Below are 480,437 nucleotides of genomic sequence, written 5' to 3'. Positions count from 1 at the left end.
ATGAAACATCTTTTGAAAGCCAAGGCCAAGGGGAGAAATAGGAAGGTAGCCTTTAGTGACCTGGCCTCCCAGTGGGGCTCTGGTGGGCAGTTCCTTTCTCTGAGGCTGGGCCGGCCTCCCCCTCCCCAGGACTCAGTGTGGCCCTTTGCTCTTGGTCTCCCTGACCAAAGCAGTGTGGCTGGCCATCGACTGGTAGCCTTCAAAAGTCTGATCTGACATCTGGGCAGAGCTGGGGCTGGGGTGAGAGTCTCTGTCAGTCCAGTCTCAGGGAAGTGGTGATGGCAGAGGCAGGCCCATCCTCTACCCTAAAAACACTGCCCTTGGAGGCCCCTGGGAGTGGGGCAGGGTGGGCAGTGGTGGAGCGTGGTTGCTGGCAGAGGCGAGGAGGCACACACCCTGTTGCAAGGCCAGAGCTCAGGGCTCGTGAGAAGCGAGGTGTAGTGTGCTGTTCTTAGAGCCTGTCAGTCCCCACTGCTACCGTGGATGCAACTGGAAAGCAGCGTTCTAGGCCTCCTTCGGGCATGCACTGTGGAAGGCTATTGCCTCCATCCAGGCTTGCTGGAGGAGGCGTGGGGGCTGCAATGGAAGGAGCGACGGCACTGGAGTCGAGCAAAGGTGGCTTTGACTCCTGCCTGGACGCCTCTTAGCTGGGTCACTGGTAAGTTTCACTGCCTCTCTGAGACCCATCCCCCATGACGGCAGTGGGGATTGAGTGAGGGCAAAGAAGGTAGCTAAGTGCTCTGGACCTGTCCTAATGGCAGTGATGCAGCTACACTTAACGGGAGACCAGGAAACGCCTGTTACCTCCATGATCAGACGCAGCATTAGTAGGGCAGTGTTTTGTTCTCAAACTGGGTCTCCTGCCCATTTTTATAAATCCTGCACTTTAATTTACATTACATATTAAAAACGAAGCCGTTTTTATAAGGTGGGATGGTTACCGTATGATCAAACATTCCTAGGCGATCTCAGGGCCTGACTTTCCATTTGTGCTTAAAATGGAATTGACAGCAAGAGAATGTGTGTGTCTTTAATGTTTATGTTGGGGTCTCGTGTACAGGGTCTCTGTGGGAGCCAGAAGCCGTACCATGGCTGCCTCTTGGGCCTTTTCTGGAGCCTCCCAGGGAACTGAGTGGGAACCCTCAGTCCTAGCCAGGAACCTGTCACCATCAGTGAACTGACTGGCTTCTGTGAAGTTAGAGTCCTGTGTAAGGGAAGCCCCCGGAAATCATGGTGGCCACAATGATCCTCTGGAGGCCTCTTATCAATGAGCTGTTGAACCCCAGCGGTCGCAAATTCAGCCAGAACCACACCGTAGGTCACATTATATTAAGAATTCCTAGGGGACTTTTGGCTTGTTTTTAACATAGCAAAGTTTCGTTTTCCTAGTTGTTAGAAGTTATGAACATTGGAAGGATACATATTATTTTATGTACACAAATATTTAATTTGATGATGGAATCAGAGGATTGTTTCCTCCTTCTGAAGAGGACTTCCCATTACTGAATAGAAGAAATGCTAAACTAATTTTGTGTGTATATGTATATATATGTGTGTGTGTGTATGTATATATATATATGTATATATATATATGTGTATATATATATATATATATCTTGACTGTAATTGGAAATTGTGGCCACACGATGGTGCTCTCAGCACACTACTTATGGTGTGTGTGTGTGTGTGTGTGTGTGTGTGTGTACATGCGCTTTCCAGCGGATCACTGCCATTGCTGAGGAAGTCCTTCTGAGGAGGGGCTCTGTAGACCTCAGGGGGCTCAAAGGAATCACTTGTATAGTACCCATGGGAAACACATACTTCTGGGGAATTGGATGCTGGGACAAGGGTGAGGCTAGTGAGGCAGCCAGGGTGCAAATTTGAAGGAGGCAGTGAATGCCTCACTTACTTCCCAATGGTCCAGGACCTGGCCTACTGGGCTGAAATGAATGGTACAGGCCCTTGGGGAATGGCTCCCTAAGGCCTTAGGGGAGAGGAAGATGCTCTGACCATGACCCTGGTCAGGTAGCGCTCACATAGCAGAGGCCTTAAGGCCCCTCATCTCTCCAGAGAATGTGGCCAAGACAGTCAGATATACATTCTCGGAGAGGATGAGAGGAATGGGCAAGGTGCTGCTCCTCCGAAGTCCCGCTCTGAGTCAGAGGCAAGTGTGAGCATGGTGACCAGCCACAGAGAGGCTGGTGGGGTGTGGAAGCCTGCTCGCCTGTCTGCAGCTCGCCGGCCCCCGCCTTCCGCAGCTCCTGCCCCCCGCCACTCCCGCGGGGGTGGAAGAGGCCACAGTGGAGCAGCTGTACTCCAACAGAGGCATGGAGGTCCTTGTACCTGTGGCCGGTGGGGCTCTGCCTGGGCCTGGGTCCTTGCTATCACTAGTGACACTGAGAGAGTCAATGCAGCCTTCAGCATGGCCTCTGGAAGCTGTATAGAAAGCTGAGCTGCAAAGAAGGCCTGAGTGTCAGGTGTATAGGTGGGCGAAGAAATGGGCAGACATTTTGGTAAACCTAAATTATCATCGTATATAAAACAAATGAATTAAGGCAGGGGTGTGAAGAACAAGGTGGAGTGGGTATTGCATATGATGCAATATCTAATACGGAATATAATCACATGGAAGAGAAGAATGGGGGAGAATTAGAAGCTCCAGACTCCTGGGTACCTGGGGCTGTAACTCTAGATGAGCACGTCCCATAGAGGTATCATGCGAGCCACACATGCAGTTAAAATTTTTCTAGTAGTTATGTTAAAAAGGGGGAGAGGAAATAGTTTAATAACATATTTTGTTTAATACAATATAGGCAAAATATTATACATTTGACCCTTGAACAAGTGGGGGGGTTCAGGGTGCTGATGCCTCCCACAGTCAAAAATCTGCTTTCGACTCCTACAAATGTCACTACTAATAGCCTATTGTGGATTGAAAGCCTTACTGTTAACATAAACCGTCGATCAGCACATATTGTGTGTGCTATATATCTTATATACTTTATTCTTACAATAAAGGAAGCTAGAAAAAAGAAAATGTTATTACGAAAATCATAAAGAAGAGAAAATACGTTTACAATACTGTATTGTATTTATCAAGAAACCCGTGTTGTTCAAAGGTCAACTGTCACTTCAACATGAGATCAACATCTTATTTTTGAAAAATTTTATACTCTTTCTGTACAAAGTCTTCCAAATCTGGTGTGTATTTTAACACTTATACTGCATCTCATTTTGGATGCTAAATTTCCATTAAAAAATTTTGATCTATTTAGATTTCACAAAATTTAGAGTTGAAAAAGACAATTTGCCTATCCAAATTGTTCCAAACATAGGAAAAACTTGCCAACAACTGGATTGTGTATCAGTTTTAAAATTAAGATGAACATTCATCAACATGAAAAATTTAATTGTTTATTGATCCCATTTCAAATGTTCAGTAGTCAGAGGTGGCTGGTATCCCTGCTGTAATGAACAGCTCAGCTCTAGACTTTTCAAAGTCAAGTACACATGTTGAAATTTTAATAACAAGAATAGAAATAGAGTGTACAACTTCCAAACCAGTAGAGGGAGATAAAGACCGACAAAACAAAACAAAACAACCCAACAAACTTAAAACGTTCAACAGAAGGAAGAAAGGGAGGAAAAAAACTTAAAAATCATGGTAAACAGACATACAAAAGAAGGTAAAGAGTGGGTATAAACGTATCAGTGACCATAGTAAATATAAACAGCTTATTAAGATTAAGCTCATATATTAAAAAAATAGAGGTACTTAGGTTGGATTACAAAAAAATCAAATTATAGCTGTTTGCCAAGAGACAGACCTAAAATATGAGAACACAGAAATATTGGAAACAGATGAATTGAAAATGATACACCAGCCAAAGAGTAGCTAAAAGAAAACTGCTTTTGTGATATTAGTAAAAGAGAAAATGGACTGAGGAAGAGCCTTCATGAGGATAAAGATTACTGTCAGTATAAGACAATAAAAAAAATAATTCACAGAGATACAAAAGTCTTATACTATAAATACTCAAAAAAGTGTGAAAGGAAGGGAGCGCCTGGGTGGCTCAGTCAGTTAAGCATCTGACTCTTGATTTTGGCTCAGGTCATGATCTCACAGTTCACGGGTTCAAGCCCCGCATCAGGCTCCCTGCTGTCAGATCCTCTGTCCTCCACTCTCTCTGCCCCTTTCCCTCTCATGCTCCCTCTCTCTCTCAAAAATAAATAAACATTAAAAAAATATTAAAAAAAAAAAAGATAGGCCTGAACCTGCAAACCAAACCCATGACATTTGCTTTTTCTTTTGAGGATGTAGGGCAAGAGACGTGGCTTCTGGACAGGGCTAGGCTAGCAAACAAATTCTATTTATTTATTTATTTATTTATTTATTTATTTAGTGTGTGAGAGAGAGAGGGTTCGAGCATGTGCAAGTGGGGAGTGGGGAGAGAGACAGAGAGAGAGAGAGAAAAAGAGAGAGAGAGAGAGAGAGAGAGAGAGAGAGAGAGAGCCCAAGCAGGCTCCCATGCTGTCAGTGAGGAGCCTATCACAGAGCTGACTGCGGGGCTGGGTCTCATGAACCATGAGCTCATAACCTGAGCTGAAACCAAGAGTGGAACTGACTGAGCCACCCAGGTGCCGCTAGCAAACAGATGTTTCAAGTCAAGGCCGTGGGTCCTGCTGGGCCAGCACTTTGTGTAACTCTCGAGGGACAGAGGCACTTGTTCTTTAACAGATTTTTGTTGTGTATGTTTGAGTTATTGTGGGCCCTCCCGAGGCAGGGACCCCACTCCTTCCTGGACTCGTGGCCCTTTCTCTCAGTGCTCATGTAGGCACGTGGGTCCCTGTGTCTCCATGGCAATGAGCTGCCAGGGTCACACCTTCCTGTCCAGCAGAGACTGGCTGGCAGAGCTCGTGGAGGCTGCCCTACTCACCTTGATCTCCCCCGCAGGGCATAGCACCCGGGTGCTGGGACGCAGGGAATCAGGAGCAGCAAGCTGAGCAGGCTTCTCTGAGGGCCCAGAGGGTGCTGAGTGCTGTGGTCACTCCCCACTGAGTAGCGCACAGCCTCCCTGTGGGGACACCCCCGGCTGGCTGCTCCTGGGGAAACAGCTGCAGCTGCACTTCTTCCAGGGCCCAGTGTCACTCTGAACAGAAACAGCAAGACTTCAGCTCACGCTGCTCCAGACCAGCTGAAGGTGGTGTTACTTCCCCCCTACATTTTCCTCTTATTTCTATTCATCAAGTATCAGATGCTCCAAAGATGGCCTTCCAGATACCCCCCGCCTGGTATGCACATCCCTTCTCCCATCAAGAGGTGGACGTGATGCTGTGGCAGATTTGCAAGTAGCCCCTGAGAGGTCTGTCGGCATCACTTTCGCTCTCAGGAAGTCAGCCGCCATGTTGTTCCAGGCTTGTGCCAGCCTCGTGAGTGATGAGAGGCCATGTGGGAAAGAGAAGCCACCAGGACCACCGAGGTATCAGCCGTGTGAGTCGGATCCCTTGCACCTTCCAGCCCCTCCAGACCCCAGGTGGATACAGCTGGCGGCCCCCAGCCCACACTACGAGGCACAAAGAACCATCCAGCTGAGCCCCATCGGCTTCCAGTCCCACAGAATCATGAGAAGCAACAAATAGTTGCTGTTTGAAACCATTCTATTTTGTTATGCAGCAGTAAATCTCTGAAACGCTCTCCAATAAAACTTGGAAAAATCTGATGGTCAAATGCTTGAGCACCTACTATTTGCCAGGTTCTGTGCTTGGGGCTGGGGCCTCAGAAGTGAGCGAGAGACTCCCTGACTCAAGAGCTCACAGATCGGAAAAGCAAGGAGACAGCTATAGCCGAGTGGTGTGCAGAATGGATGAGCAGTAGGGAGAGCGTAGGGAGGAGAGAGAATCCTATAGCAGACGGGCAGGAATGAGGACAAGGCACCTCACCTGGTGGCTCCATCCAGCCATAGCTGCTAGGGGAAGTCGGTGATATTCCCCTCCAGGATTTTAGGTGGATGGATTTTGCCACAGATGTGGTAACAATGCTGGTTGTGGATGATGTCAATGACTCACTGTGCACCAGGTGCCATGGATCCTCTCCTTGTTTTCCTCACAACTGCCCACGAAGAGGGGTATTGCTACGGCCCTATTGTACGGATGAGAAAGCTGAGGCCTCAGGAGGGAAGTGACTTGCCCAGGGTCAGGAAGCTAATGAGAGACAGAAGCAGGACTCCAACTGAGGCTTTTGGATCCAGAGCAGAGGCTCACAGCCGTGATGCTGCTCATTGGCCTTTTAACTTAACATTTTAAATCAAGCACTTCCTCATGGCATTCGAATAACATCTGAAATGACATATTAATGATGGTATATAAAGTTATTTTAAAGGCCCCGCAAGCAGAACCCTTCTGTGTTTGCTTTGCTTCTGCATTTATGTTCCCACATCATTACATTATTTAAAAAAAGGATTTGAGGCAGACCCATATTTTTCTGAATATTGGGTTCTGAATATTGGGTTATTTCCTCAGGATAGATCCACAGAAGGGTACATAAAATACTATAATTTAGGGTCTTCTGCAAGAAATCTCTGGATGGGAAAGACAATCAATCCCCATGAGTGAGAGTCAAATCCACCCTCAGTCAGAGCAATCATTTGCACATTTTGTAGCTCTCCAGAAACACCGAGCGGTACTTCTGCACAGGACCTAGCTATAATCAGCTCTAACGAAATTGCCCGTAAATTTTCCCTTAAAACTTGAAGTGAACCTGTGGCTGAGGTTTGAGAATTCAAATGTGCTCCCTGCGCAGAGACCTCAGTGGGCGTGAGCCAAAAGCAGAAGTGGCCAAGCCTCCCTCTGCTTCTTCCGCTTGCGTCAGAATCAGGCCGGCCCCTGCAACGGCTCCGTGCTGGCAGCTTGCCAGGGGAGGGGGCGGTGTGAGCCACAGTTTCTGCTGGTAATTGGTGGTGGGGATGGTGGCACCTCTCGTAAGGGGCAAAGATTGCCCCTGGGCCGGCACATCGGCACAGCCATGATGTTACGGAATCTCACGACTGCCCCATGAGCCCAGGGAGAGAGATCAGCAGTCCCTTTTTTTTAGAAATGTGGCTGAAGGCACAGAGGAGTGGCCTGCCCTGTCAGCCCTGCTGTTTCTCAGCATTTGCTTCCCCATCTTAGGACAAGTCCCAGTGACCTGTGTGATGAGTTCTGTAGCCCCCAGGGACCATGCTGGTCCTGGAGCGTGGGAGGAGGGGGTCTTTCTTTCCATTTTCTCCTAATCTCTTATGTGATGTGATGGTAAGTTCAGCCAGACTGTGAGACAGCGGTGTTCTGGTAAATGCCTAACAACCAGCTCTCAAAAATGTGTTTGTCCTGTCTTTCTGTCTATCTATCATTTCAGTTTATTACAAATTTTACCAATATAAAGTATGTGTAGCACATGATTTACACATAACTACAGAGCATACGATTCTTGATTACAGAGTCCATTTAGCCAATTAATTCTTATGGGATGCTTTTACTACTTTTTGCTAAACTTTTGAGTCTGTAGCCAAACTAGAGTCTCAACTTCCTTTTAATGTTTTTAAGTTCATTTATTTATTTTGAGAGAAAGACAGAGCAAAGGAGGGGCAGAGAGAGGGGGAGAGAATCCCAAGCAGGCTCTGAGCTGTCAGCACGGAGCCCGACGCCAGGCTCGATCTTATAAACCGCGAGATTGTGATCTGTGCTGAAATCAAGATTCGGACACCTAACTGACTGAGCCACCCAGGCACCCCTAGAGTTTCAAGTTAACCATGATTTGACAAATAGAGTTGCCCTATGAGTCACAGTGCTTTACCCAATAATTTATGGTCATTAAGTCTGATACGTAATTTACTGCTAAACTCTTTCTCAGATTATATTCATTAAGCTGAAACCATTTTCAGCTTCCGTGCTCCCTATGTCAGAACTTTCCTTAGCTGTGTAATGGCTTGAGTGACTATGTTGAATGAGATACTTGTTTGCAAACACCAGAAAAATATTTCTTCAATTTTGTGCTTTTCACAATGTAATGACTATAATGTAATGTAATGTAATGTACATCATAGTGTAATGACCATAGACACAGCCCAATTTAATCTGCATTATTAACAATTTCCCCACCACTTTCCATTAAAAAAATTTTTTTTAATGTTTATTTATTTTTGAGAGAGAGAGAGAGAGATAGAATGAGAGGGCGCACGCACAAGTGGGGGAGGGGCAGACAGAGAGAGAGAGAGAGAGACAGACACAGAATCCAAAGCAGGCTCCAGGCTCTGAGCTGTCAGCACAGAGCCTGATGCAGGGCTTGAACCCACGAACCGTGAGATCATGACCTGAGCTGAAGTCGGACGCTTAATTGACTGAGCCACCTGGATGCTCCCCGCCCCACACAGCTTTCTTAAATTTAATCAGTAAAATAACAAATCAAGTCCCTGTTTGTAGTATTTTTCCAGTTTCCATGGTGTAAATTCTCCCACGGTGGCCAGTTTTAAAATACCAACCACACAGCACATTATTATACAGTGTTTCCACCACACAGATACAATAACCACAGCAGCACAAGAGCAAAGTGTAATGAAATGAGTAGATTTTGAGTATTTATTACCTTTTATTTAATATACTTTACTGAATCATTACTATTTAATGAAAAGTTCTATATAATCTAACTTTAAGGTGTTAATGACTCAGGAGTACTTTTCTACTCTCAGGGTCAATCACGTTTCTTGACTCTACCGTGAAGATTGATAAAACTGTACTATTGTCAATGCTGTTTGTTAGCTTTCGAGTTTTTAGGGCCAACCTAGCGGCAAAGCAAGTCAGAGACTTGTAGTTAGCGAACACAAAGATTTTCAACCACGATGAATAGGAAGACAATTATATAACAAGCATAAATAAGAAGAATGGAGAGGGAGAATAACTGGTCTGTTTCTTTACTTTCCATAGCAGCCAGTACTGTGTTAATTTAGTGCATAGAGGAGTGAACATGCCATGAAACTCATGAAGGCAACTGCTGGAGGGACATATAAAAATATGATGAACAAAGTTGGAAAGGCAGCGGCTAGAAGAAGAAAATAAAAATATAATATGAATCAGGAAGGCGTATGAGAGAGGAAGAAGACAATAGGGGAAGCATGCTAATTATCTTGTTTTTCACTTCTGAATGTCTAAAGGCACTGTCTAAAATTAATCCTGAAATAAAAGTGTGAGCTAAAGTTGTAATGGTATAACCATGAGAAGATCTACAAGAAATCACTCTGAGCGATTATTTGGGCAAAGATGAACTTGATCACAGGCAAAAGAGAAGCCAGCGTTTGGTTCTTAGAAGCTGAATTTGGCTTTCATGTTCAGGTATAATTTTGTAAGTGAAAAAAAAAAAAAAAAACCCACATCGCTATTAAAAAAGTAACTTCTGCTTCCTCAGCCTGGAAGTATATACACTTTGCAGGAATCTTTTTTTACTGTGTATTTTGCTTTCGACCACATATGCAAATACCCTGAAAGGCCCGCACTCACATTTCATCTTGAATTCCACCTCCCTTGGCTCTCCAGCTCCCTGCGGCCAGCCAGGGGAATTCTGGGGTTACACTGGGGACTGGTCACATTTTGTGCTTGTTTGCACCACAGATATTCACAATGTGCTAAACATTGCATTTTTCCAGATGGTACATTCTTTTTTTAAAATGTCTATTTATTTGTTTTGAGAGAGAGAGATCATAGGCACGTGAGCAGTGGAAGGGCAGAGAGAGAGGGAGAGAGAGAGAACGCCCAGCAGGCTCTGTGCTGACAGCACAGAGCCCCGATCCGGAGCTCAATCTTAACGAACCGAACTGTGAGATCGTGACCTGAGCCGAAATCAAGAGTTGGACACTTAACACACTGAGCTCCCACCAGGCACCCCAACATTCTTATTATTTAATCCCTATTACCCTAAATTTATGTATAATGGAGCGGGAGGCCCAGGCAGATTAGACATCTTACTCAGAGTCCTGCAGCTTAGTGGCTTAAGTTGGCGAGTTCCCGTTCTCTGCAGCAAAGGATTGAAATAGTTAAACCAATATTGGCCAGGGCATCAGCCCCTCCTCCTCCCACCAACCTCGCCCAGGAAATGCCCCCAGGCAGAACTCTGTTGACAAGTGTAAGGTGCCCTACCTACACTTTACACACTTATTCTATTTACTTCTCATTAAAACAAAATCTGTATGAAACAGCTGCATTTTCTTCATTTTCAGATGGCGGAACAGTCTCAGTGTAGTTAAATAGTGTGCCTGAGATCACCGTTCCTGCCTGCTCCCTGCCACTCTCCTCCCAGCAGCCTGTGACCAGTCCTTTCCTCTGTCAGGCCTCATGCCTGCTGGGAACGGTGCTCCCGGGAGGGCGGGTGTCACGGCCCCACAGCCTCCTCCCCGAGCACAGAGGCTTTGGGTCTCCGATGGGGTCTGTGGCAAGCCTGCTTCTGTTGATGTTCAAAGCTCACATTGACCTCCTGCTCTGTTTCTGCAGGGCGTGTCCGGGAGCCACGCCTGAGCGGAGGCCCATGGGGGCCACAGGCCAGCTGGCAAAGTGGTTACTGAAGCATGAAGCCGGCACCTGCACTGCCTCTGCTGCTTCCCTGTCCCCAAAGGCCACTGTCCAGAGTGGGTTGTGCAAAGGCACCGAGGCCCCCAGGATGGCTGTGGAGGACCTGGGCTCTACCCTGTGAGAAAGGATGCGGGACCCAAAGAACAGCCTTGGGACACGGAGAAAGGCGCCTCCCTTCCTTCCCATCATCTCGGTGCCTCTTGGCGGGAGTTGGGAGGGAGACTCCTCCACAGAGGCATCTAACCTTGACCAAGCTTCTGAGCTAGGCCACTCTGCTCTTTCGGCTCCACTCTGCCTCTCTGCATAGTGATCCTAACCTCACTTAGCTCTTTCCGGACCCTCCAACCCCAGCCTCCCAGGCCTTTGGCTCCCTCTCCCCTCCTCCAGGGTCAAACATGGCAGCATCTCGTTCAAAGCACCCGCATTCCTTTCTGTCTCTTTTGGTTCCAGGAGAGGATGTACTTAGCTGCCTTGCAGCGATCGCTGTAAGGTGACCTCTTTGGGGCATGAGCATCTGGCTGGGTCTGAGCTGTAAGGACGCAGGATCAGACAGCCTTCCCTGCACCCATCCCACTCCAGCCTTCCATGTGGCTGCAGCCCAGACAGCCAGGTTTGCCCAGGGTGAGCCACCAGTGATAGTTCTGATTGGGGGACTGACCCATAGTGACCCACAGTGACCCAATCACAGTCAATTCTAGATCCCATCCGGGCCACATTTGGTTGGTCCTGGTGTTCACTGATTCAAATGGAGGTGTGAGGGTTCGGGGACATCTGTCTCTGGGAGGCTGACCTCACGTGAGAGATGGTATTCAGGAGCCATGCACGGCTCTGTTCCACCATGGGTGCTGTGGACCAGGGAAGGAGCCGGCGAGAGTCCCGCAGGTGGAATGATACAGACGGCAGGAAGCAGGGACAAGAGGAACGGCACATCCTGCTTGCTCTGGCAAAGCCAGCCACTCACTTTCTGTACTTCCGGCCAAGAGCCTACCCAGTGAGGCATGTGGAGGAAGCGACCAGGCTCCTGCATGGTGGGGCCGAGGATACACCTCCCATCCAGACCTTACTTCACTAAGGACAAGGGAGAAAAGTCTGCCTCCAGAAACCGTGTCTCTGTTCTCTGACCCTGGCCTTCCTCCAAGAGGTCAAAGGCATGGTGGCACCACTGCCAGGGGGTGGCTGTCCTCATTCGGTATTTGCCCAGGGAATCAGTTCTGGTTCACAGCCAGGCCTCGGAGGGTGCGTAGCGAGTCCCTGGGTGCCACTTTCCCTCCCTCACCTTCCTGGTGACGGGCCGGGAGAGCCGCGCGCAGCGCTGTCCAGACCCCCCCCCCCCCCCCCCCCCCGCCCTGCCTGCCCTGGGAACGCGGCCTCACACACATTCCCACCTGACCCCTGGATGTCTCTGCCTTGCTGCCCACTGCTTCCTGGCCTGGGCCTCTCTTAGCCAGCTCCCAGTATGCCCATCCTCTCCGTGGGACAGACTGTCTTCAAGGAGCTTGATGCGCCAAGGTAAATTCTTCTCAGGACCTCCCTGCGGGCAAATTCTCTGTACCCAGTAAGGGTCCCTTGTGGCCCAGGAAAAGCAGCCCTTCCTGGATTAGGTAGAATTTTGGAAGGACCGCCATTTCGACCCTCCTCCCCTGTGGCCCTGCCGCACCATCATTCTGCTGCCAGCCGTGTCCAAGATTCAGTCTGGGCCTGCCGCGGTTGTTCTGGGTGCCACAGCAATACAGTGTGTGCTCCTCTCCTCCTCCGTCCCCTCCCCTTCCTTCCTCCTCACTCTCAGTCCAGAGGCTGCAGCAGTGGTTGACCTAATGTGATGACCGGAGGGCAGTCACTCCTTGCACGATTTGGCCACAGGCACTGGTGAAATGAATGCATGCTTTACTTTTGTTTCTCCTGGTTTCCCCAGCCTGCGGACAGCCTCTGGGACCCCACGCCCCACGGCTCAGCTCTGTCTGCTTTTGGAATCCTAGCTCTTCCCGTCGGCCCCTCCTTGGGCTCTCACTCGAGGTCTGTGTCCCTGCCTCGAGCCTGCCACCTCCTTGGGACAGACCTGTGTTGTGGCCACCTCTCCAGAGCTATGTCCCCATTGGTAGCTGCTAGATGCTCTGTGAACCCTTTTATTTTTTTCTTTAGCATGTGTTTAATTTTTTTTTTTTTGCATGTAAACAATGGATTCATTTGGCTTTTATTTAGTTGTGAGAAATGATCAAATTTTATTTTTTTCTTCTATTTCTATCCACTGCTTCTCGGCTTTTTTGGCTAAGATCGAGTGTAGTATCTGTTCTTATATTTGTATCCAGTTGTCTAACGCACTTACTAGTAGTTCGTCTTTCTCCACTGATGTGAGATGTCACCTTTGAGGACACTAAATTTGCACGTGTAATTGAGGCTTTTCTGGATCTTCTGTTCCACTGTTTTCTCTATTTACCCATAAGAACATTGTTTCCATGATAGAAGATTTAGAGTATATTTTGATTTGTGGCATACATAGCCTTCCCTTCTTCCTTGCTTTCTTTTTCTTCTAAAAAAGTTTTATTATGGAAAATATTTGAATATACACAAATAAAATAATATAATGAACCCATGTACCCGTGGTTCAACGTCAACCTTGATCGACATTTTGCCGTTTTGGTTCATTTATATCTTATTGCTTCTTTAATTATTTTTATAGTTTTTTCATGTAAAATTTTAGGCGTGTATATTTTTATGTATATTTGCAAAATGCTCTACTTTTGTAGCTCAAACCTCTAACAAAACATAAAATATTCCCATCACTTCCAAAAGTTCCTTTGTGCCTCTTTCCAGTCAGTATCTCATTCCCAGAGGCAACCAGTGCTCTGATCTTTTTTTTTTTTAACATAGGCTATTTTTCATATAAATAGGATCACAGAATATATGTACTTTTTGTGTGCCGCTCCATCCAGTCGGTAATGTCTGTGAGATTCATCCGTGTTGACGGGTGTGTCGATAGCAGAACTTTTCATTGTTGAACAGAATTCTATTGTACAAATATACCATGATTTGTTTACTCATTATCCAGTTGGTGGACATTTGGGTTGTTTCTGGGTTTTAGCTATCATACATAAAGCTGTTATGAATATTCATGCATGGTTTTATGTGGACATGTGTTTTTACTTATCTCAGATAAGTAGGTAGGAATGCATTGCTGGGTCACGTAAGTGTATGTTTAACTTTATAAAATACTGTTAAACCGTTTACAAAAGTAGTTGTATTATTGTACATTCCTACCAGCATTCCTGTTCCTCCAAATCTCTCTATCTGGTGTTATTAATCTTTTTTAGCCATTGTAGTGGGTGTGCTGAGGCATCTCAATGTGATTTTAATTTCCACTTACCTGATAAGTAATGATATTGAGCACCTTTTGGCCATTTGTATATATTTGTGTGTGTGTGTGTGTGTGTGTGTGTGTGTGTGTATGTGCATATATATATATATATATATATATTTGGTTGTATAAGTCTTTTTTACATTTTTTTATTGGGTTGTATATTTTTTAATTATTGATTTGTTGGAGTTCTTTATATGTTCAGGATCCTTCCTTGGTCAGATATATGCTTTGTGAATATTTTATCCCAGCCTGTGACTTGCCTTTTCATTTGCTAACAATGCCTTTGGATTGGAAGAAGTTTTTAATTTTGAGCCACCTGGGTGGCTCAGTTAGTTAAGTTTCTGACTCTTGATTTCAGTTCAGGTCATGATCTCATGGTTCATGAGTTTAAGCCTCTCCTCGGGCTCTGCACTGACAGTATGGACCCTGCTTGGGATTCTCTCTCTCCCTCTCTCTCTGTCCCTCCCCTGGTCTTGTTCTCTCTCCCTCTCTCTCTCTTCCCTCTCTCAAAATAAGTAAACTAAAAAAAAAAAAATAGAAAATTTTAATTTTGATGAAGTCTAATTTCTCAATCTTTTATTTTATGGTTACTGTTTTCTGTGACCTGTCCAAGAAACCTTTTCTTACTCCCAGGGCCCATAGATATTTTTTAATGTTTTCTCTAAGGAGCATTATAGCATTAGCCCTTTCAGTCTAAGAAATCTTGTGTTTTGTTTGTTTTTGTTTCTTTTGTTTCTCTTTCTTTCTTTCTTTCTTTCTCTCTCTCTCATTGTGAGGCAGGAGTCAAGAATGATGTATTTTCATCATGGATATCCAGGTTGTTCCAGCACCCCTTCTTGAAAAGGCTCTGTTTCCCATGCATCTTTTTTCAAAACATCCCCTCACCTTCCTTATTGCCAGAAACCGCACTCCATTCCCCTGCTAAGCCTGCTCCTCACTGATATCCTCTCTCTGGTCTCATGAGATCTCCCCCAAAGCCGAGCCTCTTTAGGGAAGACCTAATTTCTGTCAATGCCACATCTGTGGTGGCAGAGCATAAAGGCACTCAGTGTTAAACTGGGCTTTCGGCTGTTTATTCCTACTTCCCTAAAATAAAACCGTTTGGGCATGACAGGTGTGTGGCTGTGCATGGTGTGTGTGATGTCTGTGAATTTCCCAAAGACAGACCGGATCTTATCACCCCCCAGGCATCTTGCACAGTATCAGGCATATGGCCGTGTTGAGGAGACAGCTGTGAGGTAAATGGAAGTGGAGATCGGAAGAGATTTTGACTAGTGCCTTACTGAAGATCACATCCTTAGTGATGCCTATATCTTCTCCTCCACCAACGATATATGAGCTAAACCTAAAGGACTTGTTCTTGGGTTTAAAGCTCCACGAGGAAGACATTCTTATCTATTATTTGTGCCTGCAGAACCCAGCTTAGGACTCGGTCCTGGGAAATCATCATGCTGGTTGAAGTGGGTTGGATGGCCCAAGTTTGACTAAATGATAGTTTCTGGTTCTTTACCTTCTCAGTGGGCTCCTGCTGAGTGTCGTGTCAAAATGCCCACGTGGAGTTGTCAGTTCTACCTTCCAGCTGCGTTTGCAAATTAAAAAATGTATTTGGCCATCTACAGCATTCCGGTGGCCTGTCCCTCTCCACGTCTCCTCCTGTCGCTGACAGCATTCATCATTACTTCTTCAGGCTCCAGGTGTCTGGTGGAGTTATTTCCCAGTTACACCAGAACTCATGTTCTCCACCTCCAAGAAAGTACGGCCTGCTGGTTGCATTCTCTCTCTTTTTCTGGAGTTTATCCTAATCCTCACAGGGAATGTGAAGGTTTCAGGACGTGGCTTTCTCTTTAGGTTTAAAAAAATGTCCCATTGCTGGGGCGCCTGGGTGGCTCAGTCGGTTAAGCGTCCGACTTCAGCTCAGGTCACGATCTTGCAGTCCGCGAGTTCGAGCCCCGTGTGGGGCTGTGGGCTGATGGCTCAGAGCCTGGAGCCTGCTTCCGATTCTGTGTTTCCCTCTCTCTCTGCCCCTCCCCCGTTCATGCTGTGTCTCTCTCTGTTTCAAAAATAAATAAACGTTAAAAAAAAAAAATGTCCCATTGCTGTATAAACAGCCTTCCTTCTTCTTGATTCCAATTTCATGTAAAAAAAATGCATTATAATAACGACATGGGACATTCGTTTATGATGAATTAAGTGAAAAAAAAAATTCCCAACATGTAATGAAGCAGAATTTATGGCATGATTTTAAATTTAAGAAAAAAATTAAGGGGAGCCTGGGTGGCTCAGTCGGTTGAGCGGCCGACTTTGGCTCAAGTCATGATCTCATGGTCCATGAGTTTGAGCCCCGCATCGGGCTCTGTGCTGACAGCTCAGAGCCTGGAGCCTGTTTCAGACTCTGTGTCTCCCTCTCTCTGACCCTCCCCCGTTCATGCTCTGTCTCTCTCTGTCTCAAAAATAAATACACGTTAAAAAAATTAAAAAAAAAAAGAAAAAGGAAAAAATTAAGATGAAAGAAATATATTTTGGTAAACAGGAAAAAATGAAATGTTATTCTCACATGGGTTATTGATTTGCGGGTTATGGTATTTAGGATATTAATGATTTTCATTTTATTCTGTATTCTTTATACTTTTTTTTGCATCGTGTATAAAATTAACATGATTTATTTTAAAAGTCAGGAAAATATTATCAACCTTTTTGTTTATTGTCCTCAGTGTAGATCATAAGCTCTCTGAAGAGAGTATGGTAGAGACTGATAGCCTACCAAAATGTATGCTCTCCTAATAACAGATTAAGGCCGGCACATGGCTGAATTGTACTTCCCAGCCTTCCTCGCCATTGGCTGTGGCCATGAAATTACAATGGAATTCGAGCCCAGGTGGGCATGCCACGTACAGGCTGGGCTTTTGCGAGCGGAGATGTGCTTTATCCATTCGCCCTCCTGTTTTGCTGATTGGGTGCAGATGACAACAAGACTTTAAAGGACCAAGTTCTGGACCATTGTGTTCCAGAACCACAATCTGAAGGAGAACCACCCTCCCACTTGAATAAGTGTTGTAGGAAATAACCTTAACAGAAGCTTCCCTTACTCACCTGTTTCTCCAGAGTCTAACTGGGATCTGGCACAGAATAGATGCTCAGTGTGTTTGCTGATTAGAACTGAGCATTGACTTTCCTGGTATCTTGGTCGCAAAGCTATAAATAAAATATGGATCCTTAACTTGCCACAAGTTTGTTATTACTCAGAGTTAATAAACCACTATGTCACGTAAAATGTGAGAAGCTTGCAACAGTATGTTTCTATTTACTCAGTCATCTTTTGTGGGATTGCTGCCGTATATTTCATGCATGTACGGAATACACTCCGAAGTACAGTGTTAACATTTTTTTGTTGTTATAAACGGTCCTAGTGTTTTAAAGAAATTAAGACAAGAAAAAGTAAATCGTTTGATTATATTTGCCATTACCAGTACTCTTCTTTGCTTTCTGTAGATCCACATTTCCATCTGGTGTCTTTTACCTTAGGCTCCAAAACCTCCTTTAGAATTTCTTGTAGGGGCATCTGGGGGGCTCAGTCAGTTAAGGGTCCAACTTCAGCTCAAGTCATGATCTCACAGTGGGTGAGTTCGAGACCCACACCACACTCTCTGCTGTCAGCACAGAGCCTACTTTGGATCCCCTGTCCCCGTCTTTCTGCCTCTCCCTTGCTCTCTCTCTCTCAAAAATAAAATAACCAGTAAAAAAAAAAAGAAAGAATTTCTTGTAGTACAAGTCTTCTGGAGATGAGTGATTTGAGGTGTCAGTAATCTGAAAATAACTTTATTTTATCCTCATTTTTTCGAGGATGTTATTAACTTGAGTTATGAGTTAATAATTGCTATTCTTTTAACATGCTAGAGATATTTTTCCATTGTCTTATGACTTCCATTTTTTTTCTGACAACACATCTGCCTGAAGTGGTGTTCCCCCATATGGAATACTATTTTTCTCTGTTTTTAAAGATAATCTTTTTTTTTCAGTAGGCTCCGTGCCCAACATGGAGCCCAATGTGGGGCTTGAACTCAAGATCTGGAGATCAAGACCTGAGTGGAGATCAAGAGTTGGATGCTTAACTGACCAAGCCACCCAGGCACCCCAAAATAATTTTTTGTTTTTCATCATTAAAGGTGGTTTTCTTTCCGCTTTGTCATGCTTGGGGTTTACTAAGCCTATTGTACCTGCAATTTGTTACTTTTCAATAAACTTGGGACATTTCAAACATTATTTCTTCACATATTTTTTCTACTCTCTTCTCTCCCTTCTTTCCCTCTGGGATTTCAGTTACACATATATTATACTATTTAGTATTATCCCAAAGGCAACTGAGTGCATTTTTACTTTTCTTCAATCTTTTCTCCTCTCTCTTTCAAATAGAATCATTTCTATAGATTGGTCTTAAATTTCATTAATTTTTTTTGCAACCATTATTCTGCTGTTGGCCCAAATTTTCATTTCAAATATACTTTCTGGTTCTAAAATTTCCTTTTTTTTGTCCTTCTGTTATTTTATTTTATTATTTAACACATACAGTGTTATATTAGTTTCATGTGTACAAGATAGTGATTCAGTTATTCCTTACAATACCCAGTGCTCATCAGGACGAGTGCACTCCTTCATCCTCATCTATTCCTCCCATCCTCTTGCCCACCTCCACGCTGGTAACTAGCAGTTTCTTCTTTATAGTTAAGAGTCTGCTTCTTGGGGGCACCTGGATGGCTCTGTCCATTAAGCTTCCGACTTCGGCTCAGGTCATGATCTGGTTCGTGAGCTCCAGCCCCACGTCAGCCTCTGTGCACACAGCTCAGAGCCTGGAACCTGCTTCAGATTCTGTGTCTCCCTCTCTCTCTGCCCCTCCCCCGCTCATGCTCTCCCTCTCTCAAAAATAAATAAAAACATTTAAAAAGTTTAAAAAATAAGAGTCTGTTTCTTGGCTTGTCTCTCTCTCTCTTTTCTTTTGGTTGTTTGTTTTGTTTCTTAAATTCCATATATGAGTGAAATCATATATTTGTGTTTCTCTGACTAACTTATTTCACTTAGTGTTATACCGTCTAGCTTCATAGACGTCATTGCAAATCGCAAGATTTCATTCATTGCTATGTGTCCTAGACTCTGGGTCCGGAGTTCCCTCTTGTCCAGCAAGAGAGCGGACGCAGGATTAAAATGCGAGAGAGGCTAATGTCTGGGAGGAGACAAGAGCCCTGAGTAAGGGTCCTTGCTCCATTTTTATTAGGATCAAAAGACTTACAAGCATGATGGACGTGCACAAAGAGACAAAGATACCGTGAACATTAATTCACAGGCGTGAGGGAAAAGGGGGTTTTGAAGATATGCAGTGTTAGGGGTTTGGGTCAATACAAAACAAAGTCTTGGTGCCAGGCAGATGTTTGTTTACAGCACACATGAAGCACCAAGTCTGCTTAACTTAGCTAGCTTAGGGGACAAGAGAGACAGAGCAGGCTACCTGGGGGTCAACAAAGCACCTTTCTTTTGCTAATTAGCTCCACTCTGGGCAACTTCACCCTGCTGCAGTCAAAAGCCCTGTTTACTGTTTACTTACCTATTTTGGTCCTTTCTGTGAAAGCAGCTTTCTGCTATTGTACTAAGTTGGGGGGCATTTCCGCCCTGAATACCTAATCTTCTTTACCTCATTTTTGATGTTTTCATCCTGAGGCCTCTCTGTTCGTATATCTTTGTCCTATACTGGGGGCCTTTGCCCTGATTACCTAATCTCGTTTACCTAATCTTGGATGTGTTCATCCTGTGGCTTTCTATTTCTTTATGCCTTGTTAACCCATTGGTGCAACCGCTGGGAATTCCTAGCTATTCCCCACAGTTATGGCTGAATGACGTTTCATTGTATATATATACCACGTCTTCTTTATCTATTCATCTATTGATGAATACTTGGGCTGCTTCCATAATTTGGCTATTGTCAATAATGCTGCTATACATATAGGGGTATATGTATCCCTTTGAATTTTTTTTTTTAACGTTTATTTATTTTTGAGACAGAGAGAGACAGAATGGGGGAGCATGAATGGGGGAGGGACAGAGAGAGAGGGAGACACAGAATCGGAAGCAGGCTCCAGGCTCTGAGCCATCAGCCCAGAGCCCAATGCGGGGCTCAAACTCACGGACCGCGAGATTGTGACCTGAGCTGAAGTCGGACGCTTAACCGACTGAGCCACCCAGGCGCCCCTATAGGTATCCCTTTGAACTAGTGTTTTTGTATTTTTTGGTTAAATACCCAGTAGCGTGATTACTGGATCCAGGCTATTTTTAATGTTTTGAGGAATCTCCATGCTTTTCCACAGTGGCTGTTCCTGTTTGCATTCCCACCAATAGTTCAAGAAAGTTCCTTTTTCTCCACATCCTCGCCAACACTTGCTGTTTATTGTGTTTTTGATTTTAGTTATTCTGATACGCATGGGGTGATAGCTCATTATAGTTTTGATGTGTATTTCCCTGATGATGAGGAATGTTGAGCACCTTTCATGTGTCTGTTGGCCATATGAATGTCTTCTTTGGAGAAATGTCTGTTCATTTTTCTGTCCATTTTTAATTGGATTATTTGTTTTTTGGATCTTGATTTGTATAAGTTCTTTACATATTTTGGATAGTAACATTTTATTGGATATGTCATTTGCAAATATCTCCTTCCATGCAGTAGGTTGCCTTTTAGTTTTGTTGATCGTTTCCTTTGCTGTGTAGAAGCTGCTAACAGCTTATTTTTACTTTTATTTCCCTTGCCTCAGGAGACATACCTAGAAAAATGTTGCTATGGCCAATGTCAGAGACCTTACTGCCTGTGCTCTCTTTAAGGATGTTTTTTAATGTTTATTTATTTATTTTGAGAGTGAGAGGAAGAGCCAGGGAGGGGCAGAGAGAGAGAGAGAGAGAGAGAGAGAAAGAGAATCCAAAGCAGGCTCCATGGTCTCAGTGCAGAGCCTGATGTGGGGCTTGGACTCATGAACCATGAGATCATGACTTGAGGCAAAACCAAGAGGTGGGCGCTTAACCTTCTCTTCAAGGATTTTTATGGTTTCCTGCCACACATTTAGGTCTTTCATCCATTTTGAATTTATTTCTGTGTATAGTGATAGTGGAAGAAAGTGTTCCAGTTTCACTCTTTCGTATGTAGCTGACCAGCGTTCTCAAGGCCATTTGTGGAAGAGACTCTTTTTTTCCACTGGACATTCTTCATTGCAATCTTCTTATATTTTCCATTTATATGCTGAAATGTCCTACCTCGCAATTATTATGACTATCTTTTCCTTTAAGTCCTTGAATATATTTCTAATAGCTGCTTTAAAGTCCTGGGGTGATACTTGCAACATTAGGTTCATCTTGGGGACTGTTTCTATTGATAGTTATTTTTCTCGTTATAGGTCACATTTTTCTGTTTCTCCAGATTTCTACTAATTGTAGTTGTATGCCAGAGAATGCAGATGTTACATTGAAGGGATGCTGCATTATGTTTTCTTCCATCAAAGCATCATGAGTTTTGCTCTGGTTGGCAGTTCATTTACTGGAATCTCTTTCTGGTTCTGCAAGGCTTGCTTTTATTATTTGTTAGGGATTTTCTATTTCTTTCTTTTTCTCTTTCTTTTTTTCTTTTCTTTTTTTTTAGAGAGAGAGAGAGAGAACACAAGCAGGGGAGAGGAGCAGAGGGAGAGAGAGAGAATTTTAGGCAGGCTCCATGCTTAGTGCAGAGCCATATGCAGGGCTCGATCTCACAACTGTGAGATCATGATCTGAGCCGAAATCAAGAGTCAGATGCTGGGGCGCCTGGGTGGCTCAGTCGGTTGAGCGTCCGACTTCGGCTCAGGTCATGATCTCGTGGTCCGTGGGTTCGAGCCCTGCGTTGGGCTCTGTGCTGACAGCTCAGAGCCTGGAGCCTGTTTCAGATTCTGTGTCTCCCTCTTTCTCTGACCCTCCCCTGTTCATGCTCTCTCTCTGCCTCAAAAATAAATAAATGTTAAAGAAAATTAAAAAAAAAAAAGAGTCAGATGCTTAACCGATTGAACCACTCAGAGTCCCCAGGGATTTTCTGTTTCAGTTTTGAGCTCGTTCCTAGTTCATGGCTCCTACTCTTGTGTGCAGTTTTTACTTTTCTGTGTGGCCTTTCTGGAGTATAAGATGAATTCTCAAGATGTGCAGTGAAGTCATTTCAGTCTGGATGGGATGTAACTAACATTCATCGCACTGCCCAGTCTCCGTTATCTCCATTCAGTTCTCAGCGCTGAGGCAGGTGATCTCTGGTAGGTCTTTTGGAGTCTTACCCCACACATGCACGGGCAAGCCTTGGCCAAGGACACACACAATGAGTTCCCACAAAACACATTCTTCTTAGGACTCTGCCCTGAAAATTCTAGTTCCTTTACTCTTACACATTTTCAGTTCAGGGAGATTACTGCCCCTGGGCCTCCACTTTCCTGCACCTTATCAGAAAGTAGCCATAGGAAGAAAGCCAGGACAACTGTGGGGCTCCCCTGGGTTTCTCTCCCTTCAAGGATCATAGTGTTAGTCAGCCTGCTATTCAATACATGAAAACCGTTGTCTTACACATTTAGAGTTACTTTCAATGGGAGGGTATGTTCTGTAACAGTTACGTTGTCATAAATGGCTGCAGAAGTATAATTGCTATTTTTGGACATTTAAAAAAAATCACAGAATCTCACATTTCCCTTCAATGAAAATACACATCTACATGAGCCGTTCATAGCTGCCCTGGCTGGCTCAGTGGCTGAGCACGGACAGGTTTCTCAATAATAACAACTCATTCTTGTGTAGCTCTTTCTAGTGTTTCAAGACCCACTTGCAAATGTTACTTGATTTGTTCCTTAGCACATCACAGTAGCTTCATGCCACAAATAAGAAACGACGTAAAGATATTCATTGTCTTTGTGTACCTGACATTTTCACCTGAGATTTTCAACCCAGGAGCCCAGCCTCTGGCAACCTATCATCTTTAGTCGCCAAAAGCAGGTCTTTCCCTTGGGAAGAGTCTTGTCCCAGCTGCCAAGAAGATGAATGTTTCTTTGCCCATAATGGTGCATACTATATAGCATCACAGATGTTGGAAATAGTAGAATCACTGATTTTAATTTGTCACTTAAAAAAAATTGGAGCCCATTCTGGCCCGACAAGATGACTCTTGTGCTGCTGCACACACTGTTGAGTGTCTCAGGGTGACCCAAGGTGTCCTGCCTGTGGTTCCATGCTTCCAGCTTCCACCGTAGCTTTCTGGGTACCCGTGGATGGGATGAGAAATGAAAGCTCGAGCAAGGATGCTAGGACCTCTCCGTCCTGCTGGGGAAGGGGCCTGGGGTCAGCGGGGTCATGACGCCTGGGTCTGCAGCTGGACACGTCTCCTATTTTGGCTGCTGTCTACTGGCAACTTTTCACTGGCAAGAGTGGAGGCTTCGTTATAACTGTGTTTTCGTTTTTGGACCAATCCCAGCGCTTTTGTGCCTCCCACAGCAAAGGATGTTGCCTCTTGCTCATAGTTACTTATAAACAGTCAGTTGGGTTGTGAACTGGGAACAGGTGACGAGCTAGCTGATGCTACACGGGGGTGTTAGGAAAAGACAATGTGAAATGGCTCAGCCTAATAGACCTACAGGAAAGGGAACTTTTTCTTTTCTTTTTAAAGTTTATTTGTTTATTTTGAGAAAGAGAGAACACGAGCAGAGGAGGGGCAGAAAGAGAAGGAGAGAGAGAGAGCTCCAAGTGGGCACCACGCTGTCAGGGCAGAGCCTGACGTGGGTGGGGGTGGGGGGCTCGAACCCATGAACCGAGAGATCACGGCCTGAGCCAAAATCAAGAGTTGGACCCACGCACCCCAAGGAAAGAGAGTGTTGATGCTGAGTTTCAGAGAACTTCATCCCATTCTTTAAAATTGTATTTCAAAAAAAAAAATAAAACAAAATAAGCTTTTCTTTCATCATCGTTAGTGTCACCCACAGTTGACCATCCGACCTTGGAGGACTCCCTGGATCAGTGGTAAAACTCAGGGCTTAGGATGGGGGAGGAAGAAATCCAAGTGAGGAGCTCTCTCCGGGCCTGACAGAGAGGAGACTGATGAACCCAGGCACTGTCCATGGCTGCACTTTAGACACCTCTGTAACCAAATTCACCTAAACACCATTATTATCTGTATTTTACCAAAGGCTCAGAGAGGATAGGTGGGATCAAGAAACAACGGGAAAGTCCAGCCGAATAACACAAGGCTAAATTCTGTATCCGCTATTCACTAGCTGTTCCTCTTTGTGCTTGGCCGTGGCCAGCACTGCTTGACCTCCGAGCATACTCCCCTAAGGGGCCTTTTTGCAGGGCCCGAGTCACCCACCAGAACCCAGGCAGTTCTGTCGCCGTCTGGGTAATGGGGACAACAGGCATCTGCTGACTCTTCACTTCTGCTTTCTCCAGGAAATGAGCAGAAACGCAGCTTGAGTGATTCATAGTGAAACGCTGTTGGAGACTAACAATGCTGGCCGAGCCCTCTTCCCCCAGGCCTGAGGGGCTGTGGCCCAGTACGGGGGCACCCATGCCACCTGAATTCTGCAGGCCTTGACCGCCACACCTCTGGGTAGGTCACCTTGCTCTCGGCCACACCGGGCCAGGCCGGAGATGGGCATGGAGGTCCTGTCGGTCAGGGTGGGGCTTACTGGCCGCCTGCTGGAAAGCTGAGCATTGGAACACTTGTGACTGCCGGTGCCTGATCTGGGTGTGTGGATGTGGGAGAAGAGGCGAGCTGATAAGCAGGAAGTGTGTGGCGGCGGGGGGCGGGGGAGGGGGGCGCGGTGCAGGGCCATTCTGATGCCGGGGTCTGCCGGGGTGTCTGTGACTGTTGGAGTGTGCTGAGCCAGGCTGGGCTCCAGCTCCATTCCTCATCCTCTGACCGCAGGTCAAGCCCTTTCTCACGGTTCTGCTAAGGAAGGTGACCCGCCACCCCAGGGACAGGCTGGATGTGAGCCTGTCTGTGCTAATTCCCAGGGATGGGGAAGGGCGGCTGACCGTGAGACTCCTCTGCCCGGCCCCCTGCGCAGGCCTCTGAAGGGTGCTGAGAAGTGTGGGCCACTCCAGCCTGGTCACCACGAGAGCTAGCTTTGTCCTGGTCCTGTGGTCACTCCCCGGGGGTCTGGTAAGTAGGTGCCTCTTCCGGCCTCCCTCTCCTCATGTGAATTACCACATGAAACCTTAGAAACAGCAACTGATTAAGCCGGACCACCTGGCTCACAGAGAATTTGCTTTTCTCTCCTCCTGAACTCAGACCTTACAGAACACTGAACCAATCCTTTGTCCCAGCTTCTGGGAAGCCAGGAGGAGCTAATGCAGCAACTAAGGATTTCATGTATTACTCTTTCCAAGGAAGCTTCGATGCTGACATGATTTTCTGCATAATCATCCATTTAATTATTCGAGAGATTTCAAGAAATACTTATGGAGAGCCATTTCCTGCCAGGCACTGTTAAAGGCATCAGGGCCAGTGGACGGGGGCAGTTGTACTTGGTGTGATGGGCTGAAGTGGGATGGAATGCAGAGGCCTGGGAGTAGGGGGTCAGGAGGCCCAGAATGTGCATGCCTTCTGGGTGGAGACCTGAAGGAAGGGAGAGTCTGAGCTCTGTGGTTTTTGAGAAATATTTTTGGCAGGGGAATGGAGAAAGGACGTCAAAGTGCAGTGCAGGGGGCCTGGTGGAGGCCAGTGGGGCAGAGAGCCGTGAGGGGCAGGCCAGGCGACTCAGCCAGAGAGGTAAGGAGGGCCTTCCTGTTCAGTGTGAGGTCCTGGGCTGTACTCCCTTAGACTTAGTGAGTTTCTAAATGTTGAGTTTATAGAAAAGAAAATTTAGAAACAGTGTATAGGGTATGAGAAGTATCACCTACGTGTGTTCTTTAAAGATCATCAGCATCAGGGGCGTCTGGGTGGCTCAGTCGGTTAAGCGTCCGACTCTCGATTTCGGCTCAGGTCATGATCTCATGGTTCTTGGGTTCAGGCCCCATATCAGGCTCTGGGCTGACAGTGTGGACCCTGCTTGGGATTCTCTCTCCTTCTCTCTGCTTTTCTCTGTGCTCTTCTCTCTGTCTCAAAGTAAATAAATACACGTAAAAAAAATTAAAAAAAAAATCATCAGCATCTTTGAGGTCCTTCACAGGCTTATCCTTTCTCTCTTATCAGAGAATGTGGTTTCCCAGATTTCGGGGCTTGTTGTTCCCTTGCTTTTCTCTATCGTTTTAGCTCATATATTTAAATTGCTAAATACGTGTTAGTTTTGCATGTTTTTGAACTTTGCAAATAGGAATTAAATATTTTTTTAAGACTTGCCTCGCTTGCTCCCAATTTTGTTTCTGGAATTCCTTCATATTATTCTGTTCTATATAAATACATCTCAATATACTTCCCCGAGTTAATGCTGATGGGCACTTGGGATTTTTTTTTTTTTTTTTTTTTTAGGTTTTTGGTTTTGTTTTTCTATCACAAGCTGCTAGGCACTCAGGATTTGTGAGTACTGCTAGGGCTCTGCTTGTACGTATATCCCAGAGCATGTGTGCAAGACTTCCTTAAGGTATGTCCCCTCAAAGTAGAATTGGTGAGTCATGGATTTTACATACCTTCACCCTTACTGGATGATACCAAAATGCTTTCTAAACCAATTGCTTCATTTTGCCCACCCATGAGCAATATGTTCAAGTTTCTGTTGTTCCCACATCTTCACCAACATGTGATATGGCTGGAGTTTTAATTTTTGCCAATCTAGTGAAAATGAAAATCGATCTGTGGTTTTTTATTTTATTTTATTTTATTTTTATTTTATTTATTTATTTATTTATTTATTTATTTATTTATTTTTAAATCCATCTGTGTTTTTAATTTGCACTTCCTGAATTACTAAGGTTGGGCATCTCTTTATATGCCTATTGGCCATTCTGGATTCCTTTTCATGTTCAGATCTTTGGCCCACTTCTCTTTGGGGCCATCTGTATTCTACCCTGTTGATTTTCCATAATTTAATACATATCTGGATATTAATCCTTTGTTGTAAATGTATATTGTAAATATTTTTCTATTGCTTGTGCCTTGTCTCCATACATTGTTTGCAATTTCTATTAGTGACCAAATTTCTTAATTTCAAATGAGCTTCATTTATCCATATATTCTTTTATGATATACATGTGTGCTATCTAAGAAATTCGCCTCTGCCATGAAGTCATAAAATTACTCTTACATTATTTTTTTATAATTTTGCCTTTCACATTTAAGTGTTTTGTCCCATCAAAAATGATTTTTTACATTTTGTTTTGTTTTTTTCCCATATGGATAACCAAGAGTCTTAGCTCTATTAATTAAAAGGCCATTCTTTAGTCACTGATCTATACCAGCTTCGTTATAAATCAAATTGTCATGTATATGCAGGTCTGTTTCTGGGCTCTCTGTTCTGTCCATTTGTTGATCCCTTTGCCAATACTATATGATATGATTAACTCTAGGCTTACAATGAATTTTGATATCTGAAAAGAGTCTTGTTATTTTTTTTCTTCTTCTTCCATTCTGTCTTGACATTCTTGGTACATTCTTTCTTCACATGATTTAAAACCAGTTTATCAGATTCAACAAAAAAGCTATGTTCAGGATTGATTGAAAATACCATTCAGAGAGATACAATATCTTTATGAAAATGACGCTTCCAATTCATGAACATGGTTTGTATGCTCATTTGTTTAGATGACAAATATTCTTTAGAATATTTGAATAAAATTTTCTTTAAAATATTTGATAAAATTTTATAACTTTCTTTATAAAATAGTGCATATTTTGTCTAGAATTATTCCTAAGTGGTGTATATATTTTTCTATCATTTTAATGGTCACTAAAAATACATATTTTTGACTCACTGATGTATGCTTGCATTTTAAAGAAGAATCATTTTAGCTGCTTTATGGGCAGCAAAGGAACAAGCAAGACCATCCATTATAAGTCTGTTGTACTAATTCAGGCTCCAGGTATTGGTGGCTCCCCCCAAAGGGATAGTAGAGATAATGAGAGGTGGTCGGAGTGGTGAGTTCTGGATACTTTTGAGTGTGGGATTTGATGATATTTTAAGTGTAGTGTGTGGGATAGAGAAGTTGAAGATGACTCGAGGGCAATAGGGAGAATGGAATTGTCAGATCTTGAGCTAGGTCAGGGGCAGAAGGAACATATTTGCAAGGTGGCGGTTATTCCAGAATATAGGTTTGAACAAATAAAAGTGGAGATGTGTATTAGACGTCAAGTGGAGAAATGAAGTCTTGGCACCCCCTGTCCCCATCTGACCTTCATAGTTGAAAAGCAAGACAGCTTGGTCTTCTCGGGGTTCTAGGGGAGATATCTTGCGCAGGAGGGAAAGAAGGAAGGATGAGCCCCTCAGAGTTCTTGAGTCACACTCTAGAACTTTTTAGAATTTATTTATTTACATTTATTTATTAATTTACAAGTGGGGACTTGCCTTTGTTGTCTCCATTTCTTATGCAAACCATCAAAATGCATGGGCATTTTGCATCCATAATGATGTTTCCAAGGCAAGGCTCCAAAGCCCTTGGCTGATGGCCCCATTTGAAGCATCTGCACACCTGTTAGAAGCTTAAGTCTCTAAGTCTAGATCCCTGCAACCCAATACAGAAGCCTCTAATCATATCTGAGATATGGTCAGTCTAAACTGAAATGGGCTGTAAGTTTAATATGTACATCAGGTATCAAAGATGTTACAAATAACAAAAAGAAATGGGAACTATTTACTTAATACTTAAAAATATTGATTGCATATTGAAATGATAGTATTTTGGATATATTGGATTAAATAAAATATATTTTAAAAGTATATTTGAATAAACGGCTTAATTATGCTCTTTACTTTTACTTTTTAAATGTGGCCACCAAGACTATTTTACATTACACATGTGGCTTGAATATGTGGCTGGCTTTGTATTTCTTCTGGGCAGTGCCCTTCAGAGGTACTTCGTGTTTTACGGCCAGAGGCTTTTGTGGGAAACAGCTCAAGAAGGATGGAAGTTAGAGAAGTGAAAAGCCACTTGGCCCAGATAATTCCAGGGAGAAAGGAAGGATGAAGGGTAAGAAGAATAGATTTCGTACTTACAGTAAACCAGACACTGGGCAGAGCACTGGAATTAGTCCCGTATTTCATCCCCCAAGTGAGATCAGTTTCATTACTCCCATTTTACAGATGGGAAAATGGAAGCTCAGAGGTCCCTCCCTCTCAGACAGTAAGAGACTCAGCTGAGATTTGAATTTAAAGCCCTTGCTCTTTGGGGCACCTGGGTGGCTCAGTCAGTTAAGCGTCTGACTTCAGCTCAGGTCATGATCTCACAGTTCGTGAGTTTGAGCCCCGCATCCGGCTCTGTGCTGACAGCTCAGAGCCCGGAGCCTACTTCAGATTCTGTGTCTCCCTCTCTCTCTCTGCCCCTTCCCTGCTAGTTCTGTCTCTCTCTCTTAAAAAAAAAATAATAAAGATTAAAAAAATTAAAAATAAAATAAAGCCCTTGCACTTTGAATTAGGCACCACCCTCCCTGTGAACTGAGGAAACACTTCTGGTAAGGAATAGTGAACTTTGGGCAGAAGTGTGGAAACTGCTCTTCCCCATTTGCAAATGATTCACAGCAAACAAAAAGATTGCCTGGGAATCCTTTTTATCCCAGCATTGCCTATAACAATGGGCTCAGGGCATTCCATTATTAGGGAATGAGAGAGTCAATTACGGGCAATCCACCGAGAGCAGGATTCTTGGTCATTAAGCGGATAATTTAAGGGTAAAGGCAACACAGACTATGTTTATGATATGATGATGGATAACTGATACAATGAAAATGTCTATACATCAGTTATAAATAAAATATGCTTCCAAGTGAAATATAGTATGCAAAAAAGAGGAAATACTTGTTGAGTTTTGTGTTTTTAACATAAGAAGAAAATTGCCCAAGTAGCACCTGGATAACAGTTTAAAGGATAGGCACAAAATATAAAGAGATAGGCAAAGATGAATAAAAGTATGTACACATGAAGAAACTGTGTTATGAGGTTGGTCAGAGCCTATCAGGACTTAGTGAGGTCCGAGCATGCTACAGTGAGCTCCCACAGGCTTCCTCCTATGACTCTTTTTGGGTGTGGACCAGATCAAGGAGCGAGGGGCCCCAAGTGCAGAAAGCAGCTGGCTGGGACATGCATGTACTAAGGGCAGGGCGCAACCACTCTGCAGCTCTGTTTCTGTGTTTCTGCCCAAATAATGCATTTCTTTTACTGGGGTGGGGCTGGGGGGTTGTCCCGCCTCCTCCACAGGTGCCTGAGGCTCCTATTTTCTGCAATGCATCCAGCGCATGCGCAGCAGCTGCCCTGGTGGGGGTGGGGAAGGACCGCCACCTCTCTGAAGAAGGCGAAGGGTGAGAAGAGAGCCAGGAGATGCGGATGGGCCAAAGTCCTGATATTGAAACGGAAAAAACCAAACAAAGCAGGGGCAGCACTCTGCAATCAGAATACAGAATCTTGTAAGTTTTAGCTTTTCTTTTCACATACCTCCAGGAAACATTTAATTCTGTAAATTAATGGAGGGGGGCGGGCAGGTACCTCTGAGAATGATTCCGCTGCTGCTTGGGGGAAGGGATCTCTCTCAGAATCTCCCATCTAAAATATCACCTTGGTTCCGAGAAATACTTCTTCCCTTGCACAATTTGAAGTGTCTGAATAGTCTCAGTTTTGACCTGCGTATTTAATGTGATGATCCCCTCCCTCTCAAAGTAATTACATAATTACTGGTCCTACCAGCATTTTATAGCTGGTGGAAACTTAGAATTGAAGAAATGCAGGAATGAGAAAGGTAAAGCGTATTCAAGAGTAATGATCTCGCAAGGAAGAAAGTGAGGGGTGCCATGGTTACTACAGGCAGCAGGTAATGATAAATTTGGGAATTCCAAAGTGCTCACTTTTATTCTGCTTGAGTCCACACACTGTGTCTGTGCACTTTCACTCCTGGGCTCCTCCTTCCACCTGCACCTGGAGATGATCATAACCCCGAACACCGGGGTGTAATTACTAAATGAGATCTTGTAGTAGGGATGTAGCATTGATGGATGCAAAGTGTTGTGACTACTTTTTAATCACAGGATGGCTGGGTGGTGGCAGGAGTTTGGAAGTTGGAGAGAAGGGGGTTATTTCTTGGTTGGGGCAAGGAAGAAATGCCTGGCCAAGGAAGCATGGAAGGTGGCAAGATTGGGTTATGTGGAGCTGAGGGAGGGGCATCCCAGGGAGAGACTCCTGAGTAAAGGCAAAGGATCAGATGATGAGTGAACAGTTCATTTGGCCAGACCTCATTGGGAGTGCAGTGGGCAATCAGTCAAGGAAGGATGTTGGGACATATCATTGAGGGCCAAGAGCTTGAGAGTGTTCCTTGAGAAGATGAGGAACCACTGAACACAGTTGAGCAAGGGACTGATGTGATGGGGCTGTGCTCCGCAGTCTGACACTGTGGGGTAAGTGGGAGACATTGGGGAGACCAGAGGCAGAGAGGCCTGCCATGGCAAGGCGGGAAGAGAGACGAAGCAGCAGTGGGCTCACCCTCCCAGCGCCATTTTCCCATTTCCTGTGCATGTAGAAGAATTAGGTCTAGGTAAGAAATTATTCCCTGACACGTCCGGAAATTCACTAGCTTCTAGGAGACTCGTTCTGATTAAACATGTATCCAGGTCTCAAAAGAGAAATGTGAAGGCTCTGAACATGAAGCTAATTTTGAAAAGTAAACCTTCATCGGTGGACAGACCCTTAAGGAGCATTATTCCAGGTGCTTTATGTGACAGGTGGGGAAGTCAGTCACAGAGGGGCCTAACACCCCTGCTTCCTGACTGCCAGTAATGCATTTCCTCTGCATTTTGGTGAAGAAACATCACAGGACAAAGTTGCATCTGAAAATGTCTCTTTTTTGCATGAGCCTAGAAGCAGAGTTTTCTGGATCCAGATCTGCCTAGCACGGTAGAGGACAGGGAGCCCAAGACAACTAGTAAGTTTCTTTACGGGGGATGTGGGCAGTTTGTGCTCTTGCCTTTTTTGTGATTTTTTTTTTGATCTACAAGAATTAAAAATTAATTCTTTAGTATACTAATGAGTTCCGTGAGAATTAGGAGATGCTTAATTCCTCCCAAGTCAGGAATGCACACTTCCATATACGTTTACAAGTTTGAATAGCGATTTTTGTATTTATTTTCTAGCCAAAGTATACTTGAAATTAAAAAAAAAATTTTTTTTAATGTTTATTTATTTTTTGAGAGAGAGAGAGGCAGAGCTTGAGCAAGGGAGGGGCAGAGAAAGAGGGAGACACAGAATCTGAAGCAGGCTCCAGGCTCTGAGCTGTCAGCACAGAGCTGGGCGCGGGCCTCAAATTCACAAACCAGAAGATCATGACCTGAGCTGAAGTCAGACGCTTAACCAAATGAACCACCCAGGGGCCCCCCTTTTTATACTTGAAATTCAATGAGCTAAACAGAAGGGTTGTGTGAGCTAACCATTCCTGGAAAAGTTTTCATCTCTCGAACCTTAACAAGTGGTCTGAGAAGTATAAAGGGTGCTACAAGTCCCTGGCCGTTTCACTCCTCCCAAGAATTTGGACGATGAAGAATGGGATGGGGGCAGCCTAGCATCTGGAGACCTTGACCCAGCCCCTCCCGGAGATGTGATCTCTACCCTATTCCCACCCCCTTCCCCTTGCGGTGGTACAAAACCACTAGCGGTCCAACATCACCTCTCCCATCCCGTTGTGTGTCCTTCCTCAGGGAGCAGTTCTCTCTAACCTGTCCACAGGCTTATTTCTCCTCCACTCAGGCTCCTTCTCCAAAGCCCTGGCTTCTGTGACACCTCTCCTACCACCTGATACCCCCCCCTCCCCCTTCTCACCTCGAATCGCCAGCTCCTTTCCTCTGCCCCCTTCACTCTGGGTTCCTGCTATAAAGGGTGCATTGCAGGCATTGAATTGTGGCATCCCTTTACCTGCCCCCACCCCCTTCCTCAGGCTGTGAGCACCTGGGGGCAGGGACTGAGCCCTCTGGGCAGGCCCAGCATCTAGCAGGGGGTCACATTACAGGGTCCATATCACTCTCTGTTGAGAACCCCAGGGCGACTCCCAGGATAACTGCATGGAACATGACAAGGGCGTTACTGGCATTCCTTTTGCCACACACACCCTTCCCCATCCTTGCTCCCTGTGCTCCAGACTCTTTGAATCTCTACCCTCTTCCCCGAACATGCATGCTGCCCCGGGGTACTTGGCTTCCGGAGCACCAACTCCTCATCTCTCAGTGCCCGTCATGGGGACCATCTTTTCTGAGAAGTCTTCCCAGACCATCACGACCGTCTCCAGACTGGGCCAGGAGCCTCTGCTGTGCCCCACAGCCAGGCACCTCCCTGTCCAGCACCTGCCCCACTCTGTCTGTTTCCTTGCTGTTCTTCTGCACTCCTGAGTGTGAGCTGTCAGGTCTAGGGTGTAGACCAGGGACAGTTCCGCTCCTTGCATGTTTACTAATCAAACGTCCCACCCCACAGAGAAAGCTGTAGAGAGCCACAGTTCTGGTGGCTTAGGCTGGAGGGTGAGTGCTTAATGCTGGGCGTGCTGCTGGTGGCAGCCCAGGAGTGGGTGGCCGGCTGGTGTCCACCTCGTGCCCGGGCTAATCAACCGTTGGCCTTGTGGTTCCCAGAGATCAGCTTTTACCTGGGGGGATGGTGAGACCACCGGGTCCTGTTCTATGAGCTGGGGCCACACGGCAGACCTGGCCCCAGACCTCCTTGGACGAGGGATTAGCAACACCTTTGCAAGTCCAGCCGGGGGACTCCTACTAGAGTTTCCAGCTGGTGCCCAAGGTACCCCCAAGATATATTCTTACCATCGTTGATGATTGTGTCAAGCCAAACTGGATTGGTGGAAGGGGATGAAGAGCTTTGAAGTCGGAAAAGTCTGGGTTTGCCCTTCTGATGCTTATTCTGATTCTGATGCTTGTTAGCAGTAAGCTAGCTATTTTCTCTGAATGTCAATTTCTCTGCATCTTGCTTTCCCCATCTATGTAATGGGAATAATCATACCTACCTTATAAGTTTTCTGAGATTAGAGAGCAGCACTGATAACTGCCAGCAGATGCTCGTTCAGTTATGGTCGTTTGTACTTAAGCAACACTTCCCTATGTTTTAGTGGGCAGCGAGCCACAGATTCGCTCCCACGATGGAGCGGCTCCCGATTATGGGGGCTGGGCTTCTTGTCACCTGTGCTGTCACTGGCCCATGTCTTTGTGCAGACAGTGACAGCTCAGTTACAGCTAAGCTTTGAGGATCTGGCCAGGGGAACTGCTCCCTGGCCATTTTTGGCAATGTGGAAGTCAGTACACATAGTGAGATACAGAACCAGGGACCCTCCTGCAGGACACGGCAGGTTCCTATATTGTGTTGCTGTTGCCAAAACCGCAGAGGTGTGTGCTAGCTAGGAGGGCTTGGACTGGAATCAAAAAAAGGAAGTGTTGAGGGCCGTGGCAGGTGCAACCTGCCCAGTTCCTGTCAATCAGGGTCCCCATCTTAGTCTTCAGGGGGAATTTCTCAACTTCTGGAAATAACCGAGGCATTTGAGGCAGGATGTAGAGCCCTGGGCTCTGCTGTTCTCTGCTTGTGGGCACTCTCAGCCCTTGGCTGATGGAGGAGGTGGGACCCTTGTTAACTGGAGAGGGCTTGGGGCAGCAGGTGGCTGCTGGAAGTGGATGTCAAGGCTCAAGGAACCTCCAACACCACTTGTTTCCGTGCGCCTCCCACCACCCTGCGTCCCCCTCCCCCACATTTCCTCCCCCCCCATCCTGCCATTGCCCACAGGGACGCTCATCACAGGAGGGGTCCCTCTGCACATGCTCTCGTACTTGCCCTGGAGCCGGCTCTTGGGGACAGCGCTCCTGCTTCTGGTCCCCATTCTTTATCTTCAAGATGGCCAGCTCCCCACCTCTGGCCCTGTCTCTGTGCTCTCCAGGATGAACCCCAAGGCCTCGATTTAACTCACTTAGTGTCCTGCTGTCCATTCAAACCAGTGCCTTGTTGTGAGAAAACCTGAGATTGGACACACTCAGCAGACAAGCAAGGAGGAGGGTGGTACAGAAGGGAAACCAGGTCTAGGGTGGGGGCAGCTTGCCCTGGCCACAGGGCTGGACCCTCAGAAGTGACTGAGGTCCCAGAGCACACCCACGGAGGACTATTTGGATGTAGGCTTCTCCAGGAAGTGCAGGCAGATTTTAGGACCCTCAAGGCAGCAACACACAGAATGGGAGTGGGTGCACAGGGCAAGAGGAACAGACACTTTGCACACATCTAGCCTGCGCTGGAGGTGATCTTACGTGTGTTCACTTGCTTAACTCTTTCCACAGCCTTGTTTTATTTTCTTAATTCATTTCTTTCTTTCTTTTTTCTTTTTTAAATAAATGTTCATTCATTTTTGAGAGAGAGAGAAAGAGAAAGAGAATGAGCGTTGAAGGGGCAGAGAGATGGGGACAGAGGATCCGAAGCAGGCTCTGGGCTGACAGCAGTGAGCCTGATGTGGGACTTGAACTCGTGAACTGTGAGATCATGATCTGAGCTGAAGCTGGATGCCCAGTCAACCAAGCCACCCAGGCGTCCCTTCCAACAGCCTTGTAAGAAGATATCGTTCCCGTTGTACAGGTGCAGGCATCGAGGCTCGGTGACTGTAAGTCACTGAGGCCAAAAGTTCGGGAGAGGTAGAGCTAGGATTTGAATCAGATTTGTCCGGTGCTGCTCTGGGTCTGCCCGTGGAGCTGGGTAGGGATGGAGGGAGACAGGTCCAGCCTAGAAGTCTAGGTTCAGGGTGGTGATGTTATCTTACTAGGGAATCAAGGCTGCCTTACAGCCAGACTTAGAGGCCCCATTCCCAGACATCCTGAGCTGGCCTGCTGGGGGCCCTGGAACTCTTGGCACCTGCCCAGCTCATGGTTAGCCCAGGAGCTGCTATCTGGCCTCCACGCACAGCTCTGGGAGGCTTTCACGATGTTCTCCTCCAGTGGCTTGCAACAGCTTCCCAGGCCTGTCACCTCTCCTGGGGATGCGTCGAAATCACCTGAAACCTTATAGAAATCACGCTTGCCTGGGGCCCACCCAGACCAACGAAGTGGCAATCTCCGGGGAGCAAGTCCCCCTAGGTGGTTCTGGTGTGCAGCCTGGGCTGGTGAGGACTGCTCCCTTTCTAAACTCATCGAGCAGTTCTCCATCCCTTCAGATGATCTCAGACGTCCCTTTGCCTCTGTGTTTCCAAAGTGATCCTTCTAACCAGAGTGGTCCTCACCTACACCTGGGGTCTATGTTAGCCTCCTGGCTCTCCCTGCTTCTCGTTTCTCCCTGTTCTGGGCCTGGCTTCACGCCAGGCAGGAATAACATTTCCAAAGTATGTTTACTGTGTTGTTCTCCTCTTCCAAACCTTCAAGATCTGCTCATTATGTAGAACAGTATGTCTGTGCTGGCCCATTCTCCTGGTCCTCATGACTCAGCTACACCATGGTTTCCCGTAATGCCTGCAGTCACGCTTCCCTCCAGAGAGCCTGTCTGCTTGCACTGGTCTTGTTTCCTGCTCAAGATCATGTTCCAGCTCTTTAGCTGGTCTTGGTTTGTGCAGATCAGGTGGGGATGTTAGTGAAGCCCCCTTTGAACAGCAACCTCAGGGGGATCCCCAGTTCCACATGTTACCGACGACCTCTTTCTCCCGGAGGGCCCATGGTTCACGGTTACGTATCTGGTCCTTGTTGAGTTTGTTCTCAGCTGCAGAGACAGGTTGGAGGGGCACATCTTTTACCCATCCCCCCCCCCCCAAATCTGGCTCCTCCTTGCTTCTAAGAAGGTACAGCCCAATGCTGTGCCTGCCCCACAGGACATGCTCAGCAAATCCTGATGAATTCAAGGTATGCAGGAAAGGCTGTCTGGTGGGGGGTTCTGTGGGACTTTATTCAACACTGTCATGCTGCTAAGCTGCCTTATTTTACCCAGAATAATGTCCTCAAGGTGTATTTATGTTGTAGCATGTATCCAAATTTCCCTCCTTTTGGAGGCTGACAAATACTCCATTGTACAGATGGACCACATTTTGCTTATCTGGTCATCTACTAATGGACAGTTGGGTTGTTTCCAGCTTTTTGCTCTTGTGAGTAATCATGTTCTACACGTGGGTATACAAATATCTATTGACGCTCTGCTTTCAATTCTTTTGGGATATATTTTTACTTTTTTTTTTGTAATGTTTATTCATTTTTGAGAGACAGAGAGAGACAGAGCATGAGCGGGGAAGGGGCAGAGAGAGAGGGAGACACAGAATCTGAAGTAGGTTCCAGGCTCTGAGCTGTCAGCACAGAGCCCGATGCGGGGCTCGAACTCAGGAATGGCGAGATCTTTTTGTTTGCTGTGAATCATTTGCAAAGATGAATTCTTAGAAGGATTAACCATTTTCCAAAGGGGAAGAAGAACAGTTTTCACACTTCTGCCCAAAGTTCACTATTCCTTACCAGAAGTGTTTCCTCAGTTCACAGTGCCTAATTCAAAGTGCAAGGGCTTTATTATTTTTTTAATTTTTTTAATCTTTATTTATTTATTTATTTTTATTTTTGAGAGGGAGACAGAGAACTAGCAGGGGAGGGGCAGAGAGAGAGAGGGAGACACAGAATCTGAAGCAGGTTCCAGGCTCTGAGCTGTCAGCACAGAGCCCGACGTGGGGCTTGAACTCAGACTGCGAGATCATGACCTGAGCCGAAGTTGGACGCTCAACCGACTGAACCACCCAGGTGCCCCGATCTTTTTACTTTTTATAGTTGGCCCACCTTGACTATTAGTTCAGCCAAGTTGACAAAATTATCATTAAAAATGTAGTTTTTTTTTTAAAGAGGGACGACTTCATGGCTCAGTTGGTTAAGCGTCTGACTCTTGATTTCAACTCAGGTTGTGATCTCACTGTTTGTGGGATTGAGCCTCATGTTGGGCTCTGCACTGACAGCGTGGAGCCTGCTTGGGATTCTCTCTCTCTCTCTCTCTCTCTCTCTCTCTCTGCCCCTCCCCCACTCGTTCACGTGCATCCGCACCTTCTCTCTCCAAATGAATAAATGCACTTAAAAAAATTTGGTGGGCAAGTGGATGGAAACTTATGGCGTAGTCTCCATACTTGGCCAACATGGGGGCACCCCTGAGTGAGCTCTGTCTGTGTGAGGCTGCTGTTCATGGGAACTTGGATCCTGTCCCCACCTTGTGACATCCCGAGGAAGGAGGTGGTATGGTTAGGGAGGAGGGTGGGGGCTTTGGAGCCAGCCAAACACTTGCAAGGTGGCCACCTGGGGAAGCAACCAAACCTCTCTGCATCTGGCTTTCAGCTGTAAACTACTGCCTTGCTCTTTGCTCCCTCAAGGGCTGTTGTTGTGAAGAGAAGGTGAGGTGATACAGAGATAAAAGGTAGGGCCATGAAGAAGTAGGTGGTCAGAGAGGTGAGGTATTACCGTGATGAAGTGTATAGCTATCTCCCCGTTGCACTGGATATAACCACGGGGGACGGACTGAGACCTCCACCGCCTCTCCTTCTAGATTCTTCTGTGAGTCCTCTTTCCACCTCAGAATGTTTGTATTTTTTGTAAGCCAGGTTTATTGAGGCATAATTTACGTACAAAATGTGTTACCCTCTTAGTGTGGCCTTTCTCATGTGATTGTACGGTGAGAAACGGGGAGACCACCTCTATCTTGAATTTTATCGTAGCCGCTCTTTGTCACCAGGTCTGAGCTGCTCCACAGAAGGCACTGAGTCCCAGGCTTCCCTGTGACCTGCCCGGTTGGAGGGTGGCTCCACATACCTTCCTGCCCCATTTCCCCTGGAATGGCTTCCTGACATCTTAGCTCCAAGGGCTGCTAAATCACAGCTTTATGTCCTGAGCTTTTACCTGTTGGCAAATCACTTCACAGAAGGTCAGGGATGAAACGGTCCACCGAATGTTGGTTTCGCAGCCCCCAGGCCTCACCAACGCGCCTGATTCTCCGGGCTTCAGCACACAGCTGCAGGCCGGAGGCCCTGGGTGCTCTGCTTCTGACACATTACAAAGCAGAGCTCTGACAATGTCATGTTCTGCAGGGTGGGTGGGCTGGGAGCGAGGATGGGCAGCGATACCCATCTGAGGGGGCCCACGTGGCCCACTCTCAGCCCTGGGAATCCCTCCCTCTACTGTCACTGCCGACTAATCGTCTACTCTCCGTGCACGGACAGGGGAATCTCTCCCCCGCACCCCCCACCCGCCACACGCAACCGCAGGCCCTCACCCCACTCAGGTGCCTCTCCAGCCGTTTGGCACTGACTCATTGCCCTACATCTCTTCTGCGGTCAATGCATCGAGGCCAGAGGGTGGAACTGAGATCGCCGGGGCCATTTCAATGAGGAGACACCTAGTTTCAGAGAAGGGAAGTAACTCGGTTAAGGCACCACAGCAGCCCAGCTGCCCTGTGACTCCCATCTCAGCCCTAAGGCTCCCCTTCGGCTTGGGGGCTGTATGAGTGGGCAGGTTCCTGCCCAGTGCCTCTCTCTTGCTGCCTCATACAGGCTGCAGGAAAGCAAGGCCTCTGGTCTGCCTGGTGGGGCAGGGGAAGAAACGTGACTAAACTGTGCTTTGCATTACATGCCGCGAGCCCGACCCAGACGGGGAAACAGCTCACTGGCAGAGAGGGGGCCTTGTTGTTCCTAGAGTCCCCCGAGGCCCCCTCCCCCCACAGCTTCCAGTCCCCTGGTTCTGCCAAAGCTATCTTTCCCTTTACCTCACTCCACCCCCACCCCTGCCCTGCCTGCCCCTGCAAACTCCCACCTCTCCAAGAAATCTTTACAGGGTGGCAAGTCTTCCCTCAGCCTGGGTTACCTGCCAAGCAGTTGTCCAAGCCCTTCTGTCTACCCAGGGCCTCAAACCAGCCCTCGTTTGAGTATCACCTCAGTATCAGTATTGCTGTCTGCAGACCCAGGATGGACTCTGCTTTGGCCGCCCCTGACTGACGACAGGGCCCTGGAGAGGTCACTTCTCTGCTCTGAGCCTTGGTAGCAGCTACAGATGAAGGCTGATAGCTTTGACCTTGCTGGAAAGCAGGAAGATTCCATGAATTGGTGCAGGTAAATGTCTGCACCAAGGAGGCACCAATAAATGCCCATCTACCCTCCACCATCCTAGAGAAGACATGTGCCAACACTGACTTAATCCCGGTACCCCTGGAGGGGTCCTGTTACTGTCCCTTTTTATAAATGAGGACACAGGCACGGATGGGTTTCATCACTAGGTTTAAGCCCGTTGATTCACACTGAAGAGGCCCGGTTCCGGAGTCTGTGCTTGCGGCCACTATGCTGCATGTATGAGAATAGAATCCATGGAAGTTTGAGCCTTGAAGTGGTGTTTGTTTATTTTTTTTGTTGATTTTTGGGAAAAATGCCCCCAGCTCCCATTCCCATAGGGTGAGGCCAGGGAGGTGGGGTCAGACATCTGCTGGGTTGGAACCTATTTCTTTTTGAAATTTTGATATTTGTTCCTCATGGAGTTTTTGACATTAATTTTGACTTTTAAAGATACTTCACTAAAGCGTTATTTTTCGTGGCTGAGATTTTTGACATCCCTTACATCTTGTGACTGAAGTAGGTATCTTACTTGCCTCACTAATCCCAGCCCTCTAGTGCACCTCCCCCCAGCTTAGCCTGTTTTGCCCTGGATAAGAAAGTGTTAGCACCTTCTTACAAGAAGGCACCTTTGATAATGAAGTGGATTAGAATGATTTCTTCTTGCCCATTCTTCACGTAGCCCCGAGAGGTCAGTTACGCCTCGTGATTTTCCTTTTGCAAATAAAACTGAAGTAGGTCTAGGGTGATGAGCAGAACCGAGAGGGGGGATGGCTACAGCTTGACATGTGAGTTAGACAACTTCTCCGTGGGATTTCATGGATCCTCATTTGTCGGAGATTCTTGGTTTTAAAGCTCTCTATTCAGGGAAAAGCGATTCAAGTGTTTCACTTCTGTAAATATGGCTTCTTAATTTCAGAGGAAACCTGAAGGGGTTTCTGATATCTCCCCTGGACATCCAGCTACTTTCCTCAGGGCCACACTTTCACCTTATCTTGTCACCTGCCTGTTCTGAAAATGTGGCGTGGCTGCGAGCCTACCGAGGCGTGTTATTGAATGAATCTATTAGTAGCACCTGCTAGGTGTGACCGCAAAATGTGATGGAGGCAACACTTATCTTGGCTCTATCAGCCATCCCGTGCATTGGGGTGTCTGTGCTGGCTCTGTTGGGGATGGAGAGAGTGGTTTGGACACAGGGACTGTCTGAGTCTGGGGGAAATTCGAGTAGCAATCTTGGAGCGAGGGGGGGAAAACTTGTTTTGAAGAGGAGTCTAAACTACAGACAGAAAGATCCAGGTGCTGTCAGCATATAGGTTCATTCATTCGTTCGTTCATTCGTACAGTAACATTTGATTGAGCGTCTATGCTGTGCCAACCCCCGACATAGGTGCAGTGACTTCCTTCACAGAGCTAGCATGCAGTGCCTATGTGGCTCTCAGGGGAGTAGCTTGAGGGAACTCAAGAAATGAGGACACTTGGCATCTGACTCCAGAAAACCACTGCAGGGGCCCCTGAAGGAGACTGAGCAGCAACCAGACAGAACGAGGACAGCAGAATATGTGGGGGGATGCAACACAGAAGCCATTGTTTTTGTGTGTGTGCACAAGTCAGCACCGTTGCTTTTTAACCTACCAAATGAGCAGGAATTAAAAAGCGGTAAGTGAAGAAGAGTGAACTCCTTTTCGTAATTTTTTTTAATGTTTATTTTTGAGAGAGACAAAGTGTGAGTGGGGAAGGGGCAGAGAGAGATCGGGAGGTACAGAATCTGAAACAGGCTCCAGGCTCAGAGCTGTCAGCACAGAGCCCGATGCGGGGCTCGAACTCGGGAATGGCGAGATCATGACTTAGGCTGAAGTTGGACGCTTAACAGATTGAGCCACCCAGGCACCCCAGGAAGTGTGACCTCTGATACATTCTCGGTCAGAGGACTATATATTGATGCAGTGTTTAAGGAGAAGTGGCTTGGAAATACGTGTCAAGGTACAGCTATTTATATTCTAGGAATTTCAGAATGTATTAAATCTATTATTTGTTCATGGCTATAAGAAAGACTTAGACACAAGGCCTATCATTATGGTGTGTTTATAGTAGCGAATAATTTGAAACTACTTAAACACCTACGTGTAGGGGATTAATTAAATGAACGACCAGCATGACTCTACTGCCACCGTAAGCCGTTCAAAATGAAGATGGGGCCCCTGGGTGGCTCAGTCGGTTAAGCATCCAACTCTTGATTTCGACTCAGGTCACGATCTCACAGTTTCGGGAGTGTGAGCCTCACTTTGGGCTCTGTGCTGATGGTGTGGAGCCTGCTTGAGATTCTCCCTCTCTCTCTGCCCCTCCTCTTCTTGCACCCTCTCTGTCTTTCTCAAAAATAAATAATAAATAAAAACAAAATGAAGATGTGGAGGACCTGCGACAACACGAAGATTCATGGTACGTTTTTGTGACAAACAACATTCTAAACTAATTCATCAGAAAAATGGATTGCAAGGAGTTATTTGTGATTTGTAAAACCAACAAGGGACAAGTTTCTTGACAATACTCCCTCCAAGCAACAAGAAAAAGACAGGCAAGGAAAAATAAGCAAAGGTTATGAATAGTTCACAGAAGAGGAGCTGTGAATAGCTAAGAGGCATCTGAGATGCTCAGACTCCTTAGAGAAATGCAAATTAAAATAACAAAGAGGGATCACTTTACTTCAATCGGATTGGCAAACATTAGAGCACGGGTAATTGGTGAGATGGTAGAGGAGCCTGTGGAGAAAGTGTGGTCTGGTGCCAGCTTTCTGGAAGCATCTTAGTTCATGGCATTTAGTTGAATGAAACAGGTGTGTACCCTTGACTTAGCACTCCTGCCCCCAAGTTCATATGCAGAGCCGGTCACATCCAGCCCCATGAAGGGCCCCTCATGGGCATATCCAGAACAAAATTGAGTGCACTGTAGGAAGTCATGGGCAATCTGGCCATGACTGTGAGCGAAACATCAAAGAGGCATGAGATGCCCACTTTGTAACAGGGGCAGCAGTTAGAAGGAATGCAGCTGACAAACACAGAGACGCATGCTAGGTCTGAAGGGTGCAATGCTGAGTGAAAAAGTGAGCTGCAGAAAAGATGCAGAAAGTCATTCAGGGAACTTGAATTGCCTGTATTCAGAAATTGTATCACCTGTGTCATGTTTTGTTTTGTTTTTAATGTTTATTTTTGAGAGGGACAGAGAGAGACAGAGTGCAAGTTGAGGAGGGGCAGAGAGAGAGGGAGACACAGAATCTGAAGCAGGCTCCAGGCTCCAAGCTGTCAGCACAGAGCCTGACATGGGGCTCAAACCCACAAACTGTGAGATCATGACCTGAGCCGAGGTTGGGCACTTGATAGACTGAGCCACCAGCCCCACCTATGTCATGTTTTATAAAGACCTGTGTTGTTAAGCAGGTGGGGTGGGCGGGATGGGGAAGAAGGGAATGTGAGTGGGGAAAGGAGGGCTAAGGAAGAAGTGAATAAACTGACAAAGCCAGCCAGGAACGTGGTCCAGGTCAGGGAAGACCACCTGCCCCCGAGGGTCAACCCAACAAAGGAAACAAAACTCCTACCAAGCTCCAGCTAACCAACCATCAAAAGCAAAAAGTATAAATAAAAAGTTTGCTTCAACAATATTAGGGAGCATGTTTTTTTTTTAAAGTTTATTTATTTTGAGAGAGTGTATAAGCAGAGAAGGGGAAAAGAGAGAGGGAGGGAGGAAGAGAGAGAGAAAGAGAGAGAGAGTATCCCAAGCAGGCTCCATACTATCAGCGAGGAGCCTGATGTAGGGCTCGAACTCACGGACCATGAGATTATGACCAGAACTGGAATAAAGAGTTGGGTACTTAACTTGACTGAGCCACCCAGGCACCCCTAGGATTATGGTTGCTTTTTTTTTAATCAAACATATTCATAGATAACATGAAATACCAATAATCATTTTTCTGGGTAAGGGCAAGTTAGTGTCACAAGCTCAGAAACAGCCAAAGAAAAACCAATGAATTACTGAAGTAGTAATTAGTGAAAACTGATTGTGCACATACCAAAAAAGACAAGTTTGCCAAGTGGGAACACTTTGCTCAGGGGTCTATTGTTATAAAGCAGCTTATATAGTGAGAAGGCACCGACTATTCTTCACAGTGATTGGTTAAAATATTAGAATTTTCTTAAATGACAGGGAATTGGTCTGTGGTTGCCTCATATCAACCTTGGAAGACAGTTTAAGTTTTGTTTCTGATTGTCAGAGGGTCTAAGCAAGAAATGACTGAGATCAAGTTAGTTTTGCAAAATAAGTGACGTTAAGCTTTGCTTGTAGGACTAAACTGGTATTGTCCGCTCAGAGAATTTTTGAGGCTGGTTTGCTTATTTCAATACTCGGTATGCTTCCTGATACTCTGTTCCTTTCCTACTTTGACACTGAACTTCCATGGTTTTTGTAACAAGAAAATGAAGTTTGAGAGTAGTAAGTACATGTGTTGGAAGAAGCATCAGGGACTCATGGAGTTGTGTACATAAAGGGTGAGAATGATTCAAAGAGGGTTGGTTTATCTGGCCACATAACCCTTAGTTCACCCCCGATCTAGCCTGTGGGGGGGGGGGTGTACTGGGCTAAAAATAAAGCGTGGCATAGCCCCTCAGCTGCTGTAGCCCAGAGAAAAATACTGGCGGGTCCATTTCTTGTGCCCATCTGTCTGGTTGCTGCGCCATGATTGGTGGTTGTTGGTCACTGGACAGACTCCAGGATGGACTCCTACATGGTGACGTCATGGTTAGGGAGGGCTTCTTGCAGGAGAGCTGGACATTCTGGGCTCCACTTGGAGTTTCCCGTACTCCTGACAAACAAACAAGCATTTGTTGTGCTGGGAGTCAGTCATGACTCAACTAAAGACTGGGACAACTGAAAAGTCAAGGACACAAATAAAGGCACCTTCTCAAGGTTACCCATCTGGCAAATCGGTCTTTGGCTACTTTCATTGCATAAATTCTTGTCCTCATGCCTACTGACCCAAGATCTCCAGCTTGCACAAGTCACCCGTGTGTGTGCTAATAAAGGAGGTCTTTTAAGTTAGCATGGGGGTTTAGAGTCCCTTTGAGGACAAAGTTCTCTAAAAATATTGAATGTGAAGCAAATAATGCTGAGAATGAAAAACCTGTAACCTTTTAGACTCATATGGTAGAAGGAAGTTACAACTGAAGTACAGAATTGCATGCTTGTACAAATACTGGTGAGGCATTTGTGCATATCCCTTCTACTTTGCTTTTTAAAAAAGGTGCGGCATCATGTAATAAAAACAAAAAACAAGCTTTGGTGTTAACGGTTTGCCTTTCAACGGGATGTCTACCTGCCCATATGCCTTTGGCCCAGCCAGTTTCCTTCCTTATACAGAGAAAATAAGAATGCCCACCGCTCTCATGAGTCTGTGTAAAGAGCCCAGCAACAGTGCCTGGCACAAGTTAGATTGTCAATATAAGTCACGTCTAAGTCAGAATCTCTTTTTCAAAAAGTCTCCCTATTTTAGTCAGTTTCAGATTCTTAGAGGAACCATCCTCAATAGGAACTGAACTGAATGAGTACAGTACCTTGTCTCCCAATCAGCTTCATCGGGAAGTGCTGTGACAGGACTTTACATTTTTGTTTTTTGTTCTGAATTCAGATCTGCTTTGCTAAGGCATGGAGGCAGAAGATGTTTCAAGGGCTGAAGACAGAGCTGAGTGTCCAGGTTCCAAAAATGAAGGCCAGCCTGATGTTGCTCAGCCTGACTTCCCACATGGAGGCCAGTCTCCTGGTCCCACTGCTCTCTGGGAGATGCTAGAAAGGAAGTTTCTGGAATATCAGAAGTTGGCTCACGGAAGCCCGGCTGAACATCAGCAGAGCCTGTTGAATCTTCTCCCACTGTTCCTAAAGGTCGGTATTCTTGTTTTTGAAACCATAAGATGATACGGTGCTCTGGGGAACACTTCTGGGATGATCGGAAGCTGGAGTTGGTGGTTTTAATATCATCACAAGTGGTCCCTGGTGGGTTGCTTAGAGGGGAGTGTTTTGCTATTTAATAAAAATGGCAAGCAAGGCTCATCTCCAGGATGAGGAAGAGTTGGAAAGGACAGTTGGCTCTTGAGTAATACTGTCTCCTTAGTTAAAAAAATTATATTGTTCAACCACAATCCCAACATAGGAGCCAGAGAAAGACCAGCTCCTCTGGAGCTAGGAAAGGAACGTGTTTCCTGGGGTGCAGAGTTGGTGGGTAACCTCAAACACCAGCATGCCAACGGTGGGGCTTGGGAGAACCTGATCACAGGCCCATGAGGGAAGCCCAGGTTGTCCACTGGGCTACCATTCTGGCCAGTGGCAGCTGGTGACAACTTGGGTGCAAAAGATTCCTTTTTTTGTCTCAGAACAAAGGTGCTGCCTGTGAGGTCTGCTTTATAGTTGCATATGTTGGAGTTTAAGTTGCAGAGTTGGAAACTTTTTAAAAAAAATTTTTTATGTTTATTTATTTTTGAGAGAGAGCGATAGAGTGTGAGCATGGGAAGGGCACAAAGAGAGAAGGATACGCAGATCTGAAAAAGGCTCCAGGCTCTGAGCTCTCAGCACAGAGCCCGACGCGGGAGATCATGAGATCATGACCTGAGCCAAAGTCAGATGCTTAACTGACTGAGCCACCCAGACGCCCCCAGAGTTGGAAACTTTTTATGAGAACTTAGTTTTTGCTTGACTATTGATTTGGGGTTGTTAAAAAGAAAACATATAGCTACATTCAAAGCTACATTCAGAGACTATGGGATCCTTTCACATTTGAAACTAGACTAAGACAGATGGAGACTTTGGCAGGTTTTTATTGGGAAACCCCCTTGTTCATATATCTCATCTAATTTATTAGCCAGAAATAATTGAGAACCTCCAAAGATGGGAATCTTCTTGAGATCATATTTCTAGGATACATTGAACACTTAGGCATGTCTTTCTATAAAAAATTTTGCCAGGTAGCTTACTGTCCATTAACTCATTGTTTTCCTCCATCTTTTGGACTTATTATACCCCATCTATTTCATTTCACAGACTGGATAACTGGAGCATAGGGAATGTATAGGAAAAGAAGAACTAGGTTAGGAGACACAGCTCAGGTTTCTCATTCCTAACCCTCCCTGCCCTGATGACCCTAGCTTCTGGGGGGGTGGGGGTGGTTGAGTCTTCCCCAGTTCTCAGGTCAACTTTGCTTTATGGAGGGAAAAGTGTGAGCCACTTCCTGCCCCCCACCAAAATTTGCTGGGAAGTGAGTGGATTCGGCCATTGCCTTGTCTCTTTCCTACCCATCTGGGCAACCATAGCTCTGGAAAGGACTCTCATTCAAGAGCCAGGGCTTGGTCCTTCTTTACCTCTTTCCAGATTGTTGACTTTAAGTTCATTCATTTGTTATACATATATTCATTAAGCTCTTATACCCTGTGCTGGGGCCTGGGGCCCAGCACTAAGCACTAAGAAGACAGACAGAGGTTTTACTGTCATGGAATATTTAGTCCAGAGTGGAAGATACTAAATAACACCCAGAATGTGTTTTGTCTGGATTCTAGGGGTTAACAATGACTTTGTGGCCCTTTTTTCAAAATGGAAAGTTTTCACATGAAAATAAGATTTCCAGTTTTCTCTTGAAAATTTTGGTAGATGCAATACTGATAATTGGGTGGAGAGGGTTAGGGGCACCCTTTTTAGACAGAAGATGGTCTCTACTTCTCAGTTTTTCTCCAGTTTCCCCATTCCCCAATATCTTTCGCCCAACACACAATACTCATTTATGTTACCTGATCTGTAGGCATTTGAGCTTGTGGCCTCATGCATAACAAGCAGTTCCTATCACTGAACTTTGATATTGGTTCATGCCTCCCAAGCCCTGTTCTTGTAACTAGAGACATAATGGTCCTATTGTTGAACACATGGACTTTGGGGCCAAAGAGGGCAGGTGTCTCAAGTCCTGGCTCCATTGCTAATTAGCTGTGCATCCTTGAACAAATGATTAAATATTGCTGAACCTCAGTTTCTTCATCTGTAAAGTGGAACCAATAGCACTTTGCTGGAAATCTGTGAGGGTAAGATTAAGTGATGATTGTAAAGTTCATAGCACATGGAGAGCACAGTCATTACCTTTCTACTAGCCTCTAGGATACTAACTGTGTGTGTAGTTTGAGATACTATTTCCACCATTCCCCAAACTGCCAACACAATCTGATATGTTTTGAATCCCTGAAGCTCACCTCTGATGAACCCTGCAGAAGCAGAATTATTATCATTTCTTTTTTTTTTTTTTTTTAATTTTTTTTTCAACGTTTATTTATTTTTGGGACAGAGAGAGACAGAGCATGAACGGGGGAGGGGCAGAGAGAGAGGGAGACACAGAATCGGAAACAGGCTCCAGGCTCCGAGCCATCAGCCCAGAGCCCGACGCGGGGCTCGAACTCACGGACCGCGAGATCGTGACCTGGCTGAAGTCGGACGCTTAACCGACTGTGCCACCCAGGCGCCCCTCATTTCTTAAAATCTATATTCTTGTATTAAGCCCCACATGTCTACAAACCTGTTGTTTCTTTTAAGCTCTAACTAATAAAACCCCACCAGAGCCAGAGACCACAGGCTTCTTAATTAAGAGTTGGGGGGGGGGGGCACCCAGGTGGCTCATTCAGTTAAGTGTCCAACTCTTGATGGCCACTCAGGTCGTGATCTCATGGTTGTGAGGTTGAGCTCTGCATTGGCTCCACACAGAGTGCAGAGCCTGCTTGGAATTCTCTCTCTCTCTCTCTCTCTCTCTCTCTCTCTCTCGGAATAAATCAACTTTAAAAAAAAGTTGGTAGTGGAAAGTAACATGGGGAAGATCAGAGGGTTTTTTGCCTTTCTTTCTTTCTTTTCTTCCTTTCTTTCTTTTCTTTTCTTTTTTTAGTATAGTGCAGATAAAATCTGATGACGAAGAACATCCATATGTTCTTATGAACATTCCATATACTAGGAATACGGGTCCTTGTATAAGAAGTCAAGCTTGAAACCACTCTGTTCTGAATTTTATAACCACAAAACAGTGTTCTTCAAGGTTGCCTATAAAGAACTCCCTTGGAGATATGAGAATTTCAAAAGTTATGCTAAAGCCTTAGTTATGCATTGGTTGTCATGGTAACCATGCCCCCATTGGGTTCTGAGACAACTGAGTGTATCTAAAAGAGTCTTGGACTTCTTTGTTGGGTGGAGCTCAACTCTCTATACCTGACTCTTTTCACTTTGGGCCCAAGGAAAACTAAGATTATCTGGAATATTCTTGTTTTTGTTTGTTTCTTTTTGAGAGAGAGAGATAGAGAGAGAGAGCACAGGCGCAAGTGCTGGGGAGGGGGAGAGGTGGGGGAGGGAGAGGGGCTGCATGTGCCTTGACCTGGTGAGTCTTGAGATTTAATAACAGGCATTGTTATCAAATGCCTCTGACCCTCTCAGAGCTGCTTCTTTCACATCTTCTTCCCAAAGAACTTCCCTTTAGCCTCTTTGGCTTTGTCTCACGTTTGATTCCTCTGAGCCTACAGTGGACAACGTTCTCCCTAACTCTGCATTAAGTGCTAGGCAAGTACAAGGATGCACTTGGTTGGCTCTGAAGTACCTCCAAGCCCCATTGCCTCCCAAGTTGAAGAACAACTGTGGGGTTGTTAAAAAGTGAACCCACTCAAAATTTTGGATACACTGTTGGTAATAAGGAAAAGCCTAATGTAATTTCAGGGCATTGGACCCCTGGCAAGGAACGGCTCTGAAAGGATGAGTCAGAAAGGAAGTTCTCATCCAGAACTACAGGCTTTCCTCCCCCACCGGTCTCTCTCAATTCTCTCCGTATGTCAAAGAGAAGTTCTTAGCCAGGGCAGGTGATCAGTTTCACTGATAATCGCTAGTAATATTCACCAAACTCTAACTACCTAAACTAGGCATTTTGTTTAGTGTTTATAAGCCCCCCTAATAACTCCATGAAGAGAGTGCCATTTTTTATCCCAGCCTTGTAAATGAGGAAAGAGAGGTTTAGAGATGTTGCATAACTTGGCCAAAGTCGCTTAGTTGTTAGTAAGGAACAGAACTTAACCTGGACACTCTGGCCAGGCCTGTGTCATTCACCACTGGGGTCCCTCAGGCAGTGCTGGGGTTTTTGTAGAGCAGAACTCATTTGGTTGTTTTCCTGTCTTATGACTCAGTGGACATATGGCTCTGCCTGGCTAGTACCGATATTCCCCTTGGGTACAAAAAGGATGTCATCCCCTATACATGTGATGTCTAGATAGCTCCAGGAGGTTGCAGACAGGGAGGTTTTATTGCATCACACAGGAAGCAGCACAGAGCTAATGACTTCTTAGCGTGCAGAACAGTGTTTTTAGGAAAGATTTTGTTGACTGTTGTTTTCATGCCATGAGCCTTGGGCTTTGGTCTTTCTAGAACCCTTCCTATCATAGGATCTCACACCAAGAGAAGAAGGCATTCGTCTAGCAAGCATGGGTAGGTCCTGCTGGCCTTTAGGTTGAGTTTGCTTTTGGGGAAAATGAACCACTTCAGGTCCTCACACTGCACGGAGATAGTTGGTAATAATAGACATGGGGAAAGCTAGAGCTATAGATGTGGTTGTTGGAGATTGTTCTTAGAATATGTACTTTGAGGGAAAATGGGCAGTGAGATAGGGGAACCCTGGCAGTTAGTGTAAGACTCCTCACTGTCTGGGACAGACAACCTGGGGGTGGGACACATGGGGAAAAAGAGAGAGAGCTGTGGATGTGGTAGGTTACAGATGCTGAGAATGAGTCTATACTGCGCCCTTCAGGGGATGGCATCTATATCTCTTCCCCTGGGATCTGGGTGGATTTGTGATGGCTTAACTAATGGAATAGGGCCAAAGTGATGTGTGCGGGTCCAGGCTTCAAGAGACTTGCAGCTTCTTCTTCCTGTCACTTGTCACTCTTAGAACTCTGCTGCCATGTTGTGAGGAGGTCTAAGCAGCCCTGAGTAAAAGCCTATATGTAAAGGAACCAAAGCCCCTGACCTTGCTGCTGACAGCCAGCACCAACTCGCCAGCCATGTGAATGTGCCATCTTGCAAGTGGATGTCTAGCCCGTTAGCTGCCCCAGCTGCAAATCCATGAAGAAAAGAAGCCACTCAATTTTGGGGTGGTTGTTATAGAGCAGTCTATAGCCAGAACAGTGGGTAACAGTGGAGGGAATCATTCATTTCCTAGTGCGGAGGGATTGGAATTAACATTAAATCAGTTGTACTTGGACATGTGTTTGTACACGTATGTGTATATGCATGTGTGCAGATACACAGGTGTGTACAGGTGCTCTTAGACTAACAGCCGTGCCAGTGGTGTGGAGTTGATGCCATTGAGCGTGGTCAGTCATTCCCACAGAAGCCACACGTGGACCCAACTGAAAATGGAAGATAAAGAAGTAACATTAAACAGAATAATAAGGATGACCAATAATCATTCCCAAGTGTAGTGTCCAGAGGGGGCAGTGAAGGCGTGTACCCTTCCTTATCCATCCCTGACCTACCTGCCCTGAAGTGGGGTCTGCAACATGGTTTATTCCCATCTCAGAGAAAGAACATTCTTGTTGTGTTAGCAAAGTTTTGATACATCATTTTTTAGAAAGGAGAGGGTCAACCTTGTCACACTAGCAGGGGAGATTCACATAAAGTCTCTGACATGTGTTGAACTCACTTAAGGACCAAACCACCAAACTCTGTGGTAATGAGGACATAGTAACCTTGCAGCCATCCTTGAAAACCAGCCGGGTTCTGTCATTCCGAAGCTGGATTTTTCTCCCATCCCCTCAAGAGCTTTTATGATTCCTCATTTTCCTTTGGAGACCACAGCATCATTTTCCTTTCTCTTTCTTCTATGTGAGAGACAGCCACAAGGCATGATGGTGCAGCTTAGATAATGTGAGTAAATAAAAAATTTTAAAAATATTGAGCAATATTCTCTCAGCATGTAAGTCCCAGTTTGGGAAAAAATTAGGTCCTTTTGGAAACTGCCTTAACTCTTTGGGGTCTCCGTGGTACCATTCTGTAAATGATTGCCTCTGTGCATCAAACAGCACCCCAGTGGCCTGAAAGAGTTAACGTGGCCTCCAGAAGTGCCCTTTGTGGTCCCAGGAAGGAGTCTGAGCTTTGGGAGAATCTGGCTGAGCGTACAATTACTGTTCAGCTCACAGTGGCCCAATTTACTTTATTGTGGAGTGCCTGCAGGAATCCCACTGCTTGAGACGATCTAGATGCTTCTGAGTCAACTGCCTGCAAATTGGTCTTTGAGGGGTTTGCCAATGCAGGGAAGGAGGCACAGGAATCTGTTAGTAGACATCATAGCAGAGTTCTCAGTCCTGGGGAGGAAATAATCTTATAAGAAATTCTCAGCCAAAAGGACTGATTCTTTCTTTCCAGGGATTCAAGTTTCCAGGTGATATCTGGTTTCCAGGTGGTAGCCAGAAATTTCTCAGACAGGGACATGCTACTTGCGTGTGCGTGAGATAACTCAACTCTTCACTCTGCTGCTTACCTGATTCTCTGGGCTGACTCTCCTGCCTCAGTCTTAGTTTTTATAAAGCGGGAATAATCATAACAGCACCAATCTCGAAGGGTTGTTGTAAGGATTAATGAAAACAAGGCGAGCTAGGCTCAGCACTTGGCACGAAACCAGCGTGCGATGCATTCACCCATCAATCTGCATATTGTGGATTTGATACTCATGTGCTCACTTATCAAATATTTGCTGCAGGTCTACTGTGTGCAGTAGTGTTTAACATTCACCTAGCATGTTTGTAGTTTTAGCAAAGTTCTGATGGACTTCTCTTTTAATTACGAAGGAAAGGGGCAACTCAGTCCATTTATAGGGCAGAAACAAAAAATTTTCAGGTACAAAAAGTTATCCATATATGGATATTTATATCCACATATAAATATCCATGTACTCATTACCCATAGAAGAGAAATAAAACATTTCAGATAAACTAAAGCCACCTATGCATGCATTCTAGAGCTCATTCCCCTTCTGCCCTTTCCTAGTGGAAACCCACATCCTGCTGAGTTATTCCCTGTGGGGGAATTTATATATATATATATAAAATGTGTGTGTGTGTATATATACATATACACACACCTATATATATTATATATACATATATACATTATATATAATACATATACATACCTATTGAGTATATTATATGGATACGGTACGTGTTACACATATCCAAGTATATATCCAATATATATCCAAATTACACAATGATATGAATACATTTTAATAATCCTAAGTGATATTAGTGTGAAATTTATATGTAGACTCACAGGTTTTTCTAGACTCAGATTGTAATGTACTTTTGCAACTTGCTTTTTCCACTCAACATTGTATTTCTGGATCTATCCATATTGATACATGTAGCTCTGTTTCTTTTTCGGTTCTATGTAATACCTTTACATACATAGGCCACACATTATTCATTCATTGCCCTATTGATGAACATTCATTTTTTCCGGTGTTACACAATCACAAATAAAGTGCATAACATTTTGTGTTCATGTCTTCTTGTACACATGTGCCAACATTTCTATAAGGAATATACTTAGGAAGGAAATGCTGGGTCATAGGATGTGTCCCCCTCTAACTTTATTGGATTGGGTTAAGTACTCTTCAAAGGGACTTTTTGCAAATTGTGCTCCATCAGTAGAGCATGGGGGTTTCCTGGTCACTTAACTTTCCCCACAACTGTCATTGTCAGGCTTTACATTTTCACCAACCTGAAAAGTAGGACTATCTCACTGTAGTTTTAATTTGCATTTTCCTCGTTCTTAGTAATTCACTATTGATTGTATCTTTTATAAGTTCCTTGTTTCATCTGCCTGTTTAACAAATTAGGGTTTTTAAAATTAATTTGTAGGGATACTATTTCTTTGTCAGTTATATGCATTGCAAATATTTTTTCTCAATCTGTGTCTTGCTTCCTTTGTATGTAACATCTTTTAGTATAGAAAAAATTTCTAAAAGGTTTTTACTTTTTGATAAAAATAGAATCTACAGCAAGGAGACACATTTCCTTCTGGGATTTTGATGCTTTCTTCACCTTTTCTAGAAGGAGGGTCTCAGCTGAAAAAAAACTCAGTCACAGCTTTGGGCAGGGATATAATTTAATGTGGCTGGCCAGTGGGGGCAGTGGATGGCAGTCCAGCAAAAGTGTATTTTGTTGAGGCCACTAATTGCCAGGAACGCACCCAGCAGCCTCCCTTCCTGAAAAGGTGGGAAACCGGGAAGGGCGAAGTTGCCAGGAACTCAAGTCCTGTGCCAAGGATAGTCACTCCACTCTGACTGTTGGTCTGGAGAGAGCTCTCCTCATCCTGGGACTGGTAAACTCCGCCTGTGACAACACGATAGAACAAAGGAGAAGATTCTAAGGAAAAGCAGATGGGGAGAGAATTCTGGGCATCCCAGGCGGAATTTTAAAATTAATGACTTCTATTAAATAGTATCCTAACCAATAAAAGAAAAAGTCCAAGGCAAAAGATGACCAGATAGGATGGTGATAGAGAAGGAGCAGAGAAGAAAGAATTGTAAAGAATTAAAAAACAAAAAGAAAAAGATTAAAAATGGCAACAACCAGTTGGACTTGAAAGAATTTCCTAAGCCTGGGACTAAAGCCAGAAAACAAAGCAATAGATTGAGAAATTTCATTTCATGTGAACTTCAACTTTCTGTAGAGCAAAACCAAATAATACCAAATTAAAAGACAAAATCATAAATTTGAAAAACTCATGAGACTATCATGGACCAAGGATTAACATTTTTTATAGTAAAGAGTTGTTTTTTAAATAAATAATTAATAGAATAATAGGCTAAGAGTAAAAGCAGGCAATTCAAGAAGCATTAAAAGTCTTCATTTACTTTAGTAGTCACAGGACTTCCACTGAGATGAGATATTTTTTTCTTCTGTAAATTTTCTCACTTAAAATGAAAAAGTATGACAGTGCCCAACGGGTGAAGAGAAACTAGTCCTCTCCCATGGAGCCTCTGGAGAGGATAATCAGATAAAGTTTTTCTGGGGAATGAGTTGGTAATGTTCACCAAAACACTGAAAAAAAAAATAAATAGAAAGCACACGCTTGCAACTTGTAATCCCACTCTTTAGAATTTGTTAAAGGAAGTAATTGCATGACTAAACCTAAGATATCTACACCAGGTCTGAGAAACATGAAACATGCAAGAGGAGAACCAGTGAGATGTAGCATTTGATGGGCTAAGGCACATGAGGGAGAGGGGGCCCAGGAAATTAACCTTAGAATTTCCCATGAGGGCAACTGGGTGCTTGGTAGAACTATTCACTGAGACAGGATGCAGCGGATTTGGGAGGAAGGCAATGGATTCAATTATGTGTATTTGACATTTCAAGAGCACAAATTCAGGGGCGGACACCCAGGGTCCAGTTGGATATGGGTCTGGAGCTCAATGGAAGTTGAAGAATTCATAGCAACTAGGTAGGGATAGAATGGAAGCTGTTAGGGGAGGTGATTCTGTGACTTTTGGGCTACACCTGGGACAGCGAGTTGACTCATTGGTTTGGGCTGGCAGGGAGAGAGGCAAGGTGATTCTCATGCCTTGCTTTGTAGCTTTGACATCTCTGATGGAATCTTTTTGATTGCACTTCAGGCCTGGGAAAACTCTGTGGGGATCATCTCCTTTCCTAGTCTCCAAAGCCTAGCAGAAGATATTTCTAACCAGCTTGCCCAAGAAATACAGAAGGCACTTGTGGGAAAGCCTGCAGGTAAGAGAACACTTTATGGAGACAAAACACCCCTGCATATTCCTTCCAGGACTTCTGCAAAGCCACTCTCTGCTTTTCTAGTGGAGTAGGAGTGGTGCCTTCCAGAGAACCCCACAGGCTCATTTCTGCCACTGAGGATGTTGGGAATGAAGGGAAAGGCCAGCAGAGAAGGGAAGGGGGACCAGCAGAGCCCTGCTGCTCTTGGAAGGGACACACACACACACACACACACACACACACACACACACACACAGGACCAGGGTCTCTGGGACAGGGTGCTAGCAAAAAGGTGACACCCGAGTGTTCAATGAATAGCTCGATCCAGAAAAGACACAGAAGTCAAAGACAAACATGTTTTCTGTGTTGGGGTCTCCTGACATGCGTGCTTCTGCTCCTAGGGATGGCCCCTGGAGGCTGGGCAGAGTTTCACGGTGACCCCAGGGGCTGAGGGGCAGGGGGAAGTTCTAGGGAGAAGGAGAATCTTGAGCACAGTGTAGAATGCAGGTGTCTCTGCAATGTAAGGGGCTCGAGGACACAGCAAGTGGGGCGAAGATTCTGGATTGTGAGAAGTCCAATAGCTGAGGAGCTTGCAATTATTTGGTAATGGAGAGCCACTGAAGGTTGTTGAACAGGAATAGTGACATGATAAAGACTATCCTCCAGGCAGATTAATCTGGCCGAGTGTGAGCTATCTGGTATAGATGCAGAAGGCACTGTGGAGAGGAAAGGAGACAGAAGTCCCCTAAGGATGCTAAGGCACCTCTCACGGGGAAGGAGGCCAAGTGGAGGGAGAGCTGGGTGGGCAGGTCACCGCACTGCCCGCTGGTGACACGTTCTCCCCTTCATGTGCTGTTTGCCAGAGCAAGCGAGGGAGGCAGCGGGGCAGTTGCTGCGGTGGAAAGGGGACGTGGATCAGGATGGCTACCTGCTCCTGAAGTCGGTGTATGTGCTCACGGGGACAAACTCGGTAAGTTCCAGGTCCCACGGGCCCCAGCTTGGGAGCTCCTCGTCCATGTCCCGCGGAAGTCCCAGCAAAGGGCAGGGACGCATCTCGAGTGTCTTTTCCCCCATGATACTGATTTGTCATTTCTCCTGCCACAATTCCCTTCTTATACAGGACATGGGAACGTTAGCATCTGAAATCCACATTCGAATCCTGTTTTTTCCATTGACGGGCTGTGTGTAACTTTGGGCAAATTGTGTCACCTCTCGTGACTCTGTTGTGTGGCTAATTTTAGGACCGGGGCTAATGCCTTCGTTTTCTGACTTAGGGTCAGGGCAGGGATTAACAATGGCCGATGTGTATGGACCATTTTCCGTGTCGGGGCAAGGCTAGTGTGTCCCATGCAGGTCAATAAATCCTCCCCAAGCCCTCTGAGTCAGATTGCGAAGCCACATTAGTTAGCACCCTCTGTGACTGATGTCTGACTCCAGAGGCCGTGTTCTGAGCCACTGCTCTTTACTGCCCTCTGCTAAGCTCAGACGGAGGGAGTCCACCTTAAGCACCTGTCCCGTGCCTGCCTGGAGATGGTACCCACATGAGGCTGGCTTCTCTTTCTTCCGTTCCCACCAGTGCCCCATCCTGGTTGCGTACGTGTCCTCCACCGTGAAGCTGGGGGCCTGGTGCTTCCCTGCGAGTGGATTGCTGATGGCTGGCGTCCTCTTAGGCAGAAGCAGTCCCCGGCAGCTGTGGCTATCAGCAGAAATGGCCAGAGGTCCCGGGCAGGGCAGACCCAGAGACTCATTTGTCTGGTGAGAGTGCCCACCACGTGCCAGTGCTCAGCATCAGGAACAAGAGGGAGCCACATAGGGGCACGGCCACCCCGAGGCTAACGGTGAACACAGATATCAGCCGGGCATCTGAAACAGTGCACAGAGGTGTGAGAGGAGCTCAGTGTGTAGTTGTTACCTGCAGGGAGGATCATGTGACCTTTCCTCTGCCTGCACTGCCTGGACCTCCATCAGCACGGCAGCCTGAAGCCCAGAGAAGGAGCTTTTCTGCCCTCCGGGGAAGGACTATTTACAGTCCGGTAGTAAAAATTAACCTAAAGGGCTTGTTTTCCACTGTGGGCAGCCGGCCCTAAAAGCAATGAGACAAATAGGCAATTGGCTTTCAGTGGAGCCACCCTGAGCAGGGTCACAGCAGAGCCAGGTATCAATTACAAGGGCCGACGTTACCCTGCACTAGAAGCTTCTAGGGGGAAGGGTAGGACCAACCGCCCGCGTTATATTCCTGGTTCCGGCCCAGACTGTGCATTCTTCCTCTCCCTTTTTCTCAGTTTGCCACCATATCTGTCACATTAGTCACTTGGGCGGGAAATTGGGTGGACAGTATGCTTCAGATTAATGCCGCACCTGCTCCCACGCACACAATTCCATACGTGCGCGGAGGTTGTAGCTAATCCGGAGGCAACTACCCAAATCAGTAGTGTGATCACTTAGGAAAGCCCTTGTTTTCTGCTCTGCACCTGTCCCTCCCTCCTTTCCTCCTCTCCTTCCTTCGTGTTGTTTGTCTTACAAAAGATGCCGTGTTTATCGAGCACCTAGTGTATACTTTGCGGAAAAATAATCTTCACAGCCACTCTGGGTGGGTCCTGTGATTGTCCCCCTTCTTATGTGAGAGTGCATTGCCCACAGAGAGGACATGATTTACCCGTCTTCCTGGCTAAAAGACCGTGCTGCTCTGGGTTGGAAGAGTGCTCCCCTGGGTCTGTGGCCGTGGGTCACGTCTGCTCTTCTCTTGCAGGAGACGCTGGGCAGAGTTGCTGCATCCGGGCTTCCAGCCCTGCTCCTGAAGTGCCTTTACCTCTTCTTTGTCTTTCCTCTGGAAAAGGAGGAGGTTTTAGAGAATGATGTTCAAGTTCAGAGGATGTTTGTGCAGGTGAGTCAGAGGAAGGCTCCACACCCCTGGGCCGAGACCCCGCTCTGCTTCTTGGAGGTGTCTCCGTCCTTCTCGGCCCTAGTCCTGAAGCCGCTCTGTCCTCCTGGAGAGCCAGCTCATCTGTCGACCCCCACGCTCTCTGCAAATGCCAGGATCTTGTGCGTTTGGAAAATGTCTGTTCTCCCCTTTCCATCTCGTTTCGTCCCTGTGTCGCTATTTCTGTCGTTCTCCCCCAGAAGAGTGTGCTGCTCCTCTTCCTCGTCCACTTGGCCCCAGCAGCTTCCTCCAGGCTGTGTTCCTGGGTCCTGCCCGCCCCTCCCCAGCATCTGGAACCTCCTGTCTCTGGCCCCTGCCTCCTCGGAGGGCAAGCACGCCAACCGCACTTGCATAACCGCAGCCAACATTTTCTAAGTCCTTCCCTGTACCCACCTGTGCCATAGCCTCACATCTGTCCCCTCCCTGATCCCTCTCTTCCATCCCAGGATGTGTGTAGTATTACAGTTCTGATTCCATGCAAACTAGCGCCTGGTGAGTAAACATGGCTCTGGGGTCACAGAGGTAGTCGGTGGGTGGGGGGCGGGGCTGGGATTGGGACCCTGGGAATCTGGCTGCCAAGACCATTTTATGAGGCCACCTCCTTCCCCCTCCCAGAAGTGATCTCAGGCCACTAAGCCTCAAATTCAGTTTCCTGGTGTCCTTCCCCATCTTTTCTATCCTCTCTGACTACCAGCAGTAGCTTTTAACATAACTTCTTACTCCTTTCCTGCCCCTTACTGACCAGCTCTGCTTTCTCAGCTCCCAGGATGCTGTATTCTCCAGAAAACTCCTCCTGCCTCTCTGGAGGAAGACACCTTGGGAGGAGGGTAAGGAGGGCCATAAGTCCTACTCATCTTTTTGTGGCCAGTGCCTCAGGCAGTGGCTCACAGAACAGGTGATATTGTGAATTTCCAAATGCATTTGTGCATTGTAAATGTGCGTTCACATGAATATCCATTTTAGACTCATTCTCAAGCGAGAGTCCTCATTACCAGAGGTTATGTCACAAGCTTACTTATGGTGGGTTATCCCTTAAGCTGCTTTTGCTGGAAACTCAGGCATCGTTTATCTGTATATAAACCATATTCTAAGTGGTGGCCAGGTTGTGGTACTGGGCGCTTTGACAAGTCTTTACCACGTGGCTTTTAGTGTCCCGCAGAGAACTGGTGCAGCCCTGCCTTCATGGTTCTGCCCCTGAATGGGTAGAATATGAGCCACGGGGCATGTCTGTATTCCTTAGGGTTTTCCTTATTTCATTCTGCAAAATATATGAGCTCCTCCCACATACTCCTCTGTGCCAGACTGCTGGTTCCAGCAGCAAGCATCGTACCAGAGGTGACAGAAAATTGGGGAAGCCAAACAAGGGAGATAATCACGTAATTAGAGAGCTGTGTCCGTTTTTTTAAGTGCTCTGAAGGCAAAGTGAAAAGTGTGCTGGGAAATGAGGACAAAGGGACCTGATTTATAGGAGAGCATAAGAAGACCGTTCTGAGGAAATGGCATTGAAACAGGAACTGAAAGTTGGAGTGCGATGTGAAGGGGCGAGGGGAGAGGGGATAGGCGCAGAAATGGCCATCCAAGCCAAGGGTCACATGGCCATGGTTACTGTTGGGAAGGTCAGCAGATGGGGTCTGGAGCCTGGCTCTATGACTGTTCAGCTTGGACTCTGTCCCTATGCTTAGAAGGGGCTAATGGATTCAGATGGAAGCAGCTTTCCATATATGTCAAACTTGAAGGAGATCCGGTTAGACCACCAAGAGCCAAAGGGAGGGCTGCACACAATCACGTCAGAGAGGAGGCAGGGCTAGTCTGTGCAGAACTCTGTGAGCCATGATTTACCCTAAGTGGCAGGAAGGTACTGGAAGTCCCTCTGGCAGCCATAGAAAGGCTGGATGGGTGGGGGCACAGGGTCCAGATAGGAAGTTAGAGGATCAGTCTCATAATCTTATGAGAAGTAGAGTTTGCCAACCAGGGATCTGGGAACACATCTCTTTTTTTTTTTTTTTTAATTTTTTTTTTTTTCAACGTTTATTTATTTTTGGGACAGAGAGAGACAGAGCATGAACGGGGGAGGGGCAGAGAGAGAGGGAGACACAGAATCGGAAACAGGCTCCAGGCTCTGAGCCATCAGCCCAGAGCCTGACGCGGGGCTCGAACTCCCGGACCGCGAGATCGTGACCTGGCTGAAGTCGGACGCTTAACCGACTGTGCCACCCAGGAGCCCCTAACACATCTCTTTTTAAATAACACTGGGTTCTGTTAATCCTATCCTTTAACCTTTGATGGCATCTTTTCCCTGCGTGTCTATGTAGAAGGACACCTCTCTAAGTCAAACGCTTCTCTGTTTTTCTGATTACTTGCATAGGATTAGGAGTGCAGACTTTAACTTATGACCTCCCAGACGCTAAGTCGCGCTTGCTGTCTGAACACAGTCCGTCAGGCCCCTCCGCTTTTGCAAGCCGGACTCGGGGGCTCTGCTTGGCCGGCGAGCCGCCCCTCCGCCCCGGCTCCCTCCCGCCAGTCCGTGGAGCGCGCACCGCCTCGCCGCCCTTCCTACCCTCTTCCGTGGGCCTCTCGTCTGCACTTGGGTCCGGTGACTCTGTTCTGCTAATCCTCTGGCGGTTTTCTGGGTTATTTAGGCAGGTGTAGGTGGAATCTAAGTGATCAGCAGGACGCGCGGTGAGCCCAGCGTCCTCCTACGCCGCCATCTTCCCAGAATCTCAGGAGTGCAGACTTTAGCCCAAGCTCTGTCACCCTTTTCTGGGGGCACCACTGACCATGCTGTTCTGGGGCAGAAGGTGACCCATACGACCCATCCTTGGCACTGAGACATACCTTCAGAGCTCTGGAAAACAAGGGAAGAAATCTGTTACTTACAGGAAGGAGGCTTCCTAACTAGGCATCTGTTTTGTTTTTTTTTCTTCCCCAGATGTTGCTGAACATTTGCAGTGAGTCTCAGGGGCTGGAGAGACTTCTGTCAGGAAATGAGCTCCAATCTCTAGTGATTGCCACTACCTGTCTTTGGGAGCACAGCTGCTGCTTTTGGAAGGAGCCCACCTTCTGTGTGCTGAGGGCAATCTCCAAGGCCCAGCACCTTGGCATCATTGAATACCTGCAGGGTATGACCCCAGGAGACCAGGGGTGGGATACGGGCCCACTTTCTACAATGAGACCCTGGAACCAAAAAAGAGATGAACAAACAGGGTCTTCACGGAAGCCCACCTATGCCCAGTAGACGACTCTTTGCTTGGTTTCCTTCGTGAAAGTGCTTTTATTATTTATGTTGGTGCTCCACTGGAGGAGGGAAGGAAAGGGGAACTCATTTACACTCAAACAGACACACAGCAGATAACTTGTATATCATCTCCTCGGTCTCTTTGAGGTGGACATTAATGCCATTTTGATGATGGGGAAAACGGAGACTGAGAGAAGTGCAAGAACTTGCCTAGGTCCCCAGCTCACAAACAGGAGGAGACAAACATCCTAAGCCTGGAGATGCCCGATCTCCTTTTGGCTCTGCTCTGGGCAGCATATGCAGGGGTTAAGGCCATAGATACTGGAGCCAGAAGCTGGGGTGTGGACGCCAGCTCTGTCCACCTGTTCTCATGGTGGAGTGACCTCGGGCACGTATGTGCCTGTGTGCCTCAGTTCTTTTATCTGTAAAATGGGAATAGCAACCCCTTGCCCTGTGATCTGCCTTCTTTCTGGGGTGTCCCATAACAGACGGCATCACCTGGTGACAGCTGAGCAGGTTCAGCAAGCCCACCGCCCTCTTGTAACTGAGCCCAGGACCAAAAGTCAGCCCCAGTTTAGGGATTCAGGGCTCCCAGTGAGGCCAGGGCCCAGTGGCAATGACCCTGAGCTGAGCTGGTCCTAAGAGGCTCAGCAGCCCGGGTACCCCCCATAGGCTTGAGCCAGAGACCCCTGAGGAAAAGCTGTGTGTCTTGATGACAGGGCTCTCTCACTGGGTCATTACTGTTAGCCGTCCAAGACAATAACTAGAAAAGAAAATTCCCACCTCAGTGGGGAGACTGCTGCCTGGAGCACTGCGCCCAGGACCCCCTTAGGGGACTGGGTGGTTTCCATGGGCGTACAGGCTGAGGAGAAGGTCTGGAGTAAGGGCTGGCCTGGCAGTTAGCTGCCTAGCCCATGGCTCTTAGGGCTGCCTTGCCCGGCATGAGGACTCTGGGGCGTGTCTGAAGCCTTGCGGCTGAAGGACAGAGCATGTGCTGTCTCAAGTTCTCATAGACACTTTTCCTGATCCACTGGCATGGCTTTCCTGGTACTCAGAAGAGGCTTCTTCCGGTGAAAGAGTCCTAAAAACAGTGATCCATCAAAATGCAAATCCAATGACATCTCTCTTCCGACTCAGATCTTCCCTTGACTTCTCACAGCTCTGGGAAACCATCAAGTTCCAAGGCCAGGGCCACAAATGAGCTGGCCCTGTCTTCCTCCTCCTCCCCGGTGGCCTGCACTTCTGGGTGCCAACCCCCTGGACATATTAGTAGCTGAAAGCCACTGTCTTTTTGCCCCTCACCTTCTTACATATTCATAGATCCTTCCCTGAACTTTTTTTCAAGCTAATTTCTGCCCGTCTCCAGTGTTGCTTCCTTAAGAAGGTCTTTCTCAACGCCCAGGTATTTCACCTTGTGTCCTATTACCTAATGGACCCAGTCCCTCCTGCATGCTGGGAATTAGGAGCAGAGCTAAGAGGCTTCCTTCCTCTTCCTGTTTTGTCTCCTCTCCATCTGGGTCTGCACAGTGTGGCTCTTAGTGGTGACACTTTCCGCGGGGAAGACTTCTTGATTCAAGACCCAGCAGGAAAGGGCTTTGAATTAATTCTCATTTACATCTTGATATAGATAGTTTAGCGGAGTGTGGGGAGAGAATGACAGTGGCAGAAAAGCTATTGCCTCCAAACTTAACAGGGTTGTTTTCCTCTGGCAGCCATGGATTGCATCAAACTCTCCCTTCAGAATCTCTCCAAGCTTGCAGACACGCTCCCTGCTCCCAAGGTGAGCGAGTCAGTGAGCCTCATCTTGGGCTTTGTGAAGGACTCCTATCCCGTCTCTTCGGCTCTGTTCCTAGAGTTTGAGAATGGGGAGGGCTACCCTCTTCTCCTTAAAGTGCTACTTCGGTAAGTGGTTGTACCTGGTGGGGAAGAAACTGCAAATGTCTAGGTCCTCAGTATCATTTGGGTTGCTTTGGAGGAAGTGATTTTGAAGCTTCGTCTGAAACACAGATTTCCATAGAGCATGGCCAGAGAGACTTTTATTGCAAAAATAATTCAAGGTGCATCAGGATTTGAGAACAGGCCTTTGAGAACTGATGGGGATTGCAATAACAATTTTACCAAATTCATTGGATGGTATTATCACATGCACACCTGCTGGCTTGAACTGCTGAGGAGGCAGCAACCCTCAGAAGCAGCCCTCAACCAAGGACTGGCCGGAGATCATGGATAAATACCCAGTAAAGTTGTTCCTTGGGTGGGATATCTCTACCTTGCCTCCCAGAGCCCCCCAAAGCATTAAACTCCAGTTGTCCAACAAGGTGCTTGCTCTATAATGCTCCTGCACTGGCTTCCTTCCTCTCCCTCTCTCAGGCCCTCTGCCCTGGTAGTATTTTTTGCTTCAATTCCCAAATAAACTACCTTTTCTCTCTCAAATACTTGACCATTGGAAACCCAAATGAAGACACCATTGATCTGGGTCAGGACTAATTTCCTCCGCTCTGCCTTGCCACATTATATTCAGGTTGGGTCCAAGGAGTGGATGAGCCAAGAGATGGAAATCAAAGAAATTCCTTGATTGTTGCAACTTCTTCATTGCTCTTGGGGAAGCTGGTTAAGGGCAGGGCCACATGTATTCCCTTGTGCTTTGCTCTATGAATATGAGAAACCCTTCTCGTGCATGGGATGTGGCTTACCACTGTGTTTCACAGACTTCACTGAAGAGCCAGATTTCTAGTCTAGAGGGGTAATTTGGATGAGAAGACTGAAGCCCCAAAAAGATGTGATTAAATGACAGTACCTTGAAGGCCTTCCTCCAAAGGGACACTAAGAATAAATGTTCCTATGGGGTTGCCACTCTTTACATTAGTCTGGACCATGACCAACTGGCTACTGCTCCCATGGAGGTCCATGTCATAGCAGTTCTTGAACATTTCTTTGGTTAAATGGGTGGTTGGTTTTCTCCAGACTTCTTATAGAAGCCAGGAGGGGGGAAATGAGCCTACTCCAAGGAGTATCAGGAAGGACCCAACTCAGCTTATTGTTTTTTTTTTTTTTTCCTGCCTTACCTGAAATCATACTCCAAGCACGTTTGCTCTTGACATGGCAGAGCTCGAGTAAGACTTGAGAGACAGAGAAACCCTTCTCCACAAGAAGAGAAAGGTGGCTCATCTACACTTAAGTAGCTAAAAATGCAACAATACCTCACCTTGACATAAGCATAAGGAAGTCTAATAAAGTTGGATTACTTCTGAAGACATTTGCTTGCCCACTTGAAATATTAGATCTCCCATTTTGAGGGTGTCCCTGCTCTTCTTGTGCACGTGTCTTTTGGGGGCGGGTTTAGCTCTGCATCCCTGGGAGGAGCACCATGAACAAACATGGCTGCCCTGTCCACAAGGTCCAGGGAGCTGGCCTCGTCTGTCCCTGCAGGTACGATGCACTGGCACCGAGCGAAGTGGATCCCCACCTGGAGGAGCTCCTCGAGCTGCTGGTGTGGCTGACGACCTGCGGGAGGTCAGAGCTGAAGGTGTTTGATAGCATCACCTACCCTCAGCTGGAAGGCTTCAAGTTCCATCACGAGGCTTCTGGTGGGTCATTTTGTGTTTCTGGGGGCCTGGCAGAGGCTGGCACTGTGCCCTGACAAATGCTACCCAGGTCTTTCCCTGACTCTTTGTGAAGAAACCAATACTTGGCACCTGTCACTGCTTCTGTCACTCCTTTGCGGAGATTACCTATGGATTTAAAATCTCTCCTTTGTAGACATTTTTTAGGTATCTTGGTGGGATTTAGAGGAAATTTTTGCTTAACAAAGGCAAAGACCCTCTTGAGTAATGGTGGGAGTAATGGTCTCCACCCCCGCCTCTGCCATGACTTATTCTGCAACATGGGCTTGTATACAAGGGCTGATGGCCCTGAAACAGCCACCCCGGGCTCAGAGTCAGGCTTCCTCAGTTCTTTGAGACTGATTGATTGATTGATGAACTCTGTGCAGCAGCCATTCTGCCCCACGTGAGGCACCCGTGTGACCAGGCAGGTATCTGCTCCCTAAAATTTCTCTGTAGAGACTGTCACACATACACTGAACCAGAATCTCCTCCATAACTGGCTGATCAATGATTTAGGCACAGTGGTGACACCAGGCAGGTGGGTCGGGTCTGTCTGGGTTAGTCAGGAAACCATGCACAGAAGGCCCCATTCAAGGCTAAGAGTGAGTTGCCTAGATAGGAAGGAAGAGGAGAAAGTTTAAAGGCAGAAATTACTGCCTGGGGAGAGAAATGGTGACCACGAACATCTGGGGTCTGGGAAAATGACCGGAGTGTGAAGGCTGCAAGACTGTAGGGCCAGTTCAGGAAGGGCCTCTGGACAGAACTCCAGCAGATACATAGTGAAGTGTCTGGACCGGAGGTGAGTTTCAGAAACATCTCTGGGGGCTGAGGCAGAGAGGGTTGGAGGCAAGGAGTTCTCTGATGGAGTGAAAGGAGGGGATGGCTTCAGGAGATATCTTTATTTAACTATGTGTCTAGAAATGATACTGACTTTGCTTAGTAATTTTTAACATCATTTTATTTATTTATTTATTTATTTATTTATTATTTAAAATTTTTTTTAATATTTATTTATTTTTGAAAGAAAGAGAGACAGAGTGTGAGTGGGGGAGGGGCAGAGAGAGAGGGAGACACAGAATCTGAAACAGGCTCCAGGCTCTGAGCTGTCAGCACAGAGTCCGACGTGGGGCTTGAACCCACGGACCGCGAGATCATGACCTGAGGCGAAGTCAGACGCTTAACCGACCGAGCCACCCAGCCTCCCCTAAAAATTTTTTTTAATATTTATTTATTTTTGAAAGAAAGAGAGACAGAGTGTGAGTGGGGGAGGGGCAGAGAGAGAGGGAGACACAGAATCAGAAGCAGGCTCCAGGCTCTGAGCCGTCGGCACAGAGCCTGACACGGGGCTCGAACTCACGAGTCTTGAGATCACGACCTGTGCCAAAGTCAGATGCTTAACCGACTGAGCCACCCAGGCACCCCAACATCATTTGTTTTTAACTGATTAAAACCAACCCTCCAGCCCACCCCTGCCCAATAACGCTAGACGTATCGCATAATTTTTAATGGTCTAGTAGCCATATTTAAAAAAAAAATGAAGAAATAGTTTCTTTTTCATAATGTAGTTTATTTAACCTAATATACCCAAAATATTGCCATTTCAATATGTGGTCAATATAAATAGGTATTAATGGCATTTATTTTGGCCTTCTTTTCCTTGTGCTGTATCTTGGAAATCCAGTGTGTATTTTTGCATGCATGGACCATCTCAATTGAGTGGGCACATTTCCATTGCTTGGTGAGCCACTGCATCTTGGACATTGCAGTTTCAGCCTTGCTCACACTCTGGGCAGCTGGCTTTCCTGGACTTCTGATAGACATTTACCCACAGGAGATAGAAACTAGAAACCGAATGGTATTTCCCAGTGGTAATGCCACCGCCGTATTTCTAGGCACAGGCAGGAGAAATGACCTGCAGGGTTAACCCTCCTTTCGTTCCCAGGGGTGACCGTTAAGAATCTTCAGGCCTTCCAAGTCCTACAGAATGTTTTCCACAAAGCCAGCAATCCTGTCCTCTGCACCAAGGTCCTGTCAGCCATCAGGACCATGTGGGTCTGGAACGCCCGCAACTTCTTCCTGCTGGAGTGGACCCTGCAGCCCATCTCGCAGTTCGTGGAGATTGTGCCCCTGAAGCCGGCCCCGGTGCAAAAGCAATTCTTCCAGCTGCTGGAGGCCCTGGTGTTCGAGCTGCATTATGTGCCCCATGAAATCCTGCGGAAGGTGCAGTGCTTGATCAAGGAGAGTCCCGAGTCACCCTGCGCCCTCGTGGCCCTGCAGAGTGTCCTCAGGATAGCCGGCAGGGACTTGCTTTTCACCGACATCTTCCGGGACTCGGGTCTCCTGGGTCTGCTGCTGGCCCAGCTGCGGAAGCGGGCCAAGATCCTGAGGAAGTCAGGTGACTCCCAAGAGCGTCGGGAGGGTTGGAGGGAACAGGCTGGGCGGGCGGGTGCCACTCCACCCCCCATCAACATAACAGAAAAAAGTGAGCGTCCCCAGGTCACCCGGCAACATGAGGGTCGGCGAAGGTCCCTTGGGGCATGTGGCTTCGAAGGGCAGGCGGCCTCTCTGTTTGCTATAACTGGACTGATCTTCCCCATGAAGAGGCCAGAGGGATGGGCGGAACTTTAAACAGACTCGTGGGGCTGAGTCAGGTCTGATGAATTCTCAGCTGGCAGAGATAACTCCTGCACCGTCTGCTATGTAGATGTCTGTAGATGGGGAGACACCAGGAAGCCAAGGGAATTCGGGGAGGCCTGGGGCCCCGGCAGGCAGAGGGTGAGGGACCTGTGTACGTGTGGGCTCATCTGGTACACGGCCTCCTTTCAGTGCTGTCAGGCCCCATGGTCTCCTGCTTAGAGCAGTGGACAGTACTGTCCAGCTTCCCTCTCCAAGTCTCGTCCGGCTTTTGCGTGCCCTGCTGGGCTGTGCACCTGTGGCTCTTTGGCAACGTCCCTTCACCCCTACCTTGGGCTCTCAACCTCAGCAGCCTCTGCTACTCCTATGGGTCTTCCGGGTGCCTTCTATCCAGGCGGGAGTGCTGGCCCGGGCTCTCTCACTGCCTAGCCACCCCCCATGCACATGCCCTGCTGGGGCCGGTCTGTGTGGTTTCTCCATAACCCCCACCTCCATCAACCTGCAGATAGAAGCCAGGGCATGAAAACTCCTTTCCCAGTTCTTCCTGGCTTTCCCTCACTCTGTTTGCACCTGCACCTCTGGGATTTCAGTTTGGAGGAGGGATTAGGACACTGAATCCAGCCACTTACTTCTCCCCACCTTATGGCCTTTTCTCCTACTGCACTGGCTGGGAGGGGCTGAGGGCCTTCTAGCCATCGGCTGCTTTTGGAACTGGGCTTCAGACTCAAGCTAAAGTCATCAGTCTGTCTGCTCCCCGGGCCTGTGTGATGGGAAGAAGCTGAGTGAGAGAGTGTGGGCGCTGGAACCAGACAGCCCTGGAGGGGGTGTTACTTGTGAGCTGAGTGATCCTGAACAAGTTACTTCACCTCTCTGAGCTTGTTTCTTCCTCTGTTAAATGGGTGCAAAAATATCTACGTCCTAGGGATCTAGTAAGAATTAAGTGAAGAAATACTGAAAAGGTCTCACTGCTGTGTCTGGAGAAGAAATGCTCAAGTGCTCAAAAATGTTCATTAGTCTTAACCCTGTAGCTTCTGTGTTACTGCATCGAGGACTGAGATGGACAGGCACCTTGGGGAGGCCAGGAAGGACTCACATCTCCCTGGGAGTATTTGCAAATAGGGTCAAGATTGAAGATGAGGAGCTTCTGTCTTTACACATCTGGGCCTCTGGGCCAGGCCTTGGAGGATATCTTGCTATGTGCTTTTTTCCCACTGCCCTTTGCACGGTCTTTTTGTTTAATGTTTTCGTGTTACCTTCCTGTGTATTGCTTCTCAGCTGCCTGATACTGAATTTGCTTTTCAATCCAATCCCCAGACCTATCACAATTCCCAGAGCTTTTTTGTGAGCTGATGTATCTGGTCTTACTTTATGTTTTCTGTTGTTAAATGTTTCTTACTCTTCTTAGATACCTTGCCTCCTGGTTAATAAACTACCTTCATTCATTCATTCATTCATTCATTCATTTCCAAAGATGGATGGAGCTTCCCGCTCGTGTCAGGCACTTTTCTGGCACCGGGGATTCATAAGCGAACACACAGGCCCGATTTGCCATCGTGGGTCTAACGGAAACACTTATCCACTCCAGAATCTCTCAACCATGTCTACCCTCAGGTGTGAGCTGGCAGGTCCTTCCTCCCAGGCATGAATGGCAAAGTATAAAACTGTCCAAAAGAAAGTTAAAGAGGCGGGGCTTCAGACATTATGTAGGGTGGTGGTTCTCAAGGGTGGTCCTCAGAGCAGTTCCATCAGCATCACCTGGGAACTTAAGAAAAATGAAGTTATAGGACCCCACCTAAGACCTCCTATGCTAGAAACTCTAGGGAAGAATTCCAGCTTCTGGATTTCAACAAGCCCTCCAGGGGATTTTTATGTGCTCAAGTTGGAGATCCATGGTATAAGGAAGGGGTTATAGGGTTAGATCTTATGAATCAGGATGCACACTCATTTATAATAGAAGCATTATGTTCTCATTTCCTTACGAGTATGGAAAACTAACGAAACCAGAGATTTGAGATCATACCATGTATACTGAAGATTTTATTTGTTGGTTCTTAAATATGCCAGGAAACAAAGAGTCCACGCTTGGTGTTCAGGATCCAGAGAGAGAACTGACCTGTGTGATGCTGAGAACTGTAGTCACACTTCTGAGAGGCTCAGTTCGGAATGCAGGTAAGGATGGTGCCAACCTTGTCTTGTCACTGCTTGGTAAACATTAGCTCTCTCCAGTGATTTATGTCAGTGCTCAAAGGTTATACCCAAGGAATAACCAGCACTAAGGTTGTGGCTAATGTCCATTTGCTGGTTGATGTCCAGTGATCGTCAGTAAATTTGTAGACATCTTGGTTGACGGCTTTTACTTTTAAGGCTGCTAATTAAGGTTGGGATAGAGATATCCTAAAGAGATAGCCTAAATTTATGAGACCACAGAATGCTCCTCCTCTTTCAAGTAAAACCTATTCCTATCCTGCTGCACCAACTAACGTGCTTTAAAAAAAAAATCCAAATTGTAAAGCTACGAGTAAAGAAAACTAATCATTTTTAAGAGACTTAATTTGATAAGCTTCCAGCCCATGATAGACTCAGTAGCTCCATCCATCTAAAACATTTTTGGCTTCCTAAGATCATGCGGCTTCCAAGTTTTTGTTTTTGTTTTTGTTTTTGTTTTGTTTAGTTTTCAATAGGTGCATTAACTATACACACATAAATATTATGTTATGAAGTAGGTGTATTAACAAAGTGACATCAGTGAGTTTGGTGATTTGGGGTGTCTTTATCTGAGGCCCTTATAGATCAACTGTACCAAATGTGAATGATTAGTTCATATGCAGAGGGTCTTTAATGTTAGACTATAAAAGGTTCCCTGGAGGTGCTGGTTAAAATGCATATTCCTAGGGCTACTTGAATGGCTCAGTCAGTTGAACACGTGACTCTTGATTTCAGCTCAGGTTACGATCCCAAGGTTGTGGGATTGAGCCCTGCATGGGGCTCTGTGCTGAACGTGGAGCCTGCTTAAGATCCTCTCTCTCCCCCTCTTCCCCTGTCTCAAACTTGCATGCTCTCTGTCTCTCTCTTTCTGTCTCTGTCTCTCAAATTAAAAAAAGAAATAACATATTCCTAGGCTGACTCCCAGAGAGTTAAATTAGTAGCTAGTCAAGATAGAGCACAGAAATCTATTTTTAAACAGCCTTCCAAGGTGATTTCCATGTAGGGGTACCTGACCCATACTTGGAGAAATCCTGTCTCACAGAGTTGACCTGCTCAAATCTACATCACGCCACTTGAACGATCCAATTACTTCCTAGTTCTTATTCCACATGTGATTCAGTTATGGTTTGTTTGCAGTAAGAATTCTGGCAGAGAAGAGAGAGAATTGCCATTGGCCCTGGATTTAGGGTATTAAGTGGCAATAACGGACAGAAGTGTTGTCTAGTTAAAGTTTGTAGTAGGTTTTTAAAAAAGACTAGTGCAGTGAAAGTTTTTTTGAAAAAAAAATTTCAAAAACAAAAATTTCATAGAATAAAAAGGCAAGGTTTCTTTTTTTGACTTATCTGTTTAGTTTTTGGTTTTTTTTTTTAATTCTCAGCTCCACTATTTCTCTTTTCTTCTAGTTTTAACAGTGGGTATGGGTTTTGAACAAAAAAAAGAGTTTCTAATGGAACAACGTGGAGACACGTATAAAGGGAGCAGAACAAACTCGGATGTTGCAGGAGAAAGCTTTGCTTGTCATTAAAACTAAGGTGCCGAGGCTCCCTTGCTCTAGCCCCATACTGTCTGTCTGGTCCACAGTTGTCCTGAAAGACCACGGCATGGTGCCCTTCATCAAGATCTTCCTGGACGTTGAGTGGTACCGAGAGGCCTCACTCAGCATCTTGGAGCAGTTCTCCGTCATCAACGCTGAGGAGTACATGAGCATCATTGTGGGCGCTTTGTGCTCATCCACTCAAGGGGAGCTGGAGCTGAAACTGGATCTTCTGCAGGTGATGTCAAGTCTTCCTTTGTGCTGGGCTTTCCCACAGACATGCAGCTGGTGATCGACACGTGCACACGCGTTCACTCATTCAGTCGGTCGCGGTATCGTACGGGTAGGGTAGTACTAGCTGCTATAACAAAGAAATCCCACGTCCTCAGTAGCCTCACACATGGGGAGTTTCTTTCCTATGAATAGTCCAATCTCTGATGGGAAGGGAGAACCATTCAGGGAACCTGGGCATCGAATCCAGCCAGCAGACAAAGAATTGCACAAGTGTTCTGCCGGCCTGGAACCGGCACACGTTAACTTCTGTCCGACTTCCTTTGGGTACAACTCATTTGGATGCAAGGGGTGCCGGGAAATGTGGTCTTCCCAGCAACGCTGTAAACTGTGGAAGTGTAGTCTGAATCAGACTACAGGGGGCAAGCAGCTGCCTTGTTTACTTGACCAGCATTTAGTGTCTACCCTCTACCAACCTGGGACACACAGTTGAATGAGATATAGCCTTTGCCATCTGGGAGCTCATAGACTAGGGCTCATGATGAGTGAGCGGTCATGGCAGTGCAGTGTGGTAATGACCTGCAAAGTACTGAGTGCAGGCTGCCCTGGGGGCAGAGGAGTAGGAGAGCTCAATCCTGCCTTGCATGTTGAGGAAGGCTTGCAGAGGAGGATGTCTGAGCTGGGAAGAGGAAAGAAGAGGCAGGGAGAGGCATGGGCCCAGAGGACACAAAGGGGAGGAGTGAAACTAGGGTGTCACTTGTGGGTAACAAAGATGAGTATAAGTTTTGGTTTTTGTAGTACTGTTAATAATCATCAAATTATCTTAAAACAATTAGAATGATAACGAATGTCATCACCACCAGATGTAAATGCAAATATCCCCCAGGAGGCTGACTTGGGGACCTCTCACGTATGTATGCAACACAACCCCATGCAAAACACATATCTCAGTAACATACATACCTTGATCACTGGTGAATTAAAAAAAAAATATGGAGTTGGTCTGACTTCCAGAATTAAACCGTCAGGCTTGCTCAGCCATGACTCTTTCTGCACAAAACCCTTTTAACACTTAGAGAACAGTGCTCGGTTTCTTTTACCAACTTATCTCTGAAGAGCCAGTCATGTCATGTGACCATCAGACACATGTGTTCCCACCATCAGTCACATGTCCGGAGCCTGCAGGGTTCAGCATGGCCAAAGCATCATGAGAAGCCCATCCAAAAGTGACATTATGACCATAATTATCATGCATTTCACAGATGACAAGAACCAAAACAATGATTTAGTTATAAAGCCAAAGAAATCAGTTTTATATGAAATAAAACCAGGCTTCTATGAAACAAAAAGTTAACTGTGTTTTGAAAGGTCCTAGAGTCTCATGATTATGTGAGGTAAAGGAAGTGAGGGGCACATGTGAAGGAGCTTAAGGGAAAGACATAGCAAGAATTAGTGGCAATTTGCAGCTAGGAAGGACTTTAGCTTCATGCGGTCCAATCTTTTTTTTTTTTTATTTTTTTAATGTTTATTTTTGAGAGAGAGAGAGACAGAATGCAAGTGGGGGAGAGGCAGAGAGAGAGGGAGACACAAAATTCGAAGCAGACTCCAGGCTCTGAGCTGTCAGCACAGAGCCCGACGCCGGGCTCAAACCCACCAACTGCAAGACCATGACCTGAGCTGAAGTTGGATGCTTAACCGACTGAGCCACCCAGGCACCCCCACGTGGTCCAGTCTTAACATTCCGGCAGGAACATGTCCAGGAAGCGTCTAATATAAATTGTGAGTTGAGTTTGAATCTTAGACAAGTGACTTAAAATCTAAGGATCCTTCCTCTTTTCTTTGTGCTGCTTATTACATTTTTTTCCTCACATGTCTGTCTTCGTCCTGATTCACATGAGCCTTATTCTGATAAGCAACACAGAAACCATGACCCCAGTAGTCAGGACTTTGGTTTCCTAGGGGATGAAAATTGGAATCCCCATCTGTTTCTGAGATTTTCACACTGAGAGTCAGACAGACCCACAGAGAAGAAAGTTTTGGATTTACTTTTTTCTTGGAGAGAACAAGGGTTTCTGTGTCCATTATAGAGAAGTGTACTCTGCTTTGCTCGTGGAAAGTTCATCTTATTTACTCTGCAGCCCAGATGCACCTTAGTGGAGTGTCAGCCCTTGGGTAATAGGACTGAATTTCTAGAATTAGCGATGTGAAGCCTTTATGGTGTTTTACAGATTCAATATCACTTCAGAATCACACTATCAAGGGATTAACACTGTATAAGCTTATTTAACAAAGTCATACCCTGTGTTCAATGTGCTGTCTTCTGCCGGGTGCCATGTCACTGCTGGGAAGTTGGGGGGTGATGCGTGGAGCTATTAATGCTCTCACGGGACGTGGGCTATTGACACTTTGTTGCTCCAATGCATAGTGGGGGGACATGGGGTTGTTCCCAACTTGCCCACCACCGAGTTACGTGAGCGACTAGCCAATGTTTGATGTTTTCTGGAGTCTAATCTAGAATCCGCATCTTGGGAATCTGTTGGAACTTTAGAAACAAAGATGTAAAATTAGCTCTTTCTGGCCAGATCTCCCTCTTTCTAAGTTGAGCGTGGACTTTGCCCAAAGCACTGTGCCCGCAAAGCGAGTCAGACATAGGATGAGGGGGAGGTGATGGAGTGAGGTGACCTCAAAGGCAGTACCCTCTGCCCCCACCAAAGCTTTGCCATCTTTGACATGCATTCACATCAACATGTGACCCTCGCTTTCCTTCCCTGAAGGCTGTCAGCCAGCTGCTTTGGAGAAGAAAATTCATCCAGAAACACCCAACTTAGGGCAGTGGTTTCCAAAATCCAGTGGCACTTCCATACCAATACGCAAGCACTTGTGACTTCACCACCTAATTCTGGCAGATGACAATTGAGTTAAAGAATAATGTAGGCAAATGAATTTCCTCTCCACTGCCAGTGGGACCATGATTGGGTTATGCACAAATTCAGATTGATTTGCTAATATACATTTAGCTGTTCAACTCTGTGCTTAATCACATTACCTCACCAGTCTTCCAGCGTGACACATGGAAAATTATGAGGAATAACAAATAATGGAATGTGAAATAAATCCTGTTAGTCCTAACCTAGTTAGCGCTTTGCAGCAGACATCCATTTTATAGATTCAAGCCGGAGGAATACGAACTCAGAGACGATGACATGGTAACTGAGTTAAGGAGGAGAAAATGTGCTTAACGCTGACCTTTCTTGAAATGTGTCAACCCCAGCCTGATTACTTTGACTTCAGCTGATTAAATTTACTCCCTTCCGCAGACTCGCAAGCCTAGGTGATGCATTATCATGCAAAGTTGAATGACAGTAATGGAGACCCTCGTTCTAGGCCCCCAGTTCCTGACAAATCGTTTCCCGAAGTAACGCAGTATTTATTTTCCTTTATGATAGAAATGTTTCTCTTTAGTTGCTATGAAATTAAGCCTTTGTAATTGGATTTTGGACTCTTTACTTTATGACTCTGCAAATATGAAATTAACCCCATCCCAAGAAATAATAGAGCAGTCTAAGTTCTAATGAGATTACCCCCATTTTAGATAATGATTCTGAATTTAATAAATCAAACAAAGCAACAATTAAGGACAGCCATTTCTTTCTCCTCCTCCCTCCCAACAGGAGGAGAAAGGAGCCATGTAGGAATTACAGGGGACAGACCCTCTGAGAGACACAGATCATAAGAAGGACCGTCATTGGGTTGCTCTGTTTTAACGGTATCCGCTCTCGATACTCGGAATGATGGAGTCCTTTTGAGCAATGTCTGTTGTCAAATTGGATGATTGGAACGCAGTTTCTTTAATAAGAGGGGAGTTCAGTGGTCATCCAGTGCTCAGACAATTGCCTGTAATTTGATTCGTTTGTTTTTTGATCATTCTCCATTTTTCATATTTGTTTTGTCATGTGCCCTTGTGATAAACAGCAGAGCTTCATCCAATCCATTTACCTTAAACAACCTCCTGGTGGTTTCAGGAGCCACTGAAAGCACTCACATGAATTTAGATCACTTACCATCCTAGAGCTTAAGATTTCCCACCGTCTTGGTGGTTTATTTATTTTTCACGGCATGAGTCACATGACCAGGCATAAGGTCAGACGCAGACAAAGCAATGCATGCCGTACAAGACCCCAGTGTTCATCCTTTCGTGTGGGTTATCAGTCGGTGGGAAGAGGCTGGTAGCAATACACACACTTCAAGGTTAGAGTATGTTTCCAACTTGGTGGAAGAAATACTATTCTGTTGGGAGTGAGTTGCTTACACAAGGCCGGCACAGATGTAGTAGGTCTATGTGTGGCCTGTTTGGCCTCAGAGTCCAATGGGTGGGCTGTGGGGGCAAGCAGCTGTGCTGATGCTGTCTATACAGAGAAAGGCCTTGCCCTTCTAGAAGTCTTACTGTTGCTACACCATAAGCTTCACACTCACTGAACACCACCCTTCTAGAGAACCTGCTTTAACAGTCTACATGCTTCTTTGAAGGACCTGCCTACAAAGTCAACTTTTCCTGGGGTTTCAGCCAAATTCAGAAGTAGTTTGGCCATATCTTCACCCAAGAGAAGAGAGAAAGCCATCGTCACTGCCTCATCCTTAATATTTCGTTTTAGCCTCCATCTTTCTGGCAGTTTGGAAAGCCTCTTTCCCTGACGTCTCTCCCATGACTCTGATTTGACCCCCTGTTAGTGAGTGGCCCTGGTACTGAATTTCTTTCAAAAAACAAAATGACAATTCAGTTTCCCCATAGTCATTCCCCTGAGCTGTGGTGGGTAATCATTGAGCTAAGCGCTATAAGTTGTGGATTTTCTTTTCCTATAACCAGGAAAAGATCAATTGACCCATATTGGTAAGGATGCATTTTTCTATTTTCTATAATTTTTTGTCCATTTTGAATGTAAGCATGGACTCTGGCCTTTCATGGATTCTCCTACTTACTACAAACTTTATTTTTATTTATATATTTTTTTACTATCTTGAAATATCATAGATGGGACAGTGGAGGACTTTAAGCATCTCCTTTGTCTTCCTCTTTGAAAGAGTCCTTGGCCATGTGCATTCAGGTAGTTCTGGTTCATTTTGTGTTCTCCTGCTCCCAAAATGGGGTTGACTGCCCACTGAGCATCTCAGGCGGCTCTCCATATATATAATATAGTAATATAGTATATAGTAATATAGTATATAGTAATATAGTAATATAGTAATATATACTACATAATATAGTATATATGAAACAATATAACATGTATCTTCTTCAAGAAGAATGGGCTTTTTGAGAAGCTGGCCGAGGACCTCTGTTTGCTGGGATGTTTCGGGGCACAGTATATATAGTATATATAGTAATATATACTATATAATATAGTAATATAGTAATATAGTAATATAGTAATATAATAATATAATAATATTATATTCCTCTCCAGGAGGAGAGGAATATAATATTAGAGAAGAAAATTTGGGTGTTAGGGATACATGTTATATTGTTTCACATCAATGGCGTTGGATTAAGATTACCAGCATTTTAAAGATAGAGCTGGAAAATTAACTTTCTTCCCCCAAAGTGCATGAAATTCATATTTAATGGTTGCTTAAAACTTTACTAAGTTTTTGTTTGACTTTCTCTCCATGAGAGTTTGAAGATTTAGTCCCTTCCCTCCTTTTATTTTCCTGACCTACCAGTTTTCTCTTCGTTCATTAACTTTCGCACATCATGCTCTATATTGTCACCCTAGACCAGGCATTTAAGACACAGAATCAGCCCCCAACACACACACACTAAATTGGGAGTTGCCTTTCACTTTTTTCTTTGAACCTTGTCTCAAGCATCTTGGAATTGGCTTGAAATTGTGCCTGCCCAGAAAATCCCCTTTCTTGTGCCACTAGGGCATTAGAGGATAAAACGATTTATACCTATCTCCAAAATCTGCTGATGAAACCACAAGTATTGGTCATTCTCTTGGAAGCACGTGCAAGATGGTCTCAGATGAAGTCCCAAGCAACTTCTATGAATAATAAATATGAAAACACCAAAAGCTAGAGGCTTTTAATATTTATCTAAAATCATCCATACATTCTTCACTTTCAGGTGTGAAGCTTTAGCACAGAATGAGAATTACTTGAATACAGTCTTTTCTCCCTCCCTCCCTCCATTTCTCCCTTCCTCCCTTCCTTTCATCCTCCTTTCCTTCCTTCCCTTCGAAACATTTGTTAACTACCTAGTGTGCACCACCACTGCACTCAATGAAGGGCACACTGTAAGGGTTCAATAAATGTTTGATGGTAGAAGGAAATAAAAATGTGTCCAGTAAAATCTCAGTGATCTGGAGAAGTTCGATTCTACAATGTATGTTACGCATAGCCTGAACTCCACACATGGTCTATTCTATTTACTATACTTATGTTTCCTTCCATGAAATGCTTCTCTTCTCTACCTTGATTCCTTCATATTTGCACACCAGATTTTAAGTAGACTCATTTTATTCTCTTTCTTCACTTAATAGAGGTACTTACGTTTGCACAGAGAGGGAGATAAATAATAAACTACTTTACAGAGATTGCATTGTGGGTCTCCTTTGCAATATAAGAGATGGTTCGTTCCACTCATTCAGCAAATATTTATTAAGTGTGTGCTACATTCCACAGCAGTGCGTTGCCTGATTTCACGGAGCTTCAATCTAGTGGAGGGCTGAGGCAGTTTTCAAGTCACTTCAGTAAAGTGTGAAGAGAACTGGGTTCAACAAATGAGAGGGGGCTATGTGAGCTCTCGGCCTGGGGTCAGGATAAGGCAGGGGTCAGAGAGAGCTTTCTGGAGGGAGATGCATTGAAGTTAAGATCCAGGACAGTAAACCAACCTTATACATCAGCATAGGCTTTAGCAGCCGCCATTTGAAAGCAGGCACTGAGGGGCAACTAAAATGAGGAGGAACAATATAGACCTCCCCCTGTTTCAGAATCACCCTCAGGTAGCTTGCATTTCCTACCACTTGAACAGGCGAGAGCAGGTGCAGTGCTTTGGCAGGGATGTGTCAGGGCTCTGCGTTAACAGATTTTTCCTGTGCTTTCCTCATTTTTATCCTGTTGGTGTTTCAGTCTCTACTCAGGATCCTGGACACCCCCAAAGGCCGTGCTGCTTTCAGAGTGTCCAGTGGGTTCAATGGACTCCTGTCCCTGCTCTCTGACCTGGAGGGGTCTCTCCAGGAGCCCCCGCTGCAGGCGTGGGGGATGGTGTCCCCCAGCCAGACCCTGGACCTGGTCCTGCACACCCTCTGTGCCTTATCTGCGGCATTGCACCTGGACCCTGTCAACAGTGATTTCTTCAAGAAGAACGGGCTTTTTGAGAAGCTGGCCGAGGACCTCTGTTTGCTGGGATGTTTCGGGGCGCAGGAGGAAGAGGGAGCCCCTCTGCACTCGGAGGCAGACACAAAGGCCAGGCCATTTGCTGACTTCCTGAGTGCGGCCTTTGCCTCTGCCAGCCCATTCCCACCCAAGATACAGAGCTGCCTCCAGATCCTCAGCTTTCTGGACAGCATGGCCGGTGGCACCCTCCACCTGCGCAGAGACCTGAAGGAGCCCCCGAGGGCTGGGCAAGACCCAGCTCCGCATGCCCAGAAGGAAGACGCCGGCAGTGACTCCCAAGGCAACTTCAAGCTGTGGCCAGACCTGGAGGAGAGGTAGAGCTTTGCTGCCAGCTTCCGTAATCCGGTCATCAGCGTATCTGTCTCCCATTTCCCCCCCAAATATCCTGTGCATGGGTGGTGGGTAGGAAGCCTTGACTGCAAACTAGGTGTGCAAAAACATCACGTGACTTTTTTTTTTTTTTTTTTAACTCAAGTTAACTTTGGCTCCAGTCTCCTCTGCCTTTGGGAGCAGGCAGAAAACCAATCTGAGTCAATCAACAGATGGTTGGAGGCTGCTTTTTTTTTTTTTTTTTTTTTTTATTTATTTTTGGGACAGAGAGAGACAGAGCATGAACGGGGGAGGGGCAGAGAGAGGGAGACACAGAATGGGAAACAGGCTCCAGGCTCTGAGCCATCAGCCCAGAGCCCGACGCGGGGCTCGAACTCACGGACCGCGAGATCGTGACCTGGCTGAAGTCAGACGCTTAACTGACTGCGCCACCCAGGCGCCCCTGGAGGCTGCTTTTGAGTTGCACGAGAACCAGGGGGCTTACCAGATCTTGGAAACGGAGGGCAGAACTCTGCTGATAATCTCACTTTCTGCTTCGGCATCCTTGCCGCTGCTCCTGGGAGCCTTGGTGCCTGCCTGGCCTCCATGGTGTGCTGGGCAGCCTTTGGGGGGCCTTATCTTACCCGCTGCCCTCACCCTTGCCCCTGCACTGCCAGGGTGTGGGAGGAGGTCCTTTGACTTACAGGATGACCACAGTGTCCTTCCCCATCCCTGGTTCTTCCTGGTCTTTCACATTGCTTCCACTTCCTGTAACAAAGACGACGATCTCCTCTTACTTCACAGGCCCATCTCCTCCATGACTCCAGACTTTCATTCCTGTAAGACAGACTTCCACTAAAGCAAGGGAGAGCAAAGAACACCCCTCCTTCCTTAGGGGGGGCAGGGAAAACAAATGAAAGAGCACAACAGCAGTAGTTGGTTATCTTTTGGGTTCTCCCCAGGGAGCAAGGACAAAACATAAATTAATATTGCAAGAAACTCTCCTGCCTACCACCTCTCCAAGCCATCTTACATTGACTGCCACGGGACACCCTTCTGAAAGACACTGCACATTTTAATCCAAATATGTTGAATCGGTCAGATTTCAGTGTGGAGGGCTGATGGTGAGGGGGAAGGATGCCAGATCTCTACGGAGATAATCATATGATTGTTCTCGTTTCATCAGCTAACATGCTAAATTAATTGGTTTCCTAATCTTGCATTCATGCAGATACCAACTTGCTCATGATACATTTATTGCTGGCTTCGATTTGCTAATTTTTTATAAGGACTTTTGCTCCTGAAAAAGCTTTTCCTTCCATGCTCTTTTCTTGACTGTTTTTATGATAAAGTTTGAGGTAACCTCATAACGCGAGTTGGTCAGTGTTGACTCTTCTATTCTCTGGAAGTAATAGTAACATAGGTTACGATTTCTATTCCTTAGCTTTGTGATAGAGTCTGCCAGTAAAACCCTCATAAGCCTGATGTTTTCTTGTTAAGATTTATTTTTGTGAGGATAAATTCAGATTTCTTCTTGAATCATTCTTAGCCATTTTTAAAGTTCATTTTTCCATTCCATCTAAGTTTCAATTTACTGACACAGGGCTGTTCCTAATATCCTTTTTTAACTTTTGGTTCCTGACAGGATTGTTTGTGTCTTTTCTTTCCCCTCCACCACCCCCCCAACATTCTTGACAGGGGGTTTATTTATTTGTGTGTCCCATGAAGCAACTTTCAGCTTTTCCTATCTCTCATGTGTAAATTTTCTATTTCTGTCTTCGTTTGTTCATTCTTATTATGTCTTCTTTGCTTTGGTTTATTCTGGTATTCCTCTTAATTTAATTGATTAGGAGACTGATTTTCAGTCTTCTTTTTAAATGCAAAATGCAAATGTCTCTGTCCTTTACTTTAGCTGTAAGGTGCAAGTTTCCTTACGTGGCACTTTCAATGTTATTTAGTCCTAAATGTTTCCATTTCCTTTGTGACTTAGAGTTTCCTTCTTGAATCTTGTTTGACTTGTGGATTTCCAAAGTTACAGAGTGTTTTTGGTCATTTTCTTTCCTTGCTAATTTCTAACTTTATTATCATGAGAGATGGTGGACTGTTTGATGGTAATTCTTTGAAAGTAGTTGAGCTTGACTTTGCGGCCTCCAGTGTGATAAATCTTCCTAACTGTTCCATGTGTGCTTGAAAAGAATGAATATTTTCCAGTTGTTAGAGTCAAGGTTCTATTTATGTCCTTTAGATCAAACTGGTCAAGGGTCTTCTTCAGATTTTCAGATCATTTAATCTGTTTGACAATATCAGTTGCTAAGATATGTGAAATATTTTTCATTATATTCATAGATTTGTTAATTTCTGTTAATTTTTACCTTACATATATCTGAGGCTATTTGAATCTCACATATTTACAATTTTTATATCATCTCGTGGAATCAAAATTTTTTACCTCGTATGGTGGCCTTCTTTATCTCCAATAGTACATTTTGTCATAAGGACAACTTTTTCTAATACTAATAAGGCTATATCAGCTTTCTTTTGGTTAGTGTGTGCCCGGAATTTTCTTTAAAAAAATTCCTTCGTTTTAAGGTTTCTGTGTCCTGATGTTTTAGGTGTGCTTTTTGTAGAGAGCTATTTTTGTTTTTGCTTTATTTTGTCATTTAACCCAGTGTGATACTTTTTGGTTACTGAAGCATGTGCTCTGTTTATATTTTTATAATTATTAACATGTTTGAAATTATTGCTACTTTGTTATTTTGTATTTTCTATTTGTCCCACTTTTTCTTTTGATCTTTTTCTTGTTTTCTTTTGAATTATTAGAATTTTCATTTTTTTATTTAATTTTTTCCATTTACTGATTTGATCTTATACTCTCTATTAGCCTTTTAGTGGTTATCCTAAATAATTTAATAGCATCCTCATAATGTTTAACTATTTAGTGTTTACTATGCTGTTATCTTTATCCTATTTCCAGTAAATATGTGTTACATATGTAATATGTAAACACTTAATATAACTCTTAAATGTGTACTTACATTTCTTATGTATATATTACTGTTGCCCAATATTAATTTTGTGCAGTCCATCAATCTAACATAAATCTAACTTTAGTTAATCCATCAAATAAGGCATTTATTCATGTATTTTTTTTTACTGAGGTATAATTGACTATATGACATTATATTACTTTTAGTATAAAACATAGTGATTCGATACTTGTATATATTGCAAAATGATCACCACATAAGTCTAGTTAATAACACCCATCACCACACTAGTTACAATTTTTTTCTTGTGATAAAAGCTTTTAAGATTTATTCTCTGTGCAATTTTCAAATATGCAATATAATGTTATTAACTATAGTCACCATGCTGTACCTTATATTCCTATGACGTATTTCTTTTAAAACTGTAAATTTGTACCTTTTGACTCCCTTCATTTATTTTGTCCACCCCCGCCCCCTGGTTCTGGCAACCACCAATCTATTCTCTGTATCTATGAGCTCTTTTTTATTTTTTAAATTTTTAATTAATTAATTAATTAATTTTTAATGTTTCTTTATTTTTGAGACAGAGAGAGAGAGAGAGAGAGAGCAGGGGAAGGGCAGAGAGAGAGAAGACACAAAATCCAAAGCAGGCTCCAAGCTCTGAGCCATCAGCAGAGAGCACGATGTGGGGCTCAAACTCATGAGCCGTGAGATCATGACCTGAACCGAAGTCAGACGCTTAACCAACTGAGACACTCAGGACCCCGAGGCCCTTCTCTTCTTGCTTTGTCTTGGGGAGAATTCCCTTTCTGAGGCTCTCTGATCTTCTGGGGGAGGGTGTCCCCAAGGAGGCCTCTACCCTGGCCACCTGGATGGCCTGCAGGTCAACTTGGAATGTCAGTGTCGAACCCTATTCTTCCAGCTCTTAGAGGGCAGGGAAATAGTTGTCGGCACCAGACGTTGGTATTGAGTGATGACAAGTAGTAGTCATTTTTTGATGTCTCTGGGAGCCAAGCACTAAACACTTATTTTCATTTAATTCCCTCTCAGTCCTAGAACTTTACCAATAAAGAAACCAAGGCTAAGAAAGGATACATAACATGGCCAAAGTCACAAATTTAGTAAGGAAATGATAGAGCCAGATTCTGATCCCAGGTCCACTTGCAAGACCTGTGTATGTGTATATGTGTGTGTGCTCTTCCTGCTTCTCCTGGAAACTCCCATTATCATGGTGATGATTTTCCACATGTTCTGACACAATAGCCTACAGTTTAAAGTTTGGTCTCTACCCTATAGACGGCATCGGCCCAAATTCGTTCTAGATAAATCCTTGTGTCAGATGTCATCTTGGGTTCACGATGAGTAATTTTTAAATGTGTAAGAGTCAGACTTCATAAATAGAGCAGTTTTTTCCTCATTAAAAGAAATACATCACCCTTGATATTCCTTGATGGTTTGAGAAGGAGTGACACCCTAGTCTGTCATGAGAGAATCTGTGAGGTGAAGCCAGGTCAGTGGGCTGGGAATGGGGACAGGGTGTTCATCCCAGCTCACCACGGACACTCAGCAGGTGACTTGGCTCAGTCCCGCCTGTGCAACGTGGGCCCTGCTCTCCAGGGAGGAGGGGCAGAGGCTGCAGGCTTTCGACTCAGGCAGAGTTCTCTACGTCTTAGTGGCCATGTTCCTTGGGCCTGTTATTTTATGTCTCTGAGCTTTGATTTCCTGATTTGAAGGCAGGGATAATGAGAGTATCTGCTCCGAGGGCTGTTGTGAGGTGAGGATTGGAGAGGATAGTGATCACAGCTGCTGTTCATTGAGCACTTGTGCACCAGATGCTGTGCCCAGTTCTCCACAAGCATTAGTTGGTTCAATCCATGTAACAACTATGATTTGAGGAATGTTGTTCATAAAACGGAAGTTATGTATTAGGGAATTGCCCAAATACATACGTGATGTCTAAAACATAGAGTGTATAATCTCTAGGAAACATACATCCCCCCCACCCACCACATCACACATATACCACACATCCACACCGCTTACACACGCATTCCACACAGGACACCCACACACCACATCTCTCACACTCATACATACACACAGACACACAGACACACACCCCACAGAGGACACCCACACACTGCATCCCACACCATATGCTGACCTTCTCTGGAATTTACTAGATCCTGTTACCTGAGATGGATGACCTCCTTCTTGGCCAGCTGATCCACAGTGAGGGTCTGGAGATGAAGACGGAGAGAGGAGTGGGTCAGGCCATGGTGGGCCTTGCCTGCTCACCACATTAGGCCATTTTCGTCTTATCTTGCAGGGGTGATGGGAAGCCATGGAAGCCTTTGGGCAGAGCTGTGGAGGGACAGGCTTTGTGGTCTAGAAGGGCCACTCTCTACAACTGGGACCAGAGACGTGCCTCTTCAAAAGCAGGAGCACTTCAAAAGCAGCCAGCTCTGTTGGCTGTCAGAGGGTTTGGTTCCTGCCTTAGCATTTGACCTCTTGTAGCTCCTGCGGGGCCTCACAGGCTGACTTTTGTTCACTATGTCGACAAAAGGAACCATCTCGATGACTTGTAATTTGAACTTAAGTTGTGGCAGGAATGCACGCCGATAAGGGGACGTGTTTCGGTGGGAAAGCAGTGTGCACCAGGCAAAGATAAGGTTGCAGTGGACGTTCCGCAGACCAGAGCCCTCAACAGTCCTTTGTCCTCCTCTGCTGCTGTTCATCTGGGATAGGATCTCATAATTAGCAAATATCGCGAGGTTCAAAACCCAGCAAGATTTTACTTTCTGGATGCATATGTGATAAGCTCAATTCAAAAGACCCAGCGAGGGTGTCTGGCAAACTGTAAAATTAAATTATGTGAATGCTTTGCCTTTTTCACAGTAGCTCAAACACTGCTATATGCCCAAACCTCTAGGGTAGTCTAGGGTTTGCTGGAATCAGAAGTTCTGTAGGCCAGGCTGCATTAAGGCCTGACTTTTTGCGGCTCTCTCTGAGGCTGGAGGCCCTGGGATGGAGGTGTTTTGGAGGGTGTCCCTCTGCTGCCGGTCCCCCCTCAGACCTCCTTGACATCAGCATCCCACCTTCCAAACATCAATGCCTGCGGGCAGTCTTGGATCTGGGTCTTAGGTGGTCACGGAGAGTGGCCTGGCTCTTTCCCTGGTGACTCCCCTGAGCGGTCGCCTCCCAAGGGCCTCTGGCTCTGTTACATCTGCCATTCAGGCTGGGTTTGCTTTTCCATGCTCCTCTGGATGGCCGTGGATTGAGAGTGTATGTGCATGGCGTGTGTGTGTGTGTGTGTGTGCGTGCAGACATGTGTGTTGGTTGTACATCTCAGGTGTGAGAACCCAGCTGGGCAGGAGGCACCCACCCAAAAAAGCTTGACCTTCCTCCTATGGAGCTGTGGCTTCGCAGGGAGCTTTCTCTTAAACGGCGGGGGTCCGCCGCGACCCCTGTCTGAGGTTTCGATTTCCACCGTTTCGTTTCTGGCAGCCAGCCATGGTCTAGAAGCAGGTGACCCTCCTCCTGATCATTCCTCAGAAGGCTGATAGTAGCCTAAGGCAGAGTCACATGCCTGCATCCTTCACATTCCTTCTTCTCACCTCTGGGTATTTTACTGTCTCACGTCCCCACAAGCAGGGGGAGCACTGTACAAGAAGCTATTTTGAGAGAGAGCCCACATTCACATAACTTTCATCATGGCATATTGTTAATAATTTTTCTATTTGCTTTTAGGTGCTATTAACCTCTTGCTGGGCCTAATTTATAAATTAAACATGATCATAAGTCGGTATGCATAGGAAAAAAGCAGCATATTCGGGATTTGGTCCTCTTTGTGGTTTTTGGCCCTCCCCCACCCCCCCAAGGGAGGACTCCTGTTTCTTGTGGTGGCTTTTGGGATTGGGAGGGCTCAGACTGTTAAGGCTGCCATGCAGCCTGGTGCAGAGTCGGTCTTCCCCTGCCACAGGATGGCTGCCCAAGTGTGTCCCTAACACTGTCCCAGGGGCCGGGGTCTTGTGGCTCCTTTGGAAGCCTGCTCCTGTCTACCCCTCTCTGGCTCCCTTCGTGGTAGACCATCTAGTCCAGAGAACTCGAGTCCAGAATTTCAGTAAGCACTCAGGGAGTGCCAGCATGGGGCCAGGCCCTGGTGAAGACTTGGAGGAAGGGGGCAAATGACGCCTGCCCCAGCCCTACAACCGCATGTGGGAGAATCAGAAGTGTGAGGGGATCATTACACCTGTGTGGTCGGTGTTATACAGGGACAGCCCCAGAAATTAAGGGGGAAATGGAGCAGTGCACCTAACACAGTCTGGGAGAGGTGGGCTCCGTGGGGCCTTCCTGGATGAAAGGATCTCTGAGCTAAGCTGTGATGAGAGAGACAGGTGCCTGGACCGGGAGGGGTTGGAGAAGGCATTCCAAGGCCTGACGGAGAGACCCAGAATCAGCCATGCTGAGTGAGGAAAGCTCCAGGCCTTGGCAGGGACCGCAGAGACTCGGAGCCACACACTCGAGTGGAGTCCTGCGACCTTAGCTTGGAAGGGGGTCCGGGCATGACTGGCACAAGGGTGGGCATGAGGGGGTGTTATTCTGTGGGAGCAGGCAGGCATGTTGCAGAGGCTACTCTGGTGTGTGTGTGTGTGTGTGTGTGTGTGTGGTCGGGGGGCGGGGGGCAGAGAGTTGGGTAGAAATGAGAAAGAGGAGGGGCAGGAACACAGGAGATGTGGGTCTCTCCCCTCACGGATGGCGATGGTTGGAGCCCAGACAGCGGGCTGCTGGCAGGAGAACCTTCTGAGACCTCTGTAGGACATAATGTCAAGGCCTTGGTAACCAATCATGAGCGTGCAGGAGGAGGGGCTGGCCCAGGTCCTGACAGGGAAGCCCTGGTGAAGATCTGGTTTGGGAGAGGGTGGTGGCTGTCTGGAGTGGCCTGTGCGGACTGCCACAACGCGATCGTATTACCTTTAATTTTCTAATTAATCGCTCAGGAATCCACCAGCTGTAGTAAGAAGAGACAGAGTATCTTAACCCCGCCCTGAGAATCTGGATATAGTCCAGACGAGGGGTAGTCTGACTTCCACAACTAAGCAGGAAAAATACCCGGATCTGAGCACCATCTCCTGTGGTGTGGGCTGCGGTCTTGGGGTTGGGGGGTGAGGGGGAACGGGGATAGCCAAGCTTGGGCATTGTGTGATGTGGCACGTCCTCACTGGTTCAGATCCCCCCAAAGGCCTCTAGGGTTTTTCAACTGAAATGACATCACTCTTTGTAAAATTTGACCAAACATCCCTCTTTCCCTGTCCTCGCCTCTGGGCTTTGAGAGATACGGATAATCATGTATTCTTGGATTATAACTTTCAGTTACATGCACAGGTCTTTTGTAAGATACAAGCCATCCTGGAACACCACGGGGTACCAGTGTCTGCCCTCCCTGGGATTCAAAACCCCACTTCCCATTCCTGCTCTTGGGATCCATACCTCAGAGCAATGCTTCTCATAGTGTGGCCCCTATAGCCTACCTTCCCTCATCAGAATCAGTTGTGAACATGCTAAGATACAGTCTCATCAACCAGATTTCCTGAATCACAGTCGCTGGGTTGGGAGTGTAGGGATTTTTAAAAAATCTCTTCTTGTTATTTTTAAGCACATTACACTTTGAGAACATCTTCCCCAGGTGCTAGGCATCTTTTCCTTAAAAACATTTGTTAAACATCTAACTTTTTTTATTAAGGTAAATTCACATAACATGAAATTCATAATTGTATTTTATATATTTTTTAAGTTTATTTATTTATTTTGAGAGAGGGAGGGGTAGAGAATGCACAAGCAGGGGAGGCACAGAGAGAAGGAGAGACAGAATCCCAAGCACCACTGCTCGCCATCAGTGTGGAGCCTGATGGGGGTTTTGAACTCATGAACTGTGAGATCATGACCTGAGCCAAGATCGAGAGTCAGATGCTTAACTGACTGAACCACCCAGGTGCCCCAAAACAACAATTTTAAAGCAGACAACTCAGTGGCATTTAGAATCTTCATGATGTGCAAACACTACCTCTATCTAGTTCCAAAATATTTTCATTCCTCTAAAAGGAAAACCCTGTATACGCTCCCATTCCTTCAGCCAACCACTGTGCCACAGCCAGGTTTTCTGTCTCTTTGGATTTACTAATTTGGATATTTCATATAAATAGAATCACACAACTGGTAGCCTTTTCTGTCTGGCTTCCTTCACTTAACATGTTTTCAAGGTTCATCCCCGTTGTAACATATATCTGTACTTTATTACTTTATTATGGGTGAATATCATCCCACTGTATGTATACACCACAATTTGTTTTTCCATTCATCTGCTGATGGACATTTGGCTTGTTTTCACCTTTTAGCTATTATAAATAGTGCTGCTGTGAACATACACAGACATATATTTATTTGAGTCTTTGTAGTTGTTTTGTGTAAATACGTAGGAGTGGAATTGCTGGATCAAAGGATAATTCTAGGATTAATTTTTTGAGGAACCACCAAACACTCTTCCATGGTAGCTGAACAAAATTTATAAATTCTAACCAGAAATCTACGAAGTTTCCCATTTCTCCAGGTGTTTACCGGTACTTATCCTCCATTAAAAAAATTGACAGCCATCCTCGTGAGTGTGGAGTAAGTGGCTCACTGCGGTTTTGATTTGCACTTCTCTGTTGGCTAAATGATGAACATCTTCCTGTGCTTGCTGGCCATTTGTGAATTTTCTTTGGAGAAATATCTGTTCAAGTCCTTTGCTCATTTTGAAATTGGATTGTTTCTCTTTTTGTTGTTTAGTTGTATAAGTTCTTTGTATATTATGGATAATAGACCCTTATCAGTTTTATGATTTGCAAATATTCTCTCCCATTCTGTAGATTGCTCTCTTCATAATGTCCTCTGATGCACAAAAGCTTTTAATTTTGATGACATCTATGTGATCTCTTTTTTCTTTTGTTGCTTATGATTCTGGTGTTACATGTAAGAATCCATTGCCAAAATCAAAGATATGAAGATTTACCTCTGTGTTTTCCCCTAAAAGTTTTATAATTTTGGCTCTTGTGTTTAGGTCATTGATCCATTATATGATGTGAGGCCAGAGTTCATCTTCATTCTTTTGCATGTGGCTATCCGTTTCTCTCAGGACCATGTGTTGAAGATTCTATTCTTTCTCCATTGAATGGTCCTAGCATCCTTGTTGAAGACTCAATCTTATTCCACTGGACTATGTGTCAAGCTTGTACCACACTGTTTTGATTACTGTAGCATTATGGTAAGTTTTGAACTCAGGACATGTGAGCAGTCCAACTTTGTTCTTTTTAAATATCGTTGTGACTATTTAGAGTTCCTTGCAATTCCATATGAATTTGAGGACCAGCTTTTACCACTGAGTATGTTAGCTGCAGGCTTTTCATAAATGCCCTTTATCATGTTGAGGAAGTCTTTATTGATTCTTGGTTTTCTGAGTGTTTTTTATCATGAAAGGGTGTTGGATATTGTCAAATGCTTTTCTACATCAACTGAGGCAATCATTTGTTTTTCTTCCCCTTTGTCTGCTAATGTGGTGCGTTACATTGACTGATTTTCTCATATTGAATCACTCACAGCCTGCATTCCTGGGATAATCTCCACTTGATCATAGTGTACAATCCTTTAAATATGCTGTTGGAGTTGGTTTGCTAGTGTGTTGTTGGCAGTTTTTCCATATATATTCGTTAGGGATCTTGTCTGTAGTTTTTTGTTTGTTTGTTTCTTTGTGTAGCTTTGGTATCAAGGTAATAATATAGGCTTCCTTGCTGTTCCCTGAACATACCGGACATACTCCCAACTTAAGGGTTTTTGCTGGCTGTTCCCTTTGCTTGAAACGCTTTTCCTCAGGATATCTGCATCCCATCTTTCAAGTCTGCCCAGTTGTCACCTTCTCAAGGAGGCCAACTCTGCCACCCAAATTAAAATTGCAAATTGCTTCCTTCCTCCACCCCAGCACTCTTCATGTTTTCTCCCAATGGCACTTATCTTCCTTCATAATGTATAATTTACTTATTCATGCTAATACATTAACATATTATACTCCATTGTAATAATGCAGTATGTATTGTATAATAATAATAACTTTTATTATTTATAATTTACATATTTATTATGTTTATTATCTACACTACTCCCCTCACACCTGGGTGTGGGCTTTAGTTTAGTTTATTTATAGATGTATCCAGAGTGCTTGAATAGCGCCTGGCAAATAGTTAGGTCAATAAATATTTGTTCCATTGAATTGAATAAATTAACACCAAGGCGAGATGTACTCCTGGCAACTTAGCCATTCTTTTTAGGCTGATGGTGCCAAGGACGATGTGGCCACAGGTTATGAGAGTAGCGTTCTGGCCAAAATGTTTGAAAATCAGGTGTTTGTGGGGCGACTGGGTGGCCCAGTCAGTTAAGCATATGACTTCAGCTCAGGTCACGATCTCACAGTTCATGGGTTCAAGCCCCGTGTTGGGCTCTGTGCTAACAGCTCAGAGCCTGGAGCCTGCTTCAGGGTCTGTGTCTCCCTCTCTCTCTGCACCTCCCCCACTCGAGTGCTGTCTGTCTGTCTCTCTCTCTCTCAAAAATAAATAAATATTAAAAAAAATTAAAAAAAAGGAAAATCAGGTGTTTGTAATTTGGGATTAGATTTGTGGGTTTTCGTGCATTTGTTTTTATTTTTCTTATTAAGTTTTGAATTTACATATAGTAAAAGTCCCTTTTTTTCTGTGAACTTCTATGGGTTTTAATTCACTTAATTTAGAGCCATGTGACCACCCCCACAATTGGGATACAGAACAGTCCCATCACCTCAAATAGTTCCTGAATGTTGCTCCTTGATAGTGAACCCCTAACCCCTGGTAACTACTGATGTATCCCTATAGTTTTGTCTTTTTCATTAAACCATATAAATGTGGGTATACAATGTGTACTCTTTGGAGGCTAGTCTTTTGCATTCAGCATAAGGCCTCTGATGTCCATCCAATTTGTTGTGTGAATTGTTCATGCATTTTGATTGCTGAGTAGTACTCCATTGTATGGCTGCAAGGATTTTCTCCCAGTCTGTAGCTTGTCTTTTCATTGTTAAAGTGACTTTTACAGATTGAAAATCTTTTATTTTTATGCAGCACAATTTATTAATGTTTTTATTTTATTGGGATTTTGGTATTGTATCTAAGAAATCTTTGCCAAGCTCAAGGCCACAAAGATTTTCTACTATGTTTTCTTTTAAAAGTTTTATAGGTTTATGATCCATTTTGAGTTTCTTTTACTGCACGGTGTGAAGTTTAATTTGAGATTTACTATTTTTGTTTGCATTTGGATATCTAATTCCTTCTGTGCCATTTGTTGAAAATATTATCCATTTCCATTGAATTATCTTTGTCCCTTTGTGAAAAATCAATTGGCCATATTTATGTAAGTCTTTTTCTGGACTCTCTTCTGTTCCATTGATCTGTGTGTCTAGCCCTTCACTAATACTGTCTTGATCACTGTAGCTGTGTAATAAGTCATAACACCAGCTAATGTGAGTTCTCCAAATGTATTCTTCCTTTTCAAAATTGCTTCAATTATTTTAGTTCCTTTGCTTCTGGCTATCCTAGTATATGTAAATATAATGATCAGCCTGCCTATATCTACAAAACTGTTGGGATCTTCATTGGAATTACATTAAATCTAAGATGAATTTGGAGAGAATTGAGACAAATATATTAGATCTTCCAATCCACAGACATACTATGTTTTTCCTTTTATATAAGTCTACGATTCCTTCCTTCCTTCCTTCCTTCCTTCCTTCCTTCCTTCCTTCCTTCCTTCCTTCCTTCCTTCCTTCCTTCCTTCTTAATAAATTCTATGGTAACTAGCATACAGAACCAGCACACTTTATTATTTTTTATTTTATGAATAGAATTTATTGTCAAATAGGCTTACATACAACACCCAGTGCTCATCCCAACAAGTGCCCTCTTCAATGCCCATCACCTCTTTTCCCCTCTCCCCCCCTCCCCATCCACGCTCAGTATGTTCTCTGTACTTAAGAGTCTCTTGTGGTTTGCCTCCATCCCTCTCTGTTTGTAACTATTTTTTTCCCCGTCTCTTCCACCATGGTCTTCTGTTAAACTTCTCAAGATCCACATATGAGTGAAAACATATGTTATCTGTCTTTCTCTGACTGACTTATTTCACTCAGCATAATACCTTCCAGTTCCATTCATGTTGTGGCAAATGGCATGATTTCATTTTTTCTCATTGCCAAGTAGTATTCCATTGTGTATATAAATCACATCTTCTTTATCCACTCATCAGTTGATGGACATTTAGGCTCTTTGATGACTTGGCTATTGTTAAAAGTGCTGCTATAAACATTGGGGTACACGTGCCCCTATGCATCAGTACTCCTGTATCCCTTGGGTAAATTCCTAGTAATGTTATTGCTGGGTCGTAGGGTAGTTCTATTTTTAACTTTTTGAGGAACCTCCACACTGTTTTCCAGAGTGGCTGCACCAGTTTGCATTCCCACCAACAGTGCTAGAGGGTTCCTGTTTCTCCACATCCTCACTAGCATCTGTAGTTTCCTGATTTGTTCATTTTAGCCACTCTGACCGATGCGAGGTGATATCTCAGTGTGGCTTTGATTTGTATTTCCCTGATGAGGAGTGACCTTGAGCATCTTTTCATGAGCCTGTTGGCCATCTGGATGTCTTCTTTGCAAAAGTGTCTATTTGTGTCTTCTGCCCATTTCTTCACTGGATTATTTGTTTTTCAGGTGTAGAGTGTGGTAAGTTCCTTATAGATTTTGGATACTAGCCCTTTATCCAATATGTCATTTGCAAATATCTTTTCCCAATGTGTCGGTTGCCTTTTAGTTTTGTTGAATGTTTCCTTTGCAGTGCAGGAACTTTTTATCTTGATGAGGTCCCAATAGTTCATTTTTGCTTTTAATTCCCTTGCCTTTGGAGATGTGTCGAGTAAGAAATTGCTGCGGCTGAGGTCAAACAGGTTTTTTCCTGCTTTCTCTTCTAGGGTTTTGGTGGTTTCCTGTCTCGCATTCAGGTCCTTCATCCATTTAGAGTTTATTTTTGTGAATGGTGTAAGTGGTCTAGTTTCATTCTTTTGCATGTTGCTGTCCAGTTCTCCCAGCACCATTTGCTAAAGAGACTGTCTTTTTTACATTGGATACTCTGTCCTGCTTTGTCAAAGATTAGTTGGCCATACATCTGTGGGTCCAATTCTGGATTCTCTATTCTATTTCATGGTCTATGTGTCTGTTTTTGTGCCAATACCATACTGTCTTGATGATAACAGCTTTGTAGTAGAGACTAAAGTCTGGGATTATGATGCCTCCCTCTTTGGTTTTCTTCTTCAATATCACTTTGGCTATTCGGGGTCTTTTGTGGTTCCATACAAATTTTAGGATTGCTTGTTCTAGCTTCAAGAAGAATGCTGGTGCAATTTTGATTGGGATTGCATTGAATGTGTAGATTGCTTTGGGTGGTATTGACATTTTAACAATATTTATTTTTCCAGTCCATGAGCATGCAATGTTTTTCCATTTCTTTGTGTCCTTTTCAATTTCCTTCATAAGCTTTCTATAGTTTTCAGCATATAGGTCTTTAACATCTTTGGTTAGGTTTATTCCTAGGTACTTTATGGTTCTTGGTGCAATTGTAAATGGGATCAATTTCTTTATTCCTCTTTCTGTTACTTCATTATTGGTGTATAAAAATGCAACTGATTTCTGTACATTGATTTTGTACTGTGCGACTTTGCTGAATTCATATATCAGTTCTAGCAGTCTTTCAGTGGAGTCTTTCAGGTTTTCCATGTAGAGTATCATGTCATCTGAGAAAAGTGAAAGTTTGACTTCTTCTTTGCCAGTTTTGATGCCTTGTATTTTATCTTGTTGTCTGATTGCTGATGCTAGGACTTCCAACACTATGTTAAACAACAGCGGTGAGAGTGGACATCCTTGTTGTGTTCCTGAAAGCTGAGAGCTGAGAGCTTTCCCCCCATTGAGGATGATATCAGCTGTGGGCTTTTCATATGTGGCTTTTATGATGTTTAAGTATGTTCCTTCTATTCTGACTTTCTTGAGGGTTTTTATTAAGAAACGATGTTGTATTTTATCAAATGCTCTTTCTGCATCTATTGACAGAATCATATGGTTCTTATCCTTTCTTTTATTAATGTGATATATCACACTGATTGATTTGTGAATATTGAACCAGCTCTGCAGCCCAGGAATGAATCCCACTTGATCCTAGTGAATAATTCTTTTTATATGATGTTGAATTTGATATGCTAGTATCTTGTTGAGAATTTTTGCATCCATGTTCATCATGGATATTGGCCTGTAGTTCTCCTTTTTTGTAGTTCTCTGTCTGGTTTGGGAATCAAGGTAATGTTGGCTTCATAGAATGCGTCTGGAAGTTTTCCTTCAATTTCTATTTTTTGGAACAGCTTGAGAAGGATAATTATTAACTCTGCTGTAAATGTCTGATAGAATTCCCCAGGGAAGCCATCTGGTCCAGGACTCTTATCTGTTGGGAGATTTTTGATAACTGATTCAATTTCTTCACTACTTATGGGTCTGTTCAAATTTTCTATTTCTTCCTGTTAGAGTTTTGGAAGTGTGTGGGTGTCCAGGAATTTGTCCATTTCTTCCAGGTTGTCCTGTTTGTTGGCATAGTTTTTTTATAGTATTCTTTGATAGTTGCTTGAATTTCTGAGGGATTGGTTGTGACAAATCCATTTTCATTCGTGATTATATCTATTTGGGTCCTCTCTCTTTTCTTTTTGAGATGTCTGGCCAGGGTTTATCAATTTTGTTTATTTTTTCAAAAAACCAACTCAATTTCATTGATCTGTTTTACTATTTCTTTTTTTTTTTATTCTGTATTTTTTATTTCTGCTCTGATCTTTATTATTTTTCTTCTTCTGCTGGGTTTGGGGTTTCTTTGTTGTTCTGTTTCTAGTTCCTGTAGAACTTTAGGTGTACTGTTAGATTTTGTATTTGGGATTTTTCTTATTTCTTGAGATAGGCCTGGATTGCGATGTATTTTCCTCTTAGGACTGCCTTTGCTGCATCCCAAAGGGTTTGGATTGTTGTATTTTCATTTTCATTTGTTTCCATATATTTTTAAATTTCTTCTTTAATTGCCTGGTTGACCCATTCTTTCTATAGTAGGATGTTCTTTAACCTGCATGCATTTGGAGGTTTTCCAGACTTTTTCCTGTGATTGATTTCAAGTTTCATAGCATTGTGATCTGAAAGTGTGCATGGTATGATCTCAATTCTTTTATATTTATTGAGGACTGTTTTGTGACCCAGTACGTGACCTATCTTGGAGAATGTCCCATGTGCACTCGAGAAGAATGTGTATTCTGCTGCTTTAGGATGCAAAGTTCTAAATATATCTCTCAAGTCCATCTGGTCCAGTGTATGATTCAAGGCCATTGTTTGTTTATTGATTTTCTGCCTAGATGATCTATCCATTGTTGTAAGTGGAGTATTAAAGTCCCCTGCAATTACCACATTCTTACCAATAAGGTTGCTTATGTTTGTGATTAATTGTTTTATATATTTGGGTGCTCCCATATATAAATGCATAAACATTTATAATTGTTAGCTCTTCCTGACGGATAGACCCCATAATTATTATATAATGTCCTTCTTCATCTCTTGTTACAGTCTTTATAAAATCTAGTTTGTCTGATGTAAGTATGGCTACTCCAGCTTTCTTTTGAATCCCAGTGGCATGATAGCTGGTTCTCCACCCCTCACTTTCAATCTTAAGGCGTCCTCAGGTCTAAAATGGGTCTCTTGTAGACAGAAAATAGATGGGTCTTGTTTGTTTGTTTTTTTATCCATTCTGATACCCTACGTCTTCTGATTGGAGCATTTAGTCCCTTTACATTCAGTGTTATTATTGAAAGATATGGGTTTAGACTCGTTGTGCTATCTGTAGATATTTGCTTCTAGTGATGTCTCTTGCCTTTGTGGTCTTTGCAACACTCACAGAGTTCCCCTTAGGATCTCTTGTAGGACTGGTTTAGCGGTAATGAATTCCTTCAGGTTTTGTTTGTTTGGGAAAACTTTTATCTCTCCTTCTATTCTGAGTGACAGGATTGCTGGATAAAGGGTTCTTGGCTGCATATTTTTCGTATTCATCACATTGAAAATTCCCTGCCACTCCCTTCTGGCCTGCCAAGTTTCAGTATATAGATCTGCTATGACTTTTATGTGTCTACCGTTGTAGGTTAAGGCCTGTTTATCCCTAGCTGCTTTCAGAATTCTCTCTTTATCTTTGTATTTTGCCAGTTTCACTATGATATGTCGGGCAGAAGATTGATTCAAGTTACATCTGAAGGGAGTTCTCTGTGCCTTCTGGATTTCAATGTCTGTTTCCTTCCCCAGATTGGGGAAATTCTCAGCTATGATTTGTTCAAGCACACCTTCAGTCCCTTTTTCTCTCTCTTCTTCTTCTGGAACTCCTATGATACAGATATTGTTTAGTTTCATTGAATCACTTAGTTCTATAATTCTCCCCTCATGATCCAGAATTTTTTTTATCTCTTTTTCTCTGCTTCATATTTTTCCATAATTTTATCTTCTGTTTCACCTATTCTCCCCCACTGCCTCTCAGTTCTCACTGTCACCTCCTCTAGTTTATTTTGCACCTCATTTACAGCATTTTTAAATTAATCATGATTATTTTTTAGTTCCTTGATCTCTGCAGCAATAGATTCTCTATTGTCTTCTACGCTTTTTTTCAAGTCCAGCGATTAATCTTATGACTATTATTCTAAATTCTTGTTCAGTTATATTGTTTGTATCTGTTTTGAGCAATTCTTTAGCTGTCATTTCTTCCTGGAATTCTTTTGAGGAAAATTCTTCCGTTTCATCATTTTGGCTAGCTTTCTGTCCCTTATGTGTTTTAAAAGCTTGTTATGTGCCCTGCACCTGCGAGCACTACTATATTAAAGAGGGGTCATACACGGTCCAGGGCCTGGCCCTTCCGGAAGTATTTTTTGGAGAGTGTTACTTGCTCTCTGTTGTTGTGACATTCGTTACTTTATCTCCCTACTCGTAGTGATGTTTTGAACCCTCCACTAAGTGTGCTTTGATTTGTTTGTTGAAGTAGCCCTGTAAAGGAAAACAAACAAACAGAAAACAAAAACACACAACCCCACAAACAAACAAACCTCAAAAACACAAAACCAGAGACCCCAGCTACAAGTAAACAACAGGGTGGAGGCGATGCTGATGGAAGAGGCCTTATCCCATACAAAGAAAGAAATGACAGGGGTGGGGAAAAAGAAAAAAATGAAACTTGATCAGACAGAGAAACTATACGGCTTAATCCAGAGAGAGAGAAAGGAGAATAAAGAAGGAGGTGTGAAACGTGGATCAAGAGAATGGATTAGATATGTCTGCTTAAACAGACCAAAGACCAGAGTAACGAGACTAGAGGAAGGGAGAGATAAGAAGGAGAAAAGGAAGACTATATCTATATAATAAGAACTGTCCAAGAATTAGACCAGGCAATGCAGCAGCGCTGGTCTGGAGGAGGGGCCTTCCGGTTCCTCAGCACCTATTCCGCTCCAGTAGATACACAGTTCCCAGACGCGGATGGGCGTGGCTTGGCATAGGCGGCCCCGCCTCCACTGTGGGCCCTGCGGTCTGATCCCTGAAGCCCCACCTTGTTGGTGATGGGGAGAAAAATGGCGATACCCCAGTCTCTCTTCCACCGACGGATATCCCAAACCACACTGATCCAGCCGTCCTCACTGTACTGCGGGTGCAAACGAGGTGGTTTGTCTTGCCCACTCCAGTGCCTGGTGCTTGGCTGGGGTTCAAACTCCCTCCTCCGGCAGATACTGGGGAAATGCTGCTCTGCACCGCCTGATATATGGTCCCCTGCTGGCAGGCGCAAGCAGGCTTTGTCCTGTCCCACAGCTCTCCAGGGAGGGGATCGCTTTCTCCTACTGGGGACTGCACCCCTGACCTAGCCACTGAACCCGGGGCTGGCTCCTCTCCTCCCCAGGTGCGCAATCCCAGCAGCCAACTCCAATCCGGAGAAAGCCCCAGGAGTTAGAGATTGGATCTTTCTCCATCCAGGTCCAAGGTTTTTCTCTTGTCCAGATACAGTCCTGTGCTTCCCCATCTGCTCTTTCTCTTTCCTTTCTCTCCGCAGAAAGGGATCCCTCACCTCCGTTCGTTTTCTCTCTCCCAGCTCGCAATCACGCACCTAAGGCCCCTCAGATTGTCCCAGTGGGTCCCTGGAAGCGACTGTCTCTTTGTCTCCTGGAATCTCAGAGTTCAAAGTTCGTTAACTTTAACACTGCTTTGTTTGAGAGAGGAGGGAACTTTGGATCCTCCTACTTCTCCACCATGTTGGCCCCTCCTTTTCCAATACTTCATGTTTTGAATATGACTTTATGGGGCAAATTCAGAAAGTTCATCTAAATTTGGTTATTTGTACTTATAAAATTAGAACCTTCCTGGTGCTTTTTGGCCACTGTGGTCCAAATTTATGAGGTTTTTGGAGTGACAGTGGGATTCATGGGGTCTGGAGCCGATGGCCAAGAAAGAATTCTTGAAGTCGTCTTTGGTGCAAAAAGGTGATTTTATTAAAGCATGGGGACAGGACCTGTGGGCAGAAAGAGCTCCCCAGCACACTTAAAAAAAAAGAGTTATACCTAAGTATTTATTCGTTTTTTGAGCTTTATTTTAAGTGACATTTTTAACGTTTTGTTTTCCAGTTGTTTAATTCTAGTATATAGGAATATGATTAATTTTAACATGTAATTGTGAACCCTGAGACTTTGTTAAATTCACTTATTAGTTCTGAGAGTTTTTTTTTTTTTTTTTAATACATTGCTTAGGATTTTCTGTGTAGACAATCATATTGTCTGGGAATAGTGAGGTTTTATGTCTTCCTTTCCAATCTGTTGTTCCAAACATGGTACTGAATAGGACCAGTGACAGCGGACATCCTTGATTTGTTCTTAGTCTTGGGGAGAAAGTGTTCAGTCAATCTTTTGCCATCAAATATTATATCAGCTCTGGGTTTCTTCTTCCTTTTAGGTGTCCAGTATCAGGTTATGGATACTTCCTTCTATTTCTAGTTTACTGATAACTTTTTTCATGAACAAATGTCAAATTTCTCAAATGCTTTTTTCTGTGTATGATCATGTTATTTTATTTTAAAATTTATTTATTTATTTACTTATTTATTTTCTGAGAGAGTGAGAGAGAGAAAGGGGAGGGGGGATGTGGAGAGAGAATCTTAAGCAGGCTCCACTCCCAGCATGGAGTCTGATGTAGGGCTCTAGCTCATGACCATGAGATCATGACCTGAGCTGAAGTCTGAAGCTTAACCAACTGAGCCACTCAGGCATCTAAGTTCAAAATATTTTAAAACTTTTCTTGAACCTTTGTCTTTAACCCATGAGCTATTTAGAACTATGTTGTTTACAGCATGAATGTGCTGAATACCACTGAACTGGTCACTTGAAAATGGTTAAGATAGTAAGTTTTATGTCATTTGTTTTTTTATCACAACTAATAAGAAATATGTTTAGTTCCCAAGTACATGGAAGATTTTCATTTATCTTTCTATTATTCATTTTTAATTTAATTCTGTCACGATCAGAGAACATACTTTGTATGATTATACTTATTTGATATGGTTTAAGGTTTATTTTATGACCTAGACTATGGTCTCTTTTGACAAAGTTTCCACAGAATGTGAAAAGAGGGTGTATTCTGAAGTTGTTGAGTGGGATGTTCCCTAAGTCAATCACATTGGTTGTTTATAGTGTTGTTCAGTTTTATACTTTTGATTGTTTTCTGTCTACTTTTCCTATCAATTACTGAAAGAAGAGTGTTGAAGTCTCCAGCTATAACTGAATTTGTCTGTTTGTCCTTCTACTTCTACTAGTTTTTCTTTATGAATTTTGATGCTCTGTTGTGAAATGCCTACACATTTTGGGTGCTGTGCTGCCTTTAATGATTGTGCAACATAACCTGTTCATTCCTGGTAATTTTCATTGCTCTGAAGCCTGTTTTTTTCCAGGATTAGTAGAGCCACACCAGCTTTCGTTTGATCAGTGTTAGCATGGTTTAAATTTTTTCTAGCCTTTTTCTTTTAATCTGTCTATATTATTATATTTCAAGTGTGTGGCATATAGTTTGGGTTTTTTTCCCCCATTCTGACAATATGTGTCTATTAATTGGGGTATGTGGACAATTTTTATTTCATGTAATTTTTGATATGGTTGGACTTAGGTCTACCATTTTGTTATTTGTTTTCTCCTTGTTCCCCTTTTTTGTTCCTCTGTTTCTCTTTCCCTAACTTTTTGTGGATTATTTGAATATATTATAGTATTCAGTTTAAATGTATCTGTAGTATTTTTTTACTATCTTTCTTTGTCTTCTTTCTTTAGTGCTTGTCTTAGGGATTACAATGCACAAACTTAACATCCTACTTAGAATTAATATTTTGCTACTTCAAATGGAATACAGAAAGTTTACCTCTATGCAGGTTCCTTTACTCTCTGCTATTTTTGTTGTAATATTCATAGTATTACATCTAGTAATATTTTTCTTTCAACCATCATACATATGTTAAGAACTTCAGAAAAAAATGTAGTCTATTTAAAAAAAATGTTCATTTATTTAGACAGAGAGAAAGAGAGAGAGTGAACACAAGAAGGGGCAGGGGTAGAGGGAGAGGGAAAGAGAATCCCAAGGAGGCACCACACTGTCAGCACAGACCCCAAAGTGGGGCTTGATCCCACAACCCTGGGATTATGGCCTGAGCCAAAATCAAGAGTAGGATGCTTAACTGACTGAGCTACCCAGGCGCCCTGAAAAAACATACCCTATTAAGGTTGTCCAATTATTTACCATTTCTCTTGGTCTTTCTTCATTCCTGAAATAGCATGTTTCTTTCTATTACTATTTCCCTCCCATCTGAAAAACTTCCAGTATTATTTTTTGAGAAAATCTCATGACAAGAAATTCTCTTTGTTTTCCTTCATCTGGGAACATATTTCTTTTGTCTTTATTTCTGAAAGATATTTTCCTGGATATGGAATTATGTGTATTTCTTTTCAACGCTTTACAATTATTGTTCCTTTAGTTTCTGATTTCTCATGAGAAAATCCACAGCCATTCAAATTGTTGTTCCCCTGTATATAGTGTGTTTTTTTTTTTTCCTCTGGCTGCTTTCAAGATTTTTTAAATTGTCTTTAGAGTTTAGTAGATTGACTGTGATGTTCCTGGGCACATATTGCTTTGTTGATTTTGTTAAGCTTCTTAAATCTTTAAGGGTATGTATTTCACCAGATTTAAAGAAACAACAGCTAAAACTTTCCTGAAAAATTTTTTTACACTACACTCGTTCTCCTATTCTTCTGGAACTCCTACCATAGGATGTTAGATCCTTCAGTATTATTACACATGAGTTTGAGGCTTTCTTATGTTGAAAAAAAAAACTTTTCTTTTTTTGTTGTTCACATTGGGCAATTTCTGTTGATCTATCTTTCAATTCATGGGCTCTTATCTGTTTCATCTTATTGTTTTATTGTTCTCATTTAGTGAGATTTTTAAATTCATTATTGTATTTTCAGCTCTTAAGTTTCCATTTGACTCTTTTTTTACTGCTTCAGTTTCTTTACTGAGACTTTCTAGCTTTTCATTCATTTCAATAGTATTCACCCTTATTCCTTACCAGTGTGGTTACTAACAGCTGATTTAAAGTTTTGTCTGATAATTCCAACATCTATGTCATCTCAAGCTTCTCATCATCTATTGATTATCTTTTTCTGTGTGAGATATTGAGATTTCTCTGACTTGTTCTATGCTAAGTAATTTCAGATTGTGTCTGGGACATTTCGAATGTTGTGAACTCTAGCTCCTGTTCATGTCTTCTGGAGAATGTTGATTATTTTGCTTTAGCAGGCAACCAACCAGGTTAGGTTCAGTCTGCAAGTTCTTACCTACCTTCTGTGGACAACGTTTCCAGTATTAGTTTGGTTTCACAGACTTGCCAGTGCGATTTGATCTATTCTCTATTTGCCCATGAAGTTGCCAGTATAGGGTGGTAGTTTCTCCTTGAGTTCAGTTCTCAAAGCCTTTGGAATGTGGTTTAGGGTCAGATCCGCACATGCACAGCTAGGTCAGAGTTGAGCCCAGAGGTTGATACATCATCTGATGTTCTTAAGTCTCCTCCTCGTCATCATCTCCCCAATACTTTATGGCTCTCAGGGGCCCCTTCCTTCTCCTCTGTCTAGGAATGTGAAGCTTTAGTTTCCCTGTCATTTCACATACTTCTCACCACTGCATCTGTTTCTGGGGCCAAGCAGGAAAGGAAAAAGAGAGACAACAGCAGTGGGGATTTGGCCTATATTCTTGGAACCATGGTTATTTTGGTTTGAGAGGATTGTCTTCTCCCAGGATTTCAGGCACCTGCCTGGCCACTGCTACTGCTGTGGGGTTGCCTGGAGGCTGGCTGAGAAAGAATGAAGAAATCTAGCAAAGAAAATCCCAGGGGTTCTCCTCCGTGTTCTATGATTTGCAGTGGCCTCCTTTCCTGCTCCTCAGACCAGAAACAGAGATCTTTTCTTGGTGCTCTGTCCTTGTCTGCACGTGGTGCCCATTTCAGTTTTCAGACTCCCTATGAGCCCATACCAAGGAATGCTGGAGGGAGAAGCCCCAGGAAATAAACTCAATGCCAGTTGCATGGTGCTTTGGGTTTGGTTTCCCTCTCTGCTACCATTTATGTTTCAGAGCCATCAGAGAGCTGCTCGTGTGTCCTATGTGAGTTTTGAGTTGCATTCGGTGGGTAGGACAGAGTAGAGCATGCTTACACCATCTTGAAGGGATCCAGAAGCCCTTGTATGTGTGTGTTCAACATAAAACGAGAGCGGCTCCATCTCCTACAATGCCTGGAAAGAAGGGGAAAGGACAGGCAGCTAACGTGGCGTTGAATATCAACTGTGAACCAGCCACAGCGCCCTGGTGCACAAAAGCATTATTTAACGTCTCTCTGAGGCAAGAGGTCCAGTTTGTGAGCTCCACTGTCTAGTTGGGGAAAATTCAGCTCAGACTAATTATTTCAAAGTCATATAGATAATTAGTGGTAGACTGAGGATGTGTATTATGGCCTGTCTTAGAAAAATTCAGAAAGGTTTGTGAAAAGCAAAAGACACTGGAAAACTCAAAACTGATACCCTGCTCCCCCTTCTCTCTGCAGGATGGATGAAGGGGATGCTGTGATCATACACCCCGGGGTCCTGTGCATCATGGTGAGACTGCTGCCTCGGTTGTACCATGAAGACCACCCCCAGGTACTTGTTGATGAACACACATCTTTGTCTTTTTCACATGACTGATCATTTAAGCTCCTTCCGGCCAGACTGTTTTCTTTTTTGCTTTTGCCCTCAGTGCCCTGCATTAGCAGAGCCACCCTTGCAAAGCACCTTCCGCAGGGGAGATTCAGTATGTCTGCGACCCTTGATTGAGTCCTGCCCCCCCTTCCAAGGCCATTTAAAACAGGTCATTTCTTCTGGCAAAGTGACCTTCTAAAAACAACAGCCAAACAAAAACCAGTTGAAATGATTCAACCTTCATGAGGCAAGCCCTGGATGCTAAGGATGGTGCTGGGCCTTGGGGGGCTCAGCAGTCCTTGCCTCCCATCCATTCATCCATCCTGTGGATATTGGCTGTGATCCTGGCTTGGCGCTCTGTGGAGGACATGCCAGGCCAACAAGATGGAGCCTGTCCGTGGATCCTGCATCCATCATGGGGACCAAGAAGTGGTACCAGTGCAGACAGGCTAAATAAATAAGCTCCCAAATAAATATACAATTACCAATTATGACAAGTGATAATGAGGGGAAAAACAGGATGCTGAGAAAGAATAATGGGAATGGAGATGGGGGAAGGCCTAATTCAATCTAATTTAGAGGAAGGGGTGGAGGTCAGGGAAGCCATCTCCTAGATGGTGACATTCAAGCCGAGCCCTGAAAGCTGAGTAACAATTAACCAGGCAGGAAGGAGTCTGCTGCAGGCGGCTGGAGTGGGAGCAAAGGGGGAGAGTGGGGAACATGCCAGATGTGACAGGCAGAGGAAGACTGGAGCCTTGTTTAAGTATGGAGTTCTGTCTCAAGGGCAGCAAGAAGCATCTCTCAAGTGAGTGGACGATGACTCTACCAGGTTTTTGTATCAGAAATATCTCTTTCGTTGTTGCGTGGGGAAGGGCCTGGGAATGGGGACAGAAGTTAGCGGGCCATGTCTTGCAGTTCCACATTGGCGGTGGCTCAGGTAGGGTGGTGTCTGGGTAAGTGTGAAGAGAGAGGAGACATCGAATCACAGAGCCCCGAGATGAATGGGTCCAGGGAGCGGGAAGAGGAAGTCAGAGGCAACCCTCAAGTTCCCGTCCTGGAAGAACGAAGGGCCCTATTGCAGAGTGAAAGGATGGAGCAATAGAACAAGACAATTCTTGAACATGTTCACTCCATTTGTATGATAAATACTTTAGAAATTCTGAGGAAGAAACTGGAAGGGTTGAGGAAGACCCGGAGGATGCACGCTTTGCTTAGCAGCAGATGGAAGGAAATGAGTGGAACGGAGCAACCAGGCGTGGTGCTGGACCCTTTCACGGCTTATTTGTCCTCACAGCAGTTTCAGCGGGAGTATTATTGTGTTTTAACCAGCAGGGAAACAGAGCCTCAGACAACGTAAAGCGCTTTGAAGGATTCCCCGTTGGTGGACTTGGTATTAAATGTGGTCCTACCTGGCGACAGGTCTCCTGGTCTGTTCCCTGCACAGTGGTGGCTTCCTTGGGAAGAATGAGGGGCGGCGGTTGCAGGCCCAGCTTTTCTTTGTCCAGGACTTAAAAAGGAAATTATATGTTCTAGGAAGAAGTGACAACTAGGGGCGTTATTAATCACAGCCTGAAAATGTCAATGACCTGGTAAAATACTGTAAGTCCTCTGAAGTCAGTGAGAGAAGTAGAGTCAGGAGCAAAAGCCTTGATGTGTAAGAAAGGGAACCGTTTTCACTAAGGCAATTCTGTAGTATTTGATACAGGCTTAAAAAAAAAAGAGTAGGGGGCTGGCCTGTTTCCATGGCTCTAGGTCCCTTTGTAACTGGAATCATTGTTCTCGTTCTTATTCCTTTTCTGGGAAGTGACAATGAAATGATTATCAAACCAATGAACAGAGACACATGTCATAGTGAAATGGAAGGCACTTTATATTTTTCAACACTTATGGAAAAGCAGCAGGCTGGGATAAGATGGGTCTGATTGTTTCTTTAGTTATCTATTGCTGTGTAACAAACTACTGCCAGGTTAACAAACCATGTCATTCCTTCTCATGGTACGTGTGGGGTAGGAATTTAGATGGGCACGGCAGGGACAGCTCCTCTCTGTGCCACATGGTAGTCGGTGGGATGGACCATTTAAGATGTCTTCTTTACTCATGCAACCCGTGCCTCGCAAAGCTGGTTCTGATGGCAGGGGTTTCCCGGGCTGGGTCACATGTCTGGGGCCTTGGTTTGAGCTGCTCATAAGATCCTGGGTTCTCGGGGCGCCTGGGTGGCGCAGTTGGTTAAGCGTCCGACTTCAGCCAGGTCACGATCTCGCGGTCCGTGAGTTCGAGCCCCGCGTCAGGCTCTGGGCTGATGGCTCAGAGCCTGGAGCCTGTTTCTGATTCTGTGTCTCCCTCTCTCTCTGCCCCTCCCCCCGTTCATGCTCTGTCTCTCTCTGTCTCAAAAATGAATAAACGTTAAAAAAAAAAAAATTAAAAAAAAAAAAAAAGATCCTGGGTTCTCCTCCATGGAGCCTTCTCCATCTGGCCTCTACCTGTGTCCTTCCAAGTGGACCCTCCAACCGGCCACATAGTAGCTCAGAGACCCCAAAGGCACAAGAGCAGAAGCTGCCTGCCCTTCCAAAGGCTTAGGCCTTGAACAAGGCAGCCTGGCTTCCACAGCATTGGTCTACTGGTCAAAGTGAGTCATAGGTTCAGCTTAGACTCTGTTGGAAGGGCCATATGCCTCCCTTACTGACGTGAGGGGTTGCATGCATATATATAGGACAGAAGGAATTGTTAGGGGTTATCTTTTAAGACCAGCGCCTTGGGGCGCCTGGGTGGCGCAGTCGGTTAAGCGTCCGACTTCAGCCAGGTCACGATCTCGCGGTCCGTGAGTTCGAGCCCCGCGTCGGGCTCTGGGCTGATGGCTCAGAGCCTGGAGCCTGTTTCCGATTCTGTGTCTCCCTCTCTCTCTGCCCCTCCCCCGTTCATGCTCTGTCTCTCTCTGTCCCAAAAAAAATAAATAAAAACGTTGAAAAAAAAAATTGTTAAGACCAGCGCCTTAAGCATTAACTGGTAGATAAAAATATTCGACCCCTAAATAAAATGTCCTTTAATTCTTTAAGTGTCGTCTAACCATTTAGTTGTCTCAAGTGTGGGACTTTGCTTTCTTTACCTTGGCATTCAAGATTGGCCTGCCTGGAGCATTTTGGAAACTAATAGACACTCAGGGGCTATATCTATGCTAGGCATGTTATTTCATCAATATTCGTAACAGCTCATTCCAGTACTCTAGAATCTCCCCATTTTGCAAGTGCTTGAGACTCAAGAAAGTTCTGTGGTCATGGGGCTGGTGAGGAGAGGTCTGGAGCTCACTCCCAGGCCCCAAGTCAAGAAGTGCTTGATGAATGGGTCTCTCATTCTTTGAAGCTTTGGCAGAATGTAGGATCATGCATTCTTAGCCTCGTACATTTTTCCAGGTGCAATAGCCTCATTGTGAGGATGTCTGGCTTCCTCAGCTATATTTCCAACCATGTAATTTGCTTGCAATGAGAACAACCAAGCCAGTGGTATGAGTGGCCTTAGCAGTCAGGCGGTTGCTGGTGGATGTGTTGTGCGAAACTCCACCACAGTGATGACCCGTGACGTGAGACAGAGCAGAAGGTGGCCTATCTCTCATCTCCTAGGGCATGGAAATTGTATGGATGGACCTGAGTTTCAGATCCACTCTGTGAGTTGTCACATTAGTGCATGGAGTGGGACTCTACTCCTCTGTGATGGCAATCGGACATATTAAGTATGCAAATGAGAACTCCATTTGTTAGGATTCTTTTTCTTCAGTCAAGTCACAATAAGTAATTTAAGGAGAAGTCTAATTCTCCCTCACTGTCTCAAACATGCAAATGAAATGTAGTAGTGCGTTTTCTCAAATATTTGCTGCAGATACCAAATCAGCAGCTATTAAAAGTTGAATAATTACAGTAATTAATTTCTGGAGGGGGGGGGTGGGAAACCTCATAACAATCAATAGAAGAGCAAATCAAATGAGAAACGAGACCACACAGGAAAAAGCCGGAACAGAAAGGGCTGCAGGACTGCACCTTTGGTGCAGGAAAGTGCAGTAGATGGCAGTGTTACTAAGAGGATGGAATGTGAGATCCCCCTCTCCCTTTAGGTGGGCCTGATTGTTCCCAGCATTACATGTGTAGCCACCCTCCTCAGATGATCTTCCTACCTCATGGGTGAGAAACTGATGGCTTTCCAAGGCACAGATGTCATTTCAGGGGTGATAGCTTAAATAACTACACATATGGGGTATCTGATTTCTTTCTTTTTTTTTTTAATTTTTTTTCTTAATGTTTATTTAGTATTGAGAAACAGAGAGAGACAAAGCATGAGCGTGGGAGGGGCAGAGGGAGGAGGAGACAGAGAATCCAAAGCAGGCTCCAGGCTCTGAGCTGTCAGCACAGAGCCCGACGCAGGACTCAAACCCACAAACTGCGAGATCATGACCTGAGCCGAAGTCAGACGCTTAACCAACTGAGCCACCCAGGCGCCCCTGATTTATTTCTAATCATGGCCGTAGGAAAATTGTTTTGCTCACAACCAAGAGGTGTCTTTCCCTCGACCCTCCAAAATGTTAGCACCATGAACTGCTCTTGGAAAGATAATCCAGTTGGGTTTTTTTTTTTTTTTTTGGCCTCCTGTGTCATCACCAGTGTTAAAATTGGACTGGGGGAATTCAGCTGTGACTGTTGCTGTCCTAAGCACAAGGCAGACATGGAGTCCAGCTCAGTTCTCTGGGGGCTGAGTTGGCCTCAGAAAGAAGCAACAAATTGGCAAGACGACGTTTTCCCTTTCTAGATGCTCAGCAGCCTTAAGGGTCTCGTTGTAGGGATGTGGCTGTGGGCCAGAACTCTGACCGGTCCTGCAAGGGCTCTCTGGTCCCCAGCATCACTCTGCTTTCATCAGGACTGCCTTCTTCAGTGACTAGTGGGGGGCATTTGCTTGTGCTCGTAAGTGTAACTCAGAGGGTGGGAAGCCAGATCCAGTTTCACAGAGGTGGAACTCAGATTGTGACGGAGTAGCCAATGGGATGTACGTGCGACTGTGAATAATTACTCACACCTTCTAGATGCTGCTGGGGATTCAGAGATGAATGTCACGGGAGCTCACACTCTGAGTCGAGGGTGGCTAGGAAGAGGAGTGTAGAAGACAGCAAGACCACACTCTCATGACTATAACAAAGGTTTGCCCACCGGGCCTTGGGACGGAGGGGAGGGAAAGCCACAGAGAGCTGGGGATATGGCTGGAATCTGGAGCCAGGCTTTAAAGAAATGGCGCCTGGGTGGCTCAGTTGGTTAAGCAACCCACTTCTGCTCAGGTCATGATCTCACCCTTCATGAGTTCGAGCCCCGTGTCAGAATTGAATTGTATTGGGTTACCATTCATCATCATCATCATCATCATCATCATCACCACCACCATCATCATCACCACCTGCACCACACTCTTTAGTGAACACCTACTGTATGAGAGTAGATTTCAAGCTTTGAAGACAGCAGGGTTTCAGATCTCAGCTCTGCCCCTGAACAGTCACACAGCTGTGGGAAATGACTTAACCTCTGTGACCCTTAACTTTCTTGGCTGTAGCGTGGGGGATAATAATATCTTCCTTGTGGCATTATTGTTGACGATTAAATGACGCAGTGCGTGAGCGCTCAGCACAGTGAGCAGAACATACACCGCAGCATGGGAAGCACTTGCTAAATGGTGAAACTACTGCTTTTAGTGGCCAGAAACTCTACAAGCATTTTATCTTTATAAGACCCCTGCAAGGTGGATATCAATGTTCCCACTTTGCCGATGAGGACTTGAAATTTGTAGAAATTGAGTGACAGATTTAACATGGTTGCTAGGTGGCAGACGTCTGTGATGCCAGGCTCCTGGACCTCCAGCCTCTGTGCTGAGTGGCCTTTCCTGCGTGGACTTGGTAACCACGGGAGGCTATTGGAAAGCAACAACATGATCAGACCTGGGTATTAGGGAGACCGTGGTCTACAGTCAGTCAGTACCGCAAGTCACTGTTGGGTGCGTTCCAGATTCTACCGCCCTGGAAAAGTCCTGGGCAGTCTGATGGGACAGAAAAAAAGATCAGGCTCAGGGCTGCATTTGTCTATCAACTCTTTGTACCTTAATTTGGAAAAGCGTGCCATTTTCTGGAATTAGCCTGCATTTCAAACACATTGAACTAATCATATGGGTTTCAAATAACTAAAATATTGACAGCGTTAGTAGCCCTGGGTAGCGTTGTGTAAGAGCAGGCTATTTTAAAAGAGCCATTTCCTCCAACAAGGAAATGAGTAAAGTAGGACTCTCATTTTGTTAAATTGTGACACATCAGAAATTCCAAATATGTTGAATTTTGGGTAACCTATGCTCTTTCCTACTGGACCCCCAAAGCCCCTGGTTTCTATTGTTTCTAAATGAGAAAAATATCAATCCTGGTCAAAATCCAGTTTTCTTTTTAGGGGAACCTCTTAAATAGAGCAAATAGACACAATCTCACATAATGACAAAGAGGATCAAAAGCAAGACACAAGGAATGTAGAATGATGGAGTAGAAGTTAAAGTTAGATGGCAAGACCTCTGGCCCAATTGTCAGGTAACCTCGCTTCTAGTGCTTTCTACCATCATTAGTTCCACGACTCATGTAGGCTACTTCCTGTCTCCACATCTCAGTTTCAGCTACTCAGATCTGGCCTAGATCACAGGGATTGCAAACTCAATGTCTTGGGACCAGGGAGGTAAAGGAAATGAGTAGGTATACATAATAGGAAGTGTTGAGGCCTGTGGCTCTAGGGAAGGGTTCTTGTCTTGCCTAAAGGCACTTCCACTTAACTAAGGGGCAATAAAACAGGAGGAAAGCCAAACTGTGCCCACCAAATAAAACACTTTTATACACCATCAGTTGAGGACCCTTAAGAGATTTAAATTCCCTTCCTTATGATGAATGCATGACACTGTTAAAATCATAGGCTTTGGAGTAAGACCTGGGTGGAGTGCCAGTTCTGACACTCATTAGCTATGTGACCATAGGAAACTGATGTATCTTCAAGTCTCAGTGTCCCCTTATAATATTTCCCCATTAGGAAAAGTAGTGGAGAGTGTAGTTGTAAAGTACTTAGCATAGTACTTGGCACACAGTATCTGCTCATCAGACACTGGCTCCATTGTACCCCCACACCCTTCCCTTCTAGCTTTGGCAGTCTGTATTCCTAGGACTCTGAGTCATGGCATACAAGAAATTTGGAAAGAATAAATGGGAGATAATGCATTTTAGGTATATTTCCAACTGGCATTTTACTATTGTGAAATTAATAACAGAGAATTGATGTTGAACTACATGTTACAGTCTACTTAGGAATCAAAAGGCTGAGTTCTCTCTTCTGCCTGTTTTGCATTTGGTCTATGACCTGGGTGAAGCTCAAATGGCGGATAGCATAAAACTGGGAGGAGGAGTTACCCACTGGATGACGAAATGGGGCTGTGAAGGTTTCTACCAGCCTGAGTAACGGATCAGAACCCCATTGACTCAAAATTCAGCAGAGATGATCAGGCCTGTGCTCATGTCTGAATGCACATATCCACTGGGTGGGGAAGGAACAGAATACGTGAGAGAGTCCTAGGGGGTTTGGTGCAAGGTCAGTAATTGTCCCAAGTGAGTGAGGATACTGCTATGGTGAGTTCTACTTCTTGCTATATTTATAGAACTATAGTGCCCAATTTGAGGGAGGTGGTAGTCCCATGACCCCTTAACATGCTGCACCTCTGTTTGTCCAGAGGTGAGAAGCCAGGATGGCAAGGGATCCGAAAAACCTCCTTAGTCATGCAAGGAATAGTGAACAGATCTCCGGGTGGGTAGCTGAGAGAGAAAGACATTGGGGAAATGAGAGCTGGGCAGATACTTGTCGGTCAATTGTTGGTAGAACAGTAGAATGCACACACAAAGATCAGTTAGTCAAGCAGCCAATTATTTGTGCTTAATAAAAGGACAAACTTGCCCAGACTGGCTGGGCAGCTGTGGAGGTAATGAGCTAATCTGCCCTGGAGATTCCAAGTGGCTCAGAAATGTGGCTGTTGGTGAGTTACATATATGTGAGACTCCCACCTGGCTTCTCAAGATGGCAGAAATGGTCAAATTACTGTGTACCACTTACTAAATTCAGATGATCCCCGTGTGGGGCAGAGCCATGAGCACTTAGTTTTTCCTGTAAGTTTTGAGAGGTTGGCCTAAGACAGGATGGGATAGGTACCCACTGCCCAACCCATAGAGTCACCAGGGTCAATTGGTTTTGCCTCGAAAACCCAGAGCTAGCCAGTACTCTGCAAGCTTCAATACCTGGGGGCCTGAGAGGCAGCGATTACGGTGATAAAGTGGCCTCTGGAGCTGAACTTCTGGTTTGGATTCCTGTGCCTCCCCCATGTAATCTCAGCAAGCTATAATCTCTCTGGCCTCAGTTCCCTCATCTGTAAGATGGGGTAATAATAGCAACTAGCTCATGGCGTTTGAGAATTAAATGAGCCAGTACATGAAAGCACTTAGAAGGGTGAGCCTTCAAATAGTGAGTGGGCAGTGATGTTAGCTCTCATCACTAGCCACGGAGCCTGCGAACATGGTAGGTGTATACTCTTGCTCTTAGAGTGAGCTGGTACAATTCACGGTGGCCTTGAAAGCCAGACACTTGGTTGGAAGTGTCCTCTACCGCCATTAGAGGAGAAGACCACAACCAAGAAGGGTTAGTGTCCTGAAAACACCTGCGTCCTATAAGAAAAAGCACTTTCACAGAAAGTGTTTCTATTGACTCCCACAACAACATACTAGGGTGGCACATATTTTCATTATTCTCATTTTAAAGCTAAGGAACTGAGGCCTAGGGAAAATAAGGAGCTAGCCCAAGTTCACTCATTAGTCAGTGTCAAATCAGCATGAGAACCTAGCTGTGGGTAGATTTTGTTGCCCTGTGCCTAGAAGGTGATGGAGGCTAATGTCTGTCTGGAAGGTCAGAAACAACACGCCAGGCCTTGCGCCACAGTTTGCTTGTGAATAAATCCCTCATCTCTACAAAAGACTGTGTACTCTACAGCCTTGTTCCGGGAATCTCCTCCAGACGATTGTGGATGGTAATCTGTTAGCAACAACAAAAAATCTGCTTTAACAATATCTCTTAACGAAGTCATGTCAACACTTGACTTTGGCTAAAGCACCAGAGACACTCAGGGTAAGTTTATGCCTCCTCTTCCTGGGGGAAGGAAGCCTGCAGGGAAGGCCTGGCCGTCAGCAGGAAGGGTTCTGGCTGAGGGTGGTGTTGGGCCTCCTGCAGCCCTGCATTGGGCTCCACTGCTCACTTGATCTAGCTCTCATGCAGTGAGGGCATGTGTGTCCAAGGGGATGGCAACTCTCCACGGATGGTTCAGGTTCCAGGCTGTGCAGGCAGCCTCCTGGATGGATGTTTACAGGCTGGTTTCCCTGGCGATGTTCTCACGGCTGACCACAGACTCATCGTGGGGGAGGGCATTGGGTGCTGGGGATGAGTCAGCCCGGCTGACGACTGGCTGTGATTGCCAGCCTTTCCCTGAAAGGCCATGTCCACTTTCACCACTTGATTTTTGCACATGCTGTTGCCTCTCCCAGAAAGACCATTTTCCCTGCTAGCCCGGCTCTGTCTTCATTGTCTTTCAACGCTTAGCTGGCACATCATCTTTTCTGACCACTCTTAGCCCTCTGGGTTAGGTGCACCTCCTGTTTTCTAGAACACCTTGAGCCCTTGTGCTTGCACTAACTGGGAAGCTATTGCAGTTGATGCAGAGACAGGTGCTAGGGCAACAAGGGTGAAGGGTCATTATCTCAGGCAGTGGTTCACAGTGTGGTGGAGACTGGGAGTGGTAGAAAGTGATCTATCTATCATCTGTCTACTGAGAGAGCCATCAGAGCGTAGCATCTGTTTATTTATTATTTATTTATTTAAAAAATTTAAATTTATTTTTGAGAGAGAGAGAGAGAGACAAGAGTGAGTGGGCAAGGGGCAGAGAAAGGGGGGAGACACAGAATCTGAAGCAGGCTCCAGGCTCCGAGCTGCCAGCACAGAGCCCCATGCGGGGACTCGAACCCACAGACTGCGAGATCATGACCTGAGCTGAAGTTGTACACTTAACTGACTGAGGCAGCCAGGCACCCCAGAGTGTAGTAATAGGATTGAGGTATGGACAGTGCTGTTTGGGAAAATCTGAAAAGATTTCTTAGATGTGAGAACGTGTGAATTGTCTCTTGAATGATAACTAGGAACTCGGCGAAGGGATGGGGGTACAAAGGGCATTCCCAGCTTCGGGCGTCAGTCGAAACTGGTGTGCACATTTGGCAAACGGAGAGACTATACTAGGCCTGGAGACGGGGTGTACCAAAGGGGAGGATGCAGTAAAGTTGGAGAGAGACAAATCCCTTATAAATAGAAGATCCTGGGCTTCTGTTACCAGGTGGCATTAGCCATCACATGCATGTAATTTATGGAAGAAGCAGAAGGCTTGGAGCAGGCACCCGTATGCATTTAGGTCTTAGTTGCATATCTGTTCAAGTGGATCAATGAAAGTGCCTTCAGACATGGTTTCTACTGATTTTGGTGCTACTTGGACTTCTTACACATAAGCCAGGACCACAAACTCCCACACTTATAAGGCCATGTGGACACCACAAATGAATCTATCAGGCTGTGGCGAAAGGGAAAGTTTATACCCATATATAGAAAGAACTAATTCTAAGTAAGCAAAGATAACAGCTTGTCAAATGAAACCCATCTGTGGGCCCTACTTACCTGTGATATCTCTGAAGAGCTGAGGTCACTTAAATTAGATCATGTCTTTTCCAAAATCATCAAAGAACATTTCAACCAAATTGGAATAAGCAACCAATCCCAATTTGAGTAGTTCAGTAGAACTCCCTGTTCTTTCAAGTGTCCGGGGGAAGCACGTGTGGTCATCTGATGGCTTTTACATCTACGTCAGGATACACCATGGACTGATGTGCCCAAAGCCTCGGAGGAACCCACCCCACCAGGACCCAGCCCTCCTTGGGCTCTGGGACCTTATTAATCTGGACCAGGAGAGAAAGGGAGAGAGAGATGAAGAAGAGTGAACATCCACAGCTAGACAAGGGTAGACTTGAAGGCTTGACTGTTAAGTGGATAAAGTAAAACACTCCTAAAGGCTGTCCCACAAATTGCTCTGTGATAATTTACCTTGGGGGTCCAGCCTGCCGGCCAGCCTGGTGACCCTGCGCAGCCACCATGGAGTCCTAATTGAACCACCACCCCCTAGCCTCCATTGGAAATAATATGCGTTAGGAAAATCAATCCATTTGGAGGGGGAGAAACCAGACTGGCTTCCTGCTACTGCTCATATTTTCACTAAAACCCCATTTTTACTGGAACCAACACTGAAAAAACCAGCACATTTTATTCAAAACAAGGCAATATTGTTATTGACAGAGCTGCAGTGATAATGAGGACGATCAATTTTCCCTCCTCCATTATGGGGTATTGAGCAATTTTGGAGTAAACTTGTGGCATCATTAGACAAGATCAGCATTTCTCCCTTTCGAAAACTTCCGTGTCTTTCCTCCTTTCCTTCTTTCTTTCTTTCTTTCTTTCTTTCTTTCTTTCTTTCTTTCTTCCTTTCTTCCTTTCTTCCTTTCTTCCTTTCTTCCTTTCTTCCTTTCTTCCTTTCTTCTCTCTCTCTCTTTCTTTCTTTCTGCTTTTCCTTTTTTTGCGTATTTAGATTTTAAGTAGCTTTTCTCTGGTGGATAAAGAAGAAAAAAAGCAGGGGCGCCTGGGTGGCGCAGTCGGTTAAGCGTCCGACTTCAGCCAGGTCACGATCTCGCGGTCCGTGAGTTCGAGCCCCGCGTCGGGCTCTGGGCTGATGGCTCGGAGCCTGGAGCCTGTTTCCGATTCTGTGTCTCCCTCTCTCTCTGCCCCTCCCCTGTTCATGCTCTGTCTCTCTCTGTCCCAAAAATAAATAAACGTTGAAAAAAAAAATTAAAAAAAAAAAAAAAAGAAGAAGAAAAAAAGCAAACAACAACAACAAAAGAAAGCCAAAAGTCCCTGAAGCAATAAGTGAAGTGCTGGTAATAAAACTGGAGATTGTAGACCTTTTTAATTCTTATTAATAAGAATTATTATTAATAATACACTGCGAGGTATTTTTACATCTTGCTTCATACGGACTGTCTCCCCAACTTTCACCCCAAATTAAAAGACTACAGATACCAAATAATCCAGATTCTGGGAGAAGGAAACTTCAAGGCAAGGGGGTGGAGGCTCCCTTTTGGTTCCGAGAGGAACGGAGAAGAGGAAAGGCCGAGGTGCACACCCTGTGGGATGCAGGGAGAGACACTGAAAATTGCAGAGGAAAGGTCTGGGGAAGGGAGTTAAGGAGGTTGGGCAGATTTCCATGAGGAGGAGCTCCTCAAAGTGAAAGTGATGGAGTTATTTAGCGTAAATGAGTTTTGGCATTTCTCCCTTCTGTCTCTGGTCCCTTTTGGGTTACACATTGCCTCTCCCAGTTTACGCCGGCTGTGTTAATACTGCAGTGACAGGGAAGGGGTTGTCTCAGTCCATTCAGGCTGCTATAAGAAAATACCATAGACTGGGTGGCTTATAAACAACAAGAATTTATTTCTCTCATAGTTCTGGAGCCGGAAGTCCAAAAGCACGGCGCTGGCAGATTCAGTGTCTGGTGGGGGCCCACTTCCTCATGGATGGCCCTGTTCTTACTGTGTCCTTATACGGCACAAGGGAAAAGAAGGCTCTCCCGGGTCCCTTTTATAAAAGCATTAATCCCATTCATGAGGGCTCCACCCTCGTGACCTAATCACTTCCCAAAGGCCCCACCTCCAAATACATCACATTGGAAATTAGGGCTCAACATATGGATTCTGGGGACACAGGCATCCAGTCCATTACAGACACCATCTTCCCCCAATGATGAGATCTTCCTTTGGCATCAGTGATGTTGGCAACAGGATGACACTTCATTTCAGAATGACAAAATCTTGCCTGGGAGCAATCCCCCTGAAAAAACATTCTAATGTAGTTTAAATTTTAAACTAAAATGAAAATGGCCTAAAATTTTAAGTTGGAAGTATTACTGAAGATAGGGTAAAGACAGAAATTTCACTAAATGCCATCAGTCTGTGGCAGGAGCTCTAGCGATGTGCTCCTGGAAGGAAGAGAGGAAGGTAGAGGGTGAGCTGTGTGACCCCTTCATTTTTTTTTTAAATCTAAGAACAGTGTAAATATGTGTCCCAAATACAGTTTAATCCTTGAAACATATATGCTACTAAGCGGTGTCCGAAGCCTGTGGAAGAGTGCCATCTTATTAATTTCAGTCCCTTAGTGATACAAACATAGTCTTGATCACTGTGGCCAGGGTGGTCCCAAATCACTGCACACGTGAGGAGGAGATGGGAAGCGAGGTGATCCTGAGCATGGGGTCTGGGATCAAAGCCAGGCCCTGACTTACCATGCGGCCTGGACAATGAACTTCTCTGGGCTCAGTTTCCTCATCTGTAAAATGGGGAGAGTAATAGTACCTCCATCATAGGGTTGTTCACGGGGATTATATAATCTATACATGTCAAAATGCTTAGACTAGAGCCTGGCACATCCTGGACACCCAGGAAATATACTCATCTCAGAGCAAAATGTGGCCCCCACAGTAGATGCCAGGCTCAGATTCCCTTCTAGATCCAAGAGCTCCGCGAAATGCATGAGGGGCTGCAGGGAACCCCTCCCACCCAGCCACTGTAAATCCTCTGCTACAGCTCCTTTTCTTACTGTACTCAGACTGTCCCCCCTCACCCGTCTTGCCTGTAGCCTGTGATTCCCTTGAGAGCGGGGACAGTGTTTTGTTAATCTTGAAATTTAGCCAGAGCCTGACGTTGAAGAAGCCATTAATACTTGTTTGAGTCAGAGGGGGAAGAAGGGCAAGCGGCGAAGGACTCCAAGAAAGCTTTCATGGTTGGGGGAGTGGGTGTACATATCAGATGGTCTGTGACTTGATGGGAGGAGAAGCCAGTCATCGTTAGAAAGAGATTATTCAAATTAGTGCCTTTGTGGTTACTCCTGGCTTTACACTGGTGGACTAACCTAGACATGATCTGTGTTGTCAGAGATCCCCTTTCTTGAGACCAAAAACTCGGCCAAGGGTGTGCAATATATAAAGCATGCTAGGGCCTCAGGTAGGGTTCCTCAGAAGTGGAGCCCAAGGCAGGGGCACAGGTACATCAGATCCTTCAAGGGAGGGATTCAAGGAAAGGGGAGTGAAGGAAGCAGGATGATACAGGGGAAGAAGCTGAGTGAGGATTAGCTGAAGTCCAGCTTCAGCCTGAGCCCACAGGGCGGGGCTTTCAGGCATGAACTGCACCACCGAGGCAGAAGCCATGACCTCACGGCTGTAGTCTGGCGTGTGTGTGTGTGCACGCATGTGCACGTGGTATGTGGATGTGTGTGTGTTTGCATGTGTGCGTGTATGAGCATGTGCACATATGCATGTACACATAAATATGGCTCTGTGGGCATGTATATACATGTGCATGCATGCACACACACACGCATGGATGCTCCTGTGTGTCCACGTGTGCATACGCTTTTGAGTATATATGCATGAGTGAACATATATGGGGGGCACATTGCTCCTGGACAGGGCAGCTCCCAGTTGGGGAAGGGCAGCCCTCTAGAGCAGGCATGGCTATGATGGGTACACTCATCTGGAAAAGGAGGTCTGGGGGAGGCTCCCATAGCATCCACTGCAGGAAAATTCCATTACGTTCTAACTGGTATCCCTCTCACTTCAGACAACATCGTATACAATGGTAAAAGAGACTGTAGGCAGCCCCAAAAGTTTTTGTAGAGGAATTTCTCCCTCTCCACCCCCACCCCAGACTGTCTGCATCACTACAGAGGGCTGGGAATTTCAGGCGTTTATATTTTTACGAAGAAAAGAAAGGAAGATTGCGGAAACCATGTATTTGGCTCAAGTATTCACTGAGCTGACCCTGTGCGCTCTCTTCTGCGGGCCTCAGGGACATAAAGATACTGAAGGGACTGGAAAAGTAGTAAGGGTAAGATAAAAGCACCACTATCGGTGTCTGAGAGGTGGACGAAGGACAGTGGGAAGGCACATGGGGGCGGGGGGTAGTGACAATCAGGGGCTGAGGGCAGGCGTTGGCGAGCAGTTCTCGCAGGAGTGGCGACTTGAGCTGGCGTGGGCGCTGAGCGTGGCCTGGTCCGGCCACAGCCAGTCTGCGTGGGCACTGCCTGTGGGCCTGCCTCCCCGGGGCACTGCACTTTCTGTGCCGGGAGTACGACCTCAAACACAGGGCTGCTTTGTGAGCGAAGGCTGTGGGGGCGTGGGACCCTCCAGAGGCTCAGCCACTGCCCAGGACTGCAAACCTGTCTGACCCCGGTCTTCCTACCTTTCGAAAGGAGCCATGTGTCTGGACTTTTATGTGAAATTTCCAGATGTTTAAATGTTAGCAATTAATTCAGAAACTGCTTAAACATCACGCGGGGCAGACACCGCGTCTCTGGGGCAGATGCGGCCTCTTGCTGGCCGGCTCGCAGTCTCTGTTTTAAGCCTCTATGTGTTTGGCAGCTGACCTCAGTGGCCCCCATCCTCCCACAGACCAGCCTCTGGGGTTCCCATTGCACGAGAAGTGGGCACATCTGAGAACCCCCGATATAGAGTACAGTTAGAACAGGCTGTGTGGGTGCAGGCGTCTGGCCCCACACCAGTTTGGGGCCTGGTTGGGGGCCCATCAAAGTTGCCCACAAAATGTCCTGACCTCCAGGGCTCACTGTTTGCTTTTGCTCTCTTAGCTTTCCCAGGAGATCCAGTGCTCCGTGGCCAGTCATATCCAGTCCCTGGTGAAATCGGAGAAGAACCGGCAGGTCATGTGTGAGGCAGGGATGCTTAGGACCCTCGTGGCCTCCTGCCGCAGGGCCCTGACCACCAGCACCAGCCCCTTGCACTCAGGCCTCATCAGGATTTTTGAAAAACTTGCCTCCCAAGCCATCGAACCAGACGTGTTAAGGTACTGTGTGCCGCTCAGTAAACACTGCTGAGCTGCTGGCAGCTGTACTCAGGCCCAGTGGACAGTAGGAGTACACGACACAGGTGTCCCCATGCCCCCTCCTGCATCCCCTCTGTGCAGGGTGTGGCCCTTCCCAGCATTGGACAGCGCGAGTCCAGGAGGAACCCCGGGTGCATGCGGGCAGTGCGGAGGCCCACAAAGCAGACACAGCCCCTCCCGTGGAGCTGTGGTCTTTGGAGAGAGGGGACCCTTCAGAGGGTCCTGCAGACAACACAGAATCGCATGGTGGGGGATGCTCAGTGGATAATGCCAAAGCTACGGGAACTGAGAGGGGCGGGGGCTGTGAGGGCTTCACTGCTCAAGGGGTGAGGCTGTAGGAGCCAGGCTGGTGTGACGAGCAGTGGCCGAGACTCCCGACAGAGAGAGGGACAGAAGCGGTGCTCCCTTGTATCCTATGGGAGCCTTCCTGCCAGCAGCCCGTCCATGAAGCCACCTGGTGCCTGGAAAGCTGAGCAGGAGGGAGAGGCACAGAGCAGACAAACGGACCAGACACAAAACGGAGTAGGACAAATTCCTTCTTCTCTCTTCCAAATCTGGTTTGAGGCTGCTAGCTGGTCAAAGACACCTAAAGGCACCAGCTCTGTGGTCTGGGTGCCAGGCCAGTCTCCCTCTGTTTCTGCATGGCTTAAGGAAGCGCTTTCCAAACAGAGAGAAGGAAAGTGGAGGAGGGCATCAGGGAGCACTGAGATTTGGGAAAGTGCTCGGATGAAGCTGGAGAACACTTCTGTTCATAAAAGGTCTTCATTTTGTTTCTCTTGCATGTTCTGATGCTTAGACAGTTTCTAGGTCTTGGAGTTCCCCCACCTCCGTCAGCTGCAACGAAAATCCTCCATTCATCTTGTGTCCACGGAGGGGACTCTGGAGGCTCAGGTGAGGACGGAGGAAAGAACAGGAACAGGTTAATGGGAATTAAAAAGAATATGCATTCCTTAGAAGGGAGCCTTCACAACAGGTGGGAAGCAGACAGATTTAAAAAATGGTATTGCCTGCTGCTCAGTGGAGCAAATGAGGAAAAGCAGGATTGGTGGTCCCTGGAGAAAGACCAGATCTGGAAGGAAAAGGATGACCCCCATCCTCATATAAGACAGGTGATGCTGAGCGTGCCCTTGGCCCCTTTGGTCCCAGATCATGGAAAGAGCGATAGGGTTTCCTTCATGATACAGTGCATGCTAGAATACCCAGAGCTGCACCTGGATGGAGGTGCCAGTGATGGTTTTTTGCACAGCTCACAGCTCAGGGGACAGTTGGGCCGTCAAGAGGCCAAAGCATTGGGTGGGTCCCCTAGTATCAGTCCTGGTACCTGGGAGGCTGCTGACTCCGGGGACCGGCTTAAAGAATAGAAAGCTATGGGCAGGTTGAGTGTGGATCACATAATTGAAGAACATGGATGGAGATTCAGCTGGTCCTGGCAATCAGGGGAGGGGAGCAGAGCTTTCAAAGAGACAGGCTGCTGTGAGCGGGAAGTTCAGGGAGCCAGGACAAAGTGTCAGTGAGCGACGGCCAGTGGGGCAAGCCAATGATGGCAACAGAAAATGGTGCGCTGGAAAGCTGGGGGTTTGTGGGGAATGATGGAATTAAGGGAAAAGAAGTTTCGAGGAGGGACGTAGTGTTGCTGCAGTTCAGGGTTACTAAGTCAGTAGAGAGCTGCTTCACGGGGGTCAGGAAGTGCTGTGACACTGTGGAGCCCTCCTTCAGGGCTGTGGCAGAAGCATCGAGGCTGTTATCAGAAGAGCAGATATGCTTGAACAGGGACATGTCTCTTCTCTTGCATGTTGCCTTAGGGTCCCAGGCTGCAGAAGCAGGGACTGCTGAGGGTCCCGTAGGAGCTGCCCCGGGGGCCGACCCTTGCTCAGCAGTCACACAGGCCCTCAGATCCTCGAGGACGTCCCAGGGCTCAACCACTGCCCTTCAGACTTCACTCAGCCTCATCTCCATGACCTCCCCGCGCAATCTGCAGCCTCAGAAGGCGGCTCTGGCTCCATCGTTTGTGGAATTTGACATGTCCGTGGAAGGCTATGGGTACAACACGTTTCCTTATGCTTGGAATGCACTTTATTAATTTCCCAGGGCCCTTGTAACAGCATCAGCTGCTTTCTGTCCTCATGGTGTAAGAGGGAGTGAGGTCCCTGCAGAGGGACAGAGGGGAGATGTCATGGCCAGAAGTTGGTTTGTGGTTCAATGATCTGAGATACTTTTCTGTTTCCAGCTGTTTGTTTATTCCGACTGTGTCTACAGTTATGGGAACCAGCACAGAGTATCTGGTCTCCGGAGGGATTGGGACAGGTAGGTGTTTCTCAGGGGGTTTAGCTTGCTGAGCCGTCCTCACCCTACCCCAGAATAAGTGCTTAGGGAGCCTTGATTTCAGATTCTGCTTGGCATTTCAAGAAAGTGTGAGTCTTTGTTGTTTCTGTATATCTGTAGAGGAGTCATCCTTCCGGTTTGTCATGCCTGTTTTAGGGCAGGAGGATCCTGTTTATTATGTGTCCCAAGGGCCTGTCCCATGCCTCTGCATAGAGTGGGGACTCAGTGAACACTGATGGGCTCATTCGGTGGTTTGATGTCTGAGTCTGCGTTGGATTCATTTTGTCAGTGATTGACAAAAGTTGAAACAAACACCTTACCCCACCTTAGGACTCTTTCTAGAGAAGAATATAAGTTCTATGTGGATGGCCATCTGATCGACCTGGGCCCTAGTAGGCTTTGTGCACTGCTGTGCTCGGCTAAAAACTGCCTGGGAAGGACAGGGCAAGAACCCGGTGCCGCCCGAGCTAAGCACCCTCAGTTAGAAGAACCTGGGTTTCTCTGGAACGGTGGGCTCTGAGGAGCCATTGCATTCACAGCCCAACATGGGGCACCAAGTCTGATTCTGCTTATTCACGGAGGACAGTGGGCCTGCTCTGCACTGTAACCCTGTTACAGGGCAGGAGGGCGTGGGTTTGCCTACAGTGGAGGCTTCCCCATACAAGGTTCAGCTGAGTAAGGCTGGTGTCCCCTGCCTCTCACAGCACACTGCCCAACTTTAGATCAGCTGACCAGTGGGCCAATGATGACCGATCTCAGGGTTATGCACCCCTTCCCTTGGCAAGGTGGCATGGAATAATAGGTGGGACAGAATTGGAGAGAGGCTTTGGGGATCTACACTCAAGTCCTGGTGGGAATATGCGAGTATGAAAAAGAGGACAAGCTTCTGTGGCGTGGGGTCGACATAAAGTGGGCATGAGTCAGGTGAGGCACAGAGCTGGACACAGTAGGGCCACATCTGGGCCGATTCAGAGCCACGGTGAGTCTAGACAAGATTCCAAGGCAGAGAAGTTCTAAGGGCGTGCTTGTTCTGACTCCAGGTGCTGCCAGATCGTTCCCTCCACTTGGTGGCCTGACCTTCTCCTGCTGGTTCCTGATCAGCAGGCACAGCACAGTCACTGAGGGCCACCCTCTGCGCTTCCTAACCTTGGTGCGTCACCTGGCCAGGACTGAGCAACCCTTCATCTGCTTCTCTGTCAGCCTGTGCCCGGACGACCTCTCCTTAGTTGTGTCTACAGAAGAGAAAGAATTTCAGTCCCTGGGTAAGGCGTTGGGAGCTGTTTTCACCTACACTTGGGGAGAATGGGGCTAATTCCGCAGCTTTTGGCACAAGAGCCCAGGAGCCCAACCCTCCTTTGGTGGCTGGTGGCTGGTCCAGGCTCTGCCATTTAGAGCTCAGCCTGGCTGTCTAAGCTCATCCCTCTGTGATGGCCAGAAATGGTCTGTTCTTCTTGTGTTCCCCAAGAGCGTCACTGTTTCATAGGGAGACACCCCAGGGGTGCCTTGGCATCATGGGCACAGAGCACAACTGCTTACTCCTCCCTCCTTCTTAGGAGGGCAAGTGTGCATGGCTACAGAGGCGGTCTAGTGCGGGGTAGACCCCAAAATCTGACTCCTGGACTTGAATACTACTTGCTCCATGACCCTGGGCAACTTACCTAACCCGTCTGTGCCTCAGGCTGGTGAATGAGAGTCGTGATAGCACCTACCTCCAAGGGTTGCTGTGAAAACCGAAACAAAACAATAACCCAAAAAAACCCAAAGTGACGTTTCTAACAGTTCTTAAACCCATGTCTGGCACAAGGCAAGACCTCAAGCAACTGTGGCTGCTGTCGTCATTATTTTATGAGGGGGGTCGAGGCCTCCGCACGAGGCCCTGTTCTCCTGGGTTGCTGCAGCGTGGCGCCACATGCCGGGTGTGGTGTTTGTGGTCTCTTGCAGACATCATGGAACCCGAGGATGATCCTGAGCCTTCTGCTGGACGCCAGCTTCGGGTCAGGTGTGGCCAGCTGCTGGCTTGTGGTCAGTGGCACCACCTGGCTGTGGTTGTCACCAAGGAAATGAAAAGGAATTGTACCGTTTCCACCTATCTGGATGGACAGATTGTTGGCTCAGCCAAGGTGAGCTAGTTGCCCCGAGCTCCACTTGCCCCACAATGCTTTCCTGGCTGCACCACTCTGGAGCGGCCTCAGGTCAGTTTGTCCTTTTCATTTGGCGAGGGGAGGGGACGGGGTCAGTATCTAATGAAACTCACCTTTGGCGTCCAGTACACTTGGCTGAGCTCATGCATAAGAAAAACCCAAAGAAACAATAGAACAAAAATCCTTCAGAAAATGGAATGAAAGCTACACAACCAGATCAGAAGGTGAAACGTGGACATCAGAATAGTCATAAGAGAATATAAATTCCCAGAGTGAATGAGGCTTTTCACAGTTTAAGTTACGGATTCCCTAGGAAAGTCTGTGTGGGGGTCTCAGGTTCTACTTTTCCAAGAAGCTTGGTGGTGAATCTAACACAACTGTCCTTCCACCATACTTGGGAGTCAGGCGCTAGAGCTTGAAAGACACCAATACCTCTTGCCAGATTTACAGCAAGGATGATGAGGAAGAGATGATTCCCTGCACAAAGAAGGCAATGGAATGTGAACACATAGCTGGAGAAAGTATCTCGTCACTGCCATTTAGAGTCACCTGAAGTCCTGAGGCATAAGGCAGAGGAAGCTGGGAGAGGAGGGACATGGCAGGTGTGCTCCAGGACCCACTGTCGGAGATCCCCAAAGAAGTCAGAGAGAGAAGCGCCCAGAAGACAACAAAAGGCAAATGCAGCCAGAGTGGCACCCAGGTTCCAGAGAGAGCATCTCAACCTAGGCTGCATTCTTGAATCACCTGGAAAGTATTTTTAAAGTTCTGTTGTGCAGGTTGCTCCTAAGATGAATCATAACAGAATCTCTGGGTGCGGGGTAATTTGGTGATGTTTTCAGAGCCTCTCAGATGATTCTAACATTTAGCCAGAATGGATGACCTTAGATGAATAGGTTTCTCATTTCGATAGTTTGGCATTTGAGGCTCGATAATTCTTTGTTGTAGGGACCCATTCTATGTATAGTATGATACTTACCAGCATCTGTGGCCTCCCTAGATGCCATCGCATCCCTCTCTCCCCAGTTGTGGCCGCCAAAACTGTCTCCAGACATTTCCAAATGCCCCCAAATCACCCCATGTTGAGAATCATTAAGGTAGAACAACCTAAATTCAATAACAACACCTAAAGATGAATTCGATGCTGTCGTCAGGTACAATTGTCTTATCAAATAAAGGCAGTGGTAACCAGAAGGATTCAGCAGGAACATAACAAAAATAAGTTTTTCTAAACAAGAAGCTAACTCTTTTCTCCAATCATTGACAATACCGGCCTTTCTTTCCTTCCTTCCTTCCTTCCTTCCTTCCTTCCTTCCTTCCTTCCTCCCTTCCTCCCTTCCTCCCTTCCTCCCTTCCTCCCTTCCTCCCCTTCCTTCCTCCCTCACTCCATTCCTCCCTCCCTGCCTCCCTCCCTCCTTCCTTTCCTTCTTTCCTTCATTCTTTCCCTTATTAAATCTTTTTGAGCACGTATTCTATGTTAGGAACTGTTTTAGATGCCAGGAATTGTCCATGACCACCAATCAGTACCTTCGGGAGTGTGCATATAGTACAAAACAGAAGTTAGATTTATTAAGCTTGATGTAGCAAGACACTCTACTCCCTGGGGTAACAGGGACTTGGAAGGAGCATATATGATTTGCGCTTATTTAAGGTGATTTTGGGGAGGGTTCAAAGAAGTGGAGGTTGGTCTGTTCTCAACCGAGTACCGTCAGAAAGAGGGAGTTTGATGTCCGTGCATGTTCAGAACTTGTATCCAGGAAGTAGGAATAATGGAGCAGGTTAGAGTTGTTCTTGGAGAGAAAGCTAACTCATGTTAGCCAGGATGGGAAGGGTGGTTACTTTTGTGGTTGCACAGTGTCTTTGTTATTATCTGTGTAGGCATGATTATAGAGGAGGCTTCCCCCGCCCCAACCTTTTTTTTTTTTTTTTTGCAAAACGTGTTGGTATTCTGCCTTGTTTTACAGAATAGGTTGGTATTCTGTGAAATAGTTCATGTACTTTGAGGCTAAAGGCAAGTCCTATTGGTGTTTGCTCGCACCTAGCACAGGGGCAGGCACCTGGTAAGCCTGCAATAAATACTTGATGAATTGCATTGCATTTAAGGCCACAAGGAGGAACACGGACTGGATTGATAGTGTAGTTGAGTGACCTGGTACATGGATGAACATCTGGCCTCAAGGGACCAGCTAAACCGAAGCCAGTCAGGAGGGAGGTTGGCAGTAGTGTGAGGTCATGGGGATATGCCAAAAATACGTGGAGAATGACCAAGGGTTGAGTCAGACAGAGTTGACTTTCCAAGATGATCTCAACAAGTTGGTTCAGGATCAGCAAATGAAATTTAACTGGGGTACACATGAAGGCCTGTGTTTAGATGCAGACATATGCTGGATAAGAATAAGATGGGAGAGCTTAGTTTGGGGATGACCCAGCTTCAGGATTGTTCTCTAATGTTAGAGATCTTCTATTAATTTCTAAGTTCAGCTAAGTTAAGTTTGGAAATGTGGGGAGTATTTCAATAGCCTGAACGAGCAAAATGGCGTGGGAGCGATTTAAGACATCTTATGTTTATAAATCAATCCGAATGGTGCTGTGAGTAAATGCGCTATGAATTTGGCAAAAATGCAAGCTGGATTGCAGGAGGGGGGCAGAGCTTCAGGTGGGAGAGACAGAAGTTCCTATCTGAAAGGAGGGAAGAGAGGACAGCACAGTGGACTTCACTTTAGGCAAGGCTGGTGGCTGAAAACCTGGTTTGTTTTTGTTTGAAAATCTCATTTAATTGATAGGGAGTAAAAGAATATTTCTGAAATTGTGTGACCTTTCCTTTGAAAAATATGTATTTACATACATATGCATAGATGTGGTGACTTTGTAGTCATTATAAAAAATAATATAAACACATTTTGAAATAACTAAAAAATAGAGCAAAGATGAAATATTGCCTGCATTCCTTCTATCTTACCATAGTTTGTAATTTCTTTCAGTTTTTTCCCTTTAAAAAAGTAGTTGCAACTTTATTGTGTGGAAAATTTTGCATATTACTTAGCTAGTTTTAACTATTAGTTAAGTCTACCAACATAAGCTTTGAAATGACCATTTTAGGAGTTCCTGGGGGCTTGGCCGGTTAAGCAGCTAACTTTGACTCAGGTCATGATCTCACTGTTTGTGTGTTTGAGCCCCGTGTCAGTCGGGCTCTGTGCTGACAGCTCAAAGGCTGGAGGCTGCTTTAGATCTCTGTCTCCCTCTCTCTCTGCCCCTTCGAACTTGCATTCTGTCTCTTTCTCTCTCAAAAATAAATACTAAAAGACGAAAAAAATTAAAAAATGAGAAATTATCATTTTAAAATTTGTGATACTCTGTTAACTATTTTTCTTTTCCTTTATTGAAATTTTTATTGAGATAATTGTAGACTAAAATGTTGTAGTAAGACATAATAGCAAGAAATCCTGTGTACCTTTTACCTAGTTTTCCCCTAATGGTGGCATTTACAAAACTCTAGAACAATTTCATAACCCAATTTTGCTATTGATACAATCTGCTACTTTATTCAAATTTCCCAGTTTTATTTATACTTGTATATATACGTATATGTTCCACACAGTTTTATCACATGTGTAGGTTTTTGCATCCATGACTCGTGCCAAGATTCAGAATGTTTACATCACCACAATGCTCCCTTGTGTTGCCCATTTATAAAAATTATAGCCACTCCCATTCACCCACACCTCTCTCCCCTATCCCTGTCCCTGACCTTGGAAAACAATAATCTAAAATGTTGTCATTTCAAGGATATTATTTTTATGAAACTGTACAGTGTATGATCTTTCAAGGTTGGATTTTTCAATCTACATAATTCTCTGGAAATTCATCCAGATTGTTGCTGTGCACCAATAATTAATTCCTTTTTATTGCTGAGTAGTTTTTCATGACCTAGATATATAACCATTCACTGATTGAAGGACATCTGGGCCATTTCCAGTTTGGGGATATTACAAATAATGATGCTATGAACATTTTTTCCTTTTTTTGTTTTTTATCTTTTTTTGTTTGTTTGTTTGTTTTGCTATGAAGATTTGTATACAGGTTATTGTGTGAACTTAAGTCCATATTTCTCTGGGATAAATGCCTAAGAGTTCAGTTGCTGGGTCATAGGTAATTGTGTGTTTACTTTTTATAAGAAATGGCCAAATGATTTTCCCAGAGTGACTGTACCATTTTACATTTCCCACCAGCAATGGATTAACAATCTGGTTTCTCTGTATTTGCAGTGGTCACTGGTTTTCAGATTAGCCGCTCTGATAGGTGCATAGTGATGTTGTGTTTTTAATTTACACTCCTTTCATGGCTAATGAGATTAAAAATCTTCTCAAGCACTTATTTGCCATTTATGTAACCTCTTAAGTGATGTCTGCCCATGTTCTGTGTCCATTTTCTAACTGGGTTGTTTTTTTTCCTCTGGGGTTTTAGAGGTTTTTGATATATTCTAGATATTAGTCCTTCGATGTATGATTTGCAAAGAATTTCTTCTAGTCTGTAGCTTGTCTTCCATCTTCTTTCCCATAGGAGTTTGCAGAACAAAAGTCTTTATTTTGATGAAAGATTCATCAAATTTTCCTCTTATGACTGCAGAGTTTAGGTTGAAGTTCACTTCTTTGCCGATGGATGCCCAGTTATTCCAGCAACATTGGTTGAAGAGGCTATCCTTCTTCCATTAAATTGCTTTTGAAACTTCGTCAAAAATCAGTTGGGCACATTTGTCTGGGTGTATTTCCAGATTCTATATTCTGTTCTACTGATCTATGTGACTAGAACTCTACCTATACCACACTATCTTAATTATTATAGCTATGTAATAAGCTAGCCTGTGTAATAATATTGGTTAGAGTGGTGTCTCCCACTTAGTTTTTCTCTTTCAAAAAAGATGATCAAAAACATTGTTAATTTTTGAAAAAGAAGAATTAAGCTATTTGTTTAAGCTATTCTAGGGCTTGTGTCTTCAGATACAAATTTTAGAATTAACTTGTCTGTGTCTACAAAAAACCTTCTGACATTTTGATGGGAACTGAATTATATCTATAGATCATTTTGGGGAGAAATGATATCTTCCCTGTGTTGAGTTTTGCTATCCAGAAACATGGTATTACATAGGTCTTCTTTGATTTCTTTCATCATCCTTTTTGAATTTTTAGTATATAGAATCCATACATGTTTTCTTAAATATTTCATTTTCTTTTGCGCAGTTGTAAATGATAGTGTTTTTAATTTTAGTCTCTTCATGTTCATTGTTGGCCTGTAGAATGTGATTGACTTTTGTGTGTTTATCATCTATCCTGTGACCTTGCTGAACTCACTTACTAGTTCTAGGCATTTTTTTTTTTTTTTTTTGTAGATTCTTTGGAATTTTCCACATGGACATGTCATCTGCAAATAGAGATAATTTTATTTCTTCCTTTCCAATTGGATATGTCTATAATTATTTTAGTACATAAAACTTAATGAATGTGCCAATACTGGACATTTGGGTTCTTAGTGGAATGACTGGAACAAAAAAGATAAACATTTTAGTGTCTCTTAATATTCCTTATCAAATTTGTCTCCAAAAGCACAGTGTCAGTTTTTTGCTCCCACCAGCATTTTGTAAGCTGTTTTCCTGCACTGTTTCTCAGCTTTGAGAGTGAGATTTTTAATGCTTGTAGATATAATAAGCTTTTACTTTGAGAGAAGAAGGTATATCATTTTATCTCCATAGGTGTTTATTTGATTAATTCTGAGGTTAAATCCCTCCCTTTCTCCCTTTTAATTTTAACAGATGTTGTACATCCAGGCCTTGCCAGGGCCTTTCCTTTCAATGGATCCATCTTCATTTGTGGATGTTTATGGATATATCTCTACCCCTCGAGTTTGGAAACAAAAGTCATCATTAATATGGCGTCTTGGCCCTACATACCTCTTTGAAGAAGCCATCTCAGTGGATACTCTGGAAGTTATTAACAAACTTGGCCCAAGATACTGTGGTAACTTCCAAGCTGTGCATGCCCAAGGTATGGAGTGTTTTGATTTATAACGATCTTACTGATATTATTTTATTAAATGGACATCCAGTTATTTATAGCATATTTATAAAAAATAAACTCAGTGTAGGTCAGTCATTAGGGAAGACCTCTGTAATTGAATCATTATAAATTTACAACCCAACAGAAAATGTCACAGAAAAGGAAATGACAATATCCTTTGGATTTCAACTCTGAAGCACATAATGGAGGAGAATAGGTAGGCAATACCATCAGCAAAGAAAGAGAGGAGAGAATGAGATAAATAAGTTGCATTCCTTTTAATGAAGAAGCTTTTTAACTAAAGCATACTGTTGTCTTCAATTATTAAACAGGCAGACAAACATATCCACATTTTCATTATTGATTGCTGGCTGTTCAAGCAGGGAGTACTGCTCTCTGTGCTCTGTTAAGTCAAGGGGGTCAGCTCCCATCTGGGAAGAATGATGAATGAATTTATGTACAGAAGCCTTGTGCATTGTGAAGGGCGATTGAACACTGTTGAGCGTTTCTGTCTCCAGGACCCATGTCTTCTTCAAGCTTCCATTTCCTATGGCAAATGGTACTGGCCAGAGCCATGCGATGAGGTCAAGTCTAGAGCCAAAATTTTGCTGACTCGTTATTCAGACCATGCAGCTCTAGGACCATGTGTGGTTCTCCTTGACCCAGGGACCAAGGTGCTCATTCCAAGTGGAATGTTCGCCACGGCATGTAGCTCATCAAAAATTTTAGGGCTTTCAGCCCAGCAGATTTCTTTTTCTTTTCTTTTTAAATATTTATTTATTTATTTTGAGAGAGAGAGAGAGAGAAAGAGAGAGCAAGTGGGGGGAAGGGAAAAGGGAAAGAGAGATTCCCAAGCGGGCTCTGCAGAGCCTGATGCAGGGCTCCATCCCATGAACCGTGAGATCATGACCTGAGCCAAAAACCAAGAGCTGGACACTTAACCGACTGAGCCACCTTGGTGTCCCCATTTTTTTTTTTGTAAGTCAGCTTTCTTATCACTTAGCATTTTGGTTTTGGGGAGTGAGGTTATAGCATACCCTTGGTAGATGTCTCAAGCTCAAGGTGATTTCACACCTTGAATGCCTCTATTTTATAGTAGGGTTAATCTTAAGAGATTTGTCCACAGTTTTCTATAAGTGTCAGAGAAGCACAGGTAGGGACCAACATGTGATATAGACATACAACATGCAAACATACAACGTAACAACATAAAATAGTCCCTCAATGATGACTTCACCATATAGCCGTAGATATTTATTTTCCTGAGGTTGTACTTTCTTTTCCGTAAAGTGAGAGTAGAGATGATCAAAGATGTGTTGCTTTAGGAGAGGACCTTGATACAGAAGCGACGCCCCTGGTTGCAGAGGAAAGGGTTTCCTTTGGCCTTCACATAGCCAGCTCCTCCATCACCAGTGTTACGGACATCAGAAACACTTACAATGAGGTGGACAGCCGCCTGATTGCCAAGGAGGTACGACTTCTGCCTTCACCTGTTGCCCCCTTTTGGAATCCTGACCTCCTGGTTTGCTTTAGTTTTCAGCGCTTAAGTGAACACTGATTCGTGTTGGCGCATGTGTAGACAGATACGCACAGGCACGCTTCCCATTTCGTTTGTTAAAATATCATATGCCTCTCCACCCATTAGCATCCCCTGAGACTAAACCTTTCGTTTATAATTGCTCAGAGAAGAAAGTAGGCAGTCTTTATTCTTCACTGTAGAGCAGGAACAAGTGGAATTTGAAAAACCTTTGTGACACTGAAAACACGATTGAGCTTCCCTTTTCTGGATGCGACTGGCCACGCCCCCCAACCCCCAACACCGCAAAATGTTCTGTGAGTTGCCATGTGTATTTTAAACAGCAAACTTGCAAAACAGCAAGCCGACATGTTTGTAGATGAAGATGCCATTAGATGAACTATTTCCTAATGCCTGCACGGAGCGCTCTTTTGCTTAATGCTGAGAAATTTGAGCTGATTTGTTGACATTCTCTCCACCCTCACAGAAAGAAGGCCATCTCCCTTTACTGAAAGGAGAGATCAGGGATTAGGTCTGTTGAGCACACAGCTGTGCCTTCCCCACACAGTACCCCAGATTCCCATCCGCCTGGCCCTCTGAGACTAGTGAAGCCAGGGCGGGCCGAGACTGGACAATGTGGACTGGGAAGGAGGCAGCCTGGCCTTCGTGGCACTGTTCCACCTCCACATGTCCCTGGGCCCACCTTGCCCTCATGAGCTCTTTACTGTGACATGTGGGACATCGTTGGCACAACAGCATAGCCAAAGCTATTCCCACATGATTAAGGCACAACTGGGAGGCAGGACACGGGAACCTGAAGTTCGGCTTCAGTCTCCCTGACGTTGGTTCATTTATTATTTATTCACCGACCTTCACTTACTGAGTGCCAACTCTGGACCGGGTCTCGGGTACCTCCCCTCCAGGACCTCATGAACAAAACATCTTCCATTTCAGGAAAGTTTCTTGGGACTAATTGTTGCCAATTTCTCTAGATGAACATTTCATCCCGTGACAATGCCATGCCTGTGTTCTTGCTAAGAAATTGTGCTGGGCACCTGTCAGGTTCTCTTCGAACCGTTGGAGCTGTGGCTGTGGGCCAATTAGGTAGGTCAGGCCTTGAGCTTTTACTACTATTTGGGAAGTTGGGTGTGTGGCTGTCATTGCTCGTGCAGCCTAGAAGTCTGAGTGGCCATCCAGGGAGGGTGAGAGTTGGAGAGTCAGCCCTGTCAGAGAGCTGGCCTTCCACATCACATAGAAGCCAGTTCACCTTGCTGTATCTGGCAGGTGTTAATGAACTCAGCTACTAACCAGGCTGACATCTGTGCACAATGGAACCTATCTAGTGGGCACAGTGGGGTCTTTTGACAGAAGTAATGGTTGTGGTTGTTTGGGTAAGAACAACAGTCAGTTACTACTGGTTGCCAAGAGCGAAGCAGGGGGTTAGTGAAGGTCCAATCTCGCAGGATCTAGAGAGCAGACAAAAGCCACAGGTTGTCAGAGCAACCAGTGGATTGAGGCTCAGAGGGCATGTGACTCATCCAGCACGCTGGACTGAGACAGAGGCAGTGATCTGAAATCCCGTGGGCTGTTTCAGCCTTCTGGTGACCCAGGAAGAACTTAGTGCAGGATCTCTCAGTGAGCTAAGACTGACAAACGTCCCATCCTTCCTCCCAGCCTGTCCCGTGTGCATGAGCCCTTCTGCTGTGAAGGGACACTGGCAGCTCTTGCCTTTGCAGGCTTCCAGGGGACTTGCCATAACCCCGAAGCTGCGATCTATTGATGGAATGCCTCTTTGTCCCACACAGGTGTAAGGGTGTTCCACTCCATCCCAGCAGCCAGCAGTCTGGACTTCATTGGTGGGCCCGCCATCCTCCTGGGCCTCATTTCCTTAGCGACGGATGACCACACCATGTATGCGGCCGTGAAAGTCCTGCACTCTGTCCTGACCAGCAATGTCATGTGTGACCGTCTGATGCAGCACATCTCTGGGTACCAGGTAATCCAACCTCCCATGTGGGCTGTCATTCCCAGGGAGCAGGGAAGAGCTTCACTGGCCTTAGTGGACCTTTCCTCCACGGCAACTTCTAGAGAAGGGAAGCCAAGAGGGAAGGGTCTTGAGACTAGTGTCGCCACAGCAGAAGGCCAAACAATGGCCAGGCAGAGAAGGGCTCTGATCAGAATAGGGATGTTCGTCTGTATACCTGTACCTTGCACTGAATTCAAGAATCACTTGTGGTCCACCCACTTTGCACCTAACACAATGGCTAGGAGCCCAGGTGGAGGAACCAGGTGCTGGGTTTGAATCTTACCTCTTACTCAAACTTGCTATTTAACCTTGGATGAGTTACTTACTTACTCTCTCTGCCTCCGTTTCCTTACTTGTATGATATAGACTATCATACCTCCTATATCATGAGATTGTAGTGAAGGACAAGGTGATTTAATTCAAGCAGGCTCCGGACTGACAGCAGCAAGCTCGACGTGGGGCTTGACACACAAACCTTGAGATCACGACCTAAGCTGAAGCTGGACGCTCAACTGACTGAGCCACCCAGATGCCCGGGTCTGCAGTCTCTTCTATAAGGGCACCAGTCCCATTCACAAAGGTTCTATCCTCATGACTAAATCACCTCTCACAGGCTCCACCTCTCCTAATCCATCATATTGGGGATTAGGTTTCAACACATGAAAGTCTTCTTTTTTTTGGGGGGGGGGGAACAAAAACATTCACTCTGTAGCACTGTCTAAGAAGGTGGACAAAAAAAGCATATTATTGTGAGACAAAAAGAACCCACCAGATTCACAGATTTATTGTACCTTTACAAATGAAGACAGAAGAGGGAAATTTAAAACGCTTCTCATGTTTTACAAAAGAAATATTGCAAATATTTATGTCTTCGGGGCATATCAGAAAGAAGGGCTGGACAGTGGTAGGGCAGGTGGGAAATGACAGGTTTGAATAAAGCAACAAGATTACTGTTATTATTATTATTTGCCTTCTCTGACTACTCTTTATAAAGAGAATCTCCCTCCATCCTATCCCATCTCTTTCCAGACACCTTTTCTTGCTTTCTGTTTCTTCATAACCTGCATGGCCAGTTGGTAGGATCTCTATATACTTGTCATGTTTGTGGTCTGTTTTGTCCCCCCAGCCCCCTAGGGAGATGTCCCATGAGAGCAGGACGGGTCTGCTTGTCTACCTTAAGAGCACGTGGTACACAGCAGTTACTCAACAAGGTTTTATGGAATGACTCAGTGAATGCAAGCAAGGGTCTTCAATTAAATGGCCTGCTTAAGAGTAAATTTAATTACTTTTAGACTTTTACTTTATTCATTTGCTGGTTTTCTGATTGGACCTAAGAGCACGAGAGTATGAACCTCTCTATATGTTATTTCTATCCAAACTTGTGTATCATCCTCTTCTCAAATGAGGTGGCATCCAGGCAAGTTTTATAAGATGGATTTTCATAGCATGGTAAAGAAGGACAGTGTTCCAGACCAACATTAAGAATACTTAAGGGATCCTGGGACTCCTGGGTGGCTTAGTCGGTTGAGCGACCGACTTCAGCTCAAGTCATGATCTCACGGTTTGTGGGTTCGAGCCCCACGTTGGGCTCTGTGCTGACAGCTCGGAGCCTGGAGCCTGCTTCGGATTCTGTGTCTCCCTCTCTCTCTGCCCCTCCCCGACTCATGCTCTGTCTCTCTCTGTCTCAGAAATAAATAAACATTAAAAAAAATAAAAAAAGAAACACTTAAGGGATCCTGTTCAGTGTCCTCCATGTGGAGGGGAGGAAGGACAATGATGGGTCTGTGCACCATAACCTGGATGGAGAGACAGACAATGACCAGAACTCTGCTACTCCAAGAGGCGTGGAGTTTATCTTGGAAGGGATGAGCAATCATAAGAAGGCTTGGAACAGGGAAATGGAAGGATTCATGCTTTAGAATGACCTTTGAAACCACAAAGGAAGATGGGCCAGAAGGGTGAGATTTGAACAGGGGACTGAGAGAGAGTCCAGCATGCTATGAGACTACATTTCTGGCCTGGAAAGATTTGGGATCTTTGTGGGAAGGGTGGGCAGATAGCACTGGAAAGCAGCCAGTTCTGTGTGTCCAGAGTGCTGCAGACAGGAAGGAAAGAAGATATTTGGGACATGCTAAATCTGAAATGTCTGTGTGACATCAAAGGTCAAATGTCACGTGGGACAGATAACTCTGGAGCTTAGAGGGGCAAGCTGGGCTGCAGGTATAAATGTGAGAGTCATCAATACCATCATGATGATATTTCAGACAAAGTCATTCAAGAAATGGCCAAAGAGAAGGAGTAGGAAGAGAAGAGAGGAGAGCTGAGGAGGAAGCAATAAGGATCTAGCCACGTACAGGCTGAAAATATGATCAAAACCCAACAAAGGAGATTGAGAAGCAGAGGGGAGAGAAACTGAAGAAAGTTTTGTTGAAGAATCTGAAAGAAGGCAGTATTTCAAGAAGGCAGGTGGGATCAAACAATACTAAATGCTGATAAATAACAAAGCAAATGAGGACAGAGATGTGCCTGTTGGATTTGGCACCTGGAAGTCACTGGTGACCTTTCCAAGACGATTGGATAGGTAGAAGCAGTAGCCATTTGAAGAGGGTTGAAGACAGAGGGTGAAGTGAGGACATGGGGCCAGAATGTGCCTATTAATGTCTTCTGGAAGTTTACCTACAAAGAGGAGTAGAGAAATGGAGTCCAAACTAGAAGGATTAGGAGTCAAGAGAGGGTTCTTTTTAAGATGAGAAATGCTACAGAATTTTTGTCGGTGGGAGGAAGTGACAGAAGAGAAAAGGAAAGAGATGGATGAAGCTAGGAGAGAAGAACTATCCCATGGAGCCATGTTCTTGAGGAGGTGAGGGGTGGGTTCCAGAAGCTCTGCAGATGGAGACCCTGCTTATGACCAGAAAGATGCAACACAGGTCCCTGTAGATCTGGTGTGGGCAGATGAGAGCGTTCATGTCTGATGGGTTCTGTCTTCTCAACAGACAGGGTTGGGGAAAGAGGAGAAGAGTTGAAATTCTCATCTTTGGCACGAAGAACACCAGCTTCCTAGAAAAACAGAATTGACCACCAGGCTAAATGAGGGATACTTTGGCATTTGACACTGTGACTGCAAGCGAAACCAGTCAGCATGCATGTGTGATTTTTCTCAATCTTCAGCCATCCTAATTATGTCTTGGTGGGGGAGTGGGGAGTGGTCAGATTTCAGATATATCCAAGAAGTGGCTGGAGCAATCTGGAAAGATATTGAGTATTCACTGATCACAGCTGCCTTTAGCAGCTGGACTACTATAACAGAATATCACAGACTGGGTGGCTTATAAACAACAAAGTTATTTCTCACAGTTCTGGAGGCTGGGGAAGTCCAAGATCAGGGTTCCAGCATGGTCCGGTTGGGTGAGGGCCCTCCTCTGGATTGCAGATAGCCAACTTCTCATTGATCTTCACATGGGAAAGATCAGAGAGAGGAGGCAAGCTCTCTTGTGACTCTTAGAAGGGCACTAATCCCACCATGAGGCTCCACCTTCATGACCCCCTCTAATCCTAATTACCTCCCGTAGGACCCACCTCCAGATCACATTTCACCGTGGGAAAGTGTTTCAACACATGAATTTGGGGAGGACACAAATGTGCAGTTTAGAACAGCCAGCAAGAGTTCCTTTAGAGACGATGTCTGGCAGGACAGGGCTGGGTGGTGTCAGATCCAGGCTTAGGAACTGAGCTGTGGATGAGAACCCAGATGCCAGGAGATGGCTAGGCAGCCTGACTTTTGTGTGACTGAGGTCAACAGAGACACGAGTCTAGGTAAGATCTATCTCATTAGTCTCTGAGGTGGGTATGGGCCACAGGGACCCCATCACCTCTGTCCTCGTACGGAAGTTGGCATGTGGCTGATTCCCTGGGCCTGGCACAGTAAGTAGAAAGGTCCATCGGGTGGCTGTAGCCTGAAGTGATGGTGCAGCTGAGCTCATGGGGAGGCGTGGCTTCCTGGTGACACACCAACGTTTGTGGGATGGCTATGAATGCACGATCCAGCAAAGGAAAATGAAAAAGAACACTCAGAAATGTAGGAGGAAACCAAGAGAGAGTAGCATTCTGCGAACACGGGAGGAGATTTTCGGGAAGAAGCAGGGGGTCCCTAGTGAAAGGTCAAGTCACACGAGTACAGGAAAGTGGACACCGGTGGGGAAGCCGCCACAAATTTGGTGTGTGTTTTTCTTCTGGGATCGTGGGGACGAGGGAGGTGGCACCAGAGAGCAGAGGGCTTTCGGCCTGGGTTGACCACACGTGCTGGTGGGAATAAGCAGGGATGGAGAAAGAGTTCTAGTGATGCACTCACGAGGAAACCGCTTTGTGTTTTCACTTGTTCAGATAATGGCTTTCCTCCTGAGGAAAAAGACCTCTCTCCTAAACCAGCGAAGTTTTCAGCTCATCCTCTCCATTGCCGGCACTGCAGAACTGGGCTTCGGCTCCTCTCTTGTCACCAATGTTGGTGTCTTTCAACACATCCTCTGCAATTTTGAGGTAAACTGGAGACTGGTCATTAGCCCTGAAGGAGTGGGTGTGTGTGATGGGAAAGAAAGTCTGGTGCTTCCTCTAAACTCAGCAGCTCAGCTTCCTCAATAGTCAGGAGGGTCGTGAGAAGGAAAACCTTAACGGCTTTGGAGCCCAGAGGCCCTTTTTATAATTAAATCCTACCACCCATGGGCTGTGCGGCCTTGGGCAAGTCTCTTGATTTCTCTGAGTTCTAGTCTTCTAGTGTGTGAAATGGAGACCGTCATCTCTCCCTCACAGGCTGGTGCGGGGGTCAAACCAGATAGTATCTGGGTAAGGGCCTTAAAACCGTAGGTTTAAAAAATATATACCCCTACTTCCGTTGAATGGTGCTTTGCTGTTGACAAATGTTCCTTGCAAGGGCTGACTGAGAGACCCTGAGGGTAGGCCTGAGGCTAACAGAGGAGGACTGCACAGAACTTTGGGTGGATTGCTCCATTCACAAGACTATTTACTAAGTGTCCACTGGGGTCAGGCATTAGCCATGTCCTGGAGACGTGGTGATAACCAGGATCCAGCCTCTTGGGCCCAGGACATAACCAAGTTGACACTACGCTGTGCTAGGTGCCACGGAGAGACAGGCACAGGGCATTTGGGGAGTGGGGTGAGAGCACAGCCAATTCAGATTTCCCATTCAGGCACTCTGGGGCTGAGTCTGGCAGAGTGCATTCAGTGGGGAATGTTCCAGGTGGAGTGGGCACTATTTGCACACAGGAGGGATGAGAAACAACCATGGGGATTTGAAAGCTAGTGGCTTGGAGGGTCCCTGGAGGGCTGTTTGTTGCAAGGAGAGGTGAGGCTGGAGGAGGAGACAAGACAGGCTGGAGATGCTAGGCTGTAGGACATGCGCTTTAGCCAATCCGTGCTGGAGTCTGTGGAAGTATTTTAAAAATGGATATTTTTAAGCTAAAAAAATGATATTGTAGAATTGTAGAATACTTAAAATTACAGAGAAGTAGGGCGGGGGAGGAAGCTCCCGTTTCTGAGACCCAGATGGCCTTTGCCAACTTTTAAGGCATTGCTTTTTTGTACTTCCTATGCACAATACACATGTATTTTCATATCATAGTCACGATCATAGTGTAGATATTATTTTAAGTCCCGCCTTTCCTCACATAATATGGACATTAAAAGCATTTATTATGGACTCTCCCCCCCCCCCTTTTTTAGTTTTGGTTAAAACACTTTTAGTGAAAAGGGAAAGACACTGATGTCCCGCGTGTCTGCGGGACATATTTACAATATTTACAATATTAGGACACTCTGGAGCCTACAGCCTTGGAGGAGACACCATCATTCAAGTCTAGCACAGTCCTCACTCTCCTCCTCAGAACTCCTGTTCCAAATGATCCTGTGTTAAGAGTAAATATTACAGCTCATTACAAGACGGAGAGACAGGGACAACACCACCTATAGCTCACCTCCCAAAGTCTGGGACTCTAAGAACCAGACAGTGGCAAAGACATAAGCCCTGGGCCACGGACAGGCAAATGGGGAGGAAATAGGTCTTGAGAAAGGAAGATGAGGAACATACGAGGAGCCAGGGAATAAAATTAGAGGCACCTAGTGCTAGGAAATCCCCTACGACCTGTGCTGCATTGCTGCACACCCAGTCACTGAAAGTCCAAAAGAATATTTGTGAGACCCATCCAGTCAAGAACTCGAGGTCCGCTCCCTCACGTCATGCCCCTTTCGTAGTCTCATAGGCTCCCAGCAAGCCCTATGCTTTAGCAACACTTTTTAACTCTCCATCATTACTCCTTCAATGACCCTCACCAATAATGCTTGTTAAAGATGTGAACTTCACATTTAAAAACATCTATTTTGTACTTTTGCAAGTATTGTTCTGAATCAGAATAGTATCTGTCTTATGGGAAATTCCTGGTTTCTTCACTATCCCCCTATTGTCAAAGTCTTAGATTATTCTGCTATGTTATTCGTATATGAATAAATGTCACTATAGATGGCACTTTTGTGCACACAGTTCCCTTGGTTTAAAAACTATTTCCTTTGAGTAAATGATCAAAGTTGAATTATTAGGCTTTATAAGCAATTTTCAGTCTATTGATATGTTTTGCTAAATTGCTGATATCCAAGGAGGTTAACTAAAATACCACACGACAGAGTTTTATTTTAAGCCTATTACTCTGGTGGCAGGAGTCCCAGGCAGGGAGAGTGGGTCATGAGATTGCTACAGAAATCCAGGTGAAAAATTTTGAAACCTAAATTTTGGCAAAGGCAGTGGGATAAGGAGGAGGATTAATGAGGCTCCTCATTCATATTAGAAGTGGTATAGAGCTGAATGGAAGGAATACTGTGTATAACACAGTATAAAAAAGTACTGTGCATTGTGGGGGGCTGGTGAAAGCTGGATTTGGAGAAAAAATTATAAACGTCAATGTATATATTGGAAAAAAGAACACTTGAAAGTAATGAACAGAACCTTTAGATCAAGAAGATAGGATGACCAAACAAAAAGAAAAACACAAAAACCCTAAACAAAACAAACAAACAAACAAAAACAAAATTCAGAGGAAGAAGGAAGGAAAAAAGAGATGAGAACATTAATTAAGTAGGAAAGAAACAAACATAGAAATGTCAGCAAGGCCAATAACTGGTTCTCATAACACAGACAAACTTGTTGAGATTGGCCAAGGTGGGGGGGGCGGGGAATGAGAGGCACAACGAAGTAATATTAGGAAGGAAAGGAAGAATAACCACGGAGGAATGTGCGATTAGAAAGGTAGCAAAAATAGGATTAGCAACTTTGTGCCAATAAATGTGAACACTTAGCTCATTTGAACAATCTCCAAAGAAAATTTGTTTTCAAAATTCACTCGAAAAGAGGTAAAAACTCAAATGGTCCCATAACCATCAAATAATAGAATCACGTGTTTAAAATCCTACAAGCCAACAACATCCACAAGGCAAGTCCAGACTCAGGGTTTCTATAGGGAAGTTCTACCTGTCAGCAAACAGGCCATTCCAACCTTATAAACTCTTCCAAGAAACTGGAAAGGGAGCACTCCCAGCTTATTTTATGAGCTAATCTTGAATGCAGAATCGAAAAAAGACAGTATGGGAAATGAAAAAGTCCAGGCCAATCTTATTCATAAATATAGCTAAAAAAATCCTAAATAAAATATTAGCTAATTGAATTGGGCCCTGGATCTGCTTCTGAAGATGGATGAAAGGGTTGTACAGGAAGCCAGCCAGACATGGAATATAGGCTCCCTGTGCACAAAAGGAAAGGAGATATGCACAAATGATCTCACTATACTGATAAACAAGACAGTATGCCTTGGCTGCACATCTGTACCTTCTAGAGTGCCGTGGCTGTGCTCTGGCAGCTTGGCTCCAAAGCATCTCAGTCAGCAGCCCCGCCCAGAAATTTCCAATGGAGGAACCCACCAACCCCCACTGTCTGCTCCTGGAATGACCTTGAGGTCCATCCCACCCCTCCCTGAGTAAACTCTTAGATAAGCTGGTGCTTTTAAAGCTGGAGTTAAGAACACAAGCAACCCATAACAACTAGAAGAAGCTAAAAGAAAGAAAGAAAGAAAGAAAGAAAGAAAGAAAGAAAGAAAGAAAGAAAGAAAGAAGAAACGAAGTAACATTTTAAGATTAGGAGGGAATTTCAAAAAGAAGAGGTCTTTTACAAATGTCTGCCTACATCAAGTAAAGTAAGAGTGAGGATGTGTAAGTCGTAGATTTTGTAATTTGTAAGATTGTGTAAAATTTGGAAGTCACTTGGAGGTCACCTGGGGGTCACTGACAGGCCTGGTGAAAGGTAAATTGTAGGGTCAGAAGCGAGGTGGGGAGAGCACCGTAGAAGTCAAGATAGAAGAAAAGGAGAAGAGAGTAGAAGGAAGTTTCAAGACTTAAGGGACTTGAGTGTGGCTGTCGGCTGAGGAGGAGGAAGCAGTGGAAAAGTATGGTTAAAAATACCAGTGAGAGTGTCGCTATTGATGGGACAAGTCCTTAAAGGAGAGGGAAGGTTTAGAGACAAGAGAGTGGGTTACAAGAGAAAGTGTGGGATCCATGCATAATGATTGAGGCAGCTAGTTGAGAGGGAGGAGCGAGACAGGAAGTCGAGAAGCAGTGGAGGGACAGGAGGTTGAGGTTTTGGGTTCCTTGAAAAAGGGACAGGCCAGCTCATTCTGAGAGTGAGATGGTCCCAGGGGTTGGGGAGAGGGCAGAATTTGACATGGTTTCCATCTGATGTTCAAAGAAATCTAATCCAGACATCTCAGTGCTGTCCTTAGTACAGGGGTTATGTGACACAGCATAACAACCAAAAGGTTCAATTATCCATGTTTCCCAAAATTCAGGTAGTTGGTATTATGTAATTTCTAAAGAGCTAGGCAGCCTCCAATGGCAGCTTCTTACTGTCAGTGCTCTGGAACAGAAACAGGGATATGCTTCTGTGGGAAAGGTAAGGGCTCAGGAACACACAAGATTGTTAGGTTCAGTCTTTGACTTTCTCAGTTCTCCCGGCTCCCGGCACTGACGCTGGCATAGCATTTGTTCAGTGACTGCCTTCACGAGTGACTATTCCACGTGTTTAGGCTCTTGGACTCCTCCAGACTTGCACGTTGGGGTGCCATGCCTGCCTACCGCCACCCCTACCGGGGCCACATCAGCCCACACCAGCTCTCCAAAATGGCAGCTGCCCTCCTCTGTGTGTTCCGGGTAGTGACTGTGAAACAGGGGCTGGAAATCTGTTAGTGTTTCTGGCTTAAGAGCAAGCCACTTATTTTACCTTGATTTACTTTGCATTCACTCTTTTAAAAAATTTAATGGGTCCTTATCAAGTGCCCATTATGTGGCATGTGTGGTCCTGGGCCCTGGGGACTGGAGAGGGGTGGTCTCTGCCTCCATGGGCCCCCTCATAAACTTGGGTCCTCTGAGGCTCTTTTGCTTTCACTCTTAAGTAAGAGGATGGAGCCATGGCCACCTGCTTGATTCAAGTGAGGTCGATTATTGACCCTAGGGGTCACTGTCTGCAGGAGATGCCTGGGGGGAGCACAGGGGAGAGACAAGAGAATGGGCTCCATGGTCAGACAGACCAGGCTTTGAAGCCAGCCTCTGCCAATTAGAAACCGTGGGGCGCCAGGCAAGTTACTTAGTCTCTCTGAGTCTTCACTCTTCTTAGCTACTAAATGCAGATAATGATATCGTTTTAGGACTTACAGGGCACTTCTTGCCTCTAGAACATGGCCTCATTTAGAAGCGTGAGCTTTCTTTGCTGCTCTACGATTGCACTCTTGCAATCCCGTGTCGGAACCTTTTTAATTCTGGGCCTTAGGAAATGTCAGTATTTAGAAGTAAGAAATAGTCAAGCTCTCTGAAAGGAAATAGGCATGAGACATGAAGGCGTGCCATCAACTGTGCCCCAGAAGGATGGTTAGCCGCTGTATTTTGTTTACTGTGAATGATAACGACCTGAGTGATAAAGTTCACTCTCAGAATCACAGTGCATCTCCCCTCTGTGCACAGCTCTCAGAGCAGCTGTATAAGGGAAGGTGTGGGCGGTGCTGCAGGATTTATGGAGGAAAGAAGTGAAGAAACTGATGCATGCACAAGTTGGGTGCGTGGTCGCAGGAGCATAAACCCAGACAGCCAAGACTCAGCTTCTAACTCCAGTCCTACCACTTGCCAGTGGTGAGTGGGGCCTGTCACTCAACTGGTCTGTGTCAGCCTCTATTTTCTCATCTCTAACTTGGGAAGACTGGTATTTGCCTTGTAGGCTCCAGCGAGGATGAACTGCGTTTGGGGTACGGCTACACGGGCAGCAGGGCTGAGGGCCAGACAGAGGTGAGGGCGAGTGTCCTTGGTTTAAATCTAGACTCACACGGAAGCACTGGGCAGCAGCAAAGATGGGGAGGAGAGGAATGGCGTCTGAGCTTCCCCCCGGGGCAGGCACCCTCTAAGTTCTAGGTGTCGGGAGAGTGGGTCAGATTCTTGAGCAGCTAAATTGTGTTAGTGAATTTCAAGCCTAAGGAGCTTGCCTAAGCAGCTCTGTACCTGCTTACACTGCCTGGAATCCCTTCTTCACACACGTCTTGTTTTCACTGTGTGTTTGTTGTCCCCAGCTCTGGATGAATTCTGCAGACAACCTGGAGCTCTCCCTCTTTTCCCATTTTGTGGAAATCCTTCGATCACCAAGGTAGGCTGGGCTTTGGCAGTGCGCGGGGCTAGGACTAATGGCTTCATGCCAAGAAGGGGGACTGAGGGGACAGGACAGCCAGTGGCTCAGCAACCACGGCCTTCTCCCATTTCCAGACCACTGGACTCCCAGGTGACAGCATGTCTGTCTGGGTCTGTTTGGGCTGCTGTGACAAAATATGATAGACAGGGTGCTGAATAAACAACAGAAACTTATTTCTCACAGTTCTCGAGGCTGGAAGCCTAACATCTAACATCAAGTCTAACATCAACATCACTGGCAGATTCAGTGTCTGGGGAGGGTCCCCCTTCCTGGTTAACAGCAGTCTCCTTGCTATAGTGTCGCCTGGTGGGAGGGGCGAGGGAGCTCTCTGGCATCTCTTTTATAAAGGTGCTAATCCCATCACTAGGGGATGTGTTTACCTCCAGAGACTGTACCTCCAAATCCTATGGTTAGGTTTTAACACATGAATTTTGGGGGGGGACACGAACATTCAGTCGTAGCAATGCCCTTCCTAGTGGCTCACTTATGTGGGGCAAGTCTATCTCCCTGGTGGATTTGGGCCTCGCACCCTCTCAGGGGCTCAGTATATGTGGCCAGCAAAGGAAAACACTTCTCTGTGTCCTGTTTGCCTCCCAACCCACTCTCCCTCTAAATGACTTCTCCAAGTCACTTTTTAAATCATTCAGGGCTCTTTTGGTTACAAGCAGCAGAAATACAACTCAAACCAACTTAAGGAAGGAAGGGAGGGAGGAGGGAGGGCAAAAGGAAGGTTGAGAAAGGAAGAATTTATTGGCTCATACATTGGAATGGGGCAGATCTTCACATGTGGCCGGGTGGCACTCACACTACTTCATCTGAGACCTGTCACCTGTCTTGTTCATGCTTTCCTCCGTGCTGGCTTCATGTGGGCAGACGGCAAGATGGCTGCTGGGCAGCTCCTCAGGGCTGGAAGTTCAAGAGGAACAAGACAGTCCTGTGGAGAAGGAATACAGAAAAACAGGCTGCTTAGTGCCATGATAAGAAAGAGCACAAAACACAATGAGAGCTGTGAATACAAACCACACACAGAACTGGGCTGGTTCTGCCTCAGTATCAGGGATGTGGAGGTTGGCAGAATTTGTCCTGTTAGTACTGAAAAGACAGTTCAAGAAGGAGCCACCCACCCAGATTCGCCCTCCTTCACCTTTTTTTTTTCTTTCCTTTTCCCACTTTCTTTCTGTACTTGTTGTTTTCTTAAAGATGGACATTTATCCTGGGAGCTGTTTTCTTTGGTTGAGTAGAACTTACGGGAAATTGAATTTGTGATTATCCTAAGAAGGGGGATGCGGATGCTTGAATTCTGTCTTTTTCCCCTTTGACTCCTAGTGGCGTGTTCATCCACTTTGTGGTTTGGGGCGGGCAGGAAGAGCGCACACCCCAGACAGTCTCGCCAAGGGCCCCTCTCTCCTGGCTGTTGGAGAGTGCTCCGCGGTCGCACGCGAGTCTGCTGTCTTTGTTCTGAGTTTTCTGAGACCAGCGTTAGTTTTCCCTGAGGCTTGGAATTTAAAAGTCAATAACTGGGGGTTATCTTTGAAGGCAGTTTCCGGGGGGGTGGAAGGGCATGGGAGGCTCATCCCTGAGCAACTCTTGGCAGACACATATTCAATGGGTGTCTGACAGCATTTTGATGAGTTGCCAAGAGAGCATTGGAGTCAGAGGGCCATGGAGCAAGCCCAGCCTGGGAAACCTTTTTAGCAGAAACACAGCAAATTTGGTTCATTCCAGTAAAAGCTTTTACTGCCTTTCTCCTGGGCTCACCAGGGAAGGACCCCGGAATGCTGAAGTTGCTCACCAGGCACAGCTTATACCCAAGCTCGTCTTCCTCTTCAATGAGCCGGGCCTCACCTTCTCCAAGATCCCCACCATCATTGCCATCCTAGGCTGTCAGCTGAGGGGCCACTTCAGCATCCAGGACTTGCTCAGGTACTGTGCCACGCTTCCCAGGGGGAAGGGCAGAGCCTTGGGACTATTTCACAAGGGTATATAGGCCTCAGTTCTCTCCTGACCACACTTGACCCAGCAACATTACCCTTCAGTGCAGTGGCAGGTTCCATTCCCTTGGAACCTTCCAGAGGTTCTGTTTAGGGCTGAGAGTTGAGAAAAGGGGTGGTTCTGCAAGACTCCCCTCAGGGCTATGTGCTCACAGCTCCCTGGTGCCCAGACGTACTTACTATGCCAAGAATTCAAGTTCCTGTGAGCACAGTCCTCCTCATCAGCCATTGACCCAACATGTCTGCTTTTTGCAGACGTCCCAAAGGACAGTCCCAGTTGACATGGTACGTAGCCTTTTCCATCCTCAGCACTCTCTGTTATGTTTATCTGGCAGAGCCAGAGTTAACTGCTCTGATGATAGATTTTAGAAGTCTCTGGAAACACTGCATTGATCACAGAATAATGTGATCTGTCTCAAACCCTCCCTTGAAGCCGATTTGGGTGGATCTGTGTAGAAAACCTTCATATGTGTTGAGCAAACGTGGGTGGAGCCCACCACTGAACATATCCCTCTCTCTCTGCATTAAGAATTGGGCTGTTTGTTGTCTACACCCTCAAGCCTTCTTCGGTGAATGAGAGGCAGATCTGCGTGGATGGAGGCCTGGACTCCTCAGTGTCTGGTGAGGAGACCTTTCTCAGACACCAGTCTGAAAGTAGCAGGATGGCCCTCAGGGCACCCCTGAGAGCCACCTGTCATGGGCCCATTTTGTAGAGGGAAGGGCTGAGGCAAAGAAAAGGGAAGGTACTCACAACTGAGCAATTGTTCCCAAGTAGTGGCTTGTGAGGTCATAGTGTTATGAGTAGGGTTACAGTCATATCAAATTGTTTATTCTTCCGTCACAACCTGGAATGGCTTCTAAGACCTCCAGGATAAAACTCAGTTCCCTATAGGCCAACAGGTGGGATCCTTCATGACCCAGTTCCTGCTTACCTTCTTGGTTGAGTCCTTCCTACCTCTGCTCCTCTGATGAGCTCCAACTTCAGCACTCTGAGCACCTGCACATCCTAATATGTGATGGTCTGCCCTCCAGCCATGCTTTGTATGTGTTGTTCCCTTGGCAGAAATGCCTCCCCTGTCCCACCCCACCCCCTGCTTTGCCCACTGAGTTAACCATTCCTGGTCATACCAAGCCAGGTTAAGTCACCTCCTCTGGGCTTCTAAAGTCCTTGCGCTTACTCTAATGCACAGGTTAGTGATTTGTTTTTTTGGGTCTCTCTCCTCCCAACCAGGTGCAGAACAGAAGCTATGTCATGTTCCCTCTGCCAGGGCAGGTGTGAAGGGAACTTGGTCCTGGGCCCTACAGATCTGTGCTGTCCAAGATGGGAGCCTCTAGCTACATGTGGCCATTTACATTTAAATTTTAACTGGTAGAAATTAAATGCAATTAAAAATTCAATTCTTCAGTCACATGAGCTCCATTCCAAGTGCTCGATAACCACACGAGCCTAGTGGTTACTGTATTGGACAGGAGAGATAGAAAACATTCTTATCATTGAAAAAGATTCTATTGGACACTCTTACTTAGTCTAGGAAAATGATCTCTTATCTTTAGGTCAAACCTGAAGAGTAGGTATTACTATTCCCATTTTGCAGATGAGGAAACAGAGGCTCAGAGATAGAAGACCTTTGGGGCCAGAATCCAAATAAAGAGAAATCTGATTCCGGTTCTCCAAACTGCCACATCAGTCATATTTCTGCATTCATGTGCCCTGAATTGGTTGTAAAATAAGTGGTTAACCAAGGGAATGAATGAATGGATAATGGGCCAAAAGTAAGCTTATTCAGTCAGCCCTTCTTCTAATATGGACTGCATTCTGAACTCTACAACGCAAGCTCTATTTTTCGTGCAACATTGATATGCTGAAGGTTTAGTCTGGAAACACATTGAGAGCAGGAATTGAGATCGAGTACTAAAATCTTCACCACTCTGCTCCCAATGCCTCCTATAATGCCCAGCATGTAGTAGGTGGTCAAGAAGTGTTGCAGCCTATGATAGTGAAAAAAAATTCTTCTGCTGGAAGATAAACTTGACCTTGTTATTTTTAGGATTTTTGGGGGAAGTGGATAGGAAGCAACAAAATCATCTCCAGTTAAAGAGAACTTTAGGAACATGTCCTGAAATTCTTTTTAAGCATTGCATGGAAGTCTAGAACTGAATGCCAAAATTTTGAGTCCCATCCATGCCCCAATTCCTGGGTGAACGAAACATTTGGTGAATACGATTGCTTACTGCAGCAAATAGTATGTCTCTTTACATCCGTTTTCTCTCAAATCTGAATTTCCTTATTTTGTAGCTGGAAGCCAAACATCTGGAAAGACAATCTGGCTCAGAAACCAGTTGCTGGAGATGCTGTTCAGTGTAATATCTTCTTCCCAACTTCATCTGTCCTCTGAGTAAGTAGTTCCAGGGAGAGCGATTTGGCATGGGGTTGCCTCATACAGGGTGCAGTATTAAAACCTTTTCTTAATGAAAAGTTTAGCATCTCCGAGTCGGTTTTCGGCAATGTGTTTCCTGCACCAGTCAGAAACAAAATTATATTCTCTCCACCCAATAAAGCAGACCTTGCCCTAAGATATTCTGATGCAAATGTGAAATGGGCATGAGTAAGTCAGAACAGATTTGGTATAATTACAATAAGCTCTTTTTGTCACCATAGCTGTAGTGTAATTGTTATTGTTTTGGCGGTTGTGACAATCACTGATTTTGATGTCCTGTACTTGGCAGAAAATAGAACGGAGAAATGGTTAGCCTAAATAACATCTATCAAGGAAAAGGCTCGCCAAATTCTTCTGCTATTTACTGTCAGTTATTTAGTTATTTTTCCAAGTTGGAAAAAGAAGTATCTGCCTTCAATTAACTTTTAAAACAACGTGTAACCATGAAATTCCATTAACTCTCTCCCACTGACTGCCTGCTTTATATCCAACTCCAGAGTCATCCATTCAACCACTATTTGTTGAGCACCTACTGTGTGTCAGACCCTGTTCCTCACTCCCAGACTGCAGTGCTGAGGAAGTCGGTCTAGGTCCTTGCTCTGCTGGGTTGGCATTTTAGTGTGTTCGTGTGTTTGGGGAAGGGAGGAATGCTGTGGGGAGTTATCCCTCAGTAAAATGGCCTTGCAAGTAGTGCTTAAGAAATCTTTGTATTTCTAGAATCAAAACATGGTAGAAATGGAAGATGCCTTGGAGATGAGCTAGTCCAACCCTCTCCTTTTTCATCTTTCTGAATGAGAATATAGGGTAGTGCTTAAGCACCAGGGCTCTGACGTCTAGACCTCCTGGTTCAAATCCCAGCTCTGCTCTCAGAGACTTTGGGGAGGTTATTTAAGTCCTCTATGCCCTCTTCTACTCATCTATATGAGGATAAGAATAGTACCTGCTATGGATGGAAATTAACATGTGACTAGCCCCAAGCATGGTGTCTGGGACACTATAAATACTCCATAAGCTAAGTCTTCTCATCGTCATCATCTCACCATCACTGCCCTCATCACCACCACCACCATCATCATCATCATCATCATCATCATCAAGGAGAATGACCAGAGCTCATCAAAAGCTCTGCCAAAGTCAGCCAGTTAGTAAACAGAGGCAGGGATAAAAGAGAGGGCAGTTTCTTGACTTCTGGTCCAGGGACCACAGCCTTGCTGTCTAGTCTGGCAGTTGGTGTTGAGAACCCTGCCTAGCAAAGATGGGCCCTTCTCTGGTTCCTAGAGGCAGAGTCCTTTGCTGAGCCATTGCCCCTGAGGTTTGGTTGCCACCTCCCTGCCCTCCAGTCCCCTCTAGCAAATCTGTACTCTCCAAACTCATCATTTTAAAATTCATTTTTGAGGGGCGCCTGGGTGGCGCAGTCGGTTAAGCGTCCGACTTCAGCCAGGTCACGATCTCGCGGCCCGTGAGTTCGAGCCCCGCGTCGGGCTCTGGGCTGATGGCTCGGAGCCTGGAGCCTGCTTCCGATTCTGTGTCTCCCTCTCTCTCTGCCCCTCCCCCGGTCATGCTCTGTCTCTCTCTGTCCTAAAAATAAATAAACGTTGAAAAAAAAAAAATTTAAAAAAAAAAAAAATTCATTTTTGAAAGTGACAGTTAAAATGTGGTGGTTTTTTTTTTTTTTTTTTTTTTTTTTTTTGCCTAAATTGATACAGATGCATGAATACTGGACTATTCCATTTAGATTAATTTTGATCAGTATATCTGAAAAGGGAGTGACTTAACCATTACGTGTTTTATGCAACTGTATTGATGTAATTAGATGGGTGGCTGGTCAGCCCCTGCAAGTATGAATACTAGTGGGCTAGGGCTCTCAAGGGGCCTGCGCATTTTTACCTCTGTTGGTACAGTTTCCAATTGCTTTGAAGAGCTTTGGCCAACTTACATTGCAGTGATTCATAAACATGTTCAGCCATTTAACAGCAACTTTGCCAGCATTTTAGTTTACCATTCTTTAAAAATATAACATGTACTTCACTGAGTGATATCCAAATCAACCTTAATTTGCCTCTCCTAGGTGACTAGCGAGGCTGGAAATTATTTGTATTTTCTGGATGTGTTATTTGCTCATGGACTGAGAGATATTTTATTGCATTTTTTGACCCCCCTCCCCCCAGGACAAAGGAAGAGATGTTTTTGAACCTGGGGCCTGACTGGTTCCTGCTCCTTGTACAGGGCCACCTGCATCCAAGCACCACGGTGCTCGGGTTGAAGCTTCTGCTGCACTTTTTGGCAAGCCCCTCCCTCCGCGGGCGATTTAAAGAAGGCCTCTCTGGGGGATCCTGGGTGGAGCGCAGCTTCGAGGGAGTGGACATTGTGATAGGTGAGTGTGCAGCCTTCTCCAGGAGGCAGGACACCTCCTCATCCTGGGCTGCAAGTGAGGACCGGCCAAGCTCCTTCCTCTAGGGGCCTTCATGCTCTCACAGTAGGATCACCTTGACCTCTGATCCCGATCAGTCCCAGTCCCCTCTTACTTCCTTGTCAAGATCCCTTTATGTCCTGACTGCTTTGCAGACACGGGGGGCTTCCTTCCATTCCTCAAGAGCTCCTCAGCTCTTTTCCTCTTCCTGGGATGTTGCCCCCAACCCACAACACCAACATGGCTCTCCTGGATGGTATGGATTCATCCCTCAGGTCTCAGTTCAAATGCCACTTCCTCCAGGAGAAGAGGGTTCCCCTTGAATTAGGGCCCCTCTGTTATACTATCTTTGCCCCATTACTTTTCTTTATGGTGTTTATCACAATTCACAAGCAAATATTTATTGGAGCATTTAATTCCATAATGTCCTTCCCTACAACTACATCATAAGTACTTGGTGAGGGTCTCGGGTTCTGTATATTTTGTTGAAATGCTATGTCCTTATTGCCTAATACAAAGCTAGCCTTTTGCCTCTAAGGTGGTAGGCACTAAGTATCTGTTTCTGAATGAATGAATGAATGAATGAATGAGTGTGTCTGAAATAGGGAAAGGAACTCTTATTGAATACTTTCTTGTGGTCACGTATGTATGACATGTATTTCTATCTGGCATTTCTATGGGATGGGTAGGTGGCAGGGAATCCATTCATGTTCCCAGCCCCCACCTTGACCAGAAGCAACAGCAATTGTTCTCAATTAGATTTTGTGCCCCTTCCACCTGATCAATAGATAACCTGAAGAGCCACCCTGCCATGCCTGACCAGAGCCCCTGCCTGCTTCCTGGGTTCCGCGTCTTGAAAGACTTTCTGGGCCACCATGTGCATATTCCAGAAGTCTATCTCATTGTGTCCACCTTCTTCCTGCAGACGCCACTTACAGAGCTGATGGACGGGCCCAAAGTAGGTTTTTGGGGTACCCCTGGGATAGAGTGACATACCTGGTCTCATTCCGTGTGACTGAGGCAGTTCCTTAAGACTCTCCACCGCTACCTCTATCCACTTCTTCCAACTCATATTGTGTTCTCACCCGCTTCCTTCCCTCACAGAGCCACTCCCTTGTCTAGCTCTTCAGGTACTCTGAGTTCTTGGGCTTCTGCCTCCCATCCTCCCTGCCAGCAGGTCTCTGTTTTTATCCGTCCCACTTTTAAGTCTTTCCCCTTCTGGGCATGGCTAGAGAAGTCACATGATCATGGGCATGGGAAGGGAGGCGGGTTGCTGCCACCACAGAATTAGAACCTCAGTTTATACCTTCTGAAATAGTGTGTCTCTTGACCTTAGCGAAGTGCCTTAATTCCCCTGCATTCTAGAGTAAACCATATATGCTCTTCAGACTTCTGCTCCAAAGCCACCCTTTGCTCCAATGACTTACTTCACAGTGGGAATGGAGGGCCCCAGAGGGAGGTACTGCTTTGGTACCCTGCTCTCCACCACCTGGTCATGCCATACCCCTCTTCGTCACCTTCTCTCTGTTGTCACTGGCAAAGGGTAGTTTTTCCAGGCTGATCTGGATTCCTTCCACTCCTTTCCTGAGTGATCTCACTAGTAGTTGACCCTTCTTTTTCCTGTACTTTCAGCATCTTCTTTTCTATGGACTCTTTCCTCAGAGACCATAAATATGGTGAACTGTGTCCCACCTAAAACCAGAAACTGACCCCTTGATTCATACTCCTGGCCAACTGTTTTCCTATTTGTCATTGTCTTGTCCTTCCTTAGCCACCTCTCTCCTAAGAGGAGCCTACACTCATGACACATAGCTTCTCACCGTTCACACACTCACTCACTCATCCAGGTCTTCATGAGCTCCCATTCCTGTGGGATCCGGTTCAGCATCCACAGCCAGCGCCAAGACCCTTTGCGATGGGGTGTCTGACTTGTCTCTCCACCCAGCTTCCTTGCTTACCTGCCCTTTGTGCCGTGTGAAACCCCCGAGTCACCTCCCCAGTAAGATCAGCTGCTTTGTGCTTGCCTCCCCTGTGCCTTTAATGAGTTCTTACTCCCATGTCACCTGCCTGATGAGGGGTCCTCCTTCAAAACACAGCTCAGATGCCACCTCCTGATTAGATCCCTGGGCACGGGGAACCACTCCCTCCTGTGTGTCTCAGCACACCTTTGCCTTATATGACACTGACACAGTTACGTGATTTCCTCTCTCCTTAGCTACTGAGCACCTCAAGAACAGACTCCACTTCTTACTCACCTTCCTGGGCACCTGACAAACAGCAGATTCAGAAATTGTTTCTTGGTCTCAATTGAGTGGAGTTAAACTGCGCGGAATGGAAATTGGGGGAGGGGCATGGCTCTGCAAATAGAAGGCTAGAAAATCCACCTCCCTTGCATATCCTTATATTTGACCTACCTAAATCTTGATATATGCTAATGGTATTGTAGATCACCCTTCAAAATAAAGTTCTTAATATGCTGTGCTAGGTTCACCGAAACCGTGCATTTCTATTTCTCCAAGAACGTGTTGTAGGAAACAAACATCTGCTGAATGTCAGGACCCATGATAGACGTTTTACAAATTTTATTTCACTTGATATTTATAATGATCCCATGGGGTAGAGAATGCAATTTTCATCTTACAGAGAAGGAAACTGAGTTGCCAAGAGGCTGAATAGCTTGCACAAACCCAGCTTTGCAAGAGGCAAAGTCAGATTGCCCTGCTGGTCAATTCCACGTTCCCTCTGCTACACTCTGCACTGTGCTCAAAGCCTTTGAAGTCCTCCTATGTCCTCTGTAATTGCATTTACAAAAATTCATTAAAGTTGATTGGGACCTCAAACCAAACAAAAGAGCTAAACTTGATGCAGGTTGTGTGGGCCTGCAGCATCTTATAGGAGGTGTGTATTTATTTCCCTCACACGCCACTGAGTGGGCTGAAGTTCTACGTATGGGCCAGCCACCTAGGCTGTTACTATGCCGTTTCATCTTTCCCGCTCGGGCCCCCTGAGATACATGATGCACTGGCTGGAAAGCTGGTCCCACTGGCATGCAGCCATATGTCTCTCTATAGTCCTTGCCCCCTCTTTCAGGACAGCCTGGATGCCATGCTTCAGTGGCTCCTGCAGAAGCACTACAGTGAAGAAGTCCTCCGGGTTGGGCTGTGCACCGAAGGTGTCCTGCTGCTTCTGGAAATGCTGAAAGCCACCATGAGCCAGGTGAGACCCATTCCTTACATCTCACGAGGAGGCTCTGATGGGAAGACAACTTTGGAAGGGTCACCTTGGCTTCTTCCAGCAGCTTCCTGGTAATGCTGATAATTAGCAAGTGTCATTCAGGATGCCTGATAGAAGAGGTGTGGGGGTTCCTAGTGATAATTTAGGTGCTCAGTGAGAAACTCAGCCTACATGTCCCCAGTGGAGTTTGCGTGCTCTAGCTGGAAGACGTCTGTTTTCCATTTGTTTAAATATTTGAATTCCTTCACCGGGAGATTTAATGCTTTCAGTCAAGAGAACATTTCTGAGCAACTGATTTGGGTCAGGAGCTTAAGGGGACTGGTGGGGGTGGAAAGGGACCTGTTCCCTCAAGGAGCTCACCCCACTGGGGCAGGGGGGCCTCAAACATGAGGGAGCTGTGAGGTAGAAACCTGTTAGAGAAGCCAGATGCCCACCAACTACTTACATGACACCGAGCCCCATCTATTCATGCCTTCAAGGTCCATCAGAGGTAGGTGGAGAGGTTATTTTCAACGTGGAGGCAAGTGTGAGGGGGTGAAGGCCATGAGGGCTGTGAATGGGAGTAATTATGAGCCAGATCAACAAGAACTTGCGTGAAAGGCTGAAAACATCTGACTTCATTCCGTAGACACCAAGGGTCTCGGAGGAGGCTTGATTGTGTGTAGGGAAACCTTATTGCTTCTGGGAAGTGATTCATGCTTACATTTACAGTTTCAACAAAAGACAAAGATGGAAAGTAAAAATCACCGTAATCACACCCATCCAGAGATAACCACTGTGAACTTTAGTGGAAGCTTCTCCCACACACCTAAGATTATACCACGTCCTTACAGAGGACTGGGCCACATAAACCCCTCTTGCCTTTGTTTCCCAAACAAAGGGAATTTATGTTCTTTCTCAAAATGTTCTTTGTTGTAAAAAGTCTGTAATGGACTTTCTTGAGCTGATCAGATCCTTTTTCTCTCTAGTTTGATGTTCTCCTTAGCGTGAATTCTGAGATGTGGGATAGTGGGTCGAAGTGTCCTTCCTGTTTCTTTTGGATACACTTCTCAGGAAGGATGCATTAGACATTATACATACACCTCCCTCCATCTACTGTATATCCTGCCATCTTGTATGGGGGTGCCCAGCCCAGTCCTCACAGCCTTAGCAACACCGCCAAACTGGTGATTTCATGCTTGAGTTCTCTTGTGTTCAGTATTAGTGAAATTGCTAGCATTTTTTCATATGCTTATTAACCGTCTCCATTTATTTTTCTGTGAATTGCCTATTTGAATCTCTTGCTAATTTTTCTCTGTGTGTATGTGTGTGTGTAATTATGGTAAGAAAGTACAGATCATGCTTTTTGCTCTTTTTAAAACCAGGAATGTATTTAATTTTCATTGTATACTCTATTAGCATGTAATTAGGTGATCGGCTGCTTTTTTCTTCTAACCACTTACGTACTGTGAATTACATCAACAGATTTTTTTGCATTTTTGCAAAGATTCACTGAGTTCCTCTGTTCTTATTCTTTCAGTATACTTCCTTATTCTGTTTGTAACTATTTTATTTACGACTTTGAGTTCATGTTTATAAATGATAGCAGGCTGCAGTTTTCTTTTGTTGTATGTTTGTCAGGTTTTGATATCAGTATCATGCTAGCTTTATTAAAAAAAACTTGTTCTTTATTTTATTCAAGAAGATGTTAAATCCATAATTCTTATATTATTTAAATTATTTCTATGAAACTTCTTGGGCCTAAGTTTTTTCCATTATTGCTTTGTTTAAGCTCTTAAATGTCTCTTTGACCTTGTTTAGGTAGTAGATATTTTATTCAGCTTGCACAAACGGTCTCTTTTAATTCATTTAATTTCTGTGTTATTATTTCCCCCTTCTTAGTCTGTATTTGTAGGCTCATGCTCTCTTTACCCCACCCCTTCCCATTACCTAAGGATCTGGGGACTTGAGGATTGATTTAAAGAACGAACTTTGGTTCTCCTGATATTTTTCTGTCTAGTTCTACCATTTTGATATTTAGCATCCTCATTTTTTTTTTTGGCAGTTTTCTGGAGTTAATGCGATTGCAGTTTTAAAGACCTCTTGACTCGCATTTCTCTTTCCTTAAAATTTTTTTAAAAATTCAAGTTAGTCAACATGCAGTATAGTATTGGTTTCAGGAGTAGTTTCCCAAGAAGTGCCCTCCTTAATGACCATCACCCATTTAGCCCAGTCCCCCACCCACCTACCCTTCAACGACCCTAAGTTTGTTCTCTGTATTTAAGAGTCTCTTATGGTTTGCCTCCCTCTCTGTTTTTATCTTAGTTTTCCTTGCCTTCCCCTATGTTGATATGTTGTGTTTCTTAAATTCCACAGATGAGTGATGTCATGTGATATTTGTCTTTCTCTTTCTCTGACCGACCTAATTTCACTTAGTATAATACACTCTAGTTCCACCAACATTATTGCAAATGGCAGCATTCTTTTTGATCTTTCATTTTTTTGATTGCCGAGTAATATTCCATCATATATGTGTATATATATATAGTGTGTGTGTGTATATATATATATATATATATATATATATATATCTCACATCTTCTTTTTTTAAAATTTTTTTTTTCAACGTTTTTTTATTTATTTTTGGGACAGAGCGAGACAGAGCATGAACGGGGGAGGGGCAGAGAGAGAGGGAGACACAGAATCGGAAACAGGCTCCAGCCTCTGAGCCATCAGCCCAGAGCCTGACGCGGGGCTCGAACTCCCGGACCGCGAGATCGTGACCTGGCTGAAGTCGGACGCTTAACCGACTGCGCCACCCAGGCGCCCCTCTCACATCTTCTTTATACATTCATCAGTTGATGCATATTTGGGCTCTTTCCATAATGTGGCTATTGTTTATAACACTGCTATCAACATTGGGGCGCACGTGCCCTTTCAAATCATCATCTTTTTATCCTTTGGATAAATACCTAGTAGTGCAATTGCTGAGTCATAGGGTAGTTGTATTTTTAATTTTTTGAGGAACCTCCATACTGTTTTCCAGAGTGGCTGCACCAGTTTGCATTCTCACCAACAGTGTGAAAGGGTTCATCTTTCCACTCATCCTCACCAACGTCTGTTGTTTCCTGAGATGTTAATGTTAGCCATTCTGACAGGTGTGAGGTGGTATCTCATTGTGGTTTTGATTTGTATTTTCTCTGATGATGTGTGATGTTGAGCATCTTTTCATGCATTTGCTATCCATCTGGATGTCCTCTTTAGAAAAGTGTCTATTCGTGTCTTCTGCCCATTGCTTCACTGGATTATTTGTTTTTTGGGTGTTGAGTTTGATAATCTATATCTTTATAGATTTTAGATACTAACCCTTTATCTGATATGTCATTTGCAAATATCTTCTCCCATCCTGTCAGGTGTCTTTTAGTTTTGTTGATTGTTTCCTTCGCTGTGCAGAAGATTTATATCTATTTGCTCCACATCCTGGCCCATGTCTTACGTTGTCAGTCTTTTAGATGTTAGCTACTCTGCTGCGTGCATCTATCCTTTGGAACAGACAGCATTATGTCCACTGTGCAGATATAGAAACCAAAGCTTACAGGGATTAACTCAGGCAGGGTCACAGAGTGAGGGCACAGTGGACGCATGTGGGTCCGGCATCAGCATTACAGTCCAGGTCACTGCCGTGCCTAAGAATCTTCAGGGGTCCCTTCTGCGTAGTGCATCGAATCCACATTCCTCTCCCAAAAATCCAAGCCTTATATGTGACCTTAACTTTCAGCTCCTGTGCTGGTCACTGTGAAAATAAACCTGAAGTGGTAAAATGTTTCCTTCAATCCTCAACAACAACCTTCTGCAATGGGTCATATTGGGATCCTCGTTTCACAGAATGGGGGCTGGAGGGGTTAAGGAACTGGTCCAAAGCTACACTATCAGTAAGTGGCAGAGGCAGCATCCGAACCAGGCACACTAACTCCAGAAAAAGCCCTTGGAACTCTGAGCTCTGGCATCTCCCATAAATCTGACATTGTGCTCTAAGAACCTCCATAATTATTTGCTAGATGCAGGTGACTTCGGAAACAGTGTCTCTGTCTACCTACTTAGCGCAAACCAGACTCTCACCAAAATCCTGTGAAGGGGATTTTAAATTGCTCTCTAATGGTTCCATGCATGCTGCCTTTGTTTCCACAATTAGGTTTGTCAGTTCCAAGTCCTTGGTAGCTACTTGGTAAACATGACATCTTAACTCAGGTACATACATCCAGGACTCGAGGCAAACTGCTGGGAAAATGAGAAGCCCCAGATGGGGGAGGTTAGGGCTGAGGAATCCGACATCCACCTATAACACCTGTAGGAGGAGGCTGAGCCCAATTCAGTCTAGTTGTTGGCGTGGCGCCATTGTTGGGTGACTCTAATATTAAGGTTAGTAAATTTTCAATTTCCAGACTATCCATTCAGGATATAGCAGGACCTCAGGCAGCCACTGGACATATTGTGGCTGGAGTCAGTCTCCAGACAAAGTGACTGGTCATGACTGCTCAAGGGAACTGGCCTTCAGTGTGGCACTCGTGTGCAGCCAAGATGGAGGCTCGGCCATATGGCCAAGGCCAAGTTCTGGTGTGCTGGCAAACAGGTGCCCAGATCCCCTCGGGATACTGGATATCAGTTCAGCGTAACATGATCCATTCCAGACCCCTGGCTGGTGGGGAAGGGGCTCCTCAACACCTGCCAACCTCAGACAAGGTTTGTACCGATATTAGCCATGGTAGGGTCTACAGCTGGAAGTATTAGCACTGGGCTGCGGAAGGCTGGAGTTGACTCTTACTGGCAAGTTCCTTGAACACAGAGGCCGTGTCTAATCACATACAGGTAGTATAAGGAAGGCAGCCAGACTTTGTAGCCAGATTGCCTGGGTTCAATTCCTGGCTCTGTCCCTTACCTGTCGGGTGACCTTTGGCAAGCTACTTAACCGCTCTGTGCCTCTGTCTTCCCATCTGTAAAATAGAAGTAGATGTAGAACTTACTTCAGAGGGTTGCTGTGAGGGGAGAAGAGGAACGTGTGTGAAGCCCTTGGAACAATGTCTACACGTGTTAAACCCTTCCCCAGCTGAAGACCGGTATCCCTCGCTAATCCATTGACTTAGGTGTCTTGCAATTAGGCATCTTGTTGAAAGTCTCAGAAATGCCTAGATTTCAAATCCTCTGGCTCCCCTGCAGCCATAGTCATGCTCCCATGCATCGCCTCTTATGAAGTATGTCTTCAGCCCTCAGCAAGCTCTGGAGATGATGCCTGGGAACAGACCTTCCCTGCCAGCGTGCTGCACTTCCTTGGCCTTGTGCACAGCACCTACCCCCAGGACCCTTCCTGGCGGGCCCCGGAGTTCCTCCAGACGTTGGCTGCTGTCACCTTCCCTCTGGGAACCCACAAGGTAGGACACGCCACTGCCCTGCCCAGTGAGAGCAGGGGTGAGTGCCATCATGCTTCAAGGGCAAAGGGCAAAATTCCTCCCTACCTCCACCCCAAGTTAAAATACATTTTAAGGCCGCTTGCCTGAAACATTAAGTAAACAACTTGGGTAATTTTCCTTTTCTTGGCTGAGATGCAGCTTGAGTTCTGAGTTCTGAGATTCAGTAATTTTTTGAGTTGTCAGGAGTCTCCGTAATGAGAAATTTGAGGTAGACGGAATCCAGTTCTATATGGAATATCCCCACTGCTAAGGTGAAACAACAAGTTACATCCCAGGAGGCCAGTGGCCTATGCACCAGCCAGGGGACGGGGAACAGGAATGTCCCGTCGTCTGGTCTCAGGACCCTCATCCTGTTTGCAGTCCACGACTCAGGACTCCGTGCAGTCAGAGGGTTTGCTGAGGGCTCAGCTTAGAGCCAGACAAGCTGATGTTGGAAGGGCAGAGGGCCGACTGGGTCCTGAGAACATGGTGTGCATGTAGGCCACAGGAAGAGGGGCCCAGCAGGCCAAGGGAGCCCAATGGGCTCGGAGCATCTAGGAGCTGAGAGGAGCAGGTAAGGACAGTGTGAAGGGAAGGCAGGGGCAGGAGAGGAAGGGCAGACAGACCTCCCCTCATTGCCCCTACCACAGTGCAGTAGGAACCTGAGACCGCCCCGCAGGGAGGGTGAACTATGACGCCTGTCTCAGAATCCATAGCCATAGCTAAAGAAACATGTTAGAAAGCATGCCGTGGAAGGTTTAGAAGGTTTAGAAGCATAAGTGGGAGGTTTAGAAGCCATGCCATGTGCCGTGTGGGTGTGTAATATTTGCCCCATAATTATTTGCTCAACAACCAAATGAATGAACGAAAGTGCTCTTTCAGTTAATCTTTTCTAGAAGTGTGTTCATGGTGACAGACAGCATCTACTGAGCACCTGCAGCAGTCCTGAGCCTGGTGCTTGGGTTAACCGTACTAGCACCCTGGGCGGGTGGTGTCTGTAAGAGGAGAGTGAGATCCAGAGAGGCCGAGCGGGACTGGCCAGTTTCTGCTGTGTTTAGTGGGAGCCGTAAGACCCATCTCACAAAACGGTTGAGAGAATGAAACTGGCTATAGTTTACATGATTCACGAGTGACAGAGCCAAGATTGAAACCTCACTCTCTCACCCCAAGGCTCATGTCCTTTGCATCAGTCAGTTTAAAATACAATTCAATGGCCAAATAAAGTTTGAGTAACTAGTTTTAATGAAAAAACTAAATACAAAGATTAGAAGATTTGCAAGAAGTTAAAATGGTTTGGTGGGCTAATACCAACTAAAGGAGCATATGGGGAAAGTAAATGCTAAAAAAAAAGATGCAATAAAGAGCAAAGGAAGTCACTATGGACAGCCCTGGAGAGGTGGTGGATGGGACAGAAGCCAGGTGCCCCCAGGCCAGGCAGGGAGGAAGGACAGTCCTACAGACCACCCCTCCCCAACCCCCAGACTGGGGCCTCTGGAGGTGGCCGGGACCCCGAAGTCCACGGCCTGACATTCTCGGCCCAGGTCCCCACCTCAGCTCCTACACCCACAGGCCAGGCTTGCCATCTGCCTGCTAAGTCAGGGTTCCAGCCGGCTGCCTGCCCGCAGCTCTGGAGCACACTCTGACCCAGGGCTCTTCCTCCTCATACTCAACAGTTCCTGCCTGGGGGCAGGCCTGGCCCAAAGTCACCTCCCCAGTGACTGCCGATGAGCCAGACCCTGTCTTGGGGCTCCTGGCTCCAGTGTCAGAGCACTTATCCCCACACCTCCTAGCCTTGTCCCAGCTCCAAGTCAGCTTCAAGAGGCCTTTGTTGTACAGAAAGTGTGACAAGCCCTCTTCACGCAGAAGGCTGGTGGCCGCAAAGCTTCGATATGCTGTGAATATATATGGCATCTTTCCAGTCAAGGCCGCATGGAGCTAATTAATGCAGTCACCACCTCCCTAGGTGCCATTAAATTCATTTTATGGCTTAATTAAGAATGGCTGTGTTAATTTTGTGAATGAGCAAAGGGAGGTGCTGACAGATGAATGTGCATGAAAAGTTCATGGGCCAGGAGTCAGAAGCCCCCAGCCGTATGTCCTTGGATGTGTCATTTGGCCTCCCAGCGTCCCCATGTCTTCCTGGACGCATCTGAGCCGATGACCCCTGCCTCATTGATCTCCCAATATTTTTATAAACATAAAAATGAGAAAGTGAAGGCCAACGTGCTTCAGGGACTTGGATGCCAGGACTTGAGGAAGTCCTGCTTCTCTCACCTGAGGGTCCTCCTGTCTGTCGACATCAGCCGAGCCTGGCAGGCAGTAAAAGTGAGTGAGGTCTCCACCAGGAGGTGGGAACAGGCTTTCTTGACCATAGTTCATGGGGCCAGGCCTTGTCATATGTGCTGTTCTCTCATTGTATCTTCACATGTCTTTGTGGGTCCTTTTCATCATTGCCACGTGGCTGATGGTGAGCTGTGGCTCTGAGGAGGGGAGTGGCCTGCCCAGGACACACCCTGGGCTTCATTGCTTACCACTGCAGGCCTCTCTTGCTCCATGCTCTGGTTCTTTCCATGGCTCCCACCTATCTCGTGTCCAGACACCATAGCCCGCCACCTTATAAGCAGTGGGACTCTGGAAAAGTCTCTTTCCTCCTCAGAGCCTTGATTTCCTTATGTGTTAATGGGTTTAATAAGAATCCCACCTGTGCACACCTCAGAGGTGAATGTGAAAGCACTTTGAGGCAGGGCGGGCTGCTCATGCTGGGATTCTCTTGTCTTTGAGGAGCCCATGACTCAGCCTGCCCAGAACGCCAGCAACCCCGGGGTTGCGACTGAAGGCAACAGCATTGCAGAGGGCCTACAGGCTCCTGCCAAGTCACATCCCGCCCGGAAGCAGCTGAGGGATTTCACGCAGCTGCTCTTGAGGGAGCTCTTGCTGGTGGCCTCCAATCCCAAGCAGTGGCTGCCATTGGAAGTGCTCCTGGAGGTGAGTTGGAAAGGGTGTTGTTGGGCCACGTGCTGTGGGAACAGGTCTGGGAGGGCGTGGGCACCACAAGGGCAGGGCATGCCCAAGGAGACCTGAGAGCTGATGTCTTTTGAGAGCTCACCTAGGTCTGTCCGTGAGCCTCCTTGGCTGGTGGTTGAGAACATTTCTTGGGACGGCAGTGATATGGTGGGAACCACAGACCCTTTGCACAGCAGGGAACTCACCAAGCAGTATGTGAATAGATGGAAGAGGGCAGATTTTGGCCAGATTCCCAGAAGGAACTTGAAGCAGGGATTTTGTGGAAGTGACTTACCGGGGGCTCTGCTTTCAGGGGAAGCAGGGAAGGAATGCAGAAGGAGATGGGGGAGAAGCTAGCTAAGAAATGGTCTCAGCCACAGCCTGGTCCCACGGGGAACACAGGTGTGCTATGTGTGTCCCAGAGTTGGCCTCACCTTGAGGCATCTGCCTGGTAGTCATTGCCTCTGGGTGTTCCACAACTTGCTTCCTCCATCCAGCAAGGGGGCATCACCTCACCGGTGAGGCAACTTCATCAGCAGAGGGCAGTGCCCTGGAGAAGGATAGTTGTGAGCTCTCTGCAGCCTACACTCCCAGCAGATGTAGTATTAGCGTATGAGCCGGTGAGCACTAAGTGGACATGATGGTCGTGTGGCCACTCTCTCAGTCCCCAGTATGCTTCCAGGCTTCTCCAGACAATGCCACCAACCAACAGAAACGGGATTTCCAATCTGAGGTCCTGCTTTCCACCATGGAAATATTTCACACGATGAGTGGAGGCAACATGCCCATGCTCAGAGGTGAGTGGGGGTGACTTTCTCCTCCTTTATGACACAAAGCTTCTGGAAGCTGAGCAGGAAAGCCAGTGTGCCCACCAGCTACTGACCCAGCCCCCAGGTCACAATGCTGCAGTGTTTCTTAGGAGCCATGGGAAGATGTCCTCCACCTGCACGTCAGCCCCTCCATGACTCTGTGATGAAACCTCCCAAAAGCTGCCTCGAGGCCCCAGGGGAGGCATGCTTTCCACTCTCCGTGACACCCCTGCCATCACTGGGCCACTCAGAGGCAGAAGGCCTCTGAGCTAAAATCAGTTCTCCTCTGGCTTCAGTAGGATTGGCCTCTTCCCATGAGGGAAGTCAAGATGTCGACTGGAATTTAACATTCTTCTGCTCAGCATCTTGCTCTCTGCACCCAAGACTGGGCACAGCAAGTGTTTCTTAAATGGACAAACCTGGATGAAGACACTGCCATTGCCCCTAAGAAGTTCAGACTGAAGCTTCCTTCAGAATACTTAGTTCCAGAGAAGCTGTACCTTCCCAACAAGATTAAACAAAAGTCCTCTCTGTGGTTTCTGAGCCATGGAATCCTTAGTGACATGGCTTACTTATCTTCTGGACTCTTCCTTGCCCCACAACGTGGCAACCCTGACTTTTGGTCATTCTTGGGGAAGGGCAGTAAGGTAGAGCAGTGAAAAGCGTAAGCTTGCTATTCCCACTTCCGCTCTTGGCTCTGTCACTAGATGGCGATGTGACTCAGGGCAGGTGCCTGAAGCTGTGAGTGAGGATGGCAGTTGTGGCTAACTCAGGGGGTCGTTATAAGAATTAGCTGAGACCATCACATCCCCATCTGAGCACAGTGCCTGCCATGATGGTGAGCACAGACAGTTCAACGTGGCAGCTTTATCCTCTGTCCCTTTATCCTCTGCCCCAACAGGGCCTCGGGTCACCATGACAGCCTTCCCATTTACCATATGCCTTAAATGCTCCTCCCCCTCCCCCCAAATGCCTACTGGAAGAAATGCTGCTCCTCGTCTGCCTTCTCCCCACTTGGTTCATATCACTGACTACACTGTTAAAGACCTATTTTCTTTGAGAAAAAAAATGTGTGTACATCGGGCACCTACTGTGTGTAAGACCCCATTTTCCAGCAACAGGGTATACAGAAGGTTACAATGGGGTATACAGAGGTGAGTGAGATGTGGTTGGTTACCGTGAGGGGCTTGAAGACTGTCGTGGAGAGAAGACCATTTGAAGTCTGATGATTTCTCAGACCTGGTCTGTGTCCTCCCACCCCCGCTCCCAGGCAGTAAAGAGCCTCAGCCGAATGCAGAAGCTGCTTTGACTCCTTCACTCGCGAGCATCTCCTACTTCACCCAGAAGCTGGTGGAGAAACTATACAGTGGGATGTTCTCAGCTGACCCCAGACACATTCTTCTCTTCGTCATAGACCACATCATGTTGGTAAGAACCCTGGGCTGGCCATGGTGGGGGAGAAACTCCCACTGACCCACCAAGTGTCCGTGTGACTCACTGTTGGCTGCTATCTGGTCGGTCCAGTTGGACCTGCTGTCCTTCCTGGAAATAGATTCCATGATGGGTGAGAGGAAAGAGGACCTTGATGGCCCAGGTAGCACCGGGTGGATGTCGAGTGTCCTGCAGGGCTCTTACCTCAGGCCACCTGAGATCCATCTCAGTGACTGGGAGCTGCAGCCCCCTGTGCTGGCACCTGAGCAACAAAGGTCCAAAAAGCTCTTTATTTCCAAAAGACTTATTTCATTTCATTCTTAATATACACCTCCATGGGTCACATGTGAGCTTTCCTGAATTGCCACAAGAGTACTTTTTCCTAGCCCTATTATTCCCACTGTGCTCTCCTTCCCTCCCCAGATGGATCTACATACACACCCACACGTGCAAATGGGTGCCTATACATACACCTTTAGACGTAAGCATGTGTGTGTACATGTGCGTGCGTTCTTTATTGTACATGTGTGCACACACACAGAATCATACTCTCAAAATTCTAGAATTAAACCCTTTACTTTGCCCTCACCTCACATTCTGGAAACCTTTCCTGACAAGTGGTCATTCAGTCTTTCTTTGAGCCCTCCCTGTCTGAGGAGCTCATGATGGTGTGAGGCAGTCCCAGCCAGTGGGGCACCAGTGAATGCTGGAAAGCTGAAATCTGCCTCCAGAAACTCCTGCCAGTCATTCTTGGCATGTCCTCTGCAGCAGAACCCAGGGGGATTCATGCTTCGTAGAGAGGGTGACGTCAGTGTCCCCAACACCTCTGTCTCTGCAGTCAGCCCCAGACCCCAGGACTGGGCCTTGGCACATTTCCTAGGGCAATAGTGATTCTGACTGATGCACATTTCTGGGCAAGCCCGAACAGAATGCATTCAGATGCTTTCTCAAGAAAAACCCCAAGATGGGAGAGATATCCCTTGTCGTCTCTGAGGGGATTAGAATCAGATTGTTGGGATGTGGTGTTGAGAAATGAGGGAAGCCACTGAGGTCCTGTCTTACTTGGCTCAGGCCACTTTGACAACATTTTGGGCTGGGCAGCTGAACAAAAGACATCCTTTCTCACAGTTCTAGAGGTTGGGAAGTCCAAGGTCAAGGCACCAGCAGATCTGGTGTCTGGGGAGAGCTCTCTTCCTGGTTTGCAGATGGCCATCTTCTGCCTGTGTCCTCATGGGCTGGAGAAAGAGAGGAAGCAAGCTCTTTCTTGTCTTTTCTTATAAGGGCACTAATCCCACCATGAGGGTTCCACCCTCATGACCTACTTACCTCCCAGAGACCTGACCTGGGGTTTCAATATATGTGTTCTGGGGGGATGCAAACGTCCAATGAATAGCAGCTCCGCAGTGTAAAGGCAGATACTCAGAGTGGGTGCCTACTGGGGCTGATGTGCCTTCAGGGGGTGCCAGGCCAGACTAAGCTCCTCACACATCCGTCATCCTTCTCTCTTGCTCACTGCCTGTGACTCTCACAAACCTCAACCTCAGGTTGACAGATGTGACCCATCTGAGGAGCAGGACAGGATGATGATAAAAACATAAATCCCAAATTCCAGCAGATTTAAATAAAACTTAAATTCACTGGTATAAATTCTTACATTACCGATGTAATTCTAAGAGAGCAATCTATAATTAACGAATGATCTCTCTAGTAGACTGAAACACTTTGCACATAGTTTTTGGCTATGGAGTCTTTTGTTTTTAAAAATTTCTGATTTGTTTCTATTGAGATATAATTACCATATAACAGAATATAAGTTTAATGCTGATTTGATACATTTATATATCGCAATAGGATTACCACCATAGTGTTAGCTAACACCTCTATCAAGTCACGTAATTATCATTTCGTTTTTGTGGTGGGAACAATTAAGATCTGGTCTCTTAGCACCTTTAAAGTTTATAAGACAGTATTATTGTCTATAATCACTATGCTGTGCATTAGATCTCCAGGACTTTTTATTTGTTAGTTACAATGAAGCAAGGAAGCCAAACAGATGGATGGACCAATCAGTGTTAAGGCTACAGATCAGGACCTTCTGCCTTCCCCCTCTAAGTTTCTCATGTACTACAATTTGTTGGACTCCCATCTCTGTTAGATGATACAGTGGTTAAGAGCACGACTCAATGTCTGATGTGGGTTTGACCCTTGCTGACCACTTAAGCTCTCTGACCCTCAGCCTCCTTATCCCTAAAGTAGGATAATCTTAATGCTCACTTCATTTTATTATGATGTTTAAATGAACAGTTCATGTTCATGGATGCAAAAATGCTTAGCATGATACTGGGAATATTGTAAACACTCTCTATATAAATACTATTAATAGTTAATAATATATTTTAAAAATTAGACACTATAAATAGCATGTTCTCATACACTGAATGTCAACCATGTTACCAGTATTTCAGAAATTTCTGGTTCCCATCTATTTTTTATAATATGATGGTGGTAAGCTTTTCATTTCTTTTATTTTTTTTAACTTTTTAATTTTTAATTTTAATTTTTATGTTTTTAAAATTTCTTTTCAGCACAAGTTTTTGATAAATCTATGTTTTTGAATTTACTTTAGTGATCATTCACTTAAATAGAAGCTCAGAGGTAGAGGAAAGTAGCCCTATTTGAATTTCAGATCATGTCAACTCTTTGAAATCCAAAAGAGATTCTAAGATTGTATCATTTTCTCACTTAACTGGGTTAGCATTTAAACTCACAAAGTGTTCACAGGTATGCGTGTGTGTATGTGTATTTATTTTATGACACAGGTCATCGAGAATGCCTCTTCTCCAAGGGATGCTATCATCAGTGCTTTGTACAGCAGTTTAAATAAAGTCATTCTTTACTGCCTGTCCAAGCCCCAGCAATCGCTCTCCGAATGCCTTAGTCTTCTCAGCGTCTTGGGCTTCCTACAGGAACACTGGGACATTATCTTTGCCACCTATAATTCCAACACCAGCTTCCTCCTGTGTCTCATGTATTGTTTTTTGCTGCTCAATGAGAGAAGGTAAGGACTGCTTACTTGTTTCCTGCCTACTGGTGGTCAATGCAGAGAAGAAAGCTTTAGAGGGACACTTGATTGGGGCCAATACAAATGGTATATATATCGGTTATCTGGTTGTCCAAATTATGGGCAGTGTTTGATAATCTGTCCATGTGACTGAGCAGCAAGAATCATCATGGATTAATAATTTACCCCTTTTCCACAATTCTCAGGTTGTAAGATATCTTATTGATTTCATTTTAGGGGCAGAAAGCTTGACATTGAATATACACATTGATTTTATGATGCGGCCAGATTTTAGAAATATTAACATTTGATAAATGCACTCTTAGAATGGAAAAAATATATAATAAATTGTATCATGCAAGGCGGGCATAATTTTCTTGCAGAAAAAATTACACACACACACAATTTGTGATATAAAATGATATCCATAAGCACACTTGTATAGGAAATTCTAATAAAAAGAAATTGAAATAAGTTTAGTTAAATCCTTTTCTTGAAGTCCGAAGTTTGAAATATGTTAGATTTTTCTGTGTATATGCACTTTCTTTTTTTTCATGTGTTAATATTCTGTATCAGCAGTGCCTTGGGATTATATGCTTACAAATGCTATCTCTCTCTTTTTAAAAAATGTTTATTTTGGGGCGCCTGGGTGGCGCAGTCGGTTAAGCGTCCGACTTCAGCCAGGTCACGATCTCGCGGTCCGTGAGTTCGAGCCCCGCGTCAGGCTCTGGGCTGATGGCTCAGAGCCTGGAGCCTGTGTCCGATTCTGTGTCTCCCTCTCTCTCTGCTCCTCCCCCGTTCATGCTCCGTCTCTCTCTGTCCCAAAAATAAATAAACTTTGAAAAAAAAAAATTAAAAAAAAAAAATGTTTATTTACTTTTGAAAAAGAGAATCTCAAGTAGGCTGTCAGCACACAAAGCTCAATGCGGGGCTTGAACCCACAGACCGTGAGATCAAGACCTGAGCCGAAATCTAGCTTAACCGACTGAGCCACCCAGGTGCCCCATAAATGCTATCTGTTACTAATAGAGCCATGCTGAGCGTAGAGGAAAGATGGGCTATGGGATATTACACTTTGCTCTTGTCTTTGTGTTGCTGTTGTTGTTGTTTTTATACCAGTACCTATTATATCTTACTACTTGAAAAAAAATCCAAAAATTCTGTCAAATTGACTATTGGATGTTACAAAACTCTAGACTTGATTTGTCTTAAAACTCCCTGGGAATCACTGCAAAACACTCCTAGCCCAGAGGAGGCATTTGCTATTTTATTTGTGTGAAACAAAAGAACCCATTTTTGGTAGATTAAATTGGGAGGGTCTTCTCTCTTGTTTGTATTTTAAGAATTAAGTCTATCCATATTGGAAGCATAGGTAAGAACGGCAGATGCCACCCTATGTGTATGTTTGGATTTCCACCTTCCTCAGATTCCTCTGGGTAGCTAAATGGCCTTAAAATCTAAAGGGACTTTATCCTAGAAATTTCAAGAATGGATATTCTCATATAATGGTATATTTTCATTTCCTTGTTTGTCGTTTTTGGTTCAATCCACAAACATGTACTGAGTGTCTATTCTGCTTGGTTGATTGAAGGGGCCCAGAGAAGAAGGCATGTGGACATTAACATGATTGAAGGGGCCCCAGAGCAAACGGTTCATGGGAAACCTAATATGTAAACCCCTATGCCTGCACTTAGAACCAGCTACGTGATGTGCAGGATCCTGCAAAAAATGCAGATGTGTTGTTCAAAATTTACTAAGAATTTCAAGACAGGGACAGCAGAGTCCAAGCATGGGGCCTTTCTGAGTGTGGACCCTGTACAACTGCACAGGTCACAGGCCCATGAAGCTTGCCTGGCCCCTTCCAAGTGGATGAGATCAGGGCCAAACAAAGGTAGAGGTCAATACTTTGGGAGTCTACAAAAACAAATGATCAGTCCTGATGATTGGGAAACCAGGAGAGAGTTCAGGAGGCCTGCTGGGAGCCTGGATTAGATTTAATAAAACAAGAATAAAAAAAAGAAGTTTTCCTATTTTCCAGAATGCTGTAATATCTGTCACAGAAATTGCCATGACATATTTGGTTTAACTTGATTAGACAAGTTTTTCCAATTGATATGTATTGAGTTTAGAGGATGATTATTTGTAATAAAGAACAATGGAATGATCTTAAAGAAACTGGAGTTTATAGTGAAAAATCTCTTGTCTCCTAGTTATCCAGAAGGATTTGGACTGGAACCCAAGCCTAGAATGACTCCTTATCATCAAGTCTTTCTTTCTCCAAATGAAGAAGTAAGAGAAAAAGGAGAGGAAGACTTCCCAAGTTTGAATGATGGTACATGTTGTTTGTTGTTTATTTTTGGGAGAGTGGGTGAGTGGTGCTAACTTCTGGATCTCATTCTTCAGCTCTGTGAGACTTGGTCAGACTAAGAACTTGGTGACTTACTAACATTCTAGGGATTTCACCATAAGTTGATTTCACTTCTCAGGTGGTCTCTTGAATTTTCCTTTGGATCGCTAGATATGGGAACTGGAATGTCACCTCCTCTTGTTCAGTCCTTTACCAAGCTCTCTCTCAACTTTCTTCTCTAGAAAATGGAGTCAATAAACTCATTATTTCTATGAGATTTTTTGGCTTGATTGAGTTCATTTTTTAAATTTGCTTACATCAAATCAAGTAAAGGTGGTTGGCAATTTGTAAAAAAAAAAAAAAAAAAAAAAGTAGCAGCCAGATCCATGTGTTTAGAAATTGCTCTTTTTAAATGAAATCTGGCCATTTGTAACAATGTGAATGGAACTGGAGGGTATTATGCTAAGTGAAATAAGTCAGTCAGAGAAAGAAAGATATATGATTTTTACCCATCAAATTCCATATGTGGAATTTGAGAAATTTAACAGGTGACCATAGAGGAAGGAAAGGGAAAATAAGATAAAAGCAGAGAGGGAGGCAAACCATAAGAGACTCTTAAATACAGAGAACAAACTGAGGGTTAGTGGGGGTGGGGAAAGTGGGTGATGGTCATTGAGGAGGGCACTTGTTGGGATAAGGACTTGGTGTTGTATGTAAGCAATGAGTCACAGGAATCTACTCCTGAAGCCAAGACTACATTGTATGTTAGCTAACTTGAAAATAAATTTAAAAAAGCCTCTGACTTCAGCTCAGGTCATGATCTCGCGGTCCGTGAGTTCGAGCCCCGCGTCGGGCTCTGTGCTGACCGCTCAGAGCCTGGAGCCTGTTTCGGATTCTGTGTCTCCCTCTCTCTCTGACCCTCCCCCATTCATGCTCTGTCTCTCTCTGTCTCAAAAATAAATAAACGTTTAAAAAAAATTTTTTTAAAGAAAATAAATTTAAAAAAGAAATTGCTCTTTTAAAAAATGTTTATCTATTTTTTATTTTTTAATTAATTAATTTATATTTTGAGAGACAGAGAGAGTGTGATCAGGGGAGGAGCAGAGAGAGAGGGTGAGAGATAATCCAAAGTAGGCACCACACTGCCAGTGTAGAGCCCAATGGAGGGCTCGAACTCATGAACTGTGAGATCATGACCTGAACTGAAACCGAGAGTCGGATGCTTAACCAACTGAGTCACCCCGGGACCCCAAATGTTTATTTATTTTTGAGAGAGAGTGAGGCAGAGGATCTAAAGCGGTCTCTGTGTGAGAGCCTGATGTGAGGCTGGAACTCATGAACTGTGAGATCATGACCTGAGCTGAAGTCGGACACTTAACCAACGGAGCCACCTAGGCGCCCCTAGCTCTTGCTCTGTTTTGATCTAAGAAGCTTCAGCAGACTTTCTTTCACCATTTTGGTTTGTTGACTGTGCCACTCACATTGTGATACCAGATAGTAGGCACAAGGGCCTCTGTTTTTTGGTCACATAGGTGCCCAAATCCAGTGCTTAAAACTCTCATGAGTTGAAAATATACTCTGGCGCACTGTTAATTACAACATAAATATTTGTATTTTGGTCTAGCTAGAAGAGTGAACTGAGCAATGTCCATCCTTCTAGGGTAGAAAAAATAGACTGTAGGGGCTGGTACTAGAGGAGTGACTCAGTGGTTCAAGATCCAAGGGTGTTTAGGCAATGTTCAGGGTATTATAATTATGGGGCATAGCAGGTAGAACTGGCCTGGTAGATTGGCTCATATCTGGGCAAATCCAGGGCATTGAGATTGGTGGGCAGTGGGAAGCATGATGCAGTGCCAGGAAAGAGGACTGGCTTGGGTCCTAGGTCCCTAGGCATAGTCTTGGGTTTGGTGTCCATTCCTTTGAGGGCTCAACATAGAAGGTACATTGGAAGGAGCTGTTGGGGGTGGTATTTGGTTACCTAGAGCTTACATAAGTATTTTTCCCGTTGGTATTTAATGAAACTTGGGGGTGGGAGAAAGAGATTTCTTGTGCCCATCAATCGTGTCTCCCAGCTCTGAACATACGAGGCAGACAGGACCTGGTGGTGGGCAGTTAGAGGTGGGGGAAAGGCCAGTTCACATGGATGTTGGTAGCATTGTCTACATACTGACTGCTTTCTGGATGGAAGTTGCAAAGCTTGAGTGATATTCAAGAAAGATGCAATAAAAGCAGCCGTGATACATTATCTCCGGCCTTTGCTGGGACAGGCACTGAAGCCATCCTGATTGTGTGATATACTCTCTCTGTTAGTCCAGCACAACATCCAAAAGACAGTGCGGACCCTGTGGCAGCAGCTCGTGGCACAGAGGCGGCAGGAGCTGGAGGACACCTTCAAGATTGATCTCTCTGTGAAACCTGGAGACAGAGAAGTGAAGATTGAAGAGATTACCCCACTCTGGGAGGAGATGATGCTCAAGGCCTGGCAGCATTACTTAGGTCTCTGTCCACTTGGCTCCAGGGAACAGAACTGCTGAGTCTCATAGATGTGGACTTGCCCAAAGTTCCACTCAGGGCCCAGAGCCTTTTCCACCCAGACCTCCTCTCTCATCCCTTTGGTGGGGATTACTGAAACCCCATGCATCTTTGAGTGTGAAGAATGAAAGCTGCTTTGCATCTTGGGTGAAAGGAAGGCCAGAGGTGCAAGCAGATTCTAGTAATCTCTTAGAGAGTGTGCCATGTCAGAGCTAGATCTCTAGCTCTGTCTACCATGTCTAGTCTAGAGCTTAGGATTCTAAGTCCTGTCCTGATATTCACCTACCAGCTTTGAAACCTTGCCACCAAATCACGCAGTGACCTGGATTCCCAGGTTCTTCATGTTTCAAGTGAGAGTTTTCATCCCTAAGATATTAATGACCCTTGCATTCTTTCAGTGATTCAGCATTTCCCCCCTCATATGAGTTATTGCACCTGCAGGAATGATGTTTTAATTTTGTTTTTATTTTTTTAATTGTTTAAAATATTTTATTTTTAAGTAATCTCTATACCCAGTGTGGGGCTTGAGCTCACAACCCCAAGATCAAGAGTCACATGTTCTACCAACTGAGCCAGCCAGGCACCCCTCAATTTTGTTTTTAAAGTGGTCATTGCTCTCGAATTATGGCTCACGTACTTGTTTGAAGTCTTCTAGCATCACAACATTGACAGTGACTCAGGAGTTAGTTACTTCCATGTGTGTCATCCCAGACTGCCCGGCGGTATAGAACTTTTATTTATCGGCTTTCCAAATTAACCCTGGAAAATGCGTATGTATGTACATGCCTATGTATATACATGTGTAGTTTGAGGTCAAAGTGTCAGATTTCATTTCAGGGAAAAGGTTAATAAAATAGGACGTATATCCCCATGCACATGTAGTGAATAAAATGGTGAGATGCACCCCATGCTTACAAATGGCTCTCTTGTTGCCAACAATCATATACAGAAAATTCTCTATGTTTGATGGCCTGTGTTTGAAACACATAATCTTATTTACTCTTCATGACACCAGAATGAGGTTAGATGCTATTATTCCCAGTTTGCAGGATGAGGACACTGAGGCTCAAGGACTTAACTAACTTGTCCAGCATCTCACTTTGAGTCAGTGGAGCTAGGGGTCTAAGCCAGGTCTGGTGACCCTGAAACCCACACTGAATTTCTTAGAAGACGGCAGTGTAAACTTGTAGCCTGGGTTGTTTTCCTTACTGGAGGAGGCGCAAGAGGCTTGTGATCCTGGATGGCCCTTTGAAAGCCAAGCCAGTTGCAAAATAGTGTGTATCCTCCTTTCAACTTCACCTCTGACAGTTTTTGCTTCCCTGTTCCTAGCATCTGAGAAGAAGTCGCTGGCCAGCCGCTCGAATGTGGGACATCCGAGCAAGGTCTCCTCGTGGAGTGGCAGCTTGTCTTCAGCCATGAGGCTGATGCCCGGGAGGCAGGCCAAGGACCCTGAGTGCAAGACAGAGGTGAGCTCAGACCCCTCTTCCCTGGAGAAGCATCAGGCATTTGTTTCAGATCCCGTGAGTCATGTCTTCTCTCTCTGTTGTTCCTAGGTATGACTCAATTCCATGTGCTTCTGAGCATTTAAGGTTATGCATGTGATTTCCCAGTTGCAGCTACATGTAGGGGAACCAGGTCTTAGGCTGGCTTTAACTTGAAGTGACTATGGGCTCCCCTGGAGCTCCAAGAGCAGGGGTTGCTTACGGCATTAAAACCCGAACCAGTGTTACTTGCTATTCTCCTTTTGAGTCAGGTGTGCTCAGAGAGCACTAGCCCACAGTTCAGTAAGAGCTCAGCAAAGGGGTCAAAAACATTGGCACCATTGCCAGGAGATGTAGCGGTGGATCCTCTTGACTATGTGGGGCTGAGTTGTTGGGATTTTTTGAAATTAATTTCTTTAAAGCTCTATAACAAACCATCCTAAAACTCAGTGGCACCAACAATGGGTTTTTGTGATCATGGACACTGTCGTAAGGAATTTGGAGCACGGAAGGGGTGGGGAGGTGCCTCTACTCCATGATGTCTGGGGCCTTGGCTGGGATCCTTGGAAGGCTCATTTACTCATACAGCTGATGGTTGCTGCTGACTTCAGTCTGAGACCTTAGCTGAGACTGCTGTCTGGAATACTTATACCCGGCTTCTCCGTAGGTCCTGGGCTTCCTTACAACCTGGAGGCTGGGTTTCAAGGGCTAATTTCCAAATAAGGGGGAAGGAGATACAGACAGACAGACAGATGGACAGATACAGAGAGATACAGAGAGAGAGTCAGGCGGAATAATCACCTTCCATGATGTAGCTTCACCTCTGTTGCATTCCTTTGGTCAAGACAGGCACACAATTCTGCCTGGGTTCAAGGTGGCGGGGGGCAGGGGGGCAGAAATAGACTCTACCTTCTGGTGGGGGAAGTGGCAAGGTTCTGCAGGAGCATATAGGACTAGAAATATTACTGAGGCTCTTCTTGAGAAGCACAATGTGTCATATACTCTAATGCTGGAGTCACTGACTTATTTTCAGAGGCAGACTGTGGTCATTGAATGGACATGATCTTGGGATCGGGAAACGTTGGGCCATTTACTTAACTTCCCTGAGTCTTTGTCTCCTTGTCTCCACAAGGGGATAGATAACTGTGGGCAACTGTGGGAAGGGGCTCCCCAGGGAGGTGGACTCGATGGTTGATAGACCCATTACACAGCAGGAGCTTTCTGCCCATGTAACTTTGGAAAATGAGGTTGACTCCAAATCCCCCCTGCTCAGAATGTGGGCTCTGCTGTCTCAATGGCTCCGTTGTCCATTGTGGCCAGTGACTGATGGGAGGGTACTGTCATCAGATGCGGCGGAGAAAAGAGGAATGCAGGCTGCCTATAACTGCTCAGGTAGCCCGGGAAGGAGACTTTCTTCTTTCCAAGCTTCAGAAACAAGAGGATTTAGGACATAGGGAGACAGAGCACAAACATAGAAGGGAAAACAAAATGAACTTGACTGGGGTGTCTGGCCACCTCATACTCAGAACTGAGGGTAGGATGCGTCCTTAGCACATTGGCTTGTGGAAGACACTGCTCAGTCAGCTTGTTGATTGGCTGATTGTACAGATGTGTACATTGAATCTTAAAAAAAAACCCAAAAAAACAGTCAAGGGCTTTGCAGCCAGGAAATGGCAGAGTCAAGAAAGGGTCTCCTGTCTCTGTACTACTGAGCTTGACCTTAGGCAATTCTGTGACCTCTCAGAGCCTCAATTCCTGATCTTACAACTGTGCTCTGTCTATACTAGAACATGAGGAAGCACTTGGAAACTGCAAGTGCTTTAGAAATGGAAGACAGTTTCCAAAATTTGATCCCACCTTATTGTTCTCTCCGCCAAAGGGATGACCATCTCACCTGCAGTATAGCTTTTCTGAGCCCCCGAAGCTTGGAGCGTCCCCACTGGCGCCTAAGCACTTGCTCCTGACCAAGGCCATTTGTGACAGGAGGGGTCTAGCCCCTCTTCCCCCCTGGCTTCACCCTGGAACTTCTGTTCTTTGACCAAGTTAGCTTTGTCCCCAGGGGTCAGGTCCGTCTGGCTGTGGAAGCTAGGGAAGGGACAGCTGGGATGCTGGCGTGGATGTGCATTGTATGGGAGCCCTTGCAGACTATTGATGTGCCTCCAGCCACTTCCCCATCCTCTCCTAGGCCACTTGGCTGGGCTAAGTTGCCTCTGAATCCTGGGGAGATCGACTGAGAAATAGCTCACCCAAAGAAGCTTGAATAGATTGCAATACTTGAGGCCATGTAGGTCTAGAAAGGGCTTGTCACCATTTGCTCTGGGCTCACACGGAAGCGAAAATATTTTAAATCAGTTCTGTCTTTGGTGAAGGCAGGCTGCTGAAGATACTGTCTTCTGCATCAATTGAGGTCTCATTCGTTCATTCATTCATTCATTCACTCACTCAACAAAATATTTACCAAGTGCTTACTTTGTACCCTGAAGTAAGCACTGAGGTTACAGAAGAGAGAAAAATCTGACATATTCTCTGCTTTCATGGAGACTGCATTTTAGGGGGCGAAGACAGACAATAAACAAGTAAATTTGTAAATGTGAAGGGTGCTAATTGCAACGAGGAAAAATCGAGCAGGGTAAGTGGGAGAGGGTGGTTGTTTAGATGAAGGTGGTCAGAAGTCCTCTCTGGAAGGGGGGCATAGAAGCAGAGAAATAAGGAAGTGACTTTCTGGAGAAAGAGCAGTCAGGCAGAGAGGACCATCAGGCAAAGGCACTGAGACAGGCATGTGCTGGAATGCTCTGAGGCAGCAAAGACCAGTGTGGCTGGACGAAAGTGGGGAGAGGGCAGCCACAGGGGACGTCTCCCTCAGCTGTCAGCATCAGGAAGAACTGTGACTCCTGTCAGTGGCCTATTTCTGGGCACGGTGATCTGGGCACTCAGAATCTCGGAGAGGTAAACATGACCCAGGCCTTAAAACTGCACACACCTAGTGGCATAAATTTCTGCAAAAAACTTGCACATGCACACATCCCTTTCCCTGCTTCTTCCTTCCTGTTTGAGCCCTGCTTACCTTCAATCTGATTTATTCATCCTTTCTATAGTTTATAGTACCTTGTGGATTTTTTAAGGATGAATTATTTTTGAAACAAAGTGTGCTATGTTTTTTTTAAAATTTTTTTTTTCAACGTTTATTTATTTTTGGGACAGAGAGAGACAGAGCATGAACGGGGGAGGGGCAGAGAGAGAGGGAGACACAGAACCGGAAACAGGCTCCAGGCTCTGAGCCATCAGCCCAGAGCCCAACGCGGGGCTCGAACTCACGGACCGCGAGATCGTGACCTGGCTGAAGTCGGACGCTTAACCGACTGCGCCACCCAGGCGCCCCAAAGTGTGCTATGTTTTAATTTTAAAAATTAACTGCATGTTTGCTTTGGAGCATCTAATATCAGTAACTCGGTCGGGCTGGGCATGGTGCCTGGTACATAGGAGAATGTGCATAGGAGGATGTGCATGGGGCGAGGGAATAAAATGCTTTCTCCCTTTTTGCTGCGATGAAACTCACTAGCCTTCACATCCTGCATCCATCACTCATCCTCGCGAGATGCCTTTGTTGCTAACAGAAGGCACAACTTTTCAGGTACATATGTACGCTGTGATGTCATAGGATGAGAGCATCGACTGTTTGCCCTGGGGTCTGTTTAATTATTTTTAAAAATTAATTTTGATTATTACAGCTGATTACACCTCAGTGAGCAATGTAATTGATATTTTCTAATGTATCCCAAGGAACATTTTGTACAACATGCTTTTTGTTGTTGAAGGTTAAAGACTCCGTTATTGGTTTTTCCCTAAATATGCCCACATCATTAGTCCCTCCAGTGAGAAGGTCGCCATCTGGAAAAAGCAGCATGGAGACATTATTCAGGCACAAGTGCATGAAATTGGTGTTTCTGCATCTTCTGTCTCTCCTCTGGAAAGAAGAGGCTTGTAATTAAAGGAGTTGGTTTTGGAGGAAACATTATTCATTTGGTGTTATTCCTTATCATGTCAGCAGCTGACAGCTCGGTAGCACTGATGAATTGTTCCTTCGAGTGAGACATACGATACGCCATTCCTAACTCTTCTTACCTATCTTCATTTTCAGTATACAATGTTCTCCTCTTGGCAGGTGAGCTGAACTTTGAGGCGAGTCTGATATGATGGATGGCATTTCTTCCTTTTCTTCTCCTGACCCCATCACAGTCCCTTCTGGGATCAGATTGTAAAGTCACGGTCTCTCCTGGGGTGAAGGCTGTGGGTATCAGCCTGTCGGACAGAGGTTGCGACCTTGGGCGCCTTTGAGGCCACCAAAGGCCACCCATGGTGTCCGGGAAGCTGCTTCACGTCCGCCTTCAGCTTAGAGAAACCCAGAGCGTGTGCCCCGGCCCGCCATTCCTCTTCACAGCCTGCGTGCGGCTTGCCGACTCAGTGGTAGGCTTCCTTGTTGAAAAATAAGTTGAAAAAACATCAACTACTAATGTTGGTTTCTTAGCTATGGTAGACACACTGTGGCAGTGTATAATATTAACATTATGAGAAAGCAGGTAAGGGGTTGACGGGACCTCTCTGTACTATATAACTTTTCTGTAAATTCAGAATTATTCCAAAATAGAGAGTATGTAATCTTCCTCCCTCCCTCCCCCTCCTCCTTCCTTCCTTCCTTCCTTCCTTCCTTCCTTCCTTCCTTCCTTCCTTCCTCTCCCTCCCTCTTTCCTGTCTCTCTCCCTGTTTCCTTCCTTCCTTCCTTCTTCCTCTCTCCCTCCCTCTTTACTTCCTTCCCTTCCTTCCTTCCTCTCCCTCCCTGTTTCCTTCCTTCCTTCCTTCTTCCTCTCTCCCTCCCTCTTTACTTCCTTCCCTTCCTTCCTTCCTCTCCCTCCCTCTTTCCTTCCTTCCTTCCTTCTTCCTCTCTCCCTCCCTCTTTACTTCCTTCCCTTCCTTCCTTCCTCTCCCTCCCTCTTTCCTCCCTTCCTTCCTTCCTTCCTTCTTCCTTCCTTCTTCCTTCCTTCCTTCCTTTCTTCCTTCCTATGTTCTTCCTTCCTTCATCCTTCCTTCCTTCTTTCCTTCCTTCCTCTCCCTCCCTCTTTCCTCTCTCCCTCCCTCTTTCCTCTTTCCCTCCCTCTTCCCTTCCTTCCTTCCTTCTTCCTTCCTACCTTCCTCCCTCCCTCCCTCCCTCTTTCTTTCTTTCTTTCTTTCTTTCTTTCTTTCTTTCTTTCTTTTTTCTTCCTTCCTTCTTTTCTTTTCTTTTCTTTTCTTTTCTTTTCTTTTCTTTTCTCTCTAGAAAAAGCATTAGGAGTGCCTGGGTGGCTCAGTTGATTAAGCACCCAACTCTTGATTTCGGCTTAGGTCATGATCTCATGGTTCCTGAGATTAACCCCTCATTGAGCTCTGTGCTGATAGTGCAGAGTCTGCTTGTTATTCTCTCTCTCTCTGCCCCTCCTGTGTATGAGCTCGCTCTCTCTCTCTCTCTCTCTCTCTCTCTCAAAAATAAGTAAAAAACAAAAAAAGAAAAAGAAAAGAAAAAGCATTAGAAAACAGAAAATGGGCACATAGGACATGAGAGCTGGGGTCTGGGTGGGAAGGGGCTGTGAGGATGAGTGGCTGCAAGGCCTGTGAGCAGGGGGGCAGGGGTGATCAAGGTCACTGCAGGAGACAGGGAGGACACCATGGCTCATGCTAGATGTTTCTGAAGTGGGGGGGGGGGCGGGGGTGTTATATAATGGGGGAGAGGTATGTTTCCTTTGTAGGGGTAGGATTGGAGGTTAGAGCCCCCGAGGGAAGGGCCAGACCAGGGCTGTGACATCACTTAGGAGGGAGATAAGGAGGCTTCAGGGGCAGTGGCTGGAGCAGTGGAAGTCAAAGAACACACAAGAGACTTCTGTTTAACCAAGGCTGGGATGAGCAAAAGAAGGGGGCCCTGGCCTCCTCTCAATCAGGCTGTGAAAAGAAAGGCCGCCTGGGTGTGGCAGGTGTGAGAGGTGTGCGATTCTGATGGTTTTATTGGATCTGCAGAGAATGGGGAGGAACAAGCCAGAGGCAGGGTGTCGGAAGCTCAGTTCTAGCGCATAAAAAGGGGGCAGCCCCTCTGGGTGGGTGCAGCTGCCTGACCATGTCTTGTTCAGCAAAGCACGGGCTGGATTTTACCCCCACTTTCCTCCTGGGATCAGTGGTACATGTGTGGACCGCTATTTCATGCAAGAGCCAGGTAGGCCCCACCTGAGGAGGGAGACCCACACTTAGGAGCTTAGGGGCTTATAAATCAGGAAGACCCTCTGGGGCAGGGCCAGGCCCAGTGTCCACATGTCTCCATGGCTTTTGGAGGTAGCTGAGCAGGCTTCCAGTTGCTGTTTTCAGAGTCGAAATGGCTTATGTAGGAAAGCCAGGGCCATATAAGAAGTAAGAGAAGGGTTGAAAAAGCACCACAGCCGGAGGGTGACGGGTGACACAGTGCACTTGCTAAAGTGCCAAAGACAAGCTCTTCATAGGGATTCTGTGCCTGTCCTGGCAAAGGCACAAAAGCACAACACGTTTGCTCCAAAGTCCCTGGTCTCTAATGACTGTCCTGTGGGTGAACGCCCTGCCCACCAGGTGCACTGGGGCCTCCCGTAAGACCGTCAGTGCCCACTCATGGGGACCTGGATCACAGACTAGACACCTGTGTGGGCAGGGAGACTGCAGACCTGCCATTGGCTACCTCCCCGGATGTGTGTGCCCAGGCTCGGCGTCCCACCCCCAGACGCAGAGCAGCCCCGCCCCTGGTGGAGGAAGGGGTGCCGGCCGAGGCCAGCTGTATGAGGGGCTGCCCTGGCTCGGGTCCCCAGCAAAGGAAATGACACTTTTGACCATTCAACTCGGAGCACTTTACCCACTATCTCTTTCAAAAATCGTTGTGGAAAATTTCAAACATATACAGCAGCAGAGAAAATAATAAAATGAATCCCCGTGTATCTATCCATCACTCAGCGTCCACAATTTGCAACTCATGGCCAATCTTGTCTCATCCCTATCACTACCCACTTTCCCCCTCTGCACGGGATAATTCTCAAGCAACATCCCAGACATCATATCATTTCACGCATAAATGTTTCTGTATACTTATTTTCTCTTTAAAGAAATCATGAAACCCAAATAAAAATTGCGGAAAAGGAAGCAAGCGTGCCGAATGGGAAGGCTTTAGCAGGCACCGTGGGAGCCATCCAGCAGTTCTTGGTCTTTCTTTCTGGCAAGTTTGTATTTGTCGCCTGCTGCTTTGTGATTTTGGTCTTGCTGAGGCTGAAGGCACAATGAGCCTCAGAGAACTTCGCGCCCCATTTCAGGAGAGAGGGTGGGGACTGAGGAGGACAGAAGGCTGTTGAGTGGGGCGCTGTGGAGCCTCAGAGTTTGGGGGGGTGAACAGCACTGAAGGCCGAGGCCTCACATGTCACTCACCTGGGAAAAGGCTCATAAGGCAGGAGAGCCGTGGGGCTGAGAAGAGATTTTTGAAAATAGAAAGAAATAAGCTTTGACATGAAGGGGAGTAAGTGCTAGAGTAGCTGGTAGCAGCTGAGAAAGTCAAAATGCAACTGTGAGAACAGAAGTCCGAGTTCCCAGAGTCATTGCACTGTAAGAGTTAAAGTAGAAAAATTTTTAAATCTGAAATTCAGAAGGCTGTCACAAGGACTAGGTTTACCTCAACGTGATGTTTGTGGGCAAGAGAGAAGGGACTTTCCTAGGAGATACATGTGCCTTTAAGAGAGATGTGTGGAAGGGGCACCTGGGTGGCTCAGTTGGTTAAGTGCCCAACTCTTGATTTCAGCTCAGGTCATGATCTCACAGTTCATGAGTTCAAGCCCCACGTGGGGCTCTGCACTGACAGAGTGGAGCCTACTCGGGATTCTCTCTCTCCCTCTCTCTCTGCCCCCCCTCCATACTCTCTTTCCAAATAAACTTTAAAAATTTTTTTTTTCAACGTTTATTTATTTTTGGGACAGAGAGAGACAGAGCATGAACGGGGGAGGGGCAGAGAGAGAGGGAGACACAGAATCGGAAACAGGCTCCAGGCTCTGAGCCATCAGCCCAGAGCCCGACGTGGGGCTCGAACTCACGGACCGCGAGATCGTGACCTGGCTGAAGTCGGACGCCCAACCGACTGCGCCACCCAGGTGCCCCGAAATAAACTTTTAAAAAACTAAAAAAAAAAAAAAAACAAGATGCATGGAAGCAAGTGGCCTGAATTTGTGGGAAAATTAAGACACATGAGGACTTCTGAAATGAAGCCAGAGGCTCTAGAGAGAGAGGTACAATCCTGATAATATGTTCTCGCTGGTGTGGCAGCAGGACAGAGAGACTGTCAAATCAGGAGAAGAGCTGGAGAGACAAAGCCACCGAAAATCATAGGAAAGAGAAAAGTGATTTAAGAAACCTGAAATCAAGCACTTGAGAAATCACAATGCTGTGTTGGCAAATCCTGCTGTGTTCAGTGGTGGAAGAAGTCTTGTGAGCAAGTAATTAAATCGGACTGTGTTAGAAAAATAGAACCACTTAGAAAGAAATGAAAGTATGATTTAAAAAGAGTCTTTGAAAAGGGTAAATCGCTCTATGAATGGGAGCACAGTGACTAAGGTCTTCTGCTAAATGCAATCTTGGTTTTTAAAATTGCCATGGGCAAGGCTGCCAACCACGTACTTTCTCTTGCTGCCTTTCCTGAGATAACTGACCCTAAAAATAGTGTCACTCTCCCCAGCCTGGCCTTAGAGCTCTTCACGGTGTGTCTGGACTAGAATTATTTCCAGAAAGGACGTCCGTTACACTCTGGTTGTGGCGGTTTTAGGGAGCAAGAAAGAGAAAAATGATGAGGTCCGTTATCTTAGTTCTTAAACCCTGAAGTGCCCTTTTTCACTGCAGCTGAAGTTCTGTAGCATGAATCATAGCCCTGGTCTTGCAGGCAGTGGTGTTCCAACACCACACCCGGAACCGATCTTCCCACGGGAGCAAGGCATCCTGGTGATGGAGGTGGAGACACAGCATCGTAGGGTCCCGGGAACGCAGTCAGGCTGGGGCAACACCTGTGCGTGCGGTGTGCGAGTGCATGTGGGTGTGCGTGCGCGTGTGCTTGGGGCGCTTGTGTGAGTTGCCCTTTAGGTTTTCTTCCAGTGGTCTGGGCGCCCAATCAGGGTACTCTCAGTCATTTCCTCTACTCCCTTGACACACACACACACACGCACACACTCACGCGTGCACACACACATACACGCACACCATTCTTCAAACAATTGATGTTAGAACCCACTCATCACATCGTTGAGAGGTGACCAGGGAGGAGTTGGTTCGAACGAGAAACTCCACACCAGAAATGAACATGGGCGACTGGTCCTAACAGCAGAGGGTTTGAAAGAGCTGTAGCATCACTCACACCAGTGTTACTATCCAGATCGCTGGGGAAGAACAGTCACGGGCCGATGGAGATGGTGGCGTTTCTCTTTCCATTTTAAAGAAATCTTAAATGTTACTAGTCTATCAAAAGTCCTTGTTACAGGAGTTTGAAAAATAGAAGTAAATGAACAAAGCAAACACTGATACCTTTAATGATGTTTCTTTACCAAGTGCATCATTTGTGAGACATCCTTATCTTCGTAATAGAAGGATAATTAACATCACTAATTATCTAATTAAGTTCATTAAGCATCCACCAACAGTGCACCGTGAAGTTGACATTATGTTCTACTGTCAACAAATGCTTTTGATTTCTTAGGAAGTAATTAAAATGTAAATTAGCATGCAATTATATGCACAGGGGAAGTTTTGAATTAGATATTCATTTCAAAACTGCTTAGAGCAACATAGTTTTTGTTTTTTTCTTCAATAAAAGCAGACATTTTGCTATTAATGGTATATATTAAAGTTGCCATTCTGTTGTTTAGTGTTTGAATCATTGCCAGGTTATAGCACTGATACGACACAAGGTTTAGTTGATATGTTTGCTACTGTGCTTTGTGTTTTATTTCATATGTTGGTTTGTTTGTGTCTTTTGTGTTTAAAAATACCACAACTGGTTTTTTTTTTTTTTCCGAGAGCTTTCTCTAACTTAAACCTCCAGCTGACTTTGCCCTTTAAAGGCATGTTAGGTCAAATCTTTTAGGTTAGATCCTGTCAGGTTAGATTCAGGAAATGGAATCATTGGCTGGCAGAGAGCCGGTCACGCACATGCCCCTACACACACAGGGAAGAGGGAGGCTGCACAGATCAGACTTGTGGTACGGCCACCTTTGATTCCAAGTTCAAATTTCTCTTCTTTTTAGGGCAGCCCTTTGGTTTCTGATGAAATATCATAACTTGGGGCGCCTGGGTGGCTCCATCGCTTAAGTGTCCGACTCTTGATGTCAGCTCAGGTCATGATCTCATGGTTGTGCACTTGGGTGTGGAGTCTGCTTAAGATTTTCTCTCTCCCTCTGCCCCTCTCCCCTGCTTGCTCTCTCTCTCTCTCTCTCAAAAAAAAAAAAAAAGAAGAAATGTTATAATTTTATTATAGATCGGGACGCTTCCTGAAACATCACAGCATCCCCAGATATTTGCTGGAAGAGAAGGTCCTAAGACAGAAGCCACCATGCCCAAAGTCTCAAAGTTCTCATTTTCTTAAACAATCCCAACTGAATCCTAGAATGCAGGTGTTTTATTAAATCTCACAATCTACTGTCAGAGCCCCGTGGGTGTGATACCCACCTCCACCATCTTCTTGCATGAAGACACGGGGTCATTTGAGCACTGAGCTGATGTCACCTGTTCAGTGAGGAGGAAAAGTCTCTGCTCATGATATTTGAACATCCTCAATCACTTTTTGCATGGTTTTTCCAGGGATGGATTTAGGTGGTGCTGGATCCAGACCCCTCAGTTTTGTGCGAACAAGATTTCAGATAAATGCAGAGAGAATACGGTGGCCTAAGAGAGACTGTCCCTTGTTCTCTTGAAAGGATCGACCTCAGGGTTTGGCCATGAGTAGAGTCTGCTGAATCACCGTCATAACTGTGGATGCAGACATGCCCATAGTCTAAGCAGAGAGAGGCTGGTGTCTTGGGGCAGGTGGGGGGACAGCATCATGGTACAGGGACTGGTGAGGGACATGAGGCCAGCTGGACTGTGACGAGCAGTGGCATCACGCTAGAGGAAACCCACACAGGATCTACATAGAGATAGGCAGTTTGGGGATGGGCCCTGACATCTGTCCCAGCTCTGGTGGCAAGCTGTGTGTTGTGATGTGGTCTGCATTTTTGTTCTCACTTGTCAGTCCGGAGGGGGGCTCCTTTTTCCAATCCATGTAAAGGATAGTGGCTAGGCTGGCAGAGACCTTGGCCCGATCGAGGGATCCCACTACTAAAATCAGATGATGTTGACCTTCTCCTAACAGGCAGCAAGCACCTACCTCAGCAAACAGAATTGTCTCTACCAGAACTTTCCTCTCAACCGTTTTTTCTTAAAACTTATCTTTTAGAAAAAAATTTTAATGTTTCTTTTTGAGAGGGGGGCAGGCAGAGAAAGGGGGAGACACAGAATCCGAAGCAGGCTCCAGGCTGTCAGCACAGAGCCCGATGCAGGGCTCAAATCCATGAATCGTGAGATCATGACCTGAGCTGAAGTCAGATGCTTAACCGACTGAGTCACCCAGGCGCCCCTTAAGTGCGGTCTGCTATATCGTGACTTCCTAAGAATACAAAGTCCATACAATAAATGAATAATCAATACCAACAGCAACTCACTTCATCCCACGGCTGGTTTGTGGCCCTGCCTCCTGCTAATCACACATTTCCTCCTCTGTGACTGGCACGAAGGGATGGCAGTGTCATGATGCCCCACAAATGTGCCATGATGCCAAGGGCTCTCCCACCTGAGAGCAGCCCAAAACCACCTCTGAGCGCTTTTCTGGTCATTCAGCTTCACAGGAAATGGGGCTAAAGTTTCTCTGCTCTTGGCAGCTAGATGATTTAGCTTGAACCCTCTCCAAGAGAGCAGGCACTGAGGTTATGCAAGTTCCACAAATCAATGGAATATTCTCAACATAAGGTCCTGACCACTGCCTGTTGAAAGGCGCATTGAATCTAAATTATGTTTGAAAAGTCTTTAGGGACAAATACTCGGTTCCTTCTCCAGAGACATCTATCCAAACAGAAACATCTAGTCTGAAAAAGTTTACTAGACCTTTCACCTCCTTTTGCTAGTTTTTCTGGTTTTCTTTCTTTCATCTCTGTAGTATTTTTATTACAAAATCAGGCTGTGTTTGTGCACCATATATAGTGGGTGTCGTTGAGGAATGTTTCAAAGTAACTTGAGGCTCAAGTCTGCAGCTCAATCCACGATATTTTAATGTACACAAATACTTCATCCTATGCAATTCAACAGCATAGGAATTTATTGAATAGACAGAGTGTTCCTCTCTAAAAATATGGGGATGAATGGCGCGTGATCTCTATATTTAAAGAATCCTTTTGTCATTTATTGATCTCTCTCCTTAGATGGCATCTAAGAAGAATTACAGTAGATGAGTTTCTGAAAAAAATGTATACAGGTGAAGATTTTATGAATTGAAACAGATTTGAAATCAACTTAGGGACCTGGCAATTTAAAGGAATCCTGGGTTGAATCCTTTTGAAAACTGAATACAGTCCTTTACTTTAAAGGCGAATTATACCCAGGAATTTATTTTGAGGTTCAGATTTTCTAATGTGCGACATACCTGCGTCCCCAAAACCAATGTTGTGGTTGGGGGAAGGTATCATCGTCCTACAAAATGCTTTCAATTTTGAAAAATTATGACATAAGGTTGGGAGAAACACCTTTTTGTTTCCTTGTCCAGATTTGGATTTTTAAAACAAGTATATTCATCAATGTAAGAACGCTTTTGAGTTCCTAAGACAGAAGTGTCCCAAACTATGTAAATGATAAAACGGCAGATGGTGATGGGGTGGAGAGTGAGCGCGGGGCCCTCCCGAGGCGCTGTTGCCATTCACAACCCGCTAGGCCCCACTCCCAGCTCGGCCGCCAGGCGCCTGCCACGTGAGTTACAGCCGCGTTCTCGCCCTGGGACCCATCTATTATGAGAAACCATTTTGGTTAATTAAAAAAGTGTTTCCAAGTCTCAGAACAGGAAGTTGTGAAATTTCCTTCCCTTTGCTGTTGTCGATGGGGGTTGGTGAAGACTCGACTCCGTGGCCTGGAAGAGCGGGGGGAGAGTGGAGACAGCAGAAGGAACCATGGCCGTCCAGTCCTGGTGGCCTGGGAGAAAGGCTCAGGGGTCCTCGGGTGCTGGTGGGTCTACTGGTATAATTAGGGGTGTTGAAGAATTAGCTGAGGTCATTGAGTAAATCAAAAGTGCAGTTGAATGGGTCTGTGTCGCATCGGTTCTTGCAAATGGTCCCTCACCCTCGGACCTCTGTGTCCAAGAGCTGCTGTATGGGCTGGGGCAAGAGATGAGGTGTCCGCTAACAGTTTGGGAAACGGACTGTGAGCAAAAGGGAATAAATGAGAAAATATTCGATAGTGTGACACGATCTGGAGGAAATAGATGGTGTCTTAGAGACTGGCTCGTGATCACTGTGGGTTGGATGTGATAATTCAGTTGAGAGGAAAGAGTAGCCATCCGACACCTGGGGAATGTCGATTCCCGAAATGGGCCCAGCTAGTGGGATGGTGGGAATGAGTTGGTGTATTTGAGAACAGATCCATATAAATGGGGCATGGAGCTCAAACGGGAGAGTGATCCAGGAGGAGGGTGGCAGGAACCAGCTGTCGAGTGCCATACTAGCTTCTCTGGGGGATCAGAAAATATGTCTGCATCCTTGACTATATCTGTATCCATCTCTATTTCTCTCTCTCCCTCTCTCTCTCTCATCTTTAAGCACCCATTTCTTCTGCAGACATTCCCTCCAAAATCCCATGCACATTCATTGATGTCCTATCGTATCCCAGGCCCTTGAGTTAAGGCCAGTACAGACAGGGTCCCTGACCAGGGAGCCCACCTTCTTAGGAGGGTGAAATAATTACAGTGTAACAGGAGGTTAAGGCCCAAGAAGTGCCCAGATGAGACAGGGCCTCACATGAGCTTCTTGGAGGTGTTTGAGCTGAGACTTGGAGGAAGAGGAAGGGGAGGAAGGATGTGAGGGAAGATTGGTAGTGAGGAAGGGGCCCCTTCAGGTGCAGAGGGACAGTTGTGACCATCTATCTGCTTTGTGGGTTAGCTGCTAGTCTGGTATTACTGGAATATCATATCCAGTTTATCTTAACTTAATTTCATGTATTTATTTATATTCTGATTCACTCCCCAGAGGATTTATGTTACCTTCAGATAAGGATGCATATGCTAAAACACAGAAATGAGATCAGAAAAAATAATAATAGAAGAAGAAAGCCAATTCCCGGGGAATTAAGATCATTAACATGCAGTCTGTAAAGAGTAACAGCCAAGCATCTATACTGTGCTCTAGCTTTCTGGCTGCCATTGTGGAACAAGAGACAACATAGTTCATACGTTTATCCCCCACCCATCAATTACACTTTTGCCCGGAGGTGGAAGAGCTTGCGAACAGGGACCTAGGGAGACCAAAGCAGATGGCCCTGCCCAGCATCTCCTTGCCACCCCTACTGGGAATTTTTAAGGATGTGGTCTGACCATGTCACGTCCCTGATCAAAACCCAGCATTTATTGCCGCGCCATCCGGAATAGGACACAGACCCACAATCCCGCGGCGAGAAACCTGACCTCGCTGCTTTTCTAAACCCCTCCCTCGCCCCAGTCCTGTGCAGTCTGCAGGGCAGACCCGTATTTGGTTACAGTGCACCCTGTCTTCTCCCATCTGTACCCTGGGGCAAATGTGGGTCTGTCTGGCCTGAATGAGCCTCCCCCTACCAGAGGACCAACTGCTTCTCCTGGACTTTAAATCCCCCGCCCCTTGTGAAAGCCTGCCACACCCTCTCCCGCCCCTTGTGAAAGCCTGCCACGCCCTCTCCAGCCTGGCCGTGACCCTGCACAGCCACAGCTATCTATTTTTCACTCAACAGTGGCGCATCTGTGAGGGCCCAGCCTAAGGGAGGAGGCAGGTGTGTTGGTGTTGATTGCATTACCTGTGAGCGACAAACAGCCCAACAGTGGGTGCCTACTGGCAAGCCCTGGGGTGACCTCCCAAGAGAGCCGAGGTGAGCAAGTGTGTTCAGCACCAAGGAGGACAGGGATACAGTCAGGGCCACCCTCAGGTAACTCCTCTTGTGGACCCAGATTGCAGTCAGGGCCGTCCTGAGTACGCAGGTCAAGAGTTCTGCTCTGGAGGCAGGCAGTGGCAGGACAGTCCCGGCCAAGGTGGCCTTGTCTCTCTTCTCAAAGCCTAAAGAAGGAATCCTCCCTACAAGCTCCAGTCTCCTTTTGTTTTCCCTCTTTGACATGGCAGTTTCAGCACTGGGCATTATCTGGAGTGAAAACCCTGCCATAACAAAGCATCACAGACTGGCGGCTTCACCAACAGATATCTCTTTTCTCACACTTCCCATCTGTCGGAGCCTCATGGAGGCCCTGACGCCCAAGGAGGAGGCAAAGAGGAGGGAGGGTGGCTTCGTCGAGAAGACTCGTTACCCGCAATCCCAAAGCCTTTGTCCTTTGCTGCACTGGAGTGTTGTTGTTGTTGTTGTTTTGAGTAGTCATTCTCCATGCACTCATGACGATTGAATTTAATAAAAACATCACAGTTCAAAAAAGACAAATTAGAAACCACCGTTCATCTTAGAAATTAATATGTGAGTGAATTTAACAAGAGATGAATTGCGCTGTGGTGATCTGGTCCCTCCTCAGCCACTCTGAGCACCAGTTGTTTGTCATTATTGCTGGAAATATGATTATTACTCTCGTATTGCTTGACATTTATTAAGAATCCAGGGGCTATGTCTCCATAGCAGAGAAAAGTGCAATTATCTGGGCACTTGGAGAAAAGAGCGTTTCCTGGCCCGAGTTGTCCAAATAGATATCCCGCAAAGACCCCTCGACCATGACTGCACCTGGCTCGCTGGGCACACGCCCCTCCTTCACGATGGGCTGCTGACATTTTGTGTGCACATGTATAGATATTATACGTGGCTTATGAATGAACACACAAGGAAAGCATTTAATTGCTTCTGTCACGTAACCCAAACCAGGTCTCCACCAAGGACTTCTATTTAAAGGTAGATGCGTCAGCCTTTTACAGAGAAGGCATAAACAGAAGAACTTTATTGAATGTTTTACAGTCAGGAAAATCCTGATTTTCAGATGGGTTTAAAAAAATTTTTTTTAATGTTCATTTATTTTTGAGACAACGCGAGAGACAGAGTGCAAGCAGCAGAGGGGCAGACAGAGGAAGACACAGAATCTGAAGCAGGCTCCGGGCTGTCAGCCCAGAGCTTGATGTGGGGCTCGAACTCACAAACTGTGAGATTATGACCTGAGCCGAAGTCGAACGCTTAACCGACTGAGCCACTCAGGCGCCCCTCAGATGGGTTTAAAGTGCAGGGGGTATGAAGGCCAGACCTGAAAGTGTTGCCTCTGGCCCTGATGGATCTCCTTAATCCTGACCACATGGAGTGCTTCACTCCACACAGGGAATAAACAGCTGCAGAAAATATGGCCCGGAGGAGTGACAAGGGTCTGTGAGTTTCATGTCAATCTCTCAAACTTTTATTGTTGTCTCTGTTTACCTGGCCCTTGGGGACAGAGATGGGCAGTGTCCCCAAGGAGCTTATTCTAATGGGGGGAGGGTGCTAGTGGGAAACCCAGCCACAATAATTCAGAATACTGCTCTCACAGTTTTCTACTCTATCGTGGGAGTCCTGAGGAGGTTTCCAGGAAAGAGAAGAGTAGTAATGATGGTTTCATGGTACCTACAAAGTGCGTGCACAGAGCATGGTTTCTTCTGTCGCTCATTGACACCCGGTGACATTACACTGTTAATCAAATCTCTCTTCCTCTCAGCCCCCACCAATGGAGAAAAGGTGACCAGTGAGTGACGATGATAGTGACCAATGAGAACGTGAGATCCGTGGTTGGGGGGTGGGGCAGTCTCTTCCACATCTGGTTTCACTCCTGCCTCCATGGATGGGAGCTCACCTGAGTTTGACTTGAACCTGTCTCATTTTTCTTTGGCCAGAGAAACCAGGGGTGAAAGGACTCTAGATCTGACACCCACATCGAACGGTTATTGTTTTTTTTTTATGGAATTATTAGTGAATACTTGTAACCTAAAAGATTTGTAAAGAAGGTTGCCTACAGTGGAGTCATGTTATATAGATTAAGTTTTAAAATATATCCATGAAACGAAAAGCAAGCTGTCAACAGTACTTTCACAGTTCCTTCACATTGTTCATTGAGAACAATACCATTTTGACTCTGTGAATTCGGCACCATACGTCTGCATATCCACCGCGCAGCTTTCCCACCATTTGGGGAATTAATTTCTTTGTTAAGTGTCTGATGAAGTGGTTGGCTCGTGCAATTAGGGGGACCGAGATTTGCCAAAAAACCATTTGTGTTTGAACATGAGAATTACACTCAGCACAATGAATTGTTTATACCCAAGGGCATTGTGGAGCCGTGCCCAGCTGGGAGAGCAGTGACTCTTACCTTCCGTCGCAGTTTCATAATGGGGTTTGGGTGGGAAGCTGTGAGAATTTCAGTGTATTTTCTAATACACTTATGTCTAGGTATACCTTTCATATACTTTCCATCTTCATATTCAATACTGCCATGTGTGCCTCCCCCAGCTTCCCCTGTTGATAACATGTAAGATTGCTGTGGTACATTTGTCACAGCAAAGAAACTGACGTTGGTACATTACAGTAACTAAACTCCAGACCTCATTTTGCTTTCACCAGTTTTCCCACTGATCCGGGATCCAGTGAGGGGCACCGCATCACAGTTAGTTATCGTGTCTCCTTGGGTTCCCCTGATCTGTGACAATTTCTCAGACTTTTCCTTATTTTCCATGACCTTGACAGTTTTGAAGAGTACTGGTCAGATGTTTTGGGGAGTATGCCTCTATTTTGCTTTGTCTAATATTTATCATAACTCGCTTGGGGCTGTGAAGCTTTGGAATGAAGATCACAAAGGAGAATGAGCTTTCACCACATTGCATCAGGTCAGGGGTGTGTGACACCCGTGTAAATCATCACATGGTCCTGGTGCTGTCTCCCAGATTTCTCCACTGCAGACTTCCTCTCATTCCCCTTCCCATACTTGGTTTTTTGGAAGCAAGTCCTTAAGACCAGCCCACCCTTGGGGCGCCTGGGTGGCTCAGTCGGTTAAGCGGCCGACTTCGGCTCAGGTCATGATCTCGCGGTCTGTGAGTTCGAGCCCCGCGTCAGGCTCTGTGCTGACAGCTCAGAGCCTGGAGCCTGCTTCAGATTCTGTGTCTCCCTCTCTCTGACCCTCCCCCGTTTATGCTCTGTCTCTCTCTGTCTCAAAAATAAATAAACGTTAAAAAAAAAATTAAAAAAAAAAAAAGACCAGCCCACCCTTCAGAGTGGGCTCCTGGTGAGGAAATCATCTACATATATTATCTGAAATTCTTCCGTAAGGAAGATTTTTCTCTTCTGCCCCGTTATTTATTTATTCAATCTTTTTTTTTATATCCGTAGGGTCTCATCCATATTTATTTTATAATTTGGGCTATCATCCTCTAAGCCTGTTATTTATCTTGCGTTTGATCGCTCCAGCTCTTTGCTGAGAGTATTTAATTGACCTCACACTTGTTTTCACCGTAGGTCTCTTGATCTCTTGTCCATTGATCACAAACATGAATCCACATGCCTTACATGTATTTTAGTGCATCCTTACTGTAATCATTCTAACATTCTTGGAGTGTGTATTATTCAGGATAAGTTCGGTTATGTTGCGGTAACAAACATCCTCGAACTGAATTGTCCTAAAATAGCGAAGGCTTATTTCTCACTTGTGTTACAAGTGCCTTGTGAGTTGGCCAGGAGTCTACCGTGCCTTGTCCTCCCTCAGAGACATTAGCTCGTGGAGCAGCCATCATCTAGAACATTGAGTGTTACCATGGCAATTAAAAAAGAACTTAGCAAATATCTCATGAGTCTTTTAAGCTTCTGCACACTTCTCCCCAGCCCCACCTAGCTAAAAGGTAGCAGGAAGGGCGATCATGCCACGTCCCTATAGGAGGAGAGAACTGACACTATTTGGCCAACAGCATTATTGGCCACCATACTGTTTTTATCTTCAGGTTTTCTTTTCTATGCAAATCTATACAGATTTAACTCTTATTATTGTTAACATATGGCTGTTCAACCTCCTTTTAAAAATCAATATATCGAAAACCTGGTTCCATACCATTAAATCTTTTTTGCCACCAGGGCTGCAGTGAACAGTTGTATAGGTTGCACGCAAAGGCATCTGGCCAGAGTGGCAACAGGAAGCTGAAATCCAGCCTTTTTTCCATTATTCAAGTCATCCATCCAGGTCCAGGACAGTATCTGCCCAAAAAGGGACACAAAGGTGCTATGTGGGCTAGTGGTGGCCTTTTGGGAGAGCATGATTTGTATGACTGCATAATACTGTCTCGTAAGGAAGAGCCAGCCTCCCATGTGTTGATATTTACGTTGTTTCATTTTGTGCTACTATACCTGGGATGGTGGAAAATGTTGTCAGTGAATGTTTGTGTATATATCTTAGGGTTTCTTTGCAAGAAATTACAAGCAGAGAAAATGGTGAGGATTCAAAAGAGAGGTACAAAGTGTCAGCACACAGTAGGTAACAGTCCAGGTGAAGAGTTTAGTCCTGGACCCAGCACGTGTGGTGCTTGGCTGGAGAGGCCAGGAGCTCTAGCTGTAATCTTGGCCCCAAGTTCCTGAGCAGAGTCTGAGGGGCTGTCTTCAGATGCTGGCCTTCCTTGTGTTTGCAGGGCCACACAGCTGTGATTACAGGGCTAATGATGCTTTAAACAAACAAGTGTAACGACCATCATCAGAGGACAGCAGGCACTTCCTGTGGGGCCGTGTGGGCAAGAGGGTCACCAGCATCTGGCCAGCCCCAGGGGTGCCCTGGCAAAGGTGGGCCCTACCAAGCCGCGGTCAGCTCACTTACAGGTGAGCCCACAGTGGGATATGCCCCATTCCCCAGTCCAAGGGCTGTAGCCAAGCCCTTCCCTAAGGAGGCACTGGGACAGCAGGGCACGGGCTCTAAACCAGATCTGGACCCTCTCAAACCTCCAAACAGCCTTCTGAGGCCCTTTGTTCTACTTCAGAGGTTCTCAAACTCTTTAACACACAGGCAGTTGCTAAGCAAAGGCTATTTAGTTCCAATAAACGATGCAGAGCTCTGCTCTGAATTTGTCCCTGATCCATGTGCCACATTCACTGCTGCCCAGGCAGATGGGCCTCTGCCCTTGAACCGACCCAAATCGCCCACCTCCTGTCTCTACATACCAAGTGTGACAACTTTCTAGAGCATGAAAGTTCTCAAAGCCCAACTGGAGAGGAGTGTTTGCCTAGCACTATGGAGACGCATGGGGTGGAAATGCGCGTGGGGGAGACACACGTGATGGCGGCCTCCAAGAGCTCATCTTCCGGGGCTTCCACTTCCTTGGAGTGTTTTGTTGGAGTCATTCACCCTCGCTTATCCCACTTATCATCATACAGATTTGTCAGGAGACTAAATATTAAATGTGATAATGCACATGGAAACTTCTTTGTCCTCTGTAAAGTGCTAGGTCCTTCCTTTCACCTCCAAGCACGAAGAGCCTCTCCCTCCCCCGGTGCTCAGGTCAACCTCTACTTGGGCTGCCGATCTCATCTTTTCTCGTTTATCTGGCAGAACCTGCACCATCAGGGACCTTTTCCTTTGCTTTTCAACTGTCTCCCATTCACTGCCAAGCTCCCCTCAGCAAGGTAATACACTTGAGTTCTGTTCTTCCTCTTTTATCCTATGACCTTGCTCCCACCTCTTTTTCTCTTCTTCAGAGTCAAGTTTCTTGAATGAGTTGCCTATACTCATGGTCTCCACTTCCTTATCCTATTTCTAGTTGACTTATTGCTATCTAATCATCCCTCTGAAACAACTCTCAGAAGTTGCCAATGACCAGTTCCTGCAGACAAATCCAATGGATGTTTTCAGGCCTCATCTTACAGGACTTCTCTGGTGCATTCACTGTGGTCACATGGCCTTGGCTTCCATGGCCTCTCTTTATGGTTTTCCTTAAACCTCTCTAACCTTTCTCCTGCTGGCCCGAACTTTGCTAGTGTTTTCCAGCTTTTGTACCTTGTCTCCCCAGTCTCCTCTCTGTACCTACTCTCTAGGAGGGATCTTATCATCTCTCAGGGTTTTCCTATCATCTGGTTGGTCATGACTCACAAATTCATCAACCTGGGATGTCTCATCTGAGCTTTATTCTAGGGATGTGCAGCCATACCTCTGACACTTGAATTCAGCGTGTTACACATCACATCATTTAAACTTGCTTTCTCTTGTTCTTGTGATCTCTCTCTCTCTTTTTTAAATGTATATTTATTTTTGAGAGAGAGAGAGAGGCTGAGAGAGAAGGCGACAAAGGATCCAAAGACGGCTCTGCACTGACAGCAGAGAGCCCGATGTGGAGCTCGAACTCACCACAAGATAGTAACCTGACCTGGAATTGGAAGCTTAACTGATTGAGCCTCCCAGGCATCCTCTCTTAATTTCTCTTAGTTTATCTAATTTAATTCACTCAATTAGGCAAACCAGAAATTTTGGAGAAATTCTTACTCTCTCATACAGTGACTGATTCCTACCAATTTTACATTTCTTATAGTTCTTGAATTTGACTTCTCCACTTTACTCATTCCTCCATCTAATGTCTCACTTATACTGTGACAGTAGTGTCCTAAGGGGGCTCCCTACTTCCAGTCTTTCCTTCAAATTGCTGTAAGAGTGAGCAATTAAAATGCTAATGGACCACATCAGACTTCTATTTAAAACCTCTCCTTTAAGATACATACAGCTAAAGCAACATCTCAACCACAGAACCTTCCCTGAACATGATTGGTGATGAGGTCTCCTTTTCTGTGTGTTTACTGGGTTCTGTGTTACCATGTCCTGTGCATAGCTCTGTCTCAACATTGGTCATGGCAGCTCATAACCATCTGTCTCTTCCATCACATTCCACAAAACCAGATATGAGGTTCATCTTTGTACTCCAGCGCCTGGAAAATAGGAGAAGGACAATGAATGTTTTCTGAACTTAACAATAGAGAGTAAATTTGACATTAGAAATGAAGTATCTGAGCAAGGATGCAAACACCCCTGGGCTATAGCTATTGTAGCGAGGCTATTTTTTTGAAGAGTAAAGATGGTTTATAACTTAACTCACACAGAATTTTATCTAATTGTGAAGTTCGAAGAGACCATCTAAATCAACTGTTTTTAACTGATCTTATCTGTGACCTACATACAAATAGTCTCTTTGGGTGACCCTTTTCAGTTTACAAAGTACTTGCATCCTACAGTCTCACCCTATCTTCATAACATCTATTTGGAATAATCAGAAGAGATACTGTTAACCTCATTTTATAGATGGTAAATCAAATCTCAAGACATATCAAGTGGTTTGCCCATGTACTGTAGGTAGTAAGGACCAAGAACCAAGGTCCCTGGACTTCCCTTTCTACCTCCAGACCCTCATTTAGCAACACGGAGCAACATGGAAGTCTGGACATGTTGTCACATGTCTTGCTAGAGTCTGCCTGCCTGAAACTCCCTGCTCTGGTCCCATTTAAGCCCCTGGGGTCACCCACACAAGGCCCATCCATCCCTTTTTGGCAAGATGTGTGGCACATGTGCTACGTGACAGGAGCTGCTTTGTGTCCAAGTGCTCCCCAAGAGCTCTCTTCTGCTGCAAGTCTCCAGAGCACCGTATATGAAAGAGGTCTGGGCTTCTGCCTTAGATGTAAAATTAGTCAAATTTGTCACCATTTTATGTCACTTACAATGCTCATAATGATTGCTTTACTTATAAATGTGTGTAAATATGTGTAAACAGCCATATGAAAGAAAATTCTGCAAAAAAAAAAAAAAGGAAATCAAAGAAAAGAAAGAAATCATTCTATTCCCACTACTTCAAAACTATAAGTGGGGTTTTACAATTATATTGTTTTCATATTTTTGAATCTGTGCTGATAAACACTTTTTTTATTTTATTGAAATGTAACACACATAGAAAAAAGTGTTTAGATCACTTCACATTTAAGAATTTTAACAGAGTGAACATGTGACCAGTACTCAGAGAAGAAAATATAGCATTATATTATATTACCCAGAAGCACTCCCAAACCCCATGTTCTTTCCTGGTCACTAGACCCCTCTTTTCTCCAAGGAACCATTATCCTAGCCTCTAATATCATACATTAGTTTTTCATGCTTTTAATTTTACGTAAATGAAATGACATAGTATATATGCTTTTCTCTGGCTTACTTCCCTCCAGACTATGTGCAATTTATCTATGTCATTGCATGGAGTGGTAATTCATTGATTTTCATAGTGTTAGAACAATAATTCTTAGGACCCATTTACCCTCTTAAAAATGACTGGGGAATCCAAAAAGCTTTGTTTATGTCTATTGTATCTATTGATGTTTACCACATTAGAAATTAAGATAAAATTTAAAAAGTAATGCATTTTATTAATTCATTTAAAAGTAACAGTAATAAATCCATTATATTTAAAAATAAATAGCACTTTTAATGAATATGTTTTTCAAAATAAAAATTATTAAAAGGGGAGTATTGCTTTATATTTTTGCAGGTCTCTTTAATATCTGTCTGGCTTAGTAAGAGGACAGCTGGATTCAATTCCTGTATCTGCTTCTTTACTCAATCAGTTGTACTGTATTTTTTTTTTTTTGGTTGAAATATATGAAGAAAATCTAGCTCCCTGTAGATATGCAGTTTGAATTCAGAAAGGAAATTATAGACGTTCTTTGATACTACACCAAAACTCAACAAGTAATAGCTTCTTAAAGGTTAGTTGAAACCTTTATCAGTGAATTTTTTGTCCATTTAACATATTGATCTATTTTGCACTTTGGATATTTTAACTCATACATGATTTTATAACATGCGTCTAACATGCTTTTGGAATATTGGTTCCTTGAGTTACGTAGATCTCCTTATTGTTGACACATTTCCTTGGACAATATGGAAAAAAACATGTTCATGTCACCACCAATATTAAAAATTTTAGCTACTGTCAAGCTTATAGAGGCAGATACACGTTTTCTAACATTCTAATATTTGAAATTTGAAAGCTTAATTTTATCATTGTCAGAAAATACTGTCAGTTGTTTTATTTGAGAAGACAGTTCTACTTTATTTTATTTTACTTTTTTTGTTGCTATTGTGAGTGGAACTGTTTTCTTAATTTCCTTTTCGGATAGTTTGTTCTTTGTGTATAGAAACATGACTTATTTTTGCATGTTGATTTTGTATCCTACAACGTTACTGAATTCATTTGTTAGTTCTAACAGTTTCCTTTCCTTTCCTTTCCTTTCCTTTCCTTTCCTTTCCTTTCCTTTCCTTTCCTTTCCTTTCCTTTCCTTTCCTTTCCTTCTTTCTTTCTTCTTTGGTTGAGTATGTAGGGTTTTCTACATATATGATTATATCATCTACAAATAGAAATAATTTTACTTCTTCCTTTCTATTTTGGATGTCTTTTATTTATTTTTCTTATTTAATTGCTCTGACTAGGACTCCCAGTGCTATGTTGAATAGAAGTGGTAACAGTGAGCATCCTTGCTTTCTGGTGGATCTTAGAGGGAAAGCTTTTGGTTTCCCCCACTGATTATGATGTTAGCTGTGGGCTTTTCACATATGGCCTTTATTGTGTTTAGGTAAATTCCTTTTATACTTCTTTTTTTGAGAGTTTTATCATAAATAAATGTTCAACTTTGTTAGATGCTTTCCCTGTGTCTTTTGAGGTGCTCATGTTCTTTTGTTCTTTCATTCTGTAAATGTGGTATATGACATTGATTGATTTGCAGATGTTGAATCATCCTTTTATCCTAGGGAAAAATCTTAGTAGGTTGTGGTGTATTATTATTGTCATGTGCTGTTGAATTCTATTTGCTAGTATTTTATTGAGGATTTTTGCATCTCTGTTTACAGGTATATTGGCCTATAGTGTTCCTTTTTGTGACGTCTATCTGGCTTTGGTATCAGGATGATGCTAGCCTCATAAAATGAGTTTAGAAGTGTTCCCTCTTCTTCTGTTTTTTTTTTTTTTGTTTTTGTTTTTGTTTTTTGGAAATTTAAGAAGGATTGGTATTAATTATGTAGTGACACATTATGCTTTATCTATTGCTGATTTCCACTGAATTTTTTCTCAAATTTGGTCTCTCATCCTCTAATTACTGTTTATGCCCAGGCCTGAAATTTTCTTTGTTGGGGGAGTTTTATTTGCAGATTTAGTTTCTGTAATAGACATTGCACAATTTAGATTTTTTTGTTTCCTTTTGTATCAGTTTTGGTAAGTTATGTTTTCTGGGGAATGTGTGTGTTGTTCATCCAAATTTCAAATGTATTAGCATAAAGTTATTCATAATGATTCTTTAAATGTTTGTAGAATCTAGAATGGTATCTCGTTTTCTTTTTCCTGCTCTTGGTAACTTTTGACTGTTTTTTTTTTTTCTTTATCAGAATTTCTGGGGGAGATATTAAATGTATTTCCCTTGGTTTAAATTGTTTTTCAAATTTCTTGATAGATTACATGCTTATTTTTTCTAATAATACTATTGGTATATTACATGTATTCCCACAAAAAAAGTTTTAGTTCTATCATACATGCTTGATTATGTGATATTTTCATTTTCATTTAGGCTAAAATATTTTCTAACTTCCATTTTGATTTCTTCTTTGACCCATGGGCTACTTAAAATAATATTGCTTAATTTTTAAATATATGGGGATTTAAAAAAAATATTTGCTTGTAACTTAATCCCACTATGTTCAAAAAAGTATATTCTGTGTAATTTCAGTCATTTGAAATTATTTTATGTTTGTTCCATGTTCCATCCTGTGGCAGGTTTTAGTAGTAATTCCATTTGAGCGTTCTGTATCATTTATTTTCTGCAATTTTTTAAACAATTCATCAGATGAGGCTTGCCTACTATAGTCTTCAAATATTCTTTATTTCTATTTCTTGTCAGCTTCTTCTGTTAGTTACTGAGAGATAAGTTATCTTCTTCCAGTATGATTGTAGACTTGTTTGCTTCTCCTTTCAATTCTGTTATGTTATATATTATATATTCTGAGGTATATTAATAGATGCCTCACATTTAGAACTTATACTTTCCTAGTGTATTTATCCTTTATCATTATGAAGTACCGTCTTCATTCCTAATAACACTTCTTATTTTAAAGACTACTACTTGTACAGTTTTACCACATTTCTTTTGGTTAGCCTTTGTCTAGTTTATTTATTTTTTTTACCATTATTTTACTTTCAACCTTTTGTGTCCTTATTTCAAGGAGTCTCTCTTTTTAAGTAGCATTTACTTAGGTTTTCCTTTTTGATACAGTTTATCTTTTATTTGGAGCATTTAGTCTATTTACGTTGAATGTAATTAATGACAATTTTAGTTTAAATCCACCTTGTTTAAAATTTTCTGTTTGGGGGCGCCTGGGTGGCTCAGTCGGTTAAGTGGCCGACTTCGGCTCAGGTCATGATCTCATGGTCCGTGGGTTCAAGCCCCGCGTCGGGCTCTGTGCTGAAAGCTCAGAGCCTGGAGCCTGTTTCAGATTCTGTATCTCCCTCTCTCTGACCCTCCCCTGTTCATGCTCTGTCTCTATCTGTCTCAAAAATAAATAAATGGTAAAAAAATTTTTTTTTAATTTTCTGTTTGTAATATCTGTTATTTATTCCTTTTTTCCCTCTTTCAACATATTATCAACTATTTTAAAGTATTGTACTTCCCTTCTATTACCTGGAAGTCACATATTCTTTTATTATGTTTTTAGTGGTTAGCCTAGAAATTACAATGTGCATATTTGCTTTATTAAAGTCTAATGTAAATTAGACCCTTTTTCCAAATTAAAAAAAATTTTTTTAATGTTTATTTATTTTTGAGAGCAAGAGAGAGAGAAGGACACAGAGCATGGTGGGGGGGGGGGGCTGGCAGAGAGAGGGGAGACACAGAATCTGAAGTAGGTTTCAGGTTCCGAGCTGTCAGCACAGAGCCTGACATGGGGCTCAAACCCACCAATCTTGAGATCATGACCTGAGACCAAGTCGGATGCTCAAATGACTGAGCCACCCAGGCGCCCCCCCACCCCCAATTTTTAATTGAAGAAACCTAGGACACTATTTCATTTACCCCATCCATCTTTTGTTATTTTTTCATGTATCTTAATTCTTATTTTTTAAATCCTGTAAGTTTTTATTATTATTGCTATTATTATTTTCCAATAGCCAAAATTCATTTAGATATACTAATATATTTACCATTTCTTTAGTCTTTCATTCATTCCAAAGATATATGTTTCAATATGAAATCATTTTCATTCTACCCCAAAAGCTCCTTCACTTCATGCAGTTCTGCTGGTAATGCATTCTATCAGTATTATTCGCCTGCAAATGTTTTGGTTTGTCTTTATTTTTGAAAGATATTTTCACTGGGTAGAGGCTTTGAGCTTGTCAGTTTTTTTTTTCTTTCATGATTCGAAGATGTTGTTCCATTTTCTTCTGGCCCCTACCATTCTTACTGTCGCCTCTTTAAAGATGATAAGAACTTTTGCTATCTTTTTGAATATTTTTTCTTTTTTTCTTTTTTGCAGTTTAATTGTGATGGGCTTCTGGGTGGTTTTCTAACTGTATTTTTCTTGTTTGAGGTTTACAGAATTTCTCAAATCTGTGGCTCAATGAGTCTTGCATCCGTTTGGGAAGATTCTCATTAGCTTTCCAGATAGTTTCTTTGTCTCCTCCCCTTTGGAGACACCAGTCCACATATGCTAGATGCTTTCTGTATATTACATACGTATCTATCTTTATCTCTTAAGTATTTTCCATACTTATATCTCATCATATTTAGCAAGAATATTTCTTCCATTTTACTCACCCTCCGTTCAGTTGTATCCACTCTGCTGTCAGACTTACCTATGGAGTTTCTAATTTCAATTAATTCATTTCACAGATTTAGAAATTTTATCTGGTTATTTTCCATAGATTCCATATCTCTTGCAAAAGCCTCCATTCTGCATTTTTTGGACTACCTTGCATTATTTTAAGGTCCATGTGTGTTAACTGTAATGTCTGGATATATGTGGGGGTATGCTTTTATTATCTGTTTTTCTGTTCATCCTTTTAACAGGCACATCTAGTAATTTCTGCTTGACTACTGAGCATTTCGTATGAAATTCTCAGTTAGAGGCTTCACATGGTGGGATCCTTCTCCAGAAAGGACTTTCTTTGCCTTCTGGCATGTACTTGGAGTGGGGGCAGATCACTGTAATGTACTCAGAGTTTGAGCCCATTGGAAGTCAGGTTTCAGCTTTGTAAGACCTGGTCTATTTCCAATCCGCCTTTATTTCTACGGCGCAGCCCTTGAGAGATCCCACTTTAAAGCCCAAATCCTGTTGGTTTTTACAAGTTACACTGCTTATAAATCAGAAACTGCTTAAAAGAGAACATCAGTGCAGAAAGCTGGGCTTGCCGCTCTGTACTGTCCTATTTCTGGACTCTTGGTCTCTTATGGCCTAGGTGTCTTGGTGAGCCTGAATTCCTATTTTTGTCTCCTTAGCCACCTGAAAGCATCACGAGTTCCGTTAAGCTTCTCTGCTTCTTACCCACCACTTTCTGTTCAGCTCAACTTCTTGTGTTATTTGCAAACTTGCAAATACCCCAGGGGCAAAAATTCATAGATATCAGGCATTGGGCACATCTCAGTGAGTTTTCTTTATCTCCAAGATCTTGACGTCTTAAGTCTTGGCTCTCTTGGTACTCTCTGCTGCCTTAAAGCAGATTATTCAAATATGGCTTTTCTTTTTATTCTTGGGAGGAAGACTGACCTGTTGTAAGCTAGCTCACGATAGCTGGAAGTGGAAGTAACCCACAGACGTGTATGTGTGTGTGTGTGTGTGTGTGTGAATGTGTGTGTGCACATGTGTGTGCGTGTGTGCATATCTGTGTGTGTGGTGTCAGCGTAAGTGAAGTCTTTATTGATGAGGTTGTGACTGAGTTGACCAACAAAACTTGTAACCGTTATTTCCCCTGATAATTGGTCAGAATGGAGAAGTTTTTATCTGAAATCACAACTGTCATTAAACTGTGGCCTGTTTTCTCTCTTCCAGGATTTCGTGTCGTGTATCGAGAACTACAGAAGGAGAGGACAGGAACTATATGCGTCTTTATACAAAGATCATGTCCAGGTAAGAAGCAGAACAGCTCTTTTCTCTGCACAGAAGCCAGGAATCTACCCTGGACCTGGAACAAAGAATCGGGAAGGCCTTTGGTTTAAGTTCTAGTTGGCTAAGTCAATAATTGGCCAGCAACGATTCAGACCTACTTGTGTAACCTGTGCAGTGAATGTGGACCCACGCTGTCAGCAGTTGAGGAAATAGCATGTTTATCCTCTCATCTACCCATTCATCCACTAGTAAATAGGTGTCAACCCAGAGTGCCTCAGACCCTGAGCTATGAGCTAGGGGTGCAACTGTACAGGCCTCGCTCTCTGGTAACTTCACTCTACTTCTCTGGAGGGATAGATATGAAATAACTACACAAATAAATCGATCATTATTACTCATGTTGAGCAAGAGACATGGAAAATACAGGTACAATGAGAGATTATGATGTGAGGAGACTTTAACTTGGGCCGATCAGATGCCCCCTCCAAGAAAGTGACCATTAAGTTAAGATCTGGAGGAGGAGGATGGACGGAAGTATTCTGAGGATGTGTTTTTGGCTAAGGGAAGGGCATGTGGGAAGTTCCTGATCAGGAAAGAGCTGGATGCCACCAGTTAACTGGAAGAAGAAGCGACTGGGTGACCTGAACCGGAGATGTACAAGGGTGAAGACGAGGCAGGGCCACAACACACAGGGCTTGCTGCCTCCTTAGGGCTTTTGCATTTTACCTTAAGTTCAATGGGTCGCCACCATGAGGGCAGATGTAGATACTTACAACCCCTCTCTAGGTGTGATTTCTGGACAGTCAAGGTAAAGAGCACTGACTGTCATGCCAGTGAGATCTCTAGTTGAGTCTCAGGTCTGCCTCGTCCCAGGCCTGCAGTCTGAGTCTCAGGGTCCCCCTTTCAAAGAAGGGATAATATTTCCTAACTGTAAAAATTAAAGAGAAAGCATAGAGCACCAAGAAGTGGCTGGCAGGGAATACATGTCCGTTGTGCGGTTATGGAATGGCTAAGAGGTTCATCTTTAGTCTGTGTTGTTGTTAACAAACATTTTATTTTTTTATTTTTATTTTTTGTTAACAAACGTTTTAAAAAATTGTTGCTAATAATAGAGCACAACATATATATAGTATTAAAACCCCACTAAAAATATTATTTGCTTTACGATTTCTCTGTTCCAAAATCTATGCTAAGTATAGGAAAGGCAGAGATTATAATGTCACTGCTGTGCCTTGAAGGTTCTTAAAACCCAGTAGAAGGACCAAGAGTAAGGAAATAACCACAAGCAGGGTAATGAGGCCAATTCTAGGATATTCTACTATAAAGAGTAGAGTAATAGGGTGTAAGGAGTCATGAAGCATGGCTGGGATGGGGTGAGGGGCCAAGGAAGGCCTGCCCAAATGTCAGGGGAACAAAATCGGCTCTGATCAACTTCGGCCAAGTAACCTGGTCTAATTCCCTCCAAATAAGCTCACTTGGGAGCCCACACACGCCCCTGGAAATAAGGATTCATGAGCTGTGCAGCCTGCACCCCAGAAACACACAGGTTAGCAACATAGCCTCCCCAGCTATCCTGTGAGTAAGGACAGGGGCAGTTTATCAGACTTGACAGGGGTGAAAGAGGGGTTTGGGGGTCTACAGGACATGCGGCTATCAAAGCTATCAGGAGACATTCCTGTTTCTCTGGTCGCACAAGCTGGTCTGAAGCAGACTCTCAGTGTGGAGAAGAACCTCCTCATGGGCACCTACATTGTTGACTGCACTGCACAGCTGGAGGGGTGCCCTGCTGGCTTAGCCGCATGGTATCTGAGCCCCTCGGACAGGCCCTTGCACATCAATGCCCCACCACTTGTATTCACTGACTTCTTTCAGGATTAGCAATATAGCTAATAAATTCAATTGCTCGTGGGGGGAAATACGATGAATTGTTTAAGATTACATCCTTTGTTTATGGGCATCCTCGCCACACTTGTTTCATTCCAAGATAGAGGGTGTTGTTTGTCTAAACATCCAAATCAGCACCCAGTCGAGAATGTGAGAATCTCTCTTCCTACAGTTGGAAGAGCCTGGGAGATTTGCTGATGACTGGAAGAGATGTGCTGTGTGGTACTTTGTGAGTTTCTGCTGGAATGTGTGAGACTGAAAGTTCGTGGGGGAAGGACAGAACCTCGGCAGAGGCTCCAAGCCCACGAGGAAAGTCCCCAGCCTTCTAGAACATTTGGCCTTGTTCATTTTCAGCAGTGGGCTTCAATGGGGTTCAGAGAATGCTTCAGAGAGTTGTGTAGAGTTTTACTGTTTGAGGTATTTTTGAGAAAATCAGCATTTGAGGCTAATCCATAAGGATACTTTCCAAGTGTTTAAATATTTAAGACAGATTGTTTCAACGTTTAAAGGAATGCAGAGGTAATCACCATCTGCCAGAGATAATGGGGCCTAGAGCATCCACCCTGCTTTTTTAAGGGGCAATACATTTTCCGAGGGCAGCCCCCACTCTACTTCCAGAAAAGCCAAGTCCAAATTCTGTGAAGAGATCAGGCTAGTGAAACCCACCAAGTTCTTCAAGGACAGCATGTGCCGAGTGTACTCAATGAGGCCCTCCCAAGAGGGTGGTCGTAGTGAGATTCAGGGATCCCGGCCCACAGGGCTCTCCGTCATACGTGGTGTAAGACTTCCCTAACTTGGCCTGTTGCCCACAACCGAGAGGTCTCTGCAGATGGCAGGAGCCCGCAACACGACCAGGTAACATTACCCAATGCCCTGGAAGTTCATCCAAGCATCATCACATCCCATCATTATGTTACCAGTAAATCAGGCAATTTGATATATCCAATCTCCCAAATTTCTTGTTGCTCCAGAAGTACTGGCAAAAACAGTTTCCTCGACTCTGGCCCTGCCAGGATTCCCATTTGCCTTTTCCAAATTCTATTCGTTCTCTTTTCTGTGGTCCAGCTGCTCTGGTTCTATGCCCAGACCATCCTGTTCTTATGGCGATTCCTTACCATAATTGACAGAAATGCCTCATTCTGTCTGTGCTGTTTTTAAAACATTCCAGGCTTTACTGGTTAAAGCTATTGCAAGATGCCTGCCATCCTAGAAGTGGCCTTTCTTTTAGTATGTGAGAAGCAGTGTTCTTTCGCACACTTTTGGGTTCTCGAAGGGCCAACAGTTTGTTGCCATTTCTTGCTGAGTTTCTGTATATTAAGTTTTTTGTCACAGCTCGTTCAAATGCAAATATCAGAAGCTCAGCTCAAACTGGCTTAGGCAGCAAATGAAGTTTTGTGGTACTAAAAAATCTGGGAAGCAGGCTTCAAGAAGAGCTGGATCCAGGTGTTTAAGCTCTGTTGTAAGCAACCTGTTTCTTCTCTCTCCCTTTCTCTTCTCTCTCCCTCTCAGGCTGTACATCCTAGAACTAGGCAACATTCATGTAAAGGCTGGGGACCCATTTTCTAGCTTGCACAAAGGCAGTGTCTTCTTGCTGAGCTACATGCCTGTGGACTGTCTCTGCCTCAGGGACACCTCTGATGCACATAAAGGCACCCTGACGTGGGGCAGGTGACCCCAACTGTGTACCCATGCATCTGCCTCTCTGCACTGTCTGCTCCGTATAGGTTCAGAGAGCACCATCTCCAGTCCTGGGGAATGATGTGCACTAGCCCATCCTGTAATCGTCCTCCACCACTTGGATGACATTCGGAACTGAAGCCAGGGCTGGGATCAGCCCCTCCAAAGCATGGGGGACCAAAAGCAGGGAAGGGTTGGTTGCCCAGAGGAAAAGCTCATTAATGCTACTGAAAAGTTTCCATTCAGCCCCAAGTCATAGCTACCTCTAACATACCAGAAATCCTGCCTCTAAGTCTCTAAGCATTTGGCCCAATCGAGCTTGAAGCCGAAAGGGGACCTTACCTTATGCAGAAACGCAGGCATTAGAGAGCACCTTGAAGGTGGCATGCCTGGGTGGCTCAGTCAGTAAAGTGTCCCACGTTGGCTCAAGTCATGATCTCACGGTTCGTGAATTCGAGCCCCTCATCAGGCTCTCTGCTGTCAGTGTGAAGCCTGCTTCCATCCTGTATGCCCCCCTCTCTCTGCCCCCTTCTCAAATAAACATTGAAAAAAAAAGCAGAGCACCTTGCAGGTATGGGAACTCAGGGCTTTTGCCGTTTGATCATCCTGTGTCCTCTCTCCTAGGACCACTTGTGGCTTTCTGTCACGGACTAAACAATCACTCATCTCTGAGGGATCTCACTACTGATACATGCCTGTGTGGCTGCAGGTATTTGAGACAACTTATTTGCTCTGTGATGAAGACACAGGCAGCCATGAACCCCCAGGTTCATAGGTAGATCCTTGGGGTGAAGAAGATACTGTTTAAAGACTAATTTTAAATCCAAGGTGGACAACCCAATAGCTTGGGATTACTCATCCTCTATGAAGCTTAATATGTTATTCGAAACCCAGCGACAATCTCCAGGGAGCTGAAATATTTTCCCTAAACGCGTATTCATTTCATATAACCTCATCCCTGTAAAAGGCTTTGGACAGGACAGACATTATTTTTCTGGAGTTCCTTATTAACCAGTCGGAGTATTATATAAAATGCTGTTTGGGATATAAATGTGAGAACTGTGGAGAAACAAAATAATCTCGCTTTGAAATAGGATTTGCTTTATTCACGATAACAACACTGGTTACGCTGAGAAAGTCACCGCATAAAAACTCTTGAAAATATTGTCTCATTTAATCCTTACACAAACCCATGGCTTTATTATTATTGTAATATTATTAACTGCATTTGATGAAGCCCCTTTCCATGAGACGACTAGAGAATAGCAGAAACATGATGATAACCCTGGTTCGTCTGACCCCAAAGACCATGGAACGAGCGCTGTATTGTCTGTTATATTCAGCTCCATCACCCGGTGGTCCTTGGAGAAACCACGTCTCCTCTCCCAGACTTGATTTCTTTATGAGGATAGTAGAAATTATTTAAAAGTTTCAAGCTTCACGCATGGTGCCGCTGGGTAGAGGAACGGAGATACAGCAGGTGAGGGGCTCGGCCCTGACGCATGATAGTGATTTCTTTTCTCTTGACGTTAAGTTGATGAGATTTGTGCTTCTCAACATTAACACATCTTTCAATTTTCTGAAAACTTAAAATCAAAAGATAGGGCAAATAACCATCAAATATTTGAATAACTGCAAAAGTTCACCCCAAAGACACATAAGATTCCGCTGTCAAAGCTGACAGGTGTCAAGTTTCCTTTGACAGGTGATGCAGACAACTTCAGTGTGGCATACAAAAGCAGTTTGGGGGGGGGGGGGTCAGTCAAGTGCCACATATGCAAACTATAAAGATGTCATCAGTAAGGGATTATTGTCATTAATAGCAAAGGTTTTAGTTTCCACATACATTCTAGAATTCTTCAACATTCTAGACTCCTAGGATATTAGGATTTCAAAGACCCTTAGATGATATCTAGGCCAAAGTTCTCATTTGACAGTTGGAGAATCTGAGGTCCAGAGACAGAGATGACTTTTTCATATCTACCAATTGTTGGCAGGTCTGTGATTCCGCGCCCCCCCCGCCCCCGCCCGCCACACACACACACACATACACACACCTCCAGTCCAGACACTGGAAGGAGTATCTTCAGCATCATTTTTGAAGGGCAGGGGTTGTGGTGAGATTCTGTGTTCCATTTATAAAGTCCATTCTGTCCAACCTGTTCTGATGAATAGTGTCAGGACCTTCAGGTCCTACTGTGCTCTGCACAACACCCAGCAGTCACATGGTTCTGAAGGCCAGCGGGCAGATGGTTTTCTCCTCCCCCAACCTGGATTGAATGGTCTCAGAGCTGAAAAACCGCTATCTTCTCCTGGCCTGCTCCTGGCTCCAGGATGTATACTCCACACCCTGAGGGTGCTCAGGGCTGCCTGTAGGGTTTTATTTTTCTCAACCAATTAAGAGGGCTTGGTCTGTTCATCCCCAGAGGTTCGGGGCCAAGCCCATGAGGAAATGTGTCTAAGGGTGACCCTGTACTTCTGCTTCCCAGAGACGGAGATGTAACAACATCAAGGCGGCCAACGCCTGGGCCAAGATTCAGGAGCAGCTTTTTGGGGAGCTGGGCTTGTGGGGCCAAACGACAGAAGCCACACTTTGCTCCAGGTGGGAACTGGACTGGAGAGAGGGACCAGCTCGCATGAGGAAACGTGTTAAACGCTTGTCTCCGCTGGAAGCCCTGAGTCCAGAAAGGCTCAAGGTAAGAGTTAGATGCAGTGAAACAAGGATGCTTCCAGGCAGGAAATGTGTAGGGAAGTGTCTTCTGAGCTATTCCTTCTCATGCTGTTTTCACCAGGAGTGCTTTGGGAATGCTTTGGCATGGGCAGGTAGGAGAGATCATGTGCAGTTAAGTGTAAGAGTGCTATAATTTATTCTTGATGCCATTTAAAAGAAGAAAAGAATAAACCCTCAGTTTTTTTCTCAGTTTTTAAGAGTATCTTATGCTTTGGTTCATGGGGGGTGGGAGGGAGGGGAGGGTGGGTGATGGGTATTGAGGAGGGCACCTTTTAGAATGAGCACTGGGTGTTGTATGGAAACCAATTTGACAATAAATTTCATATTAAAAAATAATAATAAAATAAAATGAAATAAAATAAAATATTAAAAAAAAAGAAGAAAAGAATCACTAAACCTCCCAGGTATATAGAAAGGCTGCTGTAACTACAGCCTGAATAAATAAGAAAATGAGTGAGTGAATGAATAGCTGAGTGGTTCATATCTACACCACTCACCCAGTATCACGCTGACATCCACAAAAGTCCAGTGGAATAATCTGGGCATCAGTGTTTGGAAGGAGCTAAGTCATGACCGTTGTCTGCATAAGTTATCTGTAATGAAGCAGTCGTAACCAGCCCTGCTATGGCCATTATTGCATAATCGAATCTCATAGCAAGTTTTACAGTGGAAATATCTTGAACTCAGCCATTTCTGCAAGCATGAACCTGTGACCCAGGGAGTCCAAACAACATTGGAGCCATTGGTTTCCCAAGCAACAGGATCTAGGTGGTCCCTGGGAGTTTGCTTTGATGAAGCATGAACTCTGTATCATCAGACTGACAGTTCTGCCTTTTAAAGAACGGGGAACCAGTTGGATTAGGAGTGGATATGGAAAAATCTGTTAATAGTTCTCTCATGTCTTCATTGAAGGATTCCGATTTAAGATATTCTAGGGGCGCCTGGGTGGCGCAGTCGGTTAAGCGTCCGACTTCAGCCAGGTCACGATCTCGCGGTCCGTGAGTTCGAGCCCCGCGTCGGGCTCTGGGCTGATGGCTCAGAGCCTGGAGCCTGTTTCCGATTCTGTGTCTCCCTCTCTCTCTGCCCCTCCCCCGTTCATGCTCTGTCTCTCTCTGTCCCAAAAATAAATAAACATTGAAAAAAAAAAAAAAAAGATATTCTAGAAGGCAGCCTTCCAAACAGTGGAATGCAAGACATTTCCTTCTGCATTCCTCCTGAGATACGATGTCGGGTTTATTCTGTAGTCTGTAACCTCAGGATCTTTTATCCACTTTAAATTCTTCCTAAAACTTAACGAAAAAAAATTATATTTCATTCATTCAGTAGACACTTGAATTTTTTTAAATTTAAATTCATGTTAGTTAATATACAGTGTAGTCTTGGCTTCAGGAGTGGAACCCAGTGATTCCTCTCTTACGTACAGACACTTGAATTTTTAATGTATTATCAATGAACATCTGGTTTTATATAGTATTTTCCCCCCAATACATTTCTTAGGAAGTGGAGGCAGGAAAAATAAGTATCCTGTCCACTGTGCTAGTGACAAAGCCAAAGGCTGGCTGTGAAACCTGGTCTCTGGCCTCTCAGGCTGCCTAGCCCCAGATCCTGTGCCTGGTCACCTCTCCAGGGTGGCCCACATCACAGACATCTGAGATGCTATTTGATCCCATTTGGCATCATCTTTGGTAATTACTGTAAATCCGACTTAATGGAAGATTGTGGGTTTTTTCCCCTTTGACTCAGGAACATTAATACTTACGTTTTATTGTGGTCCTTTAGGATTTAGCATTCCTCCCTTCTTGCATCTAAGACTTGTGACTATATGAATAATTTGAGGGGGTCACATGCAGGTGTGTGTGTGAACCTGTGTAATGGGGTGAGGGGCACCATAGTAGTATTCAGGATTTAATTTCTCAATTCTCTTGTTTTGTTTCAGGAAAATCAAGACAGAAACAGCAACGTGTCTCAAACAAATGTTGAAAGCCAAGGTACTCCATTTATCATTTTACCTGTTTTTCATTAATCATCAAACCAATTCTTAGTTTTATTTAATATGAAATTAATACTTTGGAGGAAGAAAATGCTTATGTCTGAAGTAGGCGATGCTAAGACTCTTGGCATTACTGTGCTCTCCAGGATGAGGAGGAAAGTATTCCAGACCTTGACACTCTGGTAGGGGAAGAATTTTATATTATAGTTATAACAATAAAATTTTTTTCAGGGGAACTATCTTGTCAATTTGCTATGTCAGGGAAACCTCGAAAGCGTCCCTAAATAATACTAATACATGTGCAGTATGTGACCCAAAACACATAGAAGGAAAATAAGAAAATACTTCAAAGTAAAAATGGGTAAAAGAGGTATTTAAAATTTTTTTAAACTGAATCCTCTGATTGTAAAATCAGCTGCAATAGTCACTATTATTTCCCAAGCTAAAAAAAATATATATACTTCGAATCGTTTTTGATGTTTATGCTGACTCTTCAATTGTATAATCCTCATGGAGGGATTTGGCTGAATTGGTTTGCTGAAAATCCAGGGTTTATTTTCAGAGCCCATTTGGCATGAACACACTGAAATGCACACACACGAATACACACGCAGACACACACCGACATACACACTCTATTTCAGATTTTGTGTTTCTACCAGGCCCTGCCTTTTGCTTCAAACACTCCCCATCTGTGAGTTTCATTGTCTCCTCAGCTGCAGCGTGTGTCCTGTCCTTAATTAAATGACAGCTTCCTACCACTAATCAACCTTGTCTCACCCAGTGCCTTAGTGACTGGATTTTGCATTGAGCTTGCTATCTTGCCAGTCTACAATAACAAAGCCTGGAAGTGAAGATGCTGGGCCTTGATCCCAGGTTGATTTGGGGGTCCTACTGTGGCACAGGACTTGGGACAGTCTTGTAATGCCCATTTGCTTCTCTCCTCTTTAACTCGAGCCCCACAGCTCCAGGATCACAATGATAGTCTACCTGTGTTCCCTTTCAGAGGGAGTATCTGCAGAGATTGTGGTGATGGGAAGCATGCGCTGATGTTGACTATGGCCATGGGCTGTGGAGTCCCCTTGTCCTGAAATGCAGATTCTTGCCCCCAGTAGGGGGTTCAGCCAGAGAAGAAGAAGAAAGGGCTTCTGGTTCTCCCCTATGCTTTCCTGGGTGCCTGTATCTATACAGCATTCTCCCTGTTTGGGGAAAAGTCTATGTGGCTATTGTAAGCAGCAGACACTTTCATTCTTCTAGTTGGGAGACTCCCAGGTGCAGAGGAGCTCAAAGAGGTGAGCAGCTTAGCACACACACACAAAAAAATGGCTAGTAGCCCCACAACTTTGCAGTCATGTGCCGTGTGCCTGTTCTAGGCAGGTGGGCATCTAGGACAGGGTGGGGGAATAGGATCCAGAAATTATGTAAGTATGTGCTCAGCTGGCACCCTAATATCTGTGCCCAGCAGTACGTGCTTAGGAAATAAGTCAAGGTGTGCACACACATGATTGCAGCACAGCACATTCACAGCAGAAATAGAAACCAGTCTCCAAAAAACTGGAGATGGACTAGGTGATGATGAAAGAGTCACACAATAGAATATTACACAGCCATTTTAGTTGATTTCAAAGAACTTTCAGTGGAATGAGAAAGTGCTCATGAGATAATCAAGTAAAAATAATATTAGGAAAGAGAATTGTAAATGCAGCGTAATTCCTATCATGTCAAAAAATTATGTGTTTGTGCATATACATATACGTACAGAAAAGGTGTTAGAAGTAAAGAACCGAAATTGTGAACAGTGGGAACAAACGTGGTTCAGATTCTGCCTCTAGTTCTTTGTAGCCATATGACCTTGAGCAAAGTAATCAGCCCCTTTCACTTTCTCCTGATTGTAAAGGGAGAAGGAAATAGAATCCACAACCCGCTTAGAGTAGATGAAAAAACTGTCATCAAAAGCATCCAGCACAGAAGTGCTTACTACATCTGAGCTGTTATTATTAGCACTATTTCTGGGTGCCTGAGTGATACTTGTTTTACTTCTCAAGTTTTTAAAATTTATTCTCACGATATCATGGATTTTCCAAGATCACAGTGCATCCATAATTAGAAAAAAAAAAACTCACTCTTTTCAAAGAGTGAATGAAGTGAAATTCAGAGAAAGCAGATTCTGGATGACCCTCAAGGGAACTGCTCTGCTGATTAATGAGGGTGAATTTTGAAGTGTTGCCCTGTGGTCACTCTGGAGCTACAGAGCAGCCAGCCCTGGGCACACCTTCCAGAGTGAATCAACCTAACGGTGTGTTGACCACACCACAGGGTCAGAGGGGTGGTGTTCACTTTCAGAAACAGTGGGGCACATGCTGAGGTCCCACCACTCACTTGTGCCTTGAAACCTTGCAGTTTCTCTCGGTGACTCAGGCCCAAACTGTGCACCATCCCTCGTGAAGCCAGGTGGCTTGTGTCAAAAAACGTGTGACCTGGGTCACCTGGGTGGCTCAGTCGGTTAAGCGTCTGACTTCGGCTCAGGTCGTGATCTCACGGTTCAAGGGTTCGAGCCCCACATCAGGCTCTGTGCTGATATCCCAGAGCCTGGGGCTTGCTTCGGATTCTGTGTCTCCCTCTGTCTCTGCCCCTTCCCTGCTCACACTCTGTCTCTCTCTGTCTCTCAACAATAAATAAATGTTTAAAAAAAAAAAACACACACATGTGTCCCTTTATGCTGCTGCAGATGAGCTGACATCAGAGGAAGCTGAGATCAAGACAGACGAGGTAGCGGTGGACTGCACTCAGCTTACCTTCTTCCCTGCCTTACATGAAAGTCTGCACTCTGAAGATTTCTTGGAACTGTGCCGGGAAAGACAAGTTATTTTACAAGAGCTTCTCGATCATGAAAAGGTAATATAGCCCATCACAATTATTCTTCCAAGATTATCAAACATGAGAGATCAAGCTTTCTTCATTCACATGGGAGTTGATAGCTCTCTTCACTGTAAAACAAAACAAAGCAAAACAAAACAAAAAAACCCAAAACACAATGAGCAAGAAGACCAGGCACGCTCCTAAATTTGTGGGACCAGAGCAAGGGTACAAATGGAAACTGACACACCTTGCATCAAGAGTTTAAAAGATATAAATTAAGCTAATACACTGTTATGAAATACGCTGTAATAACTTCCAACAATGACCTTTGTAATACCTGGAAGATCAGTTTCAGATTTGGAATTCTCGATCTGGTTGTTCGGCACCTTGGCTCCCTGCCTGCAGTCTGGCCACCTTGAGGGATCCATCCCACATTGAGTGTGGAAGTGTTGCGACACTCAGCCCCTAGGTCCAAGCTGGGTCTAGACTGCTCACCCTGCAGCTACCACTCAGGCTGGGCTACCACTCAGGCCCAGGGATGAGCATAGTTGTATCCCCATCATTCCTTAGCAGGGTGAACATGGAGACGATAAGTACATGGGTCAGGGGCCAGGCTAGACAGTTAGCAGAGGAGTCCACAGTCTGGGATGCCGGGAAAGGGCTTGGGGGACCCATGGCATGGCCCCTTGGTATGACTGGACAAGGACCAGAGGGATCCCTGAAGTATGGACCCAGTGGAGGGCCCTTTTTTTTATTTTTTTAATGTTTATTTATTTTTGAGAGCGAGACAGAGACAGAGACAGAGACAGAGAGACAGAGCACAAGACAGAGACAGAGACAGAGAGACAGAGCACAAGTGGGGGAGGGGCAGAGAGAGAGGGAGACACAGAATCCAAAGCAGGCTCCAGGCTCTGAGCTGTCAGCACAGAGCCTGACATGGGCCTTGAACCCACAGACCATGAGATCATGACCTGAGCCAAAGTTGGACAGTTAACCGACTGGGCCACCCAAGTGCTCCTTGGAGGACCCTTCTTAACCAAGTCTAAGAAAGGTATGGAAAATGAAGCTTATGCCTTAGAGTAAAACAGACCTGAGCTCAAATTCCAACTTGGTAGCATACTAAACTGCATGTTACCTCACCTCTGTGAGCCTCAGTTTTCCTTATCTTTAATATGGAATGTAGAGCAATCATTTCACAAAATCCTTGTAAGGTTTAAATGGGATAATGGAAGCAAAGAGACTAGCTCAGAGCTGGGCACATGTAGGGTGGCCTGTTAGAGACAAACTCTCTTCTGTCTCCAGAGGTTGGGTGGGTCAAGGGTCTCCAAGTCTTACCCATCAACACTTCCATTCAGAATGTAAGTGAAGGAGATGTGCCAACAGAACAGAGGAGCGGTCAGGGTGTGGTCCCGGGTGTAGTTTAACCAACATAGTCGTATAACAACATCATCCTTCTTATACTTGCTTAACCCAAGTCTTCCAGGCGTGGAGCACATTTGCAGTCCTTATCATACCTCTTGCCACCATGACTTTACTCATGCTGGTTCATCCACCTGCAGTGCCCCGCCCACCGGACTCCTGGCTGCTGACTCTCTGAAGTTGATCTTGACCGCTCCCCACTCTGGGACCTGGAGTACTTGCAGTCTCCATTTCCCCCTGCATCACCTCCTACCCTTGCTCCTGGCACACAGACTAACCTTCCCCACCTCACCTATCTGCCTCTCTCACTGCACTGATCCTCTTTAACAGAGGGACTGCTGGGCACCGAACCTCAGGCATACCTGGAGTAGACATTCAGTAAACGCTGATGAATGAAGATTTGTTAAATTCATGTTCATTTTATTTTGACTGTGGAAGTAATGTATGTGTCTACGTCGTGAAATTTTAAAAAGTGGAAATCAAAACATATATACATAACATGTACCTCGACACATACACATTTATATACGTGTGTGTACGTGTTCATAACATCCCAGCTGCTGAGGATAACAGCTGATAACAGTTCGGATGTATCACTATAGTATTGTGTTCATTTGAGAAATGGATATTTGAGAAATGTGCTGTCAGTTGAAAAACAGCTAGGAGATTAATGCTAGGAGATAGAATCAAAACTTTTCTTTGCCTTATGGCCTCAGAAGATTGTATAAAGAGGTGATTCCCAACAGGGGGAAGCTTTACCCCCAGGGGGATATTTACCAATATCTGGAGACATCTTCAGTTTCATGACTTGGTAGGGAAGGAGTGCTATTCGTTTCTGGTAGGCAGAGGCCAAGGTTGTCGCTAACAATCCTACAATTGCTCAGGATAGTCCCACCTTCCACTGGAAAATAATTATTCAGTCCAGAACGTCTATAGTGTCAGAGTGGGAAACCCTGAAGTGAAGGATGTATAGTAAGCAGATGTCGTGTTCCAACCATCCCCTCCTACTTTCTTCCTAGGATAAAGAAAATACTGGATCATATGTCTCCATTTGGTTATTTTCTTTGTTTTGCTAACAACAGATCAACAACAAAGCTTTGCTTTTGCTTGGTACATTGATTTTCTGTTGCCACCATAACAAACTACCACAAACTTAGTGACTTAAAGCAACACATGTTTATTATCTCAAAAGTCCCAGCACAACACGGCTCCAATGGCTCTCTGTTTAGAGTCGCACAGAGCTGAAAGCAAGGTGTTGACCAGGCTGCATTTCTTTTGAGAGGTTCTGGAAATGAATCCATGTTCAAGTTCATCTGGGTGTTGGCAGAACTTGGTCCAATGCTTCTGTAGGACTGAGGTCCCTGTTTCTTTGCTGCCTGGCAGATAGGGGTCATTCTCAGCTTCTAGAGGCCACCCACATCCCTTGCCTTGTGGCCTCCTCCTCCATCCTCAAAACTGGCTACTGCAGGTCCAGTTCTCTCCCTCTTTGGACCTTGCTGGCCCCTTTCTGCCTCATCTATGCCTACCTCCCTCTCCCTTCACATCTCTCCCACTGACCAACTCTTCTGTCGTCCTCTTCTGCCACCAAGGGGAGAACACTGGACCCATCAGATCATCCGGGATAATCTCTGTATTTTAAAGGCTGCTGATTTGTACCTTAATTTCATCTGCAGGTTTTTTTCAAGCAGCACCTAAATTAGCATCTGATGGGAGCATCGGGGACAAGGTTCTTGGGGGACAGCTGTGGAAAACTGCCTGCCAGTTAGTATCACTCAGGGTCCATAGCCTACCTAATCTGTGTCCTCACCTACCAAGGGGAGCCTCTGCATGTGGCCTGGCTCCCATATACCTCCTAAGCCCAACCTGATAGTTCTAGCCCTAACTGGGCTGCACCGAGGGCAAGTTCTGAAGTTTATCATCATAGCCAAGAGCTAGTCTTAGCCTCAGTCTATGCAGCAGGTGGATGACGTTGGTAACTGTTTTGGTCTCTGAGAGTTTTGTTTTTGCAGGTTGTCCTATCCAGTGGCATTTCCCTCAGGGGTCCTGTTGGAGGTGGTGGTGGTGGGAGGGGAAGCCTGAGGCCCACAGGTAATTGACTTTGCTAACTCCTGAGAGGCAAGACAAGACCAGGAAGAGACAGTTCTCCCACCCTCCCCTGTCTTGTACTTAAACTTCAGTCTTTCTTGGTCTCCATGTCACACAGCAGGAAACTGTCAGAAGCGCCACACGTGGCTTGTTGTCGTAGCAGGGATCTCCAGGCTGTGTAGACAGGAGCATGCCGAACTCAGCAGGCGCTGAGACTAGGAGCAGTCCCTTTTCCACTTAGCACTTCGTATCCCCTGGCCTGCCTGGAGGGGACAGCCTGAGGGCGGGGGGCCCAGATGAATGTCAGTTCCCTGGAACCAAAGACTGAGCAGCTGCAGAGTCAAGGTTATTCCTGCCATTATCTGGACATTCGTTCTTTTCTCAAGCTGTTTTGATTCATTTCACTGGGTTATGTTGTTGCCTCTGGCTTCCTGGTAAATTATAGGAGAGGTTATTTTCCGATTCAGCCTGAGTTTCTCCAGGATCACTGGAACCAAACCACTGGACACACTTGCTCCCTGGAGAAGGAGGTGTGGGAGGAGAGCAGCCAGGGCCACGTAGGGTCAGGCTTCCCGAAGGCAGGATAGTGGGGGGCAGAGGCTACAGGCAGACTTCGTACTGACCCCCTTACTAAGCCCCGTCTCCACCACTTACAGGCCTAATGACTTTGAATGAAGTAGTGGAATCACTTCTGACCTCATTTCCTCTATCTTTAAATGGGATTATACTCCTTGACTCACCAGTTTGTATCAAAGATCAAAGGTGTACTGCGTGCCCCTGCCTGAAACTCTGTTTTCCATGCAGAGGGAGCTCTAGGTGGGTTGTATCTGCTATTATCACTGTAGACCATTGCTCCTTTTATAATTAAGAGAGAGAAAGAGAGAGAGAGAGCAAGTCAGGGAGAGAGGCAGAGAGAGAGAGAGAGAGAGAGAATCTGAAGCAGACTCCACACTCAGCATGGAGCCCAACGAAGGTTCAATCCCACAACCCTGGATCATGACCTGAACCGAAATCAGAATCAGATGCTCAACCAACTGAGTCACCCAGGTGCCCCATTCCTCTTCTTTTAATACTACCTCAGGATTTGTTCTCTCAGTCCAAGAAGGAAGGAGGTGTGGGGTGCAAACCCCGGTACTTAAGTCATGACCTTGAGGAAGTGGGAAAGGATATGTCAGTGCCAACAACGAAGCGCTCCTATGAAAACCTGGCCCCAGATGGCCCGACTCCTGGGATGCTCCTGTGAGGCAAGGTGTGAGTGACTGGGCACAATGCGAGACTCAGGGGGTCTGAGTGGCGCTGCTGTCCTGCTGAGATGGTGGAAGATGAGGCAGAGAGTCAGAGGAGAGCCCACGAGAGACCAGGCCTACTGGGATGGGGCTCCCAGAGGACTTCTTGAATCCACCGCAAAATGCAACATTTTGTGAGAAAGAGGGAAGTTGCTGGGTTTGGGGCGTAGATTAGCATGTGGTGAAACAGAGTGAGTCCCTAAATTTTTTATTTATTTATTTTTTCCATTAAAAATTTTTTTTTAATGTTTATTTATTTTTGAGAGAGAGAGACAGAGTGCAAGAGGGGAAGGGGAAGAGAGAAAGAAGGAGACACAGAATCTGAAGCAGGCTCCAGGCTCTGGGCTGACGTGGGGCTTGAACCTATGGACCAGACCGCGAGATCATGACCTGAGCTGAAGTCAGACACTCAACCAACTGAGCCACCAGGGCCCCTTAAAAATTTTTTTTTTAATGTTCATTTATTTTTGAGAGACAGCGAGACAGAGCATAAGCAGGGGAGGGCAGAGAGAGAGGGAGACACAGCATCCGAAGTAGGCTCCAAGCTCTGAGCTATCAGCACAGAGCCCAAAGCGGGGCTTGAAACCATGAACCGTGAGATCACGACCTGAGCCGAAGTCAGACGCTCAACCAACTGAGCCACCCAGGCGCCCCTATTTTAATTTTATTTTTAAATTTTTCTTTAGTGTTTACGTATTTTTGAGAGACAGACCATGAGTGGGGGAGGGGCAGAGAGAGAGGGGAACGAGTCCTTAAATTTAAAGCAAGAGGCAGGAAGGAGCGTGAGGAAGCAGGCTGCAGAAACCCAAGAGCATCCTGGGGCAGAAGAGTGGAGTCAGGTCTACACTAGGAGCTCTCCATGGAGCAGGCCCCGGTGGGCTGTGGGGGCATGCGCCCCCCCCCCCCCGACTTGCCCCCCTCCCCTCCCACACGTCCACCAGCCAGGCCCTCACGGCCCACGCGCACCTGCTCACCACTGCCCCGTAGCCGAGGCCTCCTGGGTGGACCTGTCCTGGTGTCCCGTGTATGCCCACGGCACTCTGCTCACTCTGCTGCCAGAACCCCCTCATCTCAGGGCTCTGACGCTATTTCTGAGTCTTCCTGTGGGTTCTTGACAGGCATGGATGCGTTTGAATTTATCCTTGTCCCTCCCTTTCCTGACATGAAGGATTTGTGTTCTGGAAAGGTCTGCTGAACTGGCGAGTGCAGCTGTGTGAAGAGGCGCCCACAGGGAGCCAGCTGGATGTACATAGCTCTCAGAGCGGGCAGACTGCCTGCAGCCATGACCTGGGTCTTCGCTCGGGTCCCTCAGGGCCTGGCTGGTCGGTGGAGCCTCTCTGGGAGCAGGTGAGACATGGCTGAGCAGGGCCTGGCTTCCACCGCAAATCCACCCCCACCACCGAGGAGGCAGATGCCAACAGTTTGGGCCCAAGAGGGCATCTTGGCACAGGGCAAGTGCTCCGACTGGACTCAGAGCCCCCTCCTGCTCTTTGTTTATTGCTATGGCTGGACGTCTGGAGCCGTTGCTCTGTGTCTTTTACACAGCACCTCATCTCGTCTCACAGGGCCTCTGAGGGTGGCTGCCTCACTTCTCTTTCCCAGGTGGCAAGAGTCGGGCCTCATGTGCCTGCCAGCTGAAATTGCTGGAATTTGATGGCAGATCCGTGTCATTCAAAATTCATGTGGTTTTCCGCTTTCTTCCAGCTCACTGTGTCGAGCAAGTTACCCTAAACTCCCCACTGCCCTCCGCTTCAGCAACCTTCCTGTACTGGGGCTCACGGATGTTGGCTCCAGGCCCTCTTGTGCTTCTTTTGTAAACTTTCTGGTTAACACTGGCCCAGGCGGGCAGGCCTCCAGGTCCCTCACCATACACAGCATCTCCGCACAGGACACAGCAGGCCAAGCACGTGCCATCCTGCCCGCCTGCTCATGCCCTAGCCTTGGGTCCAGTTTACTGCTTGTCAAGAGCGGGAACTGGACCTTGAGGAAGGACGATTTGTGGCACTGACCTTTGACGTGTGAATATGTTCCAGCAAAAATATACAAAGTTTGCCCAGAGCAGGTGCATGTGTATATTTGGAGGGGGAGGGGGCGGTGGTACCCTTAGTATTTCTTCAGGCCGCTACTTTCTGCCTGTATTGAGACATTTTGTAGCAAGAGTTCTCTGTAAACTAGGTATTCCCCTGACTCGGACATCTCTGTTAGACCTTCTGGGCCTGTGTTTTTTCCAAATTTCTAAGAAAGCACACTCAACGGGAGTGTGTGGCCGATGCATCCGTGCTCAGAAAACCTGGAACACTGGCCGTCAACTAGCCATCATGTAAGCCGGACAGGCAGCCCCACGGTGAGTCCCTGCTTCCCCCTGCCCTGCCCCCTCGGAAGTGCTTTGCCAGAACAGTCCAGGAGACTCTCTAGGTTGTGACCTCTTTCCAGGCTTCTGGGTGGCCCACCCCTGCCAGGGGCCTCCAGGGGAAGCAGGCGGGGCTGGGGCTCCGGAGTGGCAGCAGCTTAACTCCTGTCTTTATGCAAACATTGGAGCTCTGACCACTTCCAGCGATACCTGGGACTGTGATTATTCTGTGCTCCCCTTGCGTCATTGATTAATGATTCCCAGAACCACAAACACATTTCTCTGCGACCAGCTCCATGTGACGTGAGAAGCGGTATATGTAATGCATACTAATCATGGGTCCGAGTTAGCCACCGTGCCGTTGGGGACAGTCCTTTGTACCCTGCCACGTAAGCTGCTCTTAGAGGTGAGTCTCCACTTGGCAAAATGGGCTTCCGAGACCCAGACCAGAGTCAGAAGTCAAGTGGGAGTTGTGTTTGCTGTTGCTGTTCGCTTTGATTACGTGGACAACTGAAATTAATTTCAATACAGACTCCATGTGAAATATTAGCTCGGGCTTGCTTGCAAGAAATCAGGTTGAAGGGAGTTATTTTTGGTCTGGACAGCAGAGAGCAGCATCAGGCTCTTCCCAGATGTTTTGAGCGGAGGCCCTTTATGGGAAGCGAAGACGTGTGTTAACCTTCCTGGGTAGTACCTCCCCGTGTAGGTGAACGGCCCCGACTGGCTTTCTAAGATGTAGAGATGCACGGGTCATACCTACTTAACCCCTTCTGCGACTCTGTCCACCATATTTTGTGCTCAAGGCCATTCCCCAGCTGGCCCTGCAGCCTCCCTGGACCTTGTCTCCCTCGCCCTGACATGTATGCGCACACAGAGGACACACACACACACACACACACACACCTGACTTTTTACTCTAATTGCATACAGCTACTTATGATCTCCAAACATGTCCGGCTGCTTCAAGACTGTGCCATGGAATGCTTCTCCCATTTTTACTCTTCTTTATTCCTAACCCCAGCCTTGAGGTCACCTCCTTGGGAACTGTTTCTCTTATGTCAACCCCATCCCCTCTCTCACCCCTGTCTGGGCCAGACAGCTCCCTCTGTGTCCCCAGTGCCTGTATTTCCCCTGTCCGTGCTGTGCCAGGATAGTTGATACTCTTCTCCCTCCTGTTAGACCACGAGCACCATGAAGGTGTGCTTTATCTCCCTTTGTGCCTGACGGGTGTGGGATACACACTGAACATTCAATGCAGGTCTGAGAAATGAATGCATGAACGAACGAACAAATGAATGAGCTATAAGCAGCATGCTTATGTGAGAGGAGACCTCGTCTTTCATAGCTTCGCTGGTGTCTGTGAGTCCATTTCTCAAAGTATGGTCTTCAGCATCATCTAGGCTTCTTATTAAACTGAGGATTCCACGTCCCACTCTGTACCTGCCGAACCAGAACATCTGGGAATATAGCCTGGGAATGTGAACTCCAGCAAGCTGCCCAGGTGATTCTCATACATTCTCTTCGGATAAATGCCCGAGATACATACACACGTCTGGGTTTTGCAACATTCAGAGCTGCCCGGGCTAGAAACACGCTCCAGTTTCAATCAGTCACCAATGAGTAAATCCTTAGCAAACACATTCTTTGAATAGTCGTCAATATGTTTCACATTACGCTGGTGCAATTTCCATCCTTTCCAGCTGGTCTCCTGTGAGCCCGCCTTGAAAGGCGGGGAGGCTCAGCTCTTTGCAGGCTTGCCCGTGGAAGTGGCGCCTGCAGGCAGGCAGGGGGCATCCCCGCTCCTTGTCTGAAAAGATGAGCTGCTATCAAGCATTACATTTCCTCTCAGATTTGCCAAGTTGATATTAAAATAGTATCTTTTCATTGTTTTAAGATACATTTTTGGGGCACCTGGGTGGCTCAGTCGGTTGAGTGTCCGACTTCGGCTCAGGTCATGATGTCACAGTCCGTGAGTTCGAGCCCCGCGTCGGGCTCTGTGCTGACAGCTCAGAGCCTGGAGCCTGCTTCTGATTTTGTGTCTCCCTTTCTCTCTGCTCTTCCCCCACTTGCAGTCTGCCTCTCTCTCTCTCTCTCTAAATTAAATAAACATTAAAAAAAATTTCTTATAAGAAAAAGATACATTTTTTTATGACTATTATGACCAAATACTCCACTGAAAAGTGATCAAGATGCCAGAGTTCACACGTAGCCAACATAAATGTAATTTACAGTCTCTCTGTTTTGATGCTTAACTTTTTTGAAAAATGAGAATACTTATTCTATGTGCCAGTATAACCACATGTATTGACAACAGGGTCTAGGCAGGCAGAAGATGGACAAAAGGGACACATAACCCGTGTGTGCAGGGTTAAAGCTTTATTTGCAGTAGATTTTGCATACAAATATAAGGAAATGTACACATCTGCTCTGCTCTGGATATCTCACAGGACAGCCCTGCGTCTGTTTTTCTACCCATCAAATTCGGGCATTGCACTAACTTGCAGACTAATGATACTGGAAAGAACTTCAAAGAGCCTCCAGCTGACCTTCCCCTTTTGCAGATGTGCACACTGAGGCCCGACTCTACGAGAATGTGCTGGCAGGGGCTTCGAGGGAATGTCCCAGCAAATTATTGCCCCTGTAACTTCAGCTCTGGGAGTTTTGGATTTCCAGACAACCTGTTTCTTATCATACACAAGGCCAGGTGTGGCCACACACTTAGTTATCCACCTGCCAGGAATGATAATATATTATCCAGCTGATCTTAAAAAAAAAAAAGAAATTCTACTTCTGAAGCTGAAGTTCCTCTCTTTTTGGAGTGATCAATAGAATCACGGCATGAGGGATTTCTTAATCATGAGTAAACTTGGGGAGGCAACCCTCCCAGGGCTAATTTAAATGGAAGAGCGGGTAATAGTTCACTTGGGCTCATTTTTTAGTTTTTAAAATGCCATTCTTTTCTAGAAGAATCAATTTTTAAGCTATTAACCCAGCTCTCACTAGACGTCTTTCTTGTGGTTTGATTTATTCTGGTTGTTACTTAATTCCCCCCAAAAGAAAAGCCCAGGAGATCATAGGAATGTGCCCCAGCCCCTACTGTTGGCTCCAAAAAAGTTGGGCAAGGGTGGGGCTTCATGGGGGAGGGGACAGGTTTGGAGGTGCACAGACCAGTGCTACATCTCACTGTGTGAACTTGAGGATGAAGTCTCCTCTGTACAAAGGGTTAGAGAAGAAAGTTTAAACAAGCTCACATAACCCTTCTGACGGGGCTGGTGGGAGTATAAATTGGTACCACCTTGCAGGAGGGCAGTCCGGCAACAGAGGAGAATTTAAGATACCCACACCCTTGGTCTGCAGTCCAACTTCTAGAAATACATCCTTCAGATTTACCTGAGTGTTCTGAGGGACATAGGTACAAGGATAGTCACCACGGCATTGCTTGTGATGCCCAAACGTTAGAAAACAACCTGATTCCATAGGGGATTGGTCGACTAAGTTCTAGTACATCCTTGCAAGGAAATAGCCTGTACCTATTAATAAGAGGGAGACAACTGTGTAAGAAGTGATTTGCAAGGGTCTCCAAGATGGGCCATGGAGGGAAAAAACTAGATGTAGAACAGTAAGCATATGAATATGCTATTTGTATAAAATAAAAAAGGATATGTATACAGTACCTTATACATTCTTAAGTATAGAATATACTTATTTTGAGTGTATATACTGTAGGAGAGTTACAACTTTCCCCCTACCCCATTAGAGGCTCCAAACAGGCCTAAGAATTAAGGTGACAGAAGACAGATTAACAGGATAATACGGATTTTACTTTTACAGGTACATGGGAGCTGTCACAGGAAAATGCAAAGCCCCAAAAGTGGTTGGGCCTAAGTGCATAGGTTGAACAAAGTATAGTAATTGTGAAAAAGTAACTACAAGATACAGAGAGGCTCAAGGGAGGTAAGGGTTTGTCCAGCCAGGTTTGTTTGTACAGATTTCCCTAGGTCTGACCTAGGTCTGACCTCTCTGTGTGAGTCTCTGAACTCTCTGCAAGAGTGTTCGTTTCCTCCTAATATAGGGAGGGCATTTTTCACCTGGGAGTTATCCTTGCTTTCAGGAAGAAAAGCGTAGGCCAGAGTGCTGTTCCTGTACCTGCTGTCGTTTTAAGTGTCTTTGATGCAAAACAATCCTCAGGACAAAGTGGTGTATTTTGGGGTGGCACATGGGCTACCCTTCCATACAATAAAGTGGTGATGGTGATTGCCTCTGGGGAAGGCTTTCAGGGAAGCTGGAGGGCTCCACTCAATTGCCTCCATCCCAAAGTAGACATTTATCCTCAATCCTTCCTATTATTATTATTGTTATTACTGGTCTTCCAGTCTGTTGAGTAGCAGTTCTTGTCGATTCTACCCCTTCTTGCTTAGCTTCCCTACTTGTCTCCTTTTCCCCACTTGCCTCTGCCACCCTATCCCAAGCCACCATTCTTCCACAGGACTACGGGAAGAGCCATGTGACTGACCACCTGCTCTTGGCTCCTTTGGGTCTACTCTGCACCCAGCAGCCAGTGTCCTCTTTCAGAAATGACCCCTCCCATGGCTTCCTATTGCAACGAGAATAAAACCCAATGGCCTTACCAAGATTCCAGGCCCCTCCCCAGATCTAAGCATGCCTACTTCTCAACTTCAATTCAGCCACTCTGACCTCTTTTCTGTTCCCCAGATCTACCCTTTCTGTCTCTAGGCTCTGGACTGGATGTTCTTTTCCCCTGAAATGTTCTCTGAGTTTTCCATGGCTGCCCCACTTCCATAAATCAAGTCTCAGAGTTTGTGTAAAAGTGTCCCTACAAGCTTCTCTCTTCCTTGTTATCAGCCTATTGTTTCTCTCTCAGCACATAGCACAATTTGTGATCATTTATTGGTTGATGTTGCATGCCTACTACCCCCTAGTAGGGGGTAGATTTTCCCCCTAGATTTTAAGCCCCGTGAGGATAGGGTTCTTGTTTATCTTGTCCATGCCTCTGTCCCCAAAGCCTAGCTCAGGGCCTGGCATATAGTAGGTGCTGAGTCCAAACTTGTGAATAGATGGCCGTATGGATGAATGAACAAAGTTGGAAATGAGTCTGTGGTAAATCGTGGCTCTGCAGGCAGGTTGAGGGCCAGCTCCTCTGACAAGGTGGATGCAGGAGAGGCCTGGGAGCCAGCAGCCTGCAGAAGGCTTGGGTTTTAGGAGCCAGGATAATTAGCTAGTTCTCACTTAGGAAAAATAGTTCAGAGATGACTTTCCCTGGATCACAGTGGGTAATGCTTAACTTGGAACCAAAAACCCTTGGCGGATCTTCATTTTCTGGCCTTGGTCCTGACTTTGATCCCATTTGATGCACGAGTTGGAGAACTGGTGTTCAAGGCCTGCTTTCCAGATTTCATCACTGTGGTCCTATTATTTCTCCCAACGGTGAGCAGGGAGCTTAGCTTCAATCCCAGGCTCAGCCACTTACTATATGACTAATCTTGGGTGAGATTTTTATCTCTGGGACCTTTTTTTTCCCCCCAGTAGTAAAACCTCCCTTGCCTGATTGAAAGGATTATATTGGTTAATACGTGTAAAATGTTTACAATGGCCATATGTTAGGTAGTTGAAAAAAATCAGTTCCTCTTTGGTGTAACTGGAATTAGCATAGAATTGCCCTGAGAAAATGTTGGCCTTGGCCTTGCTCTTGGTCCATTTGGGTTCCTGTCATCTAGAATTCATTTCTTTCCTCACTTGTTCAGGGAAGTGTTCCATGTGAGGACCCACTTAGTCCTGACTTCCTGTAGGACTCTAGGTCATACCAAGTCATTGTCCCAGGTCAGGCCCCCCCGGAAGCCAACTACGGGTCAGAGGTGTATATGCGGGAAGTTCACCGGGAGGGATAATCACAGGATCGGGCAGAGGGAGAAAGGCAACTCTGAGGCTCTCAGCAAAGGCCTCTATGATTCCACAGAAGCTTGAGGTCTGGAGTGATTCTTCAGAGTTGGCTGGAATTGAGGCAAAGGGTGACTCTTCCAGCCCTACAGTGACCAGATATTGGGTACAGACAGCGACTGGGAAGGGGGTGTGACCTTTGGCCAGGCTTTCTCTTTAGCAGAGGTAATTCTGGAAGGCTGCCAGCATTTCCAGCCACTGAGAGAAGAACCTGAGTCTGAAAGGAGGGATAGAGCATGGGCCTCCTCTGCACACACCTTGGACTAGCCTTGGCCTTGCAGAGACAGCAGTATCAGTATCTAGGCAGACCAGTTCCACTCCTGGCTCAGCCACTCACCAGCTGGCCCCCTGACAAGCTCCTTCACCTCTGTAACTGAGGGATGCTGGTACCTTAAAAACCTTCCTCATAGTTAACTGCAGAATGTTTTGCGTGATTGTGCAGGAGGTAAAGTGAGACAGATTGTCAATATGCCCAAAACAGCAATAAATACGCATCTTGGGGGGGTTAGCAGTGGCCTTGGGTAAATGAGGTAACTACACAGGGCGTTGGGTGTAGATGTGCCACTTAAACTCTGAAGAGCAGGGCAGCTCTCAGGCAGTGGCTCTGTCCCTCTTACAGGGCTCTACTCCAACGTCCAGTGTCTCAGTGGGTGACTGGTCATCCATAAGCATGATGGGCCTGCTTCACATGCACACGAACTGACTGTGACGCTGTTTCCCTCCAGGTGACACAGAAGTACTCCCTGGTGATCGTGCAGGGCCACCTGGTCTCTGAAGGGATCCTGCTTTTTGGCCATCAGCACTTCTACATCTGTGAGAACTTCACGCTGTCCCCTGTGGGTGATGTCTACTGTACCCGCCACTGCTTATCCAAGTGAGTTCCCTGCTTCCCCCAGCAGATTCTTCCCTGAGCCTTAACTTCCTTCTCAGCCACCCCTACTCCTACCCTGCCCACCTTGTTCTCTTTGTGGGCTGACATTTGTGCCTGAAACAGAGCCATGAGCTAGAATAGAAGAACTGAGACATAGGCATCCATGACTGTGGCTTCCCAAAGCTGAAGTTTGGGGTGGGTAACAATGGGACTGCTCCCCATACCTCTCGTGATATGGGGCGCACCTCAAGACAAGGAGGCTTCTCTCCTTAGGTTATTTTGGTGATTGAATCCAGTCCCATCAGCTTGCTCATTCAACAGCTTGTCGATTGCTCCTTCTGTGCGAACCATCAGATGGTGGCCCTCGTGCTGAGTGAGTGCACTCAGCAGCACAAATGGGTTCTTTTGGAAAGAGTTTCGAGCACACTGACATCACAAATTTATTGCGAGAGGAGCCTTCTGGGATCACACTTGATGACGTGGGGCTAGTGTGGTGAGGGAGGGCTACTGGAGGAGGGAGGCTGAGATCTGGGTTCTGAAACATGGCTGGGATTTGGGTAGAACTCAGACAAGTCTTTTTTTTTTTTTTTTTTTTTTTGCCAACGAATACCAGAGGTCTTTGGCAGGAAATTCAGAAGTCCTTCTTTATAATCAAGTGTATTTGTTCGGGTAGCTCTCCTTGGTTAATTCTCTTGTGTTCATAATGTACAGCCATTCATTCAAAGTCAGATTGACTCTGTTCACACTTTGGCTAGGAGCTCAGTTGTCAGGTAATATGCCCCACCTGATCATCACATTTGATCATCACAACAAACATGGATGAAGATTTCTTGACTTTTCTGGTTTAGCAAAGGTTCAAATGATGACAAGATAACCTCTTCACCCGGAAGCTCTTAAACTAGTATCAAGTCACCTTGAGGGCTAGTTTAAACAGACTTCTGGGAACCCACCTTCACCCCAGTTTCCACTTTGATAGATCTGCCGGAGGGCCTGAGATTTTAACAAGTTGTTGGGTGATGCTGATGCTTCTGGTGTGGGACGACGCTTTGAGAACTGCTGTTTTAGACTATCGACAGAAGCACCAGAGCCTTACCTGCCAATAACTTAAAAATTTTAACTCCTGGTTGTCGTTATCATTTCCAGCCTATGGCAGGAAGCAAGAGTTCAAGGAGTGTGAAAGAATAGATGTCAGCCCACCCTCCTTTGATTTAGATTTGCTTTAAAATGCTTGGCATTTTTCTTTCTGCTCATTTGCATCTTTTATTCATACCAAATGTTCACCGGTTCCTGCGAGTCTTCTGTGCTTTTCCAAGGCAGGAGGAGCATAATTAATCCTTGGCACATGCATCCCATCTTATTCCTCATGTTTTATTGATACTGATCAATACGGACAATGGGTCTGCAGACTTGCCTTTCTGAGAGCTGATGAAAGCTTTCTCGTCTACCTATCTGCATGGCATGCCCCTGTAATGACTTGCATAATCCATTGCTTCACTCTCCACCTCTGGTTTAAATCGAGTTAGTGTTAGAGAAGATGTTATTGATTAGGCAAATTGTGTTTATGAGGTGCATCTAATCATGATCAAATTGGCTACATCTGCACTTTTAATAGAAGCCCAGTTGCCGGGTTGTAGGTACTCACTTGATTTGCAATGACAAAGGAGACTTCCCATGTCTGGAAATGTATTTTTCTAGAATGCGAGTAGGAGTGCAGTGAGAACAAATTACTACCCTGGAGTATCATTTGGGAATTGCTTAGGTAATTTTAGTCACCAGACCTCAAAGAAGTATTTGTTAACCAGACAGTGCTTTCTCTCTGAGGTCTTGTCTGCTGCCCTAAGAAACTTCTGGCACTCATGGAGATGCGGTTCTCAGAGACCAGCTATTAGATCATGTGAGATCAATGGGGATTAAGTCTTATTTTGACCATGGAGACTAAGGAAGATACATAAATAAGCAAGTTAAAAATAAAGCTAACGCAACCCTGAAATGTTTCTTTAAAAGACTGCCATCAAATTGAGTAGAGTTGAGCACTAGACCTTGAAAGCAGCTCTCTGATGCACCATAAAAATATCCCAAATAAAACTCAGGAACAATGCAAATCCTCCAACATTGATTGCACTTGAGTACTTTGGAGCTTTCCTCAGAAGGTAAGGACCTTTCTAGATGGTTTATTTTGCTTTCAGTGAGATTGCCCATTACCTGAATAGAATGATTGTATTTGTACCCTAGGGCTGTATAACAAAGTACCAAAAATTGGGTGGCTTAAAAAAAACAAATTTATTGTCTCCCAATTCTGGAAGCTAGAAGGCCAAAATCAAGGTGTCAGCAGGGCCATGGTCTCTCTCCAGTTCTCAGAGAGGATCCTTCCTTGCCTCATAGCCTCTGGTGTTTCCCTGCAGCCCTTGCCTTTTCTTGGCTTGGAGACACATCACTCCAGTCACATGGCCACCTTATGTCTGTGTGTCATGAGATCTTCCCTCTGTGTGTGTGTGTGTGTGTGTGTGTGTGTCTGTCTGTCTGTCTCTGTGTCCAAATTTCCCCTTTGTTTAAGGACAGCAGTCATATTGGATTAGGGCCAATCTTGACCTCATTTTAACATTATTACTTCTGTAAACACCCTATTTCTAAAAAAAAAAAAAAAGCCACATTCTGAGATACTGGGGCTTAGGATTTCAACATATAGCATATCCCTCTTGGAGGACACTACTCTACCCATAATAGTGTCAGTCAAGCTCACAAGGTATACAACATTTGATTCATTTTGTTGGAATCCAAGCCATCCAACTGGCTCTTTGTGATAGGGTACTTATAATAAGACATTTTCTCCACATCAGTCAACAGTTCTGAGGCATCATTTCTCTGTTTAATTCAATTCAACAAATACTGGAAATCTGTATTGTGCCAGGCAGCTGTGGTAGACTCCATACACACAAAGAGATAAGTCAGATGTGGGCTGAGTCTGGTAACGAGTTTATGATCTAGTGAATGATTCTGGGTATAAATTACAGGTATAAATTCTGACAATAATTGGATTAGCTCAGAAATAACTTCAAATATTTTAGTCTGAAGTCCACTTTTACTACCAAAGACCAGGTCAGCCAATAGGATCACCACTTGGTTTACTGTGGTTTCCCTAGTTAAGAATATTAAAAAGGATACTGTAACCACTGTGGCAAACTTGCATTTATCATGATAGCTGTCATGCAAAAGAGTAGTGAATAGCATCCTATAAACTGTGGCCACAGCTCCATCTAAAGAAGGACATGAATCAGCTCCTCCTTTCTTTTATCCATTGGCCTTAAGGGCCTGAACTCTGCTTTAATGCACAGAACAGGGAGAATACAGTGTTGGCAAAGAGACTCAGTCATAGCTGTGTGACTAACACTAGATAAGACGGAACTTCAACCTGGACTCACATCAGTGAACTCAGTAACGTTTTTTACAGTTTTGTCTTCCTGAGCATTTGGGTCTGTCTGAGAATTCCTGCCGTATCAGGTTATTCTATCTCTATAAGTAGGAGAAAAATGAATGCATTTCCTCCTAAAAGCTCCTTCCTGAAAGCATTTTCCAGAACATTCTTCCTCACATCATCAGTGCCTCAGAGTGCTGGGTTGCAGGATCAGTCAGCACAGAGGGAGCTGCAAGGAGCGAGCTTGCAGGGAGAGCTCTGTAAAAGCTAGTGGGTCTTTCGGCCTCAGAGGAGATAGGGTACTGATGAATGAGCTTCAATTTTAGAGTCAGAGGACCTGGGTTTGAAACCGGTTCCATGTGACCTTGGAAAAGTCACTTTTCCTCTTTGGAATGCAGTTTCCTCATTTCTGATATGGGAATACTAATGGCACATGCTCTGTAAGGAGGTTATGAGGTTTAAATTAAACAACAGACAGGATGTGCTTGGCAGGCTGTAGGGCCTGATGCTTGTCAATCCACTCAACAAACATGCCCAGAGCTCTGGGGAAGATGTGGAGGGTGGAGAGCCATGGGCACAGGTCCGTGCCCCAGGGAACTCACTCATAGTCTGCTGGGAAAAGAACCAAACGTGTGGCTAAAGCACAGATGATGTTTGCTGTGGTTCCCACAAGCAAGGGGCTACGGGAGCACGGAGGCAACGCCACTGCCATTCTCACCAGTGCCTTGACCGGAGATGCTGGTTGACCTAAGCTGGGAGTAGGAACGAGAATTACCATCACGGCCCCATGGGGAGTCAGCGAAGTTCAGCGGAAACTCAGCTTCCCCCTGAGGGCAGGGACAAAGAGCCTTAGCCGGAAGATTTGAATTAAAGCACCTAGGCAGAAGTATCCAGAACCAAAGCCACCTTTGTATTTGATCGGTTCTACAGCAATGTGGCTCAAGGCAGAGATCTGAGAGGCTTGTGCTTAGAAGGGGCAGGAGGAGCTGCAAAGGGCTGAGTCTCCATCCTGGAGGGCTGGCTGTTCAGGAGGCTAAGCCTGGCTCAGGCTGTGACCCCCAGGAGCAGCTTCTGCTTCCACCTTCAGGAGGAACCTTTCTGCATTGTGCTCAAGGGCACGCCCTCAGCACTGCAGACGCCCGGCCACCCCCACTGACCCGTGACTAGAGAAGCCCTGCTGACCGGTGTGACAAACCGATCTGTCTGCTTCCCCTGGGAAGGGTGGCTCAGAGGCCTGGTGTCCTGCTCCGTAGGCTGGGTGGGGAGGGCCACACTCGGAGCCGGGGTGGCGAGGAGGGGAGATAGCAGCCATCGCCGCCACCTTGTACTGCTGCGGGGGCTCTTTCAGTTCTTGGCTCCTCATGTCTGTAGTTGATACACAGGCTTCTTGGGGACTGGGGTGCCTGGGAGGCCCCTTGTTGCTCAAGTCCCCAAAAGACATTTGATCAGAGCTTTTGCAGTCACATACACAGTTTAACTTTGCTACATAACTCAGAAGTTCAGAAATGTAACTCTATACCTGAAATCAGTTTTATGTCTCAAGTCCCCATTCATATTGGTGGTGAAAAACTTTATCTGGTTACCGAAAGGTGTTTCCGTTACTTGCATTGCACAGGTTGTCCTCTATGGGATAAATCTTAGTCAAATTCACAGTTCTCCCTTTCTCCCCTCTCCCTCTCTTCCCACGGGAGAGTCGTTCTGACCTCTGAGGGGGCTCCTGGCTCTGGGTCGGGGCTCCGGGGGGCCACCGCTGATGCTGTGGCCAGTATCCTCCAGCCCACCAGTGCTCTCAGCCCGCTGCACACCTCTTTGGGGCTCAGGGGTTCTCTGCACCTTTCTCCCCTGGTACTCTAGATGCCATCCCACGTGGCTGGGCCACCCCAGACCCCATGTTGCTGAAGCCAGGCTTTTTTATGGAGGCTCATCATCTTTCTGCCCCTGCCTTCTGGCCTGAAATTTCTCCATGTGTAATGGGGTGTCTCTTTCACTCTTCTCCACCCCCTCGACCCTAGAGAGCCTTCTTACACTCACCCCTTGCATCCTGTGCCACTGTCTGCCCTGGAGGCTGTCGCCTCACCCGGTGACACGGATGCCCCACCTGCTCCAGGGCAGGGCCGACCCAGGCAGGGACTCAGAAAGGGTTTAGCAGTCAGCGGTGCCAGCACCCTAGCTGGTCATGATTGCAGCACTCTTCCTGCAGTGTCTCCAGAAACATGGGGTCCGGGATGTCGCGGGGCAGGAAGGGGAACAAGCCCTCCAGACACCCTCTCACTGCATGTCGTGTTTCCTTTTCAGCATCAGCGATCCATTCATTTTCAACATGTGCAGCAAAGACAGGTCCTCCGACCACTACTCGTGCCAGAGACATAGCTATGGGGACCTCAGGGAGCTCCGGCAGGCACGCTTCCTCCTGCAGGTATGCCCCGGGGAGGGGGCAAGAGGGAGAACCATCTTTTCATGGAAAAGGCATCTAGGTGCTATGGAGGCCCCATCTGAAAGTGCAGGACACCTCCGTGACCCCCTTCACACCTGTGCATAGCCCAGTGCCTTTGGGACACATCTGTGAGTCCGCTGGCTCATGTTGGGCCTGGCTTCCAGGTTGGCAGTACTGAAGTCTGCTTCATTCTCTCCCCATTTCCTCCTGTTTGGCTGCTGGGACCTTCTCTCTCTTACTGTGTCATTTAGGATCCAGTCTCTTTGCTTTCCTTTTCCCTTGACACATCCCAGAGCGACCTTGGAGATGCTGGAATACAGGACAGGACAGCTCCATTGCCCTGTGGCAGAGCTGAAGACTAAGAGTCAAGGGTCAGCCTGCCTTATCTGAGCCTGTGGACCCCTCCGCTGACCTCTGTCCCTCCCCTCTGCCCTCCGCATAGGCTCAACCATCTTCAAGCTCCTGGGCACTTCCTGGGTCAAGTGGTTTGGAGATCTCTTGATTGTCCCCTCCAACCAGGGTCCCAGAGCTTCACCCAGTGCCTTCAAGGACTCACGAGGGGCTAACAGAGCCAGTACCCTTCAGAGTCAGGGCTTTGCTGAGACTTTTCACTTCAGGTGCGAAGGGAGGAGCCCCTGCTGGCCGCAGACACATCTGGGCCTCTCCAGCCCAGCCTTACAGCATCAAAGCTGCATCCGAAGGCCTCCCAGGCATCTGGCAGAGGAACAGGAAGAGAGGAGGGACCACCCTTGTGGGAGGGGAGGGGCCCAAACCTTCTTCCACCCTTTCTGGAGAGTCTCTGTTCTGCTAAGGCCAATGGGGGATGGGGTTGGCCTTAATCAACCTAGTAATGAGTGTTTTATCTGTAAATGTCTTTGGGTCTATAATTCATCCTGTGATCCTCCTGCCTGGGGGCCTTCTTACTATTTTCTGACACTGAAGCTCAGGGGGGCCTTTCTAGGGGGCTCATTCTCGAAAGGATCAGCAAGCTGCTGGAATCCAACCAGCCCTCTTCCTCCCTCTCCACTGATTTTGCCCACAAAGTGTTAATTCTCATCTTGCCTGACCTCAGTGCGCTTCCTTGCAAGGACAGTAAACTAGAAGGGGAAAACTGGAAGAAGCCCCGCCCTGAGGGTTCTAGACAGTGTGGCTAGCATGGGCCTAGTCCAGACCACGGCCCTGACACTGTAGCATGTTTGAGCACAGGCGACCACGTCTTGTCTCTTCCACCATTACATGTATAGCACTCAGCACACTTTTCGGCACATCTAAATACTCAAAATTATTATTTTATGATTATGTCTACCTTATAGATTATATATAGTAGCACATAGGTATCAGCAAGTGAGTTTCTTTCCCCTCAGTAAACAGTGATTGTTTCCAGATGTTCGGTTAGCCTGACAGTGGTGAAAAGGAGAAGCGGGAGAGCTTGTGAGCAGGGCCAAGTAGTGTGGGAGTTAGGGGCGGGGAAAGCTTGTGAGCGTGGCCCTCATCTCTCTTGGGTTCCCCTAGGAGAAAGTCAGATCTTGGGTGCTCAAGGTTGCCAGGGGAAGCCATTACATCTGCACTGATCATCTGCTTTGCACAGTATTTATATTTCTATCGTAGAAAAATATGCAGGGCTCCCATATGCACCCCGACCCTGTCTAGAGGGAGTTATGCTATCATCACAAATACTTTCCCTCTGCTCTGGAGCCCAGAACTGGACTTTGGGAGCACTACCAGTCAGGTAGAAACGGGACCTGACTCAGTTGTCAGATGCAGCGCCTTCCTCCATGCCCAGCACCACCACCCCCCACCCCCGCCCCAGCCCTCGGAATTCTCTCCCTGACCTGGTCTCAGCCCTGAGCCTCATCCTACATGTAGACTCTTCTCTATGGCTGTTCCAAGTCCGTTATTTACACAGCTTGGATGAGAAGGAAGGGAGACAGGGAGGGAGGAGGGAAAAGAAATTATGTAGAGTTCACTTAGGCATTAACAAAATACCTTTGCCATGTCAGCATGGCCACATCAAAATGGCTCTGCAAAACGAGTTTGGCAAAGCACCCTGTGCCTGCAGGTCTATAGGTCGACATACAGTGTTGCCCAGATTGTGAGATGCACCCAGCCACCCCCCCCCATCTACCCATCCCCTAATATTTCTGATGAGGTGAGTCTCTGGTTCAGGAAACCAAACTTGTGACCCAGAAGTGGAGGAGTCTGAAGGTATCACCAGGCCCTTTCCTCCCTCTGTCTATTCCTTATCTGGCTTATCCCGGGAGTGGAGCTCTTGCTTCCTGCTTCAGTCAAAGAAAGTCTGAGGCCCTCCTGCCCTCCTACCGATTTTGTGGGGACTCCCTTCATCAGTGTCACTAAAGTCTTTGTACCCCCTTAGAAGGTTGGAAGAACCAACCAGAAAGGGTTGTCTGACACAGAGAACCAAATGACCCATTGCTAGTGGCTCTGTGGCCTGGGTTTCTCCATTTCGGGCAACTTCAGTAGCAATGAAAAGGGTTTCTCCTCTTTATAGGACATTGCCCTGGAGCTCTTTTTCCAAAATGGATATTCCAAGTTTCTTGTCTTTCACAACAGCGATCGGAGTAAGGTCTTCAAAAGGTAAGGGTTTGAAAATCCTCCTCGGAGAAAACTGATCATGAACTGAGAACAGGACAAAGACAGCTCAGCTCTGTTCTCGGGAGAACTGTTCTCAACCCACAGCAAGCAAGATTTAGATCAGACATGGGAAGAACCTACTGACATACGGAGCTATTGAATCATGGGATGAAGTATAGAAAAAGATGCAGAAATGCCTTCCCTAAATCCGAGAAACAGGCTCCATTTCATGGACTGAAGTGGTTTAGGACAGTAATGACTAAAGGGGGAAAAACTTGTGCAGACACAACACATTTAAGAAGCTGGCTGTTTAATGGGCCTTCCAGAATTTTCTGGCTTGGCTTTTTAATTTTCCAAATAATTTTTTTTGGCTTAATCTTTTCTTTTTGATCCCAGTTGCCAATTTTAGTTGTTCCAATTTCATATTTCACTGGAAAGAATTCCAAACAACTGATTTCCCACTTCTTCATGGAACATCTTTTTTCTTTCTTTAAAGAGAGAAGCCTGCTGTTTTAGTTTAACTTCTTTCTTCAAATAGATTAATGAATCAGTCCAAGAAATCTATGCTAGTGTTTAAATTTTTTTAGTTCTAATGGTTATTTTTTTTTTCATTATTATTGAAGTTACAGATAAATAGATCTGTGGAGAATCTAGAAGGGCTAGAAAGGAAAGCAGGTTCCTAGCCATAGACAGACAACACAGAAAGTGTATTAACAGAAGTTGGGGGAGGGTATGTTCCGCTCCACTTTGGGTTGGGACTTCTGAGGTGATATTTGACACCCCCAGTCTGGGAAGCCCCATTTTGTGCTCAGAAGTTCTAGCCTTGTCTTCCTGTTGGCCCTGGCCAGTCACTGGCACTCCAACCAGCTGCTGGGTCCAAAGGGCAGGGCCAGAATGGAGAAAACAACTCCTGCAGAGAGGCTGTTTGCGCCAGCTCTGGGCACATCTCCATTGACTGTGAGCCTTCCTCTGAGGCGCCTCCAAGGGGCGCTGTTATATTGCCTCCCAAAATTTTCTTCAAGTTCCATTTTAGACACAACTGAGGAGGTAGATAGTGCCAGGCTGTACCTCACATCCATTTCTCCCTGTGATTTCTCTATGTTAAGCATAGTTTGTCACAGTTAATCTAGAAGTTTTATATATCCCTCACTCAGGCAGTGAATGTTGGCCATCCCCTCCATGACTTTGCCTCAAGGAGCCTTAAATTAGATGGCATTTTCAGTGGTTGCTGGAATTGGCAATGGGAGGATTGTCAAGTGCCTGGCCCAGAGGAGGTATCCAAAACACATACATGGCTTTTATTGTAACTATTGTTTTATTACCATTTTTATTAAGGCCAGAGTGTATAATGCCAGGGGATGCTGAGGGCCTGCCTCAGAGGTGCACCTGGGTCTGGTGTTCATGCCCTGGGGACAGGATGGGGGATGGGAGGGGCAAGTCTGCACCCTACCTCTTGACTGGCACCAAAAATGTCTCTCTGGTGGTGGAAGAGTCTTGACTCTGCTGCTGGAATGATCTTTTCCTTTTTTGTTTAGCTTCTGCTCTTTCCAGCCCAGCTTGAAAGGGAAAGGCATCACGGAGGAGCCTCTCAATCTAAGGTAATGGCACAGCCATGAGCCCAGCCGTGCTCTCTGGGCATGGTGCTGGCCTTGCTTGGATTGTCTTCATTTGTCTGATCCTACCGTAAAGAAGCATCCAAAGATGCATCAATCCGCATTCTCCTCCATTTTTCTCCCTCCCATCCCCACCCTCTCCTCCTACTCCTGGAGTTCCTTCTGCCAATGAAACCTCTACAAACAGACTTGGGATTTCATGTGCTCTGCGGCGTTTTCAGACCAAAATGCAAGAAGCGGCCCTCTGCCCACGGTGGGTGGGGCAGGTCACCTGGTGTGGTGTCAGCCCAGGCTCAGCCTTGGTGTCAGGGCCCCAGGTGGGGGTCGTGAGCAATCTCAGGTTTGTCCCTCCTACATGAGACTCTCTGAAAGCTCAGAAGCTAAATTAGCAGACGGTGTAATGTGAGGCAGATAATAATTCATGAATCTGTGATATGGAGCATCCTCACCGGGGAACGGAAGGCTGACAGCCTCCTCCCAAGGCCTCCGTTTACAAATACCCGCTTCTCTAGAAGGCTAACTCAGGATTGGTGAGTGCTTTTATTTCAATTAGGAGTGAAACTGGAAGAAGAAGGTGGTTCCTGATTTTTTCCAGGAGTATGACGGATAGGGTAGAGAGGGGTGTCCCCAGGAGTGGCATTCAAAATATAGTGGAAAAAAAAAAACCACCAAAAAACCAAAATATTTATAATGACCATGGAATGGGTACCACCAAATCGTGCACAATGATTTATCAATAGCTTGTTACATGTGGTGGTTGTTGTCTGACAGAGCAAAGTACTCAAAACCTCCCCTGTCCTTATTGAGTTTACATTTTCTTTTTTTTTATTAAAAAAAAATTTGTTTAATGTTGATTTATTTTTGAGAGAGACAAAGACAGAATGCGAGTGGGTTAGGGGGCAGGGAGAGAGGGAGACACAGAATCCGAAGCAGGCTCCAGGCTCCGAGCTGTCAGCGCAGAGCCCGACACGGGGCTTGAACTCACGAGCTGTGAGATCATGACCCGGGCTGAAGTCGGACACCCAACCGACTGAGCCACCCAGGCGCCCCTTGAGTTTACATTTTCTTGAGGAGGACCAAAGAAAACAATGTAAATGAGTGAAATATAAAACCTATTAAATAATGAGTGTAAATATTTTTTAAAAAGTCGGTAGAGGGAAGGGTTGAAATCTTAGACAGGGTGGTTAAGGGAAGCCGTCACCAACAAAGCAATATTTGAATTCAGATGTGAACAAAGTGGGGAAGGGAGTTCTGCAGGTAAACGGGGAAGGAGCATTTCAGGCGGAGGGAAGAGCAAAGCAAAGGCCCCCAGGGGGAGCACACTGGGCTCAGCTGGGGCCAGAGTGCTTGGGGTGCAGGGAAGAGAAGGGAGAGGGGTAGCAGGAGCTGCTTCATGCAAGCCTTAGGAGCTCCTGCTAATGGCACTGGCCTTCGCTCTGAATAAGTGGGCAGTATCAGAGGAATGATGTGACCTGACTTAAATTTTAAAAGAATCACTCTGGCTTCTGTGTCAAGATGAAGCGTAGCCGATCAAAGGCAGAAGCTTGGGAGTCCAGTTAGGAGGCTTGTGCAGTCATGCGGCTGAGAGATGGTGACGGCTTGGAGGGAGGTGGGGTGGCAGGAAGACGGTTTGCAGGGCTCTGTTTATGGACATGTTTTGAAGGTACATCTGCTGGGATTTGTTGACAAAGCAAGTGTGGGGGGTGTGTGTGTGAGAGAGAGAGAGGGGGAGCTCGAGCAAGGGGGAGATGAAATGGGAACACCGCAGGAAGAAATACTATGGGGTGTGTTGCTTATCAGGAGCTGAGTTGTGGACATGTTAATTCTGAGATGCCTGCCAGACACCAAGTGGAGGTGTCATGTAGGCCAGCGGGTATAGAAGTTTAGACTTGAAGGGAAAGGTCCAGGTGAGATGTAAATCTGGAGTAGTATCTAAAGCCGTGAGCCTGGCTAAGATCACCAAGAGAATGAATGCACATGGGAAAGAGGTCTAAGGACTGTGCCTTGGGGTCTGCCAACCTTTAGAAGTGAAGGACACGGAGAGGAGCCAGCAAAAGAAATTCAAGCTGTGGCCAGGAAGGCAGGAGGAGCTGCAGGTGTGGAAGGTGTCCTTTAAGCCACGTAGAGTGTTCAAGGAGGGAGTGGCCAGCTGTGTTGGTGTCCAAATGTTATTGGCAGGCCAAGCAAGAGAAGAGCTAAGGAATGACCATTGAATTTTGCAACACGGGGGACACCGATCACCTTCGAAAGACCAGTCGGAGTAGCTGCCAGCGGAAGCCTCCCTTTAGTTGGTAGATTTAGTGGGGAGGTCCAGGGCGTGCCAAGGGATGGTCCAGCAGGCCGGGGCAGTACTGGGCAGGTGGAGAGGGAGTAACTGTTTACCAACTGGAATGGACATATCTCAATAGTTCAACAATGGCACAGTCCTAACTGTGCATATTAGCTGAATATCAGCCCTGGCGACCTCGTATTATTTCTGTTTCATACAAACGTTAATGTCCACACTTGGATTTCTCTGCAACGTTTCAGGGCAGGTATGTAAAGCCACTTCAAACTAACTGAAGCAGAAAAACAGATCCATCACCTCATCTCCCTGGAGACCAACAAAGGTCTGGCTCCAGGCATGGCTGGATCTCTGGACTCAATAAACCCCACCCACTGTAGCCGTGTATTTCATAGGGAGGATTTCCCTTGAGTTGACTCGGTTCTTGGCAGGCTGTCCAAGCATAATGGCATCAATGTCCCCAGTAGCTCCAGGCTGACAGTCAGTAAGTTAGGAATTCTACCATATGGGGAGTGCTCTGTCCCAGTAATTCTAGCAAAAATCTCAAAAATAAGTTTCATTTGCCAAAGTTAGGTTAGTGCCCATCCCAGAACTAATCAAGTGCTTTCACGGGCCAGATCAGTGTCACGTGCCCACCCATCTTCTGGGAGTGGGATCAGTCCCACCCAGCAACGTAGACCAGACTGACAGGGTGGTGGTTTCCCAAGAGAATCAAGGTTCTGTGATGACAAGAAGGATGAATCCTGAGGGGTGAGCAAAGAAGATGGCCATCGACTGCTCATGTGGAGAGCTCCCCAGGGACTACAGCACTTCGCTGAACCCCATTTGTCTCTGCAGATCACCCTCCTATAAATTATGCCTGTGATATCACTCTGTGGGCATGCAGCTGTCCCCACAGCCGTGAGCCTCACTCTGTCCATTTCGATACCGTTCCTCTCAGAGTCTTAGAGATGCCTTGCCCCAACAATGCATACCTATGTCCACACAAGTAAGCTTCTGAATTTCTGCCTCAGGATTGGGGAGGGCAGACAAAGGAAGAGCAGAGGGAAGAATACATATGAGGAGCTCCACTATGGAGCTATGGCCACATACATACGTACGAGGACCTATGACCACTAAGTTGGGGGTCTGTACAAAAGTGACTGCCAAGCAGGAGAATTATTGGCCCAGAGGTGAGTCAAAGGTGTGGAAATTACTCATCACTCATTCATAGGGATGACCCTAGACACCAACCTGTGTACCACCTTGCACGTGTGGGACAACCAGGCACTGTGCTAATTTTATTTCCATTTTATTTATTTTCTCCATGATGGCTATCTGAGCCCATTGGATCAGGATCTTCCGGGGCCATTTCACACCTGCCTGGCACAGCCCTAGCACAGCTCCAAGCATGGAGACCCTTGGGAAGTATAAAACAGGAAAGGTCTGGAGTCGGTTGGGAACAATGCATAGCGTGCCAGAGCAATGCTTACATAAGCTCATGGAAGGCATTCGACAGAATGAGGAAGCCCCAGTGGGAGCACTGGTCCTAGGCTCTAGGCCCACCCAAGCAGCCAGGGACCTGGTGGGACTGTGCTGAAATAGCCAGCAGTGGGCTTTGAGATTGAACCAGTTTGGGCTTGTAGTAGGTGCTCAATAAATACTGTAATTCCTGTGCTTAGTTTTAGCACCACCTGCTGTATATCTCAGGCATGTTTATGGAACATTTGATTAAAGACAGGTGGCTGTCTGTGCTCTCAGATCTTGTGCATCTCTCCTTTCCAGTCCACCTCCCACCAGCCCCACTGTACCATCAGGAGTTTCAGAGAGGGAAGGCAACAGTGGTGCCCAGGCTTAGGAGGGTTTGGCTGGCCATTGTCCCTACGCGTAGAGAAAACCTGATGATTTTCCATTTGGATTACATACCATGAGTCTTGAAGTATCCCCATTTGCTTTTTGGACATTCTGATGAACATGAGCTTCTCATCTCTGATAGAAGTGTGCAGTCCATTCCGAGAGTTTTCAACTAGCCCAAGAGTCTTGGCCTGTGCTGTGGGTTTTGTATCTTCAACTCCCAGCTCTCAAAAGCTGATTTGGCCCCTCTCCAGGCCATTCTACATATATAGGAAACCAGAGCTTTTGGGCGCCAGAGTTCTGCCTGAATTCCAATGACAATGGCTGCCTCCATAACTGAATTCTAAGGAGGTTCTGTAGGCCTGGATCCTAAATGGGAAATACTTGTAAAAGCTGGATGAGCCTGGGATCTGTAATCCATCTGTGTGTCCCCATGGTACAAGACTAGAGCATTCTAACGGCAGCAAGGTGGCATAATCAGATATAGATATTCATGGAGTGTAAGACTCTGGAAGCCTCCAGGAGTTTCTTATATAAAGTCAGCTAGACACTTGGCCAGCCAAGTTTCTGACAGCCAGAAAGCTCCACAACGTAAGACGCAGGCAGGCTCTGCTGAGATGTGAGGAGGACCAGTTGGAAAAACCGAAACAATAGCTGAAGTGACAGGGAAAGGGCAGCTGGTTGAGAATGTATGTGAGTAAACACACATCCTCACACTCGTTCTCTGTAACCTCCACAAAGGGCTGCAAACAGCTTCAAAATTAAATGCAGCACCAGTACAATATTCATTTAGAAATGACCCCAAAGGTGCACCTGGGTGGCTCTGTGGGTTGAGTGTCTGACTCTTGATTTCGGCTCAGGTCATGATCCCAGGGTCGTGGGATCACGCCCCGTGTCGGGCTCTGCACTGAGCGTGGAGCCTGCCGGAGATTCTCCCCCACAACCTCTCTCTCTGCCCTTCCCCGCCCCCCACTCTCTCTCGAAAAAAAAGGCCCCAAAATTCCTTTAAAGGAGACAAAAGTAGATGTGAGTAGGTTAACGAACAACTAGATCAGGTAAATAGAGTGATCTAGTTACCTAATTATCCTGACACTAGGAAAAAAATGCAATTTTCCTGGGTTACATTATTTTCCAGGGTCAGAAAACAAGAAACAGGGGACTTCGTGAACTCTTTTTTTTTTTCTAGCAAATACTTTCTCTTGGCATTGAATGTTAAATTTGTCCTTATCTAAAGGGTAGTGGGTACCAAAGAAGGCAATTCCCTTTTCACATGATATGAAAAAAGAGCCCTGCAGAATAGAATCTTCTATACTGATACTCTGAAAAAGTAGGGCCCTAACATTTGGACTTATTTCTGTACAGACATTTCTTTGGGATGCCCGTGCGATCTGGATCTGTTATGTTTCTTCCCAGTGGTCTCAGTTCCTGTTGAGCCGAGAATTTGGAAAACTCTCACCAAGATGAGAAAAGGCTTGGATGGTTATCTGGTTCTTCCCTCGGGTCTCTGCTGTACACAGCACACGCCTTTAAATGGGCTAGAGGCATCCTTCCATAGCCACGGTCTCTGACATATCGGAAATGCTCCCTTGCCGTGTCATCAGGGCAAGGTGTCCCTGGGCTGGAGGAGGCTGTTATGTGTGTGGCAGGCTTATCTTTAGGACCTGATTGTGTCTGCGTATTTGTAATTTCTGAAGTGTTCTCTCGATTGCCTAGCTTACTTAAATATAATGTTTACGAGAAAATGCACTTTTTGGCACAAAGTCCTGCAGTGGAGGGTTGTCGGAGTTTCCTTTATAGATTCCCTTTGAAAAATAATGCAAGACAAGAGTTCAGAAAAACACCCATGAGAAGTTATCAATTCCCACGAGATGATAGTCAGTCGTACCCTCCAAGACACCACTGCTAGCAGCATGGAGGCTAAAACTCAAGTACCTGTCCCCCCCCGCCCCCATGACCGTTCCTTCCGTCCTACTCTCCAGAGATCAACACTGTTGACCAGCTGGGAGGCTAGGGGTCTGTCATGTGCATAGACTGCTTTGATAAAGATAGCTTCGGCCCCATGGCTGAGTGCAGGAACATGCCCCTTGTTCTTGGGAAAACAGCCCCTGGAGGGCAATGGCTGAGACTACACCACTCAGACCCTGGGGGTCTAGAGCAGAGTTGCTGGAACCGGAGGTGAACTAAACAACCTGGTGGTATGACCAATGCCCCTGCATTGAGGAACTTTTCACCTGGTTGGCTCAATAGGCCACGAGCAGCTGAGCCTGGTGGCCTCCAGTGAGCACTGCCTGGGTCACGCGCAGACCTTGGTTTCGGGCCCCGTTCATGTCAGTCTTCTGTCTCTTGCTCACATCTCCTCTTTGCCATACCCTTGGCCATGACCTCAGACCCACTTCTAGGTAGAAGCGTAAATCAAGCCTCTCTGTCTACCCCAAGCTTGGCCCCTTTGTCCTTCCAGCTCCACTTAGTCACGTTGCTTACATTGGACCGAAGGGGGTCGGGGAGGGGGGGTGAAAACCTAGAACTGGGAAGGGAGAGACTCGCTGGCTCAAGGTCCCCCACCCAACTTGCTGCTTGTGCCCAGCCACCACCAGAAAACCTGGAACATGGGTAGAGAAGGCACACATTTTCTTTTTATTATTTGTAGCATCTTTAAGCATAAAGTCAACAGTGGATCATTTTAGATTATCTGGTGAACTGAGGTTAAGGTGCTCTTTCTCCTGAAATGCCTTAGCTCTTTGGGATGGTTGCAGAACATTAAGCTTGTCACATTTACTCATAAATTAGCACTTGGCTGATGTACAAGGATCTGTTTATTGCTGCATCTGGGCTGCAAGATTGTTTAAAATTTTTTTTTTATTTTAAAATAACTATAGAGTCACAGGAAGTTGCAAAAATAGTACATAGAGTCCCGGTACAGCTTTCTCTTAATTTCCCCTGATGGTTGTTACATCTTATGCAATTCTAGTACAATTTCGATACCAGGAAATTGACACTGGTACAATATGTGTGCATAGTTCTGTGTTGTTTTATCGTATCTGTGGATTCGTATAACCACTACCACTATCATCATAATCAATTGTTTTCATCACCACAGAGCTATCTCTTGAGCTACATTTTATGGTCCTGCCCACCCTGTACCACCCCTCATCAGCATTAATGCCTGGCAACCACTGATCTGTCACCTCAATCATTTTGTTCTTTAGAGAATGATCTAAAAATGGAATCATCGAGTATGTGACCCACAGAAACTGGCCTTTTTCACTCAGAATAATGCTATTGAGATCCATCCACATCATAGCATGTATCAATATGTTCCCTTTTATCACTCAATAGTATCCATGATATGGATATACCAGGGTTTGTTTAACCATTTGCCTATTGAGAGAAATTTGGTTGTTTCTAGTTTGGGGCCATGGCAAATAAAGAAGACTAGTTATATTTAATATAATTATTGAAATGTGAGGACATAAATCTGCTATTTTATATTTTGTTTCCTTGTTTACTTTTCCCCTGTTGTTCATTTGTTTTTTCTTTCTTTTCTTTTCTTTTCTTTCTTTCTTTCTTTCTTTCTTTCTTTCTTTCTTTCTTTCTTTCTTTCTTTCTTTCCTTCTTTGCCTACCTGTGCATTACTGAATGATTAAAATCTACTTTTATTTATCTATCATATTTTTAAGTATATTTCTTTGTATGAATCTTTTGTGTAAATTTTAGTTTCAGAGGTATTGCATTATAAGTACGTAACTTACCACAGACGATTAGCATAGAGAGTTTTACTAGTTCAAAAGAAGTGTAGAGACCATAAGTCTTTTAAGTCTTAAAGTCTTCTTTTAAAACTTTAATTTTCTATTATTTATATCTATAATTTTTTAAACATTTCCTCTATATGCATAAAAAATACACTAAGTATTTCCCAAAGTCATTTTCATACACAGATGGTCTAAATCAAAGAGAGGCAAAGTGAATTTAAGAAGCAAGTCAGTATCTTGGCCAGCACCAGACAGCCTGGCTTCCAGAATGTTCCCCTTACCACTCTTTCTTCTCCTAACTGAGGGCTTTTCTTCTTCAGAGTCGTTTGTTCTTGTTGGCTGATTAGTCTTCAAGGGTTTGCCATAAAGCTATTCTAGGGAGATGTTGATCGGATCCTGGGGATGGAGACAAGAGACTGAGGCAATTACTCCAGGTTACGGAGGCAAAACACAGGAAGGGCAGAGGTGATATAGGGGTCACCTAGGTCATGCCTGGCTTTCCGAAAGGACAGTGACTGGGTTAGCCTAAATAGGGTCTTTGTTCCATTTGAGGAAAGGGAAACCCCATGCTTTTCCTATCAAGTGTTTTTAAGCTTAATACAATTTCCAGGAAGGAAAAGTGACTGTGTATTTTAGACCGTGAAGGAATGTTAACATCAAGCCTTTTTAATGATCCAAAAAAAAAAAAAGGCAATAAAATGTGGAAGAGGACACACAACTCACCTTTATCTCCAATCTTTGCTCCGTTCTAATGCCAATTTTCCTGGCTAACCAGGTGTCTAACGTGAACGTATCCTATGGCAAATCAAAGCCCCCTGCCCATTTATTTGTCAATCCTCATGAAGTTAACGATGCTTACAGCCCTTTCCTAAAACATGGCTATGAGGAAGAAAGCAGAATAAAGCACCTAGACCGAGGATGGCAGATAAGACAAGGATGATGTCATCTTGCACACCAACCACTCAGTTGGCAGCGAATCCAGGATTGGTGCCTGGAGATTGTTCAGGACCAGGCGCGGTGGAGGAAATATGCCCTGACAGGGCAGGAGAGGGAGGAGGAGGCAAATCCATGGTCCAGACCAGGAGCCCGCCTAGGGGCACAGGGAGACCTTTTATTCTTAGTTCCTGTTCTCTGCCAATCCCTTTGAGTGACTAAGAGGGGAACACTAATTCTAAAGAACGGAAATGGGTAATATCCAAATAACTAGCCAGGATCATATGCCCTTGCATGGATTCTGTACTTCTTGGGTGAGAGAGGAAGTAGCTAAAATAGCAGAATGGCGACCTTAGTTAGGGACATGTTCAAGGCCAACATGCCAGTGATGGCTCCTGAGCCTAAGGCATGACATCTCATCAAGCACGTCACAAACATGACTGCTCCACCCACCTTGGGAAGGGCTTCTAGTATATCATTTCAGACATTAAGCGAAGGGGAAAATGTAAAGGATGGTACTCAAAGCTGACCAGGATGTAGTGAAACAGAATCTCTAATATATTACTGGGAGATACATAAATGTGTAATCTTGTTATAAGTTATTTGATGGCATGTATTAAAAATTATTTTTAAAAACCACACTTCAACGTATTTGTAATAATGAAGGTATACCAAGAAAATAATGCAAAAACAGTTTTTAAAGTCTTCATCATATAGGCTTCCATCACAAAATGATTTCTATTAGTGAAAAACCGGAAACAGCTCAAATGCCCAACAGTAACTTATGTGTGTGTTTGGCTAGCTTGCAGATGTTTAAAATTGTGGTTTCCAAGACCATGTAATGACTTGGTTTTCAAAGCAGGATGAAAATGATGTAAATGCTATAATTTTAACTGCATATAAAAATATACACAGAAGAATAATAAGGAAATCTGCCCATATTATAGCTGGCTTACATTGTAGAATTGTAGATACTTGAAGATGTTATATTTAAAACTCTGTTGTGGTTTTGTAATTTTTATAATGGAAAACATTTAATAAAGGGAAAAGCTGAAGGGGGAACTTTGATTCATATCTTCAGAGATTTTAGGAACAGTTGTCACAGCTAAGCATTACAAAGGAAAATAGCAGTAATGGGTGAAGAAATGAAGTATGCTGTCTGCTATGGTTTATAATGCAAAAAAGAAGTAAGCTAGTCCTGCTGAGTGAACAGATCTCTCTACTTTTCCACTGACCACTAAAAAACTTGCCACTGACATAGGAAAGTCTTGATTAGGAAAAGAAAAGAAAAAGGCTTTCCTAAATATGTCTTTTGTGATCCTTTCCTTTTAGGCAGTATGAAGGTATGGATGAGCATGAGTGAATAGTGCATAGAATGTTCTCAGCTACTGTGAGAATTGACTCTACCACTGTCATATTTATGCCAAAGATCTAGTGTGACTAGGGACGGTCCAAAGTATTGTTTCAGCTTTGAGATGTACCAAGTTGCAGATCATACAGAGAAATGACTTCTCTTGAGTAATTACTCCGTGTGCCATCTGCTTTAGATGCACAACAACCATTATGGTTGGGGCCGGTATTTTCCCCACTTTATAGATGAGGGAACTAAAGCTAAGTAAGATGTCCAGAGAAATGACAAGAAAGAAGCAGAGCTGCCCTGGACCTAGATCTGTCCAGCTCCAGAATCTTTGGCTTTTCTCAATGCTTGCACGTATCTTGGCACACATCTCCTAACTTTCTCAGACAATGACATTCTGCCCTGCCTTCTTTCAACTGGTCTGCACACAACAAGGCAAGCTTTCCTCTAAGACACAGTCCCTGCACCTAGCCCAATGCCTGGTAAGGTATTTTTGTATTGACTGCACCAACCCGTACCTGCACCCATTCTTTCCTTGCTCCCCCACGAGAGTCTGGAAAGGAATGGGACATAATAATAGGGGAATGCACTCTCATTCATTCACAGCCAGTCAAGAGCTTGCAGATTCAGTCTAGAAGGCTCCTAGAGCAAATTGTGCATGTGCAGACAAGAGACAAAGATAGTACTGCTTTCACCCCCAGATACTACCTGCCAACACTTAATGATACTATCTGCCCATCTCTGTGGCCCAGATTTGTCACCTTCCCAAGACTAGATGTCCAGCTTCCCTCCTACCAATCCGTGCTCTGAGATCCCTGACTTCCAAAACCCTGAACCAAAGCATTCCCGTGGAATGAACTCCACATTTGGGAGCTGGCAGTTGGTCCTGAAGTGTATGACAATGTGACTAAGAGCATGCTAACAATATTGGCTGCCCTGGCCATGGGCTGTAGACAGGAGACTTCTGGGAAGAAGTGGGATGGATGGCCCTTTTCTGACTCATTGTGCTTGTACATATGGGTGTGTGCATGTAAAGAAGAGAGAAACGTGTGGAATGGCAAAGAACTAAAAGCCCTTCAGTCAACAAAATCACAAGCCAAGGAGGTAGGGAAAGGTATTTTATGGGCTTGGCTGGAGGAACTGTTGCAATAATGGGGGGATCCCATAATTCCCTGTAGATGCAGCCCCCTGCCATCTTCCCTCCCTCCCTTTCCCCTTCCTGCCTCAGGGTCAGGGTCCCAGGTCACCTCCAATCTTCCTGTGAATCCTTGGCCATGGAGTTGGGTGAGACCAGGTTAGAAAAGATGGCCCTTCTTGGTGTTGCTGCGGCCATAGTCTTGATTTTGTTCAGCTTGTCCCGGGCCTGTTGGCATTTTCTCAGGCAAGTCGTACACAGATCCTTCTCCTCCACCAGATGCAAGCTTTCCAGCCTCCTGATGGAATCTATGAATGTATCTGACTCCTCTGTCTTGGGAAAGGGATTTCGCTTTGTGTTGAGCTTTTTGAGCTTGGGGAGTTTGGAGATACTTTTGGGGATGGTGCTCAGCATGTTGTCATGTAGGCCCACCTCATGGAGCTCCTTCAGAGCACCCAGCGTGGTGGGCACACTCTCCAGATGGTTCAAACCCAAGTTCACAGTGCGGATATTCTTGAGCTGATTGAGTTCTACAGGCAGCCCATTGGTGGTCAGCCTGTTGTTGCTGACATTGAGGTAGAGCAGAGAAGCCATCTGGCCGATGGACTCAGGGAGCTTGTCGATGTAGTTGCTGTGCAGGTCCAGCCACCGCAGGTTCTGGAACTTGGAGATTGAGTCAGGGATCTTTCTGATCATATTCCGGCTAAGGTCGAGCTCATCCACATCATTCAGTCTCAGGATACACTTGGGGAAGGTGGTAATTCCCATCTTGCTCAAGTCAAGTCGTTTTTTCCCATCAAATGTAATTTTGACACAATTCTTGGCCACATTAAGGGTAATCTTCTTGCCCTTGGTGCCTTTCCCGCCCTTGGCCATGTTCTTTTAGTAAGGGTGTATGTTTGGAGTGTGTTGTTCTGATTGGTTGGTGACCGGTTTGAGGGAAAAGTCACAAGAAACTGCTAGAAGATATGCTCTGACAAGAAGAGAAAATATGTCTAGTTAGAAGATGATGTGAGGGCACTAGACTCCCCCCAATTGTAATGCTTCTCTTGCTAATGGTTAGAGACGAGATAGACAGAAATTAGGGCGTCAGCAGGAGTAACCTAGCCAAAGATCTTTAGCAAATTCAATTCCCTCTTTAGGCGTGCAAGGTTGGCCTGAAGGATGCTCAACACCCCTCTGTACCATTCCTTGAAATATGAATCTCTCCATTATCCTGGACTCCTCCTGGTAAAGTGTGTGTGTGTGTGTGTGTGTGTGTGTGTGTGTGTGTGTTCTTGGCTATCGGCCACTTCCCAGACCCTCACAAAAATCTAGTGTTTCCTTCAGTTATCTCATGAATCCTTAGGGTGGGTGTGCTGAGTTCTCAGAAGCAGCATAGGGGCACCTGGGTGGCTCAGTCAGTTAAGCATCCAACTTCGGCTCAGGTCATGATCTCACAGCTCATGAGTTTGAGCCCAGTGTCAGGCTCTGTGCTGTCAGCTCAGAGCCTGGAGCCTGCTTTGGGTTCTGTGTCTCCCTCTCTCTCTGCTCCTCCCCAACTTTCTTTCTCTCTCTCTCTCTCTCAAGAATAAAGAAACATGAAAAAAAAAAAAAGCGGCTTAGCCTGGATATGAAATGAGGGGGGAGTGAAGAATGACTTACGTATTACATCTCTCCTCACCTTCCGGACCCAGAGGCACTAGTCATGCCTCAGTTACTATCACTGCAGTGCAACAGAAACAGCCCAGGAACGTCTTTTGCTCAGCCCACAAGGGAGAGTGTGTGCCTACGCTGTGCGGATGAGTGTGGAGGAGCCAGGGTTGAGCCTGGCAGAATGTAAAAGAATGCTGTCTTTTTCTACTTCCTACCCCCTACACCTCCTCCCTTCACAGACTTCACACTGAAATTCAACTGTAGACACCTCTGCACTGGTAGGTATGATCATAGTTATGACTGCCGCCATACAGAGAAGTAGAAGGTACAGAGTCATGGGTAGCTTCTGGCCTCAGAATGCTTAGCTTACAAGTCTAGATCTACATTGAAGAGTTTTCTTCAATTTTTAATGCCACAATTTTCTCGTTTATGAAAACATCCCCCCTGTAGGGCTCTTGGGGAGTGCAAGTTATCTAAGTATAAAGCGCTTACAACAGTGCCTGACACATAGTAAAAGGTTGATGAATGTTAACTATTAACTATTATTATCAGAACTTTGCACATATTCCGTTTAATCTTCAACAATCCAGTAAGATCCATCGGATTATCATCATTGTAAAGGGAGGAAGACTGAGGCTCAGGAGCAAGGAAGATCTTCAGCTGGGAAGAGAATGAAAACTGTTCTTTCTTGTTCTAGAGGCTGTTTTCTAAAGCTTGCTTGCTGATTTTCTATTTTGGGCCAAGCTCCCACCCTGAACAAAAGCATGCTGTCAGGAGTCAGATGCGGGCATTTTCCCACTAAATTAAAATATTAATTCTAAGTAGGCTGTGGAAAGTTAAGTATGTATATTTTAAATCTCCAGAGCAATCATTAAAATAATATACAGACATAGGAAAAACCAAAATACGAACATTAAAATGAAACTGTAAAAAAGAAGTCAAGTAATCTAAAAGAAAGCAGAAAAGGGGAAATGGAGCAAAAAACCCAACTATTCAAATGGTAGACCTCAATCCAAACGTATTGATACTTCCATTAAATGAAAATGACCTAAACGCAGCAATCCAAAGTATAATTATCAGAATGAATAATAAAAGAAAAAGACCCAATTATATGCTATCTACAAGAAATCTACTTTAAACAAAAGTAAGTTAAACTAAAAGAATGGAAAAAGACACACTACACAAACATTGAAGGAAAACTGGAGTGACTTTATTAATATCAGACAAAGTATGTTTCAGAGCATGAAAACTTACCTGAGATTAAGAAGAATACCACATAATGATAAAAGATACACTTCACCATGAAGACACGAAAATAATAAGTGTATATGTACTTAAGACCAGAGTTTGATATAAAAGAATTGAAAACTGGCAAAATTGGAAAAAGAGATAGGTCTGTCATTAGAAGTGGAGACATCAATACTTGTCACTCAATAATCAACAAACCAACTAGAGAGAAAATCACAAGGAACAGGGTTTCTCAACCTTGGCTCTACTGACATTTGGGACCATATAAATCTTTGTTGTTAGCAGAGGTGGGGCAGTGATGGGGGAAAGTTCTGTTCTATACATTGTAGGATATTTAGCCAGCAAAAGGCCAGAAGAGTCTACCCACTAAATGCAAATAGCTCGCTACTAGTTTTAACAACAATAATGTCTCTAAACATTGCCAACTCCTCACTGGGGGGCAAAATCCCCGCCAGATGAAAACTGCTGATCTAATTGGCACATAAAACATTCTGCCTAGCAACAGAATACACATTTCTTTTCAAGTGCACATGGAATATTCACAAATATGTACTGTATTCTTGGCTATGAAACAAATCTTAACAAATGTAAACAAATTGAAATAAAGCAAAGAATCGTCTTTGAAAATAATGGAATTGAAATTAGAAATCAATATCAGAGCGATAAGTGGAAAATCTCCACAATTAACAATTAAGCCATATGTTATAAATATTCATGAATCAAATAAATCTCAAGGGAAATTAGAAAATATCTTGAACTGAAGAAAAATGAAAATAGAACATGTCAAGACTTATGATATGCAACTAAAGCAGTGATTAGAGGGAAATTTATAGCTTTAAATGTTCATACTAGGAACATTTTTAAAAAGTAAGAAAGGTCTCAAACCAATAATGTAAACTTCCATCTTTTTTTTTTTTTTTTTTTTTTTTTTTATTTTTTAAAAAAAATTTTATTCATTTTCTGAGAGAGAGAGAGAGAGCACATAAGCGGGGTAGGGGCAGAGAGGGAGAGAGGGAGACACAGAATCTGAAGCAGGCTCCAGACTCCCAGCTGTCAGCACAGAATCCGGCACAGGGCTCAAACTCACAAACCACAAGATCATGACCTAAGTCAAAGTCAGACACTTAACCGACTGAGCCACCCAGGTGCCCCTAAACTTCCATCTTTAAAAACTAGCAAAGAAGATCAAAATAAACCTAAAACAAGCACAAGGAGTAAATGATAAAGAAAGGGGAAGAAATCAATAAAATTGAGAGCAGAAAGACAACAGAGAAAATCAATGAAACTAAAAGCTGATTCTTTGAAGAGATTAATAGATTTGAAAGTCTCTAACCAGACTGATAATGAAAGAAAAAGGGAAAGAGAAGGCACATTTTATGAATATCAGTAATTAAAGAGACAGACATTAAAGGAATAATAAGGGAATAGTACAAACAACCTTAGAAAAAAACTTAGGGGTGATCAAACACAAACTAAAAATCTCATCAGTAAAGAAATATACAACTTATGAAGACCAATATTCATTAAAGAGACTGAATTCATACTTGGAAAACTTCCCTTCCCAAATCTCCTGACCCAAATAGTTCTATTGAAAAACTCTACCAAAAATTTAAAGACAACACCAATTTTACATGATCTTTTCTAGAAAATAGCAAAGGGAGCAATGCCTAACTTATTTTCTAAGGCCAGCATTCCCCTGATACTAAAATCACACATAGGCCATATAAAAAAAGAAAACTGCAGGGGCGCCTGGGTGGCGCAGTCGGTTAAGCGTCCGACTTCAGCCAGGTCACAATCTCGCGGTCCGTGAGTTCGAGCCCCGCGTCAGGCTCTGGGCTGATGGCTCAGAGCCTGGAGCCTGTTTCCCATTCTGTGTCTCCCTCTCTCTCTGCCCCTCCCCCGTTCATGCTCTGTCTCTGTCCCAAAAATAAATAAACGTTGAAAAAAAAAATTAAAAAAAAAAAAGAAAACTGCAGACTAATATTTTTCATGAATATAGACACAGAAATTCCCCATAAAATATTAGCAAAAAGAATCTAGTAATATGTTAAAAGAAAAATACATGACAACCACATGGGAAGGCAAGGTTGACTCAGTACTCAGAAATCAATGTAATGCAGCATACATCATATTACTGCATTAATTAAAATTAATTAAAAAGAAAAAATACATGATCATATCAGCTGGTGCTGAAAAAATTTATGGCAAAAGTTAACATCCATTCATGACATCAAACCAGTAATAGAAAGGCTCTTTCTTAACCTGATAAAGGGCTTACACACACACACACACACACACACACACACACACAAACACACACAACTCTACAACTAATATCATACTTGGTGATAGACTAAATTTCCCTCTATATTTGGCAACAAAACAACAAGGTAAACTCTCAGTATGCCTATTGAACATCATATTGGAAATTCTAGCCAGTGCAATAATGCAAAAAAAATAAGTCATACAGGCAGGAAAGGATGAAACAAAACTCTCCTTACAGATTACCTGCTTGTTCACCTAGAGATTTCCAGAAAATTTTAAAAACACTCTTAGAAGTAATTAATGAGTTTAACAATGTTGCAGGGTACAAAGTTAACACCTTGGTTAATACACACATACGCACACACACACACGCACACACACAAAACCACTTCTATATTCCAGCAACAAACAATTGGAATTTGAAATTTGGAAAATAATGCTCCAAAAAATAAAACACTTGTGTATTACACATAAGTAACACAATTGTACAGGATTTCTGTGATGAAAATTACAAAACACTGATGAAATAAAGTAAAGAAGATCTAAATAAATCGAGAAACATAGCATGTTTATGAGTTGGAAGACTCAGGATAGTTAAGAAGTCAATTCTATCCAAATTGGTCTAAAGATCAATACAGATTCCAGCAGGATTATTTTCATACGTGAATGAACAGACTTTAAAATGTGTATTGAGGGGCGCCTGCGTGGCGCAGTCGGTTAAGCGTCCGACATCAGCCAGGTCACGATCTCGCGGTCCGTGAGTTCGAGCCCCGCGTCGGGCTCTGGGCTGATGGCTCGGAGCCTGGAGCCTGTTTCCGATTCTGTGTCTCCCTCTCTCTCTGCCCCTCCCCCGTTCATGCTCTGTCTCTCTCTGTCCCAAAAATAAATAAAAAACGTTGAAAAAAAATTTTTTAAAAATAAAATGTGTATTGAAAGAAAAAGAAACTAGAGGTCCAAAAAATTTTGAAAAAGAAAAATAAAGTTGAGGGATTCATGCTTCTAGTTTTAAAACTTACCATATAATTACAACACATGGTTTTGGTGAAGGGAGACATACATAGATCAGTGGAATAGAAAACAGAGTACAGAAATAGAACCACACAAATATGGCCAATATTGTCCATTGATTTTTGACAAAAGTTCAAAGGAAATTCAATGGAGAGGCAATGAACTTTCCAATAAATGGTGTTAGAACTATTAGTCACTCAAAATAAAAAAAAAAAATTGAATCTCAAACTATTGAAATTAATTCAAATGAACTCAAATTGGATCACAGATATGAATGTAAAGTATAAATCCATGAAACTTTTAAAAGAAAACATATAAGAAAATCTTCATAAGCTTGAGTTAGGCAAAAGTGCAATTCATTAAAAAAATAAAATACTGACAAATTGGACTTCCACAAAAAATTATTGCTCTCTTAAAAAATTTGAGAATAAGAAGACAAGCTACAGAATGGAAGAAAACATTTGCAAAATACATGTCCAAAAAAGGACTATCATCTAGAATCTATAAAGAACCCAAGGTCAACAGTAAGAAGACAAACAATACAATAAAAAGAAAATGCCCAAGAGATTTAACAGGACTTTTCCCCATAGAAGTTATGTAGTTGGTAAATAAACCCACAAAAGGTTGCTCAACATCATTAGTAACTAGGAAAATGCCAATTATAATCACAAACAGATACCACTGCACAGTTATTAGAATTTCTAAAATAAAAAACAAAATGAAACATAAAAATCTATATAGCACAAAGATTTGGTGAGGATATAGGACAACCAGAGCACTCCTGCATTGCTAATGGGAATTCAAAATGTTACTCTGAGAAACAGTTTGGCAATTTCTTATAAAATTAATTGTATACTTATCCTATGACCCAGCGTTTCCCTGACCAGATAATTACCCTAGAAAAACAAAAATTCAGGTTCACACAAAAACTTTTCCATGTGTGTTTAAGGCTACTCTATTCATAATTGTCAAAACCAGAAGAAAACAACACAAAGGCCTTTCAGTGAGCGGATAAAGAAATTGTGGCATATCCTTATTATGGAACACTATTAAACATAAGACAAATCTATTGATACATGGGACAACTTGGATGAATCTCAAAAGCATGTTGCTGAATAAAAGAAGCCAATCTTAAATGCTTATATAATGAATGATTCCATTTATACGGCATTCTGGAAAAGCCACAATGATAGTACAGAAAACAGATGAGTGGTTGCCAGGGATCAGGGGCGGGCAAGGTTTGACTACAAGGGAGCAGCAGGAAGGAGTCTTCCAGGGTGCTGGAACTTCTGTATCCTGACTGGTGCTTATGGGAATGAAGCTGTACATATGTCAGGACCCAGAGAACTGTGCGCTAAAAAAAGGAAATTTTACAGTTTTTTTTTTTTTTTTTAACTTAAAAAGATTTAGGACTCCATATTCTCTTTCTGTCCTTTTCACTGTGGCTGCCTGCTTAGCCTGGTTTTGGACTAAAAGTCTGTGACTTTTTATGCCCCCACTTAGCCCTGTCCTGTCCAGTAAAAGGCATCCAAATGTGTACCATGTGGCATTGCTACGGTACATGTACATATCCCCACAGGGAACAGCGATGCATGAGGCACATGTCAGAAAAACTGCCCTACTGCACTTGAGTTGAAATCCCAATTTAAAAAAAGATGGGCCGGGGTGCCTGAGTGGCTCAGTCAGTTAAGTGTCTGGCTTTGGCTTAGGTCACGATCTTGTAGTTTGTGGGTTCGAGCCCTGCATCAGGCTCTGTGCTGACAGTTGGGAGCCTGGAGCCTGCTTTGGATTCTCTCTCTGTCTCTCTCTCTCTCTCTCTCTCTCTCTCTCTTTCTCTCTCTCTCTCTCTCTCTCTCAAAAATGAATAAACAGTTAAAAATTTAAAAAAAGATTGACGAAGAGCAAGGGATCCTGTGTTCTCATCTTAATGCTTATTAATTGCTTTCCACATTATAATGTTGTTAGATTTAGCAAATAAAATTACAAATTCCCAGGTAAATTTGAGCTTCAGATAAACAACAGAACATTTTTAGTATACATGTGCCCCACACATTGCATAGTTCTGTATTTTATTGGACAATTCTGTCACATGGTTCTGAACAAATAGTAAAGTTTCCTTTGTTCATGATCCTTGTATTAGTTCTTTGGGACCAATTTAAGCTAAATCCATGTGCTTATTCCTGCATTCATCCATCCATCCATTCATTCATCCACTCATAGAGTAAGTATATTGAGAGCCTGTTATGTGACAAAGCTCTGTGTTACACAAGTGAGCAAAAAACAGGGCCAGTCCCCGAGCTCAAAGAGCTAAAATCTAGATTGCTACTGATTCTGACCACCTGATTCTCCTGAGCTCTCCAAAGTCTGGGCTGTCTTTTGTATTTCTTATATTCAAGATGAAGTTCAGCTCAGAAAGGCCAAACACAATAAGCATGTGCTAGAGGGGCCCTGGATGAGAAGGATGCTTCCAGTAGACTGAAGATCCACCCAGGTGAGCCCCGTTAAGCCTGCTCCCCAGAGCCCATCCACACCCTGGTAAGAAGCCCTCCATCTCTGATGAGTGATGGGAAGGGAACAGCACGGAGCTGCCCACAGAACACTTCTCCATTAAGGACTACTCCAACAGGCCCTTTGGCTCTGAGCCTGCCCATTAATTACCCGCAAAGCAAAGCAGGGGCTAGATAATGCACTGTACCTCCTCCCTGGTACATCTGGGTCCCCAGATGGCCCCAGGCCAGGTGAAACGTGATCAGCCCCCACCACCTTCACACTTTTCCTCAGGGCCACCCTACCTGGCTGGGTCCCTTGCTCTTGGTTATGAAGAGCAGGTGTATTATATTGCTCAAGGCCCATCCTGACCCCCTATGCTGCTGAGTGCCCCTAGAAGCAGACCAGTGCAGGAAGACCTGCAAAGACCCCAAAGACCAGGACTATATGCCTTCTCTCATTCAACTTGGAAAGGTCAGCATCCTGCCCAGTTCTTCCCATTAAGCAGGAGAGTAAGTATCGGCAAAAGAAGTGTAAAACTCATGATCTTTTGATTCAACTAAAACTGGTTAGATGGTCTGATGTTATCAATTCACAGAATCCTCTAATGTCAGAGTGAGACCAACAACCCACACAAGGGAAGCTGGAAATCAGAAAAAGAGATAGAAGTTGATAGATAGATGGAGAGATAGATGGATGGATGGGCAGACAGGCAGATGAATGGATGGATAGATGAGTAATCTATTTCATATCATACGAATAGCTGAGAAGCCTAATACAAAACATTTTTCAAGGTACTGAGTCTTTTTATCTTGAACAATTGGTTTTTGTACTTTGGAAAAACTGGACCAGTTGGTTGACTCTAATTTTTAATTAATTTTTCTATCCAGTCATTGTGAATCAAACAGCATGGTGGGACACCCCATGGATATCTAAATTAAAAATGTAATGGCAACCTATATTTTAATACCATCAAAATACTTGCAGGCATTTTTCAGTTGTAAGGTTGTTATCATCACTATGATAATAGAATTTATCTTGTGCTTTGCACTCATGTGTCTTTATATTTGTAATTAAGACTGATTTTGTATACATTTGATATCTTTAACATCTTGCTAATGTGATCTCGCAATAATTATTTCACTCTTTTGACTAATGCACTGAGATACAGGAAAGACGCACTGTAGAACTGAAACCCCCAAACCCTGCCATTTCATAGCCAGTATTGGAACTAACTTCACAGCAAGTTTCATACTGTATGGGTGAGAAATTTCTTGCTTGCGGGCCATCTCTTAAGGGGAAGTGGTGTGAACCTCCTTCAATAAAATCACTCATGCCAAAGGCATTGCATTTATTTTCTCTCCTGAGTCTCGGAAGACCCATTCACTAGGCACGCAAGAGGCCAGCCTCACTTCTGCCGTGACTTTCCACGTATCTCCAAATCATTCCCTGTCGCCTCCACCCCTTCCTAAAATGTGCTGTACCTTCTCGTAAGCAGCCATGTGGCAGATGAAGATGTGGGTGGTCACTGTGGGGGCGTCTGTGGAGTGCATCTGTCTGGAACCTCTAGCCAGGTCTCTAAAATAGGCACTAATGTTTGACTCAGGTGTAATTTCACCGGGGGAAAAGAATTGCCATTTTGTCTAATGCCCATTCTGGGCCAGGATCTGTGTGCTCCCTCTACCCGTTTTACAGAATTAGCTGGTCCAAAGTAACTACTGGGGACACGCTGCCGGGCCCTTCCTATATCTACACAGCGACTATGCCAAGTATCATTCTGAGTTTGAAAATAAGAGAACCGAGGCTCAGAGAAGTCAGGTGTCTTCCCCAAGGTAACACAGACAACACAGCACAGCCAAAGCAAACCTAGATTTGTCTGATACCAAAGCTTATGATCTTTGTGCTACGCTATCTTGCCTTTCTTCTCTCTCTTCTGGTGCCTTTGCTCTAGCAGTAAGAATTGCTTATCCTTGGTGGCGGACAAGTGGGTGGGGACACGTTGCCAGCCCTCTGACTCCAAGGAGAAGAAGACATTTTGGAATCCTAGCACTCCTGGGGCAAAAGACACCTGTACCAGAAATTAAGGCTGCTTGCCCCTCATGTCCCCCAAAAGGTGTGCTGCCGGGTTTGGTCACCTATGGGGTGTCCGAGGTAGGAACAAAGATATGTCACAGAGTCGCAGACTCTGGGTGGCCAGACATTCATTTAGGCCCATTCTGACTTAGCATGGGTTAGCCAGGGAAGTGCAATGCAGCAGGATTAACCTGCAAGCAGCTTAAGGGGAACGGAGTGGACTCCCCAGCTGAAGTAGCTGACCAAACTTTGGCCAAAGTCCCTGCCAGGTCAATAACACAGATGTCCCACTGACCTTTTGGAGGCACCACATGCAAATTGGGGCCCCCGAAGAAACCATTTCAGGCCATTGCCTGCTCATTGTATTGGCCAGGGGCTAATGTGCAGGGTGTTCGTTCTCCTAGATACATACATGGATATGTATCTCTGAATAAGATGAATTTTAAAGGTATTATAATAGCATTAGTGGAATCATTTAACTGTTAAGAGCTTGGAGATTGACGATGAGAGAGAGAGAGAGAGAGAGTTTAAAGGGTACACATATGCCACCACAGTTTACCTAATAGGCATGTGCCCCCAAGCAGGTGGTGATGGAGATGGGAATCTATTGTCCCTCAGCTGTGCTAGTCCCCCAGCACCCCCTCAGTGTGAGCTTCTTGCTACCCTGAATTTGTCAAGAACGTAAAGATAAAGGTTTTCATCCAGCATGGTCTGGAAACAACCCACCACATTCCTGGGTGCTCACCACAATTTGGGGCCCTCTTCTGCCCGGGGGGGGGGTGCGCTGCTGGCTGTGTAGGGGCCCCGAGAGACTGTATGCAGACCACCAGAAGTTTGATTTTCACCATGTGGGCTCACTAAAATCTAACCCCTATAACATGCACACCTGACATTCCCAGACAGGAGGCCATCTCCATGTGTCGATCACATGATGCTGTCCACCCCTCCACCCCTCCCCACACGCGTGCTGAGCCCTTAGAGGCACATCATGCCTTCTCCTCCACAAAGCGACCTCCCATTTGCCATTCCATTCAGTCCTCACTACTCTCCTTTGAGGTGGGACTATTCCTCCTACCCTGAGATAAGGACGCTGTGGGGCAGAGTGGGGCATGAAGTATTTTATCCAAGCTCAAACGGCTCCCCTTTCTGGGTGGAGTGTTCTTTCCATGACATCAGGGCTGCAGCAAACAGAGTGTCTGTGTGGAAGTTATCAAGTTCACCTCATGTGGCAGTTATCTGGTTAATCTGATCAACGCAGCTCTAAGTATCTTACTGGGATATTACGCACGTGTAGCTTTGTTTACCCTTAATATTATTTACTTCTTTGTCCTTAGCAACAGCGAGGCTCTGTACATGTGCTGCCTGGGAAGTCGTTATCTGTCAAACTGCCCCCTTCCCCTGGCGGATAATAAGAATTCAACTTTTATTTGGAGCAAAAGTTCCCAGGGGGTCACATGGCCCAATAACAAAAGATTATGATTTCTTATTGGTTTAATAGCATCTATTTTGTAATTCTGAATGTACTCTGTTTTAATTGGATTTGTTAAAGGAACAAAAGGGAATAGGTGCCTTACAATTAAAATAAAATATTAAGATTATTAGTTTAACAGACTAGAAATGCCTTGTTCATCAACTAACACATTCAAAATGCACAAGCCGACCTCCCCACCCAGGAAAGCGGAGGAACCAGTGAGTCCTGGCACCTCGAAACCTCAAGAGACGAGTCTGAATTCAATTTCAGCCAATGTGGTTTAAATACTGCTGTGGCCACATAGCAGGTATTGCAGTTTCTCCTCACAGCCTCGGCCTCCCTTGCAGATAAGGAAGTGGGCTCAGAAAAGCAGCCTGGAAGGATGAAAAGGACAGGGGCTTTGGACCCACATGGGTGGCCGCCCATCTCCCCATTTACCATCCAGGTGACCTCGACCAGTCTCTTGAGCCTCACTGAGCTTCAGCTCCCACTTCTGTGAATAAGATGTTAAAAATGGCTGCTTCTGAAGGTGGGGTGAGGGTGAGTGAGCCTTGGAGGCATATGTTGTGGCTTTGCGTGTTGGGGGAGAGGGGATTAGTGGCATGATGAGGACAGCCTCACTGATCAACAGTGGAGTCATGCTTCACAGCCCAGTGTCCTTACTGGGATCCCTGCCTACCCAGGTGCAGACTTCAGATGACTTTCTCCTGCAGCACAAGGAGACATACATAGCTCCTTGAGGCACAGGCCTCCCAGGGTCATGGAGATGGGGGGTAGTTCTCCTCAACTGCCCTGTGTGTGTGCATTTCTTCTGTACCCCATCTGGCCCCAGGGAGGACTTGCTGAGGGGTGAACAATGGCACAGACCCCGTAATCACTGGCAGGTACCCTGGTGTGGTGCCTCCGTCTGCTATAGGAAAGCCCCTAGCTCCAAGGGGGCTATAGATGCCCCCATGTGAAGCTGTGAGATTCTTCAAAGGGAAGCCCTGAAGATCAACCATAAGGGAGCAGTTGAACTTCCCATGGCCCTTTTGGATTCATTTATTCATTAACAGTATGTCCTGGACAACTGCCATGGACGAGGCGTGGTTTTATACAGCAAGCAGAGTGAAGAAGGAGATGAACAAAAGCAAAGAGGCACACGATGCCAGGTGGCCATGAGTGCTTGGAGAAGAAAGAGTCGGGACAAAAGAGGCAGAGATGTTCCTAGGGGAGACATACACTTCTGGGGACAGTAACCAGGAAGGGCCTCTTTGAGAAGAAAACATTTGGGCAGAGACTGAAGGAAGTGAGGATCCAGGGAGATGGGGAGAGTATTTTGGATAGAGAAAACATCAGATGGAAAGGCCCTGTGGCAGAGGGAAGGCAACGGATAAGCAGAAGGGAGAAGGAGGGGAGAAGATGGAAGGAAGGAAGGAAATAGAGGAGGCAAGGTGGGAGGGAGGGAGAGGAGAAAGGAAGGCAGGCAGACCAGAGGCACAAAAACAAAATCAGCAAAAAAGAATGAGAGCAGATAGGCTATGGCTCATTTTCCAAATTATACTCTAGCTGTTTTGAGAAAAACCCTAAGGCCTGTCAAACTAAAGAAAGAAGGCCAGTGCCTACACTTCCCCCAGGGTGATCACAGACAAGCCCGTGTCCTCTCTAATTTCTACCTGATACAGAAGGCAATGCAGCCTCCCGGCTGGCATCACCCACAGTGTTATCCTGGGCTGGTACCTCGCCGTGGAGTGTGGGCCCTCAGATAGGGCCGGGGGTCCATCAGGAAGCTACCATGTGCAGGACCCCACTGAGTGGGGGCACCAGGGGACAGTGGAAATAAACCAGATGTGGCAGAGGGTTGACCAGGCTGGATTTGAACCGTGTCTGCCATGGGTTCCCTGGGGAGCAGAGCCAAGTCACTTGCCTTTTCTCTGTCTACACTTGATACCTTGGTGATGTCACTGAGTCTCATTGCTTTAAATACATGACTCCCCAGTTTTTGTTTCTTACCAAGACTTCACCCTCGATCCTGGACTTACATATCCTTCTTTCTGCCTGTTTAGCATATCTACTTGGACGGTGTAAAGACACCGAAACACACTGTGTCCAAAACCAAGCTCGCTGTCGACCCGCTGCACCCATAGCCTTCTCTGACCAGGCTGTCAGCAACAGCATCTTGTGTGTCAGGCACCAAACTGTGGCCCCATGCTCAGTACCCCTTTTCCTCTTATACGCCATGTTCAGTCCATCGGGAAATCCTGTGGACTCTGTGCTCAATGTAGATCCAGAATCCTACCATTTCTCACCACCTGCCCAAGAGCCACCCTGGGCTGAGTCCCTACCGTTTGCCACTGGCCATTTGCAGTGGCTTCCTACCTTGTTTTCCTGCACCTGTCTTTACCCTATGCAATCTCTTCTCAACACATCAGCCAGGGGACTTCTTTTACCACAGCCACCATGTTACTCCTTGGCTCACAGCCCTCTAGTGACTCCTGTTTCACCCAAGTAAGGGCTGGAGACCTTCTAGTGGCCCCATGGCCTGACCCACTGCCTCTCTGAGGGACTCCCCACCACTCGCCCCCATGCTTACTCCATATCCACCACCCAGCCCAGCCATTCCTCTAACTGCCCCCACAATTCTTCTCTATAGCCTTTGTTCCAGCTGCTCCATTATTCTGGAAGGTTCTTCTCTCAGGTATTTAGTGGACTGACCTGTTGATCTTCTTCAAGGTTTTGGGTAAATTCTACCTTTTCAATTCAACCTTTCTGATCCCCCAATGAATGATGCAAACTAAGCCCCAACATGCATGGATCCTTCTTGCTCTGCAATACTTTTTTTTTTTTTTGAGGTTTATTTATTTATTTTGAGAGAGAGAGTGCATGTGCAAGTGGGGGAGGGGAAGAGAGAGAATCCCAAAAAGGCTCTGAGCTGTCAGCACAGAGCCCAATGTGGGGCTCAAACTCACAAATCGTGAGATCATGACCTGAGCCAAAGTCAGACACAACCGACTGAGCTACCCAGGGACACCTGCTGCACTTTCTTCCATAACACTTAACACCTAAATATATTTTATGGTAGACTTACTTATTAAGCTTATTTTTATTGTCTGTCCCTTGCTCTCCTCCCTCACTAGACTCTAAATTCCCAGTGCTTGGCAGACAGGAGGCCCTCAGTCAGTATTGGTTGAATGAATGAATTGTAGTGCTTAACAAGGTCGTTCCAGTTCCCTTGACCTCAGAAAGGGGTCAGCTTTGTCCCAGATTCCACAGCTTTTAACAGCTGCTATGTAATCCTCTTGACCCACTGTTTTTCCACCTACTTTGAAAGGACTTCTAGAACATGCAGACTATTTTTTAAGGGAGAAGCCTACAGGGGAAAGATGTTACTTTCACACCAAATATTTATTAGTCACCAAGTGTGTACCCAGCCCTGGGCGGGGCACACTTGAAGATAGGAAGGCTTTCCAAATAGCTGCATACAATGGTGTGATCAACTTTTTGGCTGTGAGATTAAGTGTGCAGGGAGACTGGAAAGCGGGTTAGTAGTACAGCAAATGAAATTTTAATTGGGTTAGGTCAAAGAGAAAGAAAAGCTTCTAAAAGTAGGAATGAACAAGTGCAAAGGTAGAGCAATGGAATCAAGCAGGAGGTCTGAGGAGATGGGGCTGACCATCCCGGAAGGGACAGGCCCCCCGGCTATCCAGGAAGCACAGATGCCACTTCTAAGCATTTCCCTTCAAGAAATAAGAACAAAACGTTCTGTATAAATATGTTTATGGCAGTGCCACTTAAAATAATAAAAACAAGTGGACACAATCCACATATCTAACAATGGACAACTGATTAAATAATTACTGTGCAGTCATAGAATGAAACGGATACTCAACAGTAACTAAAACAAAACAAAAACATCATTTTTCAGAAATGCTGAAAGGAAATCTTTTGAGATATAATGTTATGAAGAACATGTTACATGCACATATTACATCAGCGCTCTCAGGAGCATGCATGCAAGCCCACAGAGAAAAAGTTGGAAGAACATCCAAATATTAACAAGAATGCCCTCTGGGTATTATGGTATCGGGTTATTTTTACTTCCTTAAATGCCTGGGTAGTTTCCAAATTATCTGCAAGATTCTGTATCTACAGAATCTATTTCTAATTAAGAAAGTTACAAACACATTCACCCACACTCATACACACACACACACACACACACACACTTCCTTTTCAATCGCATGAGTTCTGTAAAACCACTCATATCACCCTGTTTAAAATAGACGTGGTGTGTGTGTGTGTGTGTGTGTGTGTGTGTGTGCGCAAGAAAGATTTTAAAATATTGAGCATATTTGAATCAAAGAGGAAAATCTGAGAAAATATTCCCCAGACAAAGATAAGGAGGGACCACATATACAGAGAGCCACAGTTTTGGGGGTGGACCAGCCTGGCTCACATCCTGAATTCCTACTTCCTCCTAATGTGTAAGAGAAGCCATAGTCCTTCTCTGAGCCTCGTTCTCCTCAGGTAGAGTGGGGCAATGAGAAGATTGCGTAGGAGGAAAAGGCCAGGGTGTGACAGGTGCCTAGTGAATGGGAGCCTTGGTGATGGATGGTGATGGTGTCGCTTGTGAGTTGAGAGCCTCGATTTGCCTGGTGGCAGTTGCAGATGGAGGTGGGGGAGCACCGAAAAGCGCCCCACCACCTGCAGACATACGACTTAAGCGGGAGGCAGAGAGCCCAGTTTCCAGGCAGCCCCATGCTTGGCCATGCTGACAGTGGTGGTGGAGGAGGGGCAGGGGGAGGGAGCCATTCTTGTTCCCTCCAGAGATGTTCCCTCAGAGCCAGCAAGCCCTCCACTGCACTGAAAACCCTGATCAAGCACAGATGAGCATGATATAAAAACCACATGGCCTTTTATGTGTTGGTGGCCCAAACTATGATGCGATGTAGGGGAGGATATTTATTTAAAAAGTGGCTAACTTTTCTCCATCCAGAGGGGGAGGCCACTGGAAAGATCAGGGTCTAATTTTTAAAGGGATGCTGAGGTTAAAGGGTGCAAAAGGGTGGTTTGGGGCTCATGGCTTGTATGTTAGGCACATGTCTTTCAAAAATGCTGTTGGCTTCTAATCTTATTTTTTTCTATAGAAATATTTCCTGAATTCAGATTTCCCACTCCTCCTTGAGTCTTTATTGGGCTTGCTTGAAATTATTACTGAAGTATTCCGCACAGTCACCCCTTTTCTGATTTTAGGCAGATAGATACAACTTGCTGGAAATGGTAGGAAGAATGGCCATAATGACAGCCAGCAGCACTTGGTTTAGGGTGGGGCAGCTCTTTGGCATTTTCCAGATAGGGATGGTGCCCAGGTGGGAGCCATTTTGTCTGTTCCCTTCCTGTCGTGTATAAAGGTACTTAATAGAAGGCAGTCACTAATAGAAGCAGGGACCACAGAGGCTTTGAGGCCATTAGAACTGGGCTCCACCCCATCTTTACCGCCAGCCTGGTTTTAATCATGAGCTCAGTTTACTGGTCAGCAAAACGGGTCAGAAAATTGTAGGTTGTTTTGAAAAGTAAATGTAGGGATGAGTATACATTGAGTGGCCAGTGTGGAGCAAGTGCTAAGTGCCTTTATGATGGTAAATACTGTTAGATCTACCAAACAGCACCGTAGTGATTGCTTCTCTCCACTGAGTAGCCCTAGGACACTCCCCACTAGTCATCGATACCAGGTTTAAGACTTGCGGACCGATCTTTGCAGATTCCCAAGGACAAAAGCCTTTGCAACCTTTTAAACACAAATGATTAATGATAATACTAATAACAAAACAAAAAACATAGCAACAATTAGAAGATACAATTATACCTTTGTCCACTTTTAACCTCTAGAGCCTGCTACAGCCCAAGCTACTCACTTGCCCATTCATTCATGCATTCATTCAACACTTGTATTTGAGTCATTCTATAGGTCAAGGTCAGGTCGGAAGATACACAGTGAACAAGGCAGACATTGCTGTGTTTCTCATGAAACGACGATTTTCGGAGAAAGCAAGTCAATCAATAATAACAAAACAAAACCAAAAAGACTCGAGCTCAGTTCAGTTGGTGTAGATGTTCTGCAAAAAATCAAAACTGGTAGATGTCAAAGGGAATGCCAAGGGTCGGGAAGAGAATATTGGGGAGGAGGTGGCCAAATTTAGACTGAGAAGGTCGGGGAAGTCATCTCAGGTGACATTTGAGGTGACACTCGATGAAGTCACATGGGAGGATTTGGAGAAGAGCACCGCAGAAAAGGTGCACTAGGTGCAAAGTCCTATGGGGGGGAGGGGTGCTTGTGGTGTTTAAGAGAAAGGAGAAGCCAAGGGGGCTGGAGTAGGGACAGAAAGAAGGTGCAAGATAACGACAGAGAGCTGGCCAGGGGCTGCAGGGCTGCATGAGGTGGAGCATGTGAAGTTTAGAGGCGTCACCCCAGCTGCTGGGAAGTCTGCAGAGGTAGGGAGGGAAGAGTAGACAAAGACAGCCACTTGCAGGCAGGAGAAGAAGGTGGTGTGCACCAAGGGGGTGGGCAGGAGGAGGACGGTGCATATTCGCCATATGTGGTGGGAGCAGAACCAATGGAAGGGTCTTCTGGGTCACCTACGTGGGTCAAAGAGAAAAGGCAAGAGCAGGCTGGCATTTTGTATACATGTTTCTATACGTGTTGAGTGCTTATTTTATGTCCAAGGGCATCACATGTATTGTCTCATTTAATTCACCCATCCCACTTTACCGAGAAAGCACCTCGTGAGCCTCCAGAGCATGTCGCCTGTCACAGTCACATGCTGGTCAAGCAGAGCCAGCATCTGCTCAGTTTTCTTGTCTGAGGGCCGAACTGCCATTTGGCTTTTCCCTGGAACTTTGATTTGACAACATCCTGTGATAAATTTGGCCCTCTGGGCTGACAAGAAAGCTGCTGACTCATCGTATTTTCCAGACACTAGCCTAAACTGAGCTGGAATCTGAGGGGACTTTCACTACATTGAGGTTAAGCCCCATCCTTAAGACTCACTCCTCACAGCAAAGAAAGCATGTGCGTGTTACCAGACCCAGCTCTGGGGGCCCAGATGATATCTATGATGTAGACTGGCAGGAAATTGGAGGTTGGCAATGAACTGAATTGGCTGTGGACGGAAAGCTGGCGATGGATGATGTGGCAGGGGAACCCGCCATGCCTGTTTGGAGGGGGGCATGTTTCAGTGCACACCTTGTGTTCTAGGGACACCAGGGACCAGGAAACATCACCTAGTTTGGCTTTCCCATCGCCCAGATGATGGGTGGATGGAGAAAGCACGCCCACCTCTCGTCAGCAACAGTAGGAGAACCTAGGATCCCCAAGAGGAAATTGAAGCCACCAAGCACTAGGCCCTAAAAATTGGTCTCTAGACAACCGTGGGGGTTCAGGTGCTCTGCAGAGTGGGCGGTGGCTGTCTCAGTACCTCCCTTCTCCTCTGCAGGCTGAGGCTCAAGCCCAGAAAACATACGAGTCACCCTGGCTTGGAGACCAGTCGCAGTTCTGTCTCTCCCTAGATATGTGACTTTGTACACATTTCCTAACCTTTCTGACTCCCCGTTTTATCCCAAGGAGTCAGTGTTCAGTACTTGGTTCACATAATATCACATACGATTCACAAATGTATTGAGAGCCTACTATGTGCCAGACCCTTTGCAAAGCAACGACACTGCACAGTTTTTAACACATTTGAAGTTTCTGCTTTCAGATTGTGTGTATGGATTATATTGACCACCTACTATGGGCCAGAAATTTTACAGATATCCTAAGGAATTCTTACAACCACCTGATGCACTGATCTTCATCTCCATGGGACATACGTGGGACTAAGGCTCAGAGAGGCCAAGTAGCCTGTCCAAAGTCACCTACCTTTTCCCATTTAGGACATAAGGAATGTGTTCTAGTGTGTTCCTTGAAGAGTCTCTCCTCGAAAGGCCCAGCCCCACCTAGGACTTTACTTGTTAATGGATCCCAGTGTTCAGGATAACTTGTGGCAAGGGTTTGCCTCCAGACTTTTCAAAAGATGGATTGTGCTCCCAAAGCTACCACAGTCAGCAGTAATCAGGCTCCAGCCTCATGAGCGAAGAGAACCCCCACCGCAGTTTCTTTGAGGGGTCAGTCACCGGTGGGGTTCAGCAGCAGTTCAAACACTAGTCTCGCCTGCTTGTAGGAGCAGCAAATTTTACCTTCTCAATTCAGACTCAGACTTTGGCAAGAGACCCGAGCATGACTCCAAAGGCCCAGACTCACACACCGACCTAACCAAGCTGAGCCATGGCCCCAGGCACCCAAGAAAGCCCTGCTGGGTCCCCAGCTGGGTCCCCTACTAGCTGCCCTTCCTGCCTGGGGCTCAGGGCCAGCTTCCTCCTCTCCTAAATAATGAATTAGCTCGCGTCTGGGGTTTGTAAATAAAGCATACCTACCGGGAGAACCGGCCATTTCCAAAGTTGCTTACTCAAAGGAGGAAAGCAAAAAGCAGAGTTTGAAGCCGTGGGTTGTTGGGCAAAGTTCAAGTAAATCGATAAATGCAGGGCCATCACCAGAGAAAAACTTACCCTGTTCATGCCAGTTCCTCCTCCTCAACTGTGAAACTTTGTCACCAGGCAACAGGAGACCCGGGACCTGGAGTTAATTAGCATAATCTTGAGGCCAGCCTGCAAAGTGGGAACACAATAGCTGAAACCAGACACCCCAAACTTCCAGGCCAGCTAGCTGCCCCAGAGGGACCCTGGCCTGCCTGGGGCTTTCCTCCTGGCCTCCCCCAGCAGCTCATGGGCCTTGGGGCACTTAGTTACCAGGCAGAGCAGGCTGTCCATGGCCACCCCCGGTAAGTGGCTGTCCCTGCTAACAGGGAACAAAAGCCATGTTTGCCTCTTTTAAGGGACAAATAATCTTACTTTTATATAAAGCATTGAGTGAGTCCTGTGAAATATCATTTGATTTCCTTGTTGTTTGTCCAAATACCTTTTCCAGCTCTTTGATTTGTGAGAGAGCGATCTTTTCCCTGTTTACTTGAATTTAATTAGTTCTTGTAGTTTTCTTTTTGTGCCCTTTTTACACTATTAAGTTACAACAACCATGCTCGGAAAAACCATACAATCCTATAGTCACTTTTTCCTCTATTAATATTACATCAAAGGCTGATGTGTAATTTCTAAAGTCTATCTTTCGACTGAATGTGGAAATACTGAATCTAGTGGACTTTGCTTTTCCTGTTGTTTCCGGCTTGGCACTATTGTGAATAAGGTTGCAATGAATGTATTTGTACATTTATAATCTTTTTGTTTGTTTTTTCTTTAAATTACATTCCCAGAAATTGAGGAAATTGGCAACAAGTTTAAATATGAAAACTATTATGCAAATAATAACATTGTAGAAAAATTTGAAAATGCATACATAGAAATAAAGAAATAAACATCCTCTAAATTGCGCTACCCAAGAAAAGTTAGGAAATAAAGAAAATAACTAACAAATAAAAAAATTGAAATGCAAAATTAATCCAACCACTATGCATTTTGAAAAGTACAAAAAAGCAAAATCAAACAGTTTAAAATAAAAATGCAGTTAACCACAAAAACTTTAAATAGATGGATACCACCACTGTTTTGTTTACTGAAAAACCAAAAGAAAAAAGATCATTTACTTTCAACAATAAATGGGTTTAAAATAATTATCAAATGCAGATAAGTAGAAAATTAAAAATTGCCTGAAGTTCTGCTACTCAGTGTATTTCCAGTTAGACTATTTGTAAAAGGACATCATTTAAATTAGAAAATAAAGAATATGAAAATCATAAAACACAGATAAGCATAAACAAAATCAATATTTCTTTTAAATTTTTAACATTTATTCATTTTCGAGAGACAGAAGGAGACCAAGCATGAGTGGGGGAACGGGCAGAGAGAAAGGGAGACCGAATCCAAAGCAGGCTCCAGGCTCTGAGCTGTCAGCACAGAGCCCGACACGGGGCTGGAACCCACGCTCCGCGAGATCATGACCTGAGCTGAAGCCGGACACTTAACCGAATGAGCTACCCGGGCGCCCCAAAATCAATATTTTAAGGAAGAAAATACAGAAGGAGATAAATACATTTTAAAATGCAGATTTGTAAAACCTTATGAAAGTAAAGCCGCTCAATTTCAGCATCTCGAGGTAACTTCTGTTGGATATGCTTCCACTTTTAATACACGTACAGCTTCATGTTTATGCCATGGGTATGCAGTAATAACTTGGCTACCTTGCTAATGCTTACATTTTTAACTTCAAATTACACAAATTACTGGTTTTTCAGGTAAATGCCTTCTAAGTCAGCCAGAACTAAGGCTTTTGTTGTTACTGCTTTTTGGTTACTTTTGTTTTCTTTTCCCCTTCAGAGGAAAGAGCTTGTCTTCCGAGTCAGGGCCCTGGGTCAGGGTCTGATCCTGGCAGTGTGTCGGGCATTCACGGGACCTGCTCCGTGCCCGCTTGGGGTGGCTCCAGCAAGCTGTCACGAACTCCCCCTAGTCTGCAGGCTACTCCCTCACTGCACACGTCCATTCTTCATCTGTAAATGGAAGCAATGGCTACTACATGGGGTCTTTGTGGGAATGAGACAACGGGTAAAACGTCTTTGCAATCTGTAATGCGTTTGACAGTTATTGGTATTTTTAGGTCTGTGGGTGAAGGGGGTGGGAGATACAGGCTTCCACTTATGGAAAGAATAAGTCATGAGAATAAAAGGCACAATGTAGGGAACCCAGTCAATGGCATTGTACTAGCATTGTATGGGGTCGGACGGCAGCCACACGTGTGGCATAACGTATACAGATGTTGAATCACTATGTTGTACCCCTGAAACTAACATAACATCATGTGTCAACTATATTCAAATAAAAAAATATATATAAAAATTTTAAAAAAGAAGAAAAAACAGTGTAGGAGTATACACAAATTCTCAAGTTAAATGAAATAATAAGTCAGAAGTGGAAAAATAAAAGACAACTACATAAGACAAGCACATAAACAAATAAAAAGCTAAAAACCATGGCTCACCTTTGGTTAGGTGTCTTGGCACCACAGGTAATGGTGTCCTTTGCTGATGGCAGTGAAATGATGGATCTTCCTTGGAGCTCATAGCCGATGAAATGAGAAATGGGACACTGACATGCCTTTGTCTTCTGCACACCATTCCACCTGGTGGCAATGTCACAAAAGACCACCGGTAAAATTCTAGAACACTTTGTGAAATGGAAAATGACAGAGGCTGTCTCTTAGTTCCTGAACTATAATAAGTACCTTTTGTTTCCTTCTTCCTGCTCCCTGCCCCAACCCCCTGTCAAACTTACACAATACAGTAGCAAGACGAGCAAGCTTGGCTGTACTAACTCCACATCCTTGTAACTCCACTGCCTCAGGAAGGTTCAGCACATGTCCTTTTCAAGGTGGTGACCCTCACCGTCTCCAGCCTGGGCTCTGCCTGTGTTTGCAGCCTTCGAGGCGGACTGTCTTCCAGAACTAGGATAGGTGGCAGGCTCACAGACTGAGCCAGAGAACCAAATCTTCGCCTGAGCCTTTGCAACCTAAAGCAATGAATCCGACCATGTTTTGCTTTTGTTCACTGTTATTGTTGTCTGCAGGGATAACACAGACCTAAAAGATGATTTCTCTATGGGGAGTGGGAGAGGAGAGGTAAAGCCCAGCCTAGGAGTTGCTTTCTGTTGATAAAACACCTAGCTAGGAAAGAATTGAATGAAAAGGGTTGGGAAGCCTAAAGCAGAGTATATGATGGCTGCAGTGTGTGGTGGGAAGATGAAGGGGCACTCGGGCAGCCTTGTCCAGAAGGATCCTGGTGCAGTGCATGGGGCTGGAGCAGAGAATTCATGTGGTGTCTGTGGGCACCTGAACGGGACTGAGGAAGAGGGAATGGCCGGAAAGAGGAGACATTATTTGGTTTGCTTTAGTGAAACATCTTGAGCAAGGTCTTGAGAGTACAGGGAGAGTCTGAAGGACACAGAGGGGAGAAGAAATCAGAGCCAGAAAAGGAGCCAAGGTTTACCACAGAGGCCAAGGAGCCGGGCTCCACAAACCCCTGCTGTGCAGAAGAAGAGGTGTTTCATGTGGCGAAAGCCTCCTCCCCACGCCCTTCCCAGCTCCGGCCTCCTGTTGCACGTCTAAACTCTTACCCCCTACATCGGTCAAAATCGTATTTCTTTGGTTCGATTTGTATTTCTTCCTAATTGTATTTGTAGAAACATAAATCGGTCCAGGCTTTTAAGAGGACTATTTGGCAATATGTAGCAAACTTTAAAAAAAAAAATGTTCATACTTTTTATCCCAGTAGTACGGCTGCCAAAACTTTCTCTCTTGGGTACACTCACAAAGTATGCAGAGATTTATGTCCAGAAGTGGTCACGGAGAGGTCATGTGTGAGGACAAAGCCCACCACAGAGTCAGGCTCAACCAGTTCTGATCCATGTGTGCAATGGCATCCTGATGCTGTAGAAATGAATGCCACAGAACAATGCGAGGTGACCCCATAGTGCTGGGAAGCCAGTGACAAGGCACAAATAAGATTATCCACGTATCGCCAATTAAAAAAAATACGAGGGGCGCCTGGGTGGCTCAGTCGGTTAAGCATCGGACTTCAGCTCAGGTCATGATCTCATGGTTTGTGAGTCTGAGCCCTGAATCAGAGCTCAAACAGCTCAGAGCCTGGAGCCTTCTTCAGATTCTGTGTCCCTGACTCTCTCTGCCCCTCCCCTGCTCACCCTCTGTCTCTCTCTCTCTCTCAAAAACAAGCACTAAAAAAAATTTTTTTAAATACAGTGGGCATGCCTGGGTGGCTTAGTTGGTTAAGCACCTGACTCTTGATTTTGGCTCAGGTCATAAGCTCATGGTTCGTGAGTTCGGGCCCTGCATAGGGCTCTGCACTGACAATATGGAGCCTGCTTGAGATCCTCTCTTTCCCTCTTCCTCTGCCCCTCCCCTGCTTGTGTTCTCTCTCTCTCTCAAAATAAATAAATACACTTAAAATAAAAGCAATGTAAGCAATAGACAGGCATGGGATAAAACTATTCTGGAAACTGTTAACTGTGGCTACTTCTTGAGTGGGAGCAGTAGTGCAGAGACTCTTACATCTTGTGGCCTTCCGTATATTATTTTAATTTTTTAATTTTATTGATTTTAAGAGAGAGAGAGAATGGGGAGGGGCAGAGAGCGAGGGAGAGGGAGAATCCCAAGCAGGCTCTGCACTGTCAGCACAGAGCCCGATGCAGGTCTTGATCCCACGAACTATGAGATCATGACCTAAGCCGAGATCAAGACTGAGCCACCCAGGTGCCCCTATTATTTGCATTTTTAAAACTATATACATAAGTTATAGTCACATGTCAGTATATAATAATCACATATATTATACTTACATGGGTAAGGAAGGCTGACACGTGCCCATGGGAAATCTAGTGTGGGGTAGCGAGGCCTCTGAGCCTGCTTCTGTGTGGCCCTAACTTCTCCACAGGCCACACTAAAGCAGTAGAATATTCTAGCATCACAGCAGAACCAAAGTGACAGGGTGGTGTGGGGGCAAGAAGAACTTAGATAATAATCTTGTTATTATTATCCTGCCAGGCGAGCTGCTGTGTGCCCTGGAAGTCTGTGGCTTTCCTGGCCCCGTAGATCCCCAGAAATTGCCACCTCTCCCCTCATCCATGCCTTGAGATATTTGGTCACCACTATTGTTTTCTGTTCCACAGGCGATACCCCGGCTCTGACAGGACCATGCTACAGAGGTGGCAGGTACAGTGACCCCCTTAGAGGGCCAGAGGTCTGGGAAAACCCTCTGGGCATGCAAATCTGAAAATAGCTCAGATCTCAGCAGTTGGAGAGATGAAGCATGTGGATGAATCAGGAGGGGTCTTATTTTCTAATTTATCAAAATGTCCCAAATATTTCCCTCAAAAGATCTCAGTGATCAAAAGCGGTACCTGAGGCTTGGAGTCAGAGCTGGGTAGTGTATGTGTGCATATGTGTGTGTGTGTGTGTGTGTGTGTGTGCACGTACACATGTCCCATGTGCATGCGCATGCTCCACCCATGCAGATATACACGTATGTGTAAATGGACACAATCTAGAGGGGCACACATGTTCACTTCTTGTTCTGAGAAGACACATGTGATTCCCAGCTTGAATGGACTCACATTTGGCCTCTGGTTCTCGTGAAAAGCACAGGGGCCTCAAGAAGGCCAGTCCTAGACATCATGTGGCAACAAGAAGTGAATGCTTGGTCACTCCTGTCCAAAACCCTTTTCCAACGAGAGGGCCAAGAGAGACTACAGAATGCGGGTCCCAAATAAGAGGTGGGCGGTTCATTCACCCATTGGCCTTGGTAAAGTTTTCCCAAATACAGTCCCCGATTCCACCTTGACTGTACGTTTTAAGGCCCTAAAAATGAGTGTTATCCCAATAGGCAGGGACAGAACAGAAAGTCCCTAAGTCCCCAGAAGAAGACCGATCATTCAGCCTCTCAGCGAGGGCTTCTTTCTCTGTGACCGCAAGGTCCCCTCAGCTAATTTTTTTAAATCATAAAAAGGCCAGCAGTAAGTTTACCCACAGCATCTGTGCTCTTGTTTTAATCAACTTTTGAGTTTCACACCCAACAGTTAACTGAAAAGATGGCTTTATCCTGGGCTAGCGACTGCTGAGCTATATATTTTTTTTCTGGTTGACTTTGCTTCCTGAGTATATTTGCTTCAGTTCCCTTTGCAATTAGCACAGTCTCTGGGATCGGGCCTGGCTTGTGCAGAAGGTGCACGGGGAGCAGTGGACATGTGTGCTGCCTGCTCTCACCCACACAGTGAGGGCTGCAGAAGACTAGGTATTGACCTCCCGTGGCCCTTAGGAAGATGCCAATCATGTTTGCTTTATCTCTTCTTCGTCTCTTCTGGTAGAAAAGGGACATCAGCAATTTTGAGTATCTCATGCACCTCAACACCATGGCTGGAAGAACCTACAATGACTATATGCAGTATCCTGTGTTTCCCTGGGTCCTGGCCGACTACACCTCACAGGTACAGTATTCACATGGATGCTGTTCAAATGTCCTGAGGCTTTCTGACCGTGAAGACCAGAGCATACTAAATCAGCACACAGAGCCCCCACTGCAAGGTTCAGTCCACCTGGCCCTGAGGGCTGCTCTGTGCTTGGCCCCTCACCCCAGAGGAGGCCTTTGGAATCTGGCTGCTTGGGTTTCTGTCCAGCCCCACCTGTGGGAAGGTGACCCCACATATGGGATGATCAACATGATGAGGACAGTTGCTAACATGTGCCCCAGAGGGCTTCCCGGCTGACTCACTGCTATCAGGGGAACTGATCCCCACCTGCTGAGACACTGCCATGGACCAACGCTAGTCCTTCAAGGGCAGTAGGCCATGGAACTTGTTCCTTGAATCAACATGTGTATTTGGGCGGGGGTGGGGGGTGCGGGTAGAGGAGAGGAGAGAGACAGAGAGAGACCCAAAGAGAAGAAATCACTGCCTGGTAGCCCGACCTCAGCAACTGAGATGTTGGTATGTAGATTTCACCCAGGATCTAGACTGAGACACAAAGGGTTGGGTAAGGCTGATGGCAATACCAGATAATTTCTGCTTCAGGTCTGTGTCCCTGGACCTCAGCAGGCAAGGGAGGGGAGGAGGACAGCTCACACAGCTGGGCCAAGGTGATGTTGCTGGGAACGACCTGGCGATGAAGCACTGTCCCAACCAGCTGAGCTCTGGCCATCCAGAGGGTTGTAGTGTCTAAAGCACGGAAGGTGGCTGGGTCCTGGTTCAGGCAAGCCCTGGCCAGTCCTGCCTAGGGCTGTTTGGATGGCTGATAGCCAGGCTTTGGGAGAGGGAGCCTCAGTCTTTTATGACCTCCCATCCCCGCTTAAGACACTTAACACAAAACTTTTCTCACCAGCCATATGTTGCCTTTTATTTCCCTAATGATCCACTTGGGGCTGAGGTATTTCAAAAATGAAACATGCAAATCCCAGCTTTAACTCACATGTTGCAAAGTGGGGGCTTACCAGCTCCTTTTGTTTAGCCCCAAATTTTGATTACTTACCCATATTTAATAATTGGGAGGTTTCTCCTAAAAATCTGGATTTACACTATCTTTTGGAGAATCTGGAGATCTAGTGGCTATGAACCCCCATTCTGTCCTGGCAAAATCAGCAGTCGCTGGGCATGGGTCTCCACATGTGCCATCTATCTGTCATAGGGGTCTGAGAAGTGCCTGCTTCGCTTTGCCCCCCACCCCCTGGCTCTGTAGGTGTGAGATGGGGACTGGCCCTAGGGGGACTGCAGTGATTCACTGCTAGTGAAAAGGAAAGGAGTTTCAAAGAAACACTTTCTATAAGACATGCAAATCCTGGGGAATGCATAGCTCCTCTCCTAACACATAGAACACCTTTGCTGAAAGCAAACATCTCCAAGGACACCTAGCCTTAAAAACTTCAGGTCTCCACTGCTGTGTATTCCCCGGGGCAGGGGAAGGGACGACATTTCACTGCCTGGAAGGGAGTGGGCTCTGGAAGAAATGAGGCTGTTCCTCACATCTCCTCCCCAAATGAGGACTTCTAACTTCCTAGAGAATCCATTTGATTCTAAGGAAGGACCGTGAACTATGGAAGCATCCTGCTCTCCTGTGAGGGCTGGAGCCAAGGGCCTCATAGAAAACAGGGATTCCTTTGAAAGTCTCTTTTCAGTCACTGGTGGCGATGTTCTGATTTGGGTCAACTTGGAACAGGTTCAGTGTGAACTCAATCTTCCCCTCCTCTTATTTTCCATCTCTCCCCTATTAAGTCTTTGTGGATCACTGGCTCTGGGGCCATAAAACCCCAGCATGCCTGCTAATCACCAGAGGGGGGCCAGACCAAACGACAATAAACCAATAAAGAGAACCATAAAACTAAAGAGCGTGGCTCCTGAAGTCTCGCTGGGTCACAAGAGGGTCTGAGGGGAGTTAACTCCAGCCACACATCTGCCTTCTAGACATTGAACTTGACGAATCCCAAGACTTTCCGCGATCTCTCAAGGCCCATGGGGGCTCAGACCAAGGAAAGGAAGCTGAAATTTATCCAGAGGTTTAAAGAAGTTGAGAAAACTGAAGGTGGGTAGATCCCAGCTTGACTTTTTTCTACAGCGTTTTTCATCTGAATGCTTTGAAATGATCCTTGGTAACTATTTAGGCTGTCCCTTAGCCTGGAAACAATTATGTTAGGATAGAGAACAGCTCAAATCCAATGGCCTGCACCCGGGCTGTGTGGAAGAATCACCTGGGCGTGGGGGTGGGGAGTGTTAAAAATACTGATGTCTGGGCCCCAGCTCTAAAAAATTCTGGTGAGGTGCAGCCAGGACTGAGAACTGCTGTGCTGAGAGCTGATACCTCCATACCCAGGGGCCAGCAGAGGCAGAGAGAGGTAGCATTCATTCAGCACTTTCTATATTCCTGGCACAGGCCAGCCTACGTGCAGAAATACAATGGCCCATTTCAAAGAGAAAGGAATTGAAACTTGGAGAGTTCAGGCAATGAGTTCAAGATCACAGCTTCTAAATGGCAGAGCCTGTATCTAGGCTCCAGAACCTAGTTCCCAAACTTTGTTCATCTGCATATCACCTTTACAATTTAAAAAAAATTTTTTTAATGTTTATTTATTTTTGAGACAGAGACAGAGCATGAATGGGGGAGGGTCAAAGAGAGGGAAACACAGAATCCGAAGCAGGCTCCCGGCTCCGAGCTGTCAGCACAGACCCCGACACGAGGCTCGAACTCACGGGCCGCGAGATCATGACCTGAGCTGAAGTCGGATGCTTAACGGACTGAGCCACCCAGGCGCACCCACCTTTACAATTTTTGCCACATTCACATGCGTCTGGAACTCCTATTGCCTTAATTTTTTTCCTTAGATCTATTCACTTCTTAAACTTGAATGAATATGTATTTTTAAGTTTATTTATTGAGAGAGAGAGAGAGAGAGAGTGTGTGTGTGTGTGTGTGTGTGTGTGTGTATCAGAGAGAGAGAGAGAGAGAATTCCAAACAGGCATAGAGCCCGATGCAGGGCTTGAACTCACCAACTGTGAGATTATGACCTAAGCTGAAATCAAGAGTTGGATGCTTAACTGACTGAGCCACCCAGGAGCCCTGAATGTATTTTAAAAATAAATTTTTCTACCATGCATTTGATGCTAGCTACATTGGTTTGGTCAAACGCTTTGCAATAAATGTGTAATTTAAAATAAGCAGCCATCCAGGAACCATGACAAGTTCCCTTGGGACCCAGAGGTGGCATACTTTGGAAAGGCTTATGGCCCAGAGGCCCTGCTTTTAGTGAGCAATTCTCAGCAGGAGAGGGAGGCTCCTGCTGCATCCTGCACAGCCCGTGGAGGCCTGCCCGGGACCCCTGCTCCGCATGGGGCCAGCTCTCAGACTTGCTGGGGGCAGACGGGAGGATGTGGAAGGTTGGGCAAGCCCTTCTTGCCCTGCTGTTCCTCCGACTGCCAGGTGTTGTTGAGTTGTTTCCACAGAAACAGGCCAGGAGAGTACTCTATCCCACTGGCTTTGGCCCCGTTCTCTCCCATCTCACTCTGGGTGTGCATTTGAGCTGCCCTTTGGGTTTGGGACCTCGTACCAATTCCTGCAACCACCTCCCAGACAACTGTGACTTAGGGAACTCCTGCTCAGCACAAGGGGGGGGCTTCAGGCCAGGCCTGGGGCTGGAAGCAAGATGACTGCGCAGTCATTGTAGGGAGCTGGTTCAGGCTTTTGCTGGTTGTGCTGCTGGGATCATAGGCTTTCTAGGTACCCCTTAAGTCAGAAGACCAATGCACTGTCTCCCCATGAATCCTGACTACTGCCTTCCCAGAGCCTAGCTCTGCCCACATTCTTGAGAGTAGAACACTGAGGACTGGAGGGGTGCAGCAGAGGGTCTTGAATGTGCTTTTCACCATGGGTGGCTCCTGGCCAAATTATAATGACATCTGTGAGCAGAACCAAGGCTCCACTGGCCTGCGGGTGCTCTCTTGAGCAGGGCTTATGCTCGCTGCTCATGCCTGAGCACTGTAGAGCCTGTGTGTCTGCAGTCTGCCCCAGTCCAGGTGAGAAATCCATCCCAGGCATGTCCTTTCATTGCAGGAGACATGACCGTCCAGTGTCACTACTACACTCACTACTCCTCGGCCATCATTGTCGCCTCCTACCTGGTCCGGATGCCACCCTATACCCAGGCCTTCTGCTCTCTGCAGGTGAGTTCCTCTACTCCCCTACACACACACACACACGCACACGCACACGCACACGCACACACCTATATCTCACCGACTAAGAGCTGGGCTTGGGTGAAATAGGGATCTCCCTGGTACAAATCCAGTCTTCAGCCAGTGACTCTCACTTGATGCTGGCTCCAGGATTCTGGGCGGTCCAACCAAGGCAGGCTGCTCATTATCAGTGACACCTGCAATGTCTGCCCAATAGTCTTACAAAAAGACTCTAAAAATAAGGAATGAGAGATATGGGCAAAAACATACTTAACTTAAGTAGGTTTTAGTGGAAAAGGAAGAGCAGAAAGCTTGAGGACTTCCTTGAAGGTAGGTGGTCAAAACTCGGAAAAATAAACACAAAGAAGGGAGAGTGAAAAGAATATCACTGTGACATCAGAATGCAGACAGCTATGCTAAGTACAGGTTGAAAGGCTTAAAAGGACAAAGCATTTGAATAAAGAGTAGCTGAACCAGAGAGAAACTAACCAACTTACCCACCCATAAACTAATAGATCATTCATCATGCCAGCTTAGGGTTGCCAGACTTCACAAATAAAAATACAGGATGCCCAGATAAATTCGAATTTCAGATGAAGTGACTCCTACTAAAAAAATTATTTGTTGTTTATCTGCAATTTAAATATATATCTGGGCCTCCTTGTGTTTTCTTTGGTGGCCCTGTACACCGTGAGGTGAGCAAGTCTGGCTCTCGGTGGGTGGTGCTGTCCAAGGCAGGTGGGATTGCTGGGACAGAGTCCTTTGCAGGCAGCTGAGAAGTTTATTTTCTCCCTTTCCCTTCTGACCTTATCACTGGGATCCTGCTTCCCAGGTTGTCCCAGGGGCACAGTTTTTGACTGGGGAGAGCCACTGGGTAGCCCAGCTGCAGCCAGTTGGCTCAGTCAACTCCAAAGTGAATGCAGCACACAGCCCAAGTGTAAAGCCTCACCTGCTCCGGGCCTTACAAGTGTCCTATGGAGAGGAAGGCGAGCCATGGTGGGCAGCAGGCCACTGAAAATGCACAGACTTACTCCGATTGCAAAGTTCATCAGAGAGAAACCACAAGTATTCCAGGAGCTGTGGGTTTTGGTCTGACCTCACCAACAAGGTCACTCTTGTGCTCAGATGACCTTGCCCCTGAGAGACCAAAGGCTACCTTGGGTCAGCACTAAATCTAGCTCCTGAGCCCCGGGCAGCAACGGGTTAGGCAAGGTCAAGGTGATTTCTCCCATAAGGAGCAAAATCCCTCCTGTCTGGTTTCTTGGCTCAGTGTTCGTTCTCCTTAAAGGCATGGATTGTCTAGACATTGTATAACCTCCTCTCCCTGGAAATTCACTCAAAAATAATAAGTGTGCTTCCCCTGAGCCTTTCTCAGGCAACAAGCATTTTAAGTAAGTTTGGTTTGGAGAACAAACGGTCCCAGAGCTCTAGCCCATGCCAGGAATCCCATCCAGATGTTGCTCATTAATCCACAAGAAGCGATGATCACTGTCGATGATGATGGTGATGCATGCCCTTACGGCGTTCCCTCCAGGCAGTTCTGGATGCTTTAAAAGCTTTCTTTTGTCCCTTCAGCCTAATGCGCTAAATCCCCATCCCTACCTGTTACTAAGGGTCCTTTCAATGGAGAGGGGGCACAGTGAAATAGAAAAGGTGTCAGCTCTAAGATTTATACGCCAGCTCTACTGCTTAACAGATACAGAATCTTCTGCAAGTTATTTTACCCCTGAAAATGAGGGTTAATTATGCACAGCTCCCTGAGCAGTTGAGATTGAATAAGGAAATGGGGGTAAAGCCCCTAGCTCAGGGCCTGACACTACGTAGGTGATCAATCACTGTTACTTCCCTTCTTCTCCCTGCAATTAGCCAGATGTAGTGTGAGCAAGCCTGAACTTGTTCAAGCTGGTCCCCTCTGGGCTAAGCTAACTCAAGACAGTCTGGACCACATAGAAGCATTCGGAGATGGCATGAGCCAGGTGAAACAGGTGTGCTGTGAACCCACAAAGATACTGGGTTAAGACCACTTTGAAGTTAGTCACAACTAGTTTGACTTTTTTTAAAAAAAGGGTTTTTTTAACGTTCATTTATTTTTGAGGCAAGAGAGACGGAGCATGAGCAGGGGAGAGAGAGGGAGAAGCAGAATCCATAGCAGGCTCCAGGCTCTGAGCTGTCAGCACAGAGCCCGACGTGGGGCTCGAACTCATCAATCGCGAGATCATGACCTGAACCAAAGTCAGGGCCGACTGAGCCACCCAGGTGCCCCTGGTTTGACCTTTTTAAAGCTGATTTGGTCCATTGGTGACCGGTTTGAGATGGTCTAAACCAGTGCAAGATAGAACCAATTTTATATGCTTTTGGGTGGCACACATGTAGCCATGTTAGTTTCAGCCCTTTGACTCTTGTGTTGAAGTGCGATGTGAATCCCAGTTTTTCCTGGTTCAAATCTACCTGTGGCATGTTGGCCCATGTGAGTTGAACTCATTTAGGTTCTCCATGTGTGCTACTTTTAACTGACTCTTCTAGTGGGTCATAAGAAGAACCCGCCATCTGCTTTTTCCTTAGAATAAAAGATCAATTTTATCTCCCAAGGGAATGAGTGAAAGGCTACATCTGGGGGGAGGGGGGTTGCACCTGGTTCTCCTTTGGGAATCTTAGGGCCTTCACAGACCTCCTTAGGAATGTTCTGGCATCTTCCTGAAGTCCAGCTCTTTCCTCTGGCCCACCCTGCCTCCTAGGGGCAGGCTCATTTCTTCTCAAGAGACCTTTGTTCCACCCCTGTGTAGTGACAAGTAAACGAACCTGATCATATTCTCAGTGGCCTAGACCTCCATCCCCAGCATGGACCATGGGGTAGGGAAGACTACGAAAGGTAGGGAAGGTGCAGAATCCAGGCGCGATTCTTTATTTATCTGGAGGGCAGGGAACCGAGGATGTTGGACGTTTCCAGAGCCAGATGGACATACAAAAGTCAGTATGAGAAGGTGCATGCTTCCCCCTTATGCATTAGGCCAACTCTGCCTCTTCCTAGTAGCATGAATAAGCCAGAGTGACTTGCTTGCCCCCTTGATGGCTTGGCGAGGGTAACGCCTCTGGTGTGGGGAGCCATGTGTCCACGCGCTGCCCCCAGTGCGGGCTGGTGCACTATCAAGGGGCAGATGCAGCGTGTTCCTTGGGCTCCGTGTCCTGCCCCTGAGCGGGGCTGTGGGCAGAGGGAAGGGCCCTCCCGCACAGCCTAGAACTGCTGTGCAGCGTATTCTGATCCCCGAGGGTGAGGGGTGCTTTGTTCCCTTCATGTTTACGTCTCACTGACTTTGGGCTGGCCTTGGAATCGATGCCTTCCTCACTGTTGCTGTGTTTGGTTTTCTGCCTCAAACTCGGTATTCCAATGCTAGAGTCTTACGATCCAGAAAATACGGCAGATGGGCGGTGCCACAAGCCCATTGTGTGCTGCTGACCCCACTCCCTTGCAGGTATGACGCCGCTGTCTGCCAGAGCTGGGGGCTTGGCTCCTGGGATGCTGTCATTCTCGGGCGCCTCACCCGCCTGGTGCCCGTGCCCGTGAGCCTCAGACAGTCGAGCAAGCAAGCGGGAGGCCACGCCGCCGCCACGGCCGTGCCCTGTTCATGCCCTGACGAGAGTGCAGGTTGCGCCCGGGCCGAGATGAGGCCAGCCCGGGCAGAGCAGAGCAAGGCAGCCACGCCCCAGCGAGGGCACAGTGGCCTCGCTGCTGCTGCTGTTACATTTAATAAGAAACTGAAATAAAGTGCTGTGTTAATTAAGTCACAGCCTGTGTGAAGGCAGCTGTTACCAGCGGTGGGGAAGGGTTTTCTGAACCACCTGAGGTGAGATGGCTGGTGTTTGTGGAAGACATATGCTAACTGCAGAGAGAACAGAGAACCGCCCGGGAGCAACACCTGGGAACTCCGTGGGCGCAGGGCCGTGGGTCCGGGTGCACTTGTGTCCAAAACAAAGGTGTAATTATACTGACCTAACAAGGAGCATCAGAAAGGGCACATGTAATAGAGACAGGCAGACTGGGGCAAAGTCCTGGCTCTAGAACTGTCTAATTGGTAGTGTTGAATAACTGAACCTCTGTCCCCCACTCCTTTAAAATAACCTCTGACATGGTAGGTGCTGGCAATTAGGGGAGATACAGCGGGGGAACCGTTTAGCTGTTTCTTTCTTTCTTTCTTTTCTTTTTTTGATATTTATTTATTGAGAGAGAGGGCACAGGCGGGAGAGGAGCAGAGAAAGAGGGAAACACAGAATCCGAAGCAGGCTCCAGGCTCTGAGCTGTCAGCACAGAGCCCGATGCGGGGCTCAAACCCACAAGCCGTGAGATCATGACCTGAGCTGAAGGTGGACACTTAACTGACTGAGCCACCCAGGCGCCCCCCATTTGGCTGTTTCTAAGTGCTTTGTATATGTCCACCCTCGTCCCTGTAAGAGTAGGCAGCAGGTTTTTCAAAATGCCTTTGTGGGTTTTGTTTATTGAGTAAAGAGCCACATCCTACAGGAAGAAAAGCTAATGGCTTCTCTGGGGTCAGCCCACCCGCAGTCAAGAGCAAGGCTGATGAGGCAGCTCGGCTGGTACACAGGCTTTCCAAATTCGCCGCCAGACCTATAGCTCAGCTCACTGAGTGGGGTGTCAGAGACTGGCATTTTCCTTTTTTTGTTGTTGTTAAAGTTTATTTCTTTTTGAGAGAGAAAGAGGGAGAGCACAAGCAGGGGAGGGGCAGAGCGAGAGGGAGACACAGAATCTGAAGCAGGCTCCACATTGTCAGCACAGAGCCTGTCGTGGGGCTCGAACTCATGAACTGTGAGATCATGACCTGAGCCTGACCTGAGCATAAACTGAATGAGCCACCCAGGCACCCCAAGCCTGGCATTTTTCTGAAGCAGCCTGCAGAAGGTCAAGCCCAGCTCTCTCTCAACTGCACACATTCACCCCTGCATTTCTTTGGAGGTGGTGGTGTCTCCAAATTGCCCTGATGATATTCTTGCTCTTTTCCTCCTGCCCCTGTCCCAGGACCCCACCCCTCCTCACTTTCCCCCATATCCCACCTTCTGCTTCCAATAACTTTTACAGTCTTTTTCTTCTTCTTTTGCGCCCCTGGTTACCTTCCCCAAGCACACTGAGGTCAGGGCCCAAGCCCAGGATTGCTCCTTTGTTCCTAGTCTGTGAAGGGAAAGGGGCGTAGGGGTGGGGCTCTGTGGGCATCTCTTCCTGTGTCCCTGGCCCTGTGGGAGGCATCTCACACACACATACACACACTCACACTCATGTGCTCACACATACATATCTTCACACCTGTAACAGTCACCCAAGGTTGTGGAGAAGAGTGTGGTAGACATTAAGACTTTGAAAAACTCACTGCTGTGGGGTGCCTGGGTGGTTCAGTCAGTTGTGTCCAACCCTTAATTTCGTCTTAGGTCATGATCCCAGGGTCATGGGATCGATCCCCACGTTGGCTTCCATTTGGGACATGGAGCCTATTTGGGATTCTCTCTCTCTCTCTCTCTCTCTCTCTCTCTCTCTGTCTCTCCATAATAAAGATAAGATAAGATAAGATAAGATAAGATAAGATAAGATAAGATAAACTCGCTGGTGTTCATAGTGTAAGTAATGCTGAAATTCCAGGCAAGGCCGCCTGGTTCCACAGCTAGGGTGCTCTCTTCTCTTGCTGCACACTGCCCCTTTGATGGACAAAGGACAGCCGCTTAGATCAACTGATGTGCACACAGCGTCCTGTAAGTGATTTGTTTACATGGGACACTTTTAAATTACTGGAAAGAACATCTGTCACGAGAATGGTTGTCAGCCAGCTCATAAAACCAATCCCAACATTTGGATGTGGCAGTGGGTTGATTTGGGTCAGTCCCATGGGAGAGGAAGAATAGACTTTCTATCATGTACAAATACCCGTGTGTAAGTATCCTTGAGTGCATGTAATTGCTGAACTTCCTGAGGGTGTTGGTCAAGAGTTGAATGGTTATTTTGCAACAGAGTTTCCCTGTGCAGACTGGAGAATTTAAGAATGTAGCTATTGAAATGCTTACCCTGGGACACAGGTGCACACAGACTTCCTGGTCTCACACACAAGGAACACTCCTTTCAAGACTGTTTCCAGTTTTAATAGACGTATCATAATCATGGACTTCTAATTTTAAATCATGTCCATTTCCAGCAGAAGTCCTTATTGTTCCTTTCTCTCCCCATTATTTTGTTTTCGATTTTGATTCGTCCTGGGTAGCAAAATTTTGCACCTCTTGACGTATTTTAATTGAGGAAAGATACCTAGGGTGATATTGTTTTTGAGCCCTTTAAATATTTAGAATATCTTTCTGGCATCTTCATGAAGGAGTGATATCAGTTGGACATAAAATCCAAAGCCTGTACCTTTTGCCTCCGAAACCTCCAGCCTTGGCTGCCTTGCCTTCTAGCTTTAAAGTCACATGGGAAAAGTCTTCTGCCAATGTTAGAGGTTGTTCCTTCATAGATAATTATAATCTTACTATTGTTTTTTTTTTTTCAGTATGTTGGATACACATAGGATTCATTGTTCTTGATATTCAAGAGTATCTGCAGAATCGATTTAGGAGCAAATCTTGGCACAGTAATTCTCTCTCATCCTTTTGTTTCCATCCAATCTCTAGACTTAATTTTGTTGTGGTTTTATTTTATTTTGTTTTAGGCTTTCCTGATGGCGGCACTCTGTAGAACTTCATGGTGCCTCTCTGCCTCGCTGCTTCTCTCCCTTCCTTTTTGCTACCTTCTCTTCCTTTTCTCCTTCCTTCCTTTCCTGAAAGTCTAGTCCTGGCTGGGACTCATTGCTGGAAGCCACCAGAGTTTGTATCAACCCACAGACTTATAGTACAAGAAACAAAGCAGCTGTACTTTTTCTTCTAGGGAATTTGGCATTTCTTTTGTATTGCAGAGGGGAGAAAACCCATTAATTTTGAAACAAATGTATGCAAATGCATTTATTAATATAGGAAATAGGAAAATCAGTTATTGCTTCCTTTATAAATAATACAGGCTTAAGTTTTAAAGATATTACTTTTGCTAAAATGCATTAGACAGCTGTGAAAAAAATAACATTTTTCTTTGTGGTAATATCTTTAACCAGATTTGTAGCACTAACAATATTTCCTATGTATATATTATTTTTATTTAATACAGGTAATCTTTTTATTACCAAATCATATTGTTTCTCAGGAGATTACCATCAGCACTCATAAAAGCTGCAAAAGGAATACAGGAGGACGAGAAGGCATCAATCTCCTGCAGATGTTAAGACTCGGGCTGCAGATTAAATATACGAAGCTCTTAATATGTTTCAATGAGCGACTTGTTAGGTGCAGATTTATTTAAAAGCTCTCCCCCTATTTTGTTTCCATTTCAATTTGAATCTGATGGTGGGCACCATCCCCTAACGTCCACCAAGAGCAAAGTGACCTTGGAGAAAAGCCATGTCCTTAAGCTGCCCAGGTACCGTGTTCAATTGCAACTCCAGGGGCAACTGGCTTTCTCGGTGTCCCTGTCCATGTGCAGAGAATGACCCATGGATCTCAATGGATCCTCAGGTATGACTCGGAAAACCGATCAGACCACCAAGATGCCCAAGTGTGGCCTGCTTCAGGCATGTGGCAGACTGTCCCTTTGCAGAAGGAGCTGAGACCCCTTGCCCTACACGTCGTAGATCACATTTGCCCCAGACCCAGGGATTCCCCCAATAAACTGGCACAAGGGCAAAGAAAGTATATCCTCTGGTGTTGCATCCATGGGTTTGACCTGGTTCTGCCATTCATTGTTTTGATAGCCTTGGGAAAACCAGTAAACTTTCAGGAGTCTCAGTTTTCTGGTCTGCAAAATGGAAGTACAATTCCTTCCTCATACACCTGCTATGAAAATTAAGAACCATCCTCTCTGTTTGTATAAAGGACCTAACATAGAGCAGACTTGCCAAGAGAAAGCTTTGGCCCGTCTTTACCCTTCATCCACTGCTGTAGCTGCTTACCCAAAAGCTTCCCTAGGTAAATGCTGACAAGAAACCTCAGCCTCTGAGAAGTGAAGGGACCTGATGGGGGCACAGGAGGGCACCGTCCTTCTGGGTTCTACCCGTTTGTTCTTGGGCCACAAGAACTCTGTAGAAGTTGGCAGAAGGAGGAGGAGTTCTGGTTGAACAAAGGCCCAGCTTGATGGGGACAAGTGAACTATTCAATCCCAGGGAGGTGTTTTGGGGGTGACCCTAAACTTCAGGAGACACAAAGCCTGGACGTTCTTCCTCTTCCCAGCCCCAAGGCCACCTGGTAAATAAGGGTAACATCAACTAAAGAGATTTAATGATTCAGGTGAGAAGAGCAGGGAATCCAAGGAAAGAATTTGCTTTAAGTCTTCCTGGTCCAATGCTAGTTTCCAAGACGGGGATGCATCAGGCCACCTGTGGAAATGGGCCTTGGAACCAGGGCTGGCCGTGGAGAGCATACAGACATCTTGACTTCACGGACCGGCTTCCTGTCTCTGGGAGGCTGGTGTGCCTCCAGCTCTTCATCCTCAGACCTGTTGTCTCTCGTCAGGCTGCTCTGTTAGATGTCAGCAAGGCCCTGACCTACCCTGCTTTCTTCTGCTTCTGCTCCTGGCCTTGGCCTTGCGTCTCTGCCCGGAACACTCTGCCGTCTTCTCTCTCACCAGGCTTGCAAACTCACCAGGGGTCGGCTCCTCCAGGAACCTTGGAATCCCCACATGGTATGGCTGGCCCCCTCTCTGGGGTGTAGTGGGGTCTTTGTATCCTGTCTGTGCCTGATTCAGAATGGGCCCTTTGCAAATGTGGGGAATGGGCAGATGAAAGACCCCGGTTTTCCTGTCTCTGATCTGAGCCCAGCTCTGGGGAAGCCTGTTGTGCAAGGGTCCGGAGAATGGCTGAGTGAATAGATGCACGACGAACCCATGGCACGCATGCAAGGATGGTTGAACAAACATGCATGAACGTGAAAGTAAAGAAAGCTCCCATGGCGGAACCTATGCCTCAGTGGCAGAGCAGACGAGTGAGGCACACACAGGCGGTGCCCACTCAGTCTGAGTTCTCACTGCACACCAGTGATCACGCTGGCCCCTTTTCCTCGCAGGGTGGAAGCTTTGATGTGGCAGACAGAATGTTCCACAGCGTACAGAACGCGTGGGAGTCGGCCTCCAGAGAGAACATGAGTGACGTCAGGGAGCTGACTCCAGAGTTCTTCTACCTCCCCGAGTTCCTAGTCAACTGCAATGCTGTGGAGTTCGGTGAGTGGAGGCCGGGGTGTGGCCAGGGTGGGCTGGGCAGTGCAGGGATCGCTCCCCTGAAGCTCATCAGTAATGACTAATTTCATCAATATCTTTGCTGAGCAACTAGACGAACAGGTCCTTCACCAGACCAGCGTGGTTGTGAGGTCTCCCCTCCATGGCAGCACTCAAAGGCAAGGTGGGAACCAAGGAAGGACTCTGGGCCCCAGGCTGCTCTGAGCCCCGGCCACACTCACGATCCTTCCTGTGGGGTGTCCCCAGGCCTCAGGCTACAGCGAGATGCCCAGCTAACAGCCAGTTCTAGCACTGCCCTACTACATGACCTTGGGCAAGCCTCCACCCCTCTGTGGCCCTGTTTTCCTCCGTGGCCCACAAATGGGTTATCCTGGACTCCGTGAGTTGGACCCAGAGAAGCTGGGCCTCCTGGGACGGATTTCTTGCTAGATGGCATGTAAGGGTGGTTGTATGGGGACGCTGGTGGCTTCTCCTCTTCCTTGTGCTTCAGGCCCCACCCCAGGATGAACTATGCCTTCTCACTTACTGGTTCAGAAGAGCAACAAAAATTTCAGGAAGCCCCAGCGAGCAGGCCCCCGGTGACTGTGTGTGTACCTTGGGAGAGCTCCGCTGCAGATATAAGGGTGACTTGTGGAAGGGGACGTGTGGTCAGAGCCCGGGGCAGGGGGTGGGTGACTCTCCCCACAGAGGAAAAATGATGGGGTCACTCCCCCTGTGGAGGGCACTCGCGAACTGTCACGAGCACACACCTGTGCTCCGGAGGTCCCCTTCCTCGGACCCTCCTCCCTCCAAACAGCACACAGGGGCATGCACCTCGAGCCAGGGCAGGGGTGGATGCCGGGGGGCAGGGAGGGGGGGGGGCGAGGGCGAGATCTGGCCACTGCCCTGGGTACTCACCTCTTCTGCTGTGTTTTGGGGCCAGAATACCTGTGGGGCATTGAAAACGTGCCCAGCCCAAGCCCACACTCAGCAAGTTGGACCCTGTGGGACTCGGTGGCCTGAGCAGTGTTCAGAGTCTCAGATGTCTCACCTGCATCTGGGATGAGACCCTGACAGACACGAAGGGCGTTTCCCACAAGATGTGGGGAGGCCCACGAAAGGAGTCAGTCAGGGACGGAAGCCAGCCTGGGGTGAGGACGGTGCTCGAGGGACAGCACCACTCCTGCCCTGGAAAGGAAGATGAGGCTGTCTGCAGAGACGGACAGGAGCTCAGCTGCCGAAATGACACACGTGCCAATGACCAGGTGTCCTCAGGGAAGTCAGGAACAAGGGGCTATTGAGCACCTACTGTATGCAGAAACTTTTTCAGGCATTGGGGATTTAGTTGGGCCTCCTGGGACAGATTGTCCCGGAGGTGTTTACATTCTGTACGGGGATGAAGGAAGGGATAGAAAATATAGACAAATAAGGAAGCGAAATACTGTCTGATGCTGAGAATTTTTACGAGGAAACGAGGTAGGAAAATGGTTCAAGAGTGACTCAGAGGGCCCCGTGTTATGCTGGGCCCCAGGAAGGACCGCCTGAGTTGGTGACAGGTGAGCTGAGACTGGATGGTAAGAAAAGCCACGTCAGGCACAAATCTGTAGGCCAGAGAGAGGAGGAGAAGGTTTTATTCTTGTTGCACCGTGAAGGCCCTGCAGGGTTTAAGCAAGACCATAACTAGTGTTTACTGGGCGACCATCGTATGCCTGGAGTTTTTCTGAGCACATTGTGAGCATTTCTCTACCAGCCTTGGGTGGAGAGGGGGGAGGTTTGGTAACAGGTAGGAAAAGTGAATCCCAAAGAGGTTAAGCAACATGCTCAAGGTTGTGCAGCTAATGGGTAGGAGAGAGACTTGGGCTTGGATCCAGACTCCTCTTTCTAATGTCTGGGGAAGCTGCCTCTAAAAAACCTTGCTGTCCTCACTTTAAAAATGGAGAGAAAATGCATAAATTATAACGTTAAATGAAGATTCAATAAGATGATGTGTGCCAAGCACCTAGCATAGTGCCCTGGAATAGTGAGGTGCTCAAAATACGATAGCTTTTACTGTTATTGTTATGATCTCCTTACTGTTTTAGCAATGGATAAAAAGCGCCCAGATGAAAAGGTAGAGAGTAGCAGGAAGGAAGACATACAAACAATGACGACACTACTGTCATTTTATAGGACTTGTGAATCACGCACAAACCTGTCTGGGAAGCAAGGAGGGTCTTATGGATGGCTGAGGTCTTGGAGACCAAGAAGGAATATTCCAAGCAGATAAGGGTGGGGACACACAGACAGAAGAAGCAGGAAGCAGTAAGGCCTGTGCAGGACTGATCTATGTGGAATCAGCAGTCCTGGACAGCACAGTGTGTGTATCCCCTGGTTGTTAGCCCAGTTCGGGCTCCCATTTACCCAAAGTCCTGTTGTTTCTCACCCCACTCAGGCTGCATGCAGGATGGGACAGCCCTGGGGGACGTGCAACTCCCTCCCTGGGCTGATGGGGACCCTCGGAAATTCATCAGCCTGCACAGACAGGTGAGTTGACCAGGGTCACACCAGAACCCCTGGAATCCTGAATAAAGACTGCAGTATCCTCTCAATCTCCACGGAGGCTTTCTTTGCAAGCAGAGGGCTAATGACAAGCACTTCTGGGGCTCTTAGGTCCAGAGAGCTCAAAGAAAGTGCTAGGCTCCAAGCTCCAGGTTAACAGGAAAAAGCTTGTGTTCTGGGCTCTGGAGCAGGGAATGATGGAAAAGGAGTACAAGAGAACATTTCGAATTGATGTAAAGGTCCTGTATCTTGGTTATGGTGGTGGTTACATGATTGAATGCATTTGTCAGAACACATTGAGCGGTCTGTTTAAAACGGGTGAAATTTATTGTGTGTAAATTGTACCTGAAAAGAAAAAAAGAATCTGTGGTGGGCCTGACTGGTAACAACAAAGCCATACCTTTTCCACTCTCCTTCTCCCTTGGTGAGGAGAAAGTTCTTCCCTGGTTTATCCTTGCCTCCGGAAATGTAGTAATGGTAGTCATCTATCCCACAGGTCACTGGTCTTGCGTAGTTGGACCAGAAATGAACTTGACCTTTAGGTGGCAGTAGCCCTCTACTAAGATGTTCTTAGAAAAGTTATCGGCTTGGAGTGAGTGAGCAGGTTCACTCTACAGGCCCGACTGCAGATGCTAATAGTCTAGTGGGGAGACAGCTTGATTAAATAACCACACGAAGAAGAGGGAAATTATAACTTCACAAAGTGCTACATAGGATAGACATTAAGTGCCATCAGATGTAGATTAGAGGTGTGACCCAGGGGAACTGGGTGGTAACAACAAGGGGGAGACCTCTTTTGGTGGAGTAAAGATTAAATTAGAGTGGGTTAGGATGTTAACGATCAATATCATTGAAAACATCAGAGTAGGAATCTCTGAAAATCTTTTACTCCATAAAAGCAATAAGAATCATGGCAAAGATTGTCACAACAAACTTTTCAGAACCCTTGAAATTAACCAGAAGCTTGGAAAGATCAGGAGAGTATTCCTTTGCGGAAAAAAAATGACTGAATCTTTGTAAGAATAGAAAGCTTTGGATGTTTTAACTTAACACTATTCTCATTTCTCCTCTTCAGCTCCATAGTAGCCTTGAAAACCAATAGCCCACAATAACAGTGGAAGCCAACAGCCTAGGAGTCCATTGGAGGGGGAAGAATGGAGTTGGCACTCCTTCAAAACCCCATACCCAGAGAACTGTCATTATTTGACCTGTCAATGGTTCCCTGAAAGACCCCACCAGCAAGGCTGTCTTTATTTGACCTCAGAGCCTGCATAATGCAAAAGCCTTTACTTTAGTGGCGTTTGTGAAAAAAGAAACCAGAGACAATTGTTTAACACTCTTGCTTCCAGAGGCAGTGGATATAATTGGGAAAACAATAAGCTAACCAAAAAGCCAAAGTGGAAAAACTAGGGAATGAGGTCTTTATAGGAGGCCTTGAAAAAACTTCAAAATATTCCTGGAACCTAGAAGAACACACACATCCGTAGGGACGTTTTCATGCATAAGGCTGTGTTCATGCTTCGAAGGGCCTAGCCTTCACTTCTGGCCAACACTGAGGCTCCGTGCAAGCAGGATATGAGAGGTAAAGGCAGTATTTACCAGGCAGCTGCTGGCTCTGAAGCCATGCCCTAGCATGCACACAGAGCCCCTCCCTGGACAAAGACTGTAAGACTTACTGGTTCTAGGCATTTAAAGAAATCTTTATCCAGTCAGAAGATGACCATTAAACTAACAGAGCAGAGATGTTAGTGGCCATCTACACCACCACCACCACCAACAACAAAAAACAGACTTTATAGAACTAGTTCAGTAAAGTCACTAAACAAACAACAACAAAGAGTAACAATAGCAACAAACCCTGGGGAAAGAGGAACATCTGATTTCCAGAGTTGACACATCATATTATCTAAAATGTCCAGTTTTCCATAAAAATTATGAGACATACAAAGAAAAAGAAAGTGTGACCCATACAGAGGGGAAAAAAAGCAGTCAGCAGAAACTGTCCCTGAGGAAGCCTAAACTTTGGACTTCTTAGACAAAGATTTTCAATCAGCTATTGTAAATATGTTCAAATAATTAAAACCACATTTAAAGACCTAAAGGAAAGTATGACTGTGATGAAAATATAAATAAAGACATAGAAATTGTGCAGAGGAACCAAATAGAAATTGTGGAGATGAAAAGCACAGTAACTGAGATGACAAATTCACTAGAAGGGATCAAGAGCAGGTAGAAGAAAGAATCAACAAACTTGGAAGATAGATCAATTGGGATTATCCAGTATGGGGAACTGGAGGAGATTATGAAGAAAAATGAACAGAGCCTAGGCACCTGTAGAACACCAACATACCCAAAATGGAAGTACCAGAAAGAGAGGAGACAAAGGGGCACAAAGAATATTTGAAGAAATAATGTTCACAAACATCCCAGTTTTGATGCAAAGTATTAATTTATACATCCAAGACACTCAGTAAATTCCAAGTAGGATAAACTCAAAGAGATCTGCACTTAAACACATCATAATCAAACTTTTGAAAAGGAAAGTCAAAGGAAGAGTCTTGAAAGCAACAAAGCATTCATAACTTACAAGATATCTTTCATAAGATTAACAGCTAATATTTTATCAGAAATCATAGAGGCAAGAAGGCAGTGGTATGAAATATTCAAAGTGCTCGAAGACTATCAGCCAAGAATTTTATAGCCAGCAAAACTATTCTTCACAAATGAAGAAATTAAGACATTCACAGATAAATAAAACTAAAAGAATTTATCACTAGCAGATCTGCCCTACAAGAAATACTAAAAGGAGTTCTTTATCCTAAAATAAAAGACAGTAACTCAAGTCCATGTGAAGAAATAGAGGAAATGAATGATAATAAGGAAACAGAAATGATAAGGTTGGGTAATGAAAACCCTTGTTGTGAAGGAGAGAATAAAGACAGAGAATAGTACCTGGAGGAGATGGAAAGTTGAGGAAATATTACGGTTTTCTTTTTTTTTTTTTATTTTAAGAAGCAAGTTTAAAAGGTAGTGGGAAAGAGAGGTTGGGTGTACAAGGAAAGGAATAATACATTCTTGAGAAAGCAGGAGTATTTGGAATCCAAACCACAGTAGAGGGTTAGCTTTAGACAAAAGGTGGGTCAGATTCCTGAGTTAAGTAGGAAGGAAGGCGGTTGCAGATGAAAGTTAGTTTATATGTATTGTCACAAAGATGTGGGAATTTCCAACTGGTGTCTGTGCTTTTCTCTGGAAAGTAGGAGGTATGGCCGGTGGCTGAAAATAGACAGTGGAAGTGGGTCAGAGGTAAGGAGAGAGTAGTCGTCTTGAGTGATTAAGCATGAGTTGACCAGAGAAACATTCCTAGGTTTTCTGGCAATGTTCAGTGTCCATTTGAAATTGGTGACTAAAGATTATGGGATAATCAGTGTGCCCTCTTGTGTGATGATACTCTGGTGTAAGCACGAAGACAGAAAATATTTGAGTTGGTTCAGAGTGCTGCGAAAAGACAGTACACACAATTCAATAGCATAACAAGATGCATTGAGCAGAATGTTATTGAAATGATAAACTGCTAAATCTAAGCTGCATCAAGGTGTTGCTGAAGATAAGGGAGTGTTGACAGATTGCAAAGAAGTAAAAGGGTGAGGAGACTAGAAGTTTTGACAAAGCAGAATAGTCTTAGGGAGTAGTTAAATGATCAGCAAGGCGAAGAGGTGGCTTTCACCAACAGGGATGTTTGAATGAGAGATTCTGAAGAGAGAGCACTTATGGATACTGACATGAGTTAAGATGTGTCTGTAGGCATAGGTAGCTTTAGGAGTGGAGGCAAAGTCATTGGAGAAGTATCACTTAAGGAACTGAGATGTGAAACGTTGAAATCAGTGAGGGAGAAGAAGGGAGGGCATGACCAGGAGTCACCATGTTTGATGAGTGAGACAAAGAGTTGGCAGATGGCATCAGTGATGACGAGGAGGGGGGCAGAGTTCAATTTCGTAAACCACAGAGGAGTAGACTGTTTGTTCTTTTAGCAAGAAGGTAGAGGAACAATGGTCCGCAGGTGGCGATGTGGATCAGGGAGGACACCAACACCACCTCCGGGCCCCAAGACACATGGCATGTAACTCAGCAAGTAGCTACCACTGGAATCTTGGGGAGAGCCAGGCTTCATCTAAAGAAAGGAGGTGGAAAAGATGCTCTAGAAGAGCTTAAAGATATGGGCTATGTGTTGGTTATAGTGATAGGAAAAAATGTCCAGAGGAAAGGTCGGATGTCCTGGCCTGTGGCCTTCTTGAAGCCACTTTGGCCATATACCTCAGAAAACTAATGTGGCATGTCCACCCAGAGGATCAACGAAGGGGTGCTTAGACAATCCCAAATGAATGGCTTTGGGTCTGGGGACCCAGCCCTGAAGTTGGGCTCTGCTTGGCAGATAAAAGTGCCATCTTTCAGGTGAACTGGGAAATCTACACACTGGCCCACATTTCCTCTTGCTCATGTGTGGCAACTGTTGAGGAATATTGCCAACCTGGGTGCCCTAATCTGAGCTGGCATCATTCATCTGGGCTGTACCTGTGCAGGATGGAGCATGCTTGGGCTCCCCCGCTAAACTTCTTTGTGCTTCCTATCAGATGGCACCTTTAGTTGAAGAGAGATATTGCTGACTTTCAACAGGAGCTGTGTTCCTGAGTGGGCTGAGGTTTAGGTCCCATTCAGAGGATGTAAGCTCAGAGTAATTCTTCATGGCTGAGTCTGGAAACTCTTCTGTCCACCTTCCTTGGAGATGGGAAGGCTGCACATGGGCAGATGTTCCTCAAGGTCATCATAGACTTACCCTTTAGGTGTGTGGATGAAATGCTCTTGCCCATTGCATGCTTTGGACTGGACAGAAGTGCCCCAGTCAGGGAAGCTCACATTCCTGGGGACTGAGTTGTCTCTCAAAGGTAGATTCTATCCTTTTCTTTCCAGAGATGATTGAGAAAGAGCCTCATACCCAATGTGTCAATAATTTCTAGGTACTTGGGTGCAGTGAGATGTGCTCAGTGAGGTTGGATATCCCCTTTGGGGTTCTGAGGCCTGGGAGTCGGGGACTGAGACAGTAGGTTCAAAAACCACACCTGAACCTGCCCCAGAAGTGGGGTAATGATATCTACCAACGAAAGGTGGTGTTGACAGGAAGAGACAATACACATCAAACCCCAAGCCAGTGCCTGGCACCTTGTAGGTGCTCAGTGCCATCACTGTAGTCAACATTATTACATGGAGCTCGCTGTGCACCAGCCATGGACACAAACCAAACCTCACATAATTCCACAGAGAAGGTACAGTTATTGTCCCCATTTTTTAGAAGAAGAAGATGAAGAAACTGAGGACATAGACGTGAAGGAATATCTATGGCAGTGCTGGGGTCCAATGTGCTCCAGAGCATGTTCGCCTACCTGCTATACTTAGTTTCAAACTCCTGACATCTCTGGTCAGAATCAGCTCTCCCTTTTTCCTATATCGAGATCAACAGGACCCCAAGACTTATTTTCAGTCTGGTCTCTTCCATTTAGATATCAATGCAAGACAGGTATCCTGCGCCTCCTGGTTATATCATAGAGTGAATGCGCTAGGTGATTGGGAACAGTTAGATCTGTTTTCCCACTAGCTGGAGGCAGGAATTGGGTGGTCCTTGGGTGGCCTGTATGTCTGCCCACTTAGTGCTCCTCAAACTCTGGGGGATGTCACATCTTTCCTGTGCAGAGCCAGCATCCTGACGCATCTGTGCCCTCCTGATCTGTGCAGAGGGCTCACAAGTCCAAGGGAGACCTGCATTTTTCATGCTCTTTGGGTTTTGGTTCCAGGCTCTGGAAAGTGACTTTGTCAGTGCCAACCTCCACCACTGGATAGACCTCATTTTTGGGTACAAGCAGCAGGGGTCAGCCGCAGTAGAAGCTGTTAATACCTTCCACCCCTACTTCTATGGTGACAGAATGGACCTCAGCAGCATCAGTGACCCTTTGATCAGGAGCACTATCCTGGGGTTTGTCAGCAACTTTGGACAGGTACCCAAACAGGTACAGTATCCGTGTTGTTAGTCTTGCTTTCTCAGAAGAGTGTATGCACTGTAAGCTTTGAAGTGATAGTGAGGACATTTTCTCCTGGATAGGAACAAGAGAGAGGGCTGGGGATGGGAAATGGTCTTCCCACACTCCTCAGTATTGGGGCTTAGCCCTCTGTTACCATCTGGTATTGATGAAGGTGATGACATCATTAACGATACAGTGAACACTCCATTCGCCTGTGATGTATGTAACAGACACTACAATAAATCCACAGGATTTAATTTTCTATATGTGTGTCTAGCCTCAGAGCTGTTGTGGAGAGCCAATGAATTCAGACATCGAGTGCTTGAAACACCTGAAATATAATGGGCACTCAACAAATGGTAGACATTAGTGTGATTTCCTCATTGAATCCCCTCATAAGCTCTGGGTATAGAAATTATTCTTTTACAGATCAGGAAGCTGAGGCTCAGAGAGTCTAAATAAATAACTGGCCTACGATTGCACATTAGCAGATGACAGAGGTAGAGTTCTAGCCCCGTCTGGTTGGCCCCAAAGCCATATTGCCAACAGTGCGACAGTATATAAGTTCTGCCCTCGGGGCCTCTGGTGAAATTGCAGGGGTCTCATGTGGGCCTTTCGCTCCACTGGCTCCGCCCCCCATCAGGATAGTCATGTAGCAACGTGAGGCTATGGGCTCATGGTGACACCCTGGTGAATGGTGTGCAAGAGAAACACTTATTTAACTGATCCCGGCCCCATTGATCCTCAAGCCTCAGTGCAGTGTGGAGAACTTTCATTCCTAAGTACAGCCATCTGGGCTATTATCATGGCCCCATGGGCTGGGCTCTCAGCCTGGATGGACATTCAGGAGCCATGCTGGGAAGTGAGTGCATAAGCCCAGCCAATTCCAGGGCCATCTTGGGCAACAGCCTTCTCCATATGTAACCATGAGGCTTGGACGGGCTTATCTCAACAGTGCAAAACTAGTAACATCTTTTCTACCTGGTCTTACGTGACATGCTCCAAGTTTGCTCAGCTCCCAGGTGAGGGGAGCGTGAGAAGTGCCTAAGGGTGACTTGGAGAATGAACAGCACATCCAAATGTGGGTTCGGCCAGGGAAGGCTTTGTAGGAAGGAGAGAATTTCAAGAAAGAAGCTTGGGTAGCCTAATACTACAGATAAAGCAATTAAATAATTCAAAGTAGTAGCTACCACCATCCAATTGTGTCCTGGGTTGCATTCTCACAGTTCTTGTCCCCACGCAAAAATATCTTCACATCAGTGTGATCATGGAATGCACACGATTTTAGATTCTGATTTTACTTAGTGGGGTATTGGATGAGCTTTAAAAAAAGGTATTTCTAAGTAACGGTCAGAATTAGAATTCTTCCAGTGGTCCCAACGTAGAGACAAGATTAAAAGACTTCAGGACCACGCACTGTGCCATCAAGGTGCTGTGCCTGCTGAAGTTATTACAGGCACCGGGCCTGCGATGCTTTAGTCGTTCTGTCGGGAAAGAAAGGATGTTCTTTATTTAATGCTCCTTTAGAAATCATCATTCTGATCTCCGTTTGTATTGATCACCCACCCAGCTTTACTAGGTAGTCCAGTATTTGATTAAAGGCTGTAACTGAGCCTAGGCTGCTGTGAGACCCCTCCCAGCTGCCTGCTGAACCTCACTTCTACCCGTGTGCCCACCTGCGGCCCACCGTCACACCTCCATCATGGTACCCAGCGGATGTTTCCATCAGGGAGCAGAAGAATGGGCCTGATGGCTGGAAAAAAAACAGCCTAGTTGGGAAGGGGGGAGGGGGGAGAGCCGGAGCTGGCCTCAGCTGCCCTCTGTGGCAGCAGCAAGATTCTGCCAAGCAGCACGGCCTTGGGCTTCATATTTTGCCTGGTTATGCAAAAAGTTTGGCATTGGGGACACTTTGACAGCAGAGATCTAAGAAAAGTGAAAATAAGAAAGGCCACTAATGGGGTTTGCCTGTGCTCTTTGGAACGTTTGAATGGATGCTATTAAAGAATTCTGTCTTGATGCCCAGATGGACGTGCCTGCAGAGTTTGTAAAGGAAGGGGGAAAAAATGTGAGAAATAGCTCAAGCAAATGAAGAGAGACATGTGATCTAGAGAGAGAAGAGGGTCATTCTGACCCATGATTTGAGAGGCAGCTCTGCCAGGGACCAAAGGCTCCTCAGTGAGGTCATCCTTTTCCCAAGCAGCGTGGAGAAGATGACAGTTGGGCAGCCAGGAAGGCTAATTCTGCTAGTCACACACCATGACCTGGAGAAAGCAGTGGGCTCTCTCTGAGCCCAAGCCCCTCATCGACAACATCCGAGGGCTGAACCAGATAGTTCTGTTTTTGTTTATCTCAGTCAGAAGCGAGCCCAGCTCAGGCAGCACTCAGAGCGGAGGTACCGCTGTGGCTTGACTGGGGAGGACTCCTCCGGCCGTCTGTCCCTAATGACTTGTGCGGTGTACGTCTGTCCCCTTGCCTCTCCAGCTCTTTACGAAACCCCACCCAGCCAGGACCGCTGCAGGGAAGGCTTCACCCGGAAAGGATGCCGTCATACCTGCGAGCCTCCCCAGCCACCCACAGCCCTTTTTCTACAATCTGCAATCACTGCGGCCCTCCCAGGTCACAGTCAAAGGTAACCACCTGGTCAGCTCTGTTTGGCGCCCTGTCCCACAGATGTCCCTTTAGTGACTGGTGTTCCTTTGGAGACTCAGGGGCACAGACCCTTCAGGGTCTTGGGGTCTGACTTTGGATGGCTGTGTCTCTAGTCACAGCAGGAATCTGGGGAGGCCTGTGCCCTGGAAGTGTCCGGAAGCACCTCTGTTAGATCCTGACAGACTCACCTGTCTGCCTGTCTATCTAAGACACACATTCCCCTCCTTCTTTCATATATGTGTGTGCGCACATACACACACACCTCTTTCTTTTTCTTTCTCTCTCTTTCCTGCACACACACACATACACCCCTCCTCACCGCCAAAGCCAGATTTCCCGAGGGGAGGGAGGGTTGCAGCCTCTGTTCCTTAGTACCCACAGTCACCGTTGCTCCTAAGCACCCACGAGGGCCTGCAGCCACTAGCCAGGAGCAGCTGACCTGGGACACACAGCCCAGTGTGAGTTCCAGCCCTGCTGCTTCTTAGGGAAACTGTGGGTAAAGTCTGATGTCTGGGCCATCTGAGGCATGCACTGCTTTTGGGAAATCCCAAGACAAAGGGCAACATTCTGGAGTTCTATAAGGAGTACAAGGCCAGGTTTGTTGGGGGTTTTTGGTGTGTCCTTTTTTTCCTTCAACTCCAAGAACAGTGCCTGTGGCACACCCATTCCTACCAGATAAGGTGTCCGGGAGGGACAGGAAGGGCAGAGCCCCCCAAGGCTCCTGTGGCTTTGTGCCACCTGCACCGACAGCCTCAGCCACTCCTCCCCTGATATCAGCCCTTTAGAGACACTGAAAACCTGTGGCCACGTGCAAGCTTAACGTATGTGCTAAAACAGGGGAGGAACCCAAGGCCAGGGGACCCAGCTCGGGGCCAGGGTCTAACACAGCCCCTGGAGTGAGGCCCTGGAGTGAGGTGCCTTGACGAGCAAGTGGCTACTGCCCAGGCTTGTGCTTTGCCAAGTCCAGGTCACCTGCCCATGGCTCCTCCCTGGGCACAGAGAAAGGGGGTGTTGCCTCTTGGCGGGTAAGCTCCACCATACTAACTGGGGGGTAGATATGTACCTTTTCTCTCTAGGCTCAGAATCCCCCAAAGGAGCCATTGGCCACATCGTCCCTACCGAGAAGACCATCCTGGCTGTGGAAAAGAACAAGATGCTGCTGCCTCCGCTCTGGAACAGGACCTTCAGCTGGGGCTTTGATGACTTCAGCTGCTGCCTGGGGAACTATGGCTCTGACAAGGTGGGCGGGTGTGGGGTGCAGGCATGGGGCACGCGGGCAGGCGGGGCGCAGGGTGGTCACCGTTGAGGCAGAAGCAGTCAGAGGGCGAGTCCAAAGCAGGCACAGCTGCCCCACTTCCTCCTTGTGCCTGTGCCCCCTGCCTGAGAGGGAGACGGCTTGTGCGGCCCGGCTGAGGGCCCTTGTGGGCCAAGCCTCCAACCCATATTCTAAGGAGCGGAGCTTACAAGTTCACAGTGCACGCTGTCACTTCACAGCAGTCTCTGGCACCAGCCGGTCACTTGGCTGCGTGGAGGCCACTCAGACTCTCAGTCTGGGTGTGGAGTCTTGGGGTTCCCCTGGCATTTGCTCACGGCTCAGACTCCGAGGACACTCACTGAGCATTGAGCCAGCGCCAGAAGCGAGCCGTCTGGTTGCCCTTCATCCGCCCTTGACTCAGGCCACAAAGTTACTTCACATCTTGCTGTGGCCCTGGCCACCTCCAGCCTCCTTTCCTAGCCCAACTTCCCTCCCACCCTACATCCCACCCACCGATCACATGACATGAACTCCCTGCCCACCGAGCTCTCCCTTGCCACCCCCAGCCTTCCCTACCACTTCATGGGGCAGCCAGGTGTTTACAAGGTCTCCCTAACTCCCTGCTCGCTTGTGTCTCCCCACTCACTAGAGTATGAGCTCCCTGGGGACAGGCTTGGATTGCCTGGATTGGGTCACCAGTGCCAGCCTCCGGAACACATGACATGTCCTGCAGTTCCCATGGCACACAAGCAGGCCAGCAGCATCCAGACCTGCCCTTGTCCCTCTGTCACCCTGTCCGGGCTCTCGGCCCTGTGCTGGCTGGGGCGCCAGTGCTCACCCCACTTGTCTCCCATAGATCCTGACGACATTCGAGAACCTGGCTGCCTGGGGCCGCTGCCTGTGTACCGTATGCCCAGCCCCTACAACGATCATCACCTCTGGGGCCAGTGCGGTGGTCTGTGTATGGGAGCTCAGCATAGCCAGAGGCCGCCCGAAAGGCCTGCACCTCAAGCAGGTACGATACCTCAGGTGGGGATTTTACCTCAGGCGGGGATGGTGTCTCAGGTGGAGATCGTGCCTGGGGCATGTGTGGTGCCTCAGGCAGGTATAGTGCCCTAGCGCCATCTAACTCCCTGCGCACCAAAAGCCCTGCCTCCCTCAGGAGCCGAGAACACAGAGAGGCACTGGTGACGGCACATGGCTGTTTGCTGTTAGAAGGCCACGGTTCCATGCCCACGGTGGTTTTGACAAGCCCACAGGGCAGGTAGCCCCGTGGGACCCATCCCTCAATGAGAGATGCCGCTTACGCATCAGAGCCAGTGAAAGCAGTTTCCTTGCACTTGAGAACATTTTTGATCATGTGCCGTGGGCACTTGTGCGGATAGCCTCCTTTTACCTTCTCAACAACACTGTAAACTAGGTGCTGTTGTTCTCCTTACTTTACCGGTGGAAAAAACAGGTGCGAAGAAGTCAAGTGACTCGTCGTGGAGCCGGAAATTGAAAGACTATTTCAGAACAGCAGTGGAGTAGAGCAGAAGCAGGCGGGGGCAGTGGGCTCCTTCCAGTCCCGCCTCAGGAATCACCGCCGCTCTCGTAACAAGCAGAGTGTACTCGCTGTTTGCTTGAGACTCTGTACATTCGTTTTAGTCTGGCGAATCCGGCACTGTTATTCCCACTTCCACGAAAGGAAACTGAAGCTCAGAGAGAGCGAGTTTGCGTTTTAATCTGGGTCGATCTAACTCTAAACCCACGCTTCCTGCCTGTGCATCCTGGAACCTGCCCAGAATACCACTAGGGTACGCTTCCAACTCTAAAATGCAGCTCATTTTTACATCTGTATTCGCAGTTAGCCATATAGACCCAAGATGACAACCACCAAAATTAATCATACAAAACTCACCACGGATCAGATTTCCTAAACCACACATGTTTCACTGAAACTGCTCCGCGGTTTCTCTGGATGCTTTTCAAGCCCTCCCCTCACCACCCTACCACCCCCTGCAGCACACGTGTGGTGCAAGGTAGGCACTCAGTAGACGAGAGGTAAAGAACGACTGGGTCAGTGCTGAGGGGGCCGATTACTCCTGTGGAGCAGTGGCACCTGCTGAGGGAGCTGTGCAGGCCAAGTGCAGGCTGCCTTCCCCAGACTCTCAAAGCCAGCCTCGGAGCGCCCTGCCTTTTCACCTTTTCACGCTGTTCTAGGTTTCCTTCTCCTTCCATGGACTGCGGGCAGGGGGCTACGTTCTTACTCCTGACCTGTGTGAAGAGACCGCACATTATTATTACTCTATGGAGTGCTCCCTTATCCCAGGCACCACTTTAGGGACGCCCTAGATCCAGCCTGACTGCAGAGCCGGCCTTGGGGAGTCGGGGAAGCGGCCTCCCGCTACCGCTCCCAGGTCCCTTTTCGAAATGAAGATGTGCTATATAAAAGCCCTGTATTGACAGCATAAAAATGTAATTCATCATCCTCTCCTAGTTATAAATCAAGAGGAAAAGGTAAGGAGAATCCCACACGCTCTTATTTCCTACGCAGAATAAAATCCTTTATCATTTACCTGTAGTGGCTGACATGGCCTTGGGGATCCCCCAGACCACCAGCTGCTCAGTGAGGGGGTCTGTCCCTGACTTGCCGGCAAAGACATCATTAAATAGTTTCATACACAGTTTTTTTTAAGTGTTTCATTTTTTAAAGATATTACAACATTAAAGACAAATTTCAAATTCACTTCAAAGTTGAATAATTCTCTATAATCTCTATAAAAGTTTCCATTGTCACATACTGCCATCCCCAGATATACATATTTATACCATTCTGATCATTGTGTAGATATGTTTATTCTGTTTCCACCCAGCCTATCAAATTGTTTCTGCTTCTCCACAGTCTGTAATTTACATTTCAATTGTTCCGTATTATTCCATTTCCATAAAATTACATTTCAATTGTTTTGTTATGTCAGTGCGCCAGGGTTTAATAAACCGTTTCTCCTCAAACTAGACAATTACATTACTTCCAAATTTTAACTATTTTAAATAATGTTGCAGACAACAGCTTATATAGATTGCTGTTTGCTTCTGATTAATTGTTGCCTTAAAATAAATTTCAAGAAGTAGAACTACCAAGCAGGGACATAGTGCTTTCGATAGTGGTTCTGTAACTTTACATTGCCACCGCAATTAATTAAGAGTGCCCATCTCACCACAAGTGTCCAGCATGAGCAATTATTTCCAGAGGCTTTTGTTTTATTTTATTTTATTTTATTTTATTTTATTTTATTTTATTTTATTTTATTTTATTGTGTTTTATTGTATTTTATTTATTTTTTGCTGCTTTACTTAGGCATGATGACAATGAAGTCATTTTAATTGGCCACGTAGAGAGGTACTGTGACAGTACCCCCTGATTCATAGTTTCACGTGCCATGGTCTCAGTCACCTGTGGTCAGCCATGGCCCGAAACCAGATAATCCCCCTTCTGACTCATCATCAGAAGGTCAGTAGTAGCCTCAGGCCACGTCACAGTGCCTATGACATTCACCTCATGTCATCACAGGAAGGACGAGTAGCGTCCAATAACACATTCTGAGAGAGAGAGGCCACACTCACATAACTTTTATTGCAGTACATTGTTATAACAGTTCTATTTTATTACTAGTTATTGCTTTTAATCTGTTACTGTGCCTAATTTATAAATTAAGTTTTTTCATAGCTATGTATGTACAGGAAAAAAACAGTACACACAGGGTTTGGTACTACCCACAGTTTCAAGCATCTACTGAGGGTTTTGGAACATGTCCTCCATGGATAAAGGGGACTACTATATTCTTATTTATTTTATTTATTTATTTAAAAATATAATTTATTGTCAAGTTGGTTTCCATACAACACCCAGTACTCATCCCAACAAAGAGCCAGTAGACAGCACATTGACATCTGCTGTCCTCCTTCGCTGATGTCCTCAGCCTTTCCAGATGGGGTGGCTAAGTGCCTCGTGATGAGAGGCAATGAGCCTTACACGGGTGGTCAGTGCCTGCACGCAGACTGGCCCCCCTCACTCTCCAGTGCCTCCCTTTGCAAAGCAGTAGACTTGGCTCCATTAATGGACAGCACATGGGGACACTTGGGCTCAGAGCTTCTCTCTCTGAATCCCCAGCCTTTAGTCCAGCATCCCCTGGCTTGCACTCTTTGGAGTCACCATGTCCCCCTATGGTCAGAACTCAGTCATCAGAGCTCCTGTCAGATCCTCTGCTTTTCTCTTTGTGTGGACAGCTTCCAGTTTCCTGAGATGACCCCAGTCATCTTCTGTGGGTCACGTCCAGAACCTTGCCAGCCCCATCTGCTTGGTGCCACATTAAGATCTACCGAAAACAAACAGGAATCCCTGGCAGAACTCTTCCTGGCTGTGACCAGGCAAAGTGACAGATTTGAAAAATGATGCTCAGACTCATTGACCCAAATGAGTGAGCAGCCATCCGTCCTGAGGGTGGAGGTTTACCACTAGGTAAGCCAGGGTAATCACATTTCAGAACGCCATCTCTTCACTTCTCTGGCTCATTCCAGAAGACAGCTGCCCGTGTGGATGCAGCAGCTCTCAGATCAGGCTTACCTGGCAGCTTCTGGGACCACTGTGATGGAAACCACACTGTGGCCAGCGGCCGTGGACCTGGGAACACCAGGCCACCCCAGCCCCTCCGGCACGTGTCCCTGGGGAGCAAGGCCTCTGGCCATATCTGGATACATAGCCATCTGTGAACCAGGCCAGACCCAGCACAGGCCAACCTGAGGGCCAAGACCAAGGCCCTGAGTCACCTGCTGCCACGTGGCCAGACAGGCTATGAACCCAGATCCGTCAGACTTGAAAAGTCACATCTTTTTTCATGATGACCTGACAGCCGCCCCACCGCCTCCCTTCCATTTTAGTTGGCAGAGGCATGTTTGTTTCTGAGGTTCTCCTGGGGTAATGCTCAAACTGGAGCGTGCATGCAAATTTCCTGGAGAGCTTGTGAAAACCCATGGTTTTCATCACAGCCCCGCCCCCAGAGTTTCTGACTCAGTCGGTCTTGGATAGGGCCCAAGAATTTGCATTTGAATTTCTAGCTGACGTTTATGCACCTGGTTGGGACACTACACTTGGTAAATCAGTGTCCTTGCACGTGACTAGTGGTACGTGCAGCTTCAACACGCAAGGCCAAGTGTAGGTGAGCTCACAGCGTGTGAGGGTGCTACTGGCCTGTTTCAGTTATGATAAAAGGGCTGCAGATCCACCCTGGCTGAGCCTCAACTCCCAGAAATGGATGGAACTGAGAGGCCAGCAGAGACTCATGTACAAACACACACATGGAAACACACGCACACACATACCACAGACTTTGGAATCATGGAATCACCCTGAATCTCTGTTTCCTCATCTGGAGCCCAACAGTAAGTGGGAAAGCAGGAAATCTCCCCAGGTACCTAGATTGAGGGTCCCTCCCATAATCCGTGGGTCTCCTTCTTATCCCCAGGCCTTATACGGACACACACAGGCTGTCACATGCCTGGCAGCATCAGTCACCTTCAGCCTCCTGGTGAGTGGCTCCCAAGACTGTACTTGCATCCTGTGGGACCTAGACCATCTCACCTATGTGGCCCGCCTGCCTGCCCACCGGGAGGGTATCTCTGCTCTTGCCATCAGTGACGTCTCGGTGAGTCCTCATTTTCTCAATGTCTATGAGCCTGCCTGAAAGCATGGTGCAGTGTCCCAAGAGAAAACCCAGGAGCAAAGAGAGGCTGATCTCCCAAGAATGTTGAGAAATGTTGTCCCAAATGTGTGGAGTATTCTTTGCCCAGGCAGAGTGGAGCCATCAACATGTGCAGCATCTGGTTCTAGATTTTATTTTTTCCTTTTTTATTTTTCTCCCTCAGGGTGGTGAGAGTGGTGGGAGGTGTCTGTTCTGGCACAGGCATGAGGGAATTGGGGCAAGAAGTTGGCTTTGGTAAGAGATCTTCTGGGCTTGGCGGACTAATTCAGTTCGCTGATGTTAAGTCAGTGTTAACTCATCAGGTGCTTCTGGTCTCCATGGCAGGAAGTGCTTCTGTTTGTCCCTCCAAGCTGCTACCAAAGATAAGCCTGTCAGGAACGTGTGTGTGTGTGTGTGTGTGTGTGTGTGTGTGTGTGTGTTATGTCTGAGTGAAACAGAGAGACACAGACAGATAGACAGAGACCGAGACAGAGAGAACAGAAAGAGTTAGAGAACTATATATCTAAATCTCAGTGTGGAATTTCTCCCAGGCTGGAATCCTCATCATAGGGCATGGGGTTCCGTGAGTATTCAAAGGCTCTGCATCTTCTCACAGAAAACCCTAGGAGTCCAGGGCATGGATAGAGTGGCAAGGGGATAATAGAAAGAGGGGGAGATAATGAAGAAGGCTCCTGGTCCCAACTTTAGCCAAACATGGTGTTCCAGGTAGACTTGAATCTAGGATGAATCTTACATGGGCAGAACAGAGGATGGATGGATGGATGGATGGATGGATGAATAGGTATGTGGCTGGATGGATATTTGGGTGAATTAATGGGCGGATAGGTAAGTGGGCAGATGGAGGGTGGATGGATGGTTGGATGGGAGGATGGTGAGTGAATGGATAAATTGGTGGATGCATTGGGAAAGGCACCAAGCCCTGATCTGAGAGAGCATTATAAAGAATAATGTCCTCAGATCTCAGAGGAGACATATCATGACCAACAACTTGTTGAATTCAACTTGTCCTGGAGCCAACTGAATTCACTAAGTGCCTACTGGGCTCAGGGTTGGGTGCTTGGCAGAGATGTATCAGACATGGTCCTCAGCCTCAAGCAGACTCTAACAGAGCCAGACAATTCAGAAAGGGGTATGATGGAGCCCAGGGGGCTATGGAAGGGCACTGAGTTCCCTACGTCCTTTCTGTGGTTAGGGCAAGACTCAAAGGCATGGCTCCAGCTGGTTTTATGAGTCCTCAGTGACAGTGACCACTATACCATTGGCCATAATATTGACAAGGACTTGAGAAGAAAACTCTAGACATAAACATTTCAGGAGATTCAATGGGGACATTTCTCCTCAGAAATTCCCTTCAGAGAGACATCACCAATTCTTTGAGCCATATACAATCATTCAAACCTCTGTACTCTGCCCTCTACCAAGTGATATCCAAATCTTCTTCATAGGGACAGGGCTGGCCTGCCTGCCCTGTCCAGGCCCCATGTCTAGAGCCAGAGGCAGTCTCCAGGCTGTGGAAGGAGTCTAAAGGGTAAGTCAGCCAGTTTGTGTCAGAGAAAGCAGTATCCAAACACATGACTGCAATATGGAAATAGCCAGGAATTTGTAGTTGTGTGAAAACACAAGAGACCTATGAGCCATCTAATAAGAAGTGGGTGTCTTAGGTCTTGGAGTACCTTCGTTAGTCTTCAGAAGATAGCAGGTTAAGGGTGCTGGGATGTGCAAACTCTGGCTGAGCAAATGCGGATGGGCAGGCAGTGACCTCAGCATGGAGTGAAATCAGTTTTTATTGCTGCAGGGCACCATTGTCTCCTGTGCGGGAGCCCACTTGTCTCTGTGGAATGTCAACGGACAGCCACTGGCCAGCATCACCACGGCCTGGGGCCCTGAAGGAGTCATAACCTGCTGCTACATGATGGAAGGGCCAGCGTGGGACACAAACCATGTCATCATCACTGGAAGTCAAGACGGCATGGTTCGGGTAGGTGTGTCTTGGGCAGAATGAAGGCAGAATGAAGGCAGAATGAATACAAGAAAGTGGTCTTTGTTCTCACTTCCTCCAAGAGCCCAAATCTATAGGCTGCATTTGAGACCAAATGGTATGCCAGACTAGGTCTTCATGGCAAGTGAGGGCAAAGGCAAGGCTCTCTCCAGGCAAAACGTAGATAGATAGATAGATAGATAGATAGAAGATAGATAGAATTATATATATAATTGTATACACACATATACTCATGAAATGAAATAAACATTTATCAGCACAAGGTGTGTAAGCTGAATGGTCAAATGTGTAAGAACATAGCCCAGTGCTGAAAAGAAATATTTGGGCGATCCATTCACACACTTGCCCATCCATCATCCACCCATCTGTTCACCCACTAATCCATCCAACAAGGGAGCGCTGACCTAGCCGCCAGAAGCCAGCCGGTGCAGCCGCCAGCCAAGAATACAGCGACGACGGTACCCAACGAGGATCGCGCTACCAGCTGCCGGTCCTTCCTTCCCTCCCTCCTCCCTCCCTCTCTCCATCCCTCCCTTCCTCCTTTCCTTCCTTCCTCCATTCCTTTCCTCCTATACAATGATCTATCCTTCCATATACCTATCAATTTACCCATGAATCCATCTATACATCCAAATATTTTTTATCTGTCCATCACCCTAACTCTGGCTCTGTACCAAACTCATCATACAAGCCACAGGGAACACAGAAATTAATAATAGGCCATTATCCTCCAGCTGATCATATCCTAGAAGAGAATACAAACAGAAAATACATGTATGCAATGCATGCTATGACCATGATAATCAAAGAGTGCCATGGACCCTCTGAGGAAAGCCATGGAGAGGGAAAGCATCAATAAACCAGGAAGAGAATGAAACAGAAACATTGAATTGTGAGGATTAGCCTGGGAAGAACAAGGCAAGCTTTCTGAGACTGACAGGAGGGATGAAGGAATGAGTAAAGATAAGGAATAATTCAGAGGCTCACTTAAGAAACTGTCAACTGAATTCCACAGTTTAAAGGAAATGTTGATTGAAGGCCATAATGTATTCAAGAAAATGTCCATTGATTGCTTCAAATGTTTATGAAAGCTTGCTGAGTGCCATCATGGCTAAAACTTGGCCTTGCTTTGCATGGGTGTCCATGCCCCAAGGCTCAGAATAATCATGGAGATAATACTTGCTGAATCAATATGTGGTGAGGGTCCAAAGGGAGTATGGATTTATTTCTAACAGACATGAGAGGAGATGGCAGTATAGCTGAGTCCCAAGGATGAAGAAAAGTTACAGCATATGGAGAGGCCAAGCAGGCTGAGAGGTCACTGTGTGTGGGTGGGAGAGACAAGGCTGAGGAGGGTCCCTTGAGAAGCCCCATTTGTGGGCTAGGAGGGGTACATCGTCTGCAGAGAGCAGGGCATCCTGGGCTAGCCAGAACATGAGTAGGTCAGGGAGGCCTGGGCTTGGTGGGGTGACTCACACTGTGGGTCAGTCAGAGGAGCCCAGGCTGGCCAAGCAGCAGGTGCATTTTTTTTGTGGGCCCCCATGTCATGAGTGAGAGACTTTCACGCACACAGCACTCATTCATCCAACACGGCAATTGAGCTCCTGGAATGGCCCAGAGCTGGGTTAGGCCTGGTGTGGAGTTCAAAATATCATTAAGAGTAGGCTGATCCTTGCCCTTTGTCAACATAACATCTGGATTCAGCAAGTGAGAAGCCATATGCAGTCAGCATGAGGACCTTAATAGAAGGGCTTGGGACCAAGAGCCAGACACAGAGAATGGGGAGGCCTAGCTGCTAAGTGGTGAGGGAGGCCTCCAGGGATGGCGGCAGCAGGGTGAAAGGGCATTAGCTAAGTAAAATGACAATAAACTAGCTGCTGGGTCTCATCCCTGCAGATGAGAGGTTGAGGACGGAGGCATTATGGTCACAGGAGGGCAGAGTAAACCCACCTAAGCTTCAACGGTGCTCTACTGAAGCCTAAGTAATTTTTTGTCCCCAAGAATACATTAGTGTTGGAAGTGAAAGGGGACCATATTCCCATCCCTTCCCTCAGGGTCTGTTGGATGTGAGGGAATGGGATGGGCCCGAGGCCACAGACAGGATCATTTCCCCAGCCATTGGCCCTTTTTCTTTTCTGGACAGATTTGGAAGACTGAGGACATGAAGACATCTGTTCCCGGGCTGGTAGCACCAGAGGATCCCTCAGCTCAACCTCTGAGCCCAAGAGGTACCTGCTCTGCTAAGGGTGTGGGGCCTTCGCCTTGCAGTCTTCACTCCCCCCCTCCCCTCCCATAGCTCCATTCAGTCCTACGGAGTCCAGGGAAGCCATTGAATCTCTCTGGATGTTGTCAAGTTGGGGGGACAGAGCACAGTTTACTGCAAGCTGCCGGCAGAACGTGAAGCAGCATGGAGTAGTCCCATTGCATCCTGGCCCCGTCATGCAGGGACCAGCAAGCTCTGGGATGCTCCCTGGACATGTGAACAGTCGTGGTGGTTTTCAGGGGCTTCTGAGCCTCAGAACCTTACAGAGCTTAGTTTGATGTTCTCCATCTGCCTAATGACCCCTCAATGCCAAACTTCCCAGCCCAGGGCCTGGGTCCAAATGCCTACTTGCCTGGACAGCCAGGCTGCAGAAAGGGAAAAGGAGGGGCCAGGAGGGGCCTTGCCATATGCCTGGAGAGAGGAAGTGGTTCCATAGCGCCCTGGCCTGCCCTGGTAATCCTGGCTCCGTCCACCCAACTCCCCATGGCAAGTTCCTCAGAGTGGGTCTGGAGGTCCTCTACATCCGCAATTCCCAGGAGCCTTATTAAAAATGTAGATCTGGGTCCTGTTTTTACCTTAAGCCCTGGCAAAAGATTGGGGGTTGCTAGATTTCCATGTCTAACAGGTCCCCAGGTGAGTGTGGTGTGTACCAAGGTAAAAGAACGACTGTTCTGGAACCCTCTTTGGTTTGTGGCAGATGGAACTGACGTAAGAAAATCTGTTCTCTATTCTGCCATCATGGCCTCTGGTACCATCACCACCATGGCCACCACTGCTCAGCTTGCAGGGAGAGGGCTGACCCTGAGCAGTCTCCATCGTGCGTACTTGCCGTGTATTCTCTAATTTGTCACGACAACCCCGTGAGATAGATTTTACTATGCCACCCATATGAAGGATTAGGAAATTGAAGCACAGAGGCCTAGGAGCTTTCCCAGAGTTACCCAGAAGCGTAGGATTACCATCATTCTCACTTTTGTCCCCAGAGCGGACATAAGCAACCTCAGACCAACTTCAGACGGCCAGGCGAACCTCAACCGCAGATACTGCCATGCATCATCAACAATAGCACCACCCCTGATCACAGGCACAAAGATCACCAGCAAAGCCATCACCTCCTTCTCTTCCACCACAGCTGTCCCAATAGCCCCCAACCATCACCTCCTCCAGCGCAGCCAGCCTTCTTTCTCAGCTCCGTCTTCATCAAAGATTTTGGCCCAGAACCGAGACATTTTTCTTGGTGCCGCCCATGATGAAAGGAAACATGTTACCATGAAGTGTGACTTCTCCTGTCATCATGAGTTCTGGTTTACTCGTATCCCAAGACCCATGATCATTCACGGGAGAGAATTTATTAGAGTGCTAAGGGCTGCCTTCTAAAAAGAGTAGCCATCTTCAGTTAGTTCCTTTCTAGAATATACTCCACACCTTCCTGATTCATTTAATCATCCATTTATTGTTCTTTCTTCACACAAACATGCACAGACATCTGATCAGCCCTTACTGGGTCCCAGGCTCTACACTGAGAATCCCTTCCTTCAAAATAACACCATCTGGGCACCCTTGTCAATAATGTGGGCAGACCCAAAGCAGTGACCTCAGAAGGATCTACAACCACATTCACTTCATTGTTCCTAGTACCTTGAGGGTCCTTTGGGACTCCAAGGAATCACCCCATCTCAGGGTAAAAAGAAAGATGTGTGGGGTTTGTACATTCTAAAAAAACTCACAACACTTCTTTGAAGAACGGGGGTCAGACTTTCTCCCCTATTTCTCCCACCCAGTTGGAAGAGAGCTAGCATAGAATCCTATTCCCCAGCCTCATTATGAACAATTCTGTGGTACACCTGCACGAAAGGATGCCAGTTCAGTCCTTGGCTCCACTGCCCATTTCTGAAGCTATGGAGGTCCCATGAGGCAAAGGTTGATAAATGGATGTCTGAACAAGAATGCTGGATGGATGGAAAGACTGATGAATGAAGAGCACCTCAAAGACCTTCCACTGGTTCTGGAAGTGCCAGTGCATTCATGGGTTTCTGTTCAGGGTCAACAGTTGTGCTGGGATTGTACTCATTGGGAATGGGGTCCACAGAAATGGGAAGTGACATGAAAAGCAAGAGGCAGGGCTCTAGACCTAGTTCTGTGCCCAACAATTACTCTGTCCCTCAGTTCCCCTGCCCCTGACATGTCAGGATGTGCAGGAAGTACCTAACATGAAAAATAACAGACATAGACAAGAATCTGCTCAACAAAATGCAGGCTGTTCTTATCATTTTTATAGGCTGGTAAGAGCCTTCTCCCTTCATATACTGGCCGATGACATTACGGAGCTCACAAGACTGTTTCAGGCTGGCAGCAGCCCCATCACGCCTGGGTCCACATCCTTCCCTTGCTGTTTGTCCCGACCTGTCTGAGGTCACCACCGCCAAATAGAAAACAAGTGCCAGGGTTGTGATTACAGTTTAAGGGAGGATTCAGGTGAAATGGCATGAGGGCACGGATGTATTCATGAAAATCAGGCTGGACCACAGTGTAGAAATAGAAAATCCATTTGCACGCTTACAAACCTCAGCCTGTGGAGGTCTCGTTGTTCTCCGAATATTGCTCAAACCCATTTTGCTGGAAGGTGACAGAATCAGGCATGGCACGTGGATGTTTGTACCTGTGTTCTGTTGGTGTGCATGTTGCTATATCCCTCAGATGTCTTAAGGGGCAAGACAAGAAAGCTTTGGAGATATTGAGGATGCCTCGTTTGTGTACAGACATGATCTAATTTCGGCCCGGAATTCATTTATTTGTCATTTGAAACAAGGACCAACCCAGTCAGAGCACAACGTATTTTAGGAATCACCTCGTAGACTTGGACTCGACCTGGAACACACAAAGGGCTCCGGGAAGGCTTGTAGTGTGGCCTTCTGCACACACACAAAATGTGCACGCACTTCCCGGTGCACAGGCCTCTCCGCGCACGTAGGAGGCCACCCTGGGACAGCTGGGACAGCTGTGTCGTTCCTGCCCTGACTCTGAGTGACTTCGCAGGGATGTACCCAGCTGATGTCTCTCCATCTCGCCCTCCATGTTGAAGGAATTACTGTCTGCCCCCAAATGCAGTCATTAAAATGAGTGAAGTAACAATCATTGAGTTATATTTTTTGAAAAAATGTTCTCAGCATTTAATTATTGGTTGTGGCGTGAGAGGATTTAGATAAGTTGATAATGCCGACTTTATGTAATTTATTTTTACTAGGCAATTACGGGCTGCGTTACATCCTGGCAGCAAGGTATTGTGGGGCATCTTATTAAGCATAAAGCCAGTAAACACTGATGAACAATTTTGCTGAACTAGGCATGCAATTTAGAAAGCAATAATACACAAATCCAATTTGGTACACAATGGATACCGCAGCCCGTCAGCACATGTAACTATCACAGCCTGCAAATTAAATTGGGACGGCCCTTTTTGCAACGGCACAGGCCAAGATTAAATATATTTTCCCCTCAATTTAACAAGTTGCTGACCACAAATATAAATATGTGTGTATGTGTTTGTGGCTCTGCCCGTGGACATCCACGTGCATGCATGGGTTTCCTAATCGTTCTCTCGCACGATCCCCACAGGTCACAGGTGGGAGAAGAATCTTGCCCTCTGTCGAGAGCTGGATGTCAGCCTTGCTTTGACAGGGAAGCCCAGCAAGACCAGCCCTGCGGTGACAGCCCTAGCCGTGTCCAGGTAACCAAGGCCTGGCTCCTTCGGGCCTCCAGCAGCTCAGGGCTCAGGTGGCCTGGCCCTGGAAAGTCGCCTCACTACTGTAGGCACCAGGGAGGGCCCACCTTGCACAAGAGGCAAATGAGGAGCCCACGTAGGGCCCTAGGAAATGTTTTTTAACACACACATGTTCGTGCTCTCTCTCTCTTTCAAATACCCGTGGATTCATAAAGAAATGTAAAAGGGTGTAGCTTTGTAACTTCATGCTGGGGAGGCACTGTTTTCCTGAGGCCCGCTACCGATGCTAACATTTGGTGTGATGAGTATCATACATTAAAAAAAAAAAAAGCGCCTTTTGAGAGCTCTCAGCCAGTGTAGAATAGCCAAGTGTCAGCCACTACACTTGATAGACATTATTTGATTCTTCATAATTACCCAGTGGAGGTAAGTGGTCCTTTCTGTCATCAACCCATTGCGCACACTAGGGAGTGGAGTCTCCGGAGGCCGCGGGCCTTGGAGAGGCCCTTCCCTTCCTCCCTCACTGCCCTGCAGTTGCTGGCTCAGGGTCTGTAGTGGTGGGAACCACACAGTGTTCCAGAAGCCAGGCTGAAATGAAGTGGGCCAGTGTAGGACATGGGAAAAGGGGGCCGGAGAGTCCGGAGCCCGAACTCTGCTGGAAAACTTGCCATTCGTTTGTAGGGGGGCCAGACTGTCTCTTCATAGGACAAAAGGCACACTTGGAGATGCTGGAGAGAAAAGTCAGGGCCTCACCCTGCTGCCAGGAGCCTGGGCATCTTGGGGAGTCCCCCCATACTCATGAGGGGTGCCACAACCCTCAGAGCTCAGAAGTCCCCCCTCTTTGGGGTCAAAGCATTCTCCAGTTCTCCCAGCCCCACCCCTGCCTCAGGTGGAGGTCAGGTGCAGGCCCCACGGGGTCCTGGACCGAACCCGCCATGTCGCAGCGTCCTGAGTGCCAGCTGGGATGAGTGGGACCCACAGGCTTGGCTCTAACACTCCTGTCTGTTCCTTCTCTTCCCAAGAAACCAGACCAAACTCCTGGTCGGCGATGAGAAGGGGAGAATATTCTGCTGGTCTGCAGAAGGGTAGGAAGAAAGACAGTGGAGGTCAGGTGGAGTGAGCGGCAGGTGCCCTGAGTGGCAGCAGCAGCACCAGCAAAGAGGCTGTCGTGGTGCCTGGGGCACAGAAGACTCTCCCCTGAGGAAGGGGCTGCTGGCCATCAGAGTTGCACACCCCGAGCCACTCCATGGCCCATGCGACTTTGGCCTTGGGTTGCCCAAGGACACACTCCATAAAAAGGAGAAGAGCACCTGGGAGCCTGGGAGCAGCAATCTGGAAACTGTGACTCACCCACAAGCTGCCCACGAACTCACAAGACTCACCTTTTCAAAGGGCTTATTACACTGAAAAAAATTGGGTCACTGCTGGAAGCTAATGGGAAATATTGGATTGTCTTTATTTTATTAAAACGACCATTTTCAAAATGCAAGAGGGCTCATGAGTGTAAGATCACCACCCTTTTCCACTCAGGTGTTCGCATCCCATACCTAGAAAGGCAGGAAGGCCTCAGGGAAGCACAGCCCGCCCTCAGAGTGTTTCTCAGGCCCTCCTGCCTCCCTCCCTGGAATCTGGCTTTCCTGCAGGCTTGCCCGCCAGACAAGGTTCGTGGGGAACGAGGGGCTATGCTCAGGAGGCCTGGCTAACGTGGCTGACAGGACGTGAACGTGAGTCCTCTGGCAGGCATAGGGAAGTCAGCCTGGGGGTGAGGGAGAGGCACGCTGCCGAGGTGTGCCTACCCTATCTCTGTGCCCCAGAGAAGACTTGGGCTTGGCAGGCTTTTCCCAGGGCCTGACCTTTCATGAGGGTCAAGGACCCCTGTCCACATGTTGATTTGGAGCTGGAGCTCCTCCTGGGAAAATTCGGGCTGCTACGTGACTTGTGCTCTCCATCTGAGAAGATGGCAGGTAGGGAGTCAGCTGAGCCCCTCTGAGGAATTCCAGTGCCTTCCAAGGCACCAGTCACTCTCAGTCCTGTTGTTGGGCACTGAAGGCATCACCCGATTCCAATGCCTTCTCTCCACCCCAGACTTTCAGAGCTCCTTGAAAGGCAATTCACCTGCCTCTTCAGTGAAATCAAGTCCGGGCGGGTGCACGGGTTGCAAATCTCCTTAGCAACTCCCCTCCCTGAGATTTTTCCCTCCAGGGAACACAATCCTTTCCATATTTCTGCAAGCCCTGCAGAGGCCCTGATGAGTGTCCCCATTCAGCGTAGCTCAGGGCTGGGAATGGCGAGAAAATGGACTTGATGTCTTATGGCCTGGGTCGCCTGGCCTCCAGGGGCAGTGAGTCAATTTAAAGATAAATCTTCAGAATGGACAGGTGGTACGCAGCTATGTCAAAGATAGTGAGTGAGGGATGGTTAGCAAACAGTGAGCTATCTGTAAACTTTGAGGTCTTTGCAAAGGGCAAGACAGAGGACGAGGTGCTTCTCAGGTCCACTGCCCCCCTCCCTGGGTGAGAAGGGCCTGTGTCTGACCCCAGGGCCAAGGATCGCACCGCCTCCAGCACTGTCTGCATGCCTCTTAGCAGACGCCCCATTTGCAATCCCCTCGTCAGTCTGGGGCTGCACGGAAGGGCCATAAATTGAAGAGTGGAGAGCGCCACTCCCCAGGAAGGCCAAGAAGCAAGTCATAAATATCAAGGCTGGGCGTGCTGTCATGTTTCAAACACCATCCATAGCATTTACCTAAGGCTGAAAGGTCTGCTGGCCCAAAGGCTGTCTTGGGCGCATTCACTTGACAGATATTTCCTGGACGCTGACTTTTGCTTGCCCACATCACTAGGAAAAGGGAGGGGTGGGGGTCAGGTCTTGTTGGAGTGTTGGGGATAAGATATCTGTGCAAACAAATGTGACTAGGGGTGGAAGGGCTAAAAAAGAGACATCCCATGCCTTAGGGAGGACCTAGGCGATATTGTGGCTGTAGTAGTCTGCTCAGGCTTCCAGAACAAAGTACCATAGGCTGGGGAGCTTAAACACAAAGATTTTTCGGTTCTGGAGCCTAGAAGTTCAAGATCAAGGTCAGCAAGGTTGGTTTCTCCTGAGGCCTCTCTCCGTGGCTTGTAGATGGCTCTGTCTCTCCCTGTGTCCTCACATGGATCTGTGTGTGTGTGTGTGTGTGTGCGCGTGTGTGTGCGCATGTGTGCATGCACACTAATCTCTTCTCATAAAGATACCAGCCATGTTGGATTAGGGTCCATCCTAATGACCTCATTTTACCTTACTTACCTCTCTAAAGATGTTATCTCCCCAAATTGTCACATTCGGAGGTACCGGGGAACAGGACTTCAGCATAGGGATTTTGGTGAGACACAGGTCAGCCCATAACACCAGCTGAAGTAGGTGGCCCTGGAGCAAAACTTGGAAGGGCAGATAGGACTTAGCCTTGTCCAGCTGGAGAGCGGGATGTTGTAGGAAGAGGAGGCAACCTTGGCGAAGGCACAGGGCATGCCAGGCTGGAGCTAGAAAGAAGGAGCAGGAAAAGATAGAGGTCTCAAGACAGGTAGTGAGGGGCTTCCTTAGCCTCTGGGGACAGAGACCCCCGCGTTCGGCTCACTTTCACTGGCTCAGCTGGAGACAGTAGCCGTGCCCAGCTCTTGCAAAGTTAAGCTCCTCCCCATGACAATTGTTTAATAACTGTGAGACCAGCCCCCACCCCCAGCCCCATCACTGCGATAACCCGGGTCTCCCACACTCCCATCCTGGGAAGGTCTCAGCTCCGTTCACCATTCCAAATAAATGCTGCTTTCCCACCCATTAATCACAGTAATTCTTGCCCTGACCTTTTTCGGCTCTCCCTCTCTGCTGAGAGGCCAGGGAAGAGAACCCAGTGCAATGGACATGCCTCCAATTGCAGAGAGGAAAGCAGGTTTTCCAGTTCAGTCTTCAAAAGTGCAAGATCAGGGTGTGCATTTGAATCAACCCTCCGGGAGATAGTTTTACCCACTGTGGGTGCCAGCAAGGCTCAAGCCGTGCCCACGTCTCTATCTGGACGGGCCTGGGCTCACCTGGGACAGCCTTACATTAAAAAGTATTCATTGTTTATCAATTTAACTGGATGTCTCGTATGTGTATTTGTTAAGTCCCAGTGCCCTGCTTCCTGGACGTTCTAGAGACAAGGAAGGATGGTAGCCTGCCCAAGGACCCAATGCCCCCATAAGTACTCAGTGCATGATGGGTGAATTGCTTCTGTGAATTGCTGGAAACTGATGGGGGGACTGCAAGGGGTTCTTTGTGCCACTGACCAAGTTTCCAAGACCCAGTGGGTCTCTCTGGCCCTCGTTCTTCATGGGCACAGTCTCCTGCCTGACACCGACCCTTTGTTTTTGTTCCTTTATGCTCTGCGCTCCAAGGTGAGAAGCCCAGTCCCCGGAAGCCACTCAGGACAGCAACTGCTTCCCCCAGGCTCAGCCAGCAGCCAGGAGCCGAGTCCTGAGAACCCAGTCACGGGGCCTGCAGAGAACTCAGAGATTGGATTTGACCACATTAGCATGCAGCCGAGCAGGGCACATTTGGGGAGGAATAGACTCTTCATATGAAAATCCTGATGAAATTTGTTTAGCATAAAATCAAATCTCTCTAAGCCAAAATCAGTTTTGCTTTAGTAAGTTCTGGGTACATATCACATGTGCAGATCCAGGGTATGTGTGTGCGTGCGTGTGTATATGTAATTGCTTACACGAGTGTGTCATTTCCATTTCACTCTTAAGGGCTGCTGCCCATAGCACCTTCATAGTCTTCTTAGTAAACAGGAGGATTTTCCAAACTGTCTCTTTCCCCCAAATCCCCAAAGGCGAGAACACCGTGTTGCCCCAGGCTGAGATCTCTGTCTGTTCCCGACTGGTTGATACAGACACCCCTTGTCTAAGACCCACTATTGCCAGTTGTCAAAAATGGTTATCTTAAATGCACCACCCTGCAAGGACTCCAGGTCACCTGTGCCCCAGTCCTGTGCAGGACACGCTGGGCAGCCCTCCGTCTTCACTCAGGAAGTAGGCACTGACGAGTTCTCACTGACATCAGAGTGATGGCTGACGTTAACTATCCACCCAGGCAATTGTTCATTCGTTCATTCATTCATTCATTCACTAGCATTGCCCAAGGGACCACTGAGTGTCTGTTCCAAGCCAGGCTGGGACCTGATGGAGAGAGGCTGAGTCTGGACACGGATGCCTGAAACCGAACCCCTAAGAGCCCGGAGACGTCAGTGGTCACACAGCCCCTCTAATTCTGCTATTTTACAGGTAGGGAAACCGGGACCCAAGAAAAGGAAAGGACTTACTTAACTAAGGTCTTGTAGCAGGTCAGTGGCAGAACCTGGTCAGGGTTCCAGACGTGAGTACCCCCTCTGATGTACCACACGGTCTTGTGTTCCTTCAAGGGCTGGGTGCACATGGGCAAATAGAAGCCTAAACAGCCTGCCTCCAGGCCCTGGAACCTTGGCGCCCTACCTTCTCTCCAGTGCCTGGGTTTCCAAGAATAGCTGCCCTACCCCACCTGGTGACAAAACACAGGATGAAGAGTGTGAGTAAATGCTTTGGGAAGAATAAAAAAAAAAATGGTTTGGACATTTTGTATCAGAAGAGACCAGCTTGGATACCCCCTGCAATGAGGAACTCACTGCCTCAAACAGCAGCTCTCTGGGACCTCGAAGTTCATCCTTCCCACTTGGAGCACAAGTCACCGGAGGCCCCTGCACTGGGTAGCCCGCCCCTGGGAGCAGAGGCTGTGAGATGGCACTTTCTGACCCCACGCCACTCTCGGGCTCGGTGTCCCTCCGCCCCAGTTGTCCTTCCTTCCTGTTGTTCTGTAAGATCGGACTGACAATTACAGATTAAATGAGGTACTGATTAAGACTAAGATTAAATGAGGTAATGTGTGTAAAGCTCTTACTGCGGAGCGGGTGCTTAGGAAATGCTTATTATTGTGGTTAGGATTGTTAATGTGGTTTCTCACACCGGGCCTGATAGGAAAATGGCTTTCCTTTTCTTCTCTCTCCTCTCTGGGGCATTATCCCCTCATTCCTATGCTTCCAGAATTTTTCCCATTCCTGTTCGTGATTTCTCTACACCACCTGTATCAACTACAATCACTTTCATGCTGTCTTTAACTGCACTGGTTTTGTGAACTTGAACCTTATTTAAGCATTAATGTCTGTGAAATCACAGGTGTGATGTACAGTCTATTTTTTTCTAATTACATAACAAACGCAAAAAAAGAACTCTTGTCCATGTACCTCCTACAACCACCTCCCGGTCCTGGGTCTCTTAGATACAACGTCGAAAGTATAATCCATCAAAGAAGAAGTAGGTAGACCAGACTTTGTCCAATTCAAGATCTTCTGTTCTTTGAAGGATACTGTTAAACAAAATAAAAGACAAGCCACAGATTGAGAGAAAATACTGGCAAGCCACACATCTGACCCAGGACTTGTATCCAGAGTACATTTTAAAACTCCCAGAATTCGGGGTGCCTGGGTGGCTCAGTCGGTTGGGCAGCCGACTTCGGCTCAGGTCATGATCTCGCGGTCCGTGAGTTCGAGCCCCGCATCGGGCTCTGTGCCGACAGCTCAGAGCCTGGAGCCTGTTTCAGATTCTGTGTCTCCCTCTCTCTGACCCTCCCCCGTTCATGCTCTGTCTCTCTCTGTCTCAAAAATAAATAACCGTTAAAAAAAAATTAAAAAAAAAAAAATAAAAATAAAACTCCCAGAATTCAATAAAAAGGAAATAAACAACCCAGTAAAAAAAAAATGCAAAAGATTTGAACAGACACTTCAAAGAAGACACCTGGCAAGCAAGTATGCCCATGAAAAGATGTCAATGTCATTGTCATTAGGCATATGCAAATTACAACCAGATGCCAGACCACAACATTGTAAACATGGCTAACGCTAAAAAGACTGACCAAACCAAGTATTGGGAAGGATGCCACTCCCACACGGCGGGGGCGGGGATATAAAATGGCACAACAACTTTGGACAACAGGCAGTTTCTAGAAACATAAACTCTTTCTTCACTTATGGCATGAAAGCAGCTAGAGACAATTCATAAACCCATAAAAGAATGAGTGTACCTGTTCTTACACGATTTTATTTATGGATGCTAAAATTTGAAGTGTATGTAATTTTCACACCACGAAGTATTCTGACTATTTTGACTTTTTTTTCAAACATCAAAAAATGTAAAGCGGCACCTGGGTGGCTCAGCCGGCTGAGCGTCCCGACTCCCTGATTTCAAGTTGGGTCGTGATCTCTCGGTTCATGAGATCAAGCCCTAAGCCAGGCTCTGCGCTGACAGCGCGGAGCCTGTTTGGGATTCTCTCTCTCTCTCCTTCTGTCTCTGCCCCTCCCCTGCTCATGCTGTCTCCCTGACTCTCTAAAAATAAACTTAAAAAAAAAAGTAAAAATCACTCTTGGCCTGCAGGCTATATTCAAACAGGGCTGCAGTTTGCCCATCTTGCTCTTGGGCTAAGTACCCACGGCCGTTTCCATGATGAACGTGAAGAGGCTTTAGGGATAAGGCTGCAAAGACTGGAGGCAGCAAAACCAGCCCCAGGTTGGGAGGGACACCTTCTCCCCATTGCTGTGTGAAACACAGTGTGATTGGCGTCAGGGAGCCTGAGGGGCACGAGCTACCCAGGTGGCCTGTGGAGCACAGGTGAGAGAAGGCGAGGAAGGTGGGGAGCCCTCCAGGGGCTGGAGGTGATACCCACAGGGCAGCTGGAGCTGGGGAAGCAGTGGAGTCAGCTCCTGAAGGTACCTGACACCCCCAGGCGACTTCTTGAAATAACTGAGCCGTCTTCCATTCCCCTTGAATGACCGGCATTGTGCGGCAGAGAGCGGCAGAGAGCTCGGCCCATGGAGGAGGGACATTCCCACTCCTCACCTGAACCACATGCTGGAGAAGCCTGGGGGCTGAGGGGTCCCAGGGCGAACAGTGAGCACACCCCTCCTCGCCAGTGTTAGCGGCTTGGGCTCTTCAGAAGCCCGCAGTGACCAGGGGATGGGCCAGTTGTGCTCCTGGCCTCTCATTGCTCAGAGTAGTGAATTGTAATTACCCCCAGCCGCCTAGGGGAGGGTGCGCCCGTCTTCACAGTCTCCCTATTAGTGATCTCTGGGGCCTTGGGACCCTGGCAGGGGCGCAAGCCAGTGGTTTGAGGAAGCAGGTAGAGCCTGCAGGTGTCTCCTGTTTGGGCGGTTCAGAGCTAATCATTGTTTTGAGTCCGAAAGCCTTGGGGAAGTTTGGGGAGCGCATCCAGTTTGCAGCCCCCCACCCCCACCCCGCTTCCTACTGCCTTGGTTTTGCAAAGCCGCATCAGGCATTCGCATTAGCGGACTGGCCCCAGGACCCAGTTCAATTTGCAACCACTGGACTAGCCTCTTGGGGTAGACTCCGAGCTGGGGAAATGCACTGACGCCCCCGTGTCACTGCACCCAGGGGCAAAAGAACACACCGCCTAGTGGCCCATGAACCCAAGCCCCTCAGAGTCAGTAAGTGGCTTGCAAGAATTTCTCAGCAATGCGCTGGGGTGATGCCTCCTCGGGGCACCTCCGCATTTATTCATAATTACTTATCCAGCACCGACTCTTCTCAGCCCCATGATGCAATGGCGAACCAGACAGATAAGGTCCCTGCTCCGGGGAGTTTAGAGTCCAGTCGCGGAGACGGACGAGGACAAAGAAAAGATCACAGCTAGTGGGGAGCTGGGACATCAGGGAACGCTCAAGGTAGAGCAGCCGAGACCCACCCTTCAGAGAGTTGGTTGCTGAAGAGCAAAAGGCCCCAGACACATGTTGTCTCATGTTATCTCGTGTCTCACAGTGAAGGAAACTGAGGCTCGGAGAGACTGAGTGCCCAGCCCCAACGCCCGACCCTGCGTTGCAACGAAGAGACACAGGAGGTCCTTGTCAGACAGCACTGAGCCTCTCTGGGCCTCCTCCAGTGTCCTTTCCTTGGCTCTAAGACGTGGCCCAACTTGTCCCTCCCCTGATGTTCCTTCCAGGGCACATCGTGGCTCGCTCGCTCTCACCTGTGCTCCACAGGCCACCTGGGCAGCACGTGGCTGGGAGGGGCGGGCACTTCCGTGCTGTCTGCCTCCATCTGGATTGCACCATCACCAATAGAGGAGCCGGTGGCCGCGTCCTCTCGGAGCACTAGTGCCTAGCCCAGGGCTTGCTGCAGGGGACGGGGACACACTGCTGCGAAAGGGACCCAGGGCGGGCACCTTGAGGCTGGCTCAGGAGTGCCCTGGCTCTGGGTGAGGCGGCACCCTCTGGGTGGTAGAGGGAAGCATATGAATTTGGGCGTCCTCTTCCTGTAATGACCCCAGGGAAGGCTCTTTTTCCCACCTGGGTTGCAGGAGAAGAGGTTTCCGGGGAGGAGAGAGCCTGATCCGAAGCACCAGCTAGCCCACACCTGGACACTTCCGTGGCCCGCCTTCCCCCTGCTGCTTCCATCCCAGCCCATCACTCTGGACTGAAATTTCACCTTTCCTGGCCAACCCACTAAGCACCTGTGAGGTCCTGAGGATCAGCGATGCACGTCCTGTGTGTTTACATCTGTCTGTACTGCCTAGAGGGGCTGGTCCCACGTGGGTACTCCGGGAAGGCGTGATGAATGAGCGAATAGATGAATGAGTGAATGATGAACCGAAAGGAGCCCTCGAAAGTTCTACATATGTGTTTTCCCGGTGTCTTGCCAGGCCCTAATAAACCATCACCGCAGAGAGCGGCCCTCGGGCTGCGGGGCGGGGGCTGAGCTGCGGCAGGAGGACCGCCTGCCTGCTTGTGCCACGGCCACCTCGGCCTGGGGACCGGCAGACACTTGGCTGGGGACTAAAACACTGAGGACTGGAGCTGGAAAACAGAGGCAAAAAGGGGCGTGAGCGACAAAGAGAAAGAGCCGGCAATACCATGGGAACAGGGTCTCCCCTTGGAACAGGGCCTAGGCAGGGGGCAGGACGCCTGGTAATCGGCTAACCACAGCCGGACCTTCCCAAGATGGGCAGCCTCAGTGCGGCTGCCACAGGTGGGAACAACCCACCCTGGCTAAGATGTGGCTTTGAAGTTGGAACAACTGTGGCTAATATCCCAGCTCCGTCCACGCTCAGCTGAAGAACTCGAGGAACCTTACACGACCTCTCCAAGCCTCGTTTCCAAAATCTGTGAAATGTCAAGGATCATACCCAGTCCTGTTGGAGGATTAACATGCCTACTGGGCAGTTCACGCATTCCCGTAACCGGGGTCCTGTCACCGCTGCTAAGTGGCGAAGCTGGCCTTTTGGAGCCTGCCTGTCAACCAGCCCAGAGCCGTGGGCTGCCCATCCCCTCCGTGGACCTTCTGTTCTCCTGGCCTGCCACCCGCTCACGCATTCATCGAACACTGAACCCTCGTCACCAAGTGATCACTGTGTGTCCAGTGCCAGTCGAGGCCCTGGTGATGCAGCAATGACTGATAAACAAAACCCAAGCCCGCAAGGCCCTTGCACTCTACTCCAGGAGATAAACAACAGATGCATAAGGAAAACACCTAGTAAGTAAGGTGCTCCTCCAAGGAGAGAGAAAGAAACAGGTGGGAAAGGGGCAGGGAAGAGGGAGGAGAAACGTGACAGGGCACCCAAGGACCGCTGCCCCAGCAAGGTGACATCCGAGAGCTGACGCAAGCAAGGGAGTGAGCCAAGTAGGGGTCGGGGCAGAACATTCCAGCACAAGGATGAACAAGTGCAAGTATCTGCTTCTCTGAGAAACAACAGGGAAGAGACTTTGATTTGGGGCAGAGTGATGGAGACAAGCAGGGACAGGGGCAGAGTGGAAGTGAGGAGAGGGTCACAGAGAGCCTGTCACCCAGGAAGGTCAGGGGTCTTTGGGCTACAGACCTGGAGAAGGAAGGGTAGTTTCCAAAAAGTGGCAGCAGAAGGTATCAGTCTGGCCAAGTCTGGCCAGGCGATCCTGGCCTCATACCACCCACATCGTAGGAAGGTCCCTCCCGGCTTTGCTTGAAGAGGGAGAGCGCTCACCCCCAGCAGCTCTGATTGGCCGTGACTTCCCGTTCCCGTGGCCCTGGCATCTCACATCCACGGGAGCTGTCTCTGGAGACCGGGCACAATGCCGTGGGCCTTAACCAAACCGGGAAGCCCACATCAACCTCCTGTCCCCGCTTGGCTGAGGCCAGGCTACTAGTCCCCGGCCCCCAGCAGGGACCCGCTCAACGTCTGCTCCCAGAACAGCACATCCTGTGCCGGGGAGGAATCCGGCTACCAGACTCCAGGCAGAGCCCAGGGCCATGCGTGGGGATCGCTGTGAAAAATAACACAGATGGTGAGCATCGCCATTTCCTGTACAACACATAATTAGGTTAGATAAGAAACTAGCTGTGTCTAAGTGCTATAAATGTCTATATTAAGCTATTTTGAAAGTGCCGAGCACTTTGACATTTCAGAGTTCAGAGTAATTGAGGTATTGAAATAAAATTGCTTCTGTTATTTAAAAGGTCATTATCGTCTTCAGCTAGATATATGAGGACTATTTTCCACTCTAGTGAGCCGTTCTCCCTGGCACAATTAGCGTCGCTTGAGCAGAGGCCTGCTGGGGGACTCCCAGCCGCAGCCCCCGCCAGAGCCCGCGGCAGCCGTTAGGACACACGGAGCAGGAGGAAAGCAGAGGAAAGCCTCCATCACCGTGGACGCCACCTACCGTGCGCCGGGATGGGGTGGGGGGGCTGCACCCCTCCTTCTTCCTGCACGGTTTTGTCCCATCCTTACACAATCTCGAAGGACTTGGTTGCTGTCAGAGCGCTGCGGACGAGATGCTGAGGCCATCTGCGGTAACAGACCAGGGTGCAGCTGGGGGCCCGAAGGGCGGTGAGCACGGGCCACTGTTTCCTGAGCACTCGGCGTGCTTGTGGGAGTCCGCCAGCCCTTTACTGTCCTGGCTTCTTTGAGCCTTGGAACTCTCCCTGGAGGAGACATCTCCATTTCAAAGATGAGAAAACTGATCCCCAGAGAGGTTGAGAAGCTGGAAAACAGCAAGAAGGTGGCAGGAAATGCTGTAAGACTCAAGAACGTGAAGATTGTCACTTAGTGCCTCACTCCACTGCCTGTCGCGCAGACAGCTCAGGCCTCTCTCCACCCCTCCCCCCGAAACCTCCAGCGGTGGGCCTCGTTCCTTGAGGGCTCCTCCTGAAGAGCAGGAACAAGAGTGGCCTCAGCTGGACTACTCAGCAGGACAAGCTCAGACCAGCAGTTTCTGGGAAGGAGGCTCTACTGACTCAGCGTGCTGGCTTACGGGAGAGCTGGGTACGAGCCCGCAGGAGGCCTGATGGGTACTGATCACCCTCACAAGGCCTCATCAGTCACATGGTGCTCCTGAGAAGACCCAAATCCGGTACAGATCTCAAACTACCCTCTGCAAGCACGACTACCAGAACGTTCCACCATAAAAACCAAACATCGCAGCTTCTCTCCAATTCTCATTTGAGCCGCTCACCACCCCCACCCCTGATTGTTAAGTGCAATAAATGGCATGTTCTTAACTACAGATTAGATACCTAATTTAGTGCTAAATTATATTCTTGGTTATCGTTGATTTAATATATCACAATTTCTAAATGTCCCTCAAAGGGACTCTTGACTTCCAAAGCCCTCTTCATCTCAACAGTGTGCAACCCACTGCTGCAGGGAGGGGATAAGTGATATAAAGTCAGCCCGGGGCATGTCTGTTGGGTGGTCCGTGAGTGTGGGGCCCTGCGCTGGCGATGGCGAAAAGCTTCAGAAAATGCATGCTCTCTGAAAGCGGGGACTCAAACAGATATTCATACACCCACATTCACAGCAACGCCCATCACAGTGGCCAAAGAGTGGAAACAACTCAAGGGCCATGGACGGACGAGTGGATAAGCAAAACCAGGTATAAACATGCAACGCAACATCGTACAGCCTTATAAAGGCAGGAGGTTCTGACATGTGCCACCATATGGATGCCCTTTGAGGACATTCTGATAAGTGAAGTAAGCCAGTCACAAGAAAGACGAATACTGAAGGATTCCGCTTATGTGAGGTACCTAGAATGGTCGAATAGAGACAGAGAGTAGAATGGTGATGGCCAGGGACTCAGGAGAGAGGGGGTACTGGGGAGTTATTGTTCAATGGGAGTAGCTTCACTTTGGGAAGGTGAAAAAGTTCTGGAGGTGGATGGTGGGGTCCCCCAGCAATGCAAGTGCACTAATGCCATTGGACTGTATACTTGAAAACAGTTAAGATGTAAGGGTGCCTGGGTGGCTCAATCAGTTAAGCATCTGACTTTGGCTCAGGTCATGATCTCATGCTTTGTGAGTTCAAGCCCCGCGTCGGGCTCTGTGTTGACAGCTCAGAGCCTGAAGCCTGCGTCGGATTCTATGTCTCCCTCTCTCTCTGCCCCTCCTCTGCTTGTGCTCTGTCTCTGTCTCTCTCTCTCAAAAAAAAATAACCGTTTAAAAAACGTAAAAAAAAAACCCAAACTAAAACAAAAACAGTTAAGATGTGTCTTTTGGGGGGGATGGGTTCAATGGGTGACGGGCATTAAGGAGGCCCTTGTTGGGATGAGCACTAGGACTCATATGTAACAGATGAATCACTGGGTTCTACTCCTGAAGCCAAGACTACACTGTATGTTAATTAACATGAATTTCAATAAAAACGACAACAACAAAAAGGGTTAAGATGGTTGATTTAATGTTATGTACATTTTATTACAATAAAACAAATAAAAGTAAAAAGTAAAGAAACGCATCCTGATGGGGCCACTGATAGGGCAGATGACACACGGTGGCCTTCAGGAAAGCTCAAGTGACAGGAGGCGGAGTCATCCATTGTACGTTGGTCTTCCTTGGGCGCATCGGTGGGTAAAAGTTCTATTTGTCTCTGCTGCGCGATGTCAGTGTGTGAGCTGTAAGGACACACTGAGTTTCTCAGAGGAGAAGCGAGCCCCCTGCACCGCGCAAGCAGCAGGGTGGACGGTGGCGAGTGTCGCTGGGGTATGAGCGTGAGCCCAGCCAAAGCACAGGGGGGTAGCGGCTGACCCCCCTGCTTTTGTTAAGGAGTGGGGAAGGGCTCGAGTGGCTGGAAATGAGATCAACCCTGACCCTTCCTCAGAGAGAGTACTAGAAGAATAGGTGTTGAATGGCGGGGGGAAACTCATCACATCCAGAACACTCTTTGTAAAGTGTAAGCAACTTACAAAGCTAAGCTTCTCTCATTACTTTGTTTCAGAGTCGGAATGTCACCTGGGGAAATAAAATATTGCCTAAGCCTCTACACGTTAGCCTATAACGTCTGGATACCGAAGCCAGTTATCCTCCTAGGGAGTCAAGGACTTTCCCCCAGACCCAAGCCCTCAGCTCCGGTCTGACTGGGGTGGCTCCAGATGGTTCTCAGGCTGTGGGGCCAGCCCCGAGCCAGCCTCCTGGTCCGTCACGGTCCAGTGCTTCCCTGGGAAAAGGCACCACCTCCTTCTTGTCCCACAGAAGAGAAACCGCTGTCCCCTCCCGAGGTGGTAGACATGCCAGGATTCCCGTCAAGCCCCCCACCTCCCCAGGCCCGACCACAGCCAGAATGTTGTCAGCCACCGTGGCCTCGTTACCCCCCAGACAAGCATGTTATTTCAGGCTGGTCTTTGATGGAAACTGGCAGAGGGGCCTGCCAGCAGGATAAATATAGCAGTGTCTTTTTGCTGAGTTGTGGAAACTCTGGATAATGTGGTTTGGGGCACAGGATTTGGATGCCTTAGGGAGGAATGAGATCTGTAGGAAAAAAGAATTCCCTCCGTGCGGGGTTGTGGTTTTTAGTTTTCAAAACACCTTCACTGTCCTTTTCCACCCTTTGTCCCCTTTCTAGGTATTGAGAAGCAGGTGGGTACTAGGCTCTGTGACAGTGTCCCTCAGGGACAGTGTGGTGACAAAGCGGACAGGGGCCTGCCCTCAGTGGGACTCACTGTGCCCTGGGGAGAAAAAGCCATCATTTCATTGCTCTGGTCCCCGACAGAGAGCAGTCGGAGGAAGAAGATGTGCTAGGGAAGCATAGCCAGGAGCAGGAGGCGAGTGCTGGTGCCCCGTGGAAGGTCCTGGGAGAAAGGAAGGAGGTGATTCTGCACCCAGGCCTGGCGCCCCGCATGTTCTTGTGGGTCAAAGAAATACCAGCAGATGTTTTCCTCTGCAGTCAAAGTGAGAACCGGCTGATGGGACAGCCAGCCCTGGGGGCTAGAACTCTCTGCACTCGCTCCCCTCCCCGGCCTGTGGGGCGGCTCCTCCCTGGGCTGCAGCCCGGCTGGGAGCCCACACCCCCTCCCAGAGGCTGACTTGTTCCTTACTGGAAGGTAACTCTTTTTTTTCTTAATGTTTATTTATTTTTGAGAGAGACAGAGTACGAGTGGGGGAGAGGCAGAGAGCGAGAGGGAGACACAGAATCTGAACCAGGTTCCAGGCTCTGAGCTGTCAGCACAGAGCTGATACGGGGCTCAAACCCATGAACCATGAGATGATGAACTGAGCTGAAGTTGGATGCTTAAGTGAGTGAGCTACTCAGGCGCCCCTGGAAGGTAACTCTTTATTTTTTTTAAACATTTTTTTAAATGTTTTTTTTTTTTAATTTACTTTTGAGAGAGAGAGACAGAGCATGAGGAGGGGAGAGGCAGGGAGAGAGGGAGACACACATTCTGAAGCAGGCTCCAGGCTCTGAGCTGCCAGCACAGAGCCCGACATGAGGCTTGAACCCTTGACCCGCGAAATCATGACCTGAGCCGAAGTTGGACACTGAACCGACTGAGCCACCCAGGCACCCCTGGAAGGTAACTCTTTAAACGTTATTGGCCCTGGCTCTCCTGAGTGGCTCAGTGGGTTAAGTGTCTGGCTTAGGCTCGTGTCATGATCTCACAGTTCGTGAGTTGGGTTCATGAATTTAAGCCCCGCATCAGCTCTCTGCTGTCAGTGCAGAACCCCCTTCGCGTCCTCTATCCGCCCTCTCTGTCTGCCCCTCCCCCTCTTGCTCTCTCTCTCTCTCAAAAATAAATAAACATTAAATAAATAAATGTTATTGGCCCCTTTTTTTCACGTGAGGACTCTGAAGGCTGGAGAGCTCAAATAGCTTCTCAAAGACACATGGCAATGCAAAGGCAGACCCAGGATTTGGATCAGATCTTCTAACTAAATCCTGTGCTCATGCTACTGAGTGAGAAAAGCCAGGACACCAGCAAAAGTAAACGAAGTGTGTGTGAAGAGAAACAATGCCAGACACAGAACTCTGTTTGTAGGCTCTGGTCTGGGATCTGACCCCTGGGCCGGAGAGAATGGCTGCACGTACGCGCTTGGTTCGTAGCCTGCTTATGGTGCATCCCAAATAACCACTTTCCTTGCAAGAGGAACAAGGGCATAAGGAGAGCGGGAAAGGGAGTGAACACGATAAGAAGAGCCAGAGCAGGATTTGGTCAAGGCTGGAGTAGGAAGAGCACACCTGGGAATGTAGGGGAGAGGCAGAAGGATCAGCCAGTGAAGACAGGTGGAGAGGTCCCAGCGAAGGCAGGTGGGGGCAAAGGAGGTCTGCAAGTTCTCAGTGGTGGCCACCAGGAGGCGCTGCCGACCCAGAGCAGTTGAGCTGCTGTCCAGTGTTGGTCAAAGAGGACAGGGAAGTGGGAGGAGCAGCCCTGCCAGGGGAGCTGGGGGAGGCCAAGGAAACTGTGTCCCCACGGTGTCCCTGTCCGTGAACTCCGGAAGTCACAAACCCTGAATGCATCCCTCATGATTGCCTTCCTCCCACTCATGACCAAGCTGGCCATAAACAGGAGTTTGTGAAATTAGCAAAGGTCTTCTCTTTACTCATGTATCTGGAATAAGCAGGTGGACAGTTACGTGCGTAAATTCCAGATCTGTCGAAATAAGAGAACAAACGAAAGCCAAAAGTAACCAGGCCACCAAGCTCCCTCCCTTGGAGATGGGAGTGGGCAGAATTCCAGACTTTAAGGGATTTTAAGGTCTTTCCTCTGCAGTATTCTCTTTTTGCTTTTTCTGCCATCCCTCGGGCACACTAAATTATCTTTCTATGGCAGCTTCCCTCCTAATTTCTTCATGGCCTCAGTTTCCTCATGATTACATAAGCTGATCCCCACTGCTGGTTGTGAGGAAAAGCGGAGTGCCCGCATCCCTCTCAGCTCGCCCACTGTGGGCAATCCCGTGTGAAAGGCCCGTGGTCCATCTCACTTCCTGGCAGCCCTGGGTCCTTTCTACTGTAGTCCACCAGGTGAGGCCCACGAGGAGCCCGATGCCCCCTGCTCTCTGGGCATGCACCTCCCCACCAGAAGCTCCCCACGCAGGGGGATATCTACAACCAAGGGAGCCTCCTGCGCCCCGCCTCCTGGCAGACACATGCCCCTCTACTAGGGCTCTGTTCAGATGGACCCTTTCCTCCTTCCGGTTTCCAGGGGCACTTTGGGATTATTTCCTTCTTGGTTCCTGTGCCAGACCACAATAGAAAGAGCACCAAATTAACACTGAGCAACCTTGACTTTCTTTTTTAAATATTTATTTTGAGAGTGAGAGAGAGAGAGAGCAAGAGAGCACAAGTGGGGGAGGAGCAGAGATAGAGAGGCAGAGAGAGCTGCGTACTCTCAGTGTGGAGCCTGATGCGGGGCCTGAACTCATGAACCATGAAATGAGGACCCAAGCCAAAATCAAGAGTCGGATGCTTAACCGACGGAGCCCCCCAGGCGTCCCAAGCAACCTTGACTTTTAATCCAGCTCTGCAACTTACGATGCAGCCTTGGGCAAGCTGCTTAGATGCTCTGAACCTCATTTCTCCCAGCCATAATATGGTCGTAAGGCCACCTCCTTTCAGGACTGCTGTGAAGCCCATAGCACCAGAAAACCATGCCCAGTGCACAGGAAGTACCTTGCCAACAGTAACCACCATAAGCATAACTTGCTCATTGGCTGTGCTTCTTCGTACATGCCCCTGCACTCAATACTTGCCGCTCAGTACACATCTGTGGGACTGTGTTGACCTCTGGAATTTCCCTGGGGGTGCTAAGTTTGCCATATTTGATGATTCCGCCCCACTGCAACACTGACCTTGCTCATTTCGGCTGGAAGCCATTGGCTATCACCTTCCAGTGGGTGCTGCCCATCTGGGCCTCCTTGACAAGGCTGAGATGTTACTGACCTCTGGGGGCGGGGCAGGGCAGGAATGCACACAGGGTGGGGCAAGAGGAGTTATGGAAAGAAGAGGAGCCCTGTATTTTGATCCTGACGGAGCCACCACTGTGCTATCAAAGCCAGCAGCTGTGTCTGTGACTCTCAGGGGGCACGGTGACCCAGCCTGGGCTTCCTGGTCTTGGGGATCTTGCCTTAGATGTTGTGGAAGCTGAGGCTGCGCAGCTGCCCCTGGGGCTTTGGTCAGTGCCCGGAGGCTTGGTCTCCGCTCCCCACACTCTGAGACCCTCCCCCAGCCAGAGGGGTGCAGGCCCTCCCCCAGCCAGAGCTGTCCCCTCTTGCAACCCTGACACCCCACTTAGGCTGAGCAGATGGTGCAAGGGCGGGGGGCAGGCAGCAGTAAGAAACCGGCAAGGTAGGCGGGGCTGGGTCACGAGGAGCCTGGACTGTTCTAGGAGGCGGAGCTTCATCCTGAGTGTGGTTGGGAGCAGGATTCTAGGCAGGGGGCGACTCAGCCAGTCCACCCTCTAGAAGCATCCCTCAGGCAGCATTTTGGAGAATGGGTTAGAGGGCAGGAAGGTCAGGTGTGAATGTGGTGGCCCAGGAGGGAGATGCCCAGAGCTGATGGAAGGCAGGAACCCCGTGGATGGGGAGGAGGGGTAGGAGCTGGCAACGTGAGGAGATACTATGACACCGGCTCTGTCCTCTTGAGCAAGCTAGCTGGGGTCTCTGAACCTCTGCTTCCTCGTCTGCAGATTGGGGTGGAATAGTATTGGTTTAATGAGATAATACAGAAAACGTGCCCAGTATGGTGCCTGGCCCTGGTCAGTAAAAGTCAGCAACAATCCTGCTGCTGTTGCTGCTGCTAATGGCCTCCATCTCCAATGACAGCACGTTTCCAGTCTTAGTTATAAGGTGAACGTTCTTAAGCAGCACGGCTAGGTGTTGAGGGGGGTGGGATGCTCGTGGTATGGTCAACAGTGGACATTGGCTTCCAAGAGACATGGGTGCTGCCCTGCGGGGGAAAGGGCTAGTGGGTAGGCATGGGGCTTAGGAGGAGGGTCCAACTGGAGCTCTGGAGGCCGCAGGCTGCAGCTGGAGAGTGGTCAGAGACATCGGTGTGGATGCAAAGAAAAAAGCTAAGGACCGAACCTTGTAAGGAGCCATCATGGAAGGGCTGAGTGGAGGAAAGGCCACTATGTAGATTATGCAAGACCCAAAGAGGTGCAGCTGGACGAGCGGTGTCATAGACATCAGAGAAGCAGTTTCAAAAAGCGCAAGGACACCTGTGGCAAATGGTGCAGAGAAAAATAAGATATTCTCTGCAATAGAACACATGCTCAGCAATGATCCCTGAAGGCCTTGAGCAGAGCCGAGTCCGGGGGAGGGGGAGGGAGGCCATGCAGTGAGTGGCGACTCCGGGAGGTGGAGGAAGAAGCAAGAGAAGAGGGCTTGAGGGGTGGCCGGCACAGGTTGAGAAATGCATGTCGCTTCAGAGACTGAAAGAGAAGCTGAAAAGTCCAAACAGAGAGGGAAGGCCTAGTGAAGGGGCTCCCGGAGAACCAGAAAGTGGAATCCAGAAGAGGTGGAAGAATGAGCAGGAAAAACACAGTTTAAAGAATGCCGACTGACTGGGAGCAGTGCAGTCACAGGGCACTCAGACCTGGGGTCCCTGAGAAGCTGGGGACTGGCGGTGGGAACGGCAGGCTGCCTGGGGCCAGAGCTCGGTGGTGGAGTTGGGGGGTTTGGGCTGGGGTTTTGCCGGGGGTGGTCACCAGGCTTGGAGATAAAAGCTTGGTTCCAACCTGGCTTGGCCACCAAATATCAGGTCCCTTCCCAGTCCTTACTTCCCAGTCCTACCCCCCAGCTGTAAAGTGACAGATATCATCATGGCACTCCTAGGGGACCTTGCTGCTAGGACCCTGGCATAGAGTCTCTAAAGGTCCCAACTTGGGGTGCCCGGGTGGCTCAGTGGGTTAAGCCTCTGACTCTTGATTTTGGCCCAGGTCACGATCCCAGGGTCATGGGATTGAGCCCCACATCGGGCTCCCTGCTCAGCGTGGAGCCTGCTTGAGATTCTCTCACTCTGCCCTCTCTCTCCTCTGCTCACTCTCTCTCTTAAAAAAAAAAAATCCTATCTTACATGGAGCATGGGCTCCTTCAGAAAAACTGAAGAGGGCATCAGGCCCTCACACAAGCAACACAAGACTTCCGCGTAAAAATTCCTGGCTGTTCCTGGATTCCCTACGATCCCCCCACAGACCTAGGAGTCTGAGGTCCTAATCGTACTCGTAAATAGGGAGCAATCCCATCCAACTGCCAGCTAGGAAACTGTAATAAAGGAAAACCGAGTGCTGGAACTGTCAGCAGCAACGCGGCCCCCACCCAGACCAGCTCCTAATGAGTTTTTCTCTGTTTGCTGATGGAGAACACTTGTAATAAAGTTTAATGTGGAAGAACAAGGTGCGTTTAACCAAAGCTGTAAACATCTCTAATCCTCTTTAAAACTACAGGGTCCAGTACATTAACGCTCGACAATCAGACGCTAAATTGGCATGAAGCTAATCGAGCTGGGTTTATTAGAAAGTAGACACCAAGCCGTCTTCTATCAATGACAACAGAAGGAGCGGAAAACCGCAGTGGCCACCCCCACACCCCACCCTATGCATTGAGTCTTCCCCAAATCGCCACCCCACGGAAAGACGCTGATGGCTTGGGGGGAAAATACGCTCAGCAAGCACATGTGGCTCCAGGCCAAAGCCGGGTAGCCTTGCGCACTTGGGGAATTGTTTTCCTGGGCAAAACAAACCATTTTTAAAAATGTGAAGTACGAATAATTCTGAACGAACGAGGGCTCAACCTCTATTCTGTCTGACCTCTGCAGAATGCACACTGCTGAGCCCTTCCTCCTTCGAGAAACTCCCAGACATGGCTTTGTCCAGCCCCTGCCATTCCTCTGATTGGTTGCTCTTCCCTCGCCCCCTTCAGGCTCCTCACCTGCTTCTGGAGCTGCCAGCAGAGAGCTCCCCACCGCTCGGGCCTCATGCCAGGCGTCTTCCCTCTGCATGGGGCCACCTCTCCCTGGGGATTTTGCCCACGCTCAGGGCCTCAGCTGTGACCTATACTCTGAGGATAGCCCCCAACCCTCCAGGGGTTCCAGATCCACATTCCCCCCAAATTTACATCCATGCCCCTCAAACTGTGGTCCAGATTCAGAAGCATGGGCATTCCCTGGAAGCTTGTCAGAAACATAGACTCCCAGGCCCCCACCCAGACTTCCTGACCCAGAATCCACAGTTTAATAGGATCCGGTGATGTGTTACAGATTAGGGAGCACTAGTCTATCCTACCCATCTGGACACCTCCTCTGTAGCTCACACTCAAGCTGTCCACGCTGAAGGCGGGCCCTTCTTCTAAGCCATGAATTTCTTCCTTGTGTTCCTCCCAGTGAGTGAATAGCTTCTGTCCAGGGTGGGGTGGGGGCCGGACGGGATGGAGAGTCAACATCCCCACCATGTGGCTGCCTCACCTAGTAATGGGCTAAACATGAGAACTCCCTCCCTCTCCAGGAAATATACGGATACTGAAAAACATCATGTCCTATAGAACATATATGGAAGCCATGCTAAACTTCACGGCCACACAAAAAGGCGCCCTCCAGCATCCATGTGATAGGGCTCATTTGAATCTCTGCCCTGTGCCCTTCTCCTGCTGTCCCCAGTGATGCTTAGTACCACTCCAAGCCTGCTGGTGTCTCTCCTCCAAACCAGAGGGTCCTTCCGTGAGGCCAATATCAGTCCTGAAGCCTGACAGTCCCTTTCCATCGAGAAGGGTGTCCTCAGGGCCCTGAGAGGCCCCACTCAGTAAGAAAGTGCAGAGCACGGCAGGGGCCCGTGGCTACAAGTACGTCATGGGACATAATGCAGGTGGAGTCCTTGGGTGGTGACACTCAGTGCAACTCTTTTGCTTCCTGAGCTGGGAAGCAACTTTGACACATACCGTAAAGGTCCAAATTCTCTCCATTGCAACATGATGTGCTTGAACAAAACTAGGATTTAGATAGTAGGAAAATGGGGTCGTTAATGGAATCAAAGGAAGATCTGAAGGAAAGAGAAACGCCTGAGGAATTTTGGGTCTGGGAGCTTGGATTCTGTGCTCCCAAGACAGTTTCTTCCCTGCTTCTCAGAGTCTCCTTCATTTTTCAAGGCCTCCCTATTGCCAGAGACGTGGCCGGAGGCATAGCTGATAGGTGGCATCCCAGCTTCGCTCCCCAAGAGAAAGATGGTTTGTTTCCCCCAAGGATTCTGATCAGCCCAGAACAGGCCTCATGCACGCTTTGGGCCATTTTTTTTCTGTGGCCTGGAGCATGAACCCCATTCTTGGCCCAGCCTAGGTTGCGGTCATGCATATCGGAGGCTGAGTGATGAACAAGGGTGTGGATAGTCCCTAAAAGCATCAACTGGTTTAGCGTTCTTATACAAGTGAGTCTTTGGGTTTCCTGATGTTCAGGACAACCCAGATGACCATGCACCAAAAAATACCAAGTGCCCCAATGTCATTTTCACTCCAGGAAATATCAGGAGCGGGGAGGCCTGGCTTTTTCTGACTTGCCCTGCGAACTAACAGGATCATGATGCTTTAATGAAGATGCGATCCCAAAGAAATCCCAACCTTTTTCCCCCACCACAGCTACTTTAGTTCAGGGCTTGGGGATGCCCTTTTTTGCTGCCTTCCTTCCTGCCATGATTCCGTGCCATGCCTGGCCTAGGTCAAAATTCACCACCAAATCTGAGAGTGTCTACTGAGCAATGGATTCTTGCTTGTTTTGACTTCATGTAAATATACAATCAATTGTCCCTTATGAAAACTGCTTATATAGGGGCGCCTGGGTGGTTCAGTCAGTTAAGCCTCTGACTTCGGCTCAGGTCATGATCTCATGGTTCACGAGTTCGAGCTCCGCATTGGGCTCCCTGCTGTCAGCTCAGAGCCTAGAGCCTGCCTTGGATTCTGTGTCTCCCTCTCTCTCTGCCCCTCCCCCGCTCACGCTCAGTCTCTCTCTCTCAAAACTAAACAAAAACATTAAATTTTTTTAAAAAACTGAATATATATATAGTTGTTTCAATAGATGCCTGATAGTAAAAACAAGATGAAAAACTTTTCCTAATTTCTATTGGGATGAAATAGATGAGATACTTAGGAACACTTTTCCTAATTTCTATTGGGATGATTCCCCTTACTCATTTTTAGAAATAAATGTTAAGGCATGGTTAGTGGTTTATTTGATAGGGAATAATTCACCCATTTTTTTTTAAGGTTTACTATGACAATAACATCAAGATTTATCACTGCAAATAAGCACCAGGGACAGATCACCCATTGCTTCTAGTTGTGAGCAGAACTTGGATGTTTGGCTTCTGGACATAATGGTGGGATGAGCTCTGCTTGGATGTTGACAGTAGCTTCCAGGATTCCTTTGGGAAGGGTTTCAGTAGGAGGTGATGGTCTTTTATACTCGAGGTCCAGCTGGTCCCCCAGCCATACAGCGTCGTGTGGGTTTGCGCAGCTATGAGCAGGATTCTGGAGCCAAAGTCTGAATTGAATCTAGAGCAACGACTTGTTACCCTGACTTGCAGCTGCCAGATCTTCTTAGCAGAATGTGTTTCTTTCCACACGTCATGGCCCTCAGCTTTCACTAAATTTAAGGAGATGGGCTTGATGGGATTGAGTTCAGTTCACTTCTGCAGTAGCCTAGGGGCCCCCTACCCTCTTGCCTCTCCCCACAATCTCCTCTTCACACACTTCACACTCCAACCCCACCTGGCATCCTCGGGCCCCACTAGCCCATATGGTTCCTTGTGCAAATGAAGCAATCACCCTCCTTCCTCAAAACACCATAGAACCATGTTCTGTTGGAACACCGCCATGATAAAATAGGATACGCTGCCTATGATAATTATGATATGAACTGTATGCCAACCATATAGTCTCCTCTCCTAAAGGATCCCCTGGAAAGTTCCAGACAATTCTTTCAAGTGGTATTTCTTCCCCCAAAGCTGCGTGGTTTATTCACTATCTTTGAAATCTGGCAGGCGGGAAGGGAATGAGATGCAGGTGTAGACCAGAGAGATCGACTTCCCCTTTGTAAAGTCAGGCTATTTCTGCTTCTAGAAAATCTACCTGCTCCCAATTTGGACCCTTTCCAATAAACCACAAGAGGTACTCATAAGGTATCATGGGTCTTCGGGAGTGTTACCGTAGAGCTAAGTTCATGGACACATTTATTTTTTGAAGCTATTGTAACGAGAGCCTTACACTGTAAAGAAACTTTCGTTTCGAAAATACATACTGTCACATGAATGTTAACACAGTGTAGTGTGAAGCAATTTTATAGTATCCAGAATCTTGCGGTATTCATCATCCCATTACAAGAATTCTATGAGAGGTTAAGTCACCTTACTATAAACGTGAGTCTGAGATAATTAGGGAGTAAGAAACTTGACCCAAGTTCGCACAGCTATACAGAAGGGCACAACTCACACTCAAGGTTGTGTTTAAAATATATAATTTACCATATATACAAGATCCGTTACAAAGCCAAACAATGTCTGCAGTGCGCAGTGAATAACCGCCCAGAGCACACCCACCCAAGAAGTGTGACGGGGTGGCTCTCTTCTATAACGTTTCCATCTCCAGTGAGTTTCTGGGTGTTGTACCAGTCCTGCAGAGAAACTTCCACACAGATGTGTATACCATGCACCCCTGCCTGACCCCAACCCAAACACATTAGAAATCACCCATGAAGTTGAGTTGGACAAGGCACGTTCCAAGAGTAGGGTCTTTAAAACACATTTTCCCAACTCGGCTTGCACTTCTTACTCTCCTCCACTAGGGGAACCAGGCACAAAACTTTGCCCACATATGAGTGGACGTTCAATTAGAGCTGGTAACCTCGACACAGTTCCGAGGGGCCCGCTTCCTCCAGTGTGTCAATGGATGGCTAAGTCCCTCCCTTGCTCCTTTGGAGAAGAGTAGGACTGCTGGGAGGATGTAAGTTTCTATACCAATATAGGTGCACCCTGATGAGGGTTATGGAAGCCCTTTAAAATAGGGTGTGCTACTCGCCCTGTGGCCTTGGGCGATCACAGCTGGGGCGATGGCACTGGGGTATTTACAGACGGCTGACTGTTAGCCCCACAATCTGCCTCTCTGCCCTTAAATCACCAGGGTCAGTGCATCTGTTTAAAACAAGAGATGCTACCTTGAGTGATCGTTTGCAGTAAGCAGTCTGCTCTGCTCTAGGTGCCTTAAGAACATTCTGTGACCTTCTGAAAACCAACTAGTACATATCTGCCATCTCACACACTTTGGCCTATAATGGTATTTCTTCTAGCTATATGCTATGAGCTTGATATCACAAATACAGGAAGAACAGAAGATTAAAATAAGATGTTTAAAAGATTAAAACCCAAAGAAAGAAGAAGAAAACACGAAGGGGTTTGGCTCAGCAGAAAAATCTCCTTGGGTACTCTCAGAATCAGAGTCCACACTTCTCAGGGCTCAGACTCAGAAAATCTTGTCCTGGGAGGTTTGTCCAAGGTCTGTGGCCCCTAATCTTTTGTGGAGAGGAGCCTCGTACCTCGTGCCTCACACCTCTCCTCGAAGGCACCTGGAGCGCTGTTGGGAAGGGTCTCTCTGCCACGCAGAAGGCACGAGTGAAAATACAAAAATAAGGACTTTGTTTCCAAAGTGTCATAAATAACCGGGATGGCAGGTATTAAATAGGACCATGGAAGAGGGCACAGCATTACAACTTGTTCTCTTCAAAGAGGATCTGGGCGTAGACGGTGCTGGTGGGGAGGCCTTTGGCGGCCCGGTGGGGTTTGACCAGCTCCAGCTCGGCGTAGGTCAGGTTCTCCTCAGCAATCTTTGGCTGGAAGACAAAACACAAAACAATTCCAGCTGACCACAAGGAGTTCCGCATCACATATTCATTCGTCAGGGGTGCATTTTCATCGCATTCTGGGGACCCAAAGGGAAACAAATGGACAAAAATTTTCCAAAGACATATAAAAATTAAATAACATAACAATATAGATCTCATTGCCTTATAAAGAACACTATGCCCTATAAAGAGCCACTACGATTATTCTTTTTTTAATGTATCTTTTTAAGTTTATTTATTTATTTTGAGAGAAGAGAGAGAGAGAGAGCATGAGAGGGGCAGAGAGAGAGAGGGACAGAGAGACGGTCCTAAGTAGGCATCACTGTGGCAGCTTAGAGCCCAACACAGGCCTCCAACTCATGAACTGTGAGATCACGAGCTGGGCTGAAACCAAGAGTTTCATTCTCAACTGACGGAGCCACCAGGCGCCCCTCACTATGATTTATTCTTGAGTCAACATAGAACACTAACAAAAAGCGATTAAACATTAGGTCACAAAGTAAACTTTAATTCTGAGAAGTAAAAATAATGTAACTAACAGTTTCTGATCAAAAGGAAAAGATAAAGATAGCGACAGAAACCCAAAATTCTAGAAATTAATAACAAAATTAGAATGGGCATTTTTCTCGAATGACTCAACCTGTATAAAACTAAAGTTTTGGAATATCTTGATAACAATGAAAAAAGAAAATATTACTTACCAGAGCCCAAAGAATGAAGTACTCACAGATAAATCATAGTCTTAAATATTTATACTAATACTACGAATTAAATGGGTCGAGCATCCAATTGAAGAAGTTAGAAAAGAACAAAATAAATGGAAAAAAAAAAAAAAGAAAGAAAGACCAATACAATTAGAACCAGACTCTATGAATCAGAAAGCAGAAAAACAGAGGCGCCTGGGTGGCTCAGTCAGTTAAGTGTCTGACTCTTGATTTCAGCTCAGGTCATGATCCCAGGTTTGTGGGATTGAGCCCCACACTGGGCTCCGTTCTGGGTGTGGAGCCTGCTTAAGATCCTCTCTCTCCATCTCCCTCTGCCCCTCCTCCCCTCAAAGAAAGAAAAGAAAGAAAGCAGGAAAACAGTAGAATTATAAAAATACCCAAAAGCCTGTGCTTGGAAAGCACCAATAAAATAAATAAACTGAAAAATAAATTAATCAAGATAAAAAGGTAAAAAGCACAAGTGAATAAAATAGGAAATGAGGAAGGGGATATAATGTAAATAAATTTTTGAATTAAAAAAAAAAACTACTTTGCTCAACTCATTGCCCAAAATTATGAAATGCAGGATAAAGTAGGTAATGTTTCAACAAATATAAATTATAAACTCCAGAAAATATGAATGTATTAATTATCATCAAAAAAAGAAATAAAGTAAAGTAAAGAAAAGAAAAGAAAAGAAAAGAAATAAGGAGGGAGGGAAAAAGGAAGGAAGAAAGGAAGAAAGGAAATATTGTCAAAGAGCTCTTTCTCAAAAACACCAGGCCCAGGCATTTTTATAGGAGACCTTCTAAAACAAATTCTTTTAAGGAAAAGATAATTCCAATGTAATTAAATTTATCCAGAGCATTAAAAGAGGAAGAAAAACTTCACGTATTTTATTTAAAAAAAATTTTTTTTTTTACATTAGAGAGAGAGAGATCAGGGGAGAGGGGCAAAGGGAGAGAGAAAGAGAGAGAGAGAGAATCTCAAGAAGTCTCCATTCTCAGTGTGGAGCCTGACCTGGGGCTTGATCCCACAACCCTGGGATCATGACCTGAGATGAAATCAAGAATTGGACGCTCAACTGGCTGAGTCACCAAGATGCCCCTTCATGTATTTGAAAACAACCTCATTTATTAATGTAAATTTTAAATCAGATTGACTCAGAATGAAGAAGCAGATTAAAAGATACATAACCATGTTTCAGGAATGCAAAGATGGTTCAATATTAGAAAAATCTACCAGTATAATCCACTATAGCAACAGATGCAAAAAACCAATATGACTATCTCTATAGATGCTGGAAAAGCATTTAATAAAATTAAAAAGAATTTTTTTGTGAAAAACAACTTTTGAATAAAGGAGTCACCCATGTATATTTTCTTGCCATGATTAAGGAACATTATTAAAATAAAGAATAATTGGTGGCTTATTACGGAGTGATGTCAGGATCACAGCACCATGAACCATTCCTTTTTCTTTTCCTTTCCCCATCAATTTACAACTGATTGGACATCCACAACTGAAAAGAAAAGTGCCTCTGCACAGCATACCAAAAGACACCCGAGAGATCTGTCCATCTGTGCACTCAAAGGTGGGTGGACTGGACTGCAGAGGAGACTGCAGAGAGGGTGGGGGGGCAGCAGTGGCATTGGCGGTGATGACAGAGAAGGTGTGGGCTGGTCCAGAAACCAGCCAGCACCACCTTACTGATACAGGAGGTAGAGGGTGAAGGCAGTGATGGGGCGTGGGGAGGAGGGTCTGCCTGGCCATTCGCATTATAGCTGGAGGGAGCAGTTGCTCTCTCTGACTGACCACAGTGACTGGGGGAGGGAAAGGAACGGAAGGAAAGTGTCTCCTGCTGTCTGTCCCAGAAGGCAAGAAGCCCATCCTTGTGTCAGGATCCCCCTACGTAGCAGTGGGTACACCCAAAGCCCAAAGCACTAAGTACACACCTTCCCTCCTCACTCCTGCTCTGCCCACTGCCTCCCCCACTGCCAGCACCTTTGTTTTTTCTAAATGCATAGTGCTCCCAACCTTAGCAGCCAGTCAGCTTCCTTAACAGAAGGCAAAAACTTGTGCTATAGCGCCACCTTCTGGAAAACAAAAGGAAAGCTCCTAACTACCAACCTGTTGAACTGTTGGAATCAATGTTAACAAAACCTCACCTACATGAAAAAGGGTGTTCGCTACTTCAAATGCAGTGGCAGAGCCACTTCTCATCAACCGCCATGAAAAATCATAGTAATAGGTGAAAATCACAGTAATATTTAAAAAAATCACAGTAACATGGTATCAGAAAAATAAAATGACAATTTTCCAGCAACCAAACCCAAAGACATGGAATACTGTAATCTAAATGGTAATTCAAAATACTTGTAAAGAAGTTCAAAAGCCAAAAGAAAACTCAGAAGGACAGTACAGTGATTTCAGCAATCAAACTAATAAACAGAAGGCGTGCTTTATCAAAGAGGCTGAAATTCCAAAGCAGAACCAAACAGGAATTCTGGAGCTGAAGGACTGAATAAATGAGAGGAAGGATGCATTAGAACATACTGGAAATAGAGCAGATCAAAAGGAAGAGAGAATTAGTAAGCTCAAGGACAGAAATATAGAAATGATTCAGGTGGAAGAGGAGAGAGAGCTGAAATTTTTAAATAGTGAAGGAATTCTATGTGAATGATCTGACTCCATTAGAAAAGCCAAAATAAAGGGTGCTTGGGTGGCTCACTCAGTTAAGCATTTGACTTCGGTTTGGGTCATGATCTCACGGTTTGTGAGTTCAAGCCCTGCATCGAGCTCTCTGCTATCAGCACAGAGCCCACTTCAGATCTTCTGTTCCCCTCTCTCTGTGCACCTCCCCCACTTGCTCTCACTCTTTCTCAAAAATAAGCATTTTAAAAAATTAAAAAAAAAAAAAGAAAAGAAAAGCCAACATTATGGGTATCCCAGAAGGAGGAGGGAAGAGAAGGGAAGAGAGCCTATTTAAAGAAATAATAGCTGAGAATTTTCCAGTCCTGGAGAAGGAACTGGGTATACGAGTCCACAAAGCTAATAGGACACCTTACTAGCTCAATGCAAAAAGACCCTCTCCAAGTCACATTAGAGTAAAATTGTCAAAAGTCAACAATAAAGAATTTTAAAGGCAGCCAAGGGGGGAAAAATGATAGTAACCTAAAAAAGTACTCCTGTTAGGCTATCAGCAGATTTCTCAGCAGAAACTCTGCATCCCAGGAGAGAGAGGAATGACATATTATATGGGAAGATAAAAACTGTCAGCTAAGAATATCTGGCAAAGTTATCCTCAAAAATCAAGGAGAAATAAAGGCTTTCCCAGATAAACAAAAGCTGAGAGGGTTCACCACCAGTAGACCTGCCTTACAAGAAATGTTGAAAGGTGATCCTCAAGCTGAAATGAAAAAATGAAAGTACACAAAACTCTGATTAAGGGGATAAACAGAATTAGAATATGGTAACTCTTCTTTAAAATAGTATATTAAACTCTTAACTATAGCATAAAGTTTAAAGGAAAAGAGCATTAAAAATAATGGGAACAACTTGATAACAAAATCACAGTATAAAGAGATAATTTGTGACATCAAAAATATAGAAGAGGCAGAGGAAAAGGATGGATCTTTCTTTCTTTCTTTCTTTCTTTCTTTCTTTCTTTCTTTCTTTATTTTTTTTTCAATATATGAAATTTATTGTCAAATTGGTTTCCATACAACACCCAGTGCTCATCCCAAAAGGTGCCCAAGGATGGAACTTTCATAGGCAAATGAAGATAAATTGCTATCACCAGAAAAAGAACTATTTTATCTATGAAATGTTTTATGTAAACTACAAAGCATATTTGGTAACTACAAAGCAAATATCTAGAGGATAGACACAAAACATCAAAAAAAGGGGAGGGGGGAGGCTGTGCCAATGTCCATGCAAAACAACCTACTTACAAAGGTAGACAGAATCAGAAGGAAACAGAAACACGGGAAAGACAAAATAATCAGAAGGCAAAAGATAAAATGTACATATCAATAATCACCATAAATGTAAATGGATTAAACTCACCAATCAAAAGGCACAAAGTGGCTGGACAGATAAAAAAATAAGACCCAATTATATGCTGCCTACAGGAGACTCATTTCAGCTCTAAAGGCACATATAGGCTCAAAGTGAAAGAATGGAAGATATTCCAAGCCGGCTGAAATAAAAAATTAAGTATAGCCATACTTATATCAGACAGAATAGACTTAAAGCTAAAAAGGGTATTCAGAGACAAAGATCATTACATAATGATAAAGGGGTCAATCCATCAAGCAGATATAATGATTACAAACAAATATGTTCCCAAAATCTAAGCAATGAAATTAAGTATATATTAATTATATTAAGTAATCAATGTTACTTAAGCTTGTAAGTATATTATATATTGATTAACTAATAAAAGTAATTAAGTAATTAATAAAAGATCTTAAAGGAGAAATAGACAACAATACAATAATTGTAGGGGACTTCAATACCCCACTATCAACAATGGATAGATCATTCAGATAGAAAAATCAACAAGGAAGAATTTAAATTGAAACACACTTTAGAATAAATGGACTTAACAGACATATACAGAACATTTCACCCAACAGCAGCAGAATACACAATTTCTCAAGTGCACATGGAACATTCTCTGGGATAGATCATATGTCAGGCCGCAAAACTAATCTTAGCAAATTTAAGAAGACTGAAATCATAACAGCTATCTCCTCTGACCACATGGTATGAAACTAGAAATCAACAAAAGGAAAGTGAGAAAATCTAAAAATATGTGGAAACTAAACAGCACACTTATAAACAACCATTGGATCAAAGAAAAAATCAAAAGGGAAATAAAAATTATCTCATGAAAATGAAAACACAACATATCAAATATTGTGGGATGTATCAAAATCAGTTCTGAGAGGAAAGTTTATAACAATAATAATATATTAAGAAATTAGAAAGATTTCAAACAACCTAATTTTACACCACAAGGAACTAAAAAAAGGAAACAAATGGAGCCCAAAGTTAACAGAAAGAAGGAAAAAGTTAAGGATCAGAGTGCAAATAAATGAAATAGAAACCAGAAAAAATAATAGAAAGGATCAGTGAAACTAAGAGCTAGTTCTTTGAAAAGATAAAATTGACAAAGCTTTAGCTAGATTAATTAAAAAAATAGAGAAGTCTCAAAAAAATTAGAAATGAAGGAGAAGACATTAGAATAGATACTACAAAAATACACAGAATTGTAAGAGACTAGGATGAACAATTATATGCCAATAAATTACATAACTGAGAAGATGTGTACATTCTAGAAACACACAACCTAAGAAGACTGAATCAGAGAGAAATACAAAAGCTAAACAGATAGTAATCAGTAATTACTAATCAGTAATAATAATAATAAAAACCTCCCAACACAAAAAAACTTCAAGGCTAGCGTACTGGAAAATTCTACCAAACATGTAAAGAATAATTAATACCAATCCTCTTCAAACTCTTCCAAAGTATCAGGCAGGAGGGAATACTTACAAACTCATTCTGTGCAGTCATCATCACTTTGATAACAGAAACCATACAGGGCCACCACAAGAAAAGAAAACTATAAACCAATATCCCTGATGACTATAGATGTAAAAATTCTCAAGACAATGTTAGAAAGTCAAATTCAAGAACATATTAAAAGGATTATACACCATGACCAAGTGGGATTTATCCCTGGTACGCAAAGATGGTTCAACATACACAAATCAATAGATGTAATTCATCACATCAATAAAATGAAAGATAAAAATCACATGATCATCTCAATGATCAAAATACAATATCCTTTCATGATAAAAACCATTAACAGACTAGATACAGAAGAAACATATTCAACATAATAAAGGCCATATATGACAAACCCACAGCTAACATTATACTTAATGAAGAGAAACTGAAAGCACTTTTCCTAAGATCAGGAACAAGTCAAGATGCCCACTCTCACCACTAATATTCAATATAATACTGGAAGTCCTAGCTAAAGCAATTAAGCAAGACAAAGCAATAAAAGGCATTCAAATGAGAAAGAAAGAAGTAAAATTGTCATTATTTGCTGATGATATGATTCCTATATAGAGCAAATCCCAAAGAATTAGTAAAAAAAAAAAACTATTTCAGTAAAATGGCAAGATACAAAACCAGCATATAGAAATCAACTTTATTCCTTTACACTAACGATGAAGCATCCAAAAAAGAAATAAAGAAAATGAACCCATTCATGATAACATCAAAAAAAAATACTTAGGAATAAATTTAACCAAGGAAGTGAAAGATCTATACAACAAAGACTACAATACTTTGCTGAAAGAAATGGAAGAAGACACAAGCAAACAGAAAGATATCCCATGTTCGTGGATTGGAAGAATTAATATTGTTAAGATGGCCATACTATCTAAAGCCATCTACAGATTCTACTTAATCCCGATCAAAATACGTTCTTCACAGAAATAAAAGAAACAATCCTAAAATTTGTGTGGAACCACAAAAAAAAAAAAAAACAAAAACAAAAAACAAATAGCTAAAGCAGTCCTGAGAAAAAGAACAAAGCCAGTGGTATTGTGCTTCCAGATTTCGAACTATACTACAAAGCCATAGTAATAAAAAACAGTATGATACTGGTACAAATATAGATAGATACATCAGCCAATTGAAAAACTCCAGCATATATGGTCAACTTATTTTTGACAAGAAAGCCAATAACACATAACAGTGAAAGGGTAGTCTCTTCAACAAATGGTGCTGAGAAAACTGTAGAAACACATGCAGAATAATGAAACTGGACCACTATCACATATCACTCACAAAAATTAACTAGAAATGAATCAAAGACTTAAACATAAAGGTCTGATATCATGAAAGTTCTAGAAGAAAATGTTTGGAAGAAGCTCATTGATACTGATCTTGGCAATCATTTTTTGGAAATATCTCTAAAAGCACAAACAACAATGAAAAAAAATTAACAAATGGGACTACATCAAACTCAAAAGCCCCTACAGAGCAAAAGAAACAATTAACAAAATGAAAAGAACCTACAGAATGAGAGAACTTTTTGCAAACTATATAATGGATAAGGGGTTGAAATATCCAAGTAATATCCAAAATGTACAAAGAATTCCATCAACTCAATAACAAGACAAAACAAAATCCAATTTAAAAATTGGAAAAAGAAGGAATTAGACATTTCTCCAAAGAAGACATCAAAAAGGTCAACAGACACATGAAAAGATGCTCAACATCACTCACCATCAGGGAAATGCAAATGGGATATCACCTCATATTTGTTAAAATCGCTATCATCAAGAAGACAAAGACCACGGGAGCTGGTGAGGATGTGGTAAAAAGGGAACCCTTAAACACCGTTGAGAAGAATGTAAATTGATCAAACCACTATGGAAAATAATGTGGAGGTTTCTCAAAAAATTAAAAATAGATCTACCATGTAATCCAGCAATTCCACTTCTGGGTATACATCCAAAGGAAACAAAAACAGGATTTCAATGAGGTATATGCAATCCCATTTTTTTTTCTTCAAGATTTATTTATTTTGAGAGAGAGAGAGAGAGAGAGAGAGAGAGAGCGTGAGCGCACTTAAGAGCCAGGGAGGGGCGGAGAGAAAGGGAGAGGCAGAAACCCAAGCAGGCTCCACACTGTCAGCGTGGAGCCTGACTTTGAGCTAGAACTCACGAACTGTGAGATCATGAGATCATGTGAGACCTGAGCTGAAATCAAGAGTCAGATGTGTAACCGAATGAGCCACCCAGAAGCCCCTTATACAATCTCATTTTATTGCAGCATGATTCACAAAACCAAGCTATGGAAACCACCCAAATGCCCATCAACGAATAAATGGATAAAGATGTGTTAGATATATACAATGGGATATTATTCAGCCATGAGAAAGGAAGACATTGTCCCATTTGTGACAACATGGATGGACCTTGAGCACATTATGCTAATTAGGTAAGTCATAGAAAGACAAGACTGTGTGATATTACTTATACATGTGGAATCTAAAAAAATTAAACCTGTAAAAAACAGAGAGCAAGATGGTAGTTACCAGGGGACTGAGAGGAGTCAGACAACAGTGATGGTACTTAAGGGTAAAAACTTGTAACAAGTAGTAAATAAGGTACTGAGATCTAATGCACAGGATAATACATGTAGACAATAATATTGTACTACAGTTATGTAGTGTGATAAATATCACTGCTTGGCAATCATAATATATATATATTATACATTATATATACATATATGTATTATATATGTTACAACATATAAAGGTATCAAAGTAGCCTTGTACATGTGTATGTGTAACTTACACAATGTTATACATCAAATTTATTCAATAACAAATATTCACTTATTTATTATATATATTATTAAATAAATATTCACTTATTTATTATAAAAAGAATAATTGGTAATCCAACTTGAGTGATACTAAAATCTAAGGCTGTAATAATTACAAACTGGGGTGTTGGCACAGGAATACACCTATCTATCAGTGCAACTCATGAGGAAGTCCAGAAATTACCCTGGAATAATAAAATAAAATATTTTTTTTCAATACATAGTGTTAGGTCACTTGGGTAGTCCCTTGAAAAATAAATAAATCAAATCCCTACATCATTCTTTACACCAAATTCCAGATAAATTACACATTTTTAATGTGGAAAAGAAACTCATAAAAGTGCTAGAAGAAAATGTGGGGAAATTAAAAAAATTTTTTTAATAACCTCTGTGTATGGAAGGTATTTTATAGAAAAATCCAGGAGCAATGCAAAAAGATATGTATATCTTCATGCCATATATGGCATAGTATTCTCTAAATAAAGTCAAAGGACAACTGACAAAGTGGAGAAAATATTTGCAACTCATACCAAAGGGCTTTACAATTCAACAAAGATAGCGGCCAATAACCCATTAGAAAATTAAACAAAGAACAACAGACTGGACCAGAGTGTTCATGGGGAGGAAATACATAGGCTCTTACACGTACAAATGAGACTGAACCTGTAGCAATAAGAGAATCTCAATTGAAAATCAGACATCAGGGAATGCCTGGGCGGCTCAGTCAGTTAAGAGTCAGTGACACTTGATTTCGGCTCCAGTCATGATATCAGAGTTCATGAGATCGAGCCCATGCACTGTCAGTGCAGAGCCTGCTTGCGATTCTCTCTCTCCTCTGCCCCTCCCCCACTCACACTCATTCTCTCTCTCTCAAAATAAATAAATAAACTTAAAAAAATAAAATCAGACATCAGGTTTTGTCTTTCGAATTAACAAACCTTAAAGAAAGGTTGTCAAAAGGAACAGAAGAAACAGGTCCTCTTGTATATTGTTTGTTGGTACAAGCAAAATCTGGAAACACTTCAATGGACATCAGTGGGAGACTGGGATATTCATACAATGGAGTATATGGAGTATATTCCTTAAAAAGAATGATGGAACCATACATGTCTGTGTTACCATCATTTGTGTAAATATGTGTGTATATATATTATACTCTTAGAAAACCCTTGGAACCTGCTTGAAAAATCAAGCACCTGATATCTATGGTTCCCTCTGGTAAAGTAAACTGGATGGCTGAAGGGAGGATATACCTTTGTGGATACCTTTTAAATTTTCTAGTAGGCACACGTATATAAACAACACATTAATTGACTTTAATTCATAATCAGAAAAATAAAAGTCAGTCACTAATTTCTAGCCATGAAAGACACGTGATTTTCATTTAAGCAGCCTGCTTTTGGTTTTTGTTTTTCGGCTTTGGTTGTGCTATGGTTTTGTTTTGATTTTTTATTTTTTGTGCTTACACCTTGGATTATCTCGCCAAAATTCAGGACAAATAAACCATTCGCATTCAATTTAAGTTTCTTAAAAAGAATGCCTAAAGCAAAAAGCCTCTTTTCTTTCGAAATGAAGCGTCATCATAGAGACAGGGAGCAAGAGTATCTAAACTACAGCCAGTACCTACTCATCAGGGGCAACTAACCAGCAACCTTCACAAACTGGTCATTTTTCCATTTCAAAGTTAAGGACATTTATAGGGATGAGAGCCTCCTGCCTGTCTTTTGACATCAAAAGTCTTCACATTGCTTCTTAGTTGTCCATATATTACAAGCCAACAAAAATCCCGTTTACATCTTGCCTTACAGTTTAATTACATTTCACATTATAACGATTCCATTTAGAAATGCCATGTGTCCTCAAATAAGCACGCAAAACCCAACTCATGTAAATTTTAGAACCAGGATTTATGAAATCATATTGTCCAGGTGTTTTATTACATTACCTTGAAATTGCATTGTTTTCTAGTGTAGATTATCTATTTATTCTTAAGTTATTCCATTACGTTTGGATATGAAAAATAACACTAGCTTTCTCAATACAGGTCACCAGGCTGGCTGGGCTGATGTGTTGTTTTCATACATTTTTATGATGTTCCTATAGTAAACATAATTCAATAAAGCCAAAGCACACTAAATAAATAATTGCATCTAGAAAAGCAATAAAAACAAATAAAATTAGTACTTTCATAAGTGGAAAGGTACTTCAATTACTGCTACAAGCAACAACCCACCATAAAATGTGTAGAATCATTTCCCTTATGCATATTTCTGGGATATAATAATTTGATTGAAGATACGAGGCAGCACACAGGAGCCTCCGAATTGTGAAGTGTATACAGTTTCCAACAGAAGATGCATAATATCGGTCCTTGGCACCTTTAAAGAACCTATTGTTTTTCTGGCATGCACAGTTGGCTGTCACCATCAACCATGTGCTTAATTACATTTCCCAGCTTGTTTAACTGGAAATAAATTCCTAATGGCCAATGAAAGGGAGTAAATGTAGACTCCTCACCAGTTCTTATCAAGCTACCTTTTTTTTTTTTTTTTTTTGCACTGATGCTTTAGTGGAAGGTTTAGGTGCATTGAGAAGTAGCTTAGAGAAAATTATTGGAATAATCAGTTACTGGTAAAACTGTAGAACTGGTCGTAAAACCAGGGGCCAGGAGCAGAATGTAAAGGCTAAAGCAGATGATGCAATGGGGCAGAGCCAAGGGTAGGACCCCACAGCAGGGCCCCACGTGTATTTCCGGTGATGTCTGTGATCTTAAAAATTCGAATGTGGCCTGGGTATAGGCTGAAGATTCACTCCCAACATCTACGGCAGTTGAAAAACTGGAGCACATCAAGTAAGTCTCTGAAGATGAATCGAGAAGCACCTATGTTCCCTGTGAGCTGCTGGCCCTCAACATGACCCTCTTCAAGACCCCATTCCTGATCTTGGGGGTGAAGGAAGTACAGAAGGGCATGGGCACTCTAGCACAAGCTTCAACGATCTTGAACTAGTGGTTCACAAACACTCTCGCAAATGCTTTAGGCTGTACTCAGACACAAAGGAAACTCCTGGAAGCAGGATTTCCAGGCCTCAGACACCTAGGTCTGATGTCGCCGTGTTCGCTGAAAAGCAGGAGCAGGAGGAAACAGGGGGGATGGGAAGCGGACCAACTGCTGGGAAGTTCTGACAGCGTCCCTTAGAAAAGGCCCTACAGGGGCACCTGTGTGGCTCAGTCAGTTGGGTGTCCGACTTTGGCTCAGGTCATGATCTCATGGTTCACGAGTCTGAGGCCCTTATAGGACTCTGTGCTGATAGCTCAAAGCCTGGAACCTGCTTCAGATTCTGTGTCTCCCTCTCTCTCTCTGCCCCTCCCCAGCTTGCACTCTGTCTGTCCCTCTCTCTCAAAAATAAATGAAAACATTAAAAATAATTTTTTAAGTAAAAAAAAAAAAAAAGAAGAAGAAAAGGCCCTAGAAGTTTCCAAACATGTGAGAAGCAAATGCATCTGTTTGGTTGTATCTTCTTTTCCCTCTCAGCCTGCAGAGACCCCTGGTCAGTTTCTCTATTTCTCCAATAAGGGCCTGGTATTTATGTTCAATGCTTGGGATCTTGTCTGTTCTAAACCTCTTTGTTTTACAGACCTGTAATCTCACTTTTGATACATTTCTTCCCAGCCAGGAAGAATCCATTCCTTAGTCTGGAAGGGGATTTGGTGAGCAAAAGGGGATGGAGTTTCAGATACAGACACGTGTTGATGCATTAAAGAAAGGCTAGAGTGGAATTTTTAAAAATTCTTCTAACTTTCAGTGGGTGGAAATACTCCTGGAGAGGAGGCAAGGAGAGTGGCCCTGCGGCCATCAACTCATGGCTGAATGCAGACCATGGGTACAGGGGTAACTTGGACCTTAGTTTAAACGTCAGCTATGTGACCTTCCCGCTGTCCTTAAGGACCTCCCAGATCCTAGAGTTGAACTCAAGTGCTCCCTGACAGCCACTGAGCCAGATTAAATTCCCACATAGTAAAACCTCAGAAGAATTCAGAAAGCATTATCACACAGACCCGTTTTCTCATGCAGTGACAGAACCTTCTGGACTCCAACTGTAACAAAATCAGTTTGCAGTGAAATGCCATGTCTTCCACAGCCCATCTTTTCTGTTCTGTCAGTGGTGAGGCACTCAACAGCAGACGAGAACCCCCAGGTGGAGACCTCTCACTTCTAACTTAAGCTCTTCTTTTTTAGAGTATCGGTTATGGAAAGTGGGCCTGTGGGGAAGGACTTACTTGATACGGCTAACACTAGAAAAGTCAACCCCCAAGAATTCAGAAGTTGTGCACCTCTTGGGGACACACCACGCTTTAAGCTCTTAATTTGGAAGTTTCTGAGTATTTCATTTGGTAGGTGTGTTTCCAGGATTCAAGCTAAAAGTTAACATTCCTACCAGGAGAGAGGAGAGAGACAGAGAGAGGGGCAGAGAAGAAAAAGGAGAGAGAGACAGAGATTGATTTAACATTCTACGCCAACTCCTGCAAAACACCATTTTTTCATAGACATCACGGTTGGAAGTGCACGTTGAATTAAATTGCAGGAATAAAAGAAAAATACAATTGTAGCCGCTGCAAGTTCTCCAGTGTCAGAAGTTCAATTGGGTAATACCATTATCTGAGCAAAAGATCAATAACTAGGACATGGGGATGTTTATGCTAACGTCACCTTAGAGTTAAAAAATGTGATTGCATTTCTACGGGCTGCACTATCAGGAATCTATTTACCCAAGAGAGAATTACATATTATCGAGGGCAGACTTCCTCTCCCCCCTTCAAGATAAGTGCTCATTTTTTATTCAACAGAGGAGTACCTAGTAAAACAAATTCTCCCCTCCCCATGCCCACGCACATAGGACTATGGCCACCGAGGAGGTGGAGGCTTGTGATCAGCAAAGCTCTGTTTGATGGAGGGCCCTCGATGGGCACCCATAGGTCCAAACTCAGGAAAGAAAACTATGGCGTCACCTTTACTGTTCCTGTTGGAATCGACATGGCTTGGAAATGAACTTGACTTAATTTTGAGTTCCACAGGTCTACCGACTGGCCCAGCCTGCTTTAGATGGGCTGTGCGTGAGGTGGCAACAGACTCTTGGTTAGAGATATCCATTGGACAGGTAGAAATAGGAAGCTAAGCAGTGATAGGCTAGAGCTAGAGAAGGAGCTGCATGCCAGGGCTAGTCACAATCTCCTTAGAGCTGAGACAGGTGGTCCACTGGGACCTCTGGCTTCAACAGCATAACTGATACCAGAATCCCCACCCAGAGGTGAGGGCTGGAATTCAGTTGCACTCCCCAAAGCCAGCATGCAGCTATGACTGCGGACATAGGCTCCTCTTGGCAATCTGAGCCAGGGGCTAGACACCGGGACCTTGGTCACCACACAGGAGGACACAGGCATGCTATGAGGCACCACATGCCCACTTCCTCTGTTGCTTCAGACATCTATAAGCCTTGGGATTATATCTACCCAAATTCCTACCCGCTTCTTGGCTTTCACGTGATTATTCAGTTAACTGATGGCCAACGAGCCAGTGTTCTCTACAGCTTTGGAAGGTTTGGAAAGGATCTGGAACTCAGGAGAGAAGTTTTGGATGGAGATTAAGATTTCAAAGTTGTATCCAGGTTTTTGGCACCGTGGGTTGGATGAGGTCACTTGGAACTCTTGAGCAGAGCAAATTTGCATCACGCTCTCGACTCTGGAGAATTCAAAGGATGTTTAGCAAAGCACATTCCCAGAATGAATTTGACATGATGGAAAGTCACATGCCCCTGGCTAATTGCTCTGAGGACACACAGAGGTGACCAGCCATAGGACCTGCTAAAGCCAGGCACAGAAAAGCCAGAGGCTTTATAAGTCATCAGACAGATGGAGGTCTCTAGATTTCACCAATGTATGTTTGGAAGCTAAAATGTGATTATAGATAAATCTCTTGGGGAGGGTCCTGACACATGAAACTTTTCATAGTGGCACAGTGATGGCAGTGAGAGCCCCATGATCTAATATAGTCACTCATGTTCTCTTCCCCATGGACCAGAGATCTATGTTTTCCCAGCTTCCTTCCAAAAGTACTTTTCCTGGCAATATTATTCAAAAGAATACTTATGTTTAGAAAAAGAGAGGGCTTGGTAATCTTCTATAGGAGTCTGCTCTGAGAATCTTCCATTTTGAACACTCAATTTTCTAATCAGCTGCAATCTTTTTTTTTTTAATGTTTATTTCTCATTTTGAGAGAGAGAGCGTGAGCGGGGAATGGACAGAGAGAGAGGGAGACACAGAATCCGAAGCCAGCTCCAGGCTCCGAGCTGTCAGCACAGAGCCCGATGTGGGGCTCAAACTCACGTACCACAAGATCACGACCTGAGCTGAAGTCAGATGCTTAACCGACTGAGCCAGTCAGGTGCCCCTCAACTGCGATCTTTAACACTCTGACTCATCAGACTGTTCAAGGGTCTGTCTGGTGGTACTTAAGAGCATGGATTCTCAGAGACAGGAAGACTGCCATTTACTAACTGTGTGATCTCAGACAAGTTTCTTACCTTCTTTGTGCCTCCATTTCCTTATCTGTAAAGTGAGACTCATAATGGTATCTATCCTACAGGGCTATTGCGAGGATTAAATGCATTAATACATGTAATGTACTTAGAAAATTACCTTGTAGGTAAACAGTAAATGCTACACAGGTGTTCAATTATTATTACTATGATTTTTATTATAGAGTACAGACAAGTGTTGTTCTGACAACTTGTCCCTTTGAAATACTTAGAGGCAGAGAGAAGAAGACGCTCAGAGATCATTTGGAAAACATCACACACCAGATTCTGATGGATGCCACTGGGCCTCAGGCCAGTGTCAAATAAATCTAGTGATACATGTTTTTCATAGTGGTAAAGTTAACCTTTCCTTTTTTTTTTAACTTTTTATTTTTTATTTATTTATTTTTTCAACGTTTATTTATTTTTGGGACAGAGAGAGACAGAGCATGAATGGGGGAGGGGCAGAGAGAGAGGGAGACACAGAATCGGAAACAGGCTCCAGGCTCTGAGCCATCAGCCCAGAGCCTGACGCGGGGCTCAAACTCACGGACCGCGAGACCGTGACCTGGCTGAAGTCGGATGCTTAACCGACTGCGCCACCCAGGCGCCCCTAACTTTTTAAAATAAAGTTCATTTATTTTGAGAGAGACAGAGAGCATGAGCAGGAGAGGGGCAGGGAGAGAGGGAGAGAGGCCTTTGCTCCAAGGGGGCGCCCTCCCCGTCAAACAGTCTCTCCCTGGCTCCTATCTGCTCTATTGCTCTGCAGAGCACATATCACCTCTTGGCCTTATAAAATACGTTCATTTGGTTATCTTCTGCCTTTTCCCACTAGAATGAACCATAGCACCTAGTACTTAGTGTACCAACAGTTCTAGGCAGAAAGTACTCTTATCATCAGCCTCATTTTATACATGTAGAAACAAAGGCACAGAAACGGCAAGCTTGAGGTCAACAGCTAGTCAGTGGTGGGGCTGGTGCCAGAGCCAGCCTCTAGCCACACCGCTCAGCTCTGCAAAGGCAGTGGCTTTGTCAGACATTTGCTGCTGCATCCAGTAGTGTGCTGGGAAATTGCGAGCCACTGGCTGTCCAAGAAAAGCGTTCTGGTTTATAGCCTTTGCTGATTTACAACGTGTAAATTTCACGATGCCAAAGACATTTGTTCTCTCTCGTGGGTATGAGTGGGCTGGAGCATGTCACTGGCTGTAGCTTCTAGGGAGACACCTGACTCAGGTGCTATCTGGCACACAGGAGATACTCAATGCACATTTTTAAATGAATGATTGAATGAGTTTAAGACACAGTGAAAGAAAACCAGTCTGACGCTGCACTGAAAATCTTCCTTTGAATATCCTTGGCCTCAGAAATGCAGGGAGGGGACGCTCTTGGGAAATCATGAGCTGAATCATTCTCTTTCAGCCTATCCTGGGTTCTATGCAGACACTCTACCAAGAAGTAGGATACCTGGGTCCTATTGCTTGGAATCATATAAATCTGCATATGGCTTTAAACTTCATAGGTTAAACTATAGGCATATGATAATGTCAGATAGATTGATAGATAGAAAGAAAGAAAGAAAGAAAGAAAGAAAGAAAGAAAGAAAGATGATAGATAATAGATAAACTATGATACTGTGACACTTTGAGTTATTAAAAGAATGGGATAGATCTCTATGTACTGATGTAGAAATATAAGCCTGATATATTGTTAATGAGAAAACAATTCAATGTGTGAACATTTTGTTTAAGATCATTCTCATTTTGGGGCGCCTGGGTGGCTCAGTCGGTTGAGCGTCCGACTTCGGCTCAGGTCATGATCTCACAGCTTGTGAGTTCAAGTCCCGCGTCAGGCTCTGTGCTGACAGCTCGGAGTCTGGAGCCTGCTTCTGATTCTGTGTCTCCCTCTCTCTCTGCCCCTAACCCACTTGCATTGTGTCTCTGTCTCTCTCAAAAACAAATAAACATTAAAAAAATTTTAAAAAAAGATCATTCTCATTTTTAGAGAACTTGGCAGACAGAAGTGTATTTGTCATAATCCATAGCTGTGACCTACACTGACTGTGGGCTGACTGTGGATACACTTCAGGAATACATAGAGAGATGTAGATGTAAGTTTGCATATACACAGAAAACTGTTTAAAGAATAGAAGCTAGGGGCACGTCAGTGGCTCAGTCGGTTAAGTGTCAAACTTCGGCTAGGCCATGGTCTCATAGCTGGTGGGTTTGAGCCCTGCATCGGGCTCTGTGCTGTCAGTGCAAAGCCTGCTTTGGATCCTCTGTCTCCCTCTCTCTCTCTGCCCCTCCCCCCCTCAAAAATAAATAAGCATTAAAAAAAAAAAAAAGATGTATTGGGGCACCTGGGTGGCTTCGTTGGTTAAGCGTCAGACTTCGGCTCAGGTCATGCCCTGGCCGTTCCCAAGTTCAAGCCCCGTGTGTTCGAGCTCTGTGCTGACAGGTCAGAGCCTGGAGCCTGCTTCAGATTCTGTGTCTCCTCTCTTTCTCTGCCCCTCCCCCAGTCACGCTCTGTCTCTCTCTCTCTCGCTCTAAAAAATAAACAAACATTTAAAAAATAAAAAAAATTTTAAAAGAAGTCTAAAAAAGATGTATTAAGAAAAGAAAAAATAGAAGTTAAATTCCCAGCAGCGGTAACTGCAGAGAAAGAAGAGCTTATGGAAGGAATTTCACTTTCTATTTTAACAAATGGATATTCTGAACCGCCAGCTCCACTCCTGCACCCCACTTGGAATCACCATCTGCAACTTTCATCATATAAAAACCCATCCAGCGAGGTCGAGACAGAAAACACTCCCTGGCCTGGTGAACTAGGACTATACGGAGAGCTTTCGATGACAGACAGCAGAGCCCAGAGCCTGGTGGGGAAGAACAGGGACCCAAGGCCAAGTGCCGGATCAGACCCCACTCTGCTGCTCTCTGGTGGGGGAAGCCTGTGCGGGTACTTACCTCCCTGAAGCTCCTGCCTCATCTGGGAGGCGGAGACAACAGCCGTGCTTAGGCCAGGGTTGTCCCAGTGTTTCTTAGTGACAAGCACTGGGATGCTGCCTGCACGGGGGAGGGCCAGGGAAGTGAGTAGGTGGGTCCTCACCCTCAAGATCCCCTTCTTCACCATCGCCGTCACCATCTGCATCACATCACTACCACCACTGTCATCGCCACCATCACCACTAACATTACGTCACGGACACAGCACGCAGGGCACAAGCCGGGCACGAAGGCCAAACATTGGACCAGCAGCAGGCATATGCCAGCTCATCGGCTGCACTTGTACGTGATGTGGACAATGGGCACATGTGACTGAATTCGTAGTCGGCAGGCTTCACCTTTCCAGGCGTGCTCTCATCATAAATTCACGAGGCTGTCGTCCTACTGCCTTTTGGACATCACCTGTGCCTGTTGGAATTTATACATTCAGCTTTTGGAAGCTATAATAATAAATTAGCATTAAATCTGGCTGCGGGCATAAAAGCCCTTAAACGTGCCACTGGTTTGCCGTGAGCTCAGAATTTCACATCGAGATTTTTCTTCAGGATATTTTGAATACCTAGCTTGATGTCACAGATACGGTGATGATTTTTCTATTTTTTCTTTTCTTTCTTTCTTTCTTTCTTTCTTTCTTTCTTTCTTTCTTTCTTTCTTTCTTTCTTTACCATTTCTAGTATTCTCTATTTGAGACTGAAAAAGTCTTTTAATAACAATTCCGAAATGTTCCATGCTCAAAACTGAGGTTTTAAATGAAATAGGCTTTTTTTATATATAAAAAATCAAATGTGAGCACAAATGGTATTGTTCTATGAGATTATAAAAGTAAAATAGAGTGGAAAAGTTAAAAAAAAAAAAATTTCCCAGCAGTGCAATGATCCCTGTAACAAAGTGCCCAACAAAGGCAGCAAATCAGCTGAGCTGAGCTGGAAAACCAGCCGCCACTCTGTAGAGACATTCCCTGCAGACACACAGGGAGGGGCCTCCCGAGAGTAGGCCCCTCCAGGACCCCCAGGAGCAGGGTGGGGTCACTCAGGGGGCTGGACCTGCAGGACCTCCAGGCCTGTCTCCAGCCTAGGCCACCCTCCGGACCGGCTTACCTCTCTGCCACCTGTTCACCCCCATCAGGAGATTCCAGGGCTCGTGCTCCTGTCCCCACAGCACCTTGCACACTGCCTGCTGGCATCCAATAAGTGCTCAAGGAATGAGTAAGTGGAAGACCACAAAATGATCTGAATGAACCAAGGATGCGGTAAAAAGGGGAAACACACCCCTGATCAATTCCCAAAAAAGTCACGTTATCCTTCTAGAAGGGGATGAAGCGGACTCCTTCTGCAGCCCCTCTGAAGTGGGATTCCCACTGTCTCCCGAAAGGGGGTTTCTAATGAGTGTTGAAGGTGCTACCAGTCTTAAAAGGCTCCTGGGAGGGGCGCCTGGGTGGCTCAGTCGGTTAAGCATCTGACTTCGGCTCAGGTCATGATCTCACAGTTGGTGAGTTCGAGCCCCGTGTCGGGCTCTGTACTGACAGCTCAGAGAACTCTGGACTCTGTGTCTCCCTCTCTCTCTCTGTCCCTTCCCCACTCGTGTTCTGTCTGTCTCCCTCTCAAAAATAAATAATAAAAAAATTTTTTTAAATTAAAACAAAAAAAAGACTCCTGGGGAGGAAGCGCTCCACTTGGCCCGTCGTGAATAAAATCAGAGCCTCAATCAGTCTCCACTGGCCTCTGACACAGCTGAGAAGCATCCAACCCGGTACCTGACTGTGGACAGCACCAGGCAGCAAAGGGCCTCGGCACTGACCTGGTGGTGTGCCGGGAGATGACAGGTCCGTGACAGAGACCGGAGTCCCTAACACAAGACTAATGCAATTCCACCTCCACTTGGGGGAAAGCGGGGGAGGGGATCTCCCTTCCCTGATGATGGCATCCCACTGATGAAAGGCCCAGTCGCTTGCTCTCTCCGGACTGGAGGAAGTCCATGAAACCAAACGACTTCTGTTTTCCCTGCTCTCATCCCTTCTGAAGCTCGGCATCGATTCTTGCCTGCAGTCAACATACATAACTCCCCGTGACAATAATGGGATGTGCATGTGTACCGAGGGGAGCATAGAATTTTTATCTCTGTAAAAATGGTACTGGTGTGGTACAAGCAAAGTTTTTGTTTTTTTCCCAAGGCTTTTACTTGGGGCAATATATTGTACATGTGGTGGCGGGGTTTTTTTCTTCTTTTTAATTTTAAATTGAGATTATGAACATATTTTATGCAGGTTAATATATCCTTTTCATGTAAAATTTAACTGAAACCGGTTCTAGCACATTAACGACAACAAGAGAAATTCTCCGGCTTATTATAAACATCCTTCAAGAAACCTGAAATGCATGTCCTCTGGAAATAATTTTGCTGGGATTTGGGTTATTATTAAAATCCTCTCAGAATTCTATCACTGGTGTCTAATGTGCCTCAAAGCCCTTTTCTGCTGCTTATCAGAGAGAAACTCTGGTCTTGGCAGTATATTCTTGATAGTGAAATGAGGCCAGGAAAAGGGGCTCCTTTCCTGAGGCCGGGAAGACAATGGACAAGGCAAGGCATGTGGGTCCTGGGCTGACCACTCAATGGAAGGTCGGTTCCTAAGACAGGTTCCCTCTCAGCCATGATGGAATGAACCACGTCGTTCCTATTCATTCTGAGTGCTCTGATCTTTCAGCTTCCATGAGAAGAAGCAGGTTTACGGTAGTAGACTTTAAAAACATTTTTTAATGTTTATTTATTTTTGAGAGAGTGACAGAGCACAAGCAAGGTGGGGGTAGTGGTGCAGAGAGAGAGGGAGACACACAATCTGAAGCAGGCTCCAGGCTCTGAGCTGTCAGCACAGAGCCCAAGGCAGGGCTCGAACTCACGAACCATGAGATCACGACCTGAGCCAAAGTCAGATGCTCAACCATCTGAGCCACCCAGGCGCGCCCCTTTGGTTTACTGTAGACTTTAAACTAGAGGGAATCACAGGTGAGCCTATCTTGATCACACACTCTCTACATGTCAGAACTCTACCTGTGAGGGGCATTAGGATGTCACAGGACAGAGCAAACCCCAGCTGACACAGGGATAAACCGTCCAGGAAAGGTCCTCAGGAACGAAGGAAAGTCACCTACCTTTTAGAAGCTGATTCTCATGTTTAATTTTCTCTTTGTTGATAAATAGGAAAATCCACCATTCTCCCACGTGGGGTCTGAATTCTTTACTAAAATGTAAAAACAGTCTCCTCCAGATGTGAAGGACTCTATCCTGTTGGCAATGACCCAACCGGAGATGTCTACTGAGTTTGATACGTCATTCAGAGCCACACTCAGACTTACAGGTTCATCAGATTCATCTGGAATCTTGTTGAACTGCCAATTCTAATTCACCAGGGTCAAGGGTGGGGTCTATTTGCCAACAAGCTCCTAGGTGATGCCCAGGCTGCTGGTCCATGGACTGCACTTTGAGCGGTGCAGACTCAGTCCAATCACACATCTTTGTCCTCAATCATTCATTCACCCCACACACTCTGTAAGTTCCAGCTCTTTTCCTGAGGACACAGCGATGGGGAGGACAAGTCCTTGATGACTTTAAAACTAGTGCTAAAGAACATTTAACACCTCTGTGCAGGACACAATCAGCAGAGGGAAAAGGCAACAACCTACAGGATGGGTGAAAATATTTTCAAATTATTTATCTCATAAGAGGGTAATATCCAGAATATATAAAGAGCTCCTACAACTCAACAACAGAACAAACAACCTGATTTTTAAAAATGGGGAAAGGACTTGAATAGACACTTCTCCAAAGAAGATATACAAATGGCCAATAAGAACCTAAAAAGATGTCCAACATCACTGATTGTTAGGGAAGTGCAAATTAAAACCACCATGAGATACCATCTCACACCCATTAAGATGGTTACTAATGGGGCGCCTGGGTGGCTCAGTCGGTTGAGCGTCCGACTTCAGCTCAGGTCATGATCTCGCAGCTTGTGAGTTCGAGCCCCGCGTTGGGCTCTGTGCTGACAGCTCAGGGCCTGGAGCCTGTTTCAGATTCTGTGTCTCCCTCTCTCTCTGTCCCAATCCACTCGTATTCTGTCTCTGTCTCTCTCAAAAATAAATAAACATTAAAAAAAAAAATTAAAAAAAAAAGATGGTTACTAACAACAACAACAAAACAAAACAAAACAAAACGACCCAGGAAATAACAGTGTTGGCAAAGATGTAGAGAAACTGAACCCTTGTATCCTTGTGCACTGTTGGTGGGAATGTAAAATGGTACAGCTGCTATGGAAAACCTATGGCAATTCCTCAAAACATTAAAAATAGAATTACCATGTGACTCAGCAATTCCTGTTCTAGATATATATCCAAAAGAACTAAAACCAGGAGCTCAAAAAGATATTTGTATGTTCACATGTTCACAGCCGCATCATTCACAACAGGTAACATGTGGAAGCCACTCAAGTGTCCACGGACAGATGAATGAATAAGCAAAATGTGGTATATACATCCAAGGAAATATTATTCAGCCTTAAAAAAAAAAAAAAAAGAGGGGCGCCTGGGTGGCTCAGTTGGTTGAGCGTCCAACTTCGGCTCAGGTCGTGATCTCATGGTTCATGGGTTTGAGCCCCACATTGGGCTCTGTGCTGACAGCTCAGAGCCTGGAGCCTGCTTTGGATTCTGTGTCCCCTTCTCTCTCTGCCCCTCCCCCACTCATCCTCTGTCTCTCTCTGTCTCAGAAATAAATAAACATTAAAAAAATTAAAAAAAAAATTCTGACACATGCTGCAACATGGACAATCCCTGACAATGTTATACTACGTGAAACAAGCCAGTCACAAAGAGATAAATGCCTCTTGCATGAGGTCCCTCATGTAATCAAACGTATAAAGACAAAATAGAAGGGGGGAGTTCATGGACGAGGGGAGGGAGGAGTGTGGTTTAAAGAATATAAGAGTTTTGCAAGATGAAAAGAGTTGTGGAGACTGCACAGCGATGAGAATGTACTTAACACTACGGAACTATCCGCTGAAAAATGGCTAAGATGGCACATTTTATGTTACGTGCACTTTGGCACAATGAAAAGAAAACAGCCCCCACCGTCTGCACTATCTAAGGTGTCTACAATGTATAGCCTTTGTAATAAGAAATGTAGAGGCCGCTTTGTAAAATGGGAACCACATGGTCCTAGCGGAGGGAAAAGTTAGATCAGGCAGGTAAGTATAACTTCACTGTGGTGTGGGAAGTGCTAAAATACAGGTAAGGTGTTATGGAAGCCCCAAAGGCTGAAAATCAGAAGGATGGGGAGGTGGTGGGCCTGCAAGCCAGCTGTGGCAGTGAGTGGGAGGAAAGGAACGAGCCCAGGCATCCTGGAAAGTAACAGACGGGCTTCAGGCACCAGTACGTAGGGGTGAGGGAGAAGGCACCTACATTCTGGATGGGACAGCCATTCCCTGAGGCAGGGCTATCCCAGGTAGAGCAGGACTGGGGAACGGGTTGAGTCCCCTGTGTGCTGTGATGAACGGGCGGTGCATGTGGAGCCGCCAGGGGGAATGTACGTACCATAAACAGTCAGAACCAATCTGGAACTGACTCGAAGACGCAAGCGAGGGAACGGACGGGCTGCGCAGGTGCCTGCTGCCCCTGTGACAGTGTTGACTCTCCCAGGCAATCTGTTCAAGAAGAAGAGCATCCCAGAGACAGCCAGCATCCTGGACCAGTGGAGGAGGGGAAGCAGCCTACCCGTGTGGGGAAGGGCAAGAGCCAGGAAGGAGAGCGGTCAGCTGCGGGTGGTGGCAGATGACCCTTGTTTACCTCCAGGAACAAGGACATGGATGCCTTGAGGGGTCAGAAATAACAATTTCACTCAAAAGGGCCATGAGAGTTGGCGATGGGGAGGTCATTGACTCGCAGAGGCATAACTGATGCCCAGAGAACTGGATTTGTGGGTAAGCAGGGCTCAAGCGGCAGGAGGAATCCAAAAGAAGGTTGTGGGGGAGCCACATCTCAGAGGTGAGTGGCGGCTCTGCGGGAGGATGAGGTGGGGCAGTGGGTGCAGGGCAGAGCCCCCCTGCCAGCGGGAGACAGCCCAGCCCAGCCTGTACTCATGTCGCTCATGGGAAGCCGTGCTTCATCCTGGAAGCAAGGGGGAGCCAGGAGAGTATTTTAAGCAGGGAAATGACATGGTTGGAGTCGTGTTTGGGAACAATCTCTAGGCAGCAACGTGAAGGATGGATCCGAGCGGGACAGACAGGATATAAGAGACCCACTGGGAAATCTGTGGTAATTAAGCCCATGATGTTCCTGATTTTTCTGTGTCTTAGGTCTTTTGCTCACAAGAGATCATTTTTTCCTTAGAGAAGAGAGGTGGCCTGAGCCTTCTGGCTACTGTGTACTACATACAAGTGCCTTAATTACAGAGGCTCAAGGGTGAGGAGGGTGTTGACTCAGAGGCAGGAGTGTATAAAAGTTCATTGAGCCCAGGGGTGCCTGGGTGGCTCAGTCGGTTAAGTGTCTGCCTCTTGGTTTTGGCTCAGGTCACGATCTCATGGTTCCTGGGTTCGAGCCCCGCATTGGGCTCTGCGCTGACAATGCGGAGCCTGCGTGGGATTCTCTCTCCCTCTCTCTGCCCCTCCCCAACTTGCGCTCAAAATGAATAAATAAACCTTTTTTAAAAACAAAAACAAAAACAAAAAAGGTCTTTGAGTCCAAAGAACTGTATTCTCTTTCTCTTTTCATTAGTTTTGGGGGCCTGACTACCCTCCTCTCAAATTCGTTATTTCCTGTTGCCCTTCTTTAAGCACTGAGGTCTTACCTCCACATCACAGAAACTGTTTCCTCTTCCTCCACTTGGCCTCCAAATCAATAACTGACCTGATGCAACAAAAATCAATCAAATGCACTGCTGCCTTTCTCTGTTTCTTCAGAAACAAGGAAGCAATGACAGCTTTTCCTGGAAGTATCTGCATTAGCCCCACAAGTCCTGGGGGCCCTGCTGCAGGGAAACTACACATTTTACGTTTTGTCCAAGTACTCCCTTGCCCCCCAAAAGAAGAAAAAACACTGATGTAGAAACAACGACTCACTGTCAGTGTTTAAGGTTATTAGACAAAACGATCACATTGTCTGTCAGAGAGACACTTCGTGATGGTGCGTGGCCTCATTAGGTGATTAGATAACTCTGAAAGCAGGCTATGTCGTGCTTGTGTTGTTAAAAAAGAGGAGGGTCGGTTTGCACAGCTTGATTACGAAATGTCTAACATGCTTTGCTCCTCTCTTTTTTCTTCCTGAATCCTATCATTTTTTAAACCTCCCAACCACTCCCCGTCTCTGGAATACGTACTTCCCGCAAAATGCCATGTCGCCTTGGAAACATACAAAAAGGTTCCCGCTTTTATGCTTCGAGGGTGAAAACACAAGGAAACGCGTCTGTTATTTTTGCCTGCCAGAGTCTAGAGGGCCTACCGGGAGCTGGTAGTTAAGATTTATAATTAAGATGAGTGATATGGGGGGGGGGGGGGCGCGCCTGGGTGGCTTAGTCAGTTAAGTGTCCGACTTCAGCTCAGGTTATGATCTCGAGGTTCGTGAGTTTGAGACTCGCATAGGGCTCTGTGCTGTCAGTGCAGAACCCGCTTCAGATCCTCTGTCCCCTTTTCTCTCTGCCCCTCCCCCACTTGTTTTCCCTCTCTCTCTCTCTCTCAAAAATAAATAAACTTAATTAAAAAAAAAAGATGAGTAAGATGGAATCTAAGCCCCCAGCAGAGGAACTGGCACATAGTAGGTACTCAATAAATATTCCCTCTTGTCAATGCGGTGCCGGAGGCAGCAGGAAGCTTGACTTCTTGGGGTGAGCACGTGCTACCATCACTCTGGAGAGAGGGCTGCGTGTGCTCTGTGGCCTATAACCACCCGAGGAAGCACCGTTTCGTGGTGACGGTAGCAAAACGGAACAGTGACAGAATTGAAGACCTAAACTAGTGCCAGGCCTGAAAGAAAAGATGTCTCCAAGCTATTTTCTAAACTACCCACCAAGGCCCACGTGAATCAACAGGTATCTATTGACTTTAGTTTTAGCTACCATCAGGACTTATTGATCGGAGAGCTAAATATCGACCCATCGAGACCAAGGTCAATGCTGCCCTCCTGGGAAACTACATCTTAATATGAACTAAAACCTGCAGACACTAGGCCTGATATTTTTGACTCTATACTGCTGGTCAGACAGAGTCTCATTCAAAGTCAGCTCTTTTCTTTATTGTATATTGTCATAGGTAGGAACTGGTTTCCAAACTGGCTTGTTTCTGGAAAATGTGGCATAGAAAATTTTAAATCTTTTCATCTTGTAAGCGATTAACAGACAATTTGGTACTTAAGAAATGTTATTGGAGACACTTCCATAAAACAAGGAGTCCCTGTGATGCATATAATTAGATGCATATAAATCATATAACTGCCCCAATTAACTTTCTGTGAAGATTAAGAATGTCCAATGTTGAATCTGCATCGGGAGCACACCAGCTTGAACAAACACACACACAAAACTCAACAACAAAAACTTGTGACTAAGACCAGAGTTATTTTTGAAAGTACTGTTCACTCCACTCTGTTTATAAGTGGCCCCCAAGGGCTTACTGTAGCATTTTGTACCCCATAAGTGCACAGCTGATTTTTGTTCAATGGACAAATGAGAGGTGCCCCCGCCCACCAGGCTGTGGACTAGAGATAGTTGTCCAACTAGATAAGACCAACAACACTGCAAAGGGGCCGTCTTCTAGGGCAGTGGGGTTGTCTTCACAGGAGAAGGATCAATACTCTTGTGAGTTGTGGGAGCTCACTTTTCTTGCACAGAGTGTGTGTCCTCACATGCAAAACTGGGGATCGGGAGTGGGGAACTTATTAGGAGAGTTAACTATGGCAATATGTAAAAAGCACTTCTTTGGGGGGCACCTGGGTGGCTCGGTCGGTTGAGCATCCGACTTTGGCCCAGGTCATGATCTCATGGTTCATGAGTTCGAGCCCCGCATCGGGCTCTGTGCTGACAGCTCAGATCCTCTGTCGCCCTCTCTTTCTGCCCCTCCTCTGCTTACTCTCTCTCTCTATCAATAAAAGAAAAGGCACTGTTTTGGCTGTCTCTCTAGGATATATGCACAGAGTGTCAGTAAATAGCTGTTTCTGTTATTACCAGGGGTAAGATTCTGGATTAGAACCAATAGCTCCTGAACAACTCAGAGAGAAAGTAAGGTGGAAAATTTACAACGCATATCCTTTCTTGAGGTTGTTGATAAATATAAGAACATAGAGAAAAGATCTGGAAAAGATACACAGGTACACACATGTGCAGTGATATGCACAGCTGAGGAGTGAGGGAAGTTGATAGGTTTAGCTTTTATGCTCAACTGAGTTTCCAAAAGCCCACCGAATGACCAGAGATCTATTTAAATCAGCAAGCACTCTGCTGCTACATTTGAGGACAAGACAGGAGTAGGCAATAGAGGAGAGCCGGTGAGGAATTTTTGATGATATGAACCAGATGGAATCACACTGAATGAAAAGCCCATCAGGGCCCACAGTTCACTGCAGGCAAAAGAAGTCTTTCTCTGGAAAACAGTGAACCAGCCTCTCCAGTAGAACAGCATGAAACTTGGGCACAAAGCAGCAAGGGCAGGGGCAAGGCTGGGCCAGAAGAATATGTCAGAAGCCACCAGACCCAGGCTCCACTCTGAGGCAAGAATCCAAATGAGCTGGCTAAAACTTTATGTTTTGCATTCAGAAGGACCAGATTCAAGTCTGCGTGACCCTGGGTTCCATCTTGCGCCTTACTGACTTTGCATCTCACTGTGCCCATCTGTAAAAGCAGAATGACAGAACCAACTCCACTGAGCTGGTGTGCAGAGTCATTAACAAATCTCTATCGTGCTAGACACTGCTCTGGGTATGGAGGATACAGCAGTGACCACAACAGACAAGCTCCCTGCCTTCATGGGCCGTACATTCTGGTAGAAGGGAGAGGCAACTAATAGATAAATATAAAACATGTCAGGCTGCCTCTCATAGGTGAGCAGTGTTTTATATAGGATTTCAAGAAGATTCTTCCATCAACGTGACATCTGGATAGAGAGCTGAGGGGGTGAATAGATAGGCCACAACTATATCCTGGGGAGAACGTTCCAGGCAGAGTGAACAACTGGTGCAAAGTTCCTTCCAGAACATTCTTGGTATGTTTAAGGACTAGCAAGGAGGCCGGTGTGGCCAGAAAGGAACAAGGAAGGGGGTCAGTGGCAAAAATGTTGTTAAAGAGGTAATGGGGGCCAGATCATATTCAGCTGAGCTTTCCAATATGGTAGCCACTAGTCAAATGTGGCTTTCAGGCACTTAAAATGTAGTTCTGAAATGAGATGTGTAGTAGGTATAAAATATACATTGTATTTTGAAGTCTTTGTAGAATAAAAAGCATGTAAAATATTTCATTAATAATTTTAGTATATATTACATGTTTAAATGATACTATATTTGCTATATTGGGTCAAATAAACCATATTATTAAAATTGGTTTCACTTGTTTCTTTTTACTTCTTTACTGTGGCTACTAAAAAAAATAAATTACATATATGGCTTGCATGGTATAGGGCATTATAGGCCACAGTAAGGAATCTGGCATTTATATTGAGCAATATGGGAAGTAAATAGAAGTGCCCATAAAGTGCTTAGCATATTTCCTAGAACAGAGTGGAAAATTTTATGAAACTAGAATTCCAGTCACAGAAAAATTGCTCAATTGTAAAGGCAAATGAAGATATTTGAGGGAAAGACATTACATTCAATAAAGAATAATAACAAAACTAGTACATGTTTGGTTCAAATAATTGTTTAGAATACAGTGATGAATGGTAAAGAAGATGTGATAGATGATATAGATATAGATATAGATATAGATATAGATATAGATATAGACAGATACAGATATACAGTGGAATATTATTCGGGGATAAAAAAGAATGAAATCTTTCCATTTGCAACAACGTGGATGGAACTAAAGTATATTATGCTAAGCAAAATAAATGAGTCAGAGAAAGACACATATCATATGATTTCACTCATATGTAGAATTTAAGAAACAAAACAGATGAACATGGGAAGGGAAGGAAAAATAAGATAAAAACAGAGAGGGGATCAAACCATAAGAGACTCTTAAATACAGCGAACAAACTGACAGTTGCTGGAGGAGAGGGGAGTGGGGAGAAAGGCTAAATGGGTGATGGGCATTAAGGAGGGCATTTGTTGGGATGAGCACTGGGTGTTATATGTGAATGAGGAATCACTGGGTTCTATTCCTGAAACCAATACTACACGCTATGCTAACTAACTTGAATTAAAATTTTTTTTTAGTGTTTATTTACTTTTGAGAGAGAGAGAGAGACGGAATGCAAGTGGGAGAGGACAGAGAGAGAAGGAGACACAGAATCTAAAGCAAGCTCCAGGCTCTGAGCTGTCAGCACAGAGCCCAAAGTGGGGCTCGAACTCATGAACCACGAGATCATGACCTGAGCCAAAGTCGGTGCTTAACCAGGACTGAGCCATCCAGGTGCCCCAACCCACTTTGAATTTAAATAAATAATTTTTTTAAAAAAGAACGTAGTGATGAAGTTTAATGAAACTGACAATTAATGATTATTGAAATATGAAACATAAAGTAAAATAAAAAAGGATCTGACAAACAGATAAAACTGCATACGTTTCTAAATTCCCAGTGGGTCAGAGAAAAACAGGCAAAATAAAAAGAAACAAGTATTTCATTTTAGCCATCCTCATAGATGTGAACTTTCTGCTTTTTAATTTCCATTGCCATGATGCCAATGAGGTTAGATACTTTTCATGAACTGACTATTTGTGTACCTCCTTTTGTGACATGCATGTTTCAGACTTCGTATTTTTTTTTTGTAGTCTTGTCCTTTTCTTTCCTATTGATTGGTAGGTGTTCAGACATTCTAAAAAAGAACCTTTGTTAGATGTATGCATGACAGGTTAGACATGGATTAGACCAGTGCATGATCCTTGTCTAATTAGGGGTTATGGATCATTTTTCATATGGATATCCAACAGACCCATCACCCTATATTGAAAAGTAATCCCTCCACTGCCCTGCAATGCCACCTTTGTCATAAATCAAGTGACAATACATCCCTAGATCTGTTGGGGGCTCTTTATTCTGTTCCTTTGATCAACTTATCTATCTTTGCGCTAATACCATAGTTTATTAATTATTGGCCTTTAAGATAAATCTTGAAAATTGGTATCTAAATTCTCCACTTTTTTCTTTTCCTTCAAGATTATCTTGGCCACATGTTAGAATAGGGTTGCCAATTTCTCTCCCTCTCTGTCTTTCCCTGTCTGTCTCTGTATCTCTCTCTGTCTCTCTTTCTCTCTCATACAAATATACAACTGCTAAAAATACTGGAGACAAAGTAAATAACAATATAACTAGAAACTTAAAGTTGTTCATGTCCGTGCACACATATTGATATAAATTAGTGAGTTAAATAAATAAGAGAAGGTGTCCAGCTCTTCTTTACAGAAGAATTTCAAGTAGTAAATGTACAGGGATTAAGGAAAATAGAAAATCACCATGAGTACACCATACTAATAACTGCTACAAGCAAAATCCATTGATGAATGGTAACATTGTGACTAAAAGTTCAAGGAGAAACGGGATATTTGCTTAGACTTGACGTTATCGCCCCTGAAATATTTATTAATGGCTGTGGTGGTTAACAGCACAAATTATTTGATACTCCTCTCTCAGGACAGTGAGCTTCTCTCCTTCCCTTGGATGTGACCCGGACTGAGTGACTGGCTTCTAACAAATAAAGTATGGAAAGCGAAAAACAGTAACTTTGGACGGAGAAGCCTGGCAACCACCCTAACCAAGCGATCACAATTAATGTCACTTTCATAAGACATATCGACATCATGCATCCCTGAACAGATGCACTGAGAAGGAAATATCACCTCTGCATTCTACTCCATAATCCAGAACCTCATCTTATCTCTACTCCTCAGAAAACCTCAGGGAAAGCCAAGTCAGGGGGACATTGTAAAAAAAATAACCGGTTACGACTCTTCAAAAGTGTCAAGGCCATGAAAGTAAAAGAATGACCAGGGAATGTCACAGATTGGAAGAAACTCAGGACGCATGACAACAAAATGCAATGTGATATCTTGGACTGGGTCCTGGAACAGAAAAAGAACATGAATGGAAAAACTGCTGAAATCTGGTCAGAGTCTGGGGTATGGTTAATGGCAATGTGCTGACGATAATCTTACTTTTGACAAATACACCGTGGCTACGTGAGATGCTAACATTAGGAGAAGCTAGGAAAGGGCAGATGGGAACTCTCCATTTTTTTTTCCAACCCTTCTGTGATCCTAAAGTTATTTCAAAATAAAAAGCTAAGACGTATTTTCTGGAAGGTTCTTCAGCAGTCTCTCCAGAGTGGTTATCAGGTTAATGTATACAAGCAGGACCGTATTCCACTTTATACCTTCCTGAGTATGGCCTTTTTTTTTTTCTTCCTTTCTTTTTGAAAAATAGCGTTTATAATGAAACATATGTTCTATTTTGATTTTTAGAAAGCCACTCTGGGAACAAGATGTGGGGAAAAGATGTCTCAAAAGCTGACCCAAGCAGAGAGAATGTCGTTGCTTGGGGATCAAAGCACTGAGAACTATCAGCGTGATTGGAGTCAGTAAAGCTACTACTTGGGCTCTGCAGCGTGTTGAAGGCTTGAGGGGACAACACCAAACCAGAATAGGGTTACTCACCAGCGTGACTTTCCTCTGCGGTTTCAGCAGCTTCGGTTTATGGAACGTGGCAGCTATGGGGGCTGTGGAAGCGTATGAAGAGTTTAGCTTCCAATTCTCCCCAGACTTCTAACGTCCACATATCATGAGCAACACAGACATACTCTGTGGAGACTCATGGACCCCTTCCTGCCCCTATGGAAGAACTCCCGTTTCTGACCTCGATACCACTGGGTGCCCCTCGATGGAGAGCAATTCTCCCCTAGTCTTTAGCCACGTCATCCTTTCCCATCTTCAAGGTCAACGAAACAGCTCTGCATAAAACCCTGCCAGCTACAAAGAGGTCAGGTGTGCAGGTGAGAACCAGGTGTGTTTGGTAAAGGCCGAGCCTGGGAACTTCCCTGGGGCTTCGTTCTAACTACACACTAACAGTGAAAGCAGTGACCTTGACCCGCACAGCAGCGCTGAGAGGTCATCAGGGAGGGTCTTACTGTCCCCACTTAACAGAAGAGAAAACCAAGGCTCTTCCCCACCATGTCATATAATGAGTATTTCAATGATTTGGAACTTAAACTTGACCTTCAAACTCAGACAGACCTCACCTCCAAGCCAGACTCCATCACTTAGCTCTCTGAGTCTCACTTTTATCTTTGGTAAGGTAGGGTACTATCTACTCTGATTGAATGAGATGTTACAGCAGGGTTCTCTGCCCCCTTCCCTCCCCGGATCTGCACTTGTCATGCCTTCCAGAATGCCCAGGCCTTCCAGCCTTTCTGTCCACCCAATGTGTGTTCAGCCTGAGCACCAGTGGCATTCACCACATGACCCCAAGGGTCTCTAGGTGACAGCCTGTGAAGCCCCACCTGAGGGATAAAATGTATCTTGTCTTGTTATTTAAATTGTTTATCTGGGAGGTCCTAGTACTTCCAACTACATTTCAAATTATTTGAGGCATGAACGTCTCCCAAATTGGCCATGGTAATTTTAGGAACTATCTGTAGATGGTCTTAGTTCTCCTAAGATATGAGCAAGTTCTCTCCTCCAGAAACACCCATCTTTCTCACCCACGTTGCTCTACATTATAACTGGAATCAAAGACCAACCCTCATTTCATCCCCAGGGCCAATCCAAAATAAACTACATACCTGGTTTACATCTTTAGAAAAATCAGAGGCTTCTTTCCCTTGAATGAACCAAGATATTGACACCCCTTGTCCCACCTCACTATGTGCAGAGCATGTTAATAGTTGAAATAATAGTTGAAATATATTTCAGCGTGGATGGAATATACTGTGGAATCAGTCTCTGCATGTTGGCTTCCCCACCCCCCCACTAAAGCATGTTGAGCCAGTGCACCACCCCCAGCCCCACCTAGTAATGGGGCTCAGTTATGATCAGAATCTAGGTGGGGTTCTCCAAGCTATGTAATCACTGGATGTCATGTCTTCCATCTGTCTACTCCCCCTGTCCTGGTCCCACTTCTAACCCCAGACCCACTCTGGATCAGTCGAGCTGGCTCCCACGTGGGTAATTGTAAGCTAGCTTCCTACCTTTGGCAGGGACTGCAGGAGGAACGTCAGCCTTCTCCTTCCTCCTCTTGCCTTTCTTGGGTTGCAGCGGGGCCAAGCTGGTCACACTGGTAACGGTCTCCCCTGAACTATAGAAGAGAAGAGTCTTGGTGAAGGCAAAATCGTATTTGTTCCAGGGAAAGGGAAAGGAAGTAATAGTTTCTGTATGCTTCCCGAGTACCTATCTAAGGTCAGGTTATCTTACAGCTGGATTGGGATCACTCTATGTTTATCTCCAGGGATGTCTGGAGGTCTGGGACTGACCTACGGCTAAGATAAGGATGTTGAGATGAGCTAGTTAGTGGTTTATAATGTGCTTTTTAAATTTTTTTTTTCAACGTTTATTTATTTTTGGGACAGAGAGAGACAGAGCATGAACGGGCGAGGGGCAGAGAGAGAGGGAGACACAGAATCGGAAACAGGCTCCAGGCTCTGAGCCATCAGCCCAGAGCCCGACGCGGGGCTCGAACTCACGGAACGCGAGATCGTGACCTGGCTGAAGTCGGACGCTTAACCGACTGCGCCACCCAGGCGCCCCTATAATGTGCTTTTTAAAGTTCACAGATCCCTGGAGAGATCCAGAACCAGCTTGTCTACACAGTTACAGATGTATGGATTGATAGTTTATACTGATTTCATGAATTATGCAGTTTGGCTTGGCCACATCACTAGTAGGGTATTAAAATACCTTTTGAAACTTCTGCTTCAGCTTCTGTAAAACCGAGAATCTTGGCACATATTTTTGTGGTTCCCAATCCAAAAACAGAGCCCCTCCTGTGCAAGGGAGAACAGAGCTTGGGAGCTGCACCTGGAAGTCTCCAGGGTCGCCCATGATGGTTCGTGCTTTTTTCTGGAAGTCTCCAGGGTCCCACATGATTGTTCATGCTTTCTTCTGGAAGTCTCCAGGGTCACCTATGATTGTCACACTTTCTTCTGGAAGTCTCCAGGGTCCCCCATGATTGTCACGCTTTCTCATGGAAGTCTCCAGGGTCCCCCATGATGCTTCGTGCTTTCTTCTGGAAGTCTCCAGGGTCCCCCATGATTGTTCACACTTTCTTCTCCTGCTGTACCTTTACTGTTAGTAGCGGGTAAGTGGCTTCACCCTGAGGAGGGCTGTGGGTGTTTTCAGTTATCTGGCCCTGTGTATAATATCAGATTCTATATCTATAATATCAGATTCCTGCATGTGTTACCCATGACAACCCAGAATGACGACACTGATAAATAAGCCTTATATTACAGGTAAGACATAAAGGACCTAAGTGACAAAAGATACAAACACAGACTGGCTTGCTGTGAAATCTTGATCCTACATGTGGGATGAAGTGTATACACTTTATTGAATGGCTATCACTCTTATTTCAAGTGCGTCGTGTTGGCTCCAGCAACCCATAGGGAAGCCCCTATTAGAATCTCTTATCCTGAGGCACATCTCTTATCCAGGCAGGTGCAGTTAACCAAGACAGACTATCTCCCTAATACATAAAGACTTTTTAGAAAGCCTTAAGCCTATGACCAACTGCCTAATAATCAAAATGAAGGAAGGCAGTAAACAGTTATCATGCAAGAGGAAAGGCTCTTACTTATGAAAACATGCTAAAGCTCCCTCACAAAAGAAATCCAAATTAAAACATACTGCACTTCCTTCCTCCACATATCAGAATGGCAGTAATCACATTGGAGGCAAAGTGCTATTTTGCCAAGAATGCAGACAATTGGGCCCTCAGATGTATGGCTGGTATGAGTGCAAACCCTTCCCAAAGGAGAATACTTGGCGATAAGAATAACTTGGCAATCAGAATAATTTGGCAATCAGAATTACAGAGGCTTCTACTCTGACCCAGCGATTCCACTTCCGGGAATTTATTCTGTGGATATCCTTGCATGTGTATGAAATGTATGTGTAAGATTTGTCCTTACGGTGCTGTTGTTAATAGCGATAAGAACCCAACTGTCCATCAGCAGGGGACCGGTTAAGGAAATGACAGTGAATCTACCAATCCACAAAGGGGGGGGGGAGTTCTCTCTAGCTGCAAAGAGGAGTAAGAAGCTATTTATGTGTGATGAGAAAAGATACATCGTTAAGTGGTAAAGCTGGGCGTTGGCCAATGTGTAACATGTGCCCCTTTTGTATAAAAGCAGGGAAAAGTAAAAATAAAAATATATATATATTAGCATTTGCATACATGTGCACAAAGAAACTCTGGAGGTATTCACAAGAATTTTAAAATAGTGGTTCCTTACAATGGGGCTGCTGAGGAACTAAGCAGACAGGAGGCCAGGCAGGAAGAATTATCACTACACATTTTTTAGTCAATTATTTAAATTTTCAATTTTAATTATTAAACCATGTGACTGTATAATCACTGGAAAGCAATCAGTTAAACATGAAGAAATCTCTCTATATATTTAATAAAAGAAGGTAGGCTCTTCTAACATTGTCCTAGGGTTTTAAAAATGAACAGAGATTGGGGCTACCTGGGTGGCTCAGTCGGTTAAGCCTAGGTCAAGATCTCACCATTCCTGAGTTCAAGCCCCGCGTCGGGCTGTGTGCTGACAGCTCAGAGCCTGGAGCCTGCTTCGGATTCTGTGTCTCCCTCTCTCTCTGCCCCTTCCCCACTCGTGCTTTGTCTCTATCTCTCAAAAATAAATAAACATTTAAAAAAATTTTTTAAATGAACAAAGATTGACCCACACATTGTGGGAAAAATTCCAAGAATATAGATCACACTGAGTTTCCCCAAAGATGGCTTATTTTTACTGGGAACGGAAACTCTAACCAGCCATGAGTTTAGAGTGCAGGGTCAACTGTGTAAACTCACAGATATCCCAAAGGAATGTGCGTTTACAAAACGCTGACCACTAAGAGGAAACAAGGGATCAAAAACTCTCAGAATTGCTTAAATACACAACCACATGTACAGCTTCATCTCATAGCTTTAAACCCTTGAAACGTTTATTTTTTCTTCTTTCCATTATAAATTAATGCATGTTCATGTTTTCAAATGGTAATTACAGGCATGGAGGAAAAAAACGAAAATAAATAAGTCTATCCTAACCAAAACACAACCTTCTTAAATATTTCCAGTCTTTTTCCTGTTTCTTGTTTAATTTTTTTAATGGACTTTGTTTATTTTTTTTTAGAGAAGTTTTAGGTTCACAGCAAAACTGAGCAAAGGGTAAGAGATTTTTCATATGTCCCCCACCCCGCCCCCCGCACAGGCACAGCCTCCCCCATTATCAACACCCCTCACCATGGTGGGACATTTGTTATAAGTGATGAACCTACATCAATATATCATTAGCACCCAAAGTCCATAATTTCTATTAGGGCTCACTTTGGTGAGTTCCATGGGTTTGGACAATGTATCCGCCACTGCGGTATCATAAAGAATAGTGGTACTGCCACAAACCCCTCCGTTTTCCACCTAGTCATTCCTCCTGCTCCCCGCCCCCCACCCAACCCTTGGCAACCGCTGATCTATTTACTGTCTCCATAGTTTTGTCTCCTCCAGAATGTCATATAGGTGGAATCATACATTATGTAGCCTTTTCAGATTGGCTTCTTTCACATAGTAATATGCACTTAAGTTTCCTCCATGTTTTTTCCTGGCTTGCTAGCTCATTCCTCTTTAGCGCTGAATGATATTCCATTGTCTAGACATACCACGTCTTCCAAATCCAATCCCCTACCATAGGGTATGTTGGTTGCTTCCCAGTTTGGGCTATTATGAATAAAGCTTCCATAAACGTCTGTGTCCAGGTTTTTGTGTGAACACAAGTTTCAACTCTTCCTTGTTTTTTACACACTGTGTGTTACTGTCACACTGTTTCATAATTTTGCACCCTTCTTCTTACCTAAGTTGTGTTCTCCACATTGTGACATCTTGACACTGTTCCGGTGAGAAGACAGGTAGGCCACGGTACTCAACCGTTCCCTGGCATCTCAGTAATACCTGACACGTGAGTAATGTTGTTATAAATGTATTTGTGCATAATGGTTTTCTACTCTTAGACTTTTGTGTCAGGTTAGATTCTTAGAGCTGGAATTACTAGTTCGTGGAGGAGGACCATTTTAAAGTGTATTTAATTTGCACTGTCAGAATGATTTCCAACAAGTTAGCCCTACTTCAGAGCCACTCGGTCAACGGATGAGGAGATTTGTTTTCATCCTCTTTAACACCTGGTTTATCGGCTTAAAAAAACTACTCAATGGATAACAACGGGATCTCCCTTTTCCTTGCATTTCTCTGACTGTTCGTGAGGATGAACATTTCCAGCGTTTGTCTCCTCACGTTTCCTCTTTTACGAATGATGTGTGGACATCTGTAATTATTTATTAGGGTCTCGAGTTTTCTTAAAGATTGGCACACACCTTTCACATCAGCCGGACGTATTTAGTGCAAACATTCCTCCCAATTCCCTTTGAATTTTGGCTTCCTATTAACGCACAGTGATCTGTTTCTTTTTGTTAAATTATTCAATATTTTTTTTTCTTGCCTACTGCCTCTGAGCTTGGATCGTCCTTGCCAGTTGTACCTCAAACCCTGCAGAATCAAATATTTCCTCCTTCCTCTTCTTTTTTCTTGGACTTAGTTCTTTAGCTCTTTAATATAAAGTGAAAGTTCGGGGACATCATTTATATAAATGTATGCCATCAGACCCAGGGCTTTCAGTAAGCTAAAAAAGATCTGCTTTGTCATCACCATTTTCCTTCAAAACAGCAAAACTACAGTGAACTAAATTTAGCCCTAATTCATACTTCAATGATGGGAATTCATATACAATGAGTCACCCCAGTGACGTGACAGATGATTTCTCTCGCAAAATATTATTTCTCCCAATGAGCCAGCAAGACTGGTCGAAATTTTCGACAAAGAAAAGTCCACTTTATGATTCACTTACAGGAAAGTTATTCTATACCTTAGGTTGGAACAGGACTGTGTTTTGTCCCAGACACAAGGGAGTGAGCATTGCTGGAGCCAGTCAAACCAAAACAGATAGAAAACAGGCCAGAAACTCCATCTAAATGAGAGACATGTGCGATTGGAAAGCAGTGCTTTCTTTCTTTCTGGTTCCCACAAGGGCTGCGTGGCTGGCACACGTGGGAGGTATTGTAACAGGTGCAAACATCTGGCCCAGACACCTCTCATAGGCGTCTCCCTCCCACGAAAGCTGGGCACCTCTGCTCTGTGGCACATGGTGGCTGGATCCGGTGAATGGGCACTGGACAAGGGGCAGAAGGCCTGCGCTAAAGCAGGTTCCACTCTGATGAGAGAGGTGACCCTGGATAAGTCACTCACTTCCTGGGCCTCCATCCCCCAATCTGTAAAATGGGGAGAAGTACACTTGCAATCTAACTCACAGGGTTATTATTAGGGTCAGATTGGCTGGCACGGCTTAACGTAGACAGGACATGAAGCAGCTCAGGGGCACTGACCCAGATCTCTGGTGCATGAGTGCAGTGGGTGATGCTTCACAGTGTTACCCAGGGAGGATCATGTCGCCACCTGGGTATCTCCTGGCACCATGTCTCAGCCCTGAGGTCTACCAGTTTCAACTTACACGTTGATCAAAAAAATCTTTCTGCCCAAGATAGTACAGCATGCCCTCCTGTTGCCACAGGTACAGCTGTGTTATCTAAGAACCAGCACAGCACACAGCAGGTGGGTAAGGAGGAGGGAGAAGCTGTACCCCCAAGCAGCCCCAGGACACCGGATGGAGCAGGCAACCTGGGTTTTGCTAGGTATCGAACAAATTGTGAGCAACTACACTTCGCCGAACTTCAGTTAATAAGAGCTACGTGTGTCTCTATCCTAGGCAAAGCACTGGGAAAAGTGCACAATATCCATAATCTCCGACCCTCCCAGATGGGAAAATGAAGCCTCGGAGAGGTCCAGGCGGGAGACGTGGGATCTGATCCAGGGCGGCCTGCCTCCTTGGCCCTGAAGCAAGGATTCTGGGCACAGCCCAGACAACAGAGAAGAAGAAAACTAGGACAGGAAGAGGGTAAATCAAGCCAGATCCACGATGGCTGCTCTGGGCTTAAACCAGCTCCCTAAAGAGAAGGTACTGAAAGGCGATATCAGCATTCCATTGCATTTAAGTCTGTACTAAATCTGGGACTGTTACAGCAGCTAAAGCCCTGCCTGGGTGGGAGGAAGAGGGCCCAACTAGAGCGCTGGGGACTTGGAGGCAAGAGCTGTGGCTGGTGCCCAAGACCAAGGGCCGTCTTGGCCTAGGATTGGACAGAGGAGGAGGGGAGCACAATTCCTATACCTGGAATTCTCTGGAATAAGTGATGTCACCTGTCAAAATGGAGGGGGTAGGTTGGCCATGTGGAAATCTGGTGTCTCTACTCTATAGCTAAGAGTGTTCGGGAGTAGAAAAAAACAATACGATAGCACAAACTGAGCTGATCCCACCCAAGAACAAAATTATAACTAAGACCCAGCCACATCTTGCTTCCATAACTAAATGTGAGATCAAAGCACCCCTCATATTGAACCACAGTGCCTGTGGCATACGAGTCCTCACCCACACATCAGTGACTGTCCTAACACCCACCTGTCTCTGGGATAATACTAGAGGTACAGCTAACCATTAACGCTGAGGGACTTTCGTACATCCAACCCTCGCGCGCCCAGAGGCCAAGTGTTTCCTTCGGTCCCGGGAAATCTTTGTGCCTCAAAATAGGAACTATGAATCAAAATGCTTTCTTAAGGTCTGTTTAATCTTGTTTCCTATTGAATGAGCAGGCACCCTTGTCCCTGGGCACACAGCTGTCTGTCATGTGCTGCAAGGGGATTTGCTGCTCTCTGAACTCTCATGCCAAGTGTTGTCTGTCAATCAAAAGAACTCAGCTCAGAAAGCCCTCCGTGAGTGGGGCTGAGGAAGGTGTTCGGGCTCTGGTCCTGCCCACACCTGCCCCAGGCCTGCTTCCTGGAGCCATTCTCCCCACCCCACCCCACCCCACCCCTCGAGCCCTTCTTCTCCACGCTGTCTTTGAAAGTCATTGCTTTAGCTGCCTGTTTTATCTGCAGAAATGTCCATGTGCTTCCTTTCCTCCTGCCCACATAGCTCTGTTTTGACAATGCCGATGCCTGATACAGGTCCCCAGAGGATCACGAGCTCCTTGCCAAGCAGCTCTGTGCTCCTTTTTCCAAGATTTCATGCAGCCCACTCGTCACCCCCTAACCCTGTACCCCGCAGCTTCAAGTGTAGAATCTTGAAGGAGGAACGCTGATCTCAACAACTATGGCGGCCACTCACTGTCATTATCAGTTACAGTCAATTATATCTCAATAAGCTGGGGGAGGGGGGAGGAGCACAATTACAGCCCCCCTCCTCAGGTTGGCTGCCACTGAGAAAGGCCAATGACTCGTGCAAATAGGGCAAATTTCCCAACCTCTCTCTCTAGGCTTTGGAGCGTGCTTTGTGGGTTTCCCATGCCACTGGACTACTCAAGGTTAATGGCTACCACATGCCGGGAGCTGCTCAAAGCTGCAGAACTCCACTCTCAAGATGGACAAAGGGTACCACCCGCTCACGGTGACTCCCTTGAAATGACTCTTTTTTATATGACATGCCAAGAACATAAAACCACATGTAGTACACAATGAGCGTTTAATGGGCTTCACCTACTGCATTATCTTACCAGTATTATTACCATCATTATTATGGAATCTCTCTCAGAGTCCTTGAATAGGGAGCCAGACATGACAGAGTTCTCTGTAACCTGAGCCAGAACCGGTGCATCTAGAAAAGAGCGGCAGACCCTTGGCGGTCAAGGTGTATTCTTCTCTGCTGCTTCTACCCTATGGGGTTTTTGCATGCACGTTCCAAGCAGCATCAGAATAACGCTGCTCCCTTGTGAGGGAGCTGCCAAAGCGCCTCCCTGTCCACAGCCTCCATGGCCTTTTATTATAAATGGCTTACACAACCTGAGAGGTTCTGCTGGGGCCCCGTTGTTAAAGCTCTCCGTTGCAGTCCCTGCCGGCTTTGTGAAGCCTGCACAGAAGCTTTGCCGGGCCACTGGTTTTGTTTGTGAATTTAAGATCTATGAATACGAACTGGTAAGATCATGCCTCATTAATATTTAGTGGTTCCATGCAGTGTTCTCGTCTTGGGTCATAAGAAAAATGGCAGAGAGGTCACTGGGGTTACATGCCCTGCATCTATCGCCCGCACCACTGAGGGTATGTGTTTGCGTGGGATTGGCCCCACCCATCCTCTGGCCACCATGCTTGGTTCAGGCCGGTCCCCTACCACCAGGGTGCGGTTGTATTTGCTGGTCAGGAAGTGAGACAATTCCTTCATTAGGCCAGGTGGGAAAGCACTTGCTCCCACCTTTCTCTTCCCAAGGGGAGCCAGCCTGGCCTGGGGATACGCCAATCCTTGAAGCAGCACTGCCCAGAGACAGGCTGGGAATAGACGCCATCACCCCAACAACACTGTGTCTCCCAGACGGAGCTTCCCTGGGGCCCAACCACTGCAGCACCCCTAGTCAGATGAGCCAGCCAAGTCCCTTCCTAGGTAACACCATCTGTGCTAGCTTCCTGTCACCTGGAATCAGAAGGTTCGTAAATAGTACAGAGGGCTAGCTATTTATCTAACAGTTGGCAGTTTTATTCCTGTTCTTAGTCTGGGGAGACTAATTTGTGCCTTGCAGGGTTTTATGAAGATTAGAAATAAATCCCATAAAGTGTTCACAAGTGGAGGTACATGGGCACACCGTGAGTAATTATGAGGAATTAGCCCACAGCCACTGCTATCTCACTGAATCCTCACGACCCTGAGCAATAAGGACAAAAGCAAATTTGCACCCATTTTGTGGAGGGTGAAAAATTCTCGAGTGGCCCAAGGTCAAGCTGCTGGGTGGCACGGCTTCAGCTAACACCAAATCCAGGTGGGATTTTTTTTTTAATGTTTATTCATTTTTGAAAGAGTGAGCGTGAAATGGGGAGGGGCACATAGAGAGGGGGACAGAGGATCCAAAGCAGGCTCTGAGCTGACAGCAGTGAGCCCGATGTGGGGCTCGAACTCACGAACAGTGAAATCATGACCTGAGCCAAAGTCGGTCACTCAATCGACGGAGCCATCCAGGCGCCCCTGGGCGGAATGTTTTTTACATGATGCCAGGAATAACCACCAGGCTCCATCTCACAGGTCGGTCTTCCTCATGCCTTCCTCTGCCTGGGGACTAGGGAGGGACACCGAGCCTGAGAGCTGGGGTGGGGTGAGGATAAGAGGCACAGCAAGGATGTCAGGGATGCAGGACGGGGGCCAGGAGCCACACGGCCGCATCTGCTATCCGGCCCTCGCCACCTTGCTTGCTCAGGTGAACGTGGCCAGAGGGGAGGCATTCGGCACACGTGTGGGCTAAAACCCAAGCAAAGAACAATAATGGCTGGCACATCTGCAAATCGATGCCTATAACCAGAGCACATTGGCTTCTCAAAGTCAGGGGGACGCAGGGCAGCCACCGCCCTCCCCGGCATCTGTGGCTACACCCTTCCCACTCTGCTTCCATTGCCCTGACTCTCTCTAGTGTCTCCTCCTCGTTGACCTGTGTGCATGCCAACCCCGAAGTGCTCACAACCATGTCCGAGCTTCCCGGTGTGTCTGGGACAGTGCATTAGTCCTGGAGCCAGGTGGCCCCGGGCTGGCATCCTCGCGTCTCCACCTCTGCCTGGCAGAGACCTCACCACAAGCCACACTCTTCATATCAGTTTTCATCTGGAGAATGGGACCATCACACCACCCACTCTTGGGGTTGTGGTGAGGAATGAAGAAGATGCTATGTGTCGATGCTTAGCCCTGTGCCCATCCCCTGGCATCTGGCCCTGCCACCCCCTCCAGCCTCTCCTCCCTGCTGCTCTGCCCTGCACCTGCAAGGCTCCTCACCATCATGGACCAAGTGACCTCATCCTCCCAGCCTCTCACCCACTCTCCCTCCCCACTTCCGTGTGCTGCCTCCCCCCCACTGCCCCCCGCCCAACCCTTTTCTGAAACACTCTTCCTCCTCCTTCAATACTTGGCCTGAATTTCACCTCCAGGAAGCTTTCCTTACCAACCACAGAGCCCTGGGATGGGGTTAGGAGCACCTCATCTGGGTGCCCATGACAGCTTGGTGGGCACCACCTGCATGCTGCCATGGTTTTGTTTCTCTAGGTCTCCCATTTGATGCAGCACTGAAGGGCATGGGCTGTGCGCTATTTTATCCTTGCCCTACGGGCCTTACAAGAAATCCCTTACAAAAGAATCACCCAAGTGTGACTGAATAATAACAAAAACCAGTTGCATAGAGCTCACCATTTACCAGGACCATCAGAAGCACTTCACACAGACTAACTCATCGAATCCTGCCAACAACACTATGTGCCAGCTTCCCCCCCCTTTCATCAGAGAGGTGGCAAAGCTGGCCAAAGGCACACAGCAATCAGTGGCAGAACCCAGATTTGAACCGAGGCAGCCTGGCCCCAGAATCTTTCAGCATCACAGAAGATTACCTTTCACAGAAAAAACAAATTCCATAATCTTACCACTATTCAGTATTATGGAAATGAAGTGAGTAGTTACACATCTAAGTTCAGAGCCGGTATCTTTAGATTCCCTTTGAAATCACCTCTGCCTTCACACTAAGGTTCTGAACCAGTCAATTATTAATTAAATCCCATACTTCGACTGTCAGGGTATGTTTTTTAAAAAAAAAAAAATTTCTGATGGTTCAGAAAAAACTGAAAAGTGCTTTAAACAAAGCTCACAAACCACAGTAATGCTATGCCTATAACTTATCCAGCATATAAATAGTCTGTGCCCCTGTTCATCCATGAGAGAGCACACACACCAGAGAACATGAAGAAAGCCTGGATATCTTCCGTCGGAACTGCTGTTGGCACAGGGAACATAATGTGCACTTCAATTTCTCCCATCTGCAAATACTTGGTTATCTCAAACCTGTAAGAAGAGGTCAAACAACAGATCTACTGTTTGGGAACTGCCTTTTTGGTGCCCACGGCCATCCTCTTGGCAACTTTTCTTAAACTTGACCTACAGGAAAGAAGGCATCTGCATCTGTGGACAAGGTGTCATGGTGTGGGGCTCTATGCAGTTGGTGGCATTTCATTTCAAATCTGCCTTTCCGGGACTCATGATACCATGAGTATTATGCTCACTCCTCGAGCTGCTTTTAGGGAGCTGAAAAATCTTACAGAACCCTGAGATGCTCTGGCCCAGCTTTCTGTTCCAGGAGAGCACTTAGCCATGGGAAGGAAACAGTTTCCCAACCCCCAAATCAGGGCCACCCCCTCCCAGGGGATAGCAACTTCTGACTTTGGGGATGGCACATATTCAAAATGAGACTCGCTTTCCTTCAGTATGAACTTCTCGCAATAAGTCATGGAATCCCTTAGAGCCTCCAGGTCTGTCCCAGTCACTTGGTAGGCCCTCCTCTTGGTGACCGCAGCCACAGTGCCAGCATGTGGCCTCTTCCTGAGGGTCCCTCCCCTGCCTAAGGGTTTCCGTTCCTGGCATCCTGCCCTGGTCCTGTGCTCTCTGCCCATTCTCCCTTAGGAGGAAGTGGTCAGAGGACAGAGAAGGACATTTATCCCAATAATAGCTTGAGACTCCAGGGGCCCAGCTTCCCACTGCCATTGCACGGATGGAGCTGGGGTCGGGAGGCCCCAACACGACAGGGACAGAAGGAGCCTCTGTGTGGGCTGCAGAGGCAGAGCACAATTCAGGCCAGAACCAGTTGAAAGGCAAGGGACCGACCAGTTCACTAGCAAGGAATCTGGGCTGCACTGAGTCAAATCAGCCTGAGGTCCTAATTGGGAAGATGAATACAAGTCGGCGGGGCACCCCTACATGGTCCTGGGGTGCAGTGGAGTAAAGACAGGCTTTCCAGAGGTAGATCTGTGGCTGGCCCGACAGGAGACATGCCCATGGAGAGAGCTTAACTCAGGCACTCACAGATTCACAGACAGCACCAGCTGGTAGCGGGGTGGCATCTGAATGGGACTTTGTGGTCATCACTGACCTCTGGTAGGTATCCCACGGCCGGGGGTGACCAAACTCTAAGGCCCACAAGACTAGGGTGACACCCTTACTATATGTCTAGCCTTGGTACCAGCTCAGAGTAGGAGCATGTCTTACCCCTATTACCAAACGGAGAGGAAGGGAGGGGCCCAAATGGCACTCCTTGTTAGCGAGGCAAGGGACACAGTAGATCACAGCAGGCAAATCCTGAGAAGCACCGGCAGGCTGGCTCCTCACAGCCTCTGGGCTCCCCAGCCATAACCTCCCCCCATATCTGAAATGCCAGTCCTTAGGGCTCTGTGGGGGGGGGGCACATACTTTTAAGAAGAAACAAATACCTTTATCGAGGCATTATTTACTCCCCATGAAAGTCATTGATCTCAAGTGTATGACTCAACCATCACTACACTACAGTCTTGGAACATTTCTATTACCCCCCAAATTTCCCTCTTGCTCATTTATAGTTAATTCCTATGCCTACCCTCAGCCCTAAGCAACTCTTTTCAGTTCCTATAAATTTATCCTTTTCTGGACATTTCAGATAAATGGTATCATACAATACATATTTTTTGCATCTGGTTTAGTTCGCTTAGCATAATGTTTCTGAAGTTCATCCATGTGCAGAATGTATCAGCAGTTTGTCCCTTTTTATTACCGCATTGTATTTCATCAAACGGATTACTAAATATTGTTTATCCATTCATCAATTGATGGCTACATTCAGATTGTTTCCATCTCCTGGTTATTATGAACAAAGCTGCTGTGAACAACTGCATGGATGTCTTTGTGTGGACATATGCTTTCATTTCTCTTGGGCAGATACCTACGAGTCAAATCTCTGGGTAATCATATGGTAAGTTTATGTTGAATGTTTTAAGAAACTACCAAATTGATTTCCAAAGCAGCTACACCATTTTACATTCCCACCTGCAATGAACAGAGTTCCAGTTTCTCCACATCCTCACCAACACTTGACATCATTGTCTTTTTACAGCCATTGTAGTTGTATTTGTACCAGTTAATGACCAATGAAACGGAATATATTTTTGTGAATTTGTTAGCCATTTATATACCTTCTTCAGGAAAATATCTATTCAAATATCTTTTCTTTGGTCCATTTTTGTGTTATTTGTCATCTTATTATTGAATTGTAAGAGTTCCCAGCATTATTTGTTGAAAAGACTGCTTTCTCAAACTTTTTGAAATAATTTGTGAAGGATTAGTATTATTTTTTCTTTCAATTCTCGATATATTTCACCAGTAAAGCAACATGGGCCTGGGCTTTTCTTGTTGGAAAGATTTTAGCTAAGAATTCAATTTCTTGATTTATTATAGGTTTATTCAGATTATAGCTGTCTTTTTAAATCAATTTAGATAATTTGTGTCTTTCTAAGAGTTTTTCTATTTCATTTATGTTGTCTTATTTTTTAGAATAAAAGTGTTCATAATATTTTCTTATAATGCTGTTAACTTTTGAGTCTGTAGCGATTCCCTTTTTTCTTCCTGATTTGGTAATTGGCTTTTTCTTTTTTATTTTCATGTACAGTCTAACTTAAGATTTGTCAATTCTATTGATCTTTTCAAAGAACCAACTTTTGGTTTTATTGATTTTTTTCTCTGTGTGTGTGTGTGTGTGTGTGTGTGTTTTCCCTGTCATCAATTTCTGCTCTAATCTTTATTATATCCTTTCTTCTGCTTACAATGGATTTCACTTGCTCTTCTTTTTCTAGTTACTTATGATGAAAGCTTAGGGTATTGATCTGAGATCTTTCTTCTTGTCTAATACAGGCATTTAAAGCCATAATTCTTTCTCTAGGCACTGCTTTAGCAGCGTATCTTGTAAGTTTTCATGTGTTTTGTTTTCATTTCTTTTCAGTTCAAAATATTTTCTAATTTCTCTTATAATTTCTTCTTCATATTATTTAGAAGTGTGTTGTTTTAAATTTCAGAACATTTGGGATTCTCCCAGATTTCTTTCTGTCATTAATTTATATTTAATTCTTTTGCTTAGAGAACAAACTTTGTATGATTTCTTACATACATAAACTTTTTAAGTTTATACAAATCTGTTTTCTGGCCTCGCATCTGGTCTATCCTGGAGGATACTCCCAGTGCACTTGAAAGGTGTGGTAGGTGGTCATTGGGTAGAGTATTCCTACTCTATGTGTCAGGTCAAATTGCTTGATCTTCTGTGCCCTTGAATTTCTGTCTAGGTATTCTATCAATTATTGAGAGTGGATCTTGAAATATCCAGCCTTATTCTAGAATCATCAATTTCATCTTTCACTTTTCTATTTTTCTTCATGTGTGTTGAGGCTCCGTTGTTAGGCCCATATACATTTATATGTGTTGTATCTTCCTGGTGTATTGTTCTTTCATAATTTGAAATTTCCTTCTTGGTCTCCAGTAATATTTCTTGCCTTAAATTATGTCTCATCTGCTATTAATTTAACTACCATCCCTCTTATTGTTACTATTTGCATGGTATTTTTCTCTTCTTTTGGGTGTTCTCCATTCTCCACTGCACATGCACGTTGCCTCAGCCAGAAACACACTTGCCCCAAATGTGACCAAACGTTCAGGCTAGTCAAGTCATTGGACCTCCCTGCTCGATACCCCTAAAAAGGTCACCTCCACTGACAATGCTGCTGAACGTGAGCATTGCACACTGCTCCAAGTCACATGATCCCCCTTCTACCACTGCTGGTGGTCCTTATGCCTTTCATGGATTCAGATGAAAAATTCACTGTCATTCAAATTTGTGTTTGCACAAATGTCGGTCACGTATGGTTTCTCTCTGATTCTTTTTAGGATTTTTTTCTTTGTCTTTGGCTCTCATAATTTTTTTCTTACCACCTTTGAGTCCTCCTTTGGTTGTCTCTGATATTATTTTCAGGGTTTATGGTTGTGCTTCGCAGGGAAGAGCAGGGAGAAATTGACCTATGCCATTGTGTCTAGACCAGAAGTGTCAAGTTTCTAAACAGTATGAGTTTGCAATATCTAATATAACTGTTATGTTTCCTGTAAGGTGTATTCCACAAGCTAGAAAGGTAGCATCTTACCACATATATTATTAATGGCCACATTCTGCATAGTGGGGCATAGGACAAGCAGACATTGGTGAAAGGGAATTAGGAGAATTGTGGTCACAAGGCATCAAAGTGGTTCAGTCCAAGCTGCTAGCCTCTTCCTAAACAGGGGACACGGTTCTCCAAAAGCAGGCATCAAGCCTCCTCCAGCATGTATGTTGAACCAGCATGAGCCATATTTTCTTTGGACCCTCTGGGGGTGATAACCAGAGCATGGAATCTAGACACATGCAAGGGCATGAAGGACACACATTTTGAGGCCAACGTGCAGACCAACATGCAGACCCCCTAGGTAAAGATACATATTTAACCAATTTCTTGGTAATATCGATAGAAAGTAAACTATCAAACAGTTTCATTTGAAGAAAGAAAGAAAATATTCCTACCTGTTCTGAGGACATTTCACCAAATAATGTCTCACTGTAAAAAAAAAAAAAGAAGAAGAAGATGGTAAATAAATGTTACTTTAGATATAGAAGCTCCAGGAATCACCAGGAAATGCAGGTGCCCAAATGTTGCCCAGATGTTGATACAAGTCACCTCTTGGGGCTTTCATATTTCTCTGTGGATGAGTACAGCAGAACTATAGTTGGGACACTGCAGTGACTTGATAGTGTTATACTCCTGGATTGAGCCAGGCATGAAGCCATATACCCCAGACCTCCTAGTTTGTTAACCCAAAACATTCTTTTTTTTTTTTTTTTTTGCCAAGCTAGGTTGAGGTGGGTTCTAACCTGAAAGGTCCTAGAGTAACAGAGTCACCCAACTTCAAAGTTTTACCTCAGTCATGAGAAAGCCTTTTGGGGAAACCTATTTCCACTTAGGTGCTCCTCTCTGTAATATGGGTTTTCATTCTCTGATCAGTGCTCTTCCAGGACTAAGTGGGGGTCCTTGGAAAAACAGTCTTAGAGCAAGACATCCTCCACAGTAGGTCTCATTGAGAAAAAAAAAACAGATTTTAGCTGCAGAGGAAATATAAGAATACTCAGGAAGCTATCCAAATAAGTGTTCATTCTATGCTCACAACTGAGTTCATCTCAAGCAGAAGTAAAGCCATAGGCCCTGGAGTTGGGTGTAGATCATTACACCAATGGCCCCATGAATCATACCTACCTGTATCTAACTATACTCCTGTGAAAGTCCCTCCCACACTGACCCAGGGCTTGGCCACCAGATGTGCTTTGGCCAATGAAACAATAACCAATATGTCACAAGCAAAGGCATAAAAGGCCCTTGTGCCCTGATATTTGCTCACTTTCTCTCTCTTGTCATAGGAAACTCTTCTGTGACCACATAAAGAAGCCTGGCTGGCCTACTAGAAGATGAGACCGCATGGAACAGACACAAGTCCCCCCAGCTGATGCCCCAAAGCAGCCAGGCCCCAGCTCATCCACCAGAAGACCACAGCTTCAGGAGCGACTCCAACCAAGACCAGAAGAACTGCTCAGCTAAGCCCAGCCCAAAGTGCTGACCTATGGAATTGTGAGCAAATAAAATCATTGATGTTTTAAGCTATGACACTTTGGCGTGATCTGTCCTGCAGGTGACCAGGGCAGGTTCCAGACCAGCATGACAGAATCTCAATGTTAGAGAGGGTTCTTTAGGTTCACCTGTTCCAACCCCTTATTAGTACGTACATTCCTTCTGCATTCTGTTTACTGAGCACCTGCTCTGTGCGGGATAACTTCCAGATGCAGCAATAATAGAACCACAGTTAGTAGTTACCGAACAATTCATATATTCCTGGAATTACTCTAGATGTATTAAATAGATCAGTGATCATTAGTCTGGGATCTGCACACCATTGGGTACTCTTAGGAAAGGCAGTTTTGAGGAAAGCAGTTTCTAGATCCTCACCTACCATGGTATTCTTTCCTCAGAATTCATTCTCCTGAAACATGCCTGAGTTCTGGCTGTATTCCTTTCCCTCCCTCCTCATCACATCATCCTTTCTCTGCACAAAATTGAACGCACGCCTCTCACCCATCCTGGCTTGTACTATGGAGACTTGTCCTAAGGGTAAATAGTAGGCACCAAACAAGAAATGATTTGAAACCTTGGTGCCGGTGTTGAGAAAGCAAATGACCAATGGCTGGGCATCTAAACCTTTCACCAGCAGAGAAGTTTCCAATACTTTGCTTTCAGCAAGGATTAAATAATAACCTAATCCAGTTGTCAGCTGGGAGAGTATTAAAAATCATTTTCAATGACTGATCACTATATGACTTCGGACATGTAACTCCGTAGTACACAAAGTACTGAATAGTATAAGAAAACTTCATCCATTCCTGCCTTCTTTTATGCGGAATGAAGTATTTCAGGGTTAGCATCTATGTAAAAAGTAGGAATAGATTTGGTGCTGAATTCTATTACTAAGCAAATTCATACAAGGGTATATGAAGTAAACTACAAATCTACTTCAATAAAAATACATTTCCAATGAAATGTTCTCCGTATGGTTATTATCAAAATTGATAACATCATCATGGAGTTTTGATTCTTTATGCCCGTTTTCTAGATCTCATTAATTATGTAATATTGGTAACTCAACACAAAAACAATTAAAACCTAGAAACTTATGGAATAAGGAAATTTTAAAATCCTTAATTAAAATCTTTATACACATTTTTACGGAGAAGTATGAACAAAAACAACTGTAATAAAGTGGGAAAAAATCTTGTGGTGGAAGTGGCTTGACGATAAAAGTTCAAGGAGAAAAAGGAACAATATACAATTTCCAACAGTTTCTTTTTTTTAAGTGTATTTATTTGTTTGGGAAAAGACAGAAGCATGAGTGGGGTAGGGGTAGAGACAGAGGGAGCGAGAGAGAGAATCTCAAGCAGGCTCTGTGTTGCTAGTTCAGAGCCTGATGCAGGGCTATCTAGCAAGATATCTCGCTATCTATCTGGCAAGCTCTAGGAAGCCCTGTTCCAGGGCTAGAGTTCCAGCATATCACAAAGAGCAGAGATATCACAAAGAGCAGAGACCAAGATATCACAAAGAGCAGAGACAACAGGGTTAAGCCCCTCTCTTTCCATCTGGGTCTAGTGAGCCTTCAAAACTATCCTTTTAAGGGGCACTTGGGTGGCTCAGTCCATGAAGCATCCGACTTCGGCTCAGGTCACGATCTCACGGTTTGTAAGTTCAAACCCCGCATCAGGATCTCTGCTGTCACTGCAGAGCTTGCTTCGGATCCTCTGTCCTCCTTTCTCTCTGCTCCTCCCCTGCTCACGTTCTCTCTTTCTCTCCCCAAAATAAAATGAACATTTTTTAAAAACTGCCCTTTTGAAAGCTCAGACGGAGAAGGTTGGGGGATTGTTGGGGCCATCTCAAAGCAGCGAGTCTGGATTAATTCCTGAACAAGTAAAGGCCATTCGAAACCAGTGTGCTTGGGGAACCATTAGAATAACTCAGGGCTTGGTCCTGAGCCATCAGGATTGGTGCTTTCCAGGGTGAGTCAAAGCTGCAGAGGCCCTGGGATGAAGTTCCAGGTACCCTGGCACTAACAAAGAGCCAGGACGAAGATTCACAGCTTGGGAGGAAGTGGAAGGCAAGTAACACATCGGTGCAGTTAAGTCCAGCTCACGTGAATAACGAGCACCCCAGGAAAATGAGGCAGCGCAAGGCCGGGGGTGAGGGCAGGGCAGCAGGAAGGCTGAGAGAGAAGGACACTGGCCCTCTGGCCTCCCGGCTTCCGGGATGGGCTCTGTTTATTTCAGGGCCCCTCCAGGGGATTTCGTCAGGAGTGGGGACAGCTACTCTGATATCCTCTTTTCAGACAGATCTTGCCAAGGGAGCGGGAGAGCAGGTGCTGGGCTCACCTCTGCTTTGCACATGTATGTGAGCAGCCCATGAACCTGGACACTGTGTGGTTCTCACACAGGCAAGAGAGCTTAGCCTCCCTCCATGTGGCCAGGGTGCAGAAGGCCCAACACACACATGGTTGCATAGAAAACGCAGACCATGTCCATATGACAAGGGGGTCTGAGCCTGATTCTATATTTGTGGGTTCAGCAAGCATATCTCATCTATGAATTTCATTTCCAGAGAGTAATGAGATCCTTTTGGAATACTTGTGACAGAAGGGAGGGACAGCGTAGGACAGAGTTCAGAAGAACCGGCTCTAAGGCCTTGCTACTCAAAGTGTGGCCTCACACCTGCAGTGGTGACACCATCTGGGATCGCATTAGAGGTAATGAATCAGAATTTCATTTGAGCAGGTTTCCCAGGGAACCATCTGCTCCTTAAGGTCCGGGCAGTGCTGCTCTAAGGCTCCGGGGTCCAGCTGAGGGGTAACATTGAGCCCACCACAGTCCTCTGTCCTTGGCTCTACAGTGTGGTGGGGAGGTGCCTGGCTCCTAGGCCACGTGGGGCAGGACCTGCCTGCCAGGGCTACAGAAGGGCAGCTCCCTAGGAGCTGCGGGAGCTATGACTGCTGTTCAGGAAGGACCTTAGCAACAACCACCATGGAAGGCTGAAGGGAAATTCCTTGGCAAGGCTGGCCCCCAGATGGCGAAGGTTTTCTTGAGGACAAATGTGGAAGGCTCGGGATCAGGCTGGACGTGGCCTCTGCCACGCCCTTGTTTCAGGACTTTTCAGGCTCCTCAGCTGTGTTCTCTCTCAAACGGTTGCAGTGGGGACTGTCATTCCAGACAGATGGTGAGGATGACACAAGAACGTAGAAGAGCGAGTGAGCAACAACAGTCTGGCCTGCCGCAGGCGCCCAGGCGAAGCTCTTGGCAGCTCGGTAAGGCTCTCGGACACTGTGTGCAGGTGCACACGAGGCTGTCCTGCCCGCTCCAGGAGGGACGAGGGCAGTTGGGATCTGGGTCTCTAGCGGCTCTGAGTGAAACCCGGAGGGTGTGTCTCAGTCTGCCTTGTTGGCCCTGAAGGGGAAGGATGTCTCCTGAACCAACTCCCTTGCTTTGTTTCCCCGATTCTGCCTAAGGCCTAACAGAACCTGCAGCTCAAGGCGCACTTCTCTAGCATGCTCCTTACACGGGCAGAGGTGTCTTTGGAGCAAAACGGGCTTGGAGACTGCCCAGGCGGCTTCCGAACTCCAACAGGTGGGAGCAAAGCAGCTGGGACACAGACACATTTGTTCCCCATTTGTTGAGCAGCTGTCGCATGCCAAATTCCAAGGAGAAGGGAGGAGGCGAATGGCCCGTGACTCCCGTCGTCTGCAAGGGCGGCGAGCGCATCCGTACGTGTACAACACGTGCCGCAAGCCCGTAAACGTGGGCAAGGTCTCGGAGCCTCGGAGCCTGGGAAAGCCCCGGCTCTGTTGACAAGGCAGGCAGATAGCGAGGATGAAGGCAGCTCTCGGGCTCCACAGAGACTGTGCGGAGCACAGTGGGAGCGGCACGAGCTGTGAAGGAGAAAGGTGTGGCCACGGGCCTTGCTCTGTCCCTGGAGCTGAGTGTGCCAAGTGTCTCTGTGCACCTCTCAGGATCTCTGTTGGCCTGGAGGCTGACCTCCAGGCCCTGCCCTCTGGCTTGGGGTCCGTGAGACCAAAGCAAAGCAGAAGAGGAGGGAGGGAGAAGGAAAGGGTGAGGAATGCATAGTCTTGGCTCCCTCCCTGCGGCCTCCTGGTTTGGCACCGCCTGGGTCCCTCTTCCGCAGCTCCTGTTGGTGACCCTTCTCCCACAGCTACAGCTCTTGAAAGTTCTGGAACCGTCCTCCCCTTGTCTCCTAACTCTGTGCTGCAAACAGCATCCTGCAGGCTGGTCCCTGAGTGTACCCCCTCCCTCCCTGGTCCCCTTAGCCCTGCCCGCACTTCGGCCTCAGCGGAGAGGCTCTCTGGAAGCAGGGCTTGGTTTCCCTGTTTGAGTGTCCCCTTAGACCGCGGCCACCAAATCTGACACTTCCCAGCTTTGTAACCTTGCGCTTAGGCGTAACCATAACCACAAGTTATCATACACACAGGGCACTTACGAGGGTCAGAATGTGTTAAAGTTTTTGTTGTTGTCGTTGAACTTAATCCTCATAATAATCCTAAGAGCCTGGCACCCTACTGCATTCCCATTACTTAGATGGGAAAGGTGAGGCAGAGCGGGTAAGTCATCAGCTGGTAAGTGAAGAGTTCCCATCTGAACCAGAGCCAGCCTAATTCCAGAGCCCAGCTATCACCCACATCATCTCTGGGAGCTACAGCGTCTGCACCCGTTTCGGGAATCCGCAAGGGGGTGCAGCCCGGAGGGTGTTTCAGAGGAAATGTACAGGATCTGGTGGAAATGTGACATTGAGGCTTGGTGAGAGGTGGGGACTGAAGAGGGAAAGCAGGCAGCCTTCATAGAAAGAGAAGAATCAGCGTTCCCAGAACAGGAATCATTAAGAGAGAAAACGCAGAGCAAGAAGGGGCTGAGGACACATTCCGGGCATCAGGGATGCCAACAGGAAAGGAGATGGAAGGAAGTGAACACTCAGGCCGGGCGGAGCCTTCCTAACCCCACCTGCCTGCCAGGCACAGCGCCAGTACTGTGAATAATAACACTCACAACAGTGTGCTAACTGAGGAAGGCAGTGTCTACCCCATTTCATTTCGCAGATGAGGAAACTGAAGCTCAGGGCAGTTCAGGAATACACCTAAAACCGGTCTGTGGCAGAGCCGGGATCAAACCCAGGTTCATCTGACTCCATAGCCCCTTCTAGGAGAATGAGAGGAGTAAGGGCCACCCCCCCCCCCCCCCAGAAACCACGGGAGGAAGGGACCTGAGAAAAAGAGGAATTTAAATGTGGTCACAGTTGATTTTAGCGGAGTCTCAGGGAGACACAGCTCCTCACTCGCTGTACTCACCAGTCACAGGTAAATAATCCCTGACTCACGATGCATTTTTCAAACAAGGTTATACTTTGCCCAACGTCTTCCGCCTGTCTGTGGTTTGGTAGTGCTCCCATTCCAGACATGACCTTATCTATCCGCTTACCTCTGGATTTCCTCTTGCTAAACACAGACTGCCAGATGATGGTCAGGGTGAAGAGTAGGACGCTGAGAATCCCCACACAGCACACGAGCACGGCGTATATGTAGATATCTGAGGGCAAGGACACAGCGGAGCACTGTCAGGACGAGCCAGGTCAGAGGAGATGCACCAAGTAAGATAAACTTCGTACGTTACCAAAAATCAACTCAAAATGAACCACAAGCCTAAACAGAAAATATGAACTAGAAAACTTTGGGGAAGAACACAGAGGAGAAAAATCTTTGGGATCTAGGACTAAGCAGAGAATTTTTAGACTTGATATGGAGAACATTATCTATATAAGGAAAACGTGATAAATTTGATTTCATCAAAATTAAAAACTTTTGCCCTGTAAACACCCATATGAGGAGGATGAAAAGACAAAACTACATACAGGGAGGAAATATTTGCAAACTGTACAACCAACAAAGGATTAGTATGTAGATGATAAAGAACTCTCAGAACTCAACAATAAAAAATAAACAAACAATCCTACTAGAAAATGCGCAGAAATGTACAGAGACATTTCACCAAAGAGAATATATGGTGGTAAATAACTTCATGAGAAGATGTTCAACTTTGTTAGCCATTAGACAAATGCAAATTTAAATCACAGTGAACTATCTCGCACACCTATCAGAATGACTAAAATAAAAAGCAGTGACAATACCAAATGCTAGCAAGGATATGAATAAACTTGGTCACTCAACAATATTGCTGGTGAGAATGTAAAGTGGTACAGCCACCCTGGAAAATAGTTTGGCAGTTTCTTAAAAGATACATCTACAAATGCCCTTCACCTCAGCAATTGCACTCTGGGAAAATGAAAACTTAAGTTCACACAAGAACCTGGACATGTATGTTTATAGCAGCTTTATTTGCAATAGCCCAAAACTGGAAACTGCCCAGATGTCCCCCAGTGGGTGAATGGTTCAAAAAACTGGAGTCTATCCACCACCCCCCCGCCCCCCAGCTACTACTCAGTGATAAAGTAACAAACTATTGACACATCTAGCAATCTGGAACCTCCAAAGAATTATGCTGAGTGAGGGGAAAAAATCCCAAAAGGTTACATACTGTGTGATTGTATTTGTATAATATTCTTTATTTTTTAAATTATTTTTTTATTTAAATTTTTTTTTCAACGTTTATTTATTTTTGGGACAGAGAGAGACAGAGCATGAACGGGGGAGGGGCAGAGAGAGAGGGAGACACAGAATCGGAAACAGGCTCCAGGCTCTGAGCCATCAGCCCAGAGCCCGACGCGGGGCTCGAACTCACAGACCGCGAGATCGTGACCTGGCTGAAGTCGGACGCTCAACCGACTGCGCCACCCAGGCGCCCCCAAATTTTTTTAACATTTATTTATTTTTGAGACAGAGAGAGACAGAGCATGAATGGGGGAGGGTCAGAGAGAGGGAGACACAGAATCTGAAACAGGCTCCAGGCTCTGAGCGGTCAGCACAGAGCCTGATGTGGGGCTCAAACTCACAGACCGCGAGATCATGACCTGAGGTGAAGTCGGCCGTTTAACCAACTGAGTCACCCAGGCGCCCCTATATAATTTTCTTGAAATGACAAAATTATAGAAATGGAGAACAGATTAGTGATTGCCAGAGGTCAAGGAGGGAGTAGTTGATGGGAAGCTATCAGCTGATGGGAGTTGATGGGTTTGGCTATAAGAAACCCTTGTGGAGATGGGAATTTCTGTATCTTGGCTGTATCAATGTCAATATCCTGGTTGCCATATTGTACTGTAGTTTTGCAAGATGTTATAATCGGGAGAAATTGGGTTAAGGGTACAAACTGATACAAGGGATCTCTATCACTTCTTAGAAATACATATTAACCTACAATTACCTCAAGATAATTTTTTTGAAGTTAAACCATGATCATATATGTCTCAGTCAATCTGCTATAACAAAACACAATAGACTGGGTGGCTTAGAAATAAACATTTACTTCTCACTAGAGCAAGGCGCTGGTAGAATTGGTGTCTGGTAAGAACTCTCTTCCTAGTTTGGAGATGTTTTCTCTTAACAGCCTCACATGGCAGAGAACAAAGAGAGAGCAAGCAGGCCCTTACGGGGGTCTCTTCTTATAAGGAAACTAATCCCATTGGTGAGGGCTCCACTGTCATGATATAATCACTTCCCACAGGCCCCACCTCCTAACACCATCATATTAGGAGCTAGGATTTCAACACATGAATTTGGGGGAACACCAATATTGAGCCCATAACAACGTTCATCCGTTTCTTAAACTCCAGTAATCAACTTTAACACCAATCTGATTGAGAAAATGCCAACTGCTCAGAAAGTGAAAGGTGGGGGAGAGCACATGGGTGGTTCAGTCGGTTAAGGGTCCGACTCTTGATTTGGGCTCAGGTCATGATCTCGGGTTCAAGCCCCACTTTGGGCTCTGTGCTGAGAGTGCAGAGCCTGCTTGGGATTCTCTTATTCCCCCTCTCTCTCAGCCTGTCCCCAGCTTGTACTGTCTCTGTCTCTCTCTCTCAAAATAAATAAATCAACTAAAAAATTTTTTAATAAAGAAAGTAAAAGAGAATCTGAAAGCATTCCTTTAACCTTCTATGTAGCAAAAAGCTACAGATGTTTGAACTTAGCAACAATATTTCTCTGCTGACAAATTTCTTTAGCCAACAGACATTTACAACATAGCCAGCAGCCACGACCAGCACTCTCCTAAGTGTAAGAAATAGAACAATGGAGATTTAAAAGCCTCATCAAGAAATCAGAGAGCTGCATGGTATTTGCACCAATAGGAGAGTGCGCCTAGTACTCGAAACACACAGAAAGAACTCAGCCAACCTGAGGAGGTCACAAGGAGCTTCAAAGAGGGCTGGAGCTCTGTGCTGAGTCCTATCTAAAATAACACAGAAGGGGCGCCTGGGTGGCCCAGTCGATTAAGTGTCTAACTCAGTTTCAGCTCAGGTCATGATCTCACAGTTCGTGAGATCGAGCCCCGTGTCAGGCTCTACATTAACAGTGCAGAGCCTGCTTGGGATTCTCTCTCTCCCCGCCTCTCTTCCCTTCCCCAACTTGTGCGCTGTCTCTCTCTCTCTCTCTCAAAATAAATAAATAAACATTAAAAGGTAAATAAATGAAATAGCATAGAAAATGCAAAATACATAGAAAGAATAAAAATATAGGGAGAGAGTGACAAAATTTTATCATATCAACGTAAGTGGCTTAACAGTACCTTATCATTGGCTACTCAAAATGTTTCTGTTTCCTTTCACAAGTGACTGTGATGGGGATTCACAAACCAAAACCCTGATGTACCTCTCATATTAGGTTTTTAAGATTAAGTTCCTAGAAGTGGAATTTCTGGGTCAACAGGAAAGTACCTCTGTAAAGCCCCTGGCACCTGGAGAAGCAGTTAGGTAAGTGCCCAAAAGGCAGGCAAGCTGGGGGAGGTGGGGGGCTGGCCTCCACAGTGAGCTGGAGAGATGAGGAGGGAGAATGGGATGGAATCAGACATCTCAGGTTCCTTTCAGCTCTGTCCTTCCTGCCCCCCTTTCCTCCCACCCCACGCCCCCCACCGCCCCGGGGAGTCCAGTCAGCACTTTTGCCCAAGCTAGCTTGAGTATGCTTCTGTTCATGGCAACTTAGAAGCCTGGACTAAAAGTACAATAGGTAGAAAACATAGTAGGGCTAGGCTGCAAGGTGAAAGGAACACCTGCCCTAATATTTAAGGGAGGAGGAAGGTGGGTAGGGTCAAGGAAGAGTCTCCTACAGAGGGAGACAGGAGCCAACCACAGAAGCAGAGGAAGACGGAAGTGAGAGTTCTAGAAGCCAAGAGAGGAGATGTAAGAAAGATTCTTTAATAGCATCAAGTGCTGCTGGAAAACATCCATTGGGTTTTCCTACTAGGAAGCTACGGGAAAAGTCTTGGGGGGGAAGCCAATTCAGTAGGATGGTGGAGGCCGAGCCAGATTACGGGGTGGTATGTGAGGAGTCTGGGACAGAAGCAGAGGAAACCCTCTCCCACAACTAGAATCAAAACTGCCTTTGAAGTTTTGAGAGACACCTGTGTCTCAGATGCATGGGCTTTGCAGGTTCAAATGGTAGAGACCTCGGTTGAGTGGTTGGAGGTAGGGGCTTGGGTCTCCGTTTAAGCAATGAAGCTCTGAGAGCTGGAGCAGAGGTCACAGACCAGGATTCATGACAGGCCACAGGATGGGCCAGAACACAGAGAACATATGGCCAGTCCTGGATTTGCATGCAGTTGAGCAAGCTGCTCGGGGATTCTGCCGCATAGCCATTTCTGGCACAAGAGGGTAGCAAATGATGTGGCCCCGTTGCCAGGCACGCAGACACGGGGCAGGTGGACACAGCATCTGCCTCGAGGGGATTTCCAAAGACGCAGGACCCTGGACCACAGAGGCAAGGGCAATTTAGCTTCAGTCTCGTTCTTGGTTGGAGAGACAAACTGTCACACTGAAGTGTCTGCACCACTGGAGCAGAGCAACGCCCTCCACGAACTCCCTCTTCCTCGCAACCCTTTCCCTGGTTTCGAAACTGCAGGAATCAAGCAGGGACAAGGTCGTGGTGAGAATCTCCCCCAAGCATCCCCAGAAGCATACCGTAGACATCTGTGGCCCGTTCTGCCCCAGCAGGAGGCGAGGGGCTCCAAGAGGTCCAAGCTCTGGTTTCAGATCACAGCCTCTACCACGTGGCACAAAGGGGGCTCTCCACAGGCAGCCGTAGCTGCAGAATCATCAAACATCTGGCCAGTCTGGAAGGCTCAGCTACACCGCCACGCACACAGGCCCCCTGGGCTGCGGACCCTGGCTGGCATGCCTCAGCTGCCTGTGTGGGAGTCCCCACGGGCCTAGGATCAATCGTGCCTGCTCTCTGTTATGTTCTTGGAGCTACAGGAACCTTAAAAAGTGTCACCTTGCAGGAGAAGAAAAGCTCAAAAAGAACACCTGAGTTTCCCTGGATCGGGCAGCCACCGGTACCCCAAGGTTCCAATTTTTTCCTCTGTTCCAAGCATTCCTTTTGCTGCATAAAGACAATCGCCCTGTTTTATCTACTCAAAACACTGAAACCATCTCCCGATGATTTTCTCTGCAAAGGTAAAACCCTGAGCCATTTCAGCCAGGGTCACAAACACCTCCATCCAACACCACCTTTCCTCCCGGATGAGCCAGAGCAAAGCTGTGCCCTGCCGAACTGAGAGCAGCAACAATGTTTCAGCCAGCCATCCTTGGGCTGGAATGCCCGCCCAGCGTTGCTGTATCTTCTGACTTCCCCTTAACTTTTATGTAAACACTTCTCTAATTATACACGTTGGCGCAAAGGTTTTAAAAAACTCAGACCCGGCCAAACAATGCTTGTCTGGAGGCTGAATCCAAGCGCTCAGATCCACATTCAACAAAACATCTGCACTTAACCAAATCTGGGATTAGCTTTTAAAACGCCACACATTACCTGCACGCTCAAAATAATTCTCAAAACCTTGTTATGTTCCTCAAATCCGTTTGCAGTTTTGTCTTTTGCCGCTGGCCTTCCAAAGGCACCGATGTCATTTTTAGACGCCACTGCAAGCCACCATGCAGAAAATGTCTCCCTACCATCCCCAACCCAGGCCTCCCCGAAGCAGATGGCAGGGCCGGCAGGCTGGAGTGACACTCACGCGGCGGGGAGGCCGAGACGGGGTGCACAGTGTACTTGTGCCAGCTCCCGCCCTCCCGGAAAACCAAGCCACCGCAGGGCAGGCCAGGCAGAGAGGCCCCAGTGAAAGGCAGGCGGCACCTGTTGCCAGGCAACCCTGAGGCCGGCCGGGGTTTGGGGGGGGGGGGTGCTGTGAAGCCCAGTGACCCCAGCATTCCTCAGCACAGTGAAGGGACCACCTCTCGCCAGACCGCTGACTCTAGAAAGTCAATGTCAGTCCTCCACTCTCCCAGGGAAAATGCAGATGCCAAGATCTCAGGTCTAGGCAGCAAACTGTATGCTTCTGCTATTTTTTTTTTTTTTTTTTAAATCCAGTTTGTAGTATCATCTTGCTTGGCGAGAAATACCTGAGCAACAGCCCTGAGGGATTTTAACTCACTCCAGCATCTCACCAAGAGGCCTGACGATACTGGTTTTGTGCTGTGGGCGCACGGCCAGCTGAGCCGAACCCCGGGAGGATGGAGGTCCCCCCGCACTCTCTGCAGCAGCCCTTCCATCCAGGAACAAAAGGGCAAAGGCCTGGGCTCAGGCGCCAGGGAGTTTCATCTGTACCCGTAACCTCGCCAATGCTGTGGCTGGGTTAAAAAAGCAAAATGCAAGGCCGCTGCTGCCGAAATCACAGGGAAAGAACACTGGAAACAGCTGCTCTGAGGCATTTTACATAGTGAGGATTCCAATTATGCTTTTCTGAAGGGACCTCATTCTCTGTGTTGACAAGTAAGCCCACGTTGGGCTCCGGCTTTTGTGTAGAGTTAGGTCGAGAGTGACACTGATTTCCATAGCTACATGTGAATTATAAAGTACTATTAATCATACAAAGCGTTTTAGACACACTGATTATGCTGCAAGGCATGGTGGGACCAAATGCTGCAACCTTTCCCAACATACCAAGTTTTGTTTTTTGTGCCATGTTGTCTAAATATGGTCCTCAGACCACTGGTACTGGGGAAACACCCTGGGCCCCAATAAAGTACAAATGTTTTGCTCACTTCCTAAATGCAATAATCGGATTCTCGGTGGGGAGCCCAGAACCAGGGTTACTAACAACCCCCCAGGAGATCTTTATGGATCTGATGATAAACAGGGCTCCCGCTGTTACAGCTGCCAGTGACCTACCTTAGGGATGCCCTGGATGTCTCTATACTTCTCCCCATCGTAGGGCCCGGGGCCCGGGTCATGGGGCAGCTCCGAGGAACATGGGGTAAATCAGTTGTTTACTACTTTGCTCTGTGTGGATTAAAGTTGCTTTCATCTCTTTGCTAACAAACAGGCATTCCCTGAATGAAAGGCTGAGGGAGAGAGCTGGGGATTATTTTGCTAGGAGAGGGTCATTAAATAAAAAGACAGCTACAAAGCCTGCCTAAGAAAAGGCAGGGAATGCAAAGAATCGCTGTTGGAGATCACACGATCTGAGAAAGAAAATGTTTGAAACCTAATGGCCTACCTGGGTGACACCTTCTGGTTTGCAAATAATGATCACAATTATGATTATATTTTTCCTAAGAGAGCAAGTGCCTCCATCCACTGCTTTTAACTGGCTATTGAAAGAGGTGGGTTTAGATCCAAGTGCCTGCCCCCTCATTGGGCAAGATCTCCTTCCATCACATCTGTTAGTTAACTAAAGGTGATGGGAGGCCCCCAAGGCACACACATGTCCCTAGATCTGTTTGGCAAGGTGATTTATCATCAGTAAATGTCATGACTTCACAAAATGTCACCTTTCACAATTTCCTGATCACCTTTTGACATTAATCAGTTTTTCACTGACCAAAGACTCTAAGAACTCACAAAGTACATTCTTTCATTGCTTTTGGCCATAATCCTCATCTACTTTGTGATAATAATTTCTGTGAACCTTCCTTACTCCAAGTAAGGCAAGGTGTCTCAACCTCGGCATTCTTGACATTTGGGGCCAGATAATTCCTTGCTGTGGGAGCTGACCGGTGCATTGCTACAATGTTTAGCAGCCTCCCTGGCCTCTTCCCAACAGATGCCAGTAACATCAAAATGCTAGTTGTGGCAACCAAAAATGTATCCAGACATTGGCAAAGAGGCCCTGGAGGGGCAAAATCACCTCCTGCTGAGAATCACCACTCCAAGATTCAAACCTGAGCGCATCAGAATCACCCAGAGGTCTTATGAAAACCCCGATTGCTGGGCACCACCCCTAGTGTTTCCGACCCTGTAAGTGAGGGTAAAGCCCAACAGTGTGCATTTGTATCAGGCTCCCAGGGAATGCTGATGCTGATGCTGCTGGTCTGGGACCAGCCAGGGCTGTATGCTGGGATCACCTGGAGAGCTTTAACCAAGTCCCAGATCAATCAGAATCTCTAGAGATGGGGTTCAGGCATCAGTGCTTTTAAAGGTTCCCAGGGGGCTCTGATGTAGGCTGAAAATCACTTGCTTAAGGTTTTCAGACTGTTTCCAGAATCCCCAACTCCGTATGAAACCTGAGATAAACTCTGTCACAGTAGGTGCACATTTCATTTTTTTTTTTAACGTTTATTTATTTTTGAGACAGAGAGAGACAGAGCATGAACAGGGGAGGGGCAGAGAGAGGGGGAGACACAGAATCTGAAACAGGCTCCAGGCTCTGAGCTGTCAGCACAGAGCCCGATGCGGGGCTCGAACCCACGGACCGTGAGATTATGACCTGAGCCGAAGTCGGACGCTTAACCGACCGAGCCACCCAGGTGCCCCTGCACATTTCATTTTTTACATTGCAGTAGGAATTCTGGAGCCAAAACAAAACGAACAAGCCCAAATTATACAGACTGGGCCTTTCACCTCTGCTCTTTCAAAACCCACAGGCTGATACCACCGGGCATTCCCACTCCACTCTTTAGTAAATTTAGGATAAGAAAACAACTTGACATCACAGCACAACTAAGACTTCAGGCTCCTTTTGTTAGCTAAAGTGCAATAAGAAGTTACTCAAGTAAGAGGGAGGAAAGGTATCAGCCGCAGGGAGGAGGGGAAGAGACCAAAGCAGGGAAGGAATGAGGTTTGTTTCGCAGAACTAACAGGTCCAGCCAAGGAGATGCCCAGCTAGGTGTTTCCACCTGAGAGCCCCTTTCTAGATGTGTCTCTCCTGACACATCTAATGTGAGCCAATCTGAGCCAGACTGGAGCTGAGGACCTGCACAGAAGCCCCAGTGGCTGACCTGAAGTCACCTTTAGCTCTTTATACTAACATCTCCTCCTATGGGGGGAGTTTTCTGCCATGTTTTGAACATACAATCTATGCTCTAGCAGGTTGACACGGTAGGCCTGCACAATTGAACCAAAAGCGTCTATACAAACTCCCCTTCCCCGCCCCCTAAGGCACTGAATAAAAGCTTCCCGTACTAACCCCACAGGGAGACAGTGCTTTAAGAGCTAGCTCCCTGTCTCCTTACTTGCCACAAGTAATAAAAAGTCCTTTGCTTTCAGTATTTCCTTGGGTTGTGTTCAATTTGGTGTACCCCAAGTGGTGACCCCCCCCAAGTTTGGTTACACTTTCCTCCCATTCTACTCCTTTCCTATTATCTAAAAGCGAGGTGCATCTTATAATAAAGAAATATGCCAGGTCTACCTTCAAAAAATGCCCAGGTCTCTTTCTTTTTCTCAAAGGATGAATCTTCAGATGCTTTGAGGGAAATCACTGTAAGGCAAAAAAGAAATGGGATAGCATGAAGTGCAGTACGCTATGGCCCCAGCCCACACGGTAACCCAGAATGATGCCATACGGTATGTAGGGCACTCACCTTTATGAAGTAATTTTTCCATTTGCAAAACCACATTTGATTATCACAACTCACACATTAAAAAGAGGTGCAATGACTCAACAACAATGGAGGCACCAGTGGGGGGGAATCAGATTGCCCTTGTCTAAAAGCCAATAAATGGCAAAGCTGGGACTGGGTATGGCAGAAGTCCACTTGCCCCACATACTAGAAAAATAAAGAGTTTCCCGGTAGGAATTCCAAGAACCGAAATCATTTTAGTGGACACCTTTCTGGTTTTTTTTTTAATTTTTTAAATGCTTATTTTTGAGAGAGAGAGAGAGACAGAGAGAGAGAGAATGAGTGGGGAAAGGGCAGAGAGAGAAGCAGACACAGAATCCGAAGCAGGCATCAGGCTCTGAGGTGTCAGCACAGAGCCTAATGTGGGACTCGAACCCACAAACACTGAGATCATGACCTGAGCTGAAGCTGGATGCTTAGCTGATGGAGCCACCCAGGAACCCCTAGCGGACATCTTTCTAAAGTATAGTGCACTTGTTGGGATGAGCATGGGGTGTTGTATGCAAGCCAATTTGACAATAAATTATATTTTAAAAAATTATTTAAAAAAAAATAAAGTATAGTGCACTTGCCTGGGTACCACTAGATAGAGGAGCCTGAAGTCATCTGATGACTCAGGGTCTGTGCTCTGAGCACCATTCCATGCGAGACAGTCACGCACACACTTTGTCTCCACTTTTCAGGGATTCTGTTTCCTCTGTAGAGTTGTGGAATGGTGTTCAGTGACTGACTGACATCTCATTTACTGAATGCCTACCATGTGCCAAGCATCTTGCTGCCCTTGTGGCTACATGTTATCATATTTAACTTAATTCCCCCCAGAGGGCCTGGAAGAAAAATATCATTTCAAAATGGTTTTCTACAGTTTTAGTCAGTGGGTGATCACTGAACTTACCGCGCCTGCTTTCAGCAATCAGGGAAACAGAATTGAGCGACACAGCGTAAATCCGTGAGCATTACACTGAAGAGGTGGGAGCTATGGAAAGGTTCCATGCATAACAGTAATATAATTATAGGATAAAATTATAAAAATTAACCTGGCAAAAAAGCCCAAAACATCAAGGAATGAGATTATTGTCTGATAGAACTTTCTGGAGCGATGGAGATGTTTATGCCCATTCTGTACATGTAGTAGCCACTGGCCACCTGTGGATACTGAGAATGTGACATGTGGCTAGTCCACATGAGCCTGAGGAATTAAGTTTTTAATTTAAATTTAAATTTGAGTTTAAAAAAATGTTTTTTAAGTTTATTTATTTTGAGAGAAAGAACGAGAGCGTGCACCGAGCGGGGGAGGGGCAGAGGGTGAGGGAGAAAGGGAATCCCAAGCAGGTTCCAAAAAGCACTGTCAGCACAGAGCCCGACTTGGAGCTCCATTCTCACGAACGGTGAGATCATGACCTGAGCGAGATGAAGATTGGATGCTTAGCCAACTGAGCCACCCAGGTACCCTTTAAATTTAAATTTAGGGGCGCCTGGGTGGCGCAGTCGGCTAAGCGTCCGACTTCAGCCAGGTCATGATCTCGCCGTCCGTGAGTTCGAGCCCCGCGTCAGGCTCTGGGCTGATGGCTCAGAGCCTGGAGCCTGTTTCCGATTCTGTGTCTCCCTCTCTCTCTGCCCCTCCCCCGTTCATGCTCTGTCTCTCTCTGTCCCAAAAATAAATAAAAAACGTTGAAAAAAAAAAAATTTAAATTTAAACAGCCACCTGTGGTCAGTGGCTATCACACATCTGGGACCCGAATAGAAAGATAAAGGAGGTTGGATTGGAGATTGAATTAATATGAGAGGCAAGGCTTATGGCAGAGATCCTCTGAAACTTTGCCTCTATTTACTACCCCCCCCTCAAAAAAAACCTTTTGTATTATGTTGTCATGAATTACAATCTGAATTTTTCATCTTTTTACTTCCCTAGGCCTTGTACTGGGTATTTCCTATTGACCCATTTTGAAAATCACTGACCCCCTTCATCGGTGTCTAACCTGCTATTAAGCCCATATATTAATTCTTTTTGTTTTTTTTTTTTTTGAGACAGAGAGAGAGAGAGAGAGAGCACACTTGTGAGCAAGTGCAAAATGGGGAGGGGGTGGAGGGAGAGGGAGAAAGAGAAATCTTAAGCAGACTCCATGCCCAGCACCGAGCTCTATCTCACGACCATGAGATCATGACCTGAGCCAAAGTCAAGAGTCAAATACTTAACCAACTGAGCCACTCAGACACTCCTATTAATTATTTTTTACATTTAATTAATTTAATTCATTTTTATACATCCCAGCTCTCAGATGAATTTCTCCAGCTTGTCACCTAATTTCTCAACCATATCAATCATATTATGTCAATGCACGTGCCTGATAACTTTTATATCTGCATCACCCATAGACTTGTTTCCATTATCTGTTTTTGCTTTTGATCCTGTCTGCTTGCTTCCTAAGCATCCTGATGGATACTTTCTACATAGCAAGTGTCTCCAACAATTGGGGTCGCTAACTTCTCTACGCTCTATTTATCTAGGTAGTCCTTCAGAGAACAATTAGGATAGCTGAAAGATACATGTGCACATATAATTATGTAATCCAAATGTATTGATTAAATATAAACATGTAATTAGGATAGCTGAAATGCAAATTATTTTTCAGCTTTCTAATTTTTCTCAGAAGGCAGGCTTTAGTCTGCTATAAGCTGGGTCTGTCACAACTCAAGAACTCTCCCTTTAGAACCTAAACTCCTTAAAACCAGAAACTGGATCTTCTACCTCTATATCCCCATCATTGGCAGACTGCCTGGCAGCTGGTAAGTGCCTAGCAAATAGATGGAAAATCCATTTCTTTCTGACTGCCTCGCAAAGTAAGCAGTCTGGCCCTCCAGCAATGAACTCTTAGTGTATACCTGGTCTTGCCCATGGTATTAGAGAAGTCCCATGATTTGTCCATCATCATTCCTGCTTAATTTCCCCACTCACAGCTGACTTCCAGAGCAATCAGTCAGATTCTTCCTCCAAGAATTTAAGCTAAGAAATATAATATATATGGTTGTTGAGAGCGTTGGGGCTGAAAGAGCCTGTGGACTTTTGGGTAGCGGCCATGTTGGAAACACAGGCAACTGGAATGGAGCAGAGGGCAAAACCCACAAGAGGAAACTGGAGGTCAGAGGGCTCATAGGGCTGAGGACATGGTCTTGCTGGGGCACTAGGTCCCAAGAGGGCTTATGGAATATGGTTGCTATCCTTGCATTTTATGAGCTCCATAGCCCTAAACTATCCCTACCTTCCTTCTGAATTAGCTTGAATGGGCTTTCATAGCTTCAACTAATTGAGCCCAGGCTAGAATAAGCATAAAGAGACCCAACGGAGACAATACAGAAAGGAAAAACAGATTATCTCCAAGCAGCTGAGTTTTTAGGGAGATCGAAGATGCCCCTCATCATCCAGAGCCTTACCACTCCAAATATGATCAACAGACCAGCAGTACAGTGTCATCTGGGGGCTTGGAAGAAGTGCAGAATCACAGGGTCCGCAATCCAGACCTACTGGATCAGAATCTGCTTTTAAACCAGATACCCTGGGTCAGTCATATGCACTGCTTGAGATGCACTGATACACCCCAGGTTGAAAAAAATTAGTTGCCATTTTCTGGTTGTGTAACCTTGGGCAAGTTGCTTGGTTGCCCAGTGCCTTGGTTTCACAAATAGGGATGGTAAGTGCCCACTCTTAAGGGAGGCGTGAGAGTTTAATGGGTTAATATATGTGAAGTGTGCCTGAGACCTAGTGAGCCATATTTATCCACAATGATTTTTGCTCCATAAGAAAAGGGATTTTGTCTATTTTATTATTTTATTCACTGTTCCAATTCCTGCACCTAAGTCCAGCATGGTCCTTTGCTGTCGGCCCTTTGTTTCAGCGTGTGCATCTTCAATCATCCAAATGGTCCACAAGAACGGGTTCCTTGTCCTTGTTGTTAAATGTCTACAGCTCAAAAGGGCTGCCACTAGCAACGGCTGGTGTCTTCAGATCAGTTGATTCACTTTTCATTTTTTTCTTTTCAGAAATTGTAGTCATAACTTGATGTGGTCACTAACAATCGCTTTGCCTTATTTGGGATAAAAGATAACAAGGTCTCCCTAACCAATTTACAGAGACATGCGTTGAAAGAGCCAACAAACAGATGCTGAGCTATCAGGGCTCTAAGCAAGGAATTAATAGATGTTCCTCACTTTCCCCCAGTGCAACTGTTTTATGGGAAGATGCGGCAACTTTGTTTGCATATGATGATCAGCAACTCTGATCATAACTTTATCTGTTCCTACGAGAAAGAAAACTCTTGGGGTGCCCGGGTGGCTCAGTCTTGATTTCGGCTCAGGTCAGGATCTTACGGTTGGGCTCTGCATTGGGCATGGGATTCTCTGCGTGGGATTCTCCCTCCCTCTCCCTCTGCACTCCCACCTCAAAAATAATTGAATAAAGAAATAAATACAAGAACTAAACTTACACATTAAAAAAGAAGAAGAAAAGTTTTCACATGGCCTCTTCTGGAGCTTCAGAAATCTTCCCGGGCTTTTGCCATTAACTGTCTGGTTTCAGCCGCTAATCCCATGCTATCTCAAAGTGAATTTGATACATTGTCAAGCCATGTGGCTGAGTCCGCACGCTGCAAGGAAACACGCTGTGGGACAAGGCCAGGCCGACAGAAGGGCTTTGTAATGGACCAGCAGTGGATCGGCTGACTATTGGCGCCCCTCCTTCACGACACAGCTGCACCTGCGGGTCAGAAATTTATAGGGGCCGCCCTGGACACACTGAGTGGAAGAGGCCACTGCGGGGTAGATACGGAGGAGGATAAAATGCTTCAAGGAAACATTTTGCTTGACCAAGGAAAGAGTGGCAAATTTTCCAACCCCAGATTGCTCGTGTTGATCGAAGACTTTCAGAAATAAAATGCAAATTTCTTGATCACAGAGCATTCGTAACGGTTTCCGAGGAACTTAGCCATCAGAAGGCTAATCTTTCAAACAAGATTCAGTGAATCTATCACTATCAACTGCATTTGCTTTACCTGGTGACCCAGCTGGACTCTCAGATAATTGGGGAGAAGGCAACAGGGAGCCTTTCGTACCCAGAATGCTGGTTCTTCCTAAGCATCAGCTCAGCAGAGCTGAAAGTACTTACCTTCTGACGACTACCTATGATTGGGGGAGTTCCCAGCCTAATCCCTCAAAGGTTAGGAATTCACATGCACTCAGTCAGCCTTTTAACCAATGGGCTGTCTTGTAGGGTCATGATGGGGTGGGGGTGGGGGGCGCTTATGCTCTGTGCTGGGATTCCAAGGTTGGGATAGCACGTCTGTCACTTTCCTAAAGGAACCCTGTTCCTGCAGTAACCCTGCCTGACCCTCCCTCCACTCCCACATCCACTCACCTCCTACTCTCTAGGCAAGGGGGTTTGACAGGAGCCCCCGATCCTGGGGAGCTTGTGACACACTGCCCCTCTCTGGGTGAGAGGAATGTGGTCAAAGTCCCACTCAAGGTAGCCTCTGTCTTGCCACATGCTCTGAGACTGGGCTCTTAGCAAACAGCTAATGAAGGGGTGGGCAGCGTGCATCCCCTTGGGAAGTTCTCATTACCCCAGCTGCTGGGAGTGCAGCGAACCCTGCTTCCTGGGGAGCCCGCCTGTGGCCACTCATGTGCATTCTCCTCTTTCATCCTACCTGCACGGACCACCTCCACCCATGAGGTGTGGGTCCCAGGGCCCCCATGCTGGGCCGGGGAGACGGTGCCGAGGAAGGTAGCACAATGGACCAAAAAAAGCGAAAGGAAGTCCAATTAGGCCTCAGCACCAAACCGCTTTTCTCGGTACAGCTTTATCTGGAATAAAGTGGGCATTTCCATTTCTGTCCGACTCCCAGGCCCGTTTATAGTCGGTTTGGGCTCCCAGTGGAGAAAAGGAGTAAAGAGGGCTCGAAGCCAAGTCATCAACTGACCTACTGACGGCTTTGTAATTTCCTTGGGACCCTGTTGCCCAGTGGGAAGAGCCTGTTTGACTTTCTGGTGAGGGGCTGGCCCAGATGACAGAGCCGCAGGCTGTCTGGGGGCCTCTGCCCAAGACAGCAGAATCAGATGAAATCTAAAAAGGGGCAAGTTGTGAGACTCACTAGATCTCGGCCCCTCTGGGAAGAACTGGCTGAAAGTGGCTACAGGATCAAACGGTCTAGAAGAATGTGGCGCAGAGGCACCAAGACAAACTGATCCTATCAGCTTTGTGTCTGGAAAAAGCAGGCTGGGAAGAAAGAATCTCAGTCAAGCCCCCTGTGATGAGACCCGTGGGGAAACCGTCACTCAAAGAGGTGTGAAAACTGAGAGCCTTGATTCCTAACTTGGACAGAATGTCCTGCCAACTCCCCTGGGAAAGGCATGTTTCACAGGTTGTAGCAGACTGTGTCCCCTGAGTTTATGCCAAGACCCTGTGACAATGGCCTTCAGGCTGAGGCGCCTCCCACCTCCCTCTCTGGTCTCCCGTTCGCCGATAATACTGGCATCCTTATCTGGACCTGCATTAAGGCCTGACCCCATTATCTGTAGAACAGGTGGCTGACAATTTTTAGGGGCCTTGGAAAGGCTCCCTTTCTTCCCAAACTCTTTCTCATCTGCTCACTTGTGTCCCCAGCTCCTCTAACAAAGGATCCTACAATGAAAGGAGCTTAAATTGCAATCGTGGGTTACATCCAAAGGAAGGTACACAGCACATTTCTGATACAGAAAGCCCTCCAGAATGCAGGTACTGATGGAGAGGAGCGTAGAGAGGGTCCTGGCACAGCCAGAGGACTGAGGAGTCTTCAGGGAGCATACAGCAAGGACACGGAAAGACCAGCCTGAGCTCAAGAGACACACTGTCGCCTTTCTACTTTCACTGCAGGACAGGCTGGGCCTTCTCCCAGTATTCTCCTCCCAGGTTACACCGATTTTAATCACAGAGGGTGTTACCTTCATTGAGTGCCCAAAGACCAAGATTTCTAAGACTTTTAGTGGGCAGTAGAATTAACTGGGGCTCTTGCTAAAATGAACATGCCCAGGCATCACCCCTGGGCTTCCGACTGGAGAAATCTAGGGAGGGCTTGGGAATGTGCACGATGAGGGAGTGCATCGTTCAGAAAATCCTGAGTCTGGAGGTCCCGGGACTCCACTTAGAGAAGCCTGCCTGCCTCACCCACTCGTAGTAGAGAGGCGGGCACAGAGTTCAAGGAGATGTGGGAGAGGGGAGTCAACTGATGAGGAGACGGACCCTGGGCCTCAATCTCTCCTCTAGTCCAGGGCAGGGTCCAGAGCTTGAAAACTGAGACAATGCCTCTGTGTTTAATCCAGGGAAAACAAAATAACTGCAAAAACTAAGGAGTAAGCCCATCGCATGAGTGTTGTTTACAAAAACTCCAAAAGGCCCCTTTATTTTTTTAATTTTTTTTAAATATGAAATTTACTGTCAAATTGGTTTCTATACAACACCCCGTGCTCATCCCAACAGGTGCCCTCCTCATAGCAGGTCTCAGAGAAAAAGAACACAGTTTTCAAGAAAGTTACTTTCTAAAGGGCAGACCATCTATAACGATTGATGTAGGTCTCCCCACGTGGCTGACTCAAACTTGGAAAGTGGGGAGAATCTGAGTCAGAGAGACCTTCTTCCAATGATTACGCAGGGTTTCACGCCCTCCCTCCCTGCAGAATGTGTTCTCATTCATCTTGGTCATTATCTGCCACCCCTAGCTGACCGGAAGGTATATGGTGGCTGGGACTACATCTGTCTTCCTCACTTCCTAGAATCCTTCTTGGCCCGTTATACGTCACAGTCACTTTGAACAAACAAATGAACGCAATAAACATCACACCATGGTGGGTCAAGGCCTCCTCTAAAAGGAACTTGGTGCTGGGACCATGACATGGCCACATTCTGGAAGGCTGGGAAGAGAGGCCAGGGAGACACCTGCTCTACCCTGCCACCTCCCTTCATATGAAAGCAACAGGCCCCCAAGCCTGACTTCCCTGCAAAGTTCTGGCCTCGAAGTTATGTACTTTGAGCCTGCTGTGATTCATTCTATGGCCTCTGAGTTCTTAGTTTGGTATAGAATGAAGGCAGGAAGTCCCAAGACCTTAAGCAGAAGATGATTCTTCGGTCCACTGGAGTTGAGAGGGGCAGCCATTTAAAGTTTTGGTCCCTGGCATGTAGACCTCACTGATTTGCACTCAGGGAGGTGGGGGGCAGGGAGGGAGTGGGAATCCAGACAGCAGATGCCTCCCTGCCTCAGTTTGCTTCGGCAGCCTCCTGCACAGATCAACAGGAGGGAAAAGGAGACCAGAAGAGGTTGGTGATATGAAGTACTCACAAGAGAAGATCCTTAAAGAAAATAAAGATGAGTCAACACTTTTGCTGTAAATTCGACAATGAATATACTCAGTTCACTACCCCTTCTTATTCAATGATGAGATGGTTTCCCAAGGAAAACCCTGTTAAGATGTAGCTGTGTGGCCACTATTTATAACTGGATCAGCGTTCTCAGGGAAGGCCACTGTAACCCCAGGGAGACACAGAGACTCTCTCTGTCTCTGCTCTCCGGAGTTGGCCGATTGCTTCACTTCCCCCTTGTGTCTCTAAGAGTTAGGCCAAAGGCAGTCTCTCTTGGGGCTCAGACAAAGCCATATATGTGAATAAGACCTCTGAGTGACCTACAGGGAGCAGCTAATGAGAAACGGAAAAGCTCCGGTTTTGTCTTTTTCGAGCCACTCCTCTTTTGCATCCACTGTAGGACAAATTCCTAAAAACAAAGCAAACAAAGCAAAAGAACAAACAAACAAAAAAAAAATACTAAATAGACTTCCTATTAAACAGAGCAGTTGGAAAAGAAGGTTGCCTTCTGAAATGGAATCAGCTACAGAAGACAAAGACCGTGTGTATATCCCCAAACAATGGTTAGGAAATACTGACGCTTAGGGCCTGGTAACTGCCCCCTCCAGTTACGACTCCGGGTCAGGTCTATATATTTTCTTACTACCACCTTCCACTCCCTGTTGCCATTAATTAAAATGGCAGTTTACCCAAGAGCTTGGGTCACTCATTCATTCTTTCTTAAAAAAAAAAAAAAATCAGCACCGAGCCCTTCTGTGTACCTGTGTACCTACAGTGTCAGGTGTGAGGGTGCATTTAAGAAGAACCTGGCAGGGTCCCTGGAGTCAAGGTCCCTGGCCAGGTCTACCGTGCCAAACTTGGCTCTTAACCACTGCCCATCTCCGGCCCTCACCAGCCACAAACGTGCATCCAATTTCATCAAGTTATCTGCAAATTCCTTTTCTCCCTTATCTAGCTTTGCTTAGCCTGTTTCGTCTCTTGACATGGATGGCCCATAGCGACCATAACCCTCCTTGCCCTGTGGCCCAGTGGAATCCCGCATCCTCTAGGTGACCTTCTCATTTCCTCCAAGAATGTATCCTGAGCTCTCTCCCTTACTCCCAAGCCAGCGTCACCCTCGTGTATGGCCCACTGACATTCCCTTTTTATTAGCTCTGTCCATAATATCGATCAGATCTGTGCACATGTCGACCTGTTTCCTTCTCTGGATTGTGAGGCTGGGGCCCTGAGAGGGTGGGGATCACTCCACCCATCCCTCTCTTTAAGGAAAGCACAGCGATAACAGGCTCATAAGCAGGGGCTTGATAGAGGTTCGTTTAAGTCTTCACTCTCTTCAACTCTTCCAAGACCATGGCAGTTGGGAGTGAGGGCAGGCACGCTGAAGAAGTGTTTCAAGTGTAGTTTAAATTACACTCCCGTTGTCAATTTGTTCCCTTTGAGTATCTGGACCTGTTGACACTTTCAACATCATGATGTGTGCTTGCTTAATTAAGCAGTAGCACTAAATGTTTAGTAAATCTCATTCCTAATTATCTATTCTCTGTCTCTGGAGAAAAAGGAATTATTTAATTTCTTCCACTGAAACTTGAAATATTGATTCCCTGTGGTTGTACTTTCAGATCCAATTATTAAATTCCCTCTAACATTTTGGGGTTAAATAGTCAGATAAGAAATTATAATTTCATCTTTGCCCCCAAATACTTTTAGGGGAACAGAGTTTTCCATTTGCTTTGTTCACTCCCCACATTTAAAGCTTATTTATATCATCTTAAGTCAAATAGCAATTTGGCTTATTAAAATATGTTATTTGGGGGTCAGACTGAAATACTGATTAAATTGCAGGAGACAGCCTTTGCAAATTGCTTCTATTATTAGCATTTTCACTGTTAATGAAGACGCCTGCATCTGAAAGTATGCAGATTCATTTTGGCTCAGAAGACCAGTCTTCTGAGTCTGTGGGTGGCAGAGCTGGGCTGAAAAGCCATCGAGGATAACTTTTTATGAGGTCTGGGGAATCAAAGCTGCTGTCCCTTAAGAGAAGAAGCCTAAAATGAATGGCCACCTCACTGTCGCAAGCCTTGGAGATTCATGCCCACCGGTGTGAAGGGCCTTTGCAGGCTGATCCCGCAAACCGGCCGGTCTCAAAGCTCGGTCACCGTGAAGGACATACGGCACCCAGGTCTGCACTAGGGACTGCCCTTGACAGGAAGCCCCACAGACAGACCTTGGGCTTCATCTTGGAAATTCCCTTGTAGGCATCTGAAGAAAATCAGGCTTAGGAGCTAGTCCAGCCTCTCATCCCTGCTCAGGGTCGTTCTCATGTCAAGAACTCTATCGTGTCTACACGTCCTGGGAGGGACCATACCAAATCAGCATGCAGGGAGGGCAAGTCGGGGGCCACGGGGACATCGAGCTGGATGGAAAAGGCACAATGGCAGGGAGACCCTCAAAGTTTGGGAAGCAGAGGCAGCCTCGGGAAGCAGGGAGGTCAAAAGATTACTAAATAGAGCAGGGATGAAACACAAGTGCCTAGATGCAGGGACACAGGATAGAGGGGGTAAAGGGCATGTGGAGGGGCTATAGGGACCCTAACATCCCAGTAATGGGAAGACAGTGGACTTCGTTTATGAACTGTATGCCTGATGCACACAGCAAGTGACCAGTCGACACTGAGCGTGGAGAACAAACACAGGGTCGGGTACTTCTGTGCATCAACAGGGACAGAATAAAGTGAACTTCTTCAGAAAGTATCATTATTTAAAAAAAAAAAAAACAACAACAATATCACAACTAGCCACACATTACTCTGCATTGATTTTTGTCCCCTAAAATATCAAATCTTCACCTCATTTCAAAAGTGATTTTGGAATTTCCACTAAAAAGAATAGCTTGTCTCAGTCTCTAGGGATGTATTATGCTCTCTGTTTTTAGGACAGAAATATTCATATTAAACTGATGGACCCGACTCCTTAAAAAGCAAAATTATCAGTTATTTCTTTTGACCTAAGGGCATTGAGAATCAAGAATGCTGGAAAATCTCTGCACTGGTGTATCTAGTCAGAAAACTCTGAACACCCCAATAAATCACCCCCTTCGAGAAACACCTCACTGGGCCTCTTCATCTCCCTCCTGGGAAGTACCCCCAAACCTCTGATCATACTCCTTTATTTCCATCCTGATTGCCTTGTTCTGTCGACTGCACCCTTCCTACATCTCCACATGACTCCTGGGTACAGGGCCCTCGGGACTCCACCCCCTGCTGTCCCTGGGGTCGGGCAGGACCTAACGCTGCTATTGACCTCGTCGTATCCCACCCACTCATGAAGAATGAGAGAGAAGATACTACCTAGAGATGACTGTCATTGGAGCGGAAGATACAAGGCTCGCTGGGCCCCTGGGGATCAGGGTGAATGCACTGGTCCCCACCTAGGACCCTGTGCTCCTCTGGATTTCCCACAGACTGACCTTCTGGCCTCCTGACAAAGAGCTACTGTGCCTTCATCCTGTGATGCTGCCCTTCTACTAAGAACATTTTGCCTTTCCCAGGTGGCCAACGGGCTGGCCTGGAGGAGCCCGGACCAACAACACCAAGCCAAGCTACCTCCTTCCGCTTGCCCCAAATGTTGGTGTTTTCTGGAGCTCTACCCCCACCCCTGCCTTTTGGGATGCTCATCTACCCCCACGGTTACAGTTTCCTGACTCGGATGCCACTTGCCCGATCAGATAGGAGCTTTGGCTCCAGATGCCTGTGTCCCTAGTGGGCATCAGTGCAGGGTGGCCTCCAGACATCTGGCTCTCCATCCTGAACGTCCCCCGTGGACTGGCTGCGGGCACCACCCTGCTCATACTACTGAGTTAGACCTCTGGGGGCCAGCCACAAGCGCTCTCTTGCCCATACCCAGTCGATTACTAGAGACTTCTCTTCTGACCTCTTCATGACCCTCCATTCCTACCGCCGAATGTAGTAGGAACCCACACCCTGAGCAGCCAACACAGGGTTCTGTCAGAAGATTTAAATGCTTCGTGGGTTTTCCAAGGCCTAAAGCAGAGGACACCCCCTCCCCCGCCCCCAAAACCGCCTGATGATAAAATCACCTAGGCTTCCTGTTAAATCTTCAAATTCCAACCCAGGCCTAGTAGACTGGAATCCCCTGGGCAGGTGCTTGGGAATCTTCATGTTAATAATGGCCCCGGTGATTCTAATCGTTAGGCAAGGTTGAGAAGAATAGCCTACAAAATCAAGTGCAAATTCTCTAATATTCAGTACAAACCCCTCCATCATCAGCACTGCCTGCCTCCCCTAGTTATTCCAAGGTTATCACCCCTACTCCGTCTCAGACTCCAGCTGTCCTGACCCACTGTTACAGGGTGCCCACACACTGAGATGCCACTTCCTCCCACTTCCTGCCCCGTGGAAATGGCGCTGCCTTCTCCCTCATCCTTAGAGGCTCTCCTATGTGTTGAAATTGTGCACACCTTGATCCTTGCACATAACACTGTTACATATCTGCCCCCCTTACAGACAGATCCACCCATGTTTCCCCAAGTTTCCAGCACAGCAAGATCCTGGCACAGAGCAGGTGCTCAGTAAAATGCCCACCGAGTGAAGGGATAAATGAGTTCACCCAACACCACTGAGCACCGTAGTCAATGTGTTATTTTCCGAAGCAATTTGTTCGCTAAGCCCAGCAAAGCTTCCTCAGCTAAACTGATCACATCTCTGGAGGCTGCCACTCATTTCCTTATCAGCTTTGCCTCTCTCCTCTAGTTTGAGTCGATCTTTCTGGAAATGAGGTTCCCAAAATGGACTGCTGTAGTCCCCATTAGTCTCACCAGGGCAGTACACACGACACAGCCGCCTTCCTCCCCAGGGACACCAGGCCAATTTGTATGTGGATGGAAATAACACCGGCTGTTCGTGCTGCCATATCACATTGCAGACACACACCTGATTCACTGCCACCATCACCAAGGTCCCTTCACGACAGCCTCTTAGCCTCCCGTTGACTCTCCAACTGCGCCTGTGATACGTCTTCCCCAAATGTGTTGCTCTGCCATTTTCCAAGTTGAATCTTATTCTGTTATTCCCTGCCTGTATTTCTTACCTCTCTGGATTCATTTTTATTACATTTCTACTCCTCGCTGACGTTAGAAAACATTTCCCAATTTTGTGTTTTCTGTAAAATTCATTGGGGTGATGTGTGCTCCTTTTTCAATGTCATTGATTAAACAGTTAAATGAAATCAAACCTAACATTGACCCTCCTGGTTTCCACTGGAAACTTCTCCAGAGGGTTCAAGGACATGTGTCACTTAGGACTTTTTGATCCGTTTTCTTTGCAGGAAGGGCTTCTTGCTCAGTAAGATGCTCATATAGCCCAAGCAACTGAGTAATCTGCACAACATTCTCTACCTTTCTTTCTCCCTCTGTGTCATAAAAATAACATCGATCATCTGGTATGACAATTTCTCTAAGATAAGCTGAGCGCGATTCACAGGGCGTCATCTACAGGGTCACATGTTTTCAATTTTCATTATAGTTTTCAATTTCATATAGTGCTGTGCTTCAATTTTCATTATTTGTCATATCGTGTTGTACCACACAGCACCAACAGCCCCGTAGTCAGGAGCCCCCTTCCACAATCTCACATGTATGCGATTTGCAGATAACCCTTAATTTATTACGTCCCCTGTCTTCAAAATCCCCATTTTCCATCATGTTTTAATAATATGCATAGTTAAAACATAAAATAGCAAGTTATGCTTTGCCTCAAATTAATACAACTTACATTTCTTAGCCAGCTTACAGAGAAGTCTCCAGGAAAAAAAATAAAGCCATGAAAAATTCATATGTTAATGCAGATTTTTTTCCAATAACTTGCTACTTGCTTTTTTCGCCACATTTACCTGCTCAAAGACTTACCCCAAATTTGGGGAAACAAAATATAGCGAACAAAGTAAAGCCAATAACACTGCAGATATTGGGGTGAGTTGGTTATTTGGTTTGGGCTTGGGATTTTTTTTTTAATTTTGTATGACATTTATAAAGCATTTTATGGGCACATAGATAATGAGCTGGACTTTATAAGGAGCCACCATCCCAGGGATGCAGCACGGATGTGTTGGCTTACACACAGTTCCCTGAACCCCCTGTAACTCCATTCCTTCTTCTCCCCTTCAAAAGATCAAATCAAAGCATAAGGGATATGGACTGACAGATGATAATACTTGATTCCACTATCATAGATGTAAACAATTTAAAGATGCTAGACTTTGGGGCGCCTGGGTGGCTCAGTCAGTGAAGCGTCTGACTTCGGCTCAGGTCATGATCTCACGGTTCGTGAGTTCAAGCCCCGCTTTGGGCTCTGTGCTGACAGCTCAGGGCCTGGAGCCTGCTTCAGATTCTGTGCCTCCCTCTCTATCTGCCCTCTTCCCCTCGCACTCTGTCTGTCTGTCTCTTTCTCTCTCTCTCACTCCCTCAAGAATAAATAAATATATATTTTTTAATTTTAAAAAGATGCTAGACTTTAATCAGCGTTCATAAAAAGTCAGTTGTGGCACCACAGTAAAATCCATGAGCTACATTTATTCAACAGCTTGGCAAGTGAGTTTCCCAGTAATAACCTCTTCAACCCGAAGACCTGCTGATCACATTTCTGTCCCTCTCCTCTTCAGAGAGAACATCTGACCTTTCTTAAGTGGTGACCATTCACAGGTAAGAAAGAACTCCAGCTAAGGAAAAGTGAGATGTCCTGGAGTGTAGGAAAGGTACCCGATATTAGAGGCATGCCCAGTGCCTTTGAGACAAGGATTCTGAGGCCCCTGCCACAGGTTGGGATAAAGTTGTCCTAGGCCCTAATCTCCTTACAACTTCAGTGTTTCAAAATGAAAGCTCTTTGAGTATCTGCCTGCCTGCCCGTTGGTAGTTTTCCTTTCTGAGCCACCTGTTTTACAGAACACGAACTTGCAGAAAACCTTACCCCCCTCTGATCACCTATTTCTCTAGCCCACCTTGCAGGCCCTACACTGAATCAGGAAGCCAGAAGCCACGAACTTGAAACAAGCTATGAGTTGCAACTCCTGCAAAGACCAGACCAGACTAGTCAGAGCCACAGTGGACCACAGCCCTGACCTTTCACCTTTTCCTATCTTTATAATGCTAAAAATCACACCCAGGGATGGAGGCGGAACAGGCAAATACCACTTACTATGTGTGAAGGAGCATGTTCCGTTAACTGTGCCTGCGTATTTCCCCACCTTTACATGTTTAGACATCGCTCCTTTCCTGCCTCAGCCCCTCCAAACACTTTCCGCAGCCACTGTTCAGGGAGCAGCCCGGTATCCTTCTCACTAAGGCTGTCTCCCTCATGCCCGGACATGAGCTTGCAGTAATGCTATCCATGCCATCCTTGGCCTCGTGTCTGTTTCTACCTGGGAGTCAGAGAACCCTGAAGTCAGTAACACCTTGATTTAAAAAAAAAAAAAAGTAGGAAAGTAGGTTTTAAAACTTTAGGCTATCTCTGACAAGTTTCTAGATGGTTTTATTATTATTATTATCATCATCATCATTTTTAACACTTTATTTTTTGGGGGGGCAGTTTTAGGTTCAGAGCAAAATTGAGGGGAGGGTACAGAGATTTTCCAGACCCCCCCAGCCCTTACACATGCATAGCCTTCCCCACTGTCAACGCGCCCCCACCCACCAGAGGGGTACATTTGTTACAATACATGAGCCTACAATTACACATCAAAACCACCCAGTCTATTGTTTACCTTAGGATTCACTCTTGGTACGGTACATTCTATGGGTTTGGATAAATTAATAATGACACGTATCCTCCATTATAGTACCATACAGAATGTTTTCATTGCTATAAAAATCCTCTGTGCTATACTTATTCATCCCTCCCTCCCAACCCCTGGCAACCATTAATCTTTTCACTATCTCCAAACTTTTGCCTTCTCCTGGAATGTCATATGGTTAGAATCATAGAGTATGTAGCTTTTCGTTCACTGTGTAACATGCATTTAAGGTTCCTCCAGGTCTTCGTGGCTTGATAGCTCATTTCTTTTTTTTTTTTTTTTTTTCAACGTTTATTTATTTTTGGGACAGAGAGAGACAGAGCATGAACGGGGGAGGGGCAGAGAGAGAGGGAGACACAGAATCGGAAACAGGCTCCAGGCTCCGAGCCATCAGCCCAGAGCCCGACGCGGGGCTCGAACTCACGGACCGCGAGATCGTGACCTGGCTGAAGTCGGACGCCTAACCGATTGCGCCACCCAGGCGCCCCGATAGCTCATTTCTTGAGATTGGGTTTTTAAAAGCGTTCTAAGAAACTTAAAAAGGAAAAGGTAAATTACTAAGACACATTGTCAGGCCAAACCCAATTGCTTTTCTGATAGGCTTACTAGTAGAGATCACAAAAAAGTCATGGATACCTCAAAGCTGGTTTTTCAGTAGACCAACTGACAATCACTAGCAGGGGCCATGTGGGCTAGATGGGAAAACATGGTCAAGGTAAAAGCCAAAATGGTCAAAGTAAAACTCCCAGAACTGTCAACAAAAAGAGTACAGGTAGATGACTCACTACGGGCCAACGCAATAAAGTCAGCAAAACCAAATGAGATATCAACTTGCAGACGTCCTTGAGAAGTAACTGAAAAAGTCTATATCTGAAAAAATAAGATAACTTATTATGTTGCCAAATACAAGTCAACAACCTTTCTATAAATCAGCAATAACCAATTTAAAAGAGGTGTGTGTGTGCACGTAGGGAGAAGGGGTAGATCCCACTTAGAAGCATGCAATACCTAGAAATAAACATAATAAAAAATGTTCAAGACTCATATTAAGACATCTTTACCGAATGATTAAAAATATCAGCCGGCATGCATGAAGGAACACAGCAGGTCCCTGGATAGGAACATTTAAAATCATAAAGACGTATAAGATGTATATACCCACACCAAAGTAATTTATAAAGTCAATTAAACCCCAATAAAATCAAACCCCAACATAATTTCTACAAAACTAAGGAAGAGCAGCTGAAGAAAAAATGAAATGAGACTAGGCAAGACATTTATTTTAAAACTAATGAGACTTGCCCTATTCTCTAATAATTAAAATCGTGCTGTATTGGTGAGGTATGGAGTTTACATTTAAATGTAGGAATTTAACTCATGAAAATGTAACATTTCAAAACAGGGAAATTTTATCTGTTCAGTAGATGACGTAGGGACAACAGGATAGCCATTTTGAAACAAAAAGGAAGTTAACTATTCCACACCATATATAAAAATGGATTCCAAAGAGAGACAGTAAAATTTTCTTTTAATCCTTTAAAAACATTAAAGGAAAACAGAAAATACCTTTATAAGCTTGAGGTGGGAAAAAGCTTCCTAGATAATATATGAAGCCAAGGTACTATGTGTAATTTATTGAATAAATTACATCTCAATGAAAAATACAACTGAAACAGTTAAGCATCTGACTTCGGCCCAGGTCATGATCTCACGGTTTGTGAGTTTGAGCCCCGTGTCAGGCTTTGTGCTGACAAGTCAGAGCCTGGAGCCTGCTTCAGATTCTGTGTCTCCCTTTCTCTCTGCCCCTCCCCTGCTCATGCTCTGTCTCTCTCTCTCTCTTTCTCAAAAAAAATTTAAACGTTAAAAAAAAATATGACTGAGAAAAGGAATATCCTAAAGGGAAAAAATGGCAAATCTAACAACATAAATATCTGAAAATGTAAAATATCTATATGGTAAAGAAAAAAAACAAACATAAACACAGTGTAAGGTCAAATAACAAACTGGAAGAAAATTTTGCACCATTATAGCAGCTAAAAGAATTAATGATCAGAAAAAAATATATATATGTGTATATTTATATATATGTGTGTATATATATACATATATATATATATATATATATACGTATATGTATATATACGTATATATACACACATATATATATATACGAAAAAAACGGCAACCAATTAAAAAACAGGCAAAGGTTATGGACAGGCAATTGACAGAAGAAATTTTTTTTTTTTTAATTTTTTTTTTCAACGTTTATTTATTTTTGGGACAGAGAGAGACAGAGCATGAACGGGGGAGGGGCAGAGAGAGAGGGAGACACAGAATCAGAAACGGGCTCCAGGCTCCGAGCCATCAGCCCAGAGCCCGACGCGGGGCTCGAACTCACGGACCGCGAGATCGTGACTTGGCTGAAGTCAGACGCTTAACCGACTGCGCCACCCAGGCGCCCCCAGAAGAAATTTTTTTAAACAGTCAATAAACATATGACAAGATTTCAACCTCACTACCTCACTAATAATTGAATACAATAATTGAAATTAAATTGTATTGAATATAATAATCAAAATTAAAACAACAAGGAAATATTATTTTTCCCATCATAGTGATAAATAATGAAAAAGATTAATAATATCCATTGTTAATGAGGCTTCAGGGAAATAGACTCTATCATGCGATGATAGAGCATAAATTTCCAAAATCTTTTTGGAGAGCATACGGGCATTGTCTATTAAAAATTTAAATATGCATAACCTTAGGCCCAGCAATTCTCTTTCCAGGAATGTAACCAAACAGAAACACTTGAAAACGTGCAGAAGGGTGTTCACCGAAGCACTTGCTGTGTTAATGAAAAATTGGAAGCTTCATAAGACCTCAGCACTAGGGGGATGATGGTGTGCAGTTTGGCATTGTCTGGCTATGTGATATCGATCACAAAAAAGTGTAAGTAATATCATCAACAATGCTTGTACAGCATGAAGTGTAGTGTTGTTAGAATACATACGTGTTGGTGGGCACTGAGTGCCCACAGAAGACGGACTTGAAAGATGTAAAGCACGGACTGACAATGATTACTTCTGGGGACGGCAGTGAAACTGGGGATATTAAGATGTGAGATAGATCTCTGTGGGCTAGCATACACAAAGAAGTCCTTTGTGATGGAAGAGGATGGATGGACAAGGGCCTCGAATATGACACATGATTGGAATGGGCCAAGGGAAAGAGAAGTGACTTCTCCAGAGAAGGTGCCATCATCAAGTCATGCCTACCTCAAAGTCATCCATGGCAAGAAGTGCTATCAAAAAGCATTTCATTGAGGGGCGCCTGGGTGGCGCAGTCGGTTGGGCGTCCGACTTCAGCCAGGTCACGATCTCGCGGTCCGTGAGTTCGAGCCCCGCGTCGGGCTCTGGGCTGATGGCTCAGAGCCTGGAGCCTGTTTCCGATTCTGTGTCTCCCTCTCTCTCTGCCCCTCCCCCGTTCATGCTCTGTCTCTCTCTGTCCCCCAAAAAATAAACGTTGAAAAAAAATTAAAAAAAAAAAAAAAAAAAAAAAACATTTCATTGATTCATCAAGTACTTATTAGGCATCAGCTGTATACCGGGCACTCATAATCATCATCATCACCGTCATCATCTCTGAAAAGTCTATATTACATAGACCAATCCGCGGGGAAAAGGCATTTTCAATGCTGGTGGGTATATGAATTCATTAACTACTCTAGAGGTCAAGTCACCTCCTTAAATTGTATCAATCTAAATGGTACCAATCGTTAAACTGAGTATTCCTTTGGACCCAGCAATCTTATTTCCAAGACTCTATTCAAAAGGCAGGGACATTTGTGGAGATTTACCGACCATAATTTTGAACAACTTAACTGTCCAATAACAGTAACTGAAAAGATAAACTGTAGTACATCCGCATCATGAAATACTACCCTGCCGTTAAAATTATGTGATGGGAGCATAACTAACAACACGGGAAAATGTGCACACTAAGCCAGTCAGAAAATAGTACTTATGGTATGAGTGGAATTAGGTTTTTAATTTTTATTTGCATAAAAATGACTATACGGATTTACACTGAAATGTTAAGTTACGCCTGGGTGGAGATATTACAAGTCGTTTTTATCTTCTTTAAACCCTGAAACCTATTTCTTCACGTTCTTCATGTTTAGTAGTTCTCTAATTGAACTATATTATTTTTGCAATAGAAAACAACCAACATGTGGAAATCAGGGTAAAACCCTGTGACACTTGCTCTGTGCCAGGAACCATCCCCTCAATATACAGTATGAATCAACCTCCTTTTTCAACAGTGAGATGAGAAGACAGTATGCACCCACCTTTCTTTCTGGGAGTTCACAGTGAAAGACAAGCAGTTTTATTCTCACATCAAGAGTATGCAAGGGGCGCCTGGGTGGCTCAGTTGGTTAAGCGTCCGACTTTGGCTCAGGTCATGATCTCACAGCTCGTGAGTTCGAGCCCTGCATCGGGCTCTGTGGTGACAGTTCAGAGCCTGGAGCCTGCTTGGGATTCTGTGTCTGCCTCTCTCTCTGCTCCTCCCCCACTCATGTTCTGTCTCTCTCTCTCTCTCAAAAATAAATTAAACATTAAAAAAAAAGAGTATGCAAGAAGGAGAGTGCGATAGTCCATGGTCAAGGAAGGGCAGTGAGGAGGGGTAGTGTTGAAAACATTCCCAAGAAAATTTCCCCTCTCCTGGGAATGGCTTGAGAAGCCCATAGGAAGGAGGAGAGCAAAGTGAGTATATTAGAAAAGAAAGAATATGGGGCCCAGTAGAGGAAAGGCACTTACTCCAAAACACTTCTGAGAATTCCTATTCAGTATTATAACACAAAAATATGTGCCCATTGTGTTTGTTTTGTTCTGGTTTTCCATACAACAATTATTAATGTGAGGTGAAGATTTAGGAAAACAAGTCCCCTGGAAATGAGCGAGGGAAAGGGCCTGGGGAAAGGCGCCCCAGGAGGCTGGAGCCATGGGCCTGTCCCCCGCCTTGCCCAGGAAGGACAGAAAGCCAAGCTTCCGCACACTCCCCCCAGCCTGGGGCGGACATGTTCCAACCTAAACAAGCCAGTCTGCTTTCAGGTCATGTGTTTGGAACTACCTTTCCTTAACCCTCCTGATGTAGTCCCCTTGAAGCCTGTGTGGAATATTCTAGAAGGCATGGTCATCACTTCCTAAGGTTTCTAATCTTCCTGTCAGAAAACCACAGTCCTGCTCAGAGGCTGAGGCAGTGCGAGGAGCAGGAGGCTCTGAGGCGGAGCAGACACAGCAAGGGAGGCCCAGCTCTGCTGTGAGATTAGAATCACTTCCAGGTGAGCTGTCAGAGGGTGTGTGGGTTGGTGGGGGGGGGGGTGAGCATGAGACAGACAGAGAGACAGAGGAAAGAGAAGCAAGAAAAGAGTAAGGGAAGGGAAGGAGAGGGACGAGGTGAAGAACCAGAAACGGGAGGAACAGGAGATTGAAAGGGAAGGAGAGGAAGAAGAGAGAGGAGGTTCTGAGAAGAGAGCGGGAAGGGGAGGAAGGGAGGGAAGGGAAGACAAGGGGGAGGTGGGGGAGAAGAAGAAGGGGGGGGGAAAGGTGTGCATTTTCAGTGAAACCTTAAGAACTACCTCAGGTTTGGGGCGCAGGTACCTAAACGAACATTCCAGAAGGAACCCAGCTTCCCTCACTGAGGGTAGATTTGCATTAAATAATGAACGAGATGATTGCACTTGAATGTAGGAAATCTTTACATCCTTTCTAATTGGCACAGAGTCGTTCCTAACAAGAGCTGTAACGTACAGTTCCAGAATACACTGTGACATAAAAATAAAAAGGATGTGCGTGAGACTTTATGTTTCGGAGCCAAGTGGATATTCAGAGTGGATTCCCTCCTCAGCCTTTGGTCATCTGATGTATTTTTCTGTTTTCTGTGCCAAAAGATATATTTATACTAATAGTCATTTGTTTTCTTGAATGAATATGCTTAGGGAGAAAACGTGCACATTTCAGATAATACATCATTCTGTGCTTAAGAACATTATAATGAGCAAACTCCAAAGGCAAATAAAGTTGTACTAAACACTATCTACATAAATTATCTACTTTAACATGTCCCTTATGCATATAGGATATTAAAAATACCCTTTCTCCTTCCATCAAAAAAAAAAAACCTTTTTACAACTGAGTTGTATCCCTTTTAAAAAGCTCATCAAAACAGCATCACTAATGCCTTTAACATTATATTACATGTATATAATAAAATTAGATTCTTTCCCACACTTGGGACCATCAGCTTTACTCTGTGTTCCTCTTTATCCTGTACCAGACCAAATTCAAGTTAGAAGCCATCAAAAATGCAATAGTCCGCACTCAAAAGCAAGTCTTATTAAAACTGTAGAACATTTGTGATTTAAAAACATGATAACCCTCAAATATGGCACTTGGTAGTCGAGATGTTCCAGGACACAACCCATGCCTCCTATCTTTCTCCAGGAAGGGAGGGCCACCTCTGGTCCTTTGCGTGTTTTGGGATGAATTTCTCAGTGAGATGTTGCCTGTGGCTTAGATCACTTCCTCCGGGCAACAGATGAGAGCCACCAGCCTGCCCTGCTCTGAGGCCCGGAAACTGACTTCAGGACCTCCCAATGCACGCTCCTCCCACAGATACCCAGCACCCTCTAGCCAAAGCAAGCAAGCCTGCACAGACCTGAGCTAGGGGCGTAGCACGCACATAGCCAGTCCAATCTCTCAGACGTGAGGGTTTTACTCAGGGTTAGGTTGGGCAGCATGGGGCCAGGCACCGGCTCCTTTCTCTCCTTACTTCTACGTTAGCCACAGCATCTAAGGAAAGGGCTATCCTCATCCCCACAGCCTGTTTCACACGGCCGTGGCCCACAGAGGCCATGAAGATGCATTCTAGCCCAACAGAGTCATCCGGGGGCCCCTATCTCGCTGACTGGAGCGAGGACCACAGATCTGAACCCCTTCTCTCCCCCAAAGAGTGAACATGCCCTTACCTCTCATCTCCGTCGCTGAGGAGCCATTGGACCAGGCGGTCCACTTATTTCTGTGCTTGCTGATTTCCTGGACTTTGCACACGTAATGCCCTTGATCTGCTGGCCGAAGGGTCAAAACAGAGAGTGTGTAGAGTGCCCCACGTCTCTCCTCGAGGAGGCACAACCTCTGCCGGAAGGCACTGCGGCTATAATTCCCATAGTACTGCACCACCCGGAGCTTGGTCATCTTAACCATCAAGGCCTCCTGGGAGTTGGGGCGTGCAAAGAACCAGCGCACGGCCAGCAAGCTGTCCTTCCGTCTCTTCTGGGAGACGTGGCAGAGAAGAGTGGCATTTTCCCCCTCCAGGTAGTCAACCACAGGCCCCGGGGACACGGTGACATTGAGGGCCCCACACACCTCTGCAGAGAAAAAAAGGAAAGAAGAAAATGAGCACAGGCCCTGCCTTCCCCCAGAAGGACGCACAGTGCGTCTTTTCTCCAGGAGCCATCTGCATGGCCAGAGGGACAGGCCACCCTGATCCCGTCCACACTCACTCCGTGCCTTTGTGGTGGATGGAAGGACTCCTTCGGGAGCATGGCAGGGACAGGGGGTTTCTGCGGGCTCCCATGTCCTCACCCCTGAGACATCCCGTTCACAGGAGATGCTACTGACCATCTGGCCCAGACATAGTTTAAAAACATTTTGAATTAGCTGCTGACATTTAAAATCCAGGCAACTGGGGCGCCTGGGTGGCTCAGTGGGCTAAGCATCCAACTTCGGCTCAGGTCATGATCTCCTGGTTCGTGGGTTTGAGCCCTGCATCGGGCTCTGCACTGACAGTGTGGAGCCTGCTTGGGACTCTCTGTCTCCCTCTCTCTCTCTGCCCCTCCCACGTGCTCTTGCTCTATCTCTCAAAATAAATGAACTTTTTTAAAAAGTTAAAAAAAAAAAACAAAAAAGATCTGGGTTTGGGAAATCTCTTAAAAATGTCCAGCCACATCCTATCCACCAGCCTGCCTCCCAGGGTCCACTTTGATCAGTTTCGTCCCGACCTGCCTGACCTGGAAATGCTGGGGGTCCAGGAGCTGGCCTTCCGAGCCCCTTGCCCTGTCTCAGCTTTTTCAACTGTAACCAAAGCAGAGCGTCAGTACTGGTCAGGTGGGCATTAAACCAGCACTGAGGAGCTGGAACAACAGAGGCTTCTTAGGTTCTTGCTCTAAGTCTTCAGTGGCCTTAGGATCCACAGCTTCAGAGCTGCAGTGCAGGGATAAAGAATGAGCGAACCCAGGAACAGGGAGAGCTGGGAGAACCGCCCCACCCCCCCCCCAACAACCCAGAAGATGCTCCGAAATTCCAGACCTGGTCTACTACTTCCTGTCCTTTGTTTTCTTAGATCCACCCCAAGGGCTGCCCCTCCCTGGCTGCCGTTCTGCCCACCTTTGAGGGAGCCACCCCAACACCCACTCAGACCAGCCTGACCAGCAGAGCTCACAGAGGCCTTCCCCCAGGAGACGTGCTGCATGGGGACTACAGGGACTCTGCAGTGCGGCCGTCCTGCCCTGGGGCTCACGGATGGACTCGTCACCTGGCAGGCAGAGCCCAGAAAGGATGTTTTACACAGGATGCCCAGAACCTCCTTCCATCCAAGCAAGACTGTCTTCACACCGCATCCCCTGTCCTCAACCTGCACTGCCAAGGCCCCAACAGCAGCAAACGCTATTCCCTGCCCGCCCCATTGCACAAGCAGGTGTCCCTGGGGGGTCATCTCCAGCCACAGTTTTCAGCCCCAAATGTCACCTCTGGTCACATGAAGGGGCTCGGGTCCTGATGTGAGGATCACCAGAAGCTTTGAACCCTGGCCAGGGCTGCAGGTATGCAAGGAGGAAGGATGAAAAAGATGAAGAAAGGCCTGAACCCCTCCACTGCGAGGAGCAAGGGGAGGAGGCCCTGTGTCTGCTGGGGCGGGAAGTTCTCACATAGAAAATATCCTTCACTGTAAAAATCCCGGCGATAAGCTAATCCTCCCATGTGGCTTCTGCTATCGAGTTCATAAACAGAATACCTTCCGAGATATGACTGGGGGGTCAATTTCCTTTCATTTTCTTTCTCCTCTCTTAGAAGCCAGGGCCCCCCAGGACACTCCAGGACACTCCAAGATCCCTAACTCAATCACATCCACATAGTCCCTTTTGCTACATAAGGAAACATTCGCAGGTTCCAGGAATTAAGACACAGACATCTCTGGGGGCCATCATTCGGTTTTAACCCCATCGTGACCACCTTTTGTTACTTTAAAAAATAGGTGGGCAGGGCGCCTGGGTGGCGCAGTCGGTTAAGCGTCCGACTTCAGCCAGGTCACGATCTCGCGGTCCGGGAGTTCGAGCCCCGCGTCAGGCTCTGGGCTGATGGCTCAGAGCCTGGAGCCTGTTTCCAATTCTGTGTCTCCCTCTCTCTCTGCCCCTCCCCTGTTCATGCTCTGTCTCTCTCTGTCCCAAAAATAAATAAACGTTGAAAAAAAAAATTAAAAAAAAAAATAGGTGGGCATAAACTCACAAGAAAAAGGTTGGTGGCAGGTTGGACTCACCTTGTGGAAAAGAATGAGGACTTCTGTGTCTACAGCAGCAAAGGACAAAGCAGGCCCCAGGGAGACACTTTGGGAATGAAGGGCATCAACGACCAAGGCAGGCGCACATTCTCTAGTCACAATCTCACTGTGACAGACATCACTCATGTAAGACAACAGAGGAGGAACTGCCCCCACCCCGTCTCCCCTGCACCTTGTCCATCTGCCCTGCACCTTGCCTGTGCAACATATTAAATTAGCCCAAGTCCTTCCTGACTGCAAAGCTCTGTCTTTAGTCCCCACAGGGGCAGGGGCTCCCTGGCGAGCAGCCACACAGCTAGGACAGCAGGCTGACCCACTCCAACCTCTGCCCTGGGATTCGTCGCAGGCAGAGAGCGGCAGAGAGGCAGCAGCTGGCTTCCAGGATTGAAGCCCAGCTCCGCCCACCCCAAAGGCCCCCCACTGGAGTCAAGGAGAGCTGGGGAAGGCAGGAAATTGAAACAATATGGGTGGGATGAGAGAGCCCAGACCCCACACCCCAGTCTCCTCCTATTAACGCTGCGTGAAGGAGGGATTATTTATAGTGACTGAAACCAGGAGAATGTGCCAAATGTTCGGTCCCATGGGAGGCCAGATTCCATCCTGGAGGCAAACGAGTAACCCTTGCACTCCTGTGGCTCTGGCCAGGAGTCAGCAGCTCCCATCGAAGCCAATGGACTGAACCATCTGCCTAAACTGGCCCCTCCTCTTCTCTTTACCACACGTTAAAGCCTGAATCCCCACTCCTCAGGACTTGACTGTGTGTGGAGATAGGACCTTCAAAGAGGTGATTAAGTTAAAACGAGCTATTAGAGAGGACCTTAATCCAACACGCCCAGTGTCCTTATAAGAAGGTGACTTTGGGCACGGATATGTGCACGCACAGAGGGCAGACCCCATGAGGAGGCAGGGAGAAGACGGCCATCTGCAAGCCAAACAGGGAGCCTCAGAAGAAACCAAACGTGCAACACCTTGATCTCAGACTTCGGGCCTCCAAGACTGTGCTGAAAGCCCCCCCAAGTCTGTGGCACTTGGTTACGACAGTCGTAGCAAATCAATACACAGGAAGGCTCACTTTGGCCCTACGTGTGCCACCAACCCAGATATTTACACCCACTTTCAACTCAAGGGTATGGGCGGCGGGTGACTGAAACTCAGGCCCAAAGGCCCCTCAGGGTCTTAACGCGTTGCTAGAGGACACAGGCTCTCAGGGGTCCCCCGGCCTGTGATGAGCCTTCTCTGAAAGCCAGGTGTTCGCAATAACATCCTCTGCTTGGCACTGGAAATGGCTAGATTAAACCCAGCGAACACGGCTCGCGTGCAGGCATGGGGAGAGACGGGAGAAAACGCAGGCAGAGGCCCCCAGTGCCCAGCAGACATCAGCTGCGCTGGGTATTTAGTTAAATACCAGAAAAGAAAGCACCATGTAACATCCACCTCACCGTGGTGGCCAGGCCCCGTATGGCTCAGCAGAGAGAGAGCAGCAGTGGGAGACAGGACAGGGGGAAGCAAGGGCAAGCCCAACAGATGGAGTCAGGCTGACCAGAAGGAGAGTCCAGGCCTGCCCCTTCCGGGGCTCGGGCTGGATGGCAGAGAATACACCCCCTGCAGGGCAGAGGGGCCAGCCAAGCAAGCAAAGGCCAAGCCAGCTACCGGACAGGGGAGGGTGGGTATCACCCTCCTACCCCAGGAACGCAAGGGAGCAGCCCCGGGCGAGGCAGAGTCTCTCCTCTCCTGGCCTAGGAGGGAGAATTGTCAAAAAGTCATTCCAGCACAGAGAAGAGCTGTTTCTTTTTCTTTTTTTTTTTACTCTTAATTTTAATTAATTAATTAATTAATTTATTTATATTTAAATCCAAGTTAGTTAACATACAGTGTAATAATGCTTTCAGGAATAGAATTTAGTGATTCATCACTTACATACAACACCCAGTGCTCATCCCAACAAATGCCCTCCTTAATGCCCTTCACCCATTTAGCCCATCCCCCCCCAACACCCCGCCAGCAACCCTCAGTTTGCTCTCTGTATGTTAAGAGTCCAGAAGAGCTGAATTTCTTGCTCTGTGACCCTGCATTGCAGGGAACTAAGGGGGGAGGTAGACTGCTCAACCCTCTGCCCTGGGCACCTCTCCCCTTTCCTCCAGCTTACGTCCCAGCCTATGCTTTGTGCACTTAATCGCTCAACAAATACTTGCTGAGCAACAGCCACATGCCAGGCCATGTACAAGGAAGACAGCTTTCCTAAACTCATGGAGCTGAGAGTCCGGTGGGCAAGGTGGCCCGTCATCGGGAAAAAGACACAGGAGTATTTAACTGCAAATAGCGTCACATGCTACAGAGAAAAGGTGCGGGGCTTTAAAAAATCAGGGCAAGATCCTAATCTAGTCTGTGGGGTCAGAGAAGAAGGAGACTCTGGGGAGGTGACTGTGAGCTAAAGGCTCAGTTGGAGTTCATGACATAAAATTCAGGAGAACAACAAAGAGTGATCTTCCTGGAAGAGAGAAGGTTCCACCTGTGCAAAGACCCTTAGGCAGGAGGAACCTGGTGCAGCCTGGAAACAGAAAGAACAGTGTCCTCTGGTGATGTGCACCACACAGTGGCCCACAGAGCCACCCATGCCTGCTGGTGGATCTCAGGAGGGTACTTTCTACCCCAGTAAGGGTCCCCCAAGGCCAGTTCTTACAGGAGGAATATGACAACAGGGAATCTGGCCACAGGGAACCCTATTCTTTCAACAAGCACATGCCTCACTACTTGGGAGCCGTGGTGCCCCATGCGGGCTGGGCACTGGGATACTCATGGCCCAGACCTTCCCAGTGGCTTGGTGGGGCTGGGCAGAGAGCCTGGGGTTGGCTCTGAACAAAGCCAGGCTAGAAACCTGGTGCTATTAGGTGGTGAGACCCTCAGAGCCTGTTTCTTCATCTGAAAAACTGAAAGATGATGCCTCACGAGGTTAAGTGTGGGCTCCAATGAGAAAACACCTTTAAGATACCGGTATTAGTTTGTATGCTCTGAGAGCTGGGCAGCTGAGGGCTACAGAAAGTGACATACACACCCATCCTCGAGCAGGGTGGGCTTCTTGAGTGTATGATCTGCATCATACAGGGCCCTACATTTGAAGGGGCACCCTACTTGGCTCGATCTCTGCTGTCACTCTCTTGACATTTTTGAATAAGGGACCCCACATCTTCATTTTGCACTTGATTCCGCAAATGATGTGGCTGATTCTGACTATAAGCACACATCAGATTCCTGTGATTAGGATTTACGGGGTCTCACCCTGTTGTTCCCGTTTGGATAATGTCATGAGAAGGACTAACATAGCTCTGAAAACAGCTTAAAAGAACATCTTTGTACCTAATGGTATATAACCTACTCACCTAGTACAAAGCCCCTGCCCCTCCCTCCAGCACTCATCATGAAGGGGAGGAGGGAAACTTCCAGCTGCAGGGGAGTGAGTGTAGGTAGGACTTCTAACAGAAACAAGGCACCCACCTTGCTTGGGACACAGAGGTGGGTATGGCCACCGGGATGTGCCAGTGGCTCTGTGTCCCATTCTCTTTCTCTGTCTTGAAGAAACTGCTCCCTCTCACTCCAAGAATTCCTCACTGCTGCCCTGAATTTTATGGCCTTCAGCTCACAGTCACCTCCCCAGGGTCTCTTTCTTCCCTGACCCCGCTCAGCCAGAAGTTACTACGTTTATGAAGAATGCAAATAGTGGGTACCAATCAGCAACAAAAATCTCATTTTTATTAAAAAGATAGTCTTGGGGCACCTGGGTGGCTCAGTCGGTTGAGGGTCCGACTTCAGCTCAGGTCATGATCTCACAGTCCCTGAGTTCCAGCCCCGCATCGGGCTCTGTGCTGACAGCTCAGAGCCTGGAGCTTGCTTCATATTCTGTGTCTCCCTCTCTGTCTGCCCCTCTCCTGCTCACACTCTGTCTCCCTCTGTCTCAAAAATAAATAAAATAAATAAATAAAATTTAAAAACATTAAAAAGATAGTCTGAATTTCAAATAAATCTCTGAAAGAAATACAATTGTATTACTTAAAAACCCATGGCACTAGGAGCCTGTGTTTATCAAGCACCAAGCAGAGATGTTACCAGACCTAGCCTATGGGGTGCTGCATTCCATTAGGCCATTACCTGAAAATAGCTTTCATCCAGGACAAAAACTGACATTGACCAATTATAGAGGCTAACAACGGCTGGGTGTGAACTCTATGCCTAGCACTGTTCTAAGCCCTTTAGATGTATTTAGTCAATTGATACTCAAGCTGTGTTTTTTTTTTTCAATGTTTATTTATTTTTGAGAGAGAGACTGAGTACTTGCGAGCAGGGGAGAGGGGGAGAGGCAGACAGAGTGGGAGACGGACGACCCGAAGCAGACTCCATGCATGACAGCAGAGAGAGCCCGATGCGGGGCTCAAACCCACCAACTGTGAGATCATGACCTGAGCCAAAGTCGGACGCTTAACCCACTGAGCCACCCAGGCGCCCCATCCTGGAACTGTTTATCCCCAATTTACTGAGAAGAGGGCTGACACACAGAGAAGCTAAGCCCATTGCTCAAGCTCACATAAACATGGCAGAGCTGGCATCTGAGTGCAAGCCATCTGGCTTCAAAGGCAGCTCTCAACCACCACTCTGGACCACAGCTTGGCTTTTAGTAAATATTTTACCCTTTGGTTTCCTTTCCTATCAAATGAGGGTGGGACCAGGTAACCGCTAAGGTCCCACTCTGCCCCCAAATCAAGAAGCAGAAAAGTGCAGTGGTTAAGAGTCCAGACCAATGTATAAAGCGGCTCTGCCTCCCCGGGGCACCGTGGCGAGGAGTCATGGGTGAAACACTCAGTGGAGTGGGTGGCACATGGTGAGTCCTCCCTGAAGCAGGGCTGTCTGATTACCTCCGGCATGGCCTCGGGCACAGCCAGGGCAGACTCTAAAGGATCCCCAATTGCAGCTCTCAAGTCTCCTGAAAACATGAGAATGTCCTTGACCCCCCAAAAGTCTCTCTCTGAGGGCACCCTCCTTGATAGCACCTGTGATTATTAGGAAGGTGGTCAGGGAGCCCGGGGCCCCTTGCATCCTGTTGGCTGCTGCCTACTCCACACAGGCCACCACAACTGGCCTGGCCCAACCACCCCAGTCAAACTTGCAGTCACGGTCAGCCAAGGCAGGGACAGGTACAAGAGCATTTCCTTCCCACTGCACCGATTTCAGATTCAGCAGAAACCCCACTGCACTGGTAGCCAGGGAACAATGGGTGAATTTCTTCCCACTGTGATCCAAGTCTCTCCTCTTCAGACTCTGATCTACACTGGCTCAAATGCCAGCTCCACCACTCGGGAGCTGGGTCACCCTTGGAAAATCACTTAACTCAGAGCATCAGCTTCCTTATTCACAAAACAAAGCTTAGATGGTAGGAGTTCAGTCTAGGGCCAGGCTCCCTGGGTTCGAATCCCTGCTCCACAACTTACAAGCTTATGAACTTAAGGCAAGTCGACTGGTGGGCCTGTGCCTCAGTTTTCTCGCCTATAAAATGGGGATGATAACAGCACCTCCCCCAGAGGTCACAAACGGAGTTGATGTTTGCAAGGCACCTGGATATATAACTTTGGCTCCTGTCATGATTACTTGGAAGGGCTGTTGTGATTACATGACCTACTGTGTAGCACTACACAGGAAATGTAAGAGCCACTGACATACTCATTATTAACTATTATTCTAGCCACAGGGCCTTTGCAGCCCTGAGGCAGGGGGGCAGGGCTCGGGGAATAAAGAGAGCCACTTTTTCAGCAACTCAGAAGTGAGGGCAGCCACCCCAAGAGAAAGCCAGCAGCGCAGGTAGAGGCCGTGCTAAAGCAGGGTGCGCCGGTAGAGGGTCCCACTTCTTCCAGGCGTGGACACCCTGTCTCAGCGGGCCTGGTCTCCAGGACCGCCCACGGACAAGTCCCGGGTTGGGTTGCCGGGGCACAGCCAGCCCCTCGCAATGGGTCTGAGCAGCTCTCCGCAGAGGCAAAGGGAAGTTGCCGCCAGACGAACGTGCCCACAGTCGTTGGTCCCGAGTGTCGTGGAGAAAGAAAGAAAACAGAGCAACAACTAGGGCCGGCGGCGCGTCCCTTCAAGCTTTGCCCTCTAAGGCCTGGCCCCGCTGGGGCGCAGGGGCTGCTCCGAGTGTCCGCGGAGCCCCGGGGCCCGGCGGAGGCGGGAAGGGGGCCCCGGCACCGCGGCCGCGGGGAGCCGGGGAGGCGCCGCCGCGCTCCGCCGAACTGGCGCGGCCACCGGGTCGCGCGGAGCCCCGGCCCGCCGGCGCGGACGGGGAGGGGGCGGCCCGGAGGCGGCAGGGCCTCCCCGCCAGGCCGGGCCCCGAGCCCCGAGCCCCGAGCCCCGGCCTCCCCCGCGCGGGCTGCCCTCGCCCCACCCGCGCGCCCGGCCCCGCCGCGCTTACCCGGGGCCGGAGCCCGCGCCAGCAGCACGGCCGCCGCCAGCGCCAGGAGCCGCATCTCCCCGCCGCCGCCCGGCGCTGTGACGCCCGAGCAGCGCCGCCGCCCGCCCGGCCCCGCCGCCAGCCCGCCCCGTGCCGCGCCCGCCCCCCGGCCAGGGCCCCGGCCCCGGCCTGGCCCGCCCCTCCCGCGGCCCGCCCGCGCTGGCCCCGGGGCTGCTGGGTGCCGCGTGCCGCACAGGGCAAGGGTGGTGGGGGGCGGGGACCCCGCAATCGGTTCGCCCAGCGACCTGTGAACGGCTCACGTCGCCACCCCCATTTCACAGATGGGAAAACTGAGGTTCTGAGAGGGGATCGCGGGACACCGGGAGTGCACGACCGCAGTGGGATTCACGGTCTTTTTGCTTCCCAGAGGGTCATTGCTAGGGGGAAGGCCGCTTGGAGTTTGGGGCTGTTGGGGTGAGGAGGAACCACAGTGGGACCTGAGGCTAACCCGCTGCCCAGCAGAGCCCTGCCGTCTCTCCACAGGGAACTTTGTGAGCCAAGGAGCAGCTGAGGGAGAAAAAGCCCTCTCTGCCTGACCTGAACTGGGTACGGGGGATGTCAGGGGTGAGCTGGAAAATCTTGGAAAACTGGGAGGGTCCACAGAGACAAGTTCAGTGTGTGTGGATTCCATTAACACCAAGGATCACTCAGGGTGCCCTCAGCCACAGCCTGGGCTAGGTACTTTGCACCATGTTACTGAATCCTGGCACTGTGAGACCCTGGGACAGTTCCTTAATCCCCCCCCCCCCACCCCCGTACCTCAGTTTGCTCCATCTGTACAATGGGGAAGTAGGCACATCCATCATGGGGTGTTTAAGATTGAGACAGTTCCAGTGAATGCATGGACCCTGGCCCTATGAATGTCAGCTATCATTACGATTATATTATAAATAAGGAAGGGGAAGCAGGAACACGAAGGGGCTGACTGGTCACACAGTGAGGGAGTGAGCCAAAGCCACTCATCCCAGGTCACTTTGAGCCAATACTGGCCTCTTCACCATGTTTCTAAACTTGGAGCCCGACTGATGTGATAGTCCAGGATCTCTAGAGCAAGAACAGTATATGTTAGCGATGTTCGTGTGTGTCTGTCAGGAGAGGTCTTTGTGGGGAAAAGGTGGGTCCTGCAAAAGGAGAAGAGCAGGGTCCCCACCTCTTTCCCATTAAGGGCAGAGGAGGGGTGGGGAAGGCATGGAGAGAGAGATGGTGGTGCCCCCTGGTGCTGAGTCACAGGGCCTCTCCCGGAGGGACCATCCGCCCCTGCAGCCCGCATCAGTGGATGCAAGCCTTCATGATCTCTCCAAATCCCAGGTGTTTCCCAGGGTCCCTAGTCCCCATAGGGCATCTCTAAATGGGAGACCCATTTAGAGCAGGCCCATGCAGTGACTGGGCTGACCATCAAGGCAGCCTGACTGGGGGGAGCAGCCTCATACCTCATCCAGGCTGCTGAAAGGACCCAAGGAGTCGGTGGGGAGCTGGCTGCTGGTGAGCTAGTAAGCCTCACACCCCAGCCCTGTGGGGACCCAGGCTCCAGTTTTTAGAATAGCAAACTCAGGTTCAAAGAGGACCCCGGACCTGTCCGGGTTCTGTGGGTCCCAGCGTGTCTGACCTGGGAACTTGGACTCAGGCCAGAAGAAGAGCATTGATTCTGGGCAGTGTAACCCCTGTGAACTTCATTCTCCAGAAGGTGAGATCTGTAAAATGGCATGTCAACATGACTGCACGTGGACAGGGAGCTAAGGAGTTGGCGGGACCGTTTGGTGTCTGCGATGACCTCACTTCACACTTTGTGCTTGCAATTTACTCTTCTAGTTGGTGGAAGGTAGAAGGGGCACATGTTGGCCACACTTAGGAGGAGCTAATTCCTTCTTTGATCATTGTATCTTTTCTAAATATCAGTCTGTCCCAGAAGGACCGAGCAGACATTCAACCCAGCATTAGGCCTCAATGCCCGCCCTTTGCTTTGCTTTCTCTGGTGCTGTGCTGGAGATTTGGGGCTGGAAAGTGCTTTTCTTGTGGTTCTGTGATACAGCACTTTGTTCTGTTTTCAGCTGTGTGTTCTCTCAGTAGTTTTCAGTTTCCCAAATAATCTACCAGACCATCTTGGTAAGACCTTTGCTGCATGACCCAGGAATGGGGAAATACACCCACTCCCCAAAGGAGAAACAGCCAGTGGCCCAGATGAGACTCGATATTTAGTTTGCTCTGGACTGCGATCTCAAAGGCCTTCACCCTGCCACCTGCCCACTCACTCACAAGCTTAGGACCACTTGAAAATCCTCCACTGACTTATTTGTCCATCCGCTGGCTCTATCAGGTCTGACTGTGTTCTGAATTAGAAGAATAATACAAGCCGATTATTTTTTTTTATTACTTCTTTTAAAGATCCCTGTCTGCAGTTTCTGGACAAGGGTTCAGACTGTTCTAAAGTTGATCCAGATCAACATGTGGACACTAAGCTATGTGGAAGTCCTGCTCAACTAATCTGGAGTCCATCAGTCACCACTGAAAGAATCTAGAAATCTGAGTTCCCTCAAAATAACCGCATTCTGCGACGTCGTGGCAGGCTGGGGAGTAGAGGTCTCCTTTCCTCTTTCATTTTGCAGTTGTTTGCTAAAACCTGGGTCTGAGGTCAGAGTACAGGCAGGGTTCAGTAATCAGCTTGATTTTGTGTACAGCCAATATATCCCTAAACTAAAAATACCAAGGAAAAGTAAACCCTCTTCTAACGTGCTTGGCAGATTTCTAGGTTGCTTTTTCAGTCTGGATTTATACAAGCAATTGTTGAGATTTCTTCCATTCTGCTCACAAGCATTTTATCACCAAAAGCAGTCAGTTGCCCTCTTGAATTGTCATGGAAAGGGAGTGAACAAAGCATAAACTCTGGGTGCATCTGGGTGGCTCAGTCGGTTAAACTTCTGACTCTTCATTTTGGCTCAGGTCATGACCTCATGTTCGCAGGATCCAGCCTTGAACTGGGCTCTCCACTGACAGTCTCTCTCTCTCTCTCTCTCTCTCTCTCTCTCTCTCTCTCTCTGTCTCTCCCTCTCTCTGTCTCTCCACCAATGATGCACACATTCGTGTGCACACTCTCTCTCTTTTCTCTCTCAAAATAAGTAAATAAACTTTAAAAAACTATAAAAAAGAGGGGACTCTGGGTAAAAAAGGGTTTCAGCTGTCACTAATGGGGGAGAGGGGAGGATGTGAAGGCAGAGATCATGGTTACAGAGGCTATGTCCATCTAAGCAGAAGGAAAAGCCATGAGCCATCCATGGTGGAATTGCCATGAGGCCTGCAGCATCTGTCCCCTGCACAACTGGGGAGGGGGCATGAAGTGCACTGCCCGAGAGTAGTAGATCTAGAGAGAAATAGCTTCTCCAAACCAACCTCACCGGTGACCCTGATAAATTGGGATGATCCAGGCCCTTCGCAGTGACCATGAGCTCTGTGCTAGGGACTCTGCAGCCTGGATGGTTGCAGAAATATAAGGCCCCCAGATTCCGGAAGACCCCAGAAGGAAAAGACTAGAGTGAGGGAAGGATAAGAAATTAGACAGGTTGTCTACATCACTCACCACAGTGGAGGCCATGCCCACTTCCTCTTCCTAGTCATGTTGGAAACATGTACCGTGAAGGTAGCCCTTGAAGTCAACCTTAAAAGACACTGGGGGCGTCCTGAACGAAGAGGGTGAGGGGCTTGTTCTAGGCCAGGGAGCAACGTGTGACAAAGCACAGAGGCTAAAGGACATAGGACTTCCAAGTTTCACAGGTGGCTTCTGGGGGCCTAGAAGACCAGTTTTGTCTGGGAAGTGAAATGTAATAGAGAAACAGGCAGGAACAAAGCCCTTAGAGCGCCCCGCCCCCCAGTGTCAGACCCAGGAGTTTGTGCTTCATCTCAACAATAGTGGGTGCTGCTGAAGGACGGAGGATGTCACAAGGGTCCCCTAGAAATCACAGAGCAAGAGATGACTAAGGGAAAAGCAGGTTTGGAGGAAGAGGCTATATGGAGCCTAATATATCCAATACCATTGACCGAAGATCTAAGAGAAATGTTGAGTTTTACGGTCTGTAACTCACAGTGAAGAGAGAGCTAGAGAAAGAAAATCGATTCATCCTCAAGCCTAAGTGGGATGCCTTGGGAATGAATGCCACTGACCAGGATCAGTTCTCTGAGATGAGGGGAGGGTTGAGTACTGAGCCCTTGGAAAGCCAGTCCTACGCATTGCCCAGCACATGGTAAGTCATCGATCAGTATGTCGGGGATGCATCAGTGAATCAGTAAATAGAAAAGAAGATGGATCCGTTTGCTTGGGCCACCATAAGAAGACACCACAGACTGGGTGGCTTTAAACAACAGACATCTATCCTCACAATTTTGAAGGCTAGAAGTCTGAGATCAAGGTGTGGACACAGTTTCTTCTGAGTCTTCTCTCCCTGGCTTGTCTGTCTCCAACTCCTCCCTGTGTCTTCCCGTGGTCTCCCTTCTGTGTGTGTCTATGTCATAACCTCCTCTTATTATGACACCAGTCATATTGGATTGGGACCCACGCTAATGACCTTATTTTAACTTGACTACCTCCTTAGGACCCTATCTCCAAATACAGTCACTTTCTGAGGCACTTTCTGAGGACTTCAATTCAGCCCATAACAGAAAGGAAGGAGGGAGAGAGAGGAGGAGAGGGGAAAGCAGGTTATTCTTTGAGAGAGCAGCCAAAGAGGGAGCTGATGAGGGGGGCTTACAAATAGAGTCAGGGAGGGGAGCCAGTAGACGATGTTGTCCCAGTCTCTGAGGTCAATTGTCAGAAAGGGAGAGGGGCAGCTAATTCCAAAACAGAAGGCAACAAGAGAACCAAGAAAAATCCCTAATCCTCTCCTCTTAACCTGAAATTGAAAAAACAATAGTTTGGAAAGAGACGCCTCGGGGGTACATCTGGCGTTTCTAAATAACAGGCTTTACTGGGCCACGGGGATCTGGAGCTGGGAGCAGAGTTCGTGCCAGAACCCTGCCAAGGGGTCTCCACCCAGCCCCTCACCCTCTCTCATACACCCCGCTCTTCACACCCATCCTGGTCTCCCTGCTCCATTGGCACTATGCACTCAGGTGCTCAGTACTTTGGGTTGATCAGTGAAGGAAGTTTCAGTGGATCTTGGTTGAGTCTACTCTTTGAGAGACAGCCGGTGGCTCCGGTCACTGGGCAGCAGGAACCCCCTAGAGGGCTTTGGGAATGTGCAGGGCATTTTCGATTGTTACAACGATCTTTTTTTTTTTTTTTAATGTTTATTTATTTTTGAGAGAGACAGTGCGAGCAGAGGAGCAGCAGAGAGAGAGGGAGACACAGAATCTGAAGGAGGCCCCAGGCTCTGAGCTGTCAGCACAGAGCCCGATGCGGGGCTTGAATCCACGAACCGTGAGATCATGACCTGAGCTGAAGTCTGATGCTTGACTAACTGAGCCACCCAGGTACTCCCGATTGTTACGACGATCTTGGAGTGGGGTCACGACTGGCATTGGCGGACTGGGCTGTGATGCGGTATCGCACAATGCAGTGGGCAGTCCCGCGCTGGGAATAACAGTCAACACAAAATGCCAGTGGTGCACCCATTGAGAAACATCGAGAGACAGGATGAATGCAAGTCACTGATGCCGTACTCAGGGGCAACCGAGGGCTTCTGGGCTTTTGTGAGAAGGGGGTTTACAAGATTCAGAGTCATGTCCAAGTACAAAATGACTGCTGATTGTCTTACACCACCTCCAGGTCAGTACGCTGCTTGGCACCCACCTTGCATGCTTCTCTCACATCAGGCATCTGCGAGCCGAGGCTCCTACTGTCAGCCGGGCTTTCCTCTCACACCTACTCTGCTTCTGCAGAGGGGTGCTAGTTCCCTCTGGAGTCAGTGGGGCCAGCTGAGCGCTGCTCTTAGCTACCCTTGGTGGAGAGCAAACCAGGAAAATCAGAGCCAGACTGCTCAGGTCGTCCCAAACACTGGCTCCAGGGAGAAGCCAGGCTGATAGCTGCGGGAGCTAAAGCTCTGATCTCCATCTCAGGAGGGCCAGGTTGCTCCGTCCAGCCTTCCTGGCTGGAAGAGGGCAGGGTGCAAGGAACTAGTCCTTTGTGCAGCACCTATAGTAACCTCCCTTGGAGGCAGAGAAAGCTGAGGCTACCCAGCGAGCGAGAAGACATCCTATCTTCCCCACCCTTTGGCTCCCCTACCTGCACACACACATGCACCCACCCCACACATAAGTGTCAACATCTGGCCCAACGTCTCTTCCACAGTCCCACCCAAATTCCATCTCCAGTCCCACGGGGACTTTCTCCGAACCTGTCACAAACTAAGGAACTAATTCAGGCTGATATTGCCCTACTATATGAGCTTTCCAAGGATATCATTATTACACTACAAAAAAAATTTTTTGAACTCAAAGAATGGCTCTCTGATGGTGAAATTGCTGAACGGAACTGTTAACCACCCCTTCAGAAGAGATTGTGGGGACAAGAGGTGAGGTCTCTAGAGGGGAAAAACCCTCTTTCTCCTGTTCACTAAGGTAGCCTTTGTTCTAGAAATGCAGAGCGCCAGTTCTAGCTCAGCTTGGGATGTCTGGAATAATTGCCCCTCAAGGGCACAGCTGGACTTCTAATCTTCCAAGATGCTCAGCACATCCAGCTTCTCATTTTCCTCTCATTTGTGCTCAGCTCCTTTTCTGGGCATTCATCACCTCTTCCAGGAAGCTTTCCAAGCCCCAAAAGTCTGTTAGGTCTTCTCTCCCAAGCCCCCATGGTTTCCTATACAAGCTAGCATCATTGATACTTACGACATCATTGATACTCAAGTAAATGTCCCTGCTGGACTGTCTGGTCCCCAAGGCCAGACCCTGGCTCCCAATCATCCCTGTGTCCCTCTTGCTTGAGCCCAGGCCTCAGGTATGGGGGAAACAATGGGGGAATGTCTGTGGAATGAAGGATGTTCCACATGAGTGCTCTCAGGCTCTTTTTCTCCTAGGAAAGGAGAGAGCTTTCACTCCCTCATAGAATCCTGGAAACTTTAGGAAGACCTAGAAAAGATTTTAAAGCACATGAATAATTTCTAATACCTTATAAATCTCTTGTGGCACCTGGGGGCACCTTGTCTGCATTTAGTCTGGCAATCAGGGTGACCTCAAGAGGTATGACTTTACGCATCCATAGCGTCCATGCTGGGAGACCACGTCGTCTCGGCCCATGGCGGTGAGGACCCATCTCCCACAGTGCAATCTGCCTTCCACTGCGTCCCTCCCATACTCCAGAAGCAAGTGGGTTTTACAAACACTGAGCTCAACAGTCGCATAAAATTAATGCTGCTAAATGGAGTTTTATGACTGGCGTAATGGTGTTTGTGTTTAATTTGTAAATCTGTGTTTATTTTATACTTATGAACAACTATCCATCTGATTGTTTACATTTGAGTAAAGTCATTGCAGCAGCAATCATGTCGGTCGACACAGGCCCATAAGAATGTTTTGTGCTTGGCAAGGATGGGACTCAAGTTTGAGCAACGCTGCTGTGGGGTATCCTTACTCCCTTCCGCCGAGACTGAAGGTACCTCAGGCTAAGGTCCTGGGTGGGTACTCTTGGGCCCCAACAAGCCCTCCGGGGGGTCAGAATCACCCCTGGGCCTTCTCACCAGGTCCTTGTGCTCTGCCCCAAGCCAGGCACAGCACGGCCCAGTGCAGAGTGGCGCATGCTACGGGCACACACACATTCACATCCTCGTACCTGCACGCACACGTCAGGTACACACAGGGTCTGGCTCCCGGTGTCAGGCTTTGAGCTCCAGAGGTAGCATTTGCACGAACTGCTTGTTCCACCTCCCCTACACCTCAGCACACCCAGGCCCCCATTCTCCCTCTGCCCAGCTCATCTGCTGCTGGGGCCTCAGCTAGGTCTCACAGGGAGAGGAAGCGTTAGAGGCTTAGAAGAAAATCCGAGAAAACGTACTGTGCTCTCTTAACTAATCCCCACGCCACTGTGCGCTCATACACCAGATTCCTCCTGCAAAACCCTCGGACGGGTGCCCAAAGCACTATGAGTCCTAGGGGCCAGTGGGCCACTTTGCGTTTGTCAGAAGTCAGCCGGTTTGTTCCCAAATGTATTTATGCCATTCCGGGCATTCAAATGAACATACATTGATTGAGCGCTCACTGTGTGCTTGCTCTCCTAAGGACCTGGGACCTTGAGGCCTCCCCACTGAAAACACGGACCTGTTGGCTGCTGCCTTCCTGCCTCTGGCTCCTCCTCTTCAGCATCTATATTATCTCCTAGGGCTACCTGACAAGATACTGCAGAAGGGGGGTCGGGGTGCGAGCAACTGACATTTATTTTCTCACAATTCTAGAGGCCAGAAGTCTAAGATTGAGGTGCGTGCAGGACCAGTTTTTCTGAGGCTCTGTCCTTAGCTCGTGGATGGCCATCTTCTCCCTATGTCTTCTTCACATGATCTTCCTTCTGTGTTTAATCTGCCCTTTTTATCAAGACACCAGTCATGTTGGGTTAGAGCCTACCCTAGTGACTTCATTTTACCTTAGTTACTTCCTTAAAGACCCTATCTCCAAATAAAGTCACATCCTGAGGTACTAGGGGTTAGGACTTGAACATACGAATTCGGGAGGTACACAATTTAGCCCATACTAGCATCCATCACTGACCACCTCAGAGACTGCTGAGTCCTATCAGTCAGGGTTCTGCCATCTTTGATGGGACCTTCATCTTTCCCCACCAGCCTCCTACCTGGACCCCCTTTGTGATATCAAATTCCTCAGTCAAGGTATTCCTTATACTTGCCATTCCTCTCTTTCAACCCTTCCGGCTCCCTTCCCCAACTTCCTCTTTCGTTCATCCTCCTGCACTGTCTTTGGGCCTCCCTGCAGGGCCCTGTTTGCATGATCTTGTTTTCTTTCCCAGCTTCGCCATTTTTGCTCTTTCTCTCAACTGAGCTCCCACCTCAGTTCTCTCTCAAGATCTCCCTCTTACTTGCAGCTTTCATCAACTTTCGTAAGAAATGAGGGCACACCACAAAAAGGGCTCTGTAACGACTCTCTTGAGTTGGATGGATCCTCATCCATTACAAAGTACTCTTAATATCAGAGCTAATTTGATTCACAAGGACCAAGAAGTACAATGTTAGAAGCTGGGGTTCTCCAAGCACATAGACCACAAATGTGGACCTGGAAGGCCCCAAATGTCACTTCTAACCTGAGGTGAGGTGTGATTAAATGTTTGTCTTTTTATTGCAAAAGCCATACTTCCTCCCTTAGAAAACTTTAAAAATGGTGCACATTACAGAGAAAACAAAATTTGTCAACACTTATCAACAAGAGATAATCACTCTGACATTTCATCCCACTTAACAATATTTCCATAAATGTCTGTTTCTCTAGTGAATGGAGTATTGTCCGTGTTATTTCCTAATTAGTCACATCTAATTCACAAGAAAGCTTTTGACATCCATCTTTTAGCTCAACCCTTTGTTTACCTCTTCTTTTCAATAATTTTGAGTTAATTCATTTGAGCTTTCAAGGTAAGTACATTGTCATTTTGAAAATGGAGAGATTTTTCTATTATTTATAACACTTGTTTTGTGTTTTATTGAATTTGCTGTAACTTCCAGAACAATATTAAGTAAAAACTGTAATAGACATATTTTATCTGGTATCAGTGGAAAGACCTGCAGATTATTTTGCTAACTGGCTTGAGATACTTTATATCATCTGAAGAAAATTTCTATCCTTAATTTAATAATATAGGAATAATTGTTGTATTACATGGCTTTTTAGATGGAGATATAATTCACATACCATAAAACTTGGCTTTTTAAAGCATATGACTAAGTGGTTTACAGTAATTCACCAAGTTGTGTAACCATCAGTGCCATCTAATTCCAGAATGCTTCTGTCAGCCAAAGAAGAAACTTCATATCCATTAGCAAGCACTTCCCATTCCTCTTCTTCCCCTAAATCCCTGGCAACCACTAATCTATTTTCTGTCTCTATAATAATTTGCCTGTTTGTATGTTTCATGTAAATAGAATCATGCATTGGGGCGCCTGGGTGGCTCAGTTGGTTGAGCGACCGACTTCGGCTCAGGTCATGATCTCGCAGTTTGTGAGTTTGACCCCCGCATCGGGCTCTGTGCTGACAGCTCAGAGCCTGGAGCCTGCTTCGGATTCTGTGTCTCCCCCTCTCTCTGCCCCTCCTCTGCTCATGTTCTGTCTCTCTTTCTTTCTCAATAATAAACATTAAAAAAAATTTAAATAGAATCATGCATTAATATAGCCTTTGTGTCTGACTTATTTTCCTTAGCATACTGTTTTCAAGGTTCATCCGTGTTGTAGCATGGGGCCTTCATCTTTTTATTTTTTTTCCTTTCTATGACTGTAAAATATGCCATTGTATGGATATACCATGTTTTGTTTCTCCATGCATCATTTGATGGTCATGTAGGTTGTTTTTACTTTTTTGTATTAGAAATAATGTTGCTATGAATATTGAAGTGCAAGCTTTTGTGTGGGCCTTTTTTCAATTATCAGAATTGCTGGATCATATAGTAACTCCATTTTTGACCTTTTGAGGAACTGCCAGGATGTTTTCTAAAGTGGCTGCACCATTGTACATTCCTACAACCAAATGATGTTAAGCATCTTTTCGTGTGCTTATTGGTCATGTGTATATCTGTTTTGAGGAAATATCTTTTAAGTCTTCTGCTCATCTTTTAATTGGAATGCTTGTATTTTATTATAAGAGTTCATATGGGATGTGCAAGTATTCTCTCCCATTCTGTGTATTGTTTCTCATTTTCTTGATAATGTCCTTTGAACACAAAAGTTTTTAATTTTGGTGAAATCCAACTTCTATTTTTCTGTTTCCTTGTGCTCTCAGTGTCATATCTAAGAGACCATTGCCTGATCCAACATCATGGAGATTTACATCTCTGTCTTCCTTTAAGAGTTTTATAGTTTTAACTGCTACAGTAGGTCTTTTTCATTTTAATGCTTACATACGGTGTGAGGTAGGGATCCAACTTCACTCTTTTGCATATCGATACCCAGTTGTCCCAGCACTATTTGCTGACAAGGTTATTCTTTCCCCATTGAATTATCTTGGCACCCTAGTTGAAAAAAATTTAATTAGGTATTATTTTGCGTTTATAAGTGACATTGATATATTTACTTTTTTAGTGCCATTTTTGTCAGGCACTGTTTTCAGGTTTCTATAAGTGTCATAAAATGAATCGCATCTTTTTCTATGGTTTGGGAAAACAAAAGGTCTAAAGTGGTTCAAGATCTAAGTGGTTCAAGCCCCCTGGAGGGGTTCTCCTTACTCACTCTGATACTTACCTTATTTGGTGGCAGTCCCAGGCTTCTGCAAAGTGATGAGTTTAAACCGCAAATGAATACTTAACTCAGCTGAGTTTAAGCTGTATTTTAAGAACAAGTCACTACTTAAGAACAATTTTATCCCTTCCTTCCCCCGTCATGTCAGCTTAAGTTATCCTCTACATTAAAAGTTTGCTTACCCAAGGTTCCTGTCATCTTTCATTTATTCTGAACGCCCATCATTTTCCCGGAATCTCCAGCTGCTGCTACTTAATCTAAAGAAAATAGAACCTGTGGAGTTGACATGTTTGCTTTTCTAAATACCTTGCATCTGGCTTTCCATTAAAATTTTCTTCTCCATGTGAAGATTAGAGCATAGAGCACACACTGCCTGGGTGTGAAGCCTGACTCTGCTGTATGCCAGCTTGTACAACCTTGGTAAGGTCTTAGCCTACTCACCTATCAAGCTAATCACAGGACCCACCACAGTGGATTACCGAGAGTGTTACATGACTTAATATCCAGAAGGCATTTAGAGAAATTCTTGGCCCTTAGAATACCAAGGCTATATATGTCTTTTAAAGGTTGAAATTCCAGAGCTTACATGCCATGCTTATTTTATTTCCCTGATTTCTAAATAGAAATGTTCTCCTCACTAGTGCTCTACTATTTCTGGTTCAGCTGCCTCTCCTTCTCTTAGATTGTCCTTTGATTCTACCTGCCTACTGAGCCTCCCTCAAACACCAGATAGCCCTTCCAAGAAGAGCTTGACAAAATTGGGCCATTGTCCCATCCCCTTTTCCTTTCTGAAGATCCTCCAGTGTGTTTCACAGTGAATTTAGGAAGTCCATGACTCTGCCACATCTTGAAAGTGGTGATAAGACACCATCCCCATGGTCGATGTCTGTTCTAAGATGATCTCATGACTTCCTGTTGCACTGCGGCTAGCAGAGAGAATGCATCTCACTTAAGGCCCACATAAACCACCATGGCTTTAGCTAACCATACGCTTGTAGATTTAATTTAGGTAGTGATTTGGTGAAATCCATTGCCATCCCTTGTAAGCTTTAGATCCTTCAAACTCCCTTCTGAATATTTCTATCACAAGCTGAGCTTATTCGAGACTGGACTCATTGGTATCCCAGCAAGTCTTCTCCTTTGGTATTCTACTATCTGGAAATGGCACCTTTACTTGCCAGCCACCCAGTTAAAAATAAACCTGGAAGTCATTCTGGACGCCTTCCTCTCACCACCCTCAACAAACACTAGCCCAAATCATTTCCATCTCTCAAACATCTCTTGAACTCATCCTGCCTTCAGTGGTTTAACTGCAGTCCTTGTTGCCAGCAATGTTCTCTTTCATCCACTCTCGATCCTGTTCACCAGTAATCTTTCGTAAATGCAAACCTGACTTGCTGACAATTCCTCAAGAGCTCCCTGAAGTTTTCAGTGGGAGGTGGGGTGGGCTTCAAGTTTTATAATTCTCTCTCCTAAGCCCTACTTGACCTAACTGCCCATCTGGGTACAACGATGAACACAAAGATGTCCTTGTCAAGGGCCCACTTCTGCATATCTGTTCAGGATGCAGCCCTCTCTCACCTGCTCCACGGTTCTAGGATTTCCCCACTTTTCTTACATTCTGTCTCCTCCTCTCTACTGAATCATTCTCATTAGCATATAAACTTGCTCTCTCCCCTCTTCGTCTTTCCTTTTGTCCAGCTACAGCCATAGTTGCTTTCCCTTTAAAAAAAAATTTTGCCAGTAGAGTTGTCTAATACTCATCCCCAGTGGTTGGCCTCATGTCCACTACTGGCCCATGCCCATCTGGCCTCTGCCCCACTTGGTCCGAGACTGCTCTCATCAGAGCCATCAGCAACCTCCATGTGCCAGATGAAATGAAAAATGTCTCATCCTCAACTCACTCCCTCTCCCCCCCACATTTAACACTGCTCACCATTCCCAGAAACAATCTTAGTGTTTTGTTGACTTTGAGGAAAACTAAGAAATGTATCCCACATCTGATTGCTCCTTCCTTCACATACCACACTTACAATGTAACTCTACCCCAATTCCCTACTTAACCTCATCCATCCACTGTTGTTGTTTTAAATATGGTACCATCCATGTGCTGTTACTTTCCTAATTTGTTTCTGATCCAGACTTGTCTTCAGAATTCTAAATCATAAATCACTTCCTACTCAACATTTCTGCTTGGATGTGTCATTAGTATTTAGATTTGATTTTGTCCTAATTGACTTCTACAGCCACCAGCCCCAGCACTTAGGCATGTACATCCACACGCAGACACTTGTACATGTATACACATGTACACATGCACATTCTCACATGCACACATGCACATTCTCACACACGCAAGCACACACATACAGCCGATCTTTCTCCAAAGTTCTTCATATCACTTACTGAACAACCATCTACCATTTGCTCCTGCTGTGATCCTGGGAGTCTATCCTGACAAGCCCATTTTCCCCACCCCCACATCCACCCATCCCCAAGTGCTTTGGATCTATTCCCCAAATACATCTTGAATGCATCCATTCACTTCCTCTTGGCTTGTGACAAGCCTTGTCCAGACCACATTATCCCTTATATCTGGATTTCTGCAACTGCCTCTTAAGTGATCTGGCTACTTGATCCTTTCTTCTTTTGCTACTGCACCAATCCATATTTCACATACAACCAGAATGACATAAGTCTGATCATGCCACTTCTTTTTTTAAAATCATCTGCACTTAGAATGAGGCACGCACCAGGTGGTATGATTGGAGAAGTCCCCTTTGAAAAAGTGACAAGGCTGAAGCCTCAAGGATGAACAAAGGGTCAGCAGTCAGCCAGAAGAATGACAGAGAATGAATGCACTCCACTTAGAGGAGAGAGCAAGTGCAAAGGCCCTGAGGTATGAAAGCCTGGAGCTTTTAAGGAAAGAAGGAGGGCTAATGGAAATGGAGCATAGCAAGGGAAGCAGCAAATGCTAAGAAATGGTGATGGAGAAGTTAGCAAAGCCCGGGCCATGGAGGGCCTTAAAGGTCATGAAATGAGTGCTTCTGTAATTATTTCTAAATATGTATACATACAGTCTATTTTTGCCAGCTTTCTGCAAGCTACACAGGGAACAATCCATGCCTATTCGCTGTTTGTTCCCTGTGCCCAGTACAGTGCCTGGCACATAGCAGGTGCTAAATTTTTATGAAGCATTGGAGAGGAGAAATGTGTCCAGCATTCCAGCCAGGCCAAGTGGCTGGCATTTGCCCAAACATATTGTGCCAATCCTTCTCTGAAGATCCTCATTCTTGTCTAGCTCAGTGATTGTCAACCAAGCAGTGATTTTTGCCTCCAGGGAATGTTTGTTAATGTCTAGGACATTTTCAATTGTCACAGTTGCAGGGGAGGAGATGCTACTGGCATCTAGTGGGGAGAGACCAGGGATGCTGCCGAACCTCCTACAGTAGACACATGAAGACAATTATTCAGTCTAAAATGTCAACAGCTCCAGGAGTGAGAAGCCCTGGTCTTACTAATTCTACCTGTCCTCTAAGCCTTTGTGAACATCACCTCTTTCGGAAAGTTTTGCTTCCTCATCAACCAGCCTGAGTTTGGGGCCCCTCCACTGAGCTCCCCAAACCTCCTTTATGTGATTCATTCCCTTGTCTTGCGACTGCCTGTCCTGCCTCTCGCTGGAAGGTTGGGCTACACGTTTCATCAGTGTGCATTACACACAGGGAGCCATCCATGTATTTTCTTGAGTCGGTGCAGCCCCCAGAGCTGGGGACAGATAGGAGGGTGCAGATGAATACTGTAGAAACATTTTAAAACATAGTGTTGACCTATGAGCTCATAGGTAGCAGGACTTATCCAGACCCCATCTCTACCTCTGGGAACCTGCCTGTCTCCAGGTGTCTGTGCTGGTGTGTAACCTACAGAAATGGCAATTCCCTATGGCCCCAACCTCATAGCATGGCTCACCCCTTTAGCTATTGCCTTAAGTTTTGAGTTAATCAAGTTTAATCCCACTAAAATAAGACATAGAATTAGGGCATATAGCAGGTTCCTAACAATGAAAAATATAGGGCAGAAGCTTCATTTGCAGTCGGCTCTCCTGTGGGTCATGCAAAAAATAAAAATCTCTGTGGCCACACACTTGCGGGCTTCAGATCTTGTACCCATCGTCAGAAACACTTGAAGCCCTCCCTCTTTGGATTCAGGTTCGAAATGGACTCTGATTGAAACGCTGTGCCCTTTGGAAGGGTTCTCCCCCTTGTCACGGCCCTGCCAGCTCTGGCTCCCACTTGCTTTCTCCCCCCCCCGGCTCTCCTCTTCTCCCCCCTGCCGGGGTAGTTCTGGTCCTGCTGGCTGGGGAAGGAGCCACCGACGTGCCAGAGGTGAGGGCAGGGCTGGGCACATCACCTCCGGCTCACTGCTCCTGCTGCCGCTACGAGGGAAGCGCCCTGGCCTGGGGCCGCGAACATTCACTGCCCTCTGAAGGGCTCTGTTCCTCCTCTTCCTCCAGCTTCTGCTCCCGGACTTGGCCCCGGGCCCGCCTTCTCTCCAGCATCTCCTCAAAAAAGATCTGGCAGCTGAAGCCCTCTTGGATGCCATACTGGGCGTGCTTGAGCAGAGCCTCCAACGTGGGGAAGACCCGACAGCAGGCCACGCAGCGCAGCCCGTAGTCCGTGGTGACCAGCCAGTCCGGGGTGTCCCGCAGCTCCTGCGGGCAGCACTCCAGAGGCCCCAGCAGCTCCGCGTCATCCTGCTCTGGGCAGCAGTGGCTCTTGCTGGCTTCCAGTTCCCAGCACAGGTCGCTGTTGGAAGCCATCTCAAAGGAGGAGCCTTTCCTCCTCTGCCTCTTGACGAACTCGGCCTCGTGAATGCGGGGCTTCCGGCTGACCGGCTCAAAGCCCGACTCGGTCTCCCAGGCCACGGCCACGCCCTGCACCGTCTGCACGTGGGTGTAGAAGGCGCACACACTTCGCTGGGCCGTGTCCTCGTCGTCGAACAGGCAGGAGTAGCAAGACTGGTACTGGGAGTAAGACTGATACTCGGAGGAGGACCGGGAGGACGAGGAGCCGCTCCAGCTCAGCATCGCAGGAGCCCTGTGGGCCAAGCACACGTTCTCCTTGTGGGGAATGGCCGGCCCCGACCGTGAAGACGTCTTCTCTCTCTCCACGGTCCCTGGGAAATGGAAGGACATTTTCATCAGCGTCCCCGCAGGGATCAGTGCCACAACCCACCTCCAGGGTTCCGGAAGGGCGCAGGCTCAGGAGTCCTTGGGCAGGTACCATCAGCTCCTGTGTTGTGTTTCCCCATAAAATGGGGATGAGGATGCTTACCTCCTGGGGGTACGAGGTGAGGATCAAATAATGTATGAATGGAATCACCAAAACCTTGACTAAACCCCCAAAAGACCATCAGCTGGTGAATACACAAATCTGTGGGTACATCCATACAGTGCAAGCTTATTCATGGATAAAAAAAGGAATGATCTACTGATATATGTAAAACATGGATGAATCTCCAGGTGCCTGGGTGGCTGGCTCAGGGTTGAGCGCCCACTGTTGGTTTCGGCTTGGTCATGATCTCATGGTTTTGTGAGTTTCAAGCCCTGCATCGGGCTCTGTACTGACAGTGCGGAGCCTGCTTGGGATTCTCTCTTGCCTTCTCTCTCTCTGTCTCTCCCCCATTGCGTTACCTCTGTCCCTCTCAAAATAAATAAATAAGAACTTTTAAAATACGCCTTTAAGGGGCGCCTGGGTGGCGCAGTCGGTTAAGCGTCCGACTTCAGCCAGGTCACGATCTCGCGGTCCGGTCCGTGAGTTCGAGCCCCGCGTCGGGCTCTGGGCTGATGGCTCAGAGCCTGGAGCCTGTTTCCGGTTCTGTGTCTCCCTCTCTCTCTGCCCCTCCCCCATTCATGCTCTGTCTCTCTCTGTCCCAAAAATAAATAAACGTTGAAAAAAAAAATTAAAAAAAAAATAAATAAAATACGCCTTTAAAACATGGATGAATCTCTAATGCATTACTCTAAATGAAAGCAACCAGGGTAAAAAGGCCCTATACTGTAGGATTCCACTTAGATGACATTCTAGATGTCATTCTAGGAAAGGTAAAACTATAAGGAGGGGGAACAGATCAGGGGTTGCCAGGAGCTGAAGGTGGCAGGAGAACTCACTGCAAAGGGTCACAAGGAAACCTTTGGGGATCATCAAAATGTTCCAGGTCGTGACCATGGTGGTGGTTATGCAAGTGTACATTAACAAAAAATTCTTCAAATTGTACACACTGATGACACTTTCATGTGTAAATTAACAGCTCAGTAAAGCCAATTTAAAAAGCCACGCATGTGAGGGGCGAGATCCCCTGAGTGGCTCAGTCGGTTAAGCATCCAGCTCTTGGTTTGGGCTCACATCATGATCTCACGGTTCATGAGTTTGAGCCCCACATCGGGTTCCTCACTGACAGTGCAGAGCCTGCTTGAGATTCTCTCTCTTCCTCTCTGTCTGTCCCTCCCCCATGCTCACTCTCTCTCAAAATAAATATTTTTAAAGGCTTAATTTAAAAAAGCATGGAAAGTGCTTTGGCCAGGTCATCCAGCACCCCCTTCTAGAACCTTCAGCATTTGTGATGTATCTTGTTCTTACCTGGGGAACATCTCGCCCTCTCCTTAAACATTCACTGTACCCCATCACCATATAAGTGCTTGCCATGTTTTAACTCCATTAATATTTTTAAAAAAGCCCTACGAAATTACCTTGTAACAATTCCTCTTTGACAGATTAGGAAACTGAGGCACAGAGTTTAACTAACCGTTGAGCTGGTGTTACCCTTAGGTGCTGCCCATGGTCACTTCATAGTGGTCTTCAAATTGATGTTCTGAATTAACTTTAATCAATTTATTATAAGGGACTTTTTTATATTATTCTGAAATCACAGGGCTGACATGCCAATTCTGCTTCTCCAACGTGTATTAAAATATATATTCACATTTTACGTTTTCATCCTTGTACCTCCTGAAATCACCTCATGTACTCACGATGGCCTCAGGCATTGGTCCATTTTTATGGCCAATACACTTTTGCAACAGCACTGCAGGGTGACCCAGTGCCCATCCCTCACCCTCCAGGACCTCCCTCCCAGGGAACCAACCCTCTCTCTTTTTACCTACCTGAACCGCACACTTCCACACTCTCCCCCGTGGGCTCTGGGCTGGCCAAGCTGAGGCTGGTCCCATCTGTTGGTGATTGTTCTCCCCTGTGGTCTGTGAAGTGGCGTTTCATGACTGGACACCAGAGCCCAGGGGACTCGGCGCTCCAGCTGTTTAGTGAGGGTTGGCTTGGGCTGTGCCGAAGTCCTCCGCTGGCCCCAGCCCAAATGGCTGCTGGGCTCCCTGTGGTTACTAGGATCCTGGCTTTATTCTGTGACCTCATCGATGACACCGGTCTGTTCTGTGACCCATGGCAAGGACTGAGACCCAGTCTAGAGGGGAGGAGAGGCTTCTCACCAAGATCTCATTTCTTGGTGGGACCCTTTCCTGTCTTATTTATTGTCAGGATCGCAAACATAAAACACAAACGCACACACATAGAAACACTTACACACACATAGAGACACAAATACTTAAACATACCCACAAAGACACTTATACATATATAAATACATATATCCTCACGCAGGCACGCACATAATACTCAGACACACATACACTTAAATGTACATAAACAGACACAAACACAGACACATACACATTCATGCACATATAAACTAACACACACACCCAAATTCACACACACATTTACCTAATGACACGTTTCTGTTCACACGCGCATACATACAATTCACACCATGTTCCCTTAACTACACACATGTTTGCACACGCACTGCCATCGCCCAACATCAAAATGGGCCTACTGGGGCGCCTGGGTGGCTCAGTCAGCTAACCATCCGACTTCAGCTCAAGTCATGATCTCAGGATTCTTGGGTTCGGGCCCCGAGTCACTCTGGCATGCCTTCCTACCTGCCGTCTCTCTCTGCTCCTGGAGGTCTCAGTGTTGGAACACACTTCCTCCAAAACACTTCTCTCCATTTCCCTCCCACCTCTGCTCAGTGTCACTAACTCTACTCCTCTGCATCCCCGAATCTAAACAGCTCAAAAAGGTGACGGATATTCCAAAAGTAACCCCAACACTGTCCACACAGCCAGCACCTAGGAAAATATACTCCTCTCCAGAGTGAAAGGCCACTGCATGAAGGAAAACACCTCAGAGCTTTACGGAGTGATGAAAGGTCACACTTGCACCTACAAAGAGACAATGTTCCGTGGTGGAGACAGGAAAAACTGTAAGTTGTGCTCTCTCTTACCAAATAAATCCAGAGACCTGCCTTATAAAAAAAAAGGGGGGGGGGATGCCAGCACACAAAAAAATAAGTAGATCAATAGAAGATAAAAGTAGTCCAGAAAAACATCACATTATATATCTTAATTTTCAACAGATAAAGTTAACAAAAGTCTGCTAGAAAAAGAAGACTCGGTCAATAAATGATGCTGAAAATTTTTATTCACATTTTTTTAAATCAACATTGGTCTCATCTCATATAAAACAACTTGGAATATTTTCATATGGTGCTAGGACTGTGTTTTAATTAAAAATGCATAGAAAGAAAATAGAAGTTAACACCCTAATTAATGATAGGGTGGTTTTCTGAACTTCTGTGCTATCAATCATCACAAGCATCAGGAATCCTTGTCACCTTTTTTTTAACTTCATCACTTAAAAAAACCAAAACAAAACAGAAAACAAAACCTCGCTGTTTCAATTTGCATTTCTTTGCTTTTTAGTGAAACTGCAATGAATAGTTCAGTAAAGGAAATGAACAGGCAATTCCCAGGAGAAGGACTACAGATGGCTGATAAACATATGAGATGTTCAGCCCAACTCAACCTAACTATAATGAGGAAACTACAAATTAAAAACACATGATGTGCAGTGTATTGCTTTTGCCCGTAAGACAAGCAAGAATGAAAAAGACTGATAGTACTTGGTGCTAGTGAGGGTGTAAGGAAGTGAGTACTTTTATACTCTCTTGGTCACAGAGCCTTTCTCTAAGGAAACTTGATAGTGTCCATTACAATAAAAAATGGACTCGTTCTTTCACTCAGCCTTTCACTCATCTGTCTCCTTCCCAGGAAACATTCGCATTTTGTACTATGTGCATAAAATAACACACAGAGAAATGTTGGTTGCAGAACTATTTTTTTATTTTTTATTATTTTTTATTTGAGAGAGAGCGTGAGCCTGTGTGTGAGCGGGGAGAGGGGCAGAAGGAGAGAGGGAGAGAAAGAGGGAGACTCTTACTTAAGAAGGAAACTCTTAATTAGGATTCATGCTCAGGTTGGAGCCCAAAGTGGGGCTTGATCCCACGACCCTGGGATCGTGACCTGAGCCTCAATCAAGAGTCAGACGCTCAACCATCTGAGGCACCCAGGCATGCTGCAGTATTATTTATAATGGGGGGTGGAGGGGAAGGGAAACATTTCAAAGATCCATCAAAAGAAAGAGGTAGTTACATAAATTGCTACACAACCAAATTGTGGAATACTAGAGTATTCTGTGTGTTCATGTGTCTTTCGGTGTCTCTCTTTCTACTTTCCTTTGGACTCAGCCACCATGTTGTAAGGAATCCCAGGCCACAGAGAAAGGCCACACGGAGGTGTTCCAACCAACAGCCCTGGCAAAGGTCCCCAGCCGACCAGCCCGTACACGAGTGAATGAGCCTTTGGATGATTCCGCCTTCTAGTCTTTGAATCTTCCAGCTGGGGCCCCAAACATCTCAGAGCAGAGACTGGCTATCCCCTCCGAATTCAGCTATCTGCCCTGCCTGCATTCTTGACCCTCAGAAACTGTGAGCGTAGTGAAAGATCCAGCTCTCACTAGGTTTGGGGGCAATTTGTTATGCAGCCATAGTAATTCAATAGACTGATCTTACCTGTCATGTTTAAATATGTTCTAGTTCAACAGCTCATTGGCCAGTGTCTACACCGTAGTGCACAGTCCTGGTGGGGCCCTGTGGTTCCCCAAGGACAACATGGGGAGTTTGACTCCTTCTACCCGTCATCCCTTCCTGTGTTTGTTTGCTCAAAGTATTCACATACACCAGTTTCAGAATTGTCCATCTGTACCCCTCCGGGAAACTACCTTACTAACTACATTACAGTGTCCCTATACCCTTGTGTTCGTGTTTAGCCTTGCATTTTCTGGTCAAAACCCTATTTTCCAAAGTCACGTGAGCTCGTTCCTTTATTCCTCCAGAATCTATGTATGCTCAACAATCCTGCCACATAGGCATCTTTAACCCTACTTTATAGGGGGAGGTTGAAGTTCAGAGGGGTGAGGTGAGGCACAGGTAGGAGGGATGAAGTGGGGTGCTTATACCCCAAACCCAGAGGCAGGGCTGTTTTCCATGCTGCCCAGATGCTCTTTCTTGTGGGTCACTTCCCAGCAAGTGGCTTAGAGCAAAGCCCCACCAAAGATGCGCAAATATCCTTCACCCTCATGTGGACTCTGGGTTGCTTCTGTCCATAAGAAGGTGCTCTTTCCCAGCCCCTCCCCTGCTCCCTGCAGATATTTAGCTAAGTAAGGCCACCCATACAGGGTTCCTGCCCTCCCCTGCCCCCCGGGAAAAGGAGGGAAGAATGGTTAAGGCCCAGGCCCGCCCAGCCCACTGCGTCCCAGGCACTGAAGTTTTCCAGCTGGTTCCCCAGCTTTGCCAAGAACTTCCGTGCTCCACTGCTGTGGCCGACAGGGTTGGTGTGCAGAACTCCAAAAGGACCAACACAGCATTTTCTTGGAGCTCTGACTCCCGGCCAGCTCAGCTCAGCTCACACATTGCATGTAAACCTTAAGCCTCATCAAGAAGGCCTGGGGTGCTTTCCAGCCTTAACTTCTCTTCCAAAGTTACCCTGCCCAGTCTCTGTGTTTCTCCGCCGGGAAGAGGCTAACAGGAAACAAGCCAGCCAGAGGCACGGTGGGAACCAGAGACGCCACTTCTGGCTTCCCTTCACTTCGAACTCCAGAGGTTGGCTCGTGCCACAAGCTATGCTACCGGGAGAGTCAGCTCATTCACCCCAGAGCCCATGAGCTTCCAGAAAGTGCGTGTCCACTCGTCCAAGAAGCCTGATGTTGCCTACAGGGGTGCATCAGTCCTGACATTTTTATGGCCGAGCTGCTATATGAAATGTCTTGGGGCGCCTGAGTGGCTCTAGTCAGTTAAGCATCTGACCCCTGATTCCATCTCAGGTCATGGTCTCACCGTTCAGGAGTTCAAGCCCCGCATCAGGCTCCAAGCTGACAGCGTGAAGCCTGCTTGGGATTCTCTGTCTTTCTCTCTCTCTCCCTTGCTCTCTGCCCCTCCCCGACTTGCACAAGCATGCTCTCTCTCTCTCTCTCTCCCTCTTTCCAAATAAATAAATAAACTTTAAAATGTCTTAGGTGGGCAATACTCTTCTTCTTCATACTAGAAAATAGGGCTCCTTGAGGTAGTACCAGCCACCTTACCACTGCCCTGCAAAGAACTCCTGTAATCAGACTCAACACCCGAGGGAGGGAGAAGAGTGGTGAGCTGCCTGGGTCGCTGCTGGCCAGGTGCAGAGTGGGCTCCAGAGTGGGGAATTTCTCCCAGTGAAGGTCAGTCCCCAGGAATTATTGATGACCTCAGCCCTGTGCCAATGCTGCAGAGAAAGTGCCAGAAGGTATCGGACAATTTGAGGATTAGAGTAAAGAAGCACTCTCTTTTTGGTCCATTTTCTGTTGCTTCTTGTAACTATTTAAAAAGAAGTGAGTCAGGGGACCATGTAAGGAAAAACTCAGCCACAGAGAAATGTAATATGAAGAACGCTTCCTCAGGCTCTCCAAGCAAGTGGGGAAGGGAGCTTTGCCTTTTTTCCCTTCAGCCTTAATAACAGGCTGCTGCTTCTCCGTGGTTTGTTTGGAGCTGTCTCAGGGTTTTGACCTTAACCTCAGGGCGCCCACACAAATAGCGTAGGCTTCCTCTGTCATCAGAGAGCAGGGAGGGGGACACCCTTCGGGCTGGGTGCTGGGGTGTGTCTGTGGCTGTGCTCCAGGGCCCAGAGTCCTGCCTCCCTCCTGCCTAGCTCCGGTTCCGGGGATCTCGAATGTTCAGCGAGATTTCTGGATGCAGAAGTGTCTTCTTCCAACCTATGCTTCCTTGTAAGGATGATTTCAGCTGGTAGGAAGGACAGCCCGGCTGGAGGCCATGTACATGATGACCCAGAAGTTCCAGGATCCTGGCAGCTGGCCACTCCCGGTGCATGTTCTTAGACAGCCATACTGGGAGCTCTGGGGAAAGGGCTGGGTCTTCCCTCTCTCTTTGTCCAAAATATGCTGGCCATAGGCCACCCTGGACACAGCTCTCAGGCCACCAATTGCTAACCCATACTGAATGAACCTTCTAGAAGCATGGTTCCAACTTAAAAGGTGAGATCCCAGAACCCCAAAGGCCAACAGCAAGTTAACCACAATTTCTAAGCATGCTGGCTTACTCCCATTCAGCCTTCAGCTCACATCCAAGGCATTTGAAATCCCCACTGGAAAGTAGCATGTATGCTCACGGATAACTGGGATGATTTATTTCCAAACCCACAATTAGAAGCTCTACTGCAGGCCCTCATCTTAAGATTGGCTTCTTCCCCTCCAGTCCTTCAGAGAAAGTGTCTCTTCTGTGACATGATACAGTTGCATAATGCATGGTAAAGGTGTCCCAGGAGAGGCCAGCCACTGTCTCTTCCCCAACACAACACCCACAGCCCTGTAGCTGATCCCAGGCCTGCCCGGAATGACTTCTGGGAAGGCTGAGTTAGGCTGTGTGAAAGCCCTACCGGAAATTGCCCTGGAAAGGAACCTGAGGGGTTAAGACTTAGGGGCCCAAATGTGAGGCAGTACGTTCAGCCACACCCACCAGCCACACCCCTGCTGGGCAGTGAGCCTGGCTCCAGCCCCCCTTCACATGGGGGTGGGGGGCTTTCAGTTTCACTCTTTTTGCCCTCTCTTGGTTAGATTTATTCTTAAATATTGCATTCTTTTTGAAGCTATGTAAATGCAACTGTTTCCTTAATATATTTTACAGATTGTTCCTATTGTACACGAACACAACTTTGCTGACTTTTATTAATTCTAACCATTTTTCCCGAACTTCTTTGGATTTTTCTCTCTATAAGATCATGTCATCTGCAAATACAGTTTTACTTCTCCCCTTACAATCTGGATCTCTTTTGTTTCTTTCTCTTCCCAGATTGCCCTGGCAAGAATTTCAGTCTATGCTGAATCAAAGTGCTGAAGGCCAGCATCCTTGTCTTGTTCCTTATCTTCAGGGAAAGTGTCAGCCTTTCAGCATTGAGAATGTTGTTAGCTGTGGGCTTTTATAAATGGCCTTTTTCATCTTGAGGAAGTTCCCTTTGAATCCTAGTTTACAGAGTGCTCTCATCATGAAAGGATGTTGATTTTTGTCTAATGCTTTTTCGGCATCAATGGACATGATTGTGTGAGACGTTTTCCCTTCATTGTCTTAATGTCATGTATTACATTCCTGGACTTCCAAAATAGTGAACTGCACTTTGCACTCCCAGGACCCCATCTGGCTTTGCTCACATAGGGAGGTCTGCTTCTAATGGCTCCCCTTGCTCCACGTGACCATCGTGCTCGGATTGGTGAAATGGGAGGAGGTCACAGGCAGGGGACTGGCTGCGGTGAGGCGGAACTGGGTTCTAGCACACCCACAGCGCACGGGGAATGGACAGAAGGTGGCTGGCGCCGTGAGACGCTTGCCTGACCCCCTCTGTCGTGTGAACCAGCCAGGGTCATGGGCACTGTGAGCGCCCACTCCTGGAGAGGAGAGACGAGCCTGCCCCGTGTTGGTGAGAAGGAGGTCAGCCTCACTTGGTTCACTTCACAAGGGAAAGACCACTCTCCTCAGAAGCCATCCCAAGTCCATCCTGGCTGCCAGAAATTCAGCAACTATGATAAAGATCAGACGCGAGCACATATGAATTATTTATTATTTATAAGAGAACACTATGAGTATATGCGTATTATTTTAATTTTGATTTATAGTTTTAAAGCGACTCCCCAAAACTTGAAGATAACCCAGCAAAGTTATCATTTCATTGGATACGGCACCTAGTAAGCTATTTACATGGCATAAATTCACAGGCAGTGGCACATGATAGATTTTGAAATATCACTTTACAGGCAAAAAAAAAAAAATTTATATTGTTTACCTGCCTTAATGAAAGAGATATGAAGGCTCGTATTTGAACCACAAAGTATACACAAATTCAAGTTCGCTTATTGGAAAATTATGGGCCACGAACATCAGTAATGCGATAAGGGGCAGGCATACTGGAGGACTCAACATTCAACCCACAACAAATTAAACTGATCACAATAAAGCCCAACTAAGATAATTAAAAGGCGAGAATAGCAGCAATTGAAAATTGATCTCTCAAGGCCTCACTGATGAGGTTCTGGAAACAAAGCACGCTTGCCCCAAATTACTGGTTTTCTCTCTGCACAACACGTGTGCAGGGGGAGCTTGGCTGTGCTGCATGAGAGCCAGATAGGTGCCTTAGCGGGACCCCAAACTTCAATCTTTGCAAAACCCAGTACTGAACTATTTTTCCTATATGAATGCCAAACGTTTGGAACCAAAAGTAATTCAGATTGCCAGGGTGTAGCCCTCAGTTAAATGTAAAAGGTGAAGTCAGCATAAATATGCATTATTCCTCCATAAAGGTGAAAAAATGACTTACATTTTTAAGAAGTTCGTGGCCAAGACAGGCATCAAATGTCTGCGGAAGCCACCTCGTACTGGCTAGTGAGAGCCAATTGTTAAATCTTTTAAGAACTTCTTGCAAGCCGGTTTTTAAGCATGGCCCTTATCAAAAATAAACTTACAAATAAATATAGGAAACACCAAAGTAATACTTAAAATTCATCAATTCCTATTTTATTACATCCTATGACACCCTGGCAGCTTGTAAGAGGGCTTGGAGGGAGTATTTACACCATGGTATTTGGCAAAGTCTAAAATCAAGGCCTTTCCTACCCCACCCCTCCGCCACCCCAGTCCGTGAGGGGCTTGTTGAACATTTACCATCATACTGCTGGGGGCAACTGCAGGCAACTGGTGGAAGTTCTGGCTGTAAAGACAAGCCCCTTAGGCAACTTTCCCCCAGTAACTCTAACTTTCCAGAAGTTTCCACAATACAGACTGTATCTTTTTAAAATGAATCAGTTAAGTAATTATTTATTGACGTATGGTTGACATAAAATATATTAAGTTTCAGATATGCAACATAGCAATTCAATAATTATATACATTATACAATGCTCACAACAGGTATAGTTTCCATCTGCCACCATACAAAGTTATTACAATATTACTCACCGGATTCCCTATGCTGTATTTTTCATCCACATAAGTTATTTATTTTATAACTGGAAGTTTGCACCTCTTAATCCCCTTCACCTATTTTGCCCATCTCCTGACTCCCTTCTCTCTGGTAACTACCAGTTTGTTCTCTGGTATATTACAACGTTATTTACAACAGCCAAGATGTGAAAGCAATCTAAGTGTCCATTGATGGATAAAGAAGATATGGTGCATATATGCAATGGAATACTACTCAGCAATAAAAGAGATCTTGCCATTCAAGATGGACAACATGGATATACCTAGAGGGTATAATGCTAAGTGAAAAAAGTCACAGAAAGACAAATATCATTTGATTTTACTTTATGTGGTATCTAAAAAAAAGAAAACAAAACAAATAAAAAACCGAAATAGACCCATATACATAGGATATACATAGGTGTCTTAATCCCCTTCAGGGAAGTGCTCAGGACCCTCCCACCTGCATGTGGGTCACAATTTAGAAAGGGCACTCTCATTCATCATTTTATGGTTCTCACAGCAACCCAGGAATGGGGCAAAAGAGTATTTTTTCCCCTTCAAATAGATGAAGAAACCAAGCCTCAGAGGAGTAAGGGAGGTTTTCTGGACTCACACAGTCTGTGGGATAGGAACCTACCTTTCTTGAGTATATTAGCTACATGTGGTAGGCACATTTTATTTAGGAAAGGAGAGGGGAGAGGAGGAGGAGGGGAAGGAGGGCAAAGAGGAGGAGGGAGGAGGGAGAGGGAGGGGGAGGGGAAGAAGAGGAGGAGGAGGAATAATGCAAAGTCCCGAACCGGTATACTCTGGTGGAAAAATAAATGAAACAAATTTGCTGGCAACATGTAGCAATAGCTTTAAGCCTGTGATACTGTCTGTCTTAGCAAACCCTGCCTCTAGAGGTTTATCCTTCAGAAGGGATGTGCCCAGGATTTTGCTAGCCCGCTTTCAGTGCAGGGTCGCTTACACTCAAAAACTCAGAAGAGACCTGTGTCCCAAGCCAGGAGTGTGGGCTAAACTGATTGGGTTGTGTCAGCCTCACCTGGGAACTTGTTACAATTACAAATTCTTGGGCTCCACTCCAATGTGGGCCAGCAATCTGTGTTTTATTTTGTATTTTTTTAGAGAGAGAGAGAGGGAGGGCGTGTGGGGCAAGGACGGAGAGCTAGAGAAAGAGAGGGAACCTTATGCAGGCTTCATGCTCAGCACAGAGTCCAATGTGGGACTCAATCCCACGACCCTGGGATCAAGACCTGAGCCAAAATCAAGAGTCAGATGCTCAACGAACTGAGCCACCCAGGCACCCCCAGAAATCTGTGTTTAAATAAGGCCTGCCTGTGGCTGATTTGGGCACCTAATAAGGTTTGAGAACCTTTGGATTAAATAAATTATGGGACAACTAAACAAAGAAATACAATGCAGTTCAAGAAGAAAGCAAAATAATATGTTCACAATGTAGTAAGTAAAAACATATACCATATGATACTAGTCATATAAAACACAGTACATGTATGTATACGTGCCCACACACAGGTACAGTCTGGGATGATCCACACCACATGGGAGCAACACACATCTTTGGAAAAGCGGTTCCCTCATCCTTTTGTTCGCTATTTTCTAATTTGTGCACAATAAACATTTAAGAAAACAAGCAATTACTTCTACATTTATTTAAATACTAGTGAAATAAAAACAAAATGCAGGCCCACAAGCAAGATCTTGCAAACCCCATGCCTCCCACCCATCCATCCCTAGGACACTCCACACCAGGGCCAGTGGGCAAGTGCTGGGGCCTGGGGACAGCATCAGCCTCTGGGTCAGAGTAGCGCTTGCCTCACTGGGTGCAGCGAACGGGACCGGGATGAAGAGCAAACACCCGCCCCTGTCTGCACGGGGTTAAAATACACTGGCTAGAGAGAAGCCCCGTGGGAAAGACATGACATTTGTTTGCAAGGAAACATGAACAGGGACAAGTGAAGACAGAGAAATGTGGTGCAGTGAGAGCCTGATCAAAGCCAGCTGGGCAAGCTGGCTTGGCTGCAAGGAAGAGAGCAGGGTAGAAGGCTCCCTGGGCCAGCCTGGGGACAGGGCAGGGCAGCCTCTAGCTGTGGGGGCTGCCCAAGGGACTAGGGCCTGGGACACAAACACAGCTGGGGAAGCTGGGTGTGATGGGCCCCAGGCACTGTGAGGCCTAACTTAGTGGTTCCAGTTGCCCCAAGGGGGAGTAGGTCCACCCAGATTTCTGTCTTCTGGACCCTAAGGTTGTAGAACAGTAAAGAGCCAGCATCTGTCACCAACAGGTGCACCAGGCATAGAGCAGGGCATTTCCTTTCATCATTTAATCCTTCTAGTGGTCCTGGAGCAATCCACTCGCACTTTTGCCGTCTAACTTGCCCAAGGTCAAATAGCTGCTGAGCTGCAGAGCGGACGGACATCTGAACCAGGTAGGGCCCACATCCATCTGCAGAGCACGGCAAGCCGGGCCGTCACCAATGCCCCCGGAGTCCTCCCAGTGCCCTCCCCGTGCCCTCCCCACAGCCCTCCCTGCCCCTCTGGACCCCAGCCCCAGCCCACAGCCCCTCCGCCCACTGCCATCCACCACTCCTGATCGCCTGAGCCCCTTACAAAGCCAGCGTGAGTCCTGGGCTTGGCATTATCTCCACCCTGACAAGGCTAAGGCAGCTCTACGACGCTTGTTTAAAATTGTGCCAGGCAAACGCTAAGCACATGTTATAAATTATCATTAATTTAAAGAGACATTTCCCTTTGGGAGACACTGATTTCATGAACAACAGCTGAGGCTTAGAAGTTACGCTACACTTAAGGTTTCCCTCTTGGCCTTGGCCTTGGCCTAAATACGACCTTTTGTTGTTTGCCCTCATTGCTTTTAGAGCACAGACTCAGGCTCCCCACTGAGAACCGGGAGGCAGTGGAGGGGTCCCCTGCAAGCCCCAGATGATGTCTGAGAGCATGACTAACCCCCTCCCCGCTGCAGGTTCCAGGTGCGAGCTGCCTCTGGCACAGCCCTGGTGTCCAGTCTGTCCCTCCTCCCCTTTATTACTGTCACTTCCCTCATCCAGGAGAGCCATCACCATCCTCATGTTGGAAGCCACCCCAAAGGGGGTGAATTTAGCCCGCCTGAAGCCACATCGTGCCCTTCCCAGCTAGCCTTCATCTTCCCTTTTGTATATTTTTTCTTCTTTCTTTTTATTCAAGTATAATTATTATACAGGGTCATTTTAGTTTCTGATATAAAATATCACGATCCAACAATTCTACGCATTTCTCAGTGCTCAAGATAAGCGTGCTCTTAATCCCCCTTTGTCTGTTCCGCCCCATCATCTTTGCTCACGGGGACACCGGAGGCTTCCCCTAGCAAAACTTCTGAGAACTTCTTTTTAGCCATTGTTTCCTCTATCACAATTTTCACTTGTGGAAAATCTTCTCTCCCTTCTAGAGCGACTCCCCTTCCTGCTGCCCTGCTCTTCCTCCCACCCCCTCTCTGGGGAAGTGGAGTCAGCCCCCTCAACCTGGACTTACTGCCGGGGGAGGCACCCCCACCACTCAGGTGCACCAAATCCTCCACGTTGTCCTCTATGACTTCAATCCTTCTTTCAGGGTCAGGCCAGATCCATGGCCACAGGAAGAGGTGAGAGTGTCCGGATTCGGTGCCTGCCGTCACTCCTAGAGGTTCCCATACTGATTTAAGACTGTCCCAGATCGGCTCATCCGAGAATGAGCACCGCCTTGACCTGCTACTCACTCTGCCTCTCCTGGTACCCACAGGTCCCCCTCATGTCCCTGTCTGCAGCTGTCCCCACAGCCTCCCCCCCCTTACCCTCCACCTCACCTAGGCCGGGCCTGTCCCGGCCCCCTAATCCTGTTTCTACCCGGTTATTGTCCTTCCTGTGATAGTAGCCCTATAGTTCATTCTGTTCCCCTCCCTACCTGGGGACTCTCTGGGCCAGTAGCACCTGAAGCCACCCCCTAAGGCTGGCAGAAGTGGTTCCTATCTCTCTCACTCCCTCCAAGGGCAGCATGGCATCAGAGCCAAAACTTGGACAACACAGCCAGAGAAGATGCTCCCATTCCAACATCAGGGTCAATCACCCAGGGATAAAACCCTAATATGTAACACTACTACTCACACCATTTTCACAATGGCCATGCCATAGGCACACTGTGGTTTTAGGAATAAAATTTCTACCACTCAGGAAAACAGTATGGGGGTTCCTCAAAAAACCAAAAACAGAACTACCCTACAACCCAGCAGTTGCACTACTAGGAATTTGTCCAAAGGATACAAAAATGCTGATTTAAAGCAGCACATGCACCCCCGTGTTTATAATAGCACTATCAACAATAGCCAAATTATGGAAAGAGCCCAAATGTTCACTGACTGATGAATGGATAAAGAAGATGTGGTATATACATATACAATGGAATACCACTCGGTGATCAAAGGAAATGAAATCTTGTCATCTGTGACAACGTGGATGGAACTGGAGGGTATTATGCTAAGTGAAATAAGTCAGGCAGAGAAAGACAGATATCATATGATTTCACTCATATGTAGAATTTGAGAAACTCAACAGATGAACACAGGGGAAGGGAAGAAAAAATAAGATGAAAACAGAGAGGGAGGCAAATCATAAGAGACTCTTAAATAGAGAACAAACTGAAGGTTGCTGGAGAGGAGGTAGGGAGATGGGTAAAATGGGTCATGGGCATTAAGGAGGGCACTTGTTGGGATGAACACCGGGTATCGCGTGTAACAGATGAATCACTAAATTCTACTCTTGAGGTCAAGACCACACTGTATGTTAACTAACTTGAATATAAATAATTTGAAAAAGAATAAAATTTCTCCCTGCCCTAGAGAAACTCTCTTGTCTGTGCCAAAAGAATATACACAAGAATTTTCATTATGTGCACTTTATAGTAATAAAAAATTACAAACGGCGCACATTAAAAAACAAAGTAAAGCATCAGAAACAATTCCAATCGATACAAAAATAGCAAAATATTTGAAAGGCAAAAAGCGTTGGTGAGCCTGTGAAGAAAAGATACTGCTTGTACACTGTGAGTTGGAGACTTGATAGAGACTCATTGAAACAGATTTAAGTGGTAACTACAGTAACTACAACTTTTATTTTCAATTCCGCCCCCCCCCCCATGGCAACTAGCCTATTCAGTTTTCCAACTTCTTTTCGAACCAAGCACAGTCATTTAAATTTTGTGGGAAAACCATCCGTTTTATCTAGACGTTCAAATTGAACAAATTTATTCTATAAAAATATTCATTGTTAATACTCTTTGATCAATGTCTGTGGGTCAATAACAACACATGTCTTAAGCACCGAGTAGGCGCTTGGGTGTGCTCCCTGGGGACGGCTTTCTTCAGGAACATGTGTGGGCAGAGCTCTGAAAAGAGAGAGGAAGTGGTCTGCCTTTTGAGACTCTTTCAAGCAGTAGAAACAGCAATGCAAAGAGGCTAGATGGGACATGTTTCACATCTAGAAATTCCACATGGCTCTTTCTTAGCACTGCCACCTGCCAGCTGAGGATTTCCTGCTGTTCACCTTTCAACATCTGGATTATTATGGATCCACTTTTTGTTTTTTACCTTTTTTAAAAATTTGAATTCCTGCGTAGTTAACATACAGTGTAATGGTAGCTTCAGGTATACAATATAGTGGTTCAACAATTCCATACGTTACCCAATGCTCATGATGACAAGTGCACTCCTTAATCCCCATCACCTATTTCATCCATCCCCCCCTCCCCGCTCTGGTAAACATCAGTGTTACACACATCAGTGTGTTCTCTATAGTTAAGAGTCTGTTTCTTGCTGTGCCTCTGTCTCTATCTCTCTTTCCCTTTGCTCATTTGTTTTGTACCACCGATACATTGCTATTGTCCGCTTGTCTTGACTAAGAGTCAGGTTCTCTTGCTTCTTTGAATATCTGGTATTGTCCCCTTGAATAGTTGACATTATGGAGGCTCAGGATTCTGTTATCTTCCTCTGAAGAATACTGGTTTCTAACTGCTTGTTTTTAGATTCTGTATTTGTCTATTTAACATCCATTAATCATAGAGGCAAAGTAACAGCCACAACTGTTTATTCCTTCCCTGCAATCCAACTTTTGTGGGCAAATGAAAATCATATTATAAATGCTCCAGCTAATCCTGAGTCCGTTTCCTTCTTTGTCTAACTCTTACACACCAACCAATATTGCCCCTGCCCTAAATCAGTTCAGGGCTGGAGACCACACCTATAGCCCAGACCCCATCAACATCATTCAAACTAGCCAATCCTAAACTGATTTCTCTGCCCGGCCTTCTATGGAAAACACTGCAAAGGCTCTGGGTCATGTTTTCCCTCACTTCTCCTACCTTCTGACCAAAGTGGTGCTCCCCACTATGGCCCCACATGACATGGGATTTACATTCCCCTTTCTCTTTGGAAGTGTAAGCAATAAATTAATTTTAAATGGCATTGAGCTCTTTGTGTTGTCACTTATTCACCTTTATAAATTAAGGCCTGGGCAAAAATCATGAGTCTGTCAAGTTAAATGACTGCAAGTCACCTTCATTCTGTAGAATTTTGGTCCTAGAGTCTGTTGAGTGGGCTTATCTTAGTTTTGTCTCTAGCCCTGATTTCCATGGGAAGTCAGATATGTTACCCAGGTGTATAAGGCATGGTTCGCCAGAGAACTATACCAATGTGTGTGTGTGTGTGTGTGTGTGTGTGTGTGTGTGTACATAGTATATATATACTATGTTTTGTAATTGGCTTATGCAATTATGGAGGCTGGTAAATCCTAAGCTGCAGGGTGGGCCGGCATGCTAAACACCAGGGAAGAACCAATGTTGTAGTTCATATCTGAAGGCTAGTGGCTGGCAAAATGCCCTCTTGCTCAAGGGAGAACAGTCTTTTATTCCATTTAGGCTTTCAACTGATTGGGTAAAGCCTACCCACATCATGGTAAGCAATCTACTTTTTCCAAAGTCCGTCTGTTTAAATGTTAATCTCATCCAAAAACACCCTCACAGAAACTTCCAGAATAATGTTTGCCCATATACCCAGGCACCATGGCCCAGTCAAGTTGACATGTAAAATGAACCATCACACCATGACCCTCTGATTTGGCAAGATTTGAATTTAGAACTGTCTCTCTCGACTGCAGGGCAGCTCCTGAAATCTTCGCTCAGCTCCTTTTAGCCTTCCCGCTATTAATTCCACTTGATCACCTTTGAATTTCACTCTGTTCATGTCCAGTTTAGAAGTTAGCCAAGGAGGGGCGGCTGGGTGGCTCAGTCGGTTAAGCACCTGACTTTAGCTCAGGTCATGATCTCATGGTTCGGCCCCGCGTCAGTCTCTATGCTGGATTCTGTGTCTCCCTCTCTCTCTGTCCCTCCCTTACTCACACTTTGTCTCTCTCTCTCTCTCTCTGTCTCTCTCTGTCTCTCTCTCTCTCTCTCAAAAATAAATAAACATTAAAAAAAAATTAGAAGTTAGCCAAGGATTTAAGGGAAATTCTAAAGCAGAGTTTCGGTCTCCCCCTCTAAGACTGCTTTCTCTCTAGGATTGTTCCCCAAAACTTCTAGGCACTATGTAAGCCCCACCCTCTGTCTTCCAAGCCCAGTAAGACAGCCACTTTCTACTTACCCTGTGTGTGATCTAAACTGGATGTGTCCTCATGGGTAGAGCCAAATAAATGTGAGCTCACCTGACTTGTCTTCTTTCAAAAATCAACTTCCCTCTGGGCTGAGGCCTGCTTTGAGCAGCTCATCACTGCCTCAAATGGTTGTCTTACCGTATTTTGTACTGAGTTTAGTGGTGTTATTGGCAGAAGGGTTAGATACACTACTCTGTCATATCCAGCTTCAGAATCCCTGGAGTTATTTTTTGAAGTATTTTAAGATTTTGACGCTAAGAAATATTTTTGTGCTAGCATTAAAAACATTTTTTTTTTTTCAGATTTCATTGGGGTCGGTAAATGTAAAGTGCTTGCTTTCAATCCCTGATAATTTGAACCTATATCAAGGCCTGTTAGGGGTGTAGGAGTCATCAACTCAACCCGACTCCTCCAGAAAGCTGACGAAGGGAGAGGAGGGTCCTCCACAATGACAGGTAGCACCTTCTGGATGACGTGGCTGAAGCCACACAGTCTCCGCTTGGAGTGAGTTTCCTGGAGCCAAAGAATGGAGTCTTTGCTGCGAGCTGTAAATGCCCCGTCAGAACACATTGGGGGCAACTCTTGGACACCGTTTGATTTCCTTTTTGGTCAACAGTTATACTTCACTCACAATCTGTTGCCACTACATAAGAACCACCTTCTGATTTAAACTCAGGAAAGGACAAAACATCAGAACCACGTTGTAAGGCTTTTTTGTCGGTCTCTGTTTTCACAAACATTATTTGTTTGCCCAGATAAGGGGCAGCTCCGAGCCACTTCCCTGAAGAGCTTAGGCCACACCACTAAGGACTCCTACCTGTCCACAGAATGAGTGAAGGAGGGCTTACCTTTCCTTGGGGAAGAGAAGACAGCAGGGTCAAATCTGCACTTGCCCCAAACAAGGGGCTGAGTCCTCTTGGTCTCTGCTGCTGATCTAATGTGTGCAGTGGTTGTGAAATGTGAATCTGAGTGGTCCCCCACTAACTAGAGACACCTGCTTTGCTTTGAAAAAGAAAAGTGTTCTGGGGCGCCTGGGTGGCTCAGTCGGTTAAGTATCCGACTTTGGCTCAGGTCATGATCCTGTGGTTGGTGAGTTCCAGCCCCACGTCAGGCTCTGTGCTGACAGCTCAGGGCCTGGAGCCTACTTTGAATTCTGTGTCTCCCTCTCTGTCTGTCCCTCCCCTGCTTGGACTCTCTCTCTCTCTCTCTCTGTCTCTCTCTCAAAAATAAATAAACATTTAAAAAATGTTTTTTAAAAAAAGAAAGTGTAATTAAAAAAGCAAAACACAAAGAAAAAGAGCATGTTCCTTTTTACCGAGCCTACCAGTTCAGACTTCAATGAGATTTGTCAGCGATCTGGCTAATTTTATTCGTAGGAACAATGGTAAACATTAGCGAATGCTTGGTTTATTGTATGATTATCACCACTTGTGTGTTAAGATTAGCTTCGAAGAAATTTATCTTCATGAAAAGAAACATCAGACAAGCTATCAGTTGAGGAACAGTCGATAGAATGCCTGACCAGGGCTCCTCAAAACTGTCAAGGAAAGTCTGAGAAACTGTCACAACCAAGAGCAGCCTAAGGAGACGTGATGACTAAATGTCATGTGCCATTGTGGGTGGGGTCCTACTACAGAAAAGGGATATTAGGTAAAAAAAAAATTAAGATAATATGAATAAAATACGGACTTCAGGCAATAATACTATCAAATTGGCTCATTAATTATGATAAACCATACTAATGTAAGGTGTTAATAGGGGAAGCTGGGTGTGGGGCATATGGGAACTCTCTGACATAGCCTTGCAACTGTAAGGAAAATCTGACCCTATTCTAAAATAAAACTTTAAGGGCACCTGGGTGGCTCAGTCAGTTAAACATCCGACTTCGCCTCAGGTCATGATCTCATGGTTCGTGGGTTCGAGCTCTGTGTCGGGCTCTGTACTGACAGCTCAGAGCCTGCTTGGGATTCTTTCTTTCTCTCTCTCTCTCTCTCTCTCTCTCTCAAAATAAATAAATAAATAAACTTAAAAAAGAAAATAAAGTAATAAAACTTTATTCAAAAATATGTGTAAAGAAATTAATGTCTAAAAATGAAAACTTCCTTAATCTCACCTTCCCTGAATTTTGGAGTTGACCAAAACTAACTATAAATAATAGGTCACATTTTCTGAGTGCCTCCTATATGTCAGTGTTCTAAGAACTTTCGTGTGTTACCTCCTTTAGGGCTGACACAGATCCTATAGGGTAAGGACAACTATTAGCCCATTTTTACAGATGTGGAAACTGAGGCATGGCAAGGTGAAACAACTCGTCCAGCCCACAAAGCAGCATTTGGCGCCAGACTCTACATACTCTGCTACATCCCTACGCTGTGCAGAGAGAAGATCACAAATGATGAGAAAATCATAGGTCAGTGGAAATTCCAGACCCATGAACACTCAGACCCCAATTATGCTGATAAGCGAGTCTGGGATGTTTGAGGCCTGAGCAACTTGCCTGCGCTCTGTGTAGAGACGTGCCTCTCATTTGTCATCCGATGATAATGTACACGTGGAAAATAATATTCTTTGAAGGATGATTAATTTATCTGACAAGTCCAAGATTGTGACAAATGACTCGGAGGGAAAAGAATCAGTCAGCCGGATGGGCCCTGAGCACAGCCTAGACCCGGCCCCTTTTAGACTTCACGTCACAGGCACCACCCCTCTGTTTGCATCTTTAGGCTCACTCTGTCTCAGCAAACCCTACGCATACTCTATCCACGGGAAAGGAGTCTTATGACTCCTCCAGGCTGACCCTCCCCTGCTTTCTCTAATGGATCCCAGAGCACATTCTGGAGCGATTTCCAGCATGTGTGTTTTTAATTCCAGTTCTCAAGCTTGAACACTTGTGGGGACGTGGGGTTCGCTCTCCCCAAGCGCAGCTCATTCTTTGGTGCCCCGATAGTTGCTACGAGGGACCCGAGACCGGCTGCAGAGCCTTTGCGAGGCTAGCACTCCCCAGGTCCTCCACATTGCTATAGGCAACGCTGAATCATGTTCTCCCTCTCGATCAAATCTACCCACCAGTAAGTCTTAACATCTCCGCCTCTAAACCCCCTCCCCCTGCAACCACCTTCTGCGTCCTTGCCTCCAGCACCCCAGCCCAAGCCACACTCGCCTCTTACTTGGACTGGGACGAGAACACCAAGCCGCACTCTTGTGGCCCCAGTGCGACATTGACGTGTCATGACTCATTTGAAAATCACAATAACTCTCATATTGTAATCTCCGTCTGCTTGTCTGTCCACTCTCAGCTATTTCCAAACTTGGGTAATGAAAAGCAGTGTCACTTATTAACTTAGTCAAACCCCCATATATTTCTTAAAATTCTATGATATATACACCTTAGAACACACCTAGAGGAAGAGTT

The 480,437-nt window shown here is 46.0% G+C and overlaps 4 protein-coding genes and 1 pseudogene across 11 annotated transcripts; 2 read left to right on the top strand and 3 right to left on the bottom strand.

Moving 5' to 3' along the window:
* Nucleotides 1-12,834: 12,834 nt before the first annotated feature.
* Nucleotides 12,835-12,914, top strand: LOC115527877 (annotated as a pseudogene).
* Nucleotides 12,915-24,440: 11,526 nt separating this feature from the next.
* On the top strand, nucleotides 24,441-319,901 carry WDFY4 (WDFY family member 4). Of its 8 annotated transcripts, XM_030335431.1 has the most exons (63): nucleotides 24,444-24,572; nucleotides 24,891-25,127; nucleotides 45,822-46,072; nucleotides 55,860-55,974; nucleotides 56,835-56,941; nucleotides 58,721-58,855; nucleotides 61,821-62,010; nucleotides 63,839-64,028; nucleotides 65,556-65,713; nucleotides 67,674-68,126; nucleotides 70,430-70,534; nucleotides 72,152-72,342; nucleotides 79,464-80,044; nucleotides 104,338-104,431; nucleotides 120,328-120,542; nucleotides 121,378-121,472; nucleotides 122,384-122,621; nucleotides 122,809-122,885; nucleotides 123,944-124,165; nucleotides 124,845-125,023; nucleotides 130,848-131,079; nucleotides 132,417-132,562; nucleotides 133,600-133,711; nucleotides 134,413-134,603; nucleotides 139,014-139,166; nucleotides 145,292-145,365; nucleotides 147,169-147,330; nucleotides 147,928-148,019; nucleotides 149,695-149,794; nucleotides 152,005-152,210; nucleotides 153,035-153,204; nucleotides 155,337-155,462; nucleotides 160,721-160,885; nucleotides 163,685-163,888; nucleotides 164,589-164,703; nucleotides 165,986-166,143; nucleotides 168,966-169,204; nucleotides 171,418-171,539; nucleotides 173,865-174,050; nucleotides 175,416-175,552; nucleotides 204,909-204,986; nucleotides 211,016-211,222; nucleotides 213,194-213,245; nucleotides 215,976-216,142; nucleotides 229,927-230,075; nucleotides 235,780-235,900; nucleotides 238,428-238,513; nucleotides 240,046-240,108; nucleotides 277,360-277,402; nucleotides 278,554-278,673; nucleotides 280,639-280,756; nucleotides 282,780-282,889; nucleotides 292,031-292,184; nucleotides 294,610-294,701; nucleotides 300,560-300,772; nucleotides 303,266-303,413; nucleotides 304,489-304,673; nucleotides 305,545-305,703; nucleotides 310,193-310,372; nucleotides 312,225-312,407; nucleotides 314,572-314,656; nucleotides 318,307-318,418; nucleotides 319,435-319,901. In XM_030335431.1, the coding sequence occupies exons 3-63, from the start codon at nucleotides 45,839-45,841 to the stop codon at nucleotides 319,499-319,501; spliced, it is 9,561 nt and encodes a 3,186-aa protein (XP_030191291.1). In that variant the 5' UTR covers nucleotides 24,444-24,572; nucleotides 24,891-25,127; nucleotides 45,822-45,838; the 3' UTR covers nucleotides 319,502-319,901. The 8 variants fall into 8 exon arrangements, with proteins under 8 accessions (XP_030191298.1, XP_030191297.1, XP_030191291.1 ...); XM_030335435.1 differs by lacking the exon at nucleotides 24,891-25,127 and having other exon boundaries at nucleotides 163,688-163,888; XM_030335436.1 differs by lacking the exon at nucleotides 24,891-25,127 and having other exon boundaries at nucleotides 304,510-304,673.
* Nucleotides 248,327-252,290, bottom strand: LRRC18 (leucine rich repeat containing 18). The gene is made up of 2 exons (XM_030335439.1): nucleotides 251,527-252,290; nucleotides 248,327-248,385 (listed from the first exon to the last, which is right to left on the bottom strand). Exons 1-2 carry the CDS (start codon nucleotides 252,288-252,290, stop codon nucleotides 248,364-248,366), a joined length of 786 nt encoding a protein of 261 aa, XP_030191299.1. The 3' UTR covers nucleotides 248,327-248,363.
* Nucleotides 319,902-343,181: 23,280 nt separating the features above from the next.
* VSTM4 (V-set and transmembrane domain containing 4) lies at nucleotides 343,182-442,537 on the bottom strand. Its single transcript, XM_030335443.1, has 8 exons — nucleotides 442,483-442,537; nucleotides 433,450-433,848; nucleotides 410,027-410,095; nucleotides 400,718-400,825; nucleotides 394,178-394,211; nucleotides 378,646-378,752; nucleotides 377,117-377,178; nucleotides 343,182-344,566 (listed from the first exon to the last, which is right to left on the bottom strand). Exons 1-8 carry the CDS (start codon nucleotides 442,535-442,537, stop codon nucleotides 344,441-344,443), a joined length of 960 nt encoding a protein of 319 aa, XP_030191303.1. The 3' UTR covers nucleotides 343,182-344,440.
* Nucleotides 442,538-458,316: 15,779 nt separating this feature from the next.
* On the bottom strand, nucleotides 458,317-461,305 carry FAM170B (family with sequence similarity 170 member B). Its single transcript, XM_030334424.2, has 2 exons — nucleotides 461,044-461,305; nucleotides 458,317-459,056 (listed from the first exon to the last, which is right to left on the bottom strand). Exons 1-2 carry the CDS (start codon nucleotides 461,303-461,305, stop codon nucleotides 458,317-458,319), a joined length of 1,002 nt encoding a protein of 333 aa, XP_030190284.2.
* Between the last annotated feature and the right edge of the window lie 19,132 nt (nucleotides 461,306-480,437).

Source organism: Lynx canadensis, chromosome D2 (genome assembly GCF_007474595.2).
Source record: "Lynx canadensis isolate LIC74 chromosome D2, mLynCan4.pri.v2, whole genome shotgun sequence".
In the NCBI taxonomy this organism is placed as follows: Eukaryota; Metazoa; Chordata; class Mammalia; order Carnivora; family Felidae; genus Lynx; species Lynx canadensis.
This window is presented reverse-complemented; position numbering and strand designations above follow the sequence as displayed.

What these genes read in the sequence shown, in the direction of transcription:
- WDFY4 (XM_030335430.1), top strand. Translation starts at nt 45,839, where the DNA reads ATGGAGGCAGAAGATGTTTCAAGGGCTGAAGACAGAGCTGAGTGTCCA. An exon ending in TTCTCCCACTGTTCCTAAAG is followed by an intron (nt 46,073 to 55,859) that starts GTCGGTATTCTT and finishes ATTGCACTTCAG; the next exon opens with GCCTGGGAAAACTCTGTGGG. An exon ending in AGGGGACTCTGGAGGCTCAG is followed by an intron (nt 121,473 to 122,383) that starts GTGAGGACGGAG and finishes ATGTTGCCTTAG; the next exon opens with GGTCCCAGGCTGCAGAAGCA.
- LRRC18 (XM_030335439.1), bottom strand. Translation starts at nt 252,290, where the DNA reads ATGGCCAAGGGCGGGAAAGGCACCAAGGGCAAGAAGATTACCCTTAAT. An exon ending in GATTCACAGGAAGATTGGAG is followed by an intron (nt 248,386 to 251,526) that starts GTGACCTGGGAC and finishes CTCCATCCCCAG; the next exon opens with GATCCGATCAACATCTCCCT.
- VSTM4 (XM_030335443.1), bottom strand. Translation starts at nt 442,537, where the DNA reads ATGCGGCTCCTGGCGCTGGCGGCGGCCGTGCTGCTGGCGCGGGCTCCG. An exon ending in GACCTGGGCATTTTTTGAAG is followed by an intron (nt 400,826 to 410,026) that starts GTAGACCTGGCA and finishes CCTTGCCCTCAG; the next exon opens with ATATCTACATATACGCCGTG. An exon ending in TAGCAAGAGGAAATCCAGAG is followed by an intron (nt 394,212 to 400,717) that starts GTAAGCGGATAG and finishes TTTTTTTTACAG; the next exon opens with TGAGACATTATTTGGTGAAA.
- FAM170B (XM_030334424.2), bottom strand. Translation starts at nt 461,305, where the DNA reads ATGAGGTCACAGAATAAAGCCAGGATCCTAGTAACCACAGGGAGCCCA. An exon ending in TGTGGAAGTGTGCGGTTCAG is followed by an intron (nt 459,057 to 461,043) that starts GTAGGTAAAAAG and finishes TCCATTTCCCAG; the next exon opens with GGACCGTGGAGAGAGAGAAG.